The sequence below is a fragment of the Leguminivora glycinivorella genome, chromosome 11, assembly GCF_023078275.1.
Source record: "Leguminivora glycinivorella isolate SPB_JAAS2020 chromosome 11, LegGlyc_1.1, whole genome shotgun sequence".
NCBI lineage: Eukaryota > Metazoa > Arthropoda > Insecta > Lepidoptera > Tortricidae > Leguminivora > Leguminivora glycinivorella.
This window is the reverse complement of record NC_062981.1, coordinates 12,116,849-12,693,564: the sequence shown is the minus strand read 5'-3', so window position 1 is coordinate 12,693,564 and position 576,716 is coordinate 12,116,849. Positions and strand designations below refer to the sequence as shown.

General features: G+C 37.5%; 17 protein-coding genes and 1 long non-coding RNA gene across 27 annotated transcripts; 8 read left to right on the top strand and 10 right to left on the bottom strand.

The window, feature by feature from the left end:
- Window positions 1-7,272: 7,272 nt before the first annotated feature.
- LOC125231346 lies at window positions 7,273-11,283 on the top strand. The gene is made up of 5 exons (XM_048136792.1): window positions 7,273-7,385; window positions 7,629-8,016; window positions 8,172-8,252; window positions 10,274-10,424; window positions 11,108-11,283. The coding sequence occupies exons 1-5, from the start codon at window positions 7,273-7,275 to the stop codon at window positions 11,281-11,283; spliced, it is 909 nt and encodes a 302-aa protein (XP_047992749.1).
- A 7,101-nt stretch (window positions 11,284-18,384) lies between these two features.
- LOC125231439 lies at window positions 18,385-22,836 on the bottom strand. The gene is made up of 2 exons (XM_048136897.1): window positions 21,828-22,836; window positions 18,385-18,530 (listed from the first exon to the last, which is right to left on the bottom strand). The coding sequence occupies exons 1-2, from the start codon at window positions 22,703-22,705 to the stop codon at window positions 18,518-18,520; spliced, it is 891 nt and encodes a 296-aa protein (XP_047992854.1). The 5' UTR covers window positions 22,706-22,836; the 3' UTR covers window positions 18,385-18,517.
- Window positions 22,837-49,484: 26,648 nt separating this feature from the next.
- Window positions 49,485-50,342, bottom strand: LOC125231345. The gene has a single exon (XM_048136790.1). It carries the CDS (start codon window positions 50,340-50,342, stop codon window positions 49,485-49,487), a length of 858 nt encoding a protein of 285 aa, XP_047992747.1.
- Window positions 50,343-96,611: 46,269 nt separating this feature from the next.
- LOC125231137 (monocarboxylate transporter 4-like) lies at window positions 96,612-207,026 on the bottom strand. Of its 2 annotated transcripts, XM_048136498.1 has the most exons (12): window positions 206,912-207,026; window positions 145,684-146,034; window positions 135,439-135,614; window positions 129,947-130,106; window positions 110,274-110,392; window positions 106,800-106,967; window positions 105,796-105,955; window positions 100,604-100,745; window positions 100,057-100,191; window positions 99,541-99,715; window positions 98,822-98,974; window positions 96,612-98,246 (listed from the first exon to the last, which is right to left on the bottom strand). In XM_048136498.1, exons 3-12 carry the CDS (start codon window positions 135,566-135,568, stop codon window positions 97,714-97,716), a joined length of 1,875 nt encoding a protein of 624 aa, XP_047992455.1. In that variant the 5' UTR covers window positions 135,569-135,614; window positions 145,684-146,034; window positions 206,912-207,026; the 3' UTR covers window positions 96,612-97,713. The 2 variants fall into 2 exon arrangements, with proteins under 2 accessions (XP_047992455.1, XP_047992454.1); XM_048136497.1 differs by lacking the exons at window positions 129,947-130,106; window positions 135,439-135,614; window positions 145,684-146,034; window positions 206,912-207,026 and adding an exon at window positions 129,376-129,472.
- Window positions 192,463-193,342, top strand: LOC125231138. The gene is made up of 3 exons (XR_007177596.1): window positions 192,463-192,524; window positions 192,807-192,909; window positions 193,253-193,342. It is a non-coding gene; the product is annotated as an uncharacterized LOC125231138 (long non-coding RNA).
- A 38,941-nt stretch (window positions 207,027-245,967) lies between the features above and the next one.
- LOC125231343 lies at window positions 245,968-251,694 on the bottom strand. The gene has a single exon (XM_048136789.1). The coding sequence runs from the start codon at window positions 251,692-251,694 to the stop codon at window positions 245,968-245,970; it is 5,727 nt and encodes a 1,908-aa protein (XP_047992746.1).
- A 13,045-nt stretch (window positions 251,695-264,739) lies between these two features.
- Window positions 264,740-266,676, top strand: LOC125231427. Its single transcript, XM_048136882.1, has 3 exons — window positions 264,740-264,896; window positions 264,970-266,049; window positions 266,446-266,676. The coding sequence occupies exons 1-3, from the start codon at window positions 264,851-264,853 to the stop codon at window positions 266,631-266,633; spliced, it is 1,314 nt and encodes a 437-aa protein (XP_047992839.1). The 5' UTR covers window positions 264,740-264,850; the 3' UTR covers window positions 266,634-266,676.
- A 36,528-nt stretch (window positions 266,677-303,204) lies between these two features.
- Window positions 303,205-308,923, top strand: LOC125231342. Its single transcript, XM_048136788.1, has 8 exons — window positions 303,205-303,638; window positions 304,364-304,450; window positions 305,918-305,986; window positions 306,479-306,553; window positions 307,012-307,077; window positions 308,059-308,127; window positions 308,241-308,306; window positions 308,610-308,923. Exons 1-8 carry the CDS (start codon window positions 303,344-303,346, stop codon window positions 308,921-308,923), a joined length of 1,041 nt encoding a protein of 346 aa, XP_047992745.1. The 5' UTR covers window positions 303,205-303,343.
- A 13-nt stretch (window positions 308,924-308,936) lies between these two features.
- On the top strand, window positions 308,937-313,939 carry LOC125231220. The gene is made up of 5 exons (XM_048136599.1): window positions 308,937-309,078; window positions 309,830-310,223; window positions 310,819-311,051; window positions 311,603-311,669; window positions 312,802-313,939. The coding sequence occupies exons 1-5, from the start codon at window positions 308,938-308,940 to the stop codon at window positions 313,224-313,226; spliced, it is 1,260 nt and encodes a 419-aa protein (XP_047992556.1). The 5' UTR covers window position 308,937; the 3' UTR covers window positions 313,227-313,939.
- A 16,046-nt stretch (window positions 313,940-329,985) lies between these two features.
- LOC125231428 (cytochrome c) lies at window positions 329,986-334,539 on the top strand. The gene is made up of 4 exons (XM_048136883.1): window positions 329,986-330,079; window positions 331,632-331,708; window positions 332,317-332,425; window positions 334,076-334,539. Exons 2-4 carry the CDS (start codon window positions 331,637-331,639, stop codon window positions 334,219-334,221), a joined length of 327 nt encoding a protein of 108 aa, XP_047992840.1. The 5' UTR covers window positions 329,986-330,079; window positions 331,632-331,636; the 3' UTR covers window positions 334,222-334,539.
- A 935-nt stretch (window positions 334,540-335,474) lies between these two features.
- Window positions 335,475-524,195, top strand: LOC125230840 (cytochrome b5 reductase 4). 4 transcript variants are annotated; one of them, XM_048136076.1, is made up of 10 exons: window positions 335,475-335,740; window positions 391,448-391,802; window positions 505,840-505,985; window positions 506,374-506,442; window positions 506,874-507,511; window positions 508,475-508,691; window positions 516,335-516,522; window positions 519,547-519,647; window positions 521,312-521,401; window positions 522,017-524,195. In XM_048136076.1, exons 3-10 carry the CDS (start codon window positions 505,883-505,885, stop codon window positions 522,246-522,248), a joined length of 1,638 nt encoding a protein of 545 aa, XP_047992033.1. In that variant the 5' UTR covers window positions 335,475-335,740; window positions 391,448-391,802; window positions 505,840-505,882; the 3' UTR covers window positions 522,249-524,195. The 4 variants fall into 4 exon arrangements, with proteins under 4 accessions (XP_047992033.1, XP_047992035.1, XP_047992034.1 ...); XM_048136078.1 differs by lacking the exon at window positions 335,475-335,740 and adding an exon at window positions 378,143-378,193; XM_048136077.1 differs by lacking the exon at window positions 335,475-335,740 and adding an exon at window positions 378,637-378,745.
- Window positions 352,534-378,450, bottom strand: LOC125230841 (fatty-acid amide hydrolase 2-B-like). Of its 2 annotated transcripts, XM_048136079.1 has the most exons (7): window positions 378,239-378,450; window positions 373,032-373,251; window positions 359,131-359,263; window positions 358,574-358,698; window positions 358,110-358,130; window positions 355,274-355,408; window positions 352,534-353,506 (listed from the first exon to the last, which is right to left on the bottom strand). In XM_048136079.1, exons 1-7 carry the CDS (start codon window positions 378,431-378,433, stop codon window positions 352,737-352,739), a joined length of 1,599 nt encoding a protein of 532 aa, XP_047992036.1. In that variant the 5' UTR covers window positions 378,434-378,450; the 3' UTR covers window positions 352,534-352,736. The 2 variants fall into 2 exon arrangements, with proteins under 2 accessions (XP_047992036.1, XP_047992037.1); XM_048136080.1 differs by lacking the exon at window positions 358,110-358,130.
- Window positions 524,196-525,850: 1,655 nt separating the features above from the next.
- Window positions 525,851-534,891, bottom strand: LOC125230842 (FAS-associated factor 2). 2 transcript variants are annotated; one of them, XM_048136082.1, is made up of 8 exons: window positions 534,604-534,891; window positions 534,164-534,413; window positions 533,489-533,672; window positions 532,203-532,472; window positions 531,283-531,457; window positions 530,382-530,519; window positions 528,844-529,005; window positions 525,851-526,818 (listed from the first exon to the last, which is right to left on the bottom strand). In XM_048136082.1, exons 1-7 carry the CDS (start codon window positions 534,736-534,738, stop codon window positions 528,847-528,849), a joined length of 1,311 nt encoding a protein of 436 aa, XP_047992039.1. In that variant the 5' UTR covers window positions 534,739-534,891; the 3' UTR covers window positions 525,851-526,818; window positions 528,844-528,846. The 2 variants fall into 2 exon arrangements, with proteins under 2 accessions (XP_047992039.1, XP_047992038.1); XM_048136081.1 differs by having other exon boundaries at window positions 525,851-529,005.
- Window positions 534,892-544,975: 10,084 nt separating this feature from the next.
- LOC125230847 (calmodulin-like) lies at window positions 544,976-548,222 on the bottom strand. Of its 3 annotated transcripts, none has more exons than XM_048136088.1 (4): window positions 547,912-548,222; window positions 547,352-547,520; window positions 545,683-545,880; window positions 544,976-545,298 (listed from the first exon to the last, which is right to left on the bottom strand). In XM_048136088.1, exons 1-4 carry the CDS (start codon window positions 548,091-548,093, stop codon window positions 545,080-545,082), a joined length of 768 nt encoding a protein of 255 aa, XP_047992045.1. In that variant the 5' UTR covers window positions 548,094-548,222; the 3' UTR covers window positions 544,976-545,079. The 3 variants fall into 3 exon arrangements, with proteins under 3 accessions (XP_047992045.1, XP_047992047.1, XP_047992046.1); XM_048136090.1 differs by having other exon boundaries at window positions 547,956-548,120; XM_048136089.1 differs by having other exon boundaries at window positions 545,002-545,302; window positions 547,912-548,206.
- Window positions 548,223-548,411: 189 nt separating this feature from the next.
- On the top strand, window positions 548,412-551,345 carry LOC125230846. Its single transcript, XM_048136086.1, has 5 exons — window positions 548,412-548,547; window positions 548,629-549,021; window positions 549,179-549,413; window positions 550,277-550,552; window positions 551,196-551,345. Exons 1-5 carry the CDS (start codon window positions 548,521-548,523, stop codon window positions 551,282-551,284), a joined length of 1,020 nt encoding a protein of 339 aa, XP_047992043.1. The 5' UTR covers window positions 548,412-548,520; the 3' UTR covers window positions 551,285-551,345.
- A 568-nt stretch (window positions 551,346-551,913) lies between these two features.
- LOC125230844 lies at window positions 551,914-562,570 on the bottom strand. The gene is made up of 12 exons (XM_048136083.1): window positions 562,507-562,570; window positions 561,225-561,300; window positions 560,999-561,120; window positions 558,658-558,813; window positions 558,115-558,267; window positions 556,848-557,008; window positions 556,373-556,502; window positions 554,738-554,854; window positions 554,091-554,254; window positions 553,065-553,149; window positions 552,555-552,598; window positions 551,914-552,104 (listed from the first exon to the last, which is right to left on the bottom strand). Exons 3-12 carry the CDS (start codon window positions 561,084-561,086, stop codon window positions 551,922-551,924), a joined length of 1,281 nt encoding a protein of 426 aa, XP_047992040.1. The 5' UTR covers window positions 561,087-561,120; window positions 561,225-561,300; window positions 562,507-562,570; the 3' UTR covers window positions 551,914-551,921.
- Window positions 562,571-563,291: 721 nt separating this feature from the next.
- On the bottom strand, window positions 563,292-567,481 carry LOC125230848. Its single transcript, XM_048136091.1, has 4 exons — window positions 566,841-567,481; window positions 565,752-565,895; window positions 564,905-564,990; window positions 563,292-563,741 (listed from the first exon to the last, which is right to left on the bottom strand). The coding sequence occupies exons 1-4, from the start codon at window positions 566,947-566,949 to the stop codon at window positions 563,532-563,534; spliced, it is 549 nt and encodes a 182-aa protein (XP_047992048.1). The 5' UTR covers window positions 566,950-567,481; the 3' UTR covers window positions 563,292-563,531.
- Window positions 567,482-572,090: 4,609 nt separating this feature from the next.
- Window positions 572,091-575,545, bottom strand: LOC125230845 (enoyl-[acyl-carrier-protein] reductase, mitochondrial-like). Of its 2 annotated transcripts, none has more exons than XM_048136085.1 (2): window positions 575,224-575,545; window positions 572,091-573,309 (listed from the first exon to the last, which is right to left on the bottom strand). In XM_048136085.1, exons 1-2 carry the CDS (start codon window positions 575,453-575,455, stop codon window positions 572,459-572,461), a joined length of 1,083 nt encoding a protein of 360 aa, XP_047992042.1. In that variant the 5' UTR covers window positions 575,456-575,545; the 3' UTR covers window positions 572,091-572,458. The 2 variants fall into 2 exon arrangements, with proteins under 2 accessions (XP_047992042.1, XP_047992041.1); XM_048136084.1 differs by lacking the exon at window positions 572,091-573,309 and adding an exon at window positions 574,059-575,020.
- Window positions 575,546-576,716: the final 1,171 nt, after the last annotated feature.

The window sequence follows — 576,716 nt, the reverse complement described above, 5'->3', positions numbered from 1 at the left end:
AAAAATCGCGAAGACATCTTACATATTAGAAGCATTGTTCGGATACGGCAATATACTTCCTTGTAAATGGCCCCACGTTGGGCGCCATAATGCACCCTGTTTTCATTGAATTCCGTTCACTGTAAGTGATGGTTCTTTAGATCAAATACAATTAATCTCTCTAAGAAACTAGCGTTTTAACTCTTACGGTTATCGAGTTATTAAAAACATAAAAATAATTACTGAACGCGTGTGTGACAGCCTTTACCACTTCCCAATATTATTTGTTTTCTCGTGGTCTCTCACACGAATTAATTCATTTATTATGTATGAAACCGATGACAGACGACACAGGGCGGTTCCTGATAACGACCCTAACGACATGTTGAATTTAACGGAAAACAGAAAAAAAACATGGTGTATTTTAATCTTAGCTCATACGATCTTAGATGGATACTCACCAATCAACTTTAAACAACACAACCATATGAACCACATATGTTTAAAATTAGAATTTAGCCTTAAGTCATCATCTAAATTTATAATTGCACTTTTTTTCTTTTCTTTAGACTTTAACTGTACAGTAAGCAGTAACGCCGCATTTCTCTTCCCGTACAGTATTCTCATTAAAGTTAGAGGTTTGAGTTATGCTGTAAGTGCAAACGCATATATTTCCCAGTGCACAAAACCGATCAAAGAGATTAAATACGTCGTCGGGCTAAGTGAATTGCTTGCAATTTGTCATGTTGCGAAGGGGGCCGTCCATAAATTACATCAAGCTGAACTTCACAAAACCTCACGTGGAGATTTCGCCAAATATTACGTAATTTTTTTGTATGTATAAAATTGAGACAATCAGATTAGTTAAAAGTAAAACACGCGCATCTTGTATAAGTAAATTAAATTCGTGAATGTATTGTTATGATAAAGGTTCAGTCGCCGTCGTTTTATGTGTTAGTTGTTCTTTGTAGAAAGTGGTCAATGTGTTTATCAATCAAACGCATTTATTCTCAAATCAAAAAGTTTTAAAATCATGCGTGAGATAGTTCGGGAAGGAGGGGCCGAGACATGTCTCGTCATAATATCTCACGGAGGGGGGTCAAAACATGCAAAAAAAATCCCACGTAATTCATAAACGTCCCTAAACTGGTAAAGCAATCTACCGTATTAGTTCCATTGTGTATGAAGTTGTTCGGAATATTAATGTTTGCGGAGTGAAGCAGCATCTTCGTAAGATGACGACATCATTTTCATATTGTATTCGGTAATGTAGTCTTAATACTTAATCTATTTCTTGCCACTGAATGGGGAGGGGATAATGGGAGCGCTCGTAACACTAACAAACATGTGTCAGCAACTCAGCATATATAACTATTCTAGAGGGCCATACGTGAAACTTGTGGTAAAGGCCCGGATTTAGATAGATAGGTCCCCTAGATGTTTGGAATGGTACCTAAGTGGGAAAATCCAGCAGAGTTAGCAGATGATTGCCGCGAGAGTATGTCACCGCAAGATAATTAGACTATCCGTCCTTATGTCATTATTACAGTTAGACTTACTCCCACGGCAATTTTGTTCTCTGCTATGGATTTCCCACTTAGGTACCATTCCAAATATCTAGTGGCCCTAGCTATCTAAATCCGGGCCTTCATGATAAGTTTTTACGTATGGTGGTGAACTGGACCGCCTAAATCTTCATCTGAGAAGTTTTGTGAGGTCACCTGGGCTGAGCCTCTAGGCCCTGCCCTGGCCCTGTGACCCCGAGTAGAAATGCGGCCCTGTTATTATGAGAAATTGAATGTTAAAAGATTCGGAAGAGATTTAAATGTGAGTTATTTTTATAAGCCTCCGGGCGACTAAAGATTTTTTTATCAAAATGTTTATGCAAGAATGTTGCTGTGATTGGATTTATTATAAAGGTTCTAGTCTCTATTTATCCCCGGGTATTAAACTATTTTCATATTAGATTTCTTCTAAATTCATACAACACAGCAGTATAAGCGTGAACTGGTACGAGTAATACAGACAAACAAATATTAGACATTTATTATTTTGTACAAATAGAGAAAATAATAACAAAACATAGGTCAACTTTATTGCACAAGGTCGTAACAAGATACTCCGTAAAGTACACAAATAAAAACTACGCGTCTCTGGTTGAACAATAAAACACGGGGGTCTTGCGCATTGCGCATGGCGGCGCATGACCCGGGACTGTCCAAATTTATTTTTATACAATATAGAGAGCATTTATTTGATACGTGAATATTGCGTTTAGATTCACTTTTATTTTTAAGGAAAACTGGGTATTTGTAAGACAAAGCGTTTTGCGGAAGAAATCGTTTCGGCCGTTTCGAAAACTTGTAATATGCACATAAGTAATTATTAGGAAATTCTAATTTACTTTACATTCATTCTATTATGTGTCTTATTATAACATGAATTAATTTAGATAGGCAGCATAGAGGTTCCTATGACTGGTGTCGTGGCAAAATGCCGGGATAGCGTAAGGAAGACGAATGGAACAATTAAAAAAAAGGTAAATGCTTACTAGACTGAACTATAACCTATGTATCATGTTACAAGTTGATTATTTTTCCCAATTAAGTATTTACCTACATTACCAAAAGCGAAAATAAGGTTATGATTTCGACCTCTACGTATGTACGTTTAACTTGAAATCTAAACAAAACATGGAATATTTGTATCCTGCACGCATTTGTATTTGTCGTAATTACTTAACATAATGTATGCCATCCATTTAATTGTTACAATTTGTCAAACGTCGCTTTTGTTTAGGTACTCGTATAGTGAAATAATCAGTGGTATTAAGCGTTATGAGCGTATGACGATATAAAGTGAGTTTATAAATAATCTAGAATGTATATGTTATGGACCAAGTGATAAATCGGGCACTATACATAATGCCCGGGCATTATGAATAATGCCCATTGTGAGTGGGCAGTTTGATAATAACTATTCAAATAATTAAATTGCCCGGGCATTATACATAATGCCCATCCTCTGTTGGGCAAAGTAATAATATAACACATCGAATAGCTGAATTTTGCCCGGGCATTATACATAATGCCCCTCCTCTCTTGGGCAAAGTAATAATAACACATCGAATAGCTGAATTTTGCCCGGTCATTATACATAATGCCCATCCTCTGTTGGGCAAAGTAATAATACCACACCGAATAGCTGAATTTTGCCCGGGCATTATACATAATGCCCATCCTCTGTTGGGCAAAGTGATAATAACATACCGAATAGCTGAATTTTTCCCGGGCATTATACATAGTGCCCATCCTCTGTTGGGCAAAGTAATAATAACACACCACATAGTTGAATTTTGCCCAAGAATAGAGATTTTTTATTTTATTTACACAAAGAAAATTACAGAGTATGAGAATCCAGACTATAAATGGGAAAGTGTCATAACGTCGGCGGCCTGCTGAACGGATCACCGGAATCTGGCTACCGCAGTCTCACCTCTCGACAACCTTTCAGCCACTCTTTAAGTGTTGCTCTGTTGTCGCACCGTGTGTGCGGCCGTTTTGCAGGACCCACTCAATGAGTTGGCAAGTCACCGCCTGTCTTTTACAATTGTGAGACTTATTGTCAGTGCCCGATAGTTTCCTCCCATAGCCCTCTATCCAGTTCATCCAACTTATAAAACAATAACCCATGACTTTAACTCCCATCAAACACATCCCACAAAAGTGCTTCACTGCAATAGTCTTTGCACCTGGCGGGGACCATCTACTGTTGTATCATATCATATTGTGCGCTGGGGATGGTATCCGCCACGTGTATACCTTGCCTTTAGATTAAAATGTCTTAAAAGGCCTCTGTACTGTTGGCTTTGGCCCCACGCATGCCTCCCAAAGGTCCACGCATGTCCACGATCCAGAGATATGCAAAAGACACACCGAATAGCAGAATTTTGCCCGGGCATTATACATAATGCCTATCCTCTGTTGGGCAAAGTGATAATAACATACCGAATAGCTCAATTTCGCCCGGGAATTATACATAATGCCCGTCCCGGGCAGAGTAATAATAAAACATGTAGCAAAGCTAATAGATGGATTGGCGCAGCTTCAGCAGACTTTCGTGCCGATCTGTTCAAGAGACTGTATGCAGTTTCATATCAAACTACAAAGGACACCGTCGCGAGCCGCCTGCAGTGCCGTAGGACCTCTCGATGTCAAGGATGGCTAAGATTAGGACTTATAATCAATGATTTAGAGTTAAACGACAAGTCCGATATAGGCCACAGATCAGAGCTCGCTTCGAGCCTTAGTGAGACATAGATGATGTCGGGGGAGGGCAAGAGCCATAAGGCAGAGCTACCGGTAAGCGCTATCATAAAAGTGTACTTTCACGCATGGCAAAGATGGTGAAACGCCTAGTTTGTTTAGTAGGTATGACCAAGTGTCCCTTTCTCGCTAGGAGAGGGATAAAATAGCACTTTAGGTGTCAAAAAGCAATTGTTAATAAACTTAGATGATGAACTATGTCTGCAGTGTGTTCTATGTTCCTTTAAAAACATAAAAATCACTATATGTATGCCTTTCAGATTTGAGGAGTTCCCTCGATTTCTCCAGGATCCATCATCAGAACTGGGTTCTGATAAAAATGAGACCAATCTGTATGCATATACATTCAATCAAAAAAAAATCTAAATCGGTCCAGTAACGGCGGAGATATCGTAGAACAAACATAAAAAAAAATACAGACGAATTGAGAACCACCTTCCTTGAGATTTAAGGGCGGCGGTTAAAAAGTATGCTTCTTCAAGAAAGCGCAATTTACATTTCATTATTTGTTAGGAAACACCCAGTATACTTATTAAACTTATTATCAAATTGCCCAACAATCACGTAGCAGTATCATAATGCCCGGGCAATGTGATAAAAATGGCGTTCATGGAAACTTGTTAAACTTATTATCAAATTGCCCAACAATCACGTAGCAGTATCATAATGCCCGGGCAATGTGATAAAAAATGGCGTTCAGAAAAACCTGTTAAACTTATTATCAAATTGCCCAACGATTACGTAGCAGTATCATAATGACCGGGCAATGTGATAAAAAATGGCGTTCATGCCAACTTGTTAAACTTATTATCAATTTGCCCAACGATCACGTAGCATTATCATAATGACCGGGCAATGTGATAAAAAATGGCGTCTAGACAATGATTAATCACTTTGCCCAATACAGCTAGGCATTATTCATAATGCCCGGGCATTATACATAATGCCCTTATTAATCACTTGGTCCATAACATATATAATGATTTTTTTTTTTTTTAATAAAACTAATTTTGCCAAAACACTCATGGTGACGGTAGCGGGCCTTGCCAAACAAAAGCGTTTTAAAACTTTCCCGCGGTTAATTTGAAGGCAGGAACAAAGAGTGTCGCGGCTGAAGGACCTCACGCGCGCCGCGCCGCCCGCGCCCGGCGCCCTCGGCTCCACGGGAGCAAACACACCGGGCCCGTGACCAAATTTTTCACCAGTCAAGTTACGCCGAAATATGAAGCGAAAGCCGCATAATAAATAGCAGTTCCTTAAATATAAATTGGAAGGGAATCTCAGCACTCAGACAAATGAGAAAACTTACCTATCTCCGAAAAAGGGCTTTAAATCGTATTATGTACGAAATTACGATCCTTCTCGCTCAGTTGAGTTGTTGTCGATGATAAATAGTATTCCTGATTGTGTGATGTCAGGCCAGGTGAACATCTAATTTCACACAAAAATGTTGATAATTTGACGAGGGTACGCTTTGTGTAAACGCTCAGTTTTCTTAATCTTAGCAAAACAAATTCTGTTTGTCAAAATTCTTACCTAGCTATTCTTGAAAACGTTTAATTTACGACAGAACCGTAGTAAAATTTGAACAAATTGTACAATTAAATTTTCTTGAAACTTTTATGCTCGTCTTTGAACCCGGTTTATGCTTTATTTCGTAAACTCTGCCCTGAGAGATTAGATGCGAATCCTCGAAGGACGTTGTCGGTAGGACCGCGAATGTTTTTACTGCCCGGATTTATCTGTACAGGACGGCGGAAAATAATGGCCTCGTTTTGAATGCGGTATTGCCCTGTATATTGCATAGAATCATTTTCACGAAAATTATTTTTTAATACAGTTGCTCAAAAAGTGCCCGTTTTTTGGTTGTTTAGCGTGCGAGAAGTTGTATTTTATGAACTAGTGCGTAAAAAGTATATACGTTCCATTTTACGACTACTTACCGAGCTGTTTTCATATTAGTCTAGTTTACTAAGACAGAATAAAACTATAAACATACTATTAAGTGATTAATATTTAAAACGTTAATATTTCATATGTAATTGTTTACTTTTAGTCATACTAAACATAATTTATAAAATGGTTTATACTTTGAAAAATCGGTCATAATGAGTCGTGTAAACAGAACATGATTGGAACGAAACGCGTCTTCTACTGTCAGAGTAGAAGCGTCTACCATGTTTTAACTTAATGCACGTTCAAAAAACCTCAATATGTTACGCGATTTGTCATAATTATTTTACGTTATTTGCAATACGTCGGGGCATAAATGGATCGATTAAATTAAAATGTAGTTGTACATTAAACAATCGTCCCAAATCGTAAATGTTTATGTTTTTATGGCACCCAATGAAATAAATTATGTTAGATGAATAGCAAACTCGAAAATATGCACGCAAGTTTAAAAGCTTCAAAAATACGCCTTTGAATTGTCAAATAATCCGTCAATGTCCATGGGAAAATTGATAGTTCGGATTGTTTTATTTCGTTGTAAATAAGTAGTAGTGTTTTTTCGCAACTGTATTAAAAACGTCGTTCGTCACACGTGCGAGAATGTCATTCTTCACTCGTCCCGAGATTTGCCACTCGCGTGCCGCTCGTGGCAAAATGTCTCGGAACTCGTGCAGTAATGACATACTTCTCGCACTTATAACGAAATGTACTATTATTGCTAAACTTACCTTACAGTAAAACTTACCTACTGACATACACGATTTTTTTGCGTTATTAACAATTAGGATAATTTATTTTCAAATTTAAAAAGACGTAGTGAGCTTAAAAGGATCGAATTCATTAATCTAATGTCTGACTAGTGTCACGAATATGATGTATGTTGTGTTAATGTCGCTAGAATCACTCATACTAATGACTTTAACGCTATTAGGGAATGAAGCGATGTTTCTGTTGTTATCATAATTGATGGATCATTCGTTCTCCGGCTTGAGAGGTGTCGGCGGTTCCTGTCAACATGGCGTCACCGACTATACTCTTCAATAATTTAGTTAAAGAAGGAGAAAACTGCTACATCGATGCTGTATCGCAGGGCTACCTTTGGATGGAAGTGTTGTTAGGCCTCAACAGGCTGGTCTTGTCCCTTAAAATTAAACCGATTTTTATTTTATTGGCATCTGCCTACAGTATGTTTTGCTGCGCAATTGTATTTTACAACATATTTTTTTATAATCCCTTGTTAAAGGAGAAGTTCGACATAGGGCTAGATGCCCTGCACTATTTACTGGGTGTCGTATTAAGTTCAATAGTTTGGAAGCGCTTACAGCATTACTATTCGAAGTTACAGGAATTTGACACAACAATCGGTTGCAGACCTAAAATATCAGCGTCATCGGTTAAAAACTTAATTTTGATGTGTCTTGCGGTAGCTTTATCGGTTCTCACTGTACCGTATGAATGGTACATGTTCGACAAACTTATCAGTTCACTGATGCTGTTGCCTGTTCGTCTTCTGTTTCTTATTGATATTCATTTCTACGGACACCTGCTGAGCCTGCTTGTTCCGCGACTCCGATTGATAAATTATTATATGAAAATGTCATTAAGCCACCACAATAAAGTAGTGGCACCAAAAATTGAGGAACTGACATTCAAGAGTGTTATTTTGGATTCGCAAAATTGTCAAATGAAGAAACTGATGGATCTTTATTGTATGATAATCAACGCGTATGATATTCTGATTGATGCTATCAAGTGGCAGGTAAGGTTTTTGATGCAAAGAAAATTCTAACAATTCCGATATATGTGTGTCTGCAGGGATTTACCCAATTAGAAATTTAAATCACTTTCAATTATTTTAAATATCGCAACAAAAGTTTACATGGCTCTGCTTATTAAAATATTTTCTTGTTACAGTTTGTAATGGTGTTAACTGCGTTATTTATCTCCATTCTTAGCTTTTCGTACAGCACCGCTTTGATGGTAATACGTAGCGAAGTGAGTATATTTTTTATTATTATTTATCAGTTTTTAACCGCCTTCCAAATCTCAAAGGAGGGGTTCTCAATTCGTCTGTATTTTGTTTTTGTTTTTTTTTTTATTTTTTTTAATGTTTGTTCCTCGATATCTCCGTTGTTACTGGACCGATTTTGAAAATTTTTTTTTGATTGAATATAATATATGCATACAGATTGGTCCCATTTTTCTCAGAACCCAGTTCTCATGATGGGATCATGGAGAAATCGAGGGAACTCCTCAAATCTGAAAGGCATACATATGGTGATTTTTGTGTTTTTAAAGGAACAGCATGCATTTACGTACGGAACAGTGACATTTGGTGCAGTGGAACTCCTGATGATGGTCAGAATGGAACTCCTCAAATCTGAACGGCACACTTATAGTGACTTTGGTATTTTTATAAGAACAGCTTACACTTACGTCCAGAACAGTGACATTTGGTGCAGTGGAACTGCTGATGATGGTCAGAACGGAACTCCTCAAATCTGAACGGCACACTTATAGTGACTTTGGTATTTTTATAAGAACAGCATGCACTTACGTCCAGAACAGTGACATTTGGTGCAGTGGAACTGCTGATGAAGAGTGAGCCGCTCCTGGTTAGAGTTCCGTTTTGATAATCATTATCATCTGTAAGTACTTCAGAATCATCCAAATTTCAAAATTGGTTCAGAAATGACGGAGATATAGAATAACAAACATTAAAAAATATACAGACGAATTGATAACATAATCCAACATTTGAAAGTGTTTATCACCAAAACCCCAAAAGAAGGCGGTTTTTTTTCCTTAAAAATTATGTTAGTTGAAGCTTACTGGGTAAACCAAGTGTTCAAGAGCGCGTTGGATTGGAAATAAATGAATTTAGCCTAAGGGCTGATTTACACAGTACGAGGTCTCACATAAGATTCGTTACAATGCGGAATTTGATCAGTCGGCTGAATGTAATGTAAATTAAAAAACGCCGACCGCGACATAGTGGACTGATTTTCATAAAACATGGCTAAGAATACTCCCGACTAACTCAGCTTTCAAACAAAAAAAAACTAAATCGAAATCGGTTCATCCGTTCGGGAGCTACGATGCCACAGACAGACACACACACACAGACAGACAGACAGACAGACAGACAGACAGACAGACACACACACACACACACAGACAGACACGTCAAACTTATAACACCCCGTCGTTTTTGCGTCGGGGGTTAATAAAATGTAATTTTAATAGTCTTCAATCTAAAAAAAAATTGTTTATTTGCCACAAAGTTACATGTGTGTGTATTACCTTTGACCACCACACTAGGCTAGGCCTGTCTCGTGGAGTCAATCCAAACATTTCCATAGCTATGTAAAATCAAATGCGAGTTTGCACGCCTACTAAATGAGCAATTCTTGGCCGTGCGTAAGACCGGGGTACGTAGGCAAATGCTCAAACGCTTACGATAATACTCGTATCGTTAGCTAGCTATCTCTATCGCTCTTTCGTATTTGCGCGACAGAACCAAACTGCGTACCGATCGGCGTCTAGCCTCAACGATTGTCATTTCGGCTATGCCGGCAGTCCAGAAACAATTTTTCGCCAATCTGAAATTGTCTGATCCAATCAGGTGGTGTGGACGCAAGCATCATTTGGCACGCCAATTTCACTTTATTCGATTGGGGAATGGATATTTCCGATAAACTAGAGATTTGCACGTAAGAATAATAAGAATATTCATTACCATACTTACATTTGAAAATATTGCCAAAACTCGTTCACGAAACAATTTAAGTGATTATATTGAACTTTTTATTTCGGCCCCAATAACCTTATAAGGTAGGTACATAGAAAATTCGCTGACTTAGTCGAGGTACCTCTTTAATGTTGTACATGACTTGGAGGTTCAATTGGCAGTGTGCTGGAGTATTGATCCAGAGGCCGTGAGTTCAAGTTTCACCCAAGGAAGTAATGTTCCTCTTATAAATTGATTCTAAATTTATTTTACGAATTGTCTCCAGAGAGCTTTCAGCAACGTGGCGATAGAGTCGGCGTTCCACTGCATCCGACTGTTTCCTCTTTTCGCCCCGTGCGTGTTCGCCGACCAGATCCAAGAGGAAGTGCGTCGCCTGAGAGAGCTGCTGGCTTCTAGGCTCTACGAGAACAAACTAAGTAACGTATTTGTTTACATACATAGAATCACGCCTGTATCCCATAAAGGGGTAGGCAGAGCACATGAACTACTTAGTTTCAGTGCCACTCTTGGCAAAAAGGGGTTGAAAGAAATCCAAATCCTGCCACGTATTTGTTTACCGGTACAAATTACTACAAATACCTTTATTGTTTATATGTTTACCCCCCTATTCATAAACGTACTCTAAAGTTATCAAGCTGATAATGTTCGTTTGTCCCTTTCCGACGTATTGGTGTGATAGAAAAGGACAAACGAACTTTATCGGCTTGATAACTTTAGAGTACGTTTATGAATAAGGGGGTTAATCTGTGGCCAAGAGTAAGCCCATTTATAATAATAAAAAAAAAAAACTGATTTCAATAGAAAACGCTCATAAGCATAACACAAAGTCATAGCTAAAGCGCGATATCTTCTTTTCGAAGTCTAGTCAAAAGTTTCACTTCGTCGCTACCGTAAGACGAAATTTGCTGGTAACCGAAGAGCAGCTCGTCGCATTGCGATACGGCGAGGAAATGCCATCAATCCATAATCATTGGTACAATGGCTTAAGGGCCTACTTCAGATTAAATCTAGTTATTGAATTGTATGCTCAATCTTAGCTTTAATATGTAAACTTTATATACCTACCTACTGCTTAAATAAATATCCTGTATTTTTTCAGACAAGCCGGGTCGAAGCGTGGCGCGAGCGCTTCTCTCCCTCACAGAGGCGCGCGATTTATCCTTCTCACTGCTACAAGTCTTCGATATCGATATCTCTCTCCCTTTCAAGTTCATGGGACTGCTTTTGACTTATCTTATCATTTTGCTGCAGTTTGAAAAAGTTATTAACCCTTAAGTATTTTTGGGCGTTTTATTGTGTAACAGGAGTTGTTTGATAAATAATATTTTTGCGTGCAATACTGTAACTTTATATACTTCAATCTGTCCAACTCCAATTACTTATCCCGATTTAAAACGTGCTACTCTTTTACCTACTCCACAAGCTATAACGGCCATTTCGATTTTTATCAATCCCTTTCTAAATATTTATTGTATTTATTTTATTTGACTGGTTACACGGGTATGTGAGCAAGAAAAATTCACCCGACTAAAATAAAATCCCAACCCAACCTGTTTTCAGAGGTCTATGTTTGTTCATTGTTAAAAAAATAATATTTATGCGTGGTCACAGAATATATAATAGTACAAGTACAGAAGGCCCACTGCTTTGATGTTCACGAAATGCCGCCTTTTTAAATGCCTACAAAATTCTAACAAAGAAACGAGCCTCACGTGCACAGCGTCGGACGATAGGGTTGCCTATGAATTAAAACCATTAAATACTCAGATAAAATTCTATTATATTCAAGTCTTGGGTACTTTCTAGGTATATACATGTACAGTATTTATATATTTTTGTTGAAGTCCCAACATCACAAGCCTTACTGAACTTTTCCGTGGGACTTAATCAATAGTAGATCTGTGTAATATGGTCCTATTTTATTCATGATGTTTATTTAACTAAGCATTATAAGCCATTCACTTAAAAAGAACCTTAAAAAAAACTCGCGACGTAAAGTAACAATAGAAAGTGCGAACGTGAGTTCCGTGAAAACGCGCGCCACCCCTGATTAGGCCGCGAACTCGCGGCCGCCAGTATGTACTTGTAGCGCGGCGATAGAATCGTGGAGTGAGCCACCCCTGGCGTGGTCTAATTGCCGCCAGCCATGAAACAAATTGTAGGTATTAGTATAGGTGGTAGTGGTAGGTATGGTAGGTAACAAATGGTAGGTATATTACATGACGAAATTGGACAGTAGGTATGTCCATTAATATTCGCAGCGAGGATTCAAATCACCTAAGAGATTCGCGGTAGGCCCTCATTAATGTGCTATCCCCTATTAGACGAACCCACCATTCTTCGAAAATAATCCTCTTAGCTATTGATTAAATAAGTATGGTATGAGGAATATTAGTTTTCATCATCATCATCATCATTTCAGCCATTAATCGCCCACTGCTGAGCATAGGCCTCCCTTCGTGTACGCCACTCATCCCGGTCCTGGGCTAATCTCATCCAGAAGTGCCCTTCAGTTTTTCGAATGTCGTCCACCCAACGAGCCAATGGATGCCAGGCGCTTCTTACATCCGATAGCGGCCACCATTCGGTCAACATTTTGGTCCACCTGCCATCACTGCCTGCCATATTAGTTTTATGAGCAGTATTAGAGACCGAATTACCTATTTATTTATTTCTCACTGAACTTAGTTTTATGACGTCATATTGCAAACCGTTAATGTCGACACAGTTAGGTACTAAACACGGTCCCAGTGCGTAGTTGATCCGCAATAATGTGGTACAATTTATAGTCAGCCTCGTTTGCTCACTACTTTACTGTACTCTATTTTATTACTGCAGTAATTTTATTGCGGCGCTTTTGGTACCACTTCGGAATAGGGTGCTGGCACATCGAATAGCAAATGTTTGACGAGAACGGATATTAGTTGCGCCGTACAGTCTGTGCGGAAAGAATGAGTCACAGAATGCAAAGGTGCATAGATTTTACGACTCTTCTTCCGAACAGATTTTTATGATACAAGCTTTATTTCACTTCCTGTGTTTGTTGTTTGGATCAAATTCTAGGAAAATTAATTTGACACTTTTCTCGGTTTCTAAATGAAATTTATTTTTGCAAGCATATGCAATGTAGCTGATTGTATGATGAAGACAGTTAAATGGTCATCGAAACCTAATTGTGTTCGTGATTTTATTATTGTCTTGATGAGTATTAGTAGTACAATGAGTGAATTACAGTCTGGTATAGAAGTTGTACCAACTTATGCCAAAAGTGAAATGACATTACTGGGACCAAATTTGTAAACCAGTTTAAATAAAATCCTTGGCACAGCCCTATGTTGATAGATTTGTACACGCGTTTAATTAAAATGTCTGTGCCTACACTGTTCGTGCCTATCCATCGTTTTGCCAACAAAATATGTGGCTTTGCATTACAAAAGAGTCCTTATGCGTCAAGTACAATAAGACCCTTTTTGTTTGAAATTTGTGTTTGTTCGCATGATGCAAGATGACCCTTTATGCATAGAAAGCCACATATATTTTTTTGTATAACGTGACGCGAAGCGATCGGGAACGGTACGTTTCATACATGTTTCATATGTATTTTTCAAATAAAAGTTAGCGTATTGCCTACACTCGTCGTTAACTAGTGACGAGTGAAAACTAATATTTGATATAATAGGTACATACACCGTGTTTCACTTAACACTAAAAACCTGAAAACCGTTTGTTCAGAATCGAGAGTAGAATCGATTGAGCTATATCTTGATGGGGGTAATATTCTTATTTAAATTAGTATGATTAGTTATTTTTTACGTGCCTATTCTATTGTATTCGTAATACAACATTGTGTATATCGCATTGCTAGAGGTTGTTTACCTTTTTCAGTATTTAGGGGTATTTTATTAATGCTGGCTGGTTACTTGGGCGATTATTTTTTCCGCTACGAGTTTGACGTTGTTTGTCAGTTTAATCTTAATGCTTATCATAAGTCATAACAAATTGAACTCGTACCTAATTACAACCTTGTCATTCTGAATATTGGGTTTAAATTTGCTTACTGCGATTACCTGTCCAATTTGAAGTTTACTGTGACAAAGCTTTAAAGTGTCTATTGGTAAACCTTATGTCGTTGCAGTAACGTACACATTTACACAAATAAATAGTTTTATGGTTTATGGTGGTAGTTAGCAATTATTTTATTGAGTGTAGAGCTAAGTCAAGAAGAGCTGTACAGAAATCTATCTAAAAATTCAATTAAAAAAAAAGTAACCATCAGATTAAAAGATGAATATTCTAGATGAGTTTAAAAAAATAAAAATCTGTTGGGTGTCTGAGGTTTTGAGTGATACCGGAAACACGTTGTATAAAGGCAGCCGAGTGGTTAGTAGTGTTAGGTTTGTTCAAAAAACTGGCGGTGTATGTGTTCATTTAAATTTCCATGAACCATTTTTAGTAAAAGTTCAAATTCACACGAGTGACGTTGACAGTAAAAAAAAGTATTATAAATGGGAATGTGTGTGTCTGTTTGTTTGTCCGTCTTTCAAGGCAAAACGGAGCGACGAATTGACGTGATTTCTTAAGTGGAGATAATTGAAGGGATGGAGAGTGACATAGGCTCCTTTTTGTCTCTCTCTAACGCGAGCGAAGCCGCGGGTAAAAGCTAAATACTTCAAGCACTCACCTCAATCAACCAATTGGAACCCTAGGCCACTCTACAACCATGTCAAAATGACAAGCAGTAAGAGATCTCTTATAATCTGATTTCTAATGTCACTGTGACATAGTTCTATAGTGGCCTTAGGGTTCCAATTGCTTGACTGTACATCACAATAAGTAGTACATACGTAATTTAGTAGAAACTCCAAGAGTAACTATTTAATATCACTACACTCGTCCATCTTACAAAGTACTAGTAACAAAAGAATTGTGGTGAAACTTCTGAAGCGATTACGGCACAAACACTCGCAAGTGCGAGTACAAGGTACAGTCAGCACCTCTAATAGCGGAAAAAAATCTAAAAGGAGATAAATCACTTCGCATTCATATTGTAATATTTTTACAGTATAATTATTTGTAATGAAGCCGCGAACGCAGCGGGTGTCGCGATGAGCGGTACGACGGGTACGAGCAGCGCGTAAGGTGACAAAGGTTCTTTCGAAAATAGACATTTTGATCGTGCCGCGCGAACCACCGCTCGCCGCGTGCGTCTACGGCCGAAAGTACACCATATGTTTATCATAATAGAAATACGATCATAGGTCTGTATGCCTCCCTATTACTCCAACGTGAAGAAAAAGGACGGCACTTGCCCGCAAAATGATAAATACCTACGGTTTATTTATCTAATACTAATAAGTTACTACGTAAAACTCAGAAGAATAGTAGGTACGTGCCACGCGACTACACAGGCGGGCGCGTGGCGCTCCTCGGCCACTTGTTACCTCAAGGCAAATGCGAGCGGGTACTTAACGAGCGATCACGAGCGAGTGACGTAGGGTAACCCTGCACATAATGATCATATTTCTATGATCATTGATAAACATAATTGATAGTGGACTATCAGCGCTACTCCACGGCCAAACAGAAAATATACCTAGATATAGTTTTGGCCTGATACTTTTGATTAGTGTTGACTGTACCTATGTACCTTCCAGAAGCTAACCCGATGTGAGTTGTGTTCCTGGACTTGCAGCGACGTAAGTCGGAGTACTCCCGCGGGATTACGTATACGTAGTTTTATCGCCTGCCATATAGCGGCTAACAGGCTACAAATTGTAAACTGTAGCAAACTCTGTGTTACTTAAAACAGTTTTTTTCTAAATAAAATATATAAGTAATTCCCAGAAATTACTGAATGCTTAATTACTAAATGCTTATTTTATAGTCAATTCTTTTATAACGAGTAAGTACAAGCTAAATATTTGACAAATCTCAGTTTACATTGAATTTATCCTGAAACCGGCTGAACCGGCAAGACTAAAAATAAACCCCAATTGAACCCTTATCGTCCCCTAAAAATTTAAACAATGTGATGATGTTACAGAGGGCTTTATAAAAAGAGGGATAAATAAAAGAGAATCTAAAATATTTTAAAATTTGATTGCAGCTTTTGATGACCGGAAATAACAATGTAATTATGAATAGAAGGAAAATTCTATTTAAAACCATTTAAACAATATATAATTAAATTGGTTTCTTTGTCTCTAATATGTATGTATATCAATTTTCTTGACCAACAGTGTGTTGCTTGTTTGTTAGCGTAGGTAATACCAGCCTAATTCTTCCAAATAATATAAGTATGTCTTTGACAAAGCTTCCTTCCAGGAAAGGTCATTTTTTTGCTATCGCACAGTCCTTCTTTTATTATGTAGGGCTAAGAATAATGTAATAATTTTATAGTCCTCATGTTGGTCTAATTCTAACCATGTAAGTGCGTAAAGACGCATGATTGCGTGAAATGACAAGTGTCAAAAACGCTACCATAATATAGGTGCTGGCGAGTTTCTTTATATCAGAAGCCGTTAACAGAATTTAACTGCTTGCAAACTGCCAGTTAGTAGGCACCCGACCAAGTTTCGTAGGCACGGAATCAATTACGGCGAACGATACTCATATATAGCGTGAAGCGTGAATACACAAGTAACGTGCTGGAAACTTTCTTCAAATTAATAGATTAAGCTTAGCTATTTTCATACGGCCCGTAAACTATTGGCAGGTTGGTTAATAGGTACACAATGAAGGTCTATATTTTTACCCTGAATTTATATCTATCAATAATCCATTGAGTAAAAGCTTTGTAACGGTTTTTTATTAATTATTGTTCCCTTGGGCTCAGCGTATTTTCACCGCGCCTTAAATTCGCTTGCAAACAGATTTGCCAACGTCATTTGTAGAAGCCTGCTGAGATTTTGTTCATATCGACTGCTTATCTTTTCAACCTTTCTATCTTAGACTTTTCTTTTTACGTTTTGAACTTTATTCAGTAGACATCAATGTTTATTTTGCAGATTTTCATTGGAGAAGATAATACGTTGAGAAAATATCCACTCGATATTCCGATATACGCCCACTCTGTACATATTCCTGAAGACAATAAATCATCCCGAGGCAATCCCTGTGAATATAGGGAGCGGTTGGCGGCCGACACTCGTCGATTGATCGATGGACTAGCATTTATTTATTTCGACACAGGTATTTTAACCCGAATCCCAATTAATCCTGTTGATTAAGTTTAACTTGGTTCTTTTGTAAAGTGCGAAACAAAACAGGGGCGTAATGGCATTTCTGCGACGCGAAATGCCACCGAAACGCCGCAGAAATGTAGTCTGACTCTGTCGCGCCAATACGCAAGAGCGATAGAGGTAGATAGCTACGAAATAGATATTATCGTGAGCGTTTCGTGAGCGTTTGTGCATTCGGATACGCACACAGTCAGTTTAATCAAGGTCGCAATCACTATCGCTTCGACAGTGAAACGCTTTGTGTCGTGTCTTTCTATTACTCTTTTATGTACCTAGTATGTAGTGTAGCGCTGTGGAGTGTAGACGATGGGTAATTTAGCTGTGCGGCCTCTATTTTTTTGGCTGTATGTAAAAAGTGATCGATATTACCAAAGCTTTTATATATATAATAACATAAATTTATTCAATAAATAAAAAGTGACTAGTATGTACAATCTTAAACAATTAAAATATAAAAATTAAAACTAAAGTACCTTAAAAATTTAAATAAAACTAAACTAAAATATAATTATAAACTAATAAAAAAGACCTCCGCGAGCTGTACCGGGTGCAAAGGTGCCCATTAAACTTGCCGCATTGCCGCGTTGGATGGCAATGGACAACCTTTGCACCAGGTACGAGCCCGCACGAGCATCGGAGGTCCTTTCCCTCAGCTTAAGACCCAACTCCCGTTATATATATTGTATTTATTTATTAACGCACAAATAAACCCTTTATACCTATCCTTTGTTTAGGTAAGATTATCACTGGCATTTTCTTATTTCTGTGACAGAATATGATTTGTCGAATTTGGGATTAGCCCAATTTATTCGTAAGCTAGATCGAGTTAGGTATGATTTATCCAAATAGCTAGTTATTTAGGCAATTTAGTAGATATCCATTTTTCCCGCTGCATTAGCTATGCAGATTTTACGACAAAAACTCGGAAGCAAGGAGAACGAAAGTCATTACATACAATGCGTTCTCAGAATATTTTCCTTTGTAATATTTTTTGTAAAGAATAAGCGGGATATAAGGTTGCCAAAAAATACAAGTTAAAAAGTAATCCTTATTTAAGTTAAGCTACAAATAATGAACATGGTTTTGTTTGTTTACTGATATGTATGCGGGTAGGTATATAAGTAAAACGACCGAATGTGGCTGTTGCTGATTTAATACTAAATAAGAGTGGTTTGACAAGGCACACAGCGAGCGCGTTGGTTATGCATCTATAGCTATAGATAGGTACATACGATGTAGGTACATGTATACACAACATCCCTCCCACACTAGTCTTGAACCCTGTCAACAATTAAAATAATTAAATTAACCTTAATGTTACTAACAATCACCTTATCTTATAATCTACTGGTTGTCTCGGGCGCAACTGGTGCCGTGGCACGGGTTGCGCGGCCGCCGGCGACTGCACGGCCGCAGGCGCCGCCGGCTGCGGCTCCGGCGCCTGCGCCTGCGCACCGTCCGCGGCGGCGTCCGCCGGCGCTCGGGCCCCGGCCCCTTGCTCGCCGACGTCGCCGTCGCATTCCGACCACACCTCATCCCCCCCAAGACTACATTCCTCTCTCCTTCGGAACCATTGGACTCTGAACCACTAGGAGTAGGTAGTGAGGCTACCTGGCACTCGTCAGTTGTAAACGGTGGAGATGGAAATGTTGGTCCCCGGGACGGTATATTAAATCTAACATTTCCTTTATACTTAACTAATTGATCCGTATGTCTTACACAATAAGAATCAAAATCGAACATATAAACGTTATACATTTTATTTCCTATTTTACTTTTAATAATACCATGTTCCCATGTTTCCTTCCTGGCACTGTACCACCGAGCTAAAACAACGTCACCAATTTCAAAACATCTCCGATGCGGCGGAGGCTCAGAACGATTTGGTTTTACAGGTGGCGAAATTAAATCAAGTCTCGTTCTTAAATTCCTCCCGAACATTAGCTTGGCCGGTGTTTCGCCCGTGGTGCAGTGAACGCTGTTCCTATACTCAAATAAATAGCCCAATAATTTTTCGTGTACTATATCTAATTTCAAATTTTCTCTTAAAATACATTTTAGCATATTCTTGGAATTTTTAACCCCCATTTCCGCTAACCCGTTACTGTTTGGATGATAGACAGGTGACGTAATATATTGAATATTATTACTGGAACAAAACGTAATAAATTCCTTGCAATTTATTTTAGCGTCATTATCCGAAACCAATGCATGTGGCAGCCCAAAGGTGGCAAATAAACGTTTGAGTTTGGAAATTAATTCTTGCGTTGCTGTACCGTTATTCATATAGATACATTCCAGCCATTTACTGTACGCGTCCACCACTACCAGGTATACTCTTTGCCCTATTGCCATGTAGTCGATGTGAATACGATGGTAGGGGCCGGGCGGCCGCGGCCAGGGCGCCGGCTGCTCGCGCGGCGGCGCCGGGCGCAGCGCGCCGCACGTGGCGCACGAGGCGGCCCACTGCTCGATGTCGGCATCGATGCCCGGCCACCACATCCGAGCGCGCGCATTGGATTTCATTTTTATTATGCCTAAATGTGAGCTATGCAATTGCGATAACATTTTTTGCCGTAAGGTACTAGGAATAACAACCCTATGCCCGCGCAGTAAGGTCCCATTTTCAAACTGCAGGTCTGTTTTACATTGGAAATAAGGACTTATTAATTTACAACTTACCTTGCGTGGCCAACCTTTTTTAACATAATTAAGCACCGTCTTTAAGACAGGGTCAATTTCTGTAGCCTGCTCGATATCACTCGCGGTGACCGCCGGTAAAACCGAATCTAAGAACTTTAAAGAACTAAATTTATCAAATTCCTTATCCGCAGCGGTTACCGTCTCCGCTAACGGAGCTCGTGAGAAATAGTCGGCTACTACATTACTTTTACCCGTCGTATACTGCACAATATAATTATATGCTGATAATATAATTGCATACCTTTGAAGACGAAGCGCCGTGGTCACAGAAATACCTGTATTATTGTTAAAAATGGAAACCAATGGTCGGTGATCCGTCTTAAGTATAAAAGGCTCGCTACGGCCATAAAGATATTGATGGAACTTTTTCACACCAAATATCAGGCTCGTAGCTTCTTTTTGTATCTGACTGTAGTTACGTTCACTTGCAGTCAGTGACCTCGACGCAAAGGCCAAAGGTCGCTCGTTGCCCGCCTGATCCTTCAGGGAGAGCACGGCTCCGAGCCCCGCGGGGCCGGCGTCGCACGCCAGCGTCAGCTGCGCCGAGGGCTCGAAGTGCGCCAGCGTGCGCTCGGAGGCCAGCTCCCGCTTCACCTGCTGCACGGCGCCGCGCTGGCGCTCGCCCCACTGCCACGCCGCGCCCGCTCGCAACAACTCGTGTAATGGGCTCATGATGCTGGAAGCGTTAGGAATAAAAACCCTGTAGTAGTTCACTACACCTATAAAACTCTGGAGCTCTGTAACATTTTTTGGTTCTGGCGCGTCGAGTATAGCCTAACCTTATCAGGACTCGTATGCAGTCCCTCCTTATTTATTACGTACCCTAAATATGTGACACTCGGTTTTAAAAATTCACATTTTTCTTGTTGTAACCTAAGACCCGCGTCGCTCAGCCTAGTTAACACTTCGCGTAACCTACTGAGATGAATTGTTTTGTTAGGACCTGTTATGCATATATCGTCAAGCCAACAACTTACACCTTCGATTCCAGAAAGAAGTGTTTCCATTGATTTTTGGAAAATAGCTGGCGCTGGCGCTAAACCATAGACTAATCGAGTGTATTTAAAGAGACCCTTAGAGGTATTTATTGTTGTAAGTTCTTGAGACGAATCACATAACAAAAATTGATTATACGCATTTTTCAAATCAATCTTACTGTAACATTCCCCCCCAATTTTGGCAAATACCTCTTCAATTCGAGGTAATGGGTATTTGTCGATTATTAAATCCTTATTTAATGTGACTGAATAATCGCCAGCTATCCTTACTTTGCCGTTTTCTTTTAAAACCGGGACTATAGGGGTTGCGTACAGTGAATGGTTAACTGGTACTAAAATACCTAATTTTACCAAGCGGTTTAATTCTTCTTCTACTTTATCTTTTAATGCAAAGGGTACTGAACGGGGTTTAAAAAATTTAGGAAATGCATTATCTTTCAATTTCAATGACACCTTAAATTTATTAAAAGATCCAAGCTCATCACGCCACAAATCAGAGTATTGTTCCAATAACCTGTTTACGTCATCGTCGTCACAGTGACTGATTTTATTTATCTTTGTACGTAATTCTAAATTAAACGCTGCCATAAAGTCTCGCCCAAGAAGGGGCGGGCCGTCATTTTTAAATACAAATATACTAATGGGCTTAACTTGGCCGTTATATTTAATATCTATAGTAAACCCACCCAGAGGAGAGATTTTATGGTCATCGTATAAACACATTGTAATATTACACTCTTCCAATTTGTATTTGGAAAACAATCGCTTGTACAATTTGTATGACATCACAGTCGCTCCTGATCCACAATCTAATTCCATAACTACGGGCATATCTCCTAAAATAACATTTAATTCAATCGGTTTGGTGCGTACGTACCTTAAATTATACATATGGCACTCCTCGCAAGTGTTTTGCTCGACCGAATTATCATCACACTCCATATTATTGAGGCGCACATTTTTACACACTTTCTTCAAGTGTCCTACGACTCCACACTTTTGGCAACGATAGGTCTTGTAACGGCACCTGTCACCCTCGTGACTCTTCATGCCGCATACGGAGCACCGGGAAACCGCTCGCTGGTCGTCGCGGTCCGCCGCCGGAGCCCGCGCGCCGCCGCGGCCGCCGCCGCCGCCGCCGCCGCGCCTAGCTCCGCCGCTGCCGCCTGCCGCGTACCGCCCCTCGCTACTCATCCGATTCAGGGGCTCCTCCTTGATGGTGCTGGTACCGGTCATCACAGCCTTCGCTTCCCTTGCAGATTCTGCTTTCTCCGCTATTTCCAAGGCCTGGCCAATCTTAATTGACGACGCATCTTGCTCGAATAACTTGTCACGTTCAGAGCCTGAACCTAGGCCTAGGACAAAACGATCTGCTAAAACCGTTTCTAAAGCGGAGCCGAACTCGCAGTAACTAGCTAGTCCTCTCAATCGCGCCGCCCATTCTCCCAAGGTTTCGCCTACGTTCCTTGTCGCTCCATAGAAACGTGCCTTATCTGCATATGTGCACTTCTTCTGCTTAAAATGATCGTCCAGGTATTTAATCAGCTGATCATAAGTAAGGTCATCTACTTCCGTAGGATATGCGAGGTTTCGCAACAAACGGAATGACTCATCTGTGAGATGAGTTATTAGAATCCCACTTTTATTTCCATCCTTCACATCGTTTATTTTAATAAATTGTGTCAAGCGTCCTTTAAAAATCTGCCACTCGCTGGTTTTATGATCAAAATCAGTCAAATTTCCCAAAAACGACATAACTAATTATTTTTTTACACACGCGCGGTAGGTAGATCCTCGTTCGACACTGATATGTATGCGGGTAGGTATATAAGTAAAACGACCGAATGTGGCTGTTGCTGATTTAATACTAAATAAGAGTGGTTTGACAAGGCACAGAGCGAGCGCGTTGGTTATGCATCTATAGCTATAGATAGGTACATACGATGTAGGTACATGTATACACAACATGAAAGACGGACAAACAAACAGACACACACACTTTACAATTTATAATATTAGTCTGGATAACGAAAAGCGTAAGAAAAAATCGAACGTGAAATTAGCTATGCTGAAAATACACCACATTGTGTCTAATAATATTTCCAATATTAATTGATATGCAGGAAGTATAACTTAGCAGGTCTAGGTTTGTATGAAAAACAGATTTCGGGGCGGTCGCCCCCTTTCACCTTATAAATGTAAATGTACCTAACTAGCTGACAGTCCTGAGAGGGAAACCATTGTCAGATTTGCTTAATCCAATTATATAGGTAACCCTGTGGAAATCCGATGGGAAGCGGGCGTTACATGCGGAAGCGGATGACTGGTACAGTCAGCAACCAAGCTGTAAATGCAGACAAAGTACCCAAAGGGTTGCCTTCATCTGGCAGAATAATTTTGGTCAGAAAAACACTTCGCATACTTTCGGACGAATGGTAATTTTGAAGAAAACTTAGTTGGCATTATTACTACCACGCATACGACATATTTGGCAAAATATTGTTTTACAGAACATTATTTTGGTCGACTTTGATTTAGCATAATTCTATGTACCATAATAATCGTATAGCATAATATTACAACAGCATGAATTATACAGCTCCAGAAAAGGAAATACAGCTCCAGAGGCCCCGTTAGGTATGACGATTAGCGAAACGAGGAGGAGTGTTAGGTATCTTGCATCCCCAACACATCCGACTCGCTATCAAAAAGCAAATTGCAACTTTATGCCTCCTAAATATTATGCACAAATATTCTCTACGAAAGTACTTTTCGACTAGAAGACTATTATGCTCATCAACATTATGCCAGAGAACGATTCGGTATTATAAAAATCTGCGAAATCATTTATGCCAAAGCATACTCTGCATAAGGTGTTTCTGCCAAATGTGACTTCTGTCAAGAACTAAGATCAAATAAATTGTGCCAAAAAGTATCTGCAAGACAATAGTGAACCGTGCCCAAAATATGTACACACACCTTAATGTACAGGCAATAATTCTGTATACATATTTTGGCACTTTGGCTGTATTCTTGCTTTGTTGCTGACTGTATACTGTTAAAAGTTTTCAGTGAGCCGTCACACCGGTATACTGAAATTGATAAAACTAATACCGTCATAGTAATCATATAATATATATATATTTTATATGCTTCCACATTTTGCTACGTATTTGTTTTTTCTATTTTAAGTTGCGTTGTATCGGGTTGGTTGTGATCGAGTATTGTGACGAAAAATAAAACGGAAATCTCGACTTACCTACGTATTTTGTTTTGAAAATATGCATGGAAAGCTGGATACATTATGAATATAATTTTGTCATGAAGCGACTGTGCACAGTTATAGACATAATCGTAGAAGGAGTCGTACCTAATATTCTTATATTCCTATTCTTTCCTTACTCTGTGATTTTTAGTGTACCTACACAGTTCTTTCTGTAGTACACTAAAAACCACGTTGATGAACTTTTTAATAAAAACAAAAACACTTTTTGATCATACATTTCGTTATTTTCGTTTAACGCAAACTATAAAAAAAAAACAAAGCCTTTTCTCGCCGAAATGGTAATATCCCACTGTCGCAGTGTCAAGTTTAATTACATAAGGCACCATTTGTGTAGACAGGGTCATTTATCATGGATCATTTAGGATGCGGCTTAATTAATCATCCGTGGCCCCCAGGTGGACACACGCGTTACCCATAGGCTACTTGACCCTTTTTTAAAGTGTGTCTTATATGATTAAGTACTATCCAATTAACCGAAATAAAATATTACCATATTTAAATATGACTTAAAAAGAGCAAAAAAATATTTTTCAAATATACTTTTACGTTTAATCTATAGAGTATCTGTGCATCAGGTCATTCTACTCGAAAACAACATTTTCGAACTTTTTAAGTATAAAGGCATAAAGTTCAATATGTCAGTGCTCAGTGATTGTTTTGACATGCAGTAAGGTTCGATTCGATGACGTCACTAGATCGCGGACAGCGTTTTCGGTGGCCAAAATAAATAAAAAATTACACACATTTTTAATCGAAATTACGTAGTCATCATACACTTTTAATACCCTAACTCTATAAACATTTTATAAACTGAAATAGATACCATACACTAAAGAAAAAGCGATCAAGCCCACTGGTGGCGAAGCCGGGAATCGAATCCGGGTCTCCAGCTAACGCGGCTGACGTGCTAAAGCCGTTACACCACCCCGACCGCCCACCCGGCGGTATGGTATCTATTTCAGTTTATAATTTATATATAGAGGTAGTAGTGTTATCATTTATAAGCTAAGGTCACATGTCGGACACTGACGATCACTGACGACAAAGAGGCGCGTTCCTAGCACACAGTCTAAGTTCGTGTAGGTGAACACGTACTATGCTTGTATGAGTGAAATATGACAGGTTGACTGTTCGCGTTTTTGACAGGTGGTAACTGTGAGGTAACCGAGAGGGGGTGGGCGGCGCTTTCAGCGGGGAGCGGGAGTGGCCATACTGTACGATAGTACTCTTTATTATACTGTGCTAAGGTTATACCTACTTATTGACGTGAAACTTCTAATGTGACTTCCAACTGACAGCGTCACTCAGCGCGTAACACTCAGTCAGTGTTACGTTGCGCAACGTAACATTGGCAGGACATAACACTTAAATTTGCACCCATTCGTATAAACCACGGTGGTCCAGTGGATCATGGTACATTTTTGCCCTCACGCTAGCCATAGTCACATCTCGGACACTGGCGATCAAATATAAGAAAGAGGTGCGTTCCTAGCACACATTCTAAGCTCGTGTAGGTGAACGCGTACCATGCTTGTATGAGTGAGATATGACAGATCGACTGTTCGCGTTTTTGACAGGCGGTAACTGTGAGGTAACCGAGAGGGGGTGGGTGGCACTTTCAGCGGGGAGCTGGAGTGGCCATACTGTACGATAGTACTCTTTATTATACTGTGCCATAGTTCTAGGTTCAATCCCCGGCAAATGCAAAAAAAAATGTATTTTTATTTTTATCATTTTTTCTTGTGGTTGCCCCCAGCTATCACAATTGTGTTACGAAGTTTCACTTCTTCCGCACGGAGGGACTCCCCGCTCAATTTTTTTGCATACTTTTTTGAAAAGAACAAATCACTTACATCAAATATCACACCTACAGAAACTCACGTGTTTATTTCAAGGGGGGTAAGCAGAGCACACGAAACCACCCGGTCGAAATAAAAGGAAATCGTGAATAATCAGATGTTGCAGTGATAGGGTTACTAGTTTATTGTTTACACCACATTGATCCCATACCCCACAGTCGACTTCTGCGACACCCACTGGAAGAAAGGGGATTGTGAAATTATTCATTATTAATCCACGCGAACAGAAAAAAAATCGAACGTAAAAAGTGACACAATGAAAACAGCAGTATTTTAAACGTAATTGAATTGTCATGTTACTGGCCCCGCCCGGGTTACGTATGTTTAATAACAAGTTTAGTCTTTCGCTTTGATATTCACGCTAATGTGTTTCTCCACCGCAAACAAAGTGAATCGTTTCGCCAAATGTACATAATTAAGCATTGTTTTGAACGCCTAAGGCGGGTAAGACCCGGGTACCTAGCCAGCGTCACAATCGCTTGCGCTTCGTAAGCGTATAGCTAGCTCTCCCTATCGCTCTTCTACGGTAGCGTGACAGAGCCAGACTGCATTTGTATCGCCTCGTAGCGTCGACGCTTGTCACTTTGGCAGGTATCGCCTGGTGCGTAATACGTGTCTCGCGTCTTTTGTTTCACACCCCAAGGAGTAAATGGTACCAAGTTTTCTTTAGGAAATTAAACGTCACGTCATACAATCATTTGTTACTATTATAGGTATATCATTGGCTGATTAGGGACATGAGCATTTTCGCACAATTTATAAATTGATACACTTTTTTTAAGTTAAAAATGTTATATGAATTTTAAAATTTTACGCAAAAAAATATATTTTTTTTTTACTGTTTTGGACGTATTTTCACATAAAAAGTATTTTTATCCATAAAGTTGGCAATTAAAATGAGTTCCTTAATTTATTTTTCTAAAAACCAATTTTTTTGGAAGTTTTTCTTGTCACATTTTGACATCTATCAATGACTAACTGTGAGACTATGCTCCACAATTACGCATCAGCGCCGTTAAGAAGACCTTTTCTACTGAGTAACAATACGGAAATGTTTTTTACAATTGGCAATAACTCTGAAACTAGACGAAATCCAGAAAAGTTTATATGACATTTTAGTCTTCAAATGTGACCAAGAATATGCCGTTAAAGTTATATGGGTTCCTCGCGAGCACCTTGTATATACTTAATGGCAAGCAAACTGGTCTATTAAAACCTTCAGACACATAAATACTTATATACTTACATTTCAAAATGACAAGATTTGTTAACTATACAACAGTATTTTAAATTAAATAGGTACAATAAAAGTAATGTATTTAATCTTTGATCAATATCATGAATTTATGAATTTAACGGGCAAGACTCAAAAAAATCGTGAGTTCAAATCTCATCGCCATCCTGTAGTAGTACTAAAAATTCTGTACAAGAAAAAAATACAAAAAGATAGTCATACAGGGTGGTCTTTTTTGAGACCAGTGCCCTATAAAGGGATACGACCGTTTCTTGGTAGGTTAGGTATTTATGAAATTATGTTTTTCACAGAATATTATTGGCATTCTTATTATATCTCTTCGCCGACCTAATTGCTTCTTACACCACTTTGTCAATTCCAATTGCCCGTGTGGTGACGGGTTAAGAATTTCACCACCCCCTTTCTTCCCGTGAGCGTAAGCGAGAGGCTGGCAACCTGTCACTGCAATGTCACAGTTTCGTTTTATTTCAACCCCTTATTTGCCAAGAGTGGCACTGAAACCTGAGTAGTTTCATGTGCTCTGCCTACCCCTTCATGGGATACAGGCGTGATTGTATGTATGTATGTTGTATGTATGTCAATTCCTATAATTAAATCATCCTTCATACAAAAAGGAACAAAGCAGTTACACCCGGAAAAACGTCAACATTATTAACCATTTCGTTTCATACAAAAGCAAACGTGATTAGATCCAACTACCTATCTATTATCTAAATAAAAGCAATTTTCCTCTAATTTCATCGGACTGAATGAAACTATTGAATCTGCTTGAGGAAGGTAGTCCTTTGTACAGCTGTGGCAATATTTCTTTTTCGTGTCGTATTCTGTGACAACTTAGATCCAATCCAAACTAGTTAGTACGATGTATATCTACTATTCATGCTATATTGTCTGGCACGTGTTACATCTTTGTAAATATTTACATCAAAATATCTGGACATTCTTTTACGCTCAAAAGATGCTTGGGTGTAACTAGCATAGCGTGCGTAGTCGAATGCACAAGCGCTCACGAAACGCTCACGAAACGAAACGTTCGTAGCAGGCCTAGCACATGATGGCCGCGGGAGTATGTCGCCGCGAGATAGACTACCTGTCCTTATGTCATTAATACAATTAGACAAAGACGTGTCATCTATCTCGCGGCGACATACTCCCGCGGCCATCATGTGCTAGGCCTACTGATATCTATCTCTATCGCTCTTGCGTATTGTCGCGACAGCGCCAGACTACCGTTCACGGCGTTTCGTTTTTGTTTCGGAGCGGGAGAATTGGCGATAAAGGAATTATATGATGGTGATGATGATGATTATTAGAATCGTGTTCAGATATTTTTGTTAGTGTAGGTGTGTAGATGTAACTGAACGGGGAACTTTAGGGAAGTAGGGGGTTGAAAAGAGACAAAAAGTAGCCTATGTTACTCTCCATCCCTTCAACTACCTCTACTTAAAAAATCACGTCAATTCGTCGCACCGTTTTGCCGTGAAAGACGGAAGAACAAACAGACACACAGACTTTCCCATTTATAATATTAGTATAGTAAGTATAGTACGTACATTAGTATATGGATTACGGTGACCGCTTTACATCAGGCGGGCCGTATACTTGTTTGCCACCGACGTAGTATTAAAAAAAAAAAAAAAAAAGGTAAGGAAACATTTATAATAAGTAATAAATAGTGTGTATAGTTTAAAATAACGGTTATCTAGAGGGGTGTGTGGCGAAATCTCCGGCTTAATTTTTAATAAACTCACAAATCCAACATAATTCCAATACAACTCGATGAGTTCAGAATGAGCCCGAGAAGTGTGGGCACAATGTAATGGGCAGGGTTTTTGATGAATGCTGGCAGGTTGCGGGCAGGCGGTTACGAAGACGGATCGCCAACCTTGGTACCTAGACAACGCCACAATTATTCTTCCTAAGCGTACGTATAAGCTAACTCTCCCTATGGCTCTTGTGTAGTGGCTCGATTCAGTCAGACTGCGTTGCGATCGCCACGTATCGTCAACGGTTGTCACTTTGGCTAGGATGACTGACCGACGAGCAGAAGACAAAAACATCATTTTATTGCTGGCCTTATATACCCTTGGCAACTGCTGTGGGACATTTCTGCTCGCTGTTGGGTCTGTGACTTTTCGCTGATAAAAAGTAGATTATTGTTTTTTGATTTCGAACCGTCAGCTGCAATAAATGAAATAACAGGCGCTGACTTTATTCATATACATTCAATCTGTAAGTAAAGACAAAAACATTTTCAACACTAAATTAATTTTACTTTAAGTAGTACAGCGATGGGTTCCATTGTACATATTGTGGGCTATGCTTGTATGAGCAACCTGTCACTGCAATATCAAAATTTCGTTTTCTTTCAACCTCTTAATTGCTAAGAGTGGCATTGAAGTATATAAGTGTACACTTATATACTTTAGTAGAGTGGTATTGTAGTAGTTTCATGTACTGGCAGTTGTATGTCCAGATGTTCTCCTCTACAGCTTGCAATTCTCAATCGAATTTCGTACAATTTTGTGACCAGATTTATGAGTAATTACCTACTTAAATATTTTTGTTCTTGGAAAATTTTGATAATGCGGAAATTTTTATAAAGGACTTAATCGCCTATAGCATATATGGCGTTTAGGACTATCGTGACTGGATTGTGAATATTGTGATAATACTGATAATGATATCAAGAACTAAGTATTTTTAACTTTTGCGTTTTCTAAGCAACTTTCTAGGTACAACGCAATGTTTGTTAGGATACTACAATTACCTACAAAAAAGGACTTTGGGATTTAGGTGGTTACCTATAAAAAATAGTTACTTGAATCAGATTGTAATCTCGTAGGTATTTTATAGCTGTGCCAGAATTCGCTAGACTACCCAATTAAAAAAAAAATACAGTAGGTACGCAGAATAATAGAATTGTTTCACGGTCCTCAGTAATAAATTCAACGTTTGCTAACAAGGGCCATTGAAGTTACTTCTAGCGCGAAATCCCGATAGTTGCTAGGTATCTCCGCTCGACTAATCGCTGTTCGAGAGCTTTAGTTTACTTTCTGCATAAGTTAGCTACTCAAATTGGCCATTAAATGTTTAAAAGTGCTTTTTGGGATAAGTGGTTAACAACTCGTATCTATATTTTTCATTAGTTTGGCGTGTTTACTTATTAACCATCACAATTGGGCGTAGCTTTTAGGGCTTCAAAATAATGAGACGATATTTTATTCTCACCTTAGATAAATATATAGGTTAGAAAGAGACAAAATGTAGCCTATGTCAACTTCCTCCCACTTAACGTCCTTCAACTATCTCCACTTAAAAAATCACGTCAATTCGTCGCTCTGTTTTGCCGTGAAAGACGGACAAACAAACAGAGACACACTTTCCCATTCATAATATTAGTATCGGATAGTTACACAATTCGCTATTTTTTGTCAGAAACTGGTGCTTTCTTGTCAGCTGCTATAGGTGGCATGAAGTAAATCCAATAAAGCAGGTTTTCTTAAAACGGGGTCTACCTACGGATCCCTTTAGGTGTTCGTACCATCTTTTTCAGAATCAGTTTTTTTTGATTCGCGTTAAACTAAATCACACATTACACAAGTACAAAACAGTAAAGGAACTTAAAAATATAAATAAAATATTACTACGAAATGGGGGGGACATCAGCATAATGCTAACTAGGGGTTAGCGCTGGTCATCCGGAAGCCCGCAGTAGATCAGTTACTAAACTTTACGAGACGAAGCGGTCCGAAGTGTTCAAATTGTTAATGTGATCCGAGACTGCATGAACCCTGTTTATAAAGTGTAGTTATTGTACGTAATTTCAACAAAATACATCATTGAGTTAAACACTACACTATTCTCAGATTCTATTGTAGCCACAATGAAAGCATTATGGCCGTTTCAAAACTCACTGTTGTTGAAAATAAACGGAATGCTCCCAAAGAGCCGTTTCCTTTCAATGGTTGTCATTTCCAAGGCGGCCGAAGTGACATCAATCAGGGCGACCTGCCGTGAAAAAGGGTCCATTTGTTACCTATTAGCAGAATAAAAGGGTGGTCGCGTATCCAAACCAGTGGGCGATAACGATTTTTGTGACATATTTTGCATGCTATAGGTTTATATGTTCCTCTCGGTTTTTGTTTGATTGATTAAAGGCATGGTTCGTTGAAGTAATGGGGTTCGCTGGTCGAAGAACTTTATCGAACCAATTGTGACGAATTTTATGATCAACATAATATCTCTATAAGTATATCATATCATACCTATCACATGTCTTAAGTCTACTTACGTCTCGTAAGTCTAGACAAAACCTAAAGACAGGGAACACCTATGCTGGCGGTATTCTACAGTTGCGAACCTCATTGAGTGCTGGCACATGTTAATCTTTCTGTCACAATCTAGATTTGTAACTTGTAATATTTCAGTAAAAAGAGGATTCATTTTCATGTATAAATGCTAAATTATACATGCCCCATTTAAGTCTTGCAGACAGACTTAGGTGCCATTTGCACGAGCGCTTTTTCGACGCGAGGTAAAAAGCATTTGAATGACACAAATTGGATAATTGTGTTCAAACGATGGCATCTCGTCGCTTTTTTATCGTGCGTTATCTTTGACTGACCTCTGAAATCGAATTTATCTTGCGGAACTTCTAACGTTCTTATATTTTATTTAATACGAGTACCTAGTAAGATGTCAAAGACTCGTGCTGTTTCATATGTTGCAACGATAGCTTTCTCGTGCGTATGAGGCCTTATATTGTATACCTACTCACCACCGTTAAGAGATTCGCCCGTGTTAGCTTTACACGCTGTGTATCCTATACTAAATACTATAGCATAAACACATTTAAACTTACGTACGTCACGTGGGTAGTCAGGACAAAGTGCGGGTAGTTCGAAAAACTCGTAGGTACTCTGCTCCGAGACCACGGGGACAATGCCGTCCTTGAAACGTCGGATGTCAGTGTTAAAAACATAATAGGTACGCGATTAAGTCCCGTTTGCAATTTTAAATAGGTAGGTATTATAGCATACTTTTAGTCTGTGCTAATACTAACGAGATTGGCTCACGTATACCGTACTAGGTAACTATCACCACAAAACTAAGCAGCTAAGAGCTTAATTACTACGTCGGCAGTGTCGGCACTGCCGACGACCTGCGCACTTGACACGAGTTGCCTGTAGTTAATACTCTCTATACTCACCACAATGTTTATGTTCCATCGGCCTGGGAATGGAATCGACAACTTGCAAACCTTATTAAGATAGTTGTTCAATTGGTTTATATTTGGTACAGTTTTGTAATCCATCCTCATTATCACGTCACGTTGTTAAATCTGTTGTCTTGTGTCAATTGTCATCTTTAGTTCATGTAACGTCCGTTGGCGCTAGTACACGAGCGTTTAATGTCACGCCACGCTATATCCGACCGGACTGATTCAGGTTCGGTCGCTATCAAAACATAAAGTCCGTCTAGCCATGTTTTTATTCTTGTCATGTTTTTTATTTTTAAATTATGCTTTTTTTGTTCCTTTTGTTTCTTCTTTTGTATGTTATGTTACCTTCCGTGATTTTTCTCACTTAATGGTCTCACCGGAAGACCAGCGCTGGAAGTCGCCAGCAATATGCTGAGGTGGAGCCATTTCGTGGCACTTTATTACTATTTTATGTCAGTGTAAAATTGTTTATTATCTGTGTGCTTTCGAATAAAAATATTCTATTCTATTCTATTCTATTCACTAATTATTAATGTAGGTACGCTAATACTACTTCAATTAAACACCTGTTTCGCAACAGCAAGAAAGCCTCTGCCGCATATCTCGACTATAATCAACTGAGGTTATAGCCAAGAGTACTAACAGCAACACTCTTAGCTAACCATCGCTAGACGTTATGCCCTTGTAATAAGGATTACAAATGTACAGCTAACAGTGTTGCCAATGGTACAGTTTTTGACACTCCGTCGCATCGCAGTTTTCTCTCTGTAACGGTCTTCCGTATTTGGTGCGACAGAGCCAGTTGCGTATAGTTGGCCATGGAGTGTCAAGGATTGTAATTTTGGCTTTAGTCAGCTGGCTTCTAAGCCCTGCCGGCCTAGCTGAAATGACAATCGTTGACGCTAGACGCCGATCGAAAAGCAGTCTGGCTTTGTCGCATTGCATGCGGAAAAGTGATCGAGATAGTTACGATAACGATACTATCGTAGCGTTTGTGCATTTGGCTAAGTACCCCAAGCATTTATCACGTGTTTTAGATGTTATTAGATTACGTTATTTGATGGTTACGAAAAATTAAATTTGTGACGTTATCTGGGTAACGGGGCCTTATTGTCGATGGCACTAAGCCGCGCGACGTAAGCGCCGTTGATAATAAGGTCCCTTTACCCAGGTAGTGTCACATTTTTGGTTCTAATAAGTAACCGTTTGCATTCGTTCTTCCCTTTTCGTAGATGCTCTGTCATCTAGTCAACAATGAATAAATACCAGCGATGGTTATTTCCATTCGGTGGAAATTAAATTAAGGGTATTTCGATTTCCATAAAGGTAATAATTTTTAAGAAAAAAAAAACCGCCGCTTTTGGGGTTTTGGTGAAAGGTACTTCCGAATGTTGGAATATGTAAAAATGTGTAAGTATTTTTTTAAAACTGCTTTTAATGTAAATCTTTGATTATTTGATGGAAACACAAATGAATATACCGTTAAGGTTTGAAGAGTTTCCTCAATTCCTCATAAATCCGATATCCGATTATAAGAAATCGAGCTTGACAAAATTTGAAAACTCAATATGTAAGCATAACAAAGATAACAAATCTCCTAACAAATAAGTAAATGTGATTGTTCTGAGCTTAAATGCATGCTGTTCCTATAAAAATACGAAAGTCACTATAAGTGTGCCGTTCAGATTTGAGGAGTTCCGTTCTGATCATCATCAGAAATTCCACTGCACCAGATGTCACTGTTCTGAACGTAAACTCAAGCTGTTCTTATAAAAATACCAAAGTCACTATAAGTGTGCCGTTCAGATTTGAAGAGTTCCGTTCTGACCATCATCAGCAGTTCCACTACACCAAATGTCACTGTTCCGTACGTAATTGCATGCTGTTCCTTTAAAAACACAAAAATCACCATATAAATGCCTTTCAGATTTGAGGAGTTCCCTCGATTTCTCCAGGATGCCATCATTAGAACTGGGTTTTGATAAAAATGAGACCAATCTGTATCCATAGACATTCAATCAAAAAAAAAAAAATCTAAATCGGTCCAGTAACGACGGAGATATCCTGGATCAAACATTTTAAAAAAACATACCAGACGAATTGAGAACCACCCTTGCTTGAGATTTGGGGCAGCGGTTAAAAAGCTACAATTCAAAATTAAATAATACCCGAAAGTATGTTTGTAAAGGTACGGGTGTAAAGGTAGGTATTGAATTCAATTCAATTAAGGGTATTTCGATATCCATAGTATTTCGACACCCGGAGGAGTGCTCGACATCCATATTGATTTCCTACAACAGGTAGGTACTTAATTTAAAACAGGTACCTATTTAGGTAGTTATTATTGTATAACAACCTATGTATTATACGAAATTGCAATTTTAGAAAGGTTATTCGAGAATTGGAGCAGGAAGTTGTTTTTTCAAAAGTTACAGTTAGCTGTCTCGAAACTCAATAGGAAATATGGGTCTTCTTCGAGTTAGTCTGCTTTAAATATTGTAATAAAACTGGTCTTTGTCCATAAGTTTCAAAAATCCATTATTCACGAGATTTTCTTTGGGAAGAAATTTTAGAATTTCACCGCAACAATAACTTCATTGCTTTTATACTTTGATCAAATGAACCTACGTTATCAATTATGAGCGCTTAAGAACACAATTCTCTACAAAAGTAGAAAACTATTTTTTAAGTCTACTGTGGTTACAACAGCAAATCCTACATAAGTTATGACCTCACGGTACACTAGGAAGGATCTAAAAGAGGAAGAGCTTGACTGAGGACCAATTAAAGAAGTCACTACGTATACAGGCCGTCCCAAGACTATGAGACATGAAGGGAAAGTACATAGATACTGTAAATATCGCAAATAAATAGTCTTTAAATGTAGTTTTTAAAAGTAATACTTCACTCAAAGATATCCTGAAAATGACTTGATTAGTCTGGGAATCGAACCGACTTAATTGTGAACAAAATATATTTACCCGTATTTTACTGATGCCAATCGAAACAATGGACAAAAAAAATAGGTGACATATGTATGTGTATTTCGATATGAAACGAAAGCAAGTGAATGATGATTGGTGAGATGATATGGGATAGACAGATATGGAAAAAAGACATGCTGCGCCGACCCCAAGTAAGGATAAAGGCAAGCAAATGCTGAGGTAACATAGCATTTTAAGAAAGGAACTAGGCCACACTGCATATGAGGGCCCATCATGTTACTGCCTCCTTCTTTTGGTCGACAGTCGACACTTGAGCTTCTTTACGACGAGGATTAGAGCGCGGAGTCAAAATGCTCCCGACCTGAACGACTCACACATAAACACAGTTACTTACTATCCCTCGTATCTCTATCACATTTCTCCTTGAATATATAACCGTTTGCTTTCAAAAAGAAAGCTCAATTTTCTTAAACAAGTTACAAATATGTATGTGGTTTATTTTATTGGGAGGTATCTTGCAACTGAACGAGGTAATGCCGCTTTTGAGCCTCGTTTCCCCCTATTATCTGAGAACAAACTGTAAGTCTTAACGGGTGCCGGCTTTACGCGACAAGTGACTATTATATACCTTTATTTTAATCTTAATTATTAATTTTAAATAGGTTCTGTAATGAAAATTCTGGGATACAATTAAAAAACGATATTTCTTTACATAATTAACTACATATCTATTAAACGACGTTTTAAATATATATATTAGAGAAATAAGTGTGTATTTATTTAGATAAGAGTATTCATAAGTATTAAAATATTGTGTTTTTCACTTCAACTTTGAGCATAGTAAAGTTGTCCCCTATATACAAACTTAGGTAGGTAGGTACTTATATTATAAGGACACTACAATGTCAGGAACATTAAATGCATAATTAAAGATAGTATACGACGATAGTATCGATCGTAGCTCGGGAATTTTGTGGCGCGATAAATAGACAGGATTTATTACGTGTAATAAATATACCTATTGTTTATTAAGGGACGCCTTGTTTCTACACGGGCTATCCTCGCATTGTGTGTGTGTAAACAGCGACCAACGAATTTGATCCTAGATCCGTAAACATTTGCTTTTGTAATACTTTGTTATGTTTAAATGTTAAGGTATTACAACGTTGTGATGATAAAAATGTGAAAATTACAATACGGTCAAGATGATAAGACACATCAAGATGGTACTCGGGATCTGATGATGGAGCCAGAAGGTGGTCACCAGTACCAGTGAACCATGTAAGTAAACGACTTCGTGTTTAGGCTCGTTGGGTTCGTCTCAACAAGACCTTTGACAAGAGGTGGTACTCAGGGTCTGATGATGGAGCCAGATGGTGGTCACCAGTACCAACCAACCAATCGTAATCGATTCCGGATTACACGATTACTTGATTTTACTTTGTAATCTGACACTACTGGGTGTCAGATTACTTGTAATGTAATCAAGTGAAACGGTAAATTACCATTACATGTAAAGGAATCACTAATCATCTATACAATCATTACTATTACCAATAATTCGGAATCATGAAATTATTGACTTGATTACTTTCAGATTACGAATATGTAGTACCTCAGATTGCTGACTGTCACTTTGACACAAAAGTCGTCATGGGTGTCGTAAAATAGGTTTTAGGAGGTGCTGATTCCAAAATTAATGACTAATGTTCAATCTGACATTGCTGACTGTCACTCTGACACAAAAGTCGTCATGGGTGTCGTAAAATAGGTTTTAGGGGGTGCTGATTCCAAAATGAATGACCAATTTGGAATCTGACATTGCTGACTGTCACTTTGACACAAAAGTCGTCATGGGTGTCGTAAAATAGGTTTTAGGGGGTGCTGATTCCAAAATTAATGACCAATGTGGAATCTGACATTGCTGACTGTCACTCTGACACAAAAGTCGTCATGGGTGTCGTAAAATAGGTTTTAGGGGTGCTGATTCCAAAATTAATGACCAATGTGGAATCTGACATTGCTGACTGTCACTCTGACACAAAAGTCGTCATGGGTGTCGTAAAATAGGTTTTAGGGGTGCTGATTCCAAAATTAATGACCAATTTGGAATCTGACATTGCTGACTGTCACTTTGACACAAAAGTCGTCATGGGTGTCGTAAAATAGGTTTTAGGGGGTGCTGATTCCAAAATTAATGACCAATGTGGAATCTGACATTGCTGACTGTCACTTTGACACAAAAGTCGTCATGGGTGTCGTAAAATAGGTTTTAGGGGTGCTGATTCCAAAATTAATGACCAATGTTCAATCTGACATTGCTGACTGTCACTCTGACACAAAAGTCGTCGTGGGTGTCGTAAAATAGGTTTTAGGGGGTGCTGATTCCAAAATTAATGACTAATGTTCAATCTGACATTGCTGACTGTCACTCTGACACAAAAGTCGTCATGGGTGTCGTAAAATAGGTTTTAGGGGGTGCTGATTCCAAAATTAATGACCAATTTGGAATCTGACATTGCTGACTGTCACTTTGACACAAAAGTCGTCATGGGTGTCGTCAAATAGGTATCCGGAGGTGTTTGAAAACTAATGACCAATTTGGAATCTGACACTGTTGACTGTCACTTTGACACAAAAGCGATCATGGGTGTCTTCAAATAGGTTTTCATGGGTACTGATCTCAATATTAATGATCAATTTGGAATCTGACATTGCTGACTGTCACTTTGACATAAAAGTCGTTATGGGTGTCGTCAAATAGGTTTCCTTTCCAGGGGTACTGTGCAATGTCAGGTTCCAAATCGGTCATTACTTTTTAAATCATTTCATTAATTTTGGAATCAGTGCACCCTAAAAACTATTTGACTACACCCATGATTCCTTTTGTGTCAAAATTACAATTAGCACTGTGAGATTCCAAAATAGTCGTTAATTTTGGAATCAGCACCCCCGGAAACCTTTTTGAAGACACCCATGACGACTTTTGTGTCAAAGTGACAGTCAGCAATGTCAAGATTCCAAATCGGTCATTAATTTTCAAATCAGCACCTCCGGAAACCTATTTGACGACACCCATGACGACTTTTGTGTCAAAGTGACAGTCAGCAATGTTAGATTCCACATTAGTCATTATTTTTGGAATCAGCACCCCTAATACCTATTTTACGACACCCATGATGACTTTTGTGTCAAAGTGGCAGTCAGCAATGTTAGATTCCACATTGGTCATTAATTTTGGAATCAGCACCCCCTAAAACCAATTTTACGACACCCATGACGACTTTTGTGTCAAAGTGACAGTCAGCAATGTCAGATTCCACATTGTTCATTAATTTTGGAATCAGCACCCCCGCAAACCTATTTGACGACACCCATGACGACTTTTGTGTCAAAGTGACAGTCAGCAATGTCAGATTCCACATTGGTCATTAATTTTGGAATCAGCACCCCTAAAACCTATTTTACGACACCCATGACGACTTTTGTGTCAAAGTGACAGTCAGCAATGTCAGATTCCACATTGTTCATTAATTTAGGAATCAGCACCCCCGCAAACCTATTTGACGACACCCATGACGACTTTTGTGTCAAAGTGACAGTCAGCAATGTCAGATTCCACATTGGCCATTAATTTTGGAATCAGCACCTCCTAAAACCTATTTTACGACACCCATGACGACTTTTGTGTCAAAGTGACAGTCAGCAATGTCAGATTCCAAATCGGTCATTAATTTTTAAATCAGCACACCCGAAAACCTATACTCGTGGTATATGCACTTGAAATGTGAAAGTGAAAATGCTAGAATGACATGTAAACCACGAAGTTGTATACTCATACTCGTATTGTTCATTGGTATTGGTGACCACCATCTGGCTCCATCATCAGACCCTGAGCACCACCTTGAAGTAATTAAAATTGTATTTGTCTTATTTTATCATCATATTAATATAATTATACTTTACTCTAATACTTATCATATAACAAAAGCAAATATTTGGGATGGGATCTACTTTTATAATTATTACTTTAATTTTTTAAATAAATTTTAACATAATTGATATTATTTCGCGCTATATTCTCGTATTTTCGTACAAAATAATGTTTATTAGAAACCAAAAGTTTATATCGAGATAGTAGATTGTGGTTGTTATCAAAATTCCATAGAAAGGATCAAGATTGTTTTGTCCATTATTGTAGTGCGAGCGAGTGATAAGACGTGCTAGAAAGGGTCGGCATATTGGGCTCGCGCGGCGGGTAAAATACCTAATTTCGCCCGACGCCGAAATGTTATAACGCTCGCGAGGCACAGGCAAACTAAGGTGAGAGAAAATAACGATTTTCGAAATTAACTTGTACCACCGAAAATGGAGGACTAACCCGAGTAGAGGTTAACCTACCAATGAGGAGGCACACTGACATTTTATCCCGCCAGGCGGCGCCTGTGCAAGTGCCTAGGCATGTCACAGAGAGAGAAAAAACATATCATCTTCTCGCTCTCACGTATGAAATTCTTTGCAATGGACTAATAGGATGGCGCCATCTGTCATACCTTTGAGTGTGCCTCCTCATTTATTATGGGATTTGACAATTGACAGCCCACTAACCTTGAATTAAGCGGCTGGTGCAAGTGGCCCTAACATGACTTACATGACGGTAAGGTAAAAGGCTAGTGATCGACAGTGTCCCAGTAGATGCCACTTTCAATCTTAGCCATTGTCAATAAATGTGACAGTTGGGCATTAGCGTATCGAGCACTGGTACTTCAAGTGTAAGGTACAAATTAAATCGATACGAGTTACATACCTATATTCACATGTAGAGTATATAAATAAGTACACCATCTTACATTTTAGATTTTGGTCGAATTGGGACGGCGGCTCAGCGAGAGGCCATGACCCTCGTTCCGGGTCTTGATGCAAAGGCTGTCTAATTGTCTATCGCAATTCAGCATTTGAACGCATCGAGTGTGATGCTTTGCACCTGAGAGGGCCCGGAACGAGTTTTATGAATAGGGTTCAGTTTTATAGTAATGTTAGTTTTAATAGAGTTAGTATGTTAATTCGTATTTTTAAGTTAGTTTAATTTATTTATTTGAACTTTATTGCACAATTGAAAAAAAAAGTACAAATGGCGGACTTAATGCCTTAAGGCATTCTTTACCAGTCAACCGCATGTTACACATGAATAAATTTAATTTTTTACATAACATAATATAGTTAAACACTTTAAGTTCTCGCGTTTTGTACACATTTCTTAAAGACACATCCGGGTCCAAACGTTGGATAAAAGGTAATAATGGCCGAAACGTTGGGAAAAAGGTAAAAATAATGTTAATTAATCGCGTTCGACCTGTGTGTGACTTTAAATAAAAGGTAATAATGTTATTTTTTAAGTTCAGTATTTTTTTTGTTGGACGCACTAGTGCGAATAATGAAGTATAGTGGTGTTTTTTTACGCACTAGTGCGAGAAGTGGTTCATTATATGCCAGGTCGAAACTTTGAAGGCTCATCTGTACTGAAAAACGTCGTACGATACACGTGCAAAAAGGAAATTCGTAACTCGTGTCGATTTAAAACACTCCCTTCGGTCGTGTTTTAATTTATCGCCACTCGTTACGAACTTCCTTTTTTACGCACTTGTATCGTAATGTACTATTATAGCGTTCGACCTGTCTGTGTTTTAAAAAAATAATAGAGTTAATTATACCTATCCGTTTTATTCAATTTTGTTTTTCATCAGTGCAATGCGGTAACTGTCTTTACCGCAACGTTAAAGTAACTTAAGTATACTGCAAATAAAAAAATACTACTTATTTACCTCATGACACTAAGGGCGAGGTAGATAACTAGGGTTCATTACACCCTTGCCACCCCATTAGTGGTTCCGTTTTGTCCTTGTGTTCATTAAAAGCGGCGGTTAGTAACGTTGTGGTGAAATAATCTCTTCTCTTTGAAGACTGTATTGTCAAGAAGGGGAAAACCAATTAAAATTTTACGAGAAAATTGAATTAATATTTGCTATTTTCATACGCAGGAGTGATCTTATAAGGGATTTCGATTTTTCGTTTTGATGGAATCCTAAAAATAGCACGACTTTAAGTCCCTTTTGTGTGGTCACATTTTACACTTCTAAATGTTTTCCATATCACCATTACAGCCTTTGTGCCTTTCCAAACTGAAATTAGGAATCTGGATAATAGGCACATTAGCAGATCAAAGCAAATGTGCGTTAGTGTCCCGTCAACCTATCTCTTTAGGAAAAGTGAGCGTGTTTGCGGTCGCTTGTCTTCCATTTCAACACAAACATGTCGATACGTTACCTTTGCCGCTTAAGTAAATTTTAATACTTAGGAAAAACCAGTTAAGTACCATTAGGACATCAAAGCAAATGTGGCTTTACATCCCCGTACCACTTTAGGAAACATGAGCTCATCTGCGGTCGGTTGTCATTCATCATAATCCTCCTTGCGTTATCCCGGCATTTGCCGCGGCTCGTTGGAGGCTGGGGTCCGCTGTGACAACTAATCCCAAGATTTTGCGTAGGCACTAGGTTTATGAAAGCGACTGCCATCTGACCTTCCAACCCAAAGGGTAACTAAGCCTTATTGGAATTAGTCCGGTTTCCTCACGATGTTTTCCTTCACCGAAAAGCGACTTTCGCACATAAGTTCCGAAAAACTCATTGGTACAAGCCGGGGTTCGAACCCGTGACCTCCGGATTGAAAGTCGCTCGCTTTTACCGCTAAGCCACCAGCACTTCTCATTGGGTCGGATGTCATTGTGTTCTATTTTAACACAAACATGTCGACACGTCACCTTTGCCACTTTATTAAATTTTTAAATCTTATTAATATTAGGACATCAAAGCAAATGTAACATTGAATCCTCCATCTAACACCACAACATGTCTATTATGTAGTAGGTGTATTAGGACATGTACAGTCGAGTTCATAAATATATGTACATTTCTTCACCTTAACTGGATGCAATAAGGTGAAAAAATGTACACATATTTATGAACTCGACTAGTAACATCGAGTCTGATATGTTAACTTTACCGCTTTAGTCGATTTATTCAAAATATGCTTCCATATTTATATAAATACTTTAGCTATTCTTAAATATATATTTTTTGACTGTAAATGGTTAAGTATTTATATAAGACTAGCTTTTGCCAGCGGATTCGCTCGCGTTAAATTCAAAAATTGCAGAATGCACCATACAAACTTCCACCCCCCATTTAAGGGAAGTGGGGGGTTAGAAAGAGACAAAAAGTAGCCTACGTCACTCTCCATCCCTTCAACTATCTCCACCTAAACATCACGCCAATTCGTCGCTCCGTTTTTCCGTGAAAGACGGACAAACAAACAGACACACACTCTTTCCCATTTGTAATATTAGTATGGATATCTGAGTTATAGTGAAATATAATGAGCTGGCAATGATGCTTGATTTCGCATCGCATCCATACAGTTAGAGAGGAGTACACTTTTTTTTTACGAAAGCTTTAGGAATCTTTATTACCTGTATAGGCATAGGAGATGTAAGCGTGAAGTGTTGTACAGTTGTAGCAAACTTAATAAGCAGAGCTGGGACCACCCGTCACCGTCAGGGACAGTGTCCAATTGGTGTCCAATAGTGTCTGGTTAGGTGAACAATACAGTAACATGACGTCATTGACGCCTGTTACAAAGAAGCGCCTAGCGTATTAGGTACCTACATTTTTTTTTTTTTTATACTACGTCGGTGGCAAACAAGTATACGGTCCGCCTGATGTAAAGCGGTCACCGTAACCTATGGACGCCTGCAACTCAAACAGTGTCACATGCGCGTTGCCACCCCATTAGAAACTTGTACACTCCCTTTTGCTGTAATAATAAATGTACACACATATGTGTGTCTACATGTGCTATAATAATAAATATGGAACTAGCCTTGCCTTAAAACTAAATATTTCATATCATGCACGAAATAAAGCATCAGGGAATTATATGAAAAACATGGATAGAATTTATTTTTAAAACAAATTCCTATTTAAGTCAGGCAATAATGTAGGTATACTTAAAGTAAAAACCTAAGTTGACCGTGGCGTCACACAACTCGATTTCATATAAATTCCATAAATATTAGCAAATCGTTAAAATTTGTTTTGACAACAGTTCTTGAAAAGAAGCTGATTCAACTAGAAGGAGTCTACCCTAATACATACCTATACCTATACCCACAGAACTTAATTTAGATAGAAGAAACAAATTCATATATTTGTATAGGGGCCGAGCGTGTCAAATTTTGTACTGAAGTTGATTCTTGTCTGTAATTTAAAATATGTCTCAGGCTCTTGATTGTTCATAATTTTTAAATTGAATATCACGTAACGAGGCATTTTTTATGTTTTGGTTGACTTCAACTTACAAAAATTGACGCCCGAAAGCTGCAAGCTGCGAGTAAAGACGGACAACTCAGTGGATTTCACTGAGTTCATTTGACACGCTAAGTAGATACGTTTGCTTGATCTATGCCTATACCCAATGTTACTAAATGATTACCTATTTGTTAAATTTACTGAAATATATTTTAAGATTGAATAAATCAAAGTTTATAAAAGCTCAACTGGTGTTTGGGCACACTCATCCCATACTAAGTTTTAAGTAAAAGCTAAATGAACACAATATTGTTATCTCAGTGTTAGGTAGTTAGCTAAATTGCAGTGAACTACTACGCAAATGAGACCGCACTGAAGGCTCTAATTATAAACTAGGAAGTTATTTCAGTGGCATTTACTGGGTTGTATCCGGTGTGATCATTTATTTTCAGAAACTTTAATTAGCTACGTAAAACAAGAATCTGAATCGGATAATTATTTTGTTATTCGGTTCTAACAAATAAAAATAATATTTTGTATTTATTTAAAAATAAATTAGCAAATTACGAACTAAGGTGCATTAGGGTAATTCCGAATGACATAAATGATCGGGCAATTTCGAAAGGGGAATCTTGATCTGATGGAAATAATGGTGATTTTTATCCGACTTTCGGAATTACCCTAATGCACCTTACCTACTTATAAAATAAAACAACTAAAACTTTACCTAACAAAAACTTTAAATCCCTTAAACCTACCTTCTCAGCCTTGGTCCCTTTTTATTTCTTTGTGCTTCTGATTTGATACAAACTTGTGTTTGCTAAGGTTGATTGGTGTCTGCAACATAAAGTAAAATTCGTTATATCCAAGAGCTCCAAGACTCGTCAAGGTCGTATCAAAACCAAATAAATTTTTCATATCCGAATCGGGCTCCTGATAATTATTCACTGAAGGAAATATCTCCCCGCGGAAAACGTTAATATAGTTTAATTACGGCGGGGTAAGAAAACCAGCATAAAGCAAAAGTCAACCGGGTTGATGCCGCGAAAATTTTCATTTAGGATTTATGCTAATTTTAGATGAACGAGCCACGAGGCAGATTAACGGAGCGAAATTGTTTGTTTACTCATCCTCTGGTACGCTAACCTTTGAGTAATGGCTTGAGATTTTGAAGATTCTCTATTTTCTGCTTTTCAAGATTTGAAAGTAGCTAAAATTAAATAAAAACCTGTTTATCGTACTCCAAGAAAGAAGCAAGGCAAGAAAAGACGAAGTCTACCGCGGCCGAACCAACAAAAAGAATCAGTGAGCTAACCAACAAAAAGAATCAGTGTGCCCTTGATATTCGGTGAAAAGAGAAGTCATCATCCTCCTTGCATTCTCCCGCCATTTGCCACGGCTTATGGGAGCCTGGGGTTTGCTTTGACAACTAATCTCAAGTAACTGTTATCTAACCTTCCAATCAATGTATAACAATAAAATAAAGTGTACACCTTGATTCACCTTCCGCTCTTGAATCACATGCATGCAAAAGAAAAAATAAAGAAAGAAGACAATGAGATTAAGTAGAATAGTTAAAAATAGATATTATAGGTAGGACTCCCCCACAATTAGCGAGAAAGTTGATGAATGCAAGAAAGAACAGTATGAAGAATGAAAGTACGAGAAGAATACAAGCGAGAACTGGGGCCCATTTCTCAAAACTGAAAGTTACAAATTACAAGCGGAAGTCTCTTTCCAACTTGTCATATTAGACATTGACAACCACTTGTAAATTGTAACTTGTAGCTTCGAGAAATGGGCCCCTGATATGAAAGAGTAACCTGTAGACATAGGCTCCGATAAAGTTGGAGGTCGAGAAAAAAAAACCTTCCAATCGGAAGGGTAACTAAGCCTTATTGGGATTAGTCTATGGGGTTGCAGGCAGGGTGCGTGACGTAGGTCAGCCACAAAATGCAAACATCCACTTTCTCCAATAAATATTATAATGTCTATAAATATGTTTACAACACAGAAGGAATGTCCAAAGTTCAGAAGATAGAAACACAGAAGGTAACAGTACGGAAGAAATAGAAAATACAGTTTAAACAAAGGCAAAGCGATAGCGATCGTAATGCGTCTAGCGGTCATAAGCGACATGCGTTTCGCGTCAGTATCGTGCATCGACTGAGGTGGGGCGCGGCGCTTGCCGGCCGGTACTGGACGCCTCGAAACCGGGCGCCGCGGACAAAGAACTGCTATCGCGGTGCGCGTTTGCATAGCACACAACGACCTGTTGGTACGGCAAATTATTGACGGACGATACATAAACTTAACGTGTATATTATAAATATGTAGATGTAATATAATATTGTGTTTGTTTGTTTAGTGATGTAAGTCAATGTATATATGTGTATAAAATGTATATAAATGTAAGTTTAGGTGTAAGTGGGAAGGTAGCCCACATCACTCCCCCCCAGAGACCTGGTTAAAGGCGATAATAATCTGGGAAACGTACTTGCCTCCCCGAACGTGTAGTTCTAGGTGCAGTAGGTATGCTAGGCCCAGGGTCAGGATGCTGCCTCTCGCGCGGTACATTTCCAGGTGCGACAGGTGCAATCGGTGGTTCCGGCTGTGTCCAGTCCTCGGCCAGGTAATGTGCAGGTTTTAACCGGTCAATGGTCACAGTAACTGGTTTGCCCTTTATGAGGAGTTTAAAAACTTTGTCACTTCTCTCCAGAACTTTGTGTGGACCTGAGTATACAGGTGTCAGAGGAGCGCGTGCTGCATCTTCACGAAGGAAGACGTAATCAGCTGTCGCTAACTCTTTGAACACAAAGATTCTGTCTTTGCTATGGCGAGAAGCTGGCGTAGGCTTTAACTTCGAGGCGAATGATCGTAGTCGCGCGGTAAATTCGGTTATATCCGTGGAACCAGGCAAGCTAGGATCAAAAAATTCGCCTGGAAGTCGCAGTGGCTCGCCATATAGCAGCTCGGCTGAGGACGCTTGTAAGTCCTCTTTAAAGGCACTGCGTATGCCAAGTAGCACTTGTGGCAATATCTCGGACCAGTTGGCATCAGCGTGGCATGTAATGGCGGCCTTGAGATGCCTGTGGAAGCGTTCCACGATCCCATTACATGCTGGATGGTACGCTGTGGTGCGCCTATGCTGGAATCCAATGGCCTTGGATAGATATTGAAACAGTGCGGACTCGAATTGTCGACCACGATCTGTGACAATATCTACGGGACAGCCAAACCTGGATATCCAGCCAGTCAACAAAGCCTTAGCCACCGTCTCTGCCGTGATATCCGCTATTGGTACGACTTCTGGCCATCGCGTAAAGCGATCTATAGCCGTCAAGCAATAGCGGAAGCCTTGAGAAACGGGGAGAGGACCGATTAGGTCAATGTGTACCTGTTGAAAGCGAGCCCGAGGTAATTCAAATGTGCCCAGGGGTGCAGACACATGACGGCTCACCTTCGACCGTTGACATGGCACGCAAGCTCGTGCCCAGTCTCTGCAGTCCTTCCTCACGCTGGGCCATACAAATCGCTGTGCTACCAGTTTGGCGCTTGGGTTGGGTCCAGGGTGACTTAAGGAGTGGAGACTCTCAAAAACGGCTTTTCGATGCTGCTTGGTAACGAACGGTCGGGGAGTCGGCGTACTGACGTCGCAGTACAAAGGCTCTGGACTACCCGGAAATGGCATCCTTACCAAGCGCAGGGAGGACGAGGTCAAGTACTCGGCGAGCTCTGGATCGGACACTTGAGCTCTAGCCAGATCGGCCAGATCGAAAGGTATCGCCAGTTCCTCGATCCGAGATAAGGTGTCGGCCACAACATTATCTTTGCCGGATATATGCCTTATATCGGTCGTGAACTGGGATATATAATCTAGGTGCCTAAACTGCCTAGGCGAACAGTTATGCTTCCTCTCGTGGAAAGCAAAACTGATCGGCTTATGATCAGTATAGATCGTGAAGTGCCTCGCCTCTAGCATGTGTCGGAAGTATTTGATACTTTCGTAGATCGCGAGCAGTTCACGATCATACGGTGAGTATTTGGTCTGGGACGGACTGAGTTTCCGGGAAAAGAAAGCCAATGGCTGCCATACCTGGTCCTGCAGCTGCTGCTGCAGTACTGCACCCAGTGCTACGTCTGATGCATCTGTAACCAACGCCAGCTTAGCCCGACAATCGGGATGAGCAAGTAACGCTGCGTTGGATAGGCTTTCCTTGGTCTCGTTGAAAGCCTTCAGAGCATCGCCGGTCAGGTTGATTGGTTTGGAACCTTTGACTGCTCCACCCAGGAGAGCGTTGAGAGGTGCTTGGATTTGGGCGGCATGCGGCAGGAATCGCCTGTAAAAATTGGCCATACCCAAAAATTTCCTCAACTGCTTGACGTCCTTGGGTGGTGGAAAGTCACGTATGGCTTGGACTTTGGTGTCTAAGGGTTTGGTGCCGCTCTCCGAAATCAGGTAACCTAAAAAAGTTACCTGGGGAGCCCCAAAGACGCATTTAGACACGTTGATCACCATGCCGTAGTCCCGGAGTCTGGTAAAAACTTCACGCAGGTGCTGTTTGTGCTGCTCTTCGTCCCTAGAAAAAACTAGAAAGTCGTCCAGGTAGCAGTAGACGAAGTCCAGCCCGCGTGTCAGCTCGTCCACAAACCTTTGAAAGGTCTGACCTGCATTCCGGAGTCCAAAGGTCATAAATGGAAATTCGAACATACCGAAGGGCGTCGTGATGGCCGTCTTCGGTATGTCCTCAGGACATACAGGTATCTGGTTGTAAGCCTTTACTAAATCAATCGTACTAAAGACCTTACAACCAGATATGCTGTGTGTAAAATCATGCAAATGCCTGATTGGGTACTTGTCGGGGATCGTCCGAGCGTTGAGCTGACGGTAATCACCACAGGGGCGCCACCCATTATCTTTTTTAGGCGCCAGATGCAGTGGTGAAGACCAAGGGCTCTCCGATGGTCGTGCTGTGCCGCTAGCCAACATACCTTCAAACTCCTGTCTCGCCAACTTCAGCTTGTCTGGGGCAAGACGTCTCGGAGCGCAAGATACTGTGGGACCTGGAGTGGTGCGAATGTGGTGTTGTGTGTTGTGAGGTATAGTGCGTTGAATACCAGCAGGTCGTGTGATTTCAGGATATATGTGATAAAATTTGATGGTAGCAAGAATCGCTGCCGTTCATGACCTTAACTGAAAATATATCATCACTATTAGTAGCTACAATGGCATTGGAAAATAAGCTAGTAGTGTTATCTATAATACGACCTAGCCTTTTACCACCACAATCTACAATAATACTATAGTGCGCTAAAAAGTCTGCACCTATAATCGGTTTTGTAACCGTAGCTACCACAAAACGCCATGGAAAGTCGCGCCGGAGTCCTAGGTCCAGGTTGAGATGCGCGTAACCGAAGGTTTCGATCGGCGTCCCATTGGCTGCGGAGAGGTTGTACCCCGTCGGCGCTCGACGCTCGCGTAGTAACGACTTGGGGAAGACGCAGAGGTCGCTACCGGTGTCGACCAAGAACTGCAGCTTCGACCTTCTGTCGGTGACAAACAGGCGACGCGAAGTGACAGGGCGGTCAGGAGTCGCCATTACCGACTGCCCGTGGCATTTCCCGACTTGTTGTAGTCGCAGGGTTGCAAGCACTTGCTAGCGTTCTCCCCATGTCTGGAATGGTACCAGCAGACGGGAAATTTTCTGTAGCTGGACTGGGATCTGGTGCTGGAACGGCTCTGCCTCCTGGAGCGGCTACGATCCCTTGGGCGGGATCTTCCCCCACCACGGTCCATCTTCAAGTCGCGAACCTCTCTCCTGAGTGCAGCTATCTCCCTCGCCAAGGCGTCATTACTGGAGCCTGGTTGCTCGGAGCTGGCGGAAGCGACGTGCGATGAACAAGCGCAGCGTGGGCCGATATCGTAGACTCTGTCAGCAAGGTCAGCGATAATGTCCATAGAAGCATCTGGGTGACCTGCGAGGACAGTGCGTAAAACGTCGTCCGATATACGATTCGCTGCCAAGGCCTGCAGGTGACGCAGAAACTGCGAAGGCTTACGCTCACCCAGCTCTTCATGGTGCAGAAGTTGCTGGATTTGTTTCTCGGTCGTGTTGCTCAGCCTACTGATGAGTTCACTTTTCAGCTTTTTGTACCTATCAGTTGCCGGTGGGTTGGTGATAACATCCCTGACCTCCTTCGCATATTGCCGATCTAACTGACTGACGATATAATTGTACTTGGTCAGATCCGTGTTGATGCCGGCCACGTCAAACGAACTCTCAACCTGTGAGAACCAAATCTCCGGGTCCTCTGGCCAAAAAGGTGGGAGTCGCATTCCGACCTTACAAACATCGGATGAGTCCGTCGTCGATGTTGTGGAACCGAGCGGAGCAGTAGTGACGGATGGTGCAGTGGAAACAGGCACTCCAGCCGGTACTTCTGTGACGGGCGGCATAACGGTACTTTTGTTATCTATTTTTCTGGACACTTCTACGTACGGTTTTCTGGTAAATATCCTTTGGTCCTGTGTTCTTCAGGGGTCACCAGTGTGGAGTTGCAGGCAGGGTGCGTGACGTAGGTCAGCCACAAAATGCAAACATCCACTTTCTCCAATAAATATTATAATGTCTATAAATATGTTTACAACACAGAAGGAATGTCCAAAGTTCAGAAGATAGAAACACAGAAGGTAACAGTACGGAAGAAATAGAAAATACAGTTTAAACAAAGGCAAAGCGATAGCGATCGTAATGCGTCTAGCGGTCATAAGCGACATGCGTTTCGCGTCAGTATCGTGCATCGACTGAGGTGGGGCGCGGCGCTTGCCGGCCGGTACTGGACGCCTCGAAACCGGGCGCCGCGGACAAAGAACTGCTATCGCGGTGCGCGTTTGCATAGCACACAACGACCTGTTGGTACGGCAAATTATTGACGGACGATACATAAACTTAACGTGTATATTATAAATATGTAGATGTAATATAATATTGTGTTTGTTTGTTTAGTGATGTAAGTCAATGTATATATGTGTATAAAATGTATATAAATGTAAGTTTAGGTGTAAGTGGGAAGGTAGCCCACAAGTCCATTTAGTCCGGCTTTCTCACGATGTTTTCCTTCACCGAAAAGCGATTGGAAAAAAATATCAGATAGCAAGCCCTAAAAGTGGTGAAAAGAAAAGTGCTAAACATTAATATAAAGAGCACAGTGAGTGAGGAAGTCAATGCATATGATCTATCTGCTAACTTTTTAGCTTACGACTAGCTGGACGTTTCTAGCTTAGGAGGTATCTAAACCGCCAACAAGCTTTTGCTCTCACACGTGGGCCCATTAAAGTCGAACGCAAAAAGCTCGGCCATCCTGAACCTCTACCATGAGCTCTTAGAATATAATATAATATATTTTTCCCCTCACTAGCTCGGAAACACGTATTTTATTGTTTTATTGCCAGCGAGTAAAAACGCATTTTATCCACTAGTGGATAAAGTTATTTCACCTTGAATATAGTCAAATTTTCTGCTTTAAAATTGATAAAAGTGGATGAATCTAGTGATGAAGATGATTTACCACCTGTGGAACTACTGGAAACAGTGGTAATCGCGTTTTTTGCGTTGTACTTTCTCGCTATAGTGAGGAGAAAAGTTTTGTGTTACACACGGGTGAAAATATATATTTTACATCTTGTGTCTTGAAAAACTCGCCAAGTTCTCTCTCTCTCGCTTCGCTCGTGGTTCAACTATAGAATCCTTTCACTTGCTCGTTTTTCTATTCCACACTCGGCGTTAAAATACAACTTTGCACCCCTGTATAACAAATAACTATTATTCGTGAACAGATGCAATATGAATTGGCAAGCAGCTCTTGTTAAGTTTCAATTCTTCTTGGTTAAGTTAGTACTTAGTACTGCTTGGGCTTTGTCTTAAAACTGTGAATACTTTGCAGGTACTTAGTGCAGCAGGCATAGTGATAACTACTACTTTGGAAAATTTAAAATACTTTACTCCATAGCCCATTTAGATGGTACGAGAACTAGGGCTCTGGATACACGTGATTCACGCCGAACCGTAGCTACGTGATCTTAACACCGGCGGTACTAAGATCACGAATTTCACGAACACGGCAAGGTACGTACCTCGTACGCACGTACGTACGTACTTGCCTTAGCGCCCGGATTCACGTGACACGCCGCGGGCCGTGACACGCCGCCGCCCGAACTAAGTTCGTGTGCAGAGTACTTATCGTACGTTTTGTAGATTTAACTCGCCCGGGAGAAAACCAAATCATGACTATTATTGAATTATCACTTAATACTGGACGAAATTTTTTTTACATATGAATTAAACTTATATTTATGTTTTGCTTCGATTTTTATACAATACATATAACTAGCGGCCCTCCCCGGCTACGCACGGGGATTATGATAAAAATTGTTATAATAAGTTATCCGTAAAAGATAGACATATGCCATCGCGGACTTTTTTGTAGACCTATTAGAGAGACACAATTTTCCAATACATTATTTTGATATATCTCAAACGGTTTCGGCAGCGTTTTCGATTAAAGCTCTCAGCCAGCGGGATTTTGTCCAACTCGATTAGAAAATATCGTCATATTTCAACCAATTCAAACAAAACTTTAACAAATTATATACCTGAACTTTCCTCAAGAATTACTCTATTCATAAGTGAAAACCATATGAAAACCCGTTCAGTTTTTGAGTTTATCACGAACACACAGACAGACGCGGCTCCCCGGGAGTTTATTTTATAAGAGAAGATTAAGTGATTTACGGCGTTATTCTGTTTCCGATTTAATTGAAATCAAAACTAGCAAACTGTCCGATGCCTTACACTATCTATATACCTGTATGGTAAATGTCAACCTGTGTTACGTTACGTCTTAATATTGTTTATTTTTTGACATGTGCCGTCAGAATCCTCAAATACTTGACACTAACTTAAAACTGTATGTGGTGACAGTTTAGTATAGTATGGAGTAACTATTGTCCCAGAGCTGTAAGAAGTGTAAGAACCTCTTTTTCACACATGACAGCGTCCACAAAACGTAAAATCCTGTAATAATGGTTAAAAAAATCAAGTACTTAAAATAGTATTTTATACAATCGCGATATAATACAAAGCTTTTCAGTCGAGTACCATGTTTAGGCCACGAAGCTTTGCTGAGTGGCCTAACAGTACGGTACGAGAGTGAAAAACTTAATTATATCACTATTGTATACAATACTTTTTCTACGAGTCATCATCTTCATCATCAATGGACGGAAATATCATCATTCATGCAAGTTTAAATTAATGTTAATAGCGTCGTTCACCGTTGTATCAACATCGAATTACCTAGTAACCAATTGTTTGTAACAACCGTCTCTGATTGGCCGATAACGCCACAAATAAAAAAAATGTATTTCAGATGCAGAAAAATTTGCCAGGTATCGCAAATTACTATATAAATTGTATGATGTTCTATTTTTGAAATTATTACAGTTAACTTAAAGTCAACTATAATGAGATTAAGTACATATATTATTATAGTTGAGTCGGAACTGCCATAGAGTATCCAACACTGAAAAGTTAGCACTTATAGTTTAGTCTGTGGTGTCCTAATTGACAGATTACAATCGACGAGTAGAAAAATAATATTTCCCTTACTTTAAACATAATCTAAAACATGTTACATTTTTGCGGATCTTCGTTAGTAAGTATTTTACGATATTAATTTATAACGCAAGATTTACTTATTAAACCATTTATCATTAATTTTTATTTTTAAACTAGTGCTGTGGCAGAGTGTAATTTCGATTCAAATGACATTTCAGTAAGTTGATAGAAATCGTATATTTGTTTAAGCGCCTCCTTGTCCATAGGGCCTAATCGATTCAACCAATTCGAAATTAATCGTTAGATTTGGCAAACGATACGCCTTAGCCACATTGCAACATATGTACTTCAAAACAAATGTGTCAAAAATGTGAACTTACGGATCCGGGACAATAGTTCTGATGAAATTCAGCAACACGACGCTTAGCCATATATTTCTGGTCAAGCATTATTATGTTATTCTTAAGGTTTTCACATTTATTCTTTCATTTATTATGTATGAAAATGAAAACCTACCAAGTGGCTTTAATTAATTAATATTTAAGCTTGCTCTTATGTAAGCATATAACGTAATCTTAAATGTAAACAAGACAAACAGGAGTGTAGGTGAACAAAAGAGCAAGTTTATGATGACTATTATACTCCAGGCAAAAAATATGCACACATGTGCGCGGGGCCACGGCTAAGACAAAAAAAATGACAGCTGCAGTTCTTATCAGTTTCGGTACATTAAATAATACTTTAAGATAGTATATTCCTTTATAGCACTGTATTGTTTGACGAACGAGCTCAGCTATCTTACTGTGGTGGTATTTTGCAAATAATAAGCGCAGTTCCACCACGTGGTAATAAAGACAGTAAAATTTACGAGCAGCCTTTTGTACGTGAAGCTGAGTGAAGTGAGCGATGTGTTATTTTTACATTTTAGGATTTTTTATTTAATCTGGATGGGGCAGTTTAGAATTTTAGTTTATTTCAATTAGTCACTTGTAAGATCCCAGTTGATCAACACTTGAAGGCCTTGACATTTTACTTTAGCGGTGAATTTAAAAGTTATTGTCTTGTTGTTTTGTAAATTTTTTGTATTGTTACTGTTAATGTTTGAAACTCTTAACGACAAAGAAAAGTTTGGTGTGGAGATATGCCACCAGAGTCGGAGATTCAACTTTATGTAGTCTCTGCAAGGATCGGACAAACAATGAGTTTCCGTGTCGTCATGGTACTACAGGATCTATCGCGAGGCATTTGACGTCAGTTCATTTGAAATCTGCTGTTACTGTTACGACATCAAACGAGTAAGTCAATTTTTTAAATAGGTGTAATCCATAATAAGTAAATGAAAGCAGCAAAGGTCTAAGTTTAAATACCATGAAAAAATAATTTTAAAGTTATTGCATGTAAATAGTATAACGAAGCTCACTTTATTAAGCAGTGCCTATTTATTATTTTTGAAACAATATATCAGTCATAAAACAGTGTTTACATCTTAATAAAATGATAATCCTGCGCCTTGAACCCTCTTAAAGTAGACTTTTTTTTACTACCATCAATCTTATTACTATATAACGTAATTACACTAATTACCTAATTAAATAGTGGCTATAACAGTTAAGTAAGTTCGCGTAAAATGTATAACATAATTATTAACTAGGTATGTGTTAAAATTACGTTTCCGTGGATGTCATCCTATCGTCACATTCTTAATTTTTATACTAAATTGACAAATTTCTTACTCCTTGCATCAATAATTGAATGGTACCGTGGATACTTATCTTCCTATTAAATCTTATTAATCAGAGGGTAACTAGAGAGTTTTTGTCAACGAACATTGCAGACACATAATAAGCAGATTCAAGGGTATCACGGTGCACGGTTAAGCCCATATTACCACGTTAACGCATGGTATTTTTCAACCACAACCACTCAACAGATAAGCTTAACAAAGGATAAGGTATAGTCATGGTATAGTGCCATTTTAATAAACATAAAAGTAATATTTTATTGAAAGTATAAGCATTTTTTGAATTTGTACTCGAAGCGTCGGTTGTAGCGTAGAGACAATGCTAACAGTGGTTATTTAATAATAAGTCGAATTTAGAATTATAACTGTTGAAAACCTTTAGATAGAGTAAAAAACTCAAATGACTGGAAGGAAACTTTATCTGAAACGGTTACCAAATCTAGCAGTTACTCTTACAAAAGGTTACCTACCCATATCGTTGGTATTTTTATAACCACTTCTAAATTAAGCCTATCGGAAACCCCGGATCGTTTATTTAGTTATATTTATTTATTACTTACATATTAATATTTGAAAAACCGCAGTATTGAATATAAATTTTAATTCAAAAGTAATTAAGATATAACCTCACGATACCTACATTTTTATTCATAACTTATAGAGACTGCATCCGATCTTATCTTCTCTCATGAAACGCCGCTGGCGGACCGAACGGGCGTGTCACGTGAATTCGTACGTACGTACGGACGGATCTACGAACGTACGTACCCTAATTTCACGTGATTTATTTTCACGTGACGAACGAACCAGAAATCCGTTGCCGTGTATCACGGCAACGTGCGTACGGCTACGTGTTCACGATACACGGTCACGACCGGGAGCCCTAACGAGAACTCGCATACGAGTTTTATTACATTGCGGTATTTGATGGCTGTGCAAATTTGTATGTGACCTCAACATACCGCAATGTAATTAAAATCGCATGCGAGTTCGCAAGCCGTCTAAATCAGGCCTAAATGTCAAGGAAATACATTCAGGACACAAGTGAACAGCGCCCCTACAAACGGTTACTTAAAATATTTAATAACTAAATACCTATTTCGTGACGTTTATCCTATTGAGAAAAGTATTCTAAACAGTCAGAAACTCGTGATAAAAGTTCTGCACCGGGTACGTAAACGCGAAAAATGTTTTGAAATGTACAGATTTTCCAGCGCTTTTACCGTCCGTAAATTCATTTATATGTTACGAATATTTTTTTTTTTTTTTATTTATTTATTTATTATACTCAGAATTACAAAACATAACTTAAATACAATGCTCCACAAAACTACAATTAGTTTGACTGTGGAGTCGTTTCAGTCTCTTTTATACAGTTTTCTTATTAAATATAATTAAATATACAAATTAATATATATAACTTCTAAACATGTTATGTACTCAGTTTGAAGTGGCATACTTAAGTGTCGACGTCGGTAAAGAATATTCCTTTTCCAGTGAATTATTAATCTTCCTGCGTTGCATAAATTTAAATAAAAACGTTAAAGCTACGTCGCGAATATCCGAGATTACTCGCGATGTCTTCAGGATTGACTTCATAATATTCCTATTGAATTTGAATAATGTGACCTGAAGAGCCACTTGAGAGTAATCAGTTTAATTTCAGCTCGCGTCGGGTGTCACAGACTGCGGTGTCATTACTGACTTCATTAAAACGCGAATCTACTTACTATAGTCAATTTACAACTAAATATAAGTACTTGTAGAGTCTGTTTAAATTAATTGTACACAGACGTGAACATGCCAAAGTGAGGGAGCGTGATGTAAAGGCCTAATTTTCATACATATTATTTGATATTAATCATGACATTTCTACACTACCTTGGTAATGACAGAAATGATAGTTTTTATAAAATCGAAGTTTGATAGCAGTTTCAAAGCGAATCGTGCTGTCCCTCTCTAATGCATGGCATTATCCCTTTCGACTATCTGTGGGGTTGTCAAATCTGTAGTAGCGCACGCAAAAGGCCGTCAGGTTGTACCAGCCCTAACTCTAATAATTGCCACGTGGCAATGCGAGCCGAACATTGCCGGAATCGGCCGACCGGGAAAGTGTCGCACCCTTGCTGCTATAGCTCAATAAATATAAATATAAATAAATATTGGGGGACACCTTACACAGAATCAACTTAGCCCCAAACTAAGCAAAGCTTGTACTATGGGTGCTAAGCGACGATATACATACTTAAATACATAGATAACATCCATGACTCAGGAACAAATATCTGTGCTCATCACACAAATAAATGCCCTTACCGGGATTCGAACCTGGGACTGCGGCTCAGCAGGCAGGGTCACTACCGACTGAGCCAGACCGGTCGTCAATAGCTACGACAGTATGTGGATATATACAATGTATTGAATGTATATTATTACTTACCTGTTTAATAGTCCGTGAGAATTTACTGCATGTTTTTGTTCACTAAATATTTTTTCATTATCGCCTACACTTTTTTTTTTATTATTATAAATGGGCTTACTTTTGGCCACAGACTAGCCAAAGGCAACGTGGCAATAGTTCAATATTCTCTGAGATATATTCTCCGGAAAAGTTATGGATCAAGAAAATCCTTCTTATGCTCCGCAAAGCCGAAGTGTGAATACCTCCTATTTCCACGAACGTCCCCTGAATATTAATCAACGTAATTATTCTGCTCCGAAGGGACCTGCGTAAAAATATAAAACTCCTTCCTACGTAATTAGGTACTGGAGATTTTTTACGGTTAATTGAAAAAGCTAGCAGGGGACCGATTTTTTAATCTTGAATGCATGAATTCGCCGTTCAAAAGTCTGTGGAAAACGACGTAATGCTACGACTCTCGAACGGCAAATTCATGCGTTAGAGATTCAAAAATCGCTCCCCAGTTTGTGAAATCGGACAGAGGATTGTTCTTTCGTTTACTCTATTAATGGGAGCTCTCTAATGAATGCTTGTGCTCTCAAAAGCCGGATTCGTAAATTCTATTTGTCACTTTTAGAAAAGAACATTGTGCTAGGTAGCTCACTAAAAAAATCAACTATCTTGCAATGTAGTCGAGTCGATTATACATTAGTGCAATGGGACTTTTTAATAAATGTGACCTATAGTTACTTAGTTTATGCTTTGGTACTTTTTAACAGTGTTTCTATTACTTAGCGTATTTTTTAAAGATTTACAAGATTGAAAAGAAAGCTGTCCTCGTTTATGAGGTACATACATTTCTAAACTTGATTATACCGCAATGAAGTCCCATGTTGTAAGTAATACTTAGGAGTAAAGTGCAAAAACCTGGGTACCTGAAAGTTTCTCGTAAATCCTCTATCGCTCTTGCCTATTGGCGCTACAGAGCCAGACTTTATATCAATCCATTCGGCTAAACCTGAAAGTTTAAACCAGTTACGGGCTTTATGTCAATCGCAAAGCAACTATCTCCTGTTGAATGTTAACAACGTAAAAAGCCCATTTGCATAACTACTATAAAAACAATAACAAATAAAGGGTACAGCAACAAGTAAGTACAGTATTGCCAAGCTATCTGGTTCAAGATCAGCGCGCGTGTAAAACTGCGTGTAACGTGCGACCTGTTAGCTCCCGAGTTTAGGTTGAGAGAAAGGGACACAGATAGCAGTTACATCCGTCTCTTATTATCTACTCCACCGAGGCGAGCTTTTAAACACTCTACCGAATTAAAACAAGACAACTTTATCGCCGACCGCAATTACAGCACTAATATCTATAGGTACGATAATATGTATAAACACAGGTACTACGGGTAGTTGTTTAGTAGGGTGACTCATTTTTTTTTACTTTTTTTATTTTCTTAGGGGGCACAGTGACAAAAAGGTGACATTTTGCAATTAATTAGTGCACACTTATTTTGAAATTTTTATGTTTAATTTTTTGCCTCCGAATTTCAGTTGAAGTTTTTGTATTTTTCAGTACAGATGGTGTTTTTTTTACGCACTAGTGCGAGAAGTGGTTCATTATATGTCAGGTCAAAACTCCGGAGGGCCATCTGTACTGAAAAACGTCGTACGATACACGTGCGAAAAGGAAATTCGTAACTCGTGTCGATTTAAATTTCCCTTCGGTCGTGTTTTAATTTATCGCCACTCGTTTCGAACTTCCTTTTTAGGGTTCCGTAGTCAACTAGGAACCCTTATAGTTTCGCCATGTCTGTCTGTCCGTCCGTCCGTCCGTCCGTCCGCGGATAATCTCAGTAACCGTTAGCACTAGAAAGCTGAAATTTGGTACCAATATGTATATCAATCACGCCGACAAAGTGCAAAAATAAAAAATGGAAAAATATGTTTTATTAGGGTACCCCCTACATGTAAAGTGGGGGCTGATATTTTTTTCATTCCAACCCCAACATGTGATATATTGTTGGATAGGTATTTAAAAATGAATAAGGGTTTGCAAAGATCGTTTTTTGATAATATTAATATTTTCGGAAATAATCGCTCCTAAAGGAAAAAAAAGTGCGTCCCCCCCCCTCTAACTTTTGAACCATAAGTTTAAAAAATATGAAAAAAATCACAAAAGTAGAACTTTATAAGGACTTTCTAGGAAAATTGTTTTGAACTTGATGGGTTCAGTAGTTTTTGAGAAAAATACGGAAAACTACGGAACCCTACACTGAGCGTGGCCCGACACGCTCTTGGCCGGTTTTTTACGAACTTGTATCGTAATGTACTATTGTATGGAGTGGGGTGTAAAAAATGTTTAAATTTTTGAGGTTTTTTTGTTAATTTATTTTCTTTGAACGTTTAGCATGTACGAGTACGTCGTACTAGCATGTACGATGCCAATAATGGTATATCTTTATAGCAAAATTTTAAATTAGAAGACAATACATAGATATACTAGTTCGGCACACCACACAAAATGTACTAAAAATATATGAAAACTTCAAAGTGGATCCGGAGGCAGAAAATTAATCTCAGTTGCAAAATAATTTGAATACTGTTTATTTGCATCAGTTTACAAGTTTTTGTATTTGTGCCCAATGAAATATAATACTTTTTTTCTCTCCATACAAGAGTGACCCTATTGTTTAGGTGACACGTCTGATTACTGATCCTCACCGTCGTCACCAAGAGCAAATAAAAAGCACTGTGTACCTAAGCTGGCACCTAAGATAGCCCGGTGCTTATACTTTCCCACTTACAAAATTTTATACTTTTGTAAGTATGAATGAGCTTAAATTACGTGTCTTTAACTGCAAGTTTATATAAAAAAACCGGCCAAGTGCGAGTTCTACTCGCGTTGTAAGGGTTCCGTACTCTACAAGAAGGGCTTAAGCGCCTCCTTTTTAGTAGGAACTTAGTCATTTTTGCGAATAATCAATATTTTGAACAAAACGAAACAGAAATGAGTTTAATGTAATATTCAAACGCGCTCAAACAATTTCAAGAGATTTGGTAACTCCTTGCAGCGGCAGTGAGTGAAATTCGTATTGAGTTTTTTTCTTTTAAGTCCGACTTACGCTTTACTGTAGATTTCTAACAGGTTTTCCTGTAATCTATAAATTGAAAACTATCTCGTGTATTTTTTTTTTAATTTTACGCATAGTAGTTTCGGAGATAAGGGGGAATTTTTTCCCTAGTAATTTTTTGCCTAGTTTCTTAAATAACTTGAAAATTACCTTACAAAAAATTATTAAAAAAATATTTTTGAAATACTTATAAAAACCTCTTTCATTTGATATGTAACCCAATATAGTTCTAGAAACTTTGGTTTTTAATTTTCACTTTTACCCCCCAAAAGTCGCCCCTATAATTAAATTTTCTTAATTTAAATGACATGTCCGTCTTTGGGTTTACATATGCGTGCCAAATTTCAAGTTAATCGGTTCAGTAGTTTCAGAGAAAATTGGCTGTGACGACGGACAGACAGACACACGAGTGAACCTATAAGTGTTCAGTTTTTCCTTTTTTTGAGGTACGGAACCCTAAAAATGAGAAAATTGAAATTAAGAAATAACGATAGCCGCCAGAGATACCGGTACCTTAACCTAGTAAAAATAAAGTTTTTCCATATTTTTGAATGTAGTAAAAACATAATTAGTACAATATTATACTCATGTCATGTACCTAATTTTCAGCCACACACAGTAGCTCTGACTGAATGAATTTAAGTAAAACTATTGTGAAATATTCCTGACGTTTCTTAAAATTTGCCACCTGCCGTTCTAGCGCTGATATTTCGCTAGCGCTGAGCGTTTCGAAAGTATCATACTAAGACCAAATTCAATTCTATTGGCACAGGATTATTGAGCCATTTAAATCGTTAATGTCAATGTAGATTTGGCGGGTAGCCAGGACTCGCAGAAAAAGTTCATTAATCATTCGAAAGCGACGCCCTGTATAATTGATTTAATATAAAACCTTTGCGTAACGGCATTCGTGCTCTGATGCACGAATGGGTCTCATTATCTCCATCTGAATAGAAATGTCCGATTGTAGGAATGTAAATACAGCCCTACATTGTATTAGGTTGCCCGACGTAACGAGGGATCTAAGAAGATAGGCTCCAGATAAAATCAGTTGGATAGTTTCTGAGATGAAAATTCAATAACACTATAGCAAGTTGGTCTAATATAGGGTAAATTTATCTGTTAATATTGTCCTTGATTTATAAGTAATAAATGGGCATTTTCAAAATTTGGGACCCAAAATTAGCGTTAACAAAAATTAACTCGCTGTCAGTTTTGTGACGATAATTAATCATGAAATTTCAATAAAAAATTGTTTTTGTGTTAATTACATAAACTTTAAGTGATAATCTACATTCAGAACGTGAAAAAAGTAAATTTTTAGACAGATTTTATGCTTAATTGTCGTCACAAAACTGACAGAGAGTTAATTTTGTTATCGATTTACGCTAATTTTGGGTCCCAAATTCTGAAAATGACCAAATACGATGATAAATTCTTACATTTGAGAAAAAAAACCTTAATTTTGTCGGCATGTTACTAAGTCTAACTGAGTAGCTAGTACCTATAGTCGGGTAGCGATAACTTTTGAGGTTTCGATAATATTCATGTTGCTTACTTTTTGCATATGGTTTTCAGACTATTGATCAAATATAAAAATAATATTTTGGGTCGTCCTAGGTACTTGCTTAGCTCGAAATTTAGGTATTTCTATTTTTAAGCAGTGTTCAGTCAAAAAAATATTCGAGAAGAAATTATTTGTATCTATGTAAAAACAACGTGGTTGCCGATGTACATATGCATTTTGGGTCATTTTCATAGATGGGTTTAATTATATTTTAAAAATGTCTAATATTGGCCTTTAAACACCTAATAAAATATTAGAGTTGGTAAGTGAAGTCTTATACTATTCAGGACATTGTTATATATATATATTTTAAAAGTGTGTCACATTCATCCAATGCTTAGGTTAAAAAAAAATTTTTTTTAATAAAAACCCTGTCAAAGCCTCAAAAAAATTTTCATGTTAAAAAGTTGACGTCTACATAATTATAATATGATATCAAGTCATCATTTTTAATTTGGGTCACTTTCATCCATGGGTTTTCAATATTTGGCAGAATAAAACGCAACGCAATAGTATTTTAAATTTACGCGCTGTGTGGCGCGCAACCGATAGCCAATCAGGTTGGCGCATGCCGCTGGTGCGACGCCGCGCTGTGACACGAGGCGTAGGTACCTACTTCTCGTGCGCAGTCATACATAATTTAAGATTGCCAGAACTGCCAGAACTGCCAGAAGTTCGGGCTTTGGCGGGATTCTCCTGATTATTTTTTTTTGCATGTCTTCCCAATTAAAACTTATACATTACTAACCTTAAGAACTGTATTACATTAGTAATGAAAACAGACCAATTATAAATCTCGAAAACACGTAAAGGTATCTAAAATAAACGAATTAAACTAGCTAAACTATAGTTAAGTTTTATTGTGGTGCATTAGGGTAATACCGAATGACAAAAATGCTGTGGTAATTCCGAAAAGGGAATCTTGATATGATGGAAATAATGGTGATTTTTATGTGACTTTCGTAATTAGACGACTTTCGGAATTACCCTAATGCACTATTATTTTATTTTACATTTCCCTCGAATTTCCGGAACCCTTTGTTCCGATATTGAAGTGCCTAATTCGATCCGGCACTCCTATTCATATACCGTGATTAATATTATTGTAACTATTGATTTCAGTTTTTAGTTACACAATACAGGGTGTAATTTTTATGACGGTAAATATTTATGGATGCAAATTAATACAAAACCCAAAAACAGTAAAATAAATTGTAACTTGAATATTATTTCTCATATTTTCCTTAATTTTCATTTATAATGGACACGAAGCGCACGGCGGTATAATATATCTCTACACCTTATAAAACAAAAGTCGCGTGTGTCTGTGTGCGCGCGCGTGTGTGCAAACACGGGTGGTGAGACTGCGGTAGCCATTATTGTTATTATTCTCATTATATGGCATAAGAATCCTTTTCACAGACTTTCGACATTATCCCAATTGGTTAAGAATTTAACCCTACCTTAAAAAAAAATGGTAATCAAAATAGGTATGTAATTTTTTTACTCACATTTATCTATCCATACTAATATTATAAATGTGAAAGTATTTCTGTTTGTTTGTCCGTCTTTCACGGCAAAACGGAGCGACGAATTGACGTGATTTTTTAAAGTGGAGATAGTTGAAGGAATGGAGAGTGACATAGGCTACTTTTTGTCTCTTTTTAACGCGAGCGAAGCCGCGTGCAAAAGCTGTTATAATATAAAGCTGCAACACGACTGACATTTTTCCAAAAATAGCCAGAAGGAGGTTCCGCCGGTGGCAGTGTTTAGTGTGGCCGTATAGAGGTTTGTCCTGCAACCCTATAGAAATCCGACCGTCGGTCTACCTATTCCGGGTAAAAAAATATTGGACGGCCTGGCCAAACGGCGCGGGAGATAGCCGGGGGGTGTTCGACCAAATGTCATAGAGGATCTTGGGCTGTTTTTGACGCCGCCATTTTTTTTCTAAGTGGCCGACTATTTTTGACGATTTTTCAAGTTTGTCATAGAGCACTCAAATTTTGGTCGTAGAATCTCCAAGCAGCCTTGATTGGAATGAAATAATTTTTTTTTGAAAAACCGGCCAAGAGCGTGTCGGGCCACGCTCAGTGTAGAGTTCCGTAGTTTTCCGTATTTTTCTCAAAAACTACTGAACCTATCAAATTCAAAATAATTTTCATAGAAAGTCTTTATACAGTTCTACTTTTGTGATTTTTTAAATATTTTTTAAACATATTATGATTCATAAGTTAGAGGGGGGACACACTTTTTTTCCTTTAGGATCGATTATTTCCGAAAATATTAATATTTCCAAAAAACGATTTTATTACACCGTTATTCAAATACCTATCCAACAATATATCACACGTTGGGGTTGGAATAAAAAGAAAACCAGTCCCCGCTTTACGTTTTATTTTACCACTTTGTCGGCGTGATTGATATACATATTGGTACCAAATTTCAACTTTCTAGTGCTAACGGTTACTGAGATTATCCGCGGACGGACGGACGGACAGACAGACATGGCAAAACTATAAGGGTTCCTAGTTGACTACGGAATCCTAAAACTGCTGCAAATGTGAGAAAACTGGCCACTTTTGTTTTATATGGCAACTTTTAAATCGTAAGAGTTAGCCGGGGGTGCTCGACCAAATTAATGTCATACAAGTCTCGGAGTAGAAAAAAGTTGTACTTAAAAATAATTCAAAATGGCTACTAATAATACTACTAATACTTTTTTTTTATTTCAAAATGGTCCTAGCGCGCTGAGATTTGGCATACGAGTGGATGGCCACCTCAAAATTAGTATTCAAAAAGAATATTTTTGAAAAATTCAAAATGGCAGCCTTTGAGGGCCAATTGAAATTTGTGTGGAGGTTTTTTTTTAGTCGCCATGGTTCCATAATAATACAAATAAGTTAAAAGTGCTTGAACAAATGTTGTACAGTCATCTGAGATCCATCGAATGACATTTAAAAATAAAACAAAATAGCCGACTTTTTTTTTATATTTCAAAATGGTCCGAGCGCGCTGAAATTCGGCACACGGGTGGACAGCCGCCTCAAGATACAAAGTGGGGGTCTTTGAAGGCAAATTGAAATTTGTATGGAAGTTTTTTTTAATAACCATATCTCCGTAACGGTTGGAAAAAGTTCAAAAAAGCTTGAACTACACTATTTCAAAATGGCCGACTTTGATTTTTTTTATCTTCGGTCCGAGCGCGGTAAAATTTGGCACGAGGTAAAACCGGAGGCCAAAAATAGGAATGAGAATTTTTTTTGGGAAAGTCAAAAACGGTGGCGTAACGGTATAACGTTAATCGATCATTCATTGGGGTTGTTTCTTTTTTAAATATAAGAAATACATGATTAAAAATTGTCTTATTTAAAAGTCCTTTTGTAATCTATGTATTATTTCTCAATGTTCAGATTTGAGGAGTTTGGTTCTGACCATCATCAGCAGCTCCAGTGCACCAAATGTCACTGTTCTGGACGAGAGTGCACGCTGTTCTTATAAAAATACCAAAGTCACTATAAGCGTGCCGTTCAGATTTGAGGAGTCCGGTTCTGACCATCATCAGCAGTTCCACTGCACCAAATGTCACTGTTCTGGATGTAAGTGCATGCTGTTCTTAGAAAAATACCAAAGTCACTATAAGCGTGCCGTTCAGATTTGAAGAGTTCCGTTCTGGCCATCATCAGCAGTTCCACTGCACCAAATGTCACTGTTCCGTACGTAAATGCATGCTGTTCCTTTAAAAACACAAAAATCACCATATGTACACCTTTCAGATTTGAGGAGTTCCCTCGATTTCTCCAGGATCGCATCATCAGAACTGGGTTCTGAGAAAAGTGGGACTAATCTGTATGCATATTCATTCAATAAAAAAAAATTTTTTTCAAAATCGGTCCAGTAACGACGGAGATATCGAGGAACAAACATAAAATAAAAAACATACAGACGACTTGAGAACCGTCCTTCTTGAAAGATTTGAGGCGACGGTTAAAAACACTACGTGACGTCACGCGAGGCAAGTCCATTGGGCGTTTTTTTTTTACTATGATGCAGTTTTACTTAGTGTTTTGTATTCGGTAACAGTTATATGACTTCACCTCCTTAAATATTGCCGGTTATAAAAAGTACATCCTGTATTTTGCTTTATAATCCTGTATTTTATACAGATAAATTCCTCACCGTTTTATGATATAATATTTTGAAGTACATGTGGGCATAGAAGTACCTACGTAGATGCCCACATGTACTTCAATATAAAATATAAATAATCGGCGGTGCGTGTGTTAGCTCATTGAATTATATATTATTTTATATTGGGTTGGCACAAAAGTAATGACACACTCTACAAAACTCTATACATTTCCTTTCTTAAGTTAATTGTTTTCGATAATATTCTAGTATGTTGTAGAACATTCTAGGTACTTCTAATGTGAGGGTATATAAAGCCGCCCTCGTGATTGGTTTAGTTAGATTGAAATAAAATGGACGAGCGACAAAGTTCAAACACTTTACTTATACGAGTACTTGTTAGGCCACAGTGCGCGGGCTGCGGCTGACAATATCAACACTGCATTGGGCGCTGGAAGTACAAGCCATGCCACGGTGTCCAGATGGTTTGACCGTTTTAAATCAGGAGACAGGAGCCTTGAAAGTCAGTCACGCTCAGGGCGACCACCTGCATTCAATGATGACGATTTACGCCGCGAACTACAGTCGAATCCTGATGCTACTACTCGTGAATTAGCGGAAGCACTTAACTGCAGTCACCACGCTGTGGAATACCATCTGCATGAGCTTGGGTATCGAAAAGTTTTGGCTCGATGGGTACCACACATCCTTACCGACGCCAGTCGTGCAGTCCGTGTCGCCATCTGTCAATCACTTTTGCTGCGACCCCGACGTAAAGAGTTTTTGACTGATCTGGTTACGGGAGATGAATTATGGATTTATTATGAGAACGATACACGTCGTGCTTTTTGGCTGCCTCGAGAAGAAACGCCACCAACTCAACCGGTGCTGAGTCAAAAGAACCGCTTAAAAGTTTTGCTTTGTTGTTTCTGGGACTCGCAAGGCATGCTGTTTCATGAACTATTACACAATGAAACTGTAAACGCTAACAAATATTCAACACAGCTAACCGAACTATCTTCTGCTATCAAGAAAAAACGACGAAGACGAGCCACTGTAATTTTACTACATGATAACGCTCGACCTCATGTCGCATCTACCGTTCGCCAACAGCTGCAGAACTTGGGCTGGGAGACGATACCCCACCCACCTTATTCTCCAGACCTCGCACCATCAGACTTTCATTTGTTTAGAGCCCTGAAACGACATTTGCGGGGTAAACAATTCAATGATTTCCATGATGTACAGGTGGAGTTGAACAACTTTTTCGAGGCACAGCCATCAGAGTTCTGTGCGAAAGGCATCCAAACTTTGCCGGATCGTTGGCAAGAAGTCATAGATGCTAATGGTGATTACATCATCGACTAAGTTTTTTGTATTGTAATAATAATAAAATGCTCGTCGACATCACCATCCCCCATGATGAGAATCTCGTGAAAGCCGAGAAGGACAAGTCCAGTAAGTACCTAGACTTGGCTTACGAGATAACCGCCATGTGGGATGTTGATTCGACGATCATTGTCCCGATAGTCGTTTCAGCGAACGGTCTCATAGCGAAGAGTCTCGACCAACATCTCGAGAGACTCGCTAGGTGGTTGGATCAAGGGTCAGATGCAGAAGGCGGTGATCTTGGACACGGCGCGGATAGTCCGACGGTTCCTCTCTCTGCAGCCCTAACCACCGGCAGCTTGGGCCCTGCCCCGCTGCTGGCGGCACCCTAGGTTAGGTTTTTTATAATGTGTTTATATATTTTGTATTGTTTTGTATGTGGTTTTGTATTTTACTTTTATAATCATATTATAACAAACCTAGCCTAAGAATTAAAATAAATAAAGAGAAAAATAAAAAATATAAAACGTAAACCAAGTGTCTCATTACTTTTGTGCCAACCCAATATATGTGGATTCATATTGAAAGATAAGCGCTCTTCAATCTGCATAGTGAGTGACACGCTTAATATAAGTATAATTTTAAAGTACTTAGAAGATAAATCGACTAATTATTTGGCAGTAGTAGTAGTAGATTCCACGTTGCATACTAAATTTATTATTTAGAAATGAAATTAGTTTATTGATGCATGTGGAAAATAGGTATATTTAATTTAAATTGCTACTCTAGTGGTCTTATCAAATACAACCTTTTCAGGCTTAGCATTAAATAGCGTGATTCGGGTGCACAGTTGAAATAAATTTGCGTTTTGTACGCAACGTGCGGTTTGTCGAATATCGAGAGAGGTCATTGCCCTTCCCTGCTCCCGCGCCACGGCCGCGCGGACGCGCCCGCTTGACTTGATCGAACGCAAATATTAATACCGTATTATTTTTCGAAGCATTCTATTAAACTGACCCAAATTCATGTATCTTATTTACCCTGTCTTTTTAGTTATTAAGATGTGAACTCTAGTAACTTTAATATTTTTTTGTAATGGTAAGAACCTATTTTAGCTAAATTATCGCAAATTTTATAAAGCATTGGAGTAGAAAAACACAATTTCAGTTTATTGATATATTTAAAGGAGGTAATGCGGCTTTACAAATTTTTTTTAACATGAATATTTTTTTGCGTCTGTTTCGCTAGGTATGACAAATTGTCATATAGCATTCGAGAAATTAACACAAACTACGTATACACGCTAAAAATGTCATACTAAATGCATTACAGTTACATTTTTTCTCTCGAATATTTTTTTGACCACATTAGGTGAAATTAAAAATTATAACCACAAATTACCAAATTACTGAAAAAGCACCCTAGGAATGTGACCCAAAACTAAATATTAAATTTTATATGTTAGCAAAGTATTTATAAACGAAAACAAAATCAACTTTAATATTTTTTTAACTTAGGACCCAAAATATAGCCAGCGCCGCAGGACTATTACCATATTCGTGCATTAGCTTGTCGAAGTTCGATATAACTTCGTGCTTAATGAAATAGTAATATGTTTATCAGTGGTGTAATTTCCGAATTTCATCCAAATTTATCAAGCTACTAGTTTTCGCCCTTCTGAAGTACCTTTTTACCAAGTTTGAAGCCTGTAGCTTGAAATAAATCTTGTTCCCCATACAAACTTCAACCAGCCTCATTTCAACTCTCTTAAAGGTTAAACATCCAAAAACGCTAAAATTAGTTTCTTTCCATTTTAATATTACCTTTATAGTCTTTATGCGAAGTTTCAAGCTCATATTCTCAAAATAAAGGTAGATCCTCATACAAACTTTCGACACCCATTTCACCCCCTTAGGGGATGAATTTTGAAAAATCCTTCCTTAGTGCGTCCGTAGACCTTATAAGTAACCTACGTGCCAAATTTGAATTGTCTAGCACTAGCGGTTTGGGCTATGCCTTGGTTTAAGTTAGTCACTCAGGACTTTGCCGTTTATATTTACATATTATAGATAACATGAAAATAGTGCAAGATATCAGAAAATATTATATGACTTTTTTTATTGGGAATTTCATGAGCATTATTTCTTTCATTGACAACTTGTTTCTAAAATGTATACTTTCTATAAAAATAAACTGAATTTTGGGACATATTTCAGGGTAAAAGGGGGGTTGCGTCAGGTGAGGGGGATGGGACGCTAGTGTGCGCAAAGCACCTTACCTAAGGTACCAAACCGCATTTCTTTTTAATTGGATTTAATTTTTTTTTTCAAAAAACACAGTTTGACCGAATCATATGTAATTTTTCAGGTATACCTGTTATACATGGCAGGTATGGTGACTAACTTACACTATCAGTATCACCCACGTCACCATTCATCAATTTCATCATCACACACAATTTGTGCAATCTGCAACATAGCACCACAATTGCAGTGTTACTCTAGAGTTTTTCATCTCTTTGTTTTGGAGTTCAGTTGTTTAAGTTTTCTTGTTTTATCATCTCAGAAAAATAAAGGGTAGAGGTGTAGCAGCAAAAGACAGTTTTATTTACACCTATATTTTATTTGCCACTATTATTATAGACTTTAAAATATATTTAGCAAACATTAGCAAAGTTCCAATGCTAGGATTTAATACAGCTTTCTCAAATATTATAGAAAGATATTTTGGCCAATCAAAAGATTTACATTATATACATTTCATCTCATTGGAATTATTGAAAGCTGAATATCTGTGGCATTAGATTACATTGGATAGTGTTACAGAAATGCCCAGGACTTCACAGTACAAAAGCAGTTATAAATGTTATATAATAGTAACTTACACACAATAAATAATGTCTAATAAAATTAACCATATGTTTCCGGACCATTGTAAAATTCAGTTATTGTCTCTATTTATTATTTAAACGTAGTTTCGTATTAACAATGTGTATTTTACCACTCCAATTGTGCTGCCTATAGTTAATTGTAATGTAAATGCATATACCATGGTGTGATATACAATATCTCTGTTCAACAACTGAATAGGGTGTCTTGGTAATAATTTAAATGTAATACAAAAATCTTAATAATGACTAACAAAATGATAAATATTCACCAACAAATCAAAGTTTTTTACTTCATTATATATACATAGTCCGACGGTTCCTCTCTCTGCAGCCCTAACCACCGGCAGCTTGGGCCCTGCCCCGCTGCTGGCGGCACCCTAGGTTAGGTTTTTTATAATGTGTTTATATATTTTGTATTGTTTTGTATGTGGTTTTGTATTTTACTTTTATAATCATATTATAACAAACCTAGCCTAAGAATTAAAATAAATAAAGAGAAAAATAAAAAATATAAAACGTAAACCAAGTGTCTCATTACTTTTGTGCCAACCCAATATATGTGGATTCATATTGAAAGATAAGCGCTCTTCAATCTGCATAGTGAGTGACACGCTTAATATAAGTATAATTTTAAAGTACTTAGAAGATAAATCGACTAATTATTTGGCAGTAGTAGTAGTAGATTCCACGTTGCATACTAAATTTATTATTTAGAAATGAAATTAGTTTATTGATGCATGTGGAAAATAGGTATATTTAATTTAAATTGCTACTCTAGTGGTCTTATCAAATACAACCTTTTCAGGCTTAGCATTAAATAGCGTGATTCGGGTGCACAGTTGAAATAAATTTGCGTTTTGTACGCAACGTGCGGTTTGTCGAATATCGAGAGAGGTCATTGCCCTTCCCTGCTCCCGCGCCACGGCCGCGCGGACGCGCCCGCTTGACTTGATCGAACGCAAATATTAATACCGTATTATTTTTCGAAGCATTCTATTAAACTGACCCAAATTCATGTATCTTATTTACCCTGTCTTTTTAGTTATTAAGATGTGAACTCTAGTAACTTTAATATTTTTTTGTAATGGTAAGAACCTATTTTAGCTAAATTATCGCAAATTTTATAAAGCATTGGAGTAGAAAAACACAATTTCAGTTTATTGATATATTTAAAGGAGGTAATGCGGCTTTACAAATTTTTTTTAACATGAATATTTTTTTGCGTCTGTTTCGCTAGGTATGACAAATTGTCATATAGCATTCGAGGAAATTAACACAAACTACGTATACACGCTAAAAATGTCATACTAAATGCATTACAGTTACATTTTTTCTCTCGAATATTTTTTTGACCACATTAGGTGAAATTAAAAATTATAACCACAAATTACCAAATTACTGAAAAAGCACCCTAGGAATGTGACCCAAAACTAAATATTAAATTTTATATGTTAGCAAAGTATTTATAAACGAAAACAAAATCAACTTTAATATTTTTTTAACTTAGGACCCAAAATATAGCCAGCGCCGCAGGACTACTATTTAATGTTTGAAATATTATATAAAGTTTAGAACGAAGAAGTGGTCAGTGACGATCAGTGCCACGCCTCCACACACCTTAATCTATAACCTAAAAAAATATAAGTATATACCTAAAAAAATATTTCACTTTGATGTAGCAATCTCTGAACTACCTACTACTCGTTTATTATAACTCGTTCTAATACTCGTTTATTATAAATCTCCCGTAAATGAACTCTCACGATTCCTTTTCGCTATTTAAACAATGTGAGCAGATCAAAGCGAGAACAATTCAGTGGGTGTCGGCCGTGAGCGAGTGCCGCGCGGCAAGAATGTGACGCTAATGAACAACCACCCTTGATTGTCTTTGTTCATTTTTCACAAATTATTTGTGAAATTATGAACATAACACGCGAGGTTGACATCGTGTCATGTTGATTTCGAAATAACGCGGGCGGTATATTTCAATTAGGTTGTAGACAAATTTATTGCGGCGCGGAACAAAGGCGCGAAGCCAAATTATTAATAGAATCGAATTCTGAATAAAATGTTAACACCTATTATAAATGGGAAAGTGTGTATGCCTGTTTGTTCGTCTTTTACGGCAAAACAGAGCCACAAAAGTACCTATACTTTTTAGAACCTCCGACATTTTGAGGACGGTGTTTGTCCCTATGGTCTCGGAGAACACAATCGAATTTACATATACCTATTTCAAATTCCACATTCCACAATTTCCATCTAGAACGTTATTTGATTTCAATGTTGAGTGGCGTCCGAAGTGCGAAGGACACTTGGCCGGCTTGCACTGCTCAGACCCTTGTCGATTCTCTTATCAAAATAACGTTGTCCTTTACAAACTGGGGCGGTGTGAGTAAGAGGGCTAACAGACTGTGTCAGTGGGGTGGGTGTCGGATAGGGTTAGGTTAGGTCGAGGGCTGCCCGAGTGGTCGCGTCAGCGAGATCGTGGCTCTCGAGTAGCCGAGCTCCACTCACGACGTAATCTCTTAACGATTCTCACTAGATATTGACATATTCACTAGGTAGATACCTACCTACTAAGTAAAGGAATAATATTGTACCTACTAAATAAAACCTTGACGTCTGCTCTTAACGATGATGGATTAAAAATGTGGTAAGTAATTATAGTACCAATTAGAGTCCCCAAAAACATTTATTAACAGTTTCGCCTACAGAAATAGACTTTCATGTGACGACCGGTCTGGCCTAGCGCGTATTGACCCTGCCCGCGGTCCCGGGTTCGAATCCCGGTAAGGGCATTTATTTGTGTTATGAGCATAAATATTTGTTCCTGAATCATGGATATTTTATATGTATATAAGTATTTGTATATTATATATATCGTTGTCTGAGTACCTGCAACACAAGCCTTCTTGAGCTTACTGTAGGACTCAGTAAATCTGTGTAAGAATGTCCTGTAATATTGATTTATTTATATGGATCATCAGCATCATAGAGTCTGGACAAGAAAAGTTGTCAACAATCTTAATATAGACCCGCTTCTGCAAGGCAAACGTTATAATTTCATGTTGAGTCTGTCAAAATCGTGGCCAAAATCTTGGACTGACTCTGCCTCACGTGAGATCTGGGACAGGAAAAGCGGGTGTCTGGTAACCTTTCTACACGAGAATTTTTACCTAAAGTTGAATTAACCCCGGCTAGACCAACGGCATCGTATTAAACGGTACCAATACCTAAATACTCAATTTGACCATCTACCAGCAGCGGCTGGTCCATACAAGCCGATTCCTACCGGCTTGCCTAAAACTGATTACTAGTAAACTACCTATATGTTGAGGTAGGTTTCTTTTTGCTCGGTGTTGCCTAGCAGAAATTTTCACCAGCCGCCACTGATCTACTCTAAATATTAAGAAACTACCGAAATATCAAATTAATTCAATTTAAGATTTAATAACTTATTCTACGAAGCCGCTTTCAAATATTGAGATCTGCGTATAAAATCATACCTATACACCATAAAATGTAAGTAATAATCATAACTCGGACCCCTGTAGCGAACCGCAATTTGCAGCCTCTGAAATGAAAAGCCAGAAATCGCTAAGTGCTTTTCCGATTTTTGCGGCTTGGAAATCCTTAAAAGATCGGGATGAAATAACGTTTTTTGTTGTGTTTCATTGAATATTTAATAGATGAAGCTAGGATACTTATAAATATTATAAAAATGGACGCACACGTAGCTCGTTTGTTAGCCGTAGGTACCTATCAATAAATAGGTACTCTAGGTTCTTTAAAAACGGATGACAAAGTTGTGTTTTATCCACCAGAGTGCAACGTAATTTCAAACAAATTTTAAGTTGATGCCCAATTCTGGGTGATTTCTGTACCTTGTCGCTTTAAATTGTTTGACAATTTCGCATGACATTTCAAACAAGACGTTAATGTGACAAGGTATAGAAATCATCACTAATTTATGCCGGTGACTGTACCTACTTTACCAACTAAGCTTTCAGGTGACTGGAAATGAAATACTATAAGAAAAACAGTCACCATAGTTTCAGCATTAATCAAAGAAGTAGATTGTGCATTCGGATAATGAGCATTTTTATCGCATCAATCTAAAAAGCTTCTCGTTTCCGTCACAACGGCTCCTATCTCGCAATCGGCGAGCTTCGCAAGGAAGCTCAAAGAAATCACACAAACAATTATTTAATAAAAGCGAACATTTGAGCAGTGAAAGCCGATTGTTCAGTCATGCCAGTCATTTCTTCTTGCATGAAATTGGAAATCTGAAACTGTGAAATTTTGTTGGCAAGTTCAACAAAAAAGTACATATTTATCAGTATTAATAAATTCGTTCCCGATTTTGTCACTGATATCTTACAGTTTACGATTAAATTCTTGATCTTGATATTTACGGTCATGAACCTGCCTGTTGGTATAATGGGGCGTTTGGCGCTGAAAGTGTTTTGTATTTTAAATTATATAATACAAGGTATATATATATATATACTTTGGATTTTTCCTGATATTTTGATGGAACTTCTCTTTAACAGTCTGTAAAAATTGTATCGTAAATAGTTGGTAGGCATTTTGTGAAACAAAAAATTGGAACGATACCGTGCGCAGTTATCTCCGTTTTAGCACGTAGAACCCCGTGGAGTGTGAAAAGCGTAAGAAAAGGAATTACTTTACGGAAACAATTTTCAGAGTGCGCTACTTTACGATCCTTCGCTTTTGTAAATTGTGGATGATCCAAAGCGATTTACGCCCGGTGCGTGCACACCCTTATCAAGTTCCATGCGGGTATTTAGATGTTTACGTCAAATACGAAATAATCCCGTCTCGGGGCGGGATAAACAGACATGCAAAACATATTCCCTTGCCCCTATGTCAGTGCCGTCTGTTTTTCTTAAGGAAAGCTGGGTTAGCCTAGCTTTTCGTATTACGTTCGGTATCCTTTGACGCTTGTTCTTCCTTCCCTCGAGTTTCCGCAATTATAATCAGGATGTACGCTAAATATGTGTAGTTCTACTGAGCAATCTAATATACATACATATACTTATAAATATACAGCTATAGTTGTATTAGAAAGTATTGTCACGTATGTCTTTGCACAGGTTTGTCCCATGTTTGTATAGACAGGACGGATTCTCATCACGTTCCCCGAACGCGGATACCAATAACGCTACGTGTTTTGTTTTAGATGCATAATGAAGTAATCCATTTGGAGACTTCCGAAATTAAATTAAAAAGACGTTGCGGGGAAATGAACAAAGATGGTAATCCGCGGTAGATTGCACTAAGCCAGCCTTTGTATCGTACGTTATCCGGTGACTAACTGTGATTCTCATTGCTTCAATGAGTTGAGTACTTGTATGCCTGAATAACGTGGCTTTAAGTTTTGTACTACGTGATGTTAGTCGGGGAGAACTCGTAGACTAGTTTTTGCGAGCGGTCAATTCGCTAGCTCCAGGAAAATGAGAGCGTAGTGCACAACGCGTGTATTATTATGTAGGTGCTCATAACTTTCTTGTATGTGCGTATGCAGCAAAGAAGAACAAGAACATAAGCCGAGCTCAGCCTACCCGTTGTTTCGGTATTTTTTATTTGACTTTGGCCAAAATACTAATCCCCCAACGGACCCTACGCGGCGTAAGCCTTTTCTAAAGGTTGACCGCGGCTTCATTCGCCAGGGATTTGAATCATTCCTCTTCTCTCCCCTAAGGGTCAGAGTAGAAATAAGCTTAAAAGTTTATTATGCGAAAAAATTACATTTTTAACTTTCTGTAAAAAATATTGACTATGCACTAAACCTACTAAACCTAAGTAAAATCATGGTTTAGGAAGCGAATGAGTTCGTTTGCATCGGTAGAAAGTAATTAAGTAGAGATAAAAAATCATACATACATCAATTCAAATTATGTAGCAACAATAACTTAGGTAATATATTTTTTTCATATATCTACATACATACTTATATTTGTTGTAAAGTACAGGGTACAAGCCTAATCTAAAAATCCTTATTGTTTACGCATAATATATTCATTTGTACCTCACTACTACAACCATACTTTTAGATCACTAACTAAACGCAGTGAAGTAAACCTCCCGGCTATAATAACAAAAATTCATCAAGCCAGCCTATATTTGTACATGTCACAAGAACATGGGTCAGGTACAGACACCGTCAGATATTAGGAGATGACAAAACTCTCACAAATGTCGGAACACGCACTGTAACGTAGTCACAATAGAGGCGTGTTCAAATATTTTTGAGAGCTTGGCAGCTCCTATACTTTTGATGACGACGATACCAACTAATCGCCTACTCAGCGTTTTATTGCCGGTGCTCAAGGGAATATGTGGAGCAGGGAAATGACAACAATATGACATTCCATCGTCCGACGACAAATTACTGCGGCAGCGGTCAAAGGTCGCGGGATCACACCACGTTCGGAGTGGTTACATGGTGTGTTGTGCGTATCTCATATAAGTATAAATATACTTTGATAAAATTTTGATAAAATAATTAGTAGTTTGTCCCGAACTTAGATCTCGCATTTGCAGAAAACTTCCCTGCCATCAGGGGCCCGTTTCTCGAAGCTACAAGTTACAATTTGCAAGTGGTTGTCAATGTCTAATATGACAAATTGGAAAGAGACTTCCGCTTGTAACTTGTAACTTTCAGTTTTGAGAAATGGGCCCCTGACCTTAGCACAACTTGCCTCGTCGCGCGCGTGTCCATACTTGAAGTCGCGCTTGATTTATGGACTCGCGCACGACAAGGCAAGTTGTGCTAAAGGGTCAGGTCTTAGTGATAGAAACATATTTTTATTTTACGTCACTCTTGTAGACGAGATATTGTCACAGAATTAGTGATATTTATCCCAAAAAACAGTTAAGTCTGCCAGTTAAATCCGGTGCACTAAAACTTCTCATACAGCATTAAAACATTTTTAAATAAAAGTAAAACAAATATAATTATTTGAATATGTTTCACAAAAGTTTAACGTGTATAAAAGTAAAACAGTTTTAAAGTTTACCTCAGATTAAGCAAGTAGGTACTTTACGTAAGTACATTCTATTAATGAGAAAAGAGATTATTTGAAGCAAATATTTGTACTTCAGAATAAACGGTGGAGCGTGTGAGTGACTGAGTTTAGGGGCTAAGCATACCCTATTGCCGTCGTATATCGTCGAAGCGTCAAATTGGCGTTCTACGGCGACGGCAATTGTACACATTTTCTCGCATCTTCGTTCAAAACTTCAAGAATGGCGTCTACGTATAAAAATACTGTGGGGATCAGCGTAGCAAGCCCGTGCTTGCTACAGTGTTGCAGACACTAACATCTAAAAGCGTGCATCCGCATTTTAAAAGCGTGCATGTAGACGAACTTTTGCACGGAGAGGCGAAGGCGCGATTCAAATTAAGATCTGGCTCGGATATGTCTGTATCAAAATAGGCGATTTTTATTTTACGTAAGTATCTTAACATTATCTCAAGGTTGAAATTGCACCGAAAGTCAATTTATCCCCGCGATGGTTCAATGAATATCAACATTCTACAGTACAAAGTTAAAAATTCACAACATCGGACGTTGTTTCGAAGTGCGGAGCAGTATGATAAGGGCCTTACAAAGGGTTTCCCTAACTATCTAATTGACCGAACCTCATTATTCAGATACATCAAACAACAGCCTGCCAGTTCTGTATAGGGAAAGGGTCGATAAAATCAACATTCCTTTGATGTGAAACTTCCCTAGACGAATCCTAAATACATTGTGATGGCTCTTCAAAATCATCTTAAAGTGAAGTTTCATTGGTTGCAATCTTGTGTCAAATAGAACAAATGAAAGTCAAATTTAAGTCTGACGACCGGTCTGGCCTAGCGCGTAGTAACCCTGCCTGCTATCACGCGGTCCCGGGTTCGAATACCTGTAAGGGCATTTAAATGTGTGATGAGCACAGATATTTGTTCCTAAGTCATTGATGTTTTCTATGTAGTTATTTTATATACGTATGTATATCGTCGCTTAGCACCCATAGTACAAGCTTTGCTGTCCCCCAATATTTTATTTATTTATTAATTTTATTTATTAAGGAAGGAGTGGCGCTATTTTACAAAAACACGTAATTTTATAGACATCTCTCTCTCTCTTTTATAATCATTAAATGCTTGAGGCGGCCGTCTGAACTAATTTTACTCCATAAACACGTTTAACACATTTAGCGTATTTCAATCCTCTAAAACATGTCATAAGAACGAAATCAAAATCATGACAGTTTTAGTTTTAGCGTTTAAATAGATAGGTAAACGCTACATATACACAACTACAATACTCAACTCTAAGCTTTATTTCGCTCACGGAACGTAGAATGCTGAAGGGAAATCGCAATTTCACTTACAAGATGGAAATATTTTCATTTTGTCTAGTCATACTTTCCATTACACGCATTACTGAAAACTAATAGAAATATAATATCAGCTGCGGTCTATTAAAAGCAGCATTTTATTTGTTTTTTCTTCTTCATAGATTAAATCTTATAGTTCTTGTAACTGGAAGAAATCATAAACGCTCCATAGGTATTTTTTTAAGTGTTATTTGTTATTCTAATTCATAAATGTAATTATAGATTTACCAGAATATCTTACATTCATTCTTGATGAGACTGAAGTTATATTTTTGTGGACTTGGATTTCAATGGATTTTAGGAAATATATTATAAGAGGGAAACCTCAAACGTATTAGGATCAGTCTGGCTTTCTTAAAATGTTTTCTTTCACGACTAAGTAAATTTATGTATCGATTGAACTTCCAAGAAACTTACTGACTTTATTTTTGAACCCACGCCACGTTCCTGAAATTCAACAACGGGTCAGCAAATAAGCTTGTTAATATTTATTAATCGTTGTTATTAAAAGAAAAGCGTTCCAGTTGTAAAATCATCGTTACCATTACCAAATGTACATTAAAGAAAGGCTACATGCATTTTCTCAACGTCAATCTAAGCGCACTGGTAATGAGATTTATATTACTTCTCCCGCGGCTACTTCGGCGCTGAACGATTTTTCACTGAATTTGTATGCAACGATTTTTCAAGGACTAGCCGGAGTGTCGAAGGTGCCACCATTTCTCCGATGCAATCACTCTCGAAAGTCTGCAATGTGCAAATCCTTTCCTTGCAGCGGTAAGGGTGTGCCGATTCATCTGTCTCAAGGATTATATTGAAATACCAAACAGCTTTTCTATAAAAACACTTTGTTGCCATCAAATACTACTTGTAATTTAGCTATTTCTATTTACCGTCTGACTTTACGCTTAATGCCAATTTAGATGTCTGACTTCAGCACATTCATTTTCGTCATATCCCAACCCAAAGTACCTAAGTCGGCAGACCACAAACGTGACGTGAATATTGACATTTGTGAGTGAAAAACCATTTATAAGAAGTGCTACCTATAGAAGGCGGGTTTTCGTTATTCAAATATTTGTTTTATATCAGAATATTGCCGAGTATTTCGCATCGTTGTTCTGTCGTCTCAAAACATCGCGACTGGGAAATCAGGGTAAGTCAATGAGACAGCGAGCAAAAGCCTGTCATAATGATACAGAATAGTTATTTGTTATACAAGGGGGCAAAGTTGTATTTTAACGCCGAGTGTGGAATTGAAAAACGAGCAAGTGAAAGGATTCTATAGTTGAACCACGAGCGAAGCGAGTGGTTCGAGAATAGAATCCTGAACTTGCGAGTTTTTTAACACACGAGAAGTAAAATACATTTGCACCCGAGTGTAACACAAAACTTTTCCCCTCACTATAGCGAGGAAACTACAACGCAAAAAATGCGTTTATCACTGCTCCCAGTAGTTCCACAGGTGGTAAATCATCTTTATTACTAGATTCACCTACTTTTATCAATTTTAAAGCAGTTAATTTGACTTTATGCAAGGTCAAATTACTTTACCCACTAGTGGATAAAATGCGTTTTTTACCCGCTGGTATTAAAGGACAAAACAAGTGTTTCCGAGCTAGTGAGGGGAAAAAGAAATAATTGACAAGATACTTCTTGGTATAATGTAGGTATAATATTTTGCCTTTGTCGATATCATGATTAATGTAATGATATTATAGTTAAATGATGATTAATCGTAAGTTAATATTGATTTAAGAGAGGGTGTAAACCTATACGAGTACTAAAAAAAAGGATATAGTGTGTCATGCAATAGTTTTTATTCCTCTATAACTTCGTTAGTCAAATATAGTGACTGTATCACTTTACCAAACAATTAACACACAATACACAGTCAATCTGTGTAAGAATGTCCTATAAAAAAAAACCATAATAGTTTTGATAGTGAGCATCAACCCTTACCCTCCTGCCCCTCTAGCACTTGCCTTGTCGCAAGCGAGTCCATACTTGAAGTCACGCTTGATGTATGGACTCGCGCGCGACAAGGCAAGTTGTGCTAAAGGGTCTGGTTTTTTCAAGTATTGTCCTAAAAATATGTCAAACTAAAACTAAATGGCCATGGTGATGAAGCTGTAGTGTTGAATAATCTTTAAATTAATAAAAAAAAAAAATAATTAAATTTCGTTAACACGTTCGCGGACGCGTATTCTATAGCATACGTTTTTGTACTCCTTCTTGTGACGCGTATGCTATAGAATACGTTATTTGGTTTGAATTTCTGCGTCTGTTTGCTTAGTAATCTTCTTGTTCACAGTATAATATTATTCACCAACATTTCCTCTACCATTCACTAGAATCATAGTATGCATACTGCAACATTACATAGTTTTATCGCAGTTAAAAAATATGCTGTGGCGTCACAGATCGAGTTCACCTTTTTGTGACGCGTATGCTATAGAATACCTCTTTGTATGGAAATTTGCGCAGTAGCCCCGCGAGTGTCACCGGGAGTTGGCCCGTGAAATGTGGCCAAATTTCGAGCGCAAACGCAATTTTACGGATTGTTTAAAAAATCATAAGTAATTATTTTTACAGTTTATATATATTTTTGTGTTGCGGTTTTGTTAACAAACATGTCCACTGTCGTTTTATAATAATACACCGTGATTTTGGTTACGATAAATTAAGAAAACCGAAGCATGTTTACACCTATTATTTGAGTAATTTCCTTCGTACTTAGTCATTGCTTTGCTCATATAATTGTGAATAAACCCTATTTCTGGTTGATACTGACTGTTTACGTTAAATTATATCTTTTTGAGTGAATTTTGTTGGTGTTTAACTACTTGAACTTGGTTTAGATGCTTGTAAAATAGCATATAAAGCTGGGCGAATCATCGCGTAGTGAGAGGTAGTGGATAAGTTCTACCCAGAAATCATCACACCAAATGAAGGCCTTTAGCACCTATACAACAGCAGGTTTGAACAAACATTATTCTAGTCTCAATGACGAAACGGGTGACTACAGTTCTGACGAAAGTTAGGTACTCCAAAAGAGTCTGTAGGAGATACACATTTAGACAATTCTTCTTGTACCAAAAAACTCTGTATTCGTGAACAAGCTTTATACTTTTATTTGTGGGCATCATCCCCGCAGCCAGAAACACTAAAATGTTTTATTTGATATGATTCTACAGAATGAATCTGCTGTATCACCATCTATGGATCGTATGCTATAGCATACGGTGTCATATAAGATCACATTTTGACTCAGTATTGTGTCACGGTATGCTATAGCATCGTATGCTATAGCATACGGTGTCACATAAGATCACATTTTAACTCTGTATTTTGTCAGGTATGCTATAGCATCCGAATGCTATAGCGTTCCTCGTCACATAATAACCCTAATATAAGCTGTCTAAGGACAGGTATGCTATAGCAGTCGAAAAATTCCCATACAAAATATTGGTGTCCCAGAGGGGTGACTGAGCGTCCGCGAACGTGTTAAGCTTATTTTCGTTAGCGCGTCTGCTAATACCATCGTTCGAAACGTCGATTACTCGTTCGCCCGTGGGATTAAACTCGTTCACCGCGATCATTGAGCGATCTATTTCATATTTTGCCTCTCGGCCTAAACCCTCCTCTTTGATTTCTGTAATCGTTTCCGGCAGATCGTTAAGACAGGGGGGGGGGGGATTGATACGAAAAAGTAATCGATCTTCAACCACACTTAGCGTAGTTTTTGACAAGGTTTGTTTGTTGTATCATTTTCATTTCATTTACTTAGTATTTTTTTGCTATATGACATAAAATGTTACTGTAGTAGACTCATTTTCCCCCTAAATACCTACGTATGTAATTGTGTATCAGTTTTTTTTTCTGTTCCTTTAGTGAAAACAAGTTTCAACTGGGATTTTAAATTGAAAACTAATTTCTGCAGTGTGCTTTGGTGAACATCAATCGGGTACCTAATATAAAATCCAGTTTAGTTACATGTCAGTCTATTACATACAAAAGTAACACTTAAGTACTAACTTATATATTATTCGACTTATTTTCTGTTATTATTATTATTGTATGTCTGAGACTTCAAAGGAACTTCTCATATCAAAAGATTTTTCGAGGGATGTTTTTTCCAAGAACAAAATGTTATATTCCGTATCCATAATAATATGGATGCATAAGTAAGTGTCTACTCCGTTTTGTTTTCGCAATTTTTCTTATCAATACAGCATCATTCTACTTATATGTTAATGAGTAGGAATTTTGTGTTTCACAAATATGTAGTTGTAACAAAAGTAGTAAATGTAACTGTTATCCTATTTTTCAGGCAGTAGCAAAAAAGGCTCAATAATACTAAACTTCAACTAATTAGCTCTAGACACGATACAGATCACTCTGTCACTTTAAATAAATAAAAAATTAAGGATTACAGAAAAATCGACATTTATTCTTAGGTAAAATAAATATTAAATAAACGTAATGTAAATTCAAAAACAAACCATGAATTATATTAACATAGGTTGGCTTACAAAATAAACGGTTGGTTTACAATATAAAAGTGCCAATCTAAAAACCAATACCTATGACCCAATTTTTACAGTATTGTGAGCAATGATTCGTTTAGGTAGAAACTGGAGGCAAACAAAACAGGCGGGTCACCGTTTGGTGGAAAATAAGTCCATTTCTACAACAAATACCTCGTGAAACCCGAGAAGTCAACTCCATTTCCACTTAACTCATACAATTACTGGCGATATTTGGAATTCTGACGTCAGTCGAGAGAAAAAATCCGAACCTATTTTTGTTTTTTGGATTCGTATTTAATTTTCAACATAATCTTGTTCGTTTGCTAGTAAATATAATTATGTAAGTAGGTATGTAAATGTAGCCGAGACAGAATCTAGACGATACTAAAACTCTCTCGTCTAGTTTGTATGGTTTTATAGAAAAATATACCTATAAACTTTCTATGTCGTTAAATTATACTTTTACTGAAAAACGTAATAGAAAGATTTAGCCTTAAGTTATTGATTTCATTAAAATATCATCTTATTCAAATGCACATACACCTAACAAAATAAATCATAACCCAAGTTAGACTTGACTAAACTGACACGAGTCAAGATATTGCGTCAACAATGGATAGATATGGCCTGACCCGTGATCCCCTACAGTCGCCTACAGTGTGAGTCGAAAACTTTATACCCTTTTTTGTATACAGAGCATGTCCTCATAATATTTATTTTGCAGTTGATCACGAGTGTACAATACGGTTGGAGGTCGCGCGGGCCAGTCACTTTCATTTGTTTTCATGCCATGACAGCATTTGACAGTGATCAATGGCATGAAAAATGGTATTCATTGAACCAAAACCTTTTGAGATTATACGCGGGGTTTGGACGACAGGTTGCAACTTTATAATTAATAACACATTTTCTAACAAAAGTGTATCGTGACAAAATGGTGTAGGAATTTCGTACATTAGCAATTTTGATTTTCGATATCATGTCTTTCGGAATTTCATATTTCGGACATTTGATTTTCGACATTTTGCTACGTACCCGAAAAAAATCAGATCAATATAATCTTAAGCAAATATTGGATGTCTCTTAAAGCCGAAAGGGTCTTACTTGATAGACGGACGGACGACGACGACGTACAACAGATTCTATAAAGGGTCCTATACGATCCTATAAGGGATCCCATTATTTATTTTTCTTTTGAGGTACGGAACCCTAGAAAAGTATCTGTACTGAATCTGAACTTGATTTGCTGTTGTTATTATACGTAATGTACTATTATCATTCGTATCATGCCAATATCAAATCAATAAAATCTCAGCGACCGCTATTATGCAACCATTTTGTTTTAATTTCATTTAACATAACATGCTAACTTGTTTTTTAAAATAAAACGTTTTCTTGACTTTAGTTAAACAGTTATGAACAGAAGAAACATTATCAAAGTCTCCTAATTAGGTACGTGAATGAAATGGCAATTCAACCACCGCGTAATTTATTCATGGTTGTCAAGTGGTTACTTATTTTTCAATTGCATTCATTTCCTCGCTTTAAGTAGAATGTTCTGTAATGAGAAATAGAAATAGCCACTTTGTTTTTAAATGCATTTTAATACTGACTAAGAATTCATCTAGGTACTGGTATATCAGCATATCACCTCTGTGAAGACTGTGTATCTATCGTACCTACGAGTATACCTATGCTATGTATATTGAAAGAATTATATAATTTACTTTTGTGATATTGTTTAACGGTCCGATACGTCAAATATTATATCAATACACCATACGGAACGGATATGCCGAAATGTGCATTTTAGTTTGAAGAAACTTAACTTTTTACACTGACCGGTCGTTGCCCACAGTGTCATCTTACTAACGTTTTGCAACTGCGTAATGATTTAGTGCGGAAGTGTCACAGTGGATGTGCGTAGCCAAATGCACAAACGCTCACGATAATATCTCTTTCGTAAAATAAAACTATGGAAACGGATTAAATCGCGTATAATGATTTAATCCGTTTCCATAGTTTTAAATCATGAGTAACTATCGCGGTAACCGAAGACAATATTATCTCTTTCGTAGCTATATGTCTCTATCGCTCTTGCGTATTGGCGCGACAGAGCCAGACTACAGTTCTACGGCGTTTCGATAGCGTTTCGCGTCGCAAAAATGCCATTCGGCTACACGGGGCCTGACCCTTTAGCACAACTTGCTTTGTCGCGCGCGACATCAAGCGCGACTTCAAGTATGGACTCGCGCGCGACAAGGCAAGTTGTGCTAGAGGGGCTGTTCAGTAAAAGGGATATTTTAGTAAAATCTCTTACATAAAGTGTACACTGTTCTTTCTATTTACGTGACATGCCCGCCCAACCAGCAGTTTGAAGCCTACGATGTTCCGCATACATTAATTACCATACAGTCCAATTCTTACTTATAGTGATACTAAAAGCCTATAAGGATATCTGAAGCACGATACGATAGTACTTAACTCTTTATTATACTGTGTCTGAAGAATGTCAATGTCAGTCAGATATCGTTAATTCCGGTCGTGTTTGCCCGTGTCTGTGTATTTCTGATATCGGTGTAAATCAATAACTGTGTTTATTAAAGGGCTCTTAAACACTGTTCGTTCTTTCTATTTTTGCGACGCATCCCATGAGTAGCACTTCGAAGCCTCCAAAACGTGCAGTATCGCTACGTTGTTTCGCTTAGGTACATTACCATAATTGCGAGATAAACGTTACTGGTCGGCGTTTTCAGCAGCAACGTCGCGTTATTGCGCGAAAGCTCAATTTGGACCTTTATGTTTGTGTTAATAAATAATAAATGAACATCAGCTGGAGATGTGCACGATATGTTTTGAATGTGTTATCTTTAGATGCGAAATTAAATATAATGTGTCTGCTACCTTTGCACGGTCTAACCGCTAAACCGATTTGAATTAAACTTTCATAAAGATGGGAAAGATTTTTTTTATCACTAATTTTTAGGTAGGTAATTCTTTCTTTATTTGATGTTTATTTCTTGTTTGTATTATAAAGGGTATCCATCTATGCAATACTCCGTTACCCAGATATTTAAGTGCATACTCTTTATTCTTTTACATCCGGATGACCGATGGGTTGGAAATCTTTGTTCTCAATGAGGATTAACTGAATGTCAAATACAGGATTTTAGTTCCAAGAAGGATCTACCCCGAAATGGAATTCTGTGACTCAATAATTTTGTATTCTGATCACAAACTTTGCAAACACAGTGTGCCATTAGTGCAAAGTGTCTGTACCTACGTGCTACCAAGTGCTACTCATCTTATCCATACTAATATTATAAATGGGAAAGTGTGTGTGTCTGTTTGTTTGTCCGTCCTTCACGGCAAAACGGAGCGACGAATTGTCGTGATTTTTTAAGTGGAGATAGTTGAAGGGATGGAGAGTGACATAGGCTATTTTTTGTCTCTTTCTAACGCGAGCGAAGTCGCGGGCAAAAGCTAGTATCCAATAAGGTAAATTTGGGCAATTATGTTTGGATATGTGCCTTTCTCGAGAACGTTCCCTGTTTTGCATGGAGAATTCTTGCTAGGTAATATTTCTCATTTATAATAATAACACGTGCATCATGTATCCGGATTTATGAAGTAGGTAGCACCTAAAGCAAACTTAAAAAGGATTTTATTCAAAATAGGAACACCGTCCTATTGCAATGTAACTTTACATATAATATATTAAATGCAAATAATACAGTTTCTACTTTTCAACATTACATACAGCTCATATAAGATTCCAGACCCTCTACAATGAGTAGTTTACATTTTAGATACGTTCGTTACTCGAAAGTGTCAAGTAACTTTGGTTCTAGAGTAAATGTTTTTTACTTTCTCCATACAATGAAGTAATTTTCCATGAATTTTACGCAATCGAGTAACTTATAAGCGTCAAAACTCACGGTAGAGGCTCTTTTAACACCGATGAAGTTACTATATTTAATTCACATGGTAAAATCTATTTATTGAAAACGGACTGTATTCTCACAGTAGTTGACTGGCGACTGGCGAGTGGCGAGGCTCCAGTACAACTTTGCATACGAATGTAGTTTCGTGTTAATTTATACTATTCAATTTAAATTAACGGACTGGAATAAAGGAATTATTTAAAGTTTACCTATTGTTTTTGAATCTGGAAAATATAGTTTAACTTAGTACGTACAGATAGTGTTTTATTTTCTTTTCTGTCTATATTACACCCTTAATCAAAACGTTAATTATAGTGAATGCATGAATATTTAGGTTTATTCACTTACTTCATTTTTATACATACCTATTCTACTTAAAACAAAAAGTTCCCCGCCGCCTATATTTTCGCGATAATCGATAAATTCAAAAACTAATAAAGAGATTTTAATGTGGTTGACTTATCAATAGATTGGTTCTCGAAGCAGGTTTTGACCCATGCGAAGCCATGGCAGCCTAGTTCTTAATGAATAATTTTCGAATAACCCTGACCACAAAAAGTGCACGATTTGGAAATTGAGGCCTACATCTGAGAAGTACTTTCTATTCCAAGAAAAAAAATACCTATTGTTGATGCTAGTCTTCTTTGAGTATAGAATCCATCATTCCTTGAAATAATCAGAGCAACCTTGTTTATGAATACAGTATCTCATTTATTCTACATGTCATATTTATTCCAAAAATTATCATACTCGACATGATTATTATAGCCAAGGCCTGGATATTTGTAAAGGCATTGCCACACACCTAGAACGTCTCGCGACGCATTTGAAGTGATTACCACGTAATTGAATACACAAATCAGCGGGGGTCGTCCCCGTTCCAGTATGCTAATGTAATATGATGTTCACGTAAAGTTGCTTTATGGATTACGTACGAGTATATGCATAATGTATATCATACCAAAGACAATATAACTAAGTAAAATACAAATAAAGACAACCAAGCAAAAAGCATACCTCGTGGAAGAAAAAAGCATACCTCGGAATCACAACATTAAATTTCTTCTCGCTTAGATGACGTCACGCCTTACCGTAGGTTTAAGTTGGGTTAGATGATGATAATAATTATTATTAACGAAACGAAGATGAACAAAAAATTTTTCCCCTCACTACCTCGGAAACACGTGTTTTATCCTTTAATGTATCCACTAGTGGGTAAAGTAATTTGACCTTGAATATAGTCAAATTATATGCTTTTTTATAAAAGTAGGTGAATCTAAGTAATGAAGATGATTTACCACCTGTGGAATTAAGTACTGGAAGCAGTGATAAACGCATTTTTTGCGTTGTTTATTCCTCGTTATAGTCAGGGGAAAAGTTTTGTGTTACACACGGGTGCAAATGTATTTTACTTCTCGTGTATTGAAAAACTCGCTAAGTTCAAGATTATAGAATCCTTTCACTTGCTGGTTTTTCAATTCCACACTCGACGTTAAAATACACATTGCCCCCTTGTATAAACAAATAACTATTCATTTTTAAAGAAATTACACATTAAACTTGTCATGTCAAAGGGGGTCGAGACGTCCACACGGATGGCCGAGGCAAGATGAAAAAATCTGTCAATATCTTTTTTTTTAATCTGTGGTCAATATACTCGTCATTTGAACTTTCTATCAAAAACAATAGTTATACATTTCAATGGCAATTTTTAGAAGATGAATCCTTTTCATTAAAGTACATACCTACGTCCAATTTTAATACATACGTAGCCGAATGGCACAAACGCTCACGAAACGAAACGCTCGTAGATATCTATCTCCATCGCTCTTGCGTATTGGCGCGACAGAGCCAGACTACCTTTCGTGGCGTTTCGTTTTCGTTTCACGTCGCAGAAATGCCTTTCGGCTACGGGGCCTGAGGTTTCAAACATATTTAATCCTGCGTAGAGAGATCAATGTCATGAGACAGTCAATGTAACTTGACTACACATTTTACATTGGCAAAAATCCTCTTTATCCATTTTCTTTGATCATAAATTTTTTAGCCATCGCCAGTTTACCGCAGAATGTTCGGGAATCAAAACAATCGACTGTGGAAGCCAAAAGCGAGCCACAATAAAATATTCATTACCCCTTATTGTTGTTCAGTATTATCGTAGCCAGTGTTTTTATTTTGTTCCAACAATTGTGCTGCTGTCCATTTTACCTTTATGAGGCAACAGCACAAAACCTCGGTTTTAGAGATATAAGACTTTTAGCACTTGTGTACTGTGTAGTACCTAACCATCCACGAGTTTTTAATACCTACGTCACTCACTTTAATACCTGTGTCACGGAAAATGATATTCATTGTCAATACGGTACATAAGATACGTAGAGAGTGAACAACGCCTTCAAACGGCATGAGCATGACTTACTCGAACGGAAATCACATTACAATCAAAAAATCACATGAGGAGGGACGATTGAAGGATTTGTAATAAAGGGTAAGATGGAAAATATTCCGTATAACAACGAACTACGATCAAGCATACGACCGGCTTTCTATCTTTTAACATACATAACATAACATACAATCACGCCTGTATCCCATGAAGGGGTAGGCAGAGCATATGAAACTACTCAAGTTTCAATGCCACTCTTGGCAAATAAGGGGTTGACAGAAAACAAAACTGTGACATTGCAGTGACAGGTTGCCAGCCTCTCGCCTACGCCACAATTTACCCCATATCCCACAGTCGCCTTCTACGACACCCACGGGAAGAAAGGGGGTGGTGAAATTCTTAACCCGTCACCACACGGGCAAGACCACCATACGGGGGTTTCTATCTTTTCCTCGTTAAAAACCTTTCAATCCTCCTCCACCTTACCTAGTTATGTGATATTGGTCACGACGTGGTCACGACGGTGTTCACGGATAATACCGGAGCGTTAAAAAAATGGCTTGTCACCCACGCTTTTTATGACATGAATGAATTCTACATCTTTTAAATTTTTAATTAACATTCACAAAACATTGTATCTATTTTATTCTAATATTATATAATGCTCAATGGTCCTTAATTCTTATTTCTGTTATTGATCTGTATGTTCCATGTAATTGATCTTGTCATAAGTAGTTTTAAGTTTAGTTTAGTTTTGTTTTAATTATGGGTACGCTGAGCGGCATCCTATTTGGTAGGTATACCGGTTCACTCTATTTGTATTGTGTTGTACCTATACTGTTCTTATACCAAATAAATATTTTTTCTTTCTTTCTTTCTTCTTTCTTTAATGTAATTTAAAAATGTATTACCATATTTCGACATATCAAACTACGAATACTAATATAATAATTTTAATTTTAATATAACATATAATAATTATGTACCTAAATCAATTGTGACGTGTAATATGTAACAATATTATAAATAAATGAGTATGAGTATGAGTATATTTTCCATGACTCTCGCTATGGAGTAATTTATTAAAAAAAAACTCATGGTGTCTACTGCTGCATGCTGCCTCTAAATATGAAACAATTTTATATGCTCAGATAACACCTCTTAATTTCACACACGCGGCACGTTCGGATGAGTAATTGGCGACGCACATTTAATTAAGTATGAAATGTGTGCAGTGGTTCTGTTGTCTTCAGTCTCGTGTATTCTTAACTTCATGCATAAATAATTGGGCGAGTGCGCAGCGGAATTATTTCTAACTTATACCACAGAATATATAATAGTACAAGTACAGAAGGCTCACTGCTTTGATGTTTACGAAATGCCGCCTTTTTAAATACCTACAAAATTCTTACAAAGAAACGAGCCGCACGTGCGCGGCGTCCGGCGATAGGGTTACCTATGGATTAAAACGAATTAATACTCACATAAAATGCTATACTTATTATATTCAAGTCTTGGGTATTTTCTAGGTATATATACTGTATTTATATATTTTTGTTCAAGTTCCAACAGTACAAGCCTTATTGAACTTTTAATTAGTAGTAGATCTGTGTAAGAATGTCCTATGGTATTTATTTTATTCATGATGTCTATTTAACTAAGTATTATTACCCATTCGACACGCGGACATCGCATATGAACCTTAAAAAAACTCGCGACGTTAAGTAACAATAGAAAGTGCGAACGTGCATTCCGTGAGAACGCGCGCCAACCCTGAGTAGGCCGCGAACTCGCGGCCGCCAGGATGTACTTGTAGCGCGGCGATAGAATCGCGGAGTGAGCCGCCCCTGCTTATACGTGACAGTTAATTTGCTGGTTTGTGTTTATAATTTCATATATAAAGACTATTTACGCGTAACACTACAAAAAAAATATATTTTTTTAATTCGTCTTTATAATTATTGAAGTAAGGCCAAGGTTATTGTGATATCGATGATTGTGAAAATTTTGTAATTTAAATTTATTTGAAGCGTAGCTGGCTCTGATGCCCCGGACTCTTTAATAAATTAAATATCAACATTAGATTATAAAAAACTAACTTTTGCCTGCGGCTTCGCTCGCGTTAGAAAGAGACAAAAAGTAGCCTATGTCACTCTCCATCCCTTCAACTACATCTCTCCACTTAAAAAATCACGACAATTCGTCGCTCCGTTTTGCCGTGAAAGGCGGACAAACAAACATACACACTTTCCCATTTGTAATATTAAAGTATGGATAGTATAGTATATTAATCATTTTTCATCATAACTACATGTAGGTACATATACAGGGACTTATTGCATAATAAAATACAAGAATTGCTACATAGCAAGCTACAGCTTAGTGAAATTGTAATGAAAACTACTACCTAATAGTAGGTATTAGCTTGTAATTTAATATAGGTATAATCTGGCCTAAATACCTATTCAAATGATCTAGTAAGCACAATAAAATAATGCCTAAATGCCCTAAATTTGCGACTAAACGCAGGTGTAAACTCCTAAATATTCAGAATTTCCTCGGCCAGTAGCTGTGTGCGGGCATTTCCATAATCCTCGGCGAATTTATGCGGCGCACGCGGCGACCACCGCGTCTTAATTACGACCACTCTCATGACGGACGTTCCTGGTTGGTTTCTATGTATGTTATACTACTACATTATCATATACAAATAAAAAAAACTATAAAATAGAAATATTTATCGTGATATATTTATCGGGATACCCCCATTTGCCAGAATTTCATTTGCCATAATTTTATTTGCCATCCTATTCAACAATCATAATATTGTTTCTCATAACATCTTATGCCATAATCATTGTTTACTATATTAATCTAGTGCCAGAAACTTTGTTTCCCATAAAGTCAGTTTCCATAATGTCATTTGTCAGAATCATCGAAATCCGTAATTACCACATTCCATACCATCATTTGTCATACAAATTAGCGTCCAGAAAAGTCAATTTCCATAATGTGCTTTGGCAGAATCGAAAACTACTATAATAGGTACTAGAAGTACTAGAGAATGAAACTGCTATCAGAAAGTAGGTTAGGTTAGGTTAGAATTGTGACTCCCTGGAAAATGAAACTGCTATCAGAAAGTAGGTTAGGTTAGGTTAGAACTGTGAACCTCTGGAAAAGGAAACTGCTTGAAAAGTAGGTTAGGTTAGAACTGTGACCCCCGAAAAATGAAAATACTATCAGACAGTAGGTTAGGTTAGGTTAGAACTGCGACCCCCTGGAAAATGAAACTGCTATCAGAAAGTAGGTTAGGTTAGGTTAGAACTGTGATCCCCTGGAGAATGAAACTGCTGGAAAAGTAGGTTAGGTTAGGTTAGAACTGTGACCCCTGGAAAATGAAACTGCTATCAGAAAGTAGGTTAGGTTAGGTTAGGTAATAATATGGGCAACAATTAATATGGCAATAATTGCTTATGGCGTTTGAATATTCTATGAAACCATATTATTGCACTTAATAATATGGCTAACAAATAGTATGGCATTGTATGATTATGGAAGGTAATATTCGGATAAACAACGAGTATGTCATATGATTTTTATGGTAAACAAATCATTCGGGCAAATGAAATTCAGGCAAGTTAGATTCGGGCAAATGAATATTATGTTAAATGACTGTCGGGCAAACAATAGACAACCATATTTATCACGACGAATATTGTTTCTTGTTAAAAAAAATATGACTTGAATTACCTACATATACACCGAGAACAAGTAACTTTGCAGATATCTGATAGCAGTGACTATGGACGTGATATTTAAACGCTAATATTACATAGCTTTCACGACGACAAACATGTAATATCATTTGTGCATGATATCAAAATCTAAATGCAGGTGTAACTAAATATAAGGAATTTCCTCGGATAGCAAACATTTCCACAATCCTCAGCGAATGTATGCGGCGCAGGCGGTGACCACCGCGTCTTAATTACGAACACTCTCATGACGGACGCTTCCGCCGAATATCACAGGACTATTCTAACTTACACATACCTAAGTATGTATTCTCTCACGCATGAGATTGAGAGGGTTCGGTTTATAGTTCCCACACGGATTGGGGACTTCACATATGTATCTTTGAATTTCTTCGCAGATATATGCAGGTTTCCTCAGGATGTTTTCCTTCACCGAAAAGATAAGATAAGATAAGATATTATTTCTTCCATAACAATTTTACAATTATGTCGGAAATGTAACATTATACTATTAATAAACTTTCTAATTACTAGAATATCTTACAACCTTATAATTAACATGCAATTTAACTATATTATACAGAATTAGGATATTAATTAATCTTATGTCAGTCAAATTTTGGTATACAGTAGGAACATTTAAAAAGCTGGCTAAGCTAAGCTAGTAAATGTCAATTACTACATTAGTCCCTAAATACTCAATGGTACAAGCCAGGATTTGAACCCGCGATCTCCAGATTGGAAGTCGGGAGTCATATCCACTCGGCCACCAGGCCACCACAGCTTTTTTACGTTGCAACTATAAATATTTTTTTTATTGTGTAAATTAGATATTAAGTAGACGTACGTGATTTCTAGGGAACGCAATGAAATAACATCTAACTATTTCAATATACAGCATTTCCTCGGATAGTAGCTCCGTGCTGGCTGGCATTTCGATAATCCTCAGCAAATATATTATGCGGCGCACGCGTCGACCACCGTGTTTTAATTACTACCATTCTATAGGTAGCTATAAACTATAGTTAAAATTTAAATTAGTGAAGCCTGTTGATTGTTAATTTAATACAGTAAATACAAACGTGTTGGTATTCAAATGTCCTAGCAAAATGTTCATTATTTCTGAAATTGGAAAAAAAAACGCAAGCCTACCGTCCTCTATATATGGATAATTTCCCAGGACATTTCCAAAATCCTCGTCGCGTCGACCAACGGCTTTTAATTACGACGACTTTCAATAGTCATGAGGATGCCAGACGTCGAATATCATTTTGTTTTGTATACATGTGTAATTAATATTGTTATTGAATAAAAATGATGATATTGATATTAGGACATTTGAATAATCATCACCTCACTCTTGCTTGCCTGCAGATATATTGGCGCGGGCGAGACGCACGATGACTGAATGACATATCTCGGATATCGCTCCGATGCCGGTGTACGTTTGTATGGCCCTCGTATCTTCCGTATATGAAATATTGCATTCCCGCAGCCAGTACAAGCCATATTTATGAATTTCCTTTTACAAGCGGTCCTTATTTGTATGCTATATGTATAAAATGTAAATACGATGTTTGACCTAAATTATTACATGGAAATTGGTATTCTAGAATGTTGGTCAGACGTAAATGTTTATTAGGAGACGAGGACGTTACGGCTCGTAAAACGAGTGACGGGATTGTTAAGAGCGTGTGGACTATTGAAATCACCTCATTTCTTTGCAGCTCTTCCCATTTGCCTATAGGGTCAGATGGATCACAGGGTCTGTAGCCAAGCACACAATCGTGGACGGCAAACGATACTTACGCAACTGGCTCTGTCGTACCAATACGGAATAGCGATAGAGAAAATAACTATGATACGCCACGGAGTGTCAATGTACTCTTGGCTAGAGATCTAGACTAGGATCAAAGAGGACTACGCTTGACGTTTTGGTAGCTTTAATGTTATCACCGAGGAACTCTATATTATTAATAGGAATAAACATTTACGGTAAACGATGTCGTGGCAAGCTCATTAAATATGAATTTACTTCACGCTTCGCTATTACAAATTGCTCTATAAAAAGTGTCATTAATATAGAGTTAATTTTTTAGATAGCTTTTAATGTAATTGACCATTATCGCCGCTCGTAGTCATAAAGTCGCTTAGTATCTGTAGACGCCGCCTGCAAGCTGCATCGTTAAAGCGAAAACAATTAGGTAGGCACATAGTAAAGTTAACATTGCGTTTACTGTCTTCAAAATTATATCATAGAAATAATAGAAATCCCAAAAGCTTTGAAGTGAAATCGTGCAACACGAGTAATCTGGTCGGTTATTTTCGGGGCTTCATCTATATTCCGGGTGGCGAGTCCGAATTGTCTCTGTAACGGTATTGTCTGAGTCCATCAACTGTCCGAGGATCGATATCAGTTCCGGACGTTTCACATTCTTCACTTTTACTGCTGGTGTTTCAACTTACTGCGGATCGAGTGGACCGTAAACGTAATCATATTGTCCTGCATAATACATGCGTTACTTCAGCCACTTTGCTTGAGTTTTTTCACACTTGGGAACGACTTATCTCCGCTCGGAATTTTCCATGTAATAAGTACTACGGCACTTGCAAAAATGTTGGTAGGTAAATTATGCTTAAGTAAGTATTTAGTTTTAGTGTAGGCTCTGACTAAATACTTAAGCATAATTTACCTACCAACATAAATATTTTTATGTGTTCGTATACTTAACTTTACTTCTGTAGATACATATTGCCATATTGTTAGGTTTCCGTCCATAGGTAGGTCTAGGTTAATAACCTAACCTACTAGTCTAATACTTATGTCGTATAAAAATACCTGTCGACATGGGTATCAACCGAATTGAGAAAAAGTAAAATGCCAATAATTTTGCTAATTTCTTTAATATCTTTTCTATTCACCACCAAAATTGTAAAACACGCTTTGGTACAAAAACATAACAATCCTCGTAACAGCACAAATAATAAACGATCAAATACACTCTATGATTAACGATCAATAAAATATTTTAACTAACAATAACGAAAAAGAAATGTTCCTAAAACATATTCTAACACATTATTCCGACCGCGTGTCAATAATTTTGTTTCATGAATGACTAAAATTGACTTTGTTCGCGTTTCATGTTAAAAGTTCTATTGATATATATCCATTTGCTTACTCCTAGAGGTAAATCAGCAAGCGTTAAAACATCCTCACCACTTTCATTCACTTACATAGGAGAACTAAAAGAAAATTACTCTTTTAGAATTTCAGGAAACTAACCGTTGGGAAATATTGCTGGTTGGACACGCTGAAGCGAAATAATATTTACTGAACTTTATATCAAAAAGTGCAATATGAGTGTAGACTTCAATTTTGCGCTGAAATATTTGCAGCAGCTTATTTAAACAGGTTGATTGGTTTTTATTTTTTGAATTCCAGTAATTATAGTGTTTTTGTGTTTTGTGTATAAATGGTGAGAAATACGATTGAAACTCTGGCTAATTTACCTGTATCTATCCGCTCTAGCTAGCCGTGGACAGGAAAGGAATAGGGTCAAAATATCAAGTGATATTAGAATATCATAGATTAAATATTAAAATTCGATGAAACATGAGTATTCATTACATTATTTTCGTATGAGCTACATAAAGATAGAGGTCCCACAAGTACTCCAAGACTCAGTAAAAGGTATATTAATAATTTTATAAATATCTTGTATAGCTTAAGAACGATCAAAAGTTGAAGTTGTTATTGTTTCTTTTTTATTAAAATGAACTTTGATTGAATCAGGAATAAAACGTGCTCCTCTGAGCATGGCTGAACTTAACATCTAAATGTCGACAAATAAATTACTCGCACTGCTTCCAAGTTTACAATCAATCCCGTTATTGCTTTATCCTAACCACTATCAGTTTGACTTTTAGCTACAAAGAATAAATATTTACAAGTTCTCACTAATCGCATCCGACTCAACGAGCGACCGGTCATACCGACGTAGTGATCTGCTCTATGAGGTGGTGCTCGCGCCGGCGGCAGCGGCAGGAGGCGCGGTAGGAGCCGCCGCGGTTCCACGTGCTGCCGCGGCGGGCGAGCCCCTCGGGGACGCTGCGCGAGGGCCGCAGCGGCGGCGCGCGCCGGCAGCACTCGGGGTAGGCGGCAGCTGAGCAGCAGACGCGGTCTAAAGGCGCGGCGTAGGAGAGGGACTTGGGCAGGCGCGCGCTGCAGGAGGGCCCGGGCCAGGCGCAGTAGGCCGTGGCGCCGCCCGCGCCGCACGCGCACCACGCCGGCTCGCAGCGCGGCGGCGTGACGCACGGGCACGCCTCGGCCACGGTGGGCGCGGGCGCCGGCGGCGGCTCCGGGTCGCGCTTGGAGAAGCCCACGAAGAAGAGCAGCAGCGCGCCCGCGAGCGTGGCCGCCGTCGAGAAGTAGAAGCCGGCGCGCGGCGCCTGCTGGTTGATGTAGCCCGTCACCGGCACACCAACTATCACAGGAAGAGCTTCTGCGCCTTGGACGAAACCTAAAAAAATGAGGTATTTAATATGATATACTTATAAAGATGGCAGATATTCTTTACAGCATCTTATTATAACCTTTCAGGGCTCCACAAACTAAATATATACATCACAGAATGGAGTTACAATAGTTTTTTAGCTATACATTATATAGGATTGGAATATGTAAATATGTATTATTCATATCGTATGAGCAGAGCCAGAGCAGATAACAACTTTCGAACCAGCGTTCATGTAAGTTCCTGTAGGTACACACCTCCATGTAAATGTAGGTATATATTTGTTTCCAAAGTCGTTGTGCCTTATCGCGAACATAAAGTTTCCATTTCCACTTTAAGTATTGGTTAAGTACGGTATGGCGAGGCTTTATCTGTGCAATAAATGCTAATGTCCTAGGCAACATGGAGAAAAAAGGAAAACAAATTTTCAACAACGTTAATAAAGATAATACATTAGCAATTTAAAATTAAACTTTATTTACCAAACAAAAGATAAAAAGAAACAAAAAGTTTGTTTTAAAAGGGTTCAATATCCAATGGAATACCCCTGTAGGCTACTAAATTTCAGTTGTTATGCTCACCCCAAACTTTGGCGAAGTGACGTCCCCTGACGCGCTCCATCGTGAGCATTTTCATAGAGTAGAGAAAACCACCTAAACATAGTCCGTACATCCAGGCGAACAACACGTATCCGTGGTAGCCCTCCACGCTGCTTAGAGCCAGCATTGATATGCCTGCAACAAAGTAATCGTAATTATTGTGCGGACAAGTTGGCGTTTCATATATTTTAGGGGATTTGAAAAACATAATTATGAGATTTGCTAGTACGAGTAAATTATTTATATTAATTTAGCGAACGAATATGAATTGGTTTTATACATACTTACTCGTTTTATTTTGATAACCAAATATTCAATTCAAATATTACAAACGCGTCCTTGCGGCAAGCAACAAAGTTAGACTTTTTGAGGATGAAAAATCGAATTAATAAGTAATTTACTCACTGACTAAATCGTCAGACCTAATTCTAAAGGTACTAACTTCCTGATGCGTTAGAAAACTGAAGTTTGTTACGTATATGCTTAGCTAGCTTTAGTATAAGTACAATCAACAAACATAATCCTAAAATAGCATTCTTTCACGCCCCATCTTTTAGTGAAAGCCTTTGTTTAATTGTGTGAAATACTGTGTCTTTTTCTTCAAGAAATAAATATATCTAGAGGTAATTTAATCTAATCATCTTTTTGGATAAAAATATATAGTGATAAATAATTAGCATGAATGTATATTAAAATATTACCTATTCCCAGCATAGCAGTCTGACACAGGTACTGCTTGGAGACGAGGCACTGAGCCGAGGGGCGCACCAGCACGAGCCCGAAGCCAGCGCACCCTAGCACAGCTGCGAAGCCCAGGAATGTCTGCAGAAGCACTAGTGCGCTCTCCTCCAGACCTTCTTGGAAACCTTGTAGGGCCTGTCAACCAAACACCATCACTTATAAGAGGGTTCTTAAAGCGGGCCTCAGGGGTCAGTTGCATGTTTCGCAGGGGTCCGCAGCAGGAAAATGAGGACTAAAATTGAATGAAAAATCGATTTCGGAGCGATCGTCCCCTTTCGCCACAAATCAACACGTCACTTTTCCATCAATATAAAACCTCTTGAATGACGCTGAAACGTAGTTGGATAAATAAACCGCCTATCAACTCAAACCGGTAGAATCCCTTTTTCCGATGGGTCGATATGATAAAGATAAGCTCTCGATAACAAAAGGGCCTGAGGGGTTGAAAACGCTTAGTAAAGCCTCTATTGACTTACCAAAAAAAATACTGGAGTGTAAAGTCCGAACGCGGCCACTCCAGCCGCCAACAACAAAACTTTAGCCGGCCGGGAGTTAAGGGGGCTTAGATCGATCAGCGGCGCTGACCTCCGCATTCCTTTCTTCTCCTTTACCTACAATAAACCTAAAATTAATAATAAATTCCAAATGCTACAAAAAGTATTCGCAAATGGAGAGCGCCATATTATTTTCTTGGGTAATTGCTTAATTGGATTATGAATTTTAACAGAAAGTAAAAAGTTATTCTTTCTTCTCAGGCGCAATTTTATCTTTGAAAGACAATTTGCATACCATCAGGTTATTTATTAGAAAATTGCGGAATATTTCTTACAATTTGTTTCTTTTATGTCGGGCAATTATGAAGCAGTATAAAATACTGTAGATATAATTTGATTTTTTCACAACGTTTAGTTAAATTTGATTGTAACGTAGTCTAAACTCAGCATGTCGGCCCTTAGTCTATTATTTATTGGAGAAAAAAAAATGAAATTTAATAATTTAAATGTAGTATGTTTAATTATTTACCTTTCTTCTTTGGTTTTTCAAATGTAAAATAGCTCTGCGTTGTGGGTGGTACAGAGATGCACTTCGGTATACAGCACTAAGAAAAAACGCTAGCACCAATATGCCAGTAATCGCCTGCAGGCCAAGCCGCCACCCAAGTTTCCTGCGATCAAAACATCTTACGTCAGAACTGCCTCATTGCAATTTCAATGGCGTGCAAAAGTTTAGCAAGTATAATTAAATGAAAATGAGTTGAAAAACCATAACTGTTTGCAGGTGTCGTGTCCAACAAAAAAGTTAATCTACTTTAAGTTTAATCCACTCTTGGAATTCTGGCGTCGGACCAAGCTATTAGGGTTGGCGGGGACTTCAACTTGAATAGTTCCATTTAATTTGTTTAAGGTAAAGAGGAGGAGGTAATACCTACGAAACACACCATTTTTATTTTAATCACATCTTCCGCTACGCTAAAAGAGTTGTTTTGAAAAAGTTCGTTCTTTTTTAGGGTTCCGTAGTCAACTAGGAACCCTTATAGTTTCGCCATGTCTGTCTGTCCGTCCGTCCGTCCGTCCGTCCGTCCGTCCGTCCGTCCGTCCGTCCGTCCGTCCGGGGATAATCTCAGTAACCGTAAGCACTAGAAAGCTGAAATTTGGTACCAATATGTATATCAATCACGCCGACAAAGTGCAAAAATAAAAAATGGAAAAAAATGTTTTATTAGGGTACCCCCCCTACATGTAAAGTGGGGGCTGATATTTTTTTTCATTCCAACCCCAACGTGTGATATATTGTTGGATAGGTATTTAAAAATGAATAAGGGTTTACTAAGATCGTTTTTTGATAATATTAATATTTTCGGAAATAATCGCTCCTAAAGGAAAAAAAAGTGCGTCCCCCCCCCTCTAACTTTTGAACCATATGTTTAAAAAATATAAAAAAAATCACCAAAGTAGAACTTTGTAAAGACTTTCTAGGAAAATTGTTTTGAACTTGATAGGTTCAGCAGTTTTTGAGAAAAATACGAAAAACTACGGAACCCTACACTGAGCGTGGCCCGACACGCTCTTGGCCGGTTTTAGTAACCGACTATACAACCCTTTCTTACCCCTTTTTCTCTTAATAATTCAAAAGGAGAAGATTTGTAGTACGGTTGTATCTGTTCCTTTTGTATTAGCAAGAACGATTTAATACTGGACTGACAAAGCTCATACAAAAAAGTGTACCCCTGAAATGTATGGACCTTTTAGGCTTAAAACTAGATGGCGCTGTTCGAAGCCTGGAAGTGACCAAAATCATATTTTCCCCTAATATTTTTGCGTGTTTTTATGTTTTATAAGAACAAATGAGATATTTCTTAATTTTATAATCATAATATCACGTCAATGCATATTTAAAAAAAAAAATTAAGTAGGCATCAAATATCTTTATTTTGCATAAAATATGGTACACAAGGTGGACTTAGATAGATAGATAGAATTTTATTGGTATTAATCATACACTGTCAGTTTATTTTAATATAATTTAGGACTGCCGTCCTAAGGTAAAAGGCAGCTATTCGACAAAAGCTAGTTTTGAGATAATCGCAAAAAACCTTCTTTTTTGAATTTCTACAAAACGGATTAACTTTTTCATTATTTCTTTTTGTATATAGTAGGTATAAGTGTTTACTTATTTTAGACATTATTTGTGTGTTTGTACAGCGACTGGTTTTTTTTTAATTCGATAAAAGCCTTTTTGCATAGTATTAAGCTTCAAAAATGGTAGATATTACTAGTCAAGAAAGCGGTAAAACATGCTTTATACGGTGTTCTAATCTAGGATTTTCTCTTAAACTAGGCTATAACGCCGTATATAATCACATACTATCTTATTGCTTAGCAACAATGCCCATCTAGCACTCGAGATTCTAAGTTAAAGGCAGTATCGTAGTTATTCGGCCTTTTTAATTAGTATCCTAGTGAGTTTTCCAGATTTTCGACTGTACTGCTAGTCTAAAAGAACGCATACTATCAAAAAAATCGTATATACGGCTTTATAGATTAGTATATTTGGAAGAAATTGGAACAAAATGCAAATACGTCGTTTAAAAACGTATGTATTAAAGAAACAAGAAAACGCCATTCTGTCCCTATTTACTTAAAAAAAAACTAGATCTATCGATTCTTTTTGGATAGTGATAAATATAATATAATAAACTTTTACAGTACACAATAATACCTGCTCTTTTAAATTAGTCAGTAAGTAGTCAATTATTAGTATCTAATCGTCATTTTTCCTCAAAGCCTAGATGATAAGAGTGCCGTCTGTATACTAAACATACGTGTACTAATTCGGAGTTTTGTGGAAACTTTCTTACGTTGCTAATGGAAACAAGTTAGTAAGTAATGATAAAAAAGGTCAATTTGTTATTTTGCTTTGAAAAAAAGGTCAATTTTTATATCATATGTCATATGTCAATCTATCGCGTCACTTCTGAGAATTGGAGGCAAAATAAATTATAATTATGTAATTTTAATGCCAAGATGAGAGGTAGAACAACAACGGGTTTTAATTGTGACCAATCTATCTGCAAAGGATTTGGATGACTATGAAATTGGCCGCACAAGATGTGAGTTAGAAAGCAGTTTACACTACCTACTACCAAATGGTTTCGCATGAATTATACATACAGTTTAGAAGAATTTCATGGTCGCTCCAAAAACCTGGCTCTTTTCTATAAAAAAATTTAGAGAAAAAGATAATATAATTATTATGTGACGAACAGTTTGCAAACAAAAAACAATTTTACCAATTTCTATTAGAGATTGTGCGAATATGTAGTAATAGTTCAGTAAGCTAAAGAGCGTCATTCACTGCGGCTGGTTATATACATGAAACAAATACATCCAAAACGCATCCAAACTCAGGAATCTCCCGTCAAAACTTGAGCTCGGAAGTTAAACGACCAAGAGGTACCTCAACCTCTGATAGGGTTCAAATACCTACGATAAAATGATTTTTTGCGAAAAATTTGGGCAAAAAGTGGTTTGTCAAGCAATTTGTCCATTCGTTTTTTGTTTAAGGAAACTTACATTCCTAGATTTACAAGAAGGAATGCCTTCATAAGCAGGTTCTGCTTAAGTATATGAAAGTACAGGGATCAAATATTCTTCTGGTCCGATTAAGCTGCTTTTCACTACGCTCGCCAAGTACCGGTCTGGTATCAAGAGAATGATGTCGAGTTTGTTGCGAAAACATTAAATCCGTCGAACTACCCTGAAATGAATTAAGCTAAGAAACAGATAACATCGAGCAATTCAGAAATGACTGGATTAGTAACCATAAAAATCTTCAACAATGCTACAATACAAAAATTGCGATCCAAAAGTTTATAGAGAGTATCAAAATCAAAGTCAATCAAAATAATTAGTTATAAATTGAATTCGACTACAACAAAATAGTCATTTAATGGATTTTCTGGAAACAGTGGCAGATGACCCCGTAAGTTTATTATATAGGCCTAACTTTCACACGAACATGCCTATGCTTTTTGATACTGGTTATCAAAAATATGGTTATTTTCATATTCAATTTCCTATTATATTCATATTAATATTCCATGTTTGTAAAATAAAACATAGTTGAAAATGGAGACTACTGCCAATACTTCTCCTTCTTATTCCTCATACCCTTATCTCATTTTATGTGGGGTAGGTAGAACAGGTCTTCCTCTTTCATTCTCCTCTTTCGTCATCTCAACACTCATTTCTTTCTCTCTAATATCCTATTTCACATAATCCATTCATCGTTGTTTGGATTTACCCCTCCCTCTCTATATCAACATTCATCTCTAACGTTCTCATTCATTAATTGCAAATTATTTACTTGTTTTACTGTAAATTAAACCAAAAAGGATAACGTTAAATACTTAAACCGTGGAATATTAATATACCTCATATAGTGTTTGCTGCAAAAAAAACTATATACGAACAACTTTCCCACCGCAAACTACGCTAAAAAGACGTATTTGCTTTCGAGCAATAATATCTGAAAATCGAGTTAAATGTTTGTATCTCGAATAAAAATGACAATAGAAATGATGTAGGAAATGTAAACAATAGTTATTATTGTTAAAACGTATCAAAAATGCAATCATTCAGTATTTTTCCTAACTTCGTTTGGTTTCGATCAATATTTCGCGCGAAAAAGCCAGCTGCGCTCTCGTACTGTCAGCCACAAGCTGCGCCGGTGCTCGCAGCTCGTCACTGATGGCTTTTCCATAGCATAAAGTATCTTTCGGCTGGCGGGTGGATTGACAAAGGTTGGAGCATATACTGTTTTATAGGCTAGTTTGCAGCACTTTCACTCATTTTAAAAGTTTTTTTACGTTTAATATGACACCCATACAAAATAAGAAGAACGTATAACACTTATTCGTTTTTATAGACTAATATTGTGTTGTAAAACAATCGAGCGATACTAGGCTTAAATGACGTATTTGACATTTTTTACAGAAAAAATGTATATACGCTTTTTTAGACTAGTATCAGTTTAAAAAATTGATCAAAATCCTACGCTAAAACTACGTATAACGTCTTGTACGTATTTTTAGCCTAGTTTTTCACTTTTACGTACTTTTAGGCTAGTAATACTGGATAACATGTCAACCTAACCAGAGCGTAAAAAAACGTATATCTGCATATACGTTGATTTAGCTTAGTTTTGTTAAATAGCTGCTTTTTTGGCTAGGAAATCTTGGAAAATTAGTGCAAATACTGCCTTTTTAGAGAAATTTTCTCGGAAACTAGGCAACATATCGAAAAACGGAAAAAAGTGGTCGATGCAGCTTAACCTGTACATTACGAATATTACAATAAGTCAATTTCGGCAAAATGTCGAATAGCTGCCTTTTACCTTAGGACGGCAGCCAGGATAGGTAGGTACAGTCAGCAACCAAGTTGTGAATACAGCAAGTGCCAAAAATATGTATACACACGTTACTGTACAGGCAATAAGGTTCTGTATACATATTGGCACTTTGGCTGTATTCATAGCTTTGTTGCGGGCTGTACTTAATAATTTCTTGAGGTCAGAGGTCACTGTTACAATGTTGTGTGTAGAAAGCGTTTCAACGAACTTTTCGCGAACCACGTTTGACGCGTTGCTTCCTTGTTACGCTTTCAAACGCGACAGAGAGGCGCTTTGACTCGTCTTATTTATATTTGTGATCTTACCCGACTGCCTCCTTATACGCGACACTGAAGAGTGCAATGCCGACGCCGCCGCCTGCGTGTGCCACTAGCTCCACGAACTGCCGACGCCGTCGGAAGTACGCTCCGAGCACTAAGCCAGCTGCCTCCCTCACTAGTCCACATCCGATACCGAGCACCACTCCTGGAAAAGCACCATCAGTTAAACGAACAAAATATTACCACAGATCATCTAACGTGAGCTACATTTTAAGTCGCGCAAGATTAACTAATGTAGTCGAGTGTGAGTATGCGAGTCATACTACGGGTAGCAGGGTGGCTAGCCGAATGGCACAATCGCTCACGAAACGCTCACGAAACGAAGCGCTAGTAGATATCTATCTCTATCGCGCTTGCGTATTGGCGCGACAGAGCCAGCGGCGTATCGCTTTCGTTTGGCGTCGGAGAAATGCCATTCGGCTACGGTACCAGGTCTGCAATGCTACGTCGACTGGCAAACGACAAAGCGCAATGCAAAAAGAACTAGCACGGTACTGGTACTTAGATTATGGCTCTGTCGGTCAAAGGTCGTTACCTAGGACACTCACCTGGTTACGACTTTTTAGAGCTTCGCGCACGCCTACACAAAAACGTGACTGCGACTCAGACTGCCAATGACTGGTGAAAAATTTTGCTCACTCGTGCAAGTAGTACTTTAATATTAAGTTGTTCATTAGATTATAGGTTGCTCTTAATTATTTTGGCCTTATGTTTTATTCCAATACATTTCATGACGATAAAAAAGAATACTTAGTCAATACGGATATTTTATCTAATATTACAACATGATGAAGAAAAATCTATGAAGATAGGTATCGAACAACAGCTATTAGCACGTATTTAATTTACCCCAAAAACTTGTCTAAAATAAAAGTGGGCCCTACTTTTTACCGATGCAACTTTTTGGGTCTATGTCCAAATCGAAAAATTGTAGGCATACAATGATCTAATTATCAAATATGATTTTTTTTTACTATAAGGATTTTTACCGTAGCTAAGCATAGTCTGGTGCAACTGCGTGGCGAAGGAGGTGAATAGACAGGCAAGCGGCAACAGCAGACCGCCCAGCAGTGCGGCTAGCCGCGGCGATCGACGGCGGCCCGCAACCATGGCCCCGGCGGCACGGGACACTCCCAAGCATATTGCTCCTGCCCATACTGTACACAAAACACATTATGAATTGCTATCTTATCTTTCCTTTTCTTTTCACGAGTTGAACACGAAACGGGTGAGAGAATATTCTGGCTGTTCGTAACTTATCAGTTTTTTAATGTAAAATACAGTTCTGATCACGATAATTGTGAATACACAAATAAATTACCTACTCACGGCATAGAAAATAAAAGTGAGTTTACAGTTCTCACTCATTCATTAGTGATACATAATAAAATAATAATTTGTATGGCTGTTGTGGTTGTGGTTAAACTTATCTATGTATTCTCTCAGTTATAACTTGATTTGATAGTTTTTTGCCTACGTCCTATCAAAACTTCACTGGCAAGAAACTACTTATTTAGATTCTAAGCCAACACAGCGTACACAGTTACACAGAAATACATACGACAGACTTTTTATATCTCCGACTAGAACCGTATGCCTTTTTAAAATAAACAAACGTACGTGAGTTGCAACAAATGAGGAGTGTGCCTAACATGGTCCGCACGAAGTCTCGTACGACTTGCACTGTCTCACGAGAGTCACACGAGGTCACATCATTTTTATCGAGACCACCGCGGAAGCGAGTTACATACTCGTTGTATGAATAAAAAGACGAAACGGAAAGGCATCTGTAAGCTTGCTCTTGGCTTTTCGCTGCCACCTTAGAGAAAAATTGAGGCGATGGAATGTAACATTTTTAGAAATCCTTTATTTTCTTACTGACGGAAAAATGTTTGACATTCTGAAGAACTATTGAAATTCTGGTAGGTAAATAAAACTATCTAGGTATTCACCCGTAAATTTGTAAATATCAATTTTGTCTATTTTGAATATTTTGAATTGCTTTGCAGAATTTGCTCTCCACTCTCTGAACAATCTTGGATAATTGGATATCGATATGGGTCGTTGGGCAGCGGGCGAATGAAAATTTAGGCTCGAATTACCAACAATTACACTGAAACGTATTCGTGTTTACGATGAAAAAACTGTCCTTAATGACTGTGTACTTGCTTGGAAATAAAAGTAATTAGCCGTCCTTTGTCAAGCAACAAAGATAATTCTTTTACTAATTTATCTAAAGGCCTGTCGCGATTGCGTGTCATTACCGTTATGAATCGCACAATAGGCTCATTGTGCTTCCCGCATAATGCCGCGTTCGATATCTCGCCTCTTTACCCTATTATTTATGCTTTGCACCAATTACTTAATTCTAAAACTCAGTAAAGAGCTTAGTTGATTACTGCTCGAACAGCTTGCGATGACATCAAATGAAACAGCAATTAGGTTTAACTGGTCGTCGGAATCTCAAAAGGTCTGTTTATTACGAAATATTAACGAAAACGATTGAAGGGGTGGCTCCAACCTCTAAACATTTTGAAGCGTGCTCAATTGACGTGACGGAACGTAAATCTTAACAAAAACAATCTGGGGTGGTGAGGTTGTAAGGTTGTCACTGATTGAAAGATAATTTATTTTGCTCGTAGCCTGTGCCGAGGCATTTAACGCCGTGCAAAGAGCCCCAAACGGTAGCCACAGCGGCGCTTTCAAGCCACCACCTCGCATCGTATCCGCTCACCACCCGATTACCGAACGTAGCTTAACTCGTTAGCGTCGCTACGAAATTCCAATTTCAGCCTTAGCACAGACCTGACAGAGTTATGATCGGACGCTCCGCCCACACGACTGACAACAAAGACCGCGCTCATAACCGAAATTACTTCTGCCTCTTAATATTCAACCCAGGTCGTGAATCTTGGAAAATTAATTCAATAAATCAGGTCGGTCCACAAATACCGGTGACTGGGAAAGTTCATTTACTTCCCCAATCTTAAATTTTGCTTGTCGAAACGCGACGCCGCGGGTTGTTAACATAAATTACTTTGTAAAGTAGAAATACATTATTATTTACGATTATCAAAAACCGCCTTCAAAAATAAGCGCGTTACAAAACACGGAGAAACTAAAAAGCAAAAAATAATAAACCTTTGAATTCAGATTTCTTATCGTATTGCAATAATCTAAACATCCAAATTATAAACAAATCAATTATTTTTGCAGTCGGTACCAGACCTGTTCGTCGCCTTGCTATTGCCTGTTTGCCCCACCCAACCATACGCAGGCTGGCACCGACTCCAAAAATAATTGATTTGTTTATAATTTGGATGTTTAGATTATTGCAATACGATAAGAAATCTGAATTCAAAGGTTTATTATTTTTTGCTTTTTAGTTTCTCCGTGTTTTGTAACGCGCTTATTTTTGAAGGCGGTTTTATTTTTTGTTAAAAAAGTTTATTTATTTGTTGATTTTTAGTGGTTCCTATTGATATTATATGTATCAGTCCGAATATATGTACACTAGTGAAAGAATTATCCTTTAACTCCTAACCATTGAGGAGTTGACCTTCCATCATCAGCTCAGCCACATAAAATTATTACCATCAGGCGTAAATACTGGTTTACCTTTGAAAAATACACTGAAAACATTACATGTGCCTATAACATTTGAAGAGTTCCCTCGATTTCTCCAGGATCCCATCATCAGACCCTGACTTGGTGCCAATGGGACCATCTCGGGGTTATACCCGTTCGATCAAAAAAAAAATTTTGAAAATCGGTCCACAATTCTCGGAGATATCGAGGAACATACATACAAAAAAAAAAAAATAAAAAAAAAAAACATTCAGTCGAATTGAGAACCTCCTCCTTTTTTGAAGTCGGTTAAAAATGATTTATAATATCCGGTGCTGAACAATACTGGCAGCAATGGCGGTCGGTAATTAAACTTAGGTACTAATTACACGGATGCCGACACACCAGCAATGCAAGAAGTTTTCTTAATGGGCGTCGTTTGCATAAAAACGTCTTTACAATTTTAGACAATAATATAAGTATATTTTACGTTCACCAGCCTGATATTGAAGAAAAGTCTTATCCCCGTTGTTTGTTTATTTAAGTATTTCCGGAGGGCTCCGTTGATAAATTACTTTCCGTTCCGACTGTCGCACTGTTCTCATCGGTCTGTATCACGTTTTCAAAATGTTTTTTCCCCAATCTTACAGTTCATCGGGGAGACGCTTCGTGTTTTGCTCATTCTATTGATTGCTGTCATTTGTATTCGGCGCAGTGAACCCTAAATAGGTTCACACATGATGATACAAGCGCTCAATAGTGGTTCTGCGGAAACGTTGATTATTATGGTGTGATTATTCTGCTATTTCGATGCGTGGAGCGGCGTTGCTTTATAGTTTCGGTTAGATTAAGATGGTGGGCGATTAGGCGAGATTGGTTGTTTGTGCGATGTTTACCAGCGTGGTCGGCGGTGGGGCCTAGATGTTTGAGGGCGTAGACGTGCAGCGCGCCATACGCTAGCTGCAGCCCCGTGGACAGGAGGTGCGCCAAGAATGCTGCGCCGCATACGATCCATCTGGAATAAAAATTGAAATTAGAACGGATGGTCCGAAGCAGCTTAAAGCACAGTTCGAATTCGAAACTTAGCAGTCGGGAGCGCTAAAAATGGACAATGGAACGACCTTTAGTACGGGGTATATTGGGATCTCTCAGGTTTCATTTCGCTTCATTTACATCATTAGGATGGGGACTAGGATATTACACGGCTTTGGCAATAAGTCTAAACCAAATTGTATTCTACTTTTGAAAATTGCTTTACGGTCTCGATTAAACTAGTAATTACTGAAAGTTTTGACAAACATTATCATTTATCACAAGTAAACAAATAGGTAATTGTCAAAAATATTATTCGTTGTTTCTCCATCTCTTTCTGTAAAAGAGGAAGAATATGAATGGGAAGAAAGGAATTCGAAAAGTCCGACGAAGACACGATTTAAACATTTAAACTTCAAAGGCATTGTATTTAAATTTAGAATTCCAGGGCTAATTCAATTGTTTTAAACGTCAGACGCTCAAGAATCGATTACCTGTTACAGTATTTACTGCAGCCCTCCTGTTCAGGCACGTGCCAGAGGCTTAATTTGAAGTAACTTGATCGTAGCAGAGAGCAATATCTGAAGGACTGAAGGCCGAGTTTTGAGTTTTGACAGCTCGATATCGTGAAATTAGGTATTGTTAGGTATTATGTCAACTACCATGCAATAGGCATATGTAAGTAAGTATAACTTGGTTTCTATCGCTCTTATTTCAAAAATAGCACTTGATTTTCCAGATTCTCGAGTGACAAATCGAGAGCCCGCAATTCAAAAATCAGAATTCCTGCAGAATACCAATTTGGAATACTTCCTTCGAACGAATTTGTTTACAAAGTTAATTTCCATGGTGTTAAATGTACCTACAAGTTAAATATTTTAACGAGTGTTCGTTCACTAATAGCAAAAAAGGAAGCAATAGGCTTTGAGTGTTTTCCAGTAATCGCTTTCTACTTTTTATAGTCTTGAGCGAGGAGTTTTAGTTGGAAAATGTTTTATGATACCTAATTAGCTTTCAACGTTTGCAATAAGGTAACATGATTTTGTTTAATTTAACCCTTAAATGCATGGATTTTTCTTTTAACGAGATATTAATATTTGTGATAGACAATGGTTTTCTCACTCTAGAAAAAATAATAAAAAAATATTTAAGATAGATTTTTATACTAAATCAGTGTTAGAAGTCTTGAATAGGCCAAATCTTATTTACATATATAAATATATCGTAATTGGTAAGTTTTATTAAAAAAAAAATTCTACTATTAAAAAGGTAGGTAAGGTGGTTGACAGTGGGTCGCTGGTGCACAATAGGTCACGCACACTACGACGAATCCAAATACACTATTATTAATTTATTACGCGCCATGGATACCTCTGGCCAACACGTACCTACTAGCTCAGTGCCCACGGGACCGCGCGAACAGAACGTCGTGTGCAGGTGTGAACGTGATATCACTCCGCGGGCAACATATTTACGTAAGCTGGAATTTATCGTATAATTTCGAATTATGTGCCATTGAATATCTTGTTATCGTTTTTATTACTACCTTGATTAAAAAGCTATTGTGTGCTTTAACATTTTCCGCTGTAAATACTTTTTTGTATTTGTTTTTAATTATTTAATTTTTTTGGCGTGTGGGTTGACACTGGGTCATATGGATCAAGTACACAATGGGTTAGATTTAGTACACACTGCTATGTTACAGACTGCTGCGAAAAAGGACCTGTAGAAAAGAAGGCGGAATACCAAATGAACGAGTGGAAAAAGCATTGGCTGCCATTAGAAAATCTTGGAAGACTATTTTTATGTGGCTCTTACTTATGTTGTATGGTCAGAAATATTCATTTCAGAAATATTGATCTCATAAAAGCATTATGAGTAGTTAATTATTTATATACGCATAATAATTATTGGTCTAATTTTCTTACATTATAAAGTTTAAGTTAGATAACAACCAATATTTATTTTTGTTTTATTGTATGGCGGTTGACAGCTTGTAGTGGCCGAAACTGAAAATTCATAGAAATTAGATCTTTTAGTTAGATGGTCAGTACACCTATGTTACTAGGTTTGATATTTATTATTGACTATTTTAATAAAAAATAATACATGTTCTGTTTCATTATTTTTCCCCTTGTCTTTCTGATATGATTCTCTTTGGTCCACTGTGGACCACTGGTATATTCATTGTTCACACCCCCTGTTGCACAGTGGATCAAATTCCTTTTTTTTTTAAAAGCGTTAGTGACCCGACATGGCTCATAATACAGCTTTTAAACCACAACACAATAAATCTTAAATAAATTATGTATATAAGAGTCCACACAAAATGTAAATATGTCAAACCTTTCCTGAGATATGGCCTCTGAAAAATAGAGTGATCCACTGTCAACCATCTTACACACTATCTGTGGAAACTCTATGATAATATGTTTAAACATAAACTAATCACTAACTCCGAAAAAATCAGCCTAAATCACATACTAAAAATCGCCATCGTCCTATTTTTTTCCGCCATTTCATCTTAATCCTTAAATAATAAATAGTAAATCATTGTATTATTTAATTTATTTGTTTATTAAATAATAATAAATAATGAATAATAGTTAAGCAATAAATGTGATTTTGGATAGCTACATATCGAGCCACGGGCCATCAAATATATGATGTATATATACAATACATCACCATGCATTTAAGGGTTAAGGGTAAGTTACGTACATATAAATGAATGTGTGTATGATGGTTGAAAGAAATTTCCTCCTAAAAAATTAAGCAGAGAATTAAATCGAGGATGAGTAGACATTTATTTTGTTCATGCGGTGCTTAATTACATTACAGGAACAGTTAAAGAAAGGGAAAATATTTATCTTTAGAGTAATTATGTCAAATTTCCTCTCATGCATTCCTGTCTCTGGTAAAAACACCGGTATCGGGAATACATATTAAATAGGTACTTGTACCACATTAAAACACTTGTGCAATCACCGCAAATCGTAAAAAACTTTTAATAATTTAGCTACTTATGTGTATTTAAGTGTACTCAATCAATCATAAATATTCGATGTCATAAGCACTCACTGGCCATAATTAAAGCTGTCTGCATTCTACGGTTCTTGCTCGCGAGTCTTCTAGGAAGCTTGAACTATTACGTTAATTATGTAGTTGACATTAGGAGCAATTTATCTTCGCGATGCAATATGAAAATAATTATATGTAGGTAGGTATTTATTCGAACCAGTGATGTAAGTATTTTATGCAGTCGTTTATTAATTTGTCAAAAAATGCATATTTAGGCAATAAGTTTTACAAATGATTCGCCAAACTGGATTACAACAGCCTGACAGATGACGAAGCATTCGTTTTGTGTCCACTTGAAGAAACCTGCTGATGAGATGATAACGAAATGCGTATAAAATATTTTTTTTGTCTGTTGTATCCATCTCTGTATTCATTACAATTTTAATATGTAGGTAAGGTAGTCCCTATTTTAAGATTGCCTATTTGATATTCATATCTTAGTATTTTAAGATTACTTATCTAAATTAATAAACGGTTATTCGACCAATTTAGTATTAATAACTTTGTAAAATCCATTGTTAATCACGATAACTTATCAAGCGTAGTTAACCCAACGGACTTATTTGTGTTAACTTCTCCAATATTGATATGTAGGTAAGGTAGTCCCTATTTTAAGATTGCCTATTTGATATTCATATCTTAGTATTTTAAGATTACTTATCTAAATTAATAAACGGTTATTCGACCAATTTAGTATTAATAACTTTGTAAAATCCATTGTTAATCACGATAACTTATCAAGCGTAGTTAACCCAACGGACTTATTTGTGTTAACTTCTCCAATATTGATATAGTTGAAAATAGATTTATGAACATTGTTTGCAGAACAAAGGAAAGTGAGGAAAAACAGACGGAGGCCTATTTTGCCTAAGGAATACATGCTATTCAAAATATTTTTATCCCATCTGCCTATAATTTTACCTGTTGTTCGACGATATAATGCATCGTACGCTCCCTTATGATTACTTCTAATAGATGTACCTATACCTACTATTTCCTTCACAAGATTACTCCTGCTAGATATACCTACTAAGTTCCTTGTTTATCAATAAAACATTAGGTTCGTGGAAGTGGAAAATTGGTTGCTAAGTCAGCAGGAAGAGTAAGCCGCCAAACTTTTTGATACTTCGCCTTCAAATATTTATTTGGGTCCGATGAGTTAGCTGATACGCTTTCGGATTTACTTACAAGTAAGTCGGTATTAATAAAATTGACGAAACTTTTAGGTGATGGAAGTTTAGTTATTGGATCTCACTAACATAGAATCAGGTCGTGTTAAAATGTTATCTTATACTTCGTAAAGCGTACCTTCTTAAGCCTTTCATCGAAGGTTTTATTTTCTTTTGGGCACAAACCAAAGGATTATTGTTGTAAAATTCAATTTAATTCTTTTGTTCAATTCAATTTAATTCTACAAAAATAAGCCTTTGATTGTCTTTGACTGAAGTCAATAACTGTAAGTATGTAGGTACATTTCTTTGGAATAATTAATAAGAAAACATAATAAATAGACTTTGCTAAATTAGTCATTTAATACCAAAGTAGGTCCGAGTTTTACAAGGGAAGGAAAACCCAGGTTTTGCACACTTAAATCTCTTTAGTTTTTTTACGATTTGGTCTGTCCAACAGTGAATGACATTACAAATATTACAACACAACTAACTTAATGAACTTTTTAGTCCTAGAGCTGTAATGCGCTAAAATACTCTTTTCATTTCTAAGTCTCAACGGCGTTCTACGTGTTGGCTGCATTGACTCCGCCTTCCACAGGGTCCGGAGAGTAATTGTCCCGCGATGGGAAAGACATATTAAATTAAACACTGATTACCCAAAATGCCAACGATGTAGGTAGTACACTTACATTATCAAGTCCATTATCAATCTTCTTTGATCTATCCTCCAATACATTTTATCGTTGAAAATTATTTTAATGCTTTAGAGCTTTTAATTAAAACTTAACAGGATTGACTGTAAGGGTTCATTAATAATCATTTTGTTAAGAGATTATGAGAGTTGAATGATGCTGACGTCGATACATTTACTTGTGTACAGAGTATTCGAACTTTTTAAATGAATTTCAGTGATTAGGTAGAAGTTTAATTTTGTTCTTATAAGAGTTATAAATAAGATAATAATAAATCACTACATTCACTACGTTGGCATTGAGAGTTTTAGTTGTAACGGTGCGTCATTTTTATAGGGTGTGAAAATTGAAAGTTCCAGGTTTTTGGCAAGTAAAACCATTTTAGGGTTTTCTAACTTATGGCCTTACTAGCTTTTTCCCGCAGCTTCGCCCATTTCACCTCCTTAGGAGGTGAATTTTGAAAAATCCTTTCTTAATGCTCCTCTACACCCTATAAGGAACCTACGTGCCAAATTTGGAATCTCTAGAACCAGTGGTTTCGACTGTGCGTTGATATGTCACTCAGTCAGTCAGTCAGTTTCTTCTTATACACCGTGTTTCCGGTATCACTGAAAACCTCAGACACCCCAACTGATTTTTATTTTTTTAAACGTATCTACAATATTCATTTTTTAATTTGATGATTATTATTTTTTTAAATTGAATATTTAATTTTCTGTGCAGCTCTACTCGACTTTTAACTCTACACTCAATAAAATAATTGCTAGCTACCATCGTAAACCTTAAAACTGATTAATTGTGTACGTTACTGCAACGACATAAGGTTTACCAATAGACAGCTATGTCACTGTAAAGCACGTTAAACTGTGTCACAGTAAACTTCAAATTGGACAGGTGACGCAGTAAGCAAATTTAAACCTAACATTCAAAATGACAAGGTTGTAATTAGGTAAGAGTTCAATTTGTTATGACTTATGATAAACTTTAAAATTAAAGTGACGCACAACGTCAAACTCGTAGCGGAAAAAATAATCGTCCAAGTAACCAGCCAGTATTAATACCCCTAAATACTGAAAAAGGTATACAACCTCTAGCAATATGATATGCACAATGTTGTATTACGAATTTGTAGAATGGGCACGTAAACAATAACTAATAATACAAATTAAAACAAAAAATATTACCCCCATCAAGATATAGCTCAATCGATTCTACTCTCGATTCTGAACAAACGGTTTTCAGGTTTTTAGTGTTAAGTGAAACACGGTGTATATAACAACATAACAACAACATACAATCACGCCTGTATCCCATAAAGGGGTAGGCAGAACACATGAAACTACTAAAGCTTCAGTGCCACTCTTGGCAAATAAGGGGTTGAAAGAAAACGAAACTGTGACATTGCAGTGACAGGTTACCAGCCTCTCGCCTACGCCACAATTTAACCCATAACCCACAGTCGCCTTCTACGACACCCACGGGAAGAAAGGGGGTGGTGAAATTCTTAACCCGTCACCACACAGGCACTATATATATTTAAAAAAATTCTTATATATATTTAAAAAAATTGGCAAAATTGAAACAGCTTGTATCATCAAACAAGGCAATTTTATTATAGGTCCAAGCGACCGGAACATGGAATAAAATTGCCATCAATCAGCGAAAACATGTGAAGACGCAGTAAAGTAGGTATGTCCAAATATTTGTGAGCATCTCGACTGCTCCGATATCTCATGAGAACTGTTTATACACACCAAGCAGCACTGCAAGCAAGCAATAGTATATTGTGCAACAAGGGAGGTAAAGGGGATTTTGTCGACGAGTGTTAATAACTCGCGACAGCCGCAGTCTGGAGAGAGTTATATACACGAGTTTACAAAATCCTTACCTCCTGAGTTACACACAATATTTTTCATCACATTTGAGAGAAAAACACACAGAAAAAATCATAATAATTATCCTTCAATGAATGGCGGTGTTGTACTGCCCGTTGCTATGGCAACGCGCTTAAGCGCAAATCGAGATGGCCGTCACAATTTCCTGCCAGATTGCAAATTATAACGATTTATCTACGTGAAATTTACAAAATAAATGTAAAATGCACTGAAATAATTGTAAAACATAAATAAAATGCATTTTTCATACCGTATAATATTTTTTTATAGCTTAATAGTCAAATTTTAGTTGTGCAAAAAAAATCCTTGGCTGATTGAAACATCCTTTGCCTGAAGTATTGTACGGCTTGTATTAATTTTTAAAACGAAATCCATTACTCCCTTGGGAATAAAATAGTACATTATTCTTCAGTACACATAGACGCAATGAGACCTTTAAACAGCAAATGTGATGAAAAATTATATAAGCAATATCCAAATTGTATCAATGGATCGAGTTGTCGCGAGGGACATTTCCTCCGCATGTCAACTTGTCAAGCAAACTACGATCCCGAGTTTACGATCTGTCCAGAACACTCTGGAACCCCTTTAATCCCAAGACAGGTAACCGTGGCATATAAGTTCACTGTGACAACTTGGAAGCTGATTAGGATTAACCACTAGGTGGGATGACAGCTTGCAAATGTTCAAGTTAGTTTATGAAATAGCTATAGATGCATACATTAAACAGTATATAATTACAATTAGTATAATGTATGTAATTGCCCAAAAATTTTATCCATACTAATATTATAAATGGGAAAGTGTGTGTGTCTGTCTGTTTGTCCGTTTTTCATGGCAAAACGGAGCGACGAATTAACGTGATTTTTTAAGCGGAGATAGTTGACGGGACAGAGGGTACATAGGCTACTTTTTGTCTCTTTCTATTACCCCATTTACTTAAAATGGGGGGTGGAAGTTTGTATGAAGCATTCCGCAATTTTCATATTTAACGCGAGCGAAGCCGCGAACAAAAGCTAGTTATAAATATAAAACAAAGATCGTTGGTCTGTTTGGAAAGAGACATGTATGGGGCCCTACAGTCTGCTGACTTCTTTTTCCGCACAGGCTCTGTTTATATTTAAATTTCAATATTATAGACATTCACGTATTCTTCACTTATTTTCTATTAAAATATAAAGTGTTTCGTATAGTCAAGTGTGAAAATAATAGGTACATATTTTCGAATAATATGCGTAAATTCGCCGTCAATAGAAATTGTCAACAATGTAAACAAACCATTCTATAAAATATCAATATTCCAGCACAATTTTATTATTTTAAAGGTTGAGGATCATAATGTGATATGAATTGATTAAATAATACATGGGTTTAGCCAGTATCTGATGAGTTAGAATGGAAATTAAAGACATTTTGACTACAAGGTATTAGGCTTTTGAATAACTTGTGACCTATTTTCTTACATATGTATATATCACTTAACTGTTCATATCACTTTAGTTTGAATCCCACTCAAATTCCAGCCTCAGGAATAGCTTTCTCCAAACTTGTTTTATCCATCGCGATTTGGCAACCGGGAATACTGTGATAGACAAGAATCCAATCGCCCTAAAATAAATACTTCTGAGAACGCTGAAAAAGGATACGGAGACGGATTTATTTGGTGTGAGCTATACATATATAGTTACATTGTACGTAAGTCGTAAACTTGACATTCGTATTGACTATCTTAGGTTCGTTCAGCAATACATGCTTTTCGCTGTGTACTTAACACAGCAAAAATGAGTGTACAAGTTTCTAATGGGTTGGCAAAGCGCATGTGACACTCCTTGAGTCGCAGGCGTCCATAGGTTACGGTGGCCGCTTCCCATCAGGCGGGCCGTATGCTTGTTTGCCACCGACGTAGTATTAAAAAATGCGAGGATGGAGGACGATCGGTTTTGCAATCAAACGTTGTCCTAATTATATTCCCGAAATATTAACTTTATGGAAAATACATCTAAAACGAGTTTTATACATATACCTATGCTGGTATTATAAAAAGACCCGCGTAGAAATCCTTTACATATAATGTAGGTAATGATTTTCACATAATTTGATGAATATATTTATAACTTTGCCCTGGCATATAAATAATTTCGAATTTTCCAATATTGTGATAGATACAATTAAAATTCTGGGATGTAGACAGATTTTTGCTCCTATTTTTACAATATTCATAAACTAGAAAAAAACAAACGAAGACTATAGCTATGACTGAAATACATCAAATTCTATACAAAGTGCTCGCGAGTCGCGAGGAACCCACAGGAGCTTTAAATGAATTTGAACAATTTTTGGCGAAAACATTTTTTTTGCATTTTTTTTTAACTATTTTTGGACATATTTCCGCACAAAAAGTAAATGTTACTCATAAAGTTGGCTCTTAAAACGAGTTTTATTTTTTATTTTTTTTATCTGAAAATCTAATTTTTTAAACGTTTTCCTTGTCACTTTTTAACATCTATCAATGAGGACTGTGAGACTCCATAATGCTCCATAGTGCCCCATAATGGCGCAGTTGTACTGAGTATCAATAATATATATGTCGCAGGGAAATGGCCAACACAGAGACTATATTTTTTAAATTGGCAATAAATCTGAAACTAGGCGATCATAGACAAGTTCATATGATATTTTATTCTTAATATGCGATCAAGAATACGCTGTTAATGTTGAGCGGGTTCCTCGCGAAAACTGTGAATAAATATTATCTTCAGAAAAAAAAATTGAGGACTATGTTTAGACGAAAGACTAGTTTCAGTGCGGTCGTCCCCTTTTACCTCTTTTCTAACAGCCACCTATTTGAAGCATGTGGAATAAATTCAAGCGTAAAAGACTTTTTAATTAATAAATTGTAAAATACTCGGAGAAAGAGATCCCAGCACAGGCATTACCACTGGGAAAGAAATAAAAGTTAGGGCTTAATAGTAAATTGTGAGATTCATTCCGGCCGCGGGTTTGGTTTGGTTCGATTGGAAATCGGATACCGCGAATTCATTTAAATAAACAAACAGAGGGATCAATTTCAATTCAATGAGCCTCCATAATCTTTATAAGTTTGCTTCGGTTGCTTATTTTTGGTTTTGTAAACGATATTATATATCAATAATAACGACTGCTCATCATGGCTAGGGATTATGTATAGATACTTATAATAAGTTTATGTGAAACCGAGGAATTTCGTCATTTGTCGAACTCTATTTAAAACATTCCCTTTTAATTTATCACCACTCGTTTCGAGTTCCTTTTCGGGTATCGTATTGTATGTACTTACTTTAGTTTGGTATTGTTTTATTTGGGATTTCAATTATATTCAAAATCATTGCAATCTGTTTTTCTTTCCTAATATCTATTTGAACATTCGACTTTGATACTTACACCAATAAACGACACGAGTCGCCTTCGTGGGCCATTTTTTTCAAAGTTGTCCACCCCACTTTTTTTAGATTTGGAAATTTTTATGTGTTTTCCACTTAGAATCGCCAGCTCTTTCAATCCTAATAGGAGAAAAAAAGTCCGTTACCACTTTTTCATACATTTTGTATGGCGGTAACGGAATGGAAGGTTCGAAAAAAATGTATGGAAATCTTGGGACACTTCTTTTCTCCTATCAGGATCGAAGGAGTTCTCGATTCTGAGTATGAATCGAATCAAAAATACCCATATTACAAAAAAAGTGGGGTGGACAACTTTGAAAAAAATGGCCCTCGTACAAATTTTGACTATTTTGAGATCATAAAACCAGTCAGTAGACTAATTATTTAATGAAATATCTAAATGTTTCTGTCGGAAATTATTCAAACTGCGACAGACTGACAGCCACGAAAGCTGGTACTTAAACACGAATTCATCTGCCAGGAAAATTATGCAAATATAAAATGATTTAACATCGAGATTAATGATTTAACACCTTTATAAATTTAACACAATAACAAAATGCTACTTCAGGGTTTAACGAATGCAACTCACGTGACTTCAAATCAATCCATTCAATACATTTCTATTATGATAAAATTTATCACTATTAGTCCGTTTTCACATTATTTAAGTCAGTAAGGATTTCAATGGAAAAAATCCAAGATGGCGCCTGTAATGTATGGGATATCGGTCCTACATCCGATATCGGATTGGATAATGTGAAAACGCACTTAGGTTTAATATATTCTACTCGTACTTGAGTGCCAAAGTAACGAACTTAAATATGGTTCGAAAGGCAATATAAGCGCAGCCTACTCTTGAATGTTTTCCCGTCGTGTAACAAAAACAATCAATATTGTTCTTTATCGTATCTATTAGAGAGTGAATTGCAGAAGCGCTGGCCGACCTCCAATCAGATAGCGCAATGGACTTGGAAATTAAGGCGAGATGATCTGTCAAACTAACCAAACCAAGGGGGTGAGGTGCGCGGCGTCCGGGCCGCCCCGCCTGCGCGGCTCTGTTCGCTTGTCGCACACGGGAATTCAAATTCGCGCGGCAGCATGACACAGACGGATCGCAGTATAATGATCGCCGTATTTTAACTGGGCTTTCTTAGTTTTTTCATGAAATAGGAGGCAAATGAGCAGCTGTATCGCCTGATAGTACCTAAACGATCACCGCTTATTTTTTTTTATTAGGTTTCATCATTTGTGTAAGTAATACGAATGATTTATAGTTACAGTATGTTTGGTCAGCGTTGTCGTTGCTTTTAAGGACGTCCATAAGCTACAATCAATTTTATCGATTTTTTCGGATTCTCCAACTGCCATCGTCGAAACTTAGCTACAGATCGACAGGGTGAAATGAAAAGGACCATTCAAACTTTGCATAGTGACTTTTGAGGTCATTTTGAACAACTTTTATTAAGGGTCCAAAGCTGAAACCACGAAAAAAAAATTGGATGTTCCATAGAAATGAGCTGTATCATAACAGTCGAAATGATTACAATAGATTTTTTTTTGCGTTTTCATCATTAGTCCCATAATAAATAGGAGCATAATTTGAAAATTACGAGTTACAATTATTTACCTGCAAAGACAATACTCTGTGGAGAATTTTATGGAAATATACCTACTTCTCCTAAACATCATAACTGTAACTTTTACGGTTTTCCTGAATATATAAAAAAAACCGAAAATGGGGACATAAAAATGGGGAGGCGGGAGGAGGAGAAAGATTAACATCTCGGCGTGTTTTCTACTTTATGTAGAAGTTTTTTCTTATAAACCTATTGTTAACGGAACACAGTAACCATCAGCTTCTTTGACCATAGACTTTATGTAAAAAGATATTATGTCATGTCACTGTTGTTTAAAAAGACACATAAAATTTGTCAGTCGTGAATAAATAACGCTTTTTCATTTTCATATTGAAAGCCTTTAAGCTGTATATATGCCAAAGTTTCGAATTTTATTCTTGTTATTTATGAACCTACAACTTCAAACATGATGAAGTCACTCAGCCAGTCACTGATGAAATCTGTGCTATTTATATTAAGATATGAATAAAATCTAAATTATGAAAACTATGCAATTGAAACTTTGTCTATTTAATAAAGTTGCTATTGATATCATATCCTGACAATTATATTTATCTGTAAACCAGACCCAAAATTCGACAATTCAGAAGAACGACAAAATGCTTCAAGAAAACAGCTTTTCTCTTCGCTTGACTCGTGTTGGCGGGGGCACTACCGCCACTACCGTACCTCCAAATGGAATACAACCCAGCACAGGATAAATTATCAATACCATTCTATGCCTACCTTGAATTCTCAAGTAATATTCATATCAAGTATCGACTATTGTCAAAGGAGTCAGACAGCTTGTTGAAGGATTCATATAATCTTGCAAATTAGACAAATATCTTTAAATATCAAGTACCGTAATCATACCACCAAATAAAAATATAAAAAAATTGTCCAGCTTTATCAATGTATGATTATGGACTTTCATCAAAATTTATTGAGAAGTTAAAATACTGAAATCTTTTAACTATTGTGGAAAAATGGCGATAGTTGTCAAACAAAATTTCTGTCAGGCTGGCCACATGTTTGGCATAGACACGGAAAAAATATAGACGGAGGGTAGCACGATCTAATTAACCTTATACCAAATTTTGAAAGACAGAAATACCTACCGTACCTGATCTTCAATCAGTACTGTACCTACCGCCGCCTTTTCTTTCGAACGATTCAATATTTTTATGAAAATTTTTCGTAAGTTTGTTCACTAGCTGGACATCAGTCATATATTTTCTAAGTGGAAAAGTTGTGCTGTAATGACGTCACAGACCCGTCATCTAGGGGTTTATAAAATCTATGATGTTTAGATATCGTAAATGTCACTTGATAACATCATATGAAAATGAAATACTTACGTGCATATATAAATTATCATTTTCTTACCTTTTCACGGGCTTTGATTAGAATTTTCTTTATTTATTTGTTTTCTAGCACGCAATTATTTTTTCTGCCTCCTCAAAGCTTTGTTCCCCATTGTTTTAATGTCACGTGACCACGCGGAGAAAACTGACACAGGTCCATCCTCTGAAAGCGCCGCCGCGCGACTGAAGAGGCCATAAGTGCCATCGAAAATGTTTTCAATTTCAAAACAATTTAAAAATTATTATTTTTTTTTGCAGAAACAGGATTAGTAACAGGTCTTAAAATTGGGTTCATAGTTGTTCCATCTTTCCTTTGCGGATTTGGTAGTATTTGGTAAATATTATATTATTTTAATGACGCTACCGGCACAAACTCATCAGATTCGTCTAGATAATCTTATTACCTATATATTGATGTAAAAAACAAGTCAAAAAAGTTCTTATCATAGCCATGGGAACGATTTATTGTTATACTGGGGACGCTATTGCACAACACCCTGCATTTTATGATTAAGCACTGAGACTTGGCACAGGTTGTTCCTTGGGTGGCCCTGAATAGATAAAGATCGGGAGGCATTGAGAGCCCCCCTTAATTTAGGAGGGAAGAGGGGGGGAAGGCTGGCGCCGCCGCGCTTCCTTTGAAACCATATTTCTCTAAAACTATACAAAATAGGGCATGCGATATATCATTTTCGGATAAATGAAGAACGAAGAATTCATTTTTGGAACAAAAAAAATGTATTTTAGAACAAAAATATAAAATAAAATGGGAAAATCTGAAAACGAGATTTTTTTTTATACATATTATTGCACATTTTATGAAAACTGTAATGGTTTTTTCTAAATAAAAAATATCATTTAATAGCTACATTTATCTAGTTTTAGAAAATGTATAATTTGTTATAGAAGTATATTATAGGACGAGTGATAAAAAATAATTTACATCGCCCGATAGGGTGATTTGAATGCTCATTTCAATAAGTTTTGTCAATGATTTCAGGTATAATCACTATTTTTAACACACGAAAGCCGTAATCATTGTAGTTTATGGCTATTTTAGTGATTAATGTACTTAGAATAAAAAAAAATACAAAAATTTTAAAAAATATTAAAAATGTGATAAATTTTTTTAACATTATCCTATTTTGTTCTTTCTACACAATATATATCTAAAAGCAATAAATATCAATAATAAAAAGCCACATTTATACAGTTTATAAAAATATATAGTTTGTTATATAAATATATTACGAAACGCGAGATAAAAAATAATGAAAATGAAAATTTTAATGTACGGGTCAGCTTGCATTATTCGATGAGGTGAGGTAAAGGTACTACCCGCTATGCAGTGGAGTTCGTCTAGTAATACAGAAATATACTTATTCTAATAACGTTTACACATGTAAGTATATCACGACCCAGTACAGAAAATTGTAAAAGTCCTATAATATAGTTTTCCCCTCACTAGCTCGGAAACACGTGTTTTGTCCTTTAATACCAGCGGGTAAAAACGCATTTTATCCACTAGTGAGTAAAGTAATTTGACCTTGAATAAAGTCAAATTAACTGCTTTAAAATTGATAAAAGTAGGTGAATCTATGAATCAAGATGATTTACCACCTTTGGAACTACTGGAAGTAGTGATAAACGCATTTTTACGTTGTAGTTTCCTCGCCATAGTGAGGGGAAAAGTTTTGTGTTACACTCGGGTGCAAATGTATTTTACTTCTCGTGTATTAAAAAACTCGCAAGTTCAAGATTCTATTCTCGAACCACTCGCTTCGCTCGTGGTTCAACTATAGAATCCTTTCACTTGCTCGTTTTTCAATTCCACACTCGGCGTTAAAATACAACTTTGCCCCCTTGTATAACAAATAACTTTTGATTGTAAAATAAAATTGCATGTGACTTCTATTGCAAAAAAAATGTCTTAATCACGTTCTCCTCTCCTAAAGCAGTTCTGCATGCATAGGCTTGAAGATTTTTTAGTTTACTAGCAGAATTTAGTTACTTCCTTTGGGCCCCCTTAAATCGGTTTTACCCATCCATAAAAGATAAAATAAAAATCGTCATATTCTTCCTTTCAGTATCAATGACAGTTAGTTATTGCGCAATAGTGCCATAAAAAATAAACTGGATTCGTATTAGCATTAATGATTTTTGAACTAAGACATTGCTTTTGTACAAAGGAGAACCTCAAAAAATGGTCTGACTAGACGAAAACATGTGTATCGGGGCTAGTACTCAAGGCTCTCAAAAAGTGTAGCTATTTTGAGATACTCGTATTCAAATAAAACAACATGAATAGTCTGAATTTAATTATGTATATATCACAACATCCACTGCATAAGCACATCAGCTCCGAACATTTAATTTAAAAGTCTTTTTTTACGGTTGCACCTTACGCGGAACTGTTTTTTTACACCTGCATCCGACAATTTCGAGGCATATTTCTGCAGCAACAGGCAACGTTGCGGGCAAGTAGGCTCCCAAATCCCAATTGTTACAGACTTTCGTCCAGCCACAAGTAGCAAATAATGGCAAATTTTGAATTGGGTTTAGTTGACCCCATACATGGACACCTTGATATACCTATAACCCTTACAAAAATGGTGTAAGGCAGCTTTTGTCGGTGAAATGCTGTTAATTTGGCGGTCTTTTTTAGTTAATAACTATTTTCGGCACTCGTTAACCAAAGTACATGACGCAGATCTGGAATAATAAATATGTCAAGTAAGAATTATCCATAAATTATGCAAATCATATAGATAACTACTATTTCACAAGATGTATGTATTAGGATCAGATGTATATATGTGACCTATCATATCAATCGATCATTTCATGTAATATAAATAGTTAAATTCAGACTATATAGGAGTATGTTGTTTAATTTGAAGTACTCTAAATAACTACACTTTTTGAGAGCTTTGAGTACCTTTACCTCACCTCATCGAATCATACAAGCTGACCCGTACCGTACATCAAGGTCGCCCTGCCACGTCACTTTCATTATTTTTTATCTCGCGTTTCGTAATATATTTATATAACAAACTATATATTTTTATAAACTACATAAATGTGGCTTTTTATTCATATTTATTGCTTTTAGATATACATTGTATAGAAAGAACAAAATAGGATAATGTTATAAAAAAGTTATCACATTTTTTTTTTAATTTTTGTATTTTTTTTATTTTAAGTACATTAATCACAAAAATAGCCATAAAAGACAATGATTACGGCTTTCGTGTGTTAAATAGTGATTATACCTGAAATCATTGACAAAACTTAATGAAATGAGCATTCAAATCACCCTATCGGGCGATGTAAATTATTTTTTATCACTCGTCGTATAATATATTTCTAGAACAAATTATACATTTTCTTAAACAAGATAAATGTAGCTATTAAATAATATTTTTTATTTAGAAAAAACCATTACAGTTTTCATGAAATGTGCAATAATATGTATAAAAAAAATCTTGTTTTCAGATTTTCCCATTTTATTTTGTATTTTTGTTCTAAAATACATTTTTTTTGTTCCAAAAATGAATTCCTCGTCCTTCATTTATCCGAAAATGATATATCGCATGCCCTATTTTGTATAGTTTTAGAGAAATATGGTTTCAAAGGAAGCGCGGAGGCGCCAGCCTTCCCCCCCTCCTCCCTCCTAAATTAAGGGGGGCTCTCGATGCCTCCCGATCTTTATCTACTCAGGGCCACCCAATGAACAACTGTGCCAAGTCTCAGTGCTTAATCATAAAATGCAGGGTTCCCATACAAGACATAGCAATAGCGTCCCCAGTATTAAGAGAAGAGGTAACTTTGGAGTCATTTTCTATCGAGCGAAGTTGTAACTTTCATGTTGTTCAACTCCATAACATACTCACCAGATCCTGAAATTTAACATATATCGTTTTCAGATTTTTCTATTGCGTTTTCCTATGTTTTTAACGGCTTCAAAAAACGAGTGCGCGCAGCGTCTATGGAAATATATCGCCTTAATGGGCGCAAATAGTCACGAATAGGAAGGAATGGCTGTACTGGACAGGGTACCTAGTCAACGACACAGCGGGATACAATTCGTAAGCGTATCGTAGCTAGCCTTCCTTATCGCTCTCCTGTAATCGCGCGACAGAGCCAGACTTCTTTTCGATCGGCACGTCGCGTCAACGATTGCCGGCTAGGCAGGAAGGGCTTAGTGCAGCGGCGTATGCTGAATGCACGGCCATTTGATTTTATTTTGCACTTCTAAAGGCTGAAAAAGTATTCAATAACGAGGGTACATTGACTGACAACTTTGATAGCTTGTCGATGGAAGAGGGTTTACCTTTTGAGTTTTTTAGCGCTTTTATTGCTTTTGCTTCGTAGTTTTATTGCTTTTGTTCAACATTGCAATGAAAATACTACCTATTACTGGTAAATATTAGTTACTAGCTTTTGCCCGCGGCTTTGCTCGCGTTAAATTCGAAAATTGCGGAATGCTAAATACAAATTTCCACCCCCCATTTCAGGGAAGTGGGGGGTTTGAAAGAGACAAAAAGTAGCCTATGCCACTCTCCGTCCCTTCAACTATTTCCACTTAAAAAATCAAGTCAATTCGTCGCTCCGTTTTGCAGTTAAAGACGGACAAACGAACAGACACACACACTTTCCCATTTATAATATTAGTATGCATTAAAAAGAAACTACCACAAGAATTACATTCCAACTCCCACAATTTTGCATGCGAATTCACAGTAATAATGACATTTCTTTTATGCGTTTATAACCTTGTGTCGAGCTGCGGCGGCGCAAAGTAGGCATGGTGCGGTGCACAGCTCTCGTCCCAGCCACTACAGTAGTTACAGAGTATAGTTACCCCCAACCCCCTCCGGGTAGAAGTGGTGCTTGATGGCCCGTGTGACGAGCTCGCAGCGAGGGCACGGTACGATGCAGAGACCGCAGTTCTCGCTCCTTCCTACACTTCCCTACAGTCATCTAGCACAGTTGATAGTTACCCCCAGCCCCCCTCCGGGTAGAAGTGGTGTTTGATGGCCCTCGTGTCGAGCTCGCGGCGGCGCAGCGCGGGCACGGTGCGGTGCAGAGACCGCAGCTCTCGTTCCTTCTCCTCTCTACAGTCATCTAGTACAGTTGATAGTTACCCCCAGCCCCCCTCCGGGTAGAAGTGGTGTTTGATGGCTCTCGTGTCGAGTTCGCGGCGGCACAGCGCGGGCACGGTACGATGCAGAGACCGCAGTTCTCGCTCCTTCTCCTCCCTACAGTCATCTAGCACAGTTGATAGTTACCCCCAGCCCCCCTCCGGGTAGAAGTGATGTTTGATGGCTCTCGTGTCGAGCTCGCGGCGGCGCAGCGCGGGCACGGTGCGGTGCAGAGACCGCAGCTCTCGCTTCTTCCTCTCCTCCTTAGAGTCATCACAGTTGATAGTTACCCCCAGCCCCCCTCCGGGTAGAAGTGGTGTTTGATGGCTCTCGTGTCGAGTTCGCGGCGGCACAGCGCGGGCACGGTACGATGCAGAGACCGCAGTTCTCGCTCCTTCTCCTCCCTACAGTCATCTAGCACAGTTGATAGTTACCCCCAGCCCCCCTCCGGGTAGAAGTGATGTTTGATGGCTCTCGTGTCGAGCTCGCGGCGGCGCAGCGCGGGCACGGTGCGGTGCAGAGACCGCAGCTCTCGCTTCTTCCTCTCCTCCCTAGAGTCATCACAGTTGATAGTTACCCCCAGCCCCCCTCCGGGTAGAAGTGGTGTTTGATGGCCCTCATGTCGAGCTCGCGGCGACGCAGCGCGGGCACGGTGCGGTGCAGAGACCGCAGCTCTCGCTTCTTCCTCTCCTCCCTAGAGTCATCACAGTTGATAGTTACCCCCAGCCCCCCTCCGGGTAGAAGTGGTGTTTGATGGCCCTCGTGTCGAGCTCGCGGCGGCGCAGCGTGGGCACGGTGCGGTGCAGAGACCGCAGCTCTCGCTTCTTCCTCTCCTCCCTAGAGTCATCACAGTTGATAGTTACCCCAGCCCCCCTCCGGGTAGAAGTGGTGTTTGATGGCCCTCGTGTCGAGCTCGCGTCGGCGCAGCGCGGGCACGGTGCGGTGCAGAGACCGCAGCTCTCGCTTCTTCCTCTCCTCCCTAGAGTCATCACAGTTGATAGTTACCCCCAGCCCCCCTCCGGGTAGAAGTGGTGTTTGATGGCCCTCGTGTCGAGCTCGCGGCGGCGCAGCGTGGGCACGGTGCGGTGCAGAGACCGCAGCTCTCGCTTCTTCCTCTCCTCCCTAGAGTCATCACAGTTGATAGTTACCCCCAGCCCCCCTCCGGGTAGAAGTGGTGTTTGATGGCCCTCGTGTCGAGCTCGCGGCGGCGCAGCGCGGGCACGGTGCGATGCAGAGACCGCAGCTCTCGCTCGCGCAGCGCGCCCACCGTTGATTCCTCCTCGCCTTCCATGCCGGTCGCCCAGCCATCTGGAACAACCCTTAGATATAGTCTGGCGGACACAAAATATCAGTAAGACTCGGGAAAACTATACTCATTCTTTTTTTCGGGGCTAGTAAATATTGTTGTATGTTGAAATGAGACAATCTTAGTTGAAATATTCTAAGTTCTTATAATACTGCACATCTTCATATATACCCTTTAATCGTAAATACTGCGTTGCTGAACTATCTGCTTCTTGAATTAATTTCCATACAACATTGAAATTTGACTGCTGTTCGTTGAACACTATACCTAATATTTTTCTACTGGTATGGTTTCTGTGACACTAGAAAAAAATCCGTATTACCTACTTATACTATTTTCGCAAAATATTTTTGAAAAATAATAATGAATATATTTTTTGAAGATATTGAATTATCAGTGTTATTGCGGATCCTTTTGTTTTGACATAATGATCACAAGTTATTGGTGAGTTATTGTAATGATTGCCAGAATCTTAACGGTTAACTTTTCAGGGTTTTCATTAAGGTCTTCTATAGATTAGTAGGGTTAGGTTAGGCTCGTTTTTTGGCAATCCTGAAAAGTTACGCGTTACTGAGAAAAAAATAAATGATGACTAACGAAAATGTGGACAAATGATACATAATGAGTTAAGAGTTTATGGGAACCAATAGAGACCCCCCAGTTGAAAAATACTATAACAGTTATAATTATAAACTGAAATCAATGTCATATACAAAGAAAAAATGACCAAGGCCTCCAAGTGTCCGATGCTGGATTCGAACCAGCGTACTCCGTTATAGCCACGGATGCCTCAACCACTCGGCCAACCGGTCACGGCGGCAAGGGTCGAAATTTTCAAGTATATGACACAATTACCGAAGGCTTAACGGCGCCCCCTGCCATCTCTGAGGTAGATTTGGTCTTAGAGTTATAATTATATTTTCAATTACAATCTTCTTTGTTATTTCTTGGTATTTAAATATTTTCATAAATGTTTGTATTGTCTTTCGGTAAGGAAAAATTGGCCTTAAATCTTATTAAAAAGAAGCGTTTTTTACGGGATAAGCAGGATAACGTAAAGGAGCTTCCCTTGCGAAAGAAAAATAAAGTGTATTAAATTAAATATTTACAGTAGCTTTCCGTGCATATATAATATAAAATGTTTTCGCCATTAGGGATAAACATGTACATAAATTAGGTCTGGGGCCCTTGTCTCGAAGCTACAAGTGGTAGTCACTGTCTAATATGACAAGTTGGAAAGAGACTTCCGCTTGTAACTAAAGTAAAACAAATGTGAACTTGTGTGAATAAAACAAGTGTGAACAAATGTTGCCACAGTTTGGCCAGTGTCGTTCTCATCGATATTAAAATTATTATTACATCGTAGGTTTAAGGTGCACCCAGACCGGACAATCAAATTGGCAATTTGATCGGCTAATCAATATAATAACTTTTTCAGTGATTTCGACAGATCAAGCTCTGTAGACCTCTAATTAAAGATAAAATTTTAATTTCAACATACATACATACATACAATCACGCCTGTATCCCATAAAGGGGTAGGCAGAGCACATGAAACTACTAAAGCTTCAGTGCCACTCTTGGCAAATAAGGGGTTGAAAGAAAACGAAACTGTGACATTGCAGTGACAGGTTGCCAGCCTCTCGCCTACACCACAATTTAACCCAAACCAGCAATAATATTATTTGAAAATTATTATAGATACATATTTTATGATATACTTGCCAAAGCGTCATAGATACTTTATCCACATAGATATGTGATAAAATTGGAAGCATAATACACCGGCTGGGAATGAATAATATTTTATAATAAAGACTAGTAAAGTTATCGTCGGACAGGGTATTTTATTTTTTACCTACAGGCTCGGAAACCTTTTTAGGGTTCCGTAGTCAACTAGGAACCCTTATAGTTTCGCCATGTCTGTCTGTCCGTCCGTCCGTCCGTCCGTCCGTCCGTCCGTCCGTCCGTCCGTCCGTCCGTCCGCGGATAATCTCAGTAACCGTTAGCACTAGAAAGCTGAAATTTGGTACTAATATGTATATCAATCACGCCAACAAAGTGCAAAAATAAAAAATGGAAAAAAATGTTTTATTAGGGTACCCCCCCTACATGTAAAGTGGGGGCTGATATTTTTTTTTTCATTCCAACCCCAACGTGTGATATATTGTTGGATAGGTATTTAAAAATGAATAAGGGTTTGCTAAGATTGTTTTTTGATAATATTAATATTTTCGGAAATAATCGCTCCTAAAGGAAAAAAAAGTGCGTCCCCCCCCTCTAACTTTTGAACCATATGTTCAAAAAATATGAAAAAAATCACAAAAGTAGAACTTTATAAAGACTTTCTAGGAAAATTGTTTTGAACTTGATAGGTTCAGTAGTTTTTGAGAAAAATACGGAAAACTACGGAACCCTACACTGAGCGTGGCCCGACACGCTCTTGGCCGGTTTTTTTATGCTTTTAAAACTAGTGGGTAAAAACGCATGTTATCCGTCCACTACCACGAAAATCGAACAAACCAAAATGTGTACCTCTTATTTTAAACTGATTTACTTATTCTTGATTTAAACTAGTCTGTTATAATTATGTACTTTGCAACTTGTCGATATATTGTTATCGATATATTATCCTTTACTATTTTTATTTAGCTGTTGTTGGTAACACTTTACCTGTCAGTCATTTGTCAATTTAGTCCGTAGGATTGTGGATTTTACTTTAAGCAAGCAAACAGTTTCACTATTACGACTATTACCTGTTGGTTCATCCCGCCGCAATTAGGATAAAAACAACAAGAGGACGAAAAAAAGCTTCGTGAAAGATTAACAAGGTAAGGAACATTTCCTTTGTGTTCTTATTTCATGTTGCTGATTGATCGTTCTTTTCAAACGCAGCCAGCCGCACATCTCTTGCCAATTCGTCTACAACACTTTCGCAAGTCAAAGTAAGTTGCTTCGTAATGAAATCTCGGATTCCCATAGTCAATCTTGTAGAATAGGTTCCTAATGAACTTTCACATTAATTGATCAGTATAAATGCGAATATGCGACTAACTTAATAATAACTATCAGAGATCGGACGGATATGCGACATTCTTAGTGACTTACGTCATTTTTATGACTTTTGGTATGAGATGACGCACAAAAATCCGATCTCTGGTTACTTTACTACTCAGTACTCACTCACAAAAGCTAGGCAGGTGTATTAGTGAGGGGTTAGTACTGGGGATTGTTTTTTGAATTTCGAACGCACGAATTCGCCGTTCGAATGTCTGGAAAACGACGTTATGCTATATATTTTTGAAAAAAAGGACGGCTAGTAACTTTAAACCTAGTGGTAATGACTACTCGTTTTCGATTTTGTTAGTAGAATTTAAATCGCTAGTAGTCGAGATATTATTGAATGAATTTCACGAAATCAAATGACCGAAATTCAAGAATCGCCCCCCTGTTCGTGGAAAAAATGCAAACTATTGAGTGTAATTCTCAATTGTGTGTTATTTAGGGGAACTTTTCCAACAAATTAGTATTCGTAATTTTGTCTATTTTGCAACTTTCTCAAGAAAATTTAATTTCATAACTAGCTACTATTAAAGTACGTCACTAAAGGTGTGCTGTAATATAACCTAACAAATTTGTTTTCTATTTTAGGAAGTACATAATAGTTGATTGTGCCGCCATTGAAACTCTAAAGTTTCTGAATAGTGTCGTCAAAAGAAGCCACTTTACGAACTTCCCCCAACTTATCTATAACTTTTTACCCTACTTTGCTGTTAGCCCTCTCGACCTTGTCGACATATCGAAACTAACTTTGAAGGATGTCCGTTTAGCGAAAACACTACACTACTGGTGACTTTTCTCATATTATGTGTATTACTAATCGCATAAGCTTTGAACACAGGTTCATTTAAAATTTATATATGTCGCAGGGAAATAGTCAAAACAGAGATTTGATTAAATCTCTAAGGGATATGAATAAATCACGCAGGATGTCAAAATTGCGATTTCATTTCATTATTTCTCTAGAAAATGTCAGTCATTTGACTAAATCTCTGACTCTGTTTAGTGAAATCACAAAATCGGCCAATAGACACGCCACGTTTCGTCATTTCACTAGATTCCGGATAAAATCCCTAAACATCGACAGTAACTTGACGAAACGAATTTATACAGTTTAGATTACGTTTCAGTTTACAACCAACTAATATTTGATTGAAATAGCTGGTTTTAAAAATAATTTTAATACCTATTTTGACATATTATTTTACCATTTCACTAATCTAGTTAGAGATTTTATCAAATCAAACTGGTTTCGTGAAACGACGAAGGCAAGAATCTAATATATCAATTGATTGATTAGATTATTTCTTTCGTCATTTCACGAAACCAGTTCAGAGATTTTATCAAATCACCATATACCATATTCCAGTTGAGACTTTATCATTCTCTAAATTTGTTTAGCGAAATGTTAAAACTAGTTGACTTTTTGAGTTCGTTTCGTCAATTTACTGTTGTGATTCAGGGATTTCATCAAATCCCTAAACAAATCTAGTAGAATGATGAAACGTGATGTGTCTATTGGCCGATTCTGTGATTTCACTAAACACTAAACAGAGTCAGGGATTTAGTCAAATGACTGAAATTTTCTTGAGAAATGATGAAATTCGGATTCGCCATGCGTGATTTGATCATATCCCTAAAGAGAGTTGATCAAATCACTGTTTTGGCCATTTCCCTGCGACATATACACAACTATCATAGAATGTGACATAATAAATAAGTTTAGATATTTTTGAGCACTCAATCTTATTTACTTCGGTCTCATCGTAGCGCGGCGGTAGTGACCATCAGCTACAGCCGCCACCATTAGCCTATAATGGCTTACCTAGAGTGAGAAGCACGTCTCCATTGGTAGCGCGGCGGTCGTGATGCTAACCTAACGGTGACCAATGCTGACTCCATCAGCCGATTATAGCAGGAGTGTGTAAGAATGTAACTAGTTCGGACACAGCACGGTATACGTACTTGTATCAGCATAATGCGGCGGGCAGGTGTAGCTAGAAGACAGCGGTTTACATCGGCAGCGCGGCGGCGGGGCGCGGGGTGTGCTGACCGCCAGCGAGCCTCCGTCAGTGAACCATGGTTTACATAGTGTGTAGTCTAGAGCACTGATTCTTACTAGTCTCAGTGCGGCAGGCAGGTGTAGAAAGCGGTCTACATCGGCAGCGCGGCCATGAAGCGCGGTGTAGCCGCAGTGGCAGTGTCCACCAGCTACATACCTCCACAATCGATCATGGCTGACGTAGACTATGTAGACTCGAGTAGTCCACTTACTTGTCTCAGCATAGTGCGGCAGGCAGGTGTAGCTGGTAGAAAGCGGTCTACATCGGCAGCGCGGCGGCGGGGCGCGGGGTGGCGGCGGCGGCGAGGCCGACGGCGACGGCGACCACCAGCCCGCCTCCATCAGCCGGCCATGGCTGCACCCGCACCCGCGCCCGCGCACTCGCTACCTATCAACACATACAAAAGTCACTTTTCGTCTTTTATGAGTTCAAAAGTTTAGTGTCAAGGTTAGCTCATAAAAATTCAAAATTCATTTATTTATCAAACATGGTTTCCTAAGGTGTCGAATCCTCCTTTTAACTTTGACACTTGTGTTGGAAGGAATTCGCTCCTTCATACAAGGTGTTAAATAAACATTAGGTAACAAAGCTGTAGCAGTAGCTGGAATAGATCCCTGAAGATAAGTTCGCCTTTATACCTCTATTCCTGCAAATTGTATCATGTATGTATGTGAATAAAGTAATTACTGAAACTATTTACTACTAAACGTGTTGTGAAGAGATTGAATAATTGTTGAAACAACCACGTCTAGGTAGGTACTTCTTAGTGAATACAGTATTTATTTAGTTTTGGGTGAATTTAGAATAGGGTAGTCTGAATTATGGTGTACTGTCATATCTACTTAATACGACGAAAACTGCGTTTTTATAGGGTAAGTAATAGAACGTATACAAACGTATGGTATATTCGGTAGAAGGTATAATTTCAATTTGTATAATTTTGTATGGTATAAAGTTCAATTAGTAAAATTGCTGTTATATATAATTTTAGATAGCATAAATTCAAATTATATAATGTTTGTTACATATAATATTGTTTCCTATAAGTATAATGTGGTATAACGTTGAAGTAATAGAATATACAAAACGAATACCATACAGGTGATATGCGCCTGCTGTTTTGCTGCTGATTCGTTTCTGTGGGGTCACAGTTCAAACCTAACCTAAACCTTCTATTGTGACAGGATTCGTTTCTGTGGGGTCACAGTTCAAATCTAACCTAAACCTACTTTTATGACAGGATTCGTTTCTGTGGGGTCACAGCTCAAACCTAACCTAAACCTACTTTTTTGACAGGATTCGTTTCTGTGGGGTCACAGTTCAAACCTAACCTAAACTTACTATTGTGACAGGATTAGTTTCTGTGGGGTCACAGTTCAAACCTAACCTAAACCTACTTTTTTGACAGGATTCGTTTCTGTGGGGTCACAGTTCAAACCTAACCTAAACCTACTTTTATGACAGGATTCGTTTCTGTGGGGTGACAGCTCAAACCTAACCTAAACCTACTTTTTTGACAGGATTCGTTTCTGTGGGGTCACAGTTCAAACCTAACCTAAACTTACTATTGTGACAGGATTAGTTTCTGTGGGGTCACAGTTCAAACCTAACCTAAACCTACTTTTTGACAAGATTCCTTTCTGTGGGGTCACAGTTCAAACCTAACCTAAACCTACTTTTTTAACAGGGTTCGTTTCTGTGGGGTTCCCAACCTAATTTTGTGATTTATATGACATGTTGTTATATTTTTTAATATTTATATATTATTAAAGATATAGTAAATGTAATTAGTTAATATGTATATTATAGTATACGGTAGTATGTATATTGTATGTTATATTATTTGTATCTTATACAAATTGAAATTATACCTTTTGTGCATTATACATAAAAAAAGTATACTTTTTGAGCGTTTGTAAATTGAGAATATGCCAAAAGTTTGTATTCATTATGTTACGCACCCGTTTTTATATTTTAACAATTACTAAAAAAGTTTTTGTGGCTCCTTAGGATTTTCAACAGGACATTACATACTTCTACATCACACTATCATCTAACAAATTTTGTTATAAATTAAAGATCCAAAAACATAGGAACTATAACGGATTTTACGAGCACAAGGCGTCTCCTGTTCAGTCATTCCTTACAAGTCTTAAGAGCTCTTATGTCACTCATGTGCCGAATCAGCGATTAGCAAATAAGCTCACATAAAACGTTTCGAGTTGTTTCTGGAAGTTTCTTATTTAGTCTCTAAGATATTCAAAGCAGCGTTTCCTCTGTGTAGTTTGCAAGGTGTGTAACATATTATGGGATAATGATGGAGGACAGTCACAAAGTTACACAGAATTGTGTATGTTTTCTGTACTCGCATTGGTTGCTGTGGCATCGTGATATTGTTGGTCTCTTTTTAATTAATAAAGTTACAAACAGAAAGTTTTCCCTACTTGCGACATGTGTCATATGTCGTTGTCGCACTGTAACCAACATGTGCGTTTCCTCGACAGTAGGTAGTGACACCAAAACAAAGTAAAGTCAGGAAATCAAAGAGGAAAAAGATAAGGCAAGTCACGCGAAATTTGTTATTCGTGAAAGATAATCCGCGATTGCGCGAGTTTTGGTGTTATTCGTCAATATCTGAAAGTAAAAGACAAATCCTGTAGCTATTGACCTGATTAGTACTCAGTTAATTTTTTGACACTGGTCCATATCGTATCTACTTAGAGCTTTTTTGACGAATATTAAAGTTCAGATGGGACTTTTAATTTCGCTATTTAATATTAAAATTAAATGGCTACGAGAATGCAGAGTAAATATGTGATTATTATCTATTAACACATGTGTCTTTGTGATATTTTTACAAACCTTTAACCTTTTAAGGTTATGTATAAATTCTACCCTTGCGAATTTAAACTAATTTCTGACTATTGTTGTTTTTCATGGCATTTCCTTCGAAGAGATAAACTCCAATTTCGAGTTACTTAGCTTTTTTTTCAAACACAGTAAACAGGAAGTAACCGAATTCGGCACATTATTAACCATAACGTCAAAATCAGGAATACACGTGTTCGAATATAATATAAACCATTTGCGAATTTCCTTGCGCGCCCACGCTCAATCAATTTTTGTATTGAGCCACCCAATACGGGCACAAACGGAAATAGACGTTCCATTTTGGGTTGTTAAAATGGAATTGTATTGCGGTCAACAAGTTTATTATGCAGGTCTTCTTTCCTATCAATAGACAGGCTGTATTTGGATATGTTTGGAGGTAAGTAATAGAAGAGAGTACTTGACTACCAATCAAATCAGCTCCTATTTTCGAATTGACTCTTGATAGTTATGTACGATTTACATATAATATAGTAACAGTAATTTTATCTAAAACTAACAACTGTCTGTACTTTTCTAATATCTTCTGGTGCTTTACTTATGCGTGTTGTTATTTTAAATGCAGTTTTACTGAAAATCTAGGAGCACTGACTACAAAAATAGTAGGTATTGTCATACCAATGCCTAACCATACCTAAGTTGACAATGCTTATCATGTGACAACCCCACCAATGTAAGTGTTATTATATAATATATATGTTAATGGACCAACTTTTGTATACCGATGTTTTTCCTCTAAAATGTATGACTCTAGCCAGATCTTCGGAAAAAATAGAACACGTTTAAATTTAAATCACAATCTCAGAGAGACATCAAATGCTGAATTTATGTAATTGAAAAGGGTCACAGTTTTCTAAAGCTTCATTTACCTGTCTATGCAAGTTATGCAAAACGGTCAACGCACTAAACGCGGTAACTAGTCTGATGGCCAATAATTAATTATCTAGTACAACCCTACCATTTCATGCAAATCAGAATTACAATTTAGGCCTTAAGGTGGCGCCAAGCGTCATCGGGATTTAATAAATTGTTCGCTATACGCCTATTAATTGCTTGCAGATTCCAATCTAAAACAGACCTTAATATAGCCGGCAAATAGAATGCTACTCACATACAAATAGAGTATAAGGTTCGCGTAAACGACAAGCGTTTTAATCCTTTATGCTCTGTTTGCCATGAATGAGTGTTCAGTAATTACATCACAATATTCATAATTCAAGCCGGAAAATTGGCGTGTTTTACCAAATAGCCGGATAATCGACTTTGCATCATTCATGCATCAGGCTTGTTGAACAACCTCAAAAGTTCAGCCCTAGTTATAGATTGCCTACTAATTATTCGAGTAATGAAGTTGGACTGAATTAGTTTCGCTGGATGCTGTTAAACTGGAGTCGAGGATCGTATAAATTGCTTAGTAAACTGAAAGTTAATTAGAAAAAAGTTAGTATGTACTTAAGTTTATTTCTAAAAGTAAAATCACGACCTAAATCGGTTTATTTATCTTGTCACGTTCTCGCTAAAGGTTTTACGAATCCTCTTGAGGCCACTAATACAGTGTTATGTACCGTAACCTACAGTTCCTGATATTCCGTAAACCGTTCCCAACATTTATTGTTAAAAAGGTTCTAAATTCGAAAACAAAGCAACTGTCTGCCGTTTGCCACGGTCTCAGGAGGATATAGCTCAAAAATATTGTAAAATATATTTAAAAAGAAAGTCCTGAGCTAGTACTTCTACAATATACGAAGCCGGCTGATATCGGATTGGTTCAATACCGACACCTCGATATGAAACCTACGATGCCAAAGGAAAACCACAGATAAGCTCATATCGGACATCCGTGCCAAAGACCGTGCGGTGCTTTGTGACGTTATCCCAGTCAATGAGGGTACAATCGTACTTAACGTAAAAAACCGGCCAAGTGCGAGTCGGGCTCGCGCACAAAGGGTTCCGTAGCAGCAAATATAATAAACCAATAACTTAACCAAAATTACAGTTAAATCAACCTATCTCAAAAACTATAAGAGATACTTTGATCAAACCAAAAATCGTTGAAAGAGTTAATTAGCATGCATCACCTCTATTTTTTTTAGAATTTTATACCCCGTAGTTATAAAAATAGAGGGGGGGGGACATACTTTTTACGACTTTGAGAGCTGATATCTCAAAAACCGTTCACTTTAAGAAAAATGTTTTTTAGAAAACTTTATATCTTTTAAAAGACCTTTCCATTGATACCCCACACGGGTATGTACATCGAAAAAAAAAATTTTCATCCCTCAGTTACATGTATGGGGGCCCCACCCCCAATTCTTTTTTTTACTATTTAGTGTCATAATTTTGTAGCGGTTCATACAACACATATTCCCATCAAATTTCATCACTGTAGTACTTATAGTTTCCGAGTAAATCGGCTGTGACAGACGGACAGACGGACAGACGGACAGACGGACAGACGGACAGACGGACATGACGAAACTATAAGGGTTCCGTTTTTGCCATTTTGGCTACGGAACCCTAAAAAAGAAATAAGATGTGAAGAAAATTGACAGTAGCAGCGTTGCTTGAATTCTTTACAAAGTTCTACTTTTGTGATTTTTTTTTCATATTTTTTAAACTTATGGTTCAAAAGTTAGAGGGGACGACACATGTTTTCTTACCTTAGGAGCGATTATTTCCGAAAATATAAATTTTATCAACAAATGATTTTACTAATCCCTATTCATTTCTAAATACCTATCCAACGATATATGACATGTTGGGGTTAAAATGAAATAAAAAATCAGTCCTCACTTTTACGAATACGTGTACCCAAAAAAATATGTTTTTTCCACTTTTTATTTTACCACTTAGTCGGTGTGATTGATATACAATTATACATATTGATACCAAATTTCAGCTTTCTAGTGCTAACGGTCACTGAGATTATCCGCAGACATGGACGGATATGGCGAAACTATAAGGGTTCCTAGTTTACTACGTAACCCTAAAAAGTGACTCACCCTCATATTGCTATTGCTTTTTAAGTTAAGTACTTTATAAAGTATACATAACTAATAATTATGTTCAGATTGTTCAGTTGTGTCAATTGTGTTTATGGCCCTTAAAATAATCCTGAACAATCGGCAAGGGTAAACGCTTAATCAGGAATCGTGAAAATCAAGACGAGAAGCCTTTTCTTAGCAGTGAAACACACAAATAGCCCTAACTTTTGCTACTATTTGGTTGGAAGTCTTGGAAGGACTATATTATAAATTATTATAGACTTATTTCATATATTCAATTCATATTATCCAATAGTTTTGTTAGGTCTTAGATGTATAGTATATTGAAGTATTGTCGCATGTTGTGTTCGCCTGTAATTGGATAGACACTTATTCATGGATTTTTTTAGCTCTAATCTGTATTTGTTGTAGTGTTGTATCTGTTGGTGAACCTTAAATAAATAAAAATTATAAAAAAATTAAATAAAATTCATATTAAAATCTAGAAACTACTTTTTTTCTCTGTGTAAAATGATAAATTCTAACTTGTTATTATTGTATCAAACTGACTGTTGGTTTCCCCGCTGGTAAACCCGTTGGTAAACCCGCTCACCGCTGGGCGAGTAACTATAAAAATCGCCGTGTCTCTTTTATTTACACGGGAGTGATTATCTTTTGTTCGTTTTTATAGCCGATACCTCATAGTTTACTAGCTCGCGGTGGAATCATTGCCTTAATATTTCCTTAAACATATTTTTTTCTAATATTATAAATGGGAAAGTGTGTGTGTCTGTTTGTTTGTTCGTCTTGCAGGGCAAAACGGGACCTGAGGTGATTTTTTAAGTGCAGATAGTTGAAGGAATGGAGAGTGACATAGGCTACTTTTTGTAAAACGCCGCGGGCAAAACCTAGTAACCATATAAGCTTAAACTCTCTCGTTGACTAGACTAGACTACACTACAGTAAAATAATGGCGACGTGTGGAGAGGGTCCAATTACCCAGAACGGGGCATGGAGCGTATTATTAGTTATTGTAGGGGCGTGTACTGAGAAATATGTCGCGAAGGGTCTGAAAATGTTTATTTGTGTTCTCTTTTGTGGTACTTAACTCCTACTTAACACATTGTGCCGGGAACTCGCTCAGCGGATGGCTGTGTTCGTAATAAGTAGCTTTTCTGTACAAAGCTGGAAAACGTTAGAATTGGCTACGCGCGTAGCGCTACGAAAATGTTGAGAGTTCTTGCTATAAAAATACCTCTTAGTACCTTTATAATAGTAATAAAATACTTTTCACCACACCAACTGGTAAAGGCTTTCTTTGCTATTCGAAAACAGATAGCAAAATTGCATTTTATCCACAAGGGGGCAAAGTAATTTCATACAAATTTTAACTCGATGTCTTAATCTGGCTGCTACATTTTACCTATAAATAATGATTTTGAATCATAAATATTGAATAAATTGATGGATTTCATTTATTTTGATGTTTTATAGTCAGTATTTTGTTCGTGTTGGTGTGGTGAAAAATTTTGTGTTTCACTCGGTGGCAAAGTTTGTTTAACCTTTGTGCCTTGATACCCTCGCAACGCTCAAGATTCCACTTTTTGAACCACTCGCTACGCTCGCGGTTCAATATTGGAATCTTTCGCTTGCTCGGGTATCGATATTGGCACATGCGGTTAAACAACTACTTTGCCCCTTGTAAAACAAATAACTATTATTCCACACTACAGAACAAAAAAAACACAATTCAGAACAGATACAACATAGTGGGTAACAACAGGCGGTCTTATCGCTAAAACAGCGGTTTCTTACAGACACCCTTTATGTATATTATACAAGTATTCAACACAACGTTTTTTTATAAACTTATTTAGTTAGTATCAATATTTTATACAAAGCTCCAGGAGCCGTGGTGAATGCCGGGATAATGCAAGGAGGATCAGGATGATCAATATTTATTCAAGGATCATCATTATTATCTATACTTAAATATTAATAGTACTTACATTACGATACAAGTACGTAAAAACCGGCCAAGAGCGTGTCGGGCCACGCTCAGTGTAGGGTTCCGTAGTTTTCCGTATTTTTCTCAAAAACTACTAAACCTATCAAGTTCAAAACAATTTTCCTAGAAAGTCTTTATAAAGTTCTACTTTTGTGATTTTTTTCATATTTTTTAAACATATGCTTCAAAAGTTAGAGGGGGGGGGACGCACTTTTTTTTCCTTTAGGAGCGATTATTTCCGAAAATATTAATATTATCAAAAAACGATCTTAGTAAACCCTTATTCATTTTTAAATACCTATCCAACAATATATCACACGTTGGGGTTGGAATGAAAAAAATATCAGCCCCCACTTTACATGTAGGGGGGGTACCCTAATAAAACATTTTTTTCCATTTTTTATTTTTGCACTTTGTTGGCGTGATTGATATACATATTGGTACCAAATTTCAGCTTTCTAGTGCTTACGGTTACTGAGATTATCCGCGGACGGACGGACGGACGGACGGACGGACGGACGGACGGACGGACAGACAGACATGGCGAAACTATAAGGGTTCCTAGTTGACTACGGAACCCTAAAAAGGAAGTTCTAAACGAGTGGCGATAAATTAATACACGACCGAAGGGAGTGATTTAAATCGACACGAGTTACGAATTTCCTTTTCGCACGTGTATCGTACGAAGTTTTTCAGGGTGCGTAGCCGAATGGCACAAACGCTCACGAAACGAAACGCTAGTAGATATCTATCCCTATCGCTCTTGCATATTGGCGCGACAGAGCCGGACTACGTTTCGTTTTCGTTTGGCGTCGGAGAAATGCCATTCGGCTACGGGGCCAGTACAGATGAACCTCCGAAGTTTCGACCTGGCATATAATGAACCACTTCTCGCACTAGTGCGTAAAAAAAACACCATCTGTACTGAAATAGTACATTACGATACAAGTGCGTAAAAAAGGAAGTTCGAAACGAGTGGCGATAGATTAAAGCACGACCGAAGGGAGTATTTTAAATCGACACGAGTTACGAATTTCCTTTTCGCACGTGTATCGTACGACGTTTTTCAGTACAGATGAGCCTCCGAAGTTTCGACCTGGCATATAATGAACCACTTCTCGAACTAGTGCGTAAAAAAACGACCATCTGTACTGAAAAAATATTTTTGGGCAGTTCTCCACGCCAGCATATTTTAATTGATCCTATTTTGTTATCAACATTTAGTGATATAAGTCGGCTTTCGTAAGATATATACAGGATAATTGTTATAATTAAGAAAATATAGATACTAGAACCTTGATGACGAAATAAAACTTACTAAAATCTCAATTCATCAAATATATCTTGGTAACAAAATAGGAATAAATAATGTGTGTGTAAAAAATGATGTCCTACTAACTTTTGGCCGCGGCTTCGCTCGCGTTAGAAAGAGACGAAAAGTAGCCTATGTATGTCACTTTCCATTCCTTCAACTATCTCCACTTAAAAAATCACGTCAATTTATCGCTCGGTTTTGCCGTGAAAGACGGACAAACAAACAGACACACACATACTTTCTCATTTATAATATACTAGCTTTTGCCCGCGGCCTCGCTCGCGTTAGAAAGAGACAAAAAGTAGCCCATGTCACTCTCCATCCTTTCAACTATCTCCACTTACAAAATCACGACAGTTAGTCGCTCCATTTTGCCGTGAAAGACGGACAAACAAACAGACACACACTTTCCCATTTATAATAGTATGGATATATTTTTAATAATTCCTAAGGCCCACTAACTCTGAGTTAAGTGGTTGGTGCAAGTGGGCCTAAGACGTTACGTTCAAAGATAATTCCGTTGCATATAATATAATTTATAAAGTTTCACATGTTTTGCAAAAATAATTAATAATTTACATTCACATTAACTTTTACTATCAATAATTCGTCCCTTTGCATACAATAGGCTTAAAAACCATACTCGTAAGCGAACAATATGTATCCGGCGATTTCAGGAAAAACAAATTGTTATTGTATGCCGTGCCAGTTATTTCAGTGAAAATTTTCAGATTATTTATGAGCGGATCGTATAATTTATATGTGTAATCATGTGTGTCGGGAAGAAGCGTTACCAGTGAACACTTATGTATAGGTACACTTGATAGCAATAAAACTGTGCATTCGCTACGATATAGCTGTACAGACAAAGCTTAGCGGGTAATGAAATTGGTAAAGTCTTCCAAATAGATCTTCTCGATTTCTTAACTCCTCCTCCTCCCCCTTTCGTTATCCCGGCATTTGCCACGGCTCATGGGAGCCTGGGGTCCGCTTTGACAACTAACCCCAAGATTTGGCGAAGGTACTAGTTTTTACGAAAGCGACTGCCATCTGACCTTCCAAACCGAAGGGTAACTAGGCCTTATTGGAATTAGTCCGGTTTCCACAAGATGTTTTTCACCGAAAATATGTTTGTAGCAGAGTCCTGGCGCAACTCTGATAAGACGGAGGCGTAACCCGCGTCTGTCAAGCAGAAGTGACAGTGATTTTAATATCGTTAACGTTTGAGACAAGATGTTTTGCTTATTATTTACAACGTACCTGGCACAGGCACACCTCTCCACTCCCTCGCTGACGCTGTATACACTGCCACGCCGCATTCGACGCTCGCCCAGTGCGTGCTGTCACACGCTTCGGCACCACATCCTAAAACCACCCCTACTCGCACAAACCCCGCATTGTATTACACTTTTATTACACTCAAAGCTTAGCTCCGTTACCTAAACTTTATCCACATCGTCAAGTTTTACACTTAAAACAAATGCCAACTATTCATTTTCACATCACAGATAGTTTACTAGTGCACAGTCACGTCTTGCATGTTTTATTGCTTTCTCGACGCTGCACTTCACGTTACACTGGACGGAAAGCACTTGCAGTCATGGTATTTACCTGGAACAAAGAGTTTTATTAAGTTTTTATGAAAATCTTGAACTCGGGAAGTCGGTTTATCAGAAACGACGTGCATCGTCTTCAAAACTTAATATTAAAACTATACTATTTACTAAGTATTATGTTGAAACGAAAAGGTATAAAGGTAAAGGTATATAGGGGTTTTACCGTAATTTCCAATACAATTTCTGGACTCCAAAATAGGCAATTGTGTTGTTTGGCAAACTGCATCAATTTTGACGCATAATTAGCACTAGTTAGACCTCACTATGACAGCCACAAATACGGCTTGTTCATTGATCACTGTCTAATTATCTCTAGCCAAATGAAGTTATTCAACCAAACCAACCTGATTTAAATGAAAACGGACACAAAGGCTTTGCGGCGAGAAACTCGTGGTACGAGCTCCAGAGCGCAGGTATTACAAGTTTATCATGTCGCTCATATATTGCGATTAAAATTAAAATTCTGCGTTCATAGTGCTGCTTTGTTCGTACGTGCTTCAAACGAGTTCCCACTCAGCTCTGTAAAGCTTCGTTTACATGAAGCTACTTTCGAAAACTACTCTGAAAAGTCTATTAACTATTTTAGGCATTCCTCTGGGGACAACGAACTGTCATTACTCATAGCGACTTTTGGCTTTTTGTGGATGCGCCCTAATAGTGTAATTTGCATTGAATGCGATGTGTCGGCGCGAATTGAGAGTGATCGCTGAGCGTTAGTGGGCCGGAAATATATTCTGGAATATGTCATGACACTCTATTATTTGAATATCATATTAACGTATGAAGCAAGCATCTGTTGTCGAGACATTTACATATTTTGATAATAAATATTTCAGTGGCTGAGTCGTTCTGTTTGCTTCTTGTTGTTGAGAGGATCTATTGAGATTTAAAGATAAGGGAACAAGCGAATACAAAATGCCACATTGCTAACATTTTCTTTGCACCTTATTCTTTGAGGTTTCAGGATTTGAAATAGGAATAGGAGTGTTTAGATTAATACTACCTAAACGTATGTATTTTAATAAATTTAGTTGGGTAGAAAATAGATACTTGTAGGTATCTTTCTTTAGAACAAACCGTTGTTCCTTAATTGAGTTAAAAACCACCGGAAAAGAGAAAAGGAAACCGGCATTTGTATTTAGCAAATAACTAGGATGCCTTTTTTTAAATAATTCGTTTTCGGTCTCATCTTGAAGATTTATACTTCGCTTTTTCTGATAGCGGACATCGACTTTACTTTGTAACACGTTTCTCTTTATTATCTTCTCCAAGCGATCTGTAAGCAAGTTTAGTAACTAAACCTTGCCTCAGGCAACAGGTATCAGATGTTAGATCTTAGATCTTCTTTTTTTAAGGGTTTGTTTCTTTGTTATTTCCGTAACATCAAATATAAACGTTTTAGAAACCCATTCATTTCTGTCATTGACAACGCTACATACTTACTTTAATAGTCGTTTAACAACCACATCAAAAAAATGCTTTCATAAGTATAAGTACCATCAAAATCACGTTCTTTCACGTATAAAATAATTCAAACACATGCAAGATCCCGGAATACATATCCGACTTAACACGATTGCTACGGGGAGAATTTATTTGTTCTTTGTAATTCATACGACACGTAATGCACGAAATTTAATAAGGATTATATATTACATTACATTGTGTATGACACGTATCGCACGAAAAATTCAGAATGTTGACATCTACGTCTAAACGAAGACGAAAAAGAAACTGATGTAAAAGGATCGTATTTGTAACTCTATACCTTGTATACCTTGTCATAACTTCATAGCAAGTTCTGACACTAAACATAATGAATAAAGTATATTAGACCTACTCATATACATATCATTAAAAAATATTGGAGGACGTCACAGATACATAGATCGACCTGTAGCCCCAAACGATGTGAGTATAGGTAGGTTTATTTGTGTACACATGCGCGGATCTAGGGGGGGGGGACCCCCATGGAGCCTAGGTTGGCCAGACAAATTAACCACGTGAACCCCCCCCCCCACCCCTGAGCACGAAGCTGGATCCGCGCTTGTGTGTACATCTTATTAATACCCTTACCAGGATTTGAACACAGACCCATCGGATTAGCAGGGCGACGGCAGGGTCAATTGATATCAACTAGGCCAGACTGGTGGTCGTCTGTTACATTATGTTATTCGTTGCAAGGCCGGGAAGAAAGAGTTGCATCGGTGTAAAATTTTCTACTAGTATTACATACATATATCGGTTAGTGTTTTCCAGAACTAAACAATAGAAAACACACAATTTCACCACCAATAATAATCAGCAGCAACCGTTAATCTCGGAAGTAAATCAAGAGCTTCAATAGCTTCGTAAACTAAATGGTCGTTTCTCGCTTAATAAATTGTCCCATTTATCAGACACTGGCCGGACTCTAGTTTAATAATAATAGCAATGCATTAGCGCGATATTGCGAGTGACACACCTGTTACTGTGACTCCGGGGTGAATAAATTACCCCACTAGTTAACGAGCTCTGGAAGATTCTACACTAAGGAGAAACATTGCTTCGTTGCCTCCTATAAATATGTATGTAGTTTTTATTATTATCCTTCCTTTGGTCCGCGTTTCATTCCTGGAGACTGATTACTTTGCAGATGATTTGCTTCGACAGTCACGATCCTCATCTCCCTTAACGCTTCGCGGGATTGGATTGAGAGGTTATAGCTGCTTCATAATAGTGATGCCGTCTCAAAGTCTGCAAATGAGGTTAAAGAATAGAAAGGGTTAGTGAAGACCTCCCCCACTAGGTTACAGACGCCGTGCATATTCTTCCTAGTTCAACACAACAATCCTCGAAGCTTACGCAAAGACCAGCCTGTGACTTACCGAAAGTGAAGTTTATTTCTCTTAAGATGTTATTGTATTAAATCGGTGTAGGTATGTATGTAGGTACGAGTGTTTCTTCTAAAGCAAATAAAGGGCTTTCAGAATATACGAGGAGCCTACTCGAATTATGTCAGAAACCAACTAATCATAAACAACATCGCAGTTGCCTACACATAATTCCGCTTGGGTTAGCATTCCGTACACAACAATGAGGAAGAAGCCGCCGAGGCGCTAATATTGAATTAATCCATCTCACACTTTCGCTGTAACGCTTGGCAGAGAGTTTGTGTAATGTGTTTAATTAATAGTTTGACGCCCTGCTGCCGTCGACGCCGCTATGGTGTGTCTTTGTGAGACCGTGATTCGATGACTTCAAAGTATAAAGTACATGAAACAAGAAAGTTTATTAATTATATACCGCTTGTTACGAGTATATATGTAGGTAAATAGTCGTGCCACGAAATTTGTTGTAATAGGCGAGACGCCTAAAAAAAACTAATTAGTCCGTCAGTTAGATTATCAAAGAATTTTAGACACGTATTTTTTTCTTTTTTTTTCGTAAAGGAAAAATGACGACGGTACAGCGCGTTGAATTTTCGCCTGACGTCACGCCTAGGTACAATTTTTACTTATAAGAGACGTCACAAGCCCCCACTCCGGAACTTTGATGCTCTATATCTTTGTATTTTTTCATTAATTAGAGCGAGCATTAAAGCGAAAAATATGTGTTCAGTATTTTTGGACAATATCGAACTGACGGACTAAACAGAATGCCATTTTTTTATGTAGTCGCCATCCCTATTGAAATTGACAAGTAAATAAAACAAAAACAGCATCTAAGCCTAATCAATTATGGCAAAACAAGTGTTAGGTCATTATATTGTCTTTTTTATAAATTTCTTATAAATAATTTTCCTTAAGTAGGTACTTAGCACAGAAACAAGTAACGGGCTATTCCTTGTGATTAGATTACCAAAAATATGCATGGTATATTTTTAGAATGCATAGACAGAATGCGGTAAACTTCAGCGGAAGATTCCTACTTTAATATTTTCTGCAGATTAGCAATAGCGCTACAAACTTTGGAGTGCTAACGAGAGTTTTAGCTACTTTAATACTGTGTAAGTACTAGAACTAGGTATACCGACTAAATAAACGTGTGAAAGCAGTAAGGTGGCGAATGCTCTTCACTTTTGCTGAGATACTGCATATCTCATTAACACGCTCGTTGAATGCAAGCGGTTCGCTGCTATTAAACGCGAAACTTGTTACAGGCTCATTCCGAAACTTAATCGTTTTTTTAATATGTATTCAAATTAAATACTGCGCTATAAAGAAGCTCACATAAAATGTGAGGAAAATGAAATTATATATAGGCCATAAAACAAAAATCAGCACAAATATTCTGACAAATTATACATGTAATAAAATTAGCCATGTTTAACAACCGAAATGATGTCGACAAGCTTGTTGACAGAGGAAAAAATTGCGTCGATAGCCCCGAATTTCAGGCGTAGGTGCGCGGCCGGCTCGGGCGGGCGGGCCGAGTAATAAATGTGAGCGCGCCTTCAGGTCTCGCTCCAAGACATCTGGACACTGAGCTAATTTATAGTCCCCATTATTCAACACCGCGGCGCCGCGTGCGTGACGTCACACTGCAAACACTCGCAACTCCAGCTTTTTCCGTAACTAGACTACTCCCATTAACGTTCATTATGATTCATATTTTATTCCGTTAACCTTAATAGTTCCAGTGCTCTTCATATTTACGTTTTTATTAGTCAGAGGCATCCGGCGCCTAATAAATCGAAGAGGGCGTTGAAATTTGAAGAATCGGGTCGACGGCAGTTAAAAAATATTCGCGCGCAAAATGACGCCAATAAAAATGATATAACGCGGTAATATTTATATTATACTTTATTTTTCTTTCGAATAACGACATTCTCAAATTCGACTGTTCATTTCGCTGCGAATGACTTCAGGCACCGATGGATGATGAAACAGGGTATAAAAGGCCCATAACCAAATTACGCTCACAAGAAATATTGAAATGGGTCCCATAAACTTCATGAGCTGAGTGATGGGGCGTCGTAATGCTGGACATTAAAGGACTCGTCAGCGCGTAAATAATAATGTATTTCTGACTCCCTTAATAATGACAGTATTACTATGAACGCTTAAAGACGTAATAATATGTTGTGTTATGGTCCAGATTTATGATTATTAAAGTCAGGAAGCGCATGTGCTAAACAGAGATTATGGGTCGGAATGCCCGTGGTGCCATTTATTACGCGTTTTATGGAGCTACGTTTATTCATCGTACAGCGACCGAAATCGTCTCGTGGTTAGCTTTATTCGACTAATTATAATACATGTTCCTCTCGCCACGAATGTGTGGGCGGGTCGCTATGTCTAACCGCTACCGCTAACCATGAATTATGTGTCTAAAAATAAATGCTTCCAGATATTAATAATTATATTATGTATCTAAATAATACATATCGCCTTGAGTATTCCATATGGTGAGTCGAACTTTTTCCAATATTCAATACGAGTAGCAGTAGCACAATATACAGTATTTAGGCAGGTAGCCTTATTAGCCTTTATCTAGATATGACGGGTCGATACAAAATGTCATCTTCTGATCAAATAACGGGTGATAACAAAAAAATGAGAATACATTTGACAGGCATTTAAAGAAAACTCTTCAGATTTAAAAAAATTGTTATATATTTTGAATAAATACAAGAATAAATATACAAAAATGTAATGGAGATTGGCATAGGATCCATGGTAAACTGTAAATCGGAGCTTGAACATGATGTTCGTAAAAAACCGGTGGACGATTTTTTTTTGTCTATCTTTCAAACACATGTCTTTTTAGGGTTCCGTAGTCAACTAGGAACCCTTATAGTTTCGCCATGTCTGTCTGTCCGTCTGTCCGTCCGTCCGTCCGTCCGTCCGTCCGTCCGTCCGCGGATAATCTCAGTAACCGTTAGCACTAGAAAGCTGAAATTTGGTACCAATATGTATATCAATCACGCCAACAAAGTGCAAAAATAAAAAATGGAAAAAAATGTTTTATTAGGGTAAAGTGGGGGCTGATATTTTTTTTCATTCCAACCCCAACGTGTGATATATTGTTGGATAGGTATTAAAAAATGAATAAGGGTTTACTAAGATCGTTTTTTGATAATATTAATATTTTCGGAAATAATCGCTTCTAAAGGAAAAAAAAGTGCGTCCCCCCCCCCTCTAACTTTTGAACCATATGTTTAAAAAATATGAAAAAAATCACAAAAGTAGAACTTTATAAAGACTTTCTAGGAAAATTGTTTTGAACTTGATAGGTTCAACTCAGTAGTTTTTGAGAAAAATACGGAAAACTGCGGAACCCTACACAGCCTCCGCCACACGGGCGCGTTTCGAGAGCGTTGCGTCAGCTTAGCGGCACGCGAGCTGAACGCGCGCTGTTCTGCGCGTTGGCAGAGCGCTCCGCCGGCGTCGCGCCGGCGCATCGCGAGCGGTCCGCCCTCGGAACGCTTGTGCAGTCACACATAACACAGCGCGCGTTGCGATCGGACGGATTTGGGTCATCATGAATTCGAACGTAGAAAGATAAATGCGAAAGTAACTCTGTCTGTCTGTCTGTCTGTCTGTCTGTCTGTCTGTCTGTCTGTCTGTCTGTCTGTCTGTCTGTCTGTCTGTCTGTCTGTCTGTCTGTCTGTCTGTCTGTCTGTCTGTCTGTCTGTCTGTCTGTCTGTCTGTCTGTCTGTCTGTCTGTCTGTCTGTCTGTCTGTCTGTCTGTCTGTCTGTCTGTCTGTCTGTCTGTCTGTCTGTCTGTCTGTCTGTCTGTCTGTCTGTCTGTCTGTCTGTCTGTTACACTTTCCCGCTTAAACCACGCAACCGATTTTGATGAAATTTGGAACAGACAATCTTTAGACCCTGAGACAGAACATAGGCTAATTTTTATTTCGAAAAAAAGGGATGAAGGGGTTGAAAAAGAGAGATAGGGATAGCGATAGGGATAGCGATAGCGATAGCGATAGCGATAGCGGCACCTCTGGGTCGTCTTCCATCTGAAACTTATGACAGACTGTCTTAGAATAGTATCTCTAGCACTCAAGAACAAGGGCATATCTCTCTACTCACGAGTAACTCCACATAAAATTCGACTCTACATAAAATTCGGCTCTACATAAAATTCGGCTCTACATAAATTCGGCTCTACATAAATTCGGCTCTACATAAATTCGGCTCTACATAAATTCGGCTCTACATAAATTCGGCTCTACATATAATTCGGCTCTACATATAATTCGACTCTACATATAATTCGACTCTACATATAATTCGACTCTACATATAATTCGACTCTACATATAATTCGACTCTACATATAATTCGACTCTACATATAATTCGACTCTACATATAATTCGACTCTACATATAATTCGACTCTACATATAATTCGACTCTACATATAATTCGACTCTACATATAATTCGATTGCGATAGCGATAGCGATTGCGATAGCGATTGCGAATTGCAATCGCAATCGCAATCGCAATCGCTATCGCTATCGCTGTCGCTGTCGCTGTCGCTGTCGCTATCGCTGCGCTATCGCTATCGCTATCGCTATCCCTATCGCTCAGATCATGAGCGGATTGCGCGCGCATCGCGCGCTTCCTGCCAGCGTCCGGCGGGCGACACGCCGGCCGCCTGCCGGCGTCACGCCGGCCGCCTGCGGGCGTCACGCCGGCGTGTCACTCCGCTGACGCGACGCCGACGCTCTCGAAACGCGCCCGTGTGGCGGAGGCTTGAGCGTGGCCCGACACGCTCTTGGCCGGTTTTTTTATTATTAATTGGGCACAATTTTCAGCTCTCTAATTGTTTTTAGTTACCTATGCTTTATATCTTTCTGGTGTAGTAGAAACATCTCCAGTAAATACCGTTTATATCCAATATTATGAGTTTTACTAAAAGGCAAATTTCTTCCATCATCTAAAATGAACGATTTTCTTGAATCATTTCACGTCATGCAACGACATTACGACGTAACAGTCGATTTTTGATCGTATGTGGATTCTGGTGCCCTCGCCTACTTTCAGTATTTCAGACTAATAGTTTTTCACGATTTACAGATGTATGAGTAAAGCCCCATTTAGATGGTACGAGTTTCTCGCCCGTTTTGGTCGAGAAACTCGTATGACATTATCGTATGCGATAATCGCCTGGCGATTATCGTACGAAAGCGTTTACACTCGTGCGAGAAATAAAAACTCGTATACGAGTATCGTATGCGATACTCGTCAGGCGATTATCGCCAGGCAAAATAGTTTAGACGGAGAGTTGAATTTTCAGGAGATATTTCCATAACATTTCTCGACTCGTCTAAACCGGTTCTCGTATGACATTTCTTCTCGAACGTGCGATTATCGCACGAATCGGAGCGAACCGATTTTCATACGAGTTTTGCCTTTCAACTTCCGTGCTTACTTGCTAATTAATTAATTATAAACACATATACTATATGCTTTTTTATAATATTGTATACAATTTACGTTGGATTTATTTGAATTTAAGTTGAATAGTACCCAATAACTTTAAAAACACTATAAATTATTTATGACGGTTTAAATAATAATTGTATAATAGGGGAAATAATGAATTCGACTGTAGCGTTACCTATCTAGTAAGATCTTGGTTGCGATACTTGCAATTAAGTTTAGGATATAATTGAACATAGAATATACCTACATAAGATTTAATTTAAATGACAGCATTAACCAAATAATGCCAGTAAACATTAACTCTAGAGGTATAATATTGATAATGATAACCCTAATTTATTTTTGGTCTTAGCAGTTAGTGAGAGTTAGCTATAAATATAAAAATACCATGATTTACATGATTACTGTTTCTAGGTAAAGAAAATTTAATTCGAATGAGTAGCGCATAAACTCGTATACGATTCTCGCATACGTGTTTTGTTTACACGGAGACATACAAACATCTAAGGCGAGGCGATTATCGCCTCCTCCCGTGCGATATCGTACGCACAGTTTACATGATACGATATTTTTTCTCGTACTTCGATAATCGCACGTTCGAGGCGAGAAACTCGTACCATCTAAATGGGGCTTATAGTTATTTGTTATACAAGGGGGCAAAGTTGTATTTTAACGCCGAGTGTGGAATTGAAAAACGAGCAAGTAAAAGGATTCTATAGTTGAACCACGAGCGAAGCGAGTGGTTCGAGAATAGAATCCCGAACTTGCGAGTTTTTTAACACACGAGAAGTAAAATAAATTTGCACCCGAGTGTAACACAAAACTTTTCTCCTCACTATAGCGAGGAAACTACAACGCAAAAAATGCGTTTATCACTGCTTCCAGTAGTTCCACAGGTGGTAAATCATCTTTATTACTAGATTCACCTACTTTTATCAATTTGAAAGCAGTTAATTTGACTTTATTCAAGGTCAAATTACTTTACCCACTAGTGGATAAAATGCGTTTTTACCCGCTGGTATTAAAGGACAAAACACGTGTTTCCGAGCTAGTGAGGGGAAAAGTATATTTCAATATTATAGCGACATATCGTTGGCTTATGGAATTTGTATCATTAAAATTACTATAAAGTAACTTCAACGCCCTCTTATTCATAATCTTCGCCGGTCGACTGCTGCCACCTCTTCGAACTACAGTCAAGGATGACAGAATTCTATACAGCGTAGTGTACAGCGCGTAGTTTCAAAGCTTCTTGCTATCCGCCGTCTTAAAGACGGCGTTCTTTGAGCAACAAAATAACTTATGAAAAAAACAAATGACGATTATGTTACACAAAAGAGATAGTAACAACTTCTAGAACAAACTTTTTTTCAATGGTTGACTAGTATTTTTTCTAGAGCTGCATAAATGTATTCTCATTTTTTTGTCATCATCCATTATGCAATTTAAGACAAAGCGATATAAAAATCAAAGGTACTAATAACGTCGATAGCAAAATAACATAAGTACTTATCTATACAGCCCGCCTAATGACAAGCAGTTACCGTGGTATAACTAATTCCGCTTATAACCAAATCTTATCGAATATCTGTATTTACTAAATTCTTATAAATATAGAGTACAATTTACCATACTGTAACTACGAGTAAGCCAAAGTTATGTTTCAATATCTGTTACTTAGTCGTAATACAAGTTTGGTCGTGCACATTTGCATCGGAGAACTTACGAAACGAGGAATTGTCTGGGGAAGAGAGAACATAAAGCAGTGAAGTTTGTAACGCCAATTTGAAATACCTTCCATTGGAGGTATCCTAATAGGAACTGAGAACATGACGATATTGATTGAATTTAAAGTAGCTCTGTAGGTTATTCTACAACTAGGGACTGACAAAGCCTATACAAAAAAGCGTACCCCTGAAATGTATGGGCTTTTTAGGCTTAAAACTAGATGGCGGCGCTGTTTCGCAACCTGGAAGTGGCCGAAATCATATTTTTGCGTGTTTTTATTTTTTATAAGAACAAATGACATAGTTCTTTATTTTAATATGATATCGTGTCAATACACATTTTGAAAAAAAAAAAAAAAATTGTAGGTATCATCAAAGTAGTTATGATAGTATTTAATAGGTGGCGCTAAAAAATCGAGGTACGATTTTTAGTGTGAAGATTGTAAATCATATATATATAATCTTTAATTTTGAATGTCGTAAATTTCATGTTGAGACTAGTTATGCATCAAATAGCTAAATTTCTAATCTATTTACCTACATCAAATTAGGGCGAAATATTTTATGATAAAGTGAGCTTTATATATTGAACACTGAATACAATAATTGGTGTTTATATCAATGTTTTCAGACCTAAAGTTAATTAGGTTAAGTAAGTATATTACTAATTAAATTTTTAGTAACCTTTTTTTCATAAGTAATTCTTTCCCATCACGGAACAATGGTATTCCGGACCTTTGGGAGGCGTGCGCGGGGCCGAAGCCAACACGTAGAGGCCCTTTCGACACTTTAATGAAATATAAGGGGTACACCGAGCGGATGTTGCCCTTGCCCGTATCATGGGACACACGCAGAGGCAACACCCGCCAGGGTGTAAGGACTATTTGAGAGTTAATGGAATCTAAAATGAACTGGTCTATTTTGATGAAAGTGATGGACTAAATACTGGGCTATGGATAAAAAACCGGACGCCTGCCTAATAAAACGGTATCCAATTTTATTTCCGGCAGACGGTGACTCGTCCCCACAAGATGGGCCCCCACAAAAAGCGACATCCAAGATGGCTCAAGGGCAACACCGGTGTGAGAACTCAAGGGTGTCGAGAGGTGTACACCGCTTTCTGCCCAGTGGCTGTTAAGCAAATTTTCACTTCCACCCCTGGGGCATATAGCCCTAACGACTCCACTCTGGACGGCCAGCCAAGGCAAGCCAGAGGTAGAGAGTACTGTCCCACCCACCCGCCTTACGGGTAACAGAACTCCCCAGGAGCACTCGGGTAAGTAGTAATAAGTAATAATTATTATGTAAAAATGTTTATTTGAATTAAAAAATATTTTTTTGGAATTTTATTAGAAATTGTTTGTTCATAAACTCGAATACTTCGAAACTTCGTTTTAATTGCGTAATATTTCTCAAGATACCCAATTTAAAATATTACAGTCCCTCAAGTGAGGCTATAAAATTCGCTCGCAATCTGTTCAAACCAAATAGGTACCTAACTGAAACAAGAGAATAACGAAACCTAAGTCATAAAAACTTTATAAAACAAGTTATAAAACTTCTTTTATTTTCACCGAACCCTCCATATCATAAGTTTCGAGCAATACGAGCTAACTGAGCAGCAATCTTGATAACAGTAAGTGGCCGCTGTATTTCAGGCTCTATTAAACAATAAATAAAGACTTTGCTCTGACAACCTTTACAAACGACTTGAGTAATACGTGTAAATCACAACTCTTACGAGTCACGAGCCATTAGAGAGGAATTACTACTTACATTCGCTATAATGGCAGTGATATGGTTAGTATGGTTGGTTACTAATACAAAAACGTTTCTAAAAACAAAATAAAAGTTGTGATAGTTCACCTACAGGTAGTGTTTTCCTCTTGATGTGGTGAAAATTGTTGTGTTTCACTTGGTGTAAAAATTTATGTTAAATTAAAATGCTCGAAATGCTCAATATATCACTTTTTGTGAAACTCGCTATACTCACGTTCGCGGTTTAAACTTGGTACCTACATCGTTTAAAAGTATAAGATATTTTTGTTCGGGGATCAATATTCGCTGATGCGGTATAGCAACAACTTTCCGGCTTGTGAAACAAATAAATATGACACTTTAAGTTCTCGCGCTTTGTACACATATTTAAAGTCACACACAGGCCGAACGCGATTAATTAACATTAGTTTTATCTTTTTTCCCAACGTTTCGGCCAGGTTGCACTGGCAGTCTTCCGCGACCACGGCCAGTGCAACCTGGCCGAAACGTTGGGAAAAAAGGTAAAAATAATGTTAATTAATCGCATTCGACTTGTGTGTGACTTTAAATAAATAAATATGACTAGCAATTATTTTAGTACCTACTTTCACTTTACTATTTTAGTGCCTTTTTCAATTACCTAAACTACTTGAACATGATAAGCATTATAAGGAACCACTGTTGCCTAACTCCAGTTTGAATGCATTTTATTAAGCTTCAATTAAATGCCAAGCGTTTGACAGCCACGCCTTCTCAGCCTCAACAATGCAACCAGTTTTACGTCTCAACCTTCATCTAGTTTATGTATCGAAATGTATAAATTCAAATTCATTCAGTCGACTTAAAAAAGCCCACTATATCCGCTCGTTAGACAGCAACTGATACTATGGCCTTTGACTATCGATGTCTCATGTATAGTGGACAAGACGTGCCTATAGAATGATACACTAGCGTCGCCGTCTAGTATAAAAGACAAAACTGCTACTGAGTTTATCTATATAGAAACCTAATCAAATATAATTTTGCTCGGCGGAATCCTATGTCTGGTTATTCTTAAGGATCTCTTACACTGATTACCTAATTTATTTATTATGTATCAAAACGATGAAAAACTTTTTTTTTCGAATTTAACAAAAACTGACCGGGTGGTTCGTGATAATAAACCTAACAACGTGTCGAATTTAACGGAAAACAAAAAAAAACACGGTGTATAAATCCATTTTCTTAATAACTACCTGAACTAGGAAATTATTGTGCGATTGTGTGTAAATTAACTATTAATTTTCTGTGCTTATTTATACAGTCACATACTTAATCCAATTCATTAGCTTCATTACTTTCATAAGCGCTTCTACTTAGAAAGTTTCCCAAAAACCTTAATTTACTTTAAAACTTTTGTATTTCGACCGGATTAAGCAAAGCTATCAATCAAGTTATTTTTCAAATAAAAAGGAAATGGATACTTAGCTCATTGAGCCGAGGTAATTACTTCAGATGCCGTTGAAGATAAAAGCTGTTTTCCGTTTTAATGATTTATTTGCTGGGATTAAAAAAAAATCGCACGAAGCGCTGTGCTTCTTCTTTTCTTATGCGCACTGCCAAGGAGTGGAATTCCTTGCCGGCGGCTATATTTCCGAGCTCATATAACCCGGCAACCTTCAACTCAAGAGTGAACAGGCATCTTCTGGGCAAGCTCACTCCATCGTAGGCCACGTCTTTGCCTTTGGCTAGTCTGTGGCCAAGAGTAAGCCCATTTATACCTATATAAAAAAAAGTTTGAGAAAAAAAACACGATGGCAAGCGTAGGATGTATTAAATACTTTTTTTTTATTCATTTATTATTTGGGACTTAAATCATTAACATGATTATGCCAGCCCCATTGTACCTTATTCTAGTGTTTACAAATTGTACTTATTAAAGTAATCAATAGCAAAACCAAATATTTGCTCAGCCTCCTCTGAGGTGGGTACTGCTAAAATGCTCTGAAGCATACCTACATCCAATCTATTTACATTGAGTTGCTAAGCAAAGATTTTGGTAGGTTTATCTCATTAGGCTTTCTAATTTAAGCAATAAACATTTAGGTTGGTATTTCAACATTATAGATAAAATTAAAGACGTATTTTTATTTTATTACAAGACATCTGAAAAAAATGCTCACATAATAATTGATTAGAAAAATAGTGGGTACAAGGACTGTCAAGAACGTCTGTTATACGCAGTAGCCAATAAGGGCGCTAACAGACTAATGTTAGTGACATTGTCCTATTTAGTCATTCGATGACTGAACGCGTATTTAGGTCAGTGAGTGGAGTTTGGCGCGACGTGATGCGTAGGTTTCAGCAATCCATATTATTAATATTATAAATGGGAAAATGTGTGTGTCTGTTTGTTTGTCCGTCCTTCACGGCAAAACGGAGCGACGAATTGTCGTGATTTTTTAGGTGGAGATAGTTGAAGGGATGGAAAGTGACATAGGCTACTTTTTGTCTCTTTCTAACGCGAGCGAAGCCGCGGGCAAAAGCTAGTAATGTATAAATCTGTTTTAAATAAAATAAAATACCTACGAGAGTAACTAATTAAACTAATAATCGCGTAACACTTTTGTTGATATTTGACTCGACCTGTCGGACGTGACATTACAATCTACCTAATTTAGTGATATGACTGATAGTCACTGATATGAGTGAAAATCGTGTTAGTTTAAATCAATATAAATAAAAATATTATCATGCCGTCGCACGAAGTTAATAACTCAAATTTAAATATTTGCACAAATAAAATATTTGTAAAAAGTCATATTGCCTACAAGCATTAAGCAGAGTTGAGGTTACACGCAGAACACCATTGTAATTCGATGAGAAAAGTAATTTTGGAATTAGTGTTCTGTTTCGAACTGAAACAGCAAAGTGCAAAAAATACAAAAAAGTTCCTTGTAATAACTTTGGGTATTGCCAAATGCAATAATTTACATCAACTTTTCTGCTGACTCATGCCTACACGTAAAAAATATACACGCTCTAACATTGTTTAGTTACTGTGCTTATTTTAACGAAGCATTTTCAGAGGTTTTTGCTGGCTTATACTGCCAAATTCTGTTCTGCGTAGTGATATGAAATTTTGAATGACATACATTTACACCTTGGAATATCTAATAATACTTACTGTACGTGCTCATGCAATCATAGTTTGGGACTCTCTAACATTTTGCAGTTACTGTGCTTATTTGAACGACGAATTTCATCAGAGGTTATTGCTGGCTTATTTTGCCAAGTTCTGCGAAGTGATTTGAAATTTTGAATGAAATACATTACACCATGGAATATCTAAAAATACTGTACGTGCTCATGCAATCATAGTTTGGAATATATAACAAACTGTTGCTGAATGTTTAAAGCAAATTCGTAAATTTTGAATTTATGATACAAGCGTTGTTGAGCGGCGCACTAACGGCCCCCGCGTGTGGTTATTCGCTATTTGGTCCAGATGCATCTTAGCTATTATCATAAAATGCAACAGGGAACGTAAATTACTCTCTATAAATCTGTTCAAGACTTGAGATATCTACATACTTACATATCTTATAGAAAATGGAGTATTTTGTCATAACATTTGGCAATGGTTTTTAGTTGGCTTTTATTAAGTCCCAATATTCGCATAATCACTATTATTTCATTTAGTTATAAAACATTTTTCACTATAAATATGTGCTTTTTCTCTATAGCATGTACGCAAGCTATCGCTACAAAAACAATAAACTCCTGACAGGTGAAAGTTATGATTTATTCTTCCATATAAAACGAAAGGTGTGAAGCTTATTCATAAGGATATGAGAGTAAAGTTTCCTCTGTCAGTAAACCAACCACCTTTGTGGTTAGGTGTGGTTACAGAATTATTTAGGACTTTTATTGCGCGGCCGTTCGTAAGGTACGAGTATCTTTCTTCTTACTGGCGTTAGATTTGGTTATACAAGTTTTTTACGAAAGCGACTGCCGTTTGACTTTCCAAACCAGAGGGTTTGGAAAGTCAAACGAGGCTCTATTGGGATATTTGGGATTAGTCCGGTCTTCTTTCGATATTTTCCTTCGTCTCTTCTTCTTTATTTCTCTTCCTTTATAAGTTCCGAAGAATTCCAATGAATGATTGGTAGCTTGTACCAATGTACAAGCTAGGGTACCCGTACCCGTGACCTCTGGATTATGAGTAAAAGCACGCACGTTGTTACCGCTAAGCAACCAGCGCTAGTACAAGCAAGTACTTTTATTTATTTATTTTATGTATTAAAAGTTGGACAATGGCCTCCTTCAAATTCCTGAATTTATAGTATACTCTGAAGTCTCCTACCAGCCCCTGCCGAAGTACTTATAAGTACATACCCCAAATAATATTTCATTTTTATCTGGCATGTCGGTCGCGAGCCGTATTTATCTGGAGATTCTGAAGATGACACATGGGTACATGACATGTCGTGAGACAAATGCACGCGCCTGAAGTACTGAGTTGATTTTACGTCTCAGTGAATTAGCATCACCGTTTTTATACTGCACGAGCTATCAGCAATTACTTTTATGCAAATACTTAAGTATAGACAAATATGTAAACTTAAAAGAAACGGTTATTTTTTAGGGGAAGGTTGCTATCATTGGACCACTTAACTTCGCTGCTCTATAATTCATAGATTTTATGTCAAAAAATAAAACTACTTTGAGAAGTTTTAATTCTTGACATCTATTTATGAATTACCTTATTCGCAATAAAAAAATTAGAGAAAATTCGTAAAAAGGTTTTCATAAGCTGTTGCCTTCTTTGGACCAGAGTCGCCTTCATTGCACCACAAAGTCGCCTCCAATGAACTAAATTTAGACCAATGGTCCAATCAAGGAAACTTATGGAAATCGACAAAATATTTTTTTAATGAAATATTTTTTATACAAATTTTATAATTAAAAAATATACATATTCTTTTCATACGTACTAGTTTTTTCTTACATATTCTCTATTTACGCACGGGTGAATAATTCTAAAAAAAAGTTGCCATGATTGGACCGGTCCGATGATAGAACCCACAGGTGGTCCATTGATAGCAACTAGGTAACACATCACAAATAAAAATATTAAAAAATAGAGAAAACAAATGCCTGAAAACTGTTGTTTTAAATTTGCTCATTAATAAATATTTAAATAAGCACTATACGTCAACACACAAATTCAGTTGTCAATGTATTTTTTTATACTGTCGTGATTTTATTCCTTCGCGTAATTTAACTAACTTCAACAGCGCTCGAAACACACTTGGAGGCGTCACTCTTTTCCGGGAAGCGAGGCGCGACTGAGGTTACGCGGTGGCCCAAGGTGAGGCCTAAGGTCACCTTGTACCTTACTGGATTCCATCTAGCACGATTAGATTTAGAAATATTTAAGTGGTCCAATCAAAGCGCTGATCCAATAATCGCAACCTTCCCCTACTTTAATGTTTGTCTCATATAAACATCAACTATTCCCGAAAGAAAGCGTTATTAGCGAAGGCTGATTGCCGGCCGAGGAACTAATTTGAAACTTAAATAAGATACAAAATTTAAAAGTTGAAAAAATGAGGGCAGCACCAGTTGCATACAGAGCGAATAGCGAAAAAGGTACCTATGTACAGTACGTACCTACAGAGTCTGAGTAGACTTAATACGGTTGAGATTGAGATATCGTTTTATTCATAACATTATTACTCTGGCCACTTACATAATGCCACATTAGCTCTGTTTTTTTACACGTTTAAAAATATATAAAGGCCAGTTCTAAATTAAGCGGCGAAATGTGAGAATTCAAAATGTTTTAGTGCATTTTTCCCGCCAACGCCAACAATAATGAATATGTGATCAAAACACGGTCACGCTCGCTCTAAATTAGATAAACTACCTACTTGTCTAAGCTCCCTTTGATGGTAGAGCTAATACAATTTTGGTGGTTCACCATAAGTTCTCTCGGTTTTCTGAGTAATTCGATTAAATTTTTGCTTTGTTCAGGATACCTAGCCAACGTAACAATCGCTTAAAATTCTTTAAGACTATCGTAGCTCTAGCTCAACCTATCGCTTTCCTGTAGGGGCGCGATAGAGCAAGACTGGCTTTCCGATCGCCAAGTAGCGTCAATTGTTACATTGGCTAGGTTGGCAGCCTTGGTGCCTCAAATACGAGGCACTTTTCCTTGGAAGGAAATCGTGAACAGTTAAAGATAAGTGTCAGGAAATATTTACGTTTCTTAGTGCTATTTCAACTGATATTATGTTACAGTGGTGCCTACAATGCTACATAGCAAGACTACAATTGAATACGTACCTATGTACGAGTTAAATAATATAAGCTCACTTAAGTTAGTGAAAAACAAACGTTTTTCATTTAAGCAAAATTATGAGTCCTTTCAAATACTTTGTAATGAGCATTTCAAACTAGGATTATCCGGTTTCCCGTGTTGGGTTTAAATTTTCACCAAAAAAAATTTTGTCTACACATAATTTTAATAAGTAATATCTACACTTACTTAATTCATAATTTCTCTATACATTCGCGCACGAAAATGGAACTTTCTGACACCACACATTTTCATTAAAACGTCGATAAGGCTTTCCTTTCACGCGACTTTACTATAATAGCCCGGGTATTTTCCCCGGGCAGAGCAACTTGCTGCCTGATTCGAACTATAATAAACGTTGACAAATTAACTTCAGACGCGCTATTGATAGTTATCGTATCTAGATCTAGAGGTAATTTCTGTCGTAAAGTTCGAATTGGGTACTAAGGAGACCTTTTCATATTTTCTAGTAGGTAATTTTTATTTATAGAAAATGCCATGCTGAATTCTGCGTACCTTGGAAATTATGTTTTAAAAGCAATCATTTAATCCTATAAGAATTTCTGTTTGCTCTAGCAATCAGTATGTAGTTCTGTACAAAATGATCAAGTTATGTAGGTTAATTGTCTTTTTACAAAAATCTATGAAGCTTCTTAATAAATGGGAATTGTCCCGGCAACCTTCAAATCATAAGTAAATATGCATCTTCTGGGCGAGCTTATTCCATCGTAGGCCACGTCTTTGCCTTCGGCTGGTCTGTGGCCAAGAGTAAGCCCATTTATAATTTAAAAAAAGTTCTCATAAATGTTGTAGTTGGGTAAGGGGTTGTCCGACTGTCTGTAGCGGCCTTTAACTAAATAGGTCTTGTTTGGTAAAACATTCTATTAAAACGTCGATAATCTGTTGGCGTGGCGCCAAAGCCTAGTGTAGCCAGGGTGCTTAGATTACAGAGCTTGCTCGGGCACACTCCCGACAGCTGTAGTCAATTATCCGCCTTAGTGCGTTTTCACATTACCCGATCCGATGTCGGACCGATATCCTATATACTTAAGCCGCCATCTTTGATTTTACCTTTGAAATCCTTCCTACATTCGATATCGGATCGGATAATGTGAAAACGCACATCGCTACGCTTTTACGTGCATTAGGGCATACTTTGTAGTCTACATTATCAACAGTTATTCAAATTTCCATTGTCGTGTCCATGTCGTGTCCATGTCGTGTCGTCGTAAGACCTAGGCTTTACGAAATAAGTGTCAGAAGTAGTCAGAACACACGAGTTAAAATAATTGTACTGCTAACTAGTAATCCAAATAGGTTCTTGGTGGGTTACTGGTAACTAGTAAAGTGACTTAGGGCCACTTGCACTAACGAAAATGGAATTTTATATGGAATTTGACAGATGACAGCCCACTAACCCTGAGTTAAGTAGTTGGTGCAAGTGGGCCTTAAATAGGTTCTTGGTGGGTTACTGGTGACTAGTAAAGTAGTAAAGTAATAGTTTCTAGTAATGTAACTTAAATAGGTTCTTGGTGGGTTACTGGTAACTAGTAAAGTAACCCAAATAGCTTCTTGGTGGGTTACTGGTAACTAGTAAAGTAACCCAAATAGGTTCTTGGTGGGTTACTGGTAACTAGTAAAGTAACCCAAATAGCTTCTTGGTGGGTTACTGGTAACTAGTAAAGTAACCCAAATAGATTCTTGTTCTGGTAACTAGGTGGGTTACTGGTAACTCGCCAGTAACAGTACACCCAAGCTTAGTCAATTATCCGCCTTAGTGTTTTCACATTACCCGATCCGATGTCGGACCGATATCCTATATACTTAAGGGTTTTACCTGGATATCGGATCGGATAGTGAAAACGTAACGTGCAAATACTTTGTAGTCTACATTATCAACAGTTATTCAAATTTCCATTGTCGTGGTCGTTACTGGTAACTAGTAAAGTAACCCAAAAATAGTACTGTTCTAGGTTCTTGGAGGTAACTAGTTACTGGTTGCAAACGAAAATGGAGTTTGAAAATGACAGCCCACTAACCCTGAAATAGTTGGTGCAAGTTTAAATAGGTTCTTGGTGGGTTACTGGTAACTAGTAAAACTTAAATAGTAACCCCAAATAGGTTCTTGGTGGGTTACTGGTAACTAGTAAAGTAACCTTGGTGGGTTACTGGTAACTAGTAAAGTAACTTTCTTGGTGGGTTACTGGTAACTAGTAAAGTAACCCAAATAGCTTCTTGGTGGGTTACTGGTAACTAGTAAAGTAACCCAAATAGGTTCTTGGTGGGTTACTGGTAACTAGTAAAGTAACCCAAATAGCTTCTTGGTGGGTTACTGGTAACTAGTAACTGGTAACTAGTAAAGTAACCCAAATATGTTATCTTGTTAGGTAAAAGATTCCTGTCAGAATGTCGATAAACTGGTTACCGCTCGCCAAAGCCAGGGTGCTTAGATTACAGAGCTTGCTCGTGCACACTCGCGCTCCCGACAGCTGTAGTCAATTATCCGCCTTATCGCTACGTGTTTACCTGCATTAGGTCGTACTGGTGGACTATATTAGTCAAAGTTATTTTGAACCTGGCTTACTTATTTTCCATTAATAAAGTAAAAAATACTACAACAGATTCAGAGATACAGTCTGGCAAAAAAGAGTAGAAAAAAATACGGGCGCCACAAAACAGATCTGCGCACGTCAGGTATTCTAAGCGCACCTTATTAGGGTAATTCTGAATGATAGAAATTCTCGGGTAATTTCGAAAGGGGAGTCCTGATATGATGGAAATAATGGTGCTAATTCCAATAAGGTCTACTTTACCCTTCGGGCTGGAAGTCGCTTTCGTAAAAACTAGTGCCTACGCCAAATCTTGAGATTAGTTATCAAAGCGGACCCCAGGCTCCCATGAGCCGTGGCAAATGCCGGGATGATGATATTCTTCAATTAAACCAATTGTGACTAGCGTGACACCACTAAATTTCCTTGCGCTGGAAGGAAACGCACAAATACGATCAATCTCTTAGCAATTAAGATAGCGTGACCGTAACGGCCCAGCCACGACATTGGTCTAAGCGCGGCAGCGGTGAGCGGCAGCCATACGTGCGAATGAAAAGTCCCATCGCTGTGTCTCGCTCCAATGTATGGCCGCCGCTCACCGCTCGACGACAACAACGTACAAGGCGCAATCTGCGATTTTTTTTTGTAGCAGATAGCACCTTGTACGTTGGTCGGTAAGGTGCAAAATTCTGAAAAAAATAATTGCAGATTGTACCTTATACGTTGTTGTCGTCGCGCTGTCGCGTTTAGACCAATGTCGTGGCTGAGCCATAAATATTGCAGCCTCTTGCTTGTGTCTGTCAGCAACATGGCAACATGCTGCTGGACACAAGCGGCCGCTTCCTTTATATTATTACCTTCCTTTATTATGTATTTTCAACGACCAACGGTTTCTGAATACGAGTATATTTCGAAAATCCCAAAATTGTGCAGTTGTCTTACAGCATTCGAATATCTAACCCTGTTACTAATTTTATGTTAATGATTAGTTTCTGTGTACGAATTGCTTGCTTGGAATGATTATTTTCGTTAAAAATCGTCATTACTTTTTTTCCGGAGGCATTAAACATAAAATAAAATCCATACCCAAAAACACGTTAATATGTACAAAGAAGTAATATAATATAAGGGTCACAGTTAATAGCCGTGCAGACAGTTATAATATGTCGTTTATATTATTTACGAGTATTTATGTCTTCTAGACTAGTTTGCAAAACAGTATAATTCTTGTCAGGCCGAATCTTCAAAGGACCTCTGAAAAACGTCGTACAGTCGACTACAAAGAGATGTATCCACTTTTTCACCTTATTGCATTGTAATAAGGTGAAAAAGTGGATACATCTCTTTGTAGTCGACTGTACCTGCGATACACGTGCGAGGAGAGAATTTGTGTCTGGTGTCGATTTACTTAAAACAAGCACTCCCTTCGATTGTGTTTAAATTTATTTATTATTAATTTATTACTCGTACCTTCATAGGTACTTTAATTTATTGGAAAAACTAGCATTAGGTCTACTAAAGCCTAAGTTCGCCTACAATTTACTTTTATGAGGAAAACGGTTTATTTTATTAATACAGTGTATTGTGTTGAGATAAAAGTGGGTACTTACATAAACACAGGTAAAACATATATTGGCAAAAAGCCATATTGACCAGCCTATAAAAGCGAGAACCAAACGACTGTTATTGGAGTATATTGGAGATTCCTGAAACCACGAGCCACCTTTAGAATTTCAATTAATAGCGACCGCTTTTCTACTTCATTAGAGGTAGTTTTTTTACCCTTTGACATTGGGTTTGATTGATCTCAGAGTTTTCATTTTGGTTTACAATTTAATTAAATGAATTTAAATTTGTACCTATTAGCTAAGAATTTAGAACGGAAAGGATATAGTGGAAAAAACGAGGGCCTTTGCCCACTAGTGGGCTGTGGGACACTAAAAGAGGCTAATTAAAAAAAAAGCTGTGAATTTGTATTCTAATGCCGAATGCTTTGATAATTTGTTATTTATGGCAAATTGTAAGATTCGTAAGAAATAGCTCGTTAACACGCTCGCTGTGACAATTATCTTCATTTATACATATAATCATCTTTGTACGGGGTCGAAAGGACCCCGTACCGCAGTAACCATGTTAATTATCCATACTAATACATATTGGAAATGGGAAAGTGTGTGTGTCTGTTTATTTGTCCGTCTTTCACGGCAAAATGGAGCGACGAATCGACGTGATTTTTTAAGTGGAGATAGTTGAAGGGATGGAGAGTGACATAGGATATTTTTTGTCTCTTTCTAACGCGAGAGAAGCCGCAAGCAAAAGCTAGTAATTGATAAAAATTGGATGGGGTTTACATAACTATACAAAAATACTACGATGCAGGAAATAATACTGTGTCCCTAATTTTACTGTTATATGAAATCAAAATAAAATTACCTATAGAAATAATGCGACGATTAATGAAGTTAAGTCATAATGTTAACAGTAGCAAAGTATGAATGTATATTTATAATGAATAAGCGTGAACAATCGCGCTTACAAATGGTCGAGATGTTCCCAGCTGACAGAGACAAGTGCTCTCTAGTAGTACCATTCACAGCAACAATTTATCCAGAAGATATCTCCAGGCTAAAATGTTTATTTTACTTCGCAAACAGCGGGCAGAGTTCCAATCTCTTTGGCGATATAATCACAATTTTATAGCGTCTAAGAACGCAGACTATAAAGTAGTCCCTACGTGGAGTATTATATCTATCCAGTCATTTCGACGCAGTTCGCCCCCGCCTCGACCCGTTTGCAAGCAAACGTATCTAGGCCGGTAATCCTATTTATCGCAGAAGAATAGATTTGTAGCCGACAAGTGAATTATATTTCCAACCTAATTGCGTTACAAAATCAGCCTTTATTGTGGCTAGCTGGATAAATCTAGCTGGTTGATTTATGAAGCGAGCTGCATACATATACATAGTTTGGATTATGTGTGGAATGCCCTGCGGGGAGCACGTTTCGGGAACCAAATGATTCACTGCCCCTTTCGGGCTGAAATCGCACAGGTGGATATTGACAACTAAAAAAGTTTGTACCTACCCGGGTATTTAAAATACAATGTACCTATTAAGTCGAAATTATAGTGTCTAGTTCAATTGGTTCGATTAAGTTAACTTGTATAAATTGTTTTTATATGTTTTGAAAATAACCACATAACCTATTTCTCATTTAAGAAGACTAAATCAGCTATGGTCCAACCGAATATGATTAACGTCCGCGTTAAATAACACTGTTCAAAAGAGTTACTCATATAAGCTAACCTTGTATGTATTGTATTTACAAAAAAAAAATCTTCTATTCGATAATAGGACACAAGGAATATGTTCGTAATTATATTTCGGTTGTTATTAGACCAAATAGACGCTCGCGGTTAGCACCTGCTATAACAATAAACGACGCCCTCTATTAAGCCCCGACTACACTCGACAAAGCAGAGAGATAACATGTCGGGAACGCGTATCTGGAAATGGTCAAAGCCGCCCAATAACATGCGATATATCAACGTCAGTACAGGCTTACCCGTTATACTACGGGCTATAACATGGTGTACACGGCCTGTCCAAATTGCATTTTCATCGCTGCAATAGCTTGCACGGACCTGAATCACTGAGCGACAGACTGATTTGATTACAGACGAATTTCATTAAAGACGGACGCAAGCAAATGGTCAGGACTACGTAGTAGTGAGGCGAGGTTGACGCTTAATCAATAGTCGAAGGTAATATTAGATATTCGGAAAGGAATTTCCTTGTGCTTGTTCCTTAGGCCTTTCATCTGTCGAATAGCAAAAGTCTGCCGCTAAACTCAAGCAAACAGGAACACTGACGCACGAAATACATTATACAAAGTAACTTTTTAAGCAATGCCAAAAGTTGTTCGTAAGAAGAGAGTTGGAATCAACAGACCACGAGATCGTTGGCGGAGTGTTTCGCGCAGTAACGTGCAGGCAATTCCCTCCTGTGCGGACTTATAAGCCTGTTGCATCCCTCCCGGCTTACCCCGACGTAATGTCACTACATTTGCGCTTGGTTCCTCCGCCCAACTTTCCGACGGGAATACATTATTACTTTCGTCACCGAAAGATATCGCTTGCCAAACACTGGTCTCAAAGGATTTTCACATTTTCTGAAGGATTTTGATAACGTTTCACTGAACTTTTAAACGTAGACATTTTCTTATGCCTTGTTTTTAGTAACTGGTAACAGCGTTAATTAAGCCTGTCGTGGTGTAGTTTTTGCTGCCACTGTGTTAGTCGATTTATTTGATGCATTACTGCTGCTTTTCATCACTTAGGTATTATCGAGTTTCACAGATAGGTACAGCTTTAGGTACCAAAATTGAAACTGCATTAATTACTAACATAATTTATAAACCTTTTTTCCAGTACCAGTTTTATAAGCCACAAAGTACCTATTACCTATCAATATATGTATAGAACTAATCGAAAACTCTAATGTAAGATTAGATAGCGTACGATAATGTGGCGATGCTATAGATATGCAATGAAATCGTAAAGATTGCGAGGCGATGTGGCCGATGCGCCATTGGGCTCGCTGGATTTCCACTTAATAAAGTTCAAATGAGCCGAACGAAATGTTTATTATACCTATAGGTAACTTTGCTCTTTGGCGAAACGAAAATCTATATATATATCGGGATCGAAATGGTGTTCCATTTTCACTCAGCGGTTATCGAAGCTATTTATCTCTCGGCGAATTCGATACTAATAAGGTATTACAATGATAAACCGTATTAGTGTATATCGTATTATTTTCGGTGGAAAACTTCACGCCAATCAAATTAAGGAGATACCGTATTAAAGCTCTAATCTGTAGTAATTTTATTGTAATTCGTGAACAAGAGCTCACAATGTCATGAGTTTTGGCATCAGACTCCAATAAATGTTACATAATATGTGTCTTTGATTTGTTAATTTGTATGTGAAGTTATATTATATTCATCAGACAAACTATCCAAGAAGTGAAAACGTGCAAAGTGAACTATGATTTAGACGTCCCAACTAGGGATTGCAATCCGGTCCGGCGGATCCGGTAATCCGGCCGGATCCGGTGCTTTTTTCATGCCACCGGATCCGGTGAAATCGCCGGATCCGGTACCAGATCCGGTAATGTAATTTAATATGTTAGAATAGTGCAAAAAAATAACATTTACACTAACATTTGAACGTAGCTCAACAGGGGACTGCAATCCGGTCTGATTTTCAATCAAAAATAATTTAATACGTACGTTTTTTGCCAAACTAGGCCGTTTGGAAGTAAAATAATGTACTCAAGTGATGCGTCAATCTTTCCGTCTTTGAATCTGTAGTGAAATCTGTGCAATTGTTTGCTTGGATGCAAAATGTGGAATGGTGGAGAGTGACAAAGGGCCATACGACAAAACTTTTCGTTAACATGTCACTGAGGTCGACCCTTCGCGTTTTCTGGCCAAACACTATCCGAAATCAAGACCTGTTGAGTATATGCCAGCAAACACCCATTAGTGAGGAAACCGCGACACAAAAAGTACATTGGTAGCACACAATTCCAAGAGTTCCCTCTAACAAAATAACGCAACCATTTCTTTCGGCTGGAAATCGCCTGCTGCTGGAAGGAGCCTTGGCTCCGGGCGCCCTGTAAACTCATGGAAGCGGTCCGTTGAGGATGAACTACGAGCGACCGGGTCGAGCTGGAGCGAGGCCACGAGGGTAGCTGAAGATAGGAAGGCATGGCGCGAGCTTGAGAAGGCCCTTTGCATCTCTGTGGTGATGGTGACGTAGGACTACAAGAACAACAACGTTTTCAGCATAGCTACAAGAATCATAAAAGACAATTCACCAATCCAATTCTAAGCTTTCAATTTTTGGTTTATTAATTGTGAAGCAAAATACCATCATATTTCTCATATTATGCTGGAAACATACAAAAAAAGTTACTATTTGGGTACTTTTAATCCTTAAGGCCAATCCGGCCGGATCCGGCCGGATCCGCCGGATTGGGACCAAAATCCGACCGGATCCGGCCGGACTGGATATCAGACCGGATTGCAATCCCTAGTCCCAACAGCTGCCTGTCTAAAATGAAATATAAATAAATAAACTTCTGATACCTCTCATTACTTTCGCGATTAAATATTAAGTCAAATCACCAACATGACTGTAATAATCATAATGCAAAAGTATTCAATTAACTGCAATCTGCTCTGCGTCATTGAAAAGAATTTAATTTAGATGTGATTACAGGGACGCTAAAATTCAAATCCAGTTAAGGACTGTCCGGCCAGTTGTCAGACTGCGGGACAATTTGTGCTGCTCTAATAACCTTTTAATGCGACCCAAAAACTGAATGGACCCTGTTAGATCTCACGCAAGCTATTTATATGCTAATAAACTTTAGCGCCGAGGGTATGATTACTCCATTCATGGGTCGCACTGCAGATATTTCTGAGAACCCCGGAAACCATTACTATCTCTCTTTGCCGTGACATGTTGCCGCTTTTGGTCGCCGTCAAAGAGATTTATTGTGCAGCATAAATGAGAAAAGAGTACGATAGTCTGTATTTATGCATAGGTGGGTAGCTTTTAAATAATTTTTCAAAACCAATGAATACAAAATATGCCAAGATTTTTATACACGTTTTTAATTATTGGAAGAGAAATATTTTTTTCATTACAATTTCATACGTTGTCTTGCGGACTGATAATTTGCACGCTTTTAACAATCTTTCAAATTTGTTTATAGTTTCGTATTATTTTTTTCACGTGCCACTGAAATAATAATTCTACCAAGACATGCTCATACTTCTATTTTTAAATACACTATATTTTAAGAACAAATGTCAGCCAAAAAGGTATTTTTTATTTTCACAAGTTCCATGGGTTTGCGCCATTAAGGCGAGTTATTTCATAAATTACCTTCATAATCAGATTTGAAAGTTGTCAGCAAAAAACGTGGGTTTAGGGATAATTCATTATGCAAACCTAGAACTTTCCACACGAATTTTCAGACCAAATGATTTAAATTCTTCCTGCACATCGCAAGTATTTTCTGTACAAAAATTGCCGCGTATTTCCTTATTTTTTCTACGGTTAAATCGGTTTCAAATTGATTTTATTAATAGGTAACACGACGAATGTCTACCTTTACCTCCCAGGGGAGAGCCGCTGACAGTAATATCGTCAGCTACATGTAGGTATATTCGTGTATAAGTGTGCCGTATGAATCGCAGAGAGGAAGAAAAACGCGAAAATTCTTTTATATTGATATATTCTGATTTCCCACGAGAATTGTAATCCTTTTACTTGAATTTAAAAATTTGTTTTCAAATTTGAAAATGTTCGCCGTTACGACGAAATGTTTTTTATATTTCTTCTGCGTTGTTTGTAGATTTATGGGCATCCGTAAAAATTACAGGCTTCCACGTTTTCCATTTTTCCTTCCTTCTATTTCTTAATAACATTTCTTAATAGTCTTACAATTTGTTAATATCTGGGCCTGTCTGGGCATAATTCACTCATAAAATCAGGTTAGTGTATCAAATGTATTTCATAAACGTTCATATTAAAGTTAACAACACTACCTACTCGTACCTAATAAAGGGAACTCACACGGACCCCGCATGCGTGTAGCCCAATGCACAAACGCTCACGAAACGAATCCCTCGTAGATCTATCTCTATCGCTCTTGCGTATTGGCGCGACAAAGCCAGACTACCTTTCGCGGGGTTTCGTTTTCGTTTCGCGTCGTAGAAATGCCATTCGACTAACAACTGCGACGACGTGCGTTCACGTCGCGTTCCGCCTCACGTCGAGTTAGAGAAACATCCTAATGTTCAACTGAGAATAAATGAAAAGGGCCACAATTTCAGCACCCTCGGCGCATGCCGCCTTGTTGAGATAACGACAGCCTCAAGAGCCTATAAAAATGCTAATGGAATGAAGGTGAATGTGCTGTTTCAAAAGAAAAGGGATTGTGCGAACCGCGTGTCATGAAATCAACTCGAGGTCAGCTAGCTTTATGAGTCTTTTTAACATTTTAATGAGAGCGCTAGTAAACTCTTTAGAATCTACACGCAAAGCCCTGTGACACTAAAGCACTCAGTGTACCATAACATTTTGATGATGAAAGCAATGAGATTCGAACCAATGTATCCGCCGTATTAATTTGATTTAGGTAGCCAACTGGAAATGCGAGATAAGACAAATCCCATACGCATTCGCAAGACTTGATGAGCTTCGTTGAACACTTTTAACGGAATTAATTTAATAAAGGTTATCAACTTTGGCATAGCTTGCCAACTTTTTTACTTTCAATAAAAAAGTTTTGCGAGCATCTGTGGCGTAACCAAGTTTAGGTTTAAAATTAGTTAGGTACATGTATCGTTAGACATTTTGCAGATATAATAGTTATATGTATTATGTAGATAGTTTTAAGATTACACTTACTGATTAACGGTGAATAATAAGCAATGAATATTTTTTTTTATCTCAGTTTACTCGTTCATTCATTCATCTTTAATTAACTACATAGAATAGTACATTTCGTTATAAGTGCGAGAAAGTGCTTCCTGTTCCTCATTTATATAAATGACTTACCTCACTTAGTTAAGGATCACCATGACATAATACTGTTTGCTGACGATACCTCTCTCATCTTTAAAGTCAAACGTCACGTAGATGCCAATGATCATGTAAACAGCGCTTTATCTAATATAGTGAAATGGTTCAACGTCAATAACCTATTGTTAAATGAAAGGAAAACTAAATATGTAAGGTTCGTGACTACTAATGTCAAAACTACACCAACAACTGTCACCATCAATGATGAGGAACTGGAGTTAACCAGCAGTACAGTATTCCTAGGCCTAACTTTGGATGCCAAGCTGCAATGGGGTTTGCACATAAATATTCTTGCAAACAAACTCAGTTCTGCAGCGTTTGCAGTATCTAAAATTCGCCACCTAACAGATGAAAAGACAGCAAGATTGGTATACTTTGCCTACTTTCAGAGTATCATGTCATATGGCATCTTGCTCTGGGGTAGCGCTGCTGACGTCAATACTGTCTTTGTACTCCAGAAGCGCGCCATACGTTCTATTTATAAAATGAGTGCTAGAGCTTCGCTAAGAAATAAATTCAAGGAAATTAATATACTGACTGTGTACTCCCAATACATTTATGAAAATATTATTTACGTCCATAAACATAAAGATAACTTCAAAAGAAATTGCGACATTCATAACATCAATACCAGAAACAAGGACAAACTAGCAATGCCAACCACACGGTTACAAAAAATCAGGAACTCTTTCGTGGGTAACTGCGTACGGTTCTATAATAAACTGCCTAGTACTATAACTGAACTTCCATTACATAGACTGAAAAAATACGTAAAGAATAGATTAATGTGTAAGGCTTACTATAGCACTAAGGATTATATTAATGACAAAACCGCCTGGGACTGAGTTGACTTGCGCACTCTAAATACTAGCTAATACCGTTTATATAATATTTAGTTGCCATATTATACTGTTGTATTGTATTATTTACTAATATAATTTCGTATAACTGTAATATAATTATTATTGTAATACTTATCTGTAATTCTTAAGCTGTAATTGTTAATATTTTGTATGACATGTCAAAAGTGCTTATTTAATTAAGCCTACTTGAATAAATATTTGAAATTGAAAAATTGAAATTGAATCGGGTCGAGTGAAGAATGACATTCTCGCACGTGTGACGAACGACGTTTTTTAATACAGTTGCGAAAAAACACTACTACTTACTTACAACGAAATAAAACAATCCGAACTATCAATTTTCCCATGGACATTGACGGATTATTTGATAATTCAAAGGCGTATTTTTGAAGCTTTTAAACATGCGTGCATATTTTCGAGTTTGCTATTCATCTAACATAATTTATTTCATTGGGTGCCATAAAAACATAAACATTTACGATTTGGGACGATTGTTTAATGTACAACTACATTTTAATTTAATCGATCCATTTATGCCCCGACGTATTGCAAATAACGTAAAATAATTATGACAAATCGCGTAACATATTGAGGTTTTTTGAACGTGCATTAAGTTAAAACATGGTAGACGCCTCTACTTTGACAGTAGAAGACGCGTTTCGTTCCAACCATGTTCTGTTTACACGACTCATTATGACCGATTTTTCAAAGTATAAACCATTTTATAAATTATGTTTAGTATGACTAAAAGTAAACAATTACATATGAAATATTAACGTTTTAAATATTAATCACTTAATAGTATGTTTATAGTTTTATTCTGTCTTAATAAACTAGACTAATATGAAAACAGCTCGGTAAGTAGTCGTAAAATGGAACGTATACACTTTTTACGCACTAGTTCGTAAAATACAACTTCTCGCACGCTAAACAGCCAAAAAACGGGCACTTTTTGAGCAACTGTATTAAAAATATATAATTAACCTCTTTGAAACAAAATCTCAAGGCTTGTGGCGCCAGAGGATTTTTACATATCTCATAATAACTGTCATAAGCTCGTAACGTTCTATAAAACATTACACACAAAGAAATGAGATATTACCTAAGTAATGACCTTAATAAAAGTGAATATCCATACTTCTCAACTCAAACACAACTTTGTTGACGATGACTTCCGTTGACAGTAGTAAGAAATTTGAATAAGTAATAAAGAAACTTCTAAGTCATAAAATACGTAGGTATACACTCGTTTTCTGCTTAATGTCCTTGTTTATTTTCGAAGTGATTGCTTAATTGAAAATGTTTCTAAATGTTACTTTATTTCAACAACTCTTCGACTACACTTGAGGGGTATTATAAAGTTTGCTGGTATTTTTTTTAAGGCTTTCATGTTTTTTCCACAAACCGCTATTTAAAGGCACATTTCGATGCTGTGCAGGTTACGTGATCACTACATTGCGGTATTTGATGTGCTAAATTTTATATAGAACCAGTCCGCAATTTTACTAAAATCGCATTCGAATTTGTGCGTCTGTTTTCACATTATCCGATCTGATATCGGATGTCGGAAGGATTTCAATTGAAAAAATCCAAGATGGCGCCTGTAATGTACGGGATATCGGTCCGACATCCGATATCGGATCGGATAATGTGAAAACGCACTTAAGCGTTTCTCACATGATCGGCAACCGGAGTGGAACAAAGGGGTGGCTGAATAGGTTCGGATTCGATTCATGGCTGCGACGTGCGGCGCGGCGATAGATCGTCGGATCTTAGTCGGGCGCATTTACCAATTACCGCTGCATTAAAGGCTCAGACGTCGGAACATGATTGCACTTGAATGACGCGACAAAACACTATATTGCTATGGTTTTATTTAATGAATTTTCTAAAATGATTTATGAAATTAGACAGTAGATCTACTGCGTAGTTCTGTTACAAAAGAACAGATAAATAAATTCGGTTTCAATTCATGGCTGGAGCGTCTTGCGTGGCGATTGATCGGCGGATCTTAGTCGGGCGCATTTACCAATTACCGCTGCATTAAAGTCTCAGACGTCGGAACATGATTGCGCTTGGGTGACGCGACAATACACAATATTGCCGTGGTCTAATTTAATTTACCTATTTTCTAAAACAAAATGTGGAACAAGACAATAATTTCTAATACGTATTGAAATACGACGGAATAGATTAAGATGATTTTCAGATGGCATTTAATAACTTTGAACGTGCAAGTAAAACAAATATGAATAATTATTGAAGTTTAACAGCCGTAAGTTTCTGTATATTTTTAATGATGATTCAACGCTCACTCACCCCTATAACTGACGACGACGAGGTTTATCTTCCTTGTTAATTCGATAAAATAAATATGTATAAGTATAACAAAAATGCCTGATCTGATCCAAAGATTGTATCCCGTAACAAACATTGTGTTTTAAGGACCCGAATAACTTTGTCAACTACCGACGCGCAATTTCTGTGAGGACAGTTAGGAACAAAGATGGAAAGGAAACGAAATTCCGCGCAAACAGAATAAAGACCTTTTACGAACTTTCGCTGGAAACTTCTAGGAACTTCAAAGAACTTTCCTGCCAGCATGTATAAATAAAATGCACGAAACAAGTGAATCTGTTTTGGTGAGATGGGTAAATATATTAGGTGCGTGCCTTTGTGCGTAAAGACTAAGCAACCGTAGGGCTAAGATAGACGACTGTCATTCACCTATAGTGTAACAGAGTAATGTATATTACCAATAATTTTGCGTGTTTCTTTAGAAATAGTGCATATTTTTGTACTAAAAATAATGCTTATTTACAGATAAATTAATGCTTAAAATTTGCAAGATTGCATTATAGTACGCCGCGGTCCCGGGTTCGAATCCCGGTAAGGGCATTTATTTGTGTGATGAGCACAGATATTTGTTCCTGAGTCATGGATGTTTTCTATGTATACACCGTGTTTCACTTAACACTAAAAACCTGAAAACAGTTTGTTCAGAATCGAGAGTAGAATCGATTGAGCTATATCTTGATGGGGGTAATATTTTTATTTAAATTAGTATTATTAGTTATTTTTTACGTGCCCATTCTATTGTACTCGTAATACAACATTGTGTATATCGCATTGCTAGAGGTTGTTTACCTTTTTTCAGTATTTAGGGGTATTAATACTGGCCGGTTACTTGGACGATTATTTTTTCCGCTACTAGTTTGACGTTGTTTGTCAGTTTAATCTTAATGTTTATCATAAGTCATAACAAATTGAACTCGTACCTAATTACAACCTTGTCATTTTGAATATTGAGTTTATTTGCTTACTGCGATTACCTGTCCAATTTGAAGTTTACTGTGACAAAGCTTTAAAGTGTTTTACAGTGACATCTTAGCTGTCTATTGGTAAACCTTATGTCGTTGCAGTAACGTACACAAATAAATAGTCTTATGGTTTATGATGGTAGTTAGCAATTATTTCATTGAGTGTAGAGCTAAAAGTCAAGTAGAGCTGTACAGAAAATTAAAAATTCAATTTAAAAAAAAGTAACGATCAGATTAAAAGATGGATACTCTAGATGAGTTTAAAAAAATAAAAATCAGTTGGGGTGTCTGAGGTTTTGAGTGATACCGGAAACACCGTGTATAAGTATTTGTATATTATATATATCGTTGTCTGAGTACCTGCAACACGAGCCTTCTTGAGTTTACCGTGGGACTCAGTCAATCTGTGTAAGAATGTCCTATAATATTTATTTATTTATGTACCTGTTTATAATGAAATAAACATGCAATGAAGTATCACTTCTTTTACTGTTACATGGAATTGCTCTGCAGATATATCATGAAGTCATGAACCTATTGAACCTTTCATACTTACACAAAAAAATACTAAGCAAAGCGCGGTGGTTCTAGCTCTGAGAATTTATTGTAATTGTCCTTTTTTTAGAAATTACGAATGTCCTTTTAGCAAATTATAAACCAAAATATCCGTGAGACACTGACATGACGTCGTACGTCGAACGTGTATTATGTATACGTGAGTGATCCGGTTTTACATGTTTAATAAGGTACAGCGGGGCAAATCTCGACTGGGGGGCAAATGTAACTGATCCATTTTTTTTTCTATTATTAGGATTATTACACTATGATGTTGAGTTCTACATGTATCCACTGAACACGCCTACCATATATAACTGTGTTCACTCTTATTTAATAATGCAAACATTGTAAAATATGGAAAAAATGGACCAGTTACATTTGCCCCCCAGTCGAGATTTGCCCCGCTGTACCTTATTAAACATGTAAAACTGGATCACTCGCGTATACATAATACACGTATATATGGCGCTCAAATCCTTACTTTTGAGTGCATCCATAATCGCTATGGTTTCAAAAGCAAGCTATGTGCAAGCCTGGTTTAATCCATGAATACACAGCAATGTACAGCGCATTTTGTAAAGCTTTCTATGCGAGCGGAAATCCACTCACGATACTGTTTTGTGAGAAAACGCAGGCGGCGACGCGATGAAATATAAATTCCGATCAAAACCATTTGGCTGAAAGCGACAGCGCTACATATTTATTTACAAATCCACTGAATACGTTATTTGAATATAAATTAGGAAAGTAACTAACTAGGTACCTATAGTTCGTTTATATTATTTTTGGTAAACAACTTATTTAATTTTGATCAGGTTTGTAAAAAGTATACGTAGCGACCAAGGTGCTCATAAATAGTTAGTTTTTAGAGCACCTACAGTATTGTCTCCGATGGTGTATACCAAGTATTAATCCCAAATGTTTTCAAAAAAACTTCCCGTTTCTTACCTAAAACTCCAAACACCGTGAAAACGCTCCTTATAACTATAAAGTGAAAGAAAATCTAGAATAATCACTGAAATCTAGTGTTCATCAAGTTATTTTGCACAAACTAATAATTGAATCCACGTCACAGCGGTTTGAATTTTCATAGCATTCTGTTTCCGTGCAATTTGTGTCCGAGTACAACATTTAATTGCGTCCGTCACCGGGGAGCTGTTTAACTAACTACTTGAGGGACACGACACAATGATCAATCATGCCGGGCGATGTTGCTGCCATATTGTGTTGCTAAGCCGTGAATACAGATATTACCGGTCGGCGCCGGGAAGTTGTTAACTTGTAATTATGTGGTGTGATAAGAGTTAAATTATCAAAGAGAAGGTAAATTTAATATTTGGCAGGCAATATCGACCAATGTGCGTTACGCTACACATATTATGTTACTATAAGGTGAATACAGACGAAAGTAAATCACATAAGCGTAAAAAGCGTTTTTTTTAGTGAACGCGGTTGGCCTAGTTAGTCTTCATGATCAAAACTAAACACTTTCTCGCGTCGGGTCGGGTCATTGTCGCACCAGTTAATCATTTTAGAATAAATGGAAGGCTAGTTTAACCAGTAGTAACACGCGTTATTTCTACTGAAATTTAGGAAACTTCATTAAGAATAGTTTTAGTCACGATCACGAGTAGCTTTCACCGTTGCACTTTGTAAAAGCTAATGTTTATGGTACATTTTGCATAGTGGGTAATTTCAACTCGAAATATCTCCCATGTTTTACATTATTAACCAGAGCGCCATATATTTTAACTGGACACAAATACTCGGCGTCTTCCTGGACAACACGTTTTTCCTTAAAACGTTTTTATGCTATAACAGACATTATTTTCTTTGAAAATATATTAACGATTGAAAATTAATACTCGTATTGGTCTTATTCTTTCTGCTACGTCGACTTTTTTGAAATATGCCAAAACAGCGCTGTCACCTTGAAGGACGTAGGCTACATTTCATCCCCGAAATTTATACAATACTCTGGGGACGGGGATATAAAATTCTGCTCGGAAAATGTTTATAATATTTATTCGTACATCGCCTTACAAGATTTGAGCGCCTGGGAATACTGCTATCTCTAAAATCACTAATTGTGTAGGCCAATTTTATAATAGAATCTTCATAAGAAAGATTCCAAGAAATAAATGAGGATCATAAAAAATAAGGATCATTAAGGAACAAAACATAATTAGAATTTTTGTTACTACGCTACTTGATAAGGTATAAAGTTACTTTCCTTCTTATTATTGATAGGTATTTGAAGTTATTTCATTTAATTAATTACTTCAATAAATTCCATCTTTTGGTTACTTCATTAGCTTCATTGGAAATATAAATAAGTATTTCAAATGCCTGCAATATAATCTGGGCTCATTACCATAAAGTCTTAATACTTGTAATTCTGAACAGTTTAATATTTTTAGATATTGTCAATGATATTATTTTTTGCCATGAAAATATAGAATGTTGAAGTTTAAGTTAAATAATAAGTATCCCTGAAGGATTTGAATTTGAATGGAGTTCATTAAAAATATGTTTTTGAAATCCTAATTAAATTAAATTCTATACATACCTTCGTTTTGATAATGTTCTAGTAGGTATGAGTTTTATTTATATATTACTCCAAAGTGGCGGCTTATTAGGAAATTCCAGAAAAAAATATCTATTTTTTGTGAGAAAAATAATGTTTCTTGCTAGAGGAGTTTTTATACCAATTTTCTTTGTGCGTGGGCACTAGTGCAGCGTGTTAGGACGGAATTCTCCGTCAAATATGAATGAGTAAGCAGGTTTCTTTAACGAGATAAGGCACAATGCTCAGCCTCTTCAGTTCCAAAAGTAATTGGTGCTACAAAGGTAGCAAATAAGCATACGGTATATCCAATGGTAAATAGAAACTGAAGCCTAAAGCGCGTTCCTAAACCTCACACACTTACCCTCATTGAGCCCTAGCAACGTAACAAACCGACAGGACCACAGCACTATGATTAGTGTTAAGTATTCTCTTTAATAACATAAACTTGCTTACCTTCGAGTACGTAAAGGAGAAATGAGATTCTAAAATGTGAGTGTTTAGTAAAATGTCCCACTTTGTCGTTTGCTATTAAGTTGCTGTATCAGTTTAATCATATAAAGATACAAGCAAATCTCGTCTTTATAGTAAGCGACAAAGTGGGACGTTCTATAACAAATCTATGATTCCTAACTATTAATATCATCAAAAATAATTAACAAGTATAATGCGTTAAGTCCCTGTTCATTTGCGAGTAACGATTCAGATATACATATTATATATTATGATAACATATTAGAAATAAACAAAGGGCTCGGTCGGATGTCGGATCTGTATATCAATTTCCTTTGAAGGCTTGTCTGTCATACGTGAAACACACCAGAAAATAAACGCATTTAACGATGGAACATCAAGCTGATTAGGTAGGTAAGTTTACATTATTGGTTGGAAATGTCGATAAATCTATTTGTCGTTAAATTCTGTCGCTGAAACGTAGGAAGGTACTTAAATGTAATGTGTTCATTTTTACATAATTATAATGAATATAATGGTCGCCACCTTCCCGAATATGGGTTGAGGGAGGCGATGGCTGAGATACGCGCCATACTCGTGAACGGGTGCTGTTTGTGAAGAACGGTCTGTTTCAGCTAATAGGGGATGTAACTATTATATTGTAACATTAATTTTGATTACATTGAGGCACTCTGTTCGGTCCTTGTTTGTTTATTTTCTTTCTGACTTGTAACTAAACCTCCGCTCACCTTACTTATTTACTTACTTGACTAACCAACAGTATAGCTAACCCCCCTTTAAATATACCCCGTAAATTTGGCCTTGTGATCGTCTAGCGTGAATAAGTAGAACCCTTCGATGTGAACCGCGATAACCTAGATCCTTTAATGAGTATCAGCTGTATTTTTGACTAATTTTAAAATTTTATTTATTTATATTTTAAAGAAGAATAAAGGTTATTGTAGCATAATAATATAGTGTTATAGAAGAGTATTTTATCAGATTTAGGCCTAGAAAGTTATGAGTGAGAAAATTAATGACGTGATGAAGAAATTTTTAGAAAAAAGTTAGTGAGTGAAACATACATGAAATAAATATTAAAAAATATTTTAGAAAACATCGGCTACGCTCTATTTTCGATTCCGGTTTGGGGTGAGAACTTGCGATACCGTCTGGAATCCTTAGGCCCAATCAAACCACATTATCGGGCATCCTAAGCAAGTAAGCCTGAAGGGCTATCTATCTACAAACTAACCCCTTTTTTATTTTGTTTCTTTTCCCTAGCTAAACCCCCTTTTCCCCAATACTGCTAATAGACCATAACTTCTCGATCTTTCTAATGTTTTATCGAAACACCGAGCAGTTGCTAACTTTTATAAGAAATAAGTAAGTCAAACTTTTCTAAGCTTTAGACTTTCCATCAGTGGACGGCGCTCGCATGCCACTGGGCCCTATAACAAACAAATCCTTTTATTCCAAAGACAGTTTGTTTCCCTAGCCAATTTGATAGAATTTACCTTGAAAAACTAGTTAGCAACACTAAGTGTCCCGCAGCCACACCGAAAGATCAGAAATTGCTACCACAATTATTAATTTCACTCAAATAAATTAAGTAATAAGAGATTTTATAAATTACCAGTTTTACCACATATTTTAAGATAGTAAACACCACATTTAAAGTCCATTTAACCCATATAAATAGTAGTAGTTAAATTATTTCTCCACAATACACGTTGACCAATTATATTCCAAGACCAATCATAAAAGAACTCTACTTTCATAGAAATAGTGTGTGACTTTACCCTAGTCCTATCGTTTTCCCTACTCTAGCATATCTGAAACACAGACCATCACTTACCATAGATCTAATGTTCAGAATATGCACAAGTGTATCCCTACCATAAGCTGTACAGTTCAGCCAGCGAAGCTGAGATAGGCAACCTATAGGCTTGAGTTCTGATCCCCCCCTCTGCTTTTGCCCGCGGGCTAGGGTAGCAGAGAGTAGATCGCCCTATCCGTGTATATATCCAGTATTCTAGGACACACCAGTACCAGCCACATGAGAGACCCAGCTGCGATCAACTTTACTTAGATGTGGATCGATCACAACCGAAATCCCCAGCAACCAACGCCAGCATGGACCAGAACACCGAGTAAATAAATATATATATATATATAGGACCCCAGCCTCAAATACTGCCGACTTCAGTGAGCAAGGATTACTCCTAATGTCTTTCGTCAATCGTGAAAGTCCTCACTTCCATCTAACAGTTGGACTCTTTGAGACCGGTGAGAAAATACGCTTTTGTAAGTAAAAAAGCGTCCAAGCCCTCCACTTGGAACAAAAAGACCCCTAAACGCCTCTTATTTGACACCGTAAGGGAAGAAGCGCCTAGCCGGACAACAGTCTGTCACAAACAATGATCTGGCTTATAACTTTCACAAAATAACCCCATAGAAAATTACTAAATTCAATTTTACTGACCAACTAAACAAACGAGTGAAGTTTCCTTTACGTGCTATAATCTAAGCTTAGTTTTGCAAGAATTACTCCCTACAAAACCAAACACAGACTTATCTCCAAGCACCAGCCATACATCGACCCAGTCTTTGTATTGCTTGACGGCACTCATGAAACAAAGCACAGAAAACTTCACTACACATTAATTTAAATGTAACACTACACTATAAATAGAACACTAAAATAACCCCACAACTGACGGTAAAGCAATTCCACCACAGGTCTAGGTTCAACTGTACGACGATATTGTCCCCGCACAATCAAACAGAGACACAATTTCAAAGTTTACAATCACTTAGAATAATTTCCAAGTAAAAACAAACAGAGAAATAATAGCAGAACAACTTCACTCACCAGTAACACACGAAAGCCAGAGACACTGTTAGTCTTGTAGATATTTTAAGAATGACGCGCGTCGGCTCGCTCCGACCCTTTTATAGATTCAAAATGAGCGACAAAAGAGCTACAAAAGAGCGACAAAAGGGCTACAAAAGGGCTACAAAAGAGCGACAAAAGGGCTACAAAAGAGCGACTGGCTACAAAAGAGCGACAAAAGAGCTACAAAAGAGCGACAAAAGGGCTACAAAAGGGCTACAAAAGAGCGACAAAAGAGCGACAAAAGGGCTACAAAAGAGCGACAAAAGACAAAAAGGGCTACAAAAGAGCGACAAAAGAGCTACAAAAGGGCTACAAAAGGGCTACAAAAGAGCGACAAAAGAGCTACTGGCGACAAATAACAATGGATAGCCGCTAAATTACACTTATAAGAAAAAGGTCGTAACTGTTTTGTTTACTAAGTCGTACGCCTTAGGCATTAATGTCCAAGACATCTCAGCATGTACGTTTTTGCTTCTCAACAGTAACACCTGCATGATTGCACGTGTTCTAGAGCAAGGTGGAGATATCTTTTATTGATTTCTAGTACGTAAGGAAACATTTTATATTATGGTAAATATAAATATACAAATATTACTTTATCAAAGGTTTTAATCCAGTTTTGTATATCAAATCCGTGGTAAAATATCAAATTTCTTTCTAAAAGTTACATCAAATATTGCATTCTAAATATATTTCCCAGGAATTATGTTCAAAATTAACCTTTACCAATTTTCCTAACATGTATTTGAAACCAAGATGTAATATTGGAACGCTACTCAGACGACAGCTGTCAGTGTCAGTATTCCGTACACGTGAACGTAGCTTGTTGATAAATAAGCTTTTCCAGCCTGTTTTGCATCAAATAATAGTGAATTTGATGAGTGAAAACGTGACTAAACATGTGATAAAGCTTCAAAGATATTATTTGTCAAAATATCCAATGAAATCCCAAAGGAAATATGCACCAAAAAGTTGGTCAAGGAAAAGTTGATTCGCCGTAAGTTTTATATGTAATAACGAGTCAATTTCCTCGTCATAGACGCTTGTTCTGTTACAACTCGCCCCCGATTGGATTTCTTTTACAAAATACAAAGTGGTTTGTAAAAAAATTCAATCTTATTTAGCAAAAGAAGCAATAAAATTGAATAAAAGAAGAATATCTCTAGATCAGTCGGAAATATCCCCCCATTTCTAATCGTGTGGTGTGTATTCCAATACTATGCAACTGCTAGCGACTCAGTTTTGAAATTAGCTCATCAGAATTTCGACAATGAACCATGATAACCCCTTTCTCAGAGTCCACGCATCGCCAGGGATACCAGGTTGTGAATCTGATAGGTCCTATTAACCCGTTCTTGCTAGCTCGTTCCCCGGTCGCGGCGAATATTCATTCCATCCACACTGTTGGACCGGAATAATTATCGTAATAATTTCAACGAGTTCACAATAACTTCCCACGCAATTACGAAGAAACCTTTAGAGCTCTCATTGTAAGTCCAGAGCCTTCAATCTCCATTGTCGGAACTCAAACCAATTTCTCTACCTAATCACTCCAGCCACATGTTTTGGCGCATGTCTCATACTTGAATAAAATATACTGACTTAAGATCTGTTTGGATGTGTTTTTTTTTTTTTATAAAACAAACCTTAAATGACATAAGCATGTACCTCAACTCGGTACCATATCATGATCAAATGAAGAAATGATTTGATGATACTAAACTTCACATATTTGAACACATAACAAGGAAACAAATATTGAAAAGAGCCTCGTTCTCACTAGACGATATCGGCCCTAAAATATGTCGATTGTCAAATACATCCCATTCAAGATGAGGTGTGTGGTTTTAGTATGGGTCTTATTACCTTGTAGAGTGAGTAGCCACGAAAAACTACCCTTGAAATGGGTCGAATCCAAATGGATTTTAACCTAACCAATAAGCTTTTATGGCTAATGTGTTCCCAAAATTCCCCCTGTTTATTCCCCTCAAATTCCGACCAAACTAGTTTTGACCACTTTCCAGCGCTGTCTGTCTATATCAATCCACTCATTCTATAAAAAAAAACATTCAAGACACACATCATTCAGTCATTCATCCCATTCAAAACATTCTTACATCTATAAACATTCATCATCTCTAAATTATTCACACACACACACACATGTAACCATTCTTACTTCCTCATTCGCTCTTTCACTCGATCTCAACAGAAAGCCAACGCTTTTAAAAGTAATCAAAATAACGAATAAAAATGGAAATAAAATTACACAACAACTTCAAAATTTACGTATCCCATTTTACTCCACTCTACCCTGACTCGAAGGCAAAGAAAATTTCAATTTATTTATGATAGGTTTCATTTTATACATCTATATTTAATTTTATAAAATAATTACTAACCGCAAACAATTTGACAATGTGTGAAAATTGTTTGATGCACATAAAAAATAAAATGTTCGTATGTTATATTTATGTTCACATCTTAACTAGAGTCAATTACTGTAAGAACACTAGCCTACTTTCAATTTTCCTGTCTTTGTTTTTTTTTTTTTTCAGTTCATAATGCAAAATTGATAGCATAAAATGCAAAAATTTAATAAAAGTAAGTACAGTCAGCTAAAAAATTAGTGGCCCTCCCTACTCCGATCTTTGTAGGATAAAATACTGACCAAGTTATGCTTAGGAACGAGGATCTGCTGTGTCTGTGATCTGATGCCATTACCAATATCGTACAGTATACCACCCTATATAATGTAATAAATGATAACGCATAAATAATAAATATCACTGCTAACTGTAATAACTAAAATGAAAATTTGTTTGTCAACCTCTCTTAATTTTTCTAACGTCTACCCCAGGCAGACTAGCTACTTTATGATGTCCAGTTATTGTTATATTAAAATAATCTAACCATACAATGTATATCAATACATTCTTCTTACAAAATAAAGATTTTTAAAAAAAATTGTTGTCCATATAATGAACCGACTTCTTTATCTAGATAATAAAAAAATCCGTATTATAAATTTACATCCATCATACACCATTTTATAATCCTAGGGAATGAAACTACTAAGTGACAGAGAAACTATACGATGTGCTAGCCAATAAAGCCCTTTATCACACAGATCACTATAGAAATAAAATTAATTTTTGACAAAATTTTGACTTCTACCACCCCTATAATAATAACATTGAATCTCAATAAAATTTACAAAAATTCATAACGTATTTCAAATAATGATAATGATGATAAGAAAGAAAATATAATAATGTTCCACATAAGTATGCCGCAATTAAAGAAAACTCTTTACTAAAAGGTCATTGACTTGTAACCAATGTACTTATAAAATTTACATTACACATCATGTAATGTTCATAATAAACGCATAATTACAATTTTGCAAAAAAAAAAGTTGCAATTTTGAAGTGGTTTTGATATTTTCAATTTTTTCCCACAAAATATGATGTATCCTTAATTTTGATATGGTTTTGATATTTTTGTAAAATATAATGTAACATCAAATTTGATGTGGTTTTGATAAAATATATTCCTTTTTTTTTTACAAACTATCCGCAAAATTTTATTTTGATTTTAATTGCCTTATGATAAAATACAAAATGATGGCATAAGTAGGTTCAAAATACTTTTATTTGATTGAATAATAATATAACAAAATAATGATTTTTTTTTTTTTTCTTGAAACGAGCTTAAAACTTGTATTGTCCTATTCTATGTCTTCAATATTGTATAACATGCCCCGAAAGTTTTGTAACCTCAGACAATCCATTCCTTCTTCATGGCATTTGCAGTTGCAGCAAACTTAGCAAATTGTTAACAAACACGACAATGGCTTGAGGAACTTGGTCAAAGGTGTCTCTCTTCCTTTTTTCCCTTCATACTTGGCTAGTTCTATGATGAGTTCTTGAGTAGCTAATGATGATGATTGAATCCTGCTGACCCTCCTCAGAGGCATTTCCACTGACCCTGGTCCGACGCAAGTAGATAATATTTCAAAGTTTTCCTTTCTCTTCTCAGTCAGCGTAATAGCCCAGGACACCATGAAATCTCTTCTGAAGATACGCTGCAGACTTGATCACAATCAGCATAACCGCAAGATCAAGTCATTCATTCCTGAATACAGCAAAACTAATCAATATTTTCTTCATCTCCAAAGTCGACTCCTTATTTGTAAAATCAATGGCAAGTTTTTGAGGATTACAACCTACTTCCAGTTTTCCTCTTTTTTTTTTTTCCTAGTTTGTCATAAATAAAATATTACTTAAGTTGAATATCACAAACACTTGTTATTTCACTAGCGTTACTAAACATTTCACCCAATCACTCACTGAAGTTTTCACCGCATGTCTCCACTGTCCTTGCTGATCCACTATGTTCAATGACAGAAACACTGCTGTGGTAAGAATCTATCTTAGGTTGAAACTAAAGCTAAGTTATAGACGTTCCAATAAACAGAGGGAAAGATAAAATAAAAATCACAAGGTCAAAATATTTTCCAAAAATATTTGCCAACTAAGGTTGCAGGACCATCTAGGTACTTTAACCATATGAGACATACGTCTCATTTACGTTCACCTACAATTATTATTATTATTTTTTTTTTTTTCCTCAAGTATGATGTCTGATCGCTAAGTGACTTTAATTTTTCTAACTCAAAAATTACTGCAGACTATAAAACTCCGTCTTGTTTGCTTGATAAAACAAAAATACTCATAGGGTAAATTAACTGGGGTTTTGAACACTTACATATATGTATTTTTCTTGATCGGCATTTTCTGTTCCATTCTTCTGTTTAGTGTGGCATAATATGGCACCACTAACAACATAATCATATTGAAAATCTTCAGTAACACATTGGTCCTATGAGCAGGTATGAGACCAGGCTCAAAAACTCTTACTCCTCCGTTAGTTGACATCAAAAGCCGGGTACTTCAACTCGAACGTCCCACATTTCTCTTCGTGTGATAATAAGACGTCACTAAAAATCACACGTGCTTCTACACAATCAACTACACTAATTATTTGAAGCTACATAACACTATAATTTCAGTGAAATCGGTTTTCTTAAATAAAATTTAATAACTTCGCGCTCAGATTTTTTTTCGTAAGGAACTGTCACTGTCAATATTGTCATCCTTAACCGTTTTTTTTTTCTTTTACAATTGTCCTCATGGGCGTATTTTCATTGTAAACACACTAATGTGTTTTTGTAGTCACAAACATTAAATCAACAAAACAATTATTTGATATCATAAATTTAGCCTATCATAATGTTCAAATATTTGACTAGTTATTAGAAATATATAATTGTTTTTTTTTTTTTCATAATTTAATGAAATCGAACGAAAACTATCGTGTAAATTTGTCAATGCGTAGGAAATCGCGTGTGCGCATCGGTTTACAAAAACCACATTAAAAATATATTGTGAGATTCTTTAAGGATCTAACAGACGGTCGGACCGCACTTGTAAGGGGACATGTGTTAGGCCCTATTTACAAAATACCGTTCAAAATCTACACAACTTGAATAGTTTGATGTGATTTAAGCAATAGAAAATTAAATTAACAAAATCTTTTGTATTTAAATACATCTATTGTATTAATTTTACTATAATGAAGTAGAGAAAAATGAAGTAAAGTTTTGTAAATGACAACACCGGACAATAAATTACTGAATTACTGAATATCTTTTGTCGAAAATTGTATGACCGATCAAGCGTACCAACTTAAAAACAATGATAGTTTGTGTAATGTCACCGATAGAACACCTTTTGGCGAAGATATATGTTATCTGTGGTTAAATTATTTTCTCTAATCTATGTCATATTTACCGCTAAACCGCTCTGTTCGCGAAAGAATGGCAGATCCGTTTTTGTTTTCTATAAGCTCGTCATTAATTACGCGATCTACAATTAGAATTATTTAAATATTTGTTTTATTTTAATCGGCTTAAACAAACGACAGGCAATTCGGCGCCGACGCCGGTCATGTGCCGTCCATATTCGCCATTTTGTCATTTGTCCTTTAAGTAAGAAAATGCAAACAAAACATTATTTGCCCTAAACACGCGTTACTTCTAAATAATTTTGTCGACAAAGTGAGCCTGTTTTATCAAATTGAACTCTGAACTGCAATTGCAATGTAATTTTCCGTTAGCGAAAGTGAGGTTACGAAATTGACATGACATTATTGTTGGAAAAAAAAAACGTGAATGCAATGGACATGTGTTTTGTTGTGTTTCTCATCAAGATAATAGAAGAATTTAGTGCTCATACTCATGATCTAATGAGCAAACAGCCCATGCAAAGGATGTCTTATCGGGCTATGCCTCAATTGATAAAGTGAACTAATTGCCTACTTCAAAAGCAGTTTTGCATGAAAGGTAAGCTTTTGTTTTATTATTTGATGTGTTTTCAAACAAGTCGTCGTTTTCGAAACCCAGCAGAACATACTTGCGAACTACAACGACTAGACCGAATATATATGGTGAAATGTTGCTTATTTCATTGTTCTGTCGTCAGATAAGTTATTGATAGTAAATTTCCCACGTTAATTTCTGACTTTCACATTCCCTAAGAGGATCTAAATGTACGTGAAATAGGCCTAACTGTCAAAATAGATTTGTTACTTTCAATGAGGTTTATATGGTTGTTTGATTTTTCAGTCAACATCTAATTGGAATTTACAATGCCCGATATTTCTACACATCTGCCACAAATTTTATGGAAAACAATATTTATAGAAACTGAACATACCTTGGTTAAACGGTAAGCATTAAAATTATATCTTTGACTAATTTATTTGATCTAGGCTACCTAACTGTTCTTGGAAATTGTAACGTTGTTTCCGTACCAACATATAAACTTCTCAATTATTTTTCTGAAGCGCTGGCTTATGGGCTATGGAAAATAATATTTGTAGGACCTCAAACGAATGTCATGGCATTTAAAAATAAGCATTGAATCTTGTCCAAACTTTAATTTTGTATTTTTCAAAGATAAAACTTGACGTCTGATACTTAAATAAAATTATGTAGACTAAAAATCCAGACTTAGCATAAATTTTGTTTGTGTTACAATGAGTTTAAATAGTGTATGTATCAATTTTCAGTATATGAAATGGATTATCATCATTGAAGAACATCAACCAGCTGTCGGCAATGTGCAGGTGGACTGAGGAATTTTCCGTGTGTCCTTTATGGACTGGACTCCGTCTTTAGCACTATCCTCAAGTAAGTACAAAAAATCATTGCCACTAAACAGCTACCTTTTAACTTAATTAACTCTACTTAGTGAGTAAAACGACTCGACAGGAAATTTTACATAGAAACATGGATATGGTTGTTCTTCTTCTTTTTTTTTTCTTAACCATGAATGGCCTAGATAAATATAAACAATCTTAATGATACGTATTTATAAATAAGATTCCTTAAACATACATACACCCTTTTTTTTTTTTAACTAATTTTTTTTCATATATACAATTTCAGGTTTTACCCGAGAGGCCATGCTTCAGGTTGGACCGTCTTCCATATATCTACTGACTTCATATAAATGAAAGGTACTTATGTTTTATTATAATAACACGTTCTAATTATTAAATTTAAAAGTGAACAGCTCATGGCATTAATAATATTATATTTAGAAAATTGAAATGAAGCGAGAGCAAAACGGCGAGGCATGAGCGATGGATAAAAATCAAACTTAACTGATTCATCATCATTTTATTGGCTAAGCAAACTTATTACTAACTCATTTATGTCCTAACTCGTGTAGATATGCACTGCTAGGTAGGGGTTCTCAAACTTTTTAATATTTTTTTTCCTTTTTGTAAATTTTGCTGTATGCATTGTTTTTTCTGACACAATATTTCTCACGGGCGTGTCTTAGTTCCAAAATTAAGCGACGCGCCCCCGTGAGTAGATAAGTGAAATAATATTGTTCCTATTTGGCAGAACCCCACTCTAAAACTAAACCCTTTTCTTATTCTATAATATATGAAAATTTCTAATGTCTGACTATTTCCTTTCAGTGTACTGAGGACTCACTAATCTGCACTACTAGTAACAAAGTAATCCGACAATCAGACTGGACCCGATCATGTTAGGTAAGTTTACATACTTAATGCGTACCACATACCACATACTATTTCTGAACCTCAGTAAAATATGGTTTTATAATGATAATAGCGCTTATTACCTATGCCTATTTAACAGGAATATTACAAATTTCAATCAATTTTCATGAATTCATTAAGCAATTGTGACAATGATCAAGCAGTGATGGAGTTAAGGTATGGCGAGGTACGACCTCCCAGATGCTGGTAATGCTAATATTTCGTAGGATATGTTTGACATGGTTGTAATGAAGTACAGTATGTTGGCATACTCCTGACTTGTGTAATATTGTATAAAAGCTGTGTACACAATCTACCGAACATAATGATTGTATGGTTTTACACTTACTATTTTAGACTAGCCTACAGCTTATCATGTGAGGTAACGAACTCATGTCATATGGAACTATTAAAAATCTTATTTATACATACATACTTATTTGTATTACTACAGTAAAAATATATACGTATAGAAAGTTGAAATTCGTACAGTGGATTTAATTTATTGAAATAATTGGCAGATATAGGCTACGGTGACCTCTCACCATCAAGAGGGACGTATGCTTGTTTACTACGGATGTAATATGAAAATATATGATGACTTATAAGCTAATGAACTAAATTAGTCCTAACATGATTAATACGTATAACCTAACAGACAGACATTTGTTCTCATAGTGAAAATATTCAGTATAAAGACTTTGTCAATTTATTGTATGATGTATGAAATCCTGTGAGACAATACATATATTATAGAGTTACAACTGAAATGCAAACAAACCATCCATCGAAGGAGGTACTGTCATAGTATACATGCGTGTAGCTATTCAGTATTCATAGAAAAATGGCGGGACGCCCCATATAATATTGTACTTCAGCGCGACAACGAATAATCGCGCCCCCATAGCAATTAGACTAGAGCCTATCTTCTTGTACTAGGTCTTAAATCTAGGGCTTAGGTATCCTAGGTTACCTGAGATAATATAATCTTACATCTAGATTATGATAACGACCTACTTACTGTCCTAACTAGTGTTATCCTGCCTATAAATGAAATTCTGTATAACAGACGCCTTCCAGGAACATACATAACATCAGAGAGTGTTCATGGACTATATAAGACAGCATCGAAGCTATCAGATCTCCAATGTAAAGCACACATGTGATGTAAAGCTTTCAAAATAACCCTGAAGATGGCAGAACCTGCTAAGAAAATGTACTATTTGTAAACTATTTGTTTTAACATGAAATTCTATTGCTATTGTACATTGTGTACACACTTATGTTTCCAATTCCGGTCACTAGGTGGCAAACTCTTCTAAAGTGCTACAGTTCCGCGCCTTCTTTTATTTTAGGTACATGAATATTTTTTCTATAAGTACCTAGTATTTTACGTACTAGCCCCGCCTATACAACAGCTATAAAAACATACATTAAGACACAGAGTAAATAATAGTACTACACACAGGCGCAAGGGAACGTCAAGATGCGCCAATGCCAACAATTGCTACGTAGCAATGCAACCCGAATGGTGCTAAAATTGCCTAATCGGGACAATATTTAGTTCAACCACTGCGATTCTGAGCTAATTTCCTAGAAATATATTTTGTCTATAGTTTACTATGCTAATTTAATTTTATTATTTTATGTTTCACAAGATACCAGAGAAGGGGATGAAAATACAATTGATTCTGCATCTATGCATAACTTCGCTCGGAACGCGGCAAGAATTAACAATGAAAGAAAATTACAGACGTTTTATTAACAATAAAGTTATTTTTGTTTTTATGAAATAGCAATTGAATAAAAATATTAGGTATATGAGTTTTATTTAGAGATGAAATAAGTCAGAAATACAGCACACCCACTCGTCTTCACAGCAACAAATGTAGCCTGGTAAGGCTAATAAAATAAGGTTATTAAAATTCTGGTTGCTCGTAACCTTGCAACGGCTACTTCCTATTATTTATTTATAAACCTTGGTATCCAAGATGTGTTCTACAGAGCACATCTTAGATCCCTTGGTCACGTCACCAAATGTAACTAAACCTCCGCTCACCTTACTTATTTACTTACTTACTTGACTAACCAACAGTATAGCTAACCCCCCTTTAAATATATCCCGTAAATTTGGCCTTGTGATCGTCTAGCGTGAATAAGTAGAACCCTTCGATGTGAACCGCGATAACCTAGATCCTTTAATGAGTATCAGCTGTATTTTTGACTAATTTTTAAAATTTTATTTATTTATAATTTAAAGAAGAATAAAGGTTATTGTAGCATAATAATATAGTGTTATAGAAGAGTATTTTATTAGATTTAGGCCTAGAAAGTTATGAGTGAGAAAATTAATGACGTGATGAAGGAATTTTAGAATAAAAGTTAGTGAGTGAAACATACATGAAATAAATATTAAAAAATATTTTAGAAAACATCGGCTACGCTCTATTTTCGATTCCGGTTTGGGGTGAGAACTTGCGATACCGTCTGGAATCCTTAGGCCCAATCAAACCACATTATCGGGCATCCTAAGCAAGTAAGCCTGAAGGGCTATCTATCTACAAACTAACCCCTTTTTTATTTTATTTCTTTTCCCTAGCTAAACCCCCCTTTTCCCCAATACTGCTAATAGACCATAACTTCTCGATCTTTCTAATGTTTTATCGAAACACCGAGCAGTTGCTAACTTTTATAAGAAATAAGTAAGTCAAACTTTTCTAAGCTTTAGACTTTCCATCAGTGGACGGCGCTCGCATGCCACTGGGCCCTATAACAAACAAATCCTTTTATTCCAAAGACAGTTTGTTTCCCTAGCCAATTTGATAGAATTTACCTTGAAAAACTAGTTAGCAACACTAAGTGTCCCGCAGCCACACCGAAAGATCAGAAATTGCTACCATAATAATTAATTTCACTCAAATAAATTAAGTAATAAGAGATTTTATAAATTACCAGTTTTACCACATATTTTAAGATAGTAAACACCACATTTAAAGTCCATTTAACCCATATAAATAGTAGTAGTTAAATTATTTCTCCACAATACACGTTGACCAATTATATTCCAAGACCAATCATAAAAGAACTCTACTTTCATAGAAATAGTGTGTGACTTTACCCTAGTCCTATCGTTTTCCCTACTCTAGCATATCTGAAACACAGACCATCACTTACCATAGATCTAATGTTCAGAATATGCACAAGTGTATCCCTACCATAAGCTGTACAGTTCAGCCAGCGAAGCTGAGATAGGCAACCTATAGGCTTGAGTTCTGATCCCCCCCTCTGCTCTTGCCCGCGGGCTAGGGTAGCAGAGAGTAGATCGCCCTATCCGTGTATATATCCAGTATTCTAGGACACACCAGTACCAGCCACATGAGAGACCCAGCTGCGATCAACTTTACTTAGATGTGGATCGATCACAACCGAAATCCCCAGCAACCAACGCCAGCATGGACCAGAACACCGAGTAAATAAATATATATATATATAGGACCCCAGCCTCAAATACTGCCGACTTCTGTGAGCAAGGATTACTCCTAATGTCTTTCGTCAATCGTGAAAGTCCTCACTTCCATCTAACAGTTGGACTCTTTGAGACCGGTGAGAAAATACGCTTTTGTAAGTATAAAAAAGCGTCCAAGCCCTCCACTTGGAACAAAAAGACCCCTAAACGCCTTATGTTTGACACCGCGAGGTATAAAGCGCTTAGCCGGACAACAGTCTGTCACAAACAATGATCTGGCTTATAACTTTCACTAAATAACCCCTTAGAAAATTACTAAGTTCAATTTTACTGACCAACTAAACAAACGAGTGAAGTTTCCTTTACGTGCTATAATCTAAGTTTAGTTTTGCAAGAATTTCTCCCTACAAAACCAAACACAGACTTATCTCCAAGCACCAGCCATACATCGACCCAGTCTTTGTATTGCTTGACGGCACTCATGAAACAAAGCACAGAAAACTTCACTATACACATTAATTTAAATGTAACACTACACTATAAATAGAACACTAAATTAACCCCACAACTGACAGTAAAGCAATTCCACCACAGGTCTAGGTTCAACTGTACGACGATATTGTCCCCGCACAATCAAACAGAGACACAATTTCAAAGTTTACAATCACTTAGAATAATTTCCAAGTAAAAACAAACAGAGAAATAATAGCAGAACAACTTCACTCACCAGTAACACACGAAAGCCAGAGACACTGTTAGTCTTGTAGATATTTTAAGAATGACGCGCGTCGGCTCGCTCCGACCCTTTTATAGATAAAAATGAGCGACAAAAGAGCTACAAAAGAGCGACAAAAGGGCTACAAAAGGGCTACAAAAGAGCGACAAAAAGGCTACAAAAGAGCGACTGGCTACAAAAGAGCGACAAAAGAGCTACAAAAGAGCGACAAAAGGGCTACAAAAGGGCTACAAAAGAGCGACAAAAGAGCGACAAAAGGGCTACAAAAGAGCGACAAAAGAGCTACAAAAGGGCTACAAAAGAGCGACAAAAGAGCTACAAAAGGGCTACAAAAGGGCTACAAAAGAGCGACAAAAGAGCTACTGGCGACAAATAACAATGGATAGCCGCTAAATTACACTTATAAGAAAAAGGTCGTAACTGTTTTGTTTACTAAGTCGTACGCCTTAGGCATTAATGTCCAAGACATCTCAGCATGTACGTTTTTGCTTCTCAACAGTAACACCTGCATGATTGCACGTGTTCTAGAGCAAGGTGGAGATATCTTTTATTGATTTCTAGTACGTAAGGAAACATTTTATATTATGGTAAATATAAATATACAAATATTACTTTATCAAAGGTTTTAATCCAGTTTTGTATATCAAATCCGTGGTAAAATATCAAATTTCTTTCTAAAAGTTACATCAAATATTGCATTCTAAATATATTTCCCAGGAATTATGTTCAAAATTAACCTTTACCAATTTTCCTAACATGTATTTGAAACCAAGATGTAATATTGGAACGCTACTCAGACGACAGCTGTCAGTGTCAGTATTCCGTACACGTGAACGTAGCTTGTTGATAAATAAGCTTTTCCAGCCTGTTTTGCATCAAATAATAGTGAATTTGATGAGTGAAAACGTGACCAAACATGTGATAAAGCTTCAAATATATTATTTGTCAAAATATCCAATAAAATCCTAAAGGAAATATGCACCAAAAAGTTAGTCAAGAAAAAGTTGATTCGCCGTGAGTTTTATATGTAATAACGAGTCAATTTCCTCGTCATAGACGCTTGTTCTGTTACAGACTCTTGGAGACCATATACATCTCCAAGGAAAAAAGTAGATAAGTATATCTATTTTTTTTTCTTTACTTTAGACATCAAGAGTCTTTTACAACTCTAAAGTTATTTTAGTTATCTTTTATTTGTATCAGTTCTTTTTTTTTCTTCATCATGTATAATTTTTCTTTTTTTTAGATGTATTTTAACACTTGAGACTCTATACATCTCTAAAATCTCTTATTAATCATAGTAGCTTTGTACTTTGTATAATTTATTGAAATGAATTTCCATAGAGTAGGTACCCAGTCTGTTAATATTTCTTTTTTTGATGAATACTTTTGCTGATTAAATTGTATCTCGTTTTTTAATGCATGTTAATTATAAGATGTAATGTTTTGAAAACAAGTGGCCCGCCGAGTTTCTTGCCGGTCCCATAGTGGATACCCCCCTCCAACTGAGGGGGGACTGAAATCTTCTCGAGGCTGAGGCGTAGGGTTAGAGCCGGCGTAGCTTTATTTGACGTTCATAAGCGCATTGTAATATGCCTACTTGGAAAATAAATACATATTTCATTTCATTTCATTTCAATGATTTAACTAGCAAGTATAATCAAACCAAATTTATGCGATAATAAATTAGTTTAAATCGTCAAGATATTAAGTATATCTGTCTGAACCTACAATAAATATCAGTATTTTTATAGAGTTAATCGTTTTTCTACGTTTTTGAACCATCGACAGATTTCACCACAATTTGAAGCAAACCAATCATGTGAAACAGAAGTCGCTACAACTCTTAATAGGTTTCAAAATCGCTTCCATTAGTTCACTTGAACGGTTGCTCAAAGGCCCTAAACACCGGCAGTCTGGTGGCTGAGTAGGTGAGTAGTCTACAATCACTTTGCTCAGAAACTAGCCCTCTGTCATCTGTGTGGGTATACAGAAACGGGGACAGCAGTCAAGTGCGAGTACAATTGCGTGGACTTGTGGCCGTTTGACATAGGCTGGTAAATAACATAATTTCGAGAGAGAATTTGGGTCCCCCCAATTAGCGTAAGTCGTTAACAAATATTAACTCGCTGTCAGTTTTGTGACGACAATTACATACATACATACATACATATAATCACGCCTGTATCCCAGAAAGGGGTAGGCAGAGCACATGAATAATGAGTTTCAGTGCTACTCTTGGCAAAAAGGGGTTGAAAGAAATCCAAAAGCCGACGACAATTAAGCATAAAATATGTCTAAAAATTTACTTTTTTCACATTGTGAATGTTAATATCGCTTAAAGTTTATGTAACTAACACAATAACACTATTTTATTGAAATTTCATGCTTAATTATCGTCACAAAACTGACAGTGAGTTAATTTTTGTTAACAACTTACGCTAATTGGGGTGTCCCAAATTTTGAAATGCCCAAAAACAAAAGATTAAATTAACCTAATAACTCATCGGGAAAGAAATTAATCAGACATTTCCTTTTTTAATTCAAATTATAATTATAACAGCGGCGATGAAACGTAAACAAGAGCAACTACGAATTTCGAAATATTAAATTAAATTAAACAATTGTTGAAGTAAACGAAACGTGAAATAATACATTGTCAATGGGGAAAAGTTTGTCTTAAATTTCAATCGCAGTGACTGCCAGTGATAAAACAAAAGATTTAAAAAATAAAATGTACAGAGTAGGAACGGAAAACGTGAAAGAATTTAAAGGTTCTTGGCCGCCTTTAGAGACTAATTACAGCGGAAGTCAGTTGTTCTTTGTATATTTTATAACGTTCTAATGTCATATCATAGTCATATTTCAAATTGGCTTATGTATATGTAAAGACTTAACAGTTTGTTCATAAATTACGCTTGAAATAATAATTATTATCTACTGGTACTTAATTTCAACACAGGACCACAATTATCATTAATTAACCGCGTGGTGAAAAGACAGAAGATTATGGACTTAGAACCTACAATTCCTTTCAAAAATAAAACCAATATCTCTACAATCCTACCTATTGGGCTATAAGGAGGATAATGTAGAATCTTGAAACAAAAGCTTGTACCTATTATTAGCCTACGCTATGAATAAAGTATCTTCGAGTAAAAAAGACTCAGAAACAAAACCCTACGTAGCAGCATAGGACTTCCGCCGTGTTTCATATAAGCCCTTATCATGGGCGTGACTCAACTAATATGAACGTACTGTGCGCCTAACGCTACGATGCTACACTTTCCATTCATGTTACGACGACGTTAAATGTTCTGTTTTTTTTACTATACGAGTTAGGAGTAAAACTAGCCGATAGGTCGCCTGATGGTAGGATCCGTCGCCCTTGAACACCTGAAAATCCAGTAAGGTTGGAGGTTTATTGCCGGCATATAGACTTTCTATGCTTAGGAGCAGTGTTGCTTCTTAAATGTTCAATTTAAAAATATAATATATAGATCCTATGGTTACTATTTAAATGCCAAATATTTAAAGGCGCATACGACAGGTTAAGATGGGAACTCGCTCTTTTCCTGAAAGTCTAAAAGTCATATCAGTTTATTTCACAGTTTAGCTGTGCGAGGCCGGAAGTTTCTGGAGAAACGCACAGTTGAGGACTGCTAACTAAGTGATGAAAATGAAAATATTGTCGCGTCCCTACGACATTTTCATCGCCATCGATGGCGGAAAGAAGCGGCAGGGATTAATCCGAACAATGGCTCGGAGCACTCCCTATCATATATTTAACTAACGGTTAATGAAATAAACGGTCTTAGGTATATTCAGGTAAAGTTAACAACTTGATAACCTTTGACATGCAGTACCGGGTATTACAGAAACTTCAAAGATACCTATTTGCGTTGCTCGAGTTTGGCTATTTCGAGGTAAAACTACTTAACTTGCAAGGCTTGTGGCTAACAATTTTGAATACTCATTTGAGTACAACTTACTCGTATTTAATCTCAGTGGAATAGTGATTTTGTGCATGTAACATTTTTACATTCTTTCTCTACTATTGCTTGTAATCTTTAAGCAAAGTCTAGAATCGAATCATGTTTTTTTTTAAACTTTTTGAGTTATGATTTATGATACAACATAACATACATACAACATACAATCACGCCTGTGTCCCATGAAGGGGTAGGCAGAGCACATAACACTACTCAGGTTTCAGTGCCACTTTTGGCAAATAAGGGGTTGAAAGAAAACGAAACTGTGACATTGCAGTGACAGGTTGCCAGCCTCTCGCCTACGCCACAATTTAACCCATATCCCACAGTCGCCTTCTACGACACCCACGGGAAGAAAGGGGGTGGTGAAATTCTTAACCCGTCACCACACGGGCACTTATGATACGCAGGAATTATTTGCTTTTTTTTTTTGTTTATCATTTGGGAGAATACGCACGGTTGTTTAATTGTAGTTTATATTTAGAACCTCCTTAAGTGACAATGAGAAAACCGAAGACCGTGTTTGATTAATATTATGTATAGGTAGATAAGTATATTGTATTTTTTCTTTCGAAAACCTATGTGCCTTTAGTACGGTACGAGCAGAATTGCTTTTATTCAAGCACTAAGAATAACAGTCTACGTGATCGATTTGAATTTAAGTTTCAACTCTTAAGCAGAAGGGGAATATTTCATTTCAACTAAGCATAATGTAAGCCTGAAGCCCGTACGGCAGCGTCTTGAAATTCAAAGTTAGGACATAAGGTTCTGTAAGTTTGCTCAGTACTTTCGTTCTTAATCGTATTATAAGATAAGGTAAACCAAGTGAGTTTCTCTTAGTAAACTGTATTACAGAAGTAATAGTACATTACATCAGAGGCCGGGAAAATGAGGATTTCCGGCCAAGTGGGTATATACGGCCGAGCGAGCGTGCGAGCGAGGCCGGATAGGGATACGAGGCCGGGAATCCGTTTTCACGCCGAGGCATGTATAGTGCTTTTCTCAAACATACAATGAAATAAAATAAAAATTCTCTAAAGGACAATATTTTATAAAAAAAAGTTACTTTGCAGGCCTAGGCCTGAAAAATTATATGAAATCCCTTTACAGTCCTCTAGTTACAGCGCCCAAAAAGCGATACTAATTTTAAGAACGTAAAGACAATATTTCATTGCATATTTGAAAAAAGATATTTATGTGTATTAAAAGTAAGGTACAGCGGGATAACTGCAACTGATCCATTTTTTTCCATGTTTTACAATGTTTGCATTATCAAATTGAGTGTCCACTGGTTATTATATGTTGGAACGTTAAACTCTATCGACTATCGATTACACTGAAATTATCAGTATATTGTTGAGTTGTTTTCGACGTAAGTACGACAAGGATACTTCTTTATCCATTTGTTGACTGTTTTTCGTTTTGGATTAACCATTTTTTTCAAACGTGAATTAGTTTCAAAAGGACTAGTGACAGAAATGATAATTGTAATTATATGTCATACAATTTACTTTTAATCTAATCAAAGAGGTCAAAATCAAATGGTCGAATAGCTAATCAAAGAGGTTTAAAGTCAGAAATGTAAAAGGAGACTGAATTTATCGATAGCTGAAAATGTCGATAAAATTTAACATTCCAACTCTATTGACGTTTGATTTTTGCCATGAGCAATTCCGCCCTCTGATTATATGGCACGCGTGTTCAATGGGTACATGTGGAACTCAACTTAATAGTATAATAATGGAAAAAATTAATCAGTTATAATTGATCCCCAGTCGATATTTGCCCCGCTGTACCTTATTTCATTTTGAATGCGTGTTGTCTGACTGAGACGGCGTAGCTTTCAGTTTCATTTATAAACGTTCACTAAAGCTAGCAAGCCGATGAAGTTCGTTTGTCCCTTTCTATCGAAAGTGCGACAGGGACGGCCAGATGTTTTATCATTTATCGCGCGACCATGATTGCCTGCCAGGGTGAGGTGCGTAGCCACCGTGTCAATCGTTAACCCTTCGTAGCGTACAAAACTCAACTGTCATTGTTGCATGAAAGAGTGACAGGGTGACACAAATTGTTTATTTATCTATCGAAGCTCGAGAGACTATCTTGATTAGGTACCTACCCCGTAATATTTTACAAGATTTTTTATTACCTAGATCTATTATTGACGTAGGTACCTACCAGTGGCGGCTGGTGAAAATTTCTGTTTGGAAACACTGAGCAAAAATAAACCTACCTTAACATTAGGTACTTTACTAGTAATAAATTTTCGGCAAGCTTGTGGAATCGGCTTGTATGGACCAGTCGCTGCTGGTACATACATTAAAGTCTTAATCAGGCCATGAAAATATGCACTGTCTTTTCTGTATGGAATCATAAAAAATATATATTTACGTATTCTCTTGATGCTCGTAGAAATTATACGTGATAATTCGTGATAATTTTTACACAATTAAGAACTGCCCTGCCCCTACTAGTTTAGTTAGTTACATCATCGTATCCATCATCATATTATTTAAGAGCCAAGCTCTTGTCTGTGGAGTAAGTGCCATTCCGTTCTTTTCTCTACCGCTTTTTTGAGGTCCTGAATCCTGATACGTCACTACGTTGGTCTAAAAACGCACGCCTCGGTCTTCCTCTGCCTCTCCTCTTTTCTTTTCGTCCTTCGATTATTGATTTTATGTAAGTATCGTGCCGTATCAGGTACCCCAACATGTTTCCCCTTCTATTTTCAATTGTTGTTAGCAGAGATCTATTCTCCCCGACTTGCTCCAATACTTGTTCATTTGTTTTTCTCTCTTTCAGCTTATACATTCCATTCTTCTCCACGTCCACATTTCAAAAGCGTTCAGTCTGATTCTCTCGCGCTGAGTTAGTGTCCACGTCTCACTTCCATAAAACGCTATACTCCAGACGTAGGTCTTCACAAGTCTCTGTCACAAGTTTGGTTACAAACCGATTAGAATTTAAATGTATATTTAACCTACTATCCTTACTGCATCTAATCATCTTAGCTTAAAAGCAACCTGTCAGATCGTGTGGTTTCAACTTAACCGCTGATTACCGCGAAAACCAGGGTGGCTAGCCGAATGGCACAATCTCTCACGAAACGCTCACGAAACGAAGCGCTAGTAGATATCTATCTCTATCGCGCTTGCGTATTGGCGCGACAGAGCCAGCGGCGTATCGCTTTCGTTTGGCGTCGGAGAAATGCCATTCGGCTACGGGGCCTGGACTGCTAGCCGAAAATTAAGCTCATTACACATACACATTGGGGCGTCCATCCTGAACGCAACGACCCGCGTGTGCAACAGCCAACAGTGAACGGAGCGGGCAAGCGGGTGACGAAAAATACTATGGAGCGCTGCTGTCAGGTGCGTGTGGACTTGTGGAGTGGGTTTAATAAAAAACTAAGATACAGCGGGGCAAACCTCGACTGGGGGACAATGTAACTGATCCATTTTTTCCGTTATTAAACTATGATGTTGAGTTCTACATGTATCCACTGAACATTCCTGCCATACCTACATAACCGGTGCACCTACATAGAGTGCTATTTAATAATGGAAACATTGTAAAATATGGAAAAAATGGACCAGTTACATTGGCCCCCCAGTCGAGATTTGCCCCGCTGTACCTGTAATTTATTTATTGTGAGTACGACGTTTACCTATACTAGAATCTACCATTTAATTCGAAATATGTTGTCAATAAAAGGTTTTTTTAACATAAATTGTAAGTTTTCTAAATGATACGTAAAGAATTTTACAAATAGTATTTTTAGAAGAAGAAAGCGTTAAAAAAAACACTATAGTTATATTTATGTATAAATAAATTATGAAATTTTGAAATTACATTTTAAACCTATAAGTAGTAGGATAAATAATATGTATGACTTTGGTTTTTCAATTTCACGAGCGCACGCGCCGGCTCCGTGCAACAGCGCGCCGTTGCGGGTGCGCTTATAAAATTTTGATCCTGCTTTGTAACATCCTTGTAGAGAGATAAACTTTCTCTACAGGCAATTATTGTACCTGTTAAAATATTAATTAAACAATCCATGTGGAGCATACAACTCAAGGAATTTGTTAATTCATAAAAATATTGTTACTTCAAGAATGAGAGGCCGCTTCGATATAATTTGAATATCCATAAATATATTTTATGATCAGCCAATAAAAATAATCAAATTATTTCGCCGGATGTGAAATTATTGTAAATGTAAGTATGTGAACATTTTAGGTTTTAATATTATTTTATCAAACTTAATATTTCATGAAACGTAATCATTTTAATGGGAAAATGCCTCCGCGAAGATTTTACGAGCAATTCGAAACGAATAAAACTTTTACGCAAATAATAATTAACTTGATAGCCATAAAACAAATTGGCCATCAAACGTCAATAAAACCTAATAAAAATACATTTACAAAATTAAGGTTATAATATAAAAAGGTACCTACCAATTTTAAAGTATCATCACACTGTCACACACTGAATGGTATTCACAACACGTGTACGTGCAAGTGCGGGAGGTTCGGTCCGGCGGCGTGCGGCGTCCGCGGCGTGAGACACGGCACTGTGGCCCGGACGGACCGAGCTGCGCGCGGGATAGGACAGGACGCGTCTTTCAGATTCATGGTCACATCTCTGACAGCCTTCGAAATAACCTAACCATAAAATTAAAATTCTGAAAAAATCCCCGACCGCGACATAGTAGACCGATTTTCATGAAACATGGCTAAGAACACTCCCGACTTATTCAGCTTTCAGACAAAAAAACTAAATCCAAATCAGTTCATCCGTTCGGGAGCTACGATGCCACAGTCAGACACACACACAGACAGACAGACAAACAGACAGACAGACACACACGCAGACAGACAAGTCAAACTTATAACACCCCGTCGTTTTTGCGTCGGGGGTTAAAAAAGGAACCTCCATTTTTTCATTCGATTTTTGAAATCCAAGCGCACGACTTTTTCACTCGAATATCTGTAAGAAACGGCGCCGCGGTATTTTTGAAATATGAGCGATAGAAATTGAAAATCTAGTGGTTTTGACCTCTCGATTTCAATTCTGTTCGTAAAATTGAATGGTTTAGTAGTGGATATACCTATTATTGAATGGAACACAAAATCGAACACTTGATCTGCTTAATTGAATCACATTATCGGCATTAGGAGACATAGGATTTTATTTCAGAATAACTAATAATAACTTACGTGAACATGATACATAATTATGTATGTATGGGTTACCTACATTTCATAAATATATAAATAATTATGCTTATGTACATTTCAAACTGGGAAATTGAAATCTAACCTGTAAATAAAAATGAATACAAAAACGTTTCCAATTCGTATTGTATGTAAATATGTATAAAAAAACGTTACAGAGTGCAGAGCACTTTAACTGAAAACATCTGCCTCTAAAACATGAATTCGATAAACCTGGCTTAATTTTCAAATTCACCATCGCATTGCAAAAAAATTTCAAACGTTAAAGATGTTTACCATTAAGTTTAAAGAGGATCCGCGCGGCCTCTTTATATAAAAAGTAGCCCTCTGTTTCCTCTCTGAGTGTAATAACATTATAGAAATGATTGGTTGTCAATCACAGCTCTAGCTATCTGTCAATAATATTTTTTGATTATTTTTATAATAGGGAGACCATAGAGGATACAAATTAGCATGAAAGATGAAGCTTCTATTTTACACAATAAAGAAAAAAAGATACTGATTATATTGCAACTGCAAAACTTTGGTTAGTTATCCATAGTGAGACTCAGAGAGGAAAATTTTATCCCGTTTCTTTTTAAAATGTATCGTAACAAAATACCTGCACCCGATAGTCGTCCTGGTTTTCTTTTCTTGACATCTTCTATAGAAAATGGTTTCTAGCCCGTAATAATCTGAATTACCCGCTGTATTCTTGCCAACAAGTCGCGGAATAAAATTATCCGATAATTCGCAATAAACAATATATTTTTATAGCCCCAAGACCCACCAGCGTATCTCGAGAACTGGAGTGCAACAGTCATAAAAAACATAATCAGAAACAAGAACAGTAATTCCAAAAAAGTCGTCGCCACGTACCGACACCGACCTCTTTCCGATGATACCTCTGAGTCAAACTTTTGTGCGTGGTCTAACTTTTTTAATTATGTTTCCTTGGTCCTCATTTGGCTTTATGCGTGAATTTGTGTTTGTGTCAGTACCAAAGAATATAATTTGGTCAGTACCTACCTAGTCAAGAATACTTTGTGTACATAATACACATGTAGTTGTTTTGTTTGCTGGTTTTGAAAACGCGTGAAGGTGCGTAGGTCTAACGAAGTATAGCGCACGTGTAAGCTCAAAAAGCCGAAACAACCGACACACGAGAAAATAAAGTTTGTCTATTACCGCCTTAAATTCAGTTAGAAACCAAAAAGCCTGTGAACAGTACACCTCAGTTCACAAATACGAGCATTTTTTTTTTCTAACGGAGACGTGCCATGTCAGCCTGTATTTAAATGTTTTAGTTAGACAGAACAAACACGCTGCTTGAGTACAGAACTCTAAACAAGGAAAGTTTCCACTTTTAAATTTAAACTGAAATAGATTTAGAACAGAAATTAAAACGCTTTCCATCATGCATTCAAATTACTTTGTTCGCGGCGTTCGTTCTTTTCTGAATGGCGCCAATTGATAACTTGCAGCTGCAGCTACTTTTCAGGTTTCTTTTTATACGAGAGCTGAAAGATTTTCCTACTTTCCTACATTAGATTTATGCTGTAGAAGTTATACCTAAATTAATTAATGAAAAATATTGGACTAAAAACATACCTTTGTCAAATTCAAATTAACCTACCTCTTAGCGTTAGAGTAATACTTTCCTATCTCTGATAATATAGCCCCTCATAACTATGTAACATAATTATTATTGTACGTATACAACAGTTGTCTTTTCTTTTCTCTTTAAACGTTTAATATGTATAAACTGGTGACTGTACATAAGTATTCTTCCACTTTAATTTAATAGAAAGTGGCACAAACAATTAAAACCCTCACTGAAACCGGTACTTTATTAAATACCATAAAATCGCCCAAGATTTACGGAATACTCAACAGCGTGTAATTACGCCAATTTTGTTTCCTTGTACGTTGAATACTGGTATCCACATTCTCTTTGATTTGCTACGGATAATCAAAACCTCGATTCCGTAATATCATTGTGACAACAGAAAGGCAAACAAGTATGATTTGGGATTGCGTAAAAGAGTTCCGTAGTACGTACACTTTATTTTTTATAGAAATCTTTATAATGTAATTTATTGCGCTTGCGCTTAAATATTTTCGCATAATCAAGAGAGCCTTTACCAGTTGGTGTAGTGAAAAACAATTTTTAAACGTAAATATTCGCAATAAGTCTCCTTAGTAGTAGGTATTTAACTAAGGACTCAAACCTGGAAACTGTTTTACAATCTAAATATTTATCTCTGTAACTATTCAATGCCTCGAGCATCTAGACTAGGGGCGCCATATTTGTAATTTCCTGTACGAAACAGTCGACAGTCTGCCAATTTCGCGGAGGAGGGGCACATCAGATAGCCATGTCAGAAAAACTTCAAGACCTACAAAAGGCAGTAAGTATGCCCATTTTGGCTAGGTTTCTGGAAGAAGTGTAAGCTCTTAATGCTCCCGTCTAAATGGACTAAGATCCAATGTTATCTTTAGAGGTACTATATTCACAACAACTTGCCAGGTAGTCATAAAAACCATATAATTAACAAATAACTTCTTCTTCTTCCTTGCGTTATCCCGGCATTTGCTATGGCTCATGGGAGCCTGGGGTCCGCTTTGACAACTAATCGCAAGATTTGGCGTAGGCACTAGTTTTACGAAAGCGACTGCCATCTGATCTGACCTTTCAACCCGAAGGGTAACTAGGCCTTATTGGAATTAGTCCGGTTTTCTCACGATGTTTTCCTTCACCGAAAAGCGACTGGCAAATATCAAATGACATTTCGCACATAAGTTCCGAAATTGGTACGAGCCGGGGTTCGAAATCGCGACCTCCGGATCGAAAGTCGCACGCTCTTACCGCTAGGCCACCAGCGCTTCAAATAACAAATAACATGTAAACCATAAAATAATACACGGATTCCCAAACCATATACGTCCAGTTTTACTACCGATTTTATTCTCATCGCGATCGTCGTAGCGTAAGCGGAGATGTGATCTCATTATACAGAGCGGCCCATTATTTTTGGTCATATTTGCTTTATGCCTGAGCAAACGTGACATGACAGGCACCTTCATTTTCGTTTCCCCGTCGTTTCACCGCTAATGGACTTCAAACGATATGCGGGATATCTGTTGGCAGAATCTGAGTTACAAATTGATGCCAATTTCATTTGGTTTGGACATGCATGTCAGATTCAAATAACATTTGCTTAATGTTGAACCTATCCGTTCCTTATCCTTTTTATCATTTCTTACGGTGTGTCAAACAAATGTTTACCCAAGTTCTAATCAAGACACCCATCTTCACGTCGCACTACACGATGTCAATTAAGGGTAATATTAAATAATAGAAATAAAATGAATTTGCATTCAAATGCCTACTTTCTTTCATTTTATTAAATTTGTTGATTGTTTGATAAAATCATAATCCGGTTATTAAATTACACTAAATTATTACTTTACAAAACTATAATATTTATCACGCATAGAATAAAATTTAAATAAAATAGGGATATAACAATTGCTCTAATACAATACAATATGCGCCACAGCTCTGTCTATGAATCAGAGCTATGGAACATATTATTTTTGAGCAACTTTTGTACACTCATATTTTTTACACTTGACTGTAGGTACAGAACATCAATTTACAGCAGAAAAATAATATAACTCATACAGTATTAGACAGTGTTACACATTCCGCCATAATAAATGCTCTCAAAAACCAAGGAATCAATTCAAACTATATAAATTTAATTAAATCCATATATAACAATAGTACAGCTGACGTTAAGTTGCAGTCATCCGGTCCATTGTTCAAAATACAGCGAGGTGTCAAGCAAGGTGACCCACTGTCTCCAAAACTATTTACAAGCACCCTAGAGGAGATCTTTAAGAGTCTGGCAGTTTCTTGGCAGGATAGAGGAGTGGTCGTCGACGACAGGAAGTTATCGAACCTCCGTTTCGCCGACGACATCGTTCTTTTTGCCCATTCCGCCACAGAACTTCAGGTTAATGCTCCAAGACCTGAGCAACGCGAGCCTTCAAGTTGGACTTCAAATGAACAGAACTAAAACCCAAGTGATGACCAACAGCAAGAAACGTAGTCCAGTTACAGTGGACGGGCAGCCCATACACTACGTTGACGAGTACATCTACCTGGCCCAGTTAGTCTCTTTCAGCAACAGGCAAGACAAAGAAATTGAGCGCCTTGTCGAAAATGCCTGGAAGAGCTACTGGTCCATGAAAGAACTAATGAAGGGTAACCTTCCATTGTCACTGAAGCGAAAACTCGTCGACACGTGTATCCTGCCCGTCCTGACTTACGGTGCTCAAACATGGTCACTTACAGAGAGTCAGAAGTCCAAATTGAAGGTTTGCCAACGGGCTATTGAGCGTAGTATTCTAGGTGTGAAGAGGACTGATCGTATCCGGAACACCACGCTGCGTTCAAAAACCCGCATTGCTGACGTCGGCGAGAGGACTGCCAGGCTCAAATGGGACTGGGCTGGTCACGTCTGCCGCATGCATCCTGACAGATGGGCTAGTGTAGCCACCAAGTGGATGCCACAAATACAGCGCGGACGCGGCAGGCCCAGAAGAAGATGGAGGGATGACCTAGACACCTTCCTCACCAACTGGCCGGAAGAGGCACTAAACCGGGAGTCATGGAGGTTAAGGGGAGAGGCCTTTGCCCAGCAGTGGGACACCATTATAGGCTAGATAAAAAAAAATACATTATTAAAAAGCTTGGAAATATTAATGCTTAACAAATGATTATTTCACAAAAACTTTATCACGTACAGAACTCCAATTAACGGCAGTAAAAACATTACAACGATGATAATATTCAGTGCGACGATAATGAATTCAACCTGGGTATCTAGCCAGCGTCACAATCGCATACGCTTCATACACGTATATTTAGTAGCTTGCCTACATCGCTCTTCTGTAGAGGTTGTACCTAATAAATAAGTAACATTCATTCTGATTTATGTTTCATTAGGACACTTTGTTCGGTTCTCGTTTGTTTCTTTTCTTTTAGTTACTATTTTGATTACCTATACGATTTTGACTCTTGGAGACCCTATACATCTCTAAGGATAATTAGATTAAGTATACATACATGTTATCTTTTATTGTGACATTTAGAGTCATTTGCATCTCTAAAGTAATTTTAGACTTCTTTTTTTTGTATTTGTACTTTTCTATATTATTATGTGTAGTTTTTAGTTGAATATCGACATTTAGAGACCTCATACATCTCTAATCATTGTAATAGCGTAATACTTTAGTTATACTTAGAATTAGTATTATCAATTGTAATTTTAGTTCAACTTGTATATTGACGTGTAAAAGTGCCCCTGTGGCCTATTTGCTGAATAAATGATTTGTAATTTGGTGCGAACAGAGCCCGACTGCATTTCGATTGCCACGAAGCGTCAACGATTGTCACGTTGGCTAGCATGGCTGCATTCAAATATACATTGTTACAATAAGTTCACAAAGAGGCAATCTAAATGTATGGCGCGGCCAGGGTCCTCATAATCTAGATCAAAAGCGTAATCCTTTAGGGTCACATCAAGTGCCGTAAATATGTAAATTGAATTGAACGGCTAATACGGCGCGGAGAGAGGCAAGTTAAATAGAAGACCTGTTGAAGGAAGTGATAGACTCATTAGAAAATCGAACCTGTAGCCAAGCTCGTTATATTCTGAAACACTTATTTAAAAACGAAAAAACTTAATAATGTATAAATAAAGAAAATAACAACACATAATAATATGTGCCTAGACTCCTTAACTCAAAAAATCTTTTTAATTTAAGGTTAAGTTCATAAATGCATGTTTCTTAAACTGAGTTCAGACGTGCAAGTTATTGCAACAAGTTTTAAAACAGAAGTATATGCAAGAAAGAGTTGCAGATATTTGCCACTCACTCTTACCTATAATTGTGTCTCAAAACTTGCAGCAATAACTTGCTCGTCTAAATTCAGCTTTAGAAATAAACAGTTTTTTTTTGTTATTTATTCAGCGTCGCCTCTATGAAAAGGTATCTAAGCGCTTTATCATAAGGATTCCGGTGATCAGAGAAATTGAAGACTGTTAATCAATCAACCTAGTGCACGTCGCCTCTATGAAAAGCTCTCTAAGCGCCTTATTAAGGTAACGGCGGCTATCAACGCGGGTATCGAAATCGACGTCCATTACCGCCGCATTTGCAAATACGCATTTTATAGGCAAACCGACCAATTTCTTAAAAAAAGTTACTCACACAAAGGAAGACTGTTTAGTTGACTAACGCACATATAGGCGATAGAGAGTGTGAATGAAAGAAGACGCTCGCTATTTGACAGTTTTTGCCACGGGGCCGCGAGAAGAGGTTGTGTCATACTGACGTGTGACGCTAAACCTAAGTGAACTCCAATCTCATTTAGTAGTTTACGTAATAATTATGGCAAACAGGTGAAAGTTATGCATTTCAAATTATTGTTTATAGTTTTCTACATGACTTCTGAGTACTTTTTACGTATTGTTTAGCCTGGAAATGTGTTTAAAGTGGAAATTAAAAGACAGCGGTGAAAGGCGCCATTTCGTGAGTAGATTCTATTACTGTGGTATACCACGGTAATAGTTAAAGTAGTGATATTAGTTCTTTTTGCTTTATTTTAAGTATATGTGATCAGTTATATAATGTCTTACAGTTGTTTCAATCTTGATCTATTCACGCTATCAAAGAACTATTTACGCGGTATGAAAATTATTCAACAAAACCTTAATTTTTAGCAAAAACTTCATGACTGATTTCGTAGTTTCTATGAAAACCGTTAATTTGTCAATTTTTTAAACATTGACATAAAGTCTGATGCTTACTTACCAGTTATGTAAGCTTGGTTTAAATATAAGGTTGCAATATTTTATTTTGATTTGTAATGAAAATACATCTGTATGACTTTGTTTTTATGGGTCGGAATTAGATTTTATAATACTCCAATTTATGCCTATTACCGATGGTACGATCAGATAACCCTCGGTAATAGAATATATAAGAATCTATTACCGATCCATGCAATATTTGTTTGGGTCGGTAATGGGTTCCTATAGAAGTATCTATTACCGAGCGACATATTAGTCTTGTATCAAAATATGACATTTAGTGTACCGTAAGTACAGATTTCTTAGGTGAAACTGAGTCTTCTGTGGGTATTCATAAAGGAGGATAGTATAGGTATATGTATTTGTCATAATTTGTATATTCAACCGTCGGTATTAAGCTCCGAATTTTGAGATGGGTTTCTATTTACCGATGGCAGAAAAACACTGTCATTCATACCCTCGGTAATGAAATCTCAATTCGCGTTAATAGAACTGCAACCTGTTCATTACCACGGTAATAGAAAATTTAGGTATGTTGGCTTCAATAATCATTTTATGACATATAATAAACTAAAATGATCCTAAAACTCTTCAAAACTAATAGTTCAATAAATACTCTTCCATAAAAAAAATATTTGTGGTCGTTAATGAGCTTTGATACCCTTAATTTTTTGGTATCTTTTGAAATCTGCTTAAGTACCACGTTAATAGGCGCCATTACCTTATAAGGTTTCTAGTGATCAGGGAGGACTGGCTGATTTATTTCGCTTAACGGATCAGCATTGCTTTCTAGCGGGCAAAGGGTTCCGTAGTTTTCCGCATTTTTCTCAAAAACTACTGAATTTTCCTAGAAAGTCTTTATAAAGTTCTACTTTTGTGATTTTTTTTATTTTTTTAAACATATATGGTTCAAAAGTTAGAGGGACATACTTTTTTGTTTGTTGTTTCCGAAAAATTAATATTATCAAAAAACGATTCTAGTAAACCCTTATTCATTTTTAAATTTAATTAACTGTTGGATAGGAACAGTTTATTCCACGTTGAGTTTGGAATGAAAAAAAAACCCTAACAAAACATTTTTTTCCACTTTTTTAAAATTAAATTAAATATCGTTTAATTCAGAAATAAATTTCCATATTCTGTTAGTAACTTACTTCTATTCTTAACCTATGTTAGTGACATTTTATATTCTATATTTTATACCTATTGACTAACATTTTATATTCTATATTTTGTACCTATTGACTAATATTTTTATTTTACCACTTTGTCGGCGTGATTGATATACATATTGGTACCCAGCTTTCTAGTGCTAACGGTAACTGAGATTATCCGCGGACGGACGGACGGACAGACAGACATGGCGAAACTATAAGGGTTCCTAGTTGACTACGGAACCCTAAAAATTGCTATATAGTAGGAACAAGAAACGTTATCAGTTGTTATTATTTTCTTGCCTATGGCGCTACGCAATCTACGCGTATATCATTTACATGTCGAACTATGGCTATTATCTTAACGGCCAGTTTAATTACACAATCAAGTTCATAAATATGTGAACAAATGTCCACCTTATTGCAATAATTAAGGAGATGAAATCATATATTTATGGCCTTAATTAACTGTACTCAGTCTACCTTGCTCGCGTTATAATCCTCATTGCCAAATGAACAGATCATGTACGTACATTAATTCCCAGTAGATTAAACCATTAATTAATTATCACCTACAATAGCAATAAATGTAATCGGGCAGAATTACAACTGACAAGTTAACACCCGAAATTGTACGAAATTAAATACTATCAATTACCTCCGCGTTGCGATAAATATTGCACAATTTCCAAATAGACATGTAAAGTTTGCAAAAAATTGGAATATTTTATTACTTTAATAGCATATTTTGTCACTACTTTTAAAAAAACTTGTATCTTCGTCTGTCAATGAAAAGAAAATTGTAGTAAGTATGTATGGAATGCATATAGACTTACTGCGTTTTAACTTTGAGGAACAGCGTGAGATACGAGATTTTTCGAGAAAGTAGTGACGATTTATTGAACATGCCGTCAAAACGGGGTTCTGGCAGTCTACGGCAGCGATGGCGGGATAACCACGTTGTCAACATGCCAATCGCTTTCCCTCCATGGAGAACAAAATGCAACGGTCACTGTTGCACCACAGTATAATAAAGAGTAGTATCGTACAGTATGGCCACTTCCGCTCCCCGCTGAAAGCGCCGCCCACCCTCTCCCGGTTACCTCACAGTTACCGCCTGTCAAAAACGCGAACAGTCAACCTGTCATATCTCACTCATACAAGCATGGTACGCCTTTACCTACACAAGCTTAGTACCGTTACCATGGGCTGCCCAAGTGAGAGCCGTATTACTTTACTCAGAAAGTAAGTGAGCTTACGTTTGTTTACAATATATTGTGCCTAACTTCACGCCAAAGAAGCTGCTTCTATCCCTTTCTAAGTTTATCAATAAACGGAGAAAGAACTATAGGCGAATGCTACGCCTCTGGTGTTTACGCGATGGAACTAAAATCATATGTAAATGTAATTTACCTATCGAAATCTGTCAATATAGGGTCTACTGCAAATTTCGAAACATACGCACTGAGGGATTCTTCCTCTTTCACTTTATACTGATAAGAGTAAAAGAGACGCATTTCCACATTTCGATAACTTCGGTATTCGGTAGTAGGCCTCATTCTAACGTGACATTTCTGTCAAGTTATACAAAAATCACACGGAATTTTCACGATTATATTTGCAGTTTTAAATAAAATGATGACTAACATATTGCATTAATTTATAATATTACGTGAAATTCAAGATTAGCTAAAATTGAATAAAAAGATAAACCAGTGAACAAATCAAATAAGGTAATGAGTTATTTTTGGCCATCATTTTGTACTATTTACAATTCAGATGATTATATTGCTCAAAGCAGTTTTTGGTTTCAGAAAGATGACGGACAAATCCGTATGGTATTCAGTCAACATGGAAGATGGTTCAATTGATATTAATACTGTGGCACTCTGGCAGTTACGCTACTCAAAACCTTAGGGCAGCAGAGGGGAGCAGTACCAATTTATAGGTGTTTTTGTTCCGCGATGCACTTAATGGTATTATTGGCCATGATCATCACAGGTATATGTATAGAAGTGCTCCAATAAAGGAAAAAACCTCAACTCCAAAAAATAATCCTGTTACTAAAATAAAGTATTTCATTAATTGACTTTGTTTATTTGTGATGTTCTCGAGTAGTAAAGAAATAGAAATATTTTTTACAGAAAAAGGTTAGCTTTTGCCCGCGGTTTCGCTCGCGTACTAAAAGAATTCTTATTCAAACATATACAAATAATAAAATTTTCATTTGGATCCGTAGGTTTCTATGCAGACGTTTGTCTGCGTTTTTTTCGATTACTCATATTACTATTGTTTTTAAAAAAGAAATGCTTGCAGTGGTTGTACAAATGTTACACAGCGACCACAGCGTAGGTAGTAGGTACGAGTAGGTATGTATTCTATATACACTGAGGAAACTACATACCTATTGTACAACAGAACTCGCATAGCTCCGTATCTCGGCACTATTGTCGGTGGGTAAAAAGTACTTTTTCGCATTATCGCTTACAATTACCGATTGCCGACCGATTACTCCTATCCCTAACCCTACCCCTATCCCTATCCCTATTAGGGTTTTTCAGCCAAGCAAAGAACCGGGAAATGAACTTGAAGGCTGTTTTAAACCCTATAATTTATGAATTTATTATGCACACTATTGGCGCTTTGTAAATAATTTGTAATTGTTCAAAAATACTTCTTTTCATTCATAAAACATTGTATTGTGTAGTTACTAAATAGTCATAAGTTTAGCATTTCAATATGTGCAATATTAATTTTATGATTAACAAAGTAATTGTTATTCCTGTAATTGTTTCTTCTGCTGTATGTTGTATTAAATATTGTATGTTTGCGCTGATGGCCAAGTTGCCAATGCTCCCAATAAATTAAAAAAAAAATTAGCTTCGTCAGTTTTGACACAAGGACTTAGCTGAAATGTCAATTGTTGACGCTAAACCATGGACTTTAAATCTATGCGCTAAACGCCGATCGAAATTCAGTCTAGCTCTGTCATGTCAATACGGAAAAGTGATAGAGATAGCTAAGCTACGATAACGATGTTATCATAATCGTTTGTGCATTTGGCTACGTGCCCTGCCAAAAAATTAGATACAATTTTTACTTGTTTCAAAATGCTTTTGTATCAAATTATAATCTTTATATACACCCCATAATGGCCTCATCGCCTTCAAAAGTTCTATACCTTACCTTAGACTTTGTCGTTACCTATGTCGATGTCGTTGTAATTGATGTTTGATATGTACGTAAACGCTGAATTTTAGGTTTTTAGTTTTCGTTTCACGTCAATTTATTAAATACTTAGCCTGTTACTCAATAATATTACAAAATAAACAAAGTCACATAATGAGATACTTTATTTCAGTAATAGGATAATTTTTTTGAAGTTTTTTCCTTTGGTTCACTTCTAATATATACCCACGAGATATGGTGTTATGGTGACTATAGGTACAAGTATGTATTGTGCATTGAGGAACTAACATGCCCATGAATTGGTACTGCCTGCTGCTGTAGGTAATCAGTTGATTCTTAACTGCCTCATTCATTATCAATTTGAACAATCTTCTACGTTGGGTTTGCTGAATACCATACGACTGGCATGGAAATATTGTTTTCAATAATATCTTCTTTTTCTGAAAGCAACCAATATAATCATCTCAACTGTAGCTAAACAGTACAAAATGATGAATAAATATACCTAACTCATTACCTTTGTAAAAGTATCAAGCACTGGTTTCATCACTGGTTTATATTTTTATCCAACTACTGACTAACTGCTACATTTAAGCTGTTCTTTAATTTCACGTAATATTATAAATTAATACATATTAGTCATAATTGCATTTAAAATTGCAAATATAATCGTGAAAATGTTGTGGGATTGTTATATAATTTGACAGTAATGACACATCAGAGTGAATTGGTGGTTTACTTTTACGTTAGTGATTGTCATGATTACTCACGTAAAGTATTGAGTTTTCACTAGAGACTGTCAAATAGTTCTGGTTCTATTGACTTCATACAATCAGAAAGAGAGCGCCTTAGCTGTAAAGTTAGGAACGTATTAAAAACTCGGAGTAAACACGTTAATAACTTATGGTACCGATGAAAATTTTAGTACGTGAGCGTTTCCGCTTGGAGCGCTGTTCAGTTTTTCCATACATTTTCCGTAACTCTCACTGAAAACTTAACGTATTTTTGGATGCACTTAAAAAAATCATGGTAAGGCAGCTATAATAAGTTGACTAGTAACATTTGACAGGGTCGTGCATAGATCTTTAAAACCCTTCATAAAAGTCTATTCCCCAAAGCCAGCGTCCGCTGGCTTTCCGCGCGTGCGCTCAGTATCGAAAAATCTGAAAACATATTGTTTGGTTCTGTAACCATGGAAACGCATTGTTATAACGATACTGCGTGCGTGCGCGGGAAGGCTTTGGGCAGCTGAGCTGACAGTGCAAGCCTTTGCATCAAAATACAGGAAACAAGAAAACTATTAAAAACGAAGTGCATGGTAGTTGTAAAAGTATTGTACGAGTATTGTATGCAATGGTGTTTAACTGACTCAAAAATACTCGTGGCGTCTTAATAACAAATTTCGGCTTTGCCTCAAATTGTTACCCACGCCACTCATCTTTTTGACCTCCTTTAAACGCCTCTTGCATAAAATACTATAAATTAACTATTAGAGTAATGATCATTTCTAGACAGAGAGTTAAATTATCTGTGCTTTTTTAACAAAGAATCGTTACAAAAACTAAATAATTATCTTTTATCTAAAAAAAATAAACTACTTATCAAAAATATTAATCAAAATATTTTTTTACTCTAAGAAATGGACTAAGTCATTTAAATCATGAATAACTCATGACTTGTACAAAAACAAAAAATAAAATATCTTTTAACAAAATAATAAACGACCATTTAGTAAGTATTAATCAAAACCTATGACTTTTTGACATTTTATGTTCATGGTGAATGTTACAGAATATGTATGAAAATATTAGTAAAAGTGCGTTTTGGCTTGGAGTGCTGTTCAATATTTCCATACATTTTCCGCAACCCTCACCGTGACAGTAAAATATCAAAAAGTCATGGTAACCGTCCTGGTAGCCACATAAAGGCACATAATCTATTTAGTAGCTTATATTCGTTTTTTATATAAACACGTATAGCAAAAATGTATGAAAATTATAATAACGGATATGTACATTCATGACTTAAAATGTTAAATTTTGTACTGAATTAATTACCATTAATGTGCAAAAATATACTAACGGACTGAGTCATAACTTATTCAAACATAATTTAATATGATCAGTTATATTTTACAATATAGTGTCATGGTACTTACACCAAAAAACGAACAATTTATGACCCTAATATAATTTAACAATAATGACTTATGTTTTATAACACGAGTCGTAGCATAAAACAACGAATAAAATATCATTTTGAAATAATCATTCAAGTCTCATAGTGGGTAACTATGACATTTTTTGCGTTTTGCAGGAATGAGTCAAGTGTAAAACATTATTTAAAATCGTTTTAATTATAGAAATAACATTATTTTTGAATGTGAATGCATGTAAATTATTGTATTTGGCATTTAAAATGAATACATGACAAAAAAAGACAGAAATAAGCTATTTTTAACCGACTTCAAAAAAGGAGGAGGTTCTCAATTCGACTGAATGTTTTTTTTTTTTTTTTATTTTTTTATTTATTTATTTTTTGTATGTATGTTACTCGATATCTCCGAGAATCGTGGACCGATTTTCAAAATTTTTTTTTTGATCGAACCGGTATAACCCCGAGATGGTCCCATTGGCACCAAGTCAGGGTCTGATGATGGGATCCTGGAGAAATCGAGGGAACTCTTCAAATGTTATAGGCACATGTAATGTTTTTAGTCTATTTTTCAAAGGTACACCAGTATTTACGTCTGATGGTAATAATTTTATGTGGCTGAGCTGATGATGGAAGGTCAACTCCTCAATGGTTAGGAGTTAAAGGATAATTCTTTCACTACTGTACATGTATTCGGACTGATACATATAATATCACTAGGAACCACTAAAAATCAACAAATAAATAAACTTTTTAACAAAAAATAAAACCGCCTTCAAAAATAAGCGCGTTACAAAACACGGAGAAACTAAAAAGCCAAAAATAATAAACCTTTCAATTCAGATTTCTTATCGTATTGCAATAAGCTAAACATCCAAATTATAAACAAATCAATTATTTTTGGAGTCGGTACCAGCCTGTGTATGGTTGGGTGGGGCAAACAGGCAATAGCAAGGCGACGAATAGGTCTGGTACCGACTACAAAAATAATTGATTTGTTTATAATTTGGATGTTTAGCTTATTGCAATACGATAAGAAATCTGAATTGAAAGGTTTATTATTTTTGGCTTTTTAGTTTCTCCGTGTTTTGTAACGCGCTTATTTTTGAAGGCGGTTTTATTTTTTACTATATGTTTTTCGGAAAACTGACCTCAAAACGTATTCCGTAAAAAAAGTATGATTACACCTTATAAATACCGCATTTTTGTCACCTTTGTATTTAACACTTGAAAACCGCAATAATGAATATATTTTTGCTGATAATTTGTTTAATTACTTATTATAAACACTATTTTTAGGAACACCTACCTTTACACCGCTTGTGCTAAAACAGAACTAGCGGAATGTGATTTTCGCAATAATGAGTCAACCCTCATAACACATTATTGTAATTTAAATATGTCTTCTGCCAATTACTGTAATAAGTTAAGGTTCTTGACACATTAATGCGAAACAGGCAACGAACGATAAAGGATTTGTGTTAACCTATTTTTTTACTTTTGGGATTGTGAAAATTTTCAAAACGAAAAGGTCATTTTTGCAAATTGAAGTTTGAAAATCCAGCTTTAACATGGCATTAAAATCTAATTTTTTTAGTTTTTGTGGGTTGACACATTATTGCTTATCACCATCCATATAATGTGTGCTAGGAACGCGCCTCTTTCCGTGTCCGTATAGGTAAACAGTGTTTCGTTGTTGACACAAGCGATTGTCGCCTTAGGCCGCCTGAAAAATGAATTAGTATTTATGTTTATTACCTAGCAGAAGATCAGCGCGACATTATCTCGCCCTATTTTTACTACAGTATTAATTGGGTAAGGACAAGAAAGAAACTAACCCTTTTCTCTGTTATTAATGATCCTCAGTCTCCTGTCTATCTTGAATCTTTCTTCCAGTACTACGGTGTCTCTCGTGTCCGTCAACTCCGCTCTTCTGGCAATCTTTCTCTGTCTATACCATCCCACCGTACTGGCTACATGTCCGATTCCTTTTCTGTTCAAGCTGCGCGTCTGTGGAATAGTCTCCCTGTCAAAATGAGACAGTCTCCGAATAGGTTTGCTTTTAAAAAATCCCTCAACACATTTTTTGCTGGCAGTTCAGAAAATTCGTAGTATGTCTGCTTTGTACATCTCATCGGATTGTATTATATATATACTTATATGTATGTAATTTTATGTATTAGTATTAATATCACGTATATGTGTATGTTTATTACTCTGTATTCTTTGTTGTTGCATGTATTGTGTCCTTAAAAGTACCTAATAGTTATTTTGTGTTTGTAATTTTGCACCGTCTACAACTTCTCTGCTTTGCCTAAAAGTTGACTGGTAGAGAATGCCTTATGGCATTAAGTTAGCTTGTTGTACATTGTGTATCTTTGTTCAATAAAGATTAAATAAATAACTCACTGGCGAAAGACTGTCGCGCCGTACCTTTGCTAAGCTCACGTGACATTTTCAGTAGACCTCCAAATAAAAGGATATTTTAGGTAACATTCAGTTTTACAAACGTTTTGCTTGTTCTAACTACCAGTGGAGATTGTTCGGGCGAGATTCCCCGATTTATGTGAGAAAACATTGGGTACTTAACTTATAACTGGCTTACCCAGCGCTCGTGGTCTAACGTGGTGGAACACTAACTTCGGTCAAACGGACGAGTTATTTAGGTACTCTCTCCTGTTTTACAAACTACCTTTATTTTTAACTTTACCTTATTCCTGAAAATAGTTTCGATTAAATTTTTCTCTATTTTTTCAAACAAATGGGTCAATAATGGCCACAACTAGCTCTTTGGGCTCATTCGTGACAAATAAAAAGTCAGTCAGAATTTTAAAAACAACTATTTTATGGGTATATATGTTATTAATGTGCACTAGGGTAGGTGCACTAATTCCGAAAGTCGTCTAATTTCGAAAGTCGCACAAAAATCACCATTATTTCCATCATATTAAGATTCCCCTTTCGGAATTACCAGAACATTTTTGTCATTCGGAATTAGCCTAATGCACCTTACATAATATATTTTTCAGTTCCTTGTAAATACAAAAGAATAGGACATCTGAATAGATAAATTTTCTCACAATGGCCACAACCAGGCCTGTCCTGTTTTATAAATACGTAACAGAGGACAAAATAAAATACGGCATTAGGCGAAAGAAACATCATATTTCATTTGCTTTAAATCTCGCGAAATACACTTCTCACTGAATACTAAAGAATTTTTTACGGACTGAAATGGAATTCAGTTTATAATCTCCTTCAATAAAGCTTATATCTTGATTCCAAATCCCTTATTGATTACAATCATTGCTGAAACGATCCCTGAAGACGTACGGCTCGATTCAAACTTTAAAATGTGCCAAAATTTAGCCAGGTATTTCAATTCAAACAAAAACCTTATTTTTACACTGACATTTATTCGTCGTATCGCATCTAGAGCCGATATTCGACATATATTAATGTTCGAATCGGGCCAGTAATCGAAGGAATCCTACTGACATTTTGCCAACAAAAGGCTTTGCTGAAAAATGAAAGAAATATTCCGATTCTATGGAACAAAGCTGATATTCTATAAGCCTGCTTCATTTTCTCGTATTTAAGAAAACTGTTCGATTTGCGGAAAAGATTTTCCGATGTGAAAAGATTCTATCGCACGGAGCAATTATTCTTGTAGTTGTTTGGCCAAAGTTTTCTTATGAAAGCAATTAACGGAGCTAAAACGAGAACCTTTTACAACGTGTTTGTCAAATTAATAAATACACATTTATAAGACATCATAGCCGAGATTTTGACTCTACAAACTCTATATTCAAAAACTCTGCATTAGCCAAAATACGCAGCCTATTATACCCCTTCAGTGTACAGATAAATCCCCTCCTAAAACAAACTGCTCTGCCAGAAGGTTGACTAATAGAGAATGCCATAGAATAACGCCTTTTTCTCAACTGTATTAACTTTATACAATAAAGATTAAATAAATACGATAATGTACACAATTAGACAACCAGCAACATAAAATTGACTCTAATTATAGGATACTTATCTCGTACTTGTAATATTTTATGTCATTGCTTCTCAGGACCTTACAATTAGCTCCGGAGGTCAAGTATAGTAATTTTAAATAAATGCTTTAAATTACTATGCATCAGGAGGTACCATAATAGCCTCTTAGGCAGCACAAATGTGCGGTCCGACCCATTACGGCTTTATGCAACACTTTAAAGTAAAAGATGCTGAACAAATGAACGAATATAAAATCAGTCAAGTCTGAGTTAAAAATCCGCACTCAAGAGTCTAATTCTAGCACATTTGTTGAAAATTACTGAAGACTTATTTACACCGGGAACAAAGTAATCCGTGATTACCTTTTTGATTTTTGTCTAGATCCCGATACTTTGACGCAGTTGCAGATCACAGATCATGATGTATCAATATTCCGGTCAATATAAGTCTAGTGAAACTAACCATAAGTAAATCATTGCACTTGTGTTTATTTTGCACTTTTCAAAGTTCTAATAAATATAATGGTCCAGTCTATTTTTGAAACAGTTCACTATTTAGTTAAAAAACTTAAGAAAGACACTGTTGATATTCAGATATAATATACTCGTACTTTATTAGACTTTTGCCCATCAGTGGCACTCTCGAACAGGGTAGGAAAAAAGTTTATTAAATTATTACCTATACATATAAAGTACTGATCTCTTCATTAACACGTTTGATATGCAGTTTGAGGGACATATCGGCTGCAGCAAGTCGTATGGCAAAGCAGTGAACGTTTTAATGGAACAAATTAATTATTTTAGAAAACTATACAGACTTGTTTTTGTCATTCCAAAATTACCAGATAATTTGCCTACGGGACCCTAAAATGTAAATCGCTACAGTAATTCCGGCATGAAAGCATCAAGTAAATAGCGCCATCCACGCTTAAAATAAAATAGGTGTATTCGAATGGAAGTTAATCAATTACACTAAGTGGGATGTTTGTCAGCTTATCTATGGTAGGAGCATATGTTGATATCGGAAGGGTTAATTATTTAAATAAACTTAAAAGTAACAGTTAATCAACACCCCGCCGGATATCATTGTCATTTGTGTTAGATAACATATATGTTCATTTTGGAAAGGACTGACGTGTCGGTGACTAATAGGCGCCGGGTGATATAGCCGGATAATTAGACAACGTTTTTGTATAAAAATAAAGCATGATTTTTATAATGATAATAATGTTTATTATCATTGTGGATGATACATGATTCAAAAGCTTGGTACCTACATGACGCCACTTTAAGCAGAATTCGACCTATTTTTAGATTTTTTTTAATAAATTATTTTTAAGTTCAATACTGTGAATACTGTGAATTCACTTACAACCAAAATAAATACTTGAAAAATAGTCTAAGAAATAATATTTTGTTTCAAATATTACCTTAACTCTTTCATGAAAGCCTACCTATTTCGGGGACTTCAGAAAATAAATATCGTGCAAAATATATTTCTGGCGAAATATTGTATATAATTCTGAGATTCGTGCACATGTAGTAAAAAGTACTAATGTGATATCTTTTTCTGAAATATGTTTTAATTTTCACCGTAGAAACTATATGAAATGAAAATGAAACTATACGAGTACCTAATTATTTTTTGTGTGACTAAATAAAACTGATTAAAATAATCTTTAAGAAGATATGTCTTTGAACAAATTAGAATGTAAGCACGTAAAATGTCTCTACTTGATTTAACTGCGTCATTTTTAACCCCCGACGCAATAACAACGGGGTGTTATAAGTGTGACGTGTCTGTCTGTCTGTCTGTTTGTCTGTCTGTTTGTATGTGTGTGTGTCTGTCTGTGGCATCGTAGCTCCCGAACGGATGAACCGATTTAGATTTAGTTTTTTTGTCTGAAAGTGGAGTTAATCGGGAGTGCTCTTAGCCATGTTTCATGAAAATCGGAATGTCGCGGTCGGGGGTTTTTTCAAAATTTTAATTTTGTATATTTTCGTCCTAAAATCCTAAAATATTCTTATTCCATTTCGATGATGTCATGGAGGTTTTAGGTAAATCCCAAAATTTTCGCGAAGGAAGCGCAAAATGTTTCAGTTTTACAGCCCAATGAATTCAGGAACGCTCGTTAGTTCTGAATATTTCAGTTCTGATATATGTGGGTACTTGCTTACCGTCTTGCATTTCTAAGCCTCAACATTTCATATGATAAAATTAGGAAATTGGTGAATGCGGTTAATATAAAACAAGTTTCTTTACGAACGTAGCCCTTTTCATATTATATCATTTATATCACATCTCATCAAAGAAACTTGCTTACTAGAATTTGTCATCTTAATAATTGGCATACGTCATATTTTGAAAAACCTCGTATCCCACACTGCTTCTCAAAGTTAAAACGCAATAAGCCGGTATGCATTCCATACATGCTTAGGTACCTACTATATTTTTCTTTTCATTAACAGAAGAAGATACAAGTTTTTTTTTTTTAAATTAGTGACGAATTATGTACTCATTTTCAGAAAAGCGAATGCCTTTTAACAAAAGGCGAGAATATTACTCGTTGGAACCAGTCCAATTTTCGCCTATTTTTTTTAGAAAAAAATCATTGATATATGCTAGTATACCTATCGAATAAGTATACAATTCCATAAGCGTATTTCGTAGTAGGAGTAACTCTATCAAGGGAAATTTCCATCTTCATAATTAGTTTTCCCAGCCTTACATATTTAATAACAGTTTATTTTATTCAATCACTACAAAAATGATTCTAAACGACCCGCTTATTAATAGCGACCTGGCGGATAAAACATGTAAGCACTGCCCCAATCTTCCACGCAATTTAAAAACGGCGTATAATAAGTCATTTTCTTACCGCACATAATGCGTTCTGAGCCAAAACAGCCCGGGCCTACTTCATCATTAATGCACTTAATGGCTTAATTTATGTCGTCGGCTTTTAGGCCCTGTTTAACTACCCCCACTAATTTGAATAATTGCATTATGTTTACTTGCCCGGGATTTTGAGTTAACTTTTGCTTTCGCAAAAAGGTTATTTAAAGCCACCACTCTGCGTATCCATTTTATTCTGGGTAGCAAATCTAATCACCATTAGACTAATCATGTTTATCTATTGAATCCACTACGTCTACTATGAGATACCGCCAATTTATATTTTAAATTGCGAGAGTAAAATCACTTTTCATTTATTGGCGTATTTTATTAAAATGTACATATACCTATACATATATTACTCTTAAGGTGAAGGACTAAAAAGGGACATATGAGAATTTTCACTTCAGAATCATTATTCGCGTCAAATACCCGATTGAGGTTATAGTTATTAGGTATTCAATATCTGGGCAACCGAGCTTCGCTCGGTTCTGTTTCGTATCCTTGACATGTGTCGCCATCTAGTTCAAAAATGAATAGTACCTACATCGAGCGAAAGAATTCTCAGCCTTAACAACACAACTACTCCACACGAGATGGCGCGCATTTCGCCACAAAAACTCAAATAGTGTATTTTCTATTCGTTTTAGCCTTGACCTGTGTCGCCATCTAGTGTTTGCAATAAATAGTACTTACATCGACCGAAAGAATTCTGTCTTAATAGTACAACTACTGCACACGAGATGGCGCGCGAAGAAAAACGCATGAAAACTCGAAAATTATCGTTTTCCGGGACCTAAGGATAAGTTAGACCGATTTTTCACCCCCAAAAACCCCCACATAACAAATTTCTGCGAAATCGTTAGAGCGGTTTCCGAGATCGTCAGTGTAAATAAATATATATATAAATAAATAAATAAATAAATATACAAGAATTGCTCGTTTAAAAGTATAAGATTATTTAGGTATTCATTATTACGACCACCTTACATATTGATAACGAACTTAGGTATCCAAGTTTTGCTAACAAAGAGTAAATAATTACCTAATTTTATTTGTACTTAATTTCTGTCTGTGAAACATCCTTGAAACTTCAGAATTGATTAATGGATACTCATTTTTGGAATTGAAACAATTATTCTCCGGGAGTATCTATTAACTTGGAGTTTAATCAAAATAGTTTGGTCGACATTTAACTTTTAAATTACAAACATTTATTTATATTTATACTATCCTAAAGATGATTTAGCAATTTTACAAAGGTAAGCATTGCTTTAGATGCTTTAATACTATTATATGACTAAATAAATAAATATCTTCTACTTACATACTTGTGCAATTCCCGAAAAGTTTGTACATTTGGATCACGTCTCCGATTTGGATAAAAATTGGTAGGCTGATAGAGTCCATGATGCTGCGCAAGATCCACTAGGTTTCCCAAAATGTCCTATGTACTTTGTATGAAACCTTCCTTTTTTGTTACCAGATTTCTATACATTTTCGGTAACAAAAAAGGAAAGTTTCATACAATCAACCTAGGACATTTTGGGAAACCTAGTGGATCTTGCTCAGCATCATGGACTCTATCAGCCTACCAATTTTTATCCAAATCGGAGATGTGATACAAATGTACAAACTTTTCGGGAATTGCACTACTATAGAGTGTAATAAATAAAAGTATGTTTTTCCCATCACGAAACGACAGTATTCTGAACTCAGAGCACAGCACTCAGAACAGCATACATTTACGTACGGAACTGTTACATTTAGTGCAGTGGAACTGCTGATGATGGTCAGAATGGAACTCCTCAAATCTGAACGGCACGCTTGCGTATACTTTCAAAACAGTGACATTTGGTGCAGTGGAGCTTCTAATGATGATCACAACGGAACTCCTCAAATCTGAACGGCACACTTATAGTGACTTTCGTATTTTTATAAGAACAGCATGCATTTAAATTCAGAACAGTGACATTTATCTGTTAGGACATTTGTTCCCTTTGTTATGCTTATATTGAGTTTTCAAGTCAAATTTTGTCAAGCTCGACTTCTTATAATCGGATATCGGATTCATGAGGAATTGAGGAAACTCCTCAAACCTTAACGGTATACGTATATTTATTTATGTTTCCATCAAATAATCAAAGATTTATATTAAAAGCAGTTTTAAAAAATACCTACACATTTCTACATAATCCAACATTAGAACCCCAAAAGCGGCGCTTATTTTTTCTTAAAAATTATTAATTCTGAAAGAGTGAAGTACTTTATAGTGTACGAAATAATATACATATCACTCTTTTGTTTTCGGTCACACATTTTACGCATAAATGTATTAGGTACCCATCCAAGTTTCGCCACCAAGGAGTCGGTACCTAATAATTTATTAGTAGTTAATGTCTGTGAAACATCCTTGAGACTACAGAACTTAGTTGTATGCCAGAGTAACACGTCATAACTATTTTATCGACTTAAATAGGCCCTCTATCGGGTAGTTATTCCTAACGGTTTATTGAATAGGACCCAGCTGTGTTTATATCCAGCCAATTTGCATTGCTAACTAAACGCATCTATTGAAATCGATTGGTTCTCAAATATTGATAGTAATCAGAACAAATCACACGCCCGGTATACCAATTTCAATATTATGTAATTCAGGAATTGTTATTTCTTTGCACCTAGATCCATATTTACATTTTAATGTGTTATTGCCGTTATTGGATGCTAGCCAATAGGCTACTGTGATTTAGAGGCTGAAAATTAGATTATTTTCTTGATAGTTCTGAATTTATTTTGTAACTGAAAAATATACTTTATAACTGAAAAGAAATGTGAGGAGTAATTTAGAAATTAAGATTTTATCCGGCAATTCGACGGCGCATAAAATGGAATTTTATTGTCATTCCGAAGATAACAGAAACAGGTCTCTCGAGTTCTTTTATTGGTATGTCCATGCAAAGTAAACCGTTATTATTTTTGTTAAGACGCCTACTGAAATGTGGGAACACAGCGCTGAATAACTGACAGGTCATTGCCAGACGGAAAACTCATAGTAATTGGTGGTCACCTATGGTGTGTTTAGAGACATAGTATATCGTCACTAATACTTTGAAAAAATCTCGTGTCTCACACTGCTCCTCAAAGTTAAAAAGCAATAAGTCTATATGCATTGCATACATACTTATTACATTTTTCTTTTCATTGACAGAAGAAGATACAAGTTTTTTTCAAATTAGTGACGATATGAAAGACGATATAAAAGTGTTTGTTTACATTTACCTGTCATTCGAAATTATCCCTCTGTACTTTTTAGCTTTAGATCCTTGTTATAATTTCGATCAAATATCCCCATTGAGATCCCCTATAAACATGACATCGGCTACCCTAATCCATTAATCCTTGGCCACACTACACATAATCCAGGTAGTGGCATGTAAACGCGTAATGGACCGCAGCACGCGGGACTGCGGCTCGCGTTATCGCCGAGCGCACCTGCGGACACCTAGAACAGTTGGCTAACCATAGCTATTTGAAGGTGCGAATGAAATTCAGTATAGCTAACACATGATTGGCACGTCTACCCATCCTTATGTAATTAATGCAATCAGAAAAAGACGTGTGACATATGTGGCGGCGATATATTGCAATCATGTGCTAACCCTGTTGATAACATAAAATTCACACACACACACTGCCTTAAGACCAATGAAAGCGACTTTAAAATTTGTAGAACTGGTGATTGGCATTCCGAATAACTCTTCATTTCAAAACAGATAATAGTTAGAGAGATCTCTAACCTGATGGAGCGCTATCCGCGCTTAAAAACACACAGGTGAGATGATAAGTTGTTATTGATGCGGACGAGATGAATTTACATTTAGCGATAAAAACTTGTGGGTCGCAGTACTGGCAGGCAAGTATGGTCGTGCGATAAATGATAAAATATCAGGCCGTCCCTGTCGCACTATTTGTAAATTCGATAGGGCGGGCCTGATGTTTTATCATTTATCGCGCGACCATGCTTGTCTGCCTGCCGGCGTATCATGCTTCCAATTTTATCACTTATCCACGTGGATAAAGCATCCGTCACGCTTTAGCAAGTATGTCAGTGTGAGAGTGACAGATGTCTTATCCACGTGGATAAGTGATAAAATTCGAAGCATGATACGCCGGCTGGACGTTATTAACAATTCTTTACGCGTCCTATGCCAATCTTGGATGTCATTTTTAAACGCATTTACTGCATAATAGGAACATTGGGAACAAACTTGTGTCAGTAATAGGTATCTATTGCTGGTAGTGAAAGTGATAAGACATTAAATTTGTTAGTGCAACAACGTTTGCAAAAGCAAGTTTGCAAGTAGACAGTTCCAGTAAATAAGTATTAGCATTAACCATAACTGCTTTCAGCGGTATTGTTTTGGGATGTATGCTCATGTAATGAATTAGCATAATAGGGCATCTGGGTTAGTAGTTAGTCAACAAAGGCGAGAAAGCCGGCCGCGGCCGTACATGCACTCCCCAGATTGCAGCCACTACACCAACGACTACAACGTATGAACTTAGAAAGTCAGTTTGGGGTACAAATTTGTAAATATTTAGACCACTGGGGCCACAGAACTTAATTTAGATAGAAGAAACAAATTCATATATTTGTATAGGGGCCGAGCGTGTCAAATTTTGTACTGAAGTTGATTCTTGCCTGTAATTTTAAATATGTCTCAGGCTCTTGATTGTTCATAATTTTTGTGTTGTTGCAATTGAATATCACGTAACGAGGCATTTTTTATGTTTTGGTTGACTTCAACTTACAAAAATTGACGCCCGAAAGCTGCAAGCTGCGAGTAAAGACGGACAACTCAGTGGATTTCACTGAGTTCATTTGACACGCTAAGTAGATACGTTTGCTTGATCTATGGTATATATGACATCTGTGACTGGGGCTCATTTCTCGAAGCTAATATCTAGCTAATGTCTAATATGACAAGTTGGAAAGAGACTTCCGCTTGAAACTTGTAACTTTCAGTTTGAGAAATTGGCCCAGGCCCCGTAGCCGAATGGCATTTCTCCGACGCCAAACGAAAGCGATACGCCGCTGGCTCTGTCGCGCCAATACGCAAGCGCGATAGAGATAGATATCTACTAGCGCTTCGTTTCGTGAGCGTTTCGTGAGCGATTGTGCCATTCGGTTAGCCACCCAGGCCCCGTAGCCGAATGGCATTTCTCCGACGCCAAACGAAAGCGATACGCCGCTGGCTCTGTCGCGCCAATACGCAAGCGCGATAGAGATAGATATCTACTAGCGCTTCGTTTCGTGAGCGTTTCGTGAGCGATTGTGCCATTCGGCTAGCCACCCTGATCTTTTTGTGGTCTCAATATATCCAACACAATCTGGTACTTGCTCGTTGGTTAATCGTAATCCTAATCAAACCTACTATAACCTAACCACAAACCTAACATGAAAAAACCCCCGACCGCGACCTAGGGGACCGATTTTCATAAAACATGGCTAAGAACACTCCCGACTAACTCAGCTTTCAGACAAAAAAAACTAAATCAAAATCGGTTCATCCGTTCGAGAGCTACGATGCCACAGACAGACACACACACAGACAGACAGACAAACAGACAGACAGACAGACAGACAGACAGACAGACAGACAGACAGACAGACAGACAGACAGACACACAGACAGACACGTCAAACTTATAACACCCCTTCGTTTTTGCGTCGAGGGTTAAAAATATTTATAGCAACTGTATAAAGCTGTACGAGCAGTTCAGAATGGGTATTTTTAGTTTTTAACCCCCGACGCAAAAACGACGGGGTGTTATAAGTTTGACGTGTCTGTCTGTCTGTCTGTTTGTCTGTCTGTGTGTGTGTCTGTCTGTGGCATCGTAGCTCCTGAACGGATGAACCGATTTCGATTTAGTTTTTTTTATTTGAAAGCTGTGTTATATATTTATTATTCCAATTTTATAGACTGACTTGCAAATCATAATTTCTCGAAAAATGCAATGGGAAAAGGTTCTGTCATTTTTAAGCCTGTTGTGTTTCCCTTTTGCTGTGTAAAGTAAAGGCCTTCCCTTTCACCTTTGTCACAAAACACTAGTCAATGAAAGAGTCAAACCGTAACCCGTGCACAGGCGTGGCTATCAAAGTCGTTGCCAACCCAGGTTGGTGTGACTCTAGTCATTACGTTATCAGGCAGATATTTTACAAATCATCATCATTCGCCTGCCCTTATACCTGTCATGTGGGGTCGGCGCAACATGTCCTTCTTTCGCATACCTCTCTATTATCCAATATTATTAAATATAAACACGTAATGTGGTGTTGCCAAAAAGCATATCGTAATTCTTTCTAGCTGATCCGAAATACTTATTTGTATTATGACTATTATCAAGTTTAGATCGTGTCCATATGTTCAGGTCGTTTTTCCTTTGGTCTGCGATGCACTCAGCTGATGCGCGTACTTAGTTACTGCTAACTGACTGCTACGTCGCCTATGTAAATGTGGATGTCATTCCTGATCAAAGCAAGCGCTTGCGGCATGAAATGAATGGGGCACTTGAGACTGTGACGAAGACTCTTCCTGTAGATAGTAGGTAAATTGTCTTGTTTCATGTCTCATCAATTTGATACTATATCAGCAGATGATGAAGTAACTTGTCTTCAGATTATAAACGCGTTTATTAATTTATTGTGGTGAGAAATGAATGTCACCACATTATCATTATCAAGCTAGGAATGCTGCTTAATCCATACTAATATTATAAATGGGAAAGTGTGTGTGTCTGTTTGTTTGTCCGTCTTCCACGGCAAAACGGAGCGACGAATTGAAGTGATTTTTTAAGTGGACATAGTTGAAGGGATGGAGAGTGACATAGGCTACTTTTTGTCTCTTTCTAACGAGAGCGAAGCCGCGGGCAAAAGCTAGTACTTTATATTCTTTGAAATACCCACGCGTATGATTTAGCCATACTTATAGAATTTATGCGCCTTTACGTATTCGAATGAGAACTTTTCGCACAAACTATCATATTTCAGGGTGCGTAGCCGAATGGCACAAACGCTCACGAAACGAAACGCTCGTAGATATCTATCTCTATCGCTCTTGCGGATTGGCGCGACAGAGCCAGACTACCTTTCGCGGCGTTTCGTTTTCGTTTGGCGTCGGAAAATGCCATTCGGCTACGGGTCCAGGCCCCGTAGCCGAATGGCATTTCTCCGACGCCAAACGAAAGCGATACGCCGCTGGCTCTGTCGCGCCAATACGCAAGCGCGATAGAGATAGATATCTACTAGCGCTTCGTTTCGTGAGCGTTTCGTGAGCGATTGTGCCATTTGGCTAGCCACCCAGGCCCCGTAGCCGAATGGCATTTCTCCGACGCCAAACGAAAGCGATACGCCGCTGGCTCTGTCGCGCCAATACGCAAGCGCGATAGAGATAGATATCTACTAGCGCTTCGTTTCGTGAGCGTTTCGTGAGCGATTGTGCCATTCGGCTAGCCACCCTGGGCAGAACCGGGCTTGTAGAATATCGTGGACTTTTTTTAGGCTTCGGTCCGTTGTTCCGACTATGATCAAGTAACAATGAAAATCGTTGGATTTCAATTAATTGATAATGTTGATTATCTTGAAACAAAACGACCCGGGGAAATGTAATTTACAAATATTAGACATTCTTTATTTTATATACCTATAGATTGCATCAACTAGGGCAACAAAGATAGCCTTCTTAGTTAGGCAAGCAACACACACAAACAAACGTGCAATTATATTATGTGTGGTTTTCCACCTCAGAAGGATCCTTATGCCAAAATTGCAATATACATAGATCATTTTACCTGAAATTCCAGCAGATATACTGTTACGATTGTCCTTATTGAGCAAAAATGAAGTTATGTCTTTCACGCTGCGCGTGAGAGGTGTAGTAGACCTAGCTGTCAATGTTCATTGAAAAGTAATTCTAGCCGAGCAACCCTAATCATTGTAGGTACTTGTCAACAAATCTTATATTTATTCAACAATATTATCTAATATTATATGAGATTGCAAAAGAAATCAGGTGGTCCTTCTTGGACTTTAATTGTCAAAACCCTTCTGTAACGAAAGCCACATTTGATGTTTGACCAACATAAACGCAAGCGAGATTCTAAGGTAACCAGCTCAATTAGAGCAAGTTGAAGTTTACACGATCGTTACAGTTTCCTGACTTGAGCTTCACGGAACTGCGGTGTGGAAGCTACCCGCACTAAATATGCGAATACTCAGTAGGGTAACCATTACTGTTTTATTTTATTTTATAACAATAGCCATATTTAAACTGCTGTTTATTTTATGCACCATTCTTTAAAAAGCTCTAAGTTTAAAAATATTTGGGCCTTCTGGGCTTATATATCTGTAATTTTTTCTGGGCATTTTCCGTGAAATTGACAATAATTCTACCTATTAGTGTAAAAGAACGAGATAATGTAACTCTAGTCACCACAGCACAGCTCTTCTACGAGATCTAATTTGGTACTTGAGTAGAGAATTAAAAAATCATAAGTAACATTATCCAAACTTGAAAACATTTAAAATATCCAGTAACTATAATGTATAAAATTAATGTGTGCTATATGTGTATAATTGTATGTGTGTATAATTTTATAGTACGGGTGATGATAGTTATTGAATATACATTCATTGTCAGGTCTAATCTTCAAAGGGCTTCACGTGCGGAGTGAAAATTGGTAACTCTTAAACGAGTGACGATAAATTAAAACACGGCCAAAGGAAGTTAAGCCACTTATTTCGAACTTCGTCTTTTCCGCACTTGTATTGTAATGTACCTACAATTTTCTTCTTTCAATGTTTAATTTTCCACAGGTTACATTTGACTACAGAAGTAGACACAAAGCTGCAATTTATACTTCAGTTTGTGAAGTTTGTCCTTTAAAAAACAATGGCGTACCATAAAGCATTCCAGGCCATTACGGTTTGATCGGTAGCCAGAAGTTTTGTTTTTCAGAATGTAGATAGATGGTGAGCTCGAGGCTTAAGATTAATGGCTACATGTTGTCCGTTCTACTTACTCGTGCGCTTTTCAGTGACTTTCGCTAGAAATACGGCCAATTAACATAAGGTACCTACTATCCATCGATGTCTGAGATACAAATTAAAAACAAAGACTGTATGATATATTCTAACGGCCAAGAGTCTTATAGGCTGATTATACTGATTATTTGTGTGATTTTATTTTATTTTTTTATTTTATTTGTTAGGAAAACTTACAGCTAAAGTTACAATAAGGCTTATAACATAAAAACAATGAGCCAATAACAAGTTTCCACAGATAGAAACTGGGCAAAGTACATGCGTGCAAAGTTACAGAAAATTTTGAAATATATTTGAAGACACACATATTATAATAGCAAAGAGTAACGAGTATATAAAGAGTTACTGACAAAGTTAAATGTGTAGTCACAGTGTATCTTAGTCTGCCATCTCTCGACTAAGGCTTAAAACTTTTGAACCTCAGTTTTGACAATTTGGGCCAGCCATCAACCACAATTGACAGACAGATCATCATCACGCAGCAGCAAATGTCTGTGGAACTTCCCATACAATAAAAATTAAACGAATGCTTTATCGGTGACAGACGGTTTGATGCAACCGGCCCTTAATTTTGATATGTGTTAAAATTGACAAATGTGAATACTAGCCGAGAGTCAACCAGAGGTGTAGCGCCATATAATAAACGACCGTATAAATATAACTCTTGATGGCTCTGAGTTACGTTTTTCTCTCAGACTTTTTCTGTTTATACGGAGTTATACGTCTCTAGTACTCATGTACTCAAACTTCCCAACTATTAACTTCATGGGTCACCTGCCTATAAAAACTCCGCCGTGTAATTACTCCGATTACGGCCGTGCACCGTGTTGAAATAGATGGCCCGTCTTTGTTCCATGCGATGATAATGGCCCACTTTAGGGCATTTCCGTTTTTTCTCCTGATAAATGTCTCTCATTCCGGTTGAGATGAATTGAAAAAAATTATGTAGTTTTTCATCGGCTTCATTTGGGCTTTATAATACAGAGGATGAAATTCAGCGTTAGCACCTCATAATTAGCATGACAATGGGAAGGTGGGTGTAATAACAATTTTCATCAGGTTATGAAACGCTGTTAGGTTCAAATACCGTAGTAAAATGTTAAGGTGACCTCACAACAGTTATGTGTCATATGATGAGTCTCAAGCTATATCGTATAGGTAAATAATAACTAATCTAATATGTAGCATATTCCTGTCCTCTAGCAAATTACGAGTACCTATCGGGTTTAATAGGAAATAGCATAGTGTATGGTATGATTATCATTTACTTAGAAATCAGCCACACATAACTACAGTTATTATTACAAGAACTCCGTATAGTCAATCCGTATATATAATCGTAGATTATAGTGAATGTTTCATTACATAGCAAGTAGCTATGTAATGAAACAAAAATAAAGTCACAAAACTATCTAAAAAACTTTCTCCAATGTTACCTGACCTTAAGTCGCCGGTTATTATACTCATACAGCAGAACTAGAACAATTTGGCAGTATGTACAAAATCTACGAGTAATCAACCATAATATATTATGTAGGCAACCTGTACACATAGGAGGTGTGAAATAAATAACTGTAAACGAAAACTTATGGCCCATGAAGAAAGGAGGCCATTCATCCACATTCTCTACACCCTTACTTTCCTATTTTCGCAAATAAGCAACATTATTCATGATTGAATAAGTAAATGAATAGTATAGTATGAATTTTTTGAAACGAACGTTTCTAAACAAAGGTATTGTTCCTTTTGTGTTGAGCGGGAGCTTCTGTATTTGCACGCGCTAAGACAACAAGAAGCAACTGTATCCTGATAATTGTAAGGTTCAAATCTGTACAGCAGCAAATTTGAGATAGATTATTTTGGAAATGCGAAGCGATAGACCACACCGCTATAGGTGCGAAAATACAGCGCTTCTAATACTTTGATACTTGATGGTGTAAGTATAGTACATATAGTTATAATAATCATCGGTAATATGTCAGTCTGTATAATAAAAATAACACGTTTAAACAGCGAAACTGCCAGATTAAAAGGTTGATAAGCACCTGGCACCTTAAGGTGTCATCGCAAAGTGACAATAAACACTGATAAGGTTTTTCAATCTGACCGCCATTGTTATGTTTTGTTATAAATACGGTTTACGGTTTGTTTAGTTATTTATGTTATTTTATATATCAAGACTTGTACCTAATATTTATGTAATTACTATTTATATATTGCTATATACAATTGGTGATTGTTAACAAAATCATTAATAAAAAATAACAGTGATAATATACGTGTTTCATTACTTACACCACCACCACCAAGTATCAAAGTATTAGAAGCGCTGTATTTTCGCACCTATAGCGGTGTGGTCTATCGCTTCACATTTCCAAAATAATCTATCTCAAATTTGCTGCTGTACAGATTTGAACCTTACAATTATGAGGATACAGTCGCTTCTTGTTGTCTTAGCGCGTGCAAATACAGAAGCTCCCGCTCAACACAAAAGGAACAATACCTTTGTTTAGAAACGTTCGTTTCAAAAAATTCATACTATACTTACGTGAAACAAACAAGTAATGTTAAAAGAAAAACAAATATCGAGGTCGCTTTTCCTTTAAGCTTTTTCCCGATGCGTATTGCGATATATTCCGCAGAGTGCTCATTCCAAAGCCCATTAAACAAAGGAAAGCTATCATTGTATCCATTCCCGCTTTCCCGCCGCTTAAGACGAACACAATGAACACATTTTGGAGGTTAAAGATATGTACCGGAGGGGTAGTTAACAATGTATTTAGACGGTGGCGGAGTGGGGCCTGTAGCTAAGAGTAAAATCGCTGTCTAGACCGCGGGCCAGTCAAAAGCCGTCAATCATAGCGTCCCGCGTGAATCTTCATATAGTGGTTAGCGGGCTTAACGGCCATTAACCTTCGTAGTCAGCTGGCACTTAGTTGGTGGATTGAGAAATGGCAGCTAAGTAAATAAACACTAAAAAGTTTAATTTCAGACACCACCTCTCGTTTCTCACTGTCAGATGTGTTTAGAAGCTGTTATGAAGACAAAAAATTGTCAGCATGAGTATATAAAACATATGGGCTACGGAAGACCGATATAGAGGTAAACGAGAAACTAATACGGAGCGTGAACTATTGTGCCTACTCTTGGCTACAGGCCCACGTTCGACGTTATTAAGACGAAATATTAATTTTACTTGTGTTTCTTGGTAAATATTCTATATATATTCATGCTTAAACATAAGTTATAATATTAAATACCGTTAGCAAAGTTAGCGAGGGTGGAGGTAATTCTTCATTTATAAATGACGGTATAATGATGTCTAGACTAAAAGTTATCTCTGTATTTTCTCTTAATGAACATTCAAACTACGAGTATGAAGTTTATGCATATACTTAGTTAAAATGTAAACTCACAATGAATATATGTACATATATGAGACATTTCAATCTTTACAGAATATTATTATACCCTTCGCACAGATACGAATATCAACTGTTGTCAGAGTTTTCATTTCGCAGAATTTCGTCAAATATGGGTGTATTAGGTATTTCTATATAAAAACCTGTAGGCATATCTGAATGGGAGTAAGAACTTGTTTTCACGGTAACGTTGATTTCTTTGCAGATAGTCTGAAATATTTACTGCCGGCAGACCTGACCAGGTTTACAATATGACCACCATGAATCCACCTGGTATAATTTGACCTCAAGATTCATAGCGACTGCGTGTAACTAGAGTTCACTCTTTAGAGCACACGAGGCGATAGTGTACGTAAGTAGTGGAGGTTTTCCAACCACAGCCGTGTTTACGAAAGTAAAGGATTGTAATAAATCACGTGTAAAAGGTTCATTGTTGCGTTCGCGAGCGCAGGAAGATAAGGGCAACCACACTTCCACTGGCCTGAGGGATTGCCCGACCCACCCTTCTAACACACTAAATAATAATGTTTCGTAAAACGGTCTGATAGTTTACCGTAGTTTTAAGAACATATGTGATTCATTTGGTAACATGAACCCTATGTAGATTTTTATATGGCGACGGTGGCAAACAACCATGCGGCCTAACTTGATGGTAAACAGTCATCGTGTCCTAGGTGTAAAATGTTCTGTTTGTTCAAACAAAATATCCCGTTATCCTGTTTTGAAAAAAATGTAAATAAAATGTGTTCTCAATGTTGCATTTCGCCATTGCAGAGCAAGTTTAATTTAGGTAATTTTATTTGGTAGCTCACTGTGTTAAAAAGTAAAATTCGACTGCACCAATGCATCTCACTAAATCTACTGACTTGACCAATCATTTCCAGGAATTATTATGAATCCCTTTGAGTGGAACCTCCTCAATTTCAAATGCCAATTTGGACTTACACTAGTTTAACAAACTCGGTATTAAAGTCCTGACTTAAAAACTAGAGGCGAGGATTTGACGTGTTTTTTCCCGTGCGTTGTTGGGGATAACAAACTATTTCGGAGATTATGCGGATATGCGGGACTCACAGACTACACACACAGACATCGCATTATTTAGAAAAAGCGCGCGGTCACCCATTATGTACAATTTTAGGTACTGGTACCATAGATTAAATACCTATAAAAAGATCATACCATTCCATACATTAAAATGCAACTGCCTAAGAACGCGCATACACTACACCACACATAGATGGCGCCACAAAAAATGCCTTGTTGCCATCTATTATTTGTATATTCGCGTTGTGTCACTTTCGAGCCATACATCTATGTCAAAAGTGACACTTCGCCATCTACATACAAGTATAATCGAAAGCTACAAGACATTTTTTTTGTGGCGCCATCTATGTGTGGTGTAGTGTATGCTCGTTCTTAGGCGGTCGCATTTTTAACCGCCTTCCAAATCTCAAGGGAAGGGGTTCTCAATTCGTCTGTTTTTTTTTTTATGTTTGTTCCTCGATATCTCCGTCGTTACTAGACCGATTTTGAATTTTTTTTTTTTTTTATTGAATGTATATGCATACAGATTGGTCCCATTTTTCTCAGAACCCAGTTCTGGTGGTGGGATCCTGGAGAAATCGAGGGAACTCCTCAAATCTGAAAAGCATACATATGGTGATTTTTGTGTTTTTAAAGGAACAGCATGCATTTACGTACGAAACAGTGACATTTGGTGCAGTAGAACTCCTGATGATGGTCAGAATGGAACCCCTCAAATCTGAACGGCACACTTATAGTGACTTTGGTATTTTTATAAGAACAGCATGCACTTACGTCCAGAACAGTGACATTTGGTGCAGTGGAACTGCTGATGATGGTCAGAACGGAACTCCTCAAATCTGAACGGCACACTTATAGAGATTTTGGTATTTTTATAAGAACAGCATGCACTTACGTCCAGAACAGTGACATTTGGTGCAGTGGAACTGCTGATGAAGAGTGAGCCGCCCCTGGTTAGAGTTCCGTTCTGATAATCATTGTCATCTGTAAGTAGGTACTTCAGAATCATCCAAATTTCAAAATTGGTTCAGAAATGACGGAGATAGTGAATAACAAACATTAAAAAAAATACAGACGAATTGATAACATAATCCAACATTTGAAAGTATTTATCACCAGAACCCCAAAGGAAGGCGGTTTTTTTTTTCTTAAAAATTATAATGTATGGGGTGGTATGATCTTCTTATATTTAATCTATGCTGGTACCTAAAAATACTAAGATTTGATCAGCGCAAGTGAATACTTAGAATCCTACACCAAGACATGATAAAATTGGAAGCATAATATACCTACTGGTTCAACCACATTTTTTATAAATATTCCAAAATTACACGAGTGCATTATAAACATCGATACAACTGGATCAAGCGGTTCCGTTCCCATACTAGATTACAACGGGAGATCATGTGTGGTGAATGAGTTGGTTTGAATGCTTGAATACACCTAGTAGGTGGTCTGTGGCGGGACTGTATTGGGTTCGTTAGTTCACTATTTTGCACACGGTGTATGAATGTCATTCAGCCCGAGTGGCATGGCATTCCTACCCGAAAAACTGAGCCGAATCACGTGGTCACTTGTCGATCCGTGCCTTTTTAATACTGTGGCAAATCCTCACAACAAAAATGACTCCGCGCGATATTATGATTTTCTTCAGCTTAGCTACAGTTTTAAACAACCGATTTTAATAAAAGTAATCAAAATGAATGAGTGATCCCACGCATAATTTACTGGTGTCATAATAGGGAACTTGACTGTACTTAAAAGAAAATATTTTATACCATGCACGAAACAAAGCATCAGATAAATATAAGAAAAACATGGATAAAAAATATTTTTAAATCTAATTTCTATTTAATAAGTCAGGTAGAAATATATAAAGTAACTGAGTTGACCGGTGGCGTCACTCAATTTGATTTCAACATATTATTAATTCCATATTAGCAAGACGATGAAATTCGTTTTGACAGTTGTGACAGTTTTGACAGTTAAAAACGCTGATTTGACTAGGAGACACGGAAATCATGAAGTACCGCGTGGAAATATAATTATGTATAATGGAAAATAACTTTCATCGGAAAAGCATCTTATTAAACCGACCAGTAAAATTAACCGTTATTGCACAATATAAATTAAAAATGGAGGACTTAATGCCTGAAGACAATGTCTAGCAGTCATCAACTATTCACGTACGCGTTATAACCTTTTGTTTCTAGCATTAACTGAAATGTAAATCACGATATCTCCGAATAAGTGCGTATAAAGATTACGTCGTAAAGGAAGGGTTTCATTCATAAATATGTAACTTTACTGATATTATTGCTTTAGTTATACGAGCGGCCTTGATGCCCCTTGAGCCGCGGCAATGCAAAATTGGAAAGCCGTTAAAGTGCGACGTGATGTTGTCAGTGATAAAAAGAACATTGCGGTACGCCTAGATTTTGCTATCATGGCGAATTAATTTTGCATCATATTACTTAAGCTAAATTTTAACTTCTGATTAGCAGAAACGTCTGCAATCGATGCCACTAGGCTTAGAATAAATTTAAAAGTGAAAAATGTCTGCCTTGGGTGAGACTTAAACTCACGGCCTCTGGATCGATACTCCAGCGCTCTGCCAACTGAGCCACCAAGACTTCAACCAAGCCAGCGAAATTTTCCACTACTAAGGTCAATGGGACCCGTAGCGACATCTACCGTAAGAGTGTTAAACTTCTTAAACGGCAACCGGAGTTCCAAGTCATATTGGAAATTCACCAGTTACGATGCGCTAACCATGCTAAATTTTAACTATTGATTAGCAGAAACGTCTGCAATCGATGCCACTAGGCTTAGAATAAATTTAAAAGTGAAAAATGTGTGACTCTTACGGTAGATGTCGCTACGGGTCCCATTGACCTTAGTAGTGGAAAATTTCGCTGGCTTGGTTGAAGTCTTGGTGGCTCAGTTGGCAGAGCGCTGGAGTATCGATCCAGAGGCCGTGAGTTCAAGTCTCACCCAAGGCAGACATTTTTCACTTTTAAATTTACTTAAGCTAGTTCTTCTCTTTTACATCTAAGTATAATTATATATTTTTTCTACTCCCGTGTTGTTATTCGTCATTTACAGTGTTGTGCATAGATCGTTAAAACCCTACATAAAAGATGCCCGCCCCCGCCTGGCGCCCCGCGCACCCACGCATACGATATAGCTCTTAAAGCATTGTTAGGTAGCCTTTAATGGATATACGAGCGGGAGTGCGCGGGGCGCCGGGGGCTGGCGGCGGCGCGGGGGAGTGCGAGCGACAGGGTGAGTGCAGGAACAGAGGGGAGGCCGACGCGTCAAAATACAGGAAACAGTGTGAATTTCACGAAAGTTGTTCAAGAAAACTATTAAAAACCAAGTGCATGGTCGTAGAAAAAGTATTGTATGCAACGGTGTTTAACTGAGTCAAAAAATACTCGTGGCGTCTTAATAACAATTTTCGGTTTCGCCTCAAATTGTTACCCACGCCACTCGTCTTTTTTGACCTCCTTTAAACGCCTGTTGCATAAAATACTATTTTACAAAAAAAGAAAGAGCATTTGTGCAAAAAAATGATCTTGGGTCCTTTACGTCACATACAGAGTGTAACAAAAATGGTGGTGATCCGTTTAAGGGCGTACTCAGTATCGTATTCTTATCAGGAAAAGTAGAAGAAAATTTTTTTCGCTAAAAAAAAATTCACTTTTGTATGAGCCGGGCCGCGCGAATCGGTCGAATCTCCATACAAAGATAAAAAAAATTTTTGCGAAAAAACATTTTTATCCTACTTTTTCCTGATGAGAATACGATACTGAATACGCCCTTAAACGGATCTCCACCATTTTTGTTACACCCTGTATGAGTAAATAAAATAAAATAAATAAATATTGGTGTGAGTGTTCGGCCCTAGATACGAATGAGATCGTACGTAGATATGTGGACTGTAGGTATCGAAAGGCGATCAGCTGTTTTCGCCGATCAGCTGATCGGGTCATAGGGGTGAGAGCAGGACGGGCAATAACACACTGCTTCCTTTCTTCTAGTTCCGGAGGGCTCGGGAGGGTTCCTTCTTCTGGCGCGGCTCGAACAAACTGACGCCGGAGCGCGATCGGGGCTCGGTTTTATAGCCGAATCCCGGCCGATCGCGCCCCCCGCGTGCATACCCTTCTAGCGCCTAGGCTGCGCGCGCATGCGCTCTCCCTAGCCCTTCAGAACTTGTCTTTATTTTAATAAACTTTATTACTACTACACTGATTTGTTTTATTTATTCTTATGCAATCGATTTTTCTTATTCTAATTCGAATCTTATAAGATTCTAGGTCGGGGCTCAGGCCGCCTAGGCGACCTGAGGCCCGCCTCTTAAATGAATGTAAGCAGAGATCAACCATTTATTTTCAGAGTTACTTAAGCTAAGTTATCAATTAATTTACAATTTTGAACTTATTTAAATGACGTCTCCTGCGTCGTTCACATTTCTCCCGCCGTCGCCGTGCGATCCTACTGGTAGAACGACGATCTTCTTGGTGGGCCGGCGCAGGACGTGACCGCGGCTCGTGGTGACGTCGACGACTCGTACTACTCCGTCCTTGCCTGGATACGTCTGCGTCACTCTCCCTCGCGGCCATGTGTTGCGTGGGAGGTTGTTATCGCACACTATGACGACGTCGCCGACGGCTGGTTCGACGCCCTCGCCGCGGGGCTCCCGCCGGTGTTGAAGTAGAGGGGCGTACTCGCGCACCCATCGGCGCCAGAAGGTGTCGGCCAGGTATTGGGCGCGCCTCCAGTGTTGCCGCGCGCTCTCATCGCTGTCCTTGAAGTCTCCCGGGGCTGGGGAGTGGCAGTCTGGCCCGAGCAGGATCATGTTCGGAGTGAGCGCGGGCGGGTCCTCTGGGTCGGTCGCGACATAGGTCAAGGGTCGCGAGTTGACTGTAGCCTCGACCTCCGCCATCAGGGTGTGTAGTGTCTCATCGCTCGGGCATCGCTCGTGCAGCGTGGTCTTCAGGGCTTCCTTTACTGATCTCACCATTCTCTCCCACACACCAGCCATGAAGGGTGAGGAGGGGGGTAGGAAACGCCAGTTGATGCGGCGAGCGTGGGCGGCCTCTCTCATGGCCTCCGTCAACTCGCGGTTCGCTCCCTTGAAAGCGGTCCCGTTGTCGCTCCACAGCTCCGTGGGGCAGCCGCGGCGAGCGATGAACCGGCGCAGCGCGTTGATGGCCGAGTCGGTGGTTAGTGAGGCGGCCACCTCTAGATGTATGGCTCTTGACGTCATACAGGTAAACAGCGCGACATATCTCTTCTCTCGGTGCCGGCCGACGGTCACTTCAAGCGGGCCGAAGTAGTCAAGCCCCGTGTATGTGAAGGGCCTCAGGTGATGCCCCAGCCGGGCGGCAGGTAGGTCCCCTGTAGGCGGGCCGGCGGGCTTCGCCTTGCGTAGTCGACACTCGGGGCAGCGCGCGATCACCTTTTTCACCGCAGGTCTTATCTTCGGTATGTATACACGTTGGCGAAGCTCGTTGACGACGGTTTCGGTGCCCCCGTGGTGTAGCCGTTCGTGCACGTGGGAAACATATAGATATGTGTAGTGATGTTTACCACACAGCACTATGGGATGCACGGCGTCTTCGCTTATGTCGTCGGCGGCCGCTATTCTGCCGCGTTGTCGTATGATGTCGTCTTCGTCGAGATACACGCTCAGCTTGGCTAGCCGGTCGTCCTTGTTCGGCGCGAGGCCCTCGGCTATGCGCTTTCTCTCTCTTGCATAGCTATCTTCCTGCGAGGTTCGCACGAGTATCTTCTCGGCCGCGAGTAGGTATCTGGCTTCTAGTATTATGTATTTTCTCCTCCGGCTATTCTCGACCGTCTTGGGTACGACGGGAGCGCGCTTGTCTCGTTTTCCCCAGGTGCTGTCGCCGTCCTTGTTTGCGCGCGTCCTTTTCCTTCGCGCCGCGGCGATGCACTGTGTCGCGAGTGAAGCGCGACTTTTCTGTCGTTCGCGCAAGAGGTCGATGAACTGCAGCACCCGTGCGGCCGTGCGTAATAGGCTTGTCCACTTCGAGAAGTTTTCGATGGCGGGCACGGCCGCGCGGCTTTTTCTCGGCGTCGCGACAGAGCAGCAGACTTCTTTTTCTTCCCCTGTTGGCTCGATTTTCATCTTGTTTTCTTGCGGCCAGGCCTCCTCCGGTTCGTATAGGAAGGCCGGCCCGGTGAACCATCTGTGTCGGGTGTCGAAGTCGCTCGGCGCGGCGCGTGTCGCGTCGTCGGCCACGTTGTGTGCTGACGGTACCCATCGCCATTCGTCTTTTTTCGTGTAATCTTCGATTTCTGCCAGGCGGTGCGCGACGAATGACTTGTAAGTGCGGGGTTCTGAGCGTATCCATGCTAGGGCCGTGCGCGCGTCACTCCAGTATGTTCTACTGTCGATCTCGAAGTCGTGCTCGTTCCCGACGGCCTCGGCGAGTCGCACGCCCAGGACGGCCGCTTGGAGCTCAAGTCTGGGTATCGAGACGAGGCGCGTGGGCGTGACTCTGCTCTTGGCGGCGGCTAGAGCGACCTTTGTTGTGCCGTCAGCTCGGGTCATGCGCCAGTACACAGCGGCGGCGTAGGCTTCTTCACTCGCATCGACGAAGGTATGTAGCTCGTACTTGGGCGCGGGCGCGGTATCGTAGCATCTAGGTATCGATAGGTCACCTAGGTCGCGCAGATGTTGCAGCCAATTTCCCCAGCGTTCACGCAGCTCTTCTGGTATTTCTTCGTCCCAGGCCGTAGTGTAGCGCCACGTGTCTTGCATGATCCTCTTCGCGGGCGTCGTCACTGGCGAGATGAGGCCCAGCGGGTCGAATATTGACATGATGATACTGAGGGCCTCTCTTTTCGTGGGGGGGCGTTGACCTTTGATCACTTCTGGCGGCGCTCGTCTCGTATTGAGTTTGAAACGAATGCTATCCTCTCGCGTGTCCCACAGTAGGCCGAGTGTTTTCTCTATCTCGCTCCCGCCGATAGAGACGGTGACGCCCTCTCGCTCTTTCTTGCCGATGACCTCGGGTTCGTTCGTAGCCCAGCCGCGCAGCTCGAAGCGAGCTTTCTTGTGTACGTGGTTCACTTCGCTCGACACTCTCTTCGCCTCTTCTATGCTGGGGAGGCTCTGCAGGTAGTCATCCATATAATGATTTCGCTCGATCGCCCGCGCGGCCTCTGGGTGGCGGGCCGCGTGCTCGCGTGCGTTCCTATTCTTTATATACAGCGCCGTGCAGGGGGATGAAGAGGCGCCGAAGATGACTGATGTCATGCGATATTCTGTCGGGCCGCCTTCGCGTCGATCGCCTCGCCACAGGAAGCGCAGCGCGTCGCGGTCCTCTTCTCTTATTTTTATTTGCATAAACATTTCCTTTATGTCCGCTGATACCGCCACGCCGTATTGACGGAAGCGCATGATAACGCCGGGCAGCGACTGCAGGAGATCGGGGCCCGCGAGAAGCATGTCGTTGAGGCTGCGGCCGTGTGAGGTGGCCGCGGCGTCGTGGACTAACCTTATCTTCGGCTTCTCCGGGTTGCGCACTGCGAAGTGGGGCAGGTACCAGGTTTTCCCGCTGCTCGGTGTCGGCGCGAGCTCGGCGTAGGCGGACACAAGCAGGTTGTCAACTCGTTCGGTGTACTGCTTCTTCAAGTCCGCGTCGCGATCCAGCTTCTTCTCTAGTGTGTGTAGGCGTTTGAGGGCGTCGGCGCGGTTGTCAGGTATGTCGATGTCTTCCTGTCGCCACAGCAGGCCGGTCTCGAAGCGCCCGTCGGGGAGGCGTCGACTTTTCTCTTCTAGCGTTTTCAAGGCTTGCTGTTCGGGATCACTACGGGGCTTCCTCGGCTCGATCGAGAGTGATTCGAGCGCAAAGAAGTTCTTCATCTCGTTCTCGATGTTCCCGCCGGGCTGTATGCGCGTAAGGTGTGCGCAGCAGTGGGCTACGGGTATCGCTTGTGAGTGGCGACAACCGTGTAGTACCCAACCTAGTAGCGTTTTAGATGCTACCGGCTGATCGCGCCGTCCTTTTTTCAACTTGCGCGACACAACGAGTTCCCAGTTGTCTTGTCCGAGCAGTATTCCCGGTGTAGCGTCTTCATATGTCAACAGGTGCTTGATGTCCCGCAGATGTTCACAGTCGTCTATCTCTCGCTCGCTGATCGTTTGAGTGGTGAAGTCAAGGCGCCCGACTGTGTGCGCGTTCGTCACTAGCTGCTCGTCCCCTCCGTGTTTGTTGCGTATGCGGACATCCACTCTCTTGCTCTTCTCGTACGCCATCTCGTTCCCGCCCACGCCTTGGACCCACATAGGTTCGGTGGGCCCGTCAAGGTTGAGGGCGGCGGCGATCGCAGAGTCGATGATAGTCACTGTACTGCCTTCGTCTAGGAGCGCGAACGTAGCCACTTCCGTGTGCGGCCCCCGGAGTAGTACTGGCGCCATCTTGAGGTAGGCGCGGCTCGCCCGGGTCGCGGCGTGTACGGCTTGCTTGACGGCTATGGCCACGACCTCGTCGGACTTGCGGGGCTGCGTCGGCTCGTTCGAGGCGGCGACGGTGTCTGTCGGGGCCTTCTCGTGGTGAAGCAGCTTGTGGTGACGCATAGCGCAGCCTTGATGACCGCAGGGCTTGGCTCGGCAGACGAAGCGGCGATGTTTGCTGACGAGGCACCGATAGCACATATTGTGCTTCTTCGCTATTTCCCACCGCTCGTTCGTGCCCAGCTTAGTGAATTGCGGGCACGTCGGCAGTTGATGGGCGGACTGGTCACACACTGGACAGGGTAACTTTTCTTCTTTTGTTTTCTTCACTTCGGCGACGGCTACGCAGGTACGCTCGGGCTTCTTTTTCGTGGCTCGTGCTTCCTTGGGCTCCGCTATGGTCTCGGGCGGGGCATAGGGCGTGCACTTGTCGGCTTCGTTGTTGAGGAAGTCGGCTATCTTCTTAAGTTCCGGCGTGTCTTCATCACTCGCGGCGTAGTCGTACCACTTACTTTTTAATATGGGCGTTAACTTTTCCACTATAGACCTCAGTAACTCGGGGTTGTGAAGATACTGAGGCTTCTTCAATATCTCGATCGTTGTCACGGCGTTGGCGATACGTCCGGCGAACGTGCACAGGTCGCGCGGGCTCTCGGCTAGTCGTGGCAAGGCCTTTATTCTCTCCATCTCGTTCAGGAGTAGTGCGTCGGGCCTCCCGTAGCGGCGTTCCAGGGCCTTGATGATATCGTCTGGACGCGGCTGGCTGATGAGGAGTGCACTGACGGCTTCTAGGGCGGCGCCTTTGAGGCTCTTTCTTATGCGAGCGACGTTTTCACTGTTCGCGAAACTAGGCGCCGACTCGTTGTAAGCGGCTTTGAACTGTAACCACTCCGCGCACTGTCCACTGAACGACGGCAGGTCTGGCAGGTACTTCCTGTTCGATCTGTTCGCTTGTAGGGCGTCGGTCAGGGCTGCTGCGAGTGACGTCACATCCATTGTCTGCTTGTGGTGCCGCGCGCGGTGCGCAGGGGGGCGCGCGGCGTGGTGTTCGACCGCGTCTTGAATCGGGCGGTCGAACCAATCGGCTAATCTCTGGGGGCCGAGGTCTTCCTCTTCTTGTTCGGAGTCTTCACCCGACGAGGAGAGGTTTCTTCTTTCTTCTCTGATTTTTGCCAGCGTAGCTTGGGCTTCGATGCGCTTGAGCTCCAGCTCGGCTAACTTCTCCTTGGCCTCTAGCTCCGCGAGGAGCCTCTTGCTGGAGGCCTTGGATCGGTGTGACCGAGCGGGCTTAGCGCACCTCTTCGTGCCGAGCGGTGGAGGCATCAGCTGTTTTTCGACGATCGTGGCTATGGTGCTGGCGGCGGGCGTGGCTCTGATACCAGAGGTGTCGGCGGGCGTGGCGGCGACGGCGGCATCCTCGGGCGTGACCTCTTCTTGGGCCGCGCTTGTACCCTCCGTGGTTGCTCCTGATTCCGTCGTTGCTTCTGTGTCCGCCGTGGTTCCCGTGCCAGTCGTGGTGCCCGTGGCGTCGGTGTCGGACGTGGCGGTAGTGCCGTCCGTCGCGGTAGTGCCGTCCGTCGCGGACGTCCCAGCGGTAGCGGACGTATTATCGGTGTTCGTATTAGTGCCGCCGCTGCCAGATGATTCCTCCCGAGCTCCGTTTCTGCTTCTAGTTATTGCCATCCTGCCCTTTTTCTTCTTGCTTCAGAGATCCGGCTTCGCTAAGGACCAAACAATGTGAGTGTTCGGCCCTAGATACGAATGAGATCGTACGTAGATATGTGGACTGTAGGTATCGAAAGGCGATCAGCTGTTTTCGCCGATCAGCTGATCGGGTCATAGGGGTGAGAGCAGGACGGGCAATAACACACTGCTTCCTTTCTTCTAGTTCCGGAGGGCTCGGGAGGGTTCCTTCTTCTGGCGCGGCTCGAACAAACTGACGCCGGAGCGCGATCGGGGCTCGGTTTTATAGCCGAATCCCGGCCGATCGCGCCCCCCGCGTGCATACCCTTCTAGCGCCTAGGCTGCGCGCGCATGCGCTCTCCCTAGCCCTTCAGAACTTGTCTTTATTTTAATAAACTTTATTACTACTACACTGATTTGTTTTATTTATTCTTATGCAATCGATTTTTCTTATTCTAATTCGAATCTTATAAGATTCTAGGTCGGGGCTCAGGCCGCCTAGGCGACCTGAGGCCCGCCTCTTAAATGAATGTAAGCAGAGATCAACCATTTATTTTCAGAGTTACTTAAGCTAAGTTATCAATTAATTTACAATTTTGAACTTATTTAAATGACGTCTCCTGCGTCGTTCACAATTGGGGACACCTTACACAGATCAACTTAGCCCCAAACTAAGCAAAGCTTGTACTATGAGTGCTAAGCGACGATATACATACTTAAATAGATAAATACATACTTAGAATAAATAGTAGGTAGGTACTTATGATAATTAAATAACAACTGTCAAGAAAAATTACAGCGATTCGGTTTTCATGCAACATTTATGAGTTTGTATGAAATTTTCGGGTCTTCCTCCAAAAATCTCATTAACCTGTCCATATATGTGCATATATTTTTAGGGGCTGTAAGTGTAAGTAGGTATAACCTAGTTCCATCTATATCCAAAACAACTAAGCGGAATTACCTGTGAATTTGCAATACATTCAGGAGAATAAATGTCAATCAATCAGTCAATCAATCATTATTTATTTGCAAAAGAACATAACTAAATGCATGCAAATACAATTATAAAATGTCACACAAGAAAATCAACAGAATATAATAAAACAAACACAACAATTATTATAAATGAAATAAATATAGCCTAGAATATCACAGTCAGAAATGTCAGAATCACAAAAAGATACAATACAGATGACAGGTACAGATTTCATGCTTACTACTACAATAGGGATGACGGCTACATTAAAAAAATGACATTATGTTTAGTCCGTCAGTTAGATCGTCCAAAATTAATACTGAACACATATTTTTCACTTTTTCTAATTAATGAAAAAATACAAAGATATAGAACATCAAAGTTCCGGAGTGGGGGGCTTGTGACGTCACTTCTAAGTAAAAATTGTACCTAGGCGTGACATCACGCGAAACTTCAACGCACTGTACCGTCGTCATTTTTCGTTTACGAGAAAAAAGAAAGAATACGTGTCTAAAATCTGTGATAATCTAACTGACGGACTAATTCGTTTTTTTTAGTCGTCTCGCCTATTAACATTAGAAATGTACAAGTCACATTAGTTTAATGTAGTTGTCTATCTTTGTTTTAAATTCAACGATGTTAAAGATATATAGCTTTTTGGCATTTTGAGAGGGTGACTGTTTATACACATGCGTGGCTATTTTTTAAACAACCCGAGCGCTATGGTAAAAATTGTCACGCAAAATGTTATGTCGTCACAAGAAAAGCCTCAAATGAAAGAATTTGTTTGCATCTATTTGCTACGGTGGCAGTTTACAGACAGACATAATATATGTATATGCTAGTTTATTGTCGACGTAGAATAAAAAAAAAAATTTAGTATGTCTCTGTTTAGAATGTTCACCCTAAATGTACGGAGTTCATACAAAATGCTACTACTCTTAGAAGGAATAAAACAAGGCAATCACATCAAAACTTTCACTAAGACTTTCAAGAACTCCCCTTATTACGTAAGTAACAAGTTAGGAAACTTGATACGACCAACTTTTGATCAGCTCACTTGTCTAACTTAAACTTGCAATTTCAAGTGCGTCTACCATGTAGCTGCCAATCAAAACTATCTACATATGTACAACAAACCGCCCACAACTTCTATAGGAGGCTTAATATTGTTCTAAACTTGTTAAATTCATTGAAAACAAATTGAATAATTGTTTTTTTTTGTGTTTTAAATTAAAGTACAATGTACAATTGTACATTTAGAATTGGTGACAAAGATATAAAATCATCAAGATGACGGTTGCGGTACTCTTCCAGTCTTCCTTGTAAATATTGAAATACGAAAGTCAAAGTTAGAAGTCGCGGAGATATTGATTGGATTTCTTGGCCAATATTCCCCTTTAATTCTACAGAGGTTGCCAGATTAAATATTGGAGTACACTTTACTCTTCAGACACACATAAATCTGCCGGAATATTATTTTATAATTAACACCAGGGCCCGTAACTTTCATGCCAATGACATAAATTTGACGTAACGCTGCATATAGGATGATTCAACTGTTTTAATTAATAATTAATCATTATTCATCAATCATTTTAATCATGACTTCAATACTAATCTATTCATACGTAAAATAATTAATACCTCCTTGATACCTTGGTACAATAGTAAATTAAATTATTTCTTTATTTTTATACATACCTTTTATTAAATAGTTTTGTTACCATATTTGAATAATTATAAAAACAAAACAAAATTGTTTCCTTTTCGTTTCACGTATCAAGTAGGTATTAATTATTTCACGTATGAGTAGCTCACTTTTGAAGTCATTTGTACATTATTAAATTGATTGATGAATAATGATTCATTATTACAATAAAATTATTTGAATCACCTATATGTAGCGTGACGTCAAATTGATGTCATCGGCATGAAAGTTACGGGCCCTGATTAACACTAAAGAGGTTGAAACAAAAAACAGAATTTATCAGTGGTCCACCCTGTATTTATATTTATAGGTTGTAGAAATCCCTATATAGATGACATGGCACCATTTTCCGACTATATTTATTTCTATGTGTATTTTAACCCCCTTATTCATAAACGTACACTAAAGTTATCAAGCCGATAAAGTTAGTTTGTCCCTTTCTATCACACCAATACGTCGGAAAGGGACAAACGGACTTTATCGGCTTGATGATAACTTTAGAGTACGTTTATGAATAAGGAGGTAAATATTTACTGTCCTTAATAAAACTCTCCGCGCTTTGATTCGGATAACTGAAGAAAAAACAAAAGAACATAATTCGTTGACTCGAGGCGGTTGTGAAGTTTTCCATTGCTTCGAATAACTGCAAACACTCGAGCACCTGCGGGATCAACTTTGAACTTTGGTCTTAAAATTAGAGCGCTCTGGGGTTTAATTTGTCTGAGTTGAGTGTGATTACCAGTTAAGTTAAAACGACAAATATACTTTCGAGAGAAAGACAAAGAAAAAGTTTGCGGAGTTTAACCTTAGTCACATAATTTACGCTTTCCCTTTTGGAATAAGTAGGTACCTATATAATTATTTCTTTTTAGGTTGTTTTTCCTTTTCTTAAGCATATTCGTCTGAATGAATTTATCTGGACATCTTTATTTCTTCTTTATATATATATACTATATAAAGTATATAATAATAAAATGTGCTAATAATTATTTCTACCTATATAATTATTTCTTTTTAGGTTGTCTTTCCTTTTCTTAAGCATATTCGTCTGAATGAATTTATCTGGACATCTTTATTTCTTCTTTATATATATATATACTATATAAAGTATATAATAATAAAATGTGCTAACATTAATAAAATCGAAAATTTGTTACTGAACTATACTGTTATTAACCGTGTTACCCTTGTTAAGTCTGGTTAGCTATAGTTAGTATAGTTAAATATTTATACTGTACTTAAGTCTTTAGAATTGTTGCTAAATGTAATATGTAAATGGTAAATTTTGTGGTGGTCAAAAGGTAAAAAAATACTTTTTCGCAAATAAACTATTTTTTTTTTAAATATATACATAGGTCCCTAGTTAAGTATTGCTTTACATAACATTATAGAATAAAAAAATACGACTAATTCGTTAATGTGAATGCGTAATATAATTTCGGATTGTTTATCAATCTTCAAGTAGTTTTCGTTCGTTATTTGTTGTATTTTTATCTTTTCGCAACTGTATTAATTCATATTCGTGTTCCTCTATTTCTCGCAAAACTTATGTAGTGGTAGTGGCCTAAATATGTAATTGCTTACCTATTTAAACTCGGTACTTATAACAACACTTCGACTACTCAATTTGGACCAAACAAAGCCAGAGGTTAGGCAAAGCTCCAAACATTTAAGCAATGCAATTAGTACCGTCATTTAAAGCCAAACTATTTAGCATTTCGTGTTAGTAAAGTTGATTTCGGTTTGTTTGCTTTTGTATAACTTAACTAACCGCCTGGTTCGAGTCTCAACATACGTAAATTTTTTTATAGTAAACTTAAACATAGTTGAACTACATAAAACTAAATACCTAACTTACAAATAATAATCTAACCACAACATTAAAATTTTGAAAAAACTCCTGACATAGTGGACCGATTTCCACCAAACATGGCTAAGAACACTCCCGACTAATTCAGCTTTGCAACAAAAAAAATTAAATCTTAATCGGTTCACCAGTTCGGGAGCTACGATGCCACAGACAGACAAACACACACAGACACTTATAACAAACCGTCGTTTTTGTGTCTGGGGTTAAAAAAAGGCCTTAAATCGCCAAACTTACATAAATCATGTGGATTTCAAAGTTCGGACTGGCAATAAATAAATCTCACTATCACAAGGCCTCAATTCAATCAAAACTAAAAAAGTGATCTCAAGGCAGTAGGCAGGATATGGATTGGATAGGATAATATATGTCTGTGTCGGTGACGTTTCTTCAAACGTAAACGTTCTGTGAGATAATAATTACCTATATTAATATCGTATTTATACATACTAATATTATAAATGGGAAAGTGTGTCCGCCTGTTTGTTTGTCCGTCTTTCACGGCAAAACGGAGCGACCAATTGACGTGATTTTATACGTGGAGATAATTGAAGGGATGGAGAGTGACATAGGCTAATTTGTTTTTTTCTAATTTTTCCTGCTAACAACACGATACCGAATAATAAGCCTAAGACAAGTTTAGTGTAACTTATGATCTGATTTGAAGTTTAGTATAAGTCATAAATTGATATAAAAGTTGTTATAAAAATATTGATTTTATTAATTAGGGCTAAATTAATATTTTAACAACTTTTATATCAATTTATGACTTATACTAAACTTCAAATCAGTCCATAACTTACACTAAACTTGACTAAGGCTACTTTATGCACACAATTGGCTGTAACAAGGTATAACGTAACTTAATAACGAGAATGTAAGTTAGGCGAGTAACCAAGTTACCCATAGGCCTGCACTCGGTAAACCGATTACCGGCTCCCGTCATGGACTCATGGATGCCTGAGTTTGTCGTGCTTATGTAATACCTCCTGATTTCACGTAGGTATAATTAATATTACTTATTGAAGTGAAACTTCTATTGTGAAGCGCTGGTAGCCTAGCGGTAAGTACCTACGTGCGACTTTCGTTCCGGAGGTCGCGGCGAACCCCGACTCGCACCAATGAGTTTTTCGGAACTTATGTGCGAAATGTCATTTGATATTTGCCAGTCGCTTTCTCGGTGAAGGAAAACATCGTGAGGAAACCGGACTAATTCCAATAAGGTCTAGTTTACCCTTCGGGTTGGAAGGTCAGATGGCAGTTGCTTTCGTAAAAACTAGTGCCTACGCCAAATCTTGGGATTAGTTGTCAAAGCGGACCCCAGGCTCACATGAGCCGTGGCAAATGCGCTATCCCGGGCGCAAGGAGGAGGATGATAAACTTCTATTGCGACTTCCAACTGACAGTGTTAAATCTTTAACGCTCAGTGTCGCCACTTCCAACTGATATAGTTAAACGTTTAACGCTCAGCGTTGCCAACTCACTTGATCTGCGCGGAGAAAAAGTCCACGCACAATTTTTTTTTCATTTGCTTTTTTGCGCGACAAATTCTAAGACTACATTGGAATTAAGTTATTTCCTTTTTTGGTCAACCATTCATGTCAAATTGGAACTTTTATTCTACTACACGTCGCTGTCGAGATTAAAGTATAAATAAGATTCAGGATTCAATATTCATCTCACCGTAAATGTATAATCATTTTGCTCTCTTGTGCCACAGTCTAGGTACTAAAATTCTTAATAACCCGACATAGTGAACCGATTTTCATGAAACGTGTCTAAGAACACTCCAGACTAATTCAGCTTTCAAACAAAAAAGCTAAATCTAAATCGGTTTTGCGCCCGTCGTTTTTGCGTCCGGGGTTAATTAAAACATGGATATAATGAGCGTTAAACTGCCTATAAAACCTCGTTAAATTCATCTTGACATTCACTTATTTTGCCAAGACATTATAAATATTGTCAGAGCCAATTAAACATCTATTTAAATATCACAATTAACATTTATTGTAATACCTACATCATTAAGAGAGCCAAGGAAACACTTGAACTCAATTCAGAAATATAAAATGATCTTCATAAAAGTTTTAAAGGCGTGTTTGTCTTTCATTAGGCCGCACGAAGACGAGAGCCTCTTCATGTCACTCGGCTCATTATACAAGTTCTAGGAGCGTCTACCAAGAGTTTTGACGTTTTAATACGTTACTGGGTAACGCAAATGTAAGCGCTTGTGGCCTAGCAAGTAAATAAGCAAAGTAAGCAAGAGTAAATAGGTATCTCATAGGTAAGCGTGATCCACCGTAGACCGCATCATCACTTACCATCGGGTGTGATCGTGGTCAAACGTCTACCTATTCATACTAAAAAAAAAAAATGTGCGTGCGTGCAGTGCGAAATGTCAAGTAATATTTGCTAGTCGCTTTTCAGTGAATAAAAAGATCGTGAGGAAATCGGACTAATCTGAATAATGCTTAAAACAGTTGTCCCGGCATATCATCGTCATGGTTCATGGGAGCCTGGGGTCCGCTTTGACAACTAATCCCAAAATTTGGCGTAAGGACTAGTTTTTACGAAAGCGACTGCCATCTGATCTGACCTTCCAACCCGAAGGGTAACTAGACCTGATTGGAATTAGTCCGGTTTTCTCACGATTTTTTCCTTCACCGAAAAGAGAAGCAAATATCAAATGACATTTCGCACATAAATTACGAAAAACTCATTGGTTCGAGCCGGGGTTCGATCCCGCGATCTCTGGAACTAAAGTCGCACGTACTCACGCTAGGCTTCCAGCGCTGAAAACGATCAAAAAATATTTAAAAAAATAGATTTGTTCCCTAGTTCAAATAATGCCTGCTGCATGGCTCATTAGTAGATAGTGGATCTAGAATTTTGTTGTACCCAACAAGTTTGTTGCACCCATTTCGAAAGTCACTTTGAACGACCTAGACAAAGTAAGCCCGGCGCTGTGCCTATTTGAAGGCTCTCTTGGTAATGAAAATTAACTAAGTACAGTTTTCGCCGCTCGCTGGGCTTCAACTCCTGTCAGACTAATGGCCAAGATATGTCTCTCACTACAGCGCTAAAAAGGTCTATAGCCAGCCCAACAATACACACAGTATGTATTACCCTACGAGTGTAGTTTAACTTTTTATACAATTTATAATTTATAATTGTATAGGCAATATGTGAAATTATGCATAAATAGTGCTTATAGGTACTTTGAGTGCAATAAGGTCGGATCCTTCTATCCGATATCAGATGAAGTCGTCATCGGTTGACCAGGAACTATGTACCTAAAGTACCGACGTACCTACTTCTTACCTCTCATCTTTGTAATTAATTATCAGCGTTTTAATCCGTTTCTCATAGTTGTATATCTCAAGTAGTTATACCAATCAGTTTACCCTGTCTTTCGTAACACCAATTAAGAGTTAAATGGCGAACGATTCTCTCTAAATTGCACAAAAGGAGTGAATTCGGCAGATTCCTTTTTCCACAAGTCCGTGCCGCCATGTCCAATAATGGACAGCGTGACAGTTTTCATTCCAAATCTATTGTACTATATCTACCTATATATCTTTGTCATGGTTGCTATTATGTTGTCCATACACTTCCTTTCAATATAAAGGGTAGAACACAAAAGTCTACGCTTGGGTAAAACTACAAAAATGTGGAGAAAAATCTAGAAGAAAACCGGCCAAGAGCGTGTCGAGCCACGCTCAGTGTAGGGTTCCGTAGTTTCCCTTATTTTTTTCAAAAACTGTTGAACCTATCAAATTCAAAATAATTTTCTAATTTATAAAGTTCTACTTTTGTGATTTTTTTCATATTTTTTAAACTCATTTTTTTTTCTTTTAAAGCGATATTATTTCAAGCGCGGATCCAGCTTCGTGCCCAGGGGGGGGTCACGTGGTAAAGGCCCAGGCCCCCCGGGGGGGTCACGTGGTCTATTTGTATGGCCAGCCTAGGCTCCAGGGGGGGGAGGTCATGACCCCCATGACCCCCCCCCCCCTGGATCCGCGCATGTATTATTTCCGAAAATATTAACAATATCAAAAAATTATGCTAGTAAACCCGTATTCATTTTTAAATACTTATCCAACAATATATCACACGTTAGGGTTGAAATGAAAAAAAAACGGACTGCCCACTTTTCGTGTAGGGAGGGGGGGGGGGGTTTAATACACCATTTTTTCCAACTTTTTATATTACCACTTTGTCGGCGTGGTTGATAAACATATTGGTACCAAATTTCAGTTCTCTAGTGCTAACGGTCACTGAGATTATCCGCAGACGGACGGACAGACATGGAAAGGGTTCCTAGTTGACTACGGAACCCTAAAAATGTAGTTTTACAGTAATGTTAAATGTATATTACTATAAGGTCCTCGAGTTTGGGAAGTTTAAAAGTTGGAAAGTATCTACAGGTAACATTTTAATGTAATACATATTTATTTTGGTCCGTTGGAGGTGAGACGGTGCCAATGTGTCTACGCAGGTAGCATCCCACACTAACATTCGTCCCATACTCCAAGGGACCAAGGACACTCCATCAGGCTTCTTGCCATCATTACAACAGAATAGTTTAATTATCAAAGGTGTTTTTTTTTACTTTGACACGTCCGACCAAATTGTATCTACTTAGAGCTTATGTTACCATTATCTAAAAAGATCGAATCGCGCCTCAAAAAGGTTTCACGGCGCCGAGGGTCACCGACGCAGCCGTTAACTTAAATATTTGATTCAATAGCACCTTAGTATCCGGCCAGGAAATACATGAACATATTGTACATTGCTAATTTAGATATGTATATTAGGTAGGTACATAAACAGATAAGTAGTTACGAGCAAATAGAACTTAGTTTCAATGAACAATCTTATAAGGGTACGTAGCCGAATGGCACAAACGCTCACGAAACGAAACGCTCGTAGATATCTATCTCTATCGCTCGTGCGTATTGGCGCGACAGAGCTCGACTACCTTTCGCGGCGTTTCGTTTTCGCTTCGCGTCGCAGAAATGCCATTCGATACGGCACCAGAACTTGATCACTACTATGTTTTTTTTAACAAGCAGAAGCGTCTGCTAACGAATCTCTACAATTTTTATGTTAGTACACATAACGTAGTTCGATATGTAAATAATACAAAACATAATCACCACAAAACTAAGCTGCGGATGGACATACGGACATGACACGGATACGGACATGTAAACATACATTAAATGAGAGTGTGTGTGATTTTGATAGATCTGTTTTTTTACAGTTTACTTACACCTTTATTTATTAGGTACATGTTACAGCTGAGGTACTATCAGCTGCAAAATTTCATGGAGAAATTATTAATGAATTCATTGATAAATTCGCCATGCACTTTTGCAGCTGATAGTACATTTTACAGCTGTTGTTCCTGAGATATTGAGAATCAATGAAATAAGGTAAAAATAGACCTTGTTATTGCAACTATCTTTTAATAAAACAACGACAAAAAACCTAAAACATAGTCTTCTTTAATACATCTCTGAGATACCCAGACAAAAGTTCCACTAACCGTGAAAAAGGATTTTATTAATCGAATCCATAAAAAATTGCCCAACGAACCGAATCGGCCAGCTGTCGCCGGCAGCCTCCCGAGGCCGCGGCTTGACAGTGATTCTGTCCACTGAACTGACAATTATTTTAATATGTAAGTTAAAATATGCATATTATTTACCTACAGAATTGAAATAAAATTATAAATTGAAATATATCGTCACTACTTTTAAAAAATCTCGTATCTCACGCTGTTCCTCAAAGTTAAAACGCAGTAAGTCTATATGCATTCCATACATACTTATTAGACCACCTGTCAGTCGTAATACCCGTCGAAAATTTTCTAGTACATGTTATATGAAAAAATGTTATTTATATTACAACGGGTTTGATTTGACTTTACGGTTTTCAGAACTAGAATATAAAAACTCAAAAATACCTACATAATATAGGTAGCAAATTTAATCAAAATATTTGGGACCGATTTCGAGAACTACTCGTCTAAAGAGATGAAATAAAAGGTATTCGCTTTTACCTTAGGTGGCTCAGGATTCAGGAACTATAAATGCAAAACTACTTGCTTAATAAGTTAGTCAAAATAATCACCGCTAGCGAAACTTTCTGTTGCATAACAATGAGACTCGTTATCTATTTAGATGTTGCGTCTAATCTCCTCAAACATTAATAATGCATTTCTACATTGAGACAATACACTATTTGCTGATGTAAACTGTTTTTGAACAGGCATTCGCCTGTACAATGTCGCCTGTTCTGAGGAACTGTTTGACATGATGCCAACGTCCACTTTTCATTATCGCACCGCTCGCCATCGACAGGGCGCTCATGAACACACCTTGCAACCTAAATGGTCGCGCACCGTGCGTTTTTGTGCGCGTTTGCGGTGGCGATTTCCTCCCGCGGACGCTCCGGCTGTGGAATGAGCTCCCTGCCGAGGTATTTCCCATGAACTACAGTATGGGGGTTCTTCAAAAAAGGAGTGTACATGTACAAGATTCTAATGGGCCGCCACGCGCATGTGACATTGCACCCCTTGAGTTGCGGGCGTCCATAGGTATTAGGTACGGTGACCGCTTTCCATCAGGCGGACCGTATACCTGTTTGCCACCGACGTGGTATTAAAAAAAAGACACAACTACGAGCCGTACAAGTCTAAGAGAATCCACACGGCAGATTAAGACGCAACAGGAGGGGTCAATTCTCCATACAAACGCTCTCGACGCTTTTTTTCCGGCCGTTTTGATTTTTTCGATATATTTATTTTTAAAGACGCTAGCTTTTAGCTCTTTGGCGCAAAACAAGGTACTATTCAAAATTGGGAACAATTATCCAAAAAACGGTCCGACACAGATTATTTCATCGTTAATTCAGATTCTCAAATTTCGTTCCGATTGCTTCAGTTTTGGAGAAGGAAACAGTTGAGAGCGGCACCTCGATTTTAATGATTTTTTCGCTATATCTTTCACTGAGTTGTCCTTAATGGACAATTTTTTTCTATAAATCTAGTTAATTATATTAACTTAAAATGCCCAAATTGGTAGGGGGGCTCCTTTCCATTTTAGCATTTTCGCTCCTGTTGCGTCTTAAGATAGATAATAGTTTTACGCTATCGTTTCTAAAACGTGAAAAGCTCGTGGTAGCGGCTTTTGTCTGTAAACAAACATTTAACGTGGTTAACATTGAACGGTTACTAAAGTAATTAAGGCCCGTCATTCGATAGAGAGGGTACTACAGTTAATTACAAAGCTTTGTCTTGTTCACTCTAAATTGGGGTTATTTCATAATATAACGAGACAGGTAATCAAATTATAAGCCAGCGTAAAATAAAATTATACAAGCTAGTAATCCTCCACCTCCTAATAAAGCCAGGTCGCGTAGCAAACGTGCCAATTATTGCTGTATCAGTGTGCTCTGTAGCGAACGAAATGCAACTATTCATAGGACGCCTACGTTGCGTTGGTTCGTAATTGTCATGACATCAAGGTTAAGATTTTACAAACTTCCGTGTCATCCTACATGATACGATATATATTACTGACGCACTAATTTGGAATAACGATAGAGAGACACTACGCGTTTCGTTATCGCGGCAAGTCCTCGTCTCCTTGGCTAGGCCGCCTGTAAAGCAAAACGGCGTAGACAAATGGGGTTAATTTCTCTCCTTCTGTCTCCGATATCGATTACGAAAGTAAAAGGAACCCAGATCCCTCCAAAATTAATGAAAAGGTCTCGAAAATTAAACGTAGTTAGATAATTTTAGAAATTTATTGACTTTATACCGAGCCAAAGTTATGAGCAGTAGGTAGGTAGGCAAAATTATTGTAATAAGGCACTAGACGCACAATTTGATTTTACGTGACATACTTAGATTATGATCATGTCATGAGAAGGCCGGAAGACCATATGACTAGAAAAGTGCTAGAGTGTATGAAAGAACCGAAGAAGAGTGGCCGTGGACGACCCCGACTACATGGATGTCTGTAGTTAAGAAAGACCTAGAGAATAAGAATATAGCTCCTAAGACGACCCGGAACAGATATAACTGGAGAAAATTTATTAGGAGAGCCGACCCCAAATAAAAATAGTATAAAGCACGAAGAGAGAGAGAGAGAGAGATACTTACTTTAAACCCTTCCTTCCATAAGTCCTTTTTTTTACACATCAATTTGGTTACTTTAATTGGGGAATCAACTGTACCTCACTCAACTACTTACTCAGCTTTAAGGTTTTACGGCTCATGACGAAACGTGCTGGAACGGAACAACATTGTTTTGACGCTATTGATGCGTATTTTTGCGTCGAACCCTACGAGAAGTTTAAAAGGCGGCTGTTCGGAACAATGAAAATTGTTTCCATGCGGTACCCATTGTTTTCACGAAATACCTTTCCAGTCGTGCACTTCCACAATAGACTGATATTGGTTTACAGCCCCAGTCATAAAACCCGATCTAAAACTTGCGCCGAACAAAATTTTTATTTATTGCGCAAGTGGCTTTGGTTTAGACCTCGCGTGAACTAAGGCTGGAGCAGTGTTTAAAACATTAATAAAATGTGGAAATATATGGTCTTGTATTTATATATGGCTGCAGGTTTAGGTAATATTTTGTCAAAGGTAAGTATGCAAATTGAAAATTACAACTAGATACTAACTTTTTTTTTATAATTTAGTTGCAGGCGAGTGGCATCCCCAAGACTATGGCCAAAGTCAAGCCAGTGTGCCATCAGATCAGAGGTCGGCCTTACCACCGGTTTTTACTGAACAACTTGCAAACATGCCACGTGCTAGACCTTGTCGACGCCGGAATTTCGGAGATCCTACGGCGCCTACTGATTCCGGGTGGATGCCACTACCATATGGTCGACCTCCAATGGCTCAACAATTTCAACAAACTGGTAACCAACCGTTTCGACCTCAACTCAAGCCCCAATCCTTAACGGAATCTCCAGCTGTTGATAACAAAAACCTCGAAGCAGATCAGGTGGATCGGAAGTCGGAATATCCCGACAAAGTAGTTGAATTTGTTGAGAAAAGCTCGGTTCTAAATCAAATGTCATCAAATGACAAGAATAAAATATCTAATAATGATTTCTTGGATACCGCGGGAGACCATGACCCCAGACCTGCTATTGTAGATAAAAGGGGTTATCAAGACCCAGATCCAGTGCCAGATTCTATTGATCATTTAGACTCACATGAACATGACACTTTGGAATGTGGAGAAAACGGCGATGTAGTCGCAGACTCACGAAGCGGCAATCCTGAAATGCAAGATGGTATCAGTAAAAGTTCAAAATCGAGTATTGAAATGCGTGATCAGGCTGCAAAGCTTCTTGATGATTGTATTCATGCATCTAGACGTTCTATGCCAGATTATGAATTGGATTCAAGAAGAGTCAGCCCTGATAGTTTGTCATCTGTGGAGGATAAAACCGGTACAGACATTACGTTAAGAACAGTACCATTAAGAAATACTAAAACGAACGTATTAAAGCCAATATTAACACCGAACACAATAATAACACCGCCTAAAAATGTAATAGATAAGAAGTATTACCTGCAGAACCCTGCAAAGAATGCTGGTAAATGGAGCGATGAGAGACAAATGTCATTGATAGAGAATGGTAAAACTTGCTACGCATGCAGCACACATCATGACCCCTCCTGTTGGAAAACAAATGCAACTACAACGATCAAATATTGCAACAGGGATAATAATGCGTGTCTTACGAAAATGTACAAAATAGACGGTAAGTTATTTACAAAATTTTAGTTTATGGTATTTTTGTTTAAAGAGCCAGAGCCAGCTTTTTCTGAATAAGATTCTATACCTTTTCTTAACGCAGGTGGCTATATCCCCACATTCCCCACGATGGCTTAATTCGGGACTTCTCATTCATCTTTTAATTTCATTGCAAAAGTATGCAGTTTGGTTTCTTCAAGTCAAAGACCTAATTACTCTAAGCTTGAACTCGCATGCGAGTTTCATTCATTACATTGCGGTATCTGATTGGTGTGCCAAATTGTATGTAAACTAAACAGTCCTCCATGTAATTACAATGGTACGTAAATTCCCGCGCCGTAAGTGAGCTTTTGATATTTTCAAGTTACTTTTTAGGTAAAGGAAACCCATATTTCTTTTGCAGGAAAATCCATTCTAATCCGCGATTGCGGCCACACTTGCAATGAGGACGAAGGGTACAATATCGGACAGAAAATGGTTTCGTGCAGCATGTGCCATTCCGACATGTGCAACAGTGCCTATGGCGTGCATAGCCTAAATGTCCTTTTAGTAGGCTTTCTTGTGGCTGCTATCAAATTTACTTTACAATAATATCGTGTGGGTGAATCCGTGCGATTTACTGATATAATAAATATGTATAATATCTGCTTGCTAACAACTGGACTTTTTGTTCTTAATCCCTATTTTTACATTTTATTACACCTACTTATGTCTCAATTCTCGTCGGATTTTGAATAATAAAAGTAATTAAACCAAATAAAGGATTATAAATATAAACTTTTATACATTACAAATCATAGCAAAATTTTATGATTTACTCTAACAGTTATATACGCCTCATTGAAGAATAACATATTTTTTGTGTGTAGTGTAGTTTCCCTTGTTAATACCAGTTGAATTATATTTTTTAATAAAGCTGAATAATTCAATATATGAATAAACTCAGTATTTTTACCAAATTATTGTCACAAATTAAATAAGAAAACTGCGAAGGAGTGATTATGCGTTCCCGCCCTCTGTATTCCCTGACATAATATTCATATCATATTATGATATGACTATTCCACCTCCACCACATTAAAGCAAGACTTAACAGGTTATTGTGCTATATATTGAAACAGAAATCTTCCTTAATTACTTTCCAGAAAAGCATCGACCCATTTTCTTTAAAATTTGATGAATAATGTAACTGCACAAAAATGCAGGCTAGTAATAATCTTCCAGAATTTTTATTTTTCATGGTTGGCTTTCCGCGAACTCTCACTATTATAATACTTAATACAGTTTGAAGATAATAAGGTCAGACGGCGGATGTATGGAGATGCAATAACGAGGTGGAATAACTTTTCAGCTTGAAATAAATTGTGCAGAAAACTCTTACAGGGTCTAGCGTTTGAGTTGTAAAAAAGGTTGAAAACTCATTTCTATGGTAAATATTATACAAGCTAGTTTCAAAACGGATTCGTAGTACCTACACGCTATGTTGAGAGATTCTGGTACCTTCACCGGCGAAAATGTTGTTTTAAACGTAAATTTCTATAAAATCATGACGTTTACTTATGGCTCTCATCAAAATGTCTGCCTACTTGGCTTGATTTGAGTACTTGTGCAAAATAATCACAATAGGTGTGTTATTAAAAGTAGTGTACTTATGTAAACTTTAAACCAGGCAGGCAACTATGGTCGCGCGATAAATGATAAAACATCTGGCCGTGCCTATCGCACTATTATTAAGTGTGATAGGGACGGCCAGACGTTTATTTGATCTGATAATTTTGAGTATTCAGACGTTTGATAAAATGAGCATCTGTAAAGAAATACAACAAAAATATTAACGGGGGGCGGGCGGCTGGTCTAGTGGTAATGACGTTAGCCGCGTAAGCTTAAGACCCGGGTTCGATTCCCGGCTCGGCCACCAGTGGGCCTTGTCGTTTATTCTTTCGTGTATGTTATCTATTTCAATTTATAAAAATCCATACTAATATTATAAATGCGAAAGTAACTCTGTCTGTCCGTCTGTCTGTCTGTCTGTCTGTCTGTCTGTCTGTCTGTCTGTCTGTTACGCTTTCCCGCTTAAACCACGCAGCCGATTTTGATGAAATTTGGAACAGACAATCTTTAGACCCTGAGACAGAACATAGGCTAAACTTTCGAAAAAAAGGGATGAAGGGGTTGAAAAAGAGGTTGAAAGTTTGTATGGGATTTCTTAATTTTCAAAGATAAAACCATGAAACTTTATATTTTAGCACTTGATAAGAAATCATTAAACATATATTTAAAGTCACATACAGGTCGAACGCGATTAATTAACATTATTTTTACCTTTAAAATAAACATGGTGGGAAATAAACATTAACTAAAATCGGGTAGATTATATTTATTTGTCTACCCCGAACATTTATATAAATTAATATCGGGTAGTTTTGTTTTGTTTACATCTCCGGTGACATTTTGCTGGGACGTCAGTCTTCCGCGACCACGGCCAGTGCAACCTGGCCGAAACGTTGGGAAAAAAGGTAAAAATAATGTTAATTAATCGCGTTCGACCTGTATGTGACTTTAAATATGTGTACAAAGCGCGAGAACTTAAAGTGTTATATCATTAAACATCTTGATAAGGGATAGGGATAGGGATAGGGATAGCGATAGGGATAGCGATAGGGATAGCGATAGGGATAGGGATAGCGATAGGGATAGCGATAGCGATAGCGATAGCGATAGCGATAGGGATAGGGATACGGATACGGATAATATGGGTATCGTTAGAGGGATACGGATAATCGGTCGGCGGTCTCTTACAATCAATGTGCTCTAAGACGATCGTTGTTTGCTTGCTTGAAGATTACGTTTGCGATAAGTATAATCAAAATGTAAAAAATTGTAAGGGATAATAGAAAAAAGTACTTTTTACTCACCGATCATAGTGTCGAAATACGGGCTATGTGGGATGTTTATAAAGGTTTCCCCAGCGTATATATAATTACCTACGCTGTGGTCGATGTGTAATATTTCTACAATCATTGCAAGCAAAAGTATTATGTGCAATCGAAATAATCGCAGATAAATATACCTACAGAGACACCTAAGGATCCAAATGAAAATCTTAATGAATACTTTTATTACGCGGGCGAAGCCGCGGGTAAAAGCTAGTATTAAAATAAAAAACTTGTAAACCAGATTTCTTATTAACTGAAGAAATCCGTGAGCTACTTTTGATCCAATTAACAACATCAAAATAGGATTAAAGCTAAAATCAAACTTCTTTCTTAAAATAAATATATATACCAACTAGCTAGAAAATTAAGAAAATTAGACGCGTGACAGAGTGGGATAAATCAACGTCGGCGTCGTCAACAAAAATCATTTTGACCCAATTGTGAGAAGAATCGACTGTAAGTATTACCAACCAATAATCGCGGAGGTGGTTCATAGGAGCCATCGGGTGAGACCATAACTTATGGAAATGGCTCTGCGCGTTTTTATACCGGCTCGATAAAAAATATCGCTCCTTACTTCCAATCTTTATGAACCGTTGCGATGGTAAATTTTGCAGTTATACTAAATTTCACTGAGTTAGCTATATATTTAGTATTTGGTGTTGACTATGGGCACAAAAAAAAGGTAACAGGTGTAAATTATATTTCAAAATGTACCTATGCTAATTTTATTATAATATTCTTATTGGAACTGAGTGGGTCGCCCAGTTCGGGACTTTATCTAGTTCAAAATAGTTATTTATAAAAGTATATTATCGTCACAAAGTCTACGTCACTTTCACATCGTCGTCTTACTTCTGGACGCAGACTTATACCTCATCTCTAACATCAGCTTACCATACTTATATCAGCTTTCTTTTGTACTTTTGAACTTCTCCCATTCGATTGCCGAGGTCCACGCAACATGTCTCTGTCTTTCACAGAACTTTCTCACCCCCAATTCATCATTCACATTCACTTCATATCATCTCCCACACAGTCCATCTACCTTTCTCTAGGTTTTTCTTTCCCGTTGCTTCCCTATAATGTGGCATAACTTTCATCCCTCCGCATCACAACTACATACCTACTTTAATAAACACAAAAATATAGCAAGCTACAATTTACCATTTAATAACTTATTTAAACATTTTTACTAAAATTATAAATACCTAAATAAATTATGAAATCATCTTCTTCAACAATGATGCCCGAATTTGAATAATGGCCCAGTACCTGGGAAAACTGTAAAAACATGTAAATTCCATGAACAAGAACAAGGACGTCTGCAGTTTCGTCGCGTCCATTTATCTCCCGGAACGACGAATAACTTACTTGCATGGGCCCATTTAAAACACTAAAAATGTCCATTTTTACATAACTTCAATTGAAAGATATGACAGGATTTTTGTGAACAAAAACGTGTCGAGCATGAAGTTAAACTTTCGCTGATGCATATTCAGTCAATGCCTACAAGGTAGGTACTTATTCTGAAATCATTAGATAACTAAGCTATGTCGCATTTCATTATATAAAAATATATTTATTGACAGTGACTTTACTGCAAAAAAAGCTCGCTTTTTGTAAGTGATAAGACGTTTTCTAGCACTTATGAATTAACATCCGATATCGGAGAGGCATTGACATCTATTTCAACTAATACACAGCTTTAGATAATTGTACTAAGTAGTGGTGCTTCCATGAGTTCAAAATACGTACGTTACCTAACTAGTACCTACTCGATAGCGAAAACGTACCGGAAAATATATGAAAAAGTTAACAGATACTCCAAATGATTAACAGAACCAAAAGTTTAACCACTTACTTTTCCCGTGCCTTTTCGATATTCAGTAATGTATTCTGAACTCGCGGTAGCCACACAGGATTGTAACTCGAATTGATATGTAAAGAGAAATGTAGACTGTAATAACATGAAACCTTTTTGTTCCCCCGTCACCTAATCACGGTCAGGGTCCCTAGCTAACGTCACAAACTACGCTTCGTAAGCGTATCGTAGCTAGCCCTTCCTATCGCTCTTCAGTGTCGTGCGACAGAGCCAGACTGCGTTTCGATTGCCACGTAGCGTTAACGATAGTCACTTCGGCTAGGCTAGGGTGCCGTAATGAACCTCTAAATTAGATTAATAGAACCCGCAAACGAGATCCCAAACAGAGGTAGAAAAACGTTACGCGGAGATTCTGTTCGAGAAGATGTCTTTCTGTAATAAGTGCGGTGAAGATTTCAATGGTGATGGTGATGTACCGTGTTCTCATTGTGGGGGATCCTATCACTATCGGTGTTCGGGGGTGTTAGAGACCACCTACAAAAAAATGACCGCCGAGAAAAAAACACTGTGGCGGTGCTTGTCGTGCCGCCAGCCGGACTCGTTTAACGATTTAGTTAAGGAGATAAGGGGGTTCAAAGGGCAACTCAACAAAATGCAGACTGGACTGGACTCAGCCAATCAAGGTATAACCAGCATAGAGGGAAAGCTCGATTCAATAGAAAGCCGGATGGAAGAATTTAATGCGCGGCTTACCCTCACGGAGAGCAAGGTGGAGAGTCTACCGACCATTGAGGCCAAATTAAAAAAGCTAGAGGCCGATTTTGCCGATTTAAAGGCTAACGAGCGTGGCAGGGATCAGTATTGCCGTCTAAATAATGTGGAGATTTGTGGAGTTCCCGTGAAAAATGGTGAAAACCTAATGTCCATCATGAATAGCATATCTGTCCCTATAGGCTTTACTTTACAAGACTCAGATGTAGATTCTATTCATCGTGTTCGCCGGTTTGTGTCGTCGGCCGGCGGCGGAGACCGCGCGGACCCCCGACCCCCCGGCATAGTGGTTCGCTTCTGCCAGCGTCGCCGCAAGGACGAGCTGCTGGCGGCCGTGCGCGCGCGCCGCAACCTCACCAGCGCCGACGCCGGCCTGCCAGGTCCCGCGGTCCCCATCTACGTTAATGAGCATCTAACAGCTGTGAACAAGTTGCTTCTGAGACAGGCTCGTGACAGGAAGAACGAACTAGGTTTTAAGTACCTTTGGGTCAAGCAATGCAAGATATTTATGCGTAAAAGCGACAGCTCCAAAGTGTTTGCAATCGGCGATGAAGGTGATTTAAGTAAACTTAAATGACTTTTTGCTATGTTTACTATAAGTTACATCAATGACACACTTTCGTCTATCTTTAAGCAGCTAATTTGTTTTGCATTGTACGTCTGTTCGTATTACATAACAACAAGGAAAAATATTCTAATTAAATTACCATCTTGCTATCTGTTATATCTTAAACTGTTTACGTTTCACTACTCGTCTGATAAAGGAAATTTATGCCTCATAAGAACTAATAAATATATTAATATAACATATTTTACTAATTTAACTTTCTTCCATCACTGTGTTTAGTAATAACAACATATCAATTTACTATCAGAACGTAAGGGGTTTGCGGACTAAATCACATACATTTTTATCTAACGTTATAAACTGTAATTACGACGTCATATGTTTATCCGAGACTTGGCTGAATCCTGACTTTTTTAGTACGGAATTTTTTGATAACAGGTATGAGGTATGGCGGCGGGACCGTGCCGATCGCGGTGTGAGTCGTGGGGGTGGCGTGCTGGTGGCCGCGCGGCGCGGGCTCAGTGTGTCGCGCCGTGACGAGTGGTGCGCGGCGCCGCGGCACGAGGAGCTATGGCTCACCGTGGAGCCGCGGGCCTGCGCCGGCGCCGCGCCCGCGACCCGCGCGCCCCACTCTCCCCGCCACCGCCGACGATCAGCTGCTCGGGGAGGGCCATTGTTGCATATTGCCTGTGTATATTTTCCTCATAACGATAATCATATTGCATCTCTGCGTTGTTTTTTCGATAACGCGGCAAAGATTATGCATTCAAATCCTGATGATGTTTTTATTTTTGTAGGCGATTTTAATGTTTCCCATGCGTCATGGTCCCCGTGTGTTGACTCAAATCATCTCGATATTCAGCCTGGTGTTGACCCCGTTGCAATTCTTCTTTCTGATTTTATGGCTTTGACAGGTGTAAACCAATTTAACTCATGTTTTAATATTAATGGACGCGTGCTAGACCTCGTTATGTCTAACGTAAACTGCGAGGTCACCGCCAGCTCATCTCCACTTACTTTGGAGGATCCCCAACATAAGGCGCTGTATGTTTCGTTAGCCCTAGAGTTAACTAACTTTTTGCCTCAATTAAAGCCTAATCACATTATCAAGCCCATTTTTCGTCGCGGTGACTATGACAATATTCGTAAAGAACTATCTGAGACCGATTGGTTATGTCTGGCTAACATGGATGTTGAGACCTCTGTCACGTACTTCTATACTGTCCTTAGTAATTTAATAGTAAAATATGTACCGCATAAACCAGTATTTTCTAATAATAGGTATCCGCCGTGGTTTTCACGTGCGCTAATTAAAATTCGAAAGCAGAAGTTGACCATTCATAAGCGATGGAAAACCTATGGAAATCCCTTAGATAGGGCTGAATTCGTTTTATTGAGATCTAGGGAGCATAAAATGGCTAAAAAGTGTTATAATGATTTTATTTCTTTGGCTGAGGACAAAATTCACCATAATCCTAATTACTTTTGGTCCTTTATGAAATCAAAATTTCCGAGCAATCATATACCAGATCAGATGTCTTGTACGAGCCGTACACCTTAGATGATATGATTCTTGATGGTTGATTGTAGTCTTGATAGAAACACTGATTTTGATACACTTATAAATTTATTGATAACCAAGGTATATTGAGTACTAGCTAGGAGCACGTATAAACGTAAACTAATGCATAAATCGATGTATGGCGTAATCGCAAATACAGCAATTAAAATAAAGTCATAATTATATTAATTTTAATGCTGACGCGAGAAATGTGCAATGCTTGCATTGTACATATTCCCGACCAGGAGATGAGAGATTGATAAAAGATGCTGATACATTATTCTTATATAAATCTGATCATTACAGCGAAATGTATTGAAATAGAATCAAACAAATGAAATAGAATTTAAGTTGCAAGGAATTATTTGATAGAAGTAAATCCCCTAAACATAGAAATGTTTGTAGAGTTAAGCGCAGTCGCCGCGACGCGATGATCTTGTCTCTCAGGGGGTTGTCCATTGTGGTGGTGCTCGGTCGCTGATGGGATAGAGCTGCGCGATGTGATGGACATCGAGGTTGGTCTGCGGCCGCTCTCCCGGGGGCGGCGGCGGCGGCGGCGGCGAACGGAGGGGTGAGGCGCGCGACGAGTTGCCGTCGACGAATGTAGCGGCGCACGTACAGCGCTGCTAACACTGCGACAATGCCCATGACCACGTAGATTACTGTATAATGATGAATGTCGTGGTAGTTGATTCTGTCTGATAGGGCTCCCTCGTTCTTCATATGTTCGATTTGATCTCTGATGACCTTGAAATATTTGTCGTTATTTTCAAGAGCTGTTGATTCGCCTTGCAAGACTGGTACTGTTAAGTTTATAACGTTGTTGATGGAAGGCACGTCGAACTTAACAACGTTTGATTGTGTTTTGATTTCGTTCGAGAGTTTCTTCTGGGGAAATATAGTAAAGGCGTCTCCATTCAACACGCACTCTGTTCGAAGGGTTATGATTCCTGCCTTGTTCAAATGCTCAGCCTTGACCTCCTGTCCGCATATGATTCTCGCAGTACATTCGTCACAACAAAAGTATAGGTATGTATTCATAGTGCTTAGTTCCGTCCATATGTTTCGACAAGTGTCAGAGTCAGCTGAACACTCGTTCGACATTTGATCGGCGATGCAGAGGTGTGAGTCAGACTTTAGTTGATAAATTGGACCTTGTAGTGTACAAATGAGAGTATATGAATCGTAGTGCGAGCATTTATTTACAGTGTCATCCAACATAGGTATATACGATTCTTTTTTGATGTTTATAGCCACTTGCTTTGCTATGGGTCGTATTTTGATCATATTTTTTCTAACTTGACGTGGGATTGATATTAATCTGAAGAGTTCATACACATCTTGAAAAACTAAGGGAATCTTGATTTCGAAGATAAGGTACTGACGGGTCATTCTTGTGCGCACTTTCATTAATTGATATAGTTTGTGTAGATCAGTGCTGATGTTCTCGCAGGGTAGAGTCAAATCCTTTGGCATCTGCCCGGCTATGATGTTCAGCTCATCTTTCAACTGTTGTGGTGTCAAGAGATGCACGTTAAATTTGCCATAAATAACGTTAGCAATGGTGTCCAATAAAGTGTCCTGTATGCTCTTCAGGTTCACGAGTATGTTGTTAGCGATGATTGATGATACGGTGATTTCATTTATGTGGGTTGATTCTTGCATTTCAGTTGCCTGCTTGTTAAGGCTCTTCTCGATGTTGTTTATGTGTTGATTGAACGTTTTGTGCTGATTTTGCATTGATGTTTCAACTCTTTTCAGTAAGTTAGCTTCCGCCTCGATAACCGAAGTTTGATTCCTCCATAATTGTGCTAAATGTTTCTCATTAGCTCTGGTCAGGTCGATGTCCTTCTGATATTGTTCGGCAAACTGTTCATCGAGCACGCCGAACAGGCTGTGAGCGACGTTACCGACGCCGTTGAAGAAGGCCCTTCTCTGTCGTGGGGACTCGACGCGTTGACCGAGTAGCATGCTGTCGTAGTATTTTAGTTCCGAAAGGGCGTGGCGCAATTGAGTTAGGACGATGTTGCACTGTTGTTTATTTTCGAGGGCGTGACATATATTTTCCAAGTGTTTGATGTATTTGGAAAATAGTTCTGATCCTTCCCAGTACGGATTGATATCATAATAAACTACAAGTTTCCACTCGTCTCGGGCCAGCTTCATGTTCGTTATTTTATCAAAATAAATGCCTTGTCCCTCTTTGAAATGTGACACGCTATGATTGCATTGTGCCGGTGATATAATTAACATAAACAACATAAGCGCCATAGTGATGTAATTGATGAGTTTTGATCTTGTTTTCCTTTGTTTTGTTTGTTTTGCTGGGGGCGCGACCGACGAGGGCAACGTGTCTTCTTTCTGTACTTCTTTGGTTGATGATGATGATTCGTTTTCTGATACTGGCAGTTTAGACAGTTTGATAATGGGCCTTTTGATTATTGAATTTTTTGTCTTCACTGAGGCGACACGGACAAGTCCATCCTTTCCTTCGTGGACTTCTGATACCCTGCCAAGGGCCCACTTGCCAGCAGGTAAGTTTGCGTCGTGGATGATTACGACGTCGCCGATCTCAATGTTTGGCTTGAGTTGTGTCCATTTACAGCGTGATTGTAGCTGATACAGGTATTCAGTTTGCCATTTCTTCCATATATCTTGGAATATTTTCTGTGTTAGGCGCCACCGAGTGCGTTCGTCCCTTTCTGTTTCAACGATGTGGAGAGTCGGCCCGCTCGATAAAAAGTGTGCCGGCGTGATGTAATCCAAATCGTCAGGGTCTTCGGTCAATGCGCACAGGGGACGTGCGTTTAAACAACCTTCTATCTGTGCCAATAGAGTCGAAAATTCTTCGAAGGTTAGATGTTGTTCTCCCAGCACTCGGTGAAGATGATGTATGAGACTCTTCACCGCTGATTCCCACAACCCTCCTGCGCTGGGCCAAGAAGGAGCGTTGAAGTGCCAGCTGATGTTCATATCGCTGATGGCGCTGAAGAATGATTCATCAAGCGAAGCAGTGATCTCTTCATATTCTCTTCTGATTGCTTTGTTGGCTTTAGTAAAATTTGTGCCATTGTCACTGAAGATGTGACGTGGTGCTCCACGCCGGGCGGACATCCTCCGTAGAGCGGCCAAAAATGATTCCGAGCTTAGGTCTGAAACTAGCTCTAAGTGCACTGCCTTTGTCGCCATGCAAACAAACACAGCAATGTAGCCTTTAGTCGTTTTGATGCCGCGACCTTTGCTTGCCTTCACTGATACGTATCCCGTATAGTCAACACCGGTGTTAAAAAACGGCCTTGATGGATTTGATCTCGACTCAGGTAAGTCTCCCATGAGTTGTGATTGCTTTGGGGGTTTCTGCTTGAGGCATGTTATGCAACGACGGAGGCGATTTTTTGTAGCTCTATTACCTCCTATGATCCAGACTGATTCTCTTAGCTTCGAGTGAGTGAGTTTGGCAGTTCCGTGCAAAGTAGCTTTATGTGCTTGATCTATAAGCAACTCGGTCAAACGACCTCTATGTGGAATGATAAGAGGATGCTTCATTTCCCAGCTGATGTGTGCGTTGTGAAGGCGTCCTCGAACGCGTAGCATTCCATTTTGATCCAGGAAAGGTCTTAATTTCACAATATTGCTTTTTAAATGCACTGATTGATTTGTTTTCAAATTTATTATTTCATTTGAAAACTCTCTTTCTTGCACGTACTTGATGATTCTATTTTTAGCTGTGTTTAACTCGTCAGCTGTTAGGTAACTCGAGCTTTGCTGACGCCGCGAAGCCACTCGTAGTATCCAGGCGAGTACGCGGGTGCAATGAGTCATGTTGCTATGCTTACATATTAATTCATTGATAATATCGCCGTCTGTTTGTTGACATGTTACCGCGTGGCTTTGTTTTGATATTTTAACCTCTTGATCCGTAGTGAACGTGGGCCTTTCTTGATTTTCACTGTATGATGACAGCCAGTTTGGTCCATTCCACCAAAGATGGTGTTTTAATAACTGCTGGGCCGTGATTCCGCGACTAGCGCAGTCGGCCGGGTTTTCTTCGGACTTGACGTAGTTCCAACAAGTCGGTGGTATGATTTTTGTAATTTTCGTAACTCGGTTAGCTATAAATGGCTTCCACTTGCTAGGTTCGCCGTTTAGCCAGCCCAAAACTGCTGTACTGTCAGACCAGCAGACCATTTTGATTTGGTTTTCTGACAGAGATAGCTTGACCTTCTCCATGAGGGCTGATAGAAGTAGAGCTGAACACAGTTCTAGTCTCGGCAAGGACACAGCTTTTTTCGACGGTACAAGTCTTGATTTTGCTGCTATCAGTACCGGCGGCGGCGGCGTTGCTTTTTTGTCGTCGGTGGAGATAACACGGCAGTAGATTGCGCATGCGTATGCTTTAGTTGATGAGTCACAATAACCGTGTAGTTCGATTTCTTGATTCTTGCAGGTATTTAGCCAACGCGGGATTTTGATATCTTTGATAACTTGGAGGTCTTGTGAAATTGTGAACCATTCTTTCTTGATATTTTGGGGTATTTGATCGTTCCATCCGATGTCATTTGATATGACATTTTGAAACAGTAACTTCAGTTTCGTGGTTACTGGTGACAGCCATCCCAGAGGGTCAAATACTCGTGCTATATTCGACAGCAACTCTCTCTTTGTCATTGTGATTGATGTTTGAGTTGGGAGTGGTGCAATTTTTAGTTGGAAACTGAATACATCTTCCTGAGGATGCCAGCGTAGACCCAGCGTTTTCTTTGTTTCTTGATCTTTAAATTCGAACGTTTCTTGCTGATCTTGAGTCTTACTAGCTCCTTGCAGTAGTTCGGGCGTGTTTGATGACCATTTGCGAAGATTAAATCCTCCTGATTGTAATAAATTGATCAAATCTTGTTTCATTTTCTTCGCTGATTCGAGATCGTGACAGCCGTGTAGCAGGTCATCCATGTAAAAACTCTCTTCAACGACTTTAGCCCCTTGAGGATAGTTGTGGCGTTCGTCGTTGGCCAGCTGTCTTAAAGTCATCATAGCTAACCATGGAGCAGCCTTGGTGCCATATGTTGTTGTTGTTAGAGCGTATTCACGGAACCTTTGATGTTCATTGTCTCTCCATATGATTTTCTGATATTTTTGATCTTGAATGTTCATACCAATCATTCTAAACATTTTTTCAATGTCTGCCACGTACGCGACCTTGTATTGTCTCCACTTGATGATGAGTGACAATAAGTCGTGTTGTAAATTGGGTCCGCTGTACATGATGTCGTTCAGACTTGTCCCATTTGACGTTTTGGCAGACGCATTGAAGACCACCCTATGAGATGTAGTTGCTGACTCAGGTCTTTTCACGCAATGATGTGGCAAAAAGCACTCCTGTGTCGAGTTGGGTGGCCCGTCGACTTCGTCTGTACATTCGCGCATGTGGCCTAAACTAATGTATTCTTGTATAAACTTCTTGTACTCCTTTTCGATATTGTGATCCTTTCGAAACTTCATCTCGAGTTGCCTGAACTGTGCTATGGCTATGTTCTTTGAGTATCCAAGCGCGTCTTCCTTCTCTGGCTTCAACGGCAACCGAACGACATATCTTCCGTCCTCTTGTCGAAAAGTAGTTTTGCGGTAGAAGTCTACACAATGTTGATCTTCTGATGACAAATTTGATGTTTCATTGATGTCTTCAATGGTCCAAAAGCGCGAAATATCACTCATGTTGTTGACGATGGTGCAGCATTGTTGATACGATGGCAATGGGACCTTTCCGTTAATGATATACCCTAGTTTCGTTTTCTGGGCTACGGGGAGGTCATCGTCTTTTACTATGGTTCCATTCTGGACGAATTTGGCGTAGATTTCTGTTCCTAATATGATATCAATCTGTCGGCTGATGTTGTAATCCGGATCTGCCAGTGGTAGTCTTCTTAAATATGACAAATCGGGCTTGACGAAGGTTTGATTCGGCAGTGGCAGAGTGAGTTTATTCATGATAAATAACTCGGCGTCAAATTGAAAGTCACAATGCAGTGATGACAAAGAGACGTTTATAACGCCGTTACAGGAGTTTCCATTAATTCCCAGGCCGTACATAGTGTCATCACAGCTTTCCCGGGGTGTTTGGAGAAGTTGAGCCGCAGCCTCCGTGATCAATGACATCTGTGCTCCAGGATCAATAAACGCCCTCAAAGTGTGATACTTTCCATCTACTGCCCTTACTTTGATGAGGGCGGTAGGTAATAAAACTTCTATATTTTTTCTACATTCTTGCGTAATACTTGCAACAGTTTTGCGCTTATTAAGTGGATCGGAAGTCTCTTGTTTCTGACTGTAGGCATCATGCACGAGCGTGTTATGTCGTTCATGACACGTGCGGCATCGACTCGTTGAAAAACATTCCTTATCGTAATGATTATAAAGGCAATTTTTGCATAGATTCAATCTTGCAATAGTGCTTCGTTTGCTTTCTGGTCTTGCACTTTGAAATGTTTCGCAATTAAATATGCCATGATTTTTATTACAAACCGGGCAATGTTTTCTTTGATAATAACTTGATTTAACATCATTTGATTTATTTTGTGATAATGATGAATCTTTTATGCCCATAAATGATTTGTAATAAGGTTTTCTTAGTGCTTCTGATTGATGAGATGTTTTTGGTGTATCCAACTTGCGGCGGCTCGCTTCATATGATGTAAATTTCATTTCTAGAAAATCTAGGAAGTCCTTTAAGGTCGGCAAGTCACGTGGGTTCTTCAATGATTCGACGTACTCCGTATGACTTTCCGGGTCCAATTTTTGTGATAGAATATGGACGATAAGGGGATCCCATGACACGATGTCCACGCCTAGGTTCCTGATGGCGTTTAGGCACTCGTTGGTGGTGTCATGTAGGCGCTTGATTTGTTGATATGATTGTTGTTGCATTGTTGATAGCGAAAGCAGGTTGTTGAGGTGTGCGGTGAAAATTAGTTTCGTGTTGTTGTACCTGTGATTTAGGATATCCCAACAGGTTTCATAGTTTTCTGAGCTGATGTTCAGATGTTGAATGAGTTTTTCAGCTTCACCTTTAACCTTATTTTTCAAAAATTGCATCTTCTGTGCATTAGACATCGAGCGGTTATGATGTATGGCTTCATTAAATAAATCCTTGAATGAAACCCACTGTTGATAGTTTCCACTAAAGGGTGGGATGTCCATGACGGGGGTTGATTTTTCACGGTGGACCATGGACCATATTTTGGAATTGATAGATTTTTTCATATCTTGGAATTTCTTCTCATATTTGCAAAACGTTTGATTATAAGTTTCGTCGTCTTCGAAAAGTTCACTGTCGATGTCCCAGTGAAGAGTGTCAATAGTTGTCCAACGAGACTGAACTGATTTAAGTAAATCTTCCAATTCCCACTTTTCATTTACTGTGGAGAGGTCGATGTAATGTAGAGTACGTGCGAAGGCCTTGAAGTTGCTCTGTTGCTTTCTCATCTTTTCTGACAACTTGGCAGCATCGACGCTTGGTTTTTCGGTGATATTGAAAATAGGTGCAATTGCGAAAGCAGAATTGATTGTAGCCTGGGTGGCCGACCTTTCTTGATCTACAGATTGATGGGTAGGGACGGCGCGGCTTTGAAGATCCGATGGCCCAGGTTGCTTTTCTTCATTTTTGGTTCTTTCTTCAGCCCAGTTGGGCATCTCTGACGAAGGGAGTGGTGAACGTTCTGTTGGTTTCGGTGAAATTGGTCTCGGTCTCGGTGATAAGGCAGCCTTTTGAACTGTATCCAAATGATCAAGCAATACAGACCGAGCTGATTCGTAGATGGATTTGGTTTTGATGTATGTTTTTTCGGCAAAAGAAGTGCAGTCCTCGTTCTGGAATTCTAATAACTTTGCATGATTGCTTTGAAACTCTTGCCAGAACCCGTCGAGGCCGGCCAACTTGTTATTGATGTTAGACATAGTCCGACGGCTTGGACCATCTTTCTTGTAGTTCTCAAATAGCCTGTTCATATTGGCCATGAGCTGATTTTGATCACTGCAAATCGCTTCCATTTCCTTGTCTAAACTCATCTTGATTTATTGATATGTAGTAGAGTAGATTGATAATTTGATAGTGAGTATTAATCAAAATATTTGTCAATACTGTGGCCACTGATGTATGATATTGATATTGATTACCTTGGTTAACTGATTAAAAATTGATGATAATTTGATAATAGCTGCAGCACTATAATGATGATTTTACAAGTTCGAGATTCCTCTTACTTGAATTGATAGTAGACGTCTTCTGTTGATCTTGATATCTTCGATGATGAACTGATTTTTCTATGACAATGAATATAGTCAGGCTTTGATGATTCACTACGCCTGTTTCATCCGCACAGTGAGACCCGCTTGTGGGAGGCCGATTGGACGAAATCACTGTCACAGTCACTGATGGCTTCGAAGGACCATTAGATGTACGAGCCGTACACCTTAGATGATATGATTCTTGATGGTTGATTGTAGTCTTGATAGAAACACTGATTTTGATACACTTATAAATTTATTGATAACCAAGGTATATTGAGTACTAGCTAGGAGCACGTATAAACGTAAACTAATGCATAAATCGATGTATGGCGTAATCGCAAATACAGCAATTAAAATAAAGTCATAATTATATTAATTTTAATGCTGACGCGAGAAATGTGCAATGCTTGCATTGTACATGTCTTATCGTGGTGATTCATCTAAGGATGGACAGACCATCAGCAACTTTTTTAATATTTATTTTAACTCTGTTTTTGTACCTGATCTGTCTGTGCCACTGGACGTGTCACTCGCGCCTGTTGACTCACTTATTGACCTCGGTAGCTTTGATATTTCAGAGGACAGTGTTTTTGAGTATTTAAAAAGGGTAAACATTAGTAAGGGTAGTGGTACTGATATGATACATCCTTATTTCATCCTTATGTGCGCTAAAGAGCTTACCGCGCCTTTAACGCAGATATATAGAAAGTCTTTATCGGAGGGCCACTTTCCTATTAAATGGAAAAGTGCTCTAATTACACCAATTTATAAAAGTGGGGATGCAGGTCAGGTAATGAATTATAGACCAATTAGTAAACTAAATATTTTTGCTAAAATTTTTGAGAAATTAGTATACAATAGAATAACTGCCGCTTTCTATCAGCATATCGCGCCCAGTCAGCATGGTTTTTGTCAAGGTCGTAGTGTTGACACAAATCTCCTTACCTTCTCGGATTTTATTATAAATAGTTTATCTTCTGGCCACCAGGTGGATGCCGTGTATACCGATTTTTCGAAATGTTTTGATAAAATTAACCATAATCACTTAATTAAGAAATTATTAGAACTCGGTATACACGGTGACCTTCTGCGGTGGATTAAATCGTATCTTTCTAACCGGAGTCAGGCAGTAGCGTTGAAGGGATATACATCTTGTTTTCTGCCTGTCCCTTCTGGAGTACCCCAGGGCTCCCACCTAGGTCCCTTATTGTTTATCCTGTACGTCAATGACATGGCGACCTGCTTCCGTAATGCTGAACATCTTGTTTACGCGGATGACACCAAAATTTTTAGAGCTATATCGTCGGAAGCTGACTGCCTTTCATTGCAACAAGATTTAAATAATTTTTACCAATATTGCTTAGACAATCACCTATTCTTAAATACCGACAAATGCTTTATAATTTGTTTTAGCCGCAAACTGAATCCAATAATTTTTAACTACTCTCTTTGTGGTAATATGATAGCACGGGTATCATCCATTAGGGATTTAGGTGTTACAATGGACTCACAATTGAACTATAACTTGCATATTGATAACTTATGTAAGCGTGCTTATAAAAAGTTAGGGATGATTCTTCGTATTGGCCAGCCTTTTAAGAGACCTATTACCTACAAATTGTTATTTTATTCCTTAGTTAGAAGTATCCTCGAATTTGGTAGTATAGTTTGGTCTCCTCAGTACCAAGTTCACATTGACCGTTTGGAGAGGATACAAAATATTTTCTTAAAATCACTTGCCTACAGAACAGGTAACTATTTTGAAAATTCTGCATTAGCGGCTAAATATTTTTGTGTCCCGTCTTTATCCAATCGCAGGAATTACTTAGATGTAATGTTTTTGTTTAAAATTCTTAGAGGTGCTATTAATAGTCCAGATCTCCTGAAGTTAGTGAACTTTGGTTGTCCGCGTCTCCCCTTACGGCCTAGACCTTTATTCCATGTTAGTTTTTCTCGTAAGAACTATGCTAAGCATACTTTTTTCAGACGAGTTCCCAGTTTATATAATAAACTTTTATTTGATATTGATCCCTTTAATAATTCGTTATCTAGTTTAAAATTGCAAGTGAGACGTAAACTTTTTAAATAACTTTATTATAGTAAACAATAGGTATTCCTTGATGTCTGTATTTATTGATGCTTTTTGAATCGTAATTGTATGTGTTGCATTTCTTTTTTGAACTACGTTGTATTTATTATACTATGTACTACGCTGTTTTATAACTTAACTTCATATGTATTTTATGAACCTCCAGGTCTGTTTGTATTACTTTCAGTTTTTTGTAGGTACTCTATGTACTACACCTATGTATGATGTATATTACGACTGTTTGTGTTCTAAATAAATTAAAAAAAAAAAAAAAAAAAAAAGTTACGTTTGCATACCTTCTTTACCTGCCCTTAAAACCGTGGTTATGAGAAATATAATGTTGATTTCGGCTCTCGGGTTACGATACGATTGTGCAGAAATTTAATAAAATGGTCATGGGGAAAATTTAATTATCTTTCTTACATACTTATATAAAAACAGATCCTTTAGGGGGAAGCGGGGTAGTTAGGCACAAGGGGCAGTTTTGAACACCCACACTAACTCCTTACCTACAAGCTTAAATACACCTGCGGCAACACTCAAACGTGCCTTTGTATGTGTGTGTGAGTGACGTACCGGCGGCCGCGCCGCTCGCCAGTCAGCCGTTGCCGCTCAGCGCGTCGAAACGTGTTTTCGCGGTCCCTAAGTAAAAATTTTACGTATTTCTGATCGAGTGGTGCCGCAAATTTAAATAGTTTAATGGATGAGCATTATCAAAAGCAGTAAGTATATCTATTCAGTTATCAAGTTGGCTTATTATTTAGAACTAAAACTTCATAGTATATTTTTAATAAATATTTTATTTGAATTTGTCGAATGGGGTACTTTGGTTGGGGCAGTTTTGAACGTATCAAAGTGCCCCTTTAGTGTACCTTTCCTAATAACCTTACTGGTAGGTACGTAGGTATCAAGAGCACCACACTTAATTAACCATTAATAAACTTTTTGTAATGTTTAAAAGGCTTATCATTGGTCAGCTAAGTGTGTTGTTCTGAAACGCATGCTGTTAGGGGCAGTTTGATATGTATCAAAGTGCCCTAAATTGATGTATCAAAGTGTCCCATACTAGATATCAAAGTGCCCTGCAGGTGGGGCAGAATTACACAAATACCATTTTTTGTTTAAATCAATATATCTCTGACTCTGGGTATAAATTTAACAAGAAAACGTAAATTTTGTATACCTTAATAAATATGCTGTCAACTAGGTACAAAAAAAATGTATTTGAAGATCATTTTGGGCTCTAAAATCAATTTTGAAAAAAGGTGTACGTATCTGCCCCGCTTCCCCCTACAGTAATATCTAAAGGGTTACGATTTCTGCGGTCATTGCATAAATCGAAAATATGGAGAGGTGCTAATAAAGGCCTCGGTCGTTCTGACCCGTCACAGAAGACGCCCATCGTCCACGGTGTCTCTATGCTACGTTTGAAAATGTTAGGGAGTGGTATTTTCACCCCCCACAAGTGGGAACAGACTATACAGACGCCGCAGACCATGGAAAAAATGGCCATGGAAAACTCCATCTACGTGTAGGTATAATAGATCATCGGGAACGAAACAATGTTGCCTCGCGAATCAGTAATTGTTTATTCATGAGTATGGAAAACATTGGCAGCCACTCCAATCGTTGGCACACTAGTCTCTAGGGCGGGGAATACGTTTCATCTGGCACAATTTTCTCGACTCAGATAGTCGTAGTCAATCAGGAAATATAGCCAAAAATAGCGAAGAAAGAAAACGGACATATTGACAGCAACAGCAACTGGTATGCTCCATTAAAATTATATCAACGGAGACATATAATAATAAACACAGATGCTGAACGCAAGACGTGAATTTCGATTTAACTTCATTCAGGGAAAACTGTCTGAAGAATTGTGACTGAGTATTAAGCGTGACATACGCTTCAAACTTAAACATTATCTTCCTTTGAATTAGAAAATCGTAATTTTACATTTAGAACTATTTCAAGGAAAGGAGGAAATTTAGAAATTTATTTAATCGCACCAATGAGTTTTTCGGAATTTATGTGCGAAATGTCATTTGATATTTGCCAGTCGCTTTTCGGTGAAGGAAAACATCGTGAGGAAACCGGACTAATTCCAATAAAGTTTAGTTTACCCTTCGGGTTGAAAGGTCAGATGGCAGTCGCTTTCGTAAAAACTAGTGCCTACGCCAAATCTTGGGATTAGTTGTCAATGCGGACCCCAGGCTTCCATGAGCCGCGGCAAATGCCAGGATAACGCAAGGAGGACGACGATTTAATAATCAGCGCCAATATCTAGTAAGGTAAAATGACTGCACTTTCTAAAATTTACAGAAAGCAAAAAGTACTCTTTGATATTCAGTTCTTGGTTTATTCATCGTCAATGGGAAAATCGGGGGCCGTTCACAGATTACGCAGCGGCATATATTATCTAAATCCGGCAGAACCATCCATTCAACGTAGATTATGCGCACGCACTGTGCAATGCTTAGAATAAGTAAGCATAATCTAAATAAGTCGGTTCATCACCTCTAGATAATCCGCATAATGATTTTGATGTATATGAAACTGTTTGAAATTTGTATGAATAAAATGCTGTTAACTTTAAATAAGCGTTTAGTTCAATCAAGGCTTAATTTTACTGAAAATACCCTATCATATAGGTAATGAATCATAAGAAGCATTTGAATGGCATTCTAAAACGACCACCCAAAAAACATAAAACTTGCAATCGCTTGGACATTTCATTCAGAAACTTTTAAAAATAAATACATAGTTTTTAACCCTCGACGCAAAAACGACGGGGTGTTATAAGTTTGACGTGTATGTCTGTCTGTCTGTTTGTGTGTGTCTGTCTGTGGCATCGTAGCTCCCGAACGAATGAACCGATTTAGATTTAGTTTTATTTTGTTTGAAAGCTGAATTAGTCGGGGGTGTTCTTAGCCATGTTTCATGAAAATCGGTACACTATGTCGCGGTCGGGGTTTTTTTTTTTTGCACTCCCACATTTTGAATATGTATAATGTTTATGTTATCAAGACACGTATTAATAAACTAATGGCAGCCACCCTTGTTATATCGTTCGTAAATCAACGACAGTAGTATACACTGTACGGAAAACTTTGCCTATCATTTTTCCTTAAAAAAATATGCAATAAACTGCTTATTAGTCTTTTATTGGAAGGTTTCTAAACAATTAAAGAACTAAGATTAAAGAGACAGGGAAAGTGAATTTACAGCCCTCCATTATCAGGCGATCCAGATCGTAAACCCCAAGTTAAAACCCCTTAATAGCTGCTGCGTCGGCAACAATTTATTTATACAACTTCTCTTTAATAATCTCATATCCCACTTAAACGCAAAGTCGCAAAAGCGTCTTTAAAACCTTGAAGTCAAAGCTCCAATTTCTAAAATTTTTAGATAGAGATATGAGGTATCTGAAATAAGCAAGTCGATTTATTCAAATACTTGGCATGCTGATAAAAGAATTCTGTTTTAGTTTGCAAATTTCCTTGAGTAAAATTAAATGTACATCGGCCTATTTTGTATTTAGTAATTTATTTAGATACATTCTTTATTTGGTTTGAGGGTTCTAACAACAATGATGATCATTACCTTAATTTTTATAATAAAGTAGGTATCTCAGGTATGACTTTTAGTAGAAAAAAAAAAGATCTGCAGGCCGATTTTTGAGTCTCACGCGTTCGAATTCAGAAAATTGTCACCGAAAATAATAAGCAAGTCACCGTTTTCAACCGGTATTTTAGTGACAAAATCCCGTATGCGAGATTCAAAAATCGCCCTCCTGTTTAAAAAAAGCTACACGCTTCTACGCCATTCAGCTCTCTTGGTAAATACAAAAAAAGGCATCATATTTATTTGCTCCTCGCTTTTCAGTGAAGGAATACATCGTGAGGAAACCGGACCCACTATTCGAGTTGGAAGGTTAGATGGCAGCCGCTTTCGTAAAACTAGTGCTTACTCCAAATTTTGGGATTAGTCGTCACAGCGAACCAAAGGCTCTCATGAGCCACGGCGGGATATCGCGAGGAGGATGACGATTAAATGCACACCCTAATGAAGTTTTGTTGTTGTATTTGCTAACAAAGTTTGCCAAACTATACAATACACCCTCTCAAAATCCAGACTACCATTATTTATCACGTGACTTTTCGTTTCACAGATTGCGTTCGTACAACGGAGTATGAACGACCGTGTGTTTTTGCTAAGCGCTTGTTCTGTTTGTGTTTGGTAAATAAATCTCTCAGCTCACAATGGGGGCGCTAGAATCAATAGCGGAGGCCCTTAACAGTTTAAAATGTTTGTAGTATCATCAGCACGGGAAGCATGCTAGGATAAATCGCACTTACAAATAGTGCGATAGGGACGGCCTGCTATTTTATCGTCTATCGCGCGACCATGCTTCACGTGCAGCTACGATAAAAGATCTCACTAATTCAATCTACTTTTTACCAATTCATGTTCTGCAGCCAATATGTCAATCGGTCCAACTAGCAGTATGGTATTTTAAATGAAATCGAAATACAGCTTCAAGCTAAACTCAAACGTGCGTCATTTTGAAAAACTGGTTCAATCGCTTGTAACCTGTTGAACTACCTACCGAAAAAGCTTAACGCGTGCGATATTTTACATTCCTTCGTTTTGTTCACTTAGTTTCCACACTTTCCCCGTGTGCATGGTTCCAAGCTCCCAATATAATATATATAGTATGTATTGGAATATAAAAAGAGGTTTCATTTTCGAAAAATATTAGCGCCGCTACACAATCAACTGCGTACGGTAATACGCCTAGAAATGTAGTTAACACTTTCAAAACCGGGCTCTACGCGGCGCTACGACATTTTCGCTACATACGGGGAAACCCATGTAATCGGCTACGCTTCTACGAGCGGTGTACCCGACAGTCGGGTTCTTGGTAGCGAAAGTGTTAAACGACTGTAACAGCCCGATTCGAACGAAGCCTATAAGATTTTTCAGCGCTACGATGTCGGTCTGAAAGATTCAAAAAATGACGTTTATTCAACCAAAACCGGCCAAGAGCGTGCCAGGCCACGCTCAGTGTAAGGTTCCGTAGTTTTCCGTATTTTTTTTCAAAAACCTATCAAGTTCTAAATAATTTTCCTAGAAAGTCTTTAAAAAGTCACGTTAGGGTTTCAATGAAAAAAAAATCACTCCCCACTTTACGTGTAGGACCGTACTCTTAAAACATTTTTTTCCACTTTTTATTTTTGCACTTTGTCGGCGTGATTGATATACATATTGGCACCAAATCTCAGCTTTCTAGTGCTAACGGTCACTGAGATTATCCGCGGACGGACGGACGGACGGATAGACAGACATGGCGAAACTATAGTTGACTACGGAACCCTAAAAACAAGAGTTCGGTTTTTTTATCGTACTTAAGTAAGTTTCTCAATTTCATAGTATATTACCACCGTGAAAGAAAAGTCATGCAGACAATCTGGCCTATCCGAAGTGATTTATTTATTTATTCATTTAAACTTTATTGCACAAAAGAACAACTTAATGTACAAAAGGCGAACTTAATGCCATGAGGCATTCTCTACCAGTCAACCTTTGGGCAAAGCAGAGAAGATTGTAAGCGGTGCATTAAGAGACCAATTTTGAAATATCAATCAAAAGCTTAGACATATAATACAGGGTGGCCCATTCAAATCGGTCAGTATGGGAAAGTCTGAAACTATAAGACATACGAAGATTTGTTCTTAGGAACCATGTCACCGATTTTGATAAAAAGAAAAACTGCATTCATACAATTAAAAAAAAAAGTGTACCCAGCTGGGGAATCGAACCCGGTTGTTTTGAAAAAATAAACTTACACTATTTCTATTCAGATATCGTTTGTGTAGGTCTTAAGCAGTAAATATCTCTAAGAAACATAATGTCTAAAATGAATAAAATGCATTTTTTTCACATACTTTAATTTATCATAGTAGGTGTTCAAAGTGACCTTGCGTGTAGGTGTTCAAAGTGACATCACCTTGCGTTATCCCGGCATTTGCCATGGCTCATGGGAGCTTGGGGTCCGCTTTGACAACTAATCCCAAGATTCGGCGTAGGCACTAGTTTTACGAAAGCGACTGCCATCTGACCTTCCAACCCGAAGGGAAACTAGACCTTATTGGGAATTAGTCCGGTTTCCTCACGATGTTTTCCTTCACCGAAAAGCGGTTGGCAAATATCAAATGACATTTCGCACATAAGTTCCGAAAAACTCATTGGTGCGAGCCGGGGTTCGAACCCGCGACCTCCGGAACGAACCGGAACCTAACCTCTTTGTAAACTGAAATAAATGTCATGTGATACGAAGCAATTTTTTTTTTTCAAAGCAAATTGTCCAAGGCCTCCAAGTATCCAAAGCTGGATTCGAACCAGCGCCCTCCGTTATAGCCATGGATGCCTTGCACATTTATTTACTGCTGCTGACTGTACATCGCCAGTTCACCAATATGACGCTCGTAGTACGTAGCGCTACGCCGTAGGCATTAAAACTTGTTTCGCCGATATTTAAAGCCGAATTAAATTAGTCGCGTGAAATTATTTTACCAAAAATTTGCGCATGGCATATAATTGATATGCAGTGCAATTAATGCATACAGATTGAAAATAAAAATATATACGTGAAACAAATTATTATTAAAATCGGGACTTAATCGCGTATGACTACATATTAAACTGACCTCCAACGTTTCAGGGGCGGCATTGTCCCCGTGGTCTCGGAAAAGACTGGCTTGAAATGACATCAACACCTTCTGACAGCCGCGCGAGTTTTTCGAACTACCCGCACTTGGTTTTGATTATCAACTTGAACTGTTTGCACACTAGGGATGTTACTCTGTCGATACACAACACTGACGATATTCGATTTAACGACTGTCGACAATATTTTCCGCTTACACTTATTAATGACACGATTCCATGTGGATGAGATCCTAAAACCTTTGTCCCGATTGAAATTGCGATGTTTTTTGATTTCAATGGCTTCTGGCATTTTTCTATTGTAGAAATGGCGTTCCGTGGAAAGGACTTTAGGGTCGTGCAGTTCGATCCAGTGGTTTGGTCCTAACTCTAAGAAATGTTCAGCCACGGCAGACTTGTTGACCTGACGATTTTTCACAGCCGCGATGTACTCCTTTACCCTTTCTTCTATGGTGCGCTTAGTTTCTCCAATGTAGGAGCTGCCACAACTGCAATCAGTTTTATAAACGCCAGGTGATTGAAACGGTATAACGTCCTTAGGTTATCTTAGGCTTCCTGCAACTTTGGATAATGGCGTGTACACCGGCACCGTCTTTATAGAGTACTTTCCAAGTACTGTACCAACCTTATCTGTCACACCTTTAACATACGGCAGAAATGCCGGTCAGTTTAATATGTAGTCATACGCGATTAAGTCCCGATTTCAATAATAATTATGTGTAATAATCGTGAAAGTTTAAATCAGTGTTATACGTGAAACTGTTAGCTAAACTTATTTTACACGCCCAACATGACCGTGCACTCAGGCCTTCCTAAGTTACACTTACACTTAAGTAGATTATTTATGAACCGATGATTTTATTAGGCATTAACGAAGGTAACGCAATAAATTCCATTGAATCACCATCTAAACATGAATACTGAACTAGAATGGAGACTGCGTAAATGAAGAAATATAGAGGTGTGAAACATACTATCAGAGGCTTTTTGCAGACCAGAGGGAACTGTAAAATAGTATACAGGGTGTATTTTTTATAATCGGTAAATCGGATCTACTCATGGACATTATTGTACCTATAGGTATCATATATCACACTGGCTGCATGTTATAAATGTTATAACACTGATATGAATGATATAACACTGAGTGAGCCACCGCGCTGTCCCTCTCACTCAGTGTTATACAACATTTATAACAGCCAGAGTGGGAACACCATTACCAAAAATCCATTTATTGATTTATTCAGAGTTGCGGGGCAAGAAAAATGTTAATACATAAATGAATATGAAATGAAAATGAAATATTTATTTTTCAAGTAGGCATATTACAATGCGCATATGAACGTCAAATAAAGCTACGTACATACATACATACAATAAAGCCTGTATCCCATAAAGGGGTAGGCAGAGCACGTGAACCGCTTAATTTCAGTGCCACTCACACAAAATGTTAATAATGAATAAATATTCGAAATTGAGCTGATAAACTTCGTAAGATATGGTTATAATTATAAATTATTTCTTGTAAAAAGTATCATGACGTTAAGCGCTCTGGAAAATCAGTTGGTATTGTCAGACGATAGACCGGCCGGTCTCATTCATTAGTGTCGCTACAAACGAACGTTTTTCTACAGTTGACACAGAAAAGGACATGTATGAGGAACAGCTTTTGGAAAAGGCGAGTTAGCGGCAATGGATGTCATGCATATGCATAAGCGTCGTACGGCGCATCGCATGCAGATACCTACACGTTCCCACTAGTATTTATCGCGGGCCCTGGGGTATCGAAAATCTGTGCGGTACTAATAACCGGACAAATCGAAATTCGTAAATTGGACTCTTTCACTCTAACATAGGATGCTTCTAATTTCAATTTTCCCGGTTATTGCTACTAGGTTGTACTGACTCATTTATGATTAAACGACGCATTTTCATTCATCTACATAAATATGCAAGCGAGTATACCTATAATTTTCGAGATGATAACATTGATAACATACCAATCGTTACGTTCGGTAGCGAAGGCATCGCATCGGACTCTGCAAGGCACTATTTTATACATAGAAAGACACACCACATTTCGGTATTGTAGCGCAAGAAATTTTCACCTTGGATAGGCAGATAAACACCCAGCACAATAGGCTGTTTGACCCTTGTTTAAAGTCTGTCTTATATGATTAAGTACTGTCCAATCCAATTAACCGAAATAATATATTACCATATTTTATTATGATTTAAAAACAGCAAAAAATATTTTTAAAGTACTCAATACTTTTACGTAATCAGACGAAAACAACACAGTCATAATATTGTCTTCGGTTACCGCGATAGTTACTCATGAAATAAAACTATGGAAACGGATTAAATCGCGTATAATGAATTTAAAATACATCCCGACGTTTCGAACTCTTTACAGCGTTCGTGGTCAACGGGTGACTGAGGAAAAATTAAAATGTGCAAAAGCTACCCACTTACAAGAAATATTAACGAACCATGACCACAAATAATATAGATTTCTAAGGCAGGTTCACACACTATTAATAAAGCTAGTTATACAATATTCAAAAAATTTACCATTACTCTGTTAAAAAAAAAATAATTAACCAATTAATCTACACAAAATTGACAAAGAAACAAACTGCAAATGTCCAACACCATACAACACAGTAATGTTAATCTAATAGGTAGATTATCTGTGCATCAGGTCATTCTACTCGAAAACAACATTTTCTGGCTTTTTAAGTATGAAGGCATAAAGTTTAATCTGTCAGTGATTGTTTTGACATGCAATAAGTTCGAATTCGATGACGTCAAATGACGAAATGACGTAAGTGACGAGAACTGTACGAGTATGTAGGCATGCATACAAATAGTTACGTCGATCGATCAAGACCTTAATAAGTACCTGAAACCAACAGTAACGGCCAATTACATTTACACACACAACAATATCTGACAAGTTGACAACCCTTTGTTCATCCATACTAATATTATAAATGGGAAAGTGTGTGTCTGTTTGTTTGTCCGTCTTTCAAGGCAAAACGGAGAGACGAATTGACGTGATTTTTTAAGTGGAGATAGTTAAAGGAATGGAAAGTGACATAGGCTACTTTTTATCTCTTTCTAACGCGAGCGAAGCCGCGGGCAAAAGCTAGTAATACATACTTATTAGAGTAGTGTTCAGATATTTTTGTTCACGTAAGTGTGTATGTATTTAAACGCAACTGTACCATTGTTTGGTACATTTCCCACTCAGGTTTTCTAAACATGTACAAACTATTGTTTTTAGGGTTCCGTAGTCAACTAGGAACCCTTATAGTTTCGCCATGTCTGTCTGTCCGTCCGTCCGTCCGTCCGTCCGTCCGTCCGCGGATAATCTCAGTAACCGTAAGCACTAGAAAGCTAAAATTTGGTACCAATATGTATATCAATCACGCCACCAAAGTGCAAATATGAAAAATGGAAAAAAATGTTTTATTAGGGTACCCCCCCTACATGTAAAGTGGAGGCTGATATTTTTTTTCATTCCAACCCCAACGTGTGATATATTGTTGGATAGGTATTTAAAAATGAATAAGGGTTTACTAAGATCGTTTTTTGATAATATTAATATTTTCGGAAATAATCGCTCCTAAAGGAAAAAAAAGTGCGTCCCCCTCCTCTAGCTTTTGAACCATATGTTTAAAAAATATGAAAAAAATCACAAAAGTAGAACTTTATAAAGACTTTCTAGGAAAATTGTTTTGAACTTGATAGTTTCAGTAGTTTTTGAGAAAAATACGGAAAACTACGGAACCCTACACTGATGGCCGGTTTTCGATAATTAATTAATTACTGAGAGAATAACTCATGTATTATTCCTCGCTCTGTATCCAACAAATCTAAAGCCAGCGTTTGATTGTTATATAAACATTTAAATCTCTAACAGAATAAATCATAACGTGTAAATAAATTCACCTGGCAGAATATTTGTCAACTTGGGAAGCTAAGATGTTTCTACGAGTGCTGCATATAAAATGCAGGCGCTGCGAACAATGCTGCAGGAAAACGGGAAGAGGATTGCATATCTAAATAAAACATAGGAGTTAAAAAGCTCGTGAAGAATAGGTCCCAGGCCCTTCCTTTTTATTTCGTATTCAGTAACTTTCCCACTAATGTTATAATATAAGCCTCACGTACACTCAATCCTTGTATTAAGAATTGATGCTTAAGTCAAAGTAATTTTCGGTATTCTGTCTGAAATTTAGCATATTAAAAGAGGCTTACAGATCGCAAACCGTGGAGTAAGATAAGGGTACCTAATATAATAAGTTATTAATATAAGTATAATATGTCTATTTAACTTATCATTTTTTAAATAAAACATACGCAATACGCATAAGTAAACAGATTAACGGAAATTATAACCAACTGATTTTTTTAAATAAACTAAAACGATCCATTTCTCAGTGAAACCAAAGAAAGTTAGATTAAGTACTCAAAGAGTCTTTGATATAAGAATTAGTGCGGTCGTGAGATTAAAGCAAAATTCAATTTAAATATTTCGCTTTCCGCAGAATATTACCGAAACCAGCGTTTAAAGTAAAATGTAATCACAACAAAGTTGTTTAAGGTAAATGAAACGGTTCCATGGGCCAGAATATTTAAAGTTTACAGAAACGAGCTCGTATAAATTATGCCGGACGGCGTTTACAGGATGAGAATGTTTTAGGGTTAACAAAAATATCAGATGTTTATGATAATTATTATAAACAGGTGTAATCGTATGTTACTTGTATGCTTGTATGTATTTACTTATACGAGGAAATGAAGTAATAAGTAAGGTAAGTGCGAGGAAAATTGGTATCTTCAGCGATGATAGGCCGTCGCGTATAGTACCAGCACCTGTAGCGAATGTTTTCGGTTGCGCCAAAGCGACTGCTGTAATTTTGATGCCTGACGTTGACGTGTTTGTTAACCGTGGTTGATACAACTGGCCCTCAATTTTCGTATTTCGTTTAGATATTGTAATGTGATATTAAATGAAGCTTTTCTATGTCTATGTCTATGAATTCTTAGGTCACAAAAATGGATTTAAGATTTTTGGTTTACTTACCAAAAGTTAAACGCAACTATGTATAACGAATAGGTAAATTATTTTCATATTGTTTCATTATAATCTATATATATAAACGGCAAAGTCCTGAGTGACTGACTGACTGACTTAAATCAACGCACAGCCCAAACCGCTGGTCCTAGAGATTTCAAATTTGGCACGTAGATTCCTTATATAGTGTAGAGGAGCACTAAGAAAGGATTTTCCAAAATTCACCTCCTAAGGGGGTCAAATGGGGGTTCAAAGTTTGTATGGGGAAACAAAATTAGTTTGACTATTTTATTCGAAACTTCACAGGAAGATTCCTTAAGACATATGACTGACTACGTGTTTCAGGTTTTTTGAAAATTTAACCCCTAAAAGGGTGAAAAGGGGGCGATAAAGTAAAAAAATCAATATGGGTATCGTTTTTATGGTTTATCGGGTCGCTGATCACGATAAATACAACGTTTTTAAAATCTAACGAGGCGGAAGTGAAATACCTTCTCCCCTGTTGTGGTGCAATGGATAGGGATAGGGATAGGGATAGGGATAGGGATAGGGATAGGGATAGGGATAGGGATAGGGATAGGGATAGGGATAGGGATAGGGATAGGGATAGGGATAGGGATAGGGATAGGGATAGGGTTAGGGATAGGGATAGGGATAGGGATAGGGATAGGGATAGGGATAGGGATAGGGATAGGGATAGGGATAGGGATAGGGATAGGGATAGGGATAGGGATAGGGATAGGGATAGGGATAGGGATAGGGATAGGGGGATAGGGATAGGGATAGGGATAGGGATAGGGATAGGGATAGGGATAGGGATAGGGATAGGGATAGGGATAGGGATAGGGATAGGGATAGGGATAGGGATAGGGATAGGGATAGGGATAGGGATAGGGATAGGGATAGGGATAGGGATAGGGATAGGGATAGGGATAGGGATAGGGATAGGGATAGGGATAGGGATAGGGATAGGGATAGGGATAGGGATAGGGATAGGGATAGGGATAGGGATAGGGATAGGGATAGGGATAGGGATAGGGATAGGGATAGGGATAGGGATAGGGATAGGGATAGGGATAGGGATAGGGATAGGGATAGGGATAGGGATAGGGATAGGGATAGGGATAGGGATAGGGATAGGGATAGGGATAGGGATAGGGATAGGGATAGGGATCGGGATCGGGATAGGGATAGGGATAGGGATAGGGATAGGGATAGGGATAGGGATAGGGATAGGGATAGGGATAGGGATAGGGATAGGGATAGGGATAGGGATAGGGATCGGGATAGGGATAGGGATAGGGATAGGGATAGGGATAGGGATAGGGATAGGGATAGAAATAGGGGACGGGGACGGAATAGGGATAGGGGCGGAGATGGGGACAAAGATAGAGATAGGGATAAGATAGGGATTGGGGTCAGAATAATCGGTCGGCAATCGATATCTAGGCAGTGTAAAATGCAGGTGGCTCAGTGGGAAGGGATTAGTATGTAGGCATCGGCGAGTATCCTGCATCCGTAATAACTATTACAATGTGCTGTAAGAAGATCGTTGTTTTGCTTGCCTTTTATATGTTTACGTTTGTAATAAGTATAAGCAAAATGGAAAAAAATGTAAGGGATAATGCAAGGAAGTACTTTTTACCCTACCGACCATAGCGTCGAGATACTGGCTATGTGGGTTGTATGAAGTTTCCCCAGTATACATATTTATATAGGTAAAATACATACATATTCGTACCTACTACCTACGTTGTGGTCGCTGTGTAACAATTCTATAATCATTGCGAAAATTTCTTTAAAAACAATAGTAATATGTGTAAGGTACAGTCAGCCAAAACCGGATCGTACAGCAAATAGATTAGTTACAATGGCCCCCCAGTCGAGAATTGCCCCGCTTTACCTTAATCGAAATAATCGCGGACAGATGTACCTACAAAGAAACCTACGGATCCAAATGAAAATCTTATTTTTTGTAAACGTTTCAATAACAATACTTTTATTACGCGGGCGAAGCCGCGGGTAAAAGCTAGTCTATATATATAAACGGCAAAGTCCTGAGTGACTGACTGACTGACTTAAATCAACGCACAGCCCAAACCGCTGGTCCTAGAGATTTCAAATTTGGCACGTAGATTCCTTATATAGTGTAGAGGAGCACTAAGAAAGGATTTTCCAAAATTCACCTCCTAAGGGGGTCAAATGGGGGTTCAAAGTTTGTATGGGGAAACAAAATTAGTTTGACTATTTTATTCGAAACTTCACAGGAAGATTCCTTAAGACATATGACTGACTACGTGTTTCAGGTTTTTTGAAAATTTAACCCCTAAAAGGGTGAAAAGGGGGCGATAAAGTAAAAAAATCAATATGGGTATCGTTTTTATGGTTTATCGGGTCGCTGATCACGATAAATACAACGTTTTTAAAATCTAACGAGGCGGAAGTGAAATACCTTCTCCCCTGTTGTGGTGCAATGGATAGGGATAGGGATAGGGATAGGGATAGGGATAGGGATAGGGATAGGGATAGGGATAGGGATAGGGATAGGGATAGGGATAGGGATAGGGATAGGGATAGGGATAGGGATAGGGATAGGGATAGGGATAGGGATAGGGATAGGGATAGGGTTAGGGATAGGGATAGGGATAGGGATAGGGATAGGGATAGGGATAGGGATAGGGATAGGGATAGGGATAGGGATAGGGATAGGGATAGGGATAGGGATAGGGATAGGGATAGGGATAGGGATAGGGATAGGGATAGGATAGGGATAGGGATAGGGATAGGGATAGGGATAGGGATAGGGATAGGGATAGGGATAGGGATAGGGATAGGGATAGGGATAGGGATAGGGATAGGGATAGGGATAGGGATAGGGATAGGGATAGGGATAGGGATAGGGATAGGGATAGGGATAGGGATAGGGATAGGGATAGGGATAGGGATAGGGATAGGGATAGGGATAGGGATAGGGATAGGGATAGGGATAGGGATAGGGATAGGGATAGGGATAGGGATAGGGATAGGGATAGGATAGGATAGGGATAGGGATAGGGATAGGGATAGGGATAGGGATAGGGATAGGGATAGGGATAGGGATAGGGATAGGGATAGGGATAGGGATAGGGATAGGGATAGGGATAGGGATAGGGATAGGGATAGGGATAGGGATAGGGATAGGGATAGGGATAGGGATAGGGATAGGGATAGGGATAGGGATAGGGATAGGGATAGGGATAGGGATAGGGATAGGGATAGGGATAGGGATAGGGATAGGGATAGGGATAGGGATAGGGATAGGGATAGGGATAGGGATAGGGATAGGGATAGGGATAGGGATAGGATAGGGATAGGGATAGGGATAGGGATAGGGATAGGGATAGGGATCGGGATCGGGATCGGGATCGGGATCGGGATAGGGATAGGGATAGGGATAGGGATAGGGATAGGGATAGGGATCGGGATAGGGATAGGGATAGGGATAGGGATAGGGATAGGGATAGGGATAGGGATCGGGATAGGGATAGGGATAGGGATAGGGATAGGGATAGGGATAGGGATAGGGATAGGGATAGGGATAGGGATAGGGATAGGGATAGAAATAGGGGACGGGGACGGAATAGGGATAGGGGCGGAGATGGGGACAAAGATAGAGATAGGGATAAGATAGGGATTGGGGTCAGAATAATCGGTCGGCAATCGATATCTAGGCAGTGTAAAATGCAGGTGGCTCAGTGGGAAGGGATTAGTATGTAGGCATCGGCGAGTATCCTGCATCCGTAATAACTATTACAATGTGCTGTAAGAAGATCGTTGTTTTGCTTGCCTTTTATATGTTTACGTTTGTAATAAGTATAAGCAAAATGGAAAAAAATGTAAGGGATAATGCAAGGAAGTACTTTTTACCCTACCGACCATAGCGTCGAGATACTGGCTATGTGGGTTGTATGAAGTTTCCCAGTATACATATTTATATAGGTAAAATACATACATATTCGTACCTACTACCTACGTTGTGGTCGCTGTGTAACAATTCTATAATCATTGCGAAAATTTCTTTAAAAACAATAGTAATATGTGTAAGGTACAGTCAGCCAAAACCGGATCGTACAGCAAATAGATTAGTTACAATGGCCCCCCAGTCGAGAATTGCCCCGCTTTACCTTAATCGAAATAATCGCGGACAGATGTACCTACAAAGAAACCTACGGATCCAAATGAAAATCTTATTTTTTGTAAACGTTTCAATAACAATACTTTTATTACGCGGGCGAAGCCGCGGGTAAAAGCTAGTATATTATGTAGTCGTCTAGTTTGAATATTTATTTAAGTAACTATCTGCATCTAGTGACCCTACTTTTACGAATTAGTTAGCCGGCACTAAAAATCGCTGCCTGGCACTCGCAGGGAGAGAAATGATAAATTATACATACCTAGAGGATAAAACTGTAGTACCTAGTTAGCTGGCTTATAAAGTCACTGAACAAATCTCGTTAGCGTTTTGTTGTTTGTGGCTAAATTATAGGATATTATTTTTTTAATATTATATAAATATGTGAAGCGTCTTAGAAAAAAAAATCTATGTATTATCATAACTTATGATATTTAAACTGAGCAGTGCATATCGTGTGTGACTTGTACTTCTCTATGAGATTTTTGAAAGATGGAATGATCATAGTTAAGAATACATATAATATATTTGAGAGTTATGTTATATTATATGTAGGAAAGTAGTATTATTATTGTGTCCACTTAACTTACATACCACTCAGCTGCCAACTATAGGATATCATCCACTTCATTGGTGAATATCCCGCTACCTGTAAGAAAACATTGGTAAATAAGCAACACCTATTATTAATCACGAAGAGCCCTTTCTTATGAAAACTTAAGGATTGTGTCGTTAAGTATAAGGACAAAAAAACCTGGTCATGTGCATAATTTTTAACCGCCGCCCCAAATCACAAGCAAGGTGGTTCTCAATTCGTCTGTATGTTTTTTTTTAATGTTTGTTCCACGATATCTCCGTAGTTACTGGACCGATTTTGAATTTTTTTTATTGAATGTATATTATGCATATAGATTGGTCTCATTTTTATCAGAACCTAGTTCTGATGATGGGATCCTGGAGAAATAGAGGGAACTCTTCAAATCTGAAAGGCATACATATGGTATTTTTGTGTTTTTATAAGAACAGCATGCATTTACGTACGGAACAGTGACATTTGGTGCAGTGGAACTGCTGATGATGGTCAGAACGGAACTCCTCAAATCTTTTTGACGATCATGATGAGAAGATAAACATAATTTTGAGATGTAGCAAATTTATAGTGTAATTTTTATCATGAAATAAAGAAATCAATCAATCAATCAATCTGAACGGCACACTTATAGTGACTTTGGTATTTTTATAAGAAAAGTATGCACTTACGTCCAGAATAGTGAAATTTGGTGCAGTGGAACTGCTGACGAAGATCAAAGCGGAACTCCTTAAATCTGAACGGCACGCTTATAATGACTTTGATATTTTTATAAGAACAGCTTGCATTTACGTTCAGAACAGTGACATTTGGTGCAGTGGAACTTCTGATGATGATCAGAACGGAACACCTCAAATCTGAACGGCACACTTATAGTGACTTTCGTATTTTTATAGAAACAGCATGCATTTAAGTTCAGAACAGTTACATTTATTTGTTAGGAGATTTGTTCTCTTTGTTATGCTTACATATTGAAATTTCAAATTTTGTCAAGCTCGATTTCTTATAATCGGATATCGGATTCATAAGGAATTGAGGAAACTCTTCAAACCTTAACGGTATACGTATAATCATTTGTGTTTCCATAAAATAATCAAGGATTTACATTTAAAGCAGTTTTAAAAAATACCTACACATTTCTACATAATCCAACATAAGGAAGTACCTTTCATCAGAACCCCAAAAGCGGCGGTTTTTTTTTCTTAAAAATTATGTATAATTATGTTCAGAGAGTATGATCTGAAGGTATTGGTAAGCACTATCTGATATAAGAAGATCTGATATTTTGTGCTTTCATTAAGGTCTAGCTAAAAAATTTCGGGCAACCCTTATCTGGCTTAATTTCAGAATATTCCAATGATGACTCTTTGTACGATTTAAACAAACAAATATGCTGCCAAAACATGTTCTTTAAGAGTCCTCTTCATGGTTGTTCAATTGGGCACTTACAGAATAAATGCGGTGTATTTATATAATTTAAAAAAACGCATTTTTGAGCATCGTTTCGGATTGCCGTTACATTTTGTTGGAAGCAGGATGAGAGAAACAGATAAAAAAATTGGCCTTAGGCCAAAGTCTAATAGACATTCATGGTGTTTGAACAGTCCCTAAACCAGCAGGCCTAGCACATGATTGCCGCGGGAGTATGTCGCCGCGAGAAAGATCACACGTCTTCTTCTAACTGTATTAATGACGTAAGGACGGGTAGTCTATCTCGCGGCGACATACTCCCGCGGCAATCATGTGCTAACCCTGCTGATCGATATAAACACTCTGTATGATAGATAAATTCGACGTCGAAGTCGGAGTTAGCGTAAGCGCCATGCCAGGTTCTCTAAATGGCCGCCATACACAGATCCTAAACTTTACTTTTTAGAAATAACAGTGGTTAGACTATGTCCAGATATTCTGCTTTGTGGATCATGTGTAGTTGAAGTTCGCACCGTACAATTTTTTTTCGCAATCGTATCGTTTTATACGCAATTTGTGAATTTTCTAGTAGCATTTGTCCGAAATCGTAATTGGTACTCGGGAGGATTAAGTCAATACTGTCTAAACCATATGCTTTACGTCGAGTTTCTAGGACAAAATGCGTAGGTACCTTATTATGTTATAAGAAAAAAATATAATAGCAAATAAATACGGCTACTCAAAGTTGTTTTCATACTTAACGATAGGTACAGTCTTTATTTATGTACTGAATATGATAAGTGACAGTCCTACCTAGATAGATTTAGAACCTATACGTGATACCTACCGACAGTGCCTACCGACTGATGCAATTCAGAATCAAAACTGTCTTCGTTGCAAAAGACTCGTCGTAGGTAAAAAATCATTACCGAGAGCAGTCCCTAATTTCGTTCATAGCTTACAGCACGGGCTTTAATCTTCATACATCGAATTTTAGTCTTAATTTCGAATGGCTAGTATTGAAATGACAGTTCACTCCGATCTCGTTCCGTTCTTTCCGCTCCTTTTGCCCCCTCCCATGTTGCACCCCACCCCGCAGATACACGCTAGCGCTGATGCCGCCATATTGCCGCTAGTTTTAAAATACTTTTCAAAGCCATTGCGATATGCGACATTGCTGTTTTATCGTTGGTCGAGTGAAGTATCGTTGATTTCCATCCGAGCTTATCCTCCCAAGTTAAATCAGTGATAATTGTGGTATTTAGTTATGATTAACTATTAACATGTACCGCAAGTGTTGTGTGGAAAACTGTGCAAGTGTACGACAGGACGTTAAATTGCACCAGTTTCCTGCATCGGAGATAGGACTCCAAAAGTGGCTTCAGTGCATTAACAGTGATCGGCTTCGTAACCTGAGTATCCAGGAACTGCGGAAGGTGTTTGTGTGCCACAAACACTTTGAACGTAGGTTCATAACTCCAAAGAACCGGATACTACTTGGTGGTTATCCCACTTTATTCTCTCAGGGAGAGATTGAAAGTGGTGTACCAAGTCCCCAATTGGAAGCCGATCTAACTGGTAAGTTTTAATTTCATTTATAACTCGTATAGTTTTAGTTACCTTTGATATTGTAGCTCTGACGTAAATAACATGCTAATAATGAGATCGTATAAAAATACCACGCTGATTTTAATTCAAAATATCATGCTGAAGTAGTTTAATATACAACATGGTAATCAAATTAAGATAGTTTCATTATTTGGACATAGTTTTGGTTTTGATGACAGTAAAATATCATTTCATGACTATTAAATACTTTCTTCGTAGAAAAACTCAATATTACTAGGTACCATCTAGGAACATGTGGTATTTTTTTTATTTAGAGCTAAAAAAATGTTAAAAGAAATCACTTAAATACCACATGATTTAGTGACAAATCTTTCTATGAAGTTATTAAAATTGTATGAAATCATCAGCATGGTAATTTTATCAATGTTTTGTTTTGGTGAGCCAAAGTTAGTTATAATAATTATTTTACGCCAAAGATTGAATGATTGAAACATGGTATTTTTTTAAATGATGTGGCTGAGGTGGTGCAGATATTCAGAAATGAGCAATGCTTTAATTAAAGCCCTATTGCACAGATTTTATAAGTGTCCCTGTTGTCGGATCCTTATCTCCTTATCAAACCTGGTCATAAAGATTTAGTTTAGCTACTATATGTTCTTTTAAATACACTTATTTACATTTTGAATGCTTTATTGTAATATCTATTATTTATATATATTTCATCTTTCTTTCAGCGCATATAACGTTTGATCATTGCTATGATAGACGTCGCCAGCATGAAGATCACACCTACTCTAAAGTCATCTCTTCAGAAATTGCTGGTAGGTACCTAATTAGTAATTATCCATGACATTGGATAATTATTCTAATGGAATATAATATAGCTTTAAACTGGCTCTCTTATTGAAATCCTATAAGAGCTTTTATATTTGAGGTGCAGAAAACACATTCCTGAGTTTATACTAAAACTAAATAAATTTTCACTGTATGATCACCAGGTGCTTCCACACCAGGCTGTTATGAAATGTTATATAACGTGGGAGCACCATGATATACAAATTTATGTGAATATTCTTTTCAAAAGCACAGAATAACGCCAGTAATATAACTCTTCTAACAAACATACACCATGTGGTATGTATGTATGTACACTGAGTATGTATGCAAAACGTGCTAGCGTATCATTCTCATTTGCTTATGTACATGTACTTATACTGTGCCAGAAAGGTACTTACTGCCTGTTAGTTTAATTACAATAAGTTTCTAATTACATAAAGCTTCAATATTGATAATTGACAATGTGGGACCTGTTAGTTTAACACTTCTTATTAAACCAACACCGGTCATTAAGACGCCGGTTCGAATCCGGCCTTCATCATTGGTGGTGCTCGTCATTTTTTCTTTAATATATGACATATATCTTATTTAGATTTTTACTTCTCATTTAAATTAGATGGTAATATATTATTAAAAGTATTATTGCTGTGTGGTGATTGGATTGAAAATTTCAACACGCCTGGAGGGGCGAGGGATCCTGTGAGTATTGTAGAAGTTGATTATGGGATATGGGTCTGATTGTATAGGCAATACACTAGTAAGCTACCAAAAACACAATTTCCTTTTCTGTCAAACCCATTATTAATAATAGTGGCACTGAGACTTGAGCACCTTCATAGGCTCTGTTCACCCATTTTAGGAATATATAGATGTCAGTATGTCATGCATGTATTTTTATCAAAAAAATTAACTGAGCATTTGTTGCATTTTGATGTGCCCATAGATAGGTCAGTTGTTTTTGTGTCTTGTCTCCACTACCCAAAGGTTGTCTAGAAAAAATCGCTCTTTAGCGATAAGACCGTCTGTTGTCAACCATAGTTAATTAAAGTTATGTGCTTATTTTTTAACCCCCGACGCAAAAACGAAGGGGTGTTATAAGTTTGACGTGTCTGTCTGTCTGTGTGTGTGTCTGTCTGTCTGTTGCATCGTAGCTCTCGAACGGATGAACCGATTTTGATTGTTTTTTGTCTGAAAGCTGAGTTAGTCGGGAGTGTTCTTAGCCATGTTTCATGAAAATCAGTCCACTAGGTCGCGGTCGGGGGTTTTTTCAAAATTTTAATTTTGTGGTTAGGTTATTTATTTTGTCATCTTGTTATATTGGTGAGCAATAATAGTATTTGTAAATTATTGTATTGTAGATAGACTATTAAATCAAACAAAATAATATGTTAAGATGTTGTCAGATTAAGATGTCATTTGAGTGTTGTTTAATAAACATTTATTTATTACAGGCTGTTCACAGGATCTACCACCAGCTGTGTCAGATCCACAGATTCTACGAGGGCAGCATACTGTTTCAGGTAATTATTATTTATAGGATATTTTAATATTTTGCTTTGAAGATACTATAGAGGCTAAACCCTACTGTGTTAGAGATTTTTTTTTCGTGTATTTTTAAAATATAAAGGGGAAAGTGTGTGTGTTGTTTGTCCAGTCGCCATCAGATATATAAGAGCGCCCGAGGTACTCAAAAATATCTGAACACGCCTCTATTGCCTAGGCGTTAGAGGCGTGTTCAGATATTTTTGAGTACCTCGGGCGCTCTTATATATCTGATGGCGACTATCCAACGGCACAACGGAGTGACGAATTGACGTGATTTTTAAATAGAGATAATTGAAGGGTTGGAGATTGACATAGGCTACTTTGTGTCTCCTTATAAACCCCACTTCACTAAAATAGGAGTGGTAGTATGTATGGAGCATTCCGCAATTTCTAATTTAACGCGAGCGAAGCCGCGGGCAAAAGCTAGTTAAGTTAATCAATAAAATCAAAACCTTTTTTTATAACAGTGTCATCCCTGCGGCAACTGGCTGCTGCTGCTGTGCCGAGTCCTCAGGCGGCGCCCGAGCCGCTTGCTGCCACAGGTAACCACTTTACAGACTTGACAGTAGAACGAGGTAGACATCGATTGTACCTATATATTTACTTGATTAACCGCGAACGTCCGGACTTCTTATTCGGTCTCCGTGCGGAATGTTGTGTCTACAAATGTATAGTCTGTACTGTACTCTGTACCTATCGTTCACACGGCGTTTCGCATAAGAGTCAATGAAATCCCCACTTTAAAGCATTTCTCGTTTATCGTGAATGCTATGCTTTCTACTCCAGTATATAAGTTTCAAGTCCCAAACTGGAATTTTGCTATCAGCCACTTTATCGCTCTTGTCTTACAGTCTAGCGCTACTTTAGTGTTAGAGAGGCAAATTAATTAATAGGTAAATTACACATATCGTTTTCAGTGTGATCCACGGGCCACGGGTCTGCTTAGTAACAAGAGCACAATTTCAATAATGTCTTTATTTTATTAAATAACTTATTTCAGGCTCTCCATTGGATCATCAGGCAGAAGTGCTAAAACCACAGGGCCGCGAGGAGCCTAATGTATCAGGTATTTTTTATGCTTTATTTTTTTAACCCCCAACGCAAAAACGACGGCGTGTTATAAATTGTACGTGTCTGTATGTCTGCCTGAGGAATCGTAGCTCCCGAACGGACGAACCGATTTAGATAGTTTTTTTTTGCTTGAGAGCTGAATTAGTCGGGAGCTCGGGAGTGTTCTTAACCATGTTTTGTTAAAATCGGTCCACTATGTCGGGAGTTATTTCAAAATTTTTTGGTTAGGTTATTTGGCTTATTTATTATTTCTACTTGACGCGCGTGACTGCCCAACCCTTATGTCATTAATATGTGACGTTATCTGGGTAAAGGGACCTTGTTGCCGATGGCGCTTATGTCCCGCGGCGTCGTATTTGTACACGAACATCGCTCATACCGCCGTAAGCGCCATCGACAATAAGCTCCCTTTACCCAGATAATGGCACATATTATGATTAGGAAATGGCATATGATTCATAAATAAATATATGTCGCAGCGAGATTTAATCGCGTTAACTACTTGTCAGGTCTGCAAAAGTACCTATTAGAATAAATTCGAACAATAGGTATGTTTATTTGCGTTATTTAAATGAAACTATAAACATTACTGGACTCATACCATACCATGCTAACAGAAATCTTGATAGCCCAGCCTGCATTGATTAAAGTGCAAAGTGTATGTCCCAATTGATAGACGTTACTTATATTCGATCTCGTCATCAGATTTCTTTCAGTCATTCTTCGGATGTATAGTGCGTAAATTACCATACAAATAATTATATGGCTATTATGGATTATACTTTCACGAGTTCAGTTTGGACGTGGTATGAAACCGCTCTAAAGTTCGTTTTTTGTACGGTTTTCTTTTGTGGCTGACTTTGAAAGCCCAAATAATTATGAATTATTAAGATAAAAAAAACGAAATAAGTAATTGACATGATGTGTACTAAGCCTAAAAAACTTTTTGAATGACACTATTTTGTTTAAATTACAGACTCATTACTAGAGCAACGGCCAGTGCTTCGGGAAATCCAAAATATACCATGCCAGTCTACAGTGCCAGGTAAACATAACATAGAAAAGCCCATATGTAGCCATGATTAGGATTTTTAATGCAGTTTTGTAGATATTGAACCTCAGATAATGCCTTTAATAGCCTGGTTTTATTCATTGCAGGCTCAACACGGAACTCAACTGTTTTGAAAGAAACCCCTGATCTACCCGACAAGACTCGTGAATCAGGTATTTTTTAAATCATTGTTACTCCGAATTGAGACTTGTATTTTTTTTCGGGATAGGACGCAAATGAGCAAGCACGTCGCCTGGTGGTAAGCTATCACTGCCGTCCATAGACACCCGAAACACCAGAAGTGTAGGAGGCGCGTTGCCGGCCTTTAAGATAGGTGTACGCTCTTTTTCTAACGTTTTCCGGACCGATACGACAAGTCTTGTGACGAGATAATGACACATAAGAGGATTAGAAATCGAATTAATTCTATTGCATTTTTATAGAATGTATTACTAAAAATAAACTCTTTGTTTCAGGAAACGAGAGTAACCGGAAACGTAAACGTGGTACCAGAGGTACCGATTCCCGACCCGGCCAACGAAAACGAATCGTACCTAGAGTGGCAGCCTTGCCTCCGTACTGTCGCAAAATATACGACGAGTACAAGAAATCCAAGAAGCAGTTGGACTTTATGAAAAGAGCCAAGAGGGCCATGACATTTTCAAAGACGCAATGTTTTGAAAAGTTAACCAGCAACTTAAATCCCCTGGCAAGGAAAATGATTTGGATGCAAATAACCCAAAGCAACAAGAAACAAAAAGGAAGACGATTTACAGAGGAAGAAAAATGATTTCACTGGCAATCATGAAACAAAGTCCAAAGGCTTATAGATTTTTGCAACAAATATTCATTTTGCCATCAAGGAATACTTTAAATAAATTAACATCAACGCTCAAAGTGCAGCCGGGCATCAATGTTCAAATTTTTGATGCAATTAAGGATCAGGTAAAACAATAACATACTTAATACTTATTTGTGTACTAGGAGGCAAAGTAGTTGTTTAACCTCAACGTGCCAATATTGATACCAGAGCTTGCGAAAGATTCCAATATTAGACTGCGAACGAAGTGAGCGCTTCAAGAAGTGGAATCATGAGCGTTGCGAGGGTTTCGTGGCGAAGGTTAAACAAATTTTGCCACCAAGTTAAATTTTTCAGCACACCAACATGATAAACTGCAAAACGTCAAATGTAATTTTCTCATCCTTTTTTGAAGAATCAATAGAGCATTTACCAGTTGGTGTGGTGAAAATACTATTATTACATTTTCAGAAGACTGAGAGGGCCATGTGGGCGTGTGTTCAATGGTCCTGGGTTCGAATCCCGGTAAGGGCATTTATGTGTGCGATGAGCACAGATATTTGTTCCTGGATCATGGATGTTTTCTGTGTATTGAAATGTATATTGTACTAGAGACTAAAAGTAGCCTATGTCGCTCTCCAGCCCTTCAACATCTCCACTTTAAAAAATCACGTCAATTCGTTACTCCGTTTTGCCGTGAAAGACCGACAAACAAACGAACACGCACACTTTCCCATTTATAATATTAGTATGGATATACCCAGAACACAACAAGCTTTCAGCAATGAGCTTGCCGCATAGGTTAATTGATTTATTTTGGCTATAATATTTATGACATTGTTTCTTTATTTATTTAATTATACTTTTTGTTACATTAAGTCATTTATTCAATTTCAGGTAAAGAACTGGCCAGTGAACAAAAAGTACTGTTCCATTATATTTGACGAGGTAAAACTGGAACCCGGCTTGGACTACCAAAAGGGGATGGACCACATCAATGGATTTGTCCACCTGAATAAAAAGACCAGTGATTTGGCGGACCATGCCTTAGCCTTTATGGTGCGAGGAGCCATTCACAAGTGGCAACAGCCAATAGCATTTTATTTTTGTGAAGGGGCGACGAAAAATGAGGAGCTGAGAGTGATTCTGAAAAGAGTCATCGGCGCCGTCATAGACACGGGCCTGGTACCCGTCGCGGTCATCAGTGACCAGGGCCAATCCTTCCAGTCGGCCTTAAAGGGTCTCATGGAGGAGACACGGAGCGACCAGATTAAGGCCGGATGTCAGACTGGTAAGATTCATTATTACATTTTTATGAAAGTCGTTTTTTTAGTAAAATGGCACCAATGGGTTTGGTTAGATAGCAGTTGCTTTCGTAAATACTAATGACTTTTCTAAATTTTGGGATTTGTTGCCAAAGCGATCTGGAATATGTAAAGATCTGGAAAGTAGGAGATTGTTTTTAACTACATGATCATGATTTGAAGCAATGATTCTAATTATATTTAGACTTGTCCTTTTTAAACTTCGTTGAACTTTAATTACTAATTATAATTGGCTAGTTTCCTGCTAGTCAAATCAGCTTCTATTTAAGAACTGTCAAAACGATTTGCTAATATGGAATTAATATGAAATCGCGAGGAGTGACGTCACGGTCAATTCATTTACTTTATATCTTTCTCTTTGACATATTAAATAGAAATTATGTTTAAACATAACGATTGTCCGTATTTTTCTTATAATTATGTGGTGCTTTATTTCGTGCACTGCATAAACTATTTTATTTTAAGTATAAGAAACTAGCATATTATATTTAGACACGTCATTTTTAGATTTCGTCATTTGAATTAAATTACTGAATACATATTGTTTTTATATTTTTTCAGACGACGTCATAACAATCAAAGGCCACGACATAAGTGTCATTTATGACCCGCCCCACCTCATAAAGGGAATCCGGAATAATTTCCTAACAAAGGATATTAAATTTGAAGGAAAGGTTTGCAAGTGGAGCGACATCGTCGATGTGTACCAGACCGACTGTGAGCATGCCGAGGCTCGGCTTCTGCATAAACTGAACGACACGCATGTGATTCCTGAAAAGATTAATAAAATGAAGGTAAACTAATACTCCGTTGCTTATTTATAGTAGAGATATGAATTCCTTTTTCATTTAAATCGCCTATGCATATATATATTAACGGCTCAGCCACGACATTGGTCTAAGCGCGACAGTGAACGGCAGCCATACGTGTGAATGAAAAGTCCAATCGCTGTGTCTCGCTCCAATCTATGGCCGCCGCTCACCACTGTCGTGCTTAGACCAATGTCGTGGCTGAGCCGTAATAATTATATTTGCAGTGCCCTTACAGGGTTCATAGCTATGCTATACTGACGCTATGCGATTAGTATACTTAGTACCTCCTCACTACATTCGTATTTATGTTATTGAGTGTTATACATAATTTATTTCTTGACAAAATTAAATGCAATGCAAATGTTATGAGATCCGTCAGTATTGCACTGGTTAGTTACTTATATAAACAGAAATATTGTAGAAAACTCAGGAAAATAAAACAGAGAATCAGGAAGGAGTGAGAGATCTTTCCGTTTATAAACGACAGGGAGCATCATAACAGTATAAAAAATAATTTTGCAATCATTTTACAGGTCAAGACTTGCACACGAGTTCTGAGCAATACCGTGGCGTCCGCCTTATCGTATACGTCAAAATTTTGTAAGTATGCCACTCTTCGCCCTTTCGCTAAACATGCGCGGCCCGACAGCGTGACGGGAGCGGCTCTCGGCCCGCGTGCAGCGCGCTGGAGCAGGCAGCGGCGCATGTAGCGCTTCACATTACAAGCTGCAGTCAGAGCGCCTAAAAACACGCCAGTGCGGCGGAGATTTTCGTATCTATTATGGCTGCATGCATAATTTTAGCTAGATTTTTAGCGCCCTCCGGATTGAAAGTCGCACGCTCATACCTTAGGCCACTAGCGCTTTCTTATACTAGGTAGTACCTAGTAGGTACATACTATGCACTATATCTCAGTGCACACAATATCTCAGTTCTGCAATGGAATTCGACTTGGTGCCTATAAAATGAAATAAAGTAGTTTTAAAGACTATAAATTTATAATGTTCCAACTCTCATGTTTGTTGCTTTTGGGGCGATGCTGGCCATAGTATTTTGAATATTAATCTTCCTTTGCCGTACTGATTGCGATCCTACTGTCTACATACATACATACATACAATCACGCCTGTATCCCATAAAGGGGTAGGCAGAACACGTGAAACTACTAAAGCTTCAGTGCCACTCTTGGCAAACAAGGGGTTGAAAGAAAACGAAACTGTGACATTGCAGTGACAGGTTGCCAGCCTCTCGCCTACGCCACAATTTAACCCATATCCTACTGTCTAAACAATATTAATTACGAAAACTAGCAGAATGACCTAACAATCAGTAGATCAATGGCCCATTTCACAAAACTACAAGTCACAAAATTACAAGTGGGGGTCCTTTTTCATCTTGTCACATTGGATAGAGACTTCCACGTATAATTGCTTCGCAAAACGAGCCACGGCACCACGTTTGATAGTAATCGATAAAATGTTCATGTTTCTAATGCTTGTTATGTATGTCACTGATGCCGTGGATGCCGAAAAATTAAAAAGGCAATTATAATATTCTTAAATGGGTATTATTCAGTTAAATTGTCATCGTTTAACGCGATAGTTATTCATGCAATCCGATTCCATAGTTTTTATTTCTTTATACTAAATTTGTTAAATGTCACAGATACATTTCGTTACAGTGTACATACATAATACATATAGTGAAATACTAATACTATTTTTGTTTGCAGCTCACTACTCGGATGGAAGAAAAGTGAGTGAGACGATGAAGGACACTTCAAAAGTGGTGTCCTTTTTTGATGAATTATTTGACTCGTGCAACGGAGCCACACTCAATAGCAAAGAAGCAGGTGGGAAATCGCTGAAGAAGGCAGTCACAGAGAGCTCGCAGCACCACGATTTCTGGCGGCAAGCAATTAAGAAATTGGAGACCATAAGATTTATTGATGCTATACGGGGTGATGTATCTGTGCCTTCAATAAAAAATTGGATCGTAACTTTAAAAAGTTATATAAGGCTGTGGCAGCTTTTTAAAAACAAAAATATAAAAATAATGCGCCCAAGGTACTTCAATTCCGACCCCATTGAAAATTTTTTGGGCAAGTACGGGCGTACAATTATCGCAGTAACGACCCAAGTTGCCACAGCTTTATAAGCACGTTCAAATCGCTGTTGATCACCAGGTTCATTAAATTTCACTCGGCGGGATTCAACTGCGAAGAGGATTCTGGTGCTCAGTTAATAAATATAAAAAAATTGTTTGAGGCGAAAGATCAAACACAAACAGAGACCAGTAATCCTCTTGACAGTTCAAGTATCGAATGCGATCTTGAAAGCGTGCAAGCACAAGTACGCCGTGAGCGCTTGAATGTACACTCACGGGCATACACTGCGGGATGGGTAGTCAGGAAAATTTTGCAAAAAAATAAATGCGAAAACTGTTTCACTGATCTGACTGCGCCCCAAGAAGGGCCCTGTCACAGTTGGATCAGTGAAAGGGAATATAATTCCATAAAGAAAAAAAAGCTGTCGTACCCATCGGAGTATGCCGTGAGGATGTTTGGCGATATTGTAAAGGAGTCAAATGAATACCTGGAGAGGCAGCCCCATGTAAATAATATTTCAGAAAATATTAAAAGGCACATCCTCTCCAAGTATTCATTCGATTTCCTCAAATGCGCAGCTCACAAGACAGTTGTGCTTGACACACTACTGACTGCCAGTGTAAAGTTGTCGATATTTAACTGGTGCAACATAATTAATAAAATATTGAAAGGCACAGATATTTGTAGATTAAAGGATAATTTGCCTCAAACGCAAAAAAAAGCATTTATAAAATACAGAAAAAAGTTAAAAAATAAACAAAAATAACTATTATTTTGTTTTATTTCTACATTTAACTACCCATGTAAAACCTAAACAGAAATACATGACATTAATTACCCCTTGCATATTACAATGCAGGGTAAAAGGTCATGTATTTCTGTTTAGGCTTTAAAACTAATTTTCGAAAAAACTAGTACCACAACCGTGAATGGCTTAACCGTTTAGCCCCTTTGCCCAAATATTCACTTGTAAGTATTAAAAAAAAAAAGAACAGTCCGATCAATTCTAAACTGATCTCGAGGATTCTTATTGGCTAAAATAGCTCTATGACAGTTGTGCGTCTGATACGTAGTATCTCTTATTAGTCTGTGGCTTACAGCTATAGGGCCAAAAATGTAATCGAATGACATTTTCCAGGGAATATCAAAGCGTGTAACCGTCTGACTAACGCCTTAATGGCCCAAACGAACCATAGAGGGAAGAAAATTTCACGATCGGTTTGGTAAATCGAATCGAACATACCTAGTCCGAACGACGCTTTGTTTGTCCCGGAATTCTCTAAGAAAATTTAATTTTAGCATTTGTGGTCGATATCCGTGTGGTTCTGTTCTGTGTATTTTGACCGACCATTTACGTAATTTCGAGCGATTACTTCACTCGAATATCTATGGAAAACGTCGAAATGTTATACCTACTTATTTCGTAAGTACGCTAATCATTTCAATTACTTACTTAGTGGGGTTAATACTGAACGAAACACGAAATCAAGGGCTAAAAATTAAAAAAAAACTGCGTCCGTAGCACATGCAACTTGGCTAAGCAGCTAAGCACCCTGAGATTATTGAAAACCTAGCGTACAGTATAATACTATAGCACAAGCGATGTGCTATAGTATTATACTATACTAAAAGTTCGTAGCTCTCTATCGATATTAAATATTAGTAGGTAAGGTAGTTCTTTACAGAGGACTACTACGAGTAGATGATTGACACGTGTACTAATTGACAGATTTACTGTTTACTAAATGTTGTATCTACCCAAGGCACCCTTAGCACATGATTGCCGCGATAGGTCACACGTCTTCTTCTAATCGTATAATATTAATGGCATAAGGACCGGTAGTCTATCTCGCGGCGACATGCTCTCGCGCCAATCATGTGCTAACCGTACAGATACCTATACTATGGCCGATAAACTACATTTAAACGTAACGGAGGCAGTGGAGCCGTTCATTAGAGCGAGGATGGGCTGATTAGCCGTTTTCAGTTAACACCAAGGACACAAAGCCAATTGATGCCGCTAACAACAGCCACTTTGACAGACTGATTAACGTCACAAAGCTGTGAACTGTGACACTCCCCACACATTTTTAACGAACTACATAGGTAGAATTAATTAGTGCAGTAGGTAGGTAATATGTATTTCATTTTCGACACCTACCTGCTAACGTTGCCTACGTCTTCCGGATATGAACTGAGTACAAATAATGAGTTGAAATTTAGAGTTCTAAATGATTCATATCTATTCTTACTTAGGTAAGAGAATCTACCTACTTTACCTTTATTTAGTAGAAAAAACTAAGAAAGCGACTATTAAAGAAACATCTAAAATTGTCCTGCCGTATATGTAATTGAAATTTCGCTCATTTTTCTGCTGACAAATTGGTATACTTAAGTTAAGTACTTACATAAGTATTAGGTGTCAGGTTTTGGAGGAAAATCTACGCGTGCCAATCAAATGTAGGCATTAAGTTCGCCATTTGTACTTTTTTTTATTGTGAAATAAAGTTTAAATAAATAAATAATAAATAATAAAACATTGACGTGACTATTCCCTCTAGATCCGTGGCTAGGGCGGTGTATCGAATCAATTTCCCGACTGGAACCCTTATCAAGGGCCATGCGTAATCTGCCCGACGGGCCCATGGAGATAATTTGGGCTATTTTAATGAATCGCAATTATTCACTGGGATTGATTCGTTTTTCCTTATCTCGTATAAGTACTTTAAAAAATCATTTTTACTTCCTTTTTGACCATGAATAAATCATGTCTATGTCCATTTTATCTATTATCTACATACCATACCTATATGCGTACCGTTGATACGTAGATTGTGTAAGTAGTTTTATACCTAAATACAGTGCTGGACAAAATGCATCATACACCGACATATAAAATAAACTTTGTATCATAATTTCTTTACCCTTAAACTTAACATCACAGTTGAAATAATTGGAAAACTTTTAGCTAATTTCATGGCGTATAGGTAATATACAGACCATAACATATCAATTATCGAACAATTATTTTTTTACATGGGTATAAATATAAATATCAGTAGGTACCTACTTTTGGCTCAGGACAAAGATCATACAGTAATTAAAATACGAATGAAATGCAATGTAGTAGTGTGTATGGCTTTCATCTGCTTTAGATATTGCTGCTTATCTCGGAGAAACATATTCAGTTACAAACTGAAGGTATTTAATAATCTAACCCAAGCTTTTTCCTGTGTGTCTGCTATGCTGATGATATACAAATATACGTCCCGTGTGATCTAAATAATATTTCTCAAGCAGTTGCGAAAATCAATGAAGATCTGAACAATATAGCAAATTGGTCATCTTCTAATTCCTTAGTGCTAAACCCCAGCAAATCCAAAGTTATGTTGTTTGGTTCTAAAAACCAAATTAAAGTAATAGATAACCATAAACCAATAATCTCTATCTCGGGTGAAGAAATAGATCGTGTCTCTGAATCGCGCAACTTAGGTCTCATAATGGATGAGTCTCTTCGTTTTGAAAGTCACATAGCAGATATTGCCAGAAACTCGTTTTATAGACTAAAAGTCCTGTATAGAATTCGTGATTTTCTTAGCGTTGATCTTCGTATCAAACTTTGTGATACTCTTATACTTTCAAGATTTGATTACGCGGATGTAGTATATGGTCCACGGTTATTAGCAAGAACAGATCGCATTATACAAAGAGTCCAAAATGCATGTGCACGTTACTGTTTTAAAGTTCCCCCACGAGCGCACATCACCCCTTATTTAAATTCATCAGGTATTCTCAAAATGGCATACAGACGAGAACTGCACCTATCTTCCTTGTTGTTCAACGTATTAAAGTCTTCTAAACCTGAGTACCTTTTTGAAAAACTCATTTGGCGCTCAAACACTTTAAAAAATTTTGGTCTCAGATCAATCAGCAACAAATTAGCAGCTTCACATCACTCCACGACCGCTTTTCGAGGTAGTTTTAAATATCAGGCATCTAAGTGCTGGAATAATATTCCTCCTCCATTTCAGACTTTGAACCATCTTAATACTTTTAAAATTAGACTAAAAAGACACCTTTTTCAAATTCAAATTAACCTACCTCTTGGCATTAGAGTAATACCTTCCTATCTCTGATAATAGCCCAGCCAAAGTATATAGCATAATTAAATAAAATAAATAAATAAATATTGGGGACACCTTACACAAATCAACTTAGCCCCAAACTAAGCAAAACTTGTACTATGGGTGCTAAGCGACGATATACATACTTAAATAGATAAATACATACATAGATAAATACATACATACATAGAAAACACCCATGACTCAGGAACAAATATCTGTGCTCATCACACAAATAAATGCCCTTACCGGGATTCGAACCCAGGACCGCGGCTTAGCAGGCAGGGTCACTATCGACTGAGCCAGACCGGCCGTCTTAATATTAATATTGTACGCATACAACAGTTGCCTTTTGTTTATAAACGTTGAATATGTATAATGTATACTTGTATACACATATAGGCTACTTGCTTCTTAGTGAAATCGGCTTCTTTGTAAGAATTGTCAAGGCGAATTTGAACAACTTGCTAATATGGAGTTTGTATGATGTCGAATTGGGTGACGTCACGGTCAACTCGGTCACTTTATATATTTCTACGTGACTTATTAAATAGAAATTGGATTTAAAAATAACTTCTGTCCATGTTTTTCTTATAATTATCTGATGCTTTATTTCGTGCATGGTATAAAATATTTTGTTTTGACTACAGTTCCCTATTATAGCGCTTTTATACGCGCAATCATACGCAATAGGTTCACACGCGCGCCCACACAAACACACACGCACACACACACGCACACATGACACACACACACACACACACACACACACACACACACACACACACACACACACACACACACACACACACACACACACACACACACACACACACACACACACACACACACACACACACAAACTAGTTTAGGTTAATTAGTTTAGGTTTAGTGAAGTACTTAGGGTCCGACTGAAAACCAGCGTTGCAGTAAAAAATTACTGCAACATTATGCTGAGTCGCGCCCCTTTTTAATATCCATGTTTGACCTAATTATTTTAATTTTAACATTGTAACATTGTGAAATTTGTGATATTAAATAAAGCCATTCTATGTCTATGTCTATGTCTAAAGTAGGCAAAGTGGGTATAATTCAGAATGACATTTGATATTTCATTTATTTTTCCAAAAACTTCCTTAAATTTTGGCTTGGATTGATTACATAAGACTATGTTAGCCATTCAAGCTATTCATTCCTATTAATCATAACAAACGCATGAGATACACACTATCCACCAGTGGATAAAGTAATTTAAACTTAAATATAGTCAAATTTTCTGCTTTAAAATTGTTAAAAGTGGGTAAATCTAGTTATTTAGATGATTTACCAGTTTTACCACCTGTAGAACTACTGAAAACAGTGCTAAACGCTTTTTTTATGTTGTACTTTCCTCGCTATAGTGAGGGGAAAAGTTTTGTGTTACACACGGGTGCAAATGTATTTTACTTCTCGTGTGTTGAAAAACTCGCCAAGCTCAGGATTCTATTTTCGAACCACTCGCTTCGCTCGTGGTTCAACTATAGAGTTCTTCCGCTAGCCGCTAGTATTTGAAATTAAATAAATAAATATCGTCCAAAGTAAGATGTTGTTATTTAATACTAACTATAATTATTAGTATAATAACATCACATGATATCAGTCAGAAAACACAAAATAGTACATTTCGATACAAGTGCGAAAAAGAGGAACTTCGAAACGAGTGGCGATAAATTAAAACACGACCGAAGGGAGTGTTTTAAATCGACACGAGTTACGAATTCCCTTTTCGCACGTGTATCGAACGACGTTTTTCAGTACAGATGGACCTCCGAAGTTTCGACCTGGCATGTAATGAGCAACTTCTCGCACTAGTGCGTAAAAAAAACACCATCTGTACTGAAAAAATAGTTATTTGTTATACAAGGAAGCAAAGTTGTAGGTATTTTAAACGAGTGTGGAATTGCAACACGAACTAGCGAATGGATTCTATGGTTGAACCACGAGCGAAGCGAGTGGTCCGAAATTAGAATCATGAGCGAAGCGAGTAGATCAAAAATAGAATCCTGAGCGTAGAGAGTGTTGCAATACACACGAGGTAAAATAACTTTGCATCCCGTGTGTAACACAACTTTTCACCTCACTAAAGCGACGAAACACGCAATAAAAACAACTGGAACATAATTGCGCAGAAATAAGTCAATGTGCCTTTATTACAATTTCCACGAAGCACCGACCGACACCACAAGTTTCAAATTAAGGCTCCGCGCACACGGGCGACAAAACTGTTTTGTCTCCGTCGCTCGGTCTATGGGCTAGTATGAAGGTGCGCACACGAGGCGACGCAACTTTTCATACAAATACGAAAGTCGCCGAGCAACTTTGTCGCCCGTGTGCGCGGAGTCTAAAGCTAGGAACATACTACGCGGACGTCCGTCGTAAATCGACCGCGACCGCGACCGATCAGTGTGCACGGAACAAAACATCCAGCGAGCCAGATTTCGATCGGACGTCCATGCGCTCAAGGCCACGTCCACGTCCGTGGACCGATAGTTTGCACGGTTAAGCTAGGAACACACTACGCGAACGTCCGTCGTAAATCGACCGCGGACGGGAATCTGGACAATGGAAATACACATAACCGTGCAAACTATCGGTCGACGGACGCGGACGTGGCCTTGAGCGCACGGACGTCCGATCGAAATCTGGCTCTCTGGATGTTTTGTTCCGTGCACACTGATAGGTCGCGGTCGCGGTCGTTTTACGACGGACGTCCGCGTAGTATGTTCCTAGCTTTATGTGTAATTTCATTGTCCAGGTTCCCGTCCGCGGTCGATTCACGACGGACGTCCGCGTAGTATGTTCCTAGCTTAAAGCTAGGAACATACTACGCGGACGTCCGTCGTAAAACGACCGCGACCGCGACCTATCAGTGTGCACGGAACAAAACATCCAGAGAGCCAGATTTCGATCGGACGTCCGTGCGCTCAAGGCCACGTCCGCGTCCGTCGACCGATAGTTTGCACGGTTATGTGTATTTCCATTGTCCAGATTCCCGTCCGCGGTCGATTTACGACGGACGTCCGCGTAGTGTGTTCCTAGCTTAAGAATCAAGAAGAAAAATCTATTTGGGTGCGTTCCGTTTCACGCGTTTTGAGATTGCAATGTTACTTAAGGTGCATTCTAAATAAGTACAATGGAAGAGTCAAAAATAAAATTTCTTGTACGATTTCAAGTGTCTTATGGTAAAATCAACATACATACATACAACATAGGTTATACAATTTTTTGAATTTTATGTTTTTAGTCGGATACAATTCGATATGAAATTATTTTTACGTTCGCTTCACATGATTTGTTCAGACAATTCAAAGAGTAGTATAATAAAGACAATGGGGGATGTCTGAAAATTTTAAAATCGCCTGATATTTTTTCTGGTGATAGGAATAACCATTTCTATTTACAGAAAAAAGTTACAGATTTTTTGGTAGCACCATACATTTTATAAAAATAAAAACGTGTTGCTCGACTGCGCGTACGACCCACTTCGGCAGTTATGAGATTTGTCTTAGTCTTTAAAAAAATTCCATTTTGAATCTGTGCTGGCCACAGACACTGACAGTTTATTGTCAGCTTGACATTTTTCTCGGAGAATTCATAACCATATCTGGTGAACAACTAATAATGAGGTTAATTTATTTCGTCGTAGCGTACTATGAGACATATTTTGTCGCTTGATTCTTTAATGCAAATTGTTAGAGGTAAAGTGAATACTGGAATAAAATAAAATTTCATATAATATTTGAGTAAATAGTGTTATTGTAAATAAATCAACAACAATGTTTTCCTCCACAATGATTAGGACTAATCCGTCTAACAATTTAGTTTTGTTCTCCAATCAACTTTTTTTAATAAATGTCAAAAATGGCAAAATTGGCATTGTAACTAATAATAATTCATTAGTACTAGCCAGGATTACACACATAAGATATTATGATATAACAAAACCTCTTGATACTTAGTTCTCATTAAGCGAAATATCCTGCAATTTCAAATATGTAACAACGAATTAAACGACACTATTAGGGCGGTTAAATCGATATTGCGTTTATAAATCATCAAAACTTTAAACCAAAACGAATTAATAACATTTTTATGGCGTTTAACTCGATTTTGCGATTTAGAATATACGCTTATTATAATTTGTAAAAGTAAATTTGGCGTTCAATTCGTTTTTACGTAACGACTTAGTACACAGGACCATACAAATTTTAACGTGTCGCTTGATTCTACCCCTTAAAATAAGGCTGTAAGCATGATTTTTCAACAAAGAAATAGTCAATACTATAGATTATCACATTTATATCCGAACTGCATTCATAACTTTTTTTTCGGATTTTGGCGCTTAGTTCGCTATTCCATAACACCGTCCATTTGTCTTGATCTATATTAACATTATTACTCATTTTAGCACCCATAAGTACGTTTTCACATTATTCGATCCAATACCGGATGTTGGACCGATATCCCATACATTACAGGCGTCGTCTTGGATTTTTTCCATTGAAATCCTTCCGACATCCGATATTGGATCGGGTAATGTTAAAACAGGCTAACTCCTAGTAGTGATTCATAAGCGCACCTGCCTACAGATGAGAACTAGAGAAGGACCTGTGCCCTAAACAAATAACTTTAGATTGTTGGTTTATTGTCTGCTTTAAGTAGTTAGTGCTCAAAAAGGAAATGAGTTTGCGATGTGACGCCTACTGCTTTTCACATCACCCATTCAGAAAGGGTACTTTTCGGCCCTGTTAGGAGGGAATTAAGTGACACTTTTCTGTTCAATAACTTTGTCTGGCCTGTATAAAATATTAACGCCACGGAAAGTGTTTGCACATAAGTAATATTATGTATAAAAAAATTGTGTCGATTAAGTGCATAATATTTTTACAACAGACCTGATCCATATTTTAGTATTTGCTTATATGATATGAAAAAAAAAGTGTCAAATGGTAGCAATAGTAGATTGTGCAACAAGGGAGAAAAATGAGATATATATCTTGAGTGTAGCAAGGTATTCTTAAATTTAATCCTGAGCGTAGTGAGGGATTCAAGTGTTAAGACACAAGGTGGAATTAAATTTGCTACACATATTAACATCAACTTTTAGGAAATTTATATATAATGATATGTTATATGAACATAAAAAATGGTATGTTATGTAACCATGTAAAAAAAATGTGTCCTTGAACAGGGGCGGCTCACTCCGCGATTCTATCACCGCGCTACAAGTACATCCTGGCGGCCGCGAGTTCGCGGCCTACTCAGGGGTGGCGCGCGTTCTCACGGAATGAATGTTCGCACTTTCTATTGTTACTTTACGTCGCGAGGTTTTTGTAAGCGATGTCCGCGTGTGGAATGCTCATAATATTTAGTTCAATAGACATATTGAATAAAATAAATACCATAGGACATTCTTACACAGATCTACTACTGATTAAGTCCCACGGAAAAGTTCAATAAGGCTTGTGATGTTGGAACTTGAACAAAAATATATAAATACAGCATATATACCTAGAAAGTACCCAAGACTTGAATATAATAGTATAACATTTTATGTTAGTATTAATTCGTTTGAATCCATTGGTAACCCTATCACCGGACGCCGCGCACGTGCGGCTCGTTTCTTTGTAAGAATTTTGTAGGTATTTAAAAAGGCGGCATTTCGTGAACATCAAAGCAGTGGGCCTTCTGTACTTGTACTATTATATATTCTGTGCCTTGAAGGGAAAAGTATCACTTTGGTCCCTAATAGCAAAGAGGAAAAGTGCCTCTTTGCACCCTCCTCGCAGTGCAGGGAAGAAAATAACCCTTTCTTTTCGAATCCCAGTCACTACACTCAGTATTCAATTACATATAGAATACTTCACTTCGTTCACAATTCAATTTATATCCTCGCTATAAATATGCAATTTTGCTCCCTCGTAACACAATCTACTATAGTGCTGTTAATCATGCTTTAACAGTATGGAGGGCCATAGAAGAATATGGAAAGCCATAGCAGACTGAATTTGATAGTAACTTGACAGTAACTCGACACACATGACACACACCTACAACTCAGAAGTAAAATAAAACAACACAATAAAATAAATCAATTGTATTTTATTATAGGACATTGCAAATTATAAAAAAAAATGTATTTTACCATATTTTTCCTATTGGTCTATCCAAAAAATACACATTTTATAAAATGCCACCGTGTCAGATATTTATGGCTTTCTTTTTTATGATATTATTGCCAGCGTGTAACTGCATTTTAAGGTTGGTAAACAAGACACGGTATCTTACACTCAGGTGGTCTTCACAGCAAAATCTCACTCTGGTTGGGCAGTTCCTGCCAACCTATTGACACCCCAACTTTCCTTCAGCTCCTTTCTTAATATGAACAATTTTAAATCTGGGTTTTTCTGGTTGGTTTTAGAACAAGTTGGTATAAAGCTTGTTTTGGGATCCTTATATCGTGTTTAATGTATTTGTATTCATTATAACAAATAGTGTCCGGAACTTAAAAGCGATGATCGTCCTTATATCAAGCAAAATCAGAAGTCAGGGAGGCAAAACGGATCGTAAACAGTTCAGCAGGATCAGGTCCAGTGTTTAAAAGCAAACGTCTTCGTTAATGCAAGCAGAATCAGGTCCAGAGGTTAATATCAAAGGTCGTCGTTTTAAGCCAGTAAAATCAACGTCCGGAGTTCGAGAGCGAAGGTAGTCGTAGAAGGAAGCAAAATCAGAGGCCAGGGAGAGAAAATGAGTCGAAAACAGTAATAAATAGTTCACCAGATATGGTTATGAATTCTCCGAGAAAAATGTCAAGCTGACAATCAACTGTCAGTGTCTGTGGCCTGCACAGATTCAAAAAGGAATTTTTTTAAAGACTAAGACAAAAATCATAACAGCCGAAGTGGGTCGTACGCGCAGTCAAGCAACACGTTTTTATTTTTATAAAATGTATGGTGCTACCAAAAAATCTGTAACTTTTTTCTGTAATTAGAAATGGTTATTCCTATCACCAGAAAAAATATCAGGCGATTTTAAAATTTGCAGACATCCCCCATTTAAGCACAGGGACAAAATTATCCTGTCTGGGAGATGCCTTTACAAGAAATTATATTTAAAAAAGTAACTAATGACACGTTCGGATTACAAATATTCTTTGCACTCTTGTGGATAAAATGCGATTTTGCTATCTGTTTTTAAAGAATAAAAAAGTCCTTTCCGAGCTAGTGAGGTGAAAATATCATTATGCATATTATTCTTGTCCACCACGTTTATCCAAATCCGCTTGCATGTGTTGCGCACGTACACGACCCGCTTGTGTGCACCCCGCGCGGCGTACGTTTGTTAGAAGAGTTATTACTGATTGCCAAAGGGCGCGTTTTCATGAATGAAATGATCTATTATACTTAATCCAACAAAGAAGCGTATTAGCGAAGTGAAATTTTTACTTTAAACCAAGGACGATTATAAAGGACCAGCAGAGTCCATACTAAATACCGTACCCCGTTGGCAGCCGTAAATCTATGTCACTAGATGTCACTAAGAGTGTCATTTGAATAAAAATGTTTTTTTTTAAATACGCACGCGGTAGTTCAACGGCATTACAAGTGATACAGTGAAAAGTATATAGATGACGCTAGGGGCCCGTGTCATGTTTCAGTCCCTGTTTACAACGCAAACCATCGTTCTTATTTTGAATTATGACAATCATGCAAAAGAGTACCATACTGTCAAATTTTCTATCTCTTTCATTTTGAGCGTGACGTCAATGATTAGTAATATTACTTTCAATATATTTAAAACTTAGATTTTAATGAGGCCATTTCGAACGGTGTTTATGATAGATATCATGTTGACAATCAATCTCCTGACCGTCTCGCTCATACCAATCCTATCCTATATTTGAACGAGTGCGACCGAAACAGTTGAGTATTATTGAAGATTTTTGAATGTCTAAAATCTTATTGGTACTTAGTTGTCGAAAACCCGCTTTTTCCATAAAGTGTTGGCGCGACATCAAGTGGGTGATAGGCGTACGAGCAAGTACGCGTTGGATGGTCGACTACTATGCGCAGCGGTTTTTACGCGTACTTACGGTGACACACAATCGAAAAAGGTCGTCGAGCCATAAGTACGCATACCTGCTCGTATCGTACGTTTATCACCCACTTCAGACTGCGTTTCGATCGGCGTTTAGCGTCAATGATTATCAGCTCGGCTTCATGGCTTTACGAACCTTAGCTCGGACCATCGAATATGAAACTTATAAACTTCTTTATACACAAGGGTATAAAGAAGTTTATAACCAGGTGCTCCATGACACCATTGCACCAATCTGTCGCCAGCACCGCTACTTTTCAACGGCCAAGTCACACAACATCCATACTAATATTATAAATGGGAAAGTGTGTGTGTCTGTTTGTTTGTCCATCTTTCACGGCAAAACGGAGCGACGTATTGACGTGATTTTTTAAGTGGAGATAGTTGACTGGATGGAAAGTGACATAGGCTACTTTTTGTCCCTTTTTATATCCCCCCACTTCCTTAGAATGGAGGATGGAAGTTTGTGGAGAGATTTTCGAATTTAACGCGAGCGACGCCGCGGGCAAAGGCTAGTTAACTATAATAATAAAGAAATCGCAGTAAGGAACTTTATGTAGATTTCATTACTTTTTAGAGATAAACAAGCAGCTCCATCGAGACGGCTATTTTTTACAGAATGTTTTTGGTGGGATATACAGGCATAGGTATATAACACTAACAAGGTATCTATTGTCTTAGTCCGTTTTCACATTATCCGATCCGATATCGGATGTCGGAAGGATTTAAATGGAAAAAATCCAAGATAGCGCCTGTAATGTATGGGGTATCAGTCCTACATCCGATATCGGATCGGATAATGTGAAAACGCATTTAGTCTCATTAATTATTACTTATATCAGAGTTTCACTAATTATTTCCTTTTATTCATTTATTATCTCAATTTAGGTTTATACGAGTACCAAACGAGTATAGTATACGAGTAGAAAATATATTACCAAAACAATACAAACTATCATTAATTTATTATAAAAACGTAATCCAAAGTGCCACACCTGGCGGCCTAACTATCGGCGTTGTGTCCAAGACGAAGCCTGACCGACGAAGCTAGCAAGTCTCTCTACATGTTAGCTGAAATACTGTCAAACCATTCACTGTGATTACTCAGATTATTATAAGCAAAATGATCTTCGAATGAACTTTCTGGACAATTGAGATGCATGGGCGCAGTCGAAACCAGCTCGCCCCTTCAGCCGTGTCCCGTTGAAAATCGGAAAGATTCTTTTCCTTAGCACATTAAATTTAATGTTTACAAATTGGATTCGCCTTCTGTCACCTAAACTGGTAATTTTATGTATGAGGTCATTGGTCATACAATTATTAATTTATACAGTTATTAATTCTGTATCTCTACTCGCATTGCTGCTGCGATTCTAAAATATTTAATATCCATATATTATGAATATTCAAGGAATATTCAATAAATCATACAATGACATTTGTGATGTGACATGGATGTCAGATGTCACTGGATGTCACATCTGTTGGCACAATGATTGCGTTTTGTTGAACGTATTTGAGCTCAACATATAGGTTTATTATCACTAAGTATATTATATTAATGAACAACGAAACGGATGTGACATTTTCCTAGTCCACCAACGTCATCTAGTCATTTTATTTGGCAATAGTTAGACAACATGCGAACAAACTTAGCCAGCGAAGCGATCACAACTACGTCGAGGCCGACCAAAAAATATAATTTGTAAAAATTATGTTTTGAGCCAATATTTTGATATTAAAATAAAGTTTTTTGATAGTTATTCATAGTATAATATAAAAACAAGTAAACATATGTGTGAAAATATGTTTTTTTCCACTCCCGGGTTACGAAACAACGCCATCTAGTTTTAAAGCAAAAACTAAGCTTTTTTCAGGGGTACGCTTTTTTGTATGGGCTATATCAGTCTAGTATTAAATGGTCCTTGCTTTAAACAGTTTCAACTTCTTGGAACACACTGCACGGCCGGCTAGGGTTATGTCCTGGCATTTCGGTATTTATCAACCAAGGACCTATTTAAGTAGAGGATAATTCACTATGCTAAAACTTTAGTAACTAAAACAATTTAAATTTTATTTGAATAAAAAACCGGCCAAGAGCATGTCGGGCCACGCTCAGTGTAGGGTTCCGTAGTTTTCCGTAATTTTCTCAAAAACTACTGAACCTATCAAGTTCAAAACAATTTTCCTAGAAATTCTTTATAAAGTTCTACTTTTGTGATTTTTTTCATATTTTTTAAACTTATGGTTCAAAAGTTAGAGGGGGGGGACGCACTTTTTTTTCCTTTAGGAGCGATTATTTCCGAAAATATTCATATTATCAAAAAACGATCTTAGTAAACCCTTATTCATTTTTAAATACCTATCCAACAATATATCACACGTTGGGGTTGGAATGAAAAAAAAAATCAGCCCCCACTTTACATTTAGGAGGGGTACCCTAAGAAAACATTTTTTTCCATTTTTTATTTTTGCACTTTGTTGGCGTGATTGATATACATATTGGTACCAAATTTCAACTTTCTGGTGCTTACGGTTACTGAGATTATCCGCGGACGGACGGACGGACGGACGGACGGACGGACGGACGGACGGACGGACGGACGGACGGACGGACGGACGGACGGACAGACAGACATGGCGAAACTATAAGGGTTCCTAGTTGACTACGGAACCCTAAAAATTTAGTAAACATTATGCCGATGGAATTATGTTTGTCATTAAGTTATGAGCCGGCTTGATCAAAGTATTACAGAGTTCTTGTAACTTATTATTTTGGCTCTCCGAAACATGTCGCGAGTGATATGAAGTGACTAAATGCAAGTTGAACCATACGTACCTACCGTACAATATACTAGTATAATACTTTTTGGCCTAACTTAATATCCATAAATTCCACAAGAATTATAGAAAAATTGAATAACTTTTCTAATTTAGTATCACTAAGTTTCAATTTGTAATACTTTTAAGGGTGACAACATGGTGACAAGTTATATTAATTACTCACTTCATAGTCTCATTAGTTCATTACCAGAGTAATTTACTAATTATTGCTACGTTATGTTAAGAAAGATAATATAAGTACCTTTTTGAAGTAAATCCAATAATGACCGTCTCAAATGCTGACGAAGTTTTCCCATTATAACTTGAAGCGTAGGCGCCGATACCCACTCGCTAACTAAATCTTTTAGAGCTATTGCTATTTTAAACTTGAAGGAGAAGTCAGACCGGCCTTCGATTTTAATATTTAACCCACCTAGCCAGAATAAGGATTAAAAATATGCCCATTACCAGGAAGGTTCCTATTAAAAATAACATTTAGATACTTATAAACATTGTCAGCATCACAATCTACCTACTATCCCCTCAGGTGGCAGAGCTACAAGTTGCACAGGGGAGAAGTGGCGCGGTCATTTTATAAAAGATTCCGTTAACTGGCAGGCGCCGGGAGCCGGACTCTGGGAAAAACAAGCTGTTAAGTGGCAAGGACCGGCTCCCGGAAACCGTCTAAAACTATATCTAGCTTCCTCATACTTGCACGAACTATTCGTCACTAAACAAGGACGGCATTCAGTAAAGGTTCAACACCTTCAACTTCAAAACAACTTGAAATATGACCCAATTTCATTGGACCACCCGCCTGCCATATTTGAGACACGTGTTTAAAAACCGTTTTTTTCGCAAAAATTGTACTGTAATATGTTAAAAAAAGGGATATAAGTGTAAATAAATGTATATTTAAGTCCCTGGATTACTTTTTTCTACAATCTACTGTTTTTTTGCCTAAATAAAGTTACTTTAATACATGGAAGTGGAAAATGTAGCCATCTGATATTTGATCGAGTCTGTCAAAATTCACATAAATGGAATGTATTTTTTTGCTATGGAATAATTTTCGCCGTTTCATAATGAATCCAGTGATATATGGTTTATGCACAACATCCCTACATTTTTTGAGTAAGTAATTATAATTTTTGTAACATAAGTAACATTCGCGATGACCACCCGCGAGGGCCCCGCCACTCAAGGGTAAACTTTTTCTGTCATTTTATCGGTATCCTTGCCACTCAACAGCTTTTTATTTCAAGTCCGGCTCCCGGTTACCTGCCACTTTACGTGCGGTCGGCTCCTGGATTTCGCCCACAGATTACTAATATGTAGCTAGCTAATTTCGCCACCTGAAGGGCTAGGTATGCAAAAAACGTGAGAAACTACTCCTAACGCCATCTTTTGCTCACAGCGAAAACTACAGTTGGCGAGTCCAGACTGATTTCATTAAGTGTTGTCAGCTTTAAATAACAAAAAAACTACTAAAATCTAAAATAATTATATTTACTAGTAAATTTCGTTGACTACACATTTAATTAATACTGAAAAATTAATTGAAGATCACGCTGTAACTGGTCATTAGTTTATTTTTTTTCTGACGTCATTGATGTTCGAGAAAGATGCCAATATAGGCCGTTTCTACACACCCACGTGTCTGCGAACAACCACGATTTTGCGTTCGTACATTATCGATAGACCTCGTTTTTTGTCGTGTGATCACAGCGCCACGGGCGGCACACCACACTAGCCAAGTCAGTTGAGAAAATTGACTCGTACGTGTTCGTGTAGTTCTATATCTCCCTAACTTAAAAAAAAGTGAGTACTGATGTAATTTATTAATTTAATTATAATACTTACATTTTAACGTACTATATGTGTTTATTCTGTGATACAGATATTGGAAGTGTTTCGCGGTATTCTATGAATCATCGCCCTCTAACCTAAAACTATTTTATACTTGTGTTTTCTAAAATTCTGGCTGAAAATACATGTGATATCTATATTTTCTTCTTACTTGATACTATATTGACCTAAGTTTTTTTTAGTTTGATCTTATATCAAACTTTAGTTGCTTACGTAATATGACATTACGACACCTTGTGCCTTGGACTTCCAAAGACGCGTGACATTGATCCTGACCCATTTGTAAAAAATACCACTAGCCAGTGTTATCTAATTCTGTATTCAGATTGAAGCGCGATATACTCTGAATTCTCTATAGAACTTATAGGTATATCTCGCAACATTTCAACATAGTTACACTTATAGATATATGCCTTAAATAAATATAGATTTTCCTTGAAACTGAAAAAGCACAGTGGAAATCCCAGTTACCTAACCTTTGTTACATAAAGCCATGGTCATTTACGCAACAGAAACCATTATCAATTGATTTTTCTTACGGAAGTACTTTAACCAGGAAATTTATAAAGGGCTTAGGAAGAAAATATTACCTTGCACTCTTAGTCATGGTTCCTGGATTTTCTTTCCTAGTTTTGCATTCTGATCCACTGTTTAGAATATGGAAGTGGTGATTTTAAATTTTAATATTACCAGTTGTTACCACATTTATTTAAAACAATTAAAGGCTAAACTAATCTTACTCTTTTAGTCATACCTGAACAATAGTATATTGTTTCCTCTGTGTACACTACAGCCTATTATCACTACATAGTATAAAACAAAGTCGCTTTCTCTGTCCCTATGTCCCTATGTATGCTTAAATCTTTAAAACTACGCAACGGATTTTGATGCGGTTTTTTTTAATAGATAGAGTGATTGTAGAGGAAGGTTTACATGTAGGTATAGTACCCGTGCGAAGCCGGGGCGGGTCGCTAGTTATTTTATAAATCTGATATGTATTATTGTGTAAATGAATCCAATCTAGGAAGAGAAACTAAATATATCCTGTATTCTTTCCAATTATCAGTGCATTCAAAATTATTATCCATTACCAAATAATTTCAATATTCTGGGTCATTTTTATATTGTAAAGCCAACTAGAGTCAACTCCAACTAAGTTGACAGTGATTTTGATAGCTTCCTTCCTCCATTCAAGGGTTAACCCTTTAACGGGCAAGACTCAAAAAAATCGTGAGTTCAAACCTCATCGCCATACTGTAGTCCTAAAAATTCTGAACAAGAAAAAAATACAAAAAGATGGTGGTCTTTTTTGAGACCAGTGCCCTATAAAGGGTTGAATAAAATCATAATTTCATAGAAGACTTTTTACTTAATAGACATTTTGTTACAAGTAAATGAATGTTGTAAAAAAACGTTTTTAACTCCTAAATGTGTCAAACAGATGTCTTGATGAAGCTTTGGTTTTTAGGCAAAATAGTATAAACTTTATTTATGGTATTTCAGGAAAAATGGGTGTACCTGCAGGAAACGCTGAAAACGGCAAGAAGATCTTTGTCCAAAGATGCGCACAGTGCCACACAGTAAGTTTTCAGTCCAACTACTAAGAGGTTATAGAGGGCCTGCCACATACCAGAAAATTACATGATCTACCTCTGTGTTGTAAAACATAGAAGTTTGATTGAGAGGCAGATAAAGAAATTGTTTCAGGCCAGTAGCATTGTATAATCCTTCCTTTAATTACACAATTGATAGGTAAAAAGCATATAAAAATCTATTATTGCGTTTGAGTGTATTGCAAACATGCAGACTGACAGACACCAATGTGGCCTGTCTTATAATATGTGTTGCTAAAGATTCAATTGATAACAAGAACTCACCTTAGCTACACCTATTACTTGCACTAGGTATATGTATGTACCAATATGACACAAATGAACACTATTTCCTTATACTCACAACTTAGTCTCTTATGGACTTATCTCTCACACAATAAAATCAAACATTTTCTACACTGACACAAGTCACATATATCATTGGTTTTTTAAATTTTTTTAAATTTGCAAACTTCTTGAATGCTATATGCTATCAAACTTTGTCAACTGTCAGCTGTCATTCTTAGTAACTTATTTGCCATTCATGTCAATACACCATTGTTACATTTATTAACTACTTTACTCTGCAAATTCAGGTTGAGGCTGGCGGCAAACACAAAGTAGGCCCCAACCTCCACGGTTTCTTCGGACGCAAGACTGGACAGGCTGCCGGATTCTCATACTCAGATGCCAACAAGGCTAAGGGTAAGTTATCATATGAAATATTAACAACAAATAAATAACACAAAACCTGCAGAGCTAGATTTCCCATATAGGCCTGGAGCCTAATGGCCCAAGTATCCTGGCTGCGATTATGAGATGGAAATGGAGGCTCCAAAAAAAGGCAACCCCCAGGAATTCCATTGCCTAGGCTCTATTCTCTATCTAGCTCTTGCCCTTTGACTGCCACACATGTTTACAGACACGCGCCTCTACAAGCCAACATATTTGTACATTCAGGCAAGAGAGATGTGGCGTCCTAATGGTCAACCTGCAATGAATTTGTGGCGTCCAAAAGTATAAGGTGCATTTAGGGTAACTTCGAAAGCTGGATAAAAATCACCATTATTTCCATCATATCAAGATGAAATCACGAAAGGGGTTTCGAAATTACCCGAGCATTTCTGTCATTCGAAATTACCCTCGTGCAACTTATTTTATTCCACAATCAATGTAATATTCTGGTTCTACTCATTTATTACTCAACTTAATAACAAAACAGGTGAAAAAAAAATGAAATTTACATCATATCTTAATACTTGAGCTTGACCTTATTAGATTCAACATCACTATGTGAACTTGAGCATGATGATGATAAGAGTACATAAATAATGATTCCAGTGACGTCTATCAAGATGATAAAGTTTTTAGCAACATTGTGTAATAAAATAAGCTTTTGACATGAGAATGTAGCTAATGTGTTCAAAGTAAAAAACTATACAATCGCGTTACTCGCGTTCAGTTACATCACACACTTTACTAATATCTGAGTAATGTTATTCAGATATTAATGTTCGCGGAAGTCTGTAGATGTCACTGAGTAAATTATCAGACATAGTTTAAAGCTTATCGATAAAGCCAAATGTGCTATGACCATGATAATGATAACGACATTGATTAATGGTGTTCTAGTGACATCGATCAACGTGATAAAGTCGCAAAACTGATAAGGTTTTAAATTAGACATTGGAATGAAACGTGTATCCAAGTGGAAAAACTTGTAGTGGCTAGGTTATCACGCATCGGCTCGAGCTTATCAATACTTACCCACGTGTTACACAATCGTGTACATACCTATAAACTTAGTGACGTGTTATCTTACGCATGGGCAATGTGCAAAGTTCACTGAATTTATAAATTTATTTATTTATAAAAAATATGCTTATGCTATGTCAAAAGTATATAAGACGACCGGCAATATCTATAAATAAAAATAATAGGGAAATTAGGTGCTTTCTCTTTTGACCATGAATACTGCTTAACATTTTGCACTTTGAACATAGCCGTTTTATGTGTGGTCTCCATGACGTACGCTATCAAAGTAACCTTTACACTTTCAAGTAACGGTTATCTACTCATGTACGCCCGTGACCTTGGCAAGTGACGTTTGTGTGTATGACGTGCGTTCAATGAGTTAAATATTTGTGAGGTACCAATTAACACATCTTATTCAAGGGCGGATCCATCTTCGTACCTATTCAGGGGGGTCACGTGGTCAATGTGCGTGCCCAGCCCAGGGAGGTGTGGGTCACGTGGTCAATTAGTATGGCAAACCTAGGATCCAGGGCAATCATAATAGTAATAAGGATTAAACTTGATGCAGCATATCAATAACCATAATTATTTTATTTACAGGTATCACCTGGAATGAGGACACCCTCTTTGAGTACCTGGAGAACCCCAAGAAATACATCCCCGGAACCAAAATGGTGTTCGCCGGTCTGAAGAAGCCCAATGAACGTGCGGACCTCATCGCGTACCTCAAGAGCGCGACCAAGTAATCTAACAAATTATTAGGAAATTTACAGAATAAGAAGCATTTTCCATTATGTTACTGGAATCTACTTCTGTTCATAGCCCAATCAGTATCATTTAACTAATGTATTTGAATGTTATTGGCATTATTGCACAATAGTTACCTATATCATGTCATCATACCTAGTGTATACTTGTAATTATGTGATCTGTAATTTATTTATTTAAGAAAAGGTACATGTTGTTCTGAGATGATCACCATGCTAACATAAGATGTTATTCACAATTTTTAGGTACTTGTGAGTGTGATTTAAATGTTAATAAATTATTAATAGTGATCACAATTAGACTTTCATTTGTATTATGTACAAGAGATTAGAATTGTTATTTATTTTATTAATAAAATATTGTTCACTTTTATTTTTCCTCGGTTGATTTTCTTTCCTCAACTTTGCTGTTAACTTTTAAACAAGTGGCGACACTTAAAAAAAAATACAATTAATCGACACGAGTTAAGAATTCTTTCTTGTGTGTACCGTACTACTTTTTTCGGTACTTTTGAAGTTTCTACCTGACGAAAAACTACTATATTTCAAACTAGTGCGGGAAAAAACACCATATTATGTACTAATAAAAAGGATTTGTGATTTCTCATTTTTCTCCCGGCTTGGTAACTCGTGCCTTACTGAAGAAAACTTAATTGTTATAGTACTTGAGAATGGTAGTGTGATAGTGTCTACGTCATCCTCAGTTACTTTTATTGTTCTGTATTCTGTAACTGACGTCAACACGTAAGAGGCCCTTATGACACAATGGACGCCACTTCCCATTCAAATTACCGATGGTGTTCACTATTGCCGTTGGCCACAATAATTAATAATATTGCACAATATTTTTTTTTGACTAACCCAAAGATAAAAGACTGGTACCGCACTGCGCACTTGCCTATACGGGAAGCATGGTCGCGCGATAGATGATAAAATATCAGGCCGTCCCTATCGCACTATTAGTAAGTGCGATAGGGACGGCCAGATGTTTTTATCATTTATCGCGCGACCATGGTAAGCTTGCATCTCATAGCTGCGTTCGTTCTGAAACCATAACAAAAATCAGTGAAGACGAGGTTTTATTTCATTTTTTTATTGTGGCAATATCCAGGGCTAACTGTCAATATGACGTTTCTGTACATTTATAACATCTGCTAATATCGCTAATTGTTATAGTGTGAAACATCATAATAAATTTATTGTGATAAATACGCTATCCCTCTACACTTAAGGTTTATATTCTAAAAATTTAACGAAGTTCTAACATTAACTCTATACTGCATCTGACAGTTTCTGCTTGACGGGAAAAAGAAGAATGTGTGCGGATCAAATATAATGCTAGAATATCAAATAATTGTGTTAAAATACAAAATATTTACATTAATCAGACAAACTCTTCTTTAGAGATATTGCAAATTGTATTTATAGTGGTGACAAACTTGTGTATGATACTGCATATTTTCTGATCAATTATGCCAATCTGAGATTCAACTTCTAGGTAAGTCTTTAAAATATATATATTTTTTATCTATGAATTACTTTTAGGTTAAATTTTTAACTCTATTGAATGTCTATTTTTTTTTGTTACTATCACTTCTGTTTGTATATATTTGTTTTGTTTTCTTAATAGCTATAACTGAAGAAATAAATCAAAACTAAGCCATCAGAAATGGCTCAAGCGACAGTAGTACTGAGTTTCCATGAAATTCTCCTCCATCAGTCAGATGTCGATCTTCTGGACGGGCCATATTGGCTCAATGACACAATAATATCATTTTACTTTGAATATCTAGAAAGAGTATTGTTCGCTAACAACAATGAGTTACTATTTGTATCTCCGGAAGTGACACAATGTATTAAAATGGTTGGAACAGATGAAATCAATACGTTTTTGGAACCACTTGGTATAAGTAGGAAGAAGTTTATTTTCTTTGCACTAAATGACAATAACTCACCGGATATGGCGGGAGGCTCTCACTGGAGCCTCTTAGTGTACTCGAAGCCAGAGAGCTGTTTTTACCATTTGGACTCATCGTCGGGAAGCAATCACAATGTGGCATGGGAGTTTGCTAGTCATTTAATAACATACTTTTCACCTACAGGTAAGCTAAACAAAATTATACTTTACTTGGTTTCATAATGATATGTCCTTTAAGAAATTAAGAATATAAAATTTTCTTGTTATAAAAAATACTATAATCACATTTTTGTAATTTGTTTTCTTTGTTTTAGGCTCAATAAACTTTGTAGACAAGGAATGTCTCCAACAAGGCAATGGCTACGACTGTGGAATTCACGTGATTTGCAACACAGAGAGGCTGGCTGAATGTGCCCACAAACATGGCCAAATAGGCTCGTGCAATATGACAATCAAGATATACCCTGGCACCAAAAGGAAAGAGATTCTCGAAATTATTAGAAACTTGTCCAGTTCAGATTGAATGTAAACCCATAATGCATCTCACTTAAACAGTTTGCAATATAACACCTAGCTTAATAATTCTGAAATAATAACAATCCTTCCCTTCTCACTCTTTAAAAATAGTTTTTTTTATAAAATATGGTCAAAAGACATGAACACCTCTTTCTGCAGTTCACTCAACTAATAAGTTAGTAAAACCTAAGTGACATAACATGAGTTACGTTACGCGCGACTTCAGATTTCTATCCCGATTTTAAGTCATCGAGCGCGAATGTATCCGCATTGGCGCTCAGAGGCCGTAGGCTGTAGGCCTACTTCGAACATCAAAATATGCAAATGAGTATCTTTATCCTATACTCTATGAAAGTGCACCTAACCAAATTGCCTTGATTGACCCATCGTAAGATAACCGCGATTTGCGAACTTCCTTGTTCATGGTAGCCCCTTCGTTGTCGTATTACGCTCGCGCAAGGCAATAATCAAAACAAACGTACCCCTCTCGTTTCCGCTCTACATGCCTCCTCAGCCCTTGATTACGATTAGTTAACTAAGCATGAAATACCTACATAATTATATTGGTAGAATATTTCACATTCCTGTAAAATCTCATAGTCGAATATCTGTACCTTTTGCTGTACTAACATCCCATCCAAACATCAACATGGCAAAATAGCAGACTTATCACGTGTAATAGTGCCGGCATTGTTTACGATAGACTAGTGGAAGTAGTGGGTTGCTAAATAAGATAGTTCAGAATTTCTCAGAACTTGTGCACTCCTTTTTGCTGCGTACTTAACACAGCAAAAGGGAATGTACAAGTTTCTAATAGGGTGGCAACGCGCATGTGACACTGTTTGAGTTGCAGGCGTCCATAGGCTATGGTGACCGCTTTTACATCAGGCGGGCCGTATGCTTGTTTGCCACCGACGTAGTATATAAAAAAAAATTCTAAATAGTCATCCACAGGGCCAAATTTCTATTTAGGTCCACAAGGCATACGCCTCTAAGTCCAGGCAACTTGGCAATGGTTTTCAGAAGGAAAAAGGAGCCCTCTAGAATTCCTAGTGCCTAGGTGCTGACGGTGTCTTATCTAAGCCTGGTTTACCCATCGCCTATTTCTCACAGTAGTTGTAGGCTAATAGTTTTCAAAAGATGTTGATATTGGCCTGGTTGCACTATGACTACTTCACCTATATGCATTTTTGAAGCCACTCAAACGCAATCAAATATCATTATTAGATATAATTATCGGCCAGACTGCAATGGCCTTGTCATGGAAATCTGATGTCCCAGCGAAGTGTTACTTGAACTGATATTTTATCGCGTTCGACTCGTGAGTGACTTTAAAAATGCGTACAAAACGCAAGAATTTAAAGTGTTATATTCACCTATCTGGTTCACATAATTACGTATTATATTACTAAATAATTTATGAATGTTATAACATAGTTATGTTTGACAAGGTTCGATAGTCACCCTCAATGATCTTTCACAATGGGTATATTTTATATTATATTTATGTATTGTATATTTATATACCTATTTATGTATAATATTAGGTCTGTATATATATATTTAAATGTAGCATATATGGATATTGTTTGTATCTTAAATTCTTTTCCATTACACGCTAACTATACTAGGACCCTGCACCTACTTAATCTTTCGGTTTAGCCCATGGTTGACTGGTAGAGAATGCCATCTGGCATTAAGTCCGCCATTTGTACTTTTTTATATTGTGCAATAAAGTTTAAATAAATAAATAAAAAATAAATAGTTATTACTAATACGGTCTTCCCACAGAAACAAGTGGCTTCCACCCCAACTACGTAGAACAGTAGGTATATACCTACTTCATCTTACGGAACATCAATTACCTAATAGATCCGTCCAATAAAATACTAGTGAGGCTATTAAATTGTATCCCTTTTAGCGACTAATAACAGTACTAACCTAACGCTTGGTGCTTCCTTTATGTTCCTTAATATGGTATCCTCCAGGTAACATCATTTACTCCAATAAAAGCTCGAATATTTTAAAATCATGTTATATTTATTAATAGGTACATATTGTGTGTGTCATACGTTTAAAATGAACATTCGTTCATCTGTAACTGTCAGTCTTTTGATATTAGCATGTATTAGTGAAGTGGTTATAACATAAGGCTTTGCGTCTCCGTACCAATGTATCGAACTGTAATGTTGTCATTATATCACTTTGGGAGAGACAAGTGAGCAAACGCCGCTCATTTTAAATCTAAAAATCGTCTCAGGCACAATTTAAGTTTGAATTAATCACAGACACAGTATACAAACTGTGTCTAATTTTGAATAGGTAATTAGTTCCATCAAACCACTGCAAGCAGTAACGCGATCACCGCCATAAGTACCACCGTAACACTCAGAACACATCCTTATTTATTAGTTTCCTGCAATCTTGTAAGAGCTGTGAGCGTATTTTAAGTAGGTGTATGAATTTGTCGCCTCACACACAGCACAGAAAAAGCTCTTTGAAAAGGCTCTTTGAAAACTCTTCCTACCTTGAAACCTTGGTTCTCCGAATTTTTTTACGATTTGCCATGACCTACGCCAGCACGCAGACGTAGTGCCGTATGTTGTTATAATTATAACACCTGTAGAAAAATTCCACAACATTTTATATGTACCTAATATTATAAGTATTACATTATTGTATCCACCTATTAGGTTTTTACTAGTGATTTTCGGGAGGATGTATTGTAATCTCTGTTTACAAATTACTCAAGTAGCTAAAATAGGATTTGTCTTTACCTCAACTCTTTTTAGAAATAACTTTGGCATTCTAAATTCTGACATGTTGTTGTTGTTGCTCATGGTCTAAGAAATGCTCGACGTAGTCCTCGTTTTATAGTTAATTATCTCTTTATTAATATTATTAAATTGAAATATCAACGACTAGAATGAAGTAGGTACCTTTAGCTCTTAATCATTAATGAAATTGGATACGGCGGTAATGTAATTACGTTGTACCTTAGATTGTGATTAAAATTTAATTATCAATGTGCGCTATGGTATTAATTATCATCCTCTCCTTATCTTACTTCAAATTATCCGTACCGGTATCCGTAAATCAAATTGTTTGTTGGATTAATAGTTAGAATGAAATACTGTAATTTATGAACGAAAGGGTCAATAATAAGCCAAAAACGTATGACGTGATAAACTGTCGTCTACTTTCGTCTTAACTCGCAAATGTAATAAAAATCATCGTTAAGAATTCCAAAAAGCATTCTAGCGATTTTACGGAAATATTTCTCTTTTACTCCAATGAAAGAACAGTGACAGAAATATGGTAGATGGTAGCGAACTAGTATTCTCGGTAGGCCCTGGCCCTCTTGACGCAGGCAAGTGATTGACGTAACTGGGTAACCAAATGGCACAAACGCTCACAAAACGCTCACGAAACGAAACGCTCGTAGATATCTATCTCTATCGCTTTTGCGTATTGGTGCGACAGAGCCAGACTACCTTTCGCGGCGTTTCGTTTACGGCACCTGGCCCCGTAGCCGAATGGCATTTCTCCGACGCCAAACGAAAGCGATACGCCGCTGGCTCTGTCGCGCCAATACGCAAGCGCGATAGAAATCTACTAGCATTCGTTTCGTGAGCGTTTGTGCCATTCGGCTAGCCACCTGGTCCAATGACGGCTGTCAGCTTGCTGTCCTTGAATGCCCACGTTGGCGGCTATAAGCGGATGTTCTTTATTGCTACCTACGCAGTCAACGCAGCCGAAGCAGGCCGCGCCTCCAACTGGTGGCGGTAGACTTCATCTGTTCATTTGTTCTTTTCTTTTCTGCAAAGTGAACAAGAACTTTGTATATTCCAGCTATACACTCAGGCCCTGGTCCTTTGAAGTGATTAACTCGAGAACCGTTGGAAACGGCCGGTGTAGTTTAAGACTAACTTACACCAAGATATGTAATTGGCCTCATTTTATAGTCGAATCATAGTAATGACATAACTAAACTCAAGATTGCATGACCAGACTAGCCTAGTACAAGTAAGTCAGGTCATTATTTAACAAATCCACAGCCAGTAAGGCTTTAAAACTATTAAGGTGCGATGGTACGAAAAGTACATGTTTTACCGCCATGATCGATACTATATATTAGTCAAATTAATTATGTAAAATAGATGACATCTAGCGGCGGGCAGGTAATTACTGGTGTACAAAACACCATCTAATATTTGCTTGTAAATAACTTCACCCATCAATACATTTCATTTATTTTCAGGCAAGTATTATGCCATTTATGCCTTAAGTTAAGACTTACGTGAGCGGTGCATTCCAAACTAACCAACCGCTCAATATAATAATGATGATTGGTGTCGTTTAAATAGCAAATACATGGAACAAACTCACAGTTGGCTTCGTCACTGTAGGCTGTGAAGCTCCCCACATGCGCAAGAAGGCGTACAACTCGTGAGAGGTTAACATGACACACCCTATGCGTGATCATAGCCACCTTCCAACACAGCACAAGCTCTTGTTAAGAAGCTCTGTAACATACATGGGAAATACTAAGTTCCTTAATGTAACGAGAACGTGATAATTTTTCCTTGGAACTAAGCCAGTAGGTGATAGAATCAGTACAACACAACTGTCGTTCAAGTAACATGATAAGGTTACGAGAAATTAATTTACAATTGGCATAGTAGGTGCTCTCAATTACAGATCCGGCTTACATAGCCGTTAAATAATTTAGTAATAAACAATGACAATCAAGACATTACAAAATATTGTCATGTAATTTTATTTTTTTTTCATGAATATATATTAAGCAGAATACATGGCTGTTCCTTGGCAGGACCTTTAACAACCGCTGATAATTTTTTTTTTTATCAACATGATAAAATTAATAAATGGTAATAATCAATGTGTACTAGCCACCAATTTTGCTATAAGACAACACACATTACCATATCAAATCTTCATACGCAAGCCACGGTGATACGGCTTCTTTCGTGGCTGTCAGCGCAACGACCGCAGAAGTTGGCCCTTCATGACAAGGTTGTCGCGCAGCCTGTAGCATGCATTCGTTCAGCTAGGCATTCCGAACAGTTGCTCTCTCCGCTCTATTGGAAACCGTAATTTCACCAGCGACCTCTGGAAAGTATGCATGTAAGTGACCCTTTTAAGGTAACCTTGAGATCATTACTCTTTAAGGTCATTAAACATGCTTTTGACAAACAAGGTCTCAAGCTAACCTCTTAAGGATATACCTCTTAAGGACTATATAACACATGATGGCATCTCTGAAGACCTTCATCACAAATAACAGAAGCAGAACAATCCTCTTAAGGATAGACTATATAGCACATGATGGCGTCTGTAAGACCTACATCACAAATAACAGAAGCAGACCAATCCTCTTAAGGATAGTCTATATAACACATGATGGCGTCTGTAAGACCTACATCACAATAACAGAAACAGAACAATCCTCTTAAGGAAAGTCTATGTAACACATGATGGCGTCTATGAAGACCTACATCACAAATAACAGAAACAGAACAATCCTCTTAAGGAAAGTCTATGTAACACATGATGGCGTCTATGAAGACCTACATCACAAATAACAGAAACAGAACAATCCTCTTAAGGATAGACTATATAGCACATGATGGCGTCTGTAAGACCTACATCACAAATAACAGAAGCAGACCAATCCTCTTAAGGATAGTCTATATAACACATGATGGCGTCTGTAAGACCTACATCACAATAACAGAAACAGAACAATCCTCTTAAGGAAAGTCTATGTAACACATGATGGCGTCTATGAAGACCTACATCACAAATAACAGAAACAGAACAATCCTCTTAAGGAAAGTCTATGTAACACATGATGGCGTCTATGAAGACCTACATCACAAATAACAGAAACAGAACAATCCTCTTAAGGAAAGTCTATGTAACACATGATGGCGTCTCTGAAGACCTTCATCACAAATAACAAAAACAGACCAATCCTCTTAAGGATAGTCTATATAACACATGATGGCGTCTGTAAAGACCTACATCACAAATAACAAAAACAGACCAATCCTCTTAAGGATAGTCTATATAACACATGATGGCGTCTGTAAAGACCTACATCACAAATAACAAAAACAGACCAATCCTCTTAAGGATAGTCTATATAACACATGATGGCGTCTGTAAAGACCTACATCACAAATAACAAAAACAGACCAATCCTCTTAAGGATAGTCTATATAACACATGATGGCGTCTGTAAAGACCTACATCACAAATAACAAAAACAGACCAATCCTCTTAAGGATAGTCTATATAACACATGATGGCGTCTGTAAAGACCTACATCACAAATAACAAAAACAGACCAATCCTCTTAAGGATAGTCTATATAACACATGATGGCGTCTGTAAAGACCTACATCACAAATAACAAAAACAGACCAATCCTCTTAAGGATAGTCTATATAACACATGATGGCGTCTGTAAGACCTACATCACAAATAACAAAAACAGACCAATCCTCTTAAGGATAGTCTATATAACACATGATGGCGTCTGTAAAGACCTACATCACAAATAACAAAAACAGACCAATCCTCTTAAGGATAGTCTATATAACACATGATGGCGTCTGTAAAGACCTACATCACAAATAACAAAAACAGACCAATCCTCTTAAGGATAGTCTATATAACACATGATGGCGTCTGTAAAGACCTACATCACAAATAACAAAAACAGACCAATCCTCTTAAGGATAGTCTATATAACACATGATGGCGTCTGTAAAGACCTACATCACAAATAACAAAAACAGACCAATCCTCTTAAGGATAGTCTATATAACACATGATGGCGTCTGTAAAGACCTACATCACAAATAACAAAAAACAGACCAATCCTCTTAAGGATAGTCTATATAACACATGATGGCGTCTGTAAAGACCTACATCACAAATAACAAAAACAGACCAATCCTCTTAAGGATAGTCTATATAACACATGATGGCGTCTGTAAAGACCTACATCACAAATAACAAAAACAGACCAATCCTCTTAAGGATAGTCTATATAACACATGATGGCGTCTGTAAAGACCTACATCACAATAATAGGTCTTATGCACATGGTCCGCCTCCTAAGGCCAACATTGCATAACAGAACTACTTAAGAAACAATAATCAAAGTAACAAATGTATAGCAGACATTAAAGTAATCATTATAATTATGATTCACACTTTAAGTGACGGAAATCACTTCATTTTTACTTGTGGATATCACATTAGTTACACTACCGTGGATACCACAAGATTCAGGTACAATGTGCTTATCAGGAAACCCTGTGAACAGAATATATTATTAACATCATGTATAGGCAACACAACTCGGTTCTTAATCCGGCGTGTATATATGCAATGGCAACTCGGTTCCTAATTTGAGAGTAATAGCACAAAACACCACTCGGTTCTTAATCCGGCGTGCATATATGTAATGACAACTCAGTTCTTAATCTGAGACTAATAAGACAAAACACAACTCGGTTCTTAATCCGGCGTGCATATATGTAATGACAACTCAGTTCTTAATCTGAGAGTAATAAGACAAAACACAACTCGGTTCTTAATCCGGCGTGCATATATGTAATGACAACTCAGTTCTTAATCTGAGACTAATAAGACAAAACACAACTCGGTTCTTAATCCGGCGTGCATATATGTAATGACAACTCAGTTCTTAATCTGAGAGTAATAAGACAAAACACAACTCGGTTCTTAATCCGGCGTGCATATATGTAATGACAACTCAGTTCTTAATCTGAGAGTAATAAGACAAAACACAACTCGGTTCTTAATCCGGCGTGCATATATGTAATGACAACTCAGTTCTTAATCTGAGAGTAATAAGACAAAACACAACTCGGTTCTTAATCCGGCGTGCATATATGTAATGACAACTCAGTTCTTAATCTGAGAGTAATAAGACAAAACACAACTCGGTTCGGAAACATTCCTTCGCAGTGAAGTGGTTAAAATTATTAGAAGGTCCAATTAAGTTATTTACCTCAGATTATTGCACATCTTTTAAAAACTTAACTGATTGGCATGTTTCAAGCCCAATTCCAAATCAAACTGATTTGTTGTAACAGACAAGTATAGCATGTAGACCGTTAAAGTCCATCGGGTCTATAAATATCAAAATCTCTTACCATTAGCTATGACAAATTTTACCAGTGTCATAAATAGTTCAATAGATATCCAGTTTGGTGTTTCCAGCTTTTAGCAAGATTTAACCTCAGGAACTTCTGGAATCATGCCTTATCAATGCAAGTATTTTCAACTTATGGTCAATATTCACCAGATTACCGGCAGGCAACTACTGTAATCAATAAATTAATCTGGAAAGGAATGTAATTAAGGAACAAATTATATCACTGTCAATGCATTAAATGGACACTGGACTATGTCATGATAATAAATGTTCCAAGTGTCTGTCTAGGGAATATATTTGTCTTTGGTTCAATTCAGAACATGATTACATTGATTACATTTCTTGTCAAAAATGTTTGCAATGCTAAACCAACATTATTATACACAAAACAGCATCAACAATACACTATACTTCAGTGCTATGCCCTTAATTTTGACACACATTATGGTTTTAACAAGATGCATAATTAACCTCATCAAAATATTATTATGTTAATATTATTATTATTTTTTCAACATTTTTGATAAATTTGTGCCATGTAATATAGCAACATGTTTCCTCATTTAGAAAAATGCAAGATCATACAGAGTTTATATGCATAAGAATGTCACTAAGACAGATTTCAAAATACAGTCCCCGGTACAGGCCCCGGAGAAGTGTTAGTGAACTTATAGTCAACAGTTGTCAAAGTTTCTTATGCTTATTTACTCATCCCTTTATACCAACCTGTAGTGAATTTAAAATGTATTTACTGTCAGTATACTTACATAAGCCAGATGCAATGGTACAATATTATTGAGTAGGATAAATACCTTATTCCATGTCATTCCGGACAAACTTATATTGACAAGATTAAACGAACTTACCTGAAGTGAAGTTCAATCTTGATTATATGAAGTATTTTGTCCTGGATATAATAACATTGTAGTTATCCCGCGCCAGCGCTACAAACCTCGCGAATCGTTTATAGATGCCAAAAAGAAAAGAATTGACACGAACTGTCACCCTGACGTTTCATATAGTTTAGAGTAATCACGCACTAAATGGGAAGTGACCATGGACTCATGGTTACTCGAGGAGGGTGGGACTATCCCCTATCCAGGACAAAATACTTCATATAATCAAGATTGAACTTCACTTCAGGTAAGTTCGTTTAATCTTGTCATTATATTTGTATTTTGTCCTGGATATAATAACATTGTAGATGTTTAGAGGTAATGAAATAATTTACAAAACAATTTATCTCAGAAATCCATTCAAAAAGCCCTACAATCTTGTATTCCTGACAGGCATTATGGTTGTATATAGTATATATACATATATCATGGATCAAATTGTATCGAAAGTAAACTAAAAAGCAATAGCATTACTTGCTATGTGAAATATTTCAGGTAGAATTGACTCGAAGAAAACAGAGTCTGCAGGGTCTATCCTGCTATTGTAATAGGTCCTTACTAGGAGCAACCTGTGTGTGCAACCCATCTACTGAGTTAAATATCTTAACCTGTATAACAAATATTGATATCTAAAATAATAGATTGGTAAATTACAGTTATCTGAAGCATCCCATGCGTTACCAAACCTTTTATTCACTGTTAAGCAGTGTCTTCATGACTTTTACCTTAGGTGTTTAATGTGAGACATGATAATTGTAATTTGTAATATGAAAAGAAATAATAGAGATAAATTAATACCTAATCATTTAGTATTAAGTAGTCTATAAAACATACATAAAAAGAAAACACGGGCATTGTGTGCTTGTTACCCTTGTCAATTATTTAATATGTTCGACATAAATGATATATATGAAGTCATAGTTATACCTTGTGTATTTATATTCCATACAAACATAGCCTCTGGGTATCACCCATTGACCTAAGAATATGAAAGGTTTTATTATTACTCTTTATATATATATAATCTTCAGAGGATATCACTGTCCTCGATAAACTTATTTTACCCTACCTACCTACCTATACCTACTAGCCATATATATGAATAAATAAATAAATATTATAGGACATATAATAATAATTCGAGACTATAAGTTTCAAAGTCTTGATTTAATTGTCAATAAGTAGACTGACCTTGTATCTGCTGTATGCAGGTACTAATCGTTGATTGTATATAATATTAATATTCTAAGATGGGAACAAAAATATTTTCCCAGTCCTGGTGCATCCTGAGGCATGTTTGGAGCTGAAAGTCCATCACCTAAACCTCTATTTAAAACCTTTGTCGCTATACGGTGACTTGAGTATTTAGACCAGATAGCCTCTGTTTGGTTTTAAAAAGCATTATTTAAAAGTCGTTAATTAATCACTTAACCAAGCAAAATAGTCCCTTACTTACAAACTATACCAAATAGTTAGTCCGTTACTTCCCAATTAATCCATTAACTTGCTAGCTTGCTACCCTAGCTAAACCTAATTCCATTGTGTTGTATTTATGTAATGTTTATATATATAAGTATATTTAAAAATATGACGTTTTAGGTATTAATCACTATTTTACTTATTTGTTCTAGTATTTCTCACAAAAAAGAAATTTATAACACAATACTAAACGAGGAGGTAATCACTAGCAGGACAGCATTATATATAGACCATATAATGTAATTATTTAGGGGCTGTGATAACTTTAACCACACTCTTATGTTGATGTTTTATGCTTATGTCTGCAGTAAGATTAATAAAGATCATAATTAGACAACAAAATGTGCATAAGCTCCTTGAGATTAGCAAATCCTATACAGATATTGTGGAAAACAGTAAATGACAATTCTCATTAAATTTAATAATTACAACTGTATACAATCCCTTCTGTTTCCAATATATTGTCATGTCTGTAAATATGTTCTACTTGAACAGACTAATAAGCTTAGGTTGGACCTTTAATCGATGACTAATAGAAAAGTATCTTAAGTAGATAAACAAAATGATCTCTTATGGATCTTATTAGGTCTAGAATTCAATTATTATTGAGATAAAATAATAAGATAATTAAATTGATTGAAGTAATCAATAAATGAAAGTAGTATATAATAATATATTGCTCATTATGCCAAAAACATTTATAGGTATTAAAAAAAAATCAAATCCTCTTTCCTGGTCTACTATAGATAATTGGGTGGTCACTGGTCACCCACCCAAGAACTGATCTCGCCCGACAATGCTATTTTGGTGATTGAACGAGAACTGCGATAATCCACGTGCAGTGGGTGTTATCTTATCATCATATCAACTTTATCCCCCAACCGTTTAAAGTCGGTATGGTATGGAGTAGTTTCTAAAATAAATTTTGAAGTACATACCAGTTACAGTGCTATTTATTCAAAGACCTCAGGATAGTTAAGACTCTAATAATTAAAATCGAATGATTTCTGCTATATTTGGAAAACAAGTCTGTGTTTGAACCAAGATCTCAATATATATACCCATTTCATACCAACTCAATAGAGTTGACTTAGCTAAATCTTTCTAATTATCAACCTACATACTTTACTTGATCCATTGACCCATTTCTAACTTTATATGACAGCTGAATACAAAATGGTCACTATTGGCATGAGCTTGTGCTGAATCGCACCCTATGATAGCTAAAAAACATTGTGATAGGGCTCTAAACCATTGCGGGGTAGATTGTACCCTTGCCATATGAAGACATACAAGTCTAACATTTAAATGAGAGTTTGAAGCCTTGGGATTGCTAGGTATTTATAATAATTAAATATAATTTTGTATTAATATGAACATCTCACTTAACCAATTTTGTATGCTTATTCCAATGACTGATTCTGGTTGATCCCAATTCCAGTGTACCTTCTTTACCTATCCTTTTATATTTAAAACAACATATTGAATAATAATTCAAAATTTGAAAACAATAATAAAGTTTTAATCACATTTTATTGACACCTTTTTTTTTTTTTTTTTTTTTTTTTTTTTTTTTTTTTTTTTGAAGTAAAAATAAATAAATCAGTAACATTACATCAACTTCACCAAAGCCAGTTGAGCTATAAGATCATAAAATTCCAATGGTCAACTGTCCATTCTAACAATTTTTATCAAAAATTGACATTTAAATATGAATCATGATACATATACTTATGTTAAAGTTAAAATATATGGAGCGAGCAGCTCCTAAGCATATTATGAGGTTAAGTTATGATTGTGACATTTATACTCTTTATGAGGGTGCCAAAATGATTTTGCAGCACTTAGACAATTTATTTTACCTTATGACATAACACTAACAGTGTATGTCCTCATATAAATATATATCAATTTGTCAAATTGTACAAAGGGATAAATATGAATATTCATCATTGTAATATGATATGAACTAGAACAGAATTTTCCAGAAATTACCTTTTTACGGTAGTATTTTATTCATTTTATTGTATTAATCAGAACGAAATTTTTGTTGTAGAGGAGTTATAAAAATTACCTATACTTATAGTAAATAATTTTCTGACTTAACTGAGCCCAATCTATACATAGATTATAGATGTTCAACATAGGACTTACTGCAGAGACCATTTTAATTGCAACTAGAATACTGTTTTATATGTAAACAGTAAGTATATGAGTATGTACTTAATTAGAATACAATAATGTTTAATGTAGCATGCTTGCCTGAGGACAAAATCTTGATCAGATTGTGCTCTAGTCTAGACATCTATAGATCTAGTACATGTTCTACATGTATATGTAAAAAATTTCTGCAATTAAACATCACTGGCTATAAGAAATTCGTTAGGTATAACTATACCATAACTGTCAGTCATCCCACGGATGAGGAGCATTTCTTGTTCCTTATTATTAGATTTCATTATTGAAAAGTTGGCACACTTGGTTGCCGAACGGGAAAGGCTACACTTGCTAAAACATTTATCCCGTGAATGAGAGTTTACATTTGCTAGCCCCACGGGCTAACAGGAACATTCTTAACTACCCATCGGTAGACTTTATGCCCTTGTAATAAGGATTACAAATGATCAGTTAACAGTCGCCAATAGTACTCTTGCAGCATTGTTGTATATTTGGTAGGCACAGCAGTAGCATGCCTAACACATTAAGTAGCCTCACAGGCTTTAGCATGTCTTAACACATTCATCCCACGGATGAGAATTTATTTTTGAATATTTAGCATATCTGATTGCCCCACGGGCTAAAGTTACAATAAGAATTTTATTGGGATCCAAATATCTTCATTCCACGAATGAAGCACAATCCGCACGCGAATTGTGATGTCAGATGCGTATACAGAACTCCTTTATTATATTTGTCCAACGACAATTGACGATGAATGTATAAAAAACCTTACCAAATCTCCGTAGAGGTTAGAATGTGAGGTTAAATATAGGTACTAATTAATATATTATACCTCTATGTTTCCCCACGGGAACACTTTTAGTGAATTTGATAAGTTCATAATTCATAACTAAGGAATGTTCTTGTTAAAAATCCAATTGACAAATGTTGTAACTTGCGTTCATCACTCTCATCCCAATATTTATTACATTTCGGTTGCCATGTAAACACCGTACATCACACACATGCTGCACCGTATTTTGCACTGAATAATACCGTTTTAAACATAATTGTATTTATTAAAACTACGAAAAACTTAATAAAAACTCGAAAGCTAATAGTTTGCATCCAACCGCGTGGAGCGCGCGCGAAAATATGAAACGTCAGGGTGACAGTTCGTGTCAATTCTTTTCTTTTTGGCATCTATAAACGATTCGCGAGGTTTGTAGCGCTGGCGCGGGATAACTACAATGTTATTATATCCAGGACAAAATACAAATATAATTAATATGACAAATAGGGCAAGATAATGATCATCTCTCTTTGTAGATCATAAAACTCATAAAGTCACCTGTTATAAGGAATCATTTAGGTGTAATTTAGATCTAAGTACTTGTATCTTATACTCTGTTTCACTGTGACACTGTGACAATTGTCAATATATCACAAGTAGGTTCAATATGTATTATGTATTCTGAAACATATTGTGGTACTTATTGTGATACATTTTGTGAGTATATAAAAGTATTAGTATCTTCAACATGTACATAATTAAGTTGATCTGAAAGAAAGAAACACAACACAGGCTACTATAGTGGATGTTGATAATTTTAGCCCCAGAGCACTGTGTTTGGATCACTTTTACTTCCGATTTCACACTCATTATGATAAAATATTACTCCAAAGTGTGAATATCTCGTAAACTACAATGGATCTGAAAGTAAACACAAGACACGCCAGCACACGAGGCATGTTCTACCTCTTTGTTGGCACAATTACGGACAACTATTTGCATCACATTCTTTGCCTCGTACACTTTTAACTGTAATATATGGTGCTAGTGTCTTTACTCGTTGAATCAGATCGACTGGTGTTAATTAAATACTGTTGGACGACAATAAATGGTTACGAGCGCGGCGCGAGAATGGCATTGTCAATTTCGGACAAATTTCATAGTACGGGCGTATATGGGTAACTTAATATCGCCCGTCTGACAGCGACGATTGATCTATTAAAGATTTAATTATTGCCCTACGGTGGAAAGATTTCAAGTTTACATAAACTTGTGTTATGTTTTTTTTACGTTTCGCGTATTTTTTCCTCTTCTCGTCAAAGTGGAATTTCAGCAATTTGTTAGTTGGCCCAGCGCCAGATGATCGACATTTGACTTCCTTTTAAGTGCGTTAGATTGTTTATGATTGCAATTGGTTTCAACGAGTAGGTATTTAGACAAGTTGTGAGGTAATTTACGATTTTTTAAAACTCTCGAGAGACTCAAACATATTTACAATATTTTAAGCGGGTTACTCTTTGAAAAAGATCCTCGGAAATGGATCGAAACATGTCGAGCGTTATTTCGACTTGATTAAACACGTGAGTAACCCGCTTAAAATATTGTAGGTATACATATAGTCATATCAAGCAATTTTAATTTTATCATCAACGATTTATATCTGCATTTGTTAACGATTAGGTACCTAGTACCTATCACCTGATGGCGAGATCCCTGGGAAATCCAAAATGGAACTAAATTAAACTTTCAGAAATAACTTATTTTTTCGAAAATGAAAACGATTTTAGTAAAAAAACCCTTAGGTATCCATTTTTAAATACCTATCCAACAATATATCACACGTTGGGGTTGGAATGAAAAAAAAATCAGTCCCCACTTTACATGTAGGGGGGGGGGCATTTTTTTCCACTTTTTATTTTAGTAGTTAAATAAAAAGTGGAAAAAAAGTCGGCGTGATTGATATACGTATTGATACCAAATTTCAGCTTTCTAGTGCTAACGGTCACTGAGATTATCCGTGGACGGACGGACGGACAGACAGACATGGCGAAACTATAAGGGTTCCTAGTTGACTACGGAATCCTAAAAAATATGAAAGTAAAATTGGTCCATTAGCCAATTTCAGTTACTTTAATAACAATTTTGTTGATATCTAATTCATTTGATTATAAACATATCACATGCCCTCAAGTGTCAACTTCAGTCCGTCTATCGTTTAGGCACTAGGTAATATTGTAAGGAAATATTACTGACTGGTATCAAATAATCGTCTTCAGAAACTGGTAAAAGTGGTAAATAAGTAAAGACAATGTAAAAAAAAACACCTTTATTAGAATTTTACAAAAATACAATATAGGTACGTAAGGTAGGCATATTTAACTTGTGATAACTGGTAATACATTCTAGAACATTTCTCGACAAAAAGCGAGGCACAGCCTATTACTTAATCAGTGTATATTGGTGATTACCTACACCTAGCATGGTCCAATATAAATTCTATATTTATAGTTGCGTCTATTTAGGTTCTACCCATCCTCCAAAACCTTTCTCTAGTTCTTCGGCAACAGCTAAACACAACCGGTCGTTGTTGTGATTTGCTACTACCTGTATACCTATTGGAAGGCCTTCGCTGCTCAAACCCAAAGGCACGGTCGTCGCTGGTAAACCGAGGCAGTTGATAATGGCAGTGTAACAGAAGTTCAGAGGTTTGAACAATGGCTCGTTATGGTAGGGCGCTGGCGTCGGGTGCGTAGGGTACAAAAACACACCATCATCACCAAGCATGTCTACAAAACTCTTCTCCAAACTATCACGTAACTTGAGATAGTGGTTGTACCTCGGACTTCCTACAGGGGCACCGGAACGGTCCATCAAAGCGGTGAACAGCGCTATCAAAGTATTTCCCGAACACCCAATGAGATTCTTAAAGATTTCGACAACAATCGCCATCGTACCTTTCTTAGCCATAATCAGACTCTCAAAAGGATCTTCATTTTTCATCGTTGTCATCCAAATGGGCATTGATTTCTGGAGTAGTTTAATCTGCTTCTCTTCTGCTACTATTTTGTGTTTGAGATTTAAAAATTCCACAACTTTCTTCATGGCCGCCTTGATATCTGGATCTACGGAGTCTATCATTGGAGCCTTGTTACTGAATTGATAGTAAACCTTCAGTTTTCCGATATCGACGGGTTTGTCTAGAGCAAGTTTGTTTGCGTTATCGCCGGATATAATCTTCAGGAGGGGTTTGAGATCGACCGCATACCGGGTCATGGGACCGAGACCTGTAAATTACAAAGGGTTCATTAGAAGACCTCCGCGACTTCTTGTGTATTTTAATGTACGGAATCCGTGTCTAGATTTTACAGGATTATCAAAATTTGTGCAAACACTTAAATAAACTTACAGTTAAATAAACTTGCCTAAAGCGTTAAAGTCATGTGCATGTGAAACTGTATTAAGTACATCGTATTAGGTTTATTAACGTAGCTTCAAGGGTCAGGGAATGAATTGGGACATTTATTAGGCCCAAGTGTTATATGATTATTAGGCGACTAGTCCCGAAAGCGTGTAATATGAAATAGGGGCTCCAGATCTCTACAGAAACTAGAGAGAATGCTATAGTTTGTATAAAGTGCTAGTTTGTATATAGATTAATGTGAAATGTGAGTTGATAGAAAATGAAATTGTGATATTGCAGTGAAAGGTTGCCAGCATTGCCAGCCCATTCTTAGCCCGCCACCACACGGAAAAGTCTATATTAAATCTTCGTCTCTGTCATAGATGCTGATACGCAATAATGTGTTATTCCACATGATTTTTGCAATAAAATATCAACTATAATCGTCAAATTTTTGAGTTGACATCTTAATGCAAAATGCATGAGGGATAACACAATTGTATACTCATACATAACACTAAAACGAACAAACTGGGCCACAAGTCCTCTGCGATTCGAAATCGCGAAACGGCACCGGATGTTGGCGCTCGAACTCAACGCTTGCGCTTGTAGAGGTAATGTGATGTTTATGGCTACACGAAAAACCTTCTATTCTTATTTTATTGCTTTTTGTGTTGTGTTAGGTAAAATTCAGTTTGGAATAAAATATACAAATGGAATTTTTATAACTTTGCCTTAGCCTAGAATCTAGATCGATTTGGAAAATTACTGCCATGGGTGAGACTGATAGGTCAATGGGAAATGTATGGTGGAAAGTTTCGCGGACTAGATATGGATGTCTTGGTAGCTCATATGGCATGGCGCTGGTGTACCGATCTTAGAGTCCATGAGTTCTAGTCTCACTCAAGGCAGTAATTTTCCACTATTATTCTGTCTAGTAGCATCGAATGCAGACCGTGTTGCGTGTTAAAAGTATTTTAGTTACGGTTTTCGTAATACATCAATGGCCTTTGTAAATGTTGAAAATGGAATCAACCCTCTACTTGGAAGCAAATCGCTTTTGTTCTTTAGACGAAATCCAGAGTCTGACAAAATAATGATGTAGGTAGGTACTTATGTTCATTGTTCGTTTGAAGTTTATACGGGTTATTGAAATAATGTGAGCGAACTCATGGCAGCATTGAAAAGTGAAACGATAGGTACTTATGTTTAGCATTGATAACGTTTGAGAGAGGATTGTTTTACAACCTGGGTGTATAACGAAGATGTCAATCGTTTGCGCCGTTGCAAACAATACGGTAATCGAAACTTAGCATGGCGTTAGCAAATTATTAACTCTTCTCTGAACCTACGATTGGCTTGTGCACATAATGAATCAGTTCAATAGTGTGGGCACACCTCGGACACTGGCGGTCAAATATATGAAAGAGGCGCGTTCCTAGCACACAGTCTAAGCTCGTGTAGGTGAACGCGTACTATGAGTGACATATGACAGGTCGACTGTTCGCGTTTTTGACAGGCGGTAACTGTGAGGTAACCGAGAGGGGGTGGGCGGCACTTTCAGCGGGGAGCGGGAGTGGCCATACTGTACGATAGTACGCTTTATTATACTGTGGTGTGGGATAACCTTTTTGTTGTTTTTGGTACTTACCAAGGTACGAATTTAGTAGATCAGTCTTAGGCATCGGATACTGTCCAGCATTTGACACGATGTTTCGAGATGGTTTGTGTCCAAATATTCCGTTGAAGAACGCTGGCATACGTATTGAGCCTCCTATGTCGGACCCTGGAAATATAATTAAATAACTGTTTAAAAAGTGGAACATAATGATGAATCGCATACGTGTGTAAACTGTAGAGACCACCAGTATAGTAATAAACCCTAGAAGCAGTAGGTACATTGTAAATAAAATAATAATAAATAAATATTGGGGACACCGTACACAGATCAACTTAGCCCCAAACTAAGCAAAGCTTGTACTATGGGTGCTAAGCGACGAAATACATACTTAAATAGATAAATACATTGAAAACATCCATGGCTCAGGAACAAATATCTGTGCTCACCGGGATTGGAATAACCCAGGACCGCGGCTTAGCAGGCAGGGTCACTACCGACTGAGCCAGACCGGTCGTCATTATGAAAACACTTTCCCGCACTAGTGAGGGAATGAGCACTTCAGCGTTCTTGACGAAAATTCAAAAGGCCAAATTTAGTATAACGAGTGCGAGTTGGTAATCCCTTCGGTCTTGTTTAAATTTATCCCAATTTGCTGTGAATTTCCTACTTTTGTAACTAATTAATGTTAGTAAAGAGATCTATTTGGTTTACATGAGGTTTAAGGAGATTTATTAGGTATCCACCCACTCGTTCGTGTATATCAATTGTATATATATGGTTTATGTATATCTGGAGGAAGTTTCCTCATAACGATATCGCTCTTTCGATTTAAATTGCGCAAACTGAGTTTAGTAGATGTAAAAAATAACTTGAAAAGATTTAACAACACCGGTGTGGCAACGTTCGCATCGTATTGTATATTCGTGATTTTTTGTGATAAGAACGAACATTTATTTAGCTAAACCACTCCACCATAATGTGCCATTAATGTTTTAATAATTTCTATAATAAGGTACATACATAGTACCTATACAACTATACGTTTTGTTAGTCTATCGTGAGAGTTTAGCTAAATAACCTAACCACAAAATTAAAATTTTGAAAAAACCCCTGACCGCGACATAGTGGACCGATTTTCATAAAACATGGCTAAGAACACTCCCGACTAACTCAGCTTTCAAACAAAAGAAACTAAATCGAAATCGGTTTATCCGTTCGGGAGCTACGATGCCACAGACAGACACACACACAGACAAACAAACAGACAGACAGACAGTTCAAACTTATAACACCCCTTCGTTTTTGCGTCGGGGGTTAAAAAAAACATTGTAGATATCTATGTATCTCTAAGATTTTGAAACATCTAGCACCTGCGTGCGTATATATGCGGTTGAAATATATCCTATAAATTTTCGCTTAAAACTTTTTGCATCGACCAGTTCCAAAATGGCCATCCGGGTTTAAATTTGAAATATTACCCACATTTAACTGGAATAAAACAAAGGGGACTCGAAATGGAAACCGCAACACTCAACGAACATGTGAAGTTCGCACCAAAATATATACGATTACCTCCCGTTCCTCGTATTTGATTCAACATGTACAACTGTAAAACAGACCTATTCTGTACGACCGTAAGTTCACCATACAAAATAATGCCAGTAGAATATGCGGGACTGTCAAAGTGATAAGCCGATGTTTCATCGAAAATGGGAACGACCACTTTCATTTGTTTTATAGCTTGAATTGCGAAATGGTTTCACCGGTTCACGTCTTGTGTTATGAAGTGAAATAAATATAAAGGAGAGAATTCGTGAATATTGCACAAAGACTACGAAAGTTCAATAGTGCTAAAAGTCTATTTGACAGCTTTCGTATTTGGTAAGTTTGCACTGGCAACGAAAATGGCCCATTTTTTTCAACCTCACTTTTTTGTAACATGGGTATTTTTTACGCGATTAATACTCAGAATCGCGAGGTCGTTCGATCCTGATAGGAGAAAAAAAATGTCCCAAGATTTCCATACATTTTTTCGAACATTTTGGTAACGGAATGGGGAAAAAACCGTTACCGCCATACAAAATGTATGAAAATATGGTAACGGAATGAAAAAAAATTCCAGGTCCAAAAAAAATGGGACACTTTTTCTCCTATCAGAATTGAAAGCGCTCGCGGTTCTGAGTGGAATCCACAAAAAAAATTCCAGGTCGCGATTCTTTAGTGGAATCCACATAAAAATTTCCAAATCCAAAAAAAGTGGACAACTTTGAAAAAAATGGCCCAAATAACAAAGCAAAGGAGCGCCGAATTATATTATATAAAGTAATTTTTCTAAGAAATTTGTCTAAGAAAATTGTCATTTATAACGAAATAGGGATGTTTTGTTATCGGAAAATATCGCAAAGTTAGATTTTTCTGACCATTCGCTCCAACGACCATATTGCTTATTTTACAGTCTTCAATTGCTAAACAATGTGAAGATATCGTCCCACAAAAGGTCATGTTTTCACCTTTTCGCTTTTTACCGCTTCTCAAAAATCAATCACAAACAGAGAAGAGTTACTACAATATTTACATCAAATGTCTTATAATAGTTATAAGACTAGAATTACTAGAAAGAAACTCAAGTGGAATATGAAAGGCTAGCTCATCCTATATGAATTATGCATGGAACAGGAAGTACACTAACGAGTCGACCACTTGACTTGAGAGGTCTTGTTCACATCGTGGTTACCGAGCGAATTCCCTAGCGGACCAGTAGGTATAAGGGAAAATTTGTTACTCATAACAACTGTATATTAATACAATCCATAATTAAAGACTATTTTATTCTGAGTAGATAAGACAAATTAAATTTAATACATACCAATATCCTGCACTGGAGTACCTAACCAAACAAATTTTAACTACACTCTGAGCTCACAAGGGGTTCACAAAGTTTAGTTTTGGACTATGCGCATTCCAAGGGCACACATCGTAGCTATTTTAAGTTGAGATCATTATAGAAATTATCAACTTATCACCATAACTCTTTGACGATAACTACTATTACCAATGGTAACATCTGGAGTCTATTTGTTTATGCCCTTGCCACCTTAAATGCTAAACCCTTTCTGACTGACAAAAAGGACGCCATGACAGCAGATACCTTTTATAGTGTCTCACGAGTATTATGACGTCCCTCTTGTCAGTTAATAAGGTATAATAATTCTTAGGGATTACTCATACGACGATCTTCCAACGATCCTTGTGGTACATATTATGAATTGTTGGTTCGGTTCTGTCGTTGATGTGGTTGTGACTTAAGCAATGTTTTGATATTGTTCTTACCAATGCCAAACATGCTACCAGCAGCTCCCTGTAGACATCCTTCGCCTCCTGATGATCCGCCAACTATCCTTGTGGTGTTGTAAGGGTTGTTTGTTCTGCCGTGTATGTGGTTGTGAGTTTCCCACCTAAAACATACATGGGTTCAGTGGGTTTATTTAGTTATTAGTACATCTAAAACTATTACGTTTCGTCAACCTTCAATTACGAATTTGAATATGTCGTCTCTAAGTGAAAAGGTTTTAATGTCAGCAGAAACTTGAACCCAAACCGAACATTCGAGTTCAATTTTACAACTCGACGATATAATTGCAGGTTGCACCATATACGTTGTTATCGTCGAACTGTCGATCTACCGAGAATTTCGCATCCTCAGCTGACCTACAATATGCTGTCCAGCGCGATCTTCTCTCATCTTCCCGAAGTGGCCAAGCCAGCGGAGACGAATGTGCTTTGGTCTCACCTATTATATTCAGCTCTACTATGAGTGCTTCAATTTCAGCATTTTTCTCAATCCTCCAACTGCCATAGTCTCTTTTAACATGTCCCGGGTTACTTACCACATGCAAATTTCGGGCACGTTGGTAAGGCCTATGATGATGGCTCCTTTGCTTCGCAGCAGCTTTATGCTCTCGGCATCTTCTTCGGCGATCACGTCTTTTCGGAGCACGACCCCAGCTGTGTGATGCAGGCCTGTGAAAGTATAATATAACAAGTGTTAATTCGATCTCATGAACAATTAGGGCTTAGTTAAAAAAAGTTCTATGCCAACTCTTGGAATTATTTGCCGTGAGCCGGTACCAGGAAAACAGTCAACATTTTAATATTTAGTAAAGGCAACACGACAAGTATTTCTATAGCAACACCTATTTGGCTTCGTGGACTGGAAAGTAGGGAAAAAATACAATCCGATGATACGAAATACTTATAATTAGTTAGAAGAATAATAAGAGGTGAAGACTTGACGATTCTTATGTGACATATAACTAAAACTCCGTGAAAAAAGAGAACATGCGGTTCAATTCTCTACTAGTATTATTTCGAGGGGTACTTCATTTATACTTTGACGACCGGTTTGGCCTAGTGCGTAGTGACCCTGCCTGCTACGCCGCGGTCCCGGGTTCGAATCCCGGTAAGGGCATTTATTTGTGTGATGATGATGAGCACAGATATTTGTTCCTGAGTCATGGATGTTTTCTATGTATATAAATATTTGTATATTATATATATCGTTGTCTGAGTATTATAAATTTTGTTCAGTGGGAACAAAATAATTTCGGTTTCGGTTCTTATTTCGTTCCCTCAAAGAACAGTTCCTTACAGTAACGTTTAAATGAACGAACAGAATTTTAGCGTTCCTAAAACCAATATTATTTCGTTCCGAGCCGCGCGGGAGTAGGTATAGCGACTGTAGCGAGCGCCAGAGCCGAACGTTTTCGCCGACGCACGAGCCGCCTTTCGCTGTCTCTTTTTCACACGAAGTTCATGTATATTTCTGTTTCGGTTAGCCGGCCGGCCGCGGCCGGCAATGAAGGTGAAGGTAGGTTGTTTGTTTTGTTTACTTCATTTACTTGAGTTGCAACTTTCGGCGTATAAACAGCGAACGTGCAGTGATAACACTATACACATGCAGCATACACATGCTTGATATTGAAACTATTAGGATAGGAAGAAACAGCATAGAATATACACCATGTATAAAGGGCGGCAAATTTTAAAATTGTAGGGCTCACCGGCCTTCATAAAACCTGTCTACTTAAAGTTTCACGTTAACGGAATCATTAAAGGATTAAGACGATACAGGAGGCAAGCACGAATTCAGATTTTTAGGTCTTTATCGCCGTCGCGTTGACGGGGGCGGAACCCACAGAGAGGCCCTGTATAGTAAAGTTGTGTGTGCGCGTGGCGCACGCACACAGACGCGTACGCCGGCGGCGCAAGTACTCGCGCTCGAGCCGACCGGCGCCCGCAATCGCTCTCTATAGTCTCTATCTATATTTTTCTAGTTTTGGACTTCTGATTTGCGTATAGTTTTGGACTCCGTGAAGTATACTCGTACTGATTTGAATAGAATGCAAATTTGTCATATTTTAGGTATTCTAAATATTATTCCTTACCTTATACATAATGTAATTATCTTAAAAGGAATCATGATACCGAAATAAAGTTATTCAGTATGTAAAAAACTAAAGCCTTTTCGATGTCAAAAAGAAAGTTTAAAATAATTTTGTGAGAAAGTAAATATTTTCTGAAAGGATTGGGTTATACCTAGGGATTGCAATAATATAAAATCCGGATTTTCGGATTATTTTTAGGGCAAAATCCGAACTCCGGATTAAATCCGGATTTTTTTTAGTAACTAAAGCCTGACAAGTTTTTATTTGACCCTGGAAGAGTGTCGCTACAAATCGTTTTCATATGGCAATAATGTGCCGACGTCATGTATAATCGGGACAGCGAGTAGTGGGTTTCGTTTCGCGTTAATATTTGTAGAAAATTAAAGCATGGTTTTAGAGAATGACAATTTAATAAGCTAGGTTTGAAGACTTGCTACTTCCACACAGCCTAAAATTCATGAAGCTTATGCCTGTATCGAAGTCGTCGATGTTTATTTTCTTCTTACGTGGGACCTTGTTTTGTACTGGTGGCGATGATGAAACGGCCTCCTTATTTCTTTAAATATTTTTCACGGCAGAGCTAAATACAGACACCATAAATAAGAACAAAAAATATATTAAGCTAAATCGAAACCAACTAATCATTGCATGAGAACATTATTAGGGTGCCCGCCCCCTACACGTAAAGTGGGGAGAGATTTTTTTTTCATTTCAACCCTGACGTGTGATATACCTATTGTTGGATAGGTATTAAAAAATGAATAGGGGTTTACTACTAACATTTTTTGATATTGTTAATTTTTTCGGAAATAATCGCTCGGAAATGTATGGGACATTTCAGAGGTAAACTTTTGTATGGGCTTTGTCAGTCCCGGTATCTATCGTCCTTGATATTAGGCAAGTCAATGTGCACCTCTAACGACTCTTACGCAGTGGCCATTGAGGCCAATCAATTAAAGGTGAGGAAACAGTCTCAGCTGTTGCCATTAGATTTGGTGAAAATAACATTGATCGCGTTGGATATGGTAAGTATGGTTAAGAAACTAAAGCCTGACCAGAAATATAAATAACTATTGTCAGGCAGGAGTGCGCTGTTATTCTGATGTATGGAGTGACAGTTCAGTATAGTATGATGACTATGAAGAAAATAGTTTTAATGAAATTCCGCTACATGGCGCATAGTCATATATTTCTGGTCATGCTTTACATGTGTATAAAATAAAACAAAACTTATGAATCTTATGATATAATCTTTCCAGTAATTGCCTATGGGAAAATAACATTGTAGTTACCACTGGTAACAACTTAGTGGTAACTCTGACTAGTGGAATAACCCTTATTTTATAACGATATTTCACTAACGAATGTACCAAAATATGATTGACTTTTACACTGAAGCTATAATTATGATAGAGTACACATAATCTTGATACACATTTAATAATATTTTTCTATTTTATTTTCGAGATCTTCTAAACAAGCCCGTAAATTCTCTTCGGGAACTTGTTCTAACTTTTTTCTTATAACGACTGCAACTATATTACGCTTGCATGAACAAGGGCACATCGCGTCCGGTTCCGGTTCACTATAAATGGATTGCATGGGTTGTGCTCTCTCAAGGACTGCATCTTGGTCCTTAAAAACATTTAAAAACATATCACTATTACAAATTCACACAGATTAAGTAACACACATATTTATACAAATTAGTGCAGATTATATTTTATACAGCTTTCTCACACTATAAGCACTTACATCCAACTCAAGGTCATCAGAATCGCTTGGATATGGGGTAGTTTTTTCTCTATATATATTTTTTTGAAGGCTAGATCTTCATCATCTATGTCAAAGCTTTTATCTGCAATAAAAATATCTTATTTATTTTGCATAATGTACTTATACTTACATTTCTAGAAAATTATTACAATAAGTTACAAGCTTTTGAGAATTGGGCCCTTGGTGTATCTACATGGAATACACAACTGTAGTTGGCGAGTGTATTAGTGTCTACACTGTTTACAGACGACCAAACCGACCAAGGTCCAACAAGTACGGAATTGTAAGAGCGGGAGAGCTACGTCAACCGGGGTGGCTTTAGGAAAATTTGGGGTTACTTTGATGGTATTTGAACGGCTTTAAAATTAACATCATTCATTATTTACTGAAACTGTTCATGTAATTAGTAGATAGATAATAGATCAATAAATATTCTTGTAAATCTACCATAGAAAATCGCGAATTTACTTACAGTATGACTTTAAAACTAAATTTTCAAAGTCACCCCTGCGTTTTAAAGCCACCCCGGTTGACCGTATAAGGCTTTCTCATTTTTTTACAAATAACTGCGTCCCTAATTGACATATGTCGGTACGGTCGCCTGTAAGTACCTACTTTAGGAGTGACACCGAATAGGGCTTGTGTTGTAATCCGGATATATCAGCTGATTTTGAAATTCGGATAATTTGCACGTTAAAATCCGGATAAAACGAATAATTCGAATATTGTGAATGACAGAAATACCATTGCAATTTTTAAGAAGCTCATTTGGAAAACAAATTTTAAAGTAAAATTAACACATTTACGATATTAAAGCGATTTATATCAAAAATTACTCCTTGAGTGGCACTACTACCTTATTTAATAATAGTCATACTAGTTATGAAAAGAAAGCTGCACTTTTGGATGGAAGCAAGTCGCTTTGCATGGTGATAGTAGACATCATAGTAAACGATTTTTTCCGAGGATATCGAAATTTCATCCCTTAAGAAGCCGAGCGTAGCGAGGTGTTTTATGAAAATGAAAAAAATTCTATCTTTTTATTGTATCGTCCGATTTTGACAAAACGTATCTCAAATGAAAGGTATTAATTTGTGTAATTAAAAAAAAAAATACAAAGAAAAAAATTTAAAATAAAAGTAAGAAAAAAATAAAAAAAGTAAATTTCCGTCTCGCACTGAATAACTTCAAAGAATGACAGACAAAATGTACAATGTCGATATACAAGTTTTTTTTTTAATCGAAGACAGATAAATTTTTAGTTGAAAACTGAAGACCGCATCGAAATCAGATCAGCATTTTTTAAGATACAAGTTGCCAAAGTTGGGAAAGATCGCTTTATATGGCCACTTTGAAATTCCTTTGCCAGAAAGTCAGAAATAATATGTTTTTCGGACACAGAAAAATACATAGTAACAGTACACATCAAAATAAAATTAAAAATTCCGAGGATATTATAATTTCATCCCTTAGAACGACGAGCGTAGCGAGGTCGGTTACGAAAACCGAAAAAAAAATCTCATTTTTTTGTACGTCGTCCGATTTTGACAAAACATGTTTCATTTGACGACCGGTCTGGCTCAGTTGGTAGTGACCCTGCCTGCTATGCCGCGGTCCTGGGTTCGAATCCCGGTAAGGGCACTTATTTGTGTGATGAGCACAGATATTTGTTCCTGAGTCATGGATGTTTTCTATGTATATAAGTATGTATTTATCTATTTAAGTATGTATATCGTCGCTTAGCACCCATAGTACAAGCTTTGCTTAGTTTGGGGCTAAGTTGATCTGTGTAAGGTGTCCCCAATATTTATTATTATTATTATTATTATTTGAAAGGTATTACTTTATGTAACTTAAAAAAAATATTGAAAAAAATTGGAAAAAAAATGTAAGATTTAAAAAAAAAAAACCTTAATTTTCGTATCACACTGAATAACCGCAAAAAACGGTAGACACGGTGTATAATTTCGATATATGATTTTTTTAAATTAAAGACAAATAAATGTATGATTATAAACTAAAAACCGAATCGAAATCGAATCAGTAGTTTTTAAGATGCAATTTGTCAAAGTTGGCTTAGTTTGTTTATATGGTCGCTTATAAATTCCTTAGCCAGAAAGTCAGAAACATTATATTTTTCTCACAGTTAAAAGTATGCATAGGTAATAGACATCATAATAAACAATTTTTTACGAGGATATAAAAAAATCATCCCTTGGAAAGCCGAGCGTAGCGATGTCTGTTACGAAAAACAAAAAAAACCGGCCAAGTGCGAGTCGGGCTCGCGCACAAAGGGTTCCGTAGCAGCAAATATAATAAACCAATAACTTAACCAAAATTACAGTTAAATCAACCTATCTCAAAAACTATAAGAGATACTTTGATCAAACCAAAAATCGTTGAAAGAGTTAATTAGCATGCATCACCTCTATTTTTTTTAGAATTTTATACCCCGTAGTTATAAAAATAGAGGGGGGGGGACATACTTTTTACGACTTTGAGAGCTGATATCTCAAAAACCGTTCACTTTAAGAAAAATGTTTTTTAGAAAACTTTATATCATTTTAAAAGACCTTTCCATTGATACCCCACACGGGTATGTACATCGAAAAAAAAATTTTCATCCCTCAGTTACATGTATGGGGGGCCCCACCCCCAATTCTTTTTTTTACTATTTAGTGTCATAATTTTGTAGCGGTTCATACAACACATATTCCCATCAAATTTCATCACTGTAGTACTTATAGTTTCCGAGTAAATCGGCTGTGACAGACGGACAGACGGACAGACGGACAGACGGACATGACGAAACTATAAGGGTTCCGTTTTTGCCATTTTGGCTACGGAACCCTAAAAAGGCAGTTTTTTTTATTGGATCGTCTTTGTAAGGGTTTCTAAGGAATGAAATTATTATATCCTTGTAAAAAAATGTTTATAATGATGTCTATTACCTATGCATACTTTTAACTGTAAGAAAAATATAATGTTTCTGACTTTCTGGCTAAGGAATTTATATTATAACTATTATAAGCGACCATATAAACAAACTAAGCCAACTTTGACAACTTGCATCTTAAAAACTACTGATTCGATTTCGATTCGGTTTTTAGTTTATAATCATGCATTTATTTGTCTTTAATTTAAAAAAATCATATATCGAAATTATACACCGTATCTACCGTTTTTTGCGGTTATTCAGTGTGATACGAAAATTAAGGTTTTTTTTTTAAATCTTACATTTTTTTCCAATTTTTTCAATATTTTTTTTAAGTTACATAAAGTAATACCTTTCAAATGAAACATGTTTTGTCAAAATCGGACGACGTACAAAAAAATGAGATTTTTTTTTCGGTTTTCGTAACCGACCTCGCTACGCTCGTCGTTCTAAGGGATGAAATTATAATATCCTCGGAATTTTTAATTTTAGTTTGATGTGTACTGTTACTATGTATTTTTCTGTGTCAGAAAAACATGTTATTTCTGACTTTCTGGCAAAGGAATTTCAAAGTGGCCATATAAAGCGATCTTTCCCAACTTTGGCAACTTGTATCTTAAAAAACCGGCCAAGTGCGAGTCGGGCTCGCGCACAAAGGGTTCCGTAGCAGCAAACCAAAATTACAGTTAAATCAACCTATCTCAAAAACTATAAGAGATACTTTGATCAAACCAAAAATCGTTGAAAGAGTTAATTAGCATGCATCACCTCTATTTTTTTTAGAATTTTATACCCCGTAGTTATAAAAATAGAGGGGGGGGGACATACTTTTTACGACTTTGAGAGCTGATATCTCAAAAACCGTTCACTTTAAGAAAAATGTTTTTTAGAAAACTTTATATCATTTTAAAAGACCTTTCCATTGATACCCCACACGGGTATGTACATCGAAAAAAAAATTTTCATCCCTCAGTTACATGTATGGGGGGCCCCACCCCCAATTCTTTTTTTTACTATTTAGTGTCATAATTTTGTAGCGGTTCATACAACACATATTCCCATCAAATTTCATCACTGTAGTACTTATAGTTTCCGAGTAAATCGGCTGTGACAGACGGACAGACGGACAGACGGACAGACGGACAGACGGACATGACGAAACTATAAGGGTTCCGTTTTTGCCATTTTGGCTACGGAACCCTAAAAATGCTGATCTGATTTCGATGCGGTCTTCAGTTTTCAACTAAAAATTTATCTGTCTTCGATTAAAAAAAACTTGTATATCGACATTGTACATTTTGTCTGTCATTCTTTGAAGTTATTCAGTGCGAGACGGAAATTTACTTTTTTTATTTTTTTCTTACTTTTCTTTTAAATTTTTTTTCTTTGTATTTTTTTTTAAATTACACAAATTAATACCTTTCATTTGAGATACGTTTTGTCAAAATCGGACGATACGATAAAAAGATAGATTTTTTTTTCATTTTCATAAAACACCTCGCTACGCTCGGCTTCCTAAGAGATGAAATTTCGATATCCTCGGAAAAAATCGTTTACTATAATGTCTACTATCACCATGCAAAGCGGCTTGCTTCCATCCAAAAGTGCAGCTTTTGGCCAAAAATTCTCCATAACAAGTATTACTATAAGTAAATAAATAATAAACAAAAATATTGGGGGACATCTTACATAGATCAACCTAGCCCCAAACTAAGCAAAGCTTGTACTATGGGTGCTAGGCGACGATACGAATACATACTTATATAGATAAATACATACTTATATACACAGAAAACATCCAAGACTCAGGAACAAATATCTATGCTCATCACACAAATAAATGCCCTTACCGGGATTCGAATCCGCCGGGACCGCGGCTTAGCAGGCAGGGTTTTTTTCATGAATATTTGTGGATAATCTCATGTAAGTATATCAATTTAACTCAATCAATCAAGTGACACTGAGTACCGTATCAAACGCTGCACTTTCATTATTGTTAGCATCCGAATACATTATAAATAAATAAATAAATTGCAAACAGAACTAAAACTGTTCAAATTTTCTGACAAAAAGAAGTCTTCTATGTATCCCGCGGCGGAAGACCTGTTTAGTATTGAACTGCAGAACAAGATGAAGTAGTTAAGCAGATACGCTTTTACATTTTATCCTTTCAAAATAGGTTGCAAGTGTTGCAACACCAAAACTTTTTCGCTGTATACGTAACGTAAGGCCCTCTGGCTAAGAACGTCTACCCGAGAGTCCCAAGTGTAACTGGAATGGAGTCACGAAGTCATCAAAGATAAGAGGTGAAAATTATTAGAGAGAAAGATCATTCAGCCTTGTTATTTAACAAAGCTAAATGGTGTTTGTAATATGTCATAGTTCTTTTTGCATTTGAATAAATCGGCAATGAAAACCTCGTAAATGCAATCTGATATTTAAACAAGGAGTAGGTAGGTAATACCTTTTTTAGGTAATATTCGATCTAAACGATCACAACATGACGTTTTGCCTCATATGGCAATCAGATTATGTCTCTAGCATTAAAATTCATTAATATCAAATATTAGTCAAAATTACATAAAAATAAAATCATATATCTTATGGGCAACTGAAGTCATTTCATAAAAACCGGCCAAGAGCGTGTCGGGCCACGCTCAGTGTAGGGTTCCGTAGTTTTCCGTATTTTTCTCAAAAACTACTGAACCTATCAAGTTCAAAACAATTTTCCTAGAAAGTCTTTATAAAGTTCTACTTTTGTGATTTTTTTCATATTTTTTAAATATATGGTTCAAAAGTTAGAGGGGGGGGGGGGGGGGGACGCACTTTTTTTTCCTTTAAGAGCGATTATTTCCGAAAATATTAATATTATCAAAAAACGATCTAAGTAAACCCTTATTCATTTTTAAATACCTATCCAACGATGTATCACACGTTGGGGTTGGAATGAAAAAAAAAATCTGCCCCCACTTTACATGTAGGGGTGGTACCCTAATAAAACATTTTTTTCCATTTTTAGGGTTCCGTACCTCAAAAGGAAAAAACGGAACCCTTATAGGATCACTTTGTTGTCCGTCTGTCCGTCCGTCCGTCTGTCAAGACCCTTTTTCTCAGGAACGCGTGGAGGTATGAAGCTGAAATTTATATCAATTACTCAGGTCTACTGTCCCTTGAAGCTGTGAAAAAATCAAATTTCTAAGCCAACGCAATCAAAAGATAGAGCCGTTTATGCCGCAAATTTTCGACACTTGCAAGGGAATCAAAACGGTGCTTCCCGTGAACTCAGAATCTTGAAATTTGGTACGAAGCAACGTCTTATAGCATAGATAAAGGAAAAATTACGAAAACCATAAATTTTTAGTTACATCACATAATATATTTTTTTTTAATAATTTTAACCTTACTACCCATTTCCTCATAAACGCGTAGAGGTATTAAATTGAAATTCATACCAAATACTCAGGTCTATAATACCTTTAAGCTGTAACAAAATCAAACTTCTATGTCAACGCAATCAAAAGAAACAGCAATTTAGTAGTAGTAGTAGTAGTAGTAATCACTTTATTGTGTACAACAGATTCATATACAGTTTACAGGAACAGAGGTACAAAGGCGAACTTATCCCTATAAGGGATCTCTTCCAGCTAACCTTAGATTAGATGAGAGGAACATTAAAGTAGGCAAGATAGACAAACTTACAGAAGTACAATAAAGGTCAGAAATAAACCAAAATAATGTCCACAAGTAAATAAACTACATAAATACTAAATAATATTATGAAATAAACTACATATACGAATACACAAATAAAATACGATATATAAATATATATATACATAAATATGAATATCGCAAGAAATATGTACTTCTCAAATAGGAGTAGGTTCAGAAGGAATACACATAACCAGATCACGCTTGGTTGGAAAGCCAAAGCTTCTTCAAATTAGTCTTGAGTGATGCCACAGACTGAGACTGTTTGAGAGACCGGGGCAGTTCATTCCACAATTTCACCGCGCGCACCGTGAAAGACTTTGCATACGTACGTGTATTATTATTATTATTATTTAAGCTGCATATTTTGAAACTCGCAAGTACTCGCAAGGGAATCAAAACCTAAAGGGTACTTCCAGTCGACCTAGAATCTTGAAATTTGGCATGAAGCAACGTTTTATAGCACACATAAAGGAAAAATTCCGAAAACCTTAAATTTTTAGTTACATTACAAAATATATATTATGACTCGATTGTCGTAATGAACGAACTTTGTAAACCTTGCAGGTTTGTACGGAACCCTCGGTGCGCGAGTCCGACTCGCACTTGGCCGGTTTTTATTTTTGCACTTTGTTGGCGTGATTGATATACATATTGCTACCAAATTTCAGCTTTCTAGTGCTTACGGTTACTGAGATTATCCGCGGACGGACGGACGGACGGACGGACGGACGGACGGACGGACGGACGGACGGACGGACGGACAGACAGACATGGCGAAGCTTATAGCTTAGCCTAGTTGACTACGGAACCCTAAAAAAGGCAAGAATGAAATAACTAAGTAACCTAACCTAACATTAAGGTTACGAACAACAGCTCAAGCCTGATTATAAAATAACAATTTCCTACGACGTGTTTTTCGTATCGTAATACATAATTATGTTACTAATTATGAGATTTATTAAATAAAATAAAAAATATTCGAAATATCCATTTTATCCGAATATCCGGATTTTCAAATATCGAGTCGAATCATCCGGATTTCGAATTGGACGGATAATTGCAAGCCCTAACACCGAACCACCGGGCAGAGTTTCAGTATTTAGGTTTATGAAGGTTTAGTATAGGTAAGTACTTACTCAGTGGCTCATTCTGTGCATCGATCAAGTCATAAATATCATCATTAGTGCCCCTTTCACTTGCAGCAGTATAAGAACATTGGATGAATTGGGATTCTTCGAGTTCTGGGACACGGGAGTGTTGAATACTAAAAACAATTTATTTTTGTGACTAATTGCACATTTCACATCTATCATTGTGACGTTTTTAGACTAAGGGCCCGTTGCATCAACCACATTTGACACACACATCATCGTCACGCAGCAGACGCCTATGGAACTGTCCATACAATAAAATTTAACGAATGCTTTAACGGTGACACACACACACACACACACACACACACACACACACACACACACACACACACACACACACACACACACACACACACACACACACACACACACACACACACACACACACACACACACACACACACACACACACACACACACACACACACACACACACACACACACACACACACACACACACACACACACACACACACACACACACACACACACACACACACACACACACACACACACACACACACACACACACACACACACACACACACACACACACACACACACACACACACACACACACACACACACACACACACACACACACACACACACACACACACACACACACACACACACACACACACACACACACACACACACACACACACACACACACACACACACACACACACACACACACACACACACACACACACACACACACACACACACACACACACACACACACACACACACACACACACACACACACACACACACACACACACACACACACACACACACACACACACACACACACACACACACACACACACACACACACACACACACACACACACACACACACACACACACACACACACACACACACACACACACACACACACACACACACACACACACACACACACACACACACACACACACACACACACACACACACACACACACACACACACACACACACACACACACACACACACACACACACACACACACACACACACACACACACACACACACACACACACACACACACACACACACACACACACACACACACACACACACACACACACACACACACACACACACACACACACACACACACACACACACACACACACACACACACACACACACACACACACACACACACACACACACACACACACACACACACACACACACACACACACACACACACACACACACACACACACACACACACACACACACACACACACACACACACACACACACACACACACACACACACACACACACACACACACACACACACACACACACACACACACACACACACACACACACACACACACACACACACACACACACACACACACACACACACACACACACACACACACACACACACACACACACACACACACACACACACACACACACACACACACACACACACACACACACACACACACACACACACACACACACACACACACACACACACACACACACACACACACACACACACACACACACACACACACACACACACACACACACACACACACACACACACACACACACACACACACACACACACACACACACACACACACACACACACACACACACACACACACACACACACACACACACACACACACACACACACACACACACACACACACACACACACACACACACACACACACACACACACACACACACACACACACACACACACACACACACACCTGAGATGACCGTACCAAGGTCAAATAAGGACGCTCGCTCTTGCTAATAGCGGCGTCCCGTCCTTATTTGACCTAGGACTGTACGATTGCCTGTAAATAAATACTTAAGCGTCGTGACATTACTTAAATTTTAAAATCGGTTAAAAGAAAAAACTTACTTCATTGTGGTTGTGGTGCAGAATGTTTTCGACGTATTTGTTTCGTTCGACGCCACGTTTACTCACCGCTAGTCTCAAATCAAACTAAAGTTACTAAAGTGATGGCCGTGGCCGACACCGCTTGCACTGTTCGTTCAAATTCTTGGAAATAGAAAAACCGAAATAATTTCGTTCCTGCGAACGTCTGAGTACCTGCAACACAAGCCTTCTTGGGCTTACAGTAGGACTCAGTCGATCTGTGTAAGAGTGTCCTATAATATTTATTTTTTTATAAATTTAACGTAGAAGATGATACAAACCGAACAAGCCGCTGACATGAATGAGATAGCATAACATCCATATACGTAATGTAAACTCAAAGCCTCAGCAATACCATAGAAATCACCTATTAATATATATATACTTGTTCGTCCAATTAACATATGACGACCATTACGTAGGCAACACTATATCATTAATTCAAGGACGTAAAAAAGGTGTGCCTTATTAGTGTTGTCGGCTTGTCCATCATCCAAAATAATGGCGTAGGAAAATATTAATATTTCTAACGTCACTGCTGTGTCACTTTCGGACGAGAATTAACACGAGTATGATAATTTTACATGCACCATTGTAGTAAACTTAACATCTATGATATGATTATCATCATCTATGATTGCAGGGATTTTGTTACAGTTGCAAATCTCATTCGTTCCAAAATAAAATATAGTAATAATGAACAGTAAGTAACATTACGTACACCGTACTCGTTTCAATCCAAGTATACAATTACTACATACTCTACATATCATTACGCCATCACACACGTAATTCAAACAACAGTTAAAACTGCAATCGTTACCTTTAACAGCGATGCAGTCTTTCGTAGTGAAAGGTACGCCCAAGAGAGGCTTCTCGTTTTCCAACTGGGCTGCCGTCATGCTCCCACTGCTTATGAGTTCATCAGCCTCTTTTGCCTCCCTCTTCGCGAGCTCGAACCGGTCTTCCACAAAACAGTTGAGGGCCGAGTTGACATCCTTGATACGCCTAATGCAAGCCTCGAGAACTTCTACACTCGTGATCTGAAACGCAGACATGAAATGGAATGTAAGTGTGAATCATAGAGCTATAAAAATGGTGATGAAATTTTAACTGCCGTGCAATGTTTTGATATGACATATTTTATGCACATACTGGTTTGATTATGGATCTTAGCAATATTTTACAGATATTGTTCCTTACTCAAAAGATACAGCCTCTTTATAGTCTTTATGCCGTTTTGTTTCGATTATTACACATTCCTGTGTAAATAAAACAAAAATTACGACTACGACCATTTCTAACTATACAATTATTATAATATTATTTGTATGTCACAATTCAAATTCTAAAAACAAATGTCCTATTAAATATGTTCTTCGTTAATAGTACATTAAAGAACACAATATGCTTAGGCGGGGCGGTGCCTATTTTCATTAGTAAATGGAAACCATGTTGAAAGGCTAGGGCACAAAGTGGGTTATTACTTATTATGTAGGTACTCCAATAACGACGTCATACATCATTTATTTATCCATACTTGGCCTATTTCGATCGATTCTCGATGACGAATTCTACTAATATATACTCGTTAATGTAAATCCATCTTGATTTTTATTATAAAATGTGTACTCACAGTGCATTGACTGCCATCTCAGTTTTAGCCAACTGTTTTTAACTTGATATTTGTTGAAATGAATGAATAAATAATTACCTAAATTTAGTCGTTGTAGAATTTATTTATTGTATGATAAACTGATCGGGATTGGCCTTAGATTTGATGGAAAGTCAGTACAAGGTCTAAGATAGAGCTCAGTAATTCATTAAAAGCCTATTCACTATAGCTATAACGGATAATACTATGTAATTAAGAAAGAATTTGTACGAGTTACCGTAAGAAAAATCTGTTCCAAAATGTTAAAAGATAAATATTATTATTATTCCGATCAGCCGAGCCGTTGCCGTTACGTAAACAATCGATTGATTTAGTTTGTTTCCCGGAGTAATTTACAATTTAAATTAAGGAAAGAAAAACAAAAAATCCAACCGAAAAATTCAGCCTTTCAGCCCCAGGAAGGGTGCATTTTCACACGGTTTTTTAAATAGGCTATATTAGGATCAGGTTGTGAAGTGGAATTTGGAATAGGAAATCGTGGTGGTATCGTCACTTTTTAAAAAAAATTACGCCAACTGATGCGATTTTACTGTATTATATGGCTTGATTTCATATTAATTATTATTACAAATAACTCAAATAAGTGCCAGGGTCCATTCTATCGCACAGAAAACGATTGACAGTTTAGTTTTTAGCATCGCGGATAGCGTCGTACGTCCTAATTAGATAACTATGTCCGTACGGCTCATACGTGGCTCATACGAACAAACTATACCTGCATATTTTCCTGTTTGGAACGTTGGGATGACCGTACGTAAGGTAACCTGTATATAATCACATAAATACAATACAAATACATACATGCGTTCAAAGTCGCAGGCATCGACTAGTTCCTGTTATTACATATTAAAAAACACCGAGAAGCAACAAAAACATATTGGTTTGTGAGTTTTGTGACAGTTTGCCTCTTTCAAGTCGCTCAACCGTGCGTCACACATGTTGTCATGTCTACAAAAACAACGTGAAAACAACACAGCGAGACAAGTTGACAATTGAGGAACTAGTTTATTGACAGCTCACTCAGTTACCTTACGTTAAAACAGAATAAATAATATGTAGTATTACCGAGAAAATAAGCTTCCTATAAAACAGAAGTTACCTCTAGACAGCAATTCAGCAGGGTTAGCACATTATTGCCGCGACAGTATGTCGCCGCGAGATAGACTACCCGTCCATAATACAGTTACCATGTCATTAATACAGTTAGAAGAAGACGTGTCATCTATCTCGCGGCGACATACTCTCGCGACAATCATGTGCTAGGCCTACAGGGACGAATGGTGTTGACTGTTGACCCTTTTTAGGGTTCCGTAGTCAACTAGGAACCCTTATAGTTTCGCCATGTCTGTCTGTCCGTCCGTCCGTCCGTCCGTCCGCGGATAATCTCAGTAACCGTTAGCACTAGAAAGCTGAAATTTGGTACCAATATGTATATCAATCACGCCAACAAAGTGCAAAAATAAAAAATGGAAAAAATTGTTTTATTAGGGTACCCCCCTACATGTAAAGTGGGGGGAATATGTGTTGTATGAACCGCTACAAAATTATGACTATTTTTTTTTTGAAAATTTTTTTTTCGATGTACATACATTCCAATCCCAACGTGTGATATATTTTTGGATAGGTATTTAAAAATGAATAAGGGTTTACTAAGATCGTTTTTTGATAATATTTTGGTTAAGTATTATTTTCGGAAATAATCGCTCCTGAAGGAAAAAAAAGTGCGTCCCCCCCTAACTTTTGAACCATACGTTTAAAAAATATGAAAAAAATCTCAAAAGTAGAACTTCATAAAGACTTTCTAGGAAAATTGTTTTGAACTTGATAGGTTCAGTAGTTTTTGAGAAAAATACGGAAAACTACGGAACCCTACACTGAGCGTGGCCCGACACGCTCTTGGCCGGTTTTTAGAATAATCCAAATACAAGTTTGTACCTATATAATTATCATCAAGTTGTACCAACCCGAACTCTAGAGGTTGAAGGTATAAGTCGAAATTATTTTTTATTGAAAGAAGAACGTTGCGGAAATTGTACATAATTCGAATTTCAAAAGCCGTTTTGCTCGTCTATCTGGTTTGACCGGTGACCCCTCGAATTGTTCCTAGCATGCTGAACCGAGCAATTCCCAGTTCGTCCGAAGCGACCAGTGTTCAACTATTACATTGTCGTCGAATTATGTATTAATAAGTATTAATAGGCATTTATGTTTAATCTTAACATGATGATAATAATAGAGGTGTTAATCATCGAAACCATTTGCATACGAATTATTAATGTGTAGCACATAATGGGAACGTTTTTAATCAAGTTAAATGGAGGATGTTATGCAATATAACATGACGATCGGCATTGTCAACAAAGCTGGACATGAAAAATTTAAAACACGACACTGTTCCCCAAACACAAATCGTCCCATAATAATTTGATTGTTGTAACTTTAATTAACGCGTATGTTATTTTTAAACAAATTATCAATTGGATTTTGTACACCGACTCCCGTTTGTTTGCGATAAACTGCGAAACTAAAAAGATAGTACGAATACTGAGTCAGTATTATTACCGACTGATACAAGGTATTCGATATTAACGTTGTTTTGCCGTGTTGATTTATTTTCGGAAGTGGTAAGCGTAAGCGTAAACATAAAGTCTATTTACATACACAGAGAAAATGTAGGGGTAAGTAACGATTTTCATTGAGTTCTAAGAAGGTAGGTATGGTATGCCTTAGTCATTACATCGCGTGCCAATGGTAGTTAGTTGCATTTTTGACTTCACGGCGTCTTAATTATTTATCAAGCTGAATTAGTAGCGGCTTTGACATGGTTCCATGTTTCTTTTGACTACAGCAAGGCCATATCCATTTTACGTGACCACAGAACACCCCACTAGAAGCCTAATGCAAGCGATATTGTTCGAGACGCAAATCACCAATCCTTGCGGGGTGAGGCGGGCGCGCACGGTGCTCCATTGGTCGTTTCAAATAATGGCGCGCCTTTACGATTAGCAGTAGGGATGGGAATGGGACATGTCTATTATGGACAATGGTACCGGTACCAGTACTGTGGTGAATTTGTTTTGCAACAAATTATAATATTATAATTAAATTATAATAAGGCCTAGTTACCCTTCGGGTTGGAAGGTCAGATGGCAGTTGCTTTCATAAAACTAGTGCCTACGCCAAATCTTGGGATTAGTTTCCAAAGCGGACCCCAGGCTCCCATGAGCCGTGGCGAATGCCGATGCCGGGATAACGCAAGGAGGATGATGATTGTGATAGACCTCAATAAAAATCATTCTAGTAACTAATAACTAAACTGTGCATTTTTACTTACGTTTACTAAGTTAAATTACCAACTAAATATTCTAAACTAATCAATCAACTAAATAACACTACAGACTCTACAGATTCTAGATAATTATTCACAATTACAAATCTGCTTTCTTTTATATTTCATAAAATGGTAGCACATGGTACGAACGGCAGTACGAAGTTCCCGCAACAGACATAAACTAACATGGACCCATCCCTAGTCGTTTACGTGAAAGGGATAGCGTATCGCATTGTTAACTAGGCAAAAAGGGATGGACGCGCCTCGGCGCCGCTCAGTACAACCATATTGACCAGTATAAATGAACTCCGCGGATAATAAACAATATTCAACAAAATAATTAATTTGACTTAACTGTGGAATGTTATTCCATCTTTTTTATATGTAGAAGTGTTAGAAGACTTGCCACACCACTTTATGCTGCAAGAGACCATTGTTTGCAACCAAATTTGATTATTTAAGATTTTTTCCCGAGCGGACACGAACACTGTTAGCGGGTCGTATACTTGGGCGCTACTGATCGGTGTCGCACGCGTTCAAACTTTTATAAACCTGATTTGTCGTATGCTTGGTGACCGCGAGTCGCCCTGTAAGGGCCGTCTTGTTGTATTGGTCTGTGTACGTGACTAAGTAAAGGTATGATTCAATGAGTATATAATTTATGTAGGTTAGGAATAAATAAACGTAAACCTCTAGTCATAACACACAACACAACATTCATTACAATAAACATTGCTTTTGTAACACGTCTATTTTACTCGTACAGCTGCAAGCAATCTAATCTTTGGGTACGATAACAAACTTCCATAAAGGTTTCAATAATTTTTCAATTATATGTATTATTCACACCGATAAAAAAGCCGATTATTTATACTATCCCTGACAACGGCACATTAATCATGATTACTACATACTTTCTCACAATGTCCATTTAGAAATAAATAAGCAGATATAAGTGTTATTATGAGAAGGTTCAAAGGTAAGTCTATTATAATAAGTTTTTAACTAGAAAAGAATAACAAACCTCTTTATTCCTAATCCTTCTCGCGACTTCGATCGCCGGTTGCTTCAGGATATCATCGGTTATCGGCGGCAGCTTCTCCCCTTTCTTCCCATAGTAAAGAGTGCAGAATACCCTCGCCATACTCGCCAGGAAGTACCTCACTACGTGGAAAACTTTTAGCTTCAAGCTGAGCGGTTTAATTTCTGTCGTATCCATGGTTATTTGAAACACACGCGCATTGACAGCGTTTTATTTACAATTATTACACTGTTTTGAATACCGGCCGGGCGTGGAGGACAGTGCGCCGAAGACTGTCTCATTCAGTTCGAGTTTGCCTACACGACTCGAGGCTTACGTCATGGTTTGTGTGGTGTGCCGTCTCTCTCGGCGGCAGGCTTGACGCCGCGCGGTCGTCAGTCGGGGCCGACTCCTATCGTCGAGTGCACTGACGCGTCACACCATAAAGCTTTTGTCCGGCGAATAAAACTGTTCTGATAGTGACTAGGCGACTACTCGATAAGCAAACAAGTATGTGTGACACATAGGTATGAATGTATTATAGTTGCTTTATTTAGAGGCAGTTAAACACCAACTGACTGGCTTCCGTAATACCTATAAATAAATCATGTTTAAATTAAACTTAAGTAACTTCGCCTATTTTATGGCTAAAATACTGAACCGATTTTGTTGAAATTTGCTAAACTCCCAGCAAACAAGCCTTAGAAGGATGGAATGACTGAATTCATGATTAGATTTGTGAGGAAAAATTATACAGACCTTATCCCACGCTGGTGGAGCCACGAGTATTATATAATTTGAGGAATATAAATATAGCAGCATAATTAAAAAGTACCTATTGCTATACTATTGCGTAAGGTAACGAACCCAATCATGGACAGTTTAAGAAAAAATTTCGCCTGTTTTTGATATTTCACTCATAAATGTAAAAATTCTACCGCTAAGCGTGTTAAATATTGAATGTCCTATCCTTCTTTTACATTTTAAGCGTATTGCAGAATGGATACTCCTATTAGTTTCTTCATACTTAACAAATTGAAACTAGGTGTTTTTTCTCCAATTATGGACGGCAGTTCTCCAGTAATGGATCCCCCATTATGGACAGTAAAATAAGTTTAAAATTTTACTTTTAAAGCCAATTGATACTTAATTAGTCAATTTTATATACCCCAAATAAAATTAGTTTGTGTTATTTTAACATAGGATTGTTTCTTGTAAATTTTGGTTTTGTAAATTGTTCCTTGTCCATCATAGGAGGTAGGCCGTTTTTCGGTTCCAGTAATGGACACTCGCAAAATAACGCTATTTTTTTATATCTTTGGAGCAACAAACTAGTATGTTTTATACCTTATCTCATGCTTAATGCAGTAAGTAAAACGCATTCAAGTTTACATCGAGTATTATTTTTTTATTATTTTATACATGAACTCAACTCTCTTAGCAACATTACTAAGAATTCGTCTCGATATTTTTTTCAGTAAACGGATGAATTTTATCTTGTCGCCAAATCCTTCAGAAATAACCGAATTAATTGAAACTTCAAAATGAAACAGCTCTACAACTCTAGTCTATGGTACATAGCCGTCAGTTTTTAGAAACTAATTTTAGATACTTATTTTTAAATATTTGTGTTTTTTTGTCCATAATGGCATCACCGTCCATTATGGGGTATTTCACCTTATACATCATTTACCTATGTTTATCTGGGCCATCAACGAACAAGATAAACGTGACACAACAGACTATGACAGCGGCCTTATCAGTATTTTTATGCTATTCACCTTTTGATTGTATGAATATAACTATAATTTCGTTGTATTCTTACAACCTATAAACAAACATAACCAAACAATGATCAAATAATGTGAGAAACTGACTTAAATTGTCAATTTAAGTCAGTTCGTTTCTATAGCGTTGAACACAAAGGAGGATGCATTGTGCGTTCAAATTCTCTCAAGTGGAAAATGTGACGCTCAGTCAGTCGAGGCTCACGGGCCGATTCGAACTAAGTGCATTTTCACATTATCCGATCCGATATCGGATGTCGGAAGGATTTCAAAGGCAAAAATCAAAGATGGCGGCTTGAATGTATGGGATATCGATCCTACATCAGGTATAAGTAAGATACATTATCTACTCAAACACGTCCTCAATAATAACGTGTTACAAGTTATAATTATAATATTTAACAGTGTGAAATTTGAAGCCGGTGTTATTTAATTAAAGCCAAATGCACAAACGCTCACGATAATATCTGTTTCGTAGCTGTCTATCTCTACCGCTCTTGCGTATTGGCTCGACAGAGACAGAGCTAAACTACATTTCTGTCGGCGTCTGGCGTCGACAATTGCCATTCGGCTACGTAGGCTGACCAGAAATACAGGACGTCTCAAGTCTGAAGACTCTGAGATATGAAGGAAAAGTTTACAGTGAGCTGCAAAAGTGCATGGTGAATGTGTCAATGAATTCATTCATAATCTCTCAATGCAATTTCGCGAAAAGGTATCTTAACCCCCTTATTCATAAACGTAAATAATCTAAAGTTATCAAACCGATAAAGTTCGTTTGTCCTTTTCTATCACACCAATACGTCGGAAAGGGACAAACGAACTTTATCGGCTTGATAACTTTAGCCCATATATGCCCATAGGGTCGTTTTCGACCCAGTGCTGAAAACACGCTACTATACTCATTAAAATAAGTAGGAGAATGAGATGAGGTGGTCACCTCAAGAAATAGGAAAAAAATATACGTGTTAGGCACATATGCTGGGTTAGACTACGTTTATGAATAACGGGGTAAATATATAGACGGTAGTTTGCTGAAAAAAAAAAACGGCCAAGAGCGTGTCGAGCCACGCTCAGTGTAGGGTTCCGTAATTTTCCTTATTTTTCTCAAAAACTACTAAACCTATCAAGTCCAAAATAATTTTCCTAGAAAGTCTTTATAAAGTTCTACTTTTGTGATTTTTTTCATAATTTTTAAATATATGGTTCAAAAGTTAGAGGGGGGGGGACGCACTTTTTTTTCCTTTAAAAGCGATTATTTTCGAAACTATTAATATTATCATAAAACGATCTTAGTAAACCCTTATTAATTTTTAAATACCTATCCAACAATATATCGCACGTTGGGGTTGGAATGAAAAAAAATATCAGCCCCCACTTTACATGTAGGGGGGGTACCCTAATAAAACATTTGTTCCATTTTTTATTTTTGCACTTTGTTGGCGTGATTGATATACATAATGGTACCAAATTTCAGCTTTCTAGTGCTAACGGTTACTGAGATTATCCGCGGACGGACGGACGGACGGACGGACAGACAGACAGACAGACAGACATGGCGAAACTATAAGGGTTCCTAGTTGACTACGGAACCCTAAAAAGTTATTTTTAAAAGGAAAAGAAAGGAACAACGTGAGATGCTATTATGGTTTCAAGAAAACTGAAAATAACTATTTATTTCAAGAAAAGTCATTTCTGACTGATTTTATTCACATTGTAGGTGTCTTGACAATATTTTGCGTATCTTAACATTATTGCAAAGTTCGAATCGCATCGTCTGTCTGAGTCCTCTGAGAGCTACTCGTATCGTATCATGCCATGTGTGAAGAGAAAGACATTTTAATTTTGTCAGACATTTGCTGAATCTCTCTACACTTTATAATTTAAAACAAAATCCCCCGTTGTCGCGTCTGTCTAATATGAATAGAAATAATTTAGAATACTTATTAAACGAGACCTGGCCTGCTCTCGGAAGGCATGTCCAGAAGCTACACGACACGTCACTGAGATGAAGATGTTGCGGTGGATGTGTGGCGTTACGCGGCTAGATCGCATACGTAACGAACACATCCGTGGCAGCCTCGGAATCCGTGACGTAGCAGATAAGCTGCAAGAAAGCCGCCTCCGATGGTATGGCCATATACGCCGCAGACCTGTGAACTACATCGGAAACAGTTGCCTTAATCTCACTGTCCAAGGCCCTAAGTCACGCGGCCCCGGTAGGCCTAAGAAGCGCTGGCTGGACGTCGTGGGAGCGGACATGCAAGAGAACAATCTCGCGCCTAAGGATGTCGAAGACCGGGCAAAGTGGAGAAGACTGAGCAGGAAAGCGGACCCTGGCGCTAGGCCGGGAAAACGCTAGGTTGAAGAAGAAGAAGAATAAATTAATAATTGATTGAAAAACCATATTGCTACATGTATAGTCACGTCTGTCTATGTATCTGTGTGTGTGTCTTCGCGATAAACTCAAAACCTTGTGAACAGATTTTAATGCCGTTTTCACTTATGACTTATGAATAGAATGTTATGATTCTTGATAAAAGTTTAGGTGTATAACAAAATATGTTAAGGTATTTTTTTTTAATTGATGGGAATATGAAGAACCTACGGAATTAATAAAATTTGTTCCGTCTATTGAGTCGTCGGCGACTCTTAGAACTTGTACACATTTCTAATGGGTTTGCAACGCGCATGTGACACACCTTGAGTTGTAGGCGATAGGTTACGGTAACCGCTTTCCATCAGGCGGACCGTATGCTTGTTTGCCACCGAAGTAGTATTTAAAAAACCGGTCAAGTGCGAGTCGGACTCGCTCACCGAGGGTTCCGTACAAACTTTCAATAGTTGAATCATCAAAATGTTATTCATAGAACTCTACAGACTTGACTAAATCCCTCAAGACTCAATTTCCCACATAACAAAACAAGTAATATTTTAATATACAATTTTATCGTTTACACTGGTCAAAAAGAGAAATAAAAAAACAAAGTGTGATGTAAAGCTGCATTTTTGGTATGTTATTTGGAGTCCTTGGGGGAATGTAGGACTATATTTTGCAAGCAAAAAAATGGTGTGCTAACTTCGTAATTTAAAAAAAAAAGTTAAAAAATCAGACTTTTTTTGGTATTTGCCGTTTTATTAAAAAACTATGCATTTTTGGTCAAAAGTTGCTTTGTAATGTTGAAAGCGCATTAAATTCCAAACATTTTGACATCTTTTTTATCAATGTCCGTCAAATATTTTTTGAGATATGAAGCGTCAAAAAAAGAGCACTTTTCCCCTTTCTATGAAAATATTCGTTTTGCTAATATTTTGAGACAGATATCAGCAAAACAACTCAGGATATAACATAAATTGTAAAATAAAAATATAGAAAATTTCACTAGCTTTCATTTAAGACCAAAAGTGTGCCAGTTATTTAAAAAAATAGGATTATATCGTAAGTCTAGTATAACTGGATCAGAAATAATCGGTGGATGGTAATGGCCAAATGGGATAGTTTACATGTATTTACAGGAGGTGTAGCGGAGAATGAATTATTATTATTTGGAGGCTGTTCAAGTATTACTCAGACACATATTTGCGTATATCAAATCAACATTTATTTAGTAAGTTAAGTTTACGGTCAAAAAGACCTCAGGATCGCCGCTTGGCGGAAAAAATATTTACGAGTAGAAAACCCTCATTAATTGAATCAGATTGTTCCGAAATTGTTCTTGTACGGACTGGTTTTTAAAGCATATCACTGAGGGTCAATAACATCGATGCAATCTCACGAGCGTTGTCGTGGACGTGCCCGAATCATAGTATTCTCCGTTTAACGAAATATCAGTACATAGTATGTGTTGTATTGCACGCGCAGGTCTCTCACCGCCGCGCAGGTGTAGTCGGACCATAACTCGACAGTATACACGCTTGTACAAAAACTGAGGAACAGCTGTCTTTTTACGCTGTCACTAGTTCACTACATATGGCGAATCTTCTAGCCAACATGTTTGCCCTTACTGCGGTGGTTCGCCTCTGCCTTTCTATGTCCTCCTGGTCTTTTAAACTGGACAAGATGTGACCAAGATATTCGACTTCGTGTACTCTCCGCAATTGAACTCCATCAAGCAAAAGAGGTGGTACATATATGTGTGGGCATATGTGCTGCCTCCATGAGCATAAATTCAGACTTGTCCGGATTGTATCTCATGTTATGCTGGCTGGCGTATCTCTCGCATTCTGCAAGTATCTTACGCATAGCTCCCACAGATGGTGCTAGTAGGACCATATCGTCTGCATATGCGATGTGATTTATCATTTGCCCATTGATGGAGCAGCCAACCTCGGTACTGGTCAAAGCCTGCGACAGCCCATCCATGTACACGCTGAAGAGAGCCGGAGACATACTGCCTCCTTGTCTCACGCCACAGTTCAGCCCGCTGGCTGGCTGTGGACAGAGTTGACTTCCATCTTACTACGTTTTTCTGCTGGGAATACCACTTCTCCAGTATCTTAATAATTGGCGTGGGCGCTTTCCGTTCCCGTAGTTTATTCCACAGCAATTGGTGGTCAAATACAACTCAAGTGGACTTTCTATCACTACAGGAGTTGTGCCATCAAGATGCAGAACCAGGACCCTCAAAAAGGAAAAAGTAAAATGTAACTAATTCTGTTTTACATACATACATACAGTCACGCCTGTATCCCATAAAGGGGTAGGCAGAGCACATGAAACTACTAAAGCTCCAGTGCCACTCTTGGCAAAGAAGGGGTTGAAAGAAAACGAAACTGTGGTATTGCAGTGACAGGTTGCCAGCCTCTCCCCTACGCCACAATTTAACCTATATCCCATAGTCGCCTTCTACGACACCCACGGGAAGAAAGAGGGTGGTAAAATTCTTAACCCGTCACCACACAGGCAAATTCTGTTTTATTTTTCTAATTTAATAAATTTCAAAATTTTACTGTATTTTATTTCTTCATTAGTAATAGTCAAATCGATGCAAAGTTAGCTTAGACAATTTTTTCAGATAAACGGATATCAAAGAAAGTAAGATCGAATAGATAGCACTTTCAACCTAAAACTTTTAGCGTAAACTATTTTACCTCAACCAATCTACCAGACTCTTGGCTTCTCTATTTATATATAGATTTTTTTTTTGTTTATCAAAGTAACTATTCGTCTTACTGACCTTTATTTGCACTAAAACTGAAGCAAAATAAATTTTATACAATGTTATATTGCAATATATATCATATCAAGAAGTATTTTGCAGAAATTTGTCTAAAAATATTGGCAAAACGCTACATTTTATAAATGCGTTAAAATATTAACCTTTTTTGACGCTTCATATCTCGAAAACTATTTGACGGACATTGATAAAAAAGATGTCAAACTGTTTGAAATTTAATGCGCTTTCAACATTACAAAGCAATGTTTGACCAAAAACGCATAGTTTTTTAATAAAAAAATAAAAACCAAAAAAAGTCCGATTTTTTTACTTTTTTTTTTAAATTACGAAGTTAGCACACTTTTTTTTTGCTTGCAAAATATAGTCTTACATTCCCCCAAGGACTCCAAATAACATACCAAAAATCCAGCTTTACATCACACTTTGTTTTTTTAGCCGATTTTCATGTAAGATTTGACCGGTGTAAAACGCGATGTAGGAAATGAGCGTTCAACGTACAGCGACATCTATCGGCAAATTGAGTAAACTAATGCGCGCGAGCTAATATGGAATATGATTTTTATGGGATAATTGTTTATTACGTGAACCGATTTTAACCATCTTGCCTCTATTTGAAAGCAGGTAATTTTATTGTTATTTTGTAAAAAAATACAGGTACAATAAACACCCGCAAATGTAAATCTGAAAGGTTTTTTATAAATTAAAAAAATAGTTTTCAAGATACGTGTACGATTTTATTTTTCCTGTAATATTCATTATAATAGCCATGGTGAAAATTTCTTATATTTATGTTGGTAAACTTCTTCTCTTTTTTCTACAAAAAACATTTTTTTTAGTACAGATGGCGTTTTTTTTACGCACTAGTGCGAGAACTGGTTCATTATATACCAGGTCGAAACTTCGGAGGCTCATCTGTACTGAAAAACGTCGTACGATACAAGTGCGAAAAGGAAATTCGTAACTCGTGTCGATTTAAAACACTCCCTTCGGTCGTGTTTTAATTTATCGCCACTCGTTTCGAACTTCCTTTTTTACGCACTTGTATCGTAATGTACTATTTCAGTACAGATGGTGTTTTTTTACGCACTAGTGCGAGAAGTGGTTCATTATATGTCAGGTTGAAACTTCGGATGGCCATCTGTACTGAAAACCGTCGTACGATACACGTGCGAAAAGGAAATTCGTAACTCGTGTCGATTTAAAACACTCCCTGCGGTCGTGTTTTAATTTATCGCCACTCGTTTCGAACTTCCTTTTTTACGCACTTGTATCGTAATGTACTATTTCCACAACCAACAAAATATAAAAAATAGTTTTGATATGTACAGTTTGAGCTCTTTCTAATATTATATTCCTAATATGATATTCCTCATCATATTAGAAGAGTAAAATGTCATATAAACTTTTATGGAATTCGCCTACTTTCAGAGTTATAAGCAATTAAAAAAATTACAATTATTATTTCTCAGAACAAAACGCTAGCTGTTTTGATGGCGATGATGCCGTTATCGGACGTAATCTAACTATCCTCGTTGATTGATATCAAAAAGTAACTAGAGACTCATTTCAAAAAAACCGGCCAAGAGCGTGTCGGGCCACGCTCAGTGTAGGGTTACGTAGTTTTCCGTATTTTTCTCAAAAACTACTGAACCTATCAAGTTCAAAATAATTTTCCTAGAAAGTGTTTATATAGTTCTACTTTTGTGATTTTTTTCATATTTTTTAAACATATGGTTCAAAAGTTAGAGGGGGGGGACGCACTTTTTTTTCCTTTAAGGGCGATTATTTCCGAAAATATTAATATTATCAAAAAACGATCTTAGTAAACCCTTATTCATTTTTAAATACCTATCCAACAATATATCACACGTTGGGGTTGGAATGAAAAAAAAAATCAGCCCCACTTTACATGTAGGGGGGGTACCCTAATAAAACTTGTACCAAATTTCAGCTTTTCTAGTGCTTACGGTTACTGAGGTTATCCGCGGACGGACGGACGGACGGACGGACGGACAGACAGACAGACATGGCGAAACTATAAGGGTTCCTAGTTGACTACGGAACCCTAAAAAGTACCTATTTTTATAGAATAAATTAGATTCAGTACAGATGGTGTTCTTTTTACGCACTAGTGCGAGAAGTGGTTCATTATATGTCAGGTCGAAACTTCGGAGGGCCATCTGTACTGAAAAACGTCGTACGAGACCTACACGTGCAAAAAGGAAATTCGTAACTCGCGTCGATTTAAAACACTCCCTTCGGTCTTGTTTTAATTTATCGCCACTCGTTTTGAACTTCCTTTTTACGCACTTGTATCGTAATGTACTATTTCAGTACAGATGGTGTTTTTTTTACGCACTAGTGCGAGAAGTGGTTCATTTTATGTCAGGTCGAAACTTCGGAGGGGCACCTGTACTGAAAAACGTCGTACGATACACGTGCGAAAAGGAAATTAACGTGCGAAAAAAAACTTCCTTTTTACGCACTTGTATCGTAATGTACTACTTTTTTTATTTTAAGTGCCAGATTTACGAATAACATCTACTTTTTATGTGAAAATACATCAAAAAAATACATACATTTTTTTTTGGCGAAATTTGCTAGACGTCATATTAAATTTTATCTTTATTTTGCCCTGAGAAATGTGTAGTTAAAATCTTTCGTTTTCCTCGTGTTACACTGTGTATAAATCTCATGGTAGAGGCTCTTCCCTAGTTCTGGCAGGCAAGTATGGTCGCGCGATAAATGATAAAACATCTGGCCGTCCCTATTGCACTATTTGTAAGTGCGATAGGGACGGCCCGATATTTTATCATTTATCGCGCTACCATGATTGCCCTGCCGGCGTATCATGCTTCTAATTTTATCACTTATCCACGTGGATAAGACGTCTGTCACGCTTTAGCAAGTATGTCAGTGTGGGAGTGACAGATGTCTTATCCACGTGGATAAGTGATAAAATTGGAAGCATGGTAGGCCGGCTGCAGTAATCAAGTTACAACGGCAGGCAAATTATTGGGTTGGTAAGAAAGTAATGAGCGAATCATAACCAATATTGTAATTTTTATTTAATTTGTTATTTTAATCATTTATCAAAAATATAACGGCCTTCGTTATCTACTACTTGTCTCCATCGTTCTGGTAAAGAATGAATAGCATCGGCGAAGAAGTTCTTAGGTTTAGATTCAAAAAACTCAGCTATGTACTGTCGTAGATGGGCTTGATCATCGAACTTTTTTTCATTCAAGGCATTGCTTAGCGATCTGAACAATGCGTAATCCGTAGGTGCCAAGTCTGGAGAGTACGGTGGATGAGGTATCACTTTCCAACCTAGCTCCAATAGCTTTAGCCGAGTCACTTTTGCAATGTGTGGGCGAGCATAGTCGTGTAAGAAAAAACTTTAGCATGCTGTGGACGATTCTGACAGATTTTTTGGTTTAAATTTTCAAGCTGATTACAGTATACTGATGCGGTAACAGTCATTCCACTTGGTAGGACTTCCCAGTGAATAATACCATGAATATCCCACCAAACGGACAGCATAACTTTTTTCGGGTGAGGCTCTGTTTTTGGTGCCTCTATTCCTTTTTCGTTTGGAGCTAGCCACTGACGTTTGCGTGTGTGATTTATATATAAGACCCATTTTTCATCTCCAGTGATAAGATGGTCCAACCAGTTGAATGTGCGGCGAAAAGACAGAAGTTGTATGCAGATATCGGCACGGCGGTTTAGTTGATCTCTATCAAGTTCGTGCGGTATCCAAACACTGTATTTGTAGTTTTTTTCCAACTCGTGTAAATGTTTTTATATTAAAGGAAAAAATGGAAAAATTTACGCTTCCGGCGGGACTTGAACCCGCACCATTTTTGCAATCCGTGCAATGCTCTTACCAATTGAGCTACGGAAGCCACAAATAATAAAAATTAAAAAAAAAAAAAAATATTTCGTGTAAATGTGTTTCTATGGTGACATGAGAGCAGCCTAACTCGGTAGCAAGAATACGACTCGTTAGCCTCGGATCTCCTTCAATTAAGGTTTTTAATTTGGCTACATCAATCTTCACCGGTCGACCAGATTTAGGTTGATCTGATAATGAAAAGTCGCCACTACGAAACCGCTGGAACCATCGTTTCGCCATGGCCTCAGACACAACTTCAGGAGCAACACGCTGACATATATTACGCACTGCTTCGGCGGCTGAATGGCCAGACTGAAATTCATATAGTAAGCAATGCCTTACATGCACTTTTAATTCGTCCATTTTCTTCCTTATATTAGCTCGGCGACAGCTAGTGAATGACTGACGAGAAACTGTGCGACTCGCCCTTTATATACTTTCGACCATAGAAGATTCTAGAACTCTCTCAAAAATTTTATGTGGAATTCAATCGATCGCTCATTACTTTCTTACCAACCCAATATTATTACAGTCATTGTTACATTAATGGCCTCGTTCTGTGCGATTAATTTCGCGATATCAGACTGGGCTGTTTCTATAATGTAATAAGTTTTTATGATGGATTACAGTGATTAGTATTGAGCGGAGTGGGCCTGATAAATTATCGGGTTCAAAGTTAATATTATAAATCTGGCAGTTCTTCATATTGCTCATAATCTTCACCGTCTTCAATCTACTTCATATTGTGGTGAACATGTGCCAAAATCAAACAGCAAAAGGGAGTGTACAAGTTTCTAATGGGGTGGCAATGCGCATGTGACACTGTTTGAGTTGCAGGCGTCCATAGGTTACGGTGACCGCTTTACATCAGGCGGACCGTATACTTGTTTGCCACCGACGTAGTATTAAAAAAAAAAACCGTTCCATCACGACTTTTGTAGTGTGAAATAGTACATTACGATACATGTGCGGAAAAGAGGTCGAAATGAGTGGCAATATGGCAATAAATTAAAACTTTCAGTAATACTGCATAACACAAATCATATTGTCTATTTATCAATATGCATGCATATGCTATATACATTCTTCTATATGTATAGGTAGATATATTTCTAGACTGCAAAGGAGCGCTAAGCCCCATAAGCAGCTTACATGGAAAGACTCTTAGGTCCACCGTATGTGTATACATATAGGACTTATGTATGTAGCTTGTATATAGTTAAAAGCGTCCTTGTGAAATATTGCTATCTATATAACAGAAGCAGAATTAATCGTTTGTCTTAAATTTAATAGTAACGTTCATCAATCTACATTGATGATTCTTCTTATGACACCTTTCCTTATGATCCGGGCTAAGACTTCATAAATAAACGTGTCAACCGTAACTTTTCCTTTCAGCTTTTCCGCTGTCTGAGTTAGACGTACAGTACCTAGCCGTGTGTGCATGTGCACCTTATTAAAAAAACGTTTGCCTTCGAGCTCACGCAGCACGGATCGTGAGGCCAAGTTTTACAACGTGTGCAGTGATAATATTAGCTTAGGAACTACAGTGCTTACATATTGCATACAGTGTAGTAAAATTGCACATGCAAGTCGATTAAAGCCCTGGGGGGTTACCATGACGTACTAAAGACGTTCAGTTTAGGTTGAGAGAAAGGGACACAGCTATAGCAGTTACATAGCTCCGTCCCTCTCTCTCAACCTAAACTGAACGGCTTTAGCACGTCATGGTAACCCCCTGTTTGTTAAATAGGCTCGATATGAAGTCACGATCATATTATGATTTATGATTGTTGAAGTAAAATGTCTATTTGATCTATTTTACCCAATATTGAGTTATATTAAACCGACAAAAGTATTGGTGGGACAAGACGTGCTTAGAATATTAATATCAATAAAAACGTCCCATAAGTCCCATTGTTACACGGCCCATGTTAAATGGCTGCGGGATATTAAAGATTATTTAATTATATTTTCGGTACTCGTTTTGTGATGAATTAAAATATATTTTGTTTTATTTTAGCCAGTCGTCAATTACTATAAGTTATGTAGGTTTGATCCTTAGAGTCACACTGAATATTTAATGCCGTTTTGCGGGGGTCCTAAATGATTTGGGAATAATGTTTGAAAACGGCGGCCCCAGTCGCAAACTTATTTATTTCTTCTCAAGTAAATGTAATTTATGGCTTTGCGAAAATAGAAAATGTTTTCGCGATAAACTAACTGAAATAATAATCTTTTATTAGGTCTATTGTGTTTGCTCCGAGAAATATATTTTTATTTGTAATATATATGGGTATTACTCCCATAAATTTGTCTTCATAAAACTGAATGGCGTTTTTTTTTCTAGAACGTCATGGAAGATTCGCCGTCCGAAGACAACCCGTCGCCAACAAGAAATGGCTCGCTCCAAATATCCTTACCTACAGTTCTTTGTACTCCCGAATCATCAGAAAACTCTGATATCCTTTGTAAGACCAAATCCTTTGTTTCTTCTGAATCCAAACTTTCTTTACCATCTAATCTAGGGACACCTACTTCGCCTTTGCGGCTGTCTTCCCCATTATCCTTGCCTACTTCTCCTACTCCTTACATGAAGATCACACAGCCTCAGCCAGAGAAGAGTGACCGGATGACGCCGCCGACGACGCTGGTTCAGCAAGCTGGTCCGAAACAGCCTCTTGTCAACACCGGGTCGGCTACAGGTATGTTATTTATCTAACATTTTACAAATACTGCTTTGTAACTATAAAACTCCCGTGAGACTCAAACATATTTAAAAATATTTTAAGCGGATTACTCACGTGTTAAGTCGATATAACGTTCGACAATTCGACATGTTTATATCGACTTAACACGTGAGTAACCCACTTAAAATATTTTTAAATACAATAATATTTTTAATTTTGATTTATTTGACGACCGGTCTGGCTCAGTCGGTAGTGACCCTGCCTGCTGAGCCGCGGTCCTGGGTTCGAATCCCGGTAAGGGCATTTATTTGTGTGATGAGCACAGATATTTGTTCCTGAGTCATGGATGTTTTCTATGTATATAAGTATATATTTATCTATTTAAGTATGTATATCGTCGCTTAGCACCCATAGTACAAGCTTTGCTTAGTTTGGGGCTAAGTTGATCTGTGTAAGGTGTCCCCAATATTTATTATTATTATTTGTATCTCCGTTTAAAACTCTCGGGTCTTTCGAGCCCGGTCATTTATAAGGCGTGCGTGGGGATATAGATCCAACACGTAGAGGCCGTTTGGAGAGCTTTGATGTCATGAAGAACGCCTGCTGCAACCCATTCACTAGATAATTATTATTATTATTATTATTTATTTACACTAAGCTAACTGTTTGTATTCAGATTCACCTATCAGGTTATATTTATAGTGCTATATTTCTGTCGCAAATGTCTGTTACCGGATGTTTGTTTTGTATTTTTATTTTAAGTTATACTTGCTATGCCTACTGTTTTACATAGTAAATATATTCGATAAAACAAAATGCCATATTTGATAGCTTGTATTACGAGCTTGTAGCTGAAATAAGCAATTGTCTGATAAACTACAATCTGCCTGTCAAGATAATTTATTATTTTTGCTGATATTTCATTTAATGAGACATTTAAAAACAATTAGGTACAAAGTACATGGTTCATTATCTGAACTTACAATCACGCCTGTTTCCCAGTGGGGTAGGCAGAGATCACGGATTTCCATTTACTACGATCCTGATAAACCACTTTCGCTTCACACACTTTCATAACGATTCTCATACACGCTTGTCGGTTTCGAGCACTTCTGATCTGGTCTTTTTGCAATATTTCCCCGATTTGATCAAGAAAAGTTCGCCTAGGTCTTCCACTTCCAACTGACCCTTCCAGTCTTTTTTCATATACTTTCTTCGTTAATCTGTCATCCATCCTCTTTACATGCCCGAACCACCTTAACATACCCATTTCAATCTTTGTCACCACATCTACATCCACTCCACACTAGTCCACACTTCTCTCTTATTCTTATTACGCTATTTCTGATCTTATCACTCAACTTCACACCACCCATGCTTCTTAACGCTCTTAACTTAATCAAAGTCAACTAATTGTGCAGTTTCTATTTTAAAGATTTTTTTTTTCATTAAATGTGACAATTCCAAAAAATATATTTTGTTTTTAAGTTCCACAGGGACAATTTGAACTAAGTACCTAATCGATTTTTTTTTCATGTTGTGAGCACTGAATATGCGTGCCATATGTCACCACTAACTAGTGAACATGACATTCTCGTTAATACTTAGTTTAAAACATAGAAATATTTCAATTACTTAGTCGAAATTGCACCCATCATTGGGGCACCTTATATCAGTAGTCAGTAGCTACTTACGACTGTTACCAACGAGTAGGTACCTACTTGTGTACCCGCTTAATCTTATCTCAGTTTTCGAAGAACAAAGAGGTGAAAACTTTTTGACGCTAAAGGCGAATGTCTTCAAGGCTTTACACCTCATTTGTCCTTAAGTACCCAAAAAAGATAAGAAGAAAAGCTGTGGGAGCAACTTCCCAATATGACTTGACTTAGTATTTACTTCTAAATTTCATTACTACATTTTTTTGTAAATAGTTACCTGGTCCTCCATTGTTTTAAGGAACTGCACCAATTTAAAATAAAACATTAAATAATATACATAATTAACAATGGAAAATATATTATTTCAAAGGCATCGTAGCTCGATTGTTGTTGTGATTCACATGTGTAGGTATCTTAATTTAAGGATATGGACTATACGGATTCTATATGTATCAGATTTTTCAGTTTCCATTAATCAAAAACATCAGTTTTTTCCTCCATAAAATAAAATTAAAATACGCGTGATATTTTTGGCTGCTAACTGTAGGTGCTGTGATTTTTGCCCTTTATCAAAAACATTACAATGAGCTGGGTAAGCGCCACTCAATTTTGTTATCTGTGGCCTGTGGCACATAATATACTTCTATCGGTGCTGGAACCAAGCTCTTAATATTCAAAGTTATTGTGGTGCTATTGAAACTAAAATGTGTTACTTATTTACTTAATTCAGTTTGTTTTCATTACAAAAAGATATTGGATAAAATGGTCGATGACTTCGCAATATTTTTATTTGGATTAGCTGTATTGCGTACCAAAATGTCTACCAAAGTTTACAGGGATGTGAAGTAGTAAAAACATGCAAAAGATTACTCACACATTCTCATATTGACGCACATAAACGTATATCACATATGGAATAGTCTGTAACATAGACTGCGATTTCGTGCATATTGTGCATAGTTTTTGACAAAAGGGTGCCTAAGTTACTGAAAGGTTTAAAATAATAGATTTGTATTGCATGTCTGTCTATAACATATTTACCTAAGCCTGATATGATAGGCTATCTCGCAGAGCCCAATAATAAATTTGTTGGAGGCTTAGACTAAAGCCTCATTAAAGAAATAAGTATACCAAAATATTTTAAAGAATGCAGTGCAGTTGACTGCGATACTTTCCAATTCAAATCTAACTGACGGTTCCTCTCAGGATGCCAACTCACCACGGCTGTCTTAATGACAGTGGTCATCTTAACCAGCCAGGAACTAATCCATTTAACAGCTGTTCGGGTCATATAAATAAAAATAACAGACACTGTATCGCAGTCAAACACACTCAAGCATAGACTATTTCCATAGACTATATCTTGACATTCCAACATCCGCAGCCGTCATGCTGCGACAAATTCATACCCCAGGGCTAGATCTAGCTCGTACATACTATTTCCTGAGCATTTTCAGCATCGATAAGCATTTATTGGAATTTCTCGCTATCATCCCCGAGATGAGAAATATGTGAATATTAAAATGGGCTCGGTACAATGCCTGCTTATTAAATACTTCTTTATTAAGTACTAAGCTATGCTGGTAAAGACAGATAGGTATGCCTTACCCACTGCATATCTCTTTATTTATAACTTTTCATTTCATACAGGTTGCTATAATTATAGAGGTACATATGTTTTGTAGTCAGATCAAGTTATCCGTTGATACATTCTGCATATAAGTAATATGATACATAAGTACATATATGTTTTTCAGCAGTGAATCTGTTTTACTCTCATCTAAAGTTTAAAATATTATCTATAGCATATAGCAGGTCTAATAGAGCAATCGTAATAAATTCTTTAAAATTTGTTGATTTTTTTTATAAGTATTACACTTAAATTTAGCCGGTCGGATATTTTCTTTAGAAAACAGATGCCTACCTTACAGCTATTTTCTTTTTCCGTCGTAATACCTTCTGAATTGAATATAAAGTAGAAGCCACATCCACATCCACTAGAGATGCACTTCAGTTTATACAAAGGCCTTGGCTCTCCGACACGTTGTTATAAAACAAAGCATGATTCTCCCCGATTATCTAGTCAACTATAGATGCTTTTCCACTGAGGAGAAAAACGGTTATTTGTTCATTTACTTATTCAGAACAAAACTACATGATTAACTAATCCTAAAATGAGTCTCAAATCTTATCGTTGACGTCAACAAATCTTTGTCTAATCTAAATATTTATGTCCGTCTCTTTATTTTCACTTAGGTACTGGGGAACGATACGATATACATACATATATATGATATATGTGAGTGTGCGCGGGAAAAGGCCCCACTTTGTCGATTGCTATGAAGCCGCTTTGTCAGTTTATAGTAGATCTCGTCTTAATGGTAACCGACAAACTGGGACGTTTTACTAAACACACATGTCTGTTTCAACAAAATACCTACGATTAAAATATGTATAGGCGCTATAATTCTACTCGTATATACCTACCCCAAAGGAATGTTTCCTAAAAAAGGAATGTTCCCAGAAAACATACCAAAGAAAAATGTGGTTGAGACAGTACCCATGTTCCTATTTTATGTATTTGGGGCATCAACAGCAGTACAAAAAGAAATGCAAAATATAATCATTAATATCCGTAAATATTATGGTGGCTTTCATATAACCCCATACGTTGCGAATCGGTCAGTATGCTATTTACTCTATTTAGTTTATTCTCCCTGTATGTCTAATTTATCCGGACGTTATTGGAGAGCATCCCATTCCCACGCACACACCGTAATTTTTCATCCAGTAATCAAATATTTATAGAATACTTTGCACTAAATATATCTCGGATGAACAAAGACAACAAAAAAAAATGAAGTATCCTACACAACATTTGTATTTTTTTCTTTTGCATCCTTTTCATCTTCTTCGCCATTAATAGGCGGGTATTGAATAAATAATTTCGGTAAAATAAAAACTGGAAAGGAATTTCAGACATTCTTGGATGCTTGAGCACAATTCCACATTGCTGTTTGAAGACTTTCAACATCCATTATGGAGAATATTTCCACACAATATAACAGATATGTCTATTAGTTATTTTTCCTTCGAATTTTCAATTTTGTGTGACTTATGGAGCATTTAGCAATTTATATGAAATCGCTCCTAATTTACACTGTTGTTTAAATTACAAAAAAAATAATTTGGCCATGACTATGATTCAAATATGTACATCGATGTCATGTCATGAAAAAAAAAATCGATTATATGAAAACCAGTTCCGGGACCGTTCTTTCGGTTACATTCGTCTTTTGTATTTGTAGGTACATTACACGTCAAATATACAAATTGTTTACATTTTCTTCTTACTAAAAAGAAGACAGGTGCAAATTTGTAAACATGTTTACACGCGACTGCACGGAAGAATGTTTATTTATGATATGTCAAGTCAGGTAGATAGATAGATAGATTTCTTTATTTCATGATAAAAATTACACTATAAATTTGCTACATGACAAAATTATGTTTATCTTCTCATCATGATAGTCGAAAATTACATAATAAATTCTAAATAAAAATAATTGTGTCTCCCAATAAGGATCGTCATTTAAAAAGAAAGAAATACATATGTCAAGGTAAATAAAATTAATAAATTAAGTTACAATATCATAAAATAATCACAAAGCAAGAAAATACTACATAACAGAAGAAATATCATAATGTCATCGGTCATTAATTCAAATCCATGTACTCATTTACAGAGTACAGGGGGTTATCTAACAAAAGGTTTCTTAATTTGAGCTTAAATGCTTCGTCACATGGCTACCATGGCAAAGAAGGAAATACATAGAACACTCATTTTCTACTAGAGCATAATTTCGGCATAGGAAAATTTTCATGCCGAGTGCTGCGTCAAGTGTGTAATATACATGCAGCTTTTTGGTATATGGATTTGGTGGATGGTATGTGCATTTATACTGCCAAGTTTGTGTAAAGTTAGCGAGCGCCAGAATCTATCCTATAAATACTGCTAAAATGTTGCTTGAAGCAGCTATAGCTTGAAGGTTACACAAAAGTAGCAATGTCACTGGCAACCACGTAAATTCGAAAGTCACTCCTGAGAAATTTCGAAATTGTCGAAATGAAGAAATATCTTAGGACTTCATTGTTCAAGTGTTCAAGCATTCGAGTGGAAATTTAGGTTATCCGTAATGCTTATTGACGCGCCATCTGTTTCAATTATCATAATTTAATTATCGTCTTCTCTTCCAATCTGTCATCCTTGACAGTTTTAGAATATAAAAATTATTTAATGAAATTAGTAAGTTGTATTATATTATAGACATTAAACTTTTGTGAGACGTATTAATTATACGGATGTACTCACTCACGTTATTATATTATCGCGATTGGCGACATGTTTCGAGTCATATGGAGACCCATCATGGCATGAGTGCTCGCGGCGGCTAGACTCCATGCAAGCATGCACGATACGTGTCCATCAATCTCGATATAATAACGTGAGTAGGTACAGTGATTTGCTAAATTGCATGGAGAAATTATGAATGAATTCATTGATAAATTCGCCATGCACTTTTGTACTTTCATATATTTAAATATTTTTATAATATTATTTACATCAGTAGCTAAATTATGTGTCTACCGTATTAGTGCAGTATTTGGTAAGCAGTTTACATGGATTTCTGGAAGGTTGCCTGCCCAAACAAAGACCCGCCCGAATTGCGCCATTCGCAGCATCAATGGGACGAGCCGCTCTGCTTGCTAGTACGTGATAATCTATATGAAATGGCTACTAGCCCTGCAGACCGAGCTCGTCTCCTTGCTGGTGCGAAATTGGAATCCGGCGCATGGCTGCAGGAACTCCCTTCGAGCATTCTTGGTACCCTGTTTACAAGCAGTACTTTTAGGCTCGCGGTATCGCTGCGCTTGGGGGCGGCATGCGTGACCCCACACCATTGTCACTGCGGCGCTCAAGTGACAAAGTTTGGCACCCGTGGCCTCTCTTGCACCAAGAGTGCCGGCCGCTCGGCGCGCTACGCAAGTCTTAATGGCATACTGCGCCGAGCCCTCGTCTCTGTCGGAACGCCGTCCGTTCTAGTAGGTACCTACGGGTCTAACGCGTGACGACGGCAAAAGACCAGACGGAACGACACTGGTTCCCTGGAAGCTGGGTCGGCCCCTCATCTTGGATGCCTCGTGCGTGGACACTCTTGCGCCGTCCCATCTTCCAGGGACCTTAGCAAGGGCTGGCCCTGCTGCCCAGGGCAGCCAGCCGTCTGGGCACCCTACCGGCCGGCTCTGACTTAGGTTCTATTTTTTATTTATAGGGTTTTATTTTAGAGGTAGTAAATCTACCTCTAAAATTTTAGTTATAGTTTAATTTATTAGTTCATAGTGTAGTTTTATTTGTTTTTAACCGACTTCAAAAAAAGGAGGAGGTTCTCAATTCGACTGAATTTTAGTTTAATATATACCAAGAATACACTGCTAAAATCACGTTTACATGTCTATTGTAGAATGTTTTTATAAAGACAATTCATACACGACTACACGTACAGCTTCTCCCTTTAGTGTGGTTTTTCAACGTATCGCCACTAGCTGTATAGCAACAATAACTACACTATATTTACTATTACTGATTATAATTAATTTTATATTTTATTAGTACTAATAATCTGTGGAATATCACAGCTTTGAGGAGATGACATGGAATTATTAGTGACTCTGGTAAAACAGTTTAAGCATAACAAGATTTTTTAAATTAACTTTCACTACACCAACTGGTAAAGGCTCCCTTGATTTTTCGAAAACAGATGACAAAGTAATTTCATACAAATTTTAACTTGGTGTCCTAACCTGCCTAGTAGAATGGTGCTTTAAATAACGATTTAAAACGAGCTTCAAATAACGTGCCTTGAAACCTCGTAACGCTCAAGATTCCATTTTTCAATATTTGAATCTTTCGGTTGCTCGGTTGGCACGTGCGGTTAAACAACAACTTTGTTCCCTTGTAGAACAAATAACAATTAAATATAAACACATTTGATATGCTTGTGGTTAGATTTTCTTGCCGCAGATTAAATTACGCTTTTAAAGAAATTTGCTTCTTCACCACCTTTTTCCCTTTAATTAACAAACCTGCTGATGATTTTCTTTCCAAGACAAATAAGAATGTCAAAAAAAACAAATATTTTTTTAGATGAGCATACCAGAAAATTGCCGTTACGGGATATAAATTGTTTAGCATTTGTCCCATAAAGAAGAAAAATAAGACAGCAAAGATACATGACATTGAAAATGGAAAACCCTCATCATTTAACCGCAGTTCAGCGCAGGGCGCCGCGGCGGGCGGGCGCGTGCCAGGCTGCGACTGCGACTAACGCGATGCCGACAATCGCACAAGTTCTCCCGACCTGCACGCTGACTGACGACCCTCGAGATTTTATATTCATGTGACACTAAACTAGGGCACAATTCATACGTCTGCAACATTTAACTGCAGAGAATAAAAGTTTTCACGCCGCGGGGAGTTCTCGTTTTTTCCTAACTTCCATAACGGGAGATATTCCGAAAATGTTTACTTCGTAATAATGATAGTGTTTTGATGTCGTGTTTCTTTAATATAAGACGCAATGAGCAGTGTCAGTTAAGTGAGGATTCAGAAATGCCGTGCTGTGGGTGCTGGTGGAACGGCCGGCAGAGGCACCGGCCCCCTGACCCTCCTGATACCTCAGGTAACTTCCTCAAATATTCGGACCACGTCTTACAACTCCCCTAACTTTTTCGACGAAAGTCCCACGGCCAACTTTACGAAGCTAGCCTAACCAACTTCATTCAGAAAGTTAAATACGGGTCTCAACTGCCAAACACTTTATGAATACAGAACGCTACTCCGAACACTCTAATATTTCATGCGATTATAATAAGATTTGATTTATTGACATTACAGTCTTAATCTAAGCAAAATTCGTGCAAAGGCAAGCTTTCCTTAATTAATTAAACTTGTTACCCGAGTGAAATTGCTTTTCTGTACAATTAACAAAAAACGCTTTCTCGTCTCTTAAGACGATACGATACAGGTCAATTCTCCATACAAACGCTCTCGACTATTTCCTCCCTGGTTTTTGAAGATAGAGCAATGATTTTTTCAACACAGATTATTATTGTTTTTATCTGTGTCGGACCGTTTTGATTTTTATGCTATTTTTATTTTAAAAGACGCTAGAGCCAATCAAAAATGTCTAAAAATGGCCGTTTTCAATATAGCTCAAAAAAGGTGTGATACTCAAGATCGGTAACAATAAGCCAAAAAATGTAAACGGTCCGACACATTTTATTTCATTCTTATTCAGATTCTCAAATTTCGTTCCGTTTAAATAAGTTTTGATGGAGGAAACAGTCGAGAGCGAAACCTCGATTTTAAAGATTTTTTCGCAATATCTTTTAACTGAGTTCAACTCTTGGGAATTTTAGTTAAATATACTAGTGTTAGTAACTAACATTGTTCTTAATGGACATTTTTTTTCGATAAATCTAGTTACTAACACTAGTATATTTAACTAAAATTCCCAAATTGAAAGGGGGACTCCTTTCCATTTTAGCATTTTCGCTCCCGTAGCGTCTTAAATAAATTACAAATTCTGTTTTTCCCGCCAATGTTGTAGGGACGCGTTTCATCTGATTGGCTTTACAAGTGACTTTCATGATTAAATAAGGATAATAACGTAATGCTATTAGCGAGAGATATAGGAGAATTGAAATTGTCCCGGGACATGTCGATGCTGTGTAAATACACAGTATTTAGGCAATTCAGCGTGACATACATTTGCGTCATTTAATAGAGAATTATTGTCTCATTTTACGTTGCTGAATGCAATATTTTTACCTCTTATAATTATGAACTCCTTCAAAAGAGAGAAGAAAAAAGGCAAGGGGCCTTTTTTCTTCTCTCTTTTGAAGGACTATCATAGTATTTATTGCTGTTTTTTTTTATTACAGATACAAAATATCTTAAAATAAATTGGACGTGAGCACGTTTTCATATTTAAGAAGAGTTTGTAATAACCAATCCTTTTTCATGGAAGTAATATTATTACTCGTTAAATTCATAATTTAATTATTACTTCGTAACTCTGACTCGGCGAACATTAGGACCGACTGTTACACGTGTATATGTAATCTCAAAGACATATACATATAACTGTGTATAGACAGATACAGTCTAAAAAACATACCTCGAAACCATCAAGGAAAATGTATAGTCGTTTAGATATCGCTACACCCTTGGTTGATTCTCGACTAAATAGGTGGCGCTAATATGTATTTGACAATTTGACACATATCAAAGAAATGGGTCAAATGAGAAAGCACACTGACGTTTTATCCCGCCAGGCGGCGCCTGTGCAAGTATCTAGGCATGTCACTGATGTGTGTGAGAGAGAAAAATATCTTCTTCTCGCTCTCACGTATGAAATTCTTTATCTGTATAATGGACTAATAAGGTGGCGCCATCTGTCATAATCTTTGAGTGTGCCTCCTCATTGTCGAAACTGAGGTTAATAAGTTTTAATCCTGTTTTAGAGATGGCTTTCTGTGTACCGTGAGTACAATATTTACTTAACAAAATAAAAATACTTTGAAAGTATAATTCTTTCTATACTCGATCCTCTCTGGTAAATAAGTATAAGATAAATGTTAAGTATTTCAACAAATATTATCCTTTCAGTACAAGCGCGTACGGACGTAATCATGAGTACACATAAAGGATTCACTTCACTCTGCCAAATGTGATGTCATTTCATCACCTAATAAGATTAACAATGTCGCCGAATTCGGAAAGGCATTGCTTGATATAACATCATTGTGTGCATTCTTAATAACGCTATTGTGTGTTAATATGTTTCTGATGAATAGGCTCAAAGATACTAATTTAATTGGTGACGTTCAGATACTCGGAAAATAGGATTTGAGTGAGATTTTAATTGCTTCAATCATTTGAATCACGCTACTACGCTGCAGTTATTTCTATAATTGGTATTCTACTATGACAATCCTCTTTGAGACTATTATGTTGGCCCACCAGCCCACCACACATACAATTCGTAAACGCAAATAGAAAACTCATCAAATTTTAATCTATACCTATCAAATTCAAATTTGTATTAAGTACAATAACCAAAGACATATGTAACTTCGTATAGACGGATAAAGTCTAAGAAAAAAACGTACCTCAAAGTCATTTCATAGAGAAAAAAACCGGCCAAGTGCGAGTCGGACTCGCCCACCGAGGGTTCCGTACAAACTTTCTTTCAAACTACCTAGTAAAAATAATCTCATATTTTCATATAACTCTAATGACTTGACTAGAAGACAAAAGTATAGGCACTAATGAGTATTATAGTGTATAGCGCCATCTCCCGGTCAATTTGCTAACTAATTTGCGCGACCTGGTTTTTCAGGGATAATTCTTTATAATGTCAGGGGCGGCTCACTCCGCGATCCTTTCACCGCGCTACAAGTACATGCCGGCGGCCGCGAGTTCGCGGCCCATTCAATGTCGTCTGCACGCGTGCGGTCCGTTTGTTAATGTAGGTAATAATTTAGAATGGCGGCGTTTTGTGAACTTCAAAGGAGTGAGCCTTCTGTACTTGTACTATTATATATTCTGTGATAATGTTAACCGATTTAAACAGTTTTTACTTTATTGGACAGAAGATGGTTTACGTAACATCTCGTATTAATTTGAAGTACGATATACATCCGCAAGGGTGGGTAAATTGAAAGTAAAAATCTGAAAAGTTTTTTGTGAATTAAAAAAAAAGTACCTATTCAAAATACAAACACAATTATATTTTTCCTGTAATATATAGCATAAAACCAATGTTTACTAAAATTTTCATAAAATTTCGTTGGTAAACTTCGAAGATAAGGGGGGAGGAACGGTATTTTTTTTTACATTTTCCTGCAAAATTTCATTTTTTTTTCCACAACCAAAAAATTATAAAAAATAGCTTATTTACGTTCAATTTGAGCTCTTTCCAACGATACCACACTTGACCTAGTAACTTGAAATTTACAGTTTGCCCCCCTTTCATTTTGGCCATTTTCTACAATTAAAATTAATATATTTAAAAAAATTATACTTTCTATTTGTAGAGGTTTACAATGTTCACAACTATTCCAAATTTCAAGTTGATAGCATTGCTAGTTCTCGAGATATTTAGGAATGTGACAGACGGACAGACAGACGGACAGAGTCGCACCATAAGGGTTCCTGTTGTACCTTTTTGGTACGGAACCCTAAAAAGTACGGTGTCCTAGATGGCGTTACACCTTTGTGGAACGCTCGGCTAGATGGCTCTAATATTAATTATTTGACATTTTAACACAATATCAAGCTAACAATTCGGGCCAAATTGTCAAAACTGAGGTTCAAAAGTTTTAAGCTTGTGTCGAGAGATGGCAGACTTTGCATTGTGATTACCCGTTTTACTTTGACAGTAACCCTCTATAATACTCGATCCTCTTTGCTATAACCAAAGACCTATATAACTTCGTAAAGACCGATAAAGTCTAAGAAAAAAATGTACCCCAAAACCATACAGAAAAAGGTACGGTGAGCTAGATGGCGATACACCTTTGGGGTACGCTCGGCTAGATGGCGCTAATATTCATATTTGACATTTTAAAACATATCAAGCTAAGAATATGGGCCAAATTGTCAAAACTGAGGTTCAAAAGTTTTAAGCTTGTGTCGAGAGATGGCAGTCTATGCACTGTGATTACATATTTTACTTTGGCAGTCATTCTCTATAATACTCGATCCTCTTTGCTATAACTAAATAAGAGTATTACTAGTAATCTATTACGGCTCGAGCACTATGGAGCGGAGTAGATATTGTTATGTTATGGTTTTGCAAAGCACCTCTGGCCAGAGTAAGATGGATTGATGAGAGAAGTATGTACTTATCGTTAAGTCTTTCGACTTGATAAGGAAAATTGTCAGAACAATATTTTTTCGTGTAAAAAAGTGTTCGGATCTTCAAAACCGTCGTAATTATGAAATCTCAATTGTTGTTTTTTTTGATCGGCTTAAGAAAGGTTTTCAATTTGTTGAATTGTACAGAGACCGTTTTTTTGTTCGTTATAATATAATTATTATGTCTCTCTTTAATAAAACGAATTCTTTTTATCAGCTTCTAGTTCCTGGAACCAAATAATCTCTTTTTCTGTAAATCATTATTTATTACTTTCGTTAGAAGGAAAGCCTTGCTAAATTATTTTCGTACATTCGTCGTCGGATTTTATATTGGTGTGACTAAGGCCGATATTACACTATCATAAAAATATAATCATAGACAACACGAAGTTGAAAAAGGGAGGCCTACGGGCTATGATCAAACTATGATACATAATATAATATTATGGGCCTAAGGTGCTAGCTGACAAATATATGGCTTCTATTATCAAGAAGTACATGTTTACATTTTTTGAAGACCTCGGGTGCTCCGATTGCCTAATTAAGTTGATATGTACCAGGTAAATGATTACCATATTGGCGAAACTAGGGATGGCTACGGCCACGTTTGAATTGCAAACCTGCTCCGGGCGCATACATAATGTATTTAGAATGGCGTATATACCTACCTACCTGCCTAGATTTTGAAAAGTATCGACCTAATTCGGATTAGGTCGATACTTTTCAAAATCTTTACGTGTATGCTTTTGGCTTTTTATTTTGGTCATATACAGAACAGGTATTTCCTGAAAAATGCCCAAATACCCCAACACTCACTCAAACAATATAACCCACAGTCTATTTTATTTAATTATTTGTTTATATGTATGAAAAGAAAGAAAAAAATATTTATTTGGTATAAGAAAAGTATAGGTCACAGACCAACCCCTATAGACATCCATTACAAGACGACTCGCGGTCGCCAGCCTTCCTAGTATTTGCACTGATATAAGCGCGGGCGCTCGCCGTGCCCGATCAGTATCGACCAAGTAACAGACCCGAAAGCAGCGCGTGTTTTTCGCACTAAAAAATTGGAAAAGGGTATTTTGATGCCTTAAAGGTGTCCACCTGTAGTGTGAAATGGTGTGGAAAGGTAACAAGAAGCTCAAATTTAAAAACAGACGGCATTACATTCCACAAATAAGTCATATTTATAATTTATTCAGAGCCGGCATAGGTCAACTTACATTGGCCACTTACGCGTCAGTAGAGGGACAGTCATACTTCTGTCCCTTTTCATCTGGCGCGACTGCCCGCCGTCCTTGAAACGGCCAATCACAGCGCGCTTAACACATTCCCCGCCCGCTCCTCGCACCCCAAACACTGCTGACTCGTATCGCGAACAAAATATACAAGATTGCTACTCTATAGGAGGTTCTCTGTGGTATAGGTACAACACAATACAAATAGAGTGAACCGGTATACCAAACAGGATGCCGCTCAGCGTAGACCGTGTCTAAGAGACACGGCACTGATTTTCAGGGCACCCATAATTAAAACTAAACTTAAAACTACGTATAACAAGATCAAAACAGACCATACAACGAACATACAGATCTAAAACAAAGAGAGGTTATAATTTAGTTATGAATGTGGCCGCTTAGTACTATTGTTGTTGGATTTCGAGTAAATACTTTTTAAAGTTACACCTAAAAGAGTTTATCGACTTATATGAGCCTAGAGTGTCCCACTGCTGGGCAAAGGCCTCCCTCTTCCCTTTCCACATATCCGGGTTTGAACACGTTTCCCACCAGTTCTTATGAACTGTAATTATACATGTCATAAACGCGCTTACAAGGCTATATATGTATTTGTATATATCCATGAACTGGGTACATAATGGGATACACCGCTATTGCAAAAAGGGTAATTGTCCTTGAACGGAACTTCAATAGCTTACAGAGGCAAGGCACGTCAACAGGTCATTGACTCGTTTGAATCTTTGTTTTTCGCGGTATTTGTAAATTTACTACCTGTTGCCACACGACTTCGTTTCCGTATATTTTATTTAAAAAAAATTATTTATGGATAAATGAAATTAGAATAGTTATGTAGTTAAAATAATTTTTTAACCCCGTGCAAACCTTCATTTCCACTTCAATCCCGTGGGATTGATGAATAAAAACTGAATTTGTGTACCTTTAATTTGTCTAAAGTACGTTTTACAAAGTTTAAATTTCCTTGGAATACAACTTTCATCCCCTTCTTAACCCGCTTAGGGGATGAACTTTCTCATAAATATTAGCTAATTTTGATTTATACAATATTTTATTAGGTTAAGCCAAGAGTGGTAATAAAACTTTAGTAGTTTCATGTGCTCCGCCTACCCCTTTATGGGATACAGGCGTGATTGCATGTATGTATGTTTTATTAGGTACCCAGGGGTTATATAGAGGTAGGATTACTCTCAAATCGGCAAAGACAGTCCACTTGCTATTTGAATTTCAAGTCCTAAATAATGAATATCTAAATAAAGTTGCCCTCCGGACGCATCCATAAAAACATGAAACTGGAAGTAACTTTGTAATATCGTAGGAAGAGCCGTAAACTTTGTTATTTTTAAAATCATAACTGGATTTAATACTGATTAGATTCTGGAAGTATAATGGATTTTGTAATTGGGTGAATCAACTTTTTCTTGCTTTTCGCAAGAATTACCCTTACTTATTATTAGGTCTACTTTTGTGATTTTTAACCTTACCATCGTGAATAAAGATCCTTATTTCACGTATACCAATAAGGGAAAAATTTAAAAACGATTCATTTTTAATTAAAACAATATGTGACCCAGTGGAAGAGACTTTTTTTCATACAAAAGTGAGGGACAGCTATGTCCACTGGGTCACTGCTCGAAACAAAGTTATAAAATAGGAATTCCTATAATTACATGTTGTATTGCGTAGCTAGTATATTTGTCTTTAATATAATGAGTATACATTAATTAGACTAAATCCCAATTAAATTTTCTGACCACATGTAGTCGAAGTAGGTATGCGAAATTTTGCTGGCAAAGAAAAGTTGATTCAGTTCTGTATCAGTTGTAGCAAAATAATATTGAACACTGATTTAAACTTTTTCGATTTTTACACATCCCTACTTAATATTTTAACGGGACTTAATCGCGTATAACTAAGTTTTTAACAAACCTCGGACGTTACAAGAACGGAGTTGTCCCTGTCGCTTGTCATTTATTGAGTCTGCTTTAAGACCACTATTTCTGCGTTTGCAATTAATTTCATTTGCTTATGCATCCCGCATTGTGACTAATTTTAAATATTACATTTATTTTGTCTGAATGTGTCTCTTGTAGTTCCCCTGTAGGCCTAGCACATGATGGCCGCGGGAGTATGTCGCCGCGAGATAGATGACACGTCTTTGTCTAATTGTATTAATGACATAAGGACAGGTAGTCTATCTCACGGCGACATACTCTCGCGGCCATCATGTGCTAGGCCTGCTGATACCCTGGAATGAGTTTACTTTTACTATTGTCTCCCATCTATTGAAGGAATACAGCGACTTGACTGACGTTCATTGTTTATTTGAATTGACTGCACATCTAAGTACGTACACTGAACTCGACAAGCGCGCTTAGTGCAGTAGTTTCCCAGTTTCATATAATACAGAAATCTGCTTTAATTGGATAAGTACTCCGAAATCGACGAGTTTTATGCGATTATGTTGATAATATAGATAATACTATGCGAGTGGAATCTGCTGAGATTTTAATGAAATTTATAGTAAATATTTCTACAAAATTCTAGCAACTTAATAGCATTAAATCCTCCAGTGCGCAGTTCATTGTCCATGTTGCGCACGCACATCTTTAAATTTGTACAGTCAGCATCAACAGTTCAATAGTAGCGGATAAAATAACCCATCAACAGTATCTAACATATCGAAAAACTGTTATGACAATAAATCTGTACAGTTCGCGATCAGAAATCTTAAAATGTAAATATTTTTTCTGTGACACCCATCACTTTTAGTTTAGCGGTTACAATGTGTAGATACTTTCGATGCTGACTGTACATACCTATACATACGTAAACGAGATGCTACGGCCTACGGCGTAGCACTTGTTGCTGCTTTATGCTGTACCATAATGACAATTTAGTTCTTACGAAGAGATGACGTAAATAATTACACATTATGATTACTAATTGCTAAACATACTTAGCGCTGATATATGAAATGTGATACTCATTCATTCTTGAAACATTGCGGTGAGCGATTCAAAGTTTTTGGCCACTGTCACCATTGGGTTTTTAAGTTGTGATCGATACGATCCAATAACATCAATAAAAAAATCATTCTTATTCAAAACTACATAATAGAGCACTAAACAGTGTAGATGTAGACTGAAAGCGTTACTCGCTATTCAGATAATCAAACGGCAGCCTTGTTACTAGTGACATCAGTGACTACGCTACCCGGAGCTGCATTCGAACGCATGAACCTGATTGATCTGATTTTGACATCACTGTCAGTATCTCATATATAGGGCGAATAACTTGCAATGTGGGTTTGTAAAAAAAATACACTATTAACGACATTTATACACCACTACGACATTCACTTGTAACTTAAACTAACTACCTATTTTGGCTCAACGATCGAAAGTGAATCCTGGCCTCTGAAATGAGAGATCGCCACCTGTCCCGATCCTGCGCAGCCTCTTGCCAGTCACTGACTTGAAGCCGACGCAGATCCGCCGCCACACTGTCCTCCCAGCGATACCTTGGTCGACCCGCCGGACAGCCACCAGCCACCAGACCCAAGAACGCTCTCTTGACTGCCCGATCGTTTCCCATACTTACATTTGAAAATCTTTAGCTGAAATTAATTAATTTTTGCATACTATCGTTTATCCCATGGAGATACAATTATAAGCTTACATAAACCTGATTTGATGAAACATTCGAAAGGGAACAAACGGAATTCTTCGACGATAAAAACACGAATACATCTTGTTAGACGCCTCCTTCTATATATAATATAGTACTCGTATTCTTTATTCGCTTAAAATATGGTACAATGAGATGGTAGGTATATATACATTTTTCGAACTATACATATGTTGCTGGTTCAGCATGCAAATACACTTAACCTAAACTTAACTAAATACTCACTATGCACCACAGTCAGCAATATTATTTTGCCAACAATAAAGTAGCGTCAAATTTTACCAGTATAAGGATAAAGTGGTATTCGAATGAGTCTGTTACTCCTCGACGATTGCTCGTTAGCTTTGCATCCGTCCCTTGAGATGTTTACTAACGCTCCCGGCGACTCTTTTTAAGGGTATGCTGCAAGGAAATGCCTGTCTTTGGGATTACAAATTGACTGTTATAGGTACGTACGTCAAAGAAAATATCACATACTATTTACCACAACCTAGGTATACAAAACCATCATATTTTATTTGGTTTTATACGTGTTTTGGAATTGTGAATATTGCATCATGTTACCTGACAATAACCTAGTGTGGGTTCTTTGTAAATGTACATTCGCAGACGTTAATTGTGAAAATAAACTAGCTAAGCTATGAAGTTCCCAATGTGAGCTCTATAAGATTATGATTTAAGAAATAAAGTCTTTGACCATATACAGTTAAATTCATATATACATAAGGTTATTTTCTCCGGTTTTTTGGTCTGCTCATGTGACATAAATAAAAGTTGGAATAGTGGAAATAAAATAGAAAATTCTTGCGATTATGGATGATGAGATATAATCTTTAAAGATGTTGCCTCTGGCACTTCAATCAGGCGATAGAGATAGATATCTACTAGCGTTTCGTTTCGTGAGCGTTAGTGCCATTCGGCTACGCACCCAGGTAAGCTCCTTCGAAAAACGTATATTTTGAAGATTTCCTAGTTCTTGTGGGTGCAGTTGCCGTTTCTTTGGAATCCTTGTTTAGTACAGGATCCCTGCTCCCACATTTTCGTGATTTTAGTATATTTAATGTTATCATTATCAGCAATTATACTATCGGCAATTATACTATGGTAGCCTAGCGGTAAGTACGTGCGACTTTCGTTCAGGGGTCGCGGGTTCGAATCTTCACGGCTCTGCACCAATGAGTTTTTCGGAATTTATGTGCGAAATGTCATTTGATATTTGCAGTCGCTTTTCGGTGAAGGAAAAATCGTGAGCAAACCGGACTAATTGCCGAAGGGGGTTTTTATTTTCGTTTTGGAAGGTCAGATTACAGTCGATTTAGGTTAATTTACTTGGTTTACGCCAACTTATTAGTTTATAATTTTTAATGTCTTACCCCATAACTCCTGAGTCGTGTCAAATGCCGGGATTTTTGAAAGGAGGATGATGATTATCAGCAATTGCAAATATAATAAAGAATTTTCCAAACATATATATATCTTTAAATATTACATTGGTACTTTTAAAAACCTAAAGATTCTATTTACAGAAGCAGTTAATGTTCAAAATACATTTTGTGTTAGATATTAAACTGGACAAATTAAACCCCATTAATTAATCTAGTAAGCCCACGGCACTATAAATTCCGCGATAACATGGTTCACATTCGGGATTGTTTAAATCTCTAACACGTTACAATAAAACTGCTATTCATGCACAAGCCCACACCTATAAATTAGGCTAAGTAGATTTCGTTGTAATTTATTAAAACTCCCTTGAAACTCATTAATCATATTCCCATTAAAGTTTCAACATGTATCGTAACTGCGAGGGGAGATGTTTCCCGGAATAAAAAGTTTCATCCTATTTGTTACTCTTATACACCGTGTTTTTATTGAATTCCGTTAACTTCGGCATATAGTAAGGTTCGTTATAGGAAACAGAATAGCATAGTTAGTTTTTTTTTAATTGTAACTTTTTTCTGAAAAACACCATACATCTGCGATAGATGTTACATCAATTGTTGTTAAGAAACGGGCTTTGTGTGTTCGATATGCAATTGACATGTCGTAGGTTTGACACTTACTTAGTGTGAGTTAATTGTAAAGCCCGTTTCTCAATCAGCAATTTAAGTAACATCTATCACAGGTGTATGGTTTTTTTAGAAAAAAAATACGAATTTAAGATATAACTAACCATGCCATTCTGTTTCCTATAATTGACCTAACTGTATGTCGAAGTTAACGGAATTCAATAAAAACACGGTATATGTATAAGTTAAAAAAATATTATATCCAAACTCTCACAAGCACATAAACGTTTTCACGTTTTCGGATGTAAAAGGATGTCAAAGACAGAAGTCAATGAAGGCGCCCTTAATGTCCGGTCCTACATCCAATATCGGATCGAATAGTCCCTCAGTAAGCTGAAGAAGGTTTGTTTTGTGGGTACCTAGACAACGATATATGTATCCATACTAATATTATAAATGGGAAAGTGTGTGTGTCTGTTTGTTGGTCCGTCTTTCACGGCAAAACGGAGCGACGTAATGACGTGATTTTTTAAGTGGAGATAGTTGAAGGGATGGAGAGCGACATAGGCTACTTTTTGTCTCTTTCTAACGCGAGCGAAGCCGCGGGCAAAAACTAGTATTTTATATATCGGAAATTGCGGGCGGATCATACCGTACAAAGACTTATTATACCTACCTACCTCGCTAGCACCTTGTATAATACCTACCTACATGGAAAACACCGATACTCAGGAACAAATATATCTGTTCTCATCACAGAAATAAAGACCCTTACCTGGATAAATACCTACTTAAATATTGGAAGAATTACATTCCTTTTTTAATGGATTACTTTGGTCTGTAGGTTTTCTTTTAAACATTGAAAAGACTCAATTTGAGCCTTCCCATCTTTTAGATGTTTTTTCTGTATTAGAAAATCTACTTTTACGGGACGAAACTGGGTCATGCAGAACGAAAACGCCGCTTAGTTAAATTATGTCCCTCGAGGTCCCTCTGAGGCCACCCTATTCATAAACAATTATACTTTTGGTACGTAATAAATATTAATACTTACTGTACTTACACCTGAACATAAGCGAATACTCGTGAGCACTTAGGATGCTCATTCCATACATAAAGTCACGCCTGTATTCCACGAAGGGCACAAAACTGCTCAAGTTTCAATGCTACCCTTATCGATTAGGCACTGGTCCCACCGCGAGCTAATAAGCTATGAGCTATTGGCTATAAAAATGAACAAAAGATACCTAAGCACTCCCATACAAATAAAAGAGACACGGCGATATTGATAGCTCACCGCCGGGCGAGTAACTATAAACATCGCCGTGTCACTTTTATTTTCACGGGAGTGATTATCTTTTGTTCGTTTTTATAGCCGATAGCTCATAGTTTACAAGCTCGTGGGACCAGTTCATTAAGGGGAAAGTAAACGAAAACATACAACTTCTTACCAAAACGCGTATTAAGTACTAAATAGCTCTATTAACATTGTACCTAAATAGCGTTACATTGAAGCGAGACACAGCGATGGGACTTTTCATTCGCACGTATGGCTGCCGCTCGCCGCTGCCGCGCTTAGTCCAATGTCGTGGCTGGGCCGTTATAGTTACTGCTAATACTGCTGCTTAATAATAGATGTCTCGACTCGACGAACGGAAAATATAATGCTGAACCATTATAATCAAATTCATGCTTTAACCTCTAAGCATATTTTTAACTTTTTCCGTTTGTATTGTGTTGCGTTACGGTCACTTTGATCTTATTAAACATACATACGTTGTCTTCATTAAAAAGTTTAATACTATAAAATAATAATTCTAACTAAAGTTTGACACAAAAAGTACAAAAATACACAAATTAGTCTTAACTAATACATAAAGTTCACCTAAAAATAACACACACACACACACAGCTCGTAATATTAATTGAAAGTTGTTGAGCAACACATTTTTGTCTATTGCAATACTTACTAATCACATCTAAGTGATAAGTACACTACTTGACTGTAGATACCTCTACAAAAATATTGAGCATTTGCAACGAAAACTGTTTTTTATGGGATAGGAGGCAAACGAGCAGACATGTCGTCTGATGGTAAGCGATCACTGCCGCCCATGGATGGACACCCGAAACACCAGAAGTGTTGGAGGTGCGTTGCCGGCCTTTAAGATGGATGTGATGTAAGGAGTGAGCGCTCTATGTTAACGTATATCTCTATGAAACACTTTTTTAATTATTTATCTTTGTACTAAATAAATTACACTTGAAATAACTTAAACCTCGGTGACATATCGACACTGTTGAAAAGGTTTACCGTCATGAAACTCCTTGGCAACACTCGTTTGAAAGCATTCAAAGAGTGATTCTAAGTGAACAAAAGAAGCTTTAGTAAATACCTCTTTTTATTATACTTACTAATATTATAAGCTTTGACGTATTAAAGTATCACAAAGCAGCACAATTCAATTGTTTCCATATAAAATGATCTAAGTCGCTGAGGTTAGGGTGCTTATTCCATAAATTGTCAATTTAAAACCCGTCTACAATAAGTTTTAAGTATGCGTTGCGAAAACTCATTTTAATTAGATTTAAGCTTATTACGTTTTCATAATTAAGTGCGTTTTAAACTTCTATATCTAATACGTTTTACTATACACACACACTCATGTAAACTAACTTAACCAACTGATGTATAGGAGAGAGAGCTTACTGTTGGAAAATAAAAAAAATAATAACTTGTTAATTTCTCTGACGTCGATTTGGCATAAGTGCCTATGTTTACAAGCTTTTATTCAACTTGCCTTGTTATTAGTATGTTAGTGTGCGTCAAAACGTATTAGAAGCTCAATTTGACCCACTTCCCGGTTTCCGATTGAGGTGAAATGTTGCACACATATGTAAATCACGTGACAATGCAATATTATGGTGTCATGGAGCTGATCTGATCATGGAGCAGAAAGGTGGTCATAGGAACTCTGTCATGAAACGTCGTATCCCCATCGGGTATGGGGTTTTTAGAAACGTCTCAGAGAGCAGTAAATGACTGTTGAAAGAAAGGTACAGTCGGCGATAAAAGCTTGTGCCAAAAATGAAATTTTTGCATAAAACTTATTTGTACTCCTTTGTAATGTAGGTGTATATATGTATCCGTTATTAATTAATTATGTATTATATAAGGTACAGCGGGACACAAATCTCGACTGGGGGACAAATGTAACTGGTCCATTTTTTCTATGTTTTACAATGTTTGCATTATTAAATAGGTAGAGTGTCCACCGGTTATAATATATGTATATGGTAGGCGTGTTCAGTGGATACATGCAGAACTCAACACCATAGTGTAATAATGGAAAAATCCCCAGTCGAGATTTGCCCCGCTGTACCTTACGTTAGATTGTGTTTTTGTAGTGTATTTTACCTTCACAAAATGTGTTGTTCCCGTAAATTCCAAGTATTTGCGTACACCTGTTAATCTTGTAACACAAACCAGTTGTTTCGTTCCACGAGACTGACTGATTTACTTAATTACACACCCATTAGGCTTCCCCGGGGATCGAGAAGGGCTCCGTATGTCAAGTTGAAGGCTTGAGGGAATTCATTGTTCTGACATATTTAGTAATAATAATCATCTATGTATGATTATTATCGATATATTTTGATTGATGTGGGAAACCCGAGTAGATCAAATTCTTACTAACTTTATATTTCGTCACTTTGAAAAACTCAAAGATATCTTCTTCTGTCAATGAAAAGACGAATGTAGTAACTATGTATGAGTTACTTACTGCGTTTTAATTTTGAAAAGTAGTGTGAGGTGATGGCTGGCAGTCCTCAACTGTGCGTTTCTCCAGAAACTTCCTGCCCCGCACAGCTAAACTGTGGAATGAATTGTCGCCTGCGGTATTTCCGGACCGATACGACCTTCAAATCTTCAAGAAAAGAGCGTACACCCATCTTAAAGGCCGGCAACGCACCTCCAACACCTCTGGTGTTTCGGGTGTCCATGGGCGGCGGTGATCGCTTACCATCAGGCAACCTGTCTGCTCGTTTGCCTCCTATCCCATAAAAAAAAAAAAAAAAAGAGTACGAGATTTTTTCAAGTTAGTGACGATTTACCGCTTAATTCTTTTGGCATCTCTTAGCTCGTTGAATGGACGACATCTGCGAGTCACTATTGAATGACATATACCGATTACCTTCTTTATATACTTATCCTTGAAACCTATTTAACTTCGTACCGATTTGACCTATTAAAATCAGACCGCTAACCGGTCTGGATTTAGCCATGAACTTTTAACCTTATAATAAAACTGGAATACCTAATTAACGAAGCGAAAACGCAAAACCTCAGCAATATTTATAGCTACAAAACGAAAGGACAGTAGTTTACATAAATAAACGAATTCTAAAAAACTCATTTCGTTCGCAGCCTGAATTGGCAAAATTCAGAAGCGAGGGCCGCGAGCAATGCAATTTTTCATATTCATATGCATGCGAATTCATAATTCTGTTGGCATTAATTCAAAAGTCACGACCAAGTGTTCGTGTCACATAACTGGCTTGCAATAGTTGCAATTCGTTTGACTTCAAAGCCTACTTTGACAATTTGTGATTCACGAATAACAGGCTCCCGAGAGAGCAGAGATAGACTAAAAACGAGAAAATTACATGACGACCTTCTGATTTTACCGTCGAGAAGCGGAAATACGTTTAGGCCGCTCGCCCACGGCGACCTTTAATAGCGATATTGTCGCGTGTTCGCATCAATAGGCTATTTGACCCTTTTCCGTACCAAAAAGGTACAACAGGAACCCTTATATTTGTCTTATATTATTACTTACTGTCCAATTAACCGAAAAAAATATCACTATATTTTATTGTGACTTAAAAACCGCAAAAAAAATTTTTAAAGAACACTTTTACGTAATCAGGCAAAAATAACATCAGCCATGTCATCTATAGATTTTCTGTGAATGAAGTCATTCAGTGCGAAAACAACACTTTCTGACACTTTAAGTACGATGCATAAAGGTCATTATGTCAGTGATTGATTTGACATGAATTCTAATATGACGTCACTACACGGCCGACAGCGTTTTCGGTGCCCAAAAAAAAATTCTCGCATTTTTAACCCCCGAAGCAAAAACGACGGGGTGTTATAAGTTTGACGTGTCTGTCTGTCTGTCTGTGGCATTGTAGCTCCTGAACGGATGAACCGATTTAGTTTTTTTTTTCTTAAAGCTGAGTTAGTCGGGAGTGTTCTTAGCCATGTTTCATGAAAATCGGTCTACTATGTCGCAGTCAGGGGTTTTTTCAAAATTTTAATTTTGTGGTTAGGTTATTAAATTAAAAATACTCAGTACACATTTAATACCCAAAATCATTAAATAATTGATTTATTATGTCAAATATTACAGAAGACAATCATTTCTTGTCCCAAATTAGATATGAGTCTAGTAGCCTAACGCGCTGGCTTGCGTGGGCGACGGTCGCGCGATGGTCGCGCGACGGCGATGCGACGCATACGAAATCAAACCTTATCGATATGGAAGTAGACGATGCGATGAGACGCGACACGCAAGACACGGCGTAATATATAGGCGCAATGTGATCGCTAGCTGTAAGCCTCGCTCATCGCTAGCTGTGTTCAGTCGCGCTGAAAATGCGATAACATCGCGCTCCTGTCGCGATGGAAACCCGGTTCAGTTACATCTCCGCTGATACGCCACCACTTACAAAAGTAAAGTGAAGGTAAAAGATACTTGAGTTTTTTAAAGTTCTGTATTTTGAAAAATATACATTGGAGGAGAGGAGGAATATATTTGTGTGATGAGCACAAGTTATTCCTGGTCTATGTATATTTTTAAATATTATACACACGTCTGACAAAAACTTTCATGAGCTTACCGCGGGACTGAGACCGTGTGAGAATTTCCTATAAAATTTATTTGTTAATCTCTAACTACATCGAATACCTAGTTGCATTGAAGCGCAACGGCTCAGCCACGAGCCACGACATTGGTTTAAGCGCGACAGCGGTGAGCGGCGGCCATACATTAGAGCGGGACACAGCGATGAGACATTTCATTCGCACGTATGACTGCCGCTCACCGCTGTCGCGCTTAGACCAACGTCGTGGCTGGGCCGTAAAGGATGAGCCATGTTTCCAAAATAGGTGTATTATCCTTTCCTTTCCCTTATCTTATTGGTGAGCCCGTAAAACATCTCAGACATACAAAATCTTTGATCGAAAATATTTTTACATATAACTTGATTCGTTTTACAAGGAAAACATATGAGGATACCCATCATATGCGATTACAATTGGTTGAATGACGAATCTTTGATTTTCTTTTCCGTAATATTAAACACAACATTTATCTATATACTCATAGAGGTATGCCTATATATAAATTTGTGTAAAGCTCAGATAAAGATAAGCGCTGGTAGCCTAGTGGTAAGAGCGTGCGACTTTCGTTCTGGAGGTCGCGGGTTCGAACCCCGGCTCGTACCAATGAGTTTTTCGGAACATATGTGCGAAATGTCATTTGATATTTGCCAGTCGCTTTTCGGTGAAGGAAAACATCGTGAGGAAACCGGACTAATTCCAATAAGACCTGTAACTAGGTCTTCGGGTTGGAAGGTCAGATGGCAGTCGCTTTCGTAAAACTAGCAACGCCAAATCTTGGGATTAGTTGTCAAAGCGGACCCCAGGCTCCCATGAGCCGTGGCAAATGCCGGGATAACGCAAGGAGGATGATGGTGACTCATAGTGGTATGCCTATATATATAAATTTGTGTACCTAAAGCTCAGATAAAGAGGTAATTTCAGTATTAGCTGATGTTGACACACACTGATATGAAACACATTTAACAACATGTTCTGATTTCTGATTGGTCGTTGGACTGTTATCATTAAGATAAACATAGCAAGTAATTGCTAAATAATGCTGTGAGTTCTCACAATCACCTCTGAGTTACGTTCTACGTTCGTAGCGCTATGTCGTAGCAGATAACATGGATTTCCCCGTATGTAGCTAAAATGCATCGTAGAGGCAGAACGACGTGTGATTAGCACTGAATGGGCATTCAGTACCATACCCTATTCATTTAACAAAGTTAATAGAGCGCCGTCTCTGTTACATTTTTGTATGCAATTGAGCGTGGACAAAAATACAGTTGATGTTAACTGTACCTCAGAAGTAATCAAATTTATATGACTTTTATCTTAATTTATTCCTTATGATTTTTGTTATAAATAAATTTATTCCTTATGATGTAACCATTGTTGTATTGTTTTGTTTTATTTTGTCTTAAAACTTTAAGTGCCTGTACTTAGTAATTTTTACCTTTACTGTTTTTTCTGTCTTTCTTTTATATGTAAGAAGTTATGATATTATTTTAATTGATACCTAAGACTGAACCATCTCCTCCACGGGACAGGCATCTGCCTAGTGTGGAGGTCAGTTTAATTGTATACATGACTGTATTTTCTTGGAAATAAACAAATTTTATTATTTTATTTATAGATGTTGACTGAAATTTGACCGCCATGTAAACCCATAATATGCGCCTATGATGCCCTTTTCTCTAGCCAATAATGTGCAGTTTTTGTTTTCTCCTGTTAACTTTGTTAAACGAATAGGGTATAGCGCGTGCTACGAGCTACGAACTTATAACATGGTGAAATGGGTATGTAGCGAAAAGCACCTACCAAGTCTTCTTCTTTTTCATCGGAACCTCATGACTGAGGGTGGTGACTGTCATAAGTCACTGTACGTTGCAGTGCTCTCCACTCAGGCCGATTTTTTGCCTTCCTAAATGATCCCTGAAGCCCAACGCGTGTGACCTTCATGATGCCTTTCACCAACAGAGTACCCAATATCGGGTCAGAGCCATAGAATGTCACTAATGCCTTCACCACTATTAAGGCTTGTATTTATCAAGGCAGGTCAGAAAAAGTAAATATAATTAAATAACTATTAGACATGTCGTTCTACCTACGCTTTTCAGTTACCCGGATGGCTTCGAGATCCCAGATAGTTTTCTTTTCGTAAAGCATAGTAGTTAACTGTTAACATAGTATTGGCACGCGTTTAGCGACGAATAAAAAAAATATATTTAAAAATTAAAAAAAACTGATAATCACATCTTAATTTTAATACGTTGATAACTCTATATTACAAATTTGGTTGATCTAACTTTTTGCGTTTGTAAGTTATTGATGATGGACGTTGACCGGCGAAAATGCACTGTGAACAAATACGTGAAAAATCCCCTTGGTCTGGGTCAATGATTGCTAAATTTTTGAATTTCCAGAAAACTACTAGGCAATAATTATTGCCCAAATCATTATTTCATTAAAGGACAATTAAATAATAGTGGCAAAATAATTCAAAATATCCACTCCTTGCGGTCCACACGGAATCAACAGACAAAAAAGATGGATGAAAATCTTGTTCAGAGGATGATGAATACTATTTTCAGAAAAGTCCGTAATTTTGTGCATAAACATACTGAATGATTGAAATATATGTGACACGCTATAAATTAATAAACGATCTTTTATATTCTGCAATAAAAAATATTGTTTACTTTTCATTTAAAAATAAATTCCTCCCATCGCGTACCAATTCTAAATTAACTATGCTTTAAACTTGCTCTTTACAAAGTTTCTCCTAGCTTCGTATCCTGTTCGTTTCAAATTGCCAGTTCATTATTGCAAGCATTGACCATTCCAATTAACCTTCAAAACTAAAACACGGTTTGTTGCGCTTACTGGTATTGATTTTTGCGTGATTGAAACTTTTATATAAGTAGGTCAAGAATTTTCTAAAATTGCCAAGTATGTTTGAAGAAATGTCACATTTAGATCTAGGTTGGATATATCACTATGTAAAATTGTGGACACGAATATATCCGAATCGTATCATATCTAGAGCTAACTTAGACTTATGTTTAACAAAATTCGAACCAGGTCGTTTGTGTGTCACGGCATCGTTTCTTTCGGAGTAATGGCCCATTAAAAGCTTCTTTGTTTCTGTACACCTTTATGTATAAAATATAACTAAAGGTAGTGTCCATTAATAGTACATTACTACAGAGGCCGGGACAAAGGGGGTTGCCGGCCGAAGACATATAGACGGCCGAGCGAAGCGAGGCCGGACAGGTCTGAGGCGGGCAACCCCATTTCCCGCCGAGGTATGTATAGTGCTTTTCTCAAACATGGTATGAAATAAATAAAGTCTACTGAAAATAGTAACTTTGGATGGCTGTATCTCCTAAACGATGCGTCTTAGCGCAAAAATAATCGAATTTTCGTTCCCCTTTGAGACCCCGTATACGCTTATAAAAAAACAAAAAGTTAAAAAAAAATAAAAAAAAAAACGAAAAATTTTTTTTTTGTATGAAAACGCACCCAAAATCAAATATTGTCTAGGGCCCGTACCAGTTGCAGTCGGCACGTCTATAAAGCCCCTTATAGTTTTTTTTTAATTGGCTAAATACCTGGATGTTATGTCACAATTATTTGTGTTTGGAAATTAAAAAAGAGGACTTTGCCGGCCTTGGCCTGCAAGGTTTGTATGAAATTCCATTATCTATCAATCGTCCTAGCCGCACCTGCAACGTCATACTTCGCTGCCAATTATAAGGGACATAACATCAATATTTCATACCATATTTGAGAAAAGATAATTACAGACTATATCAGTTACACGGTGTGTCATCATGGGAACTGAAGTATGTTAACCACGCATTTCTGAAGTCAATATCCACGATTTAATGGCACATGAAAAGGAAATATCATTTGTTAAACTAGCAAGAAAAAAAATTTTTTTTTCATTGCACCTACTTTTTGTAGTTTTTACTTGTCACTTTTAGCATTAATCATGGCCATGAAAAAGGCCTTTCGTTCTGAGACTATATTATAAGTAACAATATTTTTTTTATTCTGAAAGTATCCGAAAACCATAAAAGTTACATTTTATTTCAATGTTATTTCGATTTCCTCATATTACACCGTGTATAAATTCTGTTTTCCTTTCATGGTCTATTTTTGTACTTTAATACCTCTATAATAACGAATAAATCTATCAACGATGATGCGTTCAATAAACTTTGGCACCGCATGAGACGGCTATATCGGTGTCGATCATAAATTATGGCTACAATATTGATTTATTCCACATATCATAAAATAGGTCGGCTAACTGAACAATCCCGGGCGTATCGGTGCCATACGTCAGTTAAGGACTTGAGCTCGCTTAGAGACGTCCCAAAGCGTTTATCGTAATAAGATGTATCAAGATGTACATAAGGAGTACAAAGAACCTTCCCAAGTTCCCATAAAGTTAACGGAAATCAATAGATTGCATAAGAAGGATCCGTATCTACTTCAATTTTATTTATCATGAGCTACACCCATGACACGGAGTATATACTTCACTTTACCTTCATGGAGTACGGCACGTTTTTGATACCGTATTCAACTGTTTTGTTGTGCCTACCTATTTTACGCTACTCTGTATCTAATGAGGAGGCACACTGACATTTTATCTCGCCAGGCGGCGCCTGTGCAAGTGCCTAGGCATGTCACTGTCATTCATATGTGAGGGAAAGAAAAAAAAATCATCTTCTCGCTCTCACGTATGAAATTCTTTATCTGTGCAATGGACTAATGAGGTACGTGGCGCCATCTGTCATTATATTATATACCTTTGAGTGTGCCTCCTCATTGGTGCCATACGTCAGTTAAGAGGCTACGGGAGCGAAAATGCTAAAATGGAAAGGAGTCCCCCTTTCAATTTGGGAAAGTTTTCAGTTAAATATCCTAGTGTTATTAACTAGATTTATCGAAAAAAAATGTCCATTAAGAACAACTCAGTTAAAAGATATTGCGAAAAACTCTTTAAAATCGAGGTTCCGCTCTCGACTGTTTCCTCCTTCAAAACTTATCGTCACTACTTTTAAAAAATCTCGTATCTCACGCTGTTCCTCAAAGTTAAAACGCAGTAAGTCTACATGCATTCCATAAATACTTAAACTTTTTATTGACAGACGAAGATACAAGTTTTTTTAAAAGTAGTGACGTTATTATTTAAACGGAACGAAATTTGAGAAACTGAATAACAATGAAATAATCTGTGTCGAACCGTTTAGATTTTTTGGCTAATTGTTACCGATCTTGAGTATCACACCTTTTTTTGAGCCATATTGAAAAAGGCCGTTTTTAGAAATTTTTAATTGGCTCTAGCGTCTTTTAAAATAAAAATAGCAAAAAAATCAAAACGGTCCGACACAGATAAAAAAAAATAATAATCTGTGTTGACAAAATCATTGCTCTATCTTCAAAAACCAGGGACGAAATAGTCGAGTGTTTGTATAGAGAATTGACCTGTATCGTATCGTCTTAAGGACTTGAGCTCGCTTAGAGACGTCCCAAAGCGATTATTGTAATAAAATGTATCAAGATGTACATGGTGATGAAAGTTAACGGTAATCAATAAAAACGGGTTGCATAAGAAGGATTCGTATCTACTAGTCTAAGATACTTCAATTTATCATGAACCACACATGACATGGAGTAGGTACTTGGCACTCCTGTTTTTAAAACCGTATGCAAATGTTTTGTTGTGCATATACCTATTTTACGCTACTTTGTAATTAGCTCGTTACCAAAAAAATGGTACTCAATTATCTACATTCCTTCTTCTTCCTTTGCTCTCCTCAATGCTGTGGGTCGTGACCTCCTGCCGGATGACCGCGGTCCTTTCCTCTCCATATACATTATTATTTAAAAAAAATTACAAAGTACAATAAAAGAAGTATGCAGTAGATGAGCATAGGAGAAGAAATTAGGTTTGTCTTGCTTTACCTTTATAAATAGTTATTTATTTCGAAGTCCTTAAACTCCACTCTTGTGGATAAAATGCAATTTTGCTATCTGTTTTCGAATAGAAAAGTAAGCCTTTATCAGTTGGTGTGGTGGAAAGTTTTATAAGATACAGATAAGCCAATGGAATTTCCAAGATTTGCACGTTGGGTGTTAGAGTGGCGTGAGGCCATAGCTTTAGTGGAAACCTTTTACATCTTCTGAAGGAACCGGATTTGAAGGATTTGCGAGGCAATTTCTTTCAACAGCGAGAAATTTTAATGAATATGTTATGTTATGTCTCACGCAAGTTTTGCTATTATACAGACATGAAATGAATAGGTAATTAATTAGGTATTGCGGATCATCTTTTATTTTAAAACAGAAAATAAAAATGGTCTAGTTGTCAAAGAAAACAATTATAAAACAATACGTTACGCGGCTTCGGTCGCGTTAAATTCGAAAATTGCGGAATGATCCATACAAACTTTCACCCCCCATTTTAGGGAAGTAGCGAGTTAGAATAGACAAAAAATAGTCTATGTGACTCTCCATCCCGTCAACTATCTCCACTTAAAAAAATCACGTCAATTCGTCGCTCCATTTTGCCGTGAAAGACGGACAAACAAACAGACATACACACTTTCCCATTTATAATATGTAGTACGTACATAATTAAAGTAGGTAACTAGTGTTACATAGATCGGAAACTTTTCTAAACTTATTTTGCATTTGAAAGATTCTTCTGCGATTTGAACGAATCTAAAAAATTATTAATAAGAAAATATGTGTAAAATTCGTGGAAAGTACAAACTAAATCTAGAATCTTATGATTATTCTGACACAAACACGAAACTATAAATCAAAAGAAAAAAATTGAAGCAAACATTTTCCTTGTGTAACAAAATAACCGGCTTTGCACTAAATCTATATAAATGTATAAAATAAGGCATGAAAGCATTTTCTCGTGACTCAAGGCGAGTCATTATTTTTACGTGAAAAGACAAAATTGCTGTTTATGTGAATTTAACATGAACAGCCCGAATAAAAGAGAAAATATATCAACACTAGTGGATTATTGACTACACAGGTAGGTGACGTTTTCAATCAAAATGTACCACACTAAAGCTATTATGGAAATGGCCCTATACGGCGCTCCACCGAACCTTCAAAATAGTGGCAGTGATATAGGTAGCCATTACTGTATTATTTAATAATGCATTTTTGGTGTAATCAGGCCCGTCTTCAAAATTCCTTGAAATTTTGCCCACTATAAAAAGTTTTCCCACCCCTGTGTGCGTAGCCGAATGCACAAACGCTCACGATAATATCTCTTTCGTAGCTATCCATCTCTATCGCTCTTGCATATTGGCGCGACAGAGCCAGACTATTACCTTTCTGCGGCGTTTCGATTTCATTTCGCGTCGCAGAAATGCCATACGGCGACGGGGCCTGGACTACTCCTAAATATAAAATGAGTAAAATGACTCAACCTTTCACATAATATGGGTATAACCAACATTATGCAAAATAACTTATAAAATTCTTTGGATAACTTTGCTGAACTTGGTATTTTAGTCGCCTCGCCAACTAGTCCCGAAATATTTTCGAGCCCTCTCTCAGGGCCCTCAGCGGGCCGAGCCGAAAACTTTCGGATTGCGTTTTGCCCGAGGAAATTCCTAAATTGACCTCTGTTAACCGTTGATGCCGGGAAATCGTATTTCAGGCTTAATTGATAGACTAATCTTCTTAATCCAATCAGTATGTTATTGATTACCGTTCGAATGTTTTACTTGGTTTTACCTTTCAGAAGAATCAGAGTACTCGTACCTATGTACACTTGTACAGTCAATCAATTGGAACCCTAGACCACTGTAGAACTATGTCATAGCGACGTTATAAATCAGATTGTAAGAAATCTCTTACTGCTTGTCATTTTGACATGGTTGTAGAGTGGCCTGGGGTTCCAGTTGGTTGACTGTACCTACATGCAACATGCACGATTGGCGGCGAAGCTCGTTTAAAATTACACGAATTGAGCGCAATGACGCCTTTGACGGTGACACTGAAATTACTTTAAACTCCAATACTGATTGAGAATCCGTAATTTTCTCTGGATTGCTGCTTTTGAGCTTTGTAAATTTTAAATAACTAGACGTCTGAGGTGAATAACTCATATTTGAACATTTAAATACTTCAGTACCAGTTCTCGTAATCATAAAATGCACTTATATATAGCAGATAGGTACATACAATCTTGAGCTTCAGTAATTTTTAAGGTAGAAGTCGTATAAATAAATATGTATAGTCAACCGGTGACCCGAACTTTTTACAAGCTTTCATTTAACTTGCCTTGTTAGTATGTTAGTAAGGTCAAAACGTAGAAGCTAAATTTGACCCACTTGCCGGTTTCCGATTGAGCTGAAATTTTGCACAGATATGTAAATCACGTGACAATGCAATATTATGGTATCATGGAGCTGAGTTGATGATGGAGAGTCAAAGATGGAGCTCACCGATTCAGTAATAGCCTATTCACACTTGCTTTGAAGAGACCGAGGCCGTATTTTTCTGGGAGCACCGAGGAGGGGGCGCATTCCATTCCTTTGGTCCGCATACAAAAGATGAGGCAAATTGTAAATTCATTATAAGCGATATACCTAATCCATTTGTGGGTGTTTCCATAGCTTTATTTCATGAGCTAACCTAACATAATATGTATTATTTCAGATACCTCTATGGATGTAGAAATGCTTTATTCCATCGTAAGATTGTACTCGTAAACCACACGAACGATAATGTTATCAATTTTCCCATCAGAGCTTTCAGTGAGCTCCCGTATTTGATTGCGTGTCCCTTCATTACGTGCCTACCTAACTAAATTGAACTGTTTATACGGAGCGCCCATATTTGTCCTACTAAACGGGGACGAAGATAACTTTGTATCAAACAGCTAAGTTAGATAAAGCGATTTCGGGGAAATCGTATGTATTTACCGACTTTCAGTAGTCTAGTTCTTCTTCTCTTCTTTGCATCATGTTACCCTCTGCTGGGGTGTAGGGCTCGAATCATATTTTTCCATTTACTCCGGTCTTGGGCAGTTTGGGTGACCTCCTCCCACCCCATGCCTAGCACCCTGAGCTCCTGCTGAACCGAACGACGCCAGGTCGATTTAGGGCGGCATGGTTTGCGCTTTCCGGGTACATTCCAGGTGAGGGCCATTTTGGATAGGTAGGTATCAGGTTTTCTGAGGATGTGTCCAATCCAATGCCATTTCCGCGTCTGTATTTCTTCTTGTACGGGTGGTTGAGTCTAGTTAGTGGTGTTTATTTACATTACTTAGGCCCACTTGCACCAACTCAGGGTTAGTGGGCTGTCATCTGTCAAATTCCATATAAAATGGTGGGTTAACCCTCCATTTTCGTTACTGCATGTGGCCCTTATAAGGCTAGATCAATAAATTCATAGTCGTGTATTTGTATTCATAGCCGTTGAAGTAGATACTAGATCTAGGGTAAAATCACCAGTGCTCGAATCACACATGAATCCTGAATATATGACACCCTCTATCACATTTATTGTCAGTGACTTAAGATTGAAAGTGGCATCTGCTGGTACACTGTCGAGCAACTACCTTACGTAGTTGGCTAAATGTCATGACCTCATTCATGATCATGGACACCGTTTCTACCGTGATACCTACCTACTTACGTACACGGATCCCCTTGGTTTCACGTTCGTCAAATAAATCAATTATTTAACGACCGGACCGAACGGACGGACGTTTTTGACGACCGGTTTGGCTCAGTCGGTAGTGACCCTGCTGCTGAGTCCTGGGGTCGAATCCCGATAAGGTCATTTATTTGTGTGATGAGCACAGATGTTTGTTCCTGAGTCATGGACGTTTTCTATTTATATAAGTATTTGTATATTATTGATATCGTTCTCTGAGTACCCACAATAGTACAAGCCTTCTTGACCTTACCGTCAATCTGTGTAAGAATGTCCTGTAATATTGATTGATTAATTTATTTAAGTATTCAGTGGGCGCGTATACATGACATGACCGATCGTTCGCGCTACGTCATTGTTACCTCTCGATAGTTCTACCCTAATAGTGCGACAGAGAACAAATTTATAAATAAGTATTATAACCCTCCTTTTGTGTTGCCATAGTCGGATAAAAATAACTACAATAATACGCTATAGAGTGTGAACCACTGGCTATTGCTACGCGTTCAGGCCCCGTAGCCGAATGGCATTTCTGCGATGGGAAACGTCGCAGAAATGTAGTCTTTCTCTGTCGCGCCAATACACAAGAGCGATAGATATAGATAGCTACGAAAGATATTATCGTGAGCATTTCGTGAGCTTTTGTGCATTCGGCGACGCACACAAATGTCCACAAACCAATTTGAATTAATGACCATCAGGGGCCCATTTCTCGAAGCTACAAGTTACAATTTAGAAGGTGGAAAGAGACTTCCGCTTGTAACTTGTAACTTTCAGTTTTGAGAAATGGGCCCCAGAAGGTACCTACTCATATAATTATGTATTGTCCTTGTTTAATCTCTGGATAGCAGGGCCCGCGATATGTAATCAAAGTTGGAGTTGTATCTAATCCGAGTTCATTTATAAACGGCTTACAAAAGCTTCTGAAAATCGGAATTTGACTGTATTTTTGTGATTTAAAAATCCATTACGGGAAAACTTTCGTAGTTCTCAGAGCTTGTAAGTAACTAAGCTTCATTCTTGGATTTTGTACACGCTGGTGAATGTTTAATGGAGATAACATAATGTTAAATATCCATACTATCCATAGTTAGTATAGTGTTAGTTCGAATATTTGTATCAATTTTATTATCTCCAATGTTTCGTTACGATTGGTGAAGGACTATGCAAAGAAATCGGAGGACAAACCTCGGTTTTTTTAGTTATTAGGGACTTCCAATATAAGATGCATCGTATATATGTCATTGTCAATAAATATGACACATGAATAAAATCTGAAACACCATTACCAAAATAAATACACAGAACGATTCATGTACCTATCGATATGGAACAGCTGTAAGAGATTGTTCAAACTCCAAGGAAAATAAATTATAGTCGCTGCCAAGCTGGGTACGTGCAGCTTACTGGATTTCTCCAACAAAAGCGAACGAACGGCCAAAAAGAAGAACGCGGTATAAATATACAACCGTCTACGTGTTTAAGCGGATAGTGGATTCGATTCTCCATACAAACGTTCCTATAAAATTAATAGTCCTTTTTTTCTACTACAAGGAAAACATTGTCAGATACCGTACTTTAATCATGTCTATGCTCTTGATTAAATTTTTGGATTTTTTTAAATTATTACAAGGCTTAATAGTTATTTGTTTTACAAGGGGACAAAGTTGTTGTTTAACCGCACGTGCCAATATTGATACCCAAGCAAGCGAAAGATTCCAATATTGGACCGCGAGTAGCGAGTGGTTTAAAAAGTGGAATCTTGAGCGTTGCGAGGGTATCAAGGCACGAAGGTTAAACAAACTTTGCCACCGAGAGAAACACAAATACTTCAATTTATTTAACGTTTATGATTCAAAATCATCATTTATACGTGAATTCTAACACCCTTTAGACATCAAGTTAAAATGTGTATGAAATTACTTTGCACTCTTGTGGATAAAATGCAATTTTTTCTATCTGTTTTCGCATAGCAAAGAAAGCCTTCGTCAGTTGGTGTGGTGAAAAAGCATATAAAATCTTCCTACTACTTAACTTTCTTGATTTGTTGGCGCGATAACCCAAAATGAGTTTAAAACCTCCAACACAAGAGCACGCCAGTTTTCTCTGTCTTGAGCGGTATCGCGTCGATTTAATAATAATGAAAATAATGCCATTGTTGTGATTTTAATACATTTTATTTAACTATGGGCGTGTGATAGAGATACCAAAATACATAAATGTACGAAATTCCTCTTTGTTAAGGTTCCCTGTATTTGCCGATGTTATCAACTTATCACTCACATAAAGTTAATTTGTAGGTATGCTGGTAATGCTGGTATGTACATCAAATAATCAGAGAGGAAAATAAAGACTACATAATGCCTTTTTCTTCTGAGCGGTACACTAGGACCTAAAGTGTTCACTGCCTGAGCGCTAGACGGTGGATGCACCCGCTAAAAGCAAATATTCCTATTTGCATTAGCTGGAGTTTGTGTGGCATTTTGTGCGCTATGAAGCTTGGTGCTCTTTTTCAACAAGAGCACGGATTTCTGGCTACACTTTATTAGTAGGTAGAAATTATTTGGGAAAAGTCACGTGTGTATGGTGTTAATGTCTTAAACCTTTTTAAACATTTTGATTTATCGTCAATCTGACTTGCCCGAGAATACAACTATGTACCTAAACTTTCATTTCCATTTCTTAATATACTTACTCCAGTAATTCTAGTAAAAGAGTCCTGAAATGCATTTTCAAAAGACAGCAGATGAACAATAACAGTTAAAAATATGAAATTACAATGAGACCCCCGTTACATTTACGTATTTTTTAAATGTTCTCACCTCTTCCAGTAAAAAAGAAATACGCAATTACGTACATAATTACGTACGTGTATAAATTAAGCCACCAGTAGGCCTAGCACATGATGGCCGCGGGAGTATGTCGCCGCGAGATAGATGCCACGTCTTCTTCTAACTGTATTAATGACATAAGGACGGGTATTCTATCTCGCGGCGACATACTCCCGCGGCCATCATGTGCTAGGCCTACAGGCCACCAATAATGAGAAACTCGACACGTGTCGTCGTATTCTTGTTTGATGAAAATACGAAGCAATCAATATTGTACAATTTACTTTTGCAAGTACCTGATTCTACAAATTAAATTAAATTTTGGTGACAGAATAATGTATAAGTAATATAAGTAGGTATCTACAGTATTAGTAGATTTAGTAGGTGACATTGGCTACCACGACTTTTTAACCCCCGACACAAAAACGACGGGGTGTTATAAGTTTGACGTGCCTGTCAGTCTGTCTGTATGTCTGTCTGTGTGTGTGTCTGTCTGTGGCATCGTAGCTCCCGAACGGATGAACCGATTTAGATTTAGTTTATTTTGTTTGAAAACTGAGTCTATGTCGGGGGTTTTTGAGTAACGTATTAGGTACTCGAAGATAATTAATGTTACGGAAAAAAATTAATTTTTGGTTCTAGCTAGTAAGTAATCGTTTCGGGCGCTACTTCATTTCCCCATACAATGATTGTCATTTTCGTGACACGTATTGAAAACTGATGGTAGCTACAAGGTCAAATTAATAACTGAGTGAAATATTTTCCACATCAACCAGAAAAAATGTTAGCTTTGACTGTAGAGAAACAGACCACCAATACCTATACATGTGACGATCATGTACTCGATGTCGTCATGTCACTCTTCAATACATCGAACATTTCTTTCATTTGATTTGTGCGTGTAGCCACAACGCACGCATAAGAATCCGTTCGACAAAAAAAATACAACGCAAAAATCATCAAAATTTTAAAATCTACTTACATAGATAGGTATGTGTCACTTCAAAAGCTATTTAAGTACCTACCTACTTTTACTTCGTTGATTCGTATTTGCTTTGAGCTCTATATAGTCTTTGATGATTGGAAGTATTGGAACTTGGCTACCCAAACATCCAAAATTCCAACGGAGTTCAAATTACGGACCACTTACCTAATAGATTAGTCATGCCTTGACCTAGGGAGAAACTGTTTGATTATCGGTGAACACATATACCAACACTAAGACTTGTTATTTTTTAAACGTAGCGTCCTTTAGCTTGCAAGCAACATATTGCCTGATTGGCCATCGTAGCTTGTACACTGACCATTTAACAAGTTCAGGCTTTATCCGTTTGAATCAGCCAAACGTATGTTTAAAAAATATGTGTCATTGTTTTTATAAAATCGACTTTTGATTCAAATATTTGCCGATTCAAATGACAAGTAGCTTGTTGTTTGAACCAAAAAGCACGTAGGCGCTATTTTAACCAAAAAACTTGTTGAACGAACATGAAAACTGGTTGTATTTTCTCTCAGTGTATGCTATTTTGTTTCATATCGGTATTTTTATAGATCCATTTGTATAGTATGAATTTTATGAAACGAACGTTTCTAAACAAAGGTATTGTTCCTTTTGTGTTGAGCGGGAGCTTCTGTATTTGCACGCGCTAAGACAACAAGAAGCAACTGTATCCTGATAATTGTAAGGTTCAAATCTGTACAGCAGCAAATTTGAGATAGATTATTTTGGAAATGTGAAGCGATAGACCACACCGCTATAGGTGCGAAAATACAGCGTTTCTAATACTTTGATACTTGGTGGTGGTGCTGTAAGTAATGAAACACGTATATTATCACTGTTATTTTTTATTAATGATTTTGTTAACAATCAACAATTGTATATAGCAATATATAAATAGTAATTACATAAATATTAGGTACAAGTCTTGATAAATAAAATAACATAAATAACTAAACAAACCGTAAACCGTATTTATAACAAAACATAACAATGGCGGTCAGATTGAAAAACCTTATCAGTGTTTATTGTCACTTTGCGATGACACCTTAAGGTGCCAGGTGCTTATCAACCTTTTTAATCTGGCAGTTTCGCTGTTTAAACGTGTTATTTTTATTATACAGACTGACATATTACCGATGATTACCCAGGCAACTTATGCAGACGACCTCAATTATAACTATATGTACTATACTTACACCATCAAGTATCAAAGTATTAGAAGCGCTGTATTTTCGCACCTATAGCGGTGTGGTCTATCGCTTCACATTTCCAAAATAATCTATCTCAAATTTGCTGCTGTACAGATTTGAACCTTACAATTATCAGGATACAGTTGCTTCTTGTTGTCTTAGCGCGTGCAAATACAGAAGCTCCCGCTCAACACAAAAGGAACAATACCTTTGTTTAGAAACGTTCGTTTCAAAAAATTCATACTATACTCTGAAGTAAGTAATGCACAGGATATTACATATTACATACATATTATTGAATTTTAAAATGGGTGAGTATTTCATTCAGAATCTACACCTACAGCAGATGACCTATGACTCGTCTTGGACGCTATATAAGTTTCAAAGTACCGGCCCAGCTTCGCTGTGTCAAACTCCTTGTAATTTTGTTCGGAGTTTGTCATAAGTTTCTTAATTGTTGAGCTATTATAAAAGTTTCAAGTTAAACTCATTAAACAAAAACAGCACACGTATCTTAAGAGGGATGGGTAATAAACGAAATTAAGTTCTAGTCAGGGCAGTTAGATTGCATAATTTTGATAAAAGTAAGTCGGATTATGTTATGTTGTTTGTTTTTGTTATTATCTCTGGATCATGGGGTTCTCTTGGGGGATTGGGGATATTTCGAAGGCGTATGTGGAGCAGAAACCAACTCGTGGAGGTTCCTTATTATAAACAAATTAGTGCACCAAAGTCACAGTTTTGGTTAGTGTAGAGTTTTTAATAACACGCACTGTCCTGTCCGAGACTTGGAAAAGGCGGGCACCTGACCTTATCTATTTTTAGAAACACGACGAAAAATAAGCAAGCTTTCTTTTTTCCATTGACAATCTCGTGTGTGCTAGTCGTTTGGATAGCAAAATTATATAAACCAAGGGTGAAGTGATTAGCTACCGACATTTTCTCGATTAAGAAACGAATAAAAGATAATAAATCCGTCCGCAAAACAGAGATACTCGTATATGCCTACATTTATAGTACTTTGATCACTACATATCTGTTCACAGCCAGCGTGGACTTTCTCTTTGCTGGTTCATCACAGCAATAGAAGTTGTCAACGATAAAACTCGCTCAGCAGTACTCGCTAAGCGATGCTCGCTTAGCGTTCAGAGTTTACACCAAATTATGTAGTAGAGTTGAGACTTGCTAGTAATCCATGGCTCGTTGCTGTCAAATATACACTTTATAACCTAGCTACAAAACTATCGGAACTACACACTCGCTGCTCGCCAACTCATTTCTAGTTTCTACTAATCGCTTCTCGCTCATCGTCGGCGGTCCCACATACAAACACAGACTGCGAACAATATCTCCCCGAGCTCCGTAATAAAGGAAATATCATTTAATAAAGGATTATACAACCTGACATGTGTCATCCACAACCGAGTGCTCGTATTTCCCGGCAATCACGGTCTTGTTTCAATAGAAAATGTTGATTCCGCGTTTTGGGCGGGACAATGGGAGTAATTTGTTACGTCAATCACTCTTTTTGAGATGTCTCGTCGAGTCGGGGCTAATGGCATGTAATGGCATTGCCTTCTGATTATAAGGGAATCAGGTATATAGGTCAGGTATATACCTAGTAAGTTCATTAACTGCAAAAAGTAAGTACCACTGTATAATTGTATAATTATAACCGGGTGATTAGGTATTTGATTATTTAGTCACCTGCAAACATTTAAAGGGTAATTAAATTACATATACTTAAAATAAATATGCAAATAAAATAGTCAGTTTCATACGTTTCGGCTACAGGGCGGCGACATTTTCTATGGGGGAGTATTTTTTGTATTTCTTTTAACGTGGGATAAAAATATCAGGCAAGCACCTAGTAGGTACAAAAAAACTTATTCTAGTTTAGTAAAGGGAAAGGAAACTTATTATAGGAATCTCTTCTAATTAATATTTCAGCGAGCAAAGAAAGATATAACAAGTTCAAAGAATTTGTTAAACAAAAAATCTGTTATAATCAGATTTACTATAGATACCTAATGCTTTTTTGCAAAAGAAAAATATTTTGGTCTTTCTTGGGCTGATCAAAGAGAAAAAGGCTTTTTTCTAGGAATACCTATTTGTTCTCAGATGTGAATAATTTCGTTTTATATCTACAGATTTAATCGAAAACCTGAAAATAATTTATAGTTGGATAGAAATCAAATTTATTAAGCATCAATCAAAGCTTCATTCATCAATTTTCGGAGTAAACTAGTTCTGTTGCTACTGGCTATCTTTTATACTTAATTTTCTAATATCAATTTTAGCAACTATCTGCAAAATTCAGTATCTAAAGCTAAAATGTTTTAATTAAGAACGTGCCCAGACTAATAGCAAAACGCTGGTTGCAGAATCTAATTATACTCGAACAAGCAACAAAAGATTATTCTATTATACATGTTATTAAACTGAATGCAATCTCTTTGTAGATTGTCCCAGTATGTACACATGCTTTGCATATAGAATATGCACCCGAGGGTACATTAGATTGTGTACACATACACACAGACAGTACTAACACAGTAGATGTATTCAGAATATTCAGATCTTATAAATATGATTTTGATTTGATATACAGTTCATGGTTGTATCGATTATCGGCTTAATTCAAACAATACTTAATAATATGATGATTGATGAGATTGTCAACGTTAAAGGTGACTTTTTTGTGCAAGAAATGGCACTTTGGACACTGACAGATTAATAAAGTGACATCTTACAAGTTACAACTAAGTATTTTTCAAAGATGGCCACCTATTTCCATCACGATTATTTAATAGTACATTATGATACTAGTGCAAAAAAAGGAATTTCGTAACGATTGGCGATACATTATACCGAAGGGAGTGTTTTAAATCGACACGAGTTACGAATTTTCTTTTCGCACGTGTATCGTACGATATTTTTCAGTAGTACAGATGACCCTCTGAAGTTTCACCTGGCATACTAATGAACCACTTCTCGGATTTGTGTTGGTATCATGTACCTTGTTATTTAAAATAGTGTTTTGTTTCTTTTATTTATGGAACTAAATGTACGAGTAGTCGAGTAGGTAGATAATGTAAATCGTGTGTGTCTGCAACAAATAAACGTCCTATTTATCTATGCTTCCAATATCGGAATATGCCTCCAGAGTGGAATAATCTCATTGTAGCGCCGCATAGTGAGATGAAACGCCATGCAGTTGTCCATCTACTTGTCTATTGCATTGCTGTAATCCTATTCAGTTTGTATTCGAACTGCCAGCTGCAGATAGTTACGCGTAGATGCATAATGTAGGCTGCCATGGGGAGCAAAAGATATTTTATCTTCAGTAGTTTTATTTCATGGAACGTGTTTTACCTAATGTTAACATAGGAAATGTAAACTTTTTTTTTTTTTAAAGGCACAAAAATAGCAGTTTATTTTAAACATAACATAAAAGATTAAACATAACATTAAAACTAAAGTTAAATCTAAAAATAAGTAAAAACTACATAACAAACTATACCTATATACATATAAAAATACTTACCTACCTACGTACAGTAATAGCCCAGTTATAAGAAAAATACCCCTTCCAGTAGGTCGGCTTGCGGCATGGACGTGACACTGGCGGCGTTACCTCTTTGTATCGCAAGTGATATACGTGACAGAGGTACGCGCCAGCCCTGCGGTCCCCTGTGGTGTCGACCAGCCGTGCCGACAGTGCCCCCATGAATGATTTCGTAATGTAAACTTTTGATGCAAATATGTACAAAGTCTACAGAAACTGCTACTTAGACTGATGCGCAAAAGCTACTTTATTTCGAGCAATTTCATTTGATAAAACGTGTTTTGTTGGATGAGTTTTTGATGATTTAGAATGTTTGGCTATTGCATTGCTATAAACCTATTCAGTTTATATTCGTACTGCCAACTGCAGATGTCCATGTGTACCTATGTAAGCAACACTTTTGCAGCGCAAATACGGAGCTACGGAGAGTGGTGAGCAAACGCCATCGCCACTATCTATAGATAGTGTATACCCTATACCTATACCTATCGGTGTTGATAAAACGATTTTTAAATTAAACTTTTAAATATCAAATTCTCGTCAGTCATTCACTAGCTGTCGCCGAGCTAATATAAGGAAGAAAATGGACGAATTAAAAGTGCATGTAAGGCATTGCTTACTATATGAATTTCAGTCTGGCCATTCAGCCGCCGAAGCAGTGCGTAATATATGTCAGCGTGTTGCTCCTGAAGTTGTGTCTGAGGCCACGGCGAAACGATGGTTCCAGCGGTTTCGTAGTGGCGACTTTTCATTATCAGATCAACCTAAGTCTGGTCGACCGGTGAAGATTGATGTAGCCAAATTAAAAACCTTAATTGAAGGAGATCCGAGGCTAACGAGTCGTACTCTTGCTACCGAGTTAGGCTGCTCTCATGTCACCATAGAAACACATTTACACGAGTTGGGAAAAAACTACAAATACAGTGTTTGGATACCGCACGAACTTGATAGAGATCAACTAAACCGCCGTGCCGATATCTGCATACAACTTCTGTCTTTTCGCCGCACATTCAACTGGTTGGACCATCTTATCACTGGAGATGAAAAATGGGTCTTATATATAAATCACACACGCAAACGTCAGTGGCTAGCTCCAAACGAAAAAGGAATAGAGGCACCAAAAACAGAGCCTCACCCGAAAAAAGTAATGCTGTCCGTTTGGTGGGATATTCATGGTATTATTCACTGGGAACTCCTACCAAGTGGAATGACTGTTACCGCATCAGTATACTGTAATCAGCTTGAAAATTTAAACCAAAAAATCTGTCAGAATCGTCCATAGCATGCTAAAGTTTTTTTCTTACACGACAATGCTCGCCCACACATTGCAAAAGTGACTCGGCTAAAGCTATTGGAGCTAGGTTGGAAAGTGATACCTCATCCACTGTACTCTCCAGACTTGGCACCTACGGATTACGCATTGTTCAGATCGCTAAGCAATGCCTTGAATAAAAAAAAGTTCGATGATCAAGCCCATCTACGACAGTACATAGCTGAGTTTTTTGAATCTAAACCTAAGAACTTCTTCGCCGATGCTATTCATTCTTTACCAGAACGATGGAGACAAGTAGTAGATAACGAAGGCCGTTATATTTTTGATAAATGATTAAAATAATAAATTAAATAAAAATTACAATATTGGTTATGATTCGCTCATTACTTTCTTACCAACCCAATAAAACTATAACTAAACTAAAACTACCTATAAAATTAAACCCTACAAATAAAAAATTGTGTCTAAATCTGAGCTGACTGGTAGGGTGCCCAGAAGGCTGGCAGCATTGCCGCGCTGAACGGCAATGCCAATGCGCTGGGCAAGGTAAGCCCCAGCCTTCCGGTCACCCGACGCGTCTATAAGACGTTTAGCCAGCTCCTTAAAAATTATATTTCGTATATGTTTCGAAAAACTCATTGGTACGGCCCTGGATTTAAAACCCGAGACCTCCTGATTAAAAGTCAGTCGTCATTAAGTATAAAAACTTTCGCATGCCGTTTCCCTCTTGTTCTTGTTGCCTATATCGTAATTTGAACAAAATATCAGGAGGGGGAGTTGGTAATGAGATGCCATATAACTTTTCAGATAGGTATTCTTATTTCGTATTCGTTCCAATTCTCGGGGGCATCTCAATTTCGGGTTTGCGTGGGTAGTTCTATTTCTATACAATAGAGCTTGATGGTAGCCTTCTATTGGTTTTTATTAAATATTTCTTATATTTGGTATGATATACATTTAAGACTTTCAAAAGTTCCATTCTCAGGATATAATGTAATATTTACTTGGTTTAAAAGTGTTTTTGTTTTATAAAACTCGAGAGCATGTAAAAAGAACTCACATAATATTGTACCTAATAAAATAACCACAAAGGCTTTAATGAATATTTACGATCCAAGCCAAGTGCAAAATATTGACAACACATTCGCGGAAAGGTAATGCGAAGTAATACGACAAATGTAGCACATTACGTAACTATGTCGAAACTTTAAAGGGCTTTTATTATGTAATACTAATACTTGTATATCTACTATACAAGTGCGAAAATGTTTGTATGTTTTAAAAATGTTTATTTATTTATGCTGTTGCATTTTGTTAACGTATTCTAAATTTTATTTTCCTTTGTAATGTGTATACTTTCCGTGGTATCATTCGTTATGGCCCTGACGGAAGATCAGCGTTGGCCACCCAGGCTAACACCATGCTGAGTCGGGACCATATTCATGGCAACTGGGTCAAAAGGATTTAGTAAAAACGTCACTTCTGTGGATAATATTATAAAAGTTAACGACTCTGGTACACTCGTATCCCGTTTTTCCTATTTGAGTGTCAAGAACTAAAAAAATGTTTCCCGTCATTAGAATGTCGTCTAAAAATTAGCACTAGATTTTCTTAACTTTTGTAATGTCCACAGGAGAGATATAACCAATTACCCATACATTAAAATCTGTTTGACCCAACTATGTGTACTTACTTACCTTTTGTGATATTATGTGTGTAAATAATTCTCTGTTGTTGATCTGTATTTGTGTGTGTCTTTTATGTATTATTTTGCCATGAATAAAAATATTTCTATTTCTAAAACATAGGTAATTTAGATCTCGTGTCCTCGTGTGTTAATTTATCGATACTCCTTTTGAATGTTCTATTTTTGCAATTATTACATAAACACATAGGTACCTACATAAACCCACGCCTGTATTATCAAAAGGGACAGACAGAACACATGAAACTGCTGAAGTTCCAGTGCCATTCATATACTAATTAAGGACTTTAAGGAGTTGTATCGTAGTATAGATACTACATATAAACTAATAAAAAGTAGATATCTTATGAACTAAAATAGATAAAGACAAAGCGCTTTAGTCGAACAGTGGCAAAGCCGAAAATCGAACCCGGGTCTCCACCATACGCGGCTGACTTTAAGGTACAACGGGGCAAAACTCGACGGGGGGGCCAAATATAACTGGTCCATTTTTTCCATGTTTTACAATGTTTGCATTATTAAATAGAGTGTCCACCGGTTATATATGACAGGCGTGTTCAGTGGATACATGTAGAACTCAACACCATAGCGTAATAATGGAAATAATTGATTAGTTACAATTTGTCCCCCAGTCGAGATTTGCCGATTGCCTCTGCATTGTGCATTGAAGAGTCTACACCACCTCGACCGTGGTATACCTGTCGAAAATTTTCTGATGTATATTATCTCTGAAGGCTCATTTGCCCAACTACTTGGTGATCAGCCTAAGTAGTATTTCATCATCATCAGCCTATACGGCATGCCACTGCTGGACATAGGCCTCCCCAATTTCACACCACCGTGTTCGGTTTTCGGCTGTTCTCATCAAGCACTGATTGGTATCTTACTAGTGATTAAAATAATACCAAATTCAAAAATATTTATAACAAAAATGAATCTCATAACAGTTTACCCAGTTCGGGAAGTGTTGCCTAAATTATCAAAGCCCCAACCAAAGGAATATTTGAAAAGAACGTTGAATAGGTTAAGAGGAAGAGGGTAGAATTTTAAAGGAATGTTTTTAATATTAATGATGTTTCGCTTTAGTTCGCAAATAAAAACAAAATTTCCACTACACGAAATTTGTAGGAAAACTGCCTTCTAAATAATTGAACATTTTAAGTCGTGAAGCAACTAGCAACTAGAAATAATCAGCTTATTTATAATAATATGATTAATATGTAGGTATATATGAACATATCTCGTAGAACTTATAATTGCTGATTTTAAGAAATAAGTGGTTGGCCACATCATAAAATATCGCCGATTTTTAGGCACTGCCGGCACTGGTCCCATCGTGAGCTAGTAAGCTATGAGCTATCGGCTATAAAAACGAACAAAAGATAATCACTCCCGTGTAAATAAAAGAGACACGGCGATGTTTATAGTTACTCGCCCTGCGGTCAACTATCAATGTCGCCGTGTCTCTTTTATTTGCACGGGAGTGCTTATCTTCTGTTTTTATAGCCGGTAGCTCGTAGCTTACTAGCTCGCGATGGGACCAGTGCCTTACATTTGTCATAAAATAAGGTACGCGTGGATGTCAAAAGTGACGTTCCTTCAAACAAAAATAACAGTTTTGAGGGCTTTGAGTACCTAGTGATCTCTTGGAAGCATTTTTCGAATACGGTCGTAAGGCAACTTTTTGCTATAATGCAGTAATCGATTAAGTATGGACGGGAGTCCTTTTTCAACGGTTCATACTAAAAGCGACCTCCACCTATAATTTATAACTTGCAGCTTCGTGAACTGGACCACGCCACTGGTCACCCACATAAAACTAACCGCTTTCCATTATTTGATCAGACTTCGTCCATTTCATTATTTGTCGATTGTCACTTCGATTCATTCGATTGTTTATTCAAAGTTATTAGCAGTTCATGTAAACGGCACCTTACCTTTCCAGGTAGACTGAAGAGTGTTTTCGTTCCCTCCAAGTTTCTGAGTTTCCCTTCGAGCTATTTTTAGCATTATCGCGCCGAATCCCTTAAACCAATATTTCATTTAGTAACGACGATCTTTGTCGAGAAAATTTCGCGATAGGCATTATGTTGATTTAATAAAGTAACTCAAAATCAACTCAAACGGATTTATTTAATTACAAGCTTTTATTCAACTTGCCTTGTTAGTATGTTAGTGTGCGTCAAAACGTAGAAGCTAAATTTGACCCATTTCCCGGTTTCCGATTGAGCTGACATTTTGCACACATATGTAAATCACGTGACAATGCAATATTATGGTATCATAAAGTTGATCTGATGATGGAGCAGAAAGGTGATCATAGGAAGTATTTATGAAACGTCGTATCCCCATCGAGTAAGGGGTTTTTAGAAACGTCTCGGAGAGCAGCAGATGGCTGTTGAATGAAAGGTACAGTCGGCGATAAAAGCTTGTGCCAAATATGTTTTTTTTTGCAAAAAAAAAATATTTAAGTCATGAGTTAAATTGTCAAAAAATACTTTGACTAACTGACCGTCTAAGAAACTACCTACTTGTAGGTATGACTAACTTTTTCCCGCGGCTTCCCCCTCGTACTAATCGAATCTTGTGTTCCCATACAAACTTTGGACCCCCATTTCACCCCCTTAGAAGATGAATTTTGAAAAATCCTTTCTTAGTGCTCCTCTACACCTTATAATGAACCTACGTGCCAAATTTGGAATCTCTAGGACCAGCGGTTTCTGCTGTGCGTTGATATGTCAGTCAGTTAGTCAGTTTCTTGTTTTATATATTTAGATGAATAAACAATAAGAACAGCGTAAAGAAGCAATCAGTGTAAGACATCGTGGATAATTGGAATCAGTTGACTGTAAATATTAAATGTTTCTGAACAAGGTATATTTAATTATATAATAAGCTACCAGTTTATATTAAATTCCAACATTATTCCATTATTATCAAGCTACAACAGACTTCAAACTCATTATTTTATATTTTTGGCTCGAAGCATTATCTGTCGAGATCATTCATTAAGATTTTGAAATTTATTTTGCACCTAAATAGGTAAGTAATAATGGCCATTCATAATTAATTTGTTATCTATTTTTACTTTAATAAAAACTTTCCTCTATAATTCTAAATACTTTTTCAATTTGCACTAGGATTTTTATTGTGATCAGAGTTGTCAAAAACAATACTTACATAGGTACCTTTTGGTGCTTTTGAAAATATTAAATAGATAAAAAAATCCAATGCATATAATGGCTTGAGATTTATATGTTAATAACCTTATGTCTAGGCATAGGAATACATATTGGGGGTTTTAAATATTGTAAGCATACATAACTACTTATCAATCCTCTCAACAAATACGATGACGTTCTTAAGAAAGGTACGATCCATCAATGTGATATGCCGTCTTCGACTACCAAATGATTAGAGTAACTTATTACCGAAATTACATTTCTCCACGGGTTTGATAAAAAATGGCTGAATGGGAGAAAAAGGTAATAGGGAACGCCGAAGGACGCCGTTTCAGTTGACATCGAAAAATTGTTGTTCCTCTCATTTTATCATCCGGAGAGCGACAGGATTTTATGAAGGCTTAAGTAATTGCTACCGCATCGGGTTAATCAATAAGAGAGGAACTGGTCATTCATTCAATAAAGGATGAAGCTACATATAAGAACAGGTCCCGATGCAGAATGGCATTTCTACGACGCGAAACCGCCGCGAAAGGTAGTCTGGCTCTGTCGCGCCAATGCGCAAAAGCGATAGAGATAGATATCTACGAGCGTTTCGTTTCGTGATCGTTTGTGCATTCGACTACGCACGCAGTGTTTAGCATATTATATTTGTTTTTTAAGAATACGGTGTCTGTTATGAATATTTATGTTTTTTTTACATAAAATTGTAAAACGTTAGTACAGATATTTTTGGGGCAATACATGCTTAGAATTATATGAAATTACTGGATAAGGATTAATGGCGTATTGCTTGAATAAGCTAATATTTCTCGTAAAAAGTACCTACATTATAAAGATTTTATATCATCGCGGATTTTTAAAGGTGTACAATACTGTAGTATATTTTTTGATCTATCTTATAAGGTTCAGCCATCGTTTTCAGTGTAAGCACAATAACTTAACCAAAATTACAGTTAAATCAACCTATCTCAAAAACTATAAGAGATACTTTGATCAAACCAAAAATCGTTGAAAGAGTTAATTAGCATGCATCACCTCTATTTTTTTTAGAATTTTATACCCCGTAGTTATAAAAATAGAGGGGGGGGGACATACTTTTTACGACTTTGAGAGCTGATATCTCAAAAACCGTTCACTTTAAGAAAAATGTTTTTTAGAAAACTTTATATCATTTTAAAAGACCTTTCCATTGATACCCCACACGGGTATGTACATCGAAAAAAAAATTTTCATCCCTCAGTTACATGTATGGGGGGCCCCACCCCCAATTCTTTTTTTTACTATTTAGTGTCATAATTTTGTAGCGGTTCATACAACATATATTCCCATCAAATTTCATCACTGTAGTACTTATAGTTTCCGAGTAAATCGGCTGTGACAGACGGACAGACGGACAGACGGACAGACGGACAGACGGACATGACGAAACTATAAGGGTTCCGTTTTTGCCATTTTGGCTACGGAACCCTAAAAACTGGTGTGTAGGTATTTGTGTATTTTCAGTGGCTTAAATAATTTTGTAGGTCATATATTTATGAGTATTTAGATGCTTACATATATTTGTGAGAGTTGCTCAGTTTAATGACAGATGATTTGTGCACATATTTATGAATGATTAATCTGTTCAGATAAAAATGTACCTTTCTATGCGCATTTATTTTTGAAGCTTTGGATTTGCTCATATATTTATGAACTCAACAAGAATTATCTCGACTATGTCGGGAGGGACTTACACTATTTCTTATCCAATTCTCATTCACAACTTTGGTATCCGTACAGCCAGCAACAGAAGTCGCTAAGCGGGCGAGTAGCAAAATTATCTTGATGCAGCTAAGTTAAGAGAATAAGAGAAATACAATGTATTTTTAAACACCTCGTCTGCTTAGCAACTTCTGCTCCTGTTTGTACAACTTTGGTATCCGTACTGTCAGCAACAGAAGTCGCTAAGCGTGCGAGTTCTTCAAAATTAGCTAGATGCGGCTTTATTGTTAAGAGAATAAGAGAATACAATGTATTTTTGAAAACCTCGTCTGCTCAGCAACTTCTGCTGCTGTTTGTACAACTTTGGTATCCATACTGTCAGCAACAGAAGTCGCTAAGCGGGCGAGTTCTTGATGCGGCTTTATTATTAAGACTTTAAGAGAATAAGAAAATACGATGTATTTTTGAACACCTCGCCTGCTTAGTAACTTCTGCTGCGTACATGTTGAACCCCCTCGCTACACGACGATAGTATAATAACTTATACGAAGCGCCTAACTTGGGGATGAGGCAATGGCTTACCCCGACGTGACTTGACGGATGTATGCTCTATTAAAATGTGGAGTTAATTTCCCGAGTTAATGCATGATTTATGACATGAAATTAGAGGTTATCTTGCTTTATTAAAGTCGGAGGTAATTATTTAGCTCACGAGTATTAATCGATATTTTCTAAGTAAGTACTTACTCGTAATATCTGTAACAGACAAACGTATCAGAATTGAACACACACGCAGGCAAGCTAGAGAGAGTGGTTTTCGGTAAAATCTGTTAGTCTTCGCAGCTTTCTGGAGTTAAGTTTTCAAATCGCTCCTAAAACTTCTTACGCTGGCAAAAAGTGGGTCAAACACTAAAAAGTACGACTTGATAACTCATTATCAGACATCGTAACTTTTCCAGCAATTTCGGTGCAGCATGATATAAATAAAGGAATTCCTACATGTGTTTTCTACCTAGATGATCAATAGGCTACTAGACTCATATCGAATTTGGCACAATAAATGATGTGTTCTGTAGTATTTGACATAAAAAAACAATATTTATAGATTTTGGGTATTAAAAGTGTATGATGACTACGTATTTTCGAATAATCTAAATGTATATTAACGTGACTGTGTTGCTTTCCGTAAGTTACGTAAGTGTATACTTTAAAAATATTTTTTGCTGTTTTTAAGTCATAATAAAATATGGTAATATTTTATTTCGGTTAATTGGACATTACTTAATCATTTCATATAAGACAGACTTTAAAAAAGGGTCAAGTAGCCTATTAAGGCTCATTTTACTGTTATTAATCCTAATTAACTATTTCAGCTGGCTTCGGAAAAATATACTCTCTTAACGCGAAAATGCAACAAAATTGCTGGAAAAGTTACGATGTGTTGAAGATATGTAAACATAATTATAGTTTCCGAACGAACACCCGTCACTTAGTTCATCAATCCTGTCACTAGTGTCGCTACTGTCAATGCGAAATCGAAAATTGCTTTTGTCATTGTTGTTAACTTTTAATTTGCATTAAAACTAATAATTAACTATTCTATTCGGCGTATTATTTCCTCAGGTTATGGGCCGTCCCATAAACGCAATATAGAACTGAGGTTAATTATCTGAGTTTCGTAAAAAAGTCAGTACAACTAGAAATACGTGGAATAATTTGTACCGGGAACAATGGCTACGTCTAACTTGCAAATTGAGAAATTAGCCGGTCGAGAAAACTACTCGACGTGGAGGTTCGCCGTCAAATCGTATTTGGAGCACGAGGATTTATGGGAATGTGTTGATCCGGGAAATCCAGTGGATTCCAAGAAAGACATCAAAGCCAAGTCCAAGATAATTTTATTAGTGGAGCCAATCAACTATGTTCACATTGAAACGGCAAAATCAGCTAAAGATGTGTGGTTTAGCTTGCAAAAAGCATTTGAGGACTCCGGGTTGTCAAGAAAAGTGGGATTGTTACGTGATTTAATCAACACATCGCTTGATAATTGTTCAAGTATCGAAGATTATGTGAATAAGATTATGGGCACTGCATACAAATTAAGAAATATAGACTTCAAAGTAGAAGACGAGTGGCTAGGCACACTCATGCTGGCAGGTTTACCCGATAATTACAAACCAATGATCATGGGTCTGGAAAGTTCCGGCGTCAAGATATCATCAGATTTTGTCAAGACTAAACTTTTGCAAGAAGTCAAAGGTTCGGAGTCGTCTGCGTTCTTGGCTAAAGGGAAGAGTACTTCTTATCAAAATCAAAATACAAAACCCAAAGGAAAAGGTCCGCGTTGTTTCAACTGTAATCGGTATGGACATTTCAAGAATCAATGTACAGCGAAGAAGCCGAACAATGTTCAACATGGTTTTTCAGCAGTTTTTTCAGCTTGCAGTCCTTCAATAAACAAGGATGATTGGTATGTTGATTCTGCTGCGACAATGCACATGACAAGGCGTTCAGACTGGATGTATGACTTCAAACCACCTCCGGTTGACAAGATAATGGTGGCAAACAAGGATTATGTCATAGTTGAGAAAATGGGTAATGTAAACATTCAAACAGGCTCATGTAAAGATGGTTGTCCTATCCAGGTGAGAAAAGTTTTATTTATTCCTGAGTTAGGTGCAAATCTGCTATCAGTCAGCCAATTAGCAAAAAGTGACTATACGGTAACATTCAATAAACGACAAGGCTGTTGTATTTATGATGCCAAAGAGAATCTCATAGCAACTGCACAAGCAATCAATGATTTGTATAGGCTCAATGTAGTAGGGGTCAGTGCATTTGCGGCAATTTGTGAAAAGAAGGCAGATATAGTTACCTGGCACAAGAGAATGGCACATTTAAACATGGCTGATGTGAAGAAGTTAGAGGTATGTGCTGAAGGCATAGATATCACCAACAAGCAGAGTGATACTGTATGCAAACCCTGTTGTGAAGCGAAACAAACAAGATTACCATTTCCGCGTTCTGGTTCTAGAGCAACTACATTACTAGAAATAGTTCATTCAGATCTATGTGGTCCGATGGAGGTACCATCAGCTGGTGGTGCTCGATATTTCATAACTTTCATAGATGACTATTCCCGCAAAGTGTATGTATATTTCCTTAAGAACAAAATGGATATCACAACAATTTTCAAGACTTTTAAAGAGGAAGTAGAAAATGAGTTAGGAAAAAAGATAAAGATACTTAGAAGTGACAGAGGGACAGAATATTGTAATAAAGATTTTTCTGATTTTCTAGCAGCTTCCGGCATCAGACACCAGACCAGTGCACCGTACACTCATGAGCAGAACGGCCTTGCGGAGAGGATGATGAGAAGTCTGGTGGAGCGTGCAAGATGCATGCTTTTTGAGGCAAAGCTAAAAAAAAATCTGTGGGCTGAAGCAGTTGCCTGTGCTGCTTATGTCATCAACAGATCACCGTCACGAGTTTTGGATGAGGTAACACCATACGAGAAATGGACAGGTAAGAAACCTAACATTTCACACCTTAAGATATTTGGTACTAAGGCTATGGTACACATTCCAAAAGAAAAACGCCTAAAATGGGACCGCAAATCACAAGAATTAATTTTTGTAGGCTACTGTGAGAACACAAAGGGCTACAGGTTGCTAAATCCTACAAATGGAAAGACAGTGATTAGTAGGGATGTTATATTTATTGAGAATAGTAAGAATACTAAAAATATGACAGAGGAGCCTATTTCAGGGTCACAGGACCCCATTTCAGGGTCACAAATGGCCACAGTCTCTCTTAGTTCAGTTGAACAGGCACAGGAAAGTGGAGAGACAACAAATATTGATGAGAATGAAGCTACATCAGATTCAGAAGCATCCTTTGACAGCTGTGTATTGGTGAATACTAATGATGAGACATATTATCCCAGCGGTAGTGACAGCAATGATAGCTTTGAAAGGCACATTACTTTGAGGTCTCATCAGAAACATTTTGCTCAAGGTAATAATTTCATGTGTGTTCAGATTTCAGATCCGCTGACTGTCGAAGAAGCTTTGGCAAGCGCTAATGCTCAACACTGGAAAGACGCTATGGATGAGGAGTATCGGTCCTTAATAGAGAATAATACATGGGAAATTACTACTCTACCGCCAGGCAAGCGTCCGATACCATGTAAGTGGGTCTTTAAAACCAAGACGGATGAAAATGGAGCAATAGTGAAGTACAAGGCACGGCTTGTTGTGAAAGGATGTTCTCAAAAACCAGGCATAGACTACACAGAAGTATACTCACCAGTTGTCAGGTACGCTTCTTTAAGATATTTGTTTGCATTAGCAGTTAAATATGACCTAGATATATGTCAGATGGATGCGGTGTCAGCCTTTCTCCAAGGCGACATAGAGGAGGAGATCTATATGAAGCTACCGCAGATGTATGGTGACAATAGTGAGAAAGTATGCCGGTTAAATAAATCACTGTACGGCTTAAAGCAGGCTAGCCGACAGTGGAACAAGAAGATTGATACAACGTTGAGAGAAATGGGACTATCTCGTTCAAAGTTAGATCCCTGCATTTATTATAAGATAGTAGATAGCAGTAACATGTTTTTCCTGGCTATTTATGTTGATGACCTTGTGTTATTTACCAATAATCAGGAGACAAAGCGCTATTTTAAGGAGGAACTACATAAGAAATTTAAAATTAAAGACTTAGGTGATATTAACTATTGTCTTGGCATTCATGTGGAGAGAGATAGGGCCAAAGGTATCTTGTACTTAGACCAGAGAAAATATATACAAGAAGTGTTAAACAAATTTGGCATGTCTGATTGCAAAAGTGTACAAACACCAATGGATTTGAATACTAAGCTAACTGGAACTTCAGAAAATGCCGAAATTTTAGATAATGTGCCATATCAGGAGATAATTGGTTGTTTGTTGTACATATCACAAATTACTAGACCGGACATAAGTTTTGTTGTAAATATGTTGAGCAAGTATAACAAAAAACCAGAGATGCAGCACTGGGTTGCGCTGAAGCGTGTTATGCGCTATTTAAAAGGAAGTCTCGATTACAAGCTTAGCTATAAGCAAAATTGTGAAGAAGTCATGGCTCATGGATACTGCGATTCCGACTGGGCGAGTTCCGGAGACGACAGGCGTTCCTGTACTGGCTATGCATTTCTGTTCCAGGGAGGAACAATCAGCTGGAATTCTAGGCGTCAGCCTACTGTGGCGCTCTCTACAACTGAAGCCGAGTACATGTCTCTATCGTCGTGTGTACAGGAGGCAATGTGGCTTAAACAATTTCAAGAAAGTTTGTGGCCGCAACTGAAGGATGAGCCCTTAATAATTTATAGCGATAATCAGAGCTCCATAAAACTTTCAGGTACTGATGGATATCACTCAAGGACGAAGCACATAGATGTGAGGCACCATTTCGTCCGCGATAAGATACTCGAACGAGCTATTGAGGTGCGCTACGTGCAGACAGACCAGATGGTTGCTGACGCTCTGACCAAAGCGACGTCGCACACAAAACTAACCTACTGTTCTTCAAGGATGGGATTATGTTTAAGGGAGGATGTTGAAGATATGTAAACATAATTATAGTTTCCGAACGAACACCCGTCACTTAGTTCATCAATCCTGTCACTAGTGTCGCTACTGTCAATGCGAAATCGAAAATTGCTTTTGTCATTGTTGTTAACTTTTAATTTGCATTAAAACTAATAATTAACTATTCTATTCGGCGTATTATTACCTCAATTTAAATCAAGCGGAAACAAGCATAAAAGGCTTTAATTAAAAGTTACGTAAGAACGATATTAAGGAAAACTCAAATCGGGCAAGTCAAATCATAACATTCATAACTTAATGTTTATCTGAATAAGAATTTAAACAAAATTGCATTAATCGGGGCGAGTTTTCCAATTTAGTTGTAAATCAAATTCTATGAAGTCCCACGCTATTGAAAGTTATAATGATTGAATTCCTAATTAGATTCGAATTTATTCTTAGTGCCTAAGTTAAATTTGAATGCACGATCGTTCGTGTTTCCTTCGTTTGTAACTTCCTATGAGTATATAAAGTTATGTCAATTTCCTTAAAGGTACTTAATAATGCAGTGGTTTCACATGGTCGGAAATGTAATACGCCAGCCATAGATCATAGATGTACAGTCAGAATCCTAGGCCACTGTACAACCTTTTCACAGTAAACGTCGAAGTGACTTCTGTGACAAATACAGCAAGGTGTCAATAAGACAGGGTTCTAGAGTGGCCAAGGATTGAAATTGGTTGACCGTACAGTCAGCATGGATAGTATATGAACCGATGCCACCAAAGTCCAAAGCGCTACCCTCAATTCGAATTTAGGCCTGATTTAGACGGCGTGCGAACTCGCATACGATTTTAGTTACATTGCGCGCTGTTGAGGTTACATACAATTTTGCACAGCCATCAAATACCGCAATGTAATAAAACTCGTATGCGAGTTCTCGTACCGTCTAAATGGGCCCTTATTCTTAGCACCTAAGTTTGATCGCACGATCGTTCGTGTTTCCGTTGTAATTTCCTATCGGCTTAAAGTTATCAGTTCCCAATTTCCCTAATCACTGCCACAGCGGTATCACATGGTCGAAAATGTTATTCGTCAGCCATAGATCACTTATATACAGTCAGCATCGATAGTATATATACCGAATAGATGGACGATTTATGACGTTATGCACCATTAAATTTGGCGCCTAACACACAGCAGCGCGCCCGACCAAGTTGATAAATTATTAAAGCGAAACCATATAACCAACGATAGTCTTTATTATAACTGTGGCGAAACACTGTTTAAAGTTACATGTTCATAATATTGTCTTCGGTTACCGCGATAGTTACTCATGAAATAAAACTATGGAAACAGATTAAATCGCGTATAATGAATTTAAAATACATCCCGACGTTTCGAACTCTTTACAGCGTTCGTGGTCTTTACAGGGTTCGGTGGTGGTGGTGTATGTGGGTAGCTTTTGCACATTTAAATTTTTCCTCAGTCACCCGTTGACCACGAACGCTGTAAAGAGTTCGAAACGTCGGGATGTATTTTAAATTCATTATACGCGATTTAATCCGTTTCCATAGTTTTATTACATGTTCATGTTCACGAAAAGTAACTTAAAAATACCTACAGTTCTGAGGACAGCTAGGTATACTAAATCAGCCTGCTGTAACCCAGAAATACCTAATGGTTGCCAAATAGTGCTAGAGCTCACGCGCTATCGTCGCCTTGCCTATTTTCTTGCGGTTTTTATAAGCAACTGGTGATACCGTCCCAACGCAAAAAAGGGAGTAGATACAAACTATGACTTACCGTTGGATGAGTATACAAAAGCCTATAAGTAGTGACTGCCGTGAAAATACCTTCACGTCATGAAACATGTATGCAATTTTTAGTTCTACTACTAGTAACCATTTGGAACTTAAAGTGATCGCTATCGAGGAACGTGTACCAAAACAGCAAAAACTTGTGATATCTGACCATATTATTTGCTAAAAAAATACTAAATCAACGATCCTTAATGCGGAGTCTGAGCAAGGAGCTCCATCAGCCAACAAATATGTAGGACGTCTGCTGTTTAAGGATATCCATACATTAGTCAACAAGGAACCCATCGATCCTATGTGTAATTAACTGGGTTGGGTGACGCTTTGCCAAACTCAATCCGTTTACTAAATCCCGGAGGTGGGTGGCTTTATAACGATTATTCCATAAAGGAGCCTACTGACTGTCAGTTCGACGGGCGGTAACGGATTGTCAGTAATAAGTTTATAAGCAAAAACATTTTTGGTATAAGCTGTCTGTATTTTTTTTTCCACGGGTAAAATGTGTCATAAAATTAATTTACGTACTTTTTTATAGTCTCTATCATAAGACTACTCCATCACGACCTTTCACGTCATCATATAGCTTTTTATTACAAATTCAAAATTTAATTTAAATTTACATTTTCATCGGAATACGAAAAGTTGATCAAAAATGTTTGACCTGTACCACAGATTAATAATAAGTTATTACTTAACGCCTGTACACACAAGCACAAGCGAAGAAGCATATTTTTATTAATACTCAGTACCTACATTGCAATTTAAATACAAGCCTGTAAAAAGTGATAGCACCGAGTAACTGATGACAAGTCGTTGCCGTACGGCATACCTACTGATAGTGAATGGGCCCCTTAAATTGCAACTTAATCGTAGACTTTATATTCGTCTTATATCAAGAACAAGAATCAGACGTTCTTCTTAAACGTAAGTTTTTTTAACTCAAATATCTCTCGGCGTGTTTGAAACTGTTCCGAAGCTCTATCGGCAAACTCGAGCTTTAAAAACACTTTGCCACTCTTCGCTAACAATAGTTTTATACTTAACGACTCGGCAGCTGTTAGTTTTACAGTCTGTTATAATTTATTGAAATATATTTCAGTTGCATAATGCTGGACTTATTTGAAAGTTCCGAATTACGCTGTCACAAGCTGCAGAAGCCCTAAAGCGACTTTTTAAAGCCCTATATTACAGTTTGAAAATGGAAAATGAAAGCTGAATTTAGTAGTGCCTATTTTGAACGGGACGGCGTCATCTGCCGGAGGTCGTAGCCTAGCCATTTGCGGATAATTTAAGGTTAAGCTTGATTTGATACATGTGTGTTTAGAATTAGATTGAACAAATGAGGAGGCACACTGACATTCTATCCCGCCAGGTGGCGCCTGTGCAAGTGCCTAGGCATGTCACTGTCATTCATATGTGAGAGAGAGAAAGAGGCTAATACGGTGGCGCCATCTGTCATAAGCTTTGAGTGTGCCTCCTCATTGTCTTGTATTGTTTACTCGATATAGACATTTACTCGATAGACGTCACGGAAAAGGATATTCACCATATTGAGAAAGTGAATAGTAGTTTCTTTCAGAATTGTATCTTCCTTTAAATTTAACGAAAATAAGACAACACGGTGTATATTGTCACTTTATTACAAATAAGTCACAAATAAGTTTAGCGGTGCAAAGGGGCAACGACGCCAGCATCCCGGGTTCAATCCAGAGGTCGGTTCTCTAGGTGACATTTTTTATATTTAGTTTTACCATTAATTTTATTTTTTGTAGTGTATATTTATATTTATTGTTATATTAATAGTTGTAAATAAATGCATATTTGTCTTTTTATCATTTTCTACAATTAAAATTAATAAACTTTATGAAATAACTATAGCTATTGCCCGCGGCTTCGCTCGAGTTAAATTCACGAAAATTTCGGAATGCTCCATACAAACGTCAACCCCCTCTTTTAGGTACGTTAGAAAGAGACGAAAAGTAGCCTATGTCACTCTCCATCCCTTCACCTATCTCCACATAAAAAAATTACGTCAGATCGTCGCTCCGTTTTGCCGTGAAAGACGGACAAACAAACAGACACACACACTTTCCCATTTATAATATTAGTATGGATGGCTGTTTTTATTGTAGCGATTTTTTAATTCAGCTTGCAGCTTTAATTTGCAGAGGAAATGTTGCAAATGTTCTGTGAGAACGACGTGAATTAAATGTTAATTTGTTTCATAAATGCTGCTTTCACATACTTACCGTATTTCAGCACGTGCATCAAACAAAAATAATTGTATAATATAAACGATTCAGTCGACTGTTCATATTAAAATTGGATAAATGGCAAAAGAGAACTTTGTTCCGATAATGTAACCTTTGTCATTTATAATTTAACTACTGTTAACTTCACTTTACATTAAATTATAGTAACAGTACGAGTACTCGTACAATCAATGAATAGAACATAAATCATGGATACAAAATCGCCCACTGGTTTCTGCAAAGTTTATAGTTATAATTTTTATTTTATTAAATGTAGTTATTTAAATAGTACTTACTTAAATGTAAAATAATAATGTTAACGTTGTAGGTAGTAGTGACTTAGCACCCTTACAATTAAAACATAGGTACAGGGTTGTTTTCAGCTGTGCAAAACTAATTGATTTGCTGACTGTAAAAAGTATAACAATTAATTGAAACAGTTTCTCTAGACTAAACCTGACTTAACACAATTATATTAGGAAAAATTATATGCTTACATATTCTATCTACACCCAATATAACAAACACATCTGACCTCGCGTGGGCACACTGGGCACATCATATTTTGTATCCTACGAGGAACAAATATGAACAGTAGCTTATATTACTTACAGGCCCGGAATATACGCTTTCGATCTCATCGAGGCGTAATGGGATTGGGATAACGCCGAGTAAGCCCTTGACAGGATCGATAGCTCGTTGCCTGAACAAAGTGTTGTTCTGAAACAAACGCTTTACATTTTCTTTACGCTATGGTCTTCTGTAAACGCCAGCAGCCGCTTTCAGCGTCACAACTTACGCCGCGTCACAATCACAATTCCTACTTTAAAGAAGTACTGTTGTTAGACTTGTATTGACCGGGATATAGACCGTGATTACCTTTTTGTTTTTTTGTACTGTTGTACGTACGTAAAGTTGTGATAATCTTCATAAGTCAACGTCCGAACTTCCTGTAAATATTGACTCTGGCGTCAGACATCGCCTGTATCATAAAACAGATCATAGTTTCTCGCCTTCTTTTTCATCGGAATAGACGTGCCATTGGAATATAGCCTAGTAAGCCCTTACAGAAACGCTTTGTTTTTTTTTGCTTGGGTGATATGCTTCCTGTAAAATAAACGCCATCGGCCGCTTACAGCGTTACATCGCACGTCGCGTCACAATGCTTAAGTACCTGTTATACTGAACTATTGTTGTACACGTCAACATTGGCACGTGGGCTAGGAATAAATATTGTCGCCGAGGTGAGAGGTCGCGCATATCATAAATCAGGTCATGGTTTTACACCTATTTCATCGAAGCGTAAACTAATTCCATTGGGATATTGCCAGGACAGGATCGATACCTCGTTGTCAGACAAAGTGTTACTCTGGAGCGATCGCTTAGCGTTTTCTTTACCGCATTGAAACAGAAACTCGTTTTATTTAGCCACGTGTAAGTGTACGTTAAACTTTTACGATGTACTGCTCAAAGTTTCAAATACGGGCGGGCGCTCTGCAGAGCTGTAGGATTACCTTATGTAATTTGTAACTAACAAGGTACCGTCTTCACAGTCAGTACAAAAATAGAAATGTTCTTATCGAATCTTGCTCACATTGAATAGCGTCGGCAGCTTCCTCAAAAAAGGATTGTTATCAAGTTATCACAATACAGCGCGGTAACGCTGCCTGCGTGATACTGATGGGCATCTTGCTAGGGGCCGAGGCTTAGACGGTTGGTTTAGTTAGTTTTAGTTGTAGTAGTAGTATTTCATAATTTCTATTCGTGCAATTTTTGTTGTTATACATAAATATGTATATATTACGAATCGTACTTATTTTCACAAGTAGCTAATTTAACCGAAATATCGTAGATACATAAGGAGCTCCAAATAATATGGCTCATGTCCTAGATCGTAACAAGTTTAGAGGACATGAAAGCACTTCCATTATAGCGGCATGTTTCCAAGGAAACCCGTGATTCAATAATATTGCAAATAGCTTAGCGTAGAGTTTGGTGGTCTTAGTATAGCTATCGATAACTCGGTGTTTCAATTCTGTTTGGTCTATCGTACAAGTTCGATAAGGATTTGTAGTGCTCTTAGATATAACAATACAACTAAGTTTTTAAGAGCGCTTTGGCAAGAAAGGTCAAGCAATATAGAATTGAAAATATTTTCGGATGAAATTGTGCACTTTACTCTTAAGAGGGCATTCAACGAAAACGTCGTAATAATGTAAAATTGATAGTTTTAGTCGGCAAAATGCTACACTTTCCGTCATCTAAAAGACTTATTAAGTTCAGGATTCGATTAGGACATCTTCTTAACTTACATGTTGTGAGACTGGATTTTTAAAAACTAACTCACTTAATTAATTATGATTTTTTTTCTGGTGCATGTTTAGGAAAACCCGCGAAAAGTGCTGACTTAGTCCGTCTAATTTGTAAAATTTGGATAGTTTTGAATGCTTCAAGTGGTAAATTTGTATTATGTATATCCTGTACTACAATCTTCTGAGACTACTTCTTTGTTATAAGGCTTTAGAATAGAGTAAATGAGGATATGATGAATCCAATTTGTTTCAGAAATCACCTCAGAATAAGTGTCAATTTCTTCGAAAACTTACGTGTTTTTCAAGTAGTTTTAATATAAAAATAATCTGCAACGCTTACTTAAACAGATTTCATGCAAAAGTTTTCTATTAATTGGAATTTAATATTTTTGACGATTTTTTAAAAATGCCTCCTTATTACCGGTTACGCGCGCTTGCGATGTCAGTACCGCGGCAGAGCTTGTAGAGGCAGGACGTTTGCTAATCTGCTCCGCACGCGGCTCCACGATCGCGAAGTTATTTTGTCATTGTGTGCGGCACCCGCCGTGTCCAAAACCGCACTTGTGTGCGTGTTTGGCTGTACTGTTGCATGTATACTGCGACCGAAAACTTTGATCCTTGGGTTGACGACTTTGATAACTAGCTAATTAACTTGACTAATATTTTTAGTAAGTATTATTTATTATTGAATATCATTTTAGGTTACTGACTCGTCTCAACAATCTTTGACAATAGATGGTACTCAGGATCTGATGATGAAGTCAGATGGTAGTCATGAGTTCTCATCAACTAGATCTTGAAACCATTTCGTGTTTGGGCTCGTTTGATTTGCCTCAACAAGATCTTTGATAAGAGGTGATGGTACCCAGGATCTGATGATGAAGCCGGAAGGTAGTCATGAGTTCTCATCAACCAGGTCTTGAAACCATTTCGTGTTTGGGCTCGTTTGATTTGCCTCAACAAGATCTTTGACAAGAGGTGATGGTACCCAGGATCTGATGATGAAGCCGGAAGGTAGTCAACAGAATTCATCAACCAGGTCTTGAAACCACTCCGTGTTTGGGCTCGTTTGGTTCGTCTCAACAAGATCTTTGACAAGAGATGGTACCCAGGATCTGATGATAAAGCTGGAAGGTAGTCAAGAGAATTCATCAACCAGGTCTTGAAACCACTCCGTGTTTGGGCTCGTTTGGTTCGTCTCAACAAGATCTTTGACAAGAGATGATACCCAGGATCTGATGATGAAGCTGGAAGGTAGTCAAGAGAATTCATCAACCAGGTCTTGAAACCACTCCGTGTTTGGGCTCGTTTGGTTCGTCTCAACAAGATCTTTGACAAGAGATGGTACCCAGGATCTGATGGTGAAACCGGAAGGTAGTCAAGAGTATTCAACAACCAGGTCTTGAAACTCTTCTGTGTTTGGGCTCGTTTGATTCGTCTCAACAAGATCTTTGACAAGAGATGGTACCCAGGATCTGATGATGAAGCTGGAAGGTAGTCAAGAGTATTCCAGGACCAGGTCTTGAAACCATTTCGTGTTTGGGTTCGTTTGATTCGTCTCAACAAGATCTTTGACAAGAGATGGTAATCACTCTTTTATACTCTGGCGCATCCACTGTCTCAGTGTGTCACCAGTCAATTAAAGCAGGTAGGCGTAGCGTAGAGTTGTATTTCCTTACAAAAAACTAATACATAGATGTGGACCTTCCTGTGCTTCATGCAATTAAAACAACATAATATTTAAAAACCGGCCGAGAGCGTGTCGGCCCACGCTCAGTTTAGGGTTCCGTAGTTTTCCATATTTTTCAAAAACTACAGAACCTATCAAGTTCAAAACAGTTTTCCTAGAAAGTTTATAAAGTTCTACTTTTGTGATTTTTTAAATATATGGTTAAAAAGTTAGAGGGGGGGGGGACACACTTTTTTTTCCTTTAGGAGCGATTATTCCCGAAAATATTAATATTATCAAAAAACGATTTCAGTAATTCATTGTTAAATACCTATCCAACAATAAATCACACGTTAGGGTTGAAATGAAAAAAAAACAAAACACTCCCTACTTTACGTGTAGGGGGGTACCCTAATAAAACATTTTTTCCACTTTTTATTTTTGCACTTTGTCGGCGTGACTGATATACATATTGGTACCAAATTTCAGCTCTCTAGTTCTAACGGTCACGGAGATTATCTGCGGACGGACGGAGGGACAGACAGACAGACATGGCGAAACTATAAGGGTTCCTAGTTAACTACGAAACCCTAAAAACACATTTTAAATATAAAAAAAAATCTACTTAAAATTAAAGAAAACCGATCTTAGTTCCATTATATATATGTACCTAGAACACATCATCATCTTCCTTGCGTTATCCCGGCATTTGCCACGGCTCATGGGAGCCTGCGGTCCGCTTTGACAACTAATCCCAAGATTTGGCGTAGGCACTAGTTTTTACGAAAGCGACTGCCATCTGACCTTTCAACCCAAAGGGTAAACTAGACCTTATTGCAATTAGTCCGGTTTCCTCACGATGTTTTACTTCACCGAAAAGAACCTAGAAAACATAATTATAATATACAAAATTAAATAAAACTAAGAAAACGGATTATATTCATTATACGCGATATAATCTGATTCCATAAATTTATTTCATGAGTAACTATCGCGGTGACAGAAGACAATACTATATACACAATTTATTATATTATAAAAGTTTTTTAATTTATTTCTTCCAAGGCTACACACGTTTTAATAGAAAAAACTGTGATAAGTTTAATAATTAAACTAAAAGGTCAAGTATTTATGCACGAAATCATGTATGCAAATATGTAATATATATGGTGGTGTTTTTACGCAAGTATCAATAATGGTTAGTCCGCAACGCTACTGACGGCGTGGCGGTACCGACCATGAATGCTATCCCTTTCGCTCTAGCCGCACGTAAGGTTGGTTCGAAGAGGATCGCACGCTATGTCTGTACCACAGGCTACAATCGTTATTATTATTATTATTTGTTTGTCTTTTCCAGTTCTCGGGACCATGGGGTCCCGGACTTTTGGGAGGCGTGCGTGGGGCCGAAGCCAACAGCGCAGAGGCCCTTTAAGACAGTTTAATTTAAAGTAATGTGACACTAGCCGGCGATTGTCCCTGTCCGCACTATAGAATGCACCCAAGGACAAGCCCCGGTTAGTGTAAAACTATTGCAATGTAAAGAAACAAATTATACTGGGCTATTGGGTTGAAATGTTAGTGTGCTGGTGACCGGTCTATGAAAAGGTCTATGGCACCTGCCTTGATCATATGTTTTAAAAACACGAAAAAATAGGCAGGCGGTGACTCGCCAACTCACTATATGGGTCCCCGAAAACGGCCGCTCGCACGGAGCGACAAGGGGACAACATAGCGTGAGCGGCTCAGGGTGTGGAGAGGTGTGCGCCGCTTTCTACCCAGTCTGTACGAAACAGCCACTGTGCCAACTCGCGTCTTATGCATATTTCACTTCCACCCTGCGAGCATATAGCTCTGGCACCCCACTCTGGACGGCCGGTTAAGGCAAGCCAGAGGTGAGAATCCTGCGGCCCCTGCTCAGTGTTCACTCCGGCCGGCCAGTAAAGGCAAGCCGGAGGGAGGGGCCTGACCGACTCTCGGGGGCATGGGACCCAAGGGACGCCACTTCCCATTCAGCTCGCCACAAGCTGCCCTGGGGGCTTATTATTATTATTATTATTATTTATTATGCTTATGCTTATAGTGTTATGTTATGCTTCTGGTTATAGTGTGCGTCTGCACACAGGCGCACGCCAGCCCCGCCGGCGTCGAAATGCGAGCAAGCAGATTTTTTGAAAGCGCTTCTTAACAAGAGTTAATACAGGGTGTCTGGTGGCAGATTTCTATTTTTAACTTGAAATAAAAAAATAACGGTTTAAGCAAAAAACTTTATTAATATCTGAAAACATAGATAACAAATGCGGATTTAGTTATTTAATAACCACAAAATTAAAATTTTGAAAAAACCCCCGTCTTAGTGGACCGATATTCATGAAACATGGCTAAGAACACTCCCGACTAACTCAACTTTCAAACAAAAAAAAACTAAATCTGAATAGGTTCATCCGTTCGGGAGCTACGATGCCACAGACAGACACACACACAGACAGACAGACAAACAGACGGACAGTCAGACAGACAGATGGACAGACACACAGACAGACACGTCAAACTTATAACACCCCGTCGTTTTTGCGTCGGGGGTTAAAAATGGGCCTCGTCACTTACACGACGAATATTGAAATGTAAACAAAATTGTCGGCGTGAAATAACTAACGAATCATTAACTTATAAAGAACGCTTCAATTGCATAAGAACGGTGTTTTTTTGACATGTTGAAAACAAAACCCGCAATATTCAGCAATGTTCAGCAAAGTTTTTTTTTTTAATTTTACAATTGACTTTGAAAATAGAAATCTGCCACCGGACACCCTGTAGAAAGGAAAGTCCCTGTTTCAGTGAGAGCATCTTTTTTAGGGTTCCGTAGTCAACTAGGAACCCTTATAGTTTCGCCATGTCTGTCTGTCCGTCCGTCCGTCCGTCCGTCCGTCCGTCCGTCCGCGGATAATCTCAGTAACCGTTAGCACTAGAAAGCTGAAATTTGGTACCAATATGTATATCAATCACGCCAACAAAGTGCAAAAATAAAAAATGGAAAAAATGTTTTATTAGGGTACCCCCCTACATGTAAAGTGGGGTCTGATATTTTTTTCATTCCAACCCCAACATGTGATATATTGTTGGATAGGTATTTAAAAATGAATAAGGGTTTACTAAGATCGTTTTTTGATAATATTAATATTTTCGGAAATAATCGCTCCTAAAGGAAAAAAAAAGTGCGTCCCCCCCCTCTAACTTTTGAACCATATGTTTAAAAAATATGAAAAAAATCACAAAAGTAGAACTTTATAAAGACTTTCTAGGAAAATTGTTTTGAACTTGATAGGTTCAGTAGTTTTTGAGAAAAATACTGAAAACTACGGAACCCTACACTGAGCGTGGCCCGACACGCTCTTGGCCGGTTTTTTTTATCTTAAGGTAAGGCTTAAATAAGACAAATTAAGTAGCACTAATTAAGGAGCTCTTATTTATAAAATTTGATTAGCTCAGTTTATAAATGTTGCAAATTTGTATTGCATTGTGTTGTGTTTTATCTGGTCAGTGTAACTAATAGCCGGGTACAGATATTAAAAACACCCTTCTATCAAACCAGTGCAGTAAAACTGTTTTATTGTCGATTCAAAATTACCCTTTCCTTGTTTCACTTGTTTGTTTTGTGGTTTGAATTCCAATATCATTAATTCGCAATAGCATAGGTAAGTAAGATCATAATAATGGAAAATATATACCTATAGGTATATACTGTAGGTATTCGTTTCCATTTATTTAGATCTTGGTGCCGAACCGAAGCCGAGTTCTCCATTTAATTGATTTCAGTCGTAATTGAATCATCTCTTCAAGCTACTTGTACACGTGGTACCTATTATAATTCGACAAGACTGTTTCACACAATTACTGCTATACCCTACAATAGTTATTGTTTTACAAGGGCCCAAAGTGGTTATTTAACCACACGTGTCAATATTGATACCCGAGCAAGCGAAAGATTCCAAAATTCAAGCGCGAGTGTAGCGAGTTGTTTATAAACTGGAATCTAGAGCGTTGTGAGGGGTTCAAGGCATGTGAGTTAAACAAATTTTGCCATCGAGTGAAACACAACATTTTCAGAAATCTTTCAATAAAATACAAATCCGTCATTAACTTTTTGCAAAATAACTGATGACCGAAAAAACAAAAAGTTACAAAGATTTATAAATGTAAAAGTCCCTTTCAAATAAGTGCGAAACGCAAAAATCAGTTTCAAGGGAGCATCTATTTTGTCCAGTGAAATCAGGCCGGCATCCATCGGATTATCACATTTGCAAGCTCATCTTTTATTCACCGGCGCGGCGAGGGTCGGATCGATTGTCCGGAATGATAAAAATAAAATCATTTATTATAACCGACGCTAACCGATCCATATTGTACCTATTGTGGCTAGCCGTTAGAATGCCGGCTTCCCGTTCATTCAATAAAATGGTTTTTGCTTTAGACCGCATCTCCCGAAGCTACAACCACTCACCTAAATTGCAATCTCGATTCGATTGCGAATTTTCAATTTGTAAGTACACGCTTCCTCATTACGGGCTGGCAAATAGATTAAGAGGAATCCCTTCAGATCATTCTATTTATTTACGTTACATTTCACTACTACAATTAAATTCCCGGACTTTTTCTCAACCTTAGTCCCTGAACGATCCCCTTTGTTCGTTTTTGCTCTCGTACATAAGGATCGCATTCGAAATAATCCGGTTAAGTGGAAATAAGGCCATGCCAGAGAATACGTCAAAGCTAAGCACATTTAGCGTTTACCATTTTCAATGTGAAAAAACATTTAAGCTCACGCTTGGATTACCTACCAAGTCAATACTACCCACCTTTTCAACGTCCCATAACATCGGGGAGTGTTTAGTAGGCAGTTTCCACGGTCGATGTAATGTTCCTCACAACAGTGCGTGAAAGCTAAATGTAAGATTCAACTGAAAATAAGTACATGTAGTTTTTGCAACAAATAAGGTTGAATATCACGCTGACGTCATTAATCCGGCGTGGTATTAAATCCCGCCTTTATAAATGTCCCAGCTACATCGGGAAGTGTTTAGTAAGCAGTTTTCAATGGCCGAGGCGAGTCGACGTTGCTCATTAAAATACTTGCAAGCTAACTATTTAGATGTATGTTTTAGCAGAAAATACTAATAGTTTGTCATTTTTACGAAATATTCACGCTGATGTCATTAATCCCTAAATTAATATGACATTTTTCAACCGTCTGAGGCGAGGCGCGAATTGCTATAACAAAACTTACAAGGTAACTGGTATAAAGCATAAAGCAAACGAGTATGTTTTGCGCCACATGGCCCCAGTTTTAATAATTTGTCGGAAAATATTGTGGCATTTACCTCCCGCCTTCATAAATCCAGCTGGCAGCTATACATCGGGGAGTGTTTAGTAGGCAGTTTTTAAGAGGGGGTAGAGCAGGGAGAATTTTCAGAATCTGTCAAATTACCCCATTACACACACAAACACCCTTCACTCACACTACCTCAATTTACTGTGAAAGGTCAGTGACCCTTAATTTTTTTCAAGAGTGTTATTTTGAGTTTGTAGTCAACTACTGACCTCCTTTGAGAAATTAAAACTGTAAAAAGGGTAGCATACAAGAAGACAGAGAAAAATACACGTCATCTAGCTTTCCTTCTCTGTTCATGTCTCATGTGACTTAAATTTACCTAAATATGTAGATAACGTTTCTTACTCAGTTGATTGTTTATCTAGGTGTATTTCAAATTACTTTGCACTTCATTTTGCGTTACTTTTCTATAAGTACTTAGATTAAAAATCATCAGCCTGCCTATCCTCGCAAACATTATTCAAAGTCGTGTGTGAAGGCCGATACCTCCAGGCAGACAATTATGGTCGCGTGATAAATGATAAAACATCAGGCTGTCCCTATCGCACTATTTGTAAGTACGATAGGGACGGCCCGATGTTTTATCATTTATCGCGCGACCATGATTGCCCTGCAGGTCTTCAGAGGCCTGTGCTGCGCATTACGTATATACGGGTTGTATTAAAGACTATCAGGCCCCGTAGCCGAATGGCATTTCTCCGACGCCAAACGAAAGCGATACGCCGCTGGCTCTGTCGCGCCAATACGCAAGCGCGATAGAGATAGATATCTACTAGCGCTTCGTTTCGTGAGCGTTTCGTGAGCGATTGTGCCATTCGGCTAGCCACCCTGATATTTTCTTTATTCTTTTTGGTCGTTAGGTTTTTTTATCATTTATTTTAATACAAAAATAAAGTATGTGTATAAAATAAAAACCTAATGAATAGATTACAGAGCTAGCAGCAGTCAAGTCAGAGACACAAAGATAGACAGGGAATATCGACGCATATCTTATCCAATACCGCCATTGCCATCTGCATCTTACACAATTTCCGAGTCTCTTCTCTTAATTTCAGTTCCTTGAGTTGAAAATGTTGAAACTCATACTTAGTATTAAATAAAACACAAATACATATAAAAATCACAATATAATTTTAAATTATGGCTTAGGCCCTGTACCAGTTGCAGTTGCCACGTCTGTAAAGCTCCTTGTAGTTTCTTTTAAATGGCTAAATCCCTAGATGTCATGTCATAAACATCTGTGATGTAACTGAAAATTAAAAAACATCGCTCAAAGATAAGGTTCAAATTAGCATGGCAAAAAATACAGTGCAGTCAAAATACCATCAAAATACGAAAAAGCATATATTATGTCAATGTCAATATCACTGCCGTATGCCGTATTTCAGGCCATAAGGGCTGTTTTCTCAAATATGAAAAAATCTCAAAAGCAGAACTTTAAAAAGACTTTCTTGGAAAATTATTTTGAACTTGATAGGTAGAACAATTTTTAAAAGTTGTACAAAAAAAAATCTGAACTAAGTTTGTAACTATATGAAAAGCATTTTTTATCTTAGATTGCATATTTTAGTATCGTATCGAATTTTCTTTCAAATAAAAAGAGAATTATTAGAATAGGTTGACGGTGTCTACCGTAAACTGGGGTTACATTGACCAATTTGGGAATTTAAACTTCTCTACATTTAATGGGTATTTTTACCTATTAAATGTAGGAGTTAGAGAAGTATAAATTCCAAAATTGGTCAACGTAACGTAACTAAGAAAGAAAAAAAATGGGACCATCAACTTTTTAAGTCTTTTCCTGCTAAAAATCTAAAAAGGTAACAAAATAAGTGATATCAGGATTATTGTTTTCTGTCACGATGCCTGCACGTATTAAATGTTTCTTTTTAACCCAGTGGTTGACTGGTAGAGAATGCCTTAAGGCATTATGTCCACTATTTGTACTTATTTTTTTAAATGTAATAAAGCATACATAAATAAATAAAATGTACGCAAAAAAAAAACGATGTGATCAAACTTAAACTGACATTGGGGTTACTTTGATACACTATTTTTTTTGTAACGATAATCGAATGTAATCCCTTACAAAAGTATTTTATCTCAAGAAAAAAAAATGGTTCGCAGAGTCAAATATTACAACTCTTTAACGCTATTTTGGGGTTACTTTGATCAAGAATAAAAATTACCATCTTCAAAAAACCAACTTTATTTGCAATTGTTTCAATATTTATTACAAGAAGAGATCAAATTATCAGCCTCAACAAGTACCGTGACATAATCAACTATGTGTCATTATGGTCAATGTTACCCCATGCAAGTGATCAAAGACACCCCAAAGAGTAAATCATAAGTAGTAAATACCTAGTTTGACTTTATGATAGGCAAGCTAATATTCACTGTGAACCTTTTACTTTAATACCCACTACGTTAGTTTAGAAGTTTATTTAAACATGAAAAATAGCAACAAACTATGCTTTTATTTTGACACGTTATCCGCACTGCCCAAGACCATACTTACTTATTCACCGCGTCAGAGCACCATCTAACTATAAAGGTTGGTTAAGGGTTATTATATGTCAGCAATTCCCGTCAACTTTGTACAATGCCACGTCAGCAAATTTTAATTGATTCTATTTTCTTACCAACATTTAGTAATATAATTCGACTTTCGTAAGATATATACAGGATAATTGTTATAATTAAGAAAATATAGATACTAGAGAACCTTAATGACGAAATAAAACTTAATAAAATCTCAATTCATCAACAAAATCTTGGTAACAAAATAGGAATTAATAAAAACAAATTTAACTTTTCTCTTAATTTTTGTACAAAGTTGACGGGAATTGCTGATGTGTAGATTTCATTACCGACTACTCATACATAACATATTAAATCCTTATTTTTTTGGTCAAATAAATATAATATGCTCGTGACAGGTCATATTTTGTTCGCAATCCGAAAGAGTCAACCCTAGCACTTTTCCCTATTCACCCCCTTCCCGACCCTATTCACCCCAACGTTAGAGTGAGCGAAAATTACTAAATAAAACGACATATTTTCAAAGACAAACTGAAGTTCACACTGCCAGAAGATTTTTTGTGTAAAAAATTTGCATGGCACATATAAAAAACTGCTATCGACGTTCAAAAGTCGGTTTTGGCCCTATTCACCATAAATTACGTTAGTTTATACCCGTTCCGACCCCATGAACCCAAAATCTTTAGAAAACGATGTACTATGTAGCCCAATTTTATTTGGTATTTTGGAGGTAACTAGTAAAAATAATTTAGTTTTACAATTGTGCGAAAATAGATTCTCATTTGGCCGGTTTTTTTTTACCTGGTCTGGTGGCCTAGTGGTAATAACGTTAGCTGCGTAAGCTGAAGACCCGGTTCGATTCCCGGCTCAGCCACCGTGGGCCTTGTCGTTTTTTCTTTCGTGTATGATATCTATTTCAATATATGTATAAATGTATGTGGACAGTTGGACACTTTATTGTACATAAGACAAGTTAGGACATAAAAATACAGTATAGTTATGATGTACAAAGGCGACCTTATCCCTATAAGGGATCTCTTCCAACCTTTGAGCGAATTGAAAATTATTCATATAAACTTGAAAAGGAACAAATCAAAAATTATTTAATAAAATAATTTTATTTCTTCCCTAGTTGTATAGTTTCATACTTATGATTTTTATTTTAAAGTAATTCGTTTATATTATAGCAACCATGGGTGATTTTTGCGGACTTAAGTAGAAACGTAGAGGTTGACAGAAGTGTGATTAATATTTCTAAGTGTTAATTTCTTGTATCTAGTCTAACTACGAAGCAATACACGTATAAATTGCGTCCATATACAGAGAGGTCAATCATAAAAATATCACTTTAGGTAAGTTATATATCTTTTATACAATATGACAAGCATTGACCACACATCCCAATTCACCCCTCTTTCGACCCTAATCACCCCCTTCGTAAACCTATTCACCCCCTTTGCGACCCAATTTCCCCCATTCCTGATCCCATTTACCCCTCAGGCCGCAGATATTTATTCATTCCGTAAAAATTCCCTAACACAGTTGCATCGCTTTCTTCATGAAAACCATTATAAAAATGAAAATATGTCTTATGATTTTCTGTTATACATAAACTTTAGAAGTGTATACACATTCAAAAGGATAATGAACGATTAAAATGAGTAAAAATCCAATAAATTTGAACGTCAACTTTGACAGACATGAAACTGTAAATATATTATTTTCCTACTTTGATTGCGGAAAATAGAAGGAATATGTCAAGAAGTATAATAACATTATATACCCCCGGAACCCTTTCCACCCCAAATTATGGTATTTATTAAATTGTCATTATGTATAATGTCGGGAAATACGGAACCCTACACTGACGCGCTCTTGGTCGGTTTTTCTTCTTAATGCTATTTAAGAGATAATAAAAAATTACACCTCCCAATTTATACTTAATAAGTTTTTTATGCAAAAATTTCATTTTTGGCACAAGCTATTATCGCCGACTGTACCTTTCTTTCAACAATCATCTATTGCTCTCCGAGACATTTCTAAAAACCCCTGACTCAATGGGGATACGACGTTTCATAACAGAGTTCCTATGATCACCTTTCTGCTTCATCATCAGCTTAACTCCATGATACCATAATATTACATTGTCACTTGATTTACATATGTGTGCAAAATTTCAGTTCAATCGGAAACCAGAAAGTGGGTCAAATTTAGCTTCTACGTTTTGACTCAAACTAACATACCTACTAACAAGGCAAGTTGAATAAAAGCTTGTATAAAGGCCTCTGATACTAGATTTGCAATAAGTTTACTTGTCATAATTTAAGAACAAATGAGACAGACATATCCAATGAAAAGTCTACACCGTTTTCGTGAACCGTCAAATCACCTCATACAATTTACGGCTGTAAGGCAACCAGGTAGGGTTTGTTATTGCACTTTAATTACATATTAATGATTTCTAGCCCGTAAGATATATATTTGCTTTAACAATGGATAGATATTTATGCGGGTGAGAGTGTAATTTAGGTTTTTATAAGGAATCAAATATTTTTAAGCAACCCGATCAGATATTTATGCGGATAAGGACCCTCCCACATCTACCGTCTTGCGATCGTAGTGTCGGGCCAACTGTATGGCTAAGCCGCGCTGACGCGGCGTCTTTTTCCATACAGTTGGCCCGAAACTACGCTCGCGAGACGCTAGAAAGAGAGACGATGTTTTTGCCGGTCACGGAGCATCACAAATTTTTGCCGGGAACATGTCGTCATATACCTACTTATGGCCCCCTATAGAAAATCAGATATTTTTGCACGGCCGTTCATAGTAATTTATGCTGGTCACCAGCTGGTATTCCATGAATATTTGGTCTAGTTGAATGGTACTTATTCAAAACAAGCGCTTTCTAAACAACGATGTATTTTGGTACTTTATAATTATTATTGTTTTCAACTTACGATTACGTGTTCGCGGTATGCACAGAGTAAATCTTTAATGAAATTGAGACATTTTTTTATATATACAATTAAATTTGAACCAGAAGCACTATACCTATACCCGCTCGCATTCCCCTTTTTTCTATTCTAAGTAAGAATCGATTAATAAGTATCTGAATATGTATGGATAAATTAAATTGTAATTGTTTACATACAACCTGTGAAGTTTGGTTGACAAAATTTGACGTAGGTGCTGTCATATATATTTTTAAAATGACGTACTGTTAATACCAGCGTAATGAAAATGTATTCCAATGAGTAAAAGAAAACATGAAACTTTTTTCAATTTAACCGAACTAGAATGAAATCATTTATACTCATTTGGTTGTGTTCGTTATTTTCTTTAATAATGTGATATATTTTTATTTATTTTTTATGCACAAGCCATGCACCTTTAAACTTTAAATGAGATTGGATCTCCACCTGACATATTTGATTTACCCTATTTATTTTGAGCACAGTTTTACGCTGGTATGGTTTTTCGTGTACGTACACTATTTTCTGTCAAAATATTTGTCAAATTTAATTGTCAACGCGGAGCGACCGGCGACACGTCTGCCTCCGATGAGCCGCTCACGGCATCTAATCGAAAGGAGAATTCTGACAGCAATGGCGAATGTATGGAAATTTTACGATAGTTTAAATTTAAGGTAAAATTTCTTTGTTGCCTTTGAGAGGAAAAATATAAAAAACGTCAAAACTTCTAGTCCGTTTATCTGGCTTTTAGAATCACTTAATGTTATAACTAAAGTATTGAATTTTTTTAACAAAGTTTACTAAACGCAACATACGTTTTTCTCATTTTAGGTCAACTTTGCGTGGGTTTATTTATTATACCTTTAATAATTAGAGATTCTGAATAGTCAAAAGTTGTAGACACACTCTTTAAGATAATAACTACATTTATTTTATTTAATTTAATTTAGAAATGTGAGCAGCATTTGTTAAACGCCGAATGCACTTTTCGAGGATTTCGTACGACCCCCTCTTAACGGCCGAGCCAAGGCAATGTTGATAATTGCAAGCTAACTAGTTATATGTATGGTTTAGCAAACAATACGAATAGTCTATTTCAATTATTTCTGAAGAAATATTACGGTTTTTATTAAATGGCGCCTTTATAAACGCCCCAGCTATATAGATTGGGGACTGTTTAGTAAACCTAGTAGGCAGTTTTCAATGGCCGAGCCGGGGCGATGTTGCTCATTAGGCGCTCACTCGACGCTCGGTCATTCATTCTGATGGCACGGTTGATAGATAAGGCAATAAAAGTAATGCCAAGACTTAGTTCTGCCTTATTAAGAAATATATATTGTTTAGGTTCGGCAAAGCTTTTACTTATTTTTGATTAAATATTTATCGCACAGCCTCTCTTTGGTAGGTTAGGTAGGTGGATGTAACTAGTACCTTGTAAGGCATATACATTTAATTAAGTAGGGGGAATCCGCTATGAAACGGACGAGTCATGAAAGGGACACTATCGATATCTTTAAAAAATCGAAGAGAACATGTTCCTGTCTTACGGTTATTCGCTGCGCTGACGACCATAGGCAAGCCCACAATAATGACAGATCCCGGCGGTCATTACTTAGTTCACTATTTCGCACATTGTAGAACCGCGCGAGTTTAGTAAAAAATATCGTTTATTTGCAAACAGATTTAAAATTCCATAAAATCTGAAACTACAATTGTAATGGTTGTACTTAGTCGCGATATATTCTCAAGAAAATACCGTATGGTGAGACAAAATCTTATCAATACTTAATTATTTGTAATTTGGGTAAAATGTCAAAGTTTAGATGCGCAATGAATCGGACAGGTACCGTCGCATTGAAACGGACGTACAATAATGTACCAGTCAATGTCCGATTCATTATTCCTGCATATTATAGTTACTGTAGTTTTTATTAAACTGGTTTTATTTATTTTCATCACTATCAGATGCCGCCAAAGAAGAGGATTCGTCAAAAAAAAAGCTGCAGTAGAGTCTGCTGTGGAGTTTTTGTAGTTGTTAATTATATGACCTCAGTTTGGATTCTACCAAAGTAATTGCCTTATTAAAATAATAATCATTATGTAAAAGCAGTAACTTTGTGAAACAATGAGTATTTATGTGCCTCGAAGTAAAGCTTTGGTTCCTTGTCCGTTTCAAGACACTGACTGTCCGATTCAATGCTACATGCGTTATGAAACGGACATAAATGAGATAAATCAAATATAGATTTTTCTCACTAAAAATGAAGTTTCATTAAATATGGTGTATTAACAATTATACTATAGTATATCCGAAATGAATAAGGATAGTTAACAAGTTCCTAAGTTTTTAACTACAGTACGTAATCTTGCTTCAAAGTTAAATGTCCATTTCATGGCGGATCTCCCCTATGCATATATGTTGTTTTTGGCACCAAGTTGAATCCTTTCTCTCTGACAGAAGAATGGAGATCCGTGTAAATTTTTTGATGAGAATTAAAGTTAATTTCATTATGACAGAACATTACGGCCCAAATAATCTCTACACTATAATACTTAGGTTACTTACGAATTACGATTCAACTATAAATTTAAAATAGCGCCGCCTTTCCGAATGTAATGTGTAGGTTTTCTTGTATGTTTTCCTCCATCGTACAATCTTAAATACGAGTATACGTCCTATTTCGAGAGTTTGTTCAAACGTTTCGGATACGTATTAACATAACACCTTATTTTTCTCCTTTATCTTTATTTGATCTGCTCGAGGAAAACAATAAGTCTGATTTAGCGGAAAAACCTTTTCTTGGATCACGCGTGAAAAATCAGCCTGTTTTTGTTTTCCTTTGTTCGTGCGGACTACGGTTTAAAATTGGTTCTTGTCACGTTCAAAGTAGATCTTTTTTGAACGGACGAAGAAAGTAGATAGACCCTAATAAAGAAAACCCTTGCGGTGTTCGTTTTACGCGAGGGCCTTTTCTTTTAACGATGAAAGTAAATGTGGAGAAAAAGGCCCTACACCTTTTCTTCTAATATATTTTTCTATTATCCACGTGTAAGGCAAAGGTACTTACAGTAAAATTGTGGTTAACTCTTAGAACAATGCTTGAGAAGATATAAGACAACCACTTTTCCTTATAGACTTTTCTTATTCTATGTGTATTTTCACAAAATATTAAGAATAGTTATTTGTTTCACAAGGGCGCAAAGTTGTTGTTTAACCGCATGTGCCAATATTAATACCCGAGCAAGCGAAACATTCCAATATGGAACCGCGAGCGTAGCGAGTGGTTCAAAAAGTGGAATCTTGAGCGTTGCGAGGGTTTCAAGGCACGAAGGTTAAACAAACTTTGCCACCGAGTGAAACACAATTTTTTTCACCACACCAACACGAACAAAATACTAACTATAAAACATCAAATTAAATCAAACCCATCAATTTATTCAATACCTATGATTCAAAATCATCATTTATAGGTAAATTCTACCAGCCAGCTTAAGACATCAAGTTAAAATTTGTACGAAATTACTTTGCACTCTTGTGGATAAAATGCAATTTTGCTATCTGTTTTCGAATAGCAAAGTAAGCCTTTAACAGTTGGTGTGGTGAAAATAGTTTTAATCATCCTTGTGGACGACAGTACCTGAACATGAATGTCTACCTAATCTCAGCCTACAGGCACTTTAGGCAGCGTTCCCACTTAAGCGTCGCGTGTCTCGGGGCGCGCAACGGACGTCCGCGCCACGCCACCTGAGTGTAATTCAAAAAACGTCTCCTCAGTACATTTTGTATAGGAAGGACGTAAGACGCGCCCCAGGTGGCGTGGCGGCGGCGTGGCGCGCGCTTACACTCAGGTGGCGTGGCGCGGACGTCCGTTGCGCGCCCTGAAACACGCGACGCTTAAGTGGGAACGCTGGCTTAGGTTTTCACGTAGACGTAACGGTATCAGCGTACTAATGCAATATAACGGAGTACTTTATAGCATTAATATTTAGATTAATCCGGTATGTTGGCAGAGTTCGCTCCATGTTATCCTTTAAGAGCGCTTTCAAAAAATCTGCTTGCTCGCATTTCGACGCCGGCGGCGCTGGCGTGCGCCTGTGTGCAGACGCACACTATAACCAGAAGCATAACGATTGTAGCCTGCGGTACAGACATAGCGTGCGATCCTCTTCGAACAAACCTTACGTGCGGCTAGAGCGAAAGGGATAGCATTCATGGTCGGTACCGCCACGCCGTCAGTGGCGTTGCGGACTAACCATTATTGATACTTGCGTAAAAACACCACCATATATATTACATTTTTGCATACATGATTTCGTGCATAAATACTTGACCTTTTAGTTTAATTATTAAACTTATCACAGTTTTTTTTATTAAAACGTGTGTAGCCTTGGAAGAAATAAATTAAAAAACTTTTATAATATAATAAATTGTGTATATAATATTGTCTTCTGTCACCGCGATAGTTACTCATGAAATAAATTTATGGAATCAGATTATATCGCGTATAATGAATATATTCCGTTTTCTTAGTTTTATTTTATTTTGTATATGATATGTTTTCTAGGTTCTTTTCGGTGAAGGAAAACATCGTGAGGAAACCGGACTTATTCCAATAAGGTCTAGTTTACCCTTTGGGTTGAAAGGTCAGATGGCAGTCGCTTTCGTAAAAACTAGTGCCTACGCCAAATCTTGGGATTAGTTGTCAAAGTGGACCGCAGGCTCCCATAAGCCGTGGCAAATGCCGGGATAACGCAAGGAAGATGATGATGTTTTCTAGGTACATATACAGAGTGGGGCCTGTAACAAAGGCGAAGAATTGAACTCTAGGCTATTCTCCTTAAGCCGTTTTCACACTATCCGATCCGATATCGGATGTCGGAAGCATTTCAATAGAAAAAATCCAAGATGGCGCCTGTAATGTATGGGATATCGGTCCGACATCCGATATCGGATCGGATAATGTGAAAACGCACTTATACTGATCAACATTTGTTCGGCGACTTTTAAAAATAACTTGTATTTTGATTTTTATCACTCTTGAAAGTTTTTTCTAAGAGGTAATGTATTGCGAATTCTGTTAAGTCTAAAGTGTGACAGACAACGTCAATGACAACAATAATGGCGTACATTGAAGCTAATATTTATTTTGTAGGAAAAATTAAAAATTTAAAGACTTCATAATTTTTAAAAGTCACTGAATAAATGTTGATCAGTATAAGGAGAATAGCCTACAGTTCAATTCTTCGCCTTTGTTACAGGCCCCACTCTGTATATAATGGAACTAAGATCGGTTTTCTTTAATTTTAAGTAGTTTTTTTTATATTTAAAATGTAAGAGTTTTGACTTTTGAATGATTCACGGTTATTTTCATTAGACTTATATTCACGGTCTATATCCCGGTCAATATAAGTTTAATATTTAAAATGTGTTTTTAGGGTTTCGTAGTCAACTAGGAACCCTTATAGTTTCGCCATGTCTGTCTGTCTGTCCCTCCGTCCGTCCGTCCGTCCGCGGATAATCTCAGTGACCGTTAGAACTAGAGAGCTGAAATTTGGTACCAATATGTATATCAGTCACGCCGACAAAGTGCAAAAAAAAAGTGGAAAAAATGTTTTATTATGAAAAAAAAAAATCACTCCCTACTTTAGGTACGTGTAGGGGGGTACCCTACACGTACCTAAAGTAGGGAGTGATTTTTTTTTTCATTTCAACCCTAACGTATGATTTATTGTTAGATAGGTATTTAAAAATGAATTACTGAAATCGTTTTTTGATAATATTAATATTTTCGGGAATAATCGCTCCTAAAGAAAAAAAAAGTGTGTCCCCCCCCCACTCTAACTTTTTAACCATATATTTAAAAAATATTTAAAAATCACAAAAGTAGAACTTTATAAAATTTCTAGGAAAACTGTTTTGAACTTGATAGGTTCTGTAGTTTTTGAAAAATATGGAAAACTACGGAAGAGCCGAGCGGCTATTTACCAACGCGGCTTTAAAAACCGGCCGAGAGCGTGTCGGGCCACGCTCAGTGTAGGCACAGCGTGACCCGACACGCTCCCGGTTTTTAAATATTATGTTGTTTTAATTGCATGGAGCACAGGAAGGTCCACATCTATGTATTGGTTTTTTGTAAGGAAATACAACTCTACGCTACGCCTACCTGCTTTAGTTGACTGTTGACACACTGAGACAGTGGATGCGCCAGAGTATAAAAGAGTGATTACCATCTCTTGGCAAAGATCTTGTTGAGACGAATCAAACGAACCCAAACACGAAGTGGTTTCAAGACCTGGTCGTTGAATACTCTTGACTACCTTCCAGCTTCATCATCAGATCCTGGGTACCATCTCTTGTCAAAGATCTTGTTGAGACGAATCAAACGAGCCCAAACACAGAAGAGTTTCAAGACCTGGTTGTTGAATACTCTTGACTACCTTCCGGCTTCACCATCAGATCCTGGGTACCATCTCTTGTCAAAGATCTTGTTGAGACGAACCAAACGAGCCCAAACACGGAGTGGTTTCAAGACCTGGTTGATGAATTCTCTTGACTACCTTCCAGCTTCATCATCAGATCCTGGGTACCATCTCTTGTCAAAGATCTTGTTGAGACGAACCAAACGAGCCCAAACACGAAATGGTTTCAAGACCTGGTTGATGAGAACTCATGACTACCTTCCGGCTTCATCATCAGATCCTGGGTACCATCACCTCTTGTCAAAGATCTTGTTGAGGCAAATCAAACGAGCCCAAACACGAAATGGTTTCAAGACCTGGTTGATGAGAACTCATGACTACCTTCCGGCTTCATCATCAGATCCTGGGTACCATCACCTCTTGTCAAAGATCTTGTTGAGGCGAATCAAACGAGCCCAAACACGAAATGGTTTCAAGACCTGGTTGATGAGAACTCATGACTACCATCTGACTTCATCATCAGATCCTGAGTACCATCTATTGTCAAAGATTTTGTTGAGACGAGTCAGTAACCTCAAATGATATTCAATAATAAATAATACTTACTAAAAATATTAGTCAAGTTAATTAGTTAGTTACCAAAGTCGTCAACCCAAGGATCAAAGTTTTCGGTCGCAGTATACATGCAACAGTACAGCCAAACACGCACACAAGTGCGGTTTTGGACACGGCGGGTGCCGCACACAATGACAAAATAACTTCGCGATCGTCGAGCCGCGTGCGGAGCGGACTAACATACGTCCTGCCTCTACAAGCTCTGCCGCGGTACTGACATCGCAAGCGCGCGTAACCGGTAATAAGGAGGCATTTTTAAAAAATCGTCAAAAATATTAAATTGCAATTAATAGAATACTTTTGCATAAAATCTGTTTGAGTAAGCGTTGCAGATTATTTTTATATTAAAACTACTTCAAAAACACGTAAGTTTTCGAAGAAATTGACACTTATTCTGAGGTGATTTCTGAAACAAATTGGATTCATCATATCCTCATTTACTCTATTCTAAAGCCTTATAACAAAGAAGTAGTCTCAGATGATTGTAGTACAGGATATACATAATACAAATTTACCACTTGAAGCATTCAAAACTATCCAAATTTTACAAATTAGACGGACTAAGTCAGCACTTTTCGCGGGTTTTCCTAAACATGCACCAGAAAAAAAATCATAATTAATTAAGTGAGTTAGTTTTTAAAAATCCAGTCTCACAACATGTAAGTTAAGAAGATGTCCTAATCGAATCCTGAACTTAATAAGTCTTTTAGATGACGGAAAGTGTAGCATTTTGCCGACTAAAACTATCAATTTTACATTATTACGACGTTTTCGTTGAATGCCCTCTTAATCTTGTTTGTTCTCGGATACTGCTGATTTTCTTTTATACGCGGAGCTGACGAAAGCTAGCTTTCATACGAATCTTTATTTTGATTATGCTCGAAAGACATGTTAGACGTATCAGAGGGAATATAAAATATGATTGTGAATTGATATTGGAAACGTATAACGAAAAGTTTACGGCTGTTTATACTTTCATATATAAAATTAAGTGCTTTGAGATAAGATTAAAGGGTTCTTCATGAGGGGTAAGATAAAAAAACGTTTCGGTGAATTTTTATATCCTCATAAATTTTTTTTTCTTTTATTTATTTATTGAAAAAAGAAAAACCTTAAAGTCTAAAGTTACAAATAATCGCCAAACTGTATAACAGTTTGTTGGCGGTGCGCTCTTGTACATGTATCTATTATATTTTACTATAAGTATTATGCTATAGTATAAGTAAGAGTAAACACAATAAATACAATAGGTTAACGGATATCAATAAAAACAGGTTGTATAACTTAGTAATTAGAATTACTGAGGCTAACGAAGACTGCTATGGTGATTATTTAACATTATTTCTTTAAGTTCACATGATTTCGTATATTGTTTTTAAATAGTTATAATCATGGGCTTTTAATTATTTAAAAGCCCAATTCCAAGAAATTAAGACCTTTATAGGTCTTAATTTCTTGGAATCTTAATTCATTGCTATGAAATCTGTGCACGCTGCCAATGCCAAATAAATTATAATTCGTGAGTTCATTTCATAATTTATCAGAGAATATAAAAGTTTCCTATAGAAATACAAAACACACTTGTTTTAATTAAATTCAACCTAAATCTGAACGGAGTTCTGTTTCAATTTGGCAAGTTTTAGCATACTCCAGGGATTTCGCTGCACGGGTGCTTGAAAACAGAAAGGAGTCTAATAATAGAAAGAAAACAGAATAAAACACCGTATTTGAGTAATTCTCACAAATATTGTGTAGGTATATTAAGAACATAGACTTTATTTAATAACAAATAATAAATAAATATTGGGGACACCGTAACAGATCAACTTAGCCCCAAACTAAGCAAAGCTTGTACTATGGGTGCTAAGCGACGATATACATATTTAAATAGATAAATACATACTTATATACATAGAAAACATCCATGACTCAGGAACAAAATAAATATCTGTGCTCATCACACAAATAAATGCCCATACCGGGATTCGAACCCAGGATCGCGGCTTAGCAGGCAGAGTCACTAGGTCATTACTGACAGACAGACCGGTCAGTCACGAAAAATAAAATTGGTTCACATACAACACTACACCATTAAGTCGTATTATAACTCGTAAATTCCAACACTTCCAACCAGAAGAAAGTTGCCTTACTTACAAAAACTACATAATACGAATTGGTATTAATATAGCTAAAATAGAAGAGAAAGCCATTGGTCCAGTCACCGGCATAAATAAGTGATGATTTCTATACCTTGTCACATTAACGTCTTGTTTGAAATGTCATACGAAATTTTCGAATGATTAAAAGCGACAAGGTACAGAAATCATCACTTCTTTATGCCGGTGACTGTCCACTCTTTTTTTCACTTTTGTGTCAAAATGGGAAAATTTTCATTGTTATTTAAAAAAACGACTACAAGTAAACTGAAAAGTAGAGTGATTAATTCGGTAGAAATGAAAGACTATCCTTTAGGTTTGTAAAGCAGGTTTCTTCTTTCATCTCTAATATCTCTATCAATCGAATATACCTCCCTGATTATTTTAATTAAAGTGCCTATTTTAATCATTAAATAGAACGTAACATTGAGGATCGTGATTACAAAAGCGCCAGGACGCTACCTACTGTTCTACCAGTATTTGCCACAGCTGTAACTATTTGGAATCTAAGTAAAGACTGTTAGTCTTATTAGAAAAGTCGATTCGAACATCAGAACGATATCAGGCCCCGTAGCATAATGGCATTTCTCCGACGCGAAACGAAAACGAAACGCCGCGAAAGATAGTCTGGCTCGTCGCGCCAATACGCAAGAGCGATAGAGATAGATATCTACGAGCGTTTCGTTTCGCGAGCGTTTGTGTCATTCGGCTACGTACCCTGAAAGATGTCCGGTTCGCTCGAAGCCTCGCGCCAATACAGCTACACGTGACGGGCAAGCACAACGAGCGAATTGCAGGATATTTGAATGATATCAAAATAAGACCCCTCAGATCAAAATTGCCTGTGTGGTGACGGGTTAAGAATTTCACCACCCCCTTTCTTCCCGTGGGTGTCGTAGAAGACGACTATGGGATTTGGGTTAAATTGTGGCGTAGGCGAGAGGCTGGCAACCTGTCACTGCAATGCCACGATTTCGTTTTCTTTCAACCCCTTATTTTGCCAAGAGTGGCACTGAAGCTTTAGTAGTTTCATGTGCTCTACCTACCCCTTTACGGGATACAGGCGTGATTGTATGTATGTATCAAAATAAGATAAGTGTACGAGTCAACGAGGGCTTCTCTTCTGTGAGCGATGCTCTTTGGTGCTGTTTCAAACGAACACTATTCTCATTCTTAAGCAACTTCAAAATGCTCTTACATTTTTAACTGCGCTTGCTTTTCACCGAGTTTTCTGTTGATGTTTCAGGTTTCGGATGCTTAGGTTTTGTTTTTCATAACGATAACACGGCCTTAAAATCGGATTGATTAAATATTTTAGATCTCATTTTTAACAGGTCATTATTTTTACACTTATCGATACGACCTTCAAGAAAAGAGCGCCTCTGATAGCGATAAGCACTTACCATCTGCTCGTTTACATCCCTATATCATTAAAAAAAAAATATTTCGTACATCAACATCACAAACCGAGTGCTTAACTTTTCACTTCAGGTAGTGCGCTTGCAAACCTGAGCCTGTACTTAAAATAATTTTTGACTTTTTAAAATACGTTAGGTAAACGTCACGGAAAATTAAACTCACTGTACGGAGAAAATGAACAGTGCGTCCAAAAGTTTCCTAACTGGGGATCGATTTTTGAATTTCGGACGCACGAATTCGCCGTTCGAAAGTCTGTGGAAAACGACGTAATGCTATTTTTCTCAAACATGCAATGAAATATTGTCTTTACGTTCCTTAAAATGGGCTGGGAAGTATCGCTTTTTGGGCGCAACAACTCGAGAGGACTGTAAAGAGATTTCATATTATTTTTTAGGCCTAGGCCTGCAAAGTAACTTTTTTTTTATAAAATATTGTCCTTTAGAGCATTTTTTTTTATTTCATTGTATGTTTGAGAAAAGCACTATACATGCCTCGGCGTGAAAACGGATTCCCGGCCTCGTATCCCTATCCGGATATATACCCACTTGGCCGGAAATCCTCATTTTCCCGGCCTCTGATGTAATGTACTATTTGAAAAAGAACGGCTAGTCATTTTAAAACTAGTGGAAACCTCTCGTTTTCGATTCTGTTAGTAGAATTTAAATCGCTAGTGGTGGAGATATTATTGAACGAACTTCACGAAATCGAATGATCGAGATTCAAAAACTTCTACGCTATCGAGTAATGTTCATTTCATATTATAAAACGTCAAAAACTCATAATAGAGTAGGGTTTGACATGTCCCGGTTTGAAGCATAGCGTCCCGGCATCCCAGCCGATTTAAAAATCATAGTTATATTTTTTTGACGGACCAAAAAAAACTAACTACGGTTATTTTTTATATTAAAGGAAAAAATGGAAAAATTTACGCTTCCTATTTATTTTATTTTTTTCCTTTAATATAAAAAATGTTTAGAATCGTTACCAGACGTTTCTGCTTGTTAAAATAAATTTAACTACGGTTAGTTAGCGGCGGGCGCGGGGTGAGAGTCAGAATGGAGGGTGTAAGTACCTAAATAGATGAAAAAATTATGAAGCTACCATGGAAAAAATTTCGCGTTCGCTACACTCGCTCGTTTTATTATTTCGATTACCGCCAATGATAATAAAAAAAAAAAACATTTAAACGTTCTGTTGCCTTGAAACATGAGGCGGTGAAATTTATTAGCCCGGGCATTAAATATCAAAATACACCCCAGCATGTTATAATAAAAGTCTTTTTTCTACCTTTACTATCAAGTATTTCTTGAAATGTCCTGGTCTGAGTTACCTTGTGGCAACCCTATGAACCTATGATAGAGGCCCTGTAACTAAACCTCCGCTCACCTTACTTATTTACTTACTTACTTGACTAACCATTAGTATAACTAACCCCCCTTTAAATATACCCCGTAAATTTGGCCTTGTGATCGTCTAGCGTGAATAAGTAGAACCCTTCGATGTGAACCGCGATAACCTAGATCCTTTAATGAGTATCAGCTGTATTTTTGACTAATTTTTAAAATTTTATTTATTTATATTTTAAAGAAGAATAAAGGTTATTGTAGCATAATAATATAGTGTTATAGAAGAGTATTTTATCAGATTTAGGCCTAGAAAGTTATATGTGAGAAAATTAATGACGTGATGAAGAAATTTTAGAATAAAAGTTAGTGAGTGAAACATACATGAAATAAATATTAAAAAATATTTTAGAAAACATCGGCTACGCTCTATTTTCGATTCCGGTTTGGGGTGAGAACTTGCGATACCGTCTGGAATCCTTAGGCCCAATCAAACCACATTATCGGGCATCCTAAGCAAGTAAGCCTGAAGGGCTATCTATCTACAAACTAACCCCTTTTTGTTTTGTCTCTTTTTCCCTAGCTAAACCCCCCTTTCCCCAATACTGCTAATAGACCATAACTTCTCGATCTTTCTAATGTTTTATCGAAACACCGAGCAGTTGCTAACCTTTGTAAAAAAAATAAGTAAGTCAAACTTTTCTAAGCTTTAGACTTTCCATCAGTGGACGGCGCTCGCATGCCACTGGGCCCTATAACAAACCTATGCTTTTTATTCCAAAGAATAGTTTGTTTCTCTAACCAACTTGATAGAATTTACCTTGAAAAACCAGTTAGCAACACTAAGTGTCCCGCAGCCACACCGAAAAATCAGAAATTGCTACCACAATTATTAATTTCACTCAAATAAATTAAGTAATAAGAGATTTTATAAATTACCAGTTTTACCACATATTTTAAGATAGTAAACACCACATTTAAAGTCCATTTAAACCATATAAATAGTAGTAGTTAAATTATTTCTCCACAAATACACGTTGACCAATTATATTCCAAGACCAATCATAAAAGAACTCTACTTTCATAGAAATAGTGTGTGACTCTTCCCTACTCCTATCGTTTTCCCTACTCTAGCATATCTGAAACACAGACCATCACTTACCATAGATCTAATGTTCAGAATATGCACAAGTGTATCCCTACCATAAGCTGTACAGTTCAGCCAGCGAAGCTGAGATAGGCAACCTATAGGCTTGAGTTCTGATCCCCCCCTCTGCTCTTGCCCGCGGGCTAGGGTAGCAGAGAGTAGATCGCCCTATCCGTGTATATATCCAGTATTCTAGGACACACCAGCACCAGCCACATGAGAGACCCAGCTGCGACCAACTTTACTTAGATGTGGATCGATCACAACCGAAATCCCCAGCGACCAACGCCAGCATGGACTAGAGCACCGAGTAAATAAATATAAATATATATAGGACCCCAGCCTCAAATACTGCCGACTTCAGTGAGCAAGGATTACTCCTAATGCCTTTCGTCAATCGTGAAAGTCCTCACTTCCATCTAACAGTTGGACTCTTTGAGACCGGTGAGAAAATACGCTTTTGTAAGTATAAAAAAGCGTCCAAGCCCTCCACTTGGAACAAAAAGACCCCTAAACGCCTCTTATTTGACACCGTAAGGGAAGAAGCGCCTAGCCGGACAACAGTCTGTCACAAACAATGATCTGGCTTATAACTTTCACAAAATAACCCCATAGAAAATTACTAAATTCAATTTTACTGACCAACTAAACAAACGAGTGAAGTTTCCTTTACGTGCTATAATCTAAGCTTAGTTTTGCAAGAATTACTCCCTACAAAACCAAACACAGACTTATCTCCAAGCACCAGCCATACATCGACCCAGTCTTTGTATTGCTTAACGGCACTCACGAAACAAAGCACAGAAAACTTCACTATACACATCAATTTAAATGTAACACTACACTATAAATAGAACACTAAAATAACCCCACAACTGACGGTAAAGCAATTCCACCACAGGTCTAGGTTCAACTGTACGACGATATTGTCCCCGCACAATCAAACAGAGACACAATTTCAATGTTTACAATCACTTAGAATAATTTCCAAGTAAAAACAAACAGAGAAATAATAGCAGAACAACTTCACTCACCAGTAACACACGAAAGCCAGAGACACTGTTAGTCTTATAGATATTTTAAGAATGACACGCGTCGGCTCGCTCCGACCCTTTTATAAATTCAAAAAGAGCGACAAAAGAGCGACAAAAGAGCGACAAAAGGGCTACAAAAGAGCGACAAAAGGGCGACAAAACGGCTACAAAAGAGCGACAAAAGGGCGACAAAACGGCTACAAAAGAGCGACAAAAGGGCGACAAAACGGCTACAAAAGAGCGACAAAACGGCTACAAAAGAGCGACAAAAGGGCGACAAAACGGCTACAAAAGAGCGACAAAACGGCTACAAAAGAGCGACAAAAGGGCGACTGGCGACAAATAACAATGGATAGCCGCTAAATTACACTTATAAGAAAAAGGTCGTAACTGTTTTGTTTACTAAGTCGTACGCCTTAGGCATTAATGTCCAAGACATCTCAGCACGTACGTTTTTGCTTCTCAATAGTAACATCTGCATGACTGCACGTGTTCCAAAGTGATATAGGAATAATTTTATTGATACCTAGTTAGCGACGAAGAGTTATGTATTGCGGTTAGTATAGGTATGCAGATATTTTTTGTTAAAGGGTTTTAGTTAGTTTTGTAGATCAAATACGCAGTAAAATATCATTTTTGTTTCTAAATGCTACATTAAACACATCCAGAAAGTATACTACTAATCATTATCAACTTTCATGACCTGTGATTGAAATCAAGACATAATATCGGAACGCTACGCAGCTGACAACTGTCAGTGTCAGTATTCCGTCCATGTGAACGTAGTTTGTTGATAAATACGTTTTTTCCAACCTGTTTTGCATCAAATAATAGTGAATTTGATGAGTGAAAACGTGACTAAACATGTGATAAAGCTTCAAAGATATTATTTGTCAAAATATCCAATGAAATCCCAAAGGAAATATGCACCAAAAAGTTGGTCAAGGATAAGTTGATTCACCGTAAGTTTTATATGTAATAACGAGTCATTTTCCTCGTCTTAGACGCTTGTTCTGTTACAACTCGCCCCCAGATTAGATTTATTTTACAGAATACAAAGTGGTTTGTAAAAAAATCTAATCTTATTTAGCAAAAGAAGCAATAAATTGAATAAAAGTTTAATATCTCTAGATCAGTCGGAAATATTCCCCCATTTCTAATCGTGTGGTGTGTATTCCAATACTATGCAACTGCTAGCGACTCAGTTTTGAAATCAGCTCATCAGAATCTCGACAATGAACCATGATAACCCCTTTCTCAGAGTCCACGCATCGCCAGGGATACCAGGTTGTGAATCTGATAGGTCCTACTAACCCGTTCTTGCTAGCTCGTTCCCCGGTCGCGGCGAATATTCATTCCATCCACACTGTTGGACCGGAATAATTATCGTAATAATTTCAACGAGTTCACAATAACTTCCCACGCAATTACGAAGAAACCTTTAGAGCTCTCATTATAAGTCCAGAGCCTTCAATCTCCATTGTCGGAACTCAAACCAATTCCTCTACCTAATCACTCCAGCCACATGTTTTGGCGCATGTCTCATACTTGAATAAAATATACAGACTTAAAGTTTATTTGAGTGTGTTTTTTTTTTTTATAAAACAAACCTTAAATGACATAAGCATGTACCTCAACTTGGTACCACATCCTTGATCAAATGAAGAAATGATTTGATGATACTAAACTTCACATATTTGAACACATAACAAGGAAACAAATATTGATAAGAGCCTCGTTCTCACTAGACGATTTTGGCCCTTAACTATGTCGATTGTCAAATACATCCCATTCAAGATGAGGTGTGTGGTTTTAGTATGGGTCTTATTACCTTGTAGAGTGAGTAGCCACGAAAAACTACCCTTGAAATGGGTCGAATCCAAATGGATTTTAACCTAACCGATAAGCTTTTTATGGCTAATGTGTTTCCCTCAGCCCCCCCCTTGTTTGTTCCCGCAAATTCCGACCAAACTAGTTTTGACCACTTTCCAGCGCTGTCTGTCCGTATCAATCCACTCATTCCATAAAAAAAAATCATTCAAGACACACATCATTCAGTCATTCATCCCATTCAAAACATTCTTACATCTATAAACATTCATCATCTCTAAATTATTCACACACACACACACAATGTAACCATTCTTACTTCCTCATTCGCTCTTTCACTCGATCTCAACAGAAAGCCAACGCTTTTAAAAGTAATCAAAATAAAGAATAAAAATGGAAATAAAATAACATAATAACTTCAAAATTCACGTATCCCATTTTACCCCACTCTACCCTGACTCGAGGACAAAGAAAATTTCATTTTATTTACGAAAGGTCCTTCATTCATCTATATTTAATTTTATAAAATAATTACTAACCGCAAACAATTTGACAATGTGTGAAAATTGTTTGATGCACATACTAAAAATAAAATGTTCGTACGAAGAAAACGTTACATTTTATGTTCACATTTTAATTAGAGTCAATTACTGTAAGGACACTACCCTACTTTCAATTTTCCTGTCTTTGTTTTTTTTTCTGCAGTTCATAATGCAAAATTGATAATATAAAATGCAAAAATTTAATAAAAGTAAGTACAGTCAGCTAAAAAATTAGTGGCCCTCCCTACTCCGATCTTTGTAGGATAAAATACTGACCAAGTTATGCTTAGGATCGAGGATCTGCACTGGTGATTACCGATATCGTACAGTATACCACCCTATATAATGTAATAAATGATAACGCATAAATAATAAATATCACTGCTAACTGTAATAACTAAAATGAAAAATAGCTTATCCACCGATCTCGATTTTCCTAACGTCTACCCCAGGCAGACTAGCTACTATGATGTCCAGTTATTGTTATATTAAAATAATCTAACCATACAATGTATATCCAATACATTCTTCTTACAAAATAAAGATTTAAAAAAAAAATTGTTGTCCATATAATGAACCGACTTCTTTATCTAGATAATAAAAAAGATCCGTATTATAGATTTACATCCACCATACACCACTTTATAATCCTAGGAATGAAACTACTAAATGACAGTGAAACTTTACGATGGGCTAGCCAATAAGGCCCTTTATCACACAGATCACTATAGAAATAAAATTAATTTCAGACAAAATTTTGACTTCTACCACCCCTATAATAATAACAGTGAATCTCAATAAAATTTTGAAGAACTCATGACACGTTTAAAATAATGATAATGATGATGATGATAAGAAAGAAAAATAATAATGTTCCACATAAGTATGTCGCAATAAATAAACATTCTTTACTAAGAAGTCATTGACTTGTAACCAATGTACTCATAGAATTTACATTACACATCATGTAATGTTCATAATAAACGCATAATACAATTTTGCAAAAAAAAAATAATTGCAATTTTGAAGTGGTTTTGATATTTTCAATTTTTTCCCGCAAAATATGATGTATCCTTAATTTTGATATGGTTTTGATATTTTTTGTAAAATATAATGTAACATCAAATTTGATGTGGTTTTGATAAAATATATTCCTTTTTTTTTTTTTTTCAAACTATCTGCAAAATTTTATTTTGGTTTTAATTGCCTTATGATAAAATACAAAATGATGTCATAAGTAGGTTCAAAATACTTTTATTAGATTGAATAATAATATAACAAAATAATGATTTTTTTTTTTTTGGCGAGCTCAAACTTGCATTGTCCTTTTCTATGTCCGAGTCTTCAATATTGTAAAACATGCCCCGACAGTCCTTTGCAACCTCAGACAATCCATTCCTTCTTCATGGCATTCGCAGCTGCAACAAACTTAGAAAATTGTTAACAAACACGACAATGGGCTGAGGAACTTGATCATGGTGTCTCTCCTCCTTTTTTCTCCTTCATACTTGGCTAGTTCTATGATGAGTTCTTGAGTAGCTAATGATGATGATTAGATCCTGCTGGCCTCCTGGTAATATTTCAAAATTTTTCAAACTATTCTCTTCTCAGTCGGTGTCATAACCCAGGACACCAAGAAACCTCTTCCGAAGACACGTTGCACACTTGATCACAATCAGCATAACCGCAAAAGATCCAGTTACTTATTTTTGAACACAGCAAGTAACTTGAAACCAATGAATATTTCTTCAACTCTAAAGTTGGCTAGTCCTTATTTGTCCAATCATTGGTCAAAAAATAAAATATTGCATAAATCGAATATCATAAACACTTGTTATTTCACTAGCGTTACTAAGCATGCACTTAAACACACACTGAAGTTTTCACCGCATGTTTCCACCGTCCTCGCTGATCCACTATGTTCAATGACAGAACACTGCTGTGGTAAGAATCTATCTTAGGTTAAAACTAAAGTTAAAGACTTCCAATAAACAGAGGGAAAGATAAAATAAAAATCACAAGCGTTAAAATATTTTCCAAAAAAAATATGCCAACTAAGGTTGCAGGACCATCTAGGTACTTTAACCATATGAGACGTACGTCTCATTTACGTTCACCTACAATTATTATTATTATTTTTTTTTTTTCTCAAGTATGATGTCTGATCGCTAAGTGACTTTAATTTTTCTAACTCAAAAATTACTGCAGACTATAAAACTCCGTCTTGTTTGCTCAATAAAACTAGAATAGGGTAAATTAACTGGGGTTTTGAACACTTACATATATGTATTTTTCTTGATCGGCATTTTCTGTTCCATTCTTCTGTTTAGTGTGGCATAATATGGCACCACTAACAACATAATCATATCGAAAATCTTCAGTAACACATTGGTCCTATGAGCAGGTATGAGACCAGGCTCAAAAACTCTTACTCCTCCGTTAGATGACATCAAAAGCCGGGTACTTCAACTCGAACGTCCCACGAAATATCTCAATGTTCACTTCATGTTTTTCGCGTCCAAACTGTTGCTAACTCTGACTCCATGTACTCAAGTCTTGCACTATTGCACTAACACCTTTTTTTAACTAACTAATTATGGCCTAAAACTAATTGAAATTACTATGTTTTCACTAACAGAGCTCTTCGTTTCAAAACGTAGTTAACTCTCACATTTCTCTACGTGTGATAATAAGACGTCACTAAAAATCACACATGCTCCTACACTATCAATTACACTAATTATTTGAAGCTACATAACACTATAATTTCAGTGAAATCGGTTTTCTTAAATAAAATTTAATAACTTCGCGCTCAGATTTTTTTTCGTAAGGAACTGTCACTGTCAATATTGTCATCCTTAACCGTTTTTTTCTTTTACAATTGTCCTCATGGGCGTATTTTCATTGTAAACACACTAATGTGTTTTTAGTAGTCACAAACATTAAATCAACAAAACAATTATTTGATATCATAAATTTAGCCTATCATAATGTTCAAATATTTGACTAGTTATTAGAAATATATAATTGATTTTTTTTTTTTCATAATTTAATGAAATCGAATGAAAACTATCGTGTAAATTTGTCAATGCGTAGGAAATCGCGTGTGCGCATCGGTTTACAAAAGTGTGACCACATTAAAAATATATTGTGAGATTCTTTAAGGATCTAACAGACGGTCGGACCGCACTTGTAAGGGGACATGTGTTAGGCCCTATTTACAAAATACCGTTCAAAATCTACACAACTTGAATAGTTTGATGTGATTTAAGCAATAGAAAATTAAATTAACAAAATCTTTTGTATTTAAATACATCTATTGTATTAATTTTACTATAATGAAGTAGAGAAAAATGAAGTAAAGTTTTGTAAATGACAACACCGGACAATAAATTACTGAATTACTGAATATCTTTTGTCGAAAATTGTATGACCGATCAAGCGTACCAACTTAAAAACAATGATAGTTTGTGTAATGTCACCGATAGAACACCTTTTGGCGAAGATATATGTTATCTGTGGTTAAATTATTTTCTCTAATCTATGTCATGCTTACCGCTAATCCGCTTGTTCGCGAAAAAATGGCAGATCCGTTTTTGTTTTCTTTAGCTCATTATTAATTACGTGATCTACAACTAGAATTATTTAAATATTCGCTTTATTTTACTCGGCTTAAACAAACGACAGGCAATTCGGCGCCGACGCCGGTCATGAACCGTCCATATTCGCCATTTTGTCATTTAGCAAACTAAGAAAATGCAAACAAAACATTATTTGCCCTAAACACGCGTTACTTCTAAATAATTTTGTCGACAAAGTGAGCCTGTTTTATCAAATTGAACTCTGAACTGCAATTGCAATGTAATTTTCCGTTAGCGAAAGTGAGGTTACGAAATTGACATGACATTATTGTTGGAAAAAAAAAACGTGAATGCAATGGACATGTGTTTTGTTGTGTTTCTCATCAAGATAATAGAAGAATTTAGTGCTCATACTCATGATCTAATGAGCAAACAGCCCATGCAAAGGATGTCTTATCGGGGTATGCCTCAATTGATAAAGTGAACTAATTGCCTACTTCAAAAGCAGTTTTGCATGAAAGGTAAGCTTTTGTTTTATTATTTGATGTGTTTTCAAACAAGTCGTTGTTTTCGAAACCCTACAAAATATATCTGTAATCTCTAACGTATAAGTTGAAATTGGCTTTCTTTATCGCAAAATGTTTCTTATTTCTTTGTTCTGTCGTCAGACAAGTTACTGATTAGTAAATTTCCCACGTTACTTTCTGACTTTCACATTCCCTAAGAGGATCTAAATGTACGTGAAATAGGCCTAACTAACAAAATATATTTGTTACTTTCAATGAGGTTTACATGGTTGTTCGATTTTTCAGTTTCAACATCTAATTGGAATTTCTCTGGAAAGTTTACAATGCCCGATATTTCTACACATCTGCCACAAATTTATGGAAATCAATATTTATAGAAACTGAACATACCTTGGTTAAACGGTAAGCATTAAAAATATGTTCGACTAATTTATTTGATCTAGGCTACCTAACTGTTCTTGGAAATTGTAACGTTGTTTCCGTACCAACATATAAACTTCTCAATTATTTTTCTGAAGCGCTGGCTTATGGGCTATGGAAAATAATATTTGTAGGACCTCTAACGAATGTCATGGCATTTAAAAATAGGCATTGAATCTTGTCCAAACTTTAATTTTGTATTTTTCAAAGATAAAACTTGACGTCTGATACTTAAATAAAATTATGTAGACTAAAAATCCAGACTTAGCATAGATTTTATTTCTGCTACATTGAGTTTAAACAATGTATGTATTAATTTTCAGTATATAAAATGGGTAACCATCCTCGAAGAACATCAACCAGCTGTCGGCAATGTGCAGGTGGACTGAGGAATTTTCCGGTGTGTCCTTTATGGACTGTACTCCGTCTTAGCACTATCCTCAAGTAAGTACAAAAAATCATTGCCACTAAACAGCTACTTTTTAACTTAATTAACTCTACTTAGTGAGTTAAACGACTCGGCAGGAAATTTTACATAGAAACATGGATATGGTTGTTCTTCTTTTTTTTTTTTTCTTAACCATGAATGGCCTAGATAAATATAAACAATCTTAATGATACATATTTACAAATAAGATTCCTTAAACATACATACACCCTTTTTTTAACTAATCTTTCAATATGTACAATTTCAGGTTTTACCCGAAAGGCCATGCTTCAGGTTGGACCGTCTTCCATATATCTACTGACTTCATATAAATGAAAGGTACTTATGTTTTATTATAATAACACGTTCTAATTATTAAATTTAAAAGTGAACAGCTCATGGCATTAATAATATTATATTTAGAAAATTTAGTTGCGAGGGATAGCGATGACTATAGCGATGAAGTGAAAATTAAACTTATACTTACTTTATTGGCTAAGTAAACTCATTATTAACTTATTTATGTACTAACTCATGTAGATATGAACTGCAAAGCAGAGGTTCTCAAACTTTTTAATATTTTTTTTTCCTTTTGTAAATTTTGTAGTATGCGTTGTTTTTTCTGACACAATATTTCTCACGGGCGTGTCTTAGTTCCAGAATTAAGCGACGCGCCCCGTGAGTAGATAAATGAAATAATATTGAACCCAATTTGGCAGAACCTAACTCTAAAACTAAACCCTTTTATTTCTTATAATATATGAACATTTCTAATGTCTGACTATTTATTTTCAGTCTCGCTGATCTGCACAACCAGCTCATGTTCAACGTTACTGAACTACAAAGTAATCCGACAATCAGACTGGACCCGGTCATGTTAGGTAAGTTTACATACTTAATGCGTACCACATACTACATACTTTTTCTGAACCTCAGTAAAATATGGTTTTATAAAGATAATAGTGCTTATTATTTATGCCTACTTAACAGGAATATTACAAATTTCAATCAATTTTCATGAAATTCATTAAGCAATTGTGACAATGATCAAGCAGTGGTGGAGTTAAGGTATGGCAAGGTACGACCTCCCAGATGCTGGTAATTTCGTAGGAAATCTGGTGACGATTGTGTAGCTATTTAACTTAACTAATAAAATATGTATGTTGGCATATGCCTGATCCGTGAAATATTGCGACAGTGTAAGGTTCCGTATAAAAGCTGTGTACACAATCTAAGTGAGATAACATGTCATGTGTACCAGTTGAAAATATTGTTCATACATACATACTTGTTTGTACTATAGCAAAAATATATACTTATAGAAAGTTGAAATTCGCACTGTGCATTTAATTTATTGAAATAATTGGCAGACATAGACTATGGTGACCTCTCACCATCAAGAGGGGCGTATGCTTGTTTACTACGGATGTAATATGAAAATATATGATGACTTATAAGCTAATGAACTAAATTAGTCCTAACATGATTAATACGTATAACCTAACAGACAGACATTTGTTCTCATAGTGAAAATATTCAGTATAAAGACTTTGTCAATTTATTGTATGATGTATGAAATCCTGTGAGACAATACGTATATTATAGAGTTACAACTGAAATGCAAACAAACCATCCATCGAAGGAGGTACTGTCATAGTATAACATGCGTGTAGCTATTCAGTATTCATAGAAAAATGGCGGGACGCCCCATATAATATTGTACTTCAGCGCGACAATGAATAATCGCGCCCCCATAGCCATTAGACTAGAGCCTATCTTCTTGTATTACTAGGTCTTAAATCTAGGGCTTAGGTATCCTAGGTTATCTGAGATAATATAGTCTTACACCTAGATTATGATAACGACCTACTTACTGTCCTAACTAGTAGTTATCCTGCCTATAAATGAAATTCTGTATAACAGACGTCTTCCAGGAACATACATAACATCAGAGAGTGTTCATGGACTATATAAGACAGCATCGAAGCTATCCGATCTCCAATGTAAAGCGCAAACGTGATGTAAAGCTTTCAAAATAGCCCTGAAGATGGCAGAACCTGCTATGAAAATGTACTAGGCCGATAGAGCACAATTTGTTTTGACATGAAATTCTATTGCTATTATACATAGTGTACACACTTATGTTTCCAATTCCGATTACTAGGTGGGAAACTCTTCTAAACTACTACAGCTCCGCGCCTTCTTTTATTTTAGGTACATGAATATTTTTTCTATAAGTACCTAGTATTTTACGTACTAGCCCCGCCTATACAACAGCCATAAAACATACATTAAGACACAGAATAAATAATAGTACTACGCACAGGCGCAAGGGAACGTCAAGATGCGCCAATGCCAACAATTGCTACGTAGCAATGCAACCAAATGGCCTAATCGGGACGATGTTTAGTTCAACCACTACGATTATGAGTTAATTTTCTGGAAATAGATTTTGTCTAGGTTTACTACGCTATTTTAATTTTTATTTTTTTATTTTTCAGGTACCAAAGGAAAACGAAAATATCATTGGTTCTATACTGATGCATGACTTCGCTCGGAACGCGGCAAGAATTAACAATGGAAGAAAATACTACAGACGTGTTTATTAACAATAAAGTTATTTTTGTTTTTATGAAATAGCGATTGAATAAAAATATTAGGTATATGAGTTTTATTTAGAGATGAAATAAGTCAAGAAATACAGCACACCCACTCGTTTTCACAACAACAAATGTAGCCTGGTAAGGCTAATTCCTATTATTTATTTATAAACCTTGGTATCCAAGATGTGTTCTACAGAGCACATCTTAGATCCTGGTCACGGCACCAAATGTAACTAAACCTCCGCTCACCTTACTTATTTACTTACTTACTTGACTAACCATTAGTATAACTAACCCCCCTTTAAATATACCCCGTAAATTTGGCCTTGTGATCGTCTAGCGTGAATAAGTAGAACCCTTCGATGTGAACCGCGATAACCTAGATCCTTTAATGAGTATCAGCTGTATTTTTGACTAATTTTTAAAATTTTATTTATTTATATTTTAAAGAAGAATAAAGGTTATTGTAGCATAATAATATAGTGTTATAGAAGAGTATTTTATCAGATTTAGGCCTAGAAAGTTATATGTGAGAAAATTAATGACGTGATGAAGAAATTTTAGAATAAAAGTTAGTGAGTGAAACATACATGAAATAAATATTAAAAAATATTTTAGAAAACATCGGCTACGCTCTATTTTCGATTCCGGTTTGGGGTGAGAACTTGCGATACCGTCTGGAATCCTTAGGCCCAATCAAACCACATTATCGGGCATCCTAAGCAAGTAAGCCTGAAGGGCTATCTATCTACAAACTAACCCCCTTTTTGTTTTGTCTCTTTTTCCCTAGCTAAACCCCCCTTTCCCCAATACTGCTAATAGACCATAACTTCTCGATCTTTCTAATGTTTTATCGAAACACCGAGCAGTTGCTAACCTTTGTAAAAAAAATAAGTAAGTCAAACTTTTCTAAGCTTTAGACTTTCCATCAGTGGACGGCGCTCGCATGCCACTGGGCCCTATAACAAACCTATGCTTTTTATTCCAAAGAATAGTTTGTTTCTCTAACCAACTTGATAGAATTTACCTTGAAAAACCAGTTAGCAACACTAAGTGTCCCGCAGCCACACCGAAAAATCAGAAATTGCTACCACAATTATTAATTTCACTCAAATAAATTAAGTAATAAGAGATTTTATAAATTACCAGTTTTACCACATATTTTAAGATAGTAAACACCACATTTAAAGTCCATTTAAACCATATAAATAGTAGTAGTTAAATTATTTCTCCACAAATACACGTTGACCAATTATATTCCAAGACCAATCATAAAAGAACTCTACTTTCATAGAAATAGTGTGTGACTCTTCCCTACTCCTATCGTTTTCCCTACTCTAGCATATCTGAAACACAGACCATCACTTACCATAGATCTAATGTTCAGAATATGCACAAGTGTATCCCTACCATAAGCTGTACAGTTCAGCCAGCGAAGCTGAGATAGGCAACCTATAGGCTTGAGTTCTGATCCCCCCCTCTGCTCTTGCCCGCGGGCTAGGGTAGCAGAGAGTAGATCGCCCTATCCGTGTATATATCCAGTATTCTAGGACACACCAGCACCAGCCACATGAGAGACCCAGCTGCGACCAACTTTACTTAGATGTGGATCGATCACAACCGAAATCCCCAGCGACCAACGCCAGCATGGACTAGAGCACCGAGTAAATAAATATAAATATATATAGGACCCCAGCCTCAAATACTGCCGACTTCAGTGAGCAAGGATTACTCCTAATGCCTTTCGTCAATCGTGAAAGTCCTCACTTCCATCTAACAGTTGGACTCTTTGAGACCGGTGAGAAAATACGCTTTTGTAAGTATAAAAAAGCGTCCAAGCCCTCCACTTGGAACAAAAAGACCCCTAAACGCCTCTTATTTGACACCGTAAGGGAAGAAGCGCCTAGCCGGACAACAGTCTGTCACAAACAATGATCTGGCTTATAACTTTCACAAAATAACCCCATAGAAAATTACTAAATTCAATTTTACTGACCAACTAAACAAACGAGTGAAGTTTCCTTTACGTGCTATAATCTAAGCTTAGTTTTGCAAGAATTACTCCCTACAAAACCAAACACAGACTTATCTCCAAGCACCAGCCATACATCGACCCAGTCTTTGTATTGCTTAACGGCACTCACGAAACAAAGCACAGAAAACTTCACTATACACATCAATTTAAATGTAACACTACACTATAAATAGAACACTAAAATAACCCCACAACTGACGGTAAAGCAATTCCACCACAGGTCTAGGTTCAACTGTACGACGATATTGTCCCCGCACAATCAAACAGAGACACAATTTCAATGTTTACAATCACTTAGAATAATTTCCAAGTAAAAACAAACAGAGAAATAATAGCAGAACAACTTCACTCACCAGTAACACACGAAAGCCAGAGACACTGTTAGTCTTATAGATATTTTAAGAATGACACGCGTCGGCTCGCTCCGACCCTTTTATAAATTCAAAAAGAGCGACAAAAGAGCGACAAAAGAGCGACAAAAGGGCTACAAAAGAGCGACAAAAGGGCGACAAAACGGCTACAAAAGAGCGACAAAAGGGCGACAAAACGGCTACAAAAGAGCGACAAAAGGGCGACAAAACGGCTACAAAAGAGCGACAAAACGGCTACAAAAGAGCGACAAAAGGGCGACAAAACGGCTACAAAAGAGCGACAAAACGGCTACAAAAGAGCGACAAAAGGGCGACTGGCGACAAATAACAATGGATAGCCGCTAAATTACACTTATAAGAAAAAGGTCGTAACTGTTTTGTTTACTAAGTCGTACGCCTTAGGCATTAATGTCCAAGACATCTCAGCACGTACGTTTTTGCTTCTCAATAGTAACATCTGCATGACTGCACGTGTTCCAAAGTGATATAGGAATAATTTTATTGATACCTAGTTAGCGACGAAGAGTTATGTATTGCGGTTAGTATAGGTATGCAGATATTTTTTGTTAAAGGGTTTTAGTTAGTTTTGTAGATCAAATACGCAGTAAAATATCATTTTTGTTTCTAAATGCTACATTAAACACATCCAGAAAGTATACTACTAATCATTATCAACTTTCATGACCTGTGATTGAAATCAAGACATAATATCGGAACGCTACGCAGCTGACAACTGTCAGTGTCAGTATTCCGTCCATGTGAACGTAGTTTGTTGATAAATACGTTTTTTCCAACCTGTTTTGCATCAAATAATAGTGAATTTGATGAGTGAAAACGTGACTAAACATGTGATAAAGCTTCAAAGATATTATTTGTCAAAATATCCAATGAAATCCCAAAGGAAATATGCACCAAAAAGTTGGTCAAGGATAAGTTGATTCACCGTAAGTTTTATATGTAATAACGAGTCATTTTCCTCGTCTTAGACGCTTGTTCTGTTACAGCCCTCATATTTAACCCTTCGAGTCCCAAGCATTTGAACCTCAGAATCTGTAACACTGACATCATATGATGTCGCTGGGACTCAAAGGGTTAAGTGCTCACATTGCCCCAACTTACCTAATAATACCTAGTTGTCTGCGTCGGAACCACTCTGAACTCGAAATTGCTTTCGTTTATTGAAATTGTTCCCATTTTACATTGTTTTAACCGGCTTCGAAACACATATAACTTTGTCTACAACTACCAGAACCAGGAAAAAAGAGTAGGTATAATTCTAATTATTTGATTTTAATAAAATGTTAACAATGTTCATAACTATTTCAAATTTCGATAGTATATATAAGTAGTTCTCGAGATATTTAGTAATGTGACAGACAGACGGACAGAGTCGCACCATAAGGTTTCTTTTTGTACCTTTTTGGTACGAAACCCTAATTAGACTTATTTTTAAGGCCGCTAAGGAATATACAAACCTTGTAAAAATTGTAAACATTATTATTTTATTATTGAATAAATAATCCTCTTATGTTCTTCAGAAAAACGAAAACGGGTACTTAGCAAAAATATCAGAGTCCAGAAAATGTAAAAACATTTTATTTTTAAATAAGCCACAGAATTTATCTAAAGCTCTTACAAGTCTATCAATCTCTTTATTAAAAAACTAGGTTTTGCCCGCGGCTTCGCTCGCGTTAATCCAAATATTCGGCATACTCCATACAAAACCCAACCCCCATTTTAGGGAAGTGGGGACTGGGTTGTTAGAAAGAGACAAAAGTAGCCTATGTCACTCAAACAGACATACACACTTTCTCATTTGTAATATTAGTAAGTATAAGCATAGTAAGTAGGTATAAGTATGGATAGGTGTAGGTAAACGGAAAATATGAGATCAATATCATCCTCAAAACTTTAAATCGATAAAGATGTAAATCACTAGCACATTGATACGGCTAAAATATATGTCAAAACGTCACTTTTACGAAACCAGGAGTTTGTTGCTTGAGGAAAAGGGTGAATTATAAAGGGCGAAATAAAAAGGACCGTTAAAAATTTACATATAGATAGTTACTTTTGAGATCATAATAAACAACTTTTTTTTATGGGACCACTATGCAAAGTTGGACGGTCCTTTTTATTTCACCGTGTATACGTAGATATTAGATATAGGCTATATTTGACTACCTATCTAAAGAAAAATATACTTTAGTGTGAGGTACAATACAGACGTATTTTTATACATTTATTAATAATTTTCTTAGATGTAACCGACCTTAATTACGAATTTTGGATTAAAAAGCAGCATAAAAACATTTTGCGAGCTTTTCTAAATATTAAATCAAATATTTTTAATATCATTCCATCTTTTGTTTATTATGAACCTTTCTCTACAAACGATAGTAAAAACGTGCCTAGACAAAATTAATTTTCGTTGAAGAAGCGTGTTCATGACGGCGCAAAAACCTATAAAAATACAGGGTAAATTCATCCTCTAAAACTCTGAAAGTTGTAAAACAATGTGCTATGTCAGTGGGAGTGGCTCGGGAAAGCGAGTCTTTTCAGACAGCCAACTGAGGTGGCTATCTAATCATCAGTCGATATCAAATGAGGCGAACGCTGGTGGCCTAGCAGTACACTGAGAGAAATTTGCATTGTGAATTTAACAAGTTCGACTTGTTGCGGTTTATCCGTTTGAATCAGCCAAACGTATGTTTAAAACAATATGTGTCAGGTTGTTTTTATAAAATCGACTTGTTGATTCAAATATATTGCCGATTCAAATGACAAGTAGCTTGTTGTTTGAACCAAAGAGCACGTAGGCGCTATTTTAACCAAAAAACTTGTTGAACGAACATGAAAACTGGTTGTATTTTTTCTCAGTGTAAGAGCGTGCGACTTTCAATCCGGAGGTCGCGGAGTACCAAGGAGTATTTCGGAGCTTATGTGCGAACATATTTGATATTTCCCAGTCGCTTTTCGGTGAAGGAAAACATCGTGAGGAAACCGGACTAATTCCAATAACGCCTAGTTACCCTTCGGGTTGGAAGGTCAGATGGCAGTCGCTTTCGTAAAAACTAGTGCCTACGCCAAATCTTGGGATTAGTTGTCAAAGCGGACCCCGGGCTTCCATGAGCCGTGGCAAATTCCGGGATAACGCAAGGAGGATGATGATGATGTGCGAACTGTCATTTGATATTTCCCAGTAGCTTTTCGGTGAAGGAAAACATCGTGAGGAAACCGGACTAATTCCAATAACGCCTAGTTACCCTTCGGGTTGGAAGGTCAGATGGTAGTCGTTTTCGTAAAACTAGGTAAGTGGCCTACGCCAAATCTTCAAGATTAGTTGTCAAAGTGGACCCCGGGCTCCCATGAGCCGTGGCAAATGCCGGGATAACGCAAGGAGGATGATGATGATGTGCGAACTGTCATTTGATATTTCCCAGTAGCTTTTCGGTGAAGGAAAACATCGTGAGGAAACCGGACTAATTCCAATAACGCCTAGTTTAGTTACCCTTCGGGTTGGAAGGTCAGATGGCAGTCGCTTTCGTAAAAACTAGTGCCTACGCCAAATCTTGGGATTAGTTGTCAAAGGGGACCCCAGGCTCCCATGAGCCGTGGCAAATGCCGGGATAACGCAAGGAGGATGATGATGATGTGCGAACTGTCATTTGATATTTCCCAGTAGCTTTTCGATGAAGGAAAACATCGTGAGGAAACCGGACTAATTCCAATAACGCCTAGTTTAGTTACCCTTCGGGTTGGAAGGTCAGATGGCAGTCGCTTTCGTAAAACTAGTGCCTACGCCAAATCTTGGGATTAGTTGCCAAAGGGGACCCCAGGCTCCCATGAGCCGTGGCAAATGCCGGGATAACGCAAGGAGGATGATGATGATGTGCGAATTGTCATTTGATATTTCCCAGTAGCTTTTCGATGAAGGAAAACATCGTGAGGAAACCGGACTAATTCCAATAACGCCTAGTTTAGTTACCCTTCGGGTTGGAAGGTCAGATGGCAGTCGCTTTCGTAAAAACTAGTGCCTACGCCAAATCTTGGGATTAGTTGTCAAAGGGGACCCCAGGCTCCCATGAGCCGTGGCAAATGCCGGGATAACGCAAGGAGAATGATGATGATGTGCGAACTGTCATTTGATACTTCCCAGTAGCTTTTCGGTGAAGGAAAACATAGTGAGGAAACCTAGGGAGGACTAATTCCAATAACGCCTAGTTACCCTTCGGGTTGGAAGGTCAGATGGCAGTCGTTTTCGTAAAACTAGGTAAGTGGCCTACGCCAAATCTTCAAGATTAGTTGTCAAAGTGGATCAAATGAGCCGAACATACTTAAATAGATAAATAAATATTATAGGACGATCTTACACAGATTGTCTGCCACGGTAAACTCAAGAAGGCTTGTGTTGTACTTACATAGACTTACATTGACCGGGAGCTTACTAATTTTATAGTCAGCTTTTGTCTTTAATTTGCCAAGCAGCTTCCAACACTTCCGGTAATACGTGGTCTCCATAATAACATGTCAGATAATGGAAAAAGCTTCTTTTATCTTTCTCATTTTTGCTTGCGACGCCGGTTGTGTAACATTCCTTTTAAGAGTTTTAAGGAAATGACGAATATAACAGTTATCTAATAATTTTCCGACTTCCCAGGCAAGGCTGCCTGAAAATATAAAATTATCCATACTAATATTATAAATGGGAAAGTCTGTGTGTCTGTTTGTTTGTCCGTCTTTCAAGGCAAAACGAAGCAACGAATTGACGTGATCTTTAATGTGGAGATAGATGAAGGCATGGAGAGTGACATAGGCTACATTTTGTCTTTTTCTAACCCCCCACTTCCCTAAAAGGAGGGGGGGGGGGGAAATTTGTATGGACCATTCCGCAATTATCGAATTTTTAGCAAGCGAAGCCGCGGGCAAAAGCTAGTTTTCTATAAACCGACTAAAGACACTTTTACTATTATAATAATGTGATTAGTATTCTTATAACAGATGTATGCAAAGATGGACTATACTCCAATTGCTAATTCAGTTCAGTTCAGTTTTTAAAATTAAATGGCTTCAGTCCATTGGGACTATTTCGCCAGTGTCAAGGTGATATGAGCTAATATTAGTAATTTTTGTACGGTAAGTACGACATTGTACGTCCAATTGCTAATTCGAGTCCAAAAAAACTACGACAGATACGTCAATGTCACAGCTGCCAATGTCACTTATGTCACTGTCAAAATACTTTTCAGGTTTCGCCAACCTTCTACATTCTTTATTTGGCACGTAAGAAATCCAAGAATACTTGATGATAAAATTGTGAAGAAAATTCGTTTTAGTTTTTTTGTTTTAATTCTCATACGTCAAATTAGTTCCACCGGTCGCCACTAATGATAAATGTTGGTAATTCGCATTATATTACGTGTATTTGTGACAATCAACATCACCTTCATTCACGTTGCTAATAATAATAAAACTTAAACCAGACAAATGTATGCACTAAAGATGCCCTGTCTCAGTCCGGTGCAATTTTCGCCAATGTTTATTAAATTAGTCATTGGAGTCTAACAACCCATTACCAATATTAGAATGTTATTGCTGAAGGGTAGCACCTGAACTGGCTCTCAGAATGGCGCGTGGCGAAGTCAGGGGCTCACGAAAGGTATTTCCTTAGCGTATTGAACGAGTGCCCAATGTATCTCTGAGACTCCTCAGGAGATTTGGAACCATAAATTGAAGAACATTACTCAAACTTACTTACATACTTGCAAATACTCTCTTTAAGGTAAAACAATAGATCATTACATGTGCCATTTTTTATCTAAAAGGTTCATAAGTGTCGGTTGTCAATAAAGCGCTACTTGCATATTAACGTCTGTCTATCATATATCAGAGATGTAGTCTGTATATCTGTGTATCATACATAATAATAAATTCAAATACAGTTTGACAGACCATGGTGTCATGGCCGCTTCCAAAACAATGGCGGCCGTGGCAACCATAAAGCCCACTATACACTATTTCGCTGATTAGCTAATTGTAAAATATATGTATAAAAAATTGGTCACAATATCTATATCATCAATAGTTTGTTCTATACCGCAAAATATAGCACCAAATGTTATTGATACCTGAAGTGATACAAGCGCAATACCAACTTTACAACTAAAAATCACGGAAAAAAAGAAAAAAAATCGAGCGTCCTAGTATTTATGTAAATTATAAAAGACTATTAAATATATAAATCAAAGGATTGAAATAAATAATAAATAATTTATCTTAGCGTGTGTTTTTATAAAAAAGGATTATACTATTTTACAAACATTTTATTGCAGTGGCAACATCGTAGTAGTTTTTTTGGACTCGAATTAGCAATTGGAGTATAGACGTTGGAACTGCAAAATAACTACAATTTAAATAGCTTACATGTAGGTAGTATGGGTATTATGTATGTGCGTATATGAAGATCTTTATCGTGTGTCCCGCGATAGCATCTAATCTAATTTACCCGATTTATGAGCCCATATTACCTAATGAGGTTTCGATTTTTTTTATTACAAAGATGACGCAACATTTTAGGCCCTTTGAGGGAGGATATTGAGAGAACACGTAGACTGATTAAAGTTTTTCTTGTTATAAATCACAGACTAAATGTCAAACTGTCACCTCTCCTGTCAAGCTCTAAATTATTTCAGTCTTAGTCTAAGCTGAGAAATTTCGTCGTTCTCAATTAAGTTGGCTAATATTGATTAGTACCAGAGAAGTTCGGGACTCATTACTTTCAGGCGCCTCTAATGGTGGCACATGTAACTTAACGATTTGTGTTGCCAAGTTTACAAACATAGGCTAGTAATCCTACTACGTCAATGGAAATATTATGTCCATACCAAGTTCTTATAAAAATAAAAACACGCAAAAATATTTGGGGAAAATATGATTTTGGCCACTTCCAGGCTGCGAAACAGCGCCATCTAGTTTTAAGCCTAAAAAGCCCATACATTTCAGGGGTGCGCTTTTTTGTATAGGCTTTGTCAGTTCCGTATTATATCGTTCTTGGGCTATGCTCTCTCTCTTTATTAATTAACGGGTTGAGAAAATCCGGTATTGTGTAACAGGTTACTAGCCCCGCGGCCACTCCACATCAATTGAGCTCAAATCCCACAGCCGATTTCTACGACGGGAGGAAAAGGGTGGTAAAATTCTTAGCACGTCACCACACGGGACTAAAAAGGATCAAAATTACTCAGGCTCAGAACTTAATACGATTTACCCTTATAAATGTTGAAACAAACCCTGCGGACTCCAAGCAGTGTTTATTTAGGTTGCGAATTCGAAATCCCTTAAGTTAGAAAAAACATCACTCACTACTGCTCCACACGACTTTAATCGATTTTTGACAAGTTTTGAGTTAAAACTCCTAAATTTGCACTACAGATAGAATTATAAGACCAACGGTCATCGGTTCTTCAATATTTTATCTCTATTCGTAAGAGCCATATTAAAAAAAAAACTTTTATTTTTATGAATTTTTTAAACATGGTTTAAAAAAACACTTATCGAAATTTGATATATGAAAACGACATGTTTGGAATTGCCTTTAACTTTCTAAAAATTCAAGAGAGATTTTTAATTTTAAACTAATTGAAACAAAAGTTATGACCAAAAAATCAGTTTTTGACCCTAAAATTGTTCAAATGCCAAATATCACAGAAACAATGAGCTGTGAAGTAATTATGAGATACTATTTTGTTTAAAGCCATGCTGTTAATATGGCTTTAGAAACTATCATAATATCAATGGATTCAAATCGAAGGTAATTGGCGCAATGAACGCCCTTAAGTAGCTACCACGAACTACAAGTAAATGTGACGTTATCTGAGTAAAGGTTATTGTCGATGGCGCTTACGGCGTTATGAGCGATGTTCGTATACAAATACGACGCCGCGGGACGTAAGCCCCATCAACAATAAGGTCCCTTTACCCAGATAACGTCACAAATTCAATAAAGTCCAGCAACATGATTATCCTACTTTGTAACAAAGACAGTCGAAAGTCAATAAAGATACGACGGGTGGAGTACGTGAGTAGATGGGTCATCGGTTAGTGTCTGTCTCAAGGCACCTAGTTAATGTGACAGATTAACGTAATAGCCTATATATTTTATTATCCTAGAAGGAAGCCCTGTGGGACGCCTAAGAGCTGACGGCAATATGATATTAGACAAGAGGGGAACTATCGAGGGATTTATATGGACTCGTTACTTGTGGCAATTTAGCTTTTATATCTCGACATTTTGTTCTATAGTAGGAATATTGCAGGTATTTTATGATTTCTAGGCAGATCTGCGTTTGTTTTAAGTCTTCAAAGTCTTCATCGAATTGGTCTCATTAGCAAGTAACTAAGTAAATTAATGAGGGCGTTCACTTCATTAATGAGACATCCGTACCGGATGGAACTGGCCTCGTAGCCAAGTGTAGATTCTTTCACGCTCTGTTGGGCATCGTAGTTATCGTTCCGAAAAGTATGCGACACAGACAGATGCGCGTCGTCCACCGAGGGGCGTAAACGATTGAACTCTTGAGTAAGTAGTTGCCATCTGATATGGCAGACAGAATGCTGACAAATATCGAAATACACACTTTAAGAATTATCAAAACGAATTTGAACCATTTGCTAATATGGAATTTAATATGAAATCGAGTTGAGTGTTGCAGAATATACTTTGTATTTATGTATTAGACTAGCAACATTAGTTTATCCATGGTTACGTAATTATGTAATATTTCTTCTTGGACAATACATCATTCGTCTCACACGTACTTCTGGTTTTTATTGATATAAAATACTTTATTGGACCTTAGACCATTTTGTTTCATCCTTTAACATGGTCCTTCGAACCGGATAGCACGGTTAACTCTTTATTGATGCGTGCATGGTATAATAGTTATTTGTTATACAAGGGGGCAAAGTTGTATTTTAACGCCGAGTGTGGAATTGAAAAACGAGCAAGTGAAAGGATTCTACAGTTGAACCACGAGCGAAGCGAGTGGTTCGAGAATAGAATCCTGAACTTGCGAGTTTTTGAACACACGAGAAGTAAAATACATTTGCACCCGAGTGTAACACAAAACTTTTCCCTCACTATAGCGAGGAAACTACAACGCAAATAATGCGTTTGTCACTGCTTCCAGTAGATCCAGAGGTGGTAAATCATCTTTATTACTAGATTCACCTACTTTTATCAATTTTAAAGCAGTTAATTTGACTTTATTCAAGGTCAAATCACTTTACCCACTAGTGGATAAAATGCGTTTTTACCCGTTGGTATTAAAGGACAAAGCACGTGTTTCCGAGCTAGTGAGGGGAAAAATATTTTGTTTTAAGTACGGGCAAGTTGGACATAGGGGCGTGTTCCGATAGTTGTGAGCATCCTGCCCGTTTTGATGTATCTGATAGCGACTATACTAGCCCTGATAACAACTAGGCCCCGTAGCTGAATGGCATTTCTGCGACGCGAAACGCCACCGAAACGCCGCAGAAATGTAGTCTGGCTCTGTGGCGCCAATACGCAAGAGCGATAGAGATAGATAGCTACGAAAGAAATATTATCGTGAGCGTTTGTGCATTCAGCTATGCACACTGTACAGTATTTGATTGGTATCGAGAGAAAAAAGGGAACTTTGAAGGTCTCATAACTTGAAGGAGCTCTGATTTATTGATGAGTTCCGAACGGCGCGCGTCACTTGTTCATAAATGTTAACCGGTGAACTTTTGTTTACGTAAACAGAGCAAAAATTACATTCGAAACGAAAATTGAAAAGTTGCGAATTCGTTTTATGCTCTCTCCGAAGTCAGTAAATACAACTGTGAGCCAAATTCATTAAAAAACCTTTAATCTAAGGAAAGATTTGCCCAAAGTTTTAATATATATATATACTCATATTTTATAGTTACTTTATCTACCGTTTAAGTTAGCTACTATATTATAGTCTACTTTACAGTTTGTTCTGACAGAATTCTGCTAAAATTGCTAAAGTATGTACCGGTTTGGTTACGAGCTAACAACTAAGCTAACTAAACCTAAACTAAGTTTTCTCGATTAAAACGCTCTTAACAAGCCATATAAAATCCAGTGCTTGGGATATTCTTCATCTACCTTGCGTTATCACGGCATTTTGGACATATTACCATGGCTCATGGGAACGTGGGGATCGCGAGAATAAGTACCTATGTAGTTTTTTTTATGAATGCGACGGCCATTTGAGCGTCTCAGAGGTAAACTTACCTTACGATGTTTTCCTTCACTGAAAGGAGACTTGCAAATTCCATAAGTACGAGTATGTCGTTTGATACTTCCCTATACACTTCGAAAAAGTAATTGGTCCGAACCGGGATTGGAACCGACCGGCTACCTAAAAGCCTAGCAGCCTAGCACTCTTACCGTTAAGCCTCCACGGATTATTTGGGTTATTATTTATATAAATTAATTGGAAATGTAAATTTGTCAGGGCCCTCTCAGAGTATACAAAAGCTATTCACGTCAGAATTGCGATTAAGATAGGGTTTAGAGATCTGGATTGAATTTACAAATGCCCTTTGAGGAAAATCAAATAAGCATTTGGTATTGCTCGAAGTCCAATTTAATGGACGAACGAACAATAACCGTCTTAGGAGAAAGGTAAATACAGAACGCTTAGTTTATTTCGCATAAACTGTTATCTGAGATTATTCCTTAGTAGTCGTAAAAAATAGTTAAGCTATTACTAAAACACCTGTTAAACAAAAGGCAATGAAATTTCATGCAAATAAATATCAGCGCGCTGTCTAAAAACAGCTCTAAAATATGAGTTTGTTATACCTACAGTAAACAATTTGCAGTCTTGCGTACACATCAACATGTAAAGTCACGTTTAAGCTCTAAGTGGAATGTTACAGAATCATAGATATTATATGAAGGTACTAAGGCTATTATATAACTCTAACCAAAATGTATAATAATGAAAATGTGCACCTATCGAAACGTATGTGTATGTTTGACGAAACGTAATTTTTGATACTGTAGCGTATTTGTATCTGCGTGCGTAGCCGAAGCTCGTAGATATCTATCTCCATCTTGCGTATTGGTGTGACAGAGCCAGACTACCTTTCGCGGCGGCGTTTCGTTTTCGTTTCGCGTCGTAGAAATGCCATTCGGGTACGGGGCCTGATCCATGTCGTATTTAGGGCCAATATTTGATTCGTGGTAAGTACTTAGTGCGTTTTCACATTATCCGATCCGACATCGAATGTCGGAAGGATTTCAATGAAAAAAATCTAAGATTGCGTCTATAATGTATCAGATCGGATAATGTGAAAACGTATTTACGCATAAAAATAATAATCAGTAATTTTTGTTTGTTGCAGGCAACCCCCGAACAAATGCGCGCTCCAGCCCGGACACAGCCTGATGGACTGGATCCGGCTCGGCAACTCCGGCAAAGACCTCACGGGCGTCGGCGGCCGCGTGCGGCCCGTGTCGCCGGACGAACTCGCCGCGCACAATACGCAAAGTTGGTGCCGCTTGTATTAACTGTTCCTGTGGAGTGGACTAACTTTAGATATGTTTTTTTTATACTACGTCGGTGGCAAACAAGCGTACGGCCCGCCTGATGGAAAGCCGTCACCGTAGCCTATGGACGCCTGCAACTCAAAGAGTGTCTCATGCGCGTTGCCACCCCATTAAAAACTTGTACATTCCCTTTTGCTGCGTTAAATACACAGTAAAAAGGAGTGTACAACTTCCAAGGAGGGTTCGGGTTGCCGACGACTCAAAGGACAATAGACGGAATAAGTCAGTTCCGTAAGTCCTCCCGTCATCAGCACACCGCACCCTCGTTGAGCTCTGGCAGCCTTGCTCACTCTACTTTGATAATGTTATTTATGACTATTGTGTTTCAGATGACGCCTGGCTAGCTATTCGAGGTCGCGTGTACAACATTACACATTATTTGCCTTACCATCCTGGAGGTAAGATTTACTCATCATCGTCCTCCTGGCGTTATCCCGGCATTCGCCGCTGCTCATGGGAACCTGGGGTCCGCTTTGACAACTAAACCTAACATTTGGCATAGCCACTACTTTTACGAAAGCGACTGCCATCTGATCTGACCTTCCAACCCGAAGGGTAACTTGACCTTATTGGAATTAGTCCGGTTACCTAAATGTTTTCCTTCACCGAAAAGCGACTGGTAAATATCAAATGACATTTCGCACATCACATAAGTTTCGAAAAACTCATTGGTAGGAGCCGGGGTTCGAATCCGCGACCTCCAGATTGACAGTCGCACAGTTACCGCTGGGCCACCAGCGCTTCTTCGGAGGTAATATTGACTACATATTAAGAAAAATTCATATGGGTCTACATGGATTTTTTCTTACTTATTTATTTTTGTACTCAGGTCCAGAGGAATTAATGAGGGGAGCGGGAATAGATGCCACTCAACTATTCGACAAAGTACATCCGTGGGTAAACTACGATTCACTCCTCGCGAAATGCCTCGTGGGTCCGCTACGAATCGACAGGCCAGACGCAGAGGAACTTTTCGGTCCATCCACTCCCTCGCCCAAATCAGAAAACCGTCTCAGGGAACCCTCCAAAGCGCAAGAGCTCGTCAGAAAGTCCATGGAAAATCTAGCTAATTGTATCACCCCTGTCAGAAAAAAGATGTCGGCAAAGAGCGAAGAGAACGTCAAAGGCAGCCCGCCGAGCAAAATAATGCAGAGTTTAATACAGTCCAGCGATCTGCCAGTGTCGATAAGTAGGAGAGCAGCTGCGAGTCCTGTCAAAACTTTGGACAAAAGTGACACCGCGCCGTCGCCTCTCCGCTTTGATTGGATACAAACGTCGAGTAAACTGACGCTGTCGGTTTACACGGGGCCGCTGGCCAACCCGGGCGGCTGTGCGAGGATCATTGAGGGGATTTTGTTTGTCGAAGTAGCCACTAACGGCTGGGTGCGAACACTCAAATTAGTTCCCGAGGCGAAGTTGTTAGAGTCATTACAGCTGCGGGTGTTCGCGGAAAGCGGGAAAATTGAGGTTTGTATATTTTGCGGTTATTTTCCTTTAAAATAGACTATTGTCGGCCTTCTCGGTAAAACATTTTTTTGCGTGAAATCCTATTTGAAAATTTCTTTTCATAAAGTTTAAGCTCAGCGTATAATAGCTACCTCGGCTTTAATTTTAATATATTTTTTTACGATGCTGCCAGACGGGACGCAATCCAATATGAACTTTATTGTTCGGATAGAATAGGTACTTAAAAGCTTGGTATCGGTCGTATCTCTGCGGTATTGCTAACTAACAGTCTAGTCGTGTCTACATCGGATCCAATTAATAGTTAACAGGGTCATATTGGGATTCCAATTTCCAAATATCCGCTCCCGAAAACTGATCGCTCTGCATATCCTCATCAACTGGGCAACTGTAGGTAGGAATTCCAGTAACGAGCGTCAATAAGACTCGATTTGTCACGTCTCGTCCAATTTGAGGGACCTGCGCATATTATTAAGCCATGATCAAGATAAAGCAGTTTGACTAAACTTCTATTTACTTACTCAATTTAGCTCCGATAAGTCCAAGATATGGTATAAGTACGAATCGTGCATCCTCAACTTTAAATCTGGGATACTTAATAAGCACATCAGGTAAAAAACGTAGTGGCACCATTTACCGACTGAGGATCGAAACTTTTATTTTTGTCTTAGAAAATGAGGAAGAACCCGACCTCCAACTGCCTATTTTATAGTACCTAGGTACCTACCATAGGCACTGGTCCCGCCGCGAGCTAGTAAGCTATGAGTTTGTATTTAGTTACTCGCCCAGCGGTGATCTACCAAAATCGCCGTGTCTCTTTTATTTGCACGGGCGTGTTTATCTTTTGTTTTTATGGCCGATAGCTCATAGCTTACTAGCTCGCGGTGGGACCAGTGCCTAAACCGATCGTACCTACTTAAAATTTTCTGGTAAATCCTTCACGAATAATTTATATATTTTTAATAGGTTATAGCACACAAAGCGAAACCGGGCGTGTGGAAGACCTGTGGGGAAGCGGTGGCGGGTGCAGCAAGCCGCGTGTCGACGCCGCGCTCCGTGTCGTGTCGTGTGGCGCGCGTGTCGCGAGTGTCGCACGACACGGTGTTGCTGTCGCTGACGGCTCCCGCGCAGGCGCTGGTGGCGCCGTTGGGGCATCATGTGCGAGTGCATAGGACTGTTTCTGGTGAGTAAAAAACAAATCTGAACGTATAGTCGTGCGAGGCAGTAGCAAGCACAGTAGCTACTGTCGACACCGCGCCCCATAGGCATGGGGTAGGGACAGGGACAGATTAAAGACATCTATGCGCGCAGAGGCTTGAAAAGTCATAAATTATAGTCAATTGCCGTGACACGACGTCCATAAAAGCGCTGCAATTGAGTCACTCACATTACATCAACCCTTCGCTTGCAAGAACAAACGATAGTATACATGGATATCACTGACGATGATATTTGTATCACTAATATTGAATATAGCTATCTCGTAGAATAGGCAATCTGACCTGGTAACCCAAAAACGGCGAGGTAAGGCTTAGTAAGTTACGATTTTGGCCTCTTTGTGAATTATTTGCCTGTCTCCCTAAGCGTGGAAGCCATCAATTATAACTCACAAGTCATGATAGTTCTTACAAAGTATAATTGACCCACTTCGGCCTATATTGGTGAGCATTTATTACAGAACAAACGAGAATAGCTATCTTATTTACAATACTTACTTACCACCAAAGAGCGGAATTCTTCATAGCAAAAATCAAACTGTCAAAGGGATTGACCTAACTGTTTTATCGACTTATCGATAAATATTTGTCACTTAACGAAACAAAGTTAAATTAATGAAATCAGGCTTTAGGATATACATACGAACAAATTAACGGTGTCCCTAATTAGCTGACCGCCACTGTATTTTAGTATACATTATAGCAAAGAATAAAACGGAAAATACTTTTATTTTAGATTTTCTATAGGTACGAAACTTATCATGAAAAATTAAAAACAAATATTGCTAAGAGTAGTAACTAATCTTCATTCAAAATAACAGTGTCGAAATCTAAATTTGTACTTAATATGTTTTCTTCATCTTCCCTGTAGCAAAAGAAAAAAGTCATTATTATTTCAACATTGTCACCTTTCAAATTACTCCTTTTTAGGGTTCCGTAGTCAACTAAGGAACCCTTATAGTTTCGCCATGTCTGTCTGTCCGTCCGTCCGTCCGTCCGTCCGTCCGTCCGTCCGTCCGTCCGTCCGTCCGTCCGTCCGTCCGCGGATAATCTCAGTAACCGTAAGCACTAGAAAGCTGAAATTTGGTACCAATATGTATATCAATCACGCCAACAAAGTGCAAAAATAAAAAGTGGAAAAAAATGTTTTATTAGGGTACCCCCCTTACATGTAAAGTGGGGGCTGATATTTTTTTTCATTCCAACCCCAACGTGTGATATATTGTTGGATAGGTATTTAAAAATGAATAAGGGTTTACTAAGATCGTTTTTTGATAATATTAATATTTTCGGAAATAATCACTCCTAAAGGAAAAAAAAGTGCGTCCCCCCCCTCTAACTTTTGAACCATATGTTTAAAAAATGTGAAAAAAATCACATTAGTAGAACTTTATAAAGACTTTCTAGGAAAATTATTTTGAACTTGATAGGTTCAGTACTTTTTGAGAAAAATACGAAAAACTACGGAACACTACACTGAGCGTGGCCCGACACGCTCTTGGCCGGTTTTTTCATTGTAGATCTGTTAAGTTGATTATGGATACCTAATGCGATATTATTCCGTAACATCGATAAGTCGATAAAATTTAGTTAGGTCAATCCCTTTGACAGTTTGATTTTTGCTATGAAGAATTCCGCTCTTTGCTTACCACATATTTACTAATTGAAAGGACATAGACAAAATAAATATTTGGGACAAACTTGATCTTATACATGTACAGATCCACCTAACGCAACAGTAAGCGAGACATATACCTAAGTATTAAAACATGTCAATGTATTATTAATCAATACTAGGAAACTTCCATAATAAGTAACAGATAAATATTTTGACGCGAAAAATATTTTTTGGCGGGGCGGTCCGAGACGTCCAACAAACGCCAAAAAGTTTTCTTGATCCCGGGACTTACTGTTTTTTCTGTGCTTCGTGAAACTGAAAGACACTTTTGACTTGTTTAAATTAAAAATGTTCCCATTGAGAATAAACTTTGAATGGCGCAGACGTTATTTATTATTAATATAATTACGAGTTAGATTACGAATATAGGTATGCGACCCGGCGAAGATTTTTTTTCGTTACAGTAATTGACTGAGCTAAGGCGTCATCCATATATTACGTCACAGTGTAAGGGGGGGGGGGGGGGGTCATACTAAATGTGACAATCCCTGTTAAGGGATACAAAAAAGCGTGACATAGGGGGGGGAGGGGTCCAAAAACCTGAAATTTGGTGTGACGTAATAAGTGGATGATCCCAATGCAGAACATCATAAGATTAATAAAAATTCCAAACGAACCTGTGAACCCTCGCTGAGTCGTACTTATATTATATATCACAGGTTTTGACATTCCGGTTTGTCCCTTTACCGAAATTATTTTGTTATTGAAGGATTTTCTGTCACAATTAGAGAAGTATTATGTACATACCAGGGATGTAACGGAGTTCTGCTTCTGCTTCCGTTACTGCGGAACTTCCGTTTTGTTTTACACATCCGCTTCTGTTCCGGTTCTGTTATTTTTCAAACGGAAGTTATAACGGATGTCGGAACCTAGCGCGACGGTGGGACATGAGCGGCGTACATCAAAGACCAACAGGTCTATACCTATCATTCGCTCATCTCTCCGCTTGCCACGTGCTGCGATACTAAACATTAATCGCTTCATTCCATTGCGCGCCAATATTTGTCCTGTCCACCTAGTTAGTAGCGAGTGAACAACTATTCAGTGGTGCAGGGCTTATCTACGATCCCCTTAGAAGCTCCCCTTAGATTTGTTTATTAAATACAGTTTACTTCTTTTACAATCACTCCATTTAATTTAAAAATTTAATTGTGTGCTAACAATTACACATATAATTTTTACTGGTTAGTTTTGGATTGTATTATACTACCTACGATTAAGTTTTCTTTTCGTTTCTAAAACCTTTTACGGCATAATAAAGGTTTAAAAGGATTCTTATGTGATTTTTAGTGATTACCTAAACAACAAACAATCTTAAAGTTCAAGGTGATTTAAATTTTTGGATTGTAATGAATGATATACTTAAGATAAAATATCAGGTTACTTTTCTTTTCGTTTTTAAAACCTAAGTGGGTCTAAAGGCTGATTACAAACTGCTGATTACAGGCTGAACAGTAAACACCTAAAAGTTCTAGGTAATTTAATTAGTTTTGGTTTATGTTATACCTATGTGGTATTTTTTCATTTCGTTTTTAACATCTATAACTTCCGCTTCTGGTTCCGGTTCCGCTTCTGCTTCCGTTAAACTAAATTCAAAACTTCCGCTTCCGCTTCCGGTTCCGTTAAAACCACATCCGTTACATCCCTGGTACATACACCGGTTTCGCGGGGGCAAATCTGTACTGACGTTTAATAGTGTGAGGACACATTAAACTAATTTTATTATTTGATATCGATAAAAATGTCGTACAACCGATGTGTAATTTCAAGAATTTGAATGAAGAAGAAAACTACATACACAAAAATAAACTTTTTGAGGAATTAACTTTCTTTAATATTTAATATAATTTTCATAATATACAATCAAAATTTTTCCACATTTTCGTGACATATGAATTTTACATTTCTTGCAAAAGTAAGTCGTACCTTTATCATCTATATCTGAATGGTCAGGTTTCCAGGAAGATGAATGATCTTTTTTCTTGCGTGGCATTTTTAGCCGCCTTAAGAAACAAAAAGGTAGATTTAATTGATCGGAATGCAAAATAATATTGTTGTAGGTACTAGATGAATTATTCAACGATTCAATGGTTGTCAAAAGTGACTCGACACAGTCAATATCAGATATCGGTTGTTTATAGTTGCGGTAAGTATAAATGAAAGAGGTTTGCACATAGTTAAACGTATTCAAACTTAGCCATTAGTTTAGTTATGATAATGATGGTTAAAAATTTATTTTTATGGATGTCGATAAACTAAGTCGATATTTAATGAATCACTAGCACTGGTACATTTTTGCCCCCGCGAAACCGGTGTTTGATTATGTACCTAATTAAAAACTGGAGACAACATAACTTAATTTAATTTTTATCTGCATCCTAAAAATGTAGGTATCTACTTTTCTCTTCTCAGATAAGCCAGTGTACTCAGGGTTCATTTAAAGGACGCACAATCTCGCATGCGAATTTAATTACCTTGCGCGGACTATTAAGGTTACATCTAATTGAGTTGAGCCGACCGATCAAATACCCGCACTGTAATGAAACTTGTATGCGAGTTTTCGTACAATGTGTCCAAACAATATATTGTCGCTTAACTTCAAACTTCGATAAATCCAATTTGCTGGCGACCACCCTCTGCCGATACTTGGTCGACACTCAAGAGAATCTTCTACCTCCATTCTTCTTCGTCTTCAGTAAAAAGTACAAGTACGTCGAGTGCGTATTGAGCGACTTTTATTAAACGAAGCGATCGGTGAGAAAAAGGAGCTTCTCAATAGTTTAGTATTCAAGCCTCTTCGTATACCCGAACTCTACTCACGGCTCAGCCACGACATTGGTCTAAGCGCGACAGCGGTGAGCGGCGGCCATACATTGGAGCGAGACACAGCGATAGGACTTTTCATTCGCACGTATGCTGCCGCTCACCGCTGTCGCGCTTAGACCAATGTCGTGGCTGGGCCGTCATTGCCAAAATAGGCTTGAGGCTACAGAGTCGGTTGTAACTTGTATAGTACCTAATCGACACCTCTCATCTCATAGTGTGTCAATCAGGAACGATTTAATACTGGACTGACAAAGCCCATACAAAAAAGCTTACCCCTGAAATGTATGGGCCTTATAGGCTTAAAACTAGATGGCGCTGTTCCCAAATATTTTTACTCGTTTTTATTTTCTATACTTATAAAACAAATGACATATTTCTTTATTTTAAAATAATGATATCACGTCAATACAAATTTTGAAAAAAAAAATTGTACATCATCAGTGTAGTAGTTATGATAGTATTTAATAGGTGGCGCTAAAAAATCGAGGTACGAATCTTGAATGAATAAAGTATATGTAAATCCTATATTAATAATCCTTGGTGTCAGTCCATTCACTCCGTATAAATTAATTGTGTATTCTGACCCTTTAGCACAACTTGCCTTGTCGCGCGCGAGTCCATACTTGAAGTCACGCTTGATGTATGGACTCGCGCGCGACAAGACAAGTTGTGCTAAAGGGGCTGATATGCCTGATAACCGGTTAGTCTGTGCCAATCACTGCTTTCTCTTGTGAGATTTTGCGATCATTAGCATTTTGCGAAAAGATAATTTTCTAAGAGTTGATTAGATTTATCCGAATCTGAAGCTAAGACTCAAGTACTTTACCAACCTCGAAATCCTAAGTAACAAATTGTTTGAAGATATACCCTATTCTCCTAGGAAATATACTTGATAACGTAATGTAATCGGCTTAATACCTTACGGGACCCATGAGATTACTCCGGCCATCCTTACCCTTTTGTTACGAGCATAAAGCAATGATTAATATTAAGAGGGTATCGTAAATGCCAGGCCCTTATTAATCCCTTATCCTGTTGACATTGACAATATTTTATACAAGAACAGCTGTTTTTGTAACCACTCAGAAAAATAAGCAAGTTTTTTATTGAACAAATATTAATTCAATTAAAAAGTTGACGAAAGTAACTTAAAACTTTATTTTGTTTAAAATATAATTTAGGAGTTCTCAATTTGACTTTTGTTAACTTTGGGTGTTTGATGCTTTGGAGACATTATTAATTTTTCTATTTCACTGGGCAAAATGTATAGGATCCTGAATTTACCTATTTGCATTCATGTTGGTTGAAACACCTTCTGTCCAGTTTGAAGAGTAAACTGCACAAAGTAACAACTGATTAAGATTCAATTATATGCACCAGTGGTCATCATCTAAACATAGAGAAAGGACAAAATATTCATAATAAATTAAAACTTTAACGAATTGGATAAGGTTTTAATAACAAATATGTATAATTGGATTATAAGATTTGTTGAGAATGGTTATGCTGTAGGTGATTGGTTATAGATACTTAGCCTGATCGTTTAACTACAAACGTATGTTTTATAATGAACGAGATGGTATCAAGTATTTTGCCTTTATCAAATTGCGCTAACGTTGTAAATAAATTCCAAAGAGTTTTAGATTTTAGGTAGGTAAACTAAAAACGTTTTTTCTCACAGTTTGACAGGGAACATAATGGAGTTTCCTGGCGCAACGTTTTCAGACTTAATAAAACAGGGCGGTCGTTTACCTTTAGGAGTTAAAGGTTTCACTGTGTTTGCTTTTCTTGGCATTTGAGGACCCGATGAGGGATGTCTTAGAGCGGCTACGGCCGATCCGAATCTGTGAAAAAAGATTTTTTTTTTCTATTTTAGTCATTGTTGAGAGTCAATCGGTCCTCGCTAGAGATACGAGCGGCCGATTGCTCTTTCATTGGTAACGGCTGGTTTTATTGTGTTTTGTAGCGGTGTTTTATATGGGTGCGTATCGATCGATATAACTTTTTTTGATATATTTTTAGTCGTTATAACGATCATTTGATATAATTATTAAATCATATAACAACAAATAATATACTAACAAATTGTATAATTCTTATTTAATATAATTATCATTTTTTCGAATAACATTTATTATAACATACTTTGAGTATAATGCTTATTTCCTATAATAAATAAATTGTATAATACAAATTCTTTCTAAAGCACAGTTAGAATAAAAAATAATTGTACAATAAATTAGATCCATCACCATTTACCGGAAAAGTAGATAAGTTAGAACTGTGACCCCTACACACAACGCGCTGCTACCAGAAAAATAGGTTAGGTTAGGTTAGAACTGTGACCCTTAAACATATGTACTGCTATCAGAAAAGTAGGTTAGGTTAGGTTAGAACTGTGATCCCTTCAGTTTTATATAGGTTAGATCTGATGAATAGCTGTAGAACTATTTATATGGTAATTTACGCACTAAATCCGATCTCCGTCATCCGATTTCTTTTCGTCATTCTTTGGATCTAGTGTGTAAAGTATGTACCATAACTGTGCAAATGTGCAAGTTGCGGAAACATTCCAAAAAAATCTTAAACTTCTCGAAAAATTCATGAAACTTTCACGAAAAATATAGTGAGTTATATTTATAAAATGGAAAGTTTCCATCCATACAATTGTCCATACACAGTATGAAAAGTTTCCGAAGTTTTCCTATGTCAACATTTCAGAATTCTGGAAACTTTCCGCCGGCACATCAGTAACCATAAGTAGAAATAGTTCTCCGACTACCAGTGGCGGCTGGTGAAAATTTCTGCTAGACAACGCTGAGCAAAAAGAAACCTACCTTAACATTAGTTTTATTTGACGTTCATAAGCGCATTGTAATATGCCTACTTGGAAAATAAATATTTCATTTCATTTCATTAGGTTACTTTCCTAATAGTACCTAACCTAATCAATTTTAGGAAAGCCGGTGGGAATCGGCTTGTATGGACCAGCCGCTGCTGCCGACTACTACAGATTCTATTTTCATGGGTTCTGATCGGACGTAGTATGACACCGCTCTTAGAATGCATTTGCATCGGATTTGTAAATGAACGGTATTGTTACAGACGTGGAATGCGTGAGATCTTACACGCCTGTCGGAGAAGGCTGGGGGCCTGACGCAGAAAGGGACAGTGCTATACACCTGGCTGTGAAGGGATACGAGACCGGCGCGTTGTCACCCTACTTGACTACGTTGCAGCTTGGTGATGAAGTCACGGTGTCTGGACCTTATGGAAACTTCCAGCTAAATACGGTAAGTGTAGTTTACTGTCCTCGAATAGGTACACCTATCTAAGGGCTTGATGCTGAACGGGACACTTTCATACACAGCTATGGCAGTTTTTCACATTATCCGATCCGATATCGGATGTAGGAAGGATATCGGTCCCACGAACAAAAGTAGGTAACTTTTTTTGGTGCAGATGGCACTATAGTGCGCGAAGTGATACATTTTTTGTTAGTCGAAACTTCAAGAGGGCCATCTGCACTGAAAAAGTCGTACGATACACGTGCGAAAAGGAAATTCACTCTCGGTCGTGTTTTAATTTGTTCTCGTTTCAAACTTCCTTTTTTCCGCACTTGTATCGTAATATAGGTAAATACTATTACCAGACCAACGCATTTATTCAACGCAAGCTAACTCTACATGGAATGAGTAATTACAAAGAGTGACAATCAATAATGGAAAGTGATTATGAAAATCTTACTTTGTTTATTTTTCAGTGGGTGCAAATGTTAGACGGCAAAACAGCCTAAATATAGTAAATATTAATTATGATTAATGAGACTTAAGGCGACTAAGTTCAGTATAATGACGCATCGGTAACCTTAGGATTTAAAATTGGAATGATGTTCGTTCATAACCCTCGTACTAGAGGTACAAGTTAGCCTTCGTTGAGCCCTCTAAAAATAGAGGCGCTTGAGCACACAAGTGTTTTCACTATGACAACGCTCGGCACCCTCGGTTACCTTCGTGTTATTTTATTAAAGGTTGTTTATTTGTATTTTGTGATGTAAATGTATTAAATATTGACTCAAGTATAAGGTAAATTTAGGTAGCCTCACAAGCCAAGAGTAGATAGGTAAATGTTTACTTATTGTTTGCGCATAACAAGTACGAAGTCATAACAATTTTGTGCTTAAGCATGCAGACCAAAATGCAGACTTCGAAATAGGTACTTACCTACATAAACGATTAACGGACTCGATGAAATTTAACGGAAGTTAACGAATCCGTTAACATTTTTTAAAGTTAACTTAAAAGTTAATCCGTTAACCGAAACGTTAACTTCATTAATTAACGATTAACGGATTAACGAGTTAATGCCCAGCTATGCTTACCTACATACTTTACTTAATTTTAATCTACCTACAGTAGGTACCTATTCGGATATTGTAAAATACATGCAAATAAAAGATTAAACTTTTACATACTTAAATCAAATCCATTTTTATATGAATAAATATAGATTGAATGACGCCACAAATTTAAATCGGCCCCTACTCACTAGGCTTGTGTAGGACATGTACTAATGTACAAAAGACACGATTCCCTGCACTGTACTAGACCGAACTACTCCCAAATGATTCTGCTCTCTAGTACATTTAGTACACTCACAGTTTCACACACGCGCAACAGAATAGGAGCGAAGAGCTGAGAAGTGACAATGACAGCAAAGCGATCCGTGTGATGCGACCGCAACCGAAATATAACCGACTGACTCGGACCGAGAGTCCGAGACTACCGAGAGCGCTCGAAAACGGCCGATCAGCTCTCGACTAGTACGAGCGAGCGTTACTGTACGCCATATGCACAATTTGTCTCTCGCTCTCTCGGAGATCGTACTAGTTGGGAGCGATCTTTTCAGTGAACGAGCAGGCACAACTCTACTACTCACTTTTGACCGTCTAGCATGGGTTGTGTTCTTGTGCGCGAGTCCATACTTCCGATCCGCGCCACATGTATGTAAACTCTTGCAGGTTTGTACATGTTATATGATTGCTTTATTAGGTACACGTTATTATGAAATACTTACACGTGTAAATTTAATCAATAGCTAAGCACTCACGAACCCCAAAACGGGATTCATTCGTCTGATAAGTTAATTTATATTGCTTCCCAGTCGAGAGCCTCCAATTCTAAGAAGCAATATAGGCTTACGGATTAATTACGTACTTGACATTATTGCGTCTTCTTTAGTTCTGATTCTCACTATTCGACGTAGCCAACTTAAGGGACGAGAAATACTTGGTAACATTGGCGTTAAAATCTCTGGATACTTTAGAATCTAAGAACTAGTTGCATCAACCACAGTCGACGGACTGATCCAGATCAAATTGAATGTTGCACTTTGGTGAATTATGACTATTTATATAACTTCGCAGTATTCAAATTATTAATTACTAGCTTTTGCCCGCGGCTTCGCTCGCGTTAGAAAGAGACAAAAAGTAGCCTAATGTCACTCTCCATCTCTTCAACTATCTCCACTTAAAAAATCACGACAATTCGGTGCTCCGTTTTGCCGTGAAAGGCGGACAAACAAACAGACACACACACTTTCCCGTTTTAAATATTAGTATGGATTATGCAAGAGTTGTAATCATTATTAGACGGTCTAGTTTACTGCAACGCGGAAGCGATCCTAAATCAGACATCACTATATAGTTATACTAAATACCGACTCTAAGGTCTTTCCCATAGCATACGGTCTTTTGCGGGTAGTCTGGGTTTTCAGCAGGATGTCGTTTAGTAGTAGGTTTATACAGGTACCTATAAGTTCTAATTTAGTAACGTTCGCACGAGTAAGTATCCTGTTTGCACACGGCAAACAGAAAAACACGGAATACTTACACGGGCGTGGGAAACATAAATGCGTCGTAGATCAATGGGAATAAGAGCCTCTATTTACGCAAAATAGGCTACAAAAGGGTATTAATGGGCCATTTTTTTTTTCAAAGTGTCCACCCCACTTTTTTGGATTTGTAAATTTTTATGTGGTTTCCACTCAGAATCGCGCTCTTTCAATCGTAATAGGAGAAAAAAAGTGTCCCAAGGTTTTTTTCCCACTCCGTTACCATTTTTTCATACATTTTATGGTGGTTACGGAATGGAAGGTTTGAAAAATGTATAGAAATCTTGGGACATTTTTTTTCTCCTATCAGGATCGAAAGACCTTGCGATTTTGAGTATGAATCGCGTAAAAAATACCCATGTTACAAAAAAAGTGGGGTGGAACAACTTTGAAAAAAATGGCCCTAATGTGTTTGTCTATTACAGCTGAAAGGAGTGAAGGAAATATACTTCGTGGCGGCCGGAACTGGAATCACGCCGATGCTGGGTCTGCTAAAATTCATGCTACCGAGGTCCAATCCTAGATGGTAAGATTTTAACACATTCTCCAGTGACCCGATGGTTCTTATTTTATGTTTATAATTTTATACACGGTGCTCGTAAGCGTTGCGAGAGATTTTAACATCATATTCCTGATCCTATTTTAAGACTAAAATGGCATATATACTCTGGATTTCGCCTAGTTTCAATAGTTATTTGTTATACAACAAGGGAGCAAAGTTGTATTTTAACCGAGTGTGGAATTGCAACACGAACTAGCGAATGGATTCTAGGGTTGAACTACGAGCTAGCGAATGGATTCTATGGTTCGAAAATAGAATCCTGAGCGTAGTGTGTTGAAATACACACGAGGTAAAATAATGCATCTTTGCATACCGTGTGTAACACATAACTTTTCACCTCACTAAAGCGAGGAAACACGCAATAAAAACAACTGGAACATAATTGCACAGAAATAAGTCAATTTGCGTTTATTACAATTTCCACGATGCACCGACCGACACCACAAAAGTTTCAAATTAAGAATCAAGAAGGAAATTTGGGTGCGTTTCGTTTCACGCGTTTTGAGATTGCAATGTTACTTAAGGTGCGTTCTGAACAAGTACAATGGAAGAGTCAAAAATACAATTTCTTGTACGATTTCAAGTGTTTTGTGGTGGAATCATGTTATAAAATTGTTTGAATTTAATGTTTTTAGTCGGATACCTATAATTCTATATGAAATTATTTTTACGTGCGCATCACATGATTTGTTAAGACAATTTAAGCACAGGGAGAAAATTGTCCTGTCTGGTGTCTGGGACATGCCTTTACAAGAAATTTTATTTAAAAAAGTAACTAATGACACGTTCGGATTTCAAATATTCTTTGCACTCTTGTGGATAAAATGCGATTTTGCTATCTGTTTTTAAAGAATAAAAAAGTCCTTTCCGAGCTAGTGAGGTTAAAAAGGATTTTTTAACACGTTCACTGCGGTAGGGGTTTTTAGACCTCTTACGAAGTATGGTTAATTACGAGTTACGTTAATTGCCGCAGCGAAGGTGTTCGACATTGATGCCATTATGGAGAAAAGTCTCACTATCCTTATTGAAAGATGTCAAAAAGTCAGAAGTAAATCTTTCAAAAAAAAATGTTTTTAGAAAAAAAACGCTAAAACTTATTAAAATAAGTGCCAGTTTTATGAATAACATTAACTTTTTATGTGAAAATACCTACTTTCAAAAGGAGTTAAAAAAATGCAATTTTTTTGGTAAAATTTCCTCATCTATATTTGAAAAAAAAAAATCTTTTGGCCTTAGAAATGCGTCGCAATGCTCACGAGCCCCGTGTATCCAGATCTAATGTTATCTAAAAGACCAAGAAAAATAAATGGTTTTTCGAAGAATGAATACCTACGCAGCACCGGAAATATTAACTTTAATTTAGGTAGTTCTTAGCTTATTGTTAGTTTGAAAACTGTATTTTTTTTCTCGTTTACCTGCTTGCTTGGGTATTCATTCAGGTAACGCCTTTTAGATCTAATTTGATAGGAAAGAATAAGGTTGTACTTATAAATACAAAATGCCGTAGAACGCGAATTTATCGTAATAAAGAATTTAATTGAAAGTAAATCTCCAATCGAAATATTTTAAAATGAATACCCAAAAGGTTTGGCAGATTTATCTAATCAGTTTTCTGTTTTGTTTTTCAGTGAACGCATTCATTTGTTATTCTTTAACAAAACGGAGGGGGATATCCTGTTCCGGGAAAATTTCGAAGAAATCGCTAGGGAAGATGACAGGTGAGAAATGTATTCAAAGCTTGGAAAAAATAAACGTTCATACATCTCGTAACATTGGTACCTACAGATTAGAATTTGAATGAAGAAACACTCCCACAGGGTCCAGGGGTAGGTACTTTCTTTTATTTAGGTATAGGTACGTTTTGTTTGAATTCGAATTTAGGATTTTCTTTATTCGTGTTTTTCTCTTTGATTAAACCTACTTAGATATAAAACTGTAAAATACATCCTCTTTTAAGACCCAGCTGTACAAGAAGAAAATAATGATTTGTAAGAAATAAATAGTTATTGATTCTGTTATTTGTTTCGACTCTAAGTAGTTTGACTCAACAATGTAATTCAATGTAAGTACCTTCTATATGGTACCTATATTCTTTCAATTTCTTTATATGGTAAAATCTTAAGCCTTACGAGGATAAATACTAATTTGTCCGAATAGTACTTACAGTCAGCTGCAAAGAGTAGTGACCTACTACCCTTTCCAACATAAAAATATATTTACAGGAAGGGTACTAACTACTAACTGACGTCCCTTCGCCACTCTTGTAGTCATTATTTCTCGTCTTTTAATTTCCGCTCCAAATCGTTATTTCAACAAAACATTTTCTATTTCAGGTTCACCGTCACCCACGTATTGTCCGACGCAGGTCCTTCGTGGTCCGGCCAAAGAGGCCGAGTGACCACCAACCTCCTCACACAAGTCATAGGCAAGAACGCTCTCAAGTGTAGGGACCAGTGTACGCACTTCGCTTGCGTCTGTGGTCCCACTGAGTTCACGCACACGGCTATCGACTTACTGAAAAAACTAGACATGAAAGATTCATGCATCCATGCGTTCATGGGATAGGTATTTTGTATAGAATTTGTAAATTGAAAGTGTCAAATCGAGCTCATGTAAATACGACTGTCTGCGTTTTTATTGAGGTTCATGATGTAATTTAATTGTGCAGGTGTGTGCGTGGCAACGTTGTTATTGTTTTATTATTTAACAATATAATGCAGGGATATCACTATGTTATTTTGATTTATAAATATTTTACACTTTCAAATATAACTTAGGTACTTATACATTTTGAAAGACACAACCTGTTTGAGTTAGGGCTCATTTACAAGGCGCATATATGTGAGGTCACACATCGTGTAAATGGGCTCTTAGAAATTTTATAGGTACAACAACCTTCAACTCAAAAATTATACCGATTTATATACAAAACTAAATTATTTCAAGTAATATTATGTTGCGATGTAACGGTTACAGGTTGCCATACTTATCAAAATACGTTTACATAATACAGATTCAATAATTTATATAAGAGAAAGGCCAATAAAATTATGCACAAAATGTAAACTAGAATTTCACGATAAAAGCAGTGATAGAAACTGAAATCGTAAGCTCATGTATGTCCATTAAGTACACTAACAGCAATACAAGTATCTTAAAGACAGTATTCTATTAAAAAAGTGATCTAAAAGTAGATAAGCCATTATTATACATATGTACATATTCAGCAGAGGAGTACATAATTTAGACATCTACCTACATAGAAATGTATGTATATAGCATTGATAGCGGTACCATTTCCACGGACCTACTTTTTATTTACTGTAAAATTGTAAATATTCGCTTGGAGATCAAATTTTCAACTAATATTTCTCGTATGAGTTAGAACAAAACTTTATAAAGTTAAAATTTTATAAAATGATAATTATACATATACCTATCTCAATAGAGCTTTGAGGCCCAGCACAGTCGTCAATGAAAAGTTTTATTACGTATCTGGAAACCAACTTATGTACAGTACTTACAAATTATTTTAAATACTTGAAACATAATGTTTATTTACTCTACAAGTAAGTTTGTTAATTTAGCGACAACATGGCCAAAACACCAATGTATAACAAGGTTGGATAACGTAGTTTGTAAATGAAATGTGATAAAAGTGAAATGCTTTTGTATATAAAATTTTCTTGGCCAGTTCCGTCAAGTATTTAAGCTGGTTTTAGTGTCACGCGGAACGACCGCGCGAAGCGATCCGCACTGGACTAATATGTGTTAACTTCTGGGAGCGTTTGAGTGGCGCGGACGGGGCCGCGCTGACGACTTCAACTTAATACAAATTGGTCGCGCGGATCGCTCCGCGCGGACGGTCCGCGTGACAATAAAACCAGCCTTAAGAGTGTTAGGATAATTAATGAAAGACAAGAACTGCAAGCGATTTTCGAATCGAATGTTTAAAATGTTCTTAAATAAAAGACATACAGATCGGTAATACGTACAATTTACCTACAATTTAGAATTCTAACGACATTAAAATAAAGTTAAGAATAGTTTATTTCCCAAAATGAGAAATGTTGTTTCGAGTGAATGCTTTCTATTAAAATCCGAGCCAGCAAAGGTTTCTTAAAGATTACAAAATTCGTTTTTAACCCTTGGCTGCAAAAGATGTCAGCCCAATATCAACCCTCGGGTATTCAGGCAAGGTTCACGATGACGCGTTGCAGGCAAGAAGTGTAGCGTTCATGGGGTTATCATCAAAGAGCCAATCAATAACCAGCTGTGTAGATAAACGTGTACCCTAAGATTACTATTGAGAAGAGTGGTTTATCCGTATAGGAAACAAAAATTGTGCTGTGACAACTATTGTACTTTTTTCTCGTAAATATCGCACTGTTATTTCGTGCCAAAATTGAGCTTAGATTCCTGAAATAACTAAGCCATTATAAATTATAATTTCCTTATCCAATTTATATTCACCCTCTCCAGAATACTCTGTGTACCTAAACAAGTAAACATATTATATCAACAACAACTTGGTCGCTTATATCAACAAGATCTCGTTACGCGGTGGGGTGATATTTGTACAAGCGAATTACCTGTCCTTGACTACCTACCTACTACATGCAGACGGTAATGTAAAGACGTTAATATATGTCCCTATGTGTTAACTGTTAGGACACGTACACATTGGGATTACCGACCGATAAAAATTCTGGCGCATAATAAAATTGTCAGCAGAAAAGGGCTTATTTTTACAAAAAAAATGGTTTGCTTTATTGCTAAGGTCAGTTCATTACTTATTAAGAACTTTGAAATGAAGTTGATATGTTTTGAAAATGTATATATTCATATTTACAATTGTGTAGGTATGTATAACATCCTATATTTTTCCATATTCTAATTTTGTCATTCAGTGCATGTAAACATGTATAAAACAATACCACGGTACGTCGACATATCATATTTGGATTAATTTAATGATATTTTGTATACCATAGTATTCTTTTTATGAGGTATTAGCAATAGCAGTAGGCCTAGCACATGATGGCCGCGGGAGTATGTCGCCGCGAGATAGATGACACGTCTTTGTCTAATTGTATTAATGACATAAGGACAGGTAGTCTATCTCGCGGCGACATACTCCCGCGGCCATCATGTGCTAGGCCTGCAGAAGATAGTTTTAATAAGAAATATACTAATAGGCGAAAACACCACTGGGTAAGAACACCATAAAACCAATTTTTTACATATTTTAAGTGGTCCTATGCTAGATTTCAGTCCATTTGAACGTAAATAAATAGATAGCAGTAATGTTTATACATGTAATTCAAACTAAACTTGATCTACCTACTTCTTTCTTCTAAAATGACGGTCACACATGTACCATAGCCAACATTTTTAAATAGTTACCAGAGTAGATAATATATAGCATGTGCAGTGTGAACGACAATCTTAACTGCATATAGTTATTGTCTTTTATAGAGAGTAAAATGTGAATTATTATAATTATTAAAGTGCCTACATTCCAGGTGTAATGTTTTCGTTATAGCTTTATGGTGTGTTGATAGTTTAACTATTTTTAAATAAATGACGAGTCGTCAATATTTTGTATTTTATTTATGCCTTCTTATTGCCTTATAAAACTACCTACAATTGCACTAAAGGTAATAATAATTATCTACCTCAAGGTAACGAAGATCATATTGACGACCGGTCTGGCTCAGTCGGTAGTGACCCTGCCTGCTGAGCCGCGGTCCCAGGTTCGAATCACGGTAAGGGCATTTATTTGTGCACAGATATTTGTTCCTGAGTCATGGATGTTTTCTATGTATATAAGTATGTATTTATCTATTTAAGTACTGTATATCGTCGCTTAGCACCCATAGTACAAGCTTTGCTTAGTTTGGGGCTAAGTTGATCTGTGTAAGGTGTCCTCCAATATTTATTTATTTTATTTATTTTTATATTAATATTTTTGAAGTGAACCTTCTAATGCGCCTTGCAGCTGACAGCGTTAAACGTGTTGCCAACTCGAATTTTGAAATACCCTTCCTATTTTCATTTTCACATTACGAAGTTTCACTTCTTCCTCGCGAAGTGACTCCACGCACTATTTTTTACCCTAATAGGTCTTCAGGAATTTGGGTTGTGTTAGATACAATAAAACACAATTGTTGGAAGGAACATAATTATTATACAACCAAACAATAAAATATACTACACAGTCCGTTTCGTAAATGCAGGCCCAGCCACTGTCCGGACTCAAACCTCTCACGGGTCATACTTAAAGTACTTCTGACAAATATACACAATGTTTTATAAATGTAAGCAAAAGCTGAAACGAAAATGCACTGGTATGATATATGATATATTTAAAGGCGCATCACATGTAGGAACTAGGTGTTAGTTATTATATCTTGTAATAGTTCAATAACAATAAGTTGCGAATATGCTTTCAGTGATTCAAGTTTAAATATATTGTTGAATATGTTGTTATAATAGTACTATTAAAGGTTTAGTTCCATGGCACTGGCTGTAAAAACAGAGATAAAAGTATGGTTTTATTATATGAAATGAGATGCACCTACTTTCTAACATACAAACAAGAATATCATTGGGAAGCCGCGAATAGCTAAACACCGTAATTTAGAGTCGTCGCCTTATAAATTGTGCTATCTTATAAAGTAACTTTACATTGACCACTTAGAGTAGGTTCATAATAAATTATATCAACATACAAATATAAAACAAATCTTCTCGGTAAAGCCAACTTAAAATTTAACGTCTGATATTTTATTATGCATCTTTCTTGTCTGGAATAAAATTTGAACAATTCTGTTATATGCATATCAAAACAAAAACAAACAACAAAACAATTGAAACACAGCATAAGAAAGAGTCGAATATAATTTTGGATTTTTATTGATAAGCTCTCTTATGATATCCAACTTACCCTTTACAGATATAATTTTAGAGCCTTCAAACGGGAGTCGCATTAACGAGCTACCCCTCTGCCAAAAAACCAGTCAATGATATTTGTTTCACGGACTGACGTTTGCTTATCTGCCGATTTTCGCAGGGGCAAATGAAATTTATGACGCGACGCACGCACAATAGCCATAAATTTGACCAGCAGCCCCTGCAAAAATCACCAGATTATTTTGAAGGAAAATTATGTCTCTCGTCTCAAAACTCTAACCCCCTTATTTATAAACGTGCTCTAAAGTTATTAAGCCGATAGAGTTTGTCCTTTTCTATCACACCAATACGTCGGAAAGGGACAAACGAACTTTATCCGCTTGATAACTTTAGAGTACGTTTATGAATAAGGCGGTAAGGATATAATTGATCACATTTTAAAGTGTATGCACTATTATTAACCTCTTTGCAGCCCACCTCTTAATATGTTACAATACGAGGGCTGCAAAAATATGTGTCATAACTGTCACACTTTTAACTCTATGAAATAAGATATTTATGTGGATTCCATTGTGTAACATATTATTATAGGTGTTCCAATTACGATAAACTTGTAAATAGAGTTTTTTTTTTTATTGAAGGTTAACAATATATGCCTGGGCATTCTGGGAACCTTTCTCTGGAGAAAGGTTGACATTCATTCCATAATGGAAACATCGTCTTATAAATACGACATCACAAAACCTGCCTGCCTTCAGCATCAATTAAGCGTTGAAATCGGGAAAAAATAATTAAACATGTCTTTTTTTAATTCGCTGCGTCCACCATTCATTATGACCGTAATAGTTTCTTTACCTAAATATTTTTACATCTAATTACTATACGCAATACGTTAAAGACTAAAGTTGTGACCAAAAATGATATTTTGGTTTTGAACAATTACCACATTTTCTAGTTTAGGTATGTATATTCAAATTCTTATGAATGATTGTATTTATTTTTTACAACTTTTCTGATAATATTACGTTTAAGTGCAGGTGCCTAAACAGATTAGTATAACACCATGGATCAATAAAAAGTTCAATTCCACAAAAAGACGAATAACTTATTAGTGTCACTTTGAGAATTTTTCTGGTGTTGTTACATGGCTAGGCACTGGTCCCACCGCGAAGTAGTAAGCTATGAGCTGCTATCGGCTACAAAAACGAACAGAAGATAAGCACTCCCGTGCTCGCGGTGGGACCAGTGCCTTAGGTCCTTAACTTTCAGTTAGCTACATTAAATTTACATTATCTCCAAAACGTTGTCATTTCTGCGCAAAGCACAGAATCACACGCTATGCTCACTCATGTCTTAAGACATTTTAAATTTTACAGTGAATTTCATTGATAATTCGACAGAAACTGCACCAATTTTGTGTTTTAGTCAATTAAACCTATGTTTATTAAAAAAAAAACTATTTCAATAGTTCAAACAAGCACATACATGATATCGCACATGTGTTATAAAATGCAGAGCGTTTTCTATACGAGGTATTCCAATAGATACCAGAACGGTAGATCCGTGGATTTGAGAAATTGTTTTGCACTTTAAAGGAAAAAGGTTGCTAGCTTCTCCGTACTAATGTCCCCACTTTCCTCTCTGTATAATTAAATTATGGAAAATAATTTTACATACATACCAGTATAAGTTCACCATAGCTATTCAGAAAGGTAAATCAGGACAACATTTTTTGTACAAAAGCCTATTATCACCACTTAGGGCCGGCACTTCTAGCGTCTCGCGAGCGCAGCGTCGGGACAACTGTATGGCAAAGCCTAAACTATAGAGTTGGCCCGACGCTACGCTCGCGATACGCTAGATGTGACCACCGCCCTTACGGCCCAGCCACGAAATTGATCTAAGCACGACAGCGGTGAGCGACAGCCATACGTGCGAATGAAAAGTCCCATCGCTGTGTCTCGCTCTAATGTATGGCTGCCGCTCACCGCTGTCGCGCTTAGATCAATGTCGTGGCTGAGCCGTTAATGCATCAAATGCTACTAAAGGCCAATCTCATGCACTTAAGTTGATATGCACCAAAACCATTGAAGTCCTCAAAATTGAAAATTAGGTTATTTTCAACTCAATTTTGATGGAATACATTAGAGTATCAGGACCAAAGGATTTAAATACACATTCACAAATTAAATAAAGTATTACGTCAATACTCTCACTACATCAGTACTAGGGTCACATAACTCACTGGTTACGCGTTCATGTCGGTAACGAAGAGGACGTCCCTGTCTTTGAGGCCGACGTCGGCGAGATTGGAGAGGCCCTTGGGTAAGGTACGCTTTGGGAAGTTCGTGGTGATCTCGAAATCTTCTGGGGATTGTGGGTGACTGAAGACAAAGTCGTATAAGTCCTGAAACAAGAGGGTTAAGAATTTTAGAAATGTGGTTTAAGTTTTGATATCCTGTATTTTCGAGATTTTACAAAAGGTAGGTTACATTGTTAATAGCACTACCTCGATCAAACTTTGTAGCAGCTTTTGACATTGTGACAAGGACCATCCAAAACCAGAGGCGTTTGGAATTCGATGCATAGTATTATAAAACAAAGACCTGGCTTCCTTCGGTCATCAATACAATTACAATGTTTAACAAGCGGAAACGCCTGAAACCCGATGGTATTATCTTAGAATAGATTCAAAAGTAGAAAAAATATTGTATTGTGTGAGATTTGACGTTTAAGAGGTGCAACGCTCTTGGTGGAAGAGGCTAGACGGGATATTGGTGGCTTAGTTAGCAGCAGAGCTGGAATAGGTATAAATAAAGATGCCACGAGTTCAAGACTCACTCAAAAACTAATTTTTAAAAGTAGGCTGCCTGGTCCACCTGAGAGTTCCCAATCATCGTGGTCAAACTAGTCGTAACAGTCATCGTGGCTTAAACCGGCCAGGACAGGGTGACGATGACGATGATGATAATGATGATGGTGGTGGTGGTGGTGATGATGGTGGTAATGGTTGTGGTGGTGGTGGTGGTGGTGATGATGATGATGGTGGTGGTGGTGGTGGTGGTGGTACCACCACCATGATGATGATGATAAATAAATAAATATTATAGGACATTCTTACACAGATTGACTGAGGCTCACGGTAAGCTCAAGAAGGCTTATGTTGTGGGTACTCAGACAACGATATATGTATATAATATACAGTATGTACACTAACGAAAACCATTTACTGTAACCTGTAAATGTCCAGGTGATACTGAGAAACTTTTACTATGGGACCAACACCCAAAACGCGAAATAAAAATTTACTCTCCCATAGGAAATACTTACTATAAAATAAAACTACCTATGAAACTGTCAGAAGATATTTTCGTGATTTCGGGGTTGATCCCATAGTAAAAGTTTCTCAGTATCACCTGGACATTTACGGGTTACAGTAAATGGTTTTCGTTAGTTTACATACTGTATAAATACTTATATACATAAAAAACATCCATGACTCCGGAACAAATATCTGTGCTCATCACACAAATAAATGCCCTTACCGGGATTCGAACCCGGGACCGCGGCGCAACAGGCAGGGTCACTACCGACAGCGCCAGACCGATGATGATGGTGATGGTTGTGGTGGTGATGACGGTGGCGGTGATGATGATGATGATGATGGTAGTGGCGGTGATGATGATGATGATGACGGTGGTGGTGGTGGTGGTGGTGATGATGATGATGATGATGATGATGATGATGGTGGTGGTGGTGGTGGTGGTGATGATGATGTGTTACCTGCGTGGTGGTGTCGTAGCTGAAGCGGCGCGTGAGGCGCTCGCCGCTGGGCAGGCGGATGAGCAGCACCACGGCCGCCGCGCCGGCCGCCGGCTCCGGCCGCAGGCGAGCCGCCAGCTGCAGTCGCGCCGCCTCCACCTGACAAACATTATTCAATTTAAGGGGCTGTAAGTACCCACATACTCTGATACGACCAAGTAGATTTTTTTACTGGGAATCGCTTATCAGTTTTCCTTTAAACGTCAATTACGTAAACAGTTCTGGCAGGTACACCAACGTTGTTAGACAGTAATGGTTAAATGGGTACTATATATGTACATGTATGTATATATTTTTAGTTAGTTTATTGTATGTATATGATTGTACTTATTTATGTATGTATACTGACGATGCATATAGTATTTAGATAGTGACTCATATCTATTTAAATTTCTGTTTTATTTTCCGCACCAATTGTAAGTTTCTGTTTGGTCCAATGGTTGACTGGTAGAGAATACCTTAAGGCATTAAGTCCACCATTTGTACTTTATATTATGCAAGAAAGGTTAAATAAATAAATAAATATTATTGTTTAGACAATAAGCATTGCAATAAGTGCAGCAAAGGAGATTAATACTCCAATTTGGTGAAATGGACGATAACTAGCGCTGAACGAGTACTAACTTCATCAAGTCAAAACTAAACACACCTTTAATTTCCTTTCCTCCTCCTCCTTCTGTTCCTCCGTGTTTTTTCCGCTCAGCTTTGCGCCGACGTTCCATTCTCCTTCACAGGGGCTAGTGACTATGCACAGGCCTCGTCTGGTATTATTGAGCCAGGGCTGAACGCTCGGCCTCACATCGCCGTTTCTTTTCAAGGTCAAAAATGATCGACTCGGTGATGAAGTCGGTGAATAACATACCTCTTGCTTCCTATTCTCCTCCTGCTCCCGTAGCTTGTTTTCTTCGGCCTCGCGTTGAGCTCGCGCTGAGCGCTCGGCTTCGCGCCGTCGTTCCTTTTCTTGGTCGGCGGCTAGTGACTCCGCATAGGCCTCATCTTGAGAGGCTCGCAAACGCTGCGTCACTTCACGTTCCACCCTGACAGAGAACAGCAAACATTTAGAATATGATTTGAAAGTTATGAAGCTATGCGTAAGTGGGGCCAGGCTGATTTAAAGAGAAGTGGGGCCTAGAGGATCACGATCATACGAGTATGCTTGAATGATGCAACCAAATTAATGATCTAGAGTTGCGACACTAGTGGCACACCATAAAGACAAACGCACAAAATAGCAGCAAGGTCTGCCCTGGTTCATTATCAGCAATAGCTGCTGCGGGCCACACGCCTTCTCACGCCTCGCCACCACGGTCAATGCGGTGATCCCGCACACACACTATAGCGAGTAGCGCCGCCCACCAACCTTCAGCCTTATCGAGTAGTCACACACAACTGACCTGTCAGCCCTCGCAGCGACGAGATGCAGCTCGTTATCAGCAACCACACGCTGCAGCCGCTGCAGCAACTGCTGCGGGCTACACGCTCCCTCGCTCCGCGCCACCACGGTCATGCGGTGATCCCGCACACACACTATAGCGAGTAGCGCCGCCCACCAACCTTCAGCCTTATCGAGTAGTCACACACAACTGACCTGTCAGCCCTCGCAGTGACGAGATGCAGCTCGTTATCAGCGACCACACGCTGCAGCCGCTGCAGCAACTGCTGCGGGCTACACGCTCCCTCGCTCCGCGCCACCACGGTCATGCGGTGATCCCGCACACACACTATAGCGAGTAGCGCCGCCCACCAACCTTCAGCCTTATCGAATAGTCACACACAACTGACCTGTCAGCCCTCGCAGCAACGAGATGCAGCTCATTATCAGCAACCACACGCTGCAGCCGCTGCAGCAACTGCTGCGGGCTACACGCTCCCTCGCTCCGCGCCACCACGGTCATGCGGTGATCCCGCACACACACCACACACAGCAGCGGGTAGCGCCGCCCGCCAACGGATTGCGCTACCCGCCAGCCTTCGGCAGTGTCGATCGAGCAGCCCCAGAATAATGCGTGCGTGTTTATGTAGGATATCACATCTGGGTCTGATAGGGTAGTTCTGTAAATGAAGAATACTTTGTCAACTTTGTGAATATGAACGTATTTTTGTATGGATTTAATTTCATAAAGAAACAAAACCTTTTGAAGAGGCACTCCTCAATTAAGTAAATGAAGCATCATACTTTTTCAGTGTGATAATTTTTTTGTGTCAATTTATTCCAAATTTAAAAATTCTTAAATTGTAGTTTTAGAATGTTACGAAATTTTAAATTATATTTCCACAACGTGAAACTGAGGACGAAAATGAAAGTGACACACTTATACTAAAATTACTAAAATTGTAGATAACAAACCAGTTTGCTTAGAAATATTAGAAATTCCGAAGTCATTAATGTGAATGACGTCAGAATGTATTATTTATTACAGTTAGCATGCTGTAGAGGTGAGAGATGTCAACTGTAGCTTACCCCGACCATTCAAAATGTTAAACATATTTTTTATCAGATTTTAAGGCCTCTCAGTGTGTTAAGAAAATAGTCCAAAACCAAATGTTATGAAAATATTGGTAGAAGCCTTATTGCCTCAAAAATTAATACTTTTGATACTTCTAAGTCAAGTCATTTTTTAAGCAGAAAGTCTGCAAGCAAATGCTATCAAGCCTAGAATTAATTTAAGACTATGTGTAATGACATGAACATATTAAATTGATTGCAAATAATATTGTTAGCAGTTGTCGTAAATTGCTTATAGTTGTCATGCTCTCAAAATTATTTTTCTCACTGCACCCACATTTGCGAATTTCTGTTTCACTCTGTGGTTAGCTTAAGGCATTAAGTCCACCATTTGTACTTTTTTTCAATTGTGGAATAAAGTTTAAATAAATAAATAAGAGTAGAAAAATATGGCTTTGCGTTAATCTTGATCTGTTTCCTTGACTTCATGTTTCATAAATAGTAAGAATATCAATTTACAGGAACATATGAAATGTTAAACCCAATTTATGTGAAACCCGGATTTAAATATTACAAAGGTTATCATAATGAACATTTGATTAATGATAAATCATAGGTTTACCTGCAAAAGTTCTGTGTTTCTGTAGCTGCATCAGAATGCAGATAGACTATGAGGAAGAGAAGTTCTTTCTTGGCATCATTGAGCGCCTGCGCGTATGTGCCTTGGTAGAACACCGGATGCTGGTTGTATTTTGACGTGTAGCTGTTAATGAAGCCTACTACGTCACCAAGAGGGTCTGTGACCACTGGAAACAATGAGAAGATTTATTTATCTGTTCTGGACTATATAATTAAATGGGCAAATCAAATTTTAGACCACACCTAAACAAATATTTGACTTATAAATAATATATTATACCTTTTTCAACCATTAAACTACATTTTTTTTAATGGTGTCATTATAACCTCCTTCAAACTATACCTAATTCAAGCTAAAAATATAAATTTTATTGAAATTTATACTTCAGCAGGACTAACAACAACAGGACATTCAAAAAGTGTTATGTAAACAAATTAAAATATTTACTATTCCACACAATATGTTCAAAGCCATGATTGAAGATAAATTATTTTTCCTGAATTAGGAAACAATACCTACAAAAAATATCTAGAACATTTAATACTATACCTTTTAAATTATTTTATTTTATTTTAGGCCACTCTATACTGCTACCAAATGCTGCTCTATACTGCTACAAAGAATAAAAATACATAACTAGCCAATAACAATACTTACATCTCCGATCATCATTGCGGACGAAATTCAACAACAGATTTAATACTGATGTTATTGTACTATAGCACACTGATACAACTAGATTGACAACATATCGGATGAGGCCCCGGACACCCCCTGGCCCTTCTGGAGGCTCGTCTGTGAAGACTTGCTGTGCTATATAATCATGCACCACCGGCGGCGCCCGCGCCTCTATCGCGAACACTGACGGCCGACCTTCTCGAATATTCAACTGTTCTTGAATAGCCACCTGCAAAGGGTAATTGTGCAAGAAAACAACATATAAGCTTTATGCGGCATTTAACATTAATAATTAAAGACGATAACTTTTTACTGTCAATCAAATGTAGTCAGCTGTGACCCAAAAAACAAAGATAAATTAGCATTTGATAACTCCGTAAAAGTATCGTACAAGCAAGAAAATACCTATAGAACCTCACCTCCAAATCCCATTGTTGTCTCTGCAGAACGTCCCTACATATAGACATATCCTCTATGCCTGTGAGGTCTTGAAACTGCAAAATTTTGTCAGTTTGCTCCTGGGTAAGGCCCAGAGCATTGTCTTCGAGATCCATAGCTTAAATTTATAGTTTATACAAAATCTAAACTATAATATGTAGAATATCCGTATCCTTACATAAATACAGTGGTTTACACACAATAACATAAATGAAAACAGTATTCAAAACGAAAATAATTAGATTCTATTCTATTGCCTACTCACCGAGTGAACGACATGTCATAAACATAGACTAAACACATTATACTTTTTAATCCTATTTGCTAGTTCTTTATTGTCTATGGAACGAAAAAGTTGGTTGTCTGTAAAGTCGATTTACGGACGGTAATTTGACGTGATAACGTCAAACATTACAGTAGCATAGACAGGGGCGGCTCCGCGATTCTATCGCCGCGTTACAAAGTACATGCTGGCGGCCGCGAGTTCGCGGCCTATTAGTGAGTGGCGCGCGGTGCGTTTTCACGGAACTCACGTTCCCACTTTCTATTGTTACTTTACGTCGCGAGTTTTTTAAAGATTCTTTTAAAGTGAATGGCTTATAATGCTTAGTTAAATAAACATCATTATTACACAGATCTTACACAGATCAACAATATTACACAGATCTACTATTGCTTAAGTCACACGGAAAAGTTCAATAAGGCTTGTGATGTTGGGATTTCAACAATAATATATAAATACTGTACATGTATATACCTAGAAAGTACCCAAGACTTGAATATACTTAATAGCATTTTATCTGAGTATTAAATCGTTTTAATTCATAGGCAACCCTATCGTCCGACGCTGCGCACGTGCGGCTCGTTTCTTTGTTAGAATTTTGTAGGCATTCAAAAGGCGGCATTTCGTAAACATCAAAGCAGTGGGCCTTCTGTACTCGTACTATTATATATTCTGAGGTATAGATTAAACGATGAGATATTCAAATGCAAGAATTACTTATCTATATTGCCGCAATTGTATTGAACACACATGAAAATCACAATAACATTTCACTTCACTTTATAAACATTTGAGTTCACGTGTATCTTTTATGCTAGGCTAGGCGCGATGACTGCGGCCGGTGTGATTAATACGTTAGGCCGTTTTCACATTAAATTTATCCGATCCGATATCGGATGTCGGAAGGGTTTCAATAGAAAAAATCCAAGATGGCGCCTGTAATGTATGGGATATCGGTCCGACATCCGATATTGGATCGGATAATGTGAAAACGCACTTAGGGTCGCCGCGCCGGTCGGTCGGCCCAATGAAATAAAATGCAAAAATATTTTATGAATTTTATGATTTACTTTTATAAAATGGTCATTTACTTTTTTACCTTCCGTAGACTTTAGGCAGGTAGGTATAAAATACAGATACGTACTTTCGTAGTCACATAAATGCAAGCTCTGTCTACCCCGCAGGGGATATAGGCGTGATTATATGTATGTATGTTTTCACTAATATCCACCATTACCAATATTATAAAACAGAAACAAAAAAGATCACTAGTACTAATAAATTACTACGTATTACGTAATACTCAGAAAAGCAGTACGTGCCGCGTGACTATACAGGCGGGCGTTTCGCGGCCCTCTCCTCTGCCACTTGTTACGCCGGCGGAACGGCTAGCGTGTGCCTGAAAATGGTCCATACACAAACCACCTTTCGTGCCGCGCTCTCGCTTGCTGGCCTTGGGGAACGGGACAATGACGTCATCTTTTTCGTGCATGCAGCCCGTAGTAACGAGTTATTAGACGTTATCACGTCAAAAAGTGTCATCCAATCCAATGTGTATTATCAGTGATAATTTGGTGATAATGCAAGTTTTAGTAACTTTCAGGCAACTTTCACGTAACTTTTGTAGAAAGAAATTGGAAAGAAACCTATACTAGCAGACAGTGGCGTATCGATCCGCTTCTTTGGTCCAGTCAGTGCATTTTGTATCCAACGACCGGTCTGCCTGCCTATTAAGGCTTTAATGTAGCTTTCCTTTGTCAATGTTGTAGCAGCTGTCAACGTCAAAGAGTGGCGTGAGGCTTCAGTGCCGTCAGTGTTATTTTTATTTTTCAATAATATTAGAATTGCAGTCGATTAAATGAATTTAAGAGTTTTGTGTTGTGAGAAATGGAAGTTATAATCTAATTAAGAAATTAAATCGTCAAATGTAACTATTCTGATAGATTACAAATCATTTCGTCGGAAATGCACATCAAAAAGAAATGGTAAACATTGAGGTTTAATGTAATAGACAGGACGCTGAGAACAAAAAGTTGGAGCTACGAACATAAATCCGTGGACTTCTGTCGGTCAGTTGCCTAAGTCAGCCAGTCTCTGTCTCTGCACGACCTGCGTGAGGTTGTTTCTGCTGCATACAAATCAAATTTAAAATGCCTTCCTGCGCAATGAGATATTGTGTAAGCCATTCGAGAAGCTCCAATAAAAGTGGCGGTGTCACATTTCATCGGTTAGTAGACAAGTCATATTATTCAAGCACTCAAGAATAACCTTAAAAAACTATGGCTTTCCGACACTTAATTTTTTTTTTTATCGGATTGTTTTTTTTTTTTCTTTCTTTTCTCTCTTTTTCTTTTTCTTTAATTTTTATCTATTTTTTTTTTTTATTGTCGTCTTGCTTTGTGGTTCGAATTAATATCCATATACTTTTTGGTCTAAGTACCTATATAAATATATATTTTATGAGTATTTGTTTATTTATTATTATATTATTATATATGTATATATTGGTGTATTAATGTAATTGTATATGTATATATTTGTTACCATGTGTATACAAAATTTGCATTTAATTCTTTTAGTGGTTGTACATTTTTGAATTCGTCACTCATCGTTAATTCGCTTCTACTCATTTCCTCAAAGGTTGACTGGAAGAGATCCCATTAAGGGATAAGTCCGCCTACATTGTATATTACTGACTCTGTAACTGTGTCTCTTTTGTTTCCTTTATGTACAATAAAGCTTATACATACATACATACATTATTTAAATGAAGGGATGCGTCCTTACCATTCACATATCCAGTCACACAGTCATGCGCGGATCCAGGGGGGGGGTCATGGGGGTCATGACCCCCCCTGGAGCCTAGGCTGGCCATACAAATAGACCACGTGACCCCCGGGGGGCCTGGGCCTTTATCACGTGACCCCCCCCTGGGCACGAAGCTGGATCCGGGCTTGCACACAGTTGTTCAATACGCACCAACGAACTATGGAGCAAACGCGGCGATGCACAGTGTGGGATCATACCTCATTTTTGACCATGGTCTTTTTATTTTAAAAACCGGTAGCCTAGACTAAAACAATGCTATGACTAAAATTCCCGAATGTCAAATATGACTAGTTAACGAGAAATTATTTTTTTAAATTTAGGGTAAATGTACCCGAAAATTGACTAAAACTCAAAATATCCTGAGAACGGTATCGATTATCAAAAAACACTTTTAAGAGAACTTATAGAACTACCAATATACTATCGTATGGAATAATCAGCACGGTAATAGCATCATTCATATCGGTATTAGAACCAAATTAGTAATTTTCGATTTTGATTTTTTTTCTCGAAAGTTCCTGTATATCAGCATTTCTTTTATTTTTTTACTGAAAGGTGATTAGCTTCCCTATACGCTATAATTTTTGCACTAAGCAATTCCATAGGATCTAGAAATTATGGTGTGCTTAATTACTCTATGGGGATTTTATATGGGACGTTTAACACTTTCGCTACCAAGAACCCGACTATGGGCGTACGATTACATGGGTTTCCCCGTAAGAGCACACACCATAATTTCTAGATCCTATGGAATTGCTTAATGCAAAAATTATAGCATATAGGGAAGCTAATCACCTTTCAGTAAAAAAATAAAAGAAATACTAATATACAGGAACTTTCGAGAAAAAAAATCAAAATCGAAAATTACTAATTTGGTTCTAATACCAATATGAATGATGTTAGGACCGTGCTGATTATTTCATACGATAGTATATTGGTAGTTTCTATGGGTAGTTTTATAAGTTCTCTTAAAAGTGTTTTTTGATAATCGATACCGTTCTCAGGATATTTTGAGTTTTAGTCAATTTTCAGGTACATTTGCCCTAAATTTCAAAAAATAATTTCTCGTAAACTAGTCATATTTGACATTCGGGAGTTTTAGTCGTAGCATTGTTTTGGTCTAGGCTACCGGCTTTTACAATAAAAAGACCATGGTCAAAAATGAGTTCTGATCCCACACTGTGCGATGGTATGTGAACTGTTGGCAAGTAGCCTTGCCTCCTAGTCAAATCAGCTTCTTTTTAAGAACTGTCGAAATGAATTTGAACGACTTTCTAATATGTCAACTCAGTTTATATATTTATACCTAACTTATTAAATAGAAATTGGATTTAAAAAAAACTTCTGTCCATGTTTTTCTTATAATTATCTGGTTCTTTATTTTGTGCATGGTATAAAATATTTTATTTTAACTACAGTCAAGTACCCTATTGTGTTGCTTGTGTAACAGAACCCTTAAGCTAGGAACATACTACGCGGACGTCCGTCGTAAAACGACCGCGACCGCGACCGATCAGTGTGCACGGAACAAAACATCCGGCGAGCCAGATTTCGATCAGACGTCCACGCGCTCAAGGTCACGTCCACGTCCGTCGACCGATAGTTTGCACGGTTATGTCTATTTCCATTGTCCAGATTCCCGTCCGCGGTCGATTCACGACGGACGTCCGCGTAGTGTGTTCCTAGCTTTAGGCGCAATAATAACGTCGCCATTTTGACAACCGAAATCATAGATTAATCGCACAGACATTTAGGTAATAGTATTTAATGTAACCGGTGTTTAAGAGAGGTCAAAAAGAGGCGAAGCCGAAAATTGTTAATAAAGACACCACAAGTATTTTTTGACTCAGTTAAACACTGTTGCATACAATATTTCTTTACAACCATGCATTTACTTATCAAACAGTTTTCTAAAATAAATTTCTTGAAAATTTACTAACAAATGCGTTTTTAGAGCCTATCTTTTTGACACCTTTTTGGCGTGTATGCAACAATGCGTTTTGGAGAATAGACTATAGACTTGTTTCAACATCTTTAAGATAGGGTTTAAAAGAAAAGTACGGGAGTAGAAATAGTAGACAAGGCAACAAAAAGTGTGACTAGGGAGCTGAATGAGATATTTACTTCGAGGGTGTTTATTGAATCCTGAATGAAGCCAAGAATTCTGTAATCCCGAGTGTGGCGATACAGAATACAGGCCGTGTTATACACAATATTTTTCGTCACACTTGCAAAGAAAAAACTTAATTAAAAACGGTGACATTTTAGAAATTTGTCCGCCGATTTCTAATTTTTGACAGGTTAGGGATTGAAGGCACAGCCATCATCTGGTAGATTAGATTAGATTTTTAAAATTAAATGGCATTCATTTTGCCATGATGAGAAAATTGTGGAAACGACAGTTAGTTGGCACTTGTAAATTGATAGCGGCTATTAAATTTATCAAATTAACTTAGTTTACTGCATAAAAGCATCGATATTACATTTTAAACAAAATTAATGAGCAAAATTATTCACGACACGATGCTATAAAATCATCTGTATTTTAAAGTAAAATCTCATTTATGTGTACTTGACTAGTATAAATAAAATTTCTGTCATTGTCAAGAATTATGACCGCAAGCGGTAAAATATTTTTTAAACTTAAAGAAACACTTTACCGCCCGTGGGCGACGTAGTAGGTCTTTACGTATCGATATGCTGGCATACAATAAATAACACCGTTTACAAGCAGGTGTGATGAAAAAATCAATAACTAAAAACGGTCAAGCACATCTGAGAGTAAAAAAAAAGGCAGCAAATTTGATAAATGTAGGGGCGAGGGTTTATCGTACCGTAGAAAATTCGAACTTCGCGCGTTTTTTTACTGTTAAGATTTTCTTGACCGTCTATAACTATGTATTTATTTTTCCACATGCCGACGGCATCGGCAATTCGGCAGCCAAAAAAGAAAAAAGTTGGAAACGTATATGTATAGTAACCACATTGGCCGCCGAGGCCCCACTGTCCACAGTATATCGAAACACGTAATAATAGTTACATGATATAACCGGTAAAGCAAGTTCGTCACTGGAAAAGGCCGCGAAATTTCATATTTTCTTTCATTCGCTCCTTCATTTATGAATTTGCCGCTTTATTCCAGTGACGGAGACGACTTGAAAGTCTATCACTAGGAAATCTTGCGGCGATGCCATCGCCGATATTTAAATTCCTTGATAATTCCTATACATCAAACAAAGTCAAACAAGTATTCATAATCATAACATAACACAAGTAGTAAGTACACAGTTTATAAAAGATTTACACGCCAGCGGGAAAAATATAAAAGTTTAAAACATATATATAAAAAAAAAATATTTATTTAATTTTTGAAGGTTTCCTCGGCGTGGACATGAAAAAAGAGAAGCGTGGATTCGATTTGTGCAAAAAAATCGAAGCGAGGAAACATGGTTACCATCTGACTATACGTGTATATGTTCCTTGCATTTTAAAGAAGAAGACAAATATAGCACAAAAGCTGGGCGAATTTATTTAAAGAAATCTGCAGTACCATACGACCACAAATCCGTAAGTGTCTTTAAGAAATAAGATTTTAATTTTATACGTTATCAGTAATGTAAAATGTAACACGAACATTTTGTTTGCAATACATGTCTTACTTGTATTTTTATTTTATATAGGAATATCAACCTATGGCACCTGCACTGGAATGTTCAGTTGAGAAATATTGTTTCATAGAAATGGAACCAATATCGGAACCTGTAAGCGATTCGGAATACATTTTTGACACGCCACAGAAAATTGTACTGAAAAAGATAGATTCAAAAGACACTACAGCTAGAAAAAATATTGCCCAAAAACTGAAGAAAGTACAGCAACACAACAGATATTTAAAGAAAAAATGTGAATCTTACCAACTGCTTGTCAAGGATATGAAAAATAAATTTGAATTAGATACGCAAGCGGAAAATGACTTAATTAATAAGGCTGAACTAGTAGACCGGCATAAATCATTTTTGAAAAAAATGAAACAGAACAAACATACATTGCTATATTCTACGCCACTGCGAAAATTCGCTTTAACGTTGCATTATTATTCTCCAAGCGCCTACAAATATATACGACAAACATACAATAAATCTCTTCCACACCCCAGAACTATTTCCAGATGGTACTCAACTGTAAACGCAGAACCAGGCTTCACAGAAGAATCTTTTAAAGTATTAAAGAAAAAAAGTCAGCTGGGCAAACAACCTGTACTATGCTCTTTGGTATTTGACGAGATACCTATAAGAAATCAAAAGTTATTTAATAATCAACACAAACTTGGTGCAGTCAACTTTGGTGCAGGTCCCGTAAAAGGCGAAGATGACGACAATACAGCAACTCAAGCTTTAGTGTTCATGCTAGTTTCTTTAAATGAAGACTGGAAATTGCCTATTGGGTATTTTTTAATATCCGGTGTTAATGCGGAAAGAAAAGCAAATTTAATTAACATTTGTTTAGAAAAATGTCATGAAGTTGGCGTCACGATTGCAAGTGTGACGTTCGATGGTTGTGCCACAAATTTAAAGGCATTTGAAATGTTAGGATGTGAATTGTCTGATTTAAATAACATAAAGACTCACTTTCCTCATCCTTGCACGTCAGAAAAAGTATGCATTTTCTTGGATCCTTGCCATGTGATGAAATTGATTAGGAATACATTTGAACGAAAGCTGTTGATATTTGATGGCGATAATGGTCAAATTAAGTGGCAATTACTAATCAATTTGAACAAACTTCAACATAATAAAGGTCTTCGATTCGCCAATAAATTGACACCGCGTCAAATTTTTTTCCGCAACCAGATAATGAAAGTTAAGCTCGCTACACAATTACTAAGCACGAGCGTAGCACAATCGTTAACCCTCTGTGATGAAGTTTTAAAATCCAGCAAATTCGGAAATTCGTCAGCAACTGTTAATTTCATAACGAAAATAAATAATTTTTTCGATGTCATGAATTCTAGGAAATTTATTTTTTATGGTTATAAACGCCCAATAGACAAATATAACAAACCACTAATTTTTGCGTTCCTCGATCAAATGAAGACGTATATACTCCAGCTACAATTGCAAATTAAAACACGTAGAATAATTAAAAGAAAGAATCAAGATCCAAAAATTGTACTGAATACCACAAAAAAGAAAATAGTGGAGTCTACAAGCAAAACGGGTTTTATAGGAGCTCTCATCTGCATTGAGTCGATGAAGACCCTATACAGTTATTTAGTTGAAGAAAAAAATCTTATCGACTGCATATCAATGTATCGCATAAACCAGGATCACTTAGAACTATTTTTTGGATTGATCAGGAAACATGGTGGCTACAACAATAATCCCAATGTTCTACAATTCAGGGCTGCATATAAAAAAACATTATCCCACCTGGAATTAAGATCATCTTTTAGTGGGAACTGCATTCCTTTAGATAATTTCACAATATTAAATTCAGCGTCCGTAAATGTAATTAATAGCACATCCAAATTAAACGGACACGATGAAGAGGAATACGAAGTTTTGCAATCAACACAAGCGCTTGAATCTGATTTGGAAGCTGAAAAAAATTGTGAAGTTTTTACTGATATGCTGAATCATGAAAATGCAACACAAGCTTCAGAACTGATAGTTGGGTACATTTCAGGTTATGTCTCCCGTTCTCTAATAAAATCTTTGAAATGTGAAGAGTGCGTTGACAGTTTAACCACAAACAGAAAACTGCCGCATCATAAACTAATAACTCTAAAGGACATGGGTGGTTTGTGTTATTCTTCCGATGACGTGTACAAAATATGCCTCTCCACCGAGATTATTATACGACATTTAATTAAGAAGAGTGGTGGTAAATCTCTTTCTTCCAAGTACGACTACAATTATATTACAGTAAATACTTTAAAATTATTCCTGGAGAAAGATGTATTTACTTGTTTAACTCAGCATGCATTTGATCAACCTGCCACACTGAATCATAGAATTCATCTCATTCGAGCGGTAATAAATAAATACGCTTCTATTCGTTTACATCACGAAGTAAAAGTATCAAATGATTATTATTCTGAACGGCAGAAACTGACTAAATTAATTTTTTTCAAGGGCAATTAAAGTTTATGAAAAAAAAAATAATGTATTTTTATTTCACTCAGTAGAATTTAAACATTACACAATGTATGATAGTGCTAAAAGTAAACTACTTATTTACACAAAGTATAAAACAAAGGTCTACACTAAGGGCCAGTTGCATGAACCACATTTAACAGACACATCATCGTCACGCAGCAGACGTCTATGGAACATCCCATACAATAAAATTTAACGAACACTTTAACGGTGACATACGGTTTGATGGCACTGGCCCTAAAGTGTCACGTCTAGGTCACATCTCGGACACTGGCGATCAAATATATGAAAGAGGCGCGTTCCTAGCACACATTCTAAGCTCGTGTAGGTGAACGCGTACCATGCTTGTATGAGTGAGATATGACAGGTCGATTGTTCGCGTTTTTGACAGGCGGTAACTGTCAGGTAACCGAGAGGGGGTGGGCGGCACTTTCAGCGGGGAGCGGGAGTGGCCATACTGTACGATAGTACTCTTTATTATACTGTGTCTAGGTGGTCAAGTCATATTCTATGACATGGTGCCCTCAGCTCGCATGCGCCACGCGCTGCCAGCTGCGTCCGGCGCACCGGGCGCACACATGGCACACACAGGTTACGTTCGAGTTGTCATTTCTAATACGTTAGTATTAGTAGGTACAGTCAACCAATTGGAACCCTAGGCCACTGTAAAACTATGTCATAGTGACATCATAAATCAGATTGTAAGAAATCTCTTACTGTTTGTCATTTTGACATGGTTGTAGAGTGGCCCCAGGGTTCTAATTGGTTGACTTGACTGTACATAGTAGTGGGTTTAAATGTAGCCACTTGTCATTGCCATAACAAAACAGAATTAAGTACTGACCTGATAGTGATGATTCACCATCGACGAAGACATTATATTGTAGGTAAAATAGACAAAAACCCGCTGCAACAAAAATCTGTGATACTGGACGTAAACAATAAACTAGAATAAAACACAAACTTTGCACTTTCAATTCAATGTATAATATTCAGTAGCTGTATTAACAATAGTATTTTTCAAACAGAAATTATGTTATCTGAATGTACGTATTACAGTTTGCGATAGGCCCCTATTTATAATTATGCTTAAAGCCGCCTACGCAGATTCCAAGATTTGGTATTTTAAACTTATACATATGGGTGATGGTGATGCCGTACCCATCGAGTTTGAAATTTGAAAAATACTATAGAGGTACCTTATTATCTATGTTGTAAACTGTTCTGTTATTTCTTTTTTCCTTTCGCTGCTCCTTTTCCTTTTGCTGGTGGTGGAGGTGGAGGAGGAGGAGGTGGGGGCGGAGGTGGTTCAACAACAGGTTCAGGCTCGGGTTCCGGCTCAGGTTCCGGTTCCGGAGGAAGTGGCGGGACTGATGGATCTTCATCGGGATCGTCATACAGAAAATCTGTCTGGAAAGATGTATAACATGTGGACTTTGGTAAAATACTAGATACGGCTATTCTAATACTACAATATTAGATTTATATGGTAAACAGGTTTATGTATAAAGTCGCCGTCAATAGAATTTGTGAACAATGTAAACTAACCTTGTAGTCAAAATGTCTTTAATTTCCATTCTAACTCATCATATACTGGCTAAATCCATGTGTTATTTAATCAATTCATCTCACATTATGATCCTCAACCTTTAAAATAATAAAATTGTGCTAAACTATTGATATTTTATATAATGATTTGTTTACATTGTTGACAATTTCTATTGACAGCGATTTTACATATATTCCTTCGTTGAATTCGTCACAAGTAGATCTGATAATAAATATTATACCGTTATTTCGTAGAGTTCTGGCGCCATAGCAAATAAACTTTCAACAAAGTTCTCATAAACTATGTTTCCATCTCCACGTACATTCGCATCACGCAACAGTTCTAAAGTTTCTTCTCTATTGAATGCATCTCCGTACCCAGTAACTATAGCTTCTAATTCTCCAAGTTCTAGAAAATTTCTGTTTTCTGTGTCAAAAACCTGCAGAAGAAAATCATATACCTATTACTAGTGAAAAATACTTAGCTGAAATATCGACACGAGTTGAGAGTTCCCTTTTCATACGTGTATTGAACGACGTTTTTCAGTACAGATGGACCGCCGAAGTTTCGTTCGACCTGACATATAATGAACCACTTCTTGCACTAGTGCGTAGTAATAGTTATTTGTTATACAAGGGGGCAAAGTTGTATTTTAACGCCGAGTGTGGAATTGAAAAACGAGCAAGTGAAAGGATTCTATAGTTGAACCACGAGCGAAGCGAGTGGTTCGAGAATAGAATCCTGAACTTGCGAGTTTTATAACACACGAGAAGTAAAATATATTTGCACCCGAGTGTAACACAAAACTTTTCCCCTCACTATAGCGAGGAAACTACAACGCAAAAAATGCGTTTATCACAGCTTCCAGTAGTTCCACAGGTGGTAAATCATCTTTCTTACTAGATTCACCTACTTTTATCAACGTTAAAGCAGTTAATTTGACTTTATTCAAGGTCAAATTACTTTACCCACTAGTGGATAAAATGCGTTTTTACCCGCTGGTATTAAAGGACAAAGCACGTGTTTCCGAGCTAGTGAGGGGAAAAATACTTTTCAGTACAGATGGTGTTTTTTTTACGCACTAGTGCGAGAAGTGGTTCATTATATGTCAGGTCGAAACTTCCGAGGGCCATCTGTACTGAAAAACGTCGTTCGATACACGTGCGAAAAGAAATTCGTAACTCGTGTCGATTTAAAACACTCCCTTCGGTCGTGTTTTAATTTATCGCCACTCGTTTCGAACTTCCTCTTTTACGCACTTGTATCAAAATGTACTATTTCAGTACAGATGGTGTTTTTTTACGTTAGTGTGCGAAAAGTGGTTTATTATATGCCAGGTCGAAACTTCGGAGGGCCATCTGAAAAACGTCGTGCGAAAAGGAAATTCGTAACTCGTGTCGATTTAAAACATTCCCTTCGGTCGTGTTTTAATTTATCGCTACTCTTTTCGAACTTCCTTTTTTACGCACTTGTATCGTAATGTACTAATTATGTGTTTTATTCCCGCACTAGTTCTCAAAGTAAGCTATTTCTTGTCAGATCGACTCCTCAAAGGGTCACATGTACTGAAAAACGTCGGAATGCACGCTGAATGCGAGCGTATTCAAAGCGCGCGTTGTGAGCGGACTTGTCTTGGATTCAATGTTAACCATTTAGCTAATTATTTTATTCAAAATTGTTGTTTTGATTTCTTATGTGCCATTCATTATTATTAGACCTTTACATTTGCAAAATATAGGCTTAGATTAGAAGTTGCCATGTGCAGACTGCAGAATGCGCGCATTCTGCTCCGTCCGGCGCACCGCCATCATTGCGCTCCGCTAACGCTGCGCTCTCAAAACGCGCATTTGTGGCCGATCTTTAATAGCATCCTAAGAGTTAACTACAGTAACTGGGTCTAACCTACTTACTTGAAAGGCTAATAGTAGTTCATGTTTGATTTCTGCCTCTATAATTCGTTTATCTAACATGTAAATAATTTGTTCCTTCGTCAATACTCTCGTTACTCCGGCCTTTAAAAGTTCTGCGTCAGCCATTATTTCCATATACGTAGGGTAACTAAAATGTCGTCTATGATACCTGTTAACGAAAAAGTTTATATATTATAAATTTATAATGTAAGTACCTATACCTACTATTACTCTTGCCATAATAATCTTTCCTATACACTATTTATATTCTACGTTTTTTTTTTACCACACGGTGGTAAACAAGCAACTCAGCATGAAGCCTTAGGTATATCCTGCAATGCTTGTTCCATCTAAACAAAGCCGTTAAAATTTGGAGGTAGATGTTCTTGTAGGGTCTGGTACACTGGCCATTGTAGCATATAAGTTCAATCCGACGATTCGTAAAAAAGGAGTTTCATTGGTTTTCGCTCCCACAGCGGATCCACGTCCGTGTGTGTAGGTATTTCCTTCGTGTTATTTCATAATTACATTAATCGAGGTAGGTATATTATGTACTCTACTTTTTTAATCCCAGGAATTCTATAAAAGTTTCAATAGATATTACGTTAATAGGTTCTCCATCATCTATTGTTAATAAAGGTTGGGCTTTCTCATCAAAAAACTCTATTATTTCGTTTAATTGTTCTTCTGTAAACCGAGGTGTGACATTTTTTAAGGGATCGAAGGGATTAAACACAGCCATTTTAAAAGAAAATGTATATATCACAGAAATATGATTCACTAAATATTTGTATTAATTTTGAAGAATAAAAATTTTAGTTGACAAATTTGTCAATTTATGCCAATTCAAAATTAGTTTATTTAATAGTGTCAATAGACCACCGTACCGGCTTTCACGGGATTCCCTGTCAGGACGTGTCCGGTAAGGCCATCAGTCACCTCTGTGTCCTCTTCTAGTAAGTAACATTTCAGAACGTAACCCCATAAATGTCAGTTCAGTCTTGTCTTATGTCACTGTCATGTCTGCTTGTGCTTTGTTGATTTTTGTGCGGTGAAATATTTTAAAGTTAAACTTACACGTACATATTACAATAATAAATAAAAACTGTATCAAAGTATTCAACGTCTACTATATTCTGTTTACTTTGTGTTTTATAATTGTAAATACAATGTTTGAATCCGACGATTTCGATCAGGTAATTTTGCGTTCTTAGTTGACCAAATTATTATGTGTAGTTTCGAAGTTAATACATAGTTATGAAATTGTTATTTTGCAGATTTTGTCGCAGTTCAATTTTCCTGATGATCCGATTAAAGAAACAGAGAATATTGGAAGTAAGGGGGATAGTGAAAAGAGCATACCAGTTAAGCCAACTAGTCCAGTCAATGTAGTTAGTCAGCCTCTTAAGTTTGCTAATATTGCCAGTCCTTCAGCGCAGCAAAAAACAGCCCAGAAAATAATTAGAGAGGTTGAGGCATGTAGCACTGAAGCTATAAGAAATAGTGTGAACTCTGAAAATATTTCACCAAAACATACAAAACGGAAAATGATTAACTCATATTTTGATCACAATGCTAAGAGAAAGTTTCCGGGACCAGCTGGACTTCTCAATAGCAACTTTGAAGAGAGTAAAGATGAAACAATTTGCCACATGGAGTTGTTCTCCCAGGTAATGGTAGATTAATTTTTTTTTTAATTTTTGAAGAGTTATATTTTAGATTGAAACAGTAAATTGTATCATCCATTTATTTCTTTAGCCACCTGGCAAAAACTAGTTAAATTATTGTAATCCCAAATTTTATTTAAACACCTTGTTTATTTCTTAGGATGTAGATTTATCAGACAACTATTTTGGTGAGAAATTTGAAACAGAAATATGGAGAAGACTCTCAGAAGACATACAGAAGTCTAATTTGGGTGCCATAGACTCTATCAAATCAGTGAAGCAGCAAGCTTTGGCTGGACACCTGAGGAGAAGAAAGGCTCAGGTTGTGATGGCTTTTGTTGAAACTGTTGATAGATCGGCCACAGACCCACTAATAACTTTAAGGGATACCACTGGTAAGATATTATTCATAAGATTGGACAAATTAATGCCTTCCCATCCTTTTTAACCCTTAAATGCATAGTGAGCATAATTATATGCATCTTTTATTTTTGACTCTATTGATGTGTCAAAATTCAAATTGAACAAATCTCTGTCAAGGTCATGCATGGGTTAAAATGTATTTCTAATTAACTGACTGGTATTTCGATATAATAAAAAAATCTTGTATCACTACCATGTCAGGGCATTAAAAAAAATGCAACTTTTAAGTTTACATCCATCCATCTTCCACATATCCTTGGTCCATGTCTTTGCCCTTGGCTAGTCTGTGGCCATACATAATAATAAAAAAAAAACAGTCTTAAGTATGGATATTGTTAGAATAAGTATAATATATTCTTGTATGGTAACATCAAATAAGTTAAGAGACCGATTGTCTTTGACACATGTTTGACATGTATGTAACATCCTCTTCCGTTTAACCGTTGAATGAATAAATGCGTGTGCCCATAGCTCTGGAATTAAATAAAACCTTGTTTTATTTTATAATAGGTTTTGGGCCCAGTTATGCCCATTAGGAAATGTAAAATGTTAAAGTTTCTTTAAACAAGCTATTTGATTGTAATTTTTCAAGTAAAATATAAACTTTTTTCGGTTTGATTTTAAATTTAGTACCTTAATTAAGTGACCCCGATATACGCGAAATTCGCTTTACGCGATTTTCCCTGGAACACATCACTCGCGTTAAGCGGGGTATTACTGTAGTAAAAAGTTAGTTTTAGGTAGGTATGATAGCTGGATTCTTATACATAATATATTTATAGTAACCAAAACACCATACTTACTTTATGCAGCTATGTATTTGTCTTATTTTCAGGATGTATCAAATGCACACTCCACAGAGATGCATGGTCTACATTTGCCCCCTACATTGTCTCCGAGTACTGTGCTGTAGTACTGAGAAGGCCCACAGTCCTAACCACTGGCAGTGCCTTCAAAAAGCATTACTTGAACATCACACTGTCCAATATTCATGCTATATACAGTTCTGCGGTGCTTAGCGAAGAAACGGATAAACCTTTGCCTGATGGATATGATTTAGAATGTGATAATGATATGACAGTGATAAGAACTGTACCAAGTACAAATGCAGGTAAGTTTGGTTAACCCTTTAATCATTTTAACGTTTGTTCTAGTCATTCGATTTTGAACTGTAATTCTTATTGTAGAGATGCATTTTTGATGGCAAGTATTTTGTTGCTACCAATTAAAGGGTTAAATGTTTTAACAATAACCTACTGCAATCCCAATTAGCAATATTAATAAAGATTTCTGATCACATTTGTGAATAAATAACTGCTGGTAATACGCCAATCTCTAAAAAATATGGCTCTTAAATTCCTAAAACGATAAGGCCTAGCTAGTACATTAATTATACTGTTCTATACAGTTTTGAATTATTATAGAAGTAAGGAAATATTTTATGAGCGTCATACGCTCACATTGATCGAGTTGCTTCATTTAGAAAGTAAAGACACTTGTACCACAGTATAATAAAGAGTACTATCGTACAGTATGGCCACTCCCGCTCCCCGCTGAATGTGCCGCCCACCCCCTTACCTCGGTCGAAAACAGATCAGTCGACCTGTCATATTTCACTCATACAATACAAGCATAGTACGCGTTCACCTACACTAGCTTAGACTGTGTGCTAGGAACGCGCCTATTTCATATATTTGATGCTTGTACAGTAGACTAAGGTATTGAAAATTAATAATAGCTCTTTTTTGTTTCAGATAAAGACCCTTTCTGCAATGAAACCTCTAATGATACCAGTGATTTGCTAGATGACCTAGATAACATATTTACCGATGATTTGTTTTAGAATTACATGTGATCTGTTCTGTTATGTGATAATCTCATCATATTAATACAAAATTATGTTTAAGTCGACTTTAGTTCAATAATAACCCCTGATTGCCAAATTCCGAAAAATCAAATCATTTAAAGATTATGCGACATTATCTGGGTAAAGGGACCTTATTGTCGATGGCGCTTACGGCGTTATGAGCGATGTTCGTGTAAAAATACGACGCTGCGGGACGTAAGCGCCATCGACAATAACATCCCTTTACCCAGATAACGTCACACATTAGATCTATATACTATAGGCTCAGTTTAATTTGTAGATTTGACCGATATTAACCCTTAATGTCCCAATTTTGGACAATTTCCGTCGATACATCGGCACGCTCTACCAGAAACTAAGTTATAGGTAGGTTAGGTAACTAAAACGTCTGCCAATGTTAGCTAAAGTCAAGTGTAAAAATATGGGTTTACACATCTTACTCAAAAACATGTCCCATAGCATCTTAGTAAGGTGTAAATAGGAGCGTAAGTAGTACCATATGAGACGATTTTTTCGATACATATTTTTGCACTTGACTGTACCTACTGGACATTGGGTTTTTGTTTCAAACCTAACCTAACATTGTAAATTTAAATAAAACAAGATTTTAAAATTATTTATCCACTTTAATATGGCTCTTCATAATATGCTTCAACAGCGTAGGAGCGTGGTGGAAAAAGCTGTAGCATATTTTACATTTGTACACCCTTTTCTTGTCGTCCGGGTTTTCGCTGTCCACGGGTGCCATGTGGGTCTTCACGTGCCGTTGGCAGTTGTTCAGTCTTTGGAACTTGGACTGCAAAAAATTGGGCTAATTTAGACAGTATGCGAGTTTCATTACAATGCTACGCTCCTCAATAATCCTAAATGGATCTTAAAGCCCTGAAACGGCGATTTCAAACATTTGATGTAGAAATTGTAACCTTTGATTTGTTAATTAGGGTCGGTTGCACAAAACCGCCCAATTCCATTACCGAATTTAGCGTTCGCATATTTTTTTTGTATGCGAATTTCCATAGACTGCTGCGTGACGTTAATGTGTCTGCTAACTGTGGTTGATGCAACTGGCCCTTATAGCCAAATTGTCTGTGACGGATACGAGACTGCGTTTGAGCATCCGATTTCTTGCTCATTCTAAATGAGCCTTAAGCGTGAGCATAGAGGTGTTTATTCGATCAATTAGATGTCAATAGAATTTGAACCTTTTACCTATTCTTAACTTTGAAAAGTGCAGTATGGTACTTACATTGCATTGCATGCAGGCATACGTTTTAGTTTTATTGAGAGGATCTGAAAAAAGGAAAAAAGTATATGTAACCTTTTTTTCTTTTGAATGTAAATGTTCATTGAGACTAGAGATTAAGAAAAAACTATTAAATGATTGATAATGGTTACATATGTTACTAGAACTACATATGTTATTACGATTTAGTGAATTTAACTAAAACTTAGTTAAAACAACTCTAAACTCTTCTCACTCTTAAACTACGGTTTTTCCAACTTTATATTTGTATTTTGACGCATAGGCAATTATCTCTTTCTAGTAGTTCCTTAGAAAGCTACTAAAATAGGAGCTTATTATCCAAAGGAATACGTAAGATCTTCATTATTTTTTTACTTTGTTTATTCGGTAAATATTCGGCAAAGCAACCGAATTATTCGGCCGAATACGAACATTGAAAAACTTGCCGAATACCGAATATTTACCGAATATTCGGCCCATCTCTAATTGAGACTAATAATTTGAATCATTTACCGGATAGAACAAGGATCCCATTTTTGTTGTGGTTTTCTTCTCGTGTGTCTATGGTCAATCTGTCATCCGTGTCCATTTTATGAGTCTGCAAAAAAATAACCGGCGTTTTATACTGTAGCTACAGACATATCAATCTCTAGAAACAAATTGATGATTAAAAAAATACCTTCTAGTAGGCACATAACCCATTTGTGTGCTCTACCGCAGATACAATACAGTACCCAAGATATGCTCAGAGGGCGCCACTTGCACATTAAAGAGGGCGTACCGCAAACCTTGTACGTGCGACGCGTTGCCCCTTTGTCGCACTTATAAATTCGCACGTAAGTGTGACAGGGAAGCAACACGTCAAACGTGACGTGATTAAAAAAAAACCGGCCAAGAGCGTGTCGGGCCACGCTCAGTGTAGGGTTCCGTAGTTTTTCGTATTTTTCTCAAAAACTACTGAACCTATCAAGTTCAAAACAATTTTCCTAGAAAGTCTTTATAAAGTTCTACTTTTGTGATTTTTTTCATATTTTTTAAACATATGGTTCAAAAGTTAGAGGGGGGGGGGACGCACTTTTTTTTCCTTTAGGAGCGATTTTTTCCGAAAATATTGATATTATCAAAAAACGATCTTAGTAAACCCTTATTCATTTTTAAATACCTATCCAACAATATATCACACGTTGGGGTTAGAATGAAAAAAAAAATCAGCTCCCACTTTACATGTAGGGGGGGTACCCTAATAAAACATTTTTTTCCATTTTTTATTTTTGCACTTTGTTGGCGTGATTGATATACATATTGGTACCAAATTTCAGCTTTCTAGTGCTTACGGTTACTGAGATTATCCGCGGACGGACGGACGGACGGACGGACGGACGGACGGACAGACAGACATGGCGAAACTATAAGGGTTCCTAGTTGACTACGGAACCCTAAAAAGTGAAGCAAGAAAAAACGTTTTTCTGTTACCACATCATTGTAAGCGTCCAGTGGGAGTGGTAGGTATGAATATAACTGTAAATTATGTGATATTACCTCTCGATGTGTATTAAGGTCTCTCTCTGTTCTAAATATGGCGGCGCAAGTCCCGCAGGCGTAGCCAAACATGGTGTTTTCTGGTTCCACGTCGTTGGATGCGTTCAGTGGCAGGGCCGGTATGAATATCCTTTCTGAGTGCTGCGTGCTTGACAATTCCAGGCCTGAAGTGAACACGTTATTATTCTTTTAAGTAATTTATTTTAAAATGATGCATCTACTATAATATTAAAATTAGACTGAATAATTATAACAGTCCTAGAAGTATATTAAACTACGTATTGTATGCTACGTGTTGTTCGTACATCCGTGTATTTGGCTTTAGGACCTTTAGGTATTGAGCTAAACGCTCATTTATATAACATAAGCTGTACACTACACAAAGATACTAGAGACTGAATTGACCGTTTTGATAATTTTGGGGCACAAAGGGTTTTGTTCTATCACGACAATATAGCTTGTCTATCAGACTTCGCGGTCGAAAGCCCTAAAATTTGCATTTGCAACGATCGTATCATTCACGACGCGCCACTTGACTCGTAACGTCATTTTGTTCAAGTTTATATTTCACAAACTGCGGCACATCGTGGATGGCACGAGTGATTATAAACGAAAGAAGTGGCGAGTAGGTCGATGATATAACTCACGTCGTTTGTTCAAAGTGACTGATGTCCGCACGATATCTTGTAATCGTATCTCGTGGATGTGAATGTGCAGGAAATTGTGGTCCACCCCGGAATAGCTGTCTATTGCTTGTGATAGTTCTGTAATAAAATGTGTTTATTAGTAAACCCTATTCCAGTTTAGAATAAGTTTCGTTTCCCAGTAACCTAACAAAAGTGTGGAACTGTTCGTTATTAACCCCTCAAGCGCCTTGTTCCGGATCTGTCCCAGGCAATTTAAACTGTAACTAACAAATTGAAAGTTATTAATTCAGTAGCAAATTTTTGACAACGGCGTTCCAGGGGTTAAAAATTTACTATAAGCAGTGTTCGATGTACTCCTCAATCTAAGATCTTCTTAGGAAAAATGAAGAACTCCAGGATAGTACTATCTTCCTTTAATTAACTTAATAACTAATAACAGGCCTTTGCATCTATAACAGATGATTCAAGCAGCATCCTTGCGACACTTACGTTCGTGGCTGTATAGCCCAATTCGAGAGAGGATCCCTCGTCCGCACACACGACAGGTGTATGCTCCCCCAGATGGGCGGGGGTTAGAGGCCTGCTCGTGACGCCTCATGCGTTTATCATTCAAGGAGGAGAACCAGGCGTTGTCGTGCTTGGATTGACCGTCATGGACAACACGGCGCCACGTGGGTCGGTCTTCGGCCAGCCGCTGCCACTGGTTGCATGGAATATCAAATGTGACCATGACACGCTTCACGCAATCTTTAAAGCGCAGCATTGGCCGTCCGACCGGTCTCTTTGCATCTGCAACCTCTCCCAGCAGGATTTGACGTGGTAAACGAGTCTGCTCCATTCGATACACACTTAATAACTAGGTACAAGATTACTATTTAGAAGTCTTAGAACGGCTAAGGTGTACCTAAAGCACGTCCTAATAGGTAATGAAAACCATCACACCGAAACAAGGCCGAGAAGGTATTTTCCCTCGGAATTGTATCAACTTTTCACTCTTGAGGAGCTACCATAAAAATTTAAAATTTCTTGACTGTCATTAATGTCATTATCTTATACTTTTAAACGAGCAATTCTTGTATATTTATTTATTTATTTATTTATTTATTTATATATTTATTTACACTGACGATCTCGGCTCTAACGATTTCGCAGAAATTTGTTATGTGGGGGTTTTTGGGGGTGAAAAATCGGTCTAACTTATCCTTAGGTCCCGGAAAACGCGAATTTTCGAGTTTTCATGCGTTTTTCTTCGCGCGCCATCTCGTGTGCAGTAGTTGTACTGTTAAGACAGAATTCTTTCGGTCGATGTAAGTACTATTTATTGCAAACACTAGATGGCGACACAGGTCAAGGCTAAAACGAATAGAAAAATACACTATTTGAGTTTTTGTGGCGAAATGCGCGCCATCTCGTGTGGAGTAGTTGTGTTGTTAAGGCTGAGAATTCTTTCGCTCGATGTAGGTACTATTCATTTTTGAACTAGATGGCGACACATGTCAAGGATACGAAACAGAACCGAGCGAAGCTCGGTTGCCCAGATATTGTTTATCTATACGAGAAAACTAACTATTTTGCAGTATCTGTCTACCTACCTACTTCATTTTCCACGTGTAGGTAATAAATAGATATAATTACCATCTTTCGCCGTAGCATATAATTCTGGTCGGTGAACGAACCGCCAAGTTTTCTCCGCCGGCACGACTTCGCCAGTCACCAGCGTGGGCAGGCTCTCTATGAGGTTTGCGTCTTCATGTGTCACTACTACCTGGAATAAAATAAGGTAATTGATACTTACTGATATGGATAATAGGTAAAATAGCCTATGTCACTCTCCATCCCTTCAACTATCTCCACTCGCTCCGTTTTGCCGTGAAAGACGGACAAACAAACAGACACACACTTTCCCATTTATAATATTACTAGCTTTTGCCCGCGGCTTCGCTCGCGTTGGAAAGAGACAAAAAGTAGCCTATGTCACTTTCCATCCCTTCAACTATATCCACTTAAAAAATGACGTCAATTCGTCGCTCCGTTTTGCCGTGAAAGACGGACAAACAAACAGACACACACTTTCCCATTTATAATATTATGGATGTATGTATGTGTATACCTTAGTGACGAGCACGTGGCGGTTGGCCACAGCGGGCTTGACGGCGGGCAGCCGCACCAGGTTGCGGATGACCTTCTCTGCGAACGCCACATCAGCGCTCCTGTACTTGACGGTGCTTTCTGTGAAGCACATCCTGAATATGCTGTCTAGTTTGTCGTCGCCTGAAACACGTTGGTGGGAATTTGTTAGTCTCTGGATTAAGATGGAAAATTGACGTATCTTATGCCTACATCAGGCCCCACGATTAGGACGTCAGTCGCCATTACTTCACTGAAGTTAACTACTTCGCTAGGGATGTGAGAGAAATAGCCATTGTTGGGCATGTATGTGAGTAGGTTTATATATTTCCGTGGGTCCAACAACTCATCGCTACTATACCGCGAGCGAGACAGTCAGGGTTAACCCTATCCTCGTAGCGCCCACCATACTAAATTTTTGCAAGGGAATTTTGATTCTTATTGTACTTGAGATTGAATTCAATTTCATTTGTTCGAAAAAATTTAGAAACATAAGAAAATATATTTTATTTGTTTACATGAAAGTTAAAATTCCATTGAAACCAAATGTACTTCAGAAAGTACATTGGGCGCCAAGAGGCTATAGAAAATCATAAGTTCCAATTTTCAAGTTGAAAAGTCAGTCTTGACTGTTTGTCTTATAAATAAACGTAGTATGTATGTTAAATGGATTTTGAGCTTAGCAGGAGCAGGGGCGGCTCACTCCGTGATTCTATCGCCGCGCTACAAGTACATCCTGGCGGCCGCGAGTTTGCGGCCTACTCAGGGGTGGCGCGCGTTCTCACGGAATGCACGTTCGCACTTTCTATTGTTACTTTACGTCGTCAGGTTTTTTAAGCGATGTCCGCGTGTGGAATGGCTAATAATACTTAGTTAAATAGACATATTAAATAAAATAGACCATACCAAACCATAAGACATTCTTACACAGATCTACTTCCCACGGAAAAGTTCAATAAGGCTTATGATGTTGGAACTTGAACAAAAATATATAAATACAGTATAATTATATAACTAGAAAATACCCAAGACTTGAATATAATAGTATAACATTTTATGTGAGTAATTAATTCGTTTGGATCCATTGGTAACCCTATCACCTGTCGTTTCTTTGTAAGAATTTTGTAGGTATTTAAAAAGGCGGCATTTCGTGAACATCAAAGCAGTGGGCCTTCTGTACTTGTACTATTATATATTCTGTGGCAGGAGTAGGAAATGGCTCCAAATGATATCAAACTTTAGGTGCTTACCCAAATCGCTAGAACCAATCGAGTCAGAAATGCTGTCCACTTCTGCGTCAGAATGTTGGGTTTCTTTAGCAACATTTTCGTCCGCTTTCATGACCCGGCAAACTAGCCGCTTTCCATTTTTAGTTTTTCCTAAAACAATCTTGTCTGGAATATCTGAAAGAATACAAAATAGGTTTGAAAACTAAGCCTTATTGGATTTCAACCTTTTGAAAGCCTTTCCTTGCGTGTCAAAAAATGGTGTAGACGAAAAGAGGGTGAAGAGCGAATATACAACGTAACTGACAGTAAGTTAAACACAAAGCCATAACACTTTTAGTTGTTATTAGACCTTGACTTTTAGTAGACCTTGGCGTTCAAAGGGTTAAACAGTACTACTTTAATAGCTTGGTCCACACAGAGCGAGGCACGTCGCGAGAAAATGTGCTCGCGCGGCAAATGTTTAATGTAGATGTGTGTCGGACGATGCAAGTCGCAGCAAAAAGTGCGTGCTGCCGTATTTGGACCCAGCTACCTAGATCTTGACGATAAACTCATTTAATTTACCCTTTAAACAGAAGTCAGTGCGTATTCGTAGAACGTTCTCATCTCTCCAGTTGTCACAAACCCCGGAGTAAAGACTTTCTGCCTGAGCTTTGCTAGACGTTTCTGTTTTCTTTACGATAGATTTCTCCGTCCATTGGGATTTCTCGATTCGTTGATCTGCAAACAAATAACATTGTATACGTGGTTCGAGGTATGAGTAACTTGAAAAAAATATGAATATACCAATTTGACGACCGGTCTGGCTCAGTCGGTAGTGACCCTGCCTGCTAAGCCGCGGTCCTGGGTTGGAATCCCGGTAAGGGCATTTATTTGTGTGATGAGCACAGATATTTGTTCCTGAGTCATGGATGTTTTCTATGTACCTATATATGTATGTATTTATCTATTTAAGTATGTATATCGTCGCTTAGCACCCATAGTACAAGCTTTGCTTAGTTTGGGGCTAAGTTGATATGTGTAAGGTGTCCCCAATATCTTATACTTTTAAACGAGCAATTCTTGTATATTTATTTATTTATTTATTTATTTATTTATATATATATTTATTTACACTGACGATCTCGGAAACCGCTCTAACGATTTCGCAGAAATTTGTTATGTGGGGGTTTTTGGGGGTGAAAAATCGGTCTAACTTATCCTTAGGTCCCGGAAAACGCGAATTTTCGAGTTTTCATGCGTTTTTCTTCGCGCACCATCTCGTGTGCAGTAGTTGTACTGTTAAGACAGAATTCTTTCGGTCGATGTAAGTACTATTTATTGCAAACACTAGATGGCGACACAGGTCAAGGCTAAAACGAATAGAAAATACACTATTTGAGTTTTTGTGGCGAAATGCGCGCCATCTCGTGTGGAGTAGTTGTGTTGTTAAGGCTGAGAATTCTTTCGCTCGATGTAGGTACTATTCATTTTTGAACTAGATGGCGACACATGTCAAGGATACGAAACAGAACCGAGCGAAGCTCGGTTGCCCAGATATTATTTATTTATTTAATATACCATTCCTTCTTGGCAATGTATCTTAGCCACTCACGTGATTTGGATATACATAACAGGCGGATTAAGTTGCTGTGAGTCACAGCCTGTGACATACAATTAATCAAACATTAGCGACAGCTACTGCAAGCAACTTCGAGGTAAAGTCAACCAATTGGAACCCTAGGGCACTCTACAACCATGTCAAAATGACAAGCAGTAAGAGTTTCTTACAACCTGATTTATAACGTCACTATGACATAGTTCTACAGTGGCCTAGGGTTCCAATTGGTTGACTGTACAGATTGCACAAGCTCGTAGCTCTAGCTACTGGAAGCACATGACTCGTTACAATATAGGTAAAGTCGCCGACAATAGAAATTGTGAACAATGTAAACAAACCAGCCAATGTAATATCAGGGGCGGCTCACTCCGCCATTCTATCGCCGCGCTACAAGTACATGTCGGCGGCCGCAAATTCAAATTACAAATTACAAATTCTTTATTCGTCGAACATAGGTGTATATGATGGTTACAGGTATACATTCTTGTTTCACTATGTCGTACCCGAGGGCATACGAAAGTTTTGTGAATCATTGATAATATAAATTATCATGCATCATGCACTAAAACAAATATTTACAACAGAATGAGATGTCAACAATAAAAGTTATTAAATAAATTGAATTGAATTAGAACTACAGGTATACAATAATAATTTCTTAGAATTAATTTATTAATAAGCTACAAAAATTAGTCAAGGTTTTCAGTTAGAAATTCATGGCAAGAATAAAAAGCCTTGCTGACCAAAAATTCTTTAACGGACTTTTTAAATAATGTTGTGTCACATAATCTCCGTATATGCTCAGGTAGCTTGTTGTACACTCTGGGGGCCATGCCGAGAACGCTTTTTGACAAGAGAGCAGTTCGTGATGCGGCCCATTCAGTGGTGACGACCTTCGCGCGGCAATAGAATTCAATGTCGGCTGCTCGCGTGCGCTCCGCTTGTTAGTGTAGGTAAGAATTTAGAATGGCGGCATTTTGTGGACATCAAAGGAGTGAGCCTTCTGTACTTGTACTATTATATATTCTGTGGTAATATCCGTATTAGCACTGCTCTGGTTGTTTTAGGATCATCATGTGATGCACATTGACGAGTTATAAAGGAAATTAAACACAGTTCGAAATTTCGACTACAGGTTTGTTTACATTGTTCGCAATTTCTATTGACGGCGACTTTAGGTGCATAATTTTAAATTCTTTTTCTTCTAAGAACATTTCTTTCGCTCTATCAGGCAGATCAAGTACCTACAAGTGATTCACGCCTTACATTTTTACACTATCCTGACAAAATGTTAAGGTCACTAACCTTTTTTATCATCTACCATCAGGGGTAACTCTGATGCTTCTTCTACTTTACTTTCCTTTTGGGCACAATTCAACTGCTCCATATCCATTTCACTTAGTGGCGGATACTCTATCTTTAGCAAGCTAAAACAATAATAGTTAATTTTTAGTTTAAGTTGAGAACTCACTAGGTGGCGCTGTACATCAAAATTCAAATAATACGTTGTAGTTTAATTTTAATTGCTTACCCAGGTTCAGTTTCAGTTACCCTGACTTCAGTTGTACTAGGAGGTGTATCATCTGTTTTAAGCTTTTGTATTAGTTCTGCAAACACATATTATTAACACAAGATTACTTACTAGCAAAGTTAAAAAAAAAAAACTTTTTAGGTACATAAACTAGCTTTTAATTGTAGTAATGGAAGATTTTAAATGAATAAAGGAAGTATAAATGGAAGGGATACTTTATGACAGTAATTCGTTTTGAGAATCATACATTTTGGTAAAGGGAACGAAGATCAAAGCATTAAGCAAATAATATAGTAGGTATAGTATGAATTTTCTGAGATGAACTTTTCGCTTTAGCCGTAATCTGTTAAACAAAGGCCTTTGTTTCTATTATTCCCGTCGACTAGCTCCCGTTTCCACAGCACGTGCTAAAGTCTCAGTGTAGTTAAAAAGCAACTATCGTGATAGCAATAAGGTTCAAATTTATTAAACAGTTTGCAGTATGCAGGTAACTTTTTTGAAGATGAAAAAAAGTGTTATCTCCGAAAGGTCTTTTTATGGATTTGAACCGTATTACTATCGTGATAGTTGCTTTTTAACTACACTGAGACTATAGCACGTGCCGTTTAAACGGGAGCTAGCCGCCGTGAATAATAGAAACAAAGGCCTTTGTTTAACAGATTACGGCTAAAGCGAAAAGTTCATCTCAGAAAATTCACACTATATTAGGCACAGGTCCCACCAAAAGCGAGCAGGCTATGAGCTTTCGGCGATAGAAACGAACACAAAAATAAACCCGTGTAAATATAACCTAACCACAAAATTAAAATTTTGAATAAACCCCCGACCGCGACATAGTGGACTGATTTTCATGAAACATGGCTAAGAACACTCCCGACTAACTCAGCTTTCAAACAAAAAAAAATATCTAAATCGGTTCATCCGTTCGGTAGCTACGATGCCACAGACAGACACACACACAAACAGACACACAGACAGACACGTCAAACTTATAACACCCCGTCGTTTTTGCGTCGGGGGTTAAAAAGAGACACGATGATAGTTCGTTGCCGAGCGATGAACTGTCGCTTGCCGACCGCGATCGAACTTCCATACCGTTTGACTTCGTATGCGTCGCATCGCCGTCGCGCGACCATCGCGCGACCGTCGCCCACGCAAACCACGGCGTTAACCTGTCTTTTATTTACACTGGAGCGACTATCATTTGTTCGTTTCTATTGTCGATAGCTCATTGATTACTCGCTTTTGGTGGGACTAGAGCCTTAGGGCACAAATAACTTACTTTCATTATTGGTTATATCATGTAGCCCTAACGTGTCTAGGACATACACCTTTCGTTAGTTTCAAGTAGTATCCAGCCTTTCTGTTCCAGTACATGATACTGGTCGTCTGTTAAAGTTATCTGTAAACAAAAATTTTATATACTCTGTCAAACAAGTCTGTCAGTAAATAAGAACATAGAGAAATTATATGCATCCTTTTCTTTAGGGTGCTAGAGAAAAGGATACCTATAGTTTTCTTTGTTCTTATTTACTGACAGACTTGTTTGACAGTTTATTTTATGTTATTACTAGCTTTTTCTCGCGGCTTCGCTCGCGTTAAATTCGAAAATTCCTAAATGCTCCATACAAACTTCCTCCCCTCGTTTTAGCGAAGTGCGGAATTAGAAAGAGACAAAAAGTATCCTATTTCATTATCCATCTCTTCAATTATCTCCACGTAAAAAATGACGTTGATTCGTCGCCTCGTTTTGCCGTGAAAGACTGTCTAACAAACAGACACACACTTTCCCATTCATAATATTTTATGTGGATAAAATTGCTGGGTCACTATCAAATTTACCTTATCGCTAAAAGACAGAGCTATCGTTCATGTCTGTTTTGTAATACAGACATCTTCGAATGTCTGTATTACAAAACAGACATGAACGCTAAACGGTCAAGGAGCAAAAAATCTGGATTGTTTAATTTTTTTATTGCTAAATAGAATAAACGCCAAACGACCCGTTAGCAAAACGTCTGGTTTTAAAATGCTTAAGTGTCTTGAGAATTCAAACCTTCTCGCACTGTTAATAAGAACTGTTCTGTTACATATTTATAAACCATGGCAATGACACATTATATTTCCGGACGTTTTGCTACTGAATAGTTCTGTGTTGACGTCAATTAACTAACTACACTTTTGGCTTTTTAGATATGCTAATCATACGGACTATGTATATTTCCAGACGTTTGACTACTCATTCATTATAAGTCTTAGCCATCCAGTTAAATTGACTTTTTGCTGATTGAGTATTCTACTTTCATGTCATCCCAGCTGAATTGACTTTATACTGACTGTATATTTAAATTTTCTGACATCTAGCCGAAATAGTCGTTTAGCGATAAGGTAAACTTGATAGTGACCCAAATTGCTTACCTCTGTTAAGTTATTTCCTGACAAACCATCCTGCTTATTAGTTTCAATGACAGAATTGTCAGCTTGTAATATTGGTTTTAGTTCTATTTTGTTTTTGACCTGAAATATAGTTTAAAATTCTTCATTTTAATACTTTTATTAGTCTTAATATACGTTCAGTAAAGTTATCAAGCCGATAAAGTTCGTTTGTCCCTTTCCGACGTATTAGGCTCCCCACAGACAGTCTTAAAAATTCATAATCTTAAAAAAAAATTGTATGCAAATTGACAGTTCAAACTGTCAGTCAATCTGTCAGTGTCAGTTTGAACTGTCAATTTGCATACAATTTTTTTTTAAGATTATGAATTTTTAAGACTGTCTGTGGGGAGCCTGTATGTGATAAAAAGTGACAAACGAACTTTATCCTGTTGATAACTTTAGTGGACGTTTATCAATAAGGAGGTAACAGTGTACATACAATTTTAGTTTAAGAACTTTTTAGGGTTCCGTAGTCAACTAGGAACCCTTATAGTTTCGCCATGTCTGTCTGTCCGTCCGTCCGTCCGTCCGTCCGTCCGCGGATAATCTCAGTAACCGTTAGCACTAGAAAGCTGAAATTTGGTACCAATATGTACATCAATCACGCCAACAAAGTGCAAAAATAAAAAATGGAAAAAAATGTTTTATTAGGGTGCCCCCCCCCTACATGTAAAGTGGGGGCTGATATTTTTTTAAATTCCAACCCCAACGTGTGATATATTGTTGGATAGGTATTGAAAAATGAATAAGGGTTTACTAAGATCGTTTTTTGATGATATTAATATTTTCGGAAATAATCGCTCCTAAAGGAAAAAAAGTGCGTCCCCCCCCTCTAACTTTTGAACCATATGTTTAAAAAATATGAAAAAAATCACAAAAGTAGAACTTTATAAAGACTTTCTAGGAAAATTGTTTTGAACTTGATGGGTTTAGTAGTTTTTGAGAAAAATACGAAAAACTACGGAACCCTACACTGAGCGTGGCCCGACACGCTCTTGGCCGGTTTTTTTATACTATGTGGCAAGCATACGGTCCGCCTGATGGAAAGTGGTCACCGTAACCTATGGACGCCAAAATATTATTCAGTTTAGGACTTATGATCCCTTCACATGATAAGAAGAAGCTCGTGAACTAATCAAATGCCAAGTACACATACAAAAGTTGCCACATGCAAAACAGTTTACGTAGACGGTGGCGCCCCTCTATTATATTCTACTTTTTTTGTCAGGCTATAGAGGAAATACCTGTTCTACTGGGGCCGCAGGTTCAGGTTGCAAAAGGTAGCTGTTCGCATACAAGTTGCTGGTCCCTTCTGGTATGGTGAACTGGTCTGAAATAGTGACAAATTATATTTTTTAATATCTGGGCGACCGAGCTTCGCTCGGTTCTATTTTAATATATCACGTCTTTAGATAAAAAAAAAACTCTTATAAATACAAAAACAAAAAAAAAAGACAAAAAACAAAAACGCGTACATTAGACCGACCTCGTGCGACTGAGCTAAGCGGAATCGATGCGCGCGCGGCGAAATTAAGGACCATATTTTACGTTTACAAATGCGAAAGAAAAACTCATGAAAACTCGAAAATTCGCGTTTTCCGGGATCTAAGGCTACGCTAGATCGATTTTTCACCCCCGAAAACCCCCACAAAACAAATTTCAGCGAAATCGTTAGAGCGGTTTCCAAGATCGTCGGTATATATAAATAAATAAATAAATAAATATACAAGAATTGCTTGTTTAATAGTATAAGATTTAGAATTAAAATTAACAAAATCCTACACCTTATAAAACATTACCCACTCTTCACACAAATATTTATAAATGTGTGCCAACTACTGATTTTGCTGACAGATAGGTTTAATATTGTATCAAATGGCATTATAATATTCGGTCAAGGGGAAACAGAACCATGTTTACTGACCTGTGGAGCGACCTATAGACATATGTGTGTCCATAACTAATATATAATTTAGGTGATAGGTCGCTCCATGTGTTAACAATTTTAGTGCTAAGCACCACATTTCCAATACAAAACGAACTCGACTAACGGGTTATTGACACTGAAAGTGTTCAAAGAAGACATTGTACCTGGTACAGAGATCATTTCAGTGGTATTATCAATGTCGACATAGAACTGCTGCGGAGCCACATCCAGCATGGTGCAGGCTTGCTCCCCTTCTAGAACCTCCTGGGGGTCTTGCACTTGGGTCACATATTGCACTTGTCTGTTAACTGGAAAATATATTCAAAATACATTTATCCTCTAGCAGCCCACCATACAAAAAAATTGCCAAACAAATTTGAATCAATGGTACTAGAAAACAGGGCTGAATTTCTTTTGTTTGAAAATCGAACAAATCAACACAAAAGGAACTCAATTCCATTTAACGTAAATTCAAATTTCATTGTAGGTATTTTGTCCTAGTATTAGGACATTGAACCACAGGAGGTTAAATATAAAACATGTTTGCTTGGATTTCTCTCTTTTGTTTGAAAATCGAACGAATCAACACAAAAGCAACTCAATTCCATTTAACATAGATTCAAATTTCATTGTAGGTATTTTGTCCTAGTATTAGGACATTGAACCACAGGAGGTTAAATATAAAACATGTTTGCCTGGATTTCTCTTTCGTAGCCTGGCTTAGGCTGCTTTGTCAGTTTATTCATATATCTCCTTGGGTGCTAGACTGATTTTTAAGTCATTTGGATTTTATTGTAATTAATCAAATTTCAAATTTGATTGACGTAATCGGCCGGGAGTCGACCGGCCATCACTCCAAGGGATAAAGATATAAGCAAATCTCGTCTTTATGGTAAGCTACAAAGTGGGATGTTTTACTAAACACGATGTCTAAAGCTCTATCTATATATAGCTTCTTTATAATATACAAGAATTACCTACAAAATAATGTTTGTAAGAAACCTTTTGGATTTAAACAGATAAACCTTTTCAGGTGTGATTTTAATACAGGTCTAATATCAACAAAATAATATAATTTCGCCATACCAAACACTATAATATATTTTAATATTTCACTGTACAACAACGTGTATTTATTTATCGTACCGCAAATTGTTTTTCTATTTCAAATGCTTATGGGTGTATATACCAACCAACAATTCATTAATTCATCATTTTGTAAAATAAAATAAAATAATTTTGCAAAAACTTACTAAGAAACGTCCCATCGTCTTGCACGACAAAGAACTGATAGGGTTCCGCTTCTGCACTGCTTCCAGACGCAGGCAAGAATTCATAGGTTTCATAGTTTTCTTTATCCATAACTTAAAATAAAGTTGCACCTAAATAAATTCTAAATTTATTTTTGGTCACCGACCGAATAATTACGAAAAATCTAGGCGGTTTTCGGTTTATAACACTTTATATAAGAATCACGAAGCTTAACCGTGAACTATAAATCCTTTGCCGATTTATGAATGGATTAGTTATTATCAATTTAAAAGAAAAATACACAAACATTACACTATTTCGCTAAATTTCAATCGAATCGATCTCCTTTGCTTGCTTTTCAAGCTTGACAGGCTGTCAATGACAGCTGTCACTTTGACGCAAACCAGCAGTATTTTTTTTGGGTCTTCATATAAAGTCTGGCAAACAAAACTTGTCTGTAACTGCAACATGTGCGTAAGGGCCCGTTTACACGGTTGTATCTCAAAGGAAATTTAAATTTTGCGCTTTTCTGCTGACTATGGGCTCGACAGAGTACAGTTATATTTTGCCCTTTCTTGCCCTACGAACTTTATATGGCAAAAACCGGCTTCCAGCAGGGGGAAATTCAATTAGAAATTGATTCAATGGACACAAGCTCAAGGTTACAATCAAAGATACAATCATAGTTGTAAGTAAGGTGAAGGTGAAATACCCCATAATGGACGGTGATGCCATTATGGACAAAAAAACACAAATCCTTAAAAATAAGTATCTAAAATTATTATATATCAAAATAGTACAGCCGCCATCAAACTACAATCCACCGGTCCGTCCTTCAACATTCAAAAGGGAGTCAAACAAGGAGATCCGTTGTCGCCGAAACTATTTACCAGCACACTGGAACAAGTCTTCCGGAAGCTTGTGCCAAGTTGGGGAGGGAGGGGCCTTGTCGTCGGAGATAGAAGACTAACCAATCTTCGATTCGCTGACGACATCGTTTTATTCTCCTCAACTGCTTCCGAGCTACAATCAATGCTACAAGATCTATGCGACGCGAGCCTCGAGGTTGGACTTGAGATGAATATGTCGAAGACCAAGCTAATGACCAATTGTAGCACCCCGTGTAGGATTCAGATAAACGGAGAATCTGTTGTACATGTCCAGGAGTACATTTACTTGGGCCAACTAGTTTCCTTCCAGGCGCGACAAGAGAAGGAAGTCGAACGACGGCTGGAAACGCCTGGAGGAGCTATTGGTCCATGAAACATCTGATGAAAGGTGATCTCCCATTGTCACTCAAGCGGAGACTCATGGACATGTGCATACTTCCAATTCTCACCTACGGTGCACAAACTTGGTCTTTAACAGCGTCTCAGAGGTCCAAACTCGGGGTTTGCCAGCGAGCTATGGAGCGCAGCATATTAGGCGTAAAATTAATGGATCGTATCCGGAACACTGCGCTGCGCTCCAAGACAAAAATTGTCGATGTGGCTCGGAAAGCGGCCAAGCTAAAGTGGGACTGGGCTGGACACGTCTGCCGCATGCCGAGTGAGCTGTGGGCTAAGATTGCCACAGAGTGGCAACCCGGCCTAACGCGAGGATCCGGCAGACCCCGCCGGCGATGGCGGGACGACTTGGATTGCTTCCTTAACAACTGGCCCGAAACTGCCCGAGATCGGGAAGATTGGAAAAAGAGGGGGGAGGCCTTTGCCCAGCAGTGGGACATAACAGGCTCCTAATAATAAAAAAAAAAGTTTCTAAAAACTGACGGCTATGTACCATAAACTAGAGTTGTAGAGCTGTTTCATTTTGAAGTTTCAATTAATTCGGTTATTTCTGAAGGATTTGGCGACAAGATAAAATTCATCAGTTTACTGAAAAAAAATATCAAGACGAATCCTTAGTAATGTTGCTAAGAGAGTTGAGTTCATGTAAAAAATAATAAAAAAATAATACTCGGTGTAAACTTGAATGCGTTTTACTTCCTGCATTATAGACCCAGAGCCCAGGCCCGCCAGACCTTCCTCAAATTCTCAAGGATGAAACTTTGGGACAATGTAGAGTTAATATCGGCGGTTAATGTGTGCATATTTTCTAGTTCGGCCCATCGGCCAATTTTTTGCTATCAAGTGATGAAGGTGAAAAAAAAAGTGCTTACTTTCCTTAAATTCTCAAGGCTGATTTTTATATATGTGTTAGAGCACGTTGTTAGAAATTGGTTATCATCAATGCCAGACCGTTTCCGCCGGCCATAACTTTTACCAGACGCGACAAAGTTGGAAAAAAACGACTCTAACTTACCTCATTTTCTCAAGCCTGATTTTGATATATGATACGCAGGGACCTATAACTAGACCGTTTGTAAGCAGCCAGACCAATCGGATGGACCCAACCATCCGCCAGACCGACTTAAAGTTTCGATATGAGCATTAGTAGAATTGAAATATTCCGGGTCTATAAAAGCTAAAAACTTGAATTTTCTACATTAAGCTACGTGTATATTGTATACTTGACGTAATAAGCGACTTTCAAAAATGTTACTTCTAAGGAAATAAAAAAATGAAAGTTTATATGTGGTGCAAGATTAATTTTAAGCTATGAATTTTATTTACACTGCGTAAGTACATGTGTATTTTATTATAAATATAACTTTTACCAGACGCGACAAAGTTGGCAAAAAACGACTCTAACTTACCTCATTTTCTCAAGCCTGATTTTGGTATATGATACGCAGGGACCTGTAACTAGACCATTTGTAAGCAGCCAGACCAATCGGATGGACCCAACCATCCGCCAGACCGACTTAAAGTTTCGATATGAGCATTAGTAGAATTGAAATATTCCGGGTCTATAAAAGCTAAAAACTTGAATTTTCTACATTAAGCAACGTGTATATTGTATACTTGACGTAATAAGCGACTTTCAAAAATTTTACTTCTAAGGAAATAAAAAAATGAAAGTTTATATGTGGTGCAAGACTAATTTTAAGCTATGAATTTTATTTACACTGCGTAACTACATGTGTATTTTATTATAAATAAAAGAAGAAAAGTAAATTAAACTTTTTTTTCGGTCGTCGAACAAGGTGGTTTAAAATTAGTTTTAAGATCGATCCTTTTTAATTTGTGGGCGAGGGACCTCACACTATGTATAAATATGGCATATACTAATTATTACAATATAAGATAGAATAATAATCAACATCGAATATATTTCAATTTATTTTATACTTTTTTACAAAAGCATAATCGTTGAATAATGCAAGAAAAGTTGTTGAACGTTAATTTTGAATATTCATCCCCTACACGGGTTATAATAGAGTTGAAGTTTAGATTTGCAATCAAAGACGTGTTACTAGAATACAATAAAAAGCATTCTACTATTTTTAAAAGTCATAACAAATATCAGATCTATTCCAATTTTTACTTAATTGTTAGGTAATATTTAAAAACAATACTAAATATTAATAGTCACCTACTATTATTGGAAAGCTGACTTAAAAATGTGGAGTAACAATAGGTACTTTACTAACCAAGTACAACCAAATTTTACTCCGTTAGTAATAATAATAATGTCGCTTTTTGTGGGGGCCCATCTTGTGGGGACGAGTCACCGTCTGCCGGAAATAAAATTGGATACCGTTTTATTAGGCAGGCGTCCGGTTTTTTATCCATAGCCCAGTATTTAGTCCATCACTTTCATCAAAATAGACCAGTTCATTTTAGATTCCATTAACTCTCAAATAGTCCTTACACCCTGGCGGGTGTTGCCTCTGCGTGTGTCCCATGATACGGGCAAGGGCAACATCCGCTCGGTGTACCCCTTACATTTCATTAAAGTGTCGAAAGGGCCTCTACGTGTTGGCTTCGGCCCCGCGCACGCCTCCCAAAGGTCCGGAATACCATTGTTCCGTGATGGGAAAGACATACAAATAATGTTACATAATAACTCCCATCATAACAAAATAATAGTAAGATTAGAGTCTGTTTGGAAGGAGAAGATTAGCGAAATGTATGGAGTCCAATATAAAAACCCACGACTGTTCTCTCTCCGAAAAGACTCCAACAGAGAAAGCAGTATTTCAAGTTTTTAGCTTTTATAGACCCGGAATATTTCAATTCTACTAATGCTCATATCGAAACTTTAAGTCGTTCTGGCGGATGGTTGGGTCCATCCGATTGGTCTGGCTGCTTACAAACGGTCTGGTTACAGGTCCCTGCGTATCATATACCAAAATCAGGCTTGAGAAAATGAGATAAGTTAGAGTCGTTTTTTGCCAACTTTGTCGCGTCTGGTAAAAGTTATATTTATAATAAAATGCACATGTACTTACGCAGTGTAAATAAAATTCATAGCTTAAAATTAATCTTGCACCACATATAAACTTTCATTTTTTTATTTCCTTAGAAGTAAAATTTTTGAAAGTCGTTTATTATGTCAAGTATACAATATACACGTAGCTTAATGTAGAAAATTCAAGTTTTTAGCTTTTATAGACCCGGAATATTTCAATTCTACTAATGCTCATATCGAAACTTTAAGTCGGTCTGGCGGATGGTTGGGTCCATCCGATTGGTCTGGCTGCTTACAAACGGTCTAGTTACAGGTCCCTGCGTATCATATATCAAAATCAGGCTTGAGAAAATGAGGTAAGTTAGAGTCGTTTTTTGCCAACTTTGTCGCGTCTGGTAAAAGTTATATTTATAATAAAATACACATGTACTTACGCAGTGTAAATAAAATTCATAGCTTAAAATTAATCTTGCACCACATATAAACTTTCATTTTTTTATTTCCTTAGAAGTAAAATTTTTGAAAGTCGCTTATTACGTCAAGTATACAATATACACGTAGCTTAATGTAGAAAATTCAAGTTTTTAGCTTTTATAGACCCGGAATATTTCAATTCTACTAATGCTCATATCGAAACTTTAAGTCGGTCTGGCGGATGGTTGGGTCCATCCGATTGGTCTGGCTGCTTACAAACGGTCTAGTTATAGGTCCCTGCGTATCATATATCAAAATCAGGCTTGAGAAAATGAGGTAAGTTAGAGTCGTTTTTTGCCAACTTTGTCGCGTCTGGTAAAAGTTATGGCCGGCGGAAACGGTCTGGCATTGATGATAACCAATTTCTAACAACGTGCTCTAACACATATATAAAAATCAGCCTTGAGAATTTAAGGAAAGTAAGCACTTTTTTTTTCACCTTCATCACTTGATAGCAAAAAATTGAATTTTTACATTTATTAGAATTTTTACATTTATGAGTGAAATATCAAAAAGAGGCGAAAATTTTTCTTAAACTGTCCATGATTGGGTCCGTTACCTTAGAGGTTGAACAATGATTCTAATAATTATATTATTCCTCCTGAATTAAAGCGAAAGATTGAGTTAGTTAGCATTAAATTTCTATTAATCACATTATTATACTTAAGTACATAATTATACCTACCGAGTACCGAAAAATGAAACATACCTACAAGCTACAAATAAGTAAGTATATTACAAATGAACATTACTCCGTTTTCCATTTTTTTTATAAAATTTAAAATATAGGTATACAAAAGTATAACAAGGACAAATTCAACTAATAGGACTTGTTGATTTTTAATTCCGTAATTTAAATCAATGTAAAATCGAACACATAATTTAGGGTCGAAAAAGCTTCACAACGACACGTATTCCTGAGAGCATAGTCAAAATACTTCAGCATCACAGGTTCATACATAGGCGCATTAAACTTCCCCATTACTATGAGTTCTTGTATATATTTATATGTAAGTTCTTTCTCTACATTTGTAGTATTTTCGTCCCAATCAGACAATCGGAACCTGTGAAACCAAACATCACAGCGCATGTATTGATTTACAGGTAGACAGTAGGCACCTCCGTAATATACCATGTCTCCGCAGCGTTCAAGAAGCCTAAGCATAACATCTTCATATCTCCCTCCTATACAGTTTAGTGCTAATGTTGGTCGCTGAAAACTTAGACCACAACACGCCAATTCTTCAGCTTCTTCCAGGGTATAAACTTTTGTAGCGCCTATACTTAACAAGTGCTCTTTCACAGATTCATACCCACAGTGATTTGCAACAATATTAAGTGTGTAGACTCCCATGGCTTTGCAAATCTGTATTACACTTTGCCCGATAGCGCTATTAGCCCCGTTTTGAACAATATATTGTCCAGAACATAGTGGTTTTTGCTTATAGTCATGTAGCAATCTGTAGGCACTAACAGGTGCTACTGTAAGCATACTTGCTTCAGCTAAAGGAATGTTGGGAGGGATTTTATGGACATCCTTTTCCTTGTAAATACCATAGTACCTCCATGTTCCTAGCTGTCGGGAAGACAGGACTACTCTTTGGCCTGGCTCTACATAGGTTACTTTAGCGCCAATTTCCATTACATCGCCAACACCTTCATCTCCAGCGACATGGGGTAAGTTGGGCAAATCTGGACGCAATCCTGAAAATTCATAATGCAATGAGTGTAAGTCGCACAGTAAACAGTCTCAGGTAATGCTATTTTAACTCACAGACCAATGACCAAGATGCATGTAACTCAAAAACAATAAAAATGGTAATAGCCAGGTCCACGCAGAGCAAGGCACGTCGCGTGGCAATTTCCTCGCGCGGTAGACGTCCAAAAAACTGAGGTGCCTCGGTCGAGCAAAACGCGCGTTCAGCCTTAATCGAAGCACGTCTACATAATACGTTTGCCGCGCGAGGAAATTGCGTCGCTCTGTGGGGACCCGGCTAATCATGTTCTTTATCCCGGTCAATACAAATCAAGTGTCAAATTCATCTGTCATACGAATTATCTTTTGGCGTCATTAGTACTGGGAAAATGGGGAGTGTCAGAATAAGTGGGACCCAGAGCCAAAATGTTATCTCTTATATGAGGGTGATTAGCCTTTAGATGTACAAAGTCTCTCTGCCAATTTTTCTGTCATACTACAATAAACTAATTTTCTCTGCAGACATTTCTTTGACTATAGATAAACAAAACTGTAAAACCGTAAACTAGAACTTTCCTTTGCTAATCCGCGAATAGATAACGTGCAAGTCAATCAGTGCTAACCTGTTATAATTACTTGCGTATTTTTTACATGCAATTAATTTTCCCACCCTCCCACCGCAAAAATAAAAATAAATACGCAAATAAATATAACAACCCACCACCAAAAATACAAAACTCAAAAATAATCATAACTGTAAAAATAATCATGTTTATTTAAACAAGCTTATAGTGGAACATAAATAATGTCTAGTGTGTTACTTACACATCATAAACTAAATTAATATAATATGTTTAATGGTCTAACTAAAATCTAAGATATATTTGCATCCTGTGAATCCCTTTGATGACAGGGCATTGCCAATGGCTTCCTGGAAATTGTCAAATTTGACCAGCTTATGAACTGGACCTTTCAATTTTTGGTCACTCATCAAATCAACAATATCACGCATCATTACTTCTTTATCTGCCTTATTATCAGCCTTTTCATTCCATTTTGTCATCCAGAATCCAAAGAATGACAAATTTTTGAAAATAAATGCAGAAGTTGGTATTATGACTGGTTCCCGTGACATGCCTCCATAGGTCACCATAGCACCAGAATGTTCCAAATGCCTCAACAAGTCTGTGGTACTCTTTCCACCAACACAATTGAGAGCCAAAGTAGGTTTGGCAATAACTTTATCTTTGAATATAGTTGTGGTCCTTAACTCCTCTTCAGTGAGCACATGGGTAGCCCCAAGGCCTTCCAGAAATTTCTTTAGGTCATCTATATCTGGCCTCTTTCTAACAACAGCAATATTTTTGACACCCCAAGCTTTACATAGCTGGATCACATTTTGTCCACAAGCACCATTGGCTCCATTTTGAATGACAATCAGTCCATCTCTGACCGGTTTGAAATCAGTCAGCATTCTGTATGCTGTGCAGGGATTGACAGTAAGTGTGGCAGCCTCAACTAGTCCTAAATTATCTGGAATAACTCTGACTACATCTTTAGAGAATGTGGCATAGTTCCTCCAAGTTCCCTGAACAGGTTTTGTAACAATAATCTTGTTTCCCGGAGAAATGCCTTCAACATTTTTACCAACATCTTCAACAATTCCCACACCTTCATTACCCGCAATTGATGGCAGATCAACCTTTACTGGATACTTTCCTAAAACAATATAAAAGTGTCATGATATTTTATGTTGTAACCAAATAGATGTTACAATACATATAAACAAAACAAAAAAAATACCTTTGTCTTCTCTTCATGCAACCATAACAAAGTAAAAAAACACATCACAAAAAATACTTTATGAATGTGGTGCGTGGAATACATGCACATATAACACCGCAAATTTGTTACTGTAATACCTTGTATGGTGTTGATATCGGCTGGGTTGATTGGGGCAGCTAGCATTCTCACAAGTACTTCCAGGTCTCCTAGTTGTGGTATAGCACTTTCTCGGAACTTCACAACACACAGAGGATCTCCAAATTTACTGTAAACTAACTGTTTCGACATCAAATTTCGCACCGGTACGCGCCTTGACGCGTAACATTTTGTAGATTTTAATAAAAGTAGTCCTAAAGGAAGGAGGGCCATAGTTAGCTTCTGTAGGTTTACACAAAATTTTCAGCTACTTTTTAGTATGATTTATAAGGGTTAATATCTTTTTTTATCAATAACTATACAAAACACGACATATTTTGATAAAACAAATGACAATGACATTTGACTGACAGTGACAGCCGTGACGTTTTAGTGGCAGTGCTACCAACATTGTATGAAAACAACTTTGTTCCAATCACGTTCCAATTATATTATAGATAAAGCTCGCTTTTCAAGTTAATCCATGTAGTCTGGCAAACACAGTTCGCAAATGAGAAGGCACACTCGATAAATAAATAAATAAATATTATAGGACATTCTTTCACAGATTGATGGTTATGACAGATGGCGCCACTCTATTAGTCCATTGCACAGATAACGAATTTAATACGTGAGAGCGAGAAGATATGTTTTTTCTCTCTCTCACCACCTCTCACATATGAATGACAGTGGCATGCCTAGACACTTGCACAGGCGCCGCCTGGCGGGATAAATTGGCTGTGTGCCTCCTCATTGCGAGAATCTTGCTCTCCGTAATGAATTATTTACATAGATCCTCTCAATGAGGAGGCACCATGGAGGCACACTGACATTAATTTATCCCGCCAGGCGGCGCCTGTGCATGTGCAAGTGTCTAGGCATGGCATGTCACTGTCATTCATATGTGAGCGAGAGAAAAAACATATCATCTTCTCGCTCTCACGTATGGACTAATAGGGGTGGCGCCATCTGTCATAACCTTTGAGTGTGCCTCTTCATTGTAACGCTCTAGGACATCCTCAAGTCATACTATTAAATACCTACTACGTATTTTTAACCGACTTAAAAAATGAGGAGGTTCTCAGTTCGACTGAATGTTTTTTTATTTTATTTTTTTGTATGTATGTTACTCGATATCTCCGAGAATTGTGGACCGATTTTCAAAATTATTTTTTTTGATCGAACGGGTATAACCCCGAGATGGTCCCATTGGCACCAAGTCGGGGTCTGATGATGGGATCTTGGAGAAATCGAGGGAACTCTTCAAATGTTATAGGCACATGTAATGTTTTTAGTATATTTTTCAAAGGTACACCAGTATTTACGCCTGATGGTAATAATTTTATGTGGCTGAGCTGATGATGGAAGGTCAACTCCTCAATGGTTAGGAGTTAAAGGATAATTCTTTCACTACTGTACATATATTCGGATTGATACATATAATATCAATAGGAACCACTAAAAATCAACAAATAAATAAACTTTTTAACAAAAA

Bases quoted from the DNA above. Each gene is read 5' to 3' on its own strand.
- LOC125230846 (XM_048136086.1), top strand. From the start codon at position 548,521: ATGTTTGAATCCGACGATTTCGATCAG. The intron at 548,548-548,628 runs GTAATTTTGCGT...GTTATTTTGCAG, and splicing joins AATCCGACGATTTCGATCAG to ATTTTGTCGCAGTTCAATTT. The intron at 550,553-551,195 runs GTAAGTTTGGTT...TTTTTGTTTCAG, and splicing joins TGTACCAAGTACAAATGCAG to ATAAAGACCCTTTCTGCAAT.
- LOC125231427 (XM_048136882.1), top strand. From the start codon at position 264,851: ATGTGGAAATATATGGTCTTGTATTTATATATGGCTGCAGGTTTAG. The intron at 264,897-264,969 runs GTAATATTTTGT...TTTATAATTTAG, and splicing joins ATATATGGCTGCAGGTTTAG to TTGCAGGCGAGTGGCATCCC. The intron at 266,050-266,445 runs GTAAGTTATTTA...TTTCTTTTGCAG, and splicing joins GAAAATGTACAAAATAGACG to GAAAATCCATTCTAATCCGC.
- LOC125231343 (XM_048136789.1), bottom strand. From the start codon at position 251,694: ATGGCAATAACTAGAAGCAGAAACGGAGCTCGGGAGGAATCATCTGGC.
- LOC125230840 (XM_048136076.1), top strand. From the start codon at position 505,883: ATGGACTGGATCCGGCTCGGCAACTCCGGCAAAGACCTCACGGGCGTC. The intron at 506,443-506,873 runs GTAAGATTTACT...TTTTGTACTCAG, and splicing joins TTTGCCTTACCATCCTGGAG to GTCCAGAGGAATTAATGAGG. The intron at 507,512-508,474 runs GTTTGTATATTT...TATTTTTAATAG, and splicing joins CGGAAAGCGGGAAAATTGAG to GTTATAGCACACAAAGCGAA.
- LOC125230842 (XM_048136081.1), bottom strand. From the start codon at position 534,738: ATGGATCTCGAAGACAATGCTCTGGGCCTTACCCAGGAGCAAACTGAC. The intron at 532,473-533,488 runs GTAAACCTATGA...CTTCATTTACAG, and splicing joins GAAACACAGAACTTTTGCAG to AACTACCCTATCAGACCCAG. The intron at 531,458-532,202 runs GTCAGTTGTGTG...GTTCTCTGTCAG, and splicing joins GTTGCTGCGAGGGCTGACAG to GGTGGAACGTGAAGTGACGC.
- LOC125230844 (XM_048136083.1), bottom strand. From the start codon at position 561,086: ATGGATATGGAGCAGTTGAATTGTGCCCAAAAGGAAAGTAAAGTAGAA. The intron at 558,268-558,657 runs GTAAATTAAATG...GTATTCTTTCAG, and splicing joins CACTGACTTCTGTTTAAAGG to ATATTCCAGACAAGATTGTT. The intron at 554,255-554,737 runs GTGAGTTATATC...TGTTCACTTCAG, and splicing joins AGTCACTTTGAACAAACGAC to GCCTGGAATTGTCAAGCACG.
- LOC125231346 (XM_048136792.1), top strand. From the start codon at position 7,273: ATGGCGTCACCGACTATACTCTTCAATAATTTAGTTAAAGAAGGAGAA. The intron at 7,386-7,628 runs GCTGGTCTTGTC...AATCGGTTGCAG, and splicing joins GTGTTGTTAGGCCTCAACAG to ACCTAAAATATCAGCGTCAT. The intron at 10,425-11,107 runs GTAACGTATTTG...GTATTTTTTCAG, and splicing joins GCTCTACGAGAACAAACTAA to ACAAGCCGGGTCGAAGCGTG.
- LOC125231439 (XM_048136897.1), bottom strand. From the start codon at position 22,705: ATGTCGTTTTTGGGAAATTTGACTGATTTTGATCATAAAACCAGCGAG.
- LOC125231137 (XM_048136498.1), bottom strand. From the start codon at position 135,568: ATGGAGGCGGGCTGGTGGTCGCCGTCGCCGTCGGCCTCGCCGCCGCCG. The intron at 100,746-105,795 runs GTAAGATCACAA...TTTTGATCGCAG, and splicing joins GCGTATAAGGAGGCAGTCGG to GAAACTTGGGTGGCGGCTTG. The intron at 98,975-99,540 runs GTAATATTTTAA...ACTTTGTTGCAG, and splicing joins GACTGCTATGCTGGGAATAG to GCATATCAATGCTGGCTCTA.
- LOC125230845 (XM_048136084.1), bottom strand. From the start codon at position 575,455: ATGGCCCTCCTTCCTTTAGGACTACTTTTATTAAAATCTACAAAATGT. The intron at 575,021-575,223 runs GTATTACAGTAA...ATATTGTTTTAG, and splicing joins CGATATCAACACCATACAAG to GAAAGTATCCAGTAAAGGTT.
- LOC125231342 (XM_048136788.1), top strand. From the start codon at position 303,344: ATGTACCGCAAGTGTTGTGTGGAAAACTGTGCAAGTGTACGACAGGAC. The intron at 305,987-306,478 runs GTAATTATTATT...TTTTTATAACAG, and splicing joins AGGGCAGCATACTGTTTCAG to TGTCATCCCTGCGGCAACTG. The intron at 308,128-308,240 runs GTAAACATAACA...TATTCATTGCAG, and splicing joins ATGCCAGTCTACAGTGCCAG to GCTCAACACGGAACTCAACT.
- LOC125230848 (XM_048136091.1), bottom strand. From the start codon at position 566,949: ATGGATAAAGAAAACTATGAAACCTATGAATTCTTGCCTGCGTCTGGA. The intron at 565,896-566,840 runs GTAAGTTTTTGC...TATATTTTCCAG, and splicing joins AGACGATGGGACGTTTCTTA to TTAACAGACAAGTGCAATAT. The intron at 563,742-564,904 runs GTATTTCCTCTA...ACTATATTTCAG, and splicing joins CTGCGGCCCCAGTAGAACAG to GTCAAAAACAAAATAGAACT.
- LOC125231345 (XM_048136790.1), bottom strand. From the start codon at position 50,342: ATGCCGCCCGTCACAGAAGTACCGGCTGGAGTGCCTGTTTCCACTGCA.
- LOC125231428 (XM_048136883.1), top strand. From the start codon at position 331,637: ATGGGTGTACCTGCAGGAAACGCTGAAAACGGCAAGAAGATCTTTGTC. The intron at 331,709-332,316 runs GTAAGTTTTCAG...CTGCAAATTCAG, and splicing joins GATGCGCACAGTGCCACACA to GTTGAGGCTGGCGGCAAACA. The intron at 332,426-334,075 runs GTAAGTTATCAT...TTTTATTTACAG, and splicing joins AGATGCCAACAAGGCTAAGG to GTATCACCTGGAATGAGGAC.
- LOC125231220 (XM_048136599.1), top strand. From the start codon at position 308,938: ATGAAACAAAGTCCAAAGGCTTATAGATTTTTGCAACAAATATTCATT. The intron at 309,079-309,829 runs GTAAAACAATAA...ATTCAATTTCAG, and splicing joins TTGATGCAATTAAGGATCAG to GTAAAGAACTGGCCAGTGAA. The intron at 310,224-310,818 runs GTAAGATTCATT...ATATTTTTTCAG, and splicing joins TAAGGCCGGATGTCAGACTG to ACGACGTCATAACAATCAAA.
- LOC125230841 (XM_048136079.1), bottom strand. From the start codon at position 378,433: ATGGATACGACAGAAATTAAACCGCTCAGCTTGAAGCTAAAAGTTTTC. The intron at 359,264-373,031 runs GTAACGATTGCA...ATACTTTCACAG, and splicing joins AGACTGCATCGCTGTTAAAG to GCCTGCATCACACAGCTGGG. The intron at 358,699-359,130 runs GTAAGTAACCCG...TGTATGTTTTAG, and splicing joins GTGCCCGAAATTTGCATGTG to GTGGGAAACTCACAACCACA.
- LOC125230847 (XM_048136088.1), bottom strand. From the start codon at position 548,093: ATGGCTGTGTTTAATCCCTTCGATCCCTTAAAAAATGTCACACCTCGG. The intron at 547,521-547,911 runs GTAGAGTACATA...TTTCGTTAACAG, and splicing joins GAATTCCTGGGATTAAAAAA to GTATCATAGACGACATTTTA. The intron at 545,881-547,351 runs GTAAGTAGGTTA...TTTCTTCTGCAG, and splicing joins AACTACTATTAGCCTTTCAA to GTTTTTGACACAGAAAACAG.